General features: G+C 43.5%; 13 protein-coding genes and 2 long non-coding RNA genes across 28 annotated transcripts; 5 read left to right on the top strand and 10 right to left on the bottom strand.

The window, feature by feature from the left end:
• Nucleotides 1–2,100: 2,100 nt before the first annotated feature.
• Nucleotides 2,101–11,835, bottom strand: LOC138794613 (receptor-transporting protein 3-like). Of its 3 annotated transcripts, none has more exons than XM_069973381.1 (3): nt 11,771–11,835; nt 5,460–5,643; nt 2,101–2,457 (listed from the first exon to the last, which is right to left on the bottom strand). In XM_069973381.1, exons 2-3 carry the CDS (start codon nt 5,639–5,641, stop codon nt 2,106–2,108), a joined length of 534 nt encoding a protein of 177 aa, XP_069829482.1. In that variant the 5' UTR covers nt 5,642–5,643; nt 11,771–11,835; the 3' UTR covers nt 2,101–2,105. The 3 variants fall into 3 exon arrangements, with proteins under 3 accessions (XP_069829482.1, XP_069829481.1, XP_069829483.1); XM_069973380.1 differs by lacking the exon at nt 11,771–11,835 and adding an exon at nt 7,222–7,296; XM_069973382.1 differs by lacking the exon at nt 11,771–11,835 and adding an exon at nt 7,036–7,057.
• Nucleotides 11,836–13,753: 1,918 nt separating this feature from the next.
• Nucleotides 13,754–23,028, bottom strand: LOC138794677 (receptor-transporting protein 3-like). The gene is made up of 3 exons (XM_069973483.1): nt 22,853–23,028; nt 16,089–16,483; nt 13,754–13,962 (listed from the first exon to the last, which is right to left on the bottom strand). The coding sequence occupies exons 1-3, from the start codon at nt 22,990–22,992 to the stop codon at nt 13,754–13,756; spliced, it is 744 nt and encodes a 247-aa protein (XP_069829584.1). The 5' UTR covers nt 22,993–23,028.
• Nucleotides 23,029–29,200: 6,172 nt separating this feature from the next.
• On the bottom strand, nt 29,201–39,958 carry LOC138795404 (receptor-transporting protein 3-like). Its single transcript, XM_069974431.1, has 3 exons — nt 39,754–39,958; nt 31,548–31,942; nt 29,201–29,772 (listed from the first exon to the last, which is right to left on the bottom strand). The coding sequence occupies exons 1-3, from the start codon at nt 39,891–39,893 to the stop codon at nt 29,564–29,566; spliced, it is 744 nt and encodes a 247-aa protein (XP_069830532.1). The 5' UTR covers nt 39,894–39,958; the 3' UTR covers nt 29,201–29,563.
• A 3,628-nt stretch (nt 39,959–43,586) lies between these two features.
• Nucleotides 43,587–46,479, bottom strand: LOC138794615 (receptor-transporting protein 4-like). The gene is made up of 3 exons (XM_069973383.1): nt 46,388–46,479; nt 44,869–45,033; nt 43,587–44,182 (listed from the first exon to the last, which is right to left on the bottom strand). Exons 2-3 carry the CDS (start codon nt 45,006–45,008, stop codon nt 43,744–43,746), a joined length of 579 nt encoding a protein of 192 aa, XP_069829484.1. The 5' UTR covers nt 45,009–45,033; nt 46,388–46,479; the 3' UTR covers nt 43,587–43,743.
• Nucleotides 46,480–55,431: 8,952 nt separating this feature from the next.
• LOC138794616 (receptor-transporting protein 3-like) lies at nt 55,432–59,021 on the bottom strand. The gene is made up of 2 exons (XM_069973384.1): nt 58,725–59,021; nt 55,432–56,603 (listed from the first exon to the last, which is right to left on the bottom strand). The coding sequence occupies exons 1-2, from the start codon at nt 58,862–58,864 to the stop codon at nt 56,132–56,134; spliced, it is 612 nt and encodes a 203-aa protein (XP_069829485.1). The 5' UTR covers nt 58,865–59,021; the 3' UTR covers nt 55,432–56,131.
• Nucleotides 59,022–67,675: 8,654 nt separating this feature from the next.
• Nucleotides 67,676–71,093, bottom strand: LOC138794617 (receptor-transporting protein 3-like). 2 transcript variants are annotated; one of them, XR_011363475.1, is made up of 3 exons: nt 70,885–71,093; nt 68,006–68,690; nt 67,676–67,759 (listed from the first exon to the last, which is right to left on the bottom strand). XR_011363475.1 is itself a non-coding variant. In XM_069973386.1 (2 exons), exons 1-2 carry the CDS (start codon nt 71,016–71,018, stop codon nt 68,141–68,143), a joined length of 684 nt encoding a protein of 227 aa, XP_069829487.1. In that variant the 5' UTR covers nt 71,019–71,093; the 3' UTR covers nt 67,676–68,140. The 2 variants fall into 2 exon arrangements, 1 of the variants encoding a protein (XP_069829487.1); XM_069973386.1 differs by having other exon boundaries at nt 67,676–68,690.
• A 2,755-nt stretch (nt 71,094–73,848) lies between these two features.
• Nucleotides 73,849–79,364, bottom strand: LOC138794618 (uncharacterized). Its single transcript, XR_011363476.1, has 2 exons — nt 79,294–79,364; nt 73,849–74,039 (listed from the first exon to the last, which is right to left on the bottom strand). It is a non-coding gene; the product is annotated as an uncharacterized lncRNA (long non-coding RNA).
• An 8,366-nt stretch (nt 79,365–87,730) lies between these two features.
• PDCD1 (programmed cell death 1) lies at nt 87,731–101,575 on the bottom strand. The gene is made up of 6 exons (XM_069973486.1): nt 101,555–101,575; nt 99,578–99,689; nt 93,571–93,903; nt 91,522–91,689; nt 90,194–90,228; nt 87,731–89,210 (listed from the first exon to the last, which is right to left on the bottom strand). Exons 1-6 carry the CDS (start codon nt 101,573–101,575, stop codon nt 88,995–88,997), a joined length of 885 nt encoding a protein of 294 aa, XP_069829587.1. The 3' UTR covers nt 87,731–88,994.
• A 28,788-nt stretch (nt 101,576–130,363) lies between these two features.
• DYNLT2B (dynein light chain Tctex-type 2B) lies at nt 130,364–139,385 on the top strand. The gene is made up of 5 exons (XM_069973387.1): nt 130,364–130,610; nt 133,465–133,598; nt 134,850–134,919; nt 136,989–137,052; nt 139,232–139,385. Exons 1-5 carry the CDS (start codon nt 130,558–130,560, stop codon nt 139,277–139,279), a joined length of 369 nt encoding a protein of 122 aa, XP_069829488.1. The 5' UTR covers nt 130,364–130,557; the 3' UTR covers nt 139,280–139,385.
• A 3,734-nt stretch (nt 139,386–143,119) lies between these two features.
• On the top strand, nt 143,120–170,862 carry PCYT1A (phosphate cytidylyltransferase 1A, choline). 2 transcript variants are annotated; one of them, XM_069974432.1, is made up of 9 exons: nt 143,120–143,244; nt 157,957–158,134; nt 162,724–162,823; nt 164,479–164,595; nt 166,062–166,213; nt 167,920–167,998; nt 168,265–168,407; nt 168,517–168,705; nt 170,251–170,862. In XM_069974432.1, the coding sequence occupies exons 2-9, from the start codon at nt 158,024–158,026 to the stop codon at nt 170,458–170,460; spliced, it is 1,101 nt and encodes a 366-aa protein (XP_069830533.1). In that variant the 5' UTR covers nt 143,120–143,244; nt 157,957–158,023; the 3' UTR covers nt 170,461–170,862. The 2 variants fall into 2 exon arrangements, with proteins under 2 accessions (XP_069830533.1, XP_069830534.1); XM_069974433.1 differs by lacking the exon at nt 143,120–143,244 and adding an exon at nt 147,988–148,124.
• A 12,285-nt stretch (nt 170,863–183,147) lies between these two features.
• SLC51A (solute carrier family 51 member A) lies at nt 183,148–205,008 on the bottom strand. The gene is made up of 9 exons (XM_069974446.1): nt 204,888–205,008; nt 201,729–201,832; nt 200,093–200,247; nt 199,110–199,183; nt 197,242–197,400; nt 192,501–192,612; nt 191,130–191,276; nt 190,842–190,947; nt 183,148–183,342 (listed from the first exon to the last, which is right to left on the bottom strand). The coding sequence occupies exons 1-9, from the start codon at nt 204,917–204,919 to the stop codon at nt 183,227–183,229; spliced, it is 1,005 nt and encodes a 334-aa protein (XP_069830547.1). The 5' UTR covers nt 204,920–205,008; the 3' UTR covers nt 183,148–183,226.
• TFRC (transferrin receptor) lies at nt 197,207–268,469 on the top strand. Of its 5 annotated transcripts, none has more exons than XM_069974441.1 (19): nt 197,207–197,230; nt 242,460–242,516; nt 244,477–244,684; nt 247,468–247,693; nt 250,127–250,267; nt 255,246–255,339; nt 255,627–255,746; nt 256,775–256,882; nt 256,989–257,128; nt 259,109–259,257; nt 259,650–259,769; nt 260,193–260,278; nt 261,785–261,848; nt 262,710–262,777; nt 264,550–264,593; nt 266,090–266,177; nt 266,336–266,557; nt 267,235–267,375; nt 268,130–268,469. In XM_069974441.1, the coding sequence occupies exons 1-19, from the start codon at nt 197,228–197,230 to the stop codon at nt 268,367–268,369; spliced, it is 2,319 nt and encodes a 772-aa protein (XP_069830542.1). In that variant the 5' UTR covers nt 197,207–197,227; the 3' UTR covers nt 268,370–268,469. The 5 variants fall into 5 exon arrangements, with proteins under 5 accessions (XP_069830542.1, XP_069830546.1, XP_069830543.1 ...); XM_069974445.1 differs by lacking the exon at nt 197,207–197,230 and adding an exon at nt 237,350–237,373; XM_069974442.1 differs by lacking the exon at nt 197,207–197,230 and adding an exon at nt 240,046–240,118.
• Nucleotides 266,062–280,224, bottom strand: LOC138795410 (uncharacterized). The gene is made up of 3 exons (XR_011363600.1): nt 280,006–280,224; nt 266,381–266,509; nt 266,062–266,276 (listed from the first exon to the last, which is right to left on the bottom strand). It is a non-coding gene; the product is annotated as an uncharacterized lncRNA (long non-coding RNA).
• On the top strand, nt 280,080–437,239 carry TNK2 (tyrosine kinase non receptor 2). Of its 6 annotated transcripts, none has more exons than XM_069974438.1 (17): nt 280,080–280,328; nt 318,512–318,774; nt 379,385–379,562; nt 382,746–382,816; nt 385,093–385,299; nt 385,719–385,871; nt 387,986–388,263; nt 392,581–392,707; nt 394,169–394,315; nt 398,423–398,517; nt 406,529–406,723; nt 410,927–411,018; nt 414,307–414,351; nt 419,942–421,377; nt 427,538–427,633; nt 431,468–431,595; nt 436,888–437,239. In XM_069974438.1, the coding sequence occupies exons 3-17, from the start codon at nt 379,400–379,402 to the stop codon at nt 436,892–436,894; spliced, it is 3,240 nt and encodes a 1,079-aa protein (XP_069830539.1). In that variant the 5' UTR covers nt 280,080–280,328; nt 318,512–318,774; nt 379,385–379,399; the 3' UTR covers nt 436,895–437,239. The 6 variants fall into 6 exon arrangements, with proteins under 6 accessions (XP_069830539.1, XP_069830540.1, XP_069830538.1 ...); XM_069974439.1 differs by having other exon boundaries at nt 280,080–280,228; XM_069974437.1 differs by lacking the exons at nt 280,080–280,328; nt 318,512–318,774 and adding an exon at nt 343,113–343,376.
• Nucleotides 437,240–518,260: 81,021 nt separating this feature from the next.
• On the top strand, nt 518,261–561,460 carry LOC138794682 (mucin-4-like). Its single transcript, XM_069973489.1, has 34 exons — nt 518,261–518,264; nt 518,730–525,791; nt 527,253–527,381; nt 528,377–528,496; nt 529,071–529,181; nt 529,316–529,432; nt 531,339–531,449; nt 532,965–533,078; nt 533,365–533,487; nt 533,605–533,729; nt 534,393–534,560; nt 535,605–535,775; nt 536,535–536,668; nt 537,489–537,604; nt 538,287–538,508; nt 539,279–539,515; nt 540,757–540,867; nt 540,980–541,185; nt 542,946–543,015; nt 544,107–544,274; nt 544,893–545,006; nt 546,347–546,610; nt 546,819–546,965; nt 547,602–547,783; nt 547,888–548,068; nt 550,157–550,282; nt 551,070–551,186; nt 551,857–552,090; nt 554,752–554,874; nt 555,860–555,982; nt 557,082–557,207; nt 557,398–557,523; nt 558,410–561,327; nt 561,455–561,460. The coding sequence occupies exons 1-34, from the start codon at nt 518,261–518,263 to the stop codon at nt 561,458–561,460; spliced, it is 14,406 nt and encodes a 4,801-aa protein (XP_069829590.1).
• Nucleotides 561,461–576,716: the final 15,256 nt, after the last annotated feature.

Below are 576,716 nucleotides of genomic sequence, written 5' to 3' on the forward strand. Positions count from 1 at the left end.
ACACTGTTATCATGTCTATATGAGATTGTCAGGACTGGTCTAACCCCTAATAAGTAAAAGGACGTCCCTGCTCTTCCCCAATAATAACTAATGGACAATGAAGGATTGGGCATGATGCATTTTAATGTGCCTGATCATTATTAACAAATAAGCCGCTGCAAGCTGATGATGCATGTGTATAAGGGGCGGTAGGGGAGGGTATGTGAGCGATACAAGCAGTAAGCAAGCAGCTTCCTAAGGTGTCCGGATAACTTGTGAGGGTGAGGTCCCTGTCCAGGTGTTTCATTTGCACAGTATCCTAGTTATATAAGGTACTAGAAAATGTATAGGAGTAAAAAAGAGGGTGGCACTCACCAAAAAGTCCTTAGGTTGATGCTTTATTAAAGGTAACCAATCATCCCAATTGGGCTAATATGGTTCCCTGTATACTGGAGAAAAACGAGTTTTATTCCCCGGGCGTGTGACAGGCAGAGGCGGGGAGGTAGTCATCTGGGCGGCTCCCTGCCCGTGTCTAGTCACCGCTCTCTGCTTGTCAATTATCCCCTCTGGCAGGCAGAGAGTGGTGACTAGACACAGGCGGAGAGCCGCCCAGATGACTGCCTCCCCGCCTCTGCCTGTCACACGCCTGTGGCCGGTAGGTGCCTCCTGGGAACCATATTGGGCTGATTGGTTCCCTTTATGGCCAACAGCAGAGTAAAAAAAATGCATAAAAAATAGTAAGCAACGGCCGTTTTGCGTATCAACGCATGTTCCGGCTTACACATGTCATATGAGCAGTAGAAAAAGGTGCTGCCCAGGTGTAAAGTGTCAGTGGGTTAATAAGATTTGTTCCTAGGGGCCCAGGATACCAATCTATGCCCTCGCCAGAAGCCCTATATACCCCTATATACCTCGAGAATTCTGCACTGTCTCTGTAATTACTGAAGACTGTAGTAATTGCCCAAAGAGCAGAAGATAAAAGGGGAGATGAGGCCGCCATCCCTAGCAACCAATCAGAGTCAATGAGGCAGCCGCTCCTAGCAACCAATCAGATTCAATGTGGCAGACGCTCCTAGCAACCAATCAGATTCAATGAGGCAGCCACTCCTAGCAACCAATCAGATTCAATGAGGCAGCCACTCCTAGCAACCAATCAGATTCAATGAGGCAGCCACTCCTAGCAACCAATCAGATTCAATGAGGCAGCCGCTCCTAGCAACCAATCAGATTCAATGAGGCAGCTGCTCCTAGCAACCAATCAGATTCAATGAGGCAGCTGCTCCTAGCAACCAATCAGATTCCAGCTCCCTTTGAAAATGAAAGTAGTACTCCTATTGGTTGCTGAGGCTTCAGTATACTCGCTCTCCCCCCCCCCTCCCCTTCTGTACATCTGGCAAGGACGGGACCTTCACTCTTACCTTCCCGGACACCCAATGTATCTGCGCCAAAGTTGGGGTCAAACAGTTGTAAAAACAACAGCCATATTTTATAACAATGGCCGTTGTATAAATAACCATTGTTTCAAAAATAACATCCGTTGTTCGCACAGCAACAGCCATTGTTATGAAATATGGTCGTTGTTTTTACATAGTGTGAACATAGCCTAAATCATCCCATAATCATAGACAGGAGCCAATGGTGCTGGTGATTTCCGGGTTGCATATAATATAGAATTAGCAGGAGACACCTGAGTGCACATGGTTTTAATCCCTCCTGTTTTTTCCCATTCTGTTTGCTGCAGCTATGGTGAGTGTAATTCCTTATCCAGACTTGTGCTGTTTGGGGGCGACCTTCTCCGCCGGCGGTGCTGGCCGGGTTCTGGTGTGGTGTTTTTGGGTCTGGTCCTGTGGCATGGGGGTCGCAGGGCCGTCCCATGGCCCCCGTTCCCTGACTGTGCACGCCTGCGGGGGTGGTGGCCACTGACTGGCACGGTGTGGACTTAGTGTAGGGACCCATGTGTATCAGATACCGGCACGAGGTACATGGGGCAGTGTGGCTTGATCAATTCATACACAAAATTCTGATGTGTTTTTTATTTAGCCTAGGGGCACTAGTATCAGCCATAGGTGTGAGGTGCAGCGCTCTTTTTCTTCCCTGAACCGTATAATATAGAATAATATCTACATTTAGAGAACATCGTACTCTTTATTACAGACACCTTTCATACAAGCTTCACACAGATCCCTCTCGTGAGGTTTTGTCCTCCGTATTATCGGATTCTTTATGTGTTGGGAATCGCTGTCCATCTTCTCACCGTAACAGTTTTTCCTGATTTTTAAAATGAGATTTTCCAGGGTTATTTTGACGCTTTCCTCTTTAAACCTGGGATTGATGAAGCGGTCGTAGTCACACTGCCGACACATCTGTCTAAAAGGGTAAAAGAGGACGGTGCCTGTTTTGGATTTTCCAAGACGATAGTGGAAGATGAGGGTAACCCGACCAGAGTTCCAAAAATGAGAACAATTCGAACAGGTGAAACTGCGAAAAACAGATAATAATAACAACAAGAATAATAGTAATGATAATAACAACAATGATAATAATAAGAAAAAGGAGAAGAGCACCAGTATTGTAGTAAACCTTTTATATAACATATACATATAAGGGTATGTTCACAGTGAATGTGGCGGAATTCCATGGCGGATGTCCCCCCCCCCCCCCCCGAGTTGTGATGAAAATGCATTCCATTGGGGGTCCTGCAGCCAGTACCGCCACTCACTGCAGCACGGGGAAAGGTAAGTTAGTACTTGGAATCAATCGATTCCCTGCCGGCTGCTGGATTTTATAATTCTGGAAAAACTGCAGCATCCATTTTCCATTGACTTAAATTATAAGGCCATGTTCCCACACAGTATTTTTGCTCAGTACTTTGCAACCAAAACCGGCAGTGGATTGAAAGCACAGAAAGGCTATGTTCACAGGCTGCTGAAATTGAGCGGATGGCCGTCATTTAATGGCAAGTTATTTTAAAACAATGGCCGTTTTTTGCTGTTTTTCTGGTTTTAGTGGATCCGCCTTTTTTTTTTCTTTTTTTTTTATGCACACAAAGACGTGGTTGACCACATTTTTCTGTTTGTGGAAATTAAACATACTGAACCGGATACAGTGAAACAGGCGCAAAAACGCAGTGAGAACCCCGCCGAGCTCCAGCAGAAGACGGCCACACTTGGATCTGGCTTTGGATCAAATTCCTTATCAGTGGGGTCTGTTGCTTTTATGATCTTATATTTAATTCCTTTAACACTTCAGGACAAATAAAGGATTATAAATTGTTTTTACTCCTGCTTCTCGTCTTTATTCGCTGAATAATCGGAGGATGCTTTCAGACACATTTGTCACATTTTAAAGGTTTTAATTTGCAGCTTCCTGGACAACCCCTTTAATCAGCCCTAGCCTGGACCCATGAGTTCATTGATACTCAGATGAGATCCCTAACCTAAATCATAAGGCCCATTCACACATTCAGTGATTTTTTCAGGGCCGCAAAACCTCCCTCTAAAATCATCTGAATTCACATCTGTTTTTACTTCCGTGTCTGTGCCCCCCCCCTTCCCCCCCTGAACCTGGCAGCGCATCACCACCCCCTACAGCCTGACAACAGTGTTTAATTTGCATAGACCTAGCGGCCTGGTAGCAATCACGTCAGCAAGTGCACTCCCTATGCCACCCGCCGACCAGACCTCCCCCGGGCAGCTTGGCTCTGTCACTCACAGTAGGGTATGGGGAGCAGTGGTGGCAGGCAGCGTCCCGGCAGCGTAGCAGTTAACTAGTGAGAGGGAAAAGAGACAGGGGATCCCACACAGTGTCTATGACAGCTACAGCCCTCCTCTTACCATCAGTGTCCAGGTCTTCTCTACAGTCTGTCTGTTGGCCGCAGCCTGCTTTGGGGATCTCACCACGTCCTGGATGCAGGTTGGGTATTGCTGCCCCGCTGCTCGCCATGTTCCCGCTTCCATGGCAGGAGTATGTGAGTATTCTGGCCTTTGGAGGGATTGGGGATGCACTGCCAGAGATAAGGAGAGGGGGCCAAGGGTTTCGGTCGGGTTTGGGGGATACAGTACACTGCCAGGGATGCTCTCCGAGGGAGGGGGAAGAGGGGGACCCTGTGGGTATGCGCTGCCATACTGGGGGTGACAGGAGTGGTGACAGGTGTCATGGGATCTGTTTTTTCAAGGATTCCACAGATGTGAAATCCGTGAAAAACACAGATCCCATAGGCTTCATTTGGGTGATCCGTGCCATGATCCGCCTCTGCACTAGGACACGTCCTATTTTTTTTTTTTGCGGTGCGGATTGTAGAGTGGCTCATAGCACGGATGGTGTAAATAGACTCATAGGATTGAATGTCCCCTAATCCTGTCTGTAGTCGCGGATCCACAATCACGGGCAGTTTTACGGGATGTGTGAATATGGCCTAACCCTGACAAGACCCCCTGCATTAATAAGACCACTAAATAAGTCAGACCCCTCATCAGACCCTGTAAAATATAGTACTAATGTATACATAAACTGAGGGGTATGTGTTAATGAACAATAAGCATCAAAATCAGACTCCTAAGTTCCCTTTTATCTCTGTCTTGTGTTTAAAGTGGAAGTACTGAGAAAATTATAACCAAGTAAACTTGCCCCTACTTGTGCCTCTGTTGCGCTGCTTCCTGGGCCCGTTGACAGCTGCCGGCTGCCACCTTCTGCTATAAACCGGGTATGTCACGTATCCGGCTTTATCAGCTGCAACGGGCACGGCTGAGTGAATGCCCACTCAACCAGTCAGTGACAGTTTCCCATCCCAGTCACTTATTGGCTGAGAAAGCAATCACTCAGTCAGGTACATGATGATGCACCCAGGAGAGCTGCAGGACACCGCCAGCTGTCACCTTCTGCTAGAAATCGGGTATGTCACATACCCAGCTCTATCAGCTGCAACAGCACAGCTGAGCGAATGGCCACTCAGCCAGTCAGTAACAGTTTCCTACCCCATCTTTTACTAACTGAGAAGGCAATCACTCAGTCAGGAACGTGATGATGCACCTAGGAGAGCTGCAGGAAACCGGCAACTGTCAGCTGGACCAGAGAGCAGTGATACAGGCGTGAGGATAGGTAGGTTTATTTTGCTAATTATTTTCCTGTACCCCCCTGTCTTTCTTTTTTTTTTTTGTTTGTTTTGCGGGACTAATAATAATAATAATGATTTTACTTGTTTAGCGACAACTGATTCTGCAGCACATTACATAGTTTGTCGATTTTGTCCCCATAAGGGTCACAATCTAAATTTGCCTATCTGTCTGTTTTGGGAGGAAAATGGAGGAAACCCAGACACTCATGGACAGAACATACAAACTCTTTGCAGGTGTTGCCCTTGATGGGATTTGAACCCAGGACCCCAGCACTGCCCGGCTACACTGCTAACCACTGATGTGTTCTTTTCCCTAGTGGGTGTACATACATGATACAGCAGGGGGTTCAGGGAGCGGCATACTTACCAGGCAAACCTTGTGGTCTGTGAGATCTTCCAGCCCGCCTTCCTCTGTTCTTCAGTCAGATTGTCCGCCAGGCTGTAATTGAACTGCAGATTCCACCGTTTTCTATATCTTTCTTCTAAATCTTTCTTTTGCAGGATATGAAATGTATCAATCCAGATATTTCCAGATGATATTCCAGCCATTTCTGTAATAGATAATTATACAAAGTGTAGGAAATGTCATCTCCAGATACCCCCTCTTCTTTATTTCATGCAGTACTGAGATGTGTTAGCTACATCATATCCAGGGCCCTCCAGCTGCTGCAAAACTACAATTCCCATCATGCCTGGACAGCCAAAGCTTTAGCTCTCCAGCCATGATGGGAGTTGTAGTTTTGTAACAGCTGGCGGGGCTAAGATTGACACCCGTGACCTGGCCCCGACAGATGATATCGGTGGTGATAGCCGTCAGGGGTGATGGAAAATCGCTGTTACATGTAGCTATGCACAGTCGCAATCTATGATTTTGGTGTTGGACCTAAAGACACAGTTAGCCTGGGTTCACACCACGTTTTTGCAATCCGTTTTTTGGATGGATGCAACTGTGTGCATCTGTTTTAATCCGTTTTTCCATTGACTTCCATTATAAAAAAAAAAAAAACGGATCCGTTTCTGTTTTGGACGGCCAAAAAACGTGGTCGACCTCATTTTTGTGTCCGTAAAAAAAAAAACGGATCCGTTTTGATCGTTTTTTTTATAATGGAAGTCAATGGAAAAACGTACCAAACGATGCACACACATGCATGCGGATTGCGAAAACGTAGTGTGAACCCAGCCTAAGGGCCCCATTCCACGGGACGATTATCGTTTGCATAATTGTTAACGATAAACAATCCAAAGAACCGCTTTTGCGAAAGACCTGAAATCGTTCACTCATTTACATGGAAAGATAATCGTTACTTATGATCGTTCTTGCGGTCGTCTTGTTGTCGCTATTGCGTTCGTCACTACTGCAAACGACCGAACGACGTCTTAATCAATGCGAACGATTTGCAAACGAGCAACGATAAAAGTAGGTCCAGGTCTTATTAAATGTTCGGTCGTTAATCGTTAACTGCTATTCAAATGAATGATAATCGTTCAGATTCGAACGACTTAATGCAATTATATAACATGATTCCCCCAAGCACAAAACACCAATATGGCCACTGATGATCTTCAAGTCCAGTTTCCTTCTGATTTCTATCATAGCAATAAAATGTATATCCAAGGAATTATAGAAACTCAATTATAGAAGATTCTTTTGTCTCAGACTTTTACATTGTCGCTATGATATACAATGTATTACTAATATGTTCTAGGAAGAATATTAAATAACTGTATAGTAGATATCAACTTAATTATCATAGCAGCAATATAAACAATCATAACTGCATAATTAGTACACACACATATACGGTATATATATATATATAAATAATGCTATTTGTACTATGCCCCCTTACATTTGTACTTACAGCCGAGTCCATCGCATCTTTTACAACAAATAAACCATATAAATGTAGCACAACATGTAACTAAATACAAACACTTCCCACCTGCCTGACAAACATCACCAGAACAACGTCCGATTGAATGACATTACAAGGTATAGTGCTGCATGGTGAATCTATAAAGTGCCCATCAAACCAGACCCTAGGATCCTTGATCTATATTATATTCTGAAACAATAGCATACAGCGCTCACATTCCCAAAGCTATTTAGAGCAATATCCCCTACATACCCAGTGAGTGTTGCTGACTCCCAGCAGGAGATCTCTGTATCCTCCCTTATATATCTCACTGCTCTACAGGAGAATAGAAACCGAAACTGTCTGCATTCCCAGCATAGGTTTTATAGGCAATAGTCAGAGGCGTGTGACACAGCTAGGATGCCAATGTCGGGTGTATAATAACATATATAAACCAGTGTAACTGGGGACTGAGAACAATTTACAATTTAATTACAGAAGCCTAAAATAGAGCGGCTGACGTACTGCAAGCGGCACTGCCTCCTCGCTCCTCTACTGACCCTGATAGGGATGGGAGGGGGAGCAAGGTTGCATTGCAGCTTGCCACACTTCGCAGTTCAGAGGCTTGGGAACGCCTCTATGACACTTTGCATTGGGGCACACAGATAGGGATGGGAGGGGGAGCAAGGTTGCATTGCAGCTTGCCACACTTCGCAGTTCAGAGGCTTGGGAACGCCTCTATGACACTTTGCATTGGGGCACACAGGGATGGGAGGGGGAGCAAGGTTGCATTGCAGCTTGAGGCACTTCAGAGGCTTGGAAACGCCTCTATGACACTTTGCATTGGGGCACACAGATAGGGATGGGAGGGGGAGCAAGGTTACATTGCAGATTGCAGCACTTTAGAAGCTTGGAAACGCCTCTCTGACACTTCGCATAAGAAAATAAAAGGATTTTTCTACATTAAAGCACAGATGGATATATGCAACGTACAGTATGTTTCCTTGACCTATCAGCATCTAACAGTGTCAGTATCACATTTGAGAGGTGCCCTAGCTAAGCCTAGCCCAATGTCTCTTTCCCTATTGGACAATCTGCTCTAAACGACAACCCCCAACTGTGCAATGATCCTAACACTACTAAGTGCACAGAGAAGTCAGGGCAGAAAAAGTTGAATATTCCAAGTCAAAACCAGTGAGTAACACCAAGGGCCACCTCAGAGCACAAGTCACAAGGGTCAAAGGCCAAGGGTCAAACACCAGCACTACAACAACCAAGAGACAGAGGCACGAATACAGATCAGGTCAAGTCAAGAGGTCACACAGTATCCAAATCACCAACCAGGAAGAGAAATGAGAAAGAGGCGAGCAGAAATCAGAACTAGTGATGGGCAGAAGCACACACTCACTACTGACTGTCAGCAACAGATGCTCACTTACAGGGATTGTTCACCCGACATTATTTTAGAAGTGCCAGAGATTTGTAATTTACTTCTAATAAAAAATCTCCAGTCTTCCAGAATTTATCAGCTGCTGTATGTCCTGCAGGAAGTTGTGTATTCTCTTCAGTGTAACACAGTGCTCTCTGCTGCCACCTCTGTCCATGTCAGGAACTGTCCAGAGCAGGAGAGGTTTTCTATGGGCATTTGCTGCTGCTCTGGAAAGTTCCGGACATGGACAGAGGTGGCAGCAGAGAGAGCTGTGTCAGACTGGAGAGAATCCACCACTTCCTGCAGGACATACAGCAGCTAATAAGTACTGGAAGACTGGAGTTTTTTAAATAGAAGTAAATTACAAATATATATAACTTTCTAAAAGCAGTTGATTTGAAAGAAAAGGCTTTTCGTCGGAGTACCCCTTTAACAATGTCATACTGGTAGGAGATTTACATCTATTCCCATGAGAACCCCTTTTTGCATGGTATACAGTGGTACGGCAGGTATATAGATGATCTGCTCCGGGTTTGGGTCGCTCCTGTATCTGCTGTCCTGCTGTACTGTTTACAATTTGTATATACCTTACCCAGTAATGACATAGTGTTGTTAGATTTGGAACTCAAAGCAGTGCCCAATAAAACTATTTTTATTAGAGAAAATGTTACTTTTTGTGTAACAAGAAAACAAATAAACATCATAGAAAATTGGCGACATAAAAAAACCTAACTCATAACCATATGATGCATGTATGTGCCAACCGCGGGTAGGGGCACGATGCCATCCTTTCTTCCAGTTGGGTAATTGGTGCATATGATGCGATATTGCAGCGTGCAGGAGTTATATGGACAAGAATGTAAGGTAAGCAGGGACAGGTTATACAAGAGGGGATAACAAACATTCAGAAACAGCAGAATCTGTGATATATAAGTTACTGTACAGTAATGGAGAGGATGGGAAAAACAAGGGCGGAGAGAGACTGCAGGTAGCAGGAAGGAATGAGCAGGGCAGATGTGGGCACATACATGCAGCACTCTCTGTCCGGGGAGAGAGGGGTTACAGCTATGGAGAGATTACCCCCACAGTCCTGTCCCCTGATGTAAGCCCCAGCCTGAAGTGGATCTGCTATGATTTGGAAGGTTAGGGAGACTTCCTGGGTCAGAGTACAGTGCTGTAGACCCCACTATGCAGACCATGCCCCTCCCCCACTCCCCCTTCCATCCAGTACAGGAAGCTCTTACACCAAGGCAATGCTCTTATACCAAGTCACAATTTTGAAAAACTGTGAGCTCTAAAACCAAAACGCTTTCAATGCAAGTTACTCTTAAACCAAGTTACCACTGTATACTCAGAAAGAGGAAGCTGTGTGTAGAATCTGCTTAGGTTTTTGGGGTGCCATATTAACTGACCGACAGGATCTTTAAGGGGTTTATTACAAAGAGGAAACATAAATATCTACAAAGGGGGGGTCTAACTAAGGGATAGAAGTATAAGGGGAGGGAGAGGGTGGTAGGAAGGGATGGTGGGAGATAGGAAGTACCTAAATATTCCTCCTAGTCCTTGTCCTTCTCCATTGGGCGTGTTATGTCTTTATACCGTACAGCCCCCCCCCCCCTAAACTAGTGGGTACTACACTGTATTGCTGGGATTTGTAGTACACTACCCCTTAAGTGATGACCCCATTGCATGAGGCAATTGCCAGAACCTCAAGGATCAAAGTCAAATTCAAAACAGCGGTGGGGGGAGAGGTGGTGAGTCACATTATGCAGGGAATGTTACCCCAACTGCTGCAGTCAAATTGATAATCGAAAGGGTGCTGGGGGTAGAAGGCTACTTGTTGGCTACTGCTGGGCCTTAACTGGCATCCATGTTGACTACTGGTGTGCCTGCCCTTCAGTGTTGGACTGGGGTACCTTGGGCCCACCAGGGAAACTGATTCTAGGGGCCCACCCTATATACAAAGACATAACCAGTATCAAACCTTTCATACGATTTTGCTTAGTGCTGTGTATGTGACCAGCGATACTAGTGCACTGCCAGTTAACTTGTAAAATTGGCATTTCTGTTTCTTAGACCTCCAAAAATGGCTAGATTGTCACTCAGAGCAAGCGAGGGGCTCACAGAGGAATCATCACAGACTGTATATAGATCACTGGGAGTCATCACAGACTGTATATAGATAACCAGGGGTCATCACAGACTGTATATAGATCACTGAGAGTCATCACAGACTGTATATAGATCACTGGGAGTCATCACAGACTGTATATAGATCACCAGGGGTCATCACAGACTGTATATAGATCACTGGGAGTCATCACAGACTGTATATAGATCACTGGGAGTCATCACAGACTGTATATAGATCACCAGGGGTCATCACAGACTGTATATAGATCACAGAGAGTCATCACAGACTGTATATAGATCACTGGGAGTCATCACAGACTGTATATAGATCACCAAGGGTCATCACAGACTGTATATAGATCACTGGGAGTCATCACAGACTGTATATAGATCACTGGGAGTCATCACAGACTGTATATAAATCACCAGGGGTCATCACAGACTGTATATAGATCACAGAGAGTCATCACAGACTGTATATAGATCACTGGGAGTCATCACAGACTGTATATAGATCACAGAGAGTCATCACAGACTGTATATAGATCACCAAGGGTCATCACAGACTGTATATAGATCACTGGGAGTCATCACAGACTGTATATAGATCACTGGGAGTCATCACAGACTGTATATAAATCACCAGGGGTCATCACAGACTGTATATAGATCACAGAGAGTCATCACAGACTGTATATAGATCACTGGGAGTCATCACAGACTGTATATAGATCACTGAGAGTCATCACAGACTGTATATAGATCACCAGGGGTCATCACAGACTGTATATAGATCACCAGGGGTCATCACAGACTGTATATAGATCACCAGGGGTCATCACAGACTGTATATAGATCACTGGAAGTCATCACAGACTGTATATAGATCACTGGAAGTCATCACAGACATACAGTCTGTATGTCAGATTTGGAAAATGAAAGGTGGAATCTGATTGGTTGCTAGGGGCAACTGAGCCAGTTTCACTTTACACCATGTTTGATAAATCTCCCCCTATATACATATCAGATGAGCACACACTCAGGGCTGCACCAGTGTTAGACCTACATGACATAATACACACTATATACACACACAGATAGGCACAACTCACAAACATGCTAATACACAAATGACCAAGATAGAAACATAAGCAGATTACACACCACACACATATATACTATACACTCACATGCATAGACACATGACATACAAATACAGATGACACAGATACACAAATATACACACACACACACGATTACTTTTTCTGCAGGGCAGGACGCTCCAGGGGGTCCTTTTATCTTCACCTCCACTCCCCCTTCTCCCAGTCAGGCCCGGCAGCCTGCAGCCACTCCCCCTTCTCTTAGTCAGGCCTGGCAGCCTGCAGCCCCTCCCCCGTCTCCCAGTCAGGCCCGTCAGCCTGCAGCCCCTCCCCCTTCTCCCAGTCAGGCCCGGCAGCCTGCAGCCTCTCCCCCTTCTCCCAGTCAGGCCCGGCAGCCTGCAGCCCCTCCCCCTTCTCCCAGTCAGGCCCGCCAGCCTGCAGCCCCTCCCCCTTCTCTCAGTCAGGCCCGACAGCCTGCAGCCACTCCCCCTTCTCTTAGTCAGGCCCGGCAGCCTGCAGCCCCTCCCCCGTCTCCCAGTCAGGCCCGGCAGCCTGCAGCCCCTCCCCCTTCTCCTCAGCACGACTGCACACACAGTGGCCAAAGAGAGGAGACATCGCTGCAGAGGGGAGGGGGACGGAGGGGCCCGCTGCTGCAGCTTCTCTCAGCATCTTCCTGTCTGCCACCTGTAAGTTTGTTTACTGTGTGGAGAGGGCCCCCTGGTGACAGACAGGAAGAGTGCAGTGGGAGCCTGCGAGCAGCAGCAGAGACCGGTCCATAGAGACTGCAGGGGGAGGCGGGGCCCATGATTTTATAGTAGCTGGGCCCTGCTGCCATCCTGTCATCACCCAAGCTCTGTGGGAGGCAGCGGTGGGCCCCTTGATCTCCTGATCATAGGGAGATCCTAAACGGGAGGCCTGCTTGTGGTTCAGGGCCCTTTAAGGGGGGAGGGGCCCACCGATGAATCTCCCGGCTCGCCCTTGCCTCCTTGTTGCTGGGCCTTAACTGGCATCCATGTTGACTACTGGTGTGCCTGCTCTTGCCTCCTTGTTGGCTGTCCACCCGGGGAAAGCAGCTCAACATGAAGATTCTTGTTATCTCCTCTCCTCCTCCTCCTCCTTCAGTTCTCAGCCAACAGCCAAGTCTTCTTCCGCCATGCAGTGTCTGGCCTAATTATTGGGAGGCTCAATTGCTTCCTCAATCACTTCTAATGGTTCTCTGTGTCCTCACTGCCATGCTTTGACGTCACACTATGTCTGCAGAGGAGCAGGACTGGTTGTCGGGGGCCCACTAATCGCGCCCCCGCCAACCAGCCAGCTGTTTTATTTTAAATTTTTTGTCTAGCCGTGGCCAGGGCCTCACTGCCCCCGGTCGAAAGGCATCATGTGTACCCTTGATGGTGACTGGCAGCCGGCCTAGCCAGTTAGCTGTCAGCATCCAGGTTCGTGTCCACTAAATATCCCAGCCCCTGGACACACTTCAATTTTTAGGTGGGCTCACTTGCTTCCTCACTCACTTTTAATGGTTCTCTGTGTACTCATTGCCATGCAGTGTCTGGCCTAATTTTTTGGGAGGCTCACTTGCTTCCTCAATCACTTTTAATGGTTCTCTGTGTGCTCACTGCCATGCTAGGTCTGGTATAATTTTTGGAAGGCTGACTGGCTACCGCTTCTACCTTGTTCACTCTGTCCTCACCGCCATGCTGTGTCAGGCTGAATTTTTGGCTGGTTCATGATATGCTACCTCTGTTTTAATGGTTCCCTGTGTTCTCACTGCCATGCTGTGTCAGACTGAGTTTTTGGGTGGTCCATGTGCCTACCTCTGTTTTAACCAGACTATTGCACTGAATTAGGCATAATGGTGCCATTAGGCAGCCGCAGAGGCATGCATACATGCTGCCCCTTCTGTTTCCTGTCCATTTTTGTGGTGTTTCCATCAATTTCTGAGGATGACAGGTTTTCACACAACCTTCCGTCTACCGAACCTGAGTCCCCTGAAAAAATGCTCGAGTCTCCCATTGACTTCAATGGGGTTCATCACTTGAAACGAGCACCCGAGCATTTTAGTATTCGCTCATAACTAGTTTATTACTAACCCGTTATACACTCACTTTATAGGAGAAGTTGATACAGTAAAACGATTGTTTTATTTAATAAAATACAACAAAACCAAAGCTCCGATTCCTGCAACGATTGCGACTAAAAGAGCAGAGACTCCTCCTCCTCCTTCTGGTGAGGAAGCTGTGGTGTTTCCTGGTTCAGACGTTGGATAGGCGGAGGGATATCTCACATTAGCGTCATGGGCGGGGTAGGTCGCTGTTGATACAGAAGCTGCTCCATGGCCTGTGTAGGTTGCTGTAGATGTAAAAACATATGACAATGTCATCCAATATGACTACCATTGTCCGCTTCTCTAGCCTCGCCCTCACCTGCTCTATTCTGTTCACATTTGCTCTTGCTTTAACCTTGTTTGCTCTTCTCCATCTATAGGTTTGGCGTCAGACAGATCATAGAATCTCTTTTTTTTTTTTTTTTTAATCAACTGATGCCAGAAAGGGCCAGAGATTTGTGATTTACTTTTACTTAAAAAATATCCAGTCTTCCTGTACTTATCAGTTGCTGTGTGATGTGGTGTATTCTTTCCAGTCTGACACAGTGCTCTCTGCTGCCACCTCTGTCCATGTCAGCAGCAAATTCCCATAGAAAATCTCTCCTGCTCTGGACAGTTCCTGACATGGACAGAGGTGGCAGCAGAGAGCACTGTGTCAGAATGGAAAGAATACATCACTTCCCGCAGGACATACAGTAGCTGATAAGTACTGGAATACTTGACATTTTTTAATAGATCTGTAAATTCAAAATCTCTGCCACCAGTTTATTTGAAAGACTTTTTTTTAATGAACAACCCCTTTAACTGCTTTCTGCCAATTCCACCTCCTCTATGCCATTCACTTCACTGGCTCCCCATTGCCCGATGAATTTAGTTTTAACTGTTGCCCATGGCATTCAAAGTCATCAGTAACCTGTCTCCTCCATAAATCTTTGACCTGATATCCCAATGCCGCCCCTCACGCAATCTCCGATCCTTACAAAACCTCTGTCTGGGCTCTCCCCTTGTCCGCTCCTCCAGGTTTACCCAATACTCTAGAACCCACTACCCCAACACATCCGGCTCTCACCCACCATCACAACTTTTAAAAGCAACTATATAACCCAGAATAAGCTACAACCTACAATAACCCTGCCACCATCTCACCACACTGTGACCCGCTGCCCCCTTCGCCTTATAGGCTATGTTCACACTGCGTATCTTTCCGTACGGCCGGATGCGTACACACCGCGAACATACGCCTCTAGTACAGTTCTGCTTCCCTAGCTTGTTTCGAAGCGATCTGAGGCAGGTCATTTACTTGGAAATCTTCGCCCAGCCCAATAAAACTCACAGAACCTTTTGGATCGAAAAATCAAGTTCAATTTGGCTGAAATAATTACTCCGTACGGGACCGCATGGAAATCCACGGCCGTGAGTTGGAACATTTCCGTCCTCAAACAATGGTCGTGTTCATTTTTCACAGCGCCGTATACGATCCGACCGTAAGCTCATACGTAGTGTGCACTGTGCGGCCGTATATCGTATACTTTCAAGCGAACGCATCAACCTCAAAACTACGGGCGTATATTTGCGGTTCGCACTATGAGCGGAAATATACGTAGTGTGAACATAGCCATAGATTGTAAGCTTTTGCGGGCAGGGTCCTCTCTGTGTGATACATCCTTATCATATGTGCAGCACTCTGGAATCAAGAATGCTTCAAAACGAATAATAATAATAAATAGTGCTAAATAATAATTAAAATAATATTAATAAATGCTAATGATAATAAATAATGCTAATAATAATACAAATAATAAAATAATGCTAATAATAAATGCTAATAAGAAGAATGCTAATAATAATAATAATAAATAATAATGCTAATTATAATACAATAATAAATTAATGCTAAAAATAATATTAATACATGCTAATAATAATAATTATAAACGATAATTATAAAAAGAATGGTAAGAGTAATAATAATAAATAATGCTAATTATAATACAAATAATAATAAAATAATGCTAAAAATAATATTAATACATGCTAATAATAATAAATGATAATAAAAATAAGAATGCTAATTGTAATAATAATAATAATAATACATCATGCTAATTATAATACAAATAATAATAAAATAATGCTAAAAATAATAATGCTAATAATAATAAAATAATATTAATAAATGCTAATAATGATAATAAATGATAATAAGAAGAAGAATGTTAATAATAATAAATAATAATAAAGACAATGATAATAATAATAATAGTAATAATAATGATGCTAATAATAATAATAATAATAAATAATAACGACAATGATGATAATAATAATAGTAATAATAATGATGATGATAATAATAAAGCATTTTTCTTACAATTAGGGTTTTGGGCCGGGATACTTGTTACTGTTGGTGAATTTTCAGTTGTCACTACCCATTTACATATCCCCATCCTGCACGCCTCACAGTGCTCGCGGTCATGAGGACCAATCATATCATTGCTGTATACTTCCGGTCTCCAGTCCTGTGTCACCTTCTTCTGGCCATAGAAGACTTGCAGAATGTGGTTCACCAGGTTCTTGGTGATTCTCGTGATATTCTCGTCACTAATCTCTGGCTCTTCCAATTTCGGGAAGCTGCATTTTCTGCACTCCTGTCTGAAGATCCTCATCTTTACCGTCCCTTGTTCTAGGGATCTGTTCAGATTCATAAAGAATAGAACATGGACTTCTGCAGAGTTCCACCAGCGTTTACATCCAGAGCAACAGAACCTAAAAAACATATATACAGCATATGAAAAACTGCATTAGAAAGTTCAAACATTACTGCAATCCTGAGATACAGCGGGGGAAGCAGGACTGTTAAGTCGGAGTTGGAGCTAGTTTTGACTGGAGTCGGAGTTGGAGTTGGGAAAAAAATGTACCGACTCCGACTTCAGCTTTAAAAAAAATCTTTAAAAAATGTAGAATTGAATTTTTATATAAATATAAGTTTTGCTCATGAATATATATTATGAGCAACATTCTAATAGGACACTGGTCCTATTACATAAGGGTGGTCGGGGAATATATCAGTAATAGAACACTGGTCCTATTACATAAGGGTGGTCGGGGAATATATCAGTAATAGGACACTGTCCCTATTAGATAAGGGTGGTCGGGGAATATATCAGTAATAGGACACTGGCCCTATTACATAAGGGTGGTCGGGGAATATATCAGTAAGAGGACACTGGCCCTATTAGATAAGGGTGGTCGGGGAATATATCAGTAATAGGACACTGGCCCTATTACATAAGGGTGGTCGGGGAATATATCAGTAAGAGGACACTGGCCCTATTACATAAGGGTGGTCGGGGAATATATCAGTAATAGAACACTGGTCCTATTATATAAGGGTGGTCGGGGAATATATCAGTAATAGAACACTGGTCCTATTACAAAAGGGTGGTCATGGAAAAGTTGTCGGTGACAATTTGGCAGTTTGTTTCTGAGCTGGAAGAGTCCATTGTGTGGGGGAGATCTGTGCTGTTCTCTTCCTGGATGCTGGATGACTGTATATGAGTAGCAGTGTAATATGAAGATATCCTGTGTAATATAGAGGAGGAGGAGGAGACATAAGTAGTGTAGCTGTAACCTCTGTCCTCAATGTGGTGTTTTCTCTCTGAGAGAAGATTGTGTGTTTTTCTTCAGTGTACTATGGCTGCAGCTGTGTGTGTGTGTGTGTGTGTGTGTATGCTATGACTGCAGCAGGCTGTGTGTGTGCTATGGCTGCAGCAGGCTGTGTGTGTGCTATGGCTGCAGCAGGCTGTGTGTGTGCTATGGCTGCAGCAGGCTGTGTGTGTGTGTGCTATGGCTCCAGCAGGCTGTGTGTGTGTGTGTGCATGCTATAACTGCAGCAGGCTGTGTGTGTATGCTATGGCTGCAGCAGGCTGTGTGTCTGTGTGCCATGGCTCCAGCAGGCTGTGTGTATGTGTGCTATGGCTGCAGCAAACTGTGTGTGTGTGTGTGTGTGTGTGTGTGTGTGTGTGTGTGTGTGCGCACTATGGCTGTAGCAGGCTGTGTGTATGTTTGCTATGGCCGCAGCAAGCCGAGTGTGTGTGTGTGTGGTGTGTGCTATGGTTGCAGCAGGCTGTGTGTGTGTGTGTGTGCTATTGCTGCAGCAGGCTGTGTGTGTGGTGTGTGCTATGGCTGCAGCAGGCTGTGTGTGTGTGTGTGTGTGTATGTGTGTGCTATGGCTGCAGCAGGCTGTGTGTGTGTGTGTGTGTGTGTATGCTATGGCTGCAGCAGGCTGTGTGTGTGTGTGTGTGTGTGTGCCCCCACAGTGACCTTCTATATCACTGTGTGACCTCTATATCACTATGTGTGACCCCTCTATATATCATTATGTGTGACCCCCTGTATATCATTATGTGTGACCCCCTGTATATCACTATGGTTGACCTCTATTTCACAGGTATCTGGCATTGTTAGCAGTGTTTCTGTGTGTATAGTGAATATTTAGTTAGAAACATAGAAGATTGTCAGCAGGAATAGATCACCTGCTCCATCTAGTCTAGTTCTGAGTTGTTCAGGACATGGAGGCTGGAGACTGGCTGCACCCACTGCACACACAGGAGAAGCTGCTTTATATACACTATATATTCCCTCAGAAGTCGCCCCAGGATCATGTAGGACATTAGGGAGAAGCTGCTGAGCCGGTGTGATAATAACTCCCCTGGTATAATATGACTGGCCATTTATGAAGGAGCAGGAGTCAGAGTCGGGAGTCGCCGGAGTCGGTCCTGATAAAATTCAGGAGTCGGAGTTGGAGTCGGGGCTGCGGCTTACCAACTCCACAGCCCTGGGGGGAAGAGCATAGCAGTGTGCTTCACTCCCCGTCTGTCAATAAAATCCGATTAAACCAAAATTAGATGTTCTTGCCGGCCAGAGGGTCCAGAGGGTCGAGCGCACTGCCCTGCTCTCCCCCCAGCTGTAACTCAGAGTCACAGCAGGACTAAGGAGTGAGAACCGGTAAAATTGTGGTGTCCCACCACGGGTGTTGCTATTGGTTACACCCTTTGCAAAAGTCTGTACTCATATGTGTAAGTGGTAATGTAGCCGTACCAAAGTTTTACCACCACATGTTGTTATTAGGTATGCGTATCTAGATATTGCACAGCTGTAGAAACTAAAGGGTTATTGTTTTTCTTAGTTACCATATGGATCTGTACACCAATGAGAGTTTTTCTCACCTATCATCTTTCTCTTTGCACCTTTCACACGCACTCCTCACCCACTCAGAGCACAGTTTACACCTGCTGTAGGAAGGAAGTCACATGGGTAGAGGAAGTGTGGAGGCTTCCTACAGCAGTCAAGTTGGGCCCTGGCTCCTGCAAGGTCCCCCTGTCAGTTCAGTTGTGGTTGGGACGTTAAGCAGAGCACATGCACATGCGAGGCCTAGACACAGTTTTCCCTCAAGCAACACTATCAAACACTATGCAGTGTTAAGTCGCTACTAGAGAACAGAGGTGGCAGCAAAGAGCGCAGTCTGACACAGTGCTCTCTGCTGCCACCTCTGTCCCTGTCAGGAACTGTTCAGAGCAGGAGAGGTTTTCTATGGGGATTTGCTGCTGCACTGGACACTATAGGGGCGGGTTCACACTACGGAATTCTCACGGACAATGCCCGTGGAATTCCGTCAGCTGTCCGCCCGCACATCTGGGCGCCTTTCCGCCAGCCCCATAGACACCATTCTATGGGCCGGCGTATTCCGCCATACGCTGAAAGAAGTGTCATGTCACTTCTTTTAGCGGATCGCGGAATACGCCGGCCCATAGAATGGTGTCTATGGAGTCGGCGGAAAAGCGCGTGCTCGTGCGGGCGGACAGCTGACGGAATTCCGCGGACATTGTCCGCGAGAATTCCGTAGTGTGAACCCGCCCTAGCTGCGTTTCCCATAATAAGTGCCTATTAATAATTTGTATAACTTTTGTTGGGCAATAACGTATCTTAAGGGTACAAACACACTTGCCGTATCCACAGCGAGTTTCTTGCTGCGTATTCGCAGCGAGACACGCTGCGGATCCCGGCCCTGTGTACTCAATGGCAGACAAACTCGCAGCAGGGATATACAGCGGCCCCCCGGCCGCTGGAGACTATACGTCACCTGATCCCGGCTCCGGCTTGCTTCGGGGCTCCGGACGTCTTCACGGCTCGCTCAGCCAATCAGTGCGCTGCGACAGGGCAGCGCACTGATTGGCCAAGTAAGCCGGAGTCGGGATCAGGTGACATAAAATCTCCAGCAGCCGGGGGGTTAAAAGGGCAGGCTGCGGACAAACTCGCAGCATGTACATCCCTGCTGCGAGTTTGTCTGCCATTGAGTACACAGGGCCGGGATCCGCAGCGTGTCTCGCTGTGGATACGGCAAGTGTGTTTGTACCCTAAGGGTAGCTTCACACGTACCGCATCGCAGCGGATTTTCTGCTGCGGATCCGCAGCAGATCTGCAGCAGATTTGACTGAATGAATGGACACAGCATCAAATCTGCACCATCAAATCTGCTGCGGATCCACTGCAGATTTGACAGTGCTAATTTGATACTGTGTTCAATCATTTTGTCAAATCTGCTGCGGTAGCTGTGAAGCTACCCTAAAATTATTTTGCTCGGACTTCCCCTTTAACCTCTTAAGGACATATTTCCACAAGAGGAGTTCAGAGGGGGGCCGCGCCACGACCCCGCTCTGAACTGCCGCGATCCCGACTGCTATCTGCAGCATGGGACCACGGCTATTAGATGGAGCGGGCCTATTTCCGCTCCTGCTAATTAAGACCGTTAGATGCAGCTGTCAAATATGACAGCTGCATCTAACTGTCTTAAAGGGGTTATTCGGCGCTACAAAAACATGGCCACTTTCCCCCTACTGTTGTCTCCAGTTTGGGTGGGGTTTTGAAACTCAGTTCCATTGAAGTAAATGGAGCTTAATTGCAAACCACACCTGAACGGGAGACAACAGTAGGGGGAACAGTGGCCATGTTTTTGTAGCGCCAGATAACCCCTTTAAATGCAGCCCATCCCTGGTGTCTAGTGGCGGGATCGCCCCCCGCGCGATGCGATCACGGAGGAGAGATCCCTTCATCTCACCGAGCCAGGCCTCAGCATAGGAATGACACTGATCCCGGCTCGGTATTCTATGGCAATGGTCTGCAGCAGACCAAAGCAATAGAGCACCAATCTAATGGATCGGTGCTGTGTAATACAAGTACACTGATCTCTATGGGAGATCAGTGTAGTTGTATTAGAAGTCCCTAACCCTAACCAAGGAGGAGTAGCCCTAACCCCAAGGGGAATAACCCTAACCCCAGGGGGGAATAACCCTAACCCCAGGGGGGAATAACCCTAACCCCAGGGGGGAATAACTCTAACCCCAGGGGGGGATAACCCTAACCCCAGGGGGGGGGAATAACCCTAACCCCAGGGGGGAATAACCCTAACCCCAGGGGGGAATAACCCTAACCCCAGGGGGGAATAACCCTAACCCCAGGGGGGCTTCTAATTACTGTTTAAGTGTAAAAAAAAAGTGTTTTCATTGATAAAAAAAATCCCCTCCCCTAATAAAAGCCCCATAGACCAAAGGATAAAAGCGTTATACGCATGGTAATAGAGCAATTTTAAGGAACGTTTTTTTTCTGTAGAAGGTTTTATTTTTTTTAAAACCCATCAAATAATATAAAAGTTATGCAAGTTGCATATAATTTTAATCGTACCGACTTGAGGAACATAAAAAAACATGTCAGTTTTTCCATAGGCTGAACAGCCTAAAAACAAAACTTCCCAAAGAAAAATTTCCCAATTTCCCAATTTCACCGTACATATAATTTTTTGCTGGTTTCGCAGCGTATTTTATGCAAAAATTAAGTCTGCCATTGCAAAGTACAATTAGTAACGCAAAAAATAAGGGCTCATGCTGGTCTGTAGGTGAATGCTATGGCCTTATATACACAAGGAGAAAAAAACGAAAACGCAAAAACGAAAATTGGCCCCGTCTTTAAGAGGTTAAAAAGACACTTTGTATGTGGTTTAGCAGAAGACAGTACAGTATGGCTTACTATGCTATATACTTATATTTATGCTTATATATGTAGTCACTAGAGATGAGCGAATACGATTCGATAGAGATGGTATTCGATGGAATATTGCGGTATTCAAAAGATTCTAATTCAATCGAGTAGTGTGATGAATACAGTTGGCGATTTTTTTAATCCAATCACCATGCAGGGAGGCCGTGAGGGACCCTGGGAGGACGCACGCAGCGCAAAAATGGCGTCTACCCTCATTGGATGGCTGAACCACATGACCTAGAATCTTAAATACTTGGCTCCCAACTCTCACCCGCAGATGAGCTTTCAACCTAGTCAGGGAAAGATCTTGGAGCAGAGAGAGAGAGGTTTTGGTAGCGTTTTGGTTAGGCAGGCTTATTACTGAACCTAAAAGTCCTTTTCAGGGCCAAGATCCAGCGAAAAAGTCATCTCTGAATCCAAAGTACTTCTCAGTGCTAAGAAATAGATGATATAACAGCATCAGCAGGTGTATTCATTCCAATACCCTGTGTGTACAAGTGACAGTACCTTATAGTGACCTTGTCTTACACCACTAAGGGCACGTGATACATATTGTTCCAGTAGCCCAGTAAAAGGCACGTGATACATACTGTTCCAGTAACGTTCGTAAAGCATGATGCGTGATACACGCGAATGACAGGACGCTCTATGGACGCACATTGGAATCATGTATGTAACACTGCGCAAGAAATACGAACGAAATGTGTGAACATTGCCGTAAACGTTCGTAAAGCGTTCACAAATATTTATATAATATATATATTATACTGGGATTTTGGGGTGTTGGGTGCACCCAGGCATTCTCCCCGTACTGTCCCAGTGTCATTCCGGAGGTGTTGGCATCGTTTAGGGAGGTTTCATGGGCAACTTGGTGACGTCCAAGTGGTCGAATTTTGATTTCCAAGTGCCAAGAATTTTTTTCCCATAGACTATAATGGGATCGAATATTCGTTCGAATAGTCGAATCTCGGTGCCTATTCGATTCGAATTCTCAAAAGTCGAATATTTCACTACTCGCTCATCTCTAGTAGTCACTCTTACCTCCCGAATGTGCGCTGTTGGTACTTCACTCCTCTCTCTTGCATATGAAGCTGTTCATCCTCATAGAGAACCCATTGACCCGGCACTCCTCTTTCCTCTATCTCATAGTCAAATTCCTCTTCCCAGACGTATTCATCCATGTTTTATGGTCTATGTGCACAGCAACAGCGGACAGGAGACAGGAGACAGAGGCTGCCTACAGAAAAGAGACATTCACTGAGAAACAAAACTTAAATCCAACAGCAAACAATAGAGTGAGGCTCTGTCCATGTCAGGAACTGTCCAGAGCAGCAGCAATTCCCCATAGGAAACCTCTCCTGCTCTGGACAGTTCCTGACATGGACAGAGGTGGCAGCAGAGAGCACTGTGTCAGACTGGAGAGAATACACCACTTCCTGCAGCACATACAGCAGCTGATAAATACTGGAAGACTGGAGGTTTTTAATAGAAGTAATTTAGAAATCTATATAACTCCAGGTAGAGGTTAAAAAAATGAAACTTCTGCTGTGTTCACACATTGCAGTTTGATTGTGTTACTGAATTATTTGCTGTACAGTATATTGGGTGTTGCAGTAATCGCAAAGACCTGAATAAAGATAACGTCACTTTTATCCCATGGTGAATAAATGAAACATCTCACAAATTTGCTAAACTTTAGTTTTTTTTCTCATTTTCTTTTTTTTTTGTGTTGTATCTTTGTGTCTTTTATCAAATGACTTTTTCATTGTTACCAAAACTCCTCACATACAGTGCCAGCAGAACCACTATCTGACAGGTGACAGGTGTATATATATATCCTCTCATATATACAGGACACTAAACCCACTATGTGTGTATATAAACATTTCCATGCATACTACACATATACACATGATATAATACTTCATACATATGTACACAGCATGCATACCTTATACACATGCACAATAGATACATACTACACATAAATACATATGACATGCAACGTGCATACACATATATACACATATTACATACATACTACACACACTTATCTATCCCTATAGCAGCCTAGACATAGATGCTGCCCAGGAGAGCAGCAGACTACCTGTCCATGTAACCCTAGAGGGCATCTGGAGGGGTGAGCAGGGGACAGCTGGAGGGGTGAGCAGGGGGCAGCTGGAGGGGTGAGCAGGGGGCAGCTGGAGGGGTGAGCAGGGGGCAGCTGGATGGGTGAGCAGGGGGCAGCTGGAGGGGTGAGCAGGGGGCGGCTGTAGGGGTGAGCAGGGGGCAACTGGAGGGGTGAGCATAGGGCGGCTGGAGGGGTGAGCAGGGGGCAGTTGGAGGGTGAGCAGGGGGCAGCTGGAGGGGTGAGCAGGGGTCAGCTGGAGGGGTGAGCAGGGGGCAGCTGGAGGGGTGAGCAGGGGGCATCTGGAGGGGTGAGCAGGGGGCAGCTGTGTGTCCTGTTCTCTGTCCGCACACTGCTACCCCCTCCCATCCCTGTTCCTCTGACTGGTTAGTAATATCGGCAGCAAATCACCGTCACTAAAGAAGCCAGAAGCACGGAGCAGCACCGACAGGAGAGGACGGGGATGGAGTCTGAGGTTACACAGGAGGGAATCAATGGCAGTCAGCTATGGTGCAGCACTGTGCTCTGCTCAATGGCAGAACGCTGTGCAGAGCCTGAACCTAACACAGTGTATATACCCTGGCTGCACAGTGCAGAGGATCAGCAGATGACGCTTTCAGTTGCAGCATACATACCTCTTTCTATTGCATCAGGTCTCCATCCTCCTCCTCCTCATCATCATCATCATCCAGCCGACGGGGGCCGCAGATGGATTGGTTGAATAAATCCCCGCCTCTTCCAGTTCTTTGTATATACAGTGGTACCTCGCTTCTCAAACTTAATTGGTTCCAGGGGGCAGTCTGAGAACCGAGCAGTGTTTCCCATAGGAGATAATGTAAATGTGTTTTATTAGTTCCAGCATCCACCAATAATTACCTACAGTACCCATATATTACACATTGGGAGATGGCGGTGCACTGCCTGTACTACTACTGTACTGTATATGCACTCCAGCAATCTTATACAGTACAGGATGAGAGATGGCGGTGCACTGACTGTACTACTACTGTGCTGTATATGCACTCCAGCAGTCTTATACAGTACAGGATGTGAGATGGTGGTGCACTGCCTGTACTACTACTGTGCTGTATATGCACTCCAGCAATGTTATACAGTACAGGATGGGAGATGATGGTGCACTGCCTGTACTACTACTGTACGGTATAGGCACTCCAGCAATCTTATACAGTACAGGATGGGAGATGGTGGTGCACTGCCTGTACTACTACTGTGCTGTATATGCACTCCAGCAGTCTTATACAGTACAGGATGGGAGATGGTGGTGCACTGCCTGTACTACTACTGTGCTGTATATGCACTCCAGCAGTATTATACAGTACAGGATGTGAGATGGCGGTGCACTGACTGTACTACTACTGTGCTGTATATGGGCAATAGGTGGTGCAAAGACCAAAGAGTCAAAACACGGACACAAGTATTCTCGCTACGCTCAAGTATTCTACCTATTCTACCTCTAAAGTTCCGGCAGAGCACAGTACTACCCTGGCTTGGGACTCTCTCAACATCTTCCTCTCTACTTCTCTGAACTTTTTCTACCTCTAATCATGCAACACAGTCGGCACAACATCATCAAGTCAAGATCCTAATATATATATATATATATATATATATATATATATATATATATATATATATATATCACTGTATTAAGTCTCCCTGCAGTAAAGAAGAGTTTATTTATTTTAACTGGACTCGGTGATTATTCGCTAAGCACCTGCACAGCCATCGCATCCTCCTTGGGTCATCTCCCCTTTCTGTGGGTGGCGGTACCGATAGTCCAGGTGGGTCACAGCTCGACTCCAGACGACCATTAGAGTTACCCAAAGGACCCCCTCACATCCCGGCAAGTCACCGACCACAGGGGAAAGGATATAGCCAGCCCCTTTAAAATAAAAGCAGGTGTGCCACCATAACTGTATGCCCCAGCGCCATTGGAGTCACAACAGCCTAACATCTGGCTGAGCTTATATCCCGACCAACCACCATAGAAGTGGTGTGACACGTTACCACCTAGCAAGTGACTGGTCGAGCGCACACCACAATTCCATTCATATTACTCTTACATATCACATATTACATATACCCCTATTTCCTCATACTTTGCACTGAAGGTTGGACTGTTCACATGGATGCCCAGTAAGGGTATGTGCACACTGCTGAAGAGTGACGGAAACTCCGTCATGTAATCCGCCACTCGCGCCCACTCGAGGACTGTGGTGGGCGCGCGCGTCTCCGCCCGTATCATAGACTCCATTCTATGCATCAATGATCAAGTTCATTCTTTGGACGGAGAAAGGAATCTGCCCGTGCATAAAATGGAGTCTATGACACGGGCGGAGACGCGCGTGCCCGCCGCAGTCCGCGAGAGGCGGATTACGTGACGGACCCCAAGGCCTAATATTGAGGAGGACATGGAGAGAAAGGAGTGCTGCACCTCACACCTATGGAGAACACTAATGCCTCTCGGCTACATTCAAAAACCAATGCCAGGATGTTGGTATATAATTTGATCAAACCATATTGCCCCATGTACCACGTGCCGGTCCCCTGGTTCACATGGGTCCCTACACTAACTCCACACAGTCGGTCAGCGACCACTAACCCCGCAGAGTAAGCAGGGAAGGCCCATGTGACCCCAATCAGCAGAAAGCACCTGTGCACACATGGCAAGTACCTCCTATTCTTCCCATTCTACCTGCAAGAGCAATGGTGAGTAGTAAGACCATGTTTACAATAAAACAAAATCTGGTGCAGCTCACAATCATACACTGATTCAGTCGAGGTTAACTAAAAAGCTGCCTAAACCTAGCAATAGGCAAATAGGGAATTCAACTAATAAAATGGGGGTATTCTAGTCCTCAGCCCTTTTTCTAACAAGTGATCAATTTAATCAATAAATAGGTAAAAGGATACTGGTAGCAATATTCAAAAGTGAAATCAATATATAAATATAAAATGTAGCATACAACAAGAAATAAATTGTATAAAATACAAGCAATTAATTAGGTGTAGGAAGGTCAGATAGTTGAGAAATAATAATAAATAATATATAGAATATACAAGTAAAAAATAAAAATAATAAATAGAAATATAGCTGGATGTTAAGATCTAAAAAGTGCTAATCGGTGCGGGTGTAGAGATTTCTCTATAATCTACAATGCCGCTCACTTAGTCCGTGTGTGCCATTGTTTCCAAGAGTTCCTTATGTTATGGGATCAATTAGCAGTTTGCTAGTTGGTCTTGGAAGAGGTTAATGTTTTTAAAAAACCTTGAAACCCGTTTGGCAATCATTTTATGGACTGATACCATATAGGATCAGTTGTTGCAATTCATATTGATTTTAAAAGTCACCTATTTTTCAACTTTCATCTTTTTCATTTTTTCATTTATTATTTTTTTATTATTATTTTTTATATTTTTATATTTTTTTCAATATTTTTCCCATCATTCTTTCCATTTTCTCATTATCTGATCATTTTTTATGTTTTGAGCTCATATTGCCTGTTTTGGGGGGCCCCCCACATGTGCTTCTATACCTGCGGCCACCATCACCGCCATCTCTAACACCCGGTTCCCGGACGGAGCTGCCGAGAACGAGATTGAGGCTGTGACACTGCGCGCGCCAAATACATCCTCAGAACCACGAGGACGCGCTGCAGGACCGCTCGAGCTCAGGAACTGTCAAAGACCGGCCGCTGCATACTAACAGAAAGAGAACGATACCATCAAACCATCTCGGGACGGGTGAGAGGCGCTATATGCGCTATATCAGTACAACTTATTATTACTACATTTGTTGTTATTTTATAATGACTATTTACATCGAACTGAGATAAATACACAGTAAAGTATCATAATGATACATTGAATGACTGGAGAAGCCTAATACACCTAAATACAAACACAGGAGGACTACAAGTCCAAAGAGAACCGCAATTCCAGAAGGACTACAAGTCCAAGACCAACTAGCAAACTGCTAATTGATCCCATAACATAAGGAACTCTTGGAAACAATGGCACACACGGACTAAGTGAGCGGCATTGTAGATTATAGAGAAATCTCTACACCCGCACCGATTAGCACTTTTTAGATCTTAACATCCAGCTATATTTCTATTTATTATTTTTATTTTTTACTTGTATATTCTATATCTTATTTATTATTATTTCTCAACTATCTGACCTTCCTACACCTAATTAATTGCTTGTATTTTATACAATTTATTTTTTGTTGTATGCTACATTTTATATTTATATATTGATTTAACTTTTGAATATTGCTACCAGTATCCTTTTACCTATTTATTGATTAAATTGATCACTTGTTAGAATAAGGGCTGTCATTTGGTCTTGAGGACTAGAATACCCCCATTTTATTAGTTGAAGACCATGTTTACATTTGTGTTGCTTGGTGGCAGCTTTCTCTACCGGCCGCGCCTGCTGGGTTTGGGGGGGCCCTTGGGGTTTGGTCCTGTTACATTGGGCTTGCAGGACCATTCATGGCCTCCCTTCCCTGCTTGTGCACATTTTGCAGGGTTTGCGGTCGCTGACTGACACAGTGTGGAGTTAGTGTAGGGACTCATGTAATTAAGGAGACCTGCACGTGGTACATGAGGTAATATGGTTTGATCAAATTATATACCAACATCCTGGAGTTGCTTTTTGAATGTAGCCAAGAGGCATTAGTGTCAGCCATAGGTGTGAGGTGCAAGGTGGGGGGATCCCAGATAGGTGTGAGGTGCAAGGTGGGGGGATCCCAGATAGGTGTGAGGTGCAAGGTGGGGGGATCCCAGATAGGTGTGAGGTGCAAGGTGGGGGGATCCCAGATAGGTTGAGGTGCAAGGTGGGGGGATCCCAGATAGGTGTGAGGTGCAGCAGCTCTCTCTCTCCATGTCTAATATTGAGGATGAAGCAAGTGTCGACCTATCAGATCTGTGGCCCGTCTATTAGGACCCTAAGGGTGTGATCACATTGAGGAATCCGTGCCGAGAAGTCCCCTGCGGATTGCGCCACTTGCCCCCGCACGCTCCTTCTTCACTCTCCGCCTGTCCCACTAACTCCATTCTATGCTCTAGCGGGTTCCGCCGTCCGCCCATAAAATTGACATGGGATGGACAGAGATGCAAGCGGGGCCGAGCGGCAGAATCCGCAGGGGACTCCCCAGCGCAGATTCCTCAATGTGAACGCACCCTTAGAGAGGAATAAAAGGAGCCGCATCTAATATATACTCAGAAAGAGGAGGCCGTCAAGATCCACTTTATTCTGTGAGTAACCGTGCACAGGTTTTGTTTTCATTTACAATTTTTTCTCTTTACATGCGGTTCATTACTAACCAGTTATACACTTGCTTTATAAGGCCCCGTTCACACTGAGCAAACATGGCGGAATCCTGCCGTGCTCGGTGTGCTGCAGTAAGTGAATGAGAGGGCGCGTCCACTGCCGCCGCTCTCCGCTTGTCATTTCTTTCCGCGGAGAGGGGAGAAAGCGGACAAGTGCGCCCCCTCTCATTCACCTACTGCAGCACACCGAGTACGGCAGAATTCCGCCATGTTTGCTCAGTGTGAACGGGGCCTAAGAGAGGTCAATACAGTAAAATAATTGTTTTATTTTCTCAAATACCACAGAACCAAAGCCCCAATTCCTGCAACGATTGCACCTAAAATATTAGAATCTTCTCCTCTTGCTGCTGGCGAGGACGCTGTGGTTTTTTGTGGTTCAGACTTTGGATAGGCAGAGGGATATCTCACATTAGCAGCATGGGCGGGGTAGGTTGCTGTTGATTGAGAAGCTGCTCCAAGGCCTGTGTAGGTTGCTGTAGAAGTAAAAAGATGATGTCATCCGATATGAATAACATTGTCCGTTTCAAGTGATGTGTTCTCTCCAGTCTTCCAGTACTTATCAGCTGCTGTATGTCCTGCAGGAAGTGGTGTATTCTCTCCAGTTTGACACAGTGCTCTCTGCTGCCACCTCTGTCCATGTCAGGAACTGTACAGAGCAGCCGCAAATCCCCATAGAAAACCTCTCCTGCTCTGGACAGTTCCTGACATGGACAGAGGTGGCAGCAGAGAGCACTGTGTCAGACTGGAGAGAACACACCACTTCCTGCAGGACATACAGCAGCTGATAAGTACTGGAAGACTGGAGATTTTTTTTTTTATATAGTTGATTTGAAAGAACTTTTTTTTGTTTTTGTGTGAGTAACCCCTTTAAATACCATTTCAATGCTGATGACACTCAAATCTATCTATCTTGTCACCTGATGTTACCTCTCTACTATCCAACTAAATCTTCTTCCTTTTCCTTCCACTTTCTAAGACTCAACAAGGACAAAACAGAAATGAATCTTTCAATTGCATTATGGCTGCACTCTGCCTTAGTGATGAGCGAGCATTCTTGTCCGAGCTTGGTACTCGATCGAGTATTAGGGTACTCGATGGTACTCGTTACTCGGACGAGCATCTTGTGATACTCGAGAAAATGTCCTCATCCGTTTGGGCGCTATTTCTCAGCCAATAAACATGCAGGAGATTCTTTGGTACATCCTGCGATAACGTGGGACCCATACATGTCGATAGCAGTGATTGGTTGGCCAGATCAGATGACCCTGCCATATAAAACTTGGCGCCGGCAGTGCTCGCTTCAGACGCATGCTGTGAGAGATCAGGGACAGAGCTGCTGCTGGTCAGGGAGAGTGTCAGTGTAGGATTTAGCGTTCCAGTAGGCAGGGAATATACTAGAGAAAGAACTCAACAGCCCTTGTAAGGGCTTAAATTTTTTTAATTTTTTTTATTACTCCAGGCTGCTGGCTGGGACTTGCAGTGCAGCTACTATGATGTTAGCAGGACACTGTGGGGATCGACTGCTGTCAGAAAGGGGACATTAGGTGTTGCATACAGACCCCAAAGAAGTGCTCAGTACTATTATATTTTTTGTGGCTGGTGCTGCTGCTGTTGTACATTGTATTGCTGGGATTTGTAGTACAGCTGCATAGAACTTTACTGCTCATTGTCCTGTGTAACAGGTGGCATAGACCATATAGCACCACTTACACACACTCTATACGTCAACCTCCAAAAAACAGTCTGACCAGTATCTGTTGTTCTATGCAGCCAGTCTGCAGGGTTGCTGTCTTTTTTAGTGCAGCCATATTCAACCTCACTGCTCTTTGTCCTTTGTAACAGGTGGCATACACCATATAGCACCACTTACACACAGACTCTATACGTCAACCTCCAAAAAACAGAATTTGGCGTAATGGTGCGATTAGACAGCCTCATGCTGCCCCTGCTGTTTCCTGTCCATTTCCGTGGTGTTTCCATCATTTTCTGAGGTTGACAGGTTTTCACGCAACTTTCCCTGGGCCGAGTTTGGGTCCCCTGCAAAAATACTCAAGTTTCCCATTGACATCAATGGGGTTCCTTACGCGAAACAAACACCCAAGTATCGGGAAATATTCGTCTCGAGTATCGAACACCCGAGCATTTTAGTACTTGCTCATCACTACTCTGCCTCCTACTCCCAGGTCTGCTGCCTTGGGGTCAAAATATAATAATAATAATAATAATAATAATAAAGCATTTTTCTTACGATTAGGGTTTTGGGCCGGGATACTTGTTACTGTTGGTGGATTTTTAGTTGTCACTATCCATTTACATATCCCCATCCTGCACGCCTCACAGTGCTCGCGGTCATGAGGACCGTCCATATCATTGCTGTATACTTCCGGTCTCCAGTCCTGTGTCACCTTCTTCTGGCCATAGAAGACTTGCAGAATGTGGTTCACCAGGTTCTTGGTGATTCTCGTGATGTTCTCGTCACTAATCTCCGGCTTTTCCATTTTCGGGAAGCTGCATTTTTTACACTCCTGCTTGAAGACCCTCATCTTTACCGTCCCTTGTTTTAGGGATCTGTTCAGATTCATAAAGAATAGAACATGGACTTCTGCAGAGTTCCACCAGCGTTTACATCCAGAGCAACAGAACCTAAAAAACATATATACAGCATATGAAAAACTGCATTAGAGATTTCCAATATTACTGCAATCCTGAGATAACATAGCAGTGTGCTTCACTCCCCGACTGTCAATCAAATCTGACCAATCAATCTGATCAAACCAAAATTAGATGTCCCTGTCGGTCAGGGGGTGGAGCGCTCTGCCCTGCTCTCCCCCCAGCTGTAACTCACGCTGCTGTTTGATCACTTGTACAACTGTGGTACAAGGTTGGTGTCAATAATGACCTAGGCATCTAAGGAGCCGGACAGAGGGAGGGGGTGTCATTGACAGCTGTGTTGTTGCCAGTGAGCCATGCGATTTTATTAAAGGGGTACTCCAGCAAAAATCTTTTTCTTTCAAATCAACTGGTTAAGTAAGTTATATAGATTTGTAATTTACTTCTATTTAAAAAAAAAAAATCTTCCAGTACTTATCAGCTGCTGTATGTCCTGCGGGAAGTGATGTATTCTTTCCAGTCTGACACAGTGCTCTCTGCTGCCACCTCTGTCCGTGTCAGGAACTGTCCTGAGCTGTCAACCTTCTGACACCAGTTGATTTGAAAATAAAAAGATTTTTGCTGGAGTGCCCCTTTAATGATATCACAGGAACATTCTGTGCAGAGGAGGCATGGAGCCATGTAAATGTATGTATTATACAACTTGCTGCACTTCAGGAGCTCTAAACACATTTAAAACATGAATTGCATCTAACAGAAGACACTTTGTATGTGGTTTAGCAGAAGACAGTACAGGATTGCTTACTATGCTATATACTTATGCTATACACTCAGGGGCGTAGCTAAAGGCTGATGGGCCCTGGTGCAAAATTTTAGCATGGGCCCCCCATCTCACCCGATCAGGCAAAGTCCTATCTAACGTTATATCCAATGACTCTAATGTGCCACCATGTTCTAATGCCCTGTCACTGCCTCCACCTCATGTACTGCACTACTGCCCCCTATAGATAATGGACTGTACTGTGTCATTGCCTAATCATTGTATTCCAATCTTTGACTCTACAGCTGAAAAACTACAACTCTCATCATGAACTGCCAGTTGGAAACGATGGGGGTTGTAGTGCTGCAACCTGAAGAGCCACATGCTGCAAAACTACAACTCCCATAATAAACTGTCAGCAGGGCATGATGAAGTTTGAACTTCTGCAACCTGGAGAAGTCACCTGATATCACCTGCAGTCCTATGTAACACCACAGATAACAGTGATATCCCTCTGAGTACAGATAATGTAGTAGTCATCTGCAGTCCTATGTAACACCACAGATAACGCAGTGATATCTCTGAGTACAGATAATGTAGTAGATGTCACCTGCAGTCCTATGTAACACCACAGATAACACAGTGATATCTCTGAGTACAGATCATGTAGTAGATGTCCCCTGCAGTCCTATGTAACAGCACAGATAACACAGTGATATCCCTCTGAGTACAGATAATATAGTAGTCACCTGCAGTCCTATGTAACACCACAGATAACACAGTGATATCTCTGAGTACAGATAATGTAGTAGTCACCTGCAGTCCTATGTAACAGCACAGATAACACAGTGATATCTCTGAGTACAGATAATGTAGATGTAACCTGCAGTCCTATGTAACACAACAGATAACACAGTGATATCTCTGAGTACAGATAATGTAGATGCAGCACAAGCTGGAGCTCAACGCGGTAAAGATACGGCCATAGGACATAGCTTGGGCCGCCAAGGCAGATGTCTGGAGGAGGGGGCGCTGGTACTTGCTGTCATCTGATTAGGTAAGAGGCCCAATCAGATGACAGCATGTGCCAGCGGGCGCAGCGGGACAGATTAGCGCAGTGCTTCCCAACCTTTTCCACCTCGGGGCGCCCCTACTAAATGATGTTCTACAAAATAAGAAAACCGCCATACAGTGACTGACAGGTGACGTCTTCTTTGATCTGAGGCGTCACTTTCCCTTTTCCTCTCCATCCGGCCCAGTCCTCCATGATGATTCCTTCCAGATACGTTTCATCCCCTTAGAACCTGCGAGACAAACAATTTAGGCTCCGCACATTTCTAGCAACTTCCTTCCCTTCCTCCCCCCTGTCGGCTCCCATAGTAACTGCGCTGTGTGGTGTAATGTGCAGTAAAGTGAGTAGGAATGTGGGATGCCCCCTGTATGTAGGATCCCCTGCTGTGCCCCCATGAGCTAATAATGCCCCCAGAGGTGCCCCCATACAATAATAATGCCCCCAGAGGTGCCCTCATGAGCTAATTATGCCCCCAGAGGTGCCCCCATGAACAAATAATGGCCCCAGAGGTGCCCCCATGAACTAATAATGCCCCCAGAGGTGCCCCCATCAACTAATAATGCCCCCAGAGGTGCCCCCATGAGCTAATAATGCCCCCAGAGGTGGCCCCCATGAACTAATAATGCCCCCAGAGGTGCCCCCATGAACTAATAATGCCCCCAGAGGTGCCCCCATGAACAAATAATGGCCCCAGAGGTGCCCTCATGAGCTAATAATGCCCCCAGAGGTGCCCCCATGAACTAATAATGCCCCCAGAGGTGCCCCCATCAACTAATAATGCCCCCAGAGGTGCCCCCATGAGCTAATAATGCACCCAGAGGTGCCCCCATGAGCTAATAATGCCCCCAGAGGTGGCCCCCATGAACTAATAATGCCCCCAGAGGTGCCCCCATCAACTAATAATGCCCCCAGAGGTGCCCCCATGCACTAATAATGCCCCCAGAGTTGCCCCCTATGAACTAATAACGCCCCCAGAGGTGCCCCCATGAGCTAATAGTGCCCCCAGAGGTGCCCCCATGAACTAATAATGCCCCCAGAGGTGCCCCCATGAGCTAATAGTGCCCCAGAGGTGCCCCCATGAACTAATAATGCCCCCAGAGGTGCCCCCATCAACTAATAATGCCCCCAGAGGTGCCCCCATGAGCTAATAATGCCCCCAGAGTTGCCCCCATCAACTAATAATGCCCCCAGAGGTGCCCCCATGAGCTAATAATGCCCCCAGAGGTGGCCCCCATGAACTAATAACGCCCACAGAGGTGCCCCCATACACTAATAATGCCCCCAGAGGTGCCCCCATACACTAATAATGCCCCCAGAGGTGCCCCCATACACTAATAATGCCCCCAGAGGTGCCCCCATACAATAATAATGCCCCCAAAGGTGCCCCCATACAATAATAATGCCCCCAGAGGTGCCCCCGTGAGCTAATAGGGCCCCCAGAGGTGCCCCCAAGAACTAATAATGCCCCCAGAGGTGCTCCCATACAATAATAATGCCCCCAGAGGTGCCCCCATACAATAATAATGCCCCCAGAGGTGCCCCCCAAGAACTAATAATGCCCCCAGAGGTGCTCCCATACAATAATAATGCCCCCAGAGGTGCCCCCATACAATAATAATGCCCCCAGAGGTGCCCCCCAAGAACTAATAATGCCCCCAGAGGTGCTCCCATACAATAATAATGCCCCCAGAGGTGCTCCCATACAATAATAATGCCCCCAGAGGTGCTCCCATACAATAATAATGCCCCCAGAGGTGCCCCCATACACTAATAATGCCCCCAGAGGTGCCCCCATATACTAATAATGCCCCCAGAGGTGCCCCCATACAATAATAATGCCCCCAGAGGTGCCCTCAAACTAATAATGCCCCCAGAGGTGCCCCTAAAAAAACAAACATCCTACTCACCTAATCCGCGCTGTGCAGGCAGCAGCTCTTCCTCCTCTTCGGGCTCCATCTTGCGAGCCGCAGGGACGGGACTTCCGGCAGGCGTGATGACGTCACATGATCACGCCTGCCGGAGAGGTCACGTCCCGGCCTCCCATAGGCTGCTGGTATGAAGTGCCGGCAGCCTATGGGAGAGAATACAGGAGGAGGACGCTGACAGGTCCTGCTCCTGTATTCTGATCGCTTTAATGTTCCGCCCGCTCACTGTGCGGGCGGAACATCAAAGCGATCTGTGCATCCCGAGAAGCTGCGCGGCCGCAGCTTCTCGGGATGCTTAAAGTGACAGTGTCACAAGTGGCAAGGGGGGCCGTGCGGGCCCCCCTAGCGTAGGGGCCCGGTCGCCATGGCGACCCCGGCGACCCCTATAGCTACGCCACTGTATACACTATATACCTATAATACCTATATTTATGCTATATGCCTATAATAATGCTATATACTTATATTTATGCTATATACCTATAATAATGCTTTGTGCTTATATTTATGCTATATGCTATATACTCAGGGGTGGTCTTGGCATTTCTGGGGCCCTAAGCAAAGTCATGTCTGAGGCCCCCCCATTCCCCCCCCCCCCATTCCCCCCCCCCGTAGTCCTCTTATAACCCTTCTACCACCATACAGAGATTACATATCACCTCAAAACTGCTCTGAACAAAACAGGAAGATATTACCAATGATGCCATAACATAATACTGCCACACCATGAGCCCTAACACTACAACCCTATAACAGAGTGCAGTTACATCCAGTGACTTACAGGAGGCGTCTTCTCTGATCAGCGTCTTTTACTTTTTTTTTCTTTCTCTCTCCATCCAGCCTGAGCCACCTTGAAGTCTTCTCCCGGCTGGTAATCTTCCCTCCAGAATCTGTCAGAGAAATATTTTAGGCTCCAACACATACAGTAGTTAGGTCCCCTGTACCCCTATATAGTAGTTACGCCCCTCTGTGCCCCCACAGATTAAAGGTGTCCCTGCGCCCCCACTTAATAATTAGGTATGTTCTGTGCCCCAGTATAGTAGTGAGGCATATAGGCACTTCTGTGCAGTCCCAATGTAATAAAGACCGCTGTGTGCTGCCCCCAGTTATATAGACCCCTTGTGCGCTGCCGACAGTAGTAAATACCCCTTGTGTGCTGCCCCCTGTAGTATATACCTCTTGTGTGCTGTCCCCAGTGTTATATAGACCCCCCTGTGTGCTCCCGCAGTTATATATAGACCTGTGTGATCACCCAGTTATACATAGCCCCCCTGTGTGCTCCCCCAGTATACTATATAGACCCCCTGTGTGCTTCTCCCAGTCGTATATACCCGTGTGCTCCCCCCAGTTGTATATACCCCCCGTGTGCTGCCCCCAGTTTTATATACCCCCTGTGTGCTCCCCCACTTGTATATAGCCTCCCTGTGAGCTCCCCACTTGTATATAGCCCCCCTGTGCGCTCCCCCTGTTTATATAGCCCCGTGCACTCCCCCACTTATATAGAGCCCCCCTGTGTGCTCCCCTGTTTATATAGCCCCCCTGTGAGCTCCCCCACTTGTATATAGCCCCCTGTGAGCTCCCCCACTTGTATATAGCCCCCTGTGAGCTCCCCCACTTGTATATAGCCCCCTGTGAGCTCCCCCACTTGTATATAGCCCCCTGTGAGCTCCCCCACTTGTATATAGCCCCCCTGTGCGCTCCCCCTGTTTATATAGCCCCGTGCACTCCCCCACTTATATAGAGCCCCCCTGTGTGCTCCCCTGTTTATATGGCCCCCCTGTGCGCTCCCCCGTTTATATAGACCCCCACTGTGCGCTCCCCCCGTTTATGAAGCCCCCCTGTGCTCTCCCCCGTTTATATAGCCCCCTGTGCGCTCCCCCGTTTATATAGCCCCCTGTGCTCTCCCCCCGTTTATATAGCCCCCCTGTGCACTCCCCATTTATATAGCCCCCTGTGCGCTCCCCCCCGTTTATATAGCCCCCCTGTGCGCTCTCCCCGTTTATATAGCCCCCCTGTGCGCTCCCCCCGTTTATATAGCCCCCTGTGCGCTCCCCCCCCCCCCCGTTTATATAGCCCCCCTGTGCGCTCCCTGTTTATATAGCCCCCCTGTGCGCTCCCTGTTTATATAGCCCCCCTGTGCGCTCCCCCTGTTTATATAGATCATGCACTCCCCCACTTATATAGAGCCCCCCTGTGTGCTCCCCTGTTTATATAGCCCCCCTGTGCGCTCTCCCCGTTTATATAGCCCCCCTGTGCTCTCTCCCCGTTTATATAGCCCCCCTGTGCTCTCCCCCGTTTATATAGCCCCCTGTGCTCCCCCCCATTTATATAGCCCCCCTGTGCTCTCTCCCCTGTTTATATAGCCCCCTGTGCTCTCCCCCGTTTATATACCCCCCCTGTGCTCTCTCCCCCGTTTATATAGCCCCCTGTGCTCTCCCCCGTTTATATAGCCCCCCTGTGCTTTCCCCCGTTTATATAGCCCCCTGTGCCCTCCCCCCCATTTATATAGCCCCCTGTGCCCTCCCCCCCATTTATATAGCCCCCCTGTGCTCTCTCCCGTTTATATAGCCCCCCTGTGCTCTCTCCCCCGTTTATATAGCCCCCCTGTGCTCTCTCCCCCGTTTATATAGCCCCCCCTGTGCTCTTTCCCCCGTTTATATAGCTCCCCCTGTGCTCTTTCCCCCGTTTTATATAGGCCCCCACTGTGTGCTCTACCTCCAAAAAAAACAAAAAAAAAAAAACATTTTTACTCACCTGGGACCGGCATCTCCTCTTCTCTTCTCTTCCCTCTTGTGGCTGCGGGAAGTGTTTCCCCTGCGGTCACATAAGGCCGCTCTCCCGTTGTCATGGCACCGGCGCTCCAGTGACGCCTCGAGCGCCGGCACCAGAGACACAGAGCAGCCTCTTGTGACCGCAGGGAAAACACTTCCTGCGGCCACAAGATTGACTGACAGGGAGGGAGCCAATGGCTCCTGCCCTGTCAGTGCCGCTGCTGCCTGTAACTATGTGCGCTCGTTACGAGCCCACATAGTTAGCCACAGCGGTCTTGGGCACCAGAGTGGGGCCCCCCTGGATGTCGGGGGCCCCACGCAATTGCGTGGGATGCGAGGTGCCCAAGACCGCTACTGTATATACTTATATTTATGCTATGTAATATATATACTTAGATTTATGCTATATACTATATACTTATATTTATGCTATATGCTATATACTATATACTTATATTTATGCTATATGCTATATACTTATATTTATGCTATATACTATATACTTAGATTTATGCTATATACTATATACTTAGATTTATGCTATATACTATATACTTATATTTATGCTATATACTATATACTTATATTTATGCTATATACTATATACTTATATTTATGCTATATGCTATATACCTATAATAATGCTATATGCTATATACTTATATTTATGCTATATGCTATATACTTATATTTATGCTATATACCTATATTTATGCTATATGCTATATACTTATATATATGCTATATACCTATAATAATGCTATATGCTATATACTTATATTTATGCTATATGCGATATACTTATAATAATGCTATATGCTTATATTTATGCTATATACCTATATTTATGCTATATACCTATATTTATGCTATATACTTAGATTTATGCTATATACCTATATTTATGCTATATACTTATATTTATGCTATATACCTATATTTATGCTATATGCTATATACTTATATATATGCTATATACCTATAATAATGCTATATGCTATATACTTATATTTATGCTATATGCGATATACTTATAATAATGCTATATGCTTATATTTATGCTATATACCTATATTTATGCTATATACCTATATTTATGCTATATACTTAGATTTATGCTATATACCTATATTTATGCTATATACTTATATTTATGCTATATACCTATAATAATGCTATATGCTATATGCTTATATTTATGCTATATGCTTATATTTATGCTATATACTTATATTTATGCTATATACCTATATTTATGCTATATACTATATACTTATATTTATGCTTTATACTTCTCTATATATAGTCACTCTTACCTCCCGAATGTGCGCTGTTGGTACTTTGCCCCTATCTCTTGCATATGAAGCCTTTCATCCTGGTAGAGATCCCATTTACCCGGCACTCCTCTCTCCTGTATTTCGTTGTCAAATTCCTCTTTCCAGATATGTTCCTCCATGTTCTATGGTCTATGTGCACAGGGGACAGCGGACAGGGGACAGGAGACAGGGGCAGGAGACAGCGGACAGGAGACAGGGGCAGGAGACAGCGGACAGGAGACAGGAGACAGGAGACAGCGGCTGCCTACAGAACAGAGACATTTACTGAGAAACGAAACTTAGATCCAGCCAATAATAGAGGCTCAATCCCCCCTCCCTCATAGCAGCCGGAGTCCAGACTGTGTGGAGCAAAGGAACAGTTCTGTCATCTCATCCTGCTGGGACTGATATAGTGGCATCCTGTCATTTGCTTAAAGTGGTACCCCGGCGAAAATCTTTTTCTTTCAAATCAACTAGTTTCAGAAAGTTATATAAATTTGTAATTTACTGCTATTAAAAAATCCTAAATCTTCCAGTACTTATCAACTGCTGTATGTCCTGCAGTAAGTGGTGTATTCTTTTCAGTCTGACACAGTGCTCTCTGCTGCCACCTCTGTCCATGTCAGGAACTGTCCAGAGCAGAAGAGGTTTTCTATGGGGATTTGCTGCTGCTCTGGACAGTTCCTTGCAGAACAGCTGCATGGAGGACATGGAGACCGTCACCTGCGGCTCCTGCGGCTCTTGCGGCTCTTTGTCCCCTACTGCCATACCTGCTGCCATACGGTATGCTGTCCCTGCTGTCCTGTACGAGTGTCTTGTGGTAAGCTCCCCCTGGTGGCAAGAAGCCGCCATACCATAAGCTGTCCCTGCTGTGCATGTGACCTGTGAATTCTTCTTGAAAAAATAGAAAAAAAAACATCCCCTGAAAAAAGCATCTTTGGGAGCAAAAATTAATATAAGGCGCTGTTTTATTTTCGGGAAACACGGTATGTTATAGTGATGAAATGTTATTTACATAGGACTGATTGTTGGAGGAGGCTAAAGGAAGGAAGTGATGAATTTTTTCATGGGGCTGTATTTTTGAAGGGAGTGATGTTTTTACTTGGCTGTATGGGGAGGTTGAGGGGAGGTAAATGATTTTTAATTTACATGGGACTGCATGTAGCAGTGGTGTGATGTGATTTACATGAGAGTGTATGACTGACTGTAGATAAGTGATTGTTTCATGGGTCCTGGTTGGAGGAAGCTAAAGGAAAGGAGAATTCTATTTTACATGGGACTGCGTGTAGCAGTGGTGTGATGTTATTTTACATGGGGCTGCATGTATGAGTGGTGTGATGTTATTTTACATGGGGCTGCATGTTGGAGAGGGGTAATTTTATTTTCATAGGACGTTGGAGGCAGGGGAGTAGCTAGGATTCACAGGGCCTCATAGCAAAAATTTTTAAGGGGCCCCCCTCCCCTAATCACAACACAAACATACATTATATATATATATATATATATATATATACATACACACATACATGCTTTGTTTCTGTTGCTCTGATAACCCCTGACCTCTGATTCACAGGGCCTCATAGCAAAAAATTTTAAGGGGCCCCCCTCCCCTAATCACAACACAAAGCACTGTGCATACATACATACATACACATATATATATATATATATATATATATATATATATATATATATACACATACACACATACACGCTTTGTTTCTGTTGCTCTGATAACCCCTGACCTCTGCACGGAGCTCTGCACATTTTTCTTTCCTACTTGATTGCTGCAGCTGGAGAACAGAGGTCAGGGGTTATCAGAGCAGTGAAGGAGAGATCTCTGTCTTTTTTTTAACCCTTTTTTGCGTTGCAGCATGTAAGTAATCATTGGGTCACTTACACACTGCAGCACATAAGGGGTTAAGAAGAAGGACAAACGCTCTTACCTTCTCCCCTGGGCCCCCCTCCTGCATGGGCCCCATAGCAACTGCCTACCCTGCCTCTATGGTAGCTACGCCACTGGTTGGAGGAAGCTGAGAGGTAGGGAGTCATATTTACATGGAGCTGTATGTTAGAGGAGGGAGTCGATGTTCTTTACTTTCTCCATAGGTCTTTATTATAATGTTTCCTTTCTCTCCTGCGGCCACTGATGTGTCCTGATATAAGGGATGATGGTCATCTGTCAAAGTTTACCTAGCTGTTCTCTCCTCTCCTAAAGGAATAGATAAGCTAGGTGTGAGCAGACGCCGTGCTTCTCATCTCCGTCATCTCCAGATTGAACAGGCGTGGATTCTGTCTTGGCCTAATTGATCACTTTCTGGTTAACGCCCTGCGTATTCGCAGTTAACTCCTTGTCTTGCCAGTGATTGACAGCTTTATCCTCCCGTCTTAGTGTAGTGTCCTGGTACATGTGGTTCACTAAGTTTCTATACCACCTGGGGAAAGAGCCTCTGTCAGGTATCGCACAATGAGAAGAAGGTGGTGTTGTGTATTTTCCCCACTAGATGTCACTCTCTGCTTTGTACTTATGTTGTCTATGGAGCACAGCTGAAGGAAAACTATGGGTCAACTGTGTCCTGTCACATGTTGTTTTTTTCTCTCACTTTTCCACCTGTTACACTTCTTCTCTCTCCTCTCTTCCACAACCCCACCAATCACTGTGAGGCTTAGTTTCCCCAATAAAAGGGAGGTCAGTTCCTGGAGGGGGGTCTTTGGTCTTTGTTAGTCAGTTGGTGTGGAGGGACTAAGACACAGCCAGAGAGAGAGATCCTGCTGCAGTGAAGCTGGGCCTGGCTCAAGCCAGGACCCTTATCATGGGCCACAGAGATGGATCCAGAAAAATTATTTTATGCAAGTGGCCTGCTCCAGGATGCAGTGCTAAACCCTCAGGAGGGGTAGGCGTCCTTTGAGGAAACCTTATCCACACCTGGGATCCCTTCTTTTTCTTCTCAGGGCGGTAAACACAGCTTGGTACTGACCCCCAGTAGGACAAATAGCTGGAAGCTGATGTATCCTACTGATGACGCACGGCTCTTCTGGGAAGTCTCGGAAAGTCTGCTACATTCAGTTGTGAAGACCTGGGGCTCGTACTACCCAACTTGGCACTCGCTGAACTCGTTGGGCAGAAGGCGGTCAGATAGCTTACTATCTAAACATGACTACGGGTAGTTTTCTCTACTTATACTAATTCTCATCCCGGTAGAGTACACTACTACTTGGACAATGCCCCCAAGATGGTCCCCTACTCACTCCTCAAGCTACCTCAGCCTCTACTCTCCTCTTCCTCTGTCACCTGCACCGGCTCTTAAAGTTATCACCACAACTGTATTGTATTGCACTGAAGTTCTTGCAGTAAAGAAAGTTACCCTGGTTAAGCCATTGGACTCTGCTCTATCTTTGTGTCGTCGCACCTGCACCCACACCTTACACTTGGGTTACCCTTTTACCTTGAGCTCAGAGGTGTAACTAGAAATAGCTGGGCCCCATAGAGAACTTTTGATGGGCCCCCCTTCCCGACCGACCACTAAGCCTTCAAGTCTAGTAAGAACTACAATCGGTTGTTAGGATTACTTGCAGTTATATTGCAGGATATTTGGAGAACCAGGCAGGCTCGCTTGGATACCTGGTGCTGCAAATGATGACAGCTCAGGGGGCCCAGTGTATTACAGTAGGGACAACGGGGCCCCCTGAAGCAGTGGGCCCCATAGCAGCCGCTATGGCTGCTACAGTGGTAGTTACGCCCCAGCTTGAGCTCAAAATTGAGGGAGCACAAGTCCAGACGAGACAGTGATATATTTCTTGAACCAAATTGAGTTTAGAGTCGAGAACAAAGATGCGACTGTAATAATAATTTATTTATTTATATATAGTGCCAGCATATTCCACAGCGCTGTACAAGCATTTCATCACTTACACCGGTCCCTGTCCCTGGGGGGAGGGGGGGCGTCACAATCTAAATTCCAAATTATTAAGGGGAAACCCTAAAAATTATTAATTTTTTGATATGTACATTAATGCTAATGTGCCGACCCCAATAGCCAGAGCAGATACCAGACCCCCGACCCCAATAGCAACGTCCTGAGCGGACGTGCTCTGCCTGTCACACAGATGGAACTTGCAGGCCTCGCAGTGCTTTTCATCATGCGGCCCCTCCAGTTTGCCATAGATGTAAGGTGGACGGTCATCAGTCACATCTTGTTTCCCATAAAACACCTTCTCGATATGACTGACCACGTTGCCGATGACTCTCTCTTTGTTCTCATTGGATATTGTCGGCTCTTGCATTGTCGCATTGTTGCATGACTGACATTCTTGTTTGAAGGTCCTCATTGTCGCCGACCCACATCTCTGGTGTTTCTTTAATGTCAGACGGAACAATATGACGACTGTAGATGAGCTCCATGCCCGTTTGCACTGTAAGCAGCGAAAGCTAGGAGAGAGATAGAAGAAATATATACATATCAGAAAAAAAACTGCATGGCTGCATCCCATGTTTAAGTGAAAATCTACATAGGAATTTACAGAGTTAAAGGGGTTGTTCACAAAAAAAAAATTTTTTTTAATCAACTGGTCCCAGCAAGTGGCAGAGATTTGTATTTTACTTCTATTAAAATATCTCCAGTCTTCCAGTACTTATCAGCTGCTGTATGTCCTGCAGGAAGTGGTGTATTCTTTCCAGTATGACACAGTGCTCTCTGCTGCCACCTCTGTCCATGTCAGGAACTGTCTAGAGTAGTACCAAATCCCCATAGAAAACCTCTCCTGCTTATTGTTCTTAAAATTTTCTTAAAAACCACTTCCTGCAGGCCATACAGAAGCTGATAAATACTGGAAAATTAGATCTTTTTAATAGAAGTAAATTACAAATCTCTGGCACTTTCTTGCACCAGTTGATTTAGGGTGCGTTCACACCTACAGGATCCGCAGCAGATTTAATGGTGGAGATTTGATGCTGTGTTCAGTTATTTAAATGAAATACGCTGCAGATCCGGTAAGTGTGAACGTACCCTAAAAAGGAAAAAATAGTTGGTAAACTACCCCTTCAAACATATAATACACTCTGCAAGGATACTTTCCTAATCTATTACTATTTAAATCTTTAGCTACTTTATTTACCTGCCAAACGTTTTCTGTGTAAAGTATTCAGCATCGTTCTTCTTCAGGAGATTCCTATCCACATTTAAAATCCATAAATCAGGAACATCAGATTCCGCAATCTCACTGGCAAATTCTTCAATCCAAGTCGTATCATTCATCCTAAGCTAAGCAAACCTTCCTGTTCTGTGTAATAAAACAAAAAAAAGTAAAAAATAAATAAATAAAATAATAATAATAAAAAAGTATATATTTTTTTATTATTAATATATATATATATATATATATTATTATTTATTTATATTATTATTTATTTATTTTTTTCAGCGGGTGACTACTTCTGCAGGTCTCTCTGTCTCCAGTCCCAACAACATTATCATCAGCGATCACTATACCGTCACTTTGGGGGGGTAATTTGTTGTTTTTTGTTATGCAGTTTACTATGTTACAACATTAATGTTAACCTAATAAGACGTTATGAGTATTGGGATTCTAGATATGAATGTTTATTTGATAATTTATTACATTTGTTCCCCTTAAAAAAAAAAAATAATTTAATAAACCAGCGATCACTCAAACACATTTAGAATAATCTGGAATAACTAGTACTTGAAAATCAACATGTGACTGAGTTTTTGTATAACCCCATCCCTAGCGTTGTATTGTACATAGGTTGCAGATTATCTCTGCAAAAAACCTGCAGCGTCTGAATCCCCCCCCCCCCCCCTAATTATTTAGTAGACATCCTGGAATCACACAATGATAGAATTATAGGACTTGAAATGTCAAATAAAATGACTTGTAATGTAAAAAAAATAAAAAAACACATAGGATAAAACACCAGGAATAAAAAAGTGCATACAGATTTACACTAAAATGAGAAAATGTCACAAAAACTAAAAAAAAAAAAAAAAGCCCAAAAAGCAGAAAACTGCTGACATTTCCGATTTACTTCAATAGAGCCATTAGTACACTGAAAATATGGCTGTATTTTTACCTCAAAATAATAATAATAATAAAATAATAATAATAATAATATTAAAAATAATAAAAATAAAATAATAATAATAATAATAATAATAATAATAATAAAATAATAATAATAATAATTATATATATATATATATATATAATTTTACCTTGTATATCAAATTGTACAATATTTATGAACACAGGGGACTCTGCTGTAACTGAAACGTATTAAATGTATATACTATATCTATATCTGTTGTATAAGATTAGCATTCAGACAATGACAACCGTTAGGTTTGATGCTATTTTGAATACATCTTTGAGTTTAGCATCAATACATTACTATAGGGGGGAAAAAACAAAAACAAAACTGTATTTAATTCTGTTTTGAAATTAAAAGGAACTAACATAGCACTAAAAAAATGTTGCCTTTTAGTAAAAGAAACTGATGAAAGAAATCTATGTTTACAGTGTGCGCATGCTTTGATCTGAATACATAAAAGCAGAATAATATAATAAGAATACAAATAGTAATATAAGGGTCACATCTTCTGCTAAATAATTTTACCTGGTTTTCTTGGGATATATATGTATGGATATAGAGTCTCTCTTCTTCTCTATGGAATGGTGACGTGATGTTGCTCTTATATGTGAGGCGTCTCCTCCTCCTCCTCCTCCTCCTCCCAGAGAATTCAGGTTCTGAAGAAATGAAACTACTCTTCCTCCTTCATCCCAGGAGTGCGCCGCCGTGTAGCAGCTGCAGAAAGGAAGCCATAGAATATAACCTGCCTGTTTTGCTCCATACTATATGTAATTAGATGTTTTCTAAAACCTCTCACTTACTGTCTAATTATTTGCAGATTTTTGGCTATGTTCACATAACGTCTTTTTGAGCTCTGTTTAAAATGACGTCCGTTATTTTGAGTCTAAAATAACGGACGTCATTAGGCTTCCTAGCCTTCCATTAGTGCAATGATAAGGAGGCCACTGCTAGAAAATGATCTGTACAGAACAGGAAGTTTAAAGGGGTACTCCGGAAAAAAAAAATCATTTTGTTTCAAATCAACTGATTTCAAAAAGTTATATAGATTTGTAATTTGCTTCTATTTAAAAATCTCCAGTCTTCCAATACTTATCAACTGCTGTATGTCCTGCAGGAAGTGGTGCATTCTTTCCAGTCTGACACAGTGCTCTCTGCTGCCACCTCTGTCCATGTCAGGAACTGTCCAGAGCAGGAGAGGTTTTCTATGGGGATTTTCTGCTGCTCTGGACAGTTTCTGTCTTGAAATAAAACAAATAAAAAAAGGGTCCGGGAGGATGGCGCCTCATGTAATCCTGTTATGTGCAGAGTATTGCGAGTATGACAAGGGCTCGCCAAGGCAGGCATCCATCCACAGACAGCAGTTTCAGGGTATTTGCCCCTCGTCAGTGTGGAGCAGGATTCTGGCTGGTTGGGGCAATGACAAATCAACCAACAAAACTCGCACCTTGAGTTAGACGTTGACAAAAAGGGGCCACCCCGGTTGTTTCCCTATTTATGTTCCAATACTCGCAACCGAGTGGGACTTTAGGGGCTATCAGGGTGGTGTGGTGCTCTCCCCATCATGGAGGCACCCCGTGGCAACAGGCTAGAGATATCTGGCTATCCCATGTTTTGAGACTCGCAACCGAGGCTCCATGGACTCTTGTTTTGCATATTTAAATTTTTGGGGGCATCAGTGGAGACTCTTTATTGAGTACTTCATTGGAATATCGGCCATATTCATGAAGGTGGAGCGTACTGGGGTTTCACCAAACTTGTTGCCCTCTCTGTCATCTCCATCATGTACTTCTTTCCTCAGTAATTTCTGCACATATGTCCGTATAGCAGATTTATCCTATCTCTAATCTCTCGTGTGGTCTGTCCCATGTATACACGTCCGCATGGGCATCTTAACATGTAGACAACATTGCTCGTTCTACACGTGTACATGCCTCCTAACATGATTTTATTACCTTTTTGTGGATGACTCTATCACCTTTAATGATCCCACTACAATGCTGACAGGAGACACACGCTAAGGTGTCTCCCGAGTCTCATTTGCCTAGATTTCACTGGTCCTCTTATGTCGGATTTGACTGCCATGTTGGCGATGAACTGACCTTTTCTATATACAAATCTTGGGGGTTCCCTAAAAAACCTTCCATATTTCTCATCATTAGAGATGAGAGAGTAGCGAAATATTCGAGTTTCGAGAGTTCGAATCGAATAGGCACCGAGATTCGGCTATTCGATCCCATTATATTCTATGGGAAAAAAATTTGCAGCACTCGGAAATCCAAATTCGACCTCTTGGAGGTCGCTAAGTCCCCCATGAAACCTCCCTAAATGATGCCAGCACCTCCGGAATGACACTGGGACATTATGGGGAGCATGCCTGGGTTACCCAACGCCCCAAAATCACAGTATAATGCCACTCTCTGCAGTTGCGAAGGAAAAATATTTTCAAACGCTTTACAAACGTTTATGGCAATGTTCACACATTTCATTCGTATTTCTTGCGCAGCGTTACATACATGATTCCAATGTGCGTCCGCAGAGCGTCATGTTATCCGCACGTATCACGAGTAATGCTGTAAGAACGTTACTGGAACAGTATGTATTACGTGCCCTTAGTGGTGTTAAACAGGGACACTATAAGTCACTGTAGTAATCCTGCCTGACCAAAACGTTACTAAAACCTATCTCTCCCTGCTCCAAGATCTCGCCCTGACTAGGTTGAAAGCTCATCTGCGGTCGAGAGGCGGCAGCCAAGTATTTAAGATTCGAGGTCATGTGGTTCAGCCATCCGATGAGGGTAGACGCCGTTTTCGCGCTGCGTGCGTCCTCCCAGGGTCCCTCACGGCCTCCCTGCATGATGATTCGATTAAAAAAAAGCGTCAACTGCGATGGGAGGGCTTTCCAATATTTCCCGCATATTCACCACACTACTTGAATTTGAATCTTTTGAATACCGCAATATTTGATCGAATACCTACTCGATCGAATCGTATTCACTCATCTCTACTCATCATGTTTTACCAGTATTTCAAGATGGTTTTTTCTTATAACATTGGAACTTTTATCAAATTTAGACTAAAACATTATTTGTCCTTCTTTTTCATCTTTATCATGTCTTCTCATTAAGTTCTCTCTAGGTATCTTTGTCACTTCATCCCATGTGCTTTATTCACCTCCTGTTTTTTATATCCTCTTGCACAGAACTTTTCCATCATTTTAGTTCCCTGTATCTCACAACTCTCCTCATTTTTACAGATGCGTTTTACTGGCATCAATTGACTCTTGGGGATCCCCCTAAACGTCATGGGAGCATGATGGCTAGTTCTGTGCAACAAGTTATTTCTGTCCATTTATTTGGATGTAACTAAGTGTCCACCTGACCATCCTTTACTGTCAATTCCACATCCAAATATTGTACCGTTGTTTCATGTGTCTCAGCAGTGAACTCTATTAAACCATGAGCATTGTTCAGGTGCATAATGAAGGAATCTAAATGTTCTCTGATACCAGTCCAAAACAACAGGACATCGTCCACGAATCTTAACCAAGTATGCAGCTGAACACTATGCTCATGATTTAGATGGCATCTATCTTCCAACGTAGCCATAAAAATGTTGGAGATACTAGGGGCTGCTGGAGACCCCATCAAAACGCCTTGTGTTTGTAAAGAGAAATCTTCTCCAAATCTAAAATACTTTTTTTGTTAGAACTAACTCAAGCGGATACGTGAAAAACCTAATCGTGGAATTGTCTAAGGTGGAGTCTTCACATAATTTGTCTCTTACTACTTCTAAGGGTCTGTCCACACGTACAGACTCAGGCTATGTTCACACAACGTATGAGACCGGCCGTCCTGTGACCCTGGCCGAGTAAAGGAACGGCCGGTCTCTGGCCGGATCATCTCGGCCGGTACTTAAGTACCGGCCGGGTGATTTTCCCGGCCGCAGAGCTCTGATGCGGGCGCATCAGCGTGCGCCCGCATCAGAGCTTCCCATAGCGCACAGTGAAGCGAGCGGCCGGAGCCGCTCGCTTCACTGTGTGAACTGACAGGTCTTTCTGCGGCCAGAATTCACTGAATTCCGGCCGCAGAAAACTGACCTGTCAGTTTTTTCCGGCGCCGCACAGGGTCCCGGCCGGAGCGTATACGATGTGTGTACGCTCCGGCCGGGATCCAATTGACAATAAGACTATGTTCCACACCGCAAAACTACGGCCGTAGTTTTACGTTGTGTGAACATAGCCTCACAGCGTAAATCTCGCTGCGAGTCTGTCAGGTCCTGGCAGTTCCCTGTCACTACATACTCACAGCTGTCTGAACGATGATTCTGCCGGCCCCTTAACCCCTTCTGCCCCTGCCCAGCTCCTGCTCTGCTGTGTCTGTATACATTACCTCTCCTCGCTGCACCGGTCTCGGCGTCCTGCTCTCCCGCCCAGCCAATAAGTGCGTTGCCCGGCCGCAGCCACTGATTGGCTGGGCGGGAGAGCAGGACGCCGGGACTGGTGCAGCGAGGAGAGGTAATGTATACAGACACAGCGGAGCAGGAGCTGGGCGGGAGCAGAAGAGGTTAAGGAGGGGTCAGAATTACATATTCGCAGCGGTCGTTCAGACAGCTGAGAGTATGTAGTGACAGGGAACTGCTAGGACCTGACAGACTCGCAGCGAGATTTACGCTGTGAGTCTGTACGTGTGGACAGACCCTAAGGCTTCATTACAAGGTATGTTAGTATATAAGCTCTTGATGTTCAGTTTTCCAACAATTGTTACGTCCCTGACATCAAGAGCTTCTAACCAAACCAACAAATCAGTAACATCCTTTAAACATTGTGGTAATTTCTTAACCAACTCTTACAAATATTGATCTACAAATGATGAGGGTGCATAAAACAAGGAGCCTGTACCCGAAATTATAGGGCGACCTGGTGGATGATCCAGTCGCTTATGAATTTTGGGTAATAGATATAAAAACGGAATTCTCGGATTCTGATTAATAAGTACGGAACAGAGCTCCTTGTCTACGATTCCCTGATCATATGCTTCGGTGACTGTCATTACTAAATCATCAGAAAAATCTTTTATCGGATCCGATCGATCCTTTATCGGCTTTTTTGATTATATTTTTATCATCATGACTTCTTCAATCACAATTTTTTCAAAATTAGTAAGTGAGGAACTCTCTACTACAGGGTCAAAATTAGACTTGTTTTTACACTTTAGGAACCTTTGTACTAGTGTAGCATTTTTTTTTTCTGTTCCCATGAAATACATCTTTAAGCGCGACACATCCTGGAAAAGTCTATCATAAAGTGAAATTTTGACATAGTTTGTGTGGGAACAAATCCCAACCCTCCGATAAGCACTAGATTCAGCTTCAGTCAGGTTACGAGATGATAAATAAACAAGCTCACCACTTTTTTCTTTGTCCCTGTTGGTATCTTGGGTTTTGCTCCACTGTTTGTATTGTTCTTTATCGTTCTTTGTGGCGCTATGCTGAAATACATGAAACAACGGTACAATATTTGGATGTGGAATTGACAGTAAAGGATGGTCAGGTGGACACTTAGTTACATCCAAATAAATGGACAGAAATAACTTGTTGCACAGAACTAGCCATCATGCTCCCATGACGTTTAGGGGGATCCCCAAGAGTCAATTGATGCCAGTAAAACGCATCTGTAAAAATGAGGAGAGTTGTGAGATACAGGGAACTAAAATGATGGAAAAGTTCTGTGCAAGAGGATATAAAAAACAGGAGGTGAATAAAGCACATGGGATGAAGTGACAAAGATACCTAGAGAGAACTTAATGAGAAGACATGATAAAGATGAAAAAGAAGGACAAATAATGTCCAAATTTGATAAAAGTTCCAATGTTATAAGAAAAAACATCTTGAAATATTGGACTATGTTAAAACATGATGAGAAATATTGAAGGTTTTTTGAGGGAACCCCCGAGATTTGTATATAGAAAAGGTCAGTCCATCGCCAACATGGCAGTCAAATCCGACATAAGAGGACCAGTGAAATCTAGGCAAATGAGACTCAGGACACGTCCCAAAGGGACCTCAGCGTGTGTCTCCTGTCAGCATTGTAGTGGGATCATTAAAGGTGATAGTGTCAGTCATCCACAAAAAGGTAATAAAATCATGTTAGGAGGCATGTACACGTGTAGAACGAGCAATGTTGTCTACATGTTAAGATGCCCAAGCGGACGTGTATACATGGGACAGACCACACGAGAGATTAGAGATAGGATAAATCTGCTATACGGACATATGTGCAGAAATTACTGAGGAAAGAAGTACATGATGGAGATGACAGAGAGGGCAACAAGTTTGGTGAAACCCCAGTAGCCGCCACCTTCATGAATATGGCCGCAAAGTGTCCGATCTAAAGTGACTTGTACTGGAAGAAATTCAGGGGACAAATGGAAATGAGATAAAAAGGAAATTACTGGATTTATTTATTAGAAAGTGTCTCCTAAGGGGTTAAGTGAGATCTGTAACTTTGCAGTATTTTTATGAGGGTTGGAACAATTAGTAACATCTATATATAGTTATTCAGGAATGGGGAAGTATATAGTAACGGTGGCAATTACTAGGACTAATATGAATATGGAGAATAAATATAGTAGTCATCGCTATTAGTGTAAACGTCTAACATGTATTTCATTGTTATTATAGTGAAATGATATGTAAGATAGCTGCTGGTTTAAATATGGTGACGGGTTCACAGTCCAATTATGCTTGACAAAGGGGGCGAACCCCGAAACGTAGCGCGCTCTGTCGTCATCATTCTACGTCCTGTTGAGAGGAATGGAGCTTACCAGCGCTGTGGCGTAGTCATCGGATCCTCCTGATTCCTGAGCACTGTGGGGATGTTCTGTTTATACATTATATAACATGGAAGTTTGTATTGCATAAGAAAAAACTAAAAAAGAAAAGAATTTTTGTGAAGAAGCTATTGAATCCTGGTTATTTTTTGAGTTCTTTCAGCCAATCGCTGGCGGCGGCGCTGTCCTGTCTCAGTCAGTGATTGACTGAACGGGCTGAAGACTCAAAAGACCCGGAGGAGAACACCGGGGAGTGAGAGCAGGAGAGAAAACCCGTGTTTTAGTTTTTTTTTTAATGTGCGGCCGCCATCTGGCCGACTTTGTTCCGAACTTCCTATAAAGTTCAGTTTGGAAGCAAAACAAATTTTTTGCCAAGTTCAAAACAAACCTGCGTTCAGCTCATCTCTATCTGTTTTGGCTGTTTGAAAGTTTTTTTTTTTGTTCGGACGGCCAGCATTTGCTTTCAAAAAACATCCATTATTTCAAATGATGGCGGCCAAACAAGAAAAAAAAGATGTTGTGTCAAGTGTACCCAAAGATTTCTGAGGCTAAATTTACTTATGACCAACACATAGATATGACAGTCTTGGTAAATTCCCCCCACTCATTTTACAGCCATAATTCTTACATTCTATGGCTATGTTCACACAACGTTTTTTCAGCTTGGTTTAAAATGACGTCCTTTATTTTGAGTCTAAAATAACGGACGTTTTTAGAAGCCTGGCATCCCCTTAGTGCAATGACGGGTATCTTAGTTTGGGGTTACTAATTGCCCTTTGGTTGTAGCTTAATTGAAAAATCCATTGATTTTAATAGTAAAAACTGAGAAAGAACGGTGACAAAAGAAGAACTGTGTGTGAACAACTAATAAAAAACGTCCGCCATTTGCAAAAAACGTCCAAAAATAATGTTCATGTTCATTATTTTGACGCCCGCGGCAAAAACGTCCGTTTTTCAATGCATTGTGTGCATTGGACGTCCATCTTCCCATTGACTACAATGCAATGGCATTGCAGTCAGTTAAATTGCGGCAAAAACTGGCGTTTTTTTAAATAGCGAAATCAAGCGTTTTTTCTCCATTTTTAACGTTGTGTGAACATAGCCTATGACTATTTTCCCACAATGTGTCCAGAAAAAGACATTGTTGCAACATAACCATAAAGTGAAATGATGTTTATTACAGCCGAAATTGCGGGGGGGGGGGGAATCAGTTTTTTTTTTTTGTGTTCAGTATTTCCAACCATATTTTTTTTTTAAATGATGTTATACGCAGTAAACTGCTATAAAAAAAAAAGGCTGCAGGATTTTCCAGACCACAAAATAAAAAACGTACAAAAAATATAAATGTGGATTGTGAATAAAATAATAAATAAATACAACAATCACTGCTGCCTTTTCTGTATCATGTTATTGTAGCTGTTCATCAAACAGATATAGAAATACAAAAAGAAAAGAAACCTTTTTTATACAAGAATTATCTTGTAACAAATTATTAGAAATCAACGAGCTTCTTGCACTAATAATGATAATATTAATAATAATAATTGCTTTATTTACAGTATATAGCGCCATCACTCACATCAGCCCCGTCCTCGTACAGACTCACAATCATATTCACCCTTCTGTATGTTCTGAAGTATCGGAGGAAAGACAACACTGCTAACCGTAATATAACCGTATCTCTCACCATTATCCGCCAGTCAGTGAGTTAGGGCCCTATTCCACCGGACGATTATCGTTCAGATTATCGTTAAATCGTTTGAATCTAAACGATAATCGTTCGGCTGAAATGCAGTTAACGATTAACGACCGAACGAGAAACCGTTGATCACTTTATAAGACCTGGACCTATTTTTATCGTTGCTCGTTCGCAAATCGTTCGCAAATCGTTCGCATTGAATAAGACATCGTTCAGTCGTTCGCAATAGATACGAACGCAATAGCGAATAAATAGCGAAGAAAAAACTATCGCAATTACGATCATAAGTGACGATTATCGTTCCATGGAAATGAGTGAACGTTTTCAGGTCTTTCGCAATAGCGGTCGTTTGAGATCGTTAATGATTATGCAAACAATAATCATCCGGTGGAATAGGGCCGCTACGAACGATAATCGTCCCGTGGAATAGAGTGCAACGATCAGCCGACATCGTTCATGTCGGCTGATAGTTGCAGTCGCTTGTTTTTCAACATGTTGACTGACATAGCAGCGATCTGCTGTCGTCGCTCCGTGAAATAGGAGCGTCGGCAGCAGACGCTGCTGTATCCTATGGGCTGCCCGGACGATCTAGCGATCACCCGGGCAGCCCCCCAGCAGCTCCCCACCGCCCCTCCCGCGCACACCCGCTCGCTGCAGCCGCATTGAATAGCAGCGGCAGCGAGCGGGGAACAAGGAGCAAACGAGCGCTGAGAGCGCTCATTTGCTCCTCTGACGACCCGTGGAATAGGGCTTTTAGACCTGGACCTATGTTTATCGTTGCTCGTTCACAAAACGTTCGCATTGAATAAGACGTCGTTCGGTTGTTCGCAATAGATACGAACGCAATAGCGAATAAATAGCAACAAAAAATCGATCACAATTACGATCATAAGTAACGATTATCGTTCCATGGAAGTGAGTGAACGTTTTCAGGTCTTTCGCAATAGCGGTCGTTTGAGATCGTTAATCATTAACGATTATGCAAACGATAATCGTCCGGTGGAATAGGGCCCTTACACATATTTAGTCACGAGGAAACAATAAAACCATCAGGTCTGAGCCAGAAATTCGGCCGTTTATTAATCACAATAATTTAGTTTTTATTATTACAAAGGAAAACAATAGAAGGTTCACATGTTAATCATACTTCCTTTTATTATTAATTATTACCTAAAAGGGTTTGTCAGGTTGTACAGAATCTAAATTCTACTTTTTTTTTTTTCCCCTAAAAACACTTTTCCATGGTTGTGTCTCGTATTGCAGATCACCTCCATTCAATTGAAGAACCTTAGCTACAAAGCCAGACACAATTCAAAGGGGTACTCCGGCAAAAGGTCGTTCAAATCAACTAGTGTAGAAAGTTATATAGATTTGTAATTTACTTGTACCTAAAAATCTCCAGTCTTCCAGTACTTATCAGCTGCTGTATGTCCTGCAGGAAGTGGCGTATTCTCCCCAGTCTGACGTAGTGCTCTCTGTTGCCACCTCTGTCCATGCTGGCATGACCGCTGCCATTTGCTGTGTGGACAGTTCCTGACATGGACAGAGGTGGCAGCAGAGAGCACTGTGTCAGACTGGAGAGAATACGCCACTTCCTGCAGGACATACAGCAGCTGATAAGTACTGAAAGACTTGAGATTTCTAAGTAGAAGTAAATTACAAATCTGTGTAACTCTCTGAAACCAGTTGATTTAAAAGAGCAAAAAATCCCCTTTAATGGAGTGTTGTAGTTTGTGGATAAAACTTACAGAATAACACAGCAGTTACAGCAGGATCCGCTGTCTTGGTCATATTGGTCAGTGTATCTATTATTCTGATATCTTCTATCCCATTCCGTTCCAGTAACCCGAGGTCGATAGTATTGGACGTTGCCCTGATTGCTGTTTTGGTGGCACACACCATGCGCGCACCCCTCGCAGTTACTACTATCATGCGGACCCTCTTGTCGTCCGTCTCTGATGAAACTCCTGGACGGCAGATTCTCTTTAGGTATATTATAGAATTTTTCGCATATCCTGTTAACAAGCATTGTTAGAGCGATTTCTATGTTCTCGGGTATGAACTCCGGCTGTTCATAATACGCGGCGTTACACAGTTTACACCTCTGCTTGAAGACGTGCATCATGACCTGTCCTGTTTTTCTCATTAGCCGTATCTGGAATAAAATGTGCACCTTGGCAGAAGCCCAGCGCCGACCGCACAGCTGGCAACAGAACCTACAAAGTGGGGAAACAAAAGTTTGGAATTATTTTTTTTTTCTCACCCAACCAGCACCTGTAAAGTCTATAAAACACAGTCCTCATCAGATAGGAAGAAGGAACCATCATAATACATGGCGCTCTACTACTGCAAATATGTTTGTAGCCTCGGGGCCAGTTGTCTGAGTAAGAGCAGTGGAACTCTCCACCGCGGAATCCCGGGAGGGCTTGTGCGCCTTCACATGACAGGAGATAGACAGACTGTATGACACTGAGGCAGGCGGGAATACTCTGCCGTGGAATTCCACCACTTTTACTCTGTGTGAACTGGCCCTTAGTTGGCGTATACGCACGACAACCCCTTACTTTTGGCATGTGCAATTTGTAGACTAAGGCTGGGTTCACACTACGTTTTTTTTTTTTTCATCTGTTTTTGTAAAAAAAAAAAAAAAAAAAATGTATTTCTGTGCATCCGTTTTGATCTGTTTTTCCATTGATTTCCACGGTTAAAAAAAGGGTTAAAAAAGCTTCAGTTTTTAACATAAACATGGTTGACCACATTTTTGTGTACCATAAGGCAATGGGCGTATAAGACAATGGGCGTATAAGACAACCCCTGACTTGCCTGCAGCTAAGTTAATAAAAAAACAAACTGTTAACTCACCTGAGCCCGTTCCAGGTGTCCGCGCGTCTTCTCCGCTCCCGGCGCAGTCAGTGTACGTCACACTGGCTACGCCGGGGATGCCCGAAGCTCTCCCCAACAGCGAGCATCTAATCGGAGCTGCTCGGCTGCTCGGGGGAGCTTGGAAGAATGACAGAGGCTTCGGGTACTTCTGGAGCCTCCTGAAGCCTCTGTCATTCTTCCGAAGCTCTCCCTAGCAGCCAAGCAGCTCCGATTAGACGCTCGCTGCTGGGGAGAGCTTCGGGCATCCCCGGCGTAGCCAGTGTGACGTACACTGACTGCGCCGGGGAGTGGAGAAAACGCGCGGAGGCCAGGAATGGTGCCCAGGTGAGTCGACTTTTTTTTTTTTTTTTTAAATGGTCACCCCATACGGTGGGGATGCGCCTATTTTTGAGCCCCCCCCACCGTATGGGGCGACCATACCCGCCGTATAAGACAACCCCCAAATTCTGTTAAAAAGTCGTTAAAAACTTAAAAAGTCGTCCTATATGCCGGAAAATACGGTATGTTAAAAAAAAACTGATGCATTTTGATCTGTTTTTTTTTTTTTTCTATAATAAAACTAAATAAATAAAAAAAAAAAAACGGATCAAAAAGGAAGCACTCAAATGCATCTGTTTTCTATTCATTTTTCATCCGCTTTTTTTTTTTCATCTGAGAAAAAAAAAAAAAAAGTAGTGTGAACCTAGCCTTAGTCTAGATAAATGCAGGATTTTTGCATCTGTTTCACTGTAAGGCTATGTTCACACTTATTATAAGATCGTCCGAGTGTTATACGGCCAGATGCTGGGACGACTGCAGGAACTTTATCTTTTTACAATTGAATTGCGGGCACCCATATTCCTGGTCTTACCCCAACCATCCTGAGTTATATGTATGTTATACTTCAAAATGAGCACAAGGAGAAGGAGAACCTATTTTATGCTTATACAGTATTTTATTTTTTTAAGGGGCATTCACATATACAGGATCTGCCGCAGATCTGCAGCTTCAAATCTGCAACATCAAATCTGCTGCAGATCCTGTACGTATGAACGCACCCTATAAATGGTAAAAAAAAAAAAAAAAAAGCTCCTGCATAAAAATCTTGAAAATTCACATTCAGAGGACCTGCAGCAGATCTGATCCCGGGTTCCATCATTCAGTCACATTGATATCTGCAGCAGATCCTGTACATGTGAATGGACCCTAAAGAAATATTCTGGGCTAAGCTGATGCTCCTCGTGATATCTGCGTTGTTCTCCACTAAAGCCGGGGCACTGCGGCATCCTCTCTATCCTCGGGATTGGTCGAGGTTCCAGAAATCATCCCCCGCTGCATAGATAGTAATGATCTATCCTATCAGTATATGTGATGCTATATGGCGGGGATATATGCTGTGCTGTGTGTCATGAGATGGCAGTAATATAGTTTAGTGCACAGCAGAGAAGAAAGGTTCTTATACTTTGTTATCCTACCTGGCAAAGGAGTACACTGTATACTGCAACCAGCTCGGATGCTTCTGGAAACTTTCCTCTATATCCAGACTCCAGAAATGGGAGATGTTTCTGATTATTATTTCATTCTGGAAAGCGTCCTTCCAGGCGTCTTCCTCCATCTTCAGCAGATATCATGTACACAACAGCTTTACCCTCCAGTCAATAGCGACCTGTATGTTATTCTCAAGAAACGAAACCTAGGCCATTCCTATCAGAGATCATCCTGTTGTGCAGACGTCGGCTCTAATAACCCCGGTCTGTCAAAGATTAACTGCACTGCCAAGATTGTACATAAAGTATTGGGAACATCTATAGTAATGTTTGCAACATTGTGTCAGCAGATCAAGTAATAACTCTATTATACACAAGGAAGTATAAAGGTCATTTTTCATTGTATTAATAACACTGAGCGTTACTGTGTCAGCACTTGACTAGATTGGATTCGTATAGAGTCCCTAATTAAAGGGGTACTCCCACAATTTTAAGTTATCATCTATGCATAGGATAGGACATAACTAGGTGATAGGGGTCAAATCACGTCTCCTGAAGCCAGCTATATAACAGCTATACTTACTGTATCCAGGTCCAGTCTCCTGAAGGCAGCTATATAACAGCTATACTTACTGTATCCAGGTCCAGTCTCCTGAAGGCAGCTATATAACAGCTATACTTACTGTATCCAGGTCCAGTCTCCTGAAGGCAGCTATATAACAGCTATACTTACTGTATCCAGGTCCAGTCTCCTGAAGGCTGCTATATAACAGCTATACTTACTGTATCCAGGTCCAGTCTCCTGAAGGCAGCTATATAACAGCTATACTTACTGTATCCAGGTCCAGTCTCCTGAAGGCAGCTATATAACAGCTATACTTACTGTGTCCATGTCCAGTCTACAGAAGGCAGCTATATAACAGCTATACTTACCGTATCCAGGTCCAGTCTCCTGAAGGCAGTTATATAACAGCTATACTTACTGTATCCAGGTCCAGTCTCCTGAAGGCAGCTATATAACAGCTATACTTACTGTATCCAGGTCCAGTCTCCTGAAGGCTGCTATATAACAGCTATACTTACTGTATCCAGGTCCAGTCTCCTGAAGGCAGCTATATAACAGCTATACTTACTGTATCCAGGTCCAGTCTCTTGAAGGCGGCTATATAGCAGCTATACTTACTGTATCCAGGTCCAGTCTCCTGAAGGCTGCTATATAACAGCTATACTTACTGTATCCAGGTCCAGTCTCCTGAAGGCTGCTATATAACAGCTATACTTACTGTATCCAGGTCCAGTCTCCTGAAGGCAGCTATATAACAGCTATATACTTACTGTATCCAGGTCCAGTCTCCTGAAGGCAACTATATAATAGCTATACTTACTGTATCCAGGTCCAGTCTCCTGCATGCTTCTATATAACAGCTATACTTACCGTATCCAGGTCCAGTCTCCTGAAGGCTGCTATATAACAGCTATACTTACTGTATCCAGGTCCAGTCTCCTGAAGGCAGCTATATAACAGCTATACTTACTGTATCCAGGTCCAGTCTCCTGAAGGCAGCTATATAACAGCTATACTTACTGCATCCAGGTCCAGTCTCCTGCATGCTACTATATTCAGTAAGTATAGCTGTTATATAGCAGCCTTGAAGTGACTGGACCTGGATTACAAGTTAATTTCTCCTCTAATCACTACGGCGCACAATTTAAGAGGCATTCCAAAGGAGAAAACCAGGGGGGTTACTGAAGACAAGGAGGGCGGAGAGGAAGACCCAAGAGGCGTTGCAGGCCTTGGCCACGGACGCTCTAGGCCGCGCCTCATTGACATGGCTCCTCTGGATTACAGGAAAGCAATTGATGTCATCTAACCAATGGTGCTTGTGGTCTGGGGCTGAGCATCTGATGACGCTGAAGAGGGCGGCCGGCACTCAGGACGCTCGGAGGGATTCGGCCAGGCCGTCCGAAGACGACATCGCAGACTGAAGATCGGAGACCGTGGTCGGCACGTGACAGGTATGTATAGCGCACCACACTTCCGGGTGCACGGGTGGGGGTGGTGGGACACGGGAAGGGGGCCATTCACAGACATAACATACATTACAAAGTTGTATAACTTTGTAATGTGTGTTATTCTGTCAATAATTCTTTACCGCCGCACTACCCCTTTAATTGCTTTTTATCACATCTACTGTTGATTTTACATGTTAAAATTTATAGCAACATGGACACTTAAAGGAGAAGTCCAGCGAAAATTTTTATTAAAGTATTGTATTGCCCCCCAAAAGTTATACAAATCACCAATATACACTTATTACGGGAAATGCTTATAAAGTGCTTTTTTCCCTGCACTTACTACTGCATCAAGGCTTCACTTCCTGGATAACATGGTGATGTCACTTCCTGGATAACATGGTGATGTCACTTCCTGGATAACATGGTGATGTCACTTCCTGGATAACATGGTGATGTCACTTCCTGGATAACATGGTGATGTCACTTCCTGGATAACATGGTGATGTCACTTCCTGGATAACATGGTGATGTCACTTCCTGGATAACTTGGTGATGTCACTTCCTGGATAAAATGGTGATGTCACGTCCTGGATAACATGGTGATGTCACGCCCCGACTCCCAGAGCTGTGTGGGATGTGGCTGCTGGAGAGAATGATGGCAGGGGGACACTGAGGGACACAGGACACTGGAGGGACACTGAGCATCCCTCTGCCATCATCCTCTCCAGCAGCCACAGCCCGCATTGCTCTGGGAGTAGGGACGTGACATCACCATGTTATCCAGGAAGTGACATCACCATGTTATCCAGGAAGTGACATCACCATGTTATCCAGGAAGTGACATCACCATGTTATCCAGGAAGTGACATCACCATGTTATATAGGAAGTGACATCACCATGTTATCCAGGAAGTGACATCACCATGTTATCCAGGAAGTGACATCACCATGTTATCCAGGAAGTGACATCACCATGTTATCCAGGAAGTGAAGCCTTGATGCAGTAGTAAGTGCTGGGAAAAAAGCACTTTATAAGCATTTCCCATAATAAGTTTATATTGGGGATTTGTATAACTTTTGACCACCCAAAAAGACTTATACTTTCAGTGGTGCACTGTCTCCTGGTTACAGTTCCGCCATGATTTGCAAAAATCACAGGTTTTTTTTATGGCAATTTTGCACAAATCACCACATCATGACATAATCTATCCTGTACTATGAACGCCAGGCTAGTGCCGCCATAGTTACAGTGGGGTGGGGGGGGGGGCCCAGGCTTGGTGAACAGCCCGAGGCCTATGGTAAAGTTAATCCGCCCCTGAATACAAATACATTTGAAATTCCTCCGATAAGTCCTGTGTACACACCTTACCTGACAATAACATAGATAATCCAGGAAATGAACAATAGGTATATGTCTCTCATCAAATAAACACAACGTGCACCAAGGTCTCCTTTGTTTTTCTTATTTTATCATCATATTTTTATTGTGTTTTGTTTGATATAAACAGCGGGCATGGTAGAGGCAATGGTCACATAGTAAAGCAGGAGGGGCAAATTGATAATGGTGTCACTACCTCCCCCTACCTGCAGTCTGCATTATTTGTGCCGTGATTTAAAGAGTCGCTGCCATTATAAATAACTTTTAACATGTCATCAAGCAGTGGCAGTGCTGAGACCCGGTGTGATCACCATATACAGCTGGGGAGAGAGTGCAGCGGCCGTGCGACCAACTACCCAGCTGTATCTCCTGGTTAATTCTGACAATGTCTATAAGGTTACACTGTCTCTGTGCTCTCTCCCCAGCTATATGTCCTGATCACATCAGGTCTCAGCAGTGAGACATGCTGCGATCACCATCTGACATGCCTGATGACGTCAAAAGTTCTTATTAATGACAGTGACTCACTAACTTCTTGTACCTTACAGTGACTTTTTGTCCATTTTAATTCTTCACTGTAACATACCTCCCAACTTTTGTGCAGAGGAAAGAGGGACAGTCACGGCAATGTGCCACGCCCCCATAGCCACGCCCCCATAGCCACGCCCCTCATAACCGCATCACCTGTTACCATTACATAAGAAACAAATTTTATCACCAGATCTTCGCCGCATAGTGACTTATCCCCCCTTATACTATTACTACATAACATCCAGTATACACAGAGCAGTCCTCTCCCTCAGCAGTCACCATATAGCGGTAGATGAGGCTGTACACAGAGCAGTACTCTCCCTCAGCAGTCACCATATAGCGGTAGATGAGGCTGTACACAGAGCAGTACTCTCCCTCAGCAGTGACCATATAGCGGTAGATGAGGCTGTACACAGAGCAGTACTCTCCCTCAGCAGTCACCATATAGCGGTAGATGAGGCTGTACACAGAGCAGTACTCTCCCTCAGCACTGACCATATAGCGGTAGATGAGGCTGTACACAGAGCAGTATTCTCCCTCAGCAGTCACCATATAGCGGTAGATGAGGCTGTACACAGAGCAGTACTCTCCCTCAGCACTGACCATATAGCGGTAGATGAGGCTGTACACAGAGCAGTACTCTCCCTCAGCAGTGACCATATAGCGGTAGATGAGGCTGTACACAGAGCAGTACTCTCCCTCAGCAGTCACCATATAGCGGTAGATGAGGCTGTACACAGAGCAGTACTCTCCCTCAGCACTGACCATATAGCGGTAGATGAGGCTGTACACAGAGCAGTATTCTCCCTCAGCAGTCACCATATAGCGGTAGATGAGGCTGTACACAGAGCAGTACTCTCCCTCAGCACTGACCATATAGCGGTAGATGAGGCTGTACACAGAGCAGTACTCTCCCTCAGCACTGACCATATAGCGGTAGATGAGGCTGTACACAGAGCAGTACTCTCCCTCAGCACTGACCATATAGCGGTAGATGAGGCTGTACACAGAGCAGTACTCTCCCTCAGCAGTCACCATATAGCGGTAGATGAGGCTGTGCACAGAGCAGTACTCTCCCTCAGCAGTCACCATATAGCGGTAGATGAGGCTGTGCACAGAGCAGTACTCTCCCTCAGCACTGACCATATAGCGGTAGATGAGGCTGTACACAGAGCAGTACTCTCCCTCAGCAGTCACCATATAGCGGTAGATGAGGCTGTACACAGAGCAGTACTCTCCCTCAGCAGTCACCATATAGCGGTAGATGAGGCTGTGCACCTGCAGACCTTATAGGTGATTATATTGCAGGTATTCAGTGACTCACAGGGGACGTCTTCTTTGCTTCAGTTTTGTGTTTCTTGCCATCTTTCCCCTCCCCCTGTGCAGCAGTCCCCATAGAGTATAGCCCTCCCCCGTAGCAGCCCCTATATAGTATAGGACCCAATCCTGTGCAGGAGCCCCCCAAAAGCACATAGTATAGCCCCCTTTTTAGCCCCCACATAATATAACCCCTCCTTTTTAGCCCCCACATGGTATATAGTATGCCCCTATGTTGTATGCCTCTTAGTATCCCTTTAGTATGCCCCTAGCATGCCCCTCAGTATGCCCTTTAGTACGCCCCTTTTTACCTTCTTAGTACCCCCTTAGTACCCCCTTAGTATGCCCTTTAGTACCCCCTTAGTATGCCCCTTAGTACCCCCTTAGTATATCCTTTAGTACCCCCTTAGTACCTTCTTAGTATGCCCCTTAGTTCCCCCTTACTATGCCCCTCAGTACCCCCTTAGTATGCCCCTCAGTACCCCCTTAGTATGCCCCTTAGTTCCCCCTTAGTATGCCCCTTAGTACCTTCTTAGTACCTTCTTAGTATGCTTCTTAGTACCCCCTTAGTATGCCTTTTAGTATGCCCCTTAGTTCCCCCTTAGTATGCCCCTTAGTACCCCTTTAGTATGCCCCTTAGTTCCCCCTTAGTATGCCCCTTAGTACCCCCTTAGTATGCCCCTTAGTACCCCCTTAGTATGCCCCTTAGTACCCCCTTAGTATGCCCCTTAGTACCTTCTTAGTATGCCCCTTAGTACCCCCTTAGTATGCCCCTTAGTACCCCCTTAGTATGCCCCTTAGTACCTTCTTAGTATGCCCCTTAGTACCTTCTTAGTATGCCCCTTAGTACCCACTTAATATGCCCCTTAGTACCTTCTTAGTATGCCCCTTAGTATGCCCCTTAGTACCCCCTTAGTATGCCCCTTAGTACCTTCTTAGTATGCCCCTTAGTATGCCCCTTAGTACCTTCTTAGTACCCCCTTAGTATGCCCCTTAGTATGCCCCTTAGTATGCCCCTTAGTACCCCCTTAGTATGCCCCTTAGTATGCCCCTTAGTACCCCCTTAGTACCTTCTTAGTATGCCCCTTAGTATGCCCCTTAGTACCCCCTTAGTATGCCCCTTAGTACCCCCTTAGTATGCCCCTTAGTATGCCCCTTAGTACCCCCTTAGTATGCCCCTTAGTACCCCCTTAGTATGCCCCTTAGTACCCCCTTAGTACCTTCTTAGTATGCCCCTTAGTACCCCCTTAGTATGCCCCTTAGTACCCCATCTCGTTGAGCTTTTTGTGCAGGCTTCCATAGTTGCCAACAGTATGACCTGGTAAGCCCCGCCCCCATCTTGGTAAGCCCTGCCCCCGGCGCCCACCTTGGGGCTAACTAACCAGCAGAGTACACAGGGCCAGAGGAGCCATGGACAACTAGAAATATGGTAAGTATAATGTGTCAGTCTCTTACCATATTTCCTGTTGTCCATGGCGTCTCTCCTCCTCTGGCCCGGTGTACTCTGCTGGTTAGTTAGCCGCGCGGTGGGCGCCGGGGGTGGGTCTTACTGCAATGGGGGTGGGGCTTACCGGGTCATGTCTATCCAGCTCCATGGCGCCCGCACTCTTCTCACATCATCTGTGCCAATCAGGAGAGGAGTGCGGGCGCCGCGGGGCAGGAAGAAGAAGCCTGTGCATTACCTCCTCAGCGTCAGGGGGGACATACGCCCGGCCAGTAGGTGTCGCTGTGAGCGCTCTTTAGGAGCGCTCACAGTGTAAGGGCCGCAGTCTCCACCCGGCAGCTGCAGCGCCGGTGCGAATGCCGGGGCCAGGATGGGGGACAGCGGGACACATGGGGACTGTCCCGCTGGATCCGGGTTGGGAGGTATGCTGTAATAGTTAAAGAAAACTGTCAGCTTTCATTCTTGTTCCAAACAGCTGACATTGTTAGGTCAAGGAGACACATGGACCCTTTCCTATATCCATCTGTGCTTCCAGAATGTAGAATAATGTTTTTACTCTCTCATACAAGGAGTCAAAGAGGCTTTTTCAGGCAGGCTCAGGTATGGGAAGGGGACAAGGTGTTACAACTATATGTCTGGAATTCCAGCACACAGCCCCATAAAACTATGGAGACGTCCTATGGATTTGGCGTCCTAGATCCTCGCAGGTTTAACATTTTGCCAGAACCCCTGTTTGTGATTAGTAAGCAGTGCGCTCCTTGTTGCTTCTTTGTGTCTTGTTTCTATGTTGCAGATTTTCCATGGCAGGGACCATCATGTGAGATATCCATTTGGCGTTGTCTCTGATTAGCCAGGTTGTCAGTATTAAAACAGTTTGTCTAAAGCTCCATGCACACGGAGCAAAAGTGACAGGATTGCGCGGCGGAATGCCACCAGCCTCCGTGTCATAATGATAGTCTATGTGAGGCCCGCGTGCCTCCTCTCCCCGCGCTGAAGAATTCAGCCACTTTTGCGCCGTGTGCACAGAGCCTAAGACAGAAAATTTGCCTTTGATAATAGGTAGCAAAAGACTGCAAGTTAATGCAATGTCTTAAAGGGGTACTTCGGCGAAAATCTTTTTCTTTCAAGTCAACTGGATTCAGAAAGTTATATAGATTTGTCATTTACTTCTATTTAAAAATCTCAAGCCAGTACTTGTGAACTGCTGTATGCCCTGCAGGAAGTGTTATATTCTTTCCAGTCTGACACAGCGGTCTCTGCTGCCACCTCTTTCCATGTCAGGAACTGTCCAGAGCAGGAGAGATTTTCTATAGGGATTTGCTGCTGCTCTGGACAGTTCCTGACATGGACAGAGGTGGCAGCAGAGAGCACTGTGTCAGACTGGAGAGAATAGACCACTTCCTGCAGGACATACAGCAGCTGATAAGTACTGGAAGACTGGAGTTTCCCGATCAGGCACCAGCCCCATCCTGTGTGTGAACACTCCTCTATTGTGGTTTCCGCTGCCTCTCTCCTGCCGAACCTGATCAATTACTGCAGTGGGGATCACAATAGAGGAGCGCTGTTATTTTTACCATGTATTGTCTACATAAACTGCTCCCCCTGCAGGACACTTCAGGTATATACACCCAGGCCGTGGCATCCCTTTTTTTTTAAGAAATTGAAGCCTGTCTGATCTACAAAATAGGGAAATAGCACTATATGTGCCTTTCCCATAATCAGTGTACATTGGGAATTTGTCTAGTTTTGCTTAGGAAATAACATATTAAAAAATAGATTTTGGCCGGAGTTTTCCTTTAAGATGCCGGGCAGATGCAGGCAGAAGACAGGAAGGTACGGAGGAATGGGCAGGTATGTATGAACTTTATTATTTTTTACACAATCATTAGCCATTGGCCGTGCATCACTATTACATGGAGCTATCACACCTATTGATGCACGGTTGGCGGCCAATGAATTTAGGTCAGGTCGTCTGTATTACACAGAGCGATGATCTGCCAAATTGGCCTGATTCAGCAGATTATCTCTCCGTTTCTAAAATGCTGACCTCAATGTGCAAGGTGTATATTTTGTGTATGCAAAATGCACAGTGACTCACTCCTCTTTTTTTTAAAGCTTGCACTTTGGTGCTCAAAACAAATTAGGAATTTTATTCTTTATAATAATAATAATAATAATAATAATAGAGAAGCAAACTGCTTTAGGCGATAGATAAAATATCGTGATTGTTAAATTGAAACGTTTTCATTGTGATTCTAATTATTTCTATAGTTTTATTAAGAGATCAAAAAGTCCATAGCTACAGTATGTGGTTATACAACAATATACCTAATATACCTCTACAGCTATGTGGTTATACAATAATATACCTAATATACCTCTACAGCTATGTGCTTATACAATAATATACCTAATATACCTCTACAGCTATGTGGTTATACAATAATATACCTAATATACCTCTACAGCTATGTGGTTATACAATAATATACCTAATATACCTCTACAGCTATGTGGTTATACAATAATATACCTAATATACCTCTACAGCTATGTGGTTATACAATAATATGTCTAATATACCTCTACAGTATGTGGTTATACAATAATATACCTAATATACCTCTACAGCTATGTGGTTATAGAATTGATTTTAGGTTACAAATTACAATATTCTTAATATACTTGTACAGAAAGCACAGGGGAGACATTGCCAGTCTAATGATTTTGGTTACCAATAAAAACCAATGCAGCAATGACTAAAAAAATAATGAAAAAAATTATTGCTATTATTATTATGTTTTCTTCCTCTTGATGAGCTGTCAGAGTTGACTGGTATTGTAGAGAAGTGTTAACCCAAGGTATTCTTTCCTCTTGTCCCCAAGCTCTTGAACCTGCCCCCGGATAGGCTTGTGATGACCGGGACGTATTCCATGGACACACGTGCATTTTGCAGGCCTCACAGTGCTCCTTCTCATGAGGTCCATCCACATCATTGCTGTCCACCTCAGGCTGTAATGGCTTACGTGTGGTGGGATGTCCGTAGACCATGCTTTCAATCTTGCCGACCAGATTGCAGATCACTCTCCTTATATTCTCCTTGGAGATTACAGGAGTTTCATAAGCAGAATTCTTACACCGTCTGCATGTCTGCCTGAAGATCCTCATGCTCACGGTGCCCCGTCTATATATTTTGTCCCATTTTATCACAAACAGGATATGTACCTGTGCGGAGTTCCACTCTCGAAAACAGCGTGAGCATCGGAAGCTAAAACAAGAAATAAGTCTGATTATAAGAGACACTATAATGGTACAAGACTGACAATCTATTTACAGCCTATACTATTTCATCATCACAGCAGTCCTGGTAACTATCGGCCCATTCCTTCATGGACAGAGGATGTGTTATTTATTCTGACCTCCAAAAACCAAAAATGAATGACAGTAATCTTAATCCCATAAGGCCATGTTCACACAGATGAAACACACATGATTAATTATGATATTGGGAGCTCCTAAACAGTTAAAAGGTTTGTGCTAGTGTCCTGACACCTCTGTGCTACTGCGAGACTGTGTCAGTACCACTGAAACTGACTACTAAACTGTTTATCATAATCATGATGCTGGGAGCTCCCAGGCCCAGTCCCCAGAACACTGTCTGTATATGGACGGAATTCTACGGACGTGTGGATGACACCTAACAGTGAAGACTTATCACACCTGCATCAGCACACTTCCGCACTAGGAGAATAGCCTGGCCGAAACTGTTTACTTTTATTACATTGTAATTGAAAGGAAAACATACAGGGGATGTAACTATTATCCAGCAAAACTTCCCACACCCTTCCTTTGTAGGGAAACTTTTAAAGGCACCATTACATGAAATGATTTTCAGCAGTGTTCGGCCATTACAGCCGATAATCGTCTCGTGTAATAGAAGACAACAATCAGCCGACACGAACAATGTCAGCTGATTGTTGTTTATCATTGTCTTTCAACATGTTAAAACACAAACGACTACAATCTGCTGCCGTCGCTCCATGTAATAGGGGCTTTAGAGTTAGAGGGATCCCAGAAGAAAGTACAAAGAAACACATTAAGGGTAGTTTCACACCTACCGGATCCGCAATGGATCTCACTCTGCGGCTTCACAGCGAGAACCACTGCGGATCCAGTACTATTCACCCCTATGATAGCACATACTCGCAGCGGGATTGACATCCCGCTGTATGTGCTTTAACCCCCTGCCGCCCGCATCAGCCCACCGCCCGCATCCCCGCCCACATCAGCCCGCATCCCCGATCCCCGCCCACATCAGCCTGCTGTCCGCATCCCCGATCCCCACCCCCATCACCCCGCCGCCCGCATTCCCCATCCCTGCCGCCCTCGTCCTGCAGTCCGCCGCCGATAGCATACATTACCTGCTCGGCAGCGCGGCTGCAGTGAGGCTCCCGGCTTAGATCCCGCACAGCCGATCAGCGCACGGCAGCACTGATCAGCTGAGCAGGACTGGAGCCTCACTGCAGCCGCGCCGCCGAGCAGGTAATGCATGCTATCGGCGGCGGACTGCAGGATGTCAGGAGGGGCTGCGGGCGCCAGGGCTTATGGGGGCGGGGATGGTGGATGCGGGCGGCGGGCTGATGGTGGTGGGGATTCGAGCGGTGGGGCTGCGTTGTGGGCGGCAGGGGGTTAAAGCACATACAGCGGGATGTGCTATCATAGGGGTGAATAGTACTGGATCCTCAGCGGATCCGGTAGGTGTGAAACTACCCTAAAAATCTTTGCTTTTGAAATATTTTCTATTTACAGAAACTGGAAACTGGGGCTTTATTGCCATCTGTTGATAGGTACTGGATCCCTGCAAATCTTTCCATTATAGATTACTCTTTGTTCAGTGTCACTCCACTAACAAAATACTTTTGGGAAGTTTATCAAGGGTTTTTGCGTCTATTTTTAGGTGAATAATTGGATTTTTCACCCATTTTTGGTCTAAGTTCTATTTATGAACCAGTATTCAACAGGTGAATATTTTTTAGATGCAACTTTTTTTTTAATCTGCCTGTATTAAGTATTCACCCAAAAGTTCCCATAATCCAGGATTAGCGCCCAATTTATCATTTACGACTTTTTAAAAAGTCGCACAAACTGGTGCAGGCCGACGTCAGGTCAGTACCGGGGGAATATTCTTGCACAATTTTTGCGACTTTTTTGTGTCTTTTTACTTAGATGCAATCACTATGATAGTAATAAATCAGTCACAAGATATTGGAGCAACATATCCACCGATCCTCATTAGAAGAGTCGCACACATTACGCTGCTTAGTGAATGTCCCCCTATGAGTGCACCCAGCCATAGCTCTGCAGCAGTGCGCTTGGTCTCCGCTGCCGCTTATGGAGCAATTTTATCAGTTCAAATAATATTTACAAAATACTCCCAAAAGACTAAGAGGGTAAGAGGGTACCTGGCATAGGTGTGCTGTGAGAAGTGCGGATCGGATGACTTCAGGCCTTCTTCCACATAAAAGCTCCAGATACCACTGATGCCTTGGTTCTTTAGTTCATTTTGAAATTGGTTTGGCCAGATCTCTCTCTCCATTTTCAGTAGTGGCTCAGACTATGTCAGGGCTGCTGAACAACCTTCTCTACCAACAGCAGAGAAACGAAACTGCATCTAAGTATCTATTGTAGGTAACAGAGGAATCCTAAGACATTCATGCCCCTCCCTGGGACCAACCCAGTGTAACACAGTACAAGGAGATACAAACTTCATGCAGATATTGATTTGGTCACTGAGCCAGCGTCCTGCCAATGTGGAATTGTAGCAAGCAAAAATACTGTGTGTGAACATAGCCTTAAAGTGATTTACTAATATGTTATACATGAATTTCAATGCGCACACTTGTTTTTAAAAGGAAACTATCAGCAGGTTTGTACATATGAACCTGCTGATAGGTACCTGTAGCTGCAGAGTTCCTGATCCCGGCACTGTCTTTTTTTCCGCCGTTTTTCTGTATTTTGATGAAAAGCGACTATGCAAATTAACCCTTTGGTACACTGGGGGCATTTCTCAGGCATCATTCTGCCCGTTGGCTTCTAAGATTCTGTGTAGAGCTGGTGTCACTGTGGTTTGATAGCTTAAAAAAAAACTTAACACTATTACTAATAGAGTAGAACCACCACATAGAATCATGGAATCCTTGTAGTCAGGCATAACTACAGGGTGGTATAAATTGCAGCATTTGCAAACATGTTAAGACCACCACATGTTAAGAAACATCAGTTTCCCTATACATACATTCATGAATTGTGATTTGGGACACGTTTGATACGTTCCATGGGATTGGATTTGAGCTACTCATTGTAGGCTGTACTACCAGAACTCTCCACAAGAGGGAGCCAGAGCACATCTATGATGCTACTAAAGCTACTAAAGGAAATCTTGTCTTGTGCATCACAACATTTTGAGTATCAGGTAGATATGACTCAGCTAAGGGTAACCGCCCTTGAGAGTGTAGAAAAACTGGCTCTATTTAAAAAAACTCAAGTTTTCCAATACTTAGCAGCTGCTGTATGTCCTGCAGGAAGTGGTGTATTCACTCCAGTCTGACAAAGTGCTCTCTGCTGCCACCTCTGTTCATGTCAGGAACTGTCCAGAGCAGGAGACATTTTCTATGGGGATTTTCTGCTGCTCTGGACAGTTCCTGACATGGACAGAGGTGGCAGCTGGGAGCACTGGGTCAGACAGGAGAGAATACACCACTTCCTGCAGGACATACAGCAGCTGATAAGTACTGGAATAGGGATGGTTCGAACCTGCCGAGGTTCGGGTTCGTATGAACCCGAACGCTTGGCAGCAGATTCCCGCTGTCTGCCCGCTCTGTGGAGCGGGCGGATCCAGTTTGAGGAACGCCCTGAAAACTGGGATACAGCCTATGGCTATGGCTGTATCCCAGTTTTCCAGGTGGTCCTCGGGCTGGATCCGCCCGCTCCACGGAGCGGGCAGACAGCGGGTATCATTACCAAGGGTACGGGTTCGTACGAACCCGAACCGACCTCGGTTCGGACCATCCCTATACTGGAAGATTTAAAGAGCAACTAAAAGATGAAACCAACCTGACATTACATGGGACTTCTTTCTGAAACACTGGAAGCAATATACGAACGAGTGAGATCAGACCACCGGCCGGGGCGTTCTCCTTACTATCCACTGAAGAGACAGCAAAGATGGACACAGGAACTCAACATCAGACTATTGAATCAACGAAATGTCACTGATTACCACACTATATTGGTCTACTTACCTGGACAGCAGTTACAAACAGGTTAGTGCAGAGGTTACATACTATTACGCTGGGCCTTGTAGTGCTATGGCTGTTATGGTTTTTGAGCCTTGTTGTGAGTGTGGACGGGCCTGTTGACATTATTAAAACATGGATACAGCCATAGGTTGGGCGCCAACATCTTCCCTTGATACTGGAAGCCTTCCGCCATGGCTAAGGTGTAAACCAAGATAAATTAGGTGCAGGACGGGGCCATGCCTCCCCTTGTCACCAACCAATGTGGTTTGCACCAAAATACTAATGGATCTGATTAGTATACGGGGGGCACAGCTATAGAGTACGGGGGCACAGCTGGGCTCTTTGCCAGGAGTACACAGGACTTTTTCCCTTCTTCCTCCCCAACAGAGAAGTATGTTGCTGGCTCCGCCAAGTCCCAGCTTCAGGGTCCCCCTAAGGTGCTTAAAGGGGTAGTGTGGCGCTAAACAATTATTCACAAAATAACACACATTACAAAGTTATTCAACTTTGTAATGTATGTTATGTATGTGAATGGCCCCCTTATCTGTGTTTCCCCCCACCCCCGCACGTGTACCCGGAAGTGTGGTGCTTTATACTTACCGCATCTCGTGTCGATCCCTGGCCGCCATCTTGGGACAATGACGTCATCTTCGGGAGGCCGGCCGAACCGCTCCATCTGTCCCTCATGCCGGCCCCCCTCTGCCATGTCACCAGCTGTGATTGGCTGAGCACAGTTATGACGCGGCAGAGGGGGGCCGGCATGAGGGACAGATGGAGCGGTTCGGCCGGCCTCCCGAAGATGACGTCATTGTCCCAAGATGGCGGCCAGGGATCGACACGAGATGCGGTAAGTATAAAGCACCACACTTCCGGGTACACGTGCGGGGGTGGGGGGAAACACAGAGAAGGGGGCCATTCACATACATAACACACATTACAAAGTTGTATAACTTTGTAATGTGTGTTATTTTATGAATAATTGTTTAGCGCCGCACTACCCCTTTAATACCAAGAGGAGAGTGATGCTGCCACCTGTTGGACATAATAATTATGTCTTCTATAAAGCAGAATGAATGAAATAATGAATTAATGAAAGATGAATAAAAGGAAATCCAACACAATGTACAGTAGTTTAGAAATTATTCAAGCTTTATTGCATGAGCAGGTACAGAGAAGGTCATTCATGCTGCTGTATTTCCTCTTCTTTATGTTGTGCAGCCGGCACTTGGGATTGTCAGCAGTCTAGCATTCATCCATTGTCTACGGTCAGGCCTGATTGGATTATCTTTCTCACTGCTGTTGAATTCTTTTTGTTTTTGCTGTCAGATGACATGTCAAAAGTTATTTCAAATTACAGTAATAAACAAAGGGGAGACAGATCTAACCTGCTTATACAGTATGTCCCTATAGCAGAGAAGGAAGATATGTCTCTTATAGTATGTCTCTTATAGTATGTCTCTTATAGTATGTCTCTTATAGTGTGTCTCTTATAGTATTTCTCTTATAGTATGTCCCTTATAGTGTGTCTCTTATAGTGTGTCTCTTATAGCGTGTCTCTTATAGTATGTCTCTTATAGTATGTCTCTTATAGTGTGTCTCTTATAGCGTGTCTCTTATAGTGTCTCTTATAGTGTGTTTCTTATAGCGTGTCCCTTATAGCGTCTCTTATAGTATGTCTCTTATAGCGTGTCTCTTATAGTATGTCTTATAGTGTGTCTCTTATAGTATGTCTCTTATAGTGTGTCTCTTATAGCGTCTCTTATAGTGTGTCTCTTATAGCTGTCTCTTATAGTGTGTCTCTTATAGTATGTGTCTTATAGTATGTCTCTTATAGTGTGTCTCTTATAGCGTGTCTCTTATAGTATGTCTCTTATAGTATGTCTCTTATAGTGTGTCTCTTATAGCGTGTCTCTTATAGTGTCTCTTATAGTGTGTCTCTTATAGCGTGTCCCTTATAGCGTCTCTTATAGTATGTCTCTTATAGCGTGTCTCTTATAGTATGTCTTATAGTGTGTCTCTTATAGTATGTGTCTTATAGTGTGTCTCTTATAGCGTGTCTCTTATAGTGTGTGTCTTATAGCTGTCTCTTATAGCTGTCTCTTATAGTGTGTCCCTTATAGTGTGTCCCTTATAGTGTGTCTCTTATAGTGTGTCTCTTATAGTGTGTCTCTTATAGTGTGTCTCTTATAGTATGTCTCTTATAGTATGTGTCTTATAGTGTGTCTCTTATAGTGTGTCTCTTATAGTGTGTCTCTTATAGTGTGTCTCTTATAGTATGTCTCTTATAGTATGTGTCTTATAGTGTGTCTCTTATAGTGTGTCTCTTATAGTGTGTCTCTTATAGTGTGTCTCTTATAGTATGTCTCTTATAGTATGTGTCTTATAGTATGTCTCTTATAGTGTGTCTCTTACAGGGCAGTTTGTAGGTAATTTGGACTAATGGGCGAATCTTGACAGATTGACAGAATCTTGACAGACATCACCCATGATATCCGAGTGATGTTGGATCAGATTGTTGTTATAAAAAAAACAGTGTGTGTATTATGACACAGAGCAGTGTTACCCAACCTTTCAAAAGTCATACAGTGACCTACAGGTGACGTCTTCTTTGATCTGAGGCGTCACTTTCCTTTTCCTCTCCATCCGGCCTAGACCTCCATGATGATTTCTTCCAGCTATAATTCTTCTCTTCTGAACCTGCCAGACAAACATCTTATGTTCCACACTTTTACAACAACTTCCTTACACATTTTTGTGTCATGTGCAGTAAAGTCGGTAGGCATGTGGGTTGCCTCCTGTATGTAGGATCCCCACTTGTGCCCCCATATAGGAATAATGCCCCATGCTGTGCTCCAATATAGGAATAATGTTACTGCTCTGCCCTCCATACAGTAATACCGCCCCCCTGTGCTCTGTCCTTAAAGTAATACTGTCCCCCATGCTCTGTCCCCATAGTAATACTGTTCCCATAGTAATAATGCCCTGTGCTCTGTCTCCATGGTAATACTGTCCCATGTGCTCTGTCCCCATTGTAATACTGTCCCATGTGCTGTCCCCATTGTAATACTGTCCCATGTGCTGTCCCCATTGTAATACTGTCCCCTGTGCTGTCATCCTTGTATTACTGTCCTCCTGTGCTGTCCTCATTGTAATACTGCCCCCATTGTAATACTGTCCTCCTGTGCTGTCCTTATTGTAACGCTGTCCCCCTGTGCTGTCCCCATTGTAATACTGTCCTCCTGTGCTGTCCCCATTGTAATACTGTCCCATGTGCTGTCCCCATTGTAATACTGTCCCCTGTGCTGTCATCCTTGTATTACTGTCCTCCTGTGCTGTCCTCATTGTAATACTGTCCCCATTGTAATACTGTCCTCCTGTGCTGTCCCCATTGTAATACTGTCCCATGTGCTGTCCCCATGGTAATAGTGCCCCACTGTCCCCTGCATTGCCCAGCATACTCACCTAATCCTGGCATGGTGCGGGTCCCTCTGTCTCCAGGTCTTCTCTCCTGACACCGCAGGGACGCAGCCTCCAACCTCCGGCGCCTGCTGGAGGGGGCGATCACGTCCAGGCCAGGGAATGGCAGGCGGCAGCCTGGATGTAATGTGAGCTGAGCTGAGTGCAGGGGCGGGAATGCTTGCAGCAGCGGCGGTACAGACGGGATGCGAAGCGGCCTGTGAAGGTGATGTGCAGGGGGGGGGCTGCAGTCAGGATGCAGGCAGGGGGCACCCTGAGCAGGGGAATGGCGCTCAGAGCGCAGTGTAGGGCGGCGTGTGTGGGAGGCCGGGCCGGGAGTGCGGGGCACGTGGCACACTATCCAAGCTGGCAGTGTCAGGTCCCCAGGGGCGCCAACAGCGCCTCCTAGCTGGCGGCGCCCAGTGCCGTCGCCCGGCCCGCCCGGCACAAGAAACGGCCCTGGTCTCTTATAGTGTGTCTCTTATAGTGTGTCTCTTATAGTGTGTCCTTATAGTAATGTCTCTTATAGTATGTCGCTTATAGCATGTCTCTTATAGCATGTCTCTTATAGCATGTCTCTTATAGTGTGTCCTTATAGTAATGTCTCTTATAGTGTGTCTCTTATAGTATGTCTCTTATAGCATGTCTCTTATAGTGTGTCTCTTATAGTGTGTCTCTTATAGTGTGTCTCCTATAGTGTGTCTCTTATAGTATGTCTCTTATAGTGTGTCTCCTATAGTGTGTCTCTTATAGTATGTCTCTTATAGTATGTGCCTTATAGTGTGTCTCTTATAGTGTGTCCCTTATAGTATGTGTCTCTTATAGCATGTCTCTTATAGTGTGTCCCTTATAGCATGTCTCTTATAGTATGTCTCTTATAGTGTGTCTCTTATAGTGTGTCTCTTATAGTGTGTCTCTTATAGTATGTCTCTTATAGTATGTCTCTTATAGCGTGTCTCTTATAGTATGTCTCTTATAGTGTGTCTCTTATAGTATGTCTCTTATAGTATGTGTCCCTTATAGTGTATCTCTTATAGTATGTCCCTTATAGTATGTCTCTTATAGCGTGTCTCTTATAGTATGTCTCTTATAGTGTGTCTCTTATAGTATGTCTCTTATAGTGTGTCCCTTATAGTGTGTCTCTTATAGTGTGTCTCTTATAGCGTGTCTCTTATAGTGTGTCTCTTATAGTGTGTCTCTTATAGCGTGTCTCTTATAGTGTGTCTCTTATAGTGTGTCTCTTATAGTGTGTCCCTTATAGTGTGTCTCTTATAGTGTGTCTCTTATAGTGTGTCCCTTATAGTATGTCTCTTATAGTGTGTCTCTTACAGTGCGTCTCCTACCTTCCTCCTCAGTGCTGTTCTGGTGCAGTTAGTCCTGTGCTCCATGGTCCAGTAAGACCATTAGGGACACTGTGCACCCCCATAGTGCCAATATGCCCCCCCTTCCCCCGCATCCCGCCTCTTTCTATTGATAATCAATGGGGTGGGTCCGATTGTGGGCGGGCAGTTCTCCTAGCGGTCTTATCGGAGGGAGGTAAGAGACACACTATAAGAGGCGTACTATAAGAGACATACTATAAGAGACACACTATAAGAGACACTCTATAAGAGACACACTATAAGAGACATACTATAAGAGACACGCTATAAGAGACACGCTATAAGAGACACGCTATAAGGGACACACTATAAGAGACACACTATAAGAGACACACTATAAGGGACACACTATAAGGGACACACTATAAGAGACACACTATAAGAGACACGCTATAAGAGACACGCTATAAGAGACACTCTATAAGGGACATACTATAAGAGACACACTATAAGAGACATACTATAAGAGACACACTATAAGAGACACACTATAAGAGACACACTATAAGGGACACACTATAAGAGACACACTATAAGAGACACACTATAAGGGACTTACTATAAGAGACACACTATAAGAGACACACTATGAGAGACATACTATAAGAGACATGCTATAAGAGACACGCTATAAGAGACATACTATAAGAGACATACTATAAGAGACACACTATAAGAGACATACTATAAGAGACACACTATAAGAGACGTACTATAAGAGACACACTATAAGGGACACACTATAAGAGACACACTATAAGACACATACTATAAGAGACACAGTATAAGAGACATACTATAAGAGACACACTATAAGAGACATACTATAAGACACATACTATAAGAGACACACTATAAGGGACACGCTATAAGAGACACGCTATAAGAGACACGCTATAAGAGACATACTATAAGACACATACTATAAGAGACACAGTATAAGAGACATACTATAAGAGACATACTATAAGAGACACAGTATAAGAGACACACTATATAAGAGACGTACTATAGGAGACACGCTATAAGAGACACGCTATAAGAGACATACTATAAGAGACATACTATAAGAGTCACACTATAAGAGACACACTATAAGAGACACACTATAAGACACATACTATAAGAGACACAGTATAAGAGACATACTATAAGAGACATACTATAAGAGACACACTATAAGAGACATACTATAAGAGACACACTATAAGACACATACTATAAGAGACACACTATAAGGGACACGCTATTAGAGACACACTATAAGGGACACAGTATAAGAGACACACTATAAGAGACACGCTATAAGAGACACGCTATAAGAGACACGCTATTAGAGACACACTATAAGAGACACAGTATAAGAGACATACTATAAGAGACACACTATGAGAGACATACTATAAGAGACATACTATAAGAGACACGCTATTAGAGACACACTATAAGAGACACACTATAAGAGACACACTATAAGAGACACACTATAAGAGACACACTATAAGGGACACACTATAAGGGACACACTATAAGGGACACACTATAAGAGACACACTATAAGAGACACACTATAAGAGACACACTATAAGAGACACGCTATAAGAGACACGCTATAAGAGACACGCTATTAGAGACACACTATAAGAGACACACTATAAGAGACACACTATAAGAGACACACTATAAGAGACACACTATAAGAGACACACTATAAGAGACACACTATAAGACATACCTTCCTCCTCGCCGTTTCCTGTGCAGTAGGGACATATCAGCAGGTTACAGTCGTCTCACCTCCTGATAGTTTATAATCACCTCCCTTTATAATCCAAACTAGCTGTAATAATCCTCTGGCATTTGCTCCCAGTAGTTCTCTATACACCTCAGATAGTTGGCAATCCTTACTGCACGCTCAGAATAAATCACTGCGAGAAACTTCTGTGCCATGTTTCCTTGGAGAACAAAATATTAGACTTCACTATTGTAACTCCATATGCACTTGCCTTTTCCCCCGGTATCTAGGCTGTGGAGATTACACATTAGACAGTGAATAGTAGTTTATATAAATACCGGCGATCCACCCAATATCGAACCTCGGTGCACAAAGTAAATAGGTATCTGGGTAGAAGGAAATCCCGGCACTCGCGTCTTGATGCAATGATGATTTATTAGAACATAGAAGAAAACGCTGAGGACGTTCCGACCCGGCGGTCTTCCTCGACATCTGTAGTGGTATCAGCCATGGTCTTCGGAGTGGCCTGCTGGGGGAGTCACATGTCACCCAGGGATAGGAACAGACTCAACAAGCTGATTAGAAGGGCCAGCTCCGTCCTGGGGAGGTGGTCGGGGACAGAAGGATATTGTCCATGGTGACCTCCATGCTGGAGAATAACTCCCATCCCACGCCCTCCACTGTGATAGCACCGGGCAGTACTGTCAGTAACCGACTGCTTCATCCAAAGTGCGAGAAGGAACTCTGTCAGAAGTCTTTTCCCCCCGCTGCGGTCAGGCTGTACAAGCAACACCGACCAAAGCCGAGATCATTCCATACAGAGAACTGAAATATTGTTTTAAGCTTGTGATATCCTTCCTACCTTTGTATCTTTATTTATTTTTTATCTACTGCTGCTGCTGTAACACACTGAATATTCCCATAGTGGGACTATTAAAGTGATATTGCCCCATTTTGTTGTGGTCTCTCAAAATACATGTTGTTGTTGGTGAACAGTGCCATAGGGGCGGGGCTTCAGTGCTGTGGTGCCCCATATCTCTGCTCACATTGGTGTCATAGGCCCCGCCCCCTCCGTGATGTCATTAGTGTATAGGCCCTTCCCCCTCTGCAGCCATTGGAATGGAACAACCTAGAGGCCTAAACCGCAGAGTGGCTATGCTTCTAGCTTGGCCCATGCTGCTGCGGAGAGGGCGGGGCCTAGACACGACTCCTGATATGGAAAGGGGGGGTCAATATCGCTTTGAGGGTGCCTTCACACGTAGCGGATTTTCCGCTGCGGATCCGCAGCGGATTTGACTAAATGAATGGACACAGCATTAAATCCGCACTGTGAAATCCGATGCGGATCTGCTGCGGATCCGCAGCGGAAAATCCGCTTTGTGTGAAGGCACCCTCAAGGATTATCTAATCTTATTTTCAGTGTTCATTCTGGCTAGTTCTGAAGTTGTCGGCCATGTTACTGTAAAGATCACATCATAAATGTCGCTTTATATTAAAAAGGCATCAAACTTTATATCTTATTTACACAGAAAAAACAGAAACCCCCTTTAGCGTTTATTTAGTCTTCAGACAAACAACTATTACTATGCTTATCTAAATCATCGGAAAAAATGGAAAATGTACAATAAGCCTTAAGTTACACAAACCCTCCGCCATTAAATCTACTACTAGTGTTCCTATTATGAATGTTCAGTGAAAATGAAATTTTAAGTATGTCAGCAAAATAGTGATTTTCACTTTCCTGTAATATACGAGAAAAGTGAGAGGCCGCTGTTTCCCCTCCTCATTGTTTCCACTGTATGCGGCACCTATAGATCATAGGACTGTACATGCACTGAGTGGGCACTGCTGTTTATTATAATGGTAGCAGTGAGTAACCACATTCATCTGTATTACACACTTTATATGGAAAGTCAGCGCTCAATAACAGACACCGTATACACCTCATAGTCTACACTAGAAATATCAGGAAACAAAAAGAAAAGTGCCTGTGCCAGAAGATTGGTGCATTTTGTGTGACAGGCTGGAGGATACAGCAGGTCTGTACAGTATATAGCAGCCCGGAGTGCGGGGATCCCAGGGAGGATGGTGGGCATGAGGAATAATGAAGCTATATCCTGTCACAGGCCGAGGGGTAATAACTCTCTCCCTTCCTGAGGTAAATACGGCCACAGAGGTTATAGAGGGGACTACACCTAGGGGGTTGGTGATGATGGTACTTGTAGTTCTCCCTGAGGTGTTATAGATGGTAATGCTGGTACTTGTAGTTCCCTCTGAGGTGTTATAGATGGTGATGATGGTACTTGTACATACCTCCCAACCGTCCCGGATTTCGCGGGACAGTCCCGTTTTCGGGGTTCTGTCCCGCGGTCCCGGAAAGGCCCCCCCGTGTCCCACATTATATATGGCCCCAGCGAAAAAAACAATAAATCAGTTACTCACCTGTCCTCCGGTCCCAGCAGCTCCTCTCCCGGCAGAGCGCGAACTCCCGTCATCCTCCGGGGCGGGCAGCGGGGTACAGAGAAACTGACTGTACCGGAAGTGATTCATGATGGAGGCTGCAGGTCACTTCCGGTACAGTCAGTGACTCTGTACCCCGCTGCCCGCCCCGGAGGATGACGGGAGTGCGCGCTCTGCCGGGAGAGGAGCTGCTGGGACCGGAGGACAGGTGAGTTACTGGTTTATTGTTTTTTCCGCTGGGGCCACACAAATGGGGGGTATTGGCTACTCTGTGGGGTGCTATATGGGGGATTGGCTACTATATGGGGGGATTGGATAATATGTGGGGCACTATATGGGGGATTGGCTACTATGTGGGGCATATATGGGGGATTGGCTACTATGTGGGGCATATATGGGGGCATTGGCTACTATGTGGGGCATATATGGGGGATTGGCTACTATGTGGGGCACTATATGGGGTATTGGCTACTATGTGTGACATATATGGGGGATTGGCTACTATGTGGGGCATATATGGGGGCATTGGCTACTATGTGGGCACTCTGTGGGGGTTTGGCTACTATGTGGGGCACTATATGGGGGATTGGCTACTATGTGGGGCACTATATGGGGATTGGCTACTATGTGGGGCACTATATGGGGATTGGCTACTATGTGGGGCACTATATGGGGGATTGGCTACTATGTGGGACACTATATGGGGATTGGCTACTATGTGGGGTACTATATGGGGGCATTGGCTACTATGTGGGGCTCTATATGGGGATTGGCTATTATGTGGGGCACTATATGGGGGCATTGGATACTATGTGGGGCACTATGTGGGGATTGGATTCTATGTGGGGCACTATATGGGGATTGGCTATTATGTGGGGCACTATATGGGGGCATTGGATACTATGTGGGGCACTATGTGGGGATTGGATTCTATGTGGGGCACTATATGGGGATTGGCTATTATGTGGGGCACTATATGGGGGCATTGGATACTATGTGGGGCACTATATGGGGATTGGATACTATGTGGGGCATTATGTGGGGATTGGCTATTATGTGGGGCACTATATGGGGGCATTGGATACTATGTGGGGCACTATGTGGGGATTGGATTCTATGTGGGGCATTATGTGGGGATTGGATACTATGTTGGTCACTATATGGGGGCATTGGATACTATGTGGGGCACTATAATGGGGGATTGGATACTATATAGGGCATTTTTGGCGGGATTGGATACTGTATAGGGCACTATTCAGTCAGCAGCATGTGGTGACTGTAGGGGAGTGGCTAATGTGTGTTATTTGGTGAGAAAAAGTTTTACACCGCACTTCCACTTTAATATCTCTCAATGTGGCCGACTGACAGAGATGGGTCACTGATGTTACTATGGAGATTGTTGGTGTATGTGGAGTCACCCTTTGTGAATTGGATAGATAGTGACCCACAGCCCAGTGGAATGGGGGTCCTTTAAGAGTATCTGGGCCAGGCAGTAGGCCACAACGTTTAGGATCCCAGACAGGGCCGCTTTAACCAGAGGGCAAATAGTGCATCTGCACCGGGCCCACTGGTTAAAGGGGCGCCCTGAGCAGGCCAGCCTTTGTTATCCCATTGGCTCCCTCCCTGTCAGTCACTCTTGTGGCCGCAGGAAGTGTTTTGCCTGTGGTCACAAGAGGCCTCACTCCCCTTGTCCTGGCGCCGGCGCTCCAGCAATGTCACTTGAGCGCCAGCACCAGGACAAGGGGAGTGCGGCCTCTTGTGACCACAGGCAAAACACTTCCTGCGGCCACAAGAGTAAAGAGAAGAAGAGACACCCGGAACAATGTGAGTTTTTTGTTTTTTTTATATGAGAGGGGGAGCATAGCGGGGGTCTATATAACTGGGGAAGCACACAACGGGGTCTATATAACAGGGGTGAGCGCACAGGGTGTCTATATACTACTGGGGTGCAGCTCACAGGGGGTCTATATACTACTGCAGGCAGCACAAAAGGGTCTATATACTACTGGGGGCAGTACACTGGAGTCTATATTAATGGGGCAGCACATGGGGGGTCTATATACTACGGCGGGCAGCACAAAGGGTTCTATATACTACTGGGGCCAGCAGGCAGGGGGTCTATATACTACTGGGGGCAGCACACAGGGGTCTATATTAATGGGACAGCACATGGGGGGTCTATATACTACTTGGGGCAGCACACAGGGGGTCTATATACTACTGGGGGCAGCACACAGGGGGTCTATATACTACTGGGGGCAGCACATAGGGGTCTATATACTACTGGAGGGAAGCACACAGGGGGTCTATATACTACTCGGTCAGCACACAAGGATCTATATACTACTGGGGGCAGCACACAGGGGTCTATATACTACTGGGGGCAGCACACAGGGGTCTATATACTACTGGGGCAGCACACAGGGGCAAATACTACTGGGGCAGCACACAGTAGTCTATATTAATAGGGTAGCACACAAGGGGTCTATATACTACTGGGGGCAGCACACAGGGGTCTATATACTACTGGGGGCAGCACACATGGGTCTATATTAATGGGGCAGCACACAAGGGGGTAGATTTATGAAAGGGTGTAAATATACACCTGGTGTAAACTGCCCACAGCAACCAATCACAGCTCAGCTTTCGGCTCTAGGAAAATATAAAAGGAGCTGTGATTGGTTGCTGTGGGCAGTTTACACCAGGTGTATATTTACATCCTTTCATAAATCTCTATCAAGGAGTCTATATACTACTGCGGGCAGCACAAAGGGTTCTATATACTATTGAAGGCAACAGACAGGGGTTTATATTAATGCGACAGCACATGGTGGGGTCTATATTCTACTTGGGGAGCAAACAGGGGTCTATATACCACTTGGGGCAGCACACAGGGGGTCTATATACAACTGGGGGCAACTCACGGGTCTATATACTACTGCCGGCAGCACAAAGGGTTCTATATAGTACTGGGGGCAGCACACAGGGGTCTTTATTCTACTGGGGGCAGTGCATAGGGTTCTATATGCTACTGGGGGCAGCACACAGGGGTCTATATACTACTGGGGCAGCACAAAGGGTTCTATATACTACTGGGCAGCACAAAGGGTTCTATATACGCGGGTAGCACAAAGGGTTCTATATACTACTGGGGGCAGCCCACAGGGGTCTGTATACTACTGCGGGCAGCACAAAGGGTCCTATATACTACTGGGGGCAGCCCACAGGGGTGTTTATACTATTGGGGGCAGCACTTAGGGGTCTATATATTACTGGGGCAGTACACAGGGGTCTATATACTACTTGGAACAGCACACAAGGGTCCTATATGCTACTGGGGCAGCACACAAGGGGTATATACTACTAGGGCAGCAGACAAGGGGTATATACTGTTGGGGGAAGCACACAAGTATATACTACTGGGGGCAGCACATAAGGGGTATATACTACTGGGACAGTACACAGGGTGTCTATATACTACTGGGGGCAGCACACAAGGGGTCTATATACTACTGGGCGCAGCGCACAAGGGGTCTATTTACTGGGGGCAGTATATAGCGGTCTATACTACTGGGGGGTGAACAGAGGGGCCTGATACTACATGGGGACTGCACAGAGGTGCCTATATACCTTACTACTATACTGGGGCACAGAGCATACCTTATTATTAAGTGGGCACACCTTAAAAGTATGGGGGCACAGAGGGATGCAACTATTATAAAGGGGTACAGGGGACCTAACTACTGTATATGTTGGAGCCTAAAATGTTTCTCTGGCAGACTCCCAGGCAGAAGAAGACATCAAGGTGGCTCATGGTGGATGGAGGGAAAGAGAAAAAGTGACAGACTCTGATCGGAGAAGACGCCCCCTGTGAGTCACTGAATGTATCTGCACTCTGTTATAGGGTTGTAGTGATAGGGTCATGGTGTTGCAGTATTATGTAATGGTATCATTGGTGATATCTTCCTGTATGGTTGTAGGAGTGTGAATACCTAGATGAGTAAGTAGATCAGGCTCACTCTCTTGGTAAGTTCATCTGCAAAATAAGCTCTTTGGCTCAACAACTCCCCTATGTCTCACTATCTCCATTAGTTGTGGTGCTGACTCCAGTAAATCTCCTCACAGAGATCTCCTCACAGGCTGTAGTCTCCTCACAGGCTGTAGTCTCCTCACAGATATCTCCTCACAGGCTGTGGTCTCCTCACAGACATCTCCTCACAGGCTGTAGTCTCCTCACAGACATCTCCTCACAGGCTGTACTCCCCTCACAGAAATCTCCTCACAGGCTGTAGTCTCCTCACAGGCTGTAGTCTCCTCACAGGCTGCAGTCTCCTCACAGAAATCTCACAGGCCGTAGTCTCCTCACAGACATCTCCTCACAGGCTGTAGTCCCCTCACAGATCTCCTCACAGGCTGTCGTCCCCTCAGATGATGTTACTCCTGCCACAGCTGTGCTCAACTAACGAACTACTCCCTGTGCCAACTTCCTCTTGAGCAGTGGCGTAGCTACCATAGAGGCAGGGTAGGCAGTTGCTATGGGGCCATGTAGGAGGGGGGCCCGGGGAAGAACGTAAGAGCATGTGTCCTTCTGCTTAACCCCTTATGCACTGCAGTGTGTAAGCGACCCAATGTTTATTTACATGTTGCAACACAAAAAAAGGGTTAACAAGCAGAAGACAGAGATCTCTTGAGCTCTTGAGAGGAACTCATTAGAATAGCTCCACCCTCTTTCTGGAGCTTTCTCCTAGCTGGTGTGGTACAGTAAGGAGGCAGCTGGTGTTGCTATGGTAACTCCCTGATGTGGAGGGATAATGACCCATCTCCAGCATGGCTCCTCTCTATAATATAATATAATATAGAATAATCAATATATTAATAAATCTATGTCACTATAATACAGGGTCCATTCTCTGCCTGACCTTAGGGAGACCCCCAACTCCTGTATAATGCATGTAAACAGCCTGATCTGAGCCCTTGTTAACTTGTTCCCAACCACGGACATAACTATACGTTCCTTTTTGTGTTGCGTTTGCGCTCAGGGACGTACAGTTGCGTCCTGGGATGAAACAGGTGCAGAAGACTTGGTGCTGCGGCAGTGCGATTGCAGCATCTACAGTGCAAATCAGAAGTAGAATTCTCCCTGTGTTCACATCTGGGCTGTGTGATCACTTTGATGGTTACTATGACAACAGGAGGCTTCCCTGAGGCCTCCAGTGTCATGGCTACGGTGGCTGATCAGGCTCATGTTTGATAAATCTCCCTCATAATTCCTATAGATCCCAATGCTAATAATAAATGTAGGGAGAGAAAATAAAAAATACACATAATTAGTATCACCATGTGCGCAATAATGCTGGCAACAAAATTATAACATGATAATTCTAGCACCATCTCTTCCACAAGTAACAACACATATGCACCCAGATGTTTAGGCCATTAGATGGTGTCAAAGAAAATATGATTCATCAAACCAGGCCACCTTCTCCGAATGTTTCACTCCCCCAACAACCAGTCCTGCTCATCACCAAGGACGCCGTCAGCGTCTCCAGGCACCGCATGGAACCCGGAAGCGCAAGGCGGCTGCTAGGGACGCAGTCGATGCGCCCCTAGCAACCGGCCCTGCCTGTGTTCAAGGACAACGTCGGCATCTCTTACAGCTGAGCCGAGCGTCTCGACAGAGCCGAGCGCACGTCTCGAGCTGTGACAGGAACTCTAGTCCAGTTGTATACATTGTTGACTTTAGCCGCTCCTTCCTCCATCTGGCACTGTATATGTAGACTCCAGGCATTGATTGGCGGGTGCTCTTGGTTCTTTAGCTGTATTTATGTGGTGGGTTCTGCCTGGGCTGGGCACCAGGACCTGCTGAGACCCCTACCTTTCCACCTCTCCTATAGCTAGCGGCCTGCGCATACTTCAAAACACACAAAATAATATTTATTTAAAATTGTACAAATAGTTTAATAAATAATCATACATACAGTAAATATAATATACAAAGGGCAGTGATAAATGTGCGTCACAGAAATATTTCCAACCACAGACATTTACAGCGTATCCCCAGGAGATACCAGACATCATTCATAGTTGTTTCTATTACTCCCATAGACTCCAATGGAGAGAGACAAAAAGGACGTTCTCCCAATGTTATTCTGGGTGCTGCTGATGCTAGGCCACATCTGAACACAAACTCGGTTTACAGTACCCCATTCTCCCAAGCTGTAGAGTTTCCAGAAGGATTTGTATCCTAGAATACGCCTTTAGCTATTTAGGAGGCAATTGTGGCTATACTAAATAAGATTACTACAAAAAGAATCTTAAAAATGGCCCTTAGAGTGTAATTGTCAATTAAATGTCAAAAAGTAACAATAGTATAAGCGATTTTAAGAAACTCTGTAATAGGTTTATTAAGCAGAAGCGTTTCCTTCTGTACTCAAAAAGCTGTTTTCCTACCTCCCCCCCTCACTTCAGAAGAAGCAGGATTTCTATGTCCATTATGCTCTATAGAGAGGGGAGGGGCCAAGGGGGATGAGTGAGCACGGAGAGGTGAAAAGGCAGCCCTGCACAGCACAACACCCTGCAATTTTCTCTCACCAAGCTCCCAGATAGGCACTGACTTTTCTGACCTGTGAATCCAGCATTTTATGTGCCCAGTCTCCAAACTGTACAGCTGCTTCTCTGCTCTCCCTGCTCGCTCATCCCCCTCAGCCCCTTCTTCCCTCCATAGGTTATAATGGACTCAGCAAACCCGTCGGGTCCTCTGTAATGAAGAGATAAGAAGTGAGGGGGGAGAGGAAGGGGGGCTACAAATCAGCTAAGAGTACAGAAAGAGGCTTTTTTGCCTAATAAAACCTATTACAGAGTTTCTTAAAATTGCTTCTACTATTGATTACTGCAAAAATATTTTAAATGACAGCTACACTTTAAGTATTTGAGGAACTGGATGATATGAAAACGGTTACTAGCTAGTTTTAGTAACTCTCCCCATATGTACGCAGGCACCTATTATTATTTACATAATTTCCAGTAAATCGTCACCCCTGATTTTATTCCATTGTATCAGTATTTCCATCCAACTACTTCCAGGATTTGAGGTACGTGGCAGATAAATGTCACATATAGTGAATTATTACTCATTGTGTTATACAGATCTATCAATTCCTTCAGCTGGCGGGAAAGAATTGTTGTTCCAACCTGGCAGAGATATGTACTACTACCACCAGCAGCCGAGGTTCCTTAATAAACATTCAATATCGGACTTCTATCAGTTCATTGTAGCCGTGTCGCGGTGATTTCCCCCTCTTCTCTCCCAATGATGGGGTGTGTTGCGGAAACATGATTGTTGCATATTCTACTTGTTCCGGTACGCTTGGTTCCGGTGACTTCCTGTAGGGCTGGTTGGCTCCAAATTCTAAGACCCCATAGTCTACAGTGTAAACTGAATGATCCTGGGGGATTTTTTCCTGTTATAACAGAAACAAAGTTAATCTACTATGATATACAGTAGGTAAGAGAAAATAGTAGAAAATATTACTTTACTGAAAGAGTAGTAGATGCTTGGAACAAACTTCCAGCAGATGTGGTTGATAAATCTACAATAACAGAATTTACTGAACATCCTGGTGCCACTAGGGGAACTGCTGCGATCTCGGGTGCTATATGCAGCCCGGGACCACGGCTATTAGGACCATGCCTGCTAAATAAGTATTTAGATGCAGCTGTCAAAGTTGCCAGCTGCATCTAAATGCTTGCTGTCCGCCTTCCCTGGAGGTCTAGTGGGGGGATTGTCCCCCCGTGATCGCGGTGGGGCGATCCCTGCATCCTCACCCGGCCAGGGTCTGCGCCGTAATGGCGCTGATCCCGGCTCGGCACTCTATTGCTTTCGGCTACTAATTTGATGTTATAAGTGTTAAAGGGATAGTTCATAAAAAAGAAACTTTCAACTCAACTGGTGACAGAGATTTGTAATTTATTTCTATTAAAAAAACTACAGTCTAGTACTTATCAGCCACTGTATGTCCTGCAGGAAGTGGTGTATTCCCTCCAATCTGACACATTGCTCTCTGCTGCCACCTCTGTCCATGTCAGGAACTGTCCAGAGCAGCAGCTAATCCCCATAGAAAACCTATCCTGCTGTCCAGACTGGAGAGAATATACCACTTCCTGCAGGGCATACAGCACCTGATAACTACTGGAAGACTTGAGATTTTTTAACAGAAGTAAACTACAAATCTATGGCACCAGTTAATTTGAAGAAAAATATATATTTTCTTTTTAATTCAAAATATATCATTCTTGGTATACACGTGCTGCTTTTTTAGACTGTTATCTAGTGTATGCGTCCTATGTACTTTTTACTCTTTTTCTTTCTTACAAGGTTTCAATAGGAGAATATTCCCATTTAATCACAATTAGATACAATATGAGAACTATAGATACTACTTACTAGGTCCTGTTGCTGAGACTGTGGAATATTGTTTCCTAAAATGGGAAAAATGGTAAGTTATTATTTTGCATAAACAGCTAAAAAAAATGGGATGGAAATAATATGACCAGGATCATTCACTTGGCATATATTATATACTTAGTCAATATTCTAAGACTCCAATTGAAGCGCGCAAGCGCGAAACGTCGTCGCTCTAATCTGTGGAACGCACCGCTTGTTTGTACACTGCTCTTTCCCTGCAATAAAGCATCTAAATACGCTCTACATTGGTGAGTTGCCGTTGTGCTTCTATTTCTCTTCAGTTTATGAATATGGTATTGCACTCACCACTGCTGCAGACAGAATGGGAAAGACATAGGGGGAGATTTATCAAAGGGTGTAAAATTTAGACTGGTGCAAACTGCCCACAGCAACCAATCACAGCTCAGCTTCCAGCTCTTGTGAAAGAAAATAGGAGCTATGATTGGTTGCTGTGGCAAGTTTGATAAATCTCCCCCATAAGGTACTGACATGTGAGCACAGGTATATCCTGCCAATTCAGGTCATGTGGGTCTTATATACCTTATATACCTGTGCTCACTTGTCAGTGTCCATGTCTTTCCCATTCTGTCTGCAGCAGCAGTGGTGAGTGCAATACCATATTCATACTTGTGTTGTTTGGGGGCAGCCTTCCCCGCCGGGGGTGCCGGCAGGGTTCTGGTGGGGCATTTTGGGTTTCGTCCAGTGACATTGGGGTTGCAGGTCCATTCCATGTCCTCCCTTCCCTGCACGTGCACGCTTTGTGGGGTTGGCGGTCGCTGACCAACACAGTGTAGAGTTAGCGTAGGGACCCCTTGTGAACCAGGGGACCTGCACGTGGTACACGGGGCAATACGGTTTGATTAAATTATATACAGACATCCTGGTGTTGGTTTTTAAAATAAATTCAGCCAGCGACCTGTTTACATCAGCTGTCTCAGAAGGGAGGGGGAGACAGAGAAAAAAGCTTACACACAGATTTTTGTCTCTTCAGCAGAAAGCAGCAGTTGAGAACTAGGGGAAGGAGAGTGAATAGATAATAACAAGTATGTAAGGAATTGTTAGTCTCACCATGGGCAGCAACATATCAAAAATTACGTTTGATTGGAATACCCCTTTAAGTAGTAATAATATCCCTTTGATCCCATTAGATTTCAATAGTAATTTATTTTAGAGAATATGTTTAGAGGAGCTGAAGCTCCATTTTTTCTGACACATTGTGCCAAATCCCCCCTTATCTATAGAATGTATAATAACCTCCTGACAGCCTTTTATTTTATTCTATAGATATATAATACCGTTATACTTACGTTGTCTGTACCAAATAAAAATGACGGCTGAAGCGATTGCTAGCAGCAGGAGGAGCCCCAGACTGACAGCGGTGGATACAATGGGCATTGTGAGGGAATGTGCGGCACTTTCTGGTACAACCCTGGGAGCATTCTGATCTGGTACTGTACATGGGACACCTGTAAAATCTGTAGGAAAACCATATACTTATTATCATATAGCATTAGATTTTATACAAATCACAAATAGTCAGATGTCAGTTATCAGAATCTCAGATTTTGGGGAAATCTAGAAATGGCCACTGACAGCTGCAAGGCAACAAGGCAGTCCGACCCTTTCTGAGTGAATAGTGATATAAGCTATGGGACCCTGATGTGAAAAATAATAGGGTGTACCCATGAAGAAGTACCTGCAAATGCAAAACTCACAGAGCACAGCTGTAAGCATGTGCCCTGTGCTCTGTGAGTTTTGCATTTGCAGGTACTTCTTCATGGGTACATCCTATTATTTTTCACATCAGGGTATTTTTCACATCAGCCTATTACATGGCTGGATAATGGTGCATACAGGTCTGCACGGACATCCACCAGGTCATTTACGCAGCACCTTCCCTGATCAGCCGTAGGCTGCACAACATATGTGATCAATGGTGGATTTTTTTTTTTTAGGTTTAAAGTCAGCGAACAGCCAACGCTGCTCATTCATATACTCCACTTCCTGCAGGACATACAGCAGCTGATAAGTACTGAAAGACTGCAGAATTTTCAATAGAAGAAAACTATAAATCTATATAACTTTCTGAAACCAGTGGATTTGAAAGAAAAAGATTTTCTTACATGGTCCTTACATGATTCTTGTTGTTTGATACAAGAACGTGTCAAGAAAACTATGGAAAATATTTGATGTATATATAGTATGGGCTTCAATCATTAAAACAAATGCAGATGTGAGGGGTTGGCAAGATGGCTATCCCTGTAAAGCTATGTTCACACTAAGGAATGGAAGAGCAAAAGTTTTTGGCTTGAAATTTCCTCTTCTTTAGCTGTGGCGGAATAGCCAAAAGCAGAAATTTGGCGCGTAAATTCAGTCGCGTGAACAACAGAGCGGAAATCCCATTGAACACAATGGGATATTGTTAATAATTTAGCAGGGGAATCTCAAGCGGAATCCATGGGAAATTAGATTCACATTCCACTTTTAATTCCTCACTGGATTCCTTAGTGTGAACATACCCTGAAGCTGGAATCACACACACAGCACTTTTTGAAAAGCTGATACTGCAGTTTCTGTGACAAAAAAAGAAGTGGATTGAAATGGGATGGAAAATATAAAGGAAGGGCGTGTACTTGTCTTTCCTCTTGATCCACTTCTGGCTGTGGCACAAAAATGGCATGGGTGATTCTAGCCGCAGAGCTTACAGGTATTAAATATTAAACCAAATGAATTAAAGTGTATCTGTCATTTAAAATATTTTGGAAATCAATTTTGGAAATCAATAGAAGAAGTGATTTTAAGAACCCCCCGCCCATGCTTCTTATCTGCACATTATCAGGCAAAGTCGTCTTCATTATAGTGGAGCAAAGGGAAGACGGGTTTTCTAAGTCCATTATAACCTATGGAGGGGGGGGAGCAGACAAGCAGCTGTACAGTTTGCAGACTGTCTGGCACATAAAATGCTGGATTCACAGGTCAGAAAGGTCAGTGCTTATCTGGGAACTTGGTGAGAGAAGATTGCAGGGTGATGTGCTGTGCAGGGCTGCCTTTTCTCCTCTCTGTGCTCCCTCATCCCCCTTGACCCCTCCCCTCTCCATAGAGCATAATGGACACAGAAATCCTGCTTCTTCTGAAGGGAGGTAGGAGGCTGCAAAACAGCTTTTTGAGTACAGAAAGAAAACTCTTTTGCTTAATAAAACCTATTACAGAGTTTCTTATAATCACTTGAATTATTGATATTTATTGACTTCTGAAAAGTGACATTTATAGGACAGTTAGACTTTAACTCCTTTAAAAAGTAAAAACTGCAAATGCAAAATGTAAGACAGGTCAGGTGAAGTAGATACCATACTTACTCTTCACAGTCAGCTCTGACGAGTTACTGGCGATTATTTGCCCGGTCAGATTTACATGACTACAATGATATCTTCCACTGTCATTGAATTGAACATTGACTATGTGCAGTTGAGCTTGGTGCCGCTCCCAGTGAATAGTGATATACAGTCTGGTATTTTGTGAACCTTTTAGGTCGGCTATTTTCTTGTTGGGTGATGCATTCTGGGTTATGTACCAGTTCATGTCCCCCGGCTCGTGCTCCAGTGCTGAAATGTTGCAGGTGAACGTAGCATTTGCTCCAGGTGGTAAAGTGAGACTTGGCGGAGAATGGATGAACAGGAATTTTGTAGCTTCTGAAACCAAAGACATAAGATCCTTAGGAAATGTATGCAGGTTTATAATACAGATGGTGTAATTTATATCGACCGTAACCGAAATACAGATTGCTATGCAGTCAGATTAATAGCAGAACCGTCCACATATAGATACCTAAGTTAGCAACCTCATCAAGGGGAAATTTCCTTCCTGACTCCAAATCTGCCAATCAGAATAAAACCTGAATCAACAACCTGGATCAACGGAGACTACGGACGGGGGAAGCCCTATAATGAAGTGTTTCCCCACCCGACATGATGTATCAATATGATGCCGGGAGCCGGGAAACTGTTTTAATCTTTGCAGCACTGTAGAGAATCAAACAGTCTCCCCGCTCCTGGCATCATATTGATACATCATGCAAAGAAATGAAACCCTCAATTACAGGGCTTCCTCGTCCGTAGCATCCGTAATATACAGGACATGGGATAAAACCCTAGGTGTGAACATCGACTATTACACTGAAGAAAGACATCCAGGTTCTTTTGAGTTCTTTTAACTGATTCACCATTAGAAAATCCCCTGGCGGAAAGCTCCAATCTCTTTCTGGTTTAAAATCTCTGTAAAATCTGGTCTTTACTGACCCCCCTTTATTTCAGATGTCCCATAGTGGATGCTGCTGTGCTTCTTCTCACGCTACGTTAAAAAAAATGTCTGTTTTTGGTGCGATTTATTTGACCCCAATGAAATGATGGACGTCCAATGCACACAGGGTATAAAATAACGTCTGCATGGACGTTAACCCCTTGCCGCAAAATGACGTTCCTGGAACGTCATGTAAAGCAGGTAGTTAATGCAACATGACGTTCCAGGAACGTCATGCTTTCCCTGCTTCCCCCCTCTGTCCCTATGTGAGATCGGGCAGCAGGAGGAGGCTATGTCACACAGCCTCCTCCTGCTCCCTCTGCCCGGAGGGGAGATGCGACCGTAGCGTCTATGGGGAGATTTGTGTCCTCCCGCCGATCGGGCGGCGGGGGGAGGCTGCAGCACGTTGCCTCCCCCACCGCCACTACTAGTGTGTCCCCCGGCCCCCCTTCCCTCGTCCCCCGATACCGGTGATCGCCGCTATTACCGTTATAGCAGCGATCCGCCGGTACCGGGCATTACCGGCGCCGCCGATAGCTTTCATCTCCCCCCACCGTGGAGATGAAAATATATCCCTCAGACCCCAGATCAGCCCCCCTAATGGGCGATAACTAACCCACTCCCTCCCCGGACTATGTCTGTTCACAGGGATGGAGTTTCATAAATGATCAAAGCCCCATGCTCTCCGCCACTGGAGGTAGCGGATTTGGTCTCTGTCACTGAACTATGATTACTGTGATAGAAAATATCACAGTAATCATAGTAATACAGTGAAAATGAAAAACATACAAAAAAATAAAACACACACTTTTTATTATACTAATAATTGCAGTTTACTTCCAGATTACCCCCACGTTGCCCGTAACCACCGCAGGTTGTCCGTAATCACGCCAGATTGCACGTAACCCCCCAGATTACACATAACCACCGCACGTTGACCGTAACCACCGCACACTGCCTCTAACCACCCCAAATTGCCAATGACCCCCTCCAGATTGCCTGTAACCATGCCAGATTGCCGTCACCAACCCAAATTACATATAAGCACTTCAGTTTATCCGTAACCAACGCAGATTGTCCGTAACCACCTCACGTTGGCCGTAACCACAGCAGGTTTCCTGTAACCACCCCAGATTGTCCGTAACCACCCCAGGTTGTCGGTATCCACCCCAGGTTGCCAATAACCACCCCAGGTTGCCCGTAACCACCCCACGTTACCTGTAATCTCATTTTTTTTAAATTGTATTTTAGTAACTGCGCTATTCTAATAACTATTACTAGCTGCGGTTTTGCTCCAGCAAATTGGCGCTCCCTTCCTTCTGAGCCCTGCTGTGTGCCCATACAGTGGTTTATGCCCACATATGGGGTACCGTTCTACTCAGGAGAACCTGTGTTACAGATTTTGGGGTGAATTTTTTCTCCTTTTCCTCGTGAAATTTAGAAATTTCAAACTAAACGAACATATTATTGGAAAAATTTGAGTTTTTCATTTTTAATGGCCAATTTTGAATACTTTTCTCTAATACCTGTGGGGTCAAAATGCTCACCACACCCCAAGATGAATTCTTTGAAGGGTGCACTTTCTTAAATGTGGTGACTTATGGGGAGATATTACTCCGCTGGCACTACAGGGGCTCTGCAAACACACCTGGCGCTCAGCAACTTCTTCAGCAAAATCTGCACTGAAAAAGCTAATTGGCGCTCCTTCCCTTCTGAGCCCTGCTGTGTGCCCATACAGTGGTTTACGCCCACATATGAGGTACCGTTGTATTCAGAAGAACCTGCGTTACAGATTTTGGGGTACTTTTTTTCTCCTGTTCCTCGTGAAATTGAGAAATTTCAAACTAAACAAACATATTATTGGAAAAATTCAGGTTTTTCATTTAAACTATGCAAACGCTCAGAAACTTCTTCAGCAAAATCTGCATTAAAAAAGCTAATTGGCGCTCCTTCCCTTCTGAGCCCTCCTGTGTGCCCATACAGTGGTTTACGCCCCCATATGGGGTACCGTTGTACTCAGGAGAACCTGTGTTAGTTATTTTGGGGTGCTTTTTATCTCATGTTCCTTTTGAAAATTAGAAGCTTTAATCTAAACGTATATATTATTGGAAAATTTTAATTTTCAATTTTTTTACGGCCTAATGGTGAACACTTTCCTCCAGCCCCTGTAGGGTTAAAATGATCATTATACCCCTCTCAGAATCACTAGCATACGTTAAAGCATCACTGAGCTATAAGCGCATAAAGTGAGACAGGTCAGATTTAAAAAAAAATAGCTTGGTCATTAAGGCCAAAACAGGCTTTAGAGGCAAGGGGTTAAAAAAATTATAGTGACAATTATTTTCGGACGTCTTTTGCAAACACCGGACGTTATTTTTCAGTTGCTCACACACAGTTTTTCACCGTCCTTTCACCGTCTTTACTATTAAACAATGGACTTTTCAATTAAAACAAAGGGCGATCAGTCCACCTGACCTAGAATAACGGGCCAACATCCGTCACTGCACTGACCGGCAGCCAAATGATAGACGTTATTTTTTCTTTTTTTAAAAACAGAAAGGAAAAAACATAGTGGGAACATAGCCTTAGAGACTTGCTTCTGATCCCCTATTTCCTGAAAAAAGTGGCTTAAAAAAGAGATAATCTGGTGATTTCAAAGAATAAACCTACAAAATCATTACCATATGTCTCTTTTTTTATTTTTTATTTTTTTTAAATTGAAAAGGCAAGCCACATCCCATAACCATATGGTAGAGACACAGGTAAACCTGTAGCCTATCTATGGACAATGTTCCTTTCAGATCTCCTTGATGTCTTTTTTTGTATTGTGCATTTTCATATAGAGAGAATATTACTCTGTATTGTATCATATGAAACATTTTGCCTATTCCTACTGTAAGCTCCTGTTCTTCCTAAGTCCTAATATTGTTACAGTAAAAAATCAGAAATAGGAAGCCTTAACTGACATAGAAGAATGAAGCAGATGGGGGCTACCTATGCAGATTAGATGACGGCAACACATATACAAAATGAGGAAAGAAAGTTCTATAAAACAGAACATAGGACACAACTCTGGACACCTGGCAACATAGCCCAAGCATCACTAATACTGCTGATCCCGGGGGGCTCTGAGTTCCCCGGCTGATGGTAATTTTCAGGACATAATATATAATAAATATCCAAAATAGTGCAAATGTTTTACACCAACAATTGGGATAGTAACAATGTATTCTTCTGGGATCCTGTATCCCTGGTGTCCACATACATATTAGTCATCATTATATATCCCGTCACAGCTGCCACTTGCCATTTCCCACAACATAATGGTGGATTTTTCTGTCTAGTTTTTCTTTTCCCATTTCATAATTTCTTGCAGTTCACCTCTAAACAAGTCTTTTACCTGCGAGCATCTTACAAAAACTAGAGGTCCAGTTTGTTTCCATGTTGGGCCATTAGAATGTTTAACTATTCTTTCTCTTGCGGGATGTGAAAACCTTTCCTGTGCCTCACAGCTTAGCTGTATAACTGCACCCCAGGGCTATGTTAACACACAGTAAAATAAAAGCAAAATACTACAGTAAAATAGCTATAAAGCGGATGTATTTTTATTCTAATGTGCTACATTAAAGTCTATGGAAAAATGTCAGCCTGTGCACACATTGTAACAAAATTCAAAATATGACCATGTTTTCTAGCTACTTTACTGTCGTATTTTGTTTTTATTTTACTGCCTAAAAGTATAAAGCATGGCAAAGCTCCAATGGAAGCATAACATATTACCGATGCCTGAAGCCGAATATTAACAGAATCAATTGTATCAATTGCTTCTTTTCATATGTTTGCTCATCTGCACTTCTACCTGTGCTCAGTGGCGTTGCTACCATAAAGGCAGACCTGCTATGGGGCCCGTACACTAAGGGGGCCTGTCGGCCCTTTAACTGTGAGCGTTCCTGATGAACGTTCACAGCTAAATGCTCTGGTACCGACTGACAGAGCAAGAAGCCATTGGCCCCCGTCCCTGCCAGTCTCTTTTGTGGACGGAGTACGCCAGGGAGCTGGGAGAAGGAACACTGGGGGGCTGTGCCTGGACAGGTGAGTATGTGTATGGGGGGGCCCCATGAATCCTATCTACCCCCCTGCCTGTGCTCATATGTTATATAACGTAAGTAGCACTGTAAGTAGCTATGATCCTGGTAAATAACACGGAACACTGATAAGCAAGGGAGCAGGGTAAAGGGCCTACTACCTGTCAGGTCAGCGCTCGCTTCCCGCTCACTGCGCTATTACATGCACCAACACTGAGCTGGTAAGAACGGGGGAGCTGCGGAGGGGCTCTCTAGATCGTCCGGGCAGCCCATAGAGGAGAGCAGCGGCCTATTACACAGAGCGACGGCCAGCAGAACGCCCCTATCAGCAACATTTGCTTTTAACAAGTTAAAAGACAACGATCAGCCGACATTGTGCATGTTAGATGATCGTTGCCTACTACACCGAGTGATTTCATAAAGGACGATAATTGCCTAAATACGGCCGATAATCACTTGGTGTGTAAGGACCTTTAACCGATGTGATCAGATCCCACAAAAGACCTACTGTAGGAATGGCTATGATAGAACGGTCATGGGCTAGGGGATGGGCTTGCATAAAAATAGTCAGATCGGGGATGCTGACCATTGCCAAAAACTGTCCAATATGACAATATGTCTAATATTTCATGTACAAATTCTGCTTATGAAAATATTTGTATTATCTGTATTATACTAACATTTCCATAGTGTCGCCCACTGGCTGCATTCTAAGTATAGCATCAGAAATGGTGAGCGTCTCTATATCAGTCACCTCATCATAGATTCGGGTCGGTGATGTCATCGTTCTTGTATAATAACGTTATCTTTCATTTATACTAAAAAATTCTAATTTTTTTGGTAGGGGGGGGGTGTAAATTTAAATTGTGACCTTTTTGTAGCTCTACAAATATAGCTACATACAGATGCTTATAGATATATACCTATAATAAGTAATCAGTACAAACAACAAAGCGTGTAAAGTATGAAGCCTCAGTCTTACCAGGGGAGGCATATCCCAGAGCAATGCTGACACAGATACTGAGAACGATAAGTCGCAAACGCTCCATCCTCATCAAAGACAGCGGGGGTGTCTCGTTTCCCCTCCTCTTGTTCTACTCGATTGTAAAACTGAATAGTGACACCTGCATAGAACAAGTGTTAAGAATACAGAAGTCCGTCCTGATAATAAGTTAGCTGTTCTAGCGATGGGAACTTGTGGTGCGGAGAATGGGTGGTCTTCCTGTGGTTTGTGGTCGACTCTGACTTGTATGTTGTGGTCGCGGTGACGATTCCCTGACGGAGAGCAGTAATAGCAGATTGTTCCTGAAAAAGTCAGATATAGGTAAAGGTCCCAATGGTCCCGGTCCTAGATCTATCCAGCGTCACCATAGCAGGCATCGGAGCTGGGGGATCCTGGATACCGTCCGGCCGTAATATCCTCTTCCCATGTTGTGTTGCTTGTGCTGTATTACGCCACAGTCTTAGTAGCCATTATTTGTGGTTGAGATGTTCTTTCGTAGGTTTAGGCCTCGTCTGCTACAAGTAGAAGAGAGAAGCACGAGGCGGCATCTGACTGTCACCTGCTTATATAACCTACTGAGGGAGGAGGATTCAGGTCGTCTCCTCTGTACTATAGTCTGGAGGCGGAGAGAAGAAAGAAGCAACGTCTTCTCATACACCGAGTAATAGACTCCAGAGATAGATAGAACCCGGCGGCTATAGTACTGCTTTCAGTTCTGGCTGATGTTTCCAATTAAGAGGAAGTATAATCATTGTACAATAAGTTATGGAACATTCTGATATCACTGTCGCCATTTCCCAGATCAGGTTTTTGTTGTCAGCAAATAAAAAAGTTCATGTTCACATTCATAGGATACAAAATACAAGCCGACTTTACAAGCTGTATAGCGGGATACAATGTATCATTGTGGCGTTGCGTGGTTGGTATCCCCCGGTATGGTGTTGTGTCGGAGGATCGGCCGGTCACTTGCTAGGTGGTATGTTGTGACGCCAGTGCCGGGTGGGCACACAGGTGTGATGGCACGCTAGCTTTTATTTTATATGGCCGGTTGTACCATTTTCCCCTGTGGTCAGTGTCCTGCCGGGCTGCTACAGGGTCCCTTGGGTTAGAGTGATCATGGATGGCCGGAGTGGTGTAGTGACCCTCCCAGACTATCGGAACCCCCACCCACAGAAAGGGGAGAATGTCCCAAGGCTACGGTGTGTGCTGTGTGAGCGAAGCGTACGTTGGGCTGTCTGTGCTGGAGAGCGGTAAGATGTCAGTGTGGTAGGTGGTGTTCACCCCCTTCCTTTTGTGTTTGCCTTTTGTTTTTTCCCTTCTGATCAAATTTGAGCTTGTACTTATTATTTGTTGGGCAAATTAATGGGTTTACTTTGTTCCACTTTATACACTCGCCATTACTGCTCTGTGTGTTGGCCCAGCACATACAGGATGTTATCCAACTTATATTCATAGTCGTGCCTTACACGAGGTGTTCCACTTTAAATTGTTAATTTATACTTAGTTTAATTCAGTCACATATACCCCACTGACATCCATCCCCCCCTCCAGTTTTTGTACTTCTGTGTATCTTTTTATCTCATGGTTGTAATTATGTGATAAATTATTGGTCTAAATAAAGAAATATATGTTGTATTCATTTATTAGTTCTGCAATTTTTCCCTTGGTCACTGTCCACTGAATAGGTGTGAACCTGTCACGATCACAATAATATCTAGCCTGCCTGGAATACCCAATGCGGACTGTAAGTGTCAGACTTTCCATGTGTGACTGGGACTGGATGCACCAAAGATCCCCAGCAAACACCAGGGCATATGTTAAAACAGACTCCTATGGGGAACAATATATATATATATATATATATATATATATATATATGATTTGAGTTGAGTGCTTTCTAATGATGCATTGTCTACAAAGAGAAGGAGAAGCCGGGTCATTGTACACAATACTCACTTTCAGGGCCGCTCCAGCCATTAGGCCAAATGAGTTTACGTATTTCCCCATATAGCTTTTCCCCTTATGTCAGGAATATATCAGGCTCCGAAGGGTAGAACAACTATACAATATAACCAACAGTTTCGCAAGTAACCAATCTTACAGAACCATTAAAGACTCAACGGTACCCAGGATTCCCAGCCAGTCTCACATGTCGATACTTACCAGGCCTTAGGCCTTTTACTACTACCCACAGAAACTGTAAAAACTGCATGCTTTCCTCATCAGGATCATCAATCCTCCATCCCACCAGCCTGACATCACCACCTGTCACACCTCTGAACCTTCATCTCGAGGAGACATTATCACCTGGGTGTCTACTGCCCACCTTTATCCACCCCAGGTAGGCCTCCCCATTTATCATGGAGATCCATCTATGACTACAAGACCCCAGAGTCCATTCATCCTACAACAAGCCATAAAGCAATCAATTATGAATAATTACTATATTTCCAATAATATAGTAATATACTATATAAGTCAGCATTTGTGTCTTCCAGGACAGACTGGACACAGGGCACCATCCCCCTCTATTCCCCACTATCTGTACTACTACTACTACAGTGGTCACAGAACTGCATTCTGGTCACATCCTTGTCACTATGATCACTATTTTTTTGTCCCTTCCTAACAATTCCTATTACTATCCACCCCCCACCCCCTGAAGGACAGTATGTTTTATGGAGTGGCCATGTATTATACTGTCTGCTACCACTGACTACATTGACCCCATGACCTGCAGATGATAGCCGGACACAGACACAGAATGCAGGGAGGTCAGGACTGGTAACACTCTGCAGGTATTGTTATATGTATCACACATCACTGCACTACAAGTCATCACTGCCCCTTTATATGGAGCACCAGGTGTGATGGTAGTATGACCATGAATAAGACCCCCAGGAGCTGTCACATTGCACTGACTGTATATGTCAGGGGCTTTTATTTATTTATTTATTTTTCTATTTGATGAAGCAATGGATTGAAGAATTATAGACACACTGGTGGAATTTGAAACTTTCAGACTTGGGGGGGGGGGGGGGGGGGGGCACCACTACAGGCAGCAGAAAGCCCAGAGAGAGTCGTCCCTGCTCAGTTTGCTGTTCTGCTCTTTTCCATTTCCTGTCAGTTGTGAATAACGCTAAGGGTACAAACACACGCAGCAGATACGCAGCAGATTTGATGCTGTGTTCAGTTATTTAGATGTAATCTGCTGCGTATCTGCTGCGTATCGCAGCAGTAAATACGCAGCGTATAAGCCGTGTGTGTTTGTAACCTAAAGCAGACTGAGGCCAGTGCTATTAGTGATGGTGATATATTACAGAGTTATATCTCTTGAGATGATTTATTTTTTTATAATAAATTATTCGTTTTATTTAAAGGGAAACTGTCACCATGAAAATCCTATCTAATCTATCACCATCATGTTATAGAGCAAAAAGAAACGAGCTGATTAATATATATAAATCTTTATAGAAAAAGATTTAATATAATTTTTTAATGATTGATTGAAGTCTTATCCATTGTGTGACTCCGCCTACTGGACTCAGAATGATTTTAATCAACAAATTACAAGTTACACTGATTCTTTTCCCACAGTTATATATCAATCCGCCCAGCTCTTCCAGCTCTATAACATGATGCTGATAGATTACATAGCATTGTCTTGGTGACAGGTTCCCTTTAAATATAATTTAAACATTGCACATACATTGCACATATTTCATATCTATAATATCTGTTACTTTTTTATCATATAGTTTTATTGTGGGTTGAAATTGAGGGGCGAGCGATACTTCAACAAGGTATCAATAATCTGTACCTTTCAAGAAAACACGGGGAACAGAATAACAGATGAGTCATTAATTTTCCATCCCACAATGTAAAATCCAGTTAAAAATCTATGTGTGATGTGAGTAGGACGGCTTCTATTCAGTTTCTCTCCTCCATATACATCCAGTGTTGTTTTACTAAATACTAATAAAAAAGACAAACACCTTCATAGACGTGTAATATCAGGATTTACCTTATACACGAGGCAGCGAAGCTAATAGTAAGAACTAACAAAGAAGAGGCAGAACACAGGCTTTATAGGAAGGTGTGAGTCTTTTTGAACTAAGAAACTGCTGACTCATTATTACCAACATAAAGCATATCCTTCCTTACCAACATAACCATTGCCGCTCCACCTCCTACAGTGAAATATAAGCTTAGACTTCTGTAGGAATTGAAAATTGTGTGTGTCATACTGTCTTACTATTACAGTCATAACAAAATGTAAAATGTAGCATCTTTATCATATATCTGCATTATCCCCTGTAGTAACTATGCTTAAAAAAACTTGTCAACGATCGCATGTATGATAACTGCCTTACACTGAATGTCAAAATGCAACAGGTGTTTACATGTTAATAAAACAAAAATGATTCATATGTTGAACCCTAGACGACCACGGCCTGTCACCAGATGACCCAGGACGTACCCGCCGCTGATGTGCTAACTCGCTGCGTTTAAGTGTGACAGAAACAACTCCTGTCACTTACCAATAAGAACCCCCACCATGTGACTATGTCTATGTGCAGATCACAGATAACACTGATCAGTGCTATGCTATGGCCACAGGCAGACTCTATGTGCAGAGCGCAGATAACACTGATCAGTGCTATGCTATGGACACTGGCAGACTCTATGTGCAGAGCGCAAATATTACTGATCAGTGCTATGCTATGGACACTGGCAGACTCTATGTGCAGAGCGCCGATAACACTGATCAATGCTATGCTATGGACACTGGCAGACTCTATAGGGGAGATTTATCAAAGGGTGTAAAACTTAGACTGGTGCAAACTACCCACAGCAACCAATCACAGCTCAGCTTTAGGCAGTGCTGAAAGGAAAGCTGAGCTGTGATTGGTTGCTGTGGGCAGTTTGCACCAGTCTAAATTTTACACCCTTTGATAAATCTCCCCCTATGTGCAGATTGCAGATAACACTGATCAGTGCTATGCTATGGCCACAGGCAGACTGTATGTGCAGAACGCCAATAACACTGATCAATTCTATGCCTATGGTTCCAGGGGGACCTAAAAAGTGTTAAAAAAAAAAGTCAAAGGGGGAGATTTATCAAAGGGTGTGAAATTTACCATCATGTTACCAGAGCTGGAAGCTGAGCTGTGATTGGTTGCTGTGAGCAGTTTGCACCAGTCTAAATTTTACACCCTTTAAAAAATCTCCCCCAAAATGTTTTTAAAAATACCCCAAAGCCCCTCCTCCAGTAAAAATGGAAATAAAACATATAAAAATAAATAAATGAACATATTATATACTGTAGCGTGCATAATTGTCCAATCTGTTAAAATATAACAATAGTCTTACTGTATGGTGAACGGCGAAAATGAAATGAGAGAAAAAGGCGCCAGAATTGCTGATTTTTTGTTACGTTACATATAAAAAAAAAAAAAATACAAAAAGTGATCAAAACGTTCGATCTACACAAATATGGTATTAATAATAACTAGAGATCATGGTGCAGAAAATGACGCCCCATATAGGTGAGAAACTAAAACCGTTCTAAGAGTCACAATACGGCCATTTTGCTAACTAATTGCAAAAAAAAAAACATTAAAAAAAATAAATAAAACATTAGAAAATCTGTGTAAACCTGCATGTGGTTGTGTTCGGACTGACCTATAGAATAATGGTATCACTTCGCTTTTACCGTATAGTACATTACGTACACACAGGAACCCCCAAAAGTTACAATGTTGCAAAAAAAACAAGCCCTTACATGGCCCTGTAGATAGAATAATAAAAGTGCTAGAAGGGGAGGAAGAAAAAACGAAAACACAAAATTAAAAACTGGCGCACTCATATGGGTCATTTTGGGTTGGGTCATGAAGGGGTTAAAGGAGTACTCCAGTGAAAATCTGCGGGAGGGGCTGCCCAGACGGTTCTTGGATCGTCCCGGCAGCCATTGAAGAGAGTGGCAGTCTGCTATTATGTGGAGTGACGGGCAGCAGACTGTCACTGTCGTTTTGATTGAACATGTAAAAAAGAAATATTGTGCATGTCGGTTGATCGTTGCCTTTTGACATGACCCTTTACACCAAACAATTATCGGCCAGAACAGCCGGTAATCGGCCAGATACGTCCAACAACCATTTAGTGTAATAGGGCCCTTAGGGGCGATCTGATCTTTCTAGTGATCTCCTTACTCCTAGGTCTGTAACCATGACAAGGGGGCATCCTCTACATCTAGCGAAAAGAAGGTTTCACCATCAGCACAGACTATGGAACTCTCTATATTCTTTACTGTAAGAGCAGTGAGACTATGGAACTCTCTATATTCTTTACTGTAAAAGCAGTGAGACTATAGAACTCTCTATATTTAATGTAAAAGCAGTGACACTATGGAACTCTCTGTGTTCTTTACTGTAAGAGCAGTGACACTATAGATCGTTGTCATCGGCTGATCATTGTATTTATTACATGGAGCGATAATTCGGCCGATTGTCGTTCCGTGTAATAGTACCCCAAGACTCTGATGCCTCAAGGAACAAACCATCAGAGGCTTGTTTTGTTCCTTAATATAATTCGGGCTCTGGTGTAACTTTTTTGCTTATTATCAGTAAGCTTTTTACCTGTTACCATTACTATATATGTGTGGGTTACTGAATTTATTTATATTTATATAGGGTCTGTATAGTATCCCCTATTGTGATTAAAAGATTCCCCCATATATGACCAGTTTACCTTTGTGACTACCAGCAACCTCTTTGTGTGATATTTATATAAATACTCTTTGCAATAACCGATGCTAAACCCCTGCAACCAAGTGTGCCCCCTGCAACCAGGTGTGCGCCCCAGCAACCAAGTGTGCGCCCCTGCAACCAAGTGTGCGCCCCTGCAACCAAGTGTGCGCCCCACCAACCAAGTGTGCGCCCCAGCAACCAAGTGTGCACCCCTGCAACCAAGTGTGCGCCCCTGCAACCAAGTGTGCACCCCTGCAACCAAGTATGCGCCTCTGCAACTATGTGTGCGCCCCTGGCTATCTTGTGCATGTCCCAGTGAAGTGTATTGTGTATTTTATGGATTTTACTTATTGAGTTGATTTATAAATAAAGATATATTTTTGTACAATATTGTTTTGTTAATCATTAGTGGGTTATGTATTTGGGATTTTGTTGATTAACTATTTCACTATTGGAAAGGTTTCTTGCTAGAATATTGTGTGTGTGTTAGACCGTTATAGACTGTTATATAGATTTTTATATAGACCGTTATAGACCATTAAATAGACATGTGTTACATACTGTTATAGACATATATATAGCCTGTTATATAGACATATTATTATATAGACATGTTATATAGATTGTTTTATAGACCATTATAGACCGTTATATAGACATGTTATATACTGGTTATAGACTGTTATATAGACCATTATATAGACATGTTATATACTGTTATAGACATGTTATAGACTGTTATATAGACCATTATATAGACATGTTATAGACTGCTATATATTGTTATAGACCGTTATAGACTGCTATATATTGTTATAGACTATTATATAAATATGTTATAGTTTCCATCTTGTAACTTGCTGTCACTGAGCGGTGGAAGATAATAGTGATGACTTCCCTCCTCAGTGAGATCAACAGATTATAACCCGGAGCAAACAGAAACCACCACAAAGCTGACAATGCTGCATAGTAAGAAGTCATATTCCCCGCGCCGCCTTATCGATGCAGCTGGAAACTCTGCTAAATGGTAGAAAACCGAAATAACAGTTTATGAAAGCGAAAACAAAAAATTCAGGAAATCAGCAACAGAGGCCGTCATTTTCCTCTTCTTGCTCAGTTTAATATCTTCCATGCTAAGAGGTAACTGGCCCTGCGTACGGCAATTCCATCCCATCAGAACAGGAACAGTGATTTTTTAAACTAATAATGAAAACCTTATATTATGTTAATGATTAACAGAACAGAAACCAAAAGGGCCTGTACCAGGGACTGCAGGACTATGGAGTTTTCTCTGCACAATCAGACACCTCGTATTTTACCATAAAATGTACTGAAAAACTGAAGAAAATTTTTTTTTGTAGGCTACAATTAAAACAAAAAACAAACAGAGCTCTTCAGCTTTTGAGGGGCTTTGGTTTTAGGCCGTTCACTTTGCAGTAAAACCGATATGTTATCTTTAGGCTTCGCTCCAACAAAACAATGGCCCAAAACAATGGCTGTTATTTACAATATACAATGGTTTCCATTAAAGTGAATGGAGAGAACGACCGTCATTATGCACACTGTATAGAATATCGGCCGTTGTTTGACATCTAAATAATATATATGGCATTTCCTCTCGAGCTTATATGATTACAGCAATACCCAGGACGGGGCCAATTTTCGTTTTTGTTTTTTCCTCTTTGTGTTTAAAAGGCCATAGCACTTCCATTTTTCCACCTACAGACCCACATGAGCCCTTATTTTTTGCATCACTAATTGTACTTTGCAATGACAGGCTGAATTTTTGCATAAAGTACAATGCGAAACCAGAAAAAATTCAAAGTGCGGGGAAATTGAAAAAAAAAAAAACGCATTTTTTTTATTTGGGTCGGTATTTGTTTTTACGCCATTTGCCCTGGGGTACAACTAACTTGTTATGCATGTTCCTCAAGTCGTAACGATTACAACGATATATAACATGTATAACCTTTCTTTTATCTGATGGCCTGTAAAAAATTCAAACTATTGTTAACAAATATACGCTCCATTCCCAGGCTTATAACGCCTTTGGTCTATATATCCTTTGGTCTATGGGGCTGTGTCAGGTGTCATTTTTTTGCGCCATGATGTTTACTTTCTATCGGTACCTTTTTGATCGCTTTTATTATTATTATTATTATTATTATCATCAATTTTTTCTGGATTTGATGCGACCAAAAATGCGCAATTCTGCACTTTGGGATTTTTTTGCGCTGACGCTGTTTACCGTGCGAGATCAGGAATGTGATTAATTAATAGTTTGGGCGATTACGCACGCGGCTATAGCAAACATGTTTATTTATTTATTTATTTATTTACTTTTATTTAAAACCTAGGAAAAGGGGGGTGATTCAGACTTTTATTAGGTGAGGGCTTTTTACTAATAACAATACTTTTATTTTATTTTTTACACATATACTAGAAGCCCCCCTGGGGTTAGGGTTATTCCCCCCTGGGGTTAGAGTTATTCCCCCTGGGGGACTTCTAGTATATACACTTTGATCTCTCATTGAGATCTTTGCTGTATACTTATACAGCAAAGATCAATGAGATCGGAACTAGTTTGCTTTCGGCTGTTGCAGAGTGCCGAGCCGGGGTCGGCGCCATCTTGGAGCGGACCCCGGCCGGCACCACACAGGAAGATCGCTCCTTCGGGACAACGTCTCCTGATGTACATCAGGAAAGTGCCCGTGATTCCGGCGCTCCCATAGACTTCTATGGGGGCGCCCGGGCCGGAATTTCGGATAAAAATAGGACATGTCCTATTTTTTCTGGATCTATTTTCCGGAACGGACACCCTTCCTGAAAAATCCGGAAGGGTGTCCGTGACTAATTAAAGTGTATGGGTCCGGAAATCTGGATGGTTTTTCCGGACGTGTGAAGGGGGCCTTACAGAAACTGTTCTATACAGCAGTGTTAATGGCTGAGTGTAAGTGCAGGCACATTATAGCAGCAGTGTGTATAGCTGAGTGTGAGTGCAGGCACATTATGGCAGCAGTGTGAATAGCTGAGTGTGAGTGCAGGCACATTATGGCAGCAGTGTGTATAGCTTAGTGTAAGTGCAGGCACATTATAGCAGGAATGTAGAGGATGTGAAAGACAAAGACTGACAGAGACTGTAGGAAGGAATGAGCACAGTGGGCTTTTATTATAGATTAAGGCTATGTTCACATGCAGTATTTTGCTCAGAATTTTGGTCAGTATCTTTCAATCAAAACCAGAGGTGGATGGAAAACACAGAAAGGTTATGTTCACATCCTATTGAAATTGAGTGGATGGCTGACATTTAATGGCAAATAACGGCTGTTATTTCAAAATAACAGTAATTATTTGTCATTACCTGACGGCCATTCACTCAATTTCAACAGTGTGTGAACTTTGCCTTAAAGAGTCGCTGTCGTTATAACTTTCAAAATCGAAACCAACAGTAGATGTGATACAAAGCAAGTTTGCAATTTATATTCATTATTTTTTTTTGTTATCATGGAGAACACGGCACTTCATGTTTTCTGACTCTGTTTCCTGGTTTTGTTTTGTTTTTTCAGGAAAAAAAGAGTCACAAAACAGGAAGTCCTGTGTATCCTAGGCCATCCGAGCACTTACAGAGAGAAGACAGTCATGTGATTGATGGACACATTGAGCAATGACTCTCTACTGTCCGGAATTCCTGTGTTTAGTCTGTTTTTTTTTTTCAACCAATCTGCATTCAGGAGACTGGACCGGGATACAGTAAGTATATCTGTTATATAGCAGCCTTCAGGAGACTGGACCTGGATACAGTAAGTATAGCTGTTATATCGCTGCCTTCTGGAGACTGGACCTGGATACAGTAAGTATAGCTGTTATATCGCTGCCTTCTGGAGACTGGACCTGGATACAGTAAGTATAGCTGTTATATAGCAGCCTTCAGGAGACTGGACCTGTATACAGTAAGTATAGCTGTTATATAGCTGCCTTCAGGAGTCTGGACCTGGATACAGTAAGTATAGCTGTTATATAGCTGCCTTTAGGAGAATGGACCTGGATACAGTAAGTATAGCTGTTATATAGCTGCCTTTAGGAGACTGGACCTAGATACAGTAAGTATAGCTGCCTTCAGGAGACTGGACCTGGATACAGTAAGTATAGCTGTTATATAGCAGCCTTCAGGAGACTGGACCTGGATACAGTAAGTATAGCTGTTATATAGCTGCCTTCAGGAGACTGGACCTGGATACAGTAAGTATAGCTGTTATATAGCAGCCTTCAGGAGACTGGACCTGGATACAGTAAGTATAGCTGTTATATAGCTGCCTTCAGGAAACTGGACCTGGATTTCTGGTAAGTTCAGCTTTGTTTTACAGCATGATAACAACAAAAATAATGAATGTATATTGCAAACTTGCTTTACATCACATCTACTGTTGATTTAGATTTTGAAAGTTATAACGACAGCAATACTTTAAAGTGTCTTTACTGTCGATAATAAGACTAGATAGTACCGGCAACTAGGGTCCTGATTTGTGTTGAAATCTCTCAGCATGTCCACTTGCTATGGTTCTTGGAAAGCGTGTTGACACGTGGGGATTTCTAGCTATAGCATCAAGCAAAGACCGGACACAAAGGTCTAGACGGGAGGTTTCAATTCCAGATCGTCAAGTGCTTTACCAAAAAATGTTGTCCCTTTGCAAATGTCGACTATTTAAAGTAGTTCAAAGTGTTTCTATTACCTACATGCTGAGACAGTTATAAGTGATGCTAAAAACTAATCCTATCATACATATTAGTAAATATTTTATAGGGCATACTAATATTTTCAGGCCATAAAAGATAAAATCCCTAAATTACTACTATACACAGAGTTTAACTACACAAACACTAAACTATCTTGAAGAGCGTTATATTATTTGTGGAGGAATTGGCTAGAAATTCTGTTTGAAATTTTACCCATAAAATATGAACAGAGCAATTTCTCATTGTGTTCTATAGAATTTTCACACGGCGGAATTTTCTTTGGGCGGATTCCTCTAGAGAATTCCTATAGAAGTCAATGGGGCTTGAATTCCTCTTGAATTTTGCTAGAACTGAAGAGGAAATTTCAAGCAGAAAACTTTTCTCTTCAATTCCTCATCTATTCCTCAGTGTGAACATACCCCTAGCGGCAAAATTCGGTCACTATCATGTGTTTGTTTTTGTGAAAAACCTTAAAATATCCTGAAAATTGGAAAAATTATAATTTACCTGTTTAATCGTAAATTTATGCTATTTAGCGTGTGGTAAAAATGAATAAATGTATTTTCTGGGTCACTACAATTACAGTGATAATAGATGTGTATATACATATATTTTACATTGTGCACCAAGTGGTATAAATAATAGTTTTATAGCTTGCATTGTTACGGACACAGCGATACCAAACGTCTATTGTTTTGTGTGTTTCTTTTTCTGTTTGTTTTATATAACAGTTAATTTTTAATGAGGAATACAATGGGGGAAATTATTTTATGTTTTATTTTACACTTTTTTTTTTCACTTTTACACTCGTGTACATTGACTACAATACACTGCACTACTACCACAGTTGAGTGTGTTGTATATGTCAGCATTATGTTGACAGGCAATCTACACAGCCACGCCTGAGGCATATCCATGGCCGCCCCACAGACCTTCAGAAGACCCCAGGATTGCCACAGATACCAATCAGAAGCCAGGACTTCGGGACCCATTTCATGCTAGCACCATGAATTCAGTGGCATGTAATGGGTTAAACTACCAAGAGTGGAGGATTCTCTGCTTCAGGTAGTTCCGGCAGGAGATCAGCTGTCATACTGACTCCTGTGATGTCGGAGCAGGAGCGCAGCGTTCACTTATTCTAATTCCGTCGTAAAAAGTTGATGGGATCAGAATAAAACCCATTAGTGATTATTCTAACAATTATCGTCCTGTGTAATCGGGTCCTTACAGTAAGTTCTCGTTTGCTCCAACCCAAACTGTCGGCATTTGACTCCCGGTGGCTGGAGAAGATGGAAGAAGAAGGATTGCCTGGAAAACATGGATACAGCTGTACTCGTGTTTTCCAGGCAGCCCAAGGACTGTAAGCATTTTCCCCAGACACCGGGAGTCAAATGCCGATAGTTTGGGTTGGAGCAAACAAGAAATTACTGTAAGTTTGCGCTTCTCTATATTCTCTAATGCATGGCTCTGGTATGAGGAGATATATACAGACATGTCTACATAAAACAGTTAAATCGAAAACGTATCGGTTTTAGCTTAGTATCTAGCAAACACTTCTTATGTTAGCAGGCGCCAAAGGAAAAGAAGAAGGTTGTTAAGCAGTCGTCCACCCACTCGCGCCTGATGGTGAGAGAAGACTCATAAGTAAAGTACAAATATCTACATACAAAGAGCCACCATATATCCCAGAATTACATACAAACAGCCACTACATATCCCAGAAGTACATACAAAGAGCCACCATATATCCCAGAATTATATACAAACAGCCACCATATATCCCAGAATTATATACAAACAGCCTCCATATATCCCAGAATTACATACAAACAGCCACCATATATCCCAGAATTACATACAAAGAGCCTCCATATACCCCAGAATTACATACAAACAGCCACCATATAGCCCAGAATTACATACAAACAGCCACCATATATCCCAGAATTACATACAAAGAGCCACCATATACCCCAGAATTACATACAAAGAGCCACCATATATCCCAGAATTACATACAAAGAGCCACCATATATCCCAGAATTATATACAAACAGCCACCATATACCCCAGAATTACATACAAAGAGCCACTACAAATCCCAGAATTACATACAAACAGCCACCATATATCCCAGAATTACATACAAAGAGCCACCATATATCCCAGAATTACATACAAAGAGCCACCATATACCCCAGAATTACATACAAAGAGCCACCATATATCCCAGAATTACATACAAACAGCCACCATATATCCCAGAATTACATACAAACAGCCACCATATATCCCAGAATTACATACAAACAGCCACCATATATCCCAGAATTACATACAAAGAGCCACCATATATCCCAGAATTACATACAAACAGCCACCATATACCCCAGAATTACATACAAAGAGCCACTACATATCCCAGAATTACATACAAAGAGACACCATATATCCCAGAATTACATACAAACAGCCACCATATACCCCAGAATTACATACAAAGAGCCACTACATATCCCAGAATTACATACAAAGAGACACCATATAGCCCAGAATTACATACAAACAGCCATCATATATCCCAGAATTACATACAAAGAGCCACTACATATCCCAGAATTACATACAAACAGCCACCATATATCCCAGAATTACATACAAACAGACACCATATATCCCAGAATTACATACAGCCACCATATATCCCAGAATTACATACAAACAGCCACCATATATCCCAGAATTACATACAAACAGCCACCATATAGCCCAGAATTACATACAAACAGCCACCATATATCCCAGAATTACATACAAAGAGCCACCATATACCCCAGAATTACATACAAAGAGCCACTACATATCCCAGAATTACATACAAAGAGCCACCATATATCCCAGAATTACATACAAACAGCCACCATATAGCCCAGAATTACATACAAACAGCCACCATATAGCCCAGAATTACATACAAACAGCCTCCATATATCCTAGAATTTCTCAAATAATAACCTACTAAGATTTGAGTTTCCTAAACATTAAAAAACTTTAGCATCTATTCACAATAGGGTCTTGCAGTGTCCTGATACCAGTTTCCAGCTTCTTTGTGTATAGGCTGTTGTGTGGCTGAGGAATCATTTGAACTGTGGTTGGGTATCACATATTCCTTGTGTGTGCTGCTGTTTTACTTGTCACCCTGTCACATACTGCTTAAAGGGGTTGTCCAACAAAAAGTATTTTTTTTTTTCAAATCAACTAATGCCAGAAAGTGCCAGAGATTTGTAATTTACTTCTATTAAGAAATCTCCAGTCTTACAGTACTTATCAGCTGCTGTATGTCCTGCAGGAAATTGTATTCTTTATTCTTTCCAGTCTGGAGAGCAGGAGAGGTTTTCTATGGGGATTTGCTGCTGCTCTGGACATTTCCTAACATGGACCGAGGTGAAAGCAGTGTCAGACTGAAGAAAATACACCACTTCCTGCAGGACATACAGCAGCTGATTAGTATTGGAAGACTTCAGATTATTAATTTCCTATTATCGAGTTATTGATTTCTGAAAAATGACATTTCAATGACAGTGACGCTTTAACTCTAGTGAATTCAGCCTCTCACAGCACCATTTTAGTCACACGTTACCGTTTTCCCCTGACTCACCAGCGTTGACCTTTTCGTGACGCAGGGTTTTTATGATTTTATTAACTTTTTGAGTCTCCCTATTACAATCTGTATTTCCATTTACAAAGAAAACAAAAAACTTGCACCGAGAGACAATAAAGCGGCCTCTTCTCTCTTACCGAACACTAAACATTAGGACGTACATTGGATTTCATATCCTAATGGTGATAGCGACAATTGTCTGGAGTTTCTATACAAATATCAGCATTTCTATAGTACTTTCGCCCGATGACTAATTACACATATTGGAAAAAGTATCCACATAGCGTTAGACTGAGACTACGAAACATATCAGGCAGGATATGGTTAGCTGTCTTAGCAAATACAAGCATCACTTGGAGTTTTCAGCCCATTTCTCTTCTCAGAAACTAGCTCCATCTATGTTCATTTGCATAAGGTTAGTACTTTGTAGGTCGCTGGCTAATACAGTGCTTGTGCCATATTGTGGTTAGGAGTATTAGCTTGACGTTTAACCCCTTCAAGACTGAGCCCATTGATGCACGGATGTCCGGGTCAAATTTGTGCGATGTTCCTCCCCGCCTTCTAAGAGCCATAGCGCTTTTATTTTTCCACCTACAGGGCTGGTTGGGGTGTCATTTTTTTGTTCAATGATTTTTTTTTTATGATATATAATTAAAAAAATCAGCAATCCTGGTGTTTGTGGTTTTTTTCTATTTACGCTGTTCACCGTGCAGGAAAAATAATGTAATATTTTAATAGATTGGAAAATTCTGCACGCTACGATATGTAATATGTTAATTTTTTTACATTTTTATAATGGGCAAGGAGGTATATTAAACTTTTATGTGGGGGGGATTATGAGGGGTTTTTAATACTTTTAAAAACTTTTTTTATTACACTTTTTTTTTAAGTACCTTTATTCACTTTAAAAAGTGCAATCATTAGATTGCATATACTGATCTATGCTATGCTGCCATAAGATAGATCAGTGTTATCATAGATCTATGCATAGAGCCTGGCTGAGAGCAGACTCTATGCAAAGAACGCCAAACAAACATGACTGAGGTAAGTGGCTTACCCCCGCCCGTCAGTACAGTCAGTGACAGGAGCTAGTACTGTCACTGACTACCTTTAACAGTTTAAGGGGTTAATGACAGGCAGCTGTGGGATCGCAGGTGCCTGTCATTATCCTTGATTCCCGGGACACTGTTGAGTGCGGGGCCGCTCTCACTGCAGCGATCTCGCACACATCTAACCCCTCTCACAGTCATCAATGTACATACACATTCCTACATACATGTACATTTGTACATATTACTGATGTGAAGGGGTTACTGTGTTATATGAAGGTAGCACAAAGTTACCAAAGTGCTACATAGATCCTACCAAAGAGGCCTAGATAGTGCGGTCTATGCGCACCCAAAACTACCCTCGGGTACCGTACTGTGGCACTGGGTTGAATATTAAATGCAATACTGTTTTATTATGGATTATGTGCTTGTATGTGTTTTGCATATCTATTTACTATATTATTAAACACTTTTACACAACACACATACACACCTATGGGACAATGTCAGAGGACACGTAATTTTTCATCACCTATTTTTGCACTCATTTCGACATGCCATATATAGAAATAACCATTTATTGGTGTCTTTTCTATATTCACATCACATTCACATTTACCCGTTGGATATTCACGTTTCCATCAATCATGTTTCCCCAATAATCTCCCTTTTTTCCTTATATTACACATTTTGCACATTTTTCACCACTTTCCAACACTATTTACTCATCTTGGTCTTGTATATGCACATGTGTGTGCATATGCTCGTGCACACGTTTATATATGAGTGCACATGTTTACACACACATTGGAGTACCTTGATATATATGCACATGAATCACCTGAATTGTATTTACGTGTGTGTGTGTGTATGTGTGCATGTGTGTATGTATATGTATATATATATGTATATTTTCCACTTGCTCATACATACATTATATTTATTATATTTATATTTTATATATATTTCCTTTTTTCTTTTATGTGTATCTGTGTGTATGTGTGTACGTGGGTATGTATGTACATGTGTTTGTGCACTTATCTTTTCGCATTTTTTCATACAAAAAAATTTTTTTACTTATTTTTTTACTTTTTCCAGGATATATGTTTATGTAGGCATATGCAATTAATCAATTTGTGTCATTATGCAGTAAATGTAGTTAATCTAAATTATTAGGTAAGTATTCTCTGTCACTTTTCACAGCATGGCACCTTTTTTGCACTGGTACTCACTTTTTTAGCACGCTTTGCACTTTTTAACCTGTTTACTTTTTTAACCTTTTTGGCACTGGCACTTTAATTCTCTTACACACACTTTTACTATTATCATGTGCACATTATCCATTCCCTGGTGGGCTTTTCCCCTTTTAATAATTTTATTATACATTTTTTACTATTCAATTTTGGGCATGTATTTATTTGGTAATATATATGTATACAGGTATACACATACAATGTAGGACCAGATCTGGACTATTAGCGTCCATCCGATTTAGGGCTTTGTTTACATTACATGCGGTCATGTGACATCGGGCCGGTCAAGTGACCCGCTGGATGTCACGTGTCCACATTCACAACTGACAACTCACGCTGGATGACGCTCATCGAGCGGCAGTTCCGGCGTCTGGGGTTCCGGGAATGACGCGGTCATGTGATGTGGTCACGTGACGCGCGTCATTTCCGGTTTGGCGATACTGTCCGCGGATATAACAGAGGTACAGGGTCTATTTGTAAAAGAGAAACTGGTCATTAGTTAGTTCTAAAAAGGAGGACTTTAGGTAGGGGTTTATACATGGGAATATATTTATGCAGAGGGTGTATGCCCGTCATGTGATGAAACATGGTCACATGTCCGAGTGACGCCACTTCCGGTTTCTCGGTACGGCTGATTGCTCCATCCGAGACACATGGTGGGCATATGTTTGATTGGCTATTTGGGGTTTATAAGGTCTGAGCTCAGTACTTGGGGCATCACCCTTGATAAAGCAACACGCGAAAAGCGCGTCGGGTGTACGGTGAGGTGGACCTATATACTAAGGACATGTATGGGTAATATTTACTATTTGTTGATGGTGTCTTTATGTTTTTCTGCCATATACCCACTGTGGGGATTATCTATTTATTTATTTTCTGAATGTAGTATCAACCCAGTGCCCAGTATATATGTTTGTATATGTAGGTTGTTTATTTATTTATCTCCTACCTTATGATATAGCATTTTATGTATAAGAATTCTTTGATCCACCGTTTGTATGGGGATTTGTATTAGCTCTAGCCCCCCCATCATGTACTTTTTAATAATCTTTTTTTGATATATTAATAAAAAATATTCATATTTATATTGGTCTTGCATTCCAGTTTTTTCGTTTTTAGATTCTGTGTTAAAGTGCTACATAGGAAAACACAAGTTTAATTGTACAACTACTTTTTTTTTTTCCCTTATGGTAATTAACCCCTTCATGACCGAAGGTAAATTATGCCCTGATGTCCAGGTGACAATGAAACAGCACTATCCTTCTTGTCTTCTAAGAGCCATAACGCTTTTATTTTTCCACCTACAGGGCTGGTTGAGGCGTCATTTTTTGCGCCATTATCTCTAGTTTTTACTGATATTATATTGGTGTAAAAGATTGATTTGATTGTTATAGTTACAAAAAAAAAAAAGTCAGCAATCCTGGTGTTTTTTCCATCTTTTCGTTTACGCTGTACACTGTGCAGGAACAATGTTGTTATATTTTAATAGATTGGACAATATAATATGCTTGTTTATTTATTTACATATTTTTATTTTTATAATGGGAAAGGGGGTAATTTAAACTTTTATTTGGGGTTTATTTTTATAAATGTTTTTCTTAAATATTTTTTTTTTATTTTGTTTTTTTTTTTACTTCTGGTATTTGAATTTTACATTTTCCTTAGTAACCAAGGATAAAAACGAGAACAACTCATGTTCATACCAGGAGGAATTCTAATGCAGAAAATCTCCTTCACAGTACCGTACAATGCAAGTGGTTTTACAAATCACTATTCACATGATATGGAAAAAAGACATGACGGCTTGCAATGGATTTGATACTGCTCTAGGGTTAATCATGTGCATTTTATAGAGATTTTTTCAATGCCATTGGAGCTCAACACCTCAGGTCTATTTGCCATCGTAGGGCATAAAATGCTATGCAATGGGATATGTTGCAACTGTAGGATACCTAAATTTACAAAAATAACTATGTAAGGGTGCGTTCACACCTACAGGATCTGCAGCTGATTTTCTGCAGCAGATTTCAGTTAAATAACTGAACACAGCATCAAATCTGATGCTGTGTTCAGTTATTTAACTGAAATCTGCTGCAGAAAATCAGCTGCAGATCCTGTAGGTGTGAACGCACCATAATAGTGTTTTTTTAGGCAAAAAAAGCCTCTTTCTGTACTCAAGTAGTTTTGAATCCCCACACCACCCTCCTCACTTCTTGTCTGTTCATTACAGAAAATCAAAGTGAAGACAGATTTGCTGAGTCCATTATAACCTATGGATGAGGGGGGGAGGGTCTGAGGGGGATGAGTGAACAGGGAGAGCAGAGAAGCAGCTGTACAATTTGGAGACTGTCTGGGCACATAAAACACTGGCTTCATAAGTCAGTGTTGGTCTGGGATATTGGTGAGATAACATTGCAGGATACCGTGTTTTGCAGGGCTGCCTTTTCTCCTCTCTGTGCTCCCTTATCCCCCCTCCCCCCTCCATACAGCATAAAGGACACAGAAATCCTGCTTCTCCTGAAGTGAGGGGGGGAGGTAGGAAAACAGCTTTTTGAGGACAGAAGGAAACTCTTTTGCTTAATAAAACCTATTACAGAGTTTCTTAAAATCGCTTGTACTATTGTTAGTTATTGACTTCTGAAAAATGACATTTATATGACTGTTACACTTTAACTACTTAACCTTTTAGCCACTATTCAAAACCCTGAAGGTTGGTGTATAACATGTCTGAGACCTCCTTCCAATAATGTACATGTGTATGGCAGCCCGTCTCCATTTCCCTCTGGCTCGAAATATTCAGAAATGTAATCTTGCTGCTGGACAGAAGAAGGCGATGATCTAGCAGCGTTCCCTGTCCGTCCTGTCCAGGAACTGATGGCTTCTATAAAGAAAAATGAATGAGAACTGATAACAATCATCTGCGGCATCAGTTTCTGATAAGAACAACTGAGCTGGGTAAATGTGACCCCAGGTTTAGGGTATGTCCTCAGAAGAAGTCTCAGAAGTAACTCCAAAAGAAGTCCAGGTTTAGGGTCCTTGTTACTTCCATGTGAAATGTAAAAACAGCTGAAAAAGCAGCACTGAAAAAAGTCATGGCTTATACCGTTATTTTTGGTATCTAAAAATGCATAAAAACACATTTTTGGGCTATGTTTACACAGCATATTTTTTTATGAGAAGAATAGCCGTAGTTTTCAATGTACACAATGGCTGTTCTTTTCATAATGCAATAATGTGCATTAAGGGCAACGCAAACAACAGCCGTTGTTACACACAATGTCTTAAACAGCGGCTGTTGTTTGCTACGACCGTTGAAATAATGATCATGTCAATCATTTCCGGCTCTTGTCCATAGACTTCAATGCAATTTTACGTTTATAGGTAGTGAGAACATAGCCTAGAACAGAGGCTCAGAAAAAAAAAAAGATACATTTTTTTAAGTAATTTTTTTCAGAGTAATTTTATACATGCATTTTTCACGTTCTATAAAAAAAAGCCAGAAATACCAAATGCAAAGCACAAAGCAGGCGCAAAATGCCCCATTGTGTGATAAAATGTTGCCCTTAGCGTCTCTTCAGCGTCATCGGCTGCTCAGCCGCGATTGGCTGAGCCAAACTGTGCTCAGCCAATCGCGGCTGAGCATCTGATGACGCTGAAGAGGGCGGCCGGCACTCAGGACGCTCGGAGGGATTCAGCCCGGCCGTCCGAAGACGACATCGCAGACTGAAGATCGGAGACGAGTTGGCACGTGACAGGTATGTATAGCGCACCACACTTCCGGGTACACGGGTGAGGGTGGTGGGACACGGGGAAGGGGGCCATTCACAGACATAACATACATTACAAAGTTGTATAACTTTGTAATGTGTGTTATTCTGTCAATAATTCTTTACCGCCGCACTACCCCTTTAAAGTGTCACTGTCATTTTGCAAAACTTTCAACATGTCACAGAGACATCATAGAGATATCAAAAGTTTTAATCAGTCCGGGTCTGAGTGTTCACATCTTACCGAATGGGAGGACGAGCCGCGAGAGGACTGCGCTGCAGCACATCCTCTCCCCGCTCCCCTGCTCCATTATAATCCCGAATAATCACGTGACAGAGCTGGGAGAGGACAACACTGGGTCTTCTCCTAGCTCTATTTCCCAATCGGTACGGGTCTGAACCCTCAGATCTGGACTGATCAAAACTTTTGACACATCTCTATGACATCCAGAAAAGAAGTAAAAGAAGCTGTGGAGTGACAAATCATACCCAGGCGCCTTAGTTCAAATGAAGAGAAATCTTAATCTAGTACACAAAGACATTTTTGACAAATCCATGAGTGTAGTGTGGTACAACTTGAATGGCCCACACTGCCCGACCCAAATCCCATCCAGCATCTTCTAGGAGAACTAGAATAGAGATTGCGAGCCAAGATGCTCTGCAGATGCTTTCAAATGTAACGTTACTGAAAAGAAATAAGATGGACTTTCAGGCCAGGTTCAGACTATGTAACTGTGCGGCTGTATTTGCGGCTGTAATTGTGCGGCGGTATTTTTGGTGGTTCATGCGTATGCTGGAAAGTATAGGATATACGGCTGCACAGTGCACACTATGTACGTAAACGGACCCGTAAAAAATGAACAAGACCATTGTTTGCGGCTGGACATGCGGCCGAGGATTGACAGGCGGTCCGTACGGAGTACTTCAAAAATAGCCGGCAATGATGCCGAATGCCGATGCCTCTAATAGTTAATATATTAAATTAATAAAACACATTCTCTTTGTAATAAAGTCCCTTTCGTTGGTCAATAATTTAATTCTAACGAATCCATCATTTTGCAATTAAATATACTGTTAAAATAAATAGATATATAAATAAATGTATATTTATCTATATAATTATTTTTTGACAGTATATTTAATTGCACAATGATGGATTCGTTAGAATTAAATTATTGACCAACGAAACTGAATTTATTTCAACTAAAATGTGTTTTATTAATTAAATATTAATTAGTACAGGAAGCTCCATAAGCCGTTAATTCATATGCTGGTAATAGAGCATTCTGTACTAATCATCACTTTACTTTAATGAAAACATCAAATGTTTCTTCTAATTATGTTATCACAATAGCATTATTAGAAGAAACATTTAGAATTATATGTGCGCTCAGCTGATTGGCTGATCGGCTGAGCGCACATATAATGAGCCGGTCCGCAGCACAGTGACTTCATTGTGCTGCGGACCAGCGAAGAGGACACATCGGGGTGAGTATAGAGCTCTCCCCACCCCCTCCCCAGCACTGCACCCCTCCCAGCAAGGAAGGGGGGTCACTTAACCCCTTCCTTGCTGGGACGGGTGCAGTCTGACATCAGTCTGGCCCCCAAGGGGTTAAGGGGGATGCAATACATCCTCCCTTAACCCCTTAGGGGCCAGACTGTAAGCAGCGATCTGTAAAGATGCTGCATACTGTAAGGTGCACAACACCGCTCACAATGATGGGTGTTGTGCTCCTGTTTGTGTGTTTTTTGTGTGTTTCTCCCTTTTTGTTTTTCAGATATCGGTATCCTGTGGATTACGTGGGATTCCGTGGACTACGTCGATGACCAGCGTTTTTTTAATGTTTTTTTTTTAATAAAATGGTCAATGAGGAGTGTGGGGGTGTTTTTATTTGAATAAAAAAAAATTTTAACTTGTGTCTTGTCTTTATTTCTTTACTTTATAGACTAAGTAGTGGAAGCCGTCTAATAGACGGAATCCATTATATGTGCGCTGAGCCAATCAGCCAATCAGCTGAGCGCACATATAATTCTAAATGTTTCTTCTAATAATGCTATTGTGATAACATAATTAGAAGAAACATTTGATGTTTTCATTAAAGTAAAGTGATGATTAGTACAGAAAGCTCTATTGCCGGCAATATGAATTAACGGCTTATGGAGCTTCCTGTACTAATTAATATTTAATTAATAAAACACATTTTCGTTGAAATAAATTCAGTTTCGTTGGTCAATAATTTAATTCTAACGAATCCATCATTGTGCAATTAAATATACTGTCAAAAAATAAATATATATATAAATATACATTTATTTATATATCTATTTATTTTAACAGTATATTTAATTGCACAATGATGGATTAGTTTAAATTTAATTATTGAACACACGAAAGGCACTTTATTACAACTAAAATGTGTTTTATTATTTTAATAGATTAACCATGAGAGACATCGGCATACTGCAGAGGATCGCAAACCCCGGTAATAGCAATTCATGTAAACTGTTTCCCTGCTTTCCCAGATGCATCCAGAGGTGTTTGCATCACTTTCTTAAGATTTTATTTGTTATTTTTAGTTGAACCAGATTTCAAAGTAAATGACCGTATGTTTTGAGCCGCATGTCTATTTTTTCCCACGGCCGTAGTTTCATCCGCACATTTACAGCCGCATAAAAAATACAGCCGCACAGTTACATAGTGTGAACCTAGCCCCCAGGTCCGCAGCCCCATGAGGAAGAGGGTAGGGGGAAGGCATGAGGCAAGGGAAGCAACGCCAACTTAGGGCCCTATTACACGGGACGATTATCACGTGAAAAATCGTTATATAGTTCGAATTTAAACGATAATCATTCTGTGTAATTGCAGGAAACGATAGAAAAATCGTTCATGTCGTTGATTTAGATCTGAACCTAAAATTATCGCTAATCGTTCGCTCAAGTTCCGCATTTTTTCCCTGATCGTTCAGTGTAATTGCACATTGTTTTGCTGGGATCAGAAGGAATAAACGATCATAGTAACGATCGCAATAACAATCAAAGTAATGATCGTAACTAACGACCATTGTCCTGTGTAATATGGTGAACGATTTCATGTTAATCTCGATTGCGATCGTTTATCGTTAGTCATTAAAGATCTCTCCGTGTAATAGGACCCTAATGCTGCGTTTACAATGATTCGCCAAATCGATCGTTTGACGATTTTAAAGCAACAATTTGTTTTTTATAACAATCAGTGTTTAGACAAATTAATCGTTAGAAAAATTATAAGAAAAATCGTTATTGCGATCTTTTTTAAGATAGCTTAAGCCCATCTTTCACATGGGGTGAATCTTTGAAAGACTGTTTACACGAAGTGATCTGCGAATTGACGATTTGAGAACATGTTGAAAGATCAAAGTGAACGATTTCTCGCTCGTTGCTTGATCGTTTGCTGCGTTTACACGGAACGATTATCGATCAAATGCGATCGTTATTGCAAAAATTCGAACAATAATAATTCTGTGTAAATCTGCCTCCTAGATTAACAAACACACGCCCTGTCACCTGATACCTTTTGCAAATAAAAAGAGGTCAAAAAGCATGATGACTAGTAATGGATGTTTGTATCACTTATATATACTCATGTACTGTGACTGAAGTATACAGGACGGAAACATCTAACAGAGGTTAGTGAATGTGAATACCAAATGATGGATATTAGTTATGTTTCGTACAAGTGTTTGGAGAAACTGCTGTTCCCATACACCATGGAGCAGTGAGCTTCATCCCGGCCCCATCTCTGGCTTCTTCTTGCTCCTATATCAGTACATCTTGCAGCAGGTAGTATCGTTGCCTGACAGCGGGTACAGTTATATGTAAATGAGTCCGCCCTTATGTACAGCTGTGAAATCACCTAGTCGTGCACTGCGGCAATTTTTCCATTTCAATCTAACCCGAAAAATACTTAAATAGGTCACATTAGTTATACAAGTGCATGTTTGCTGCAGGTAAGGATCTTTAAGCAATTTTGCACGTGATGGTTCACAATCTGAACGTATTATATTTGTCAGCCTAAATATAATAATAATTTTTATTTATATAGCGCCAACAGATTCCGCAGCACTTTACAAGTCTGGGGGTACATACATAGACAAGAAGAGACGGAGAGATCTACATCTAATAACCCATATATAAGGAGCGAGGGTCCTGCTCACAAGAGCTTACAGACTATTAGGAGGGGGCAAAAGTGTTTCACTGTTACTATGGTCCTGCCATTTATATAAATAGGACAGTGCAGGTAAGGGGGGTGAACCAGTCACTAGCCAAAGCTTGTCTAAGTGCTTAAAGCCCCTATTACACAGGGCCACAGTGAGGAGCTGTCAGCGCTCGTTGGCTCCTTGTCCCCCGCTCGCTGCCGCTATTACACGTAGAGGCAGCGAGCGAGTGAGTACAGGGAAAGCCACAGGGAGGTGCGGGGGGGGGGGGGGGGGCTACCCAGGTGATCACTAGCAGATAACGGTGGTCTGCTGCCGCCAATCCTATTCTACCGAGCGACTGCGGCAGACCGCTGCTATCATTGTTGTTTGTCTTTCAACATGTTGACAGCATCGTTCCTGTCGGCTGATTGTCGCCTTCTATTACACGGGGCGATTATTGCCCGATAATCGTTCCGTGTAATAGGGCCTTAAAGAAGTTCACCCAAAATTATTACTGGCCCCCCAGTAGGCACTGGCCCATATACTCACCGCAGCTGATCACGTCCGCCTCTGCTGTGACTCCTCTGTCCTGTGATTGAACGCCGGAAGTCATGCGCTTCCATAGAGAATGCATTGAAGCATGAGTTCCGGCGTATAATCACAGGACAGAGGAGTCACAGCAGAGGCGGACGAGAGCGCACGCTGGATTTGAACGGCGCAGCAGGACCAGAATGAAGCCGCGCCACGGGACACCGATCAGCTGTGATGAGTAAAAGTGCCAGCGCCTACTGGGGGGGGGAGGCAATATATAATTTTTTGTGAACTACTTCTTTAAGTGCTTAGTGTGTGTATTTGTGACAGAGGGGTGGGTGGGCGGTGGCTTTGGCTAAAAAAAATGAATAAAAAATTGGCACAAACCTCCCAAAAGGCCTTTTACTTGGGCCGATAATCGTTATTGAGCATTACTAGGAAGCTGATTTACCCGATAATCGGCCTGTGTAAAAGCCCCAGCAATCTGCCGAGTAAGCAAACACTTGCTAGTTGGCTGCTTTGATCTTTTGTGGTTGATAAAATCATTGTTGTTGGCCGAATATATCTCTCTGCTAAAACTGGATGTGCAGACAATACCAATGAATGTTACTGGGCGCACTAACGATAAAGCGATTGTTTGTGTGGCCCGGCTGAGTGACCGATCATGAACATGCTCATTATTTACAATCTGCTTTTGCAAAACAAACGCCTTTTTGTTTTCAGATTTTTAGGTTCACATATTGTTTTATTTTGGCTAAGTTAAAGTTTAAGTTAAGGCCGTATTTTTGTATTATTTTACTGTGTGTGAACATAGCCATATAGCAGTATTTTTGTTCCTTAGACCTAATGGTGGTAGACTGTACAAAAATTGATTGTTATTTACATTTCAAGAGATCATAAAACACATTTAGGCCATGTTCACATGACGTAAGACACTGGCCATTCTGAGACCTGGCTGTGTCAGAGAACGGCCGATGTCTGAGATCATCCCGGCCGATACTGCAGTACCGGCCAGATGATCTTCACTTCAGCTGATATCAGAAACGGGCGCATCAGTGTGCGCCCGCATCTGAATCCCCCGCTTCACACAATGAAGCGTGCTGCCGGAGCCGCACGCTCCATTGTGTGAACTGACAGGATCCCAGACGGAGTGTATACAATGTGTATGTATATATGTACTATGTGTATGCACTCCGGCCGAGATTCCAAAGGCGGCAGCACTACGTAAGTTTCGTATTAATCACGGCCGTTGTTGCAGATCAGGATTAATACGAAACTTACATAGTGTGAACATAGCCTTATTCTGCACATATATATTTTTTAGCTTTCTATTGTAACTAAGGCTACTATTACACAAAGCAATTATCATCTATACTTGGCCGATTACTGGCCGTTCCGGACGATAATAGTTTCGTGTAATAGCTGATGCAGAAAGGCGACAATCAGCTGATATGCACAATGAACCAAAATCCCAATAACGCTGCTATCTGAAGATCGTCTGTGCAGTCCCTCCTGAAGATCCCTGCGGCCCCCCACTCACTGTCAGTGCGGGTAATAGCCATTTGCACTTGCTTGCTCCTAAATACTGGGGCGTCTAATACGGCTGTTAGGCAGCCACCTGTGGTGACACTAGTTTAGCAGAGCTAATTTGGGTTCCCTTAAGACCCAATTACACAGCGAGATCATCCGTTGTCGGCCGTCATCTAGCAGATAATACAATTTATTTTTAATATATTTTTTTTATCCCTTTAGTTTAGAGTTAGAGCTCTCTGCTGCCACCTCTGTCCATGTCAGGAACTGTCCAGAGCAGGAGAGGTTTTCTATGGGGATTTGCTGCTGCTCTGGACAGTTCCTGACATGGACAGAGGTGGCAGCAGAGAGCACTGTGTCAGACTGGAGAGAATACACCACTTCCTGCAGGACATACAGCAGCTGATAAGTACTGGAAGACTGGAGATTTTTACAGAGAAGTAAATTACAAATCTATATGACTTTCTGAAACCAGTTGATATGAAAAAAAAGTGTAAGTGTAGTGTAAAAAAAAGTTTATTTAATTAATTAAAAAAAAAATCCCCTCCCCTAATAAATGTTTAAATCCCCCCCCCTTTCCCATTTTATAAATAAAACTAAACAAACATATTTGGTACTGCCACGTGCGTAATCGCCTGAACTATTAATTTATCTCATTCCTGATCTCGCACAGTAAATGATGTAAGTGCAAAAAAATTTTAAAAAAATTCATAAAAATTTTAATAAAAAGTGATCAAAAAGTTACATATGCGCAAGCAAAGTACAGACAGAAAGTACAGATCACGGCACGAAAAATGACACCTCACCAAAGGATAAAAGCGCTAGAAGGATCTGAGTAGAGCAATTTGAAGATTTTTATTTTTTTTTTACAGTCATCAAATAAAAGTTCTAAGTTATGGTGCCTTTAGACAAAGCGATTATCAGTGAACGATTCGCGATAACGATCGCATTTCAGCGATAATCATCTCGTGTAAACACAGCGAACGATCAAGCAATGAGCGAGAAATCGTTCATCGTGATCTTTCAACATGTTTTCAAATCATCGTTAGTCGTTCGCTGAAAATTCGCAGATCGCTTCGTCTTAACAGTCTTTCAAAGATTCACCCTATGCGTGAGATGGGCTTAAGCGATCTCAAAACGATCCTAATAACGATTTTTCAAACGATTGATCTTTTCGTCTAAACACTGATCGTTATTAAAACCAAATCGTTGCATCAAAATCGTTAAACGATCGATTGGGCGAATTATCACTCCGTGTAAAAGTGTGAACATAGCCTTATGGTCCTTTTACACTAGGGGTCTCAAACTCGCGGCCCTCGGAACACTAGTTTGCGGCCCCCACCTCAATGGTAGCTTTCCTGTAAGTGCAGCCCTGACACTGTGCTCGTCTTCGGGAGGCCAGCCCCCCTCTGCCGCGTCATCAGCTGCTCAGCCGCGTTTGGCTGAGCTTAACTTTATGCTCAGCCAATCGCGGCTGATCAGCTGATGACGCGGCAGAGGGGGGCTGGCATCAGGGACGGCTGCAGCTGTTCGGCCGGCCTCCCGAAGACGACAGAGAGGTGGGCGGTGGTGGTGGGAGGGGAGGTGTGCGGCGGCGGGTGAGCGGTGCAGGGGCCTACCGCCGCCCCCTAGCGTCCCTGCCGCACATGCAGCTCCCCGGTCTCTGGAGGAGGAGGCCGCGGGGACTGCAAGGTGATCGCATCGCTGCAAATCCTTGGGCTGTTCAGCAGGATCGGGGGATGCAGTGCAGACCCCCGATCCTGCTTTACAGCCCCAGGATTTGCAGCGATGCGATCACCTCACCCTGCAGTCCCCGCGGCCTCCTCCTCCAGAAATCGAGGAGCTGCATGTGCGGCTGAGAGGAGAGCGCCGGTGCCGGGGGTGAGAGGAGGGGTGTGTGCCCAGCTCCCCCCAGTCCCCTGTGTCACTCCCAGTCCCCTATGTCACCCCCAGTCCCCTGTGTCACCCCCTGCTCCCCCCAGTCCCGTGTCACCCCCCATCTCCCCTCTGTCACCCCCTGCTCCCCCCAGTCCCCTGTGTCACCCCCTGCTCCCCCCAGTCCCGTGTCACCCCCCCATCTCCCCTGTGTCACCCCCCATCTCCCCTCTGTCACCCCCTGCTCCCCCCAGTCCCCTGTGTCACCCCCCCCAGTCCCCTTCTTGTGGAAAACCTGATGCGGCCCAGCCTCTACCTCCAGCGGCCCCCGGGTAAATTGAGTTTGAGACCCATGTATTACACGGAGTGATAATTCGCCCAATCGATCGTTTAACGATTTTGAGGCAACGATTTGGTTTTAATAACAATCAGCATTTAGACGAAAAGATCAATCATTTGAAAAATCGTTATTGCGATCGCTTAAGCCCATCTCACACATAGGGTGAATCTTTGAAAGACTGTTTAGACGAAGCGATCTACAATCTACGATTTCTCGCTCGTCGCTTGATCGTTATCGAGAATCGCTCACCGACAATCTCCTCGTCTAAAAGCACCATTAGACACCGGCCGCCGGGTCACGGAATGGCCGGTCTCAGAAAAGATATTTAGCCCCACATCAGAACCCCCTGCACACAATAGAGCGTGTGGCCGGAGCCGCTTGCGTCATAGTGTGCATAGACAGGGTTTTCTGCAGCCGCTATTCACTGAATAGCGGCCACAGATAACTGACGTGAGTTTTCTACATCGACGCTAGGGGTCCCGGCCGGAACGTATACTATGTAAAGCACTACATACGTTCAGTGGGAATCACGGCCGTTGTAACAACAGCCGTGATTCCCACGGAACTTTCACTGTGTGAACATAGCCTTACATATCGCTGTAATCGTACTGACTGACACAGACTACAGCTTAAAAAGAATTGCACTTTTTTTTTCAATTTCACTGCACAAATTTTTTTCTAGTTTCGCGGAATATTTTATGGAACAATTACGCCTGTAGTTGTAAAGTATATTTGGTGTCACAAAAAATACGGGTTCATGTGGGGGAAAATATGCAAAAAAAAAGGACAAAACGAAAAGAATCAGCGGCTTGTGTCGGTTTTCACAAAAAGAAAGTATATTTTACTTGGGGAGATTAGGAGCTGACAACCCCCACAGTCCCGGGTGGGACCCCACTGTAATGTATGGCCCGTGACCACAGACCGTGCAGGATGGAGCCCGGACCGCACAACACACCGTATAAGTGCCGCAAAGGGGATCTGATCCCAGAATACGGATCGTCCCTTCAAAAACCGCGCGTATGATGTGAGGTAAGTAGCGGCGGATCCGTTACTGCGTCTCTTCAGTCACAGACAGAGCCGCGCTCCCGCCCACAGCTCAGTACAGACGGCTGCGGCCGGACACATCACCACAGCGGCCAGAGGCCCACCAGAGGGCGCTCTATATCCCTCCGCCACAGCCACAGGCCACCGGAAGTGCTCCCTCCCCTGGAACCGGAAGCGACAAGCTCAGCCATGGTTTCCATGGTGACGGACACGCCGCTGGGAGCCTGACTGTATGAGGAGCCGACACCATCATGGGGGAAAGCGTCGAGAACTCGTACAGCATCCGGCCGAACTTCCAGCATAAGTGAGTGCTCTGCGTGTACATGTGCTCCGTCTATAGGCAGAGTACAGCTATCCTCAGGGTTAATCACAGGCCCCTTTGTCCTCAGAGGTTGAGGTGGTGGTTGCACTGTGGTCACGTGAATCTATAGAAGGGGTGATACATGGAGGACCTGTGAGGTGGGTGCACATATGGGGGGCCTCTGCTTACAGGATTTCTTTTCCTGGTCAAATGATGGAGATCCAGAAATCCAGCAGAGCTGATGGAAGTGACCGGGCTCAGCCGCCATATCCGCCTCAGTGATGGAGACTGTGAGGGGTAATAGCACCGCAGACGTGACCCAGTATAACAGCAGGGCTAAGGCTGTGGAAACCTAGGGGGGGGATTTATGAAGATTGGCGTACAAGTACATCGGTCTTATATTAGGCCCCGCCCCCTTCACTAAGTGGCGCATGCCTTATAGCGAATCCGGCCGGCCAGGCGCCCGAACCTGCGTACGAAGTCTATACTTGCTTCCAGCAGGTGTAGATTTTGATTATGATTTACTCGCAGGCGTAAATCATGATAAATGAGGTGCGGGGGAAGGCCACGCCTCCTCTCCGCCTTATCACACCCTCCCCCAAGCGCCATCGGGCGAGCGGGGCATACAGCAGGCGTACGCCAGGGAGAAGGGGCGATTCTGCACCTTCTCCCTGGCGTATGCCTCGAGCAGACGCTTTGTAAATGTCCCCCATAGTCTGATGACAGATCCCAAGGCCTAAAGGAGAACTATCAGCAGTGAGAAGAATCGAACCTGCTGATATGTCCCTATTGCACAGGAGACGCCGAGGAGGAGGGTATGTCTCTTATAGTGTGTCTCTTATAGTAATGTCTCTTATAGTAATGTCTCTTATAGTAATGTCTCTTATAGTAATGTCTCTTATAGTAATGTCTCTTATAGTAATGTCTCTTATAGTAATGTCTCTTATAGTAATGTCTCTTATAGCGTGTCTCTTATAGCGTGTCCCTTATAGCGTGTCCCTTATAGCGTGTCCCTTATAGCGTGTCCCTTATAGCGTGTCCCTTATAGCGTGTCTCTTACCTTCCTCTTAGGCGCCAGTCTGTCGCAGTTAGTTTGTGTCATAGACTGGTAAGACTGTTAGGAGCACTGCCCGCCCCCATACCGCAGATCTGCCTCTGGCCAGTGGGCAGGGTTCCTAACAGTCTCACCTGACCGCGGAGCAAACTACTAACCTCACTGGAACAGCACCGAGGAGGAAGGTAAGAGACGTACTATAAGAGACATACTATAGAGATTTGAAGCCAAAGCCAGGAATGGATTTGAAAATAGGAGAAATCTCAGGCCTTCCTTTATGACCTGATCTCTGTTTATAGTCTGTTCCTGGCTTTGGCTTCAAATCTTTGGCAGATAATCTTTCTGTGTAAATGGACCCTAAGAGACCTTCCTCCTTGGAGTCTCCTGTGCAATAGGGACATAGCAGCAGGTTAGGGGCCTATTCCACGGAGCGATAATCGGCCCGATTCGGCCGATTATTGCTCGGTGGAATAGAGAAGACGATCAACCGGTGATCGTGTCATTGGCTTATCGTTTATTTAGGCGCAAACCTAAAATCATTGGTCACCCACCGCGCATCGCTGCATGGAATAGCGATGCGTGGCGGGCGACCGACGATTCAAGCAGCATACATTACCTAGCAGGGCTTCTCCTCCGCTCCGTCTTCATCCCGGTCCCACGCGCAGGAGCAGCAGCTTTGGTGCCGCCTGACTGAGCTGTCAGACCACTCAGCCAATCACAGGCCGGGACCGCCGCAGCCAGTGATTGGCTGAGTGGTCTGACAGCTGAGTCAGGCCGCTCCGGAGTTAATGCTGCGAGCGGGACCGGGATGAAGACAGAGTGGAGGAGAAGCCCTGCTAGGTAATGTATGCTGCAAGGACATCGGTAACTCTGTCCCTGCAGCCCTCGCTAAATGATCGCCGGGCAGTGGAATTGGCCTGTGGAATAGGGCCCTTAGATTCGTCTCACCTGCTGAGATTTCCCCTTTAACCTAGAGATCATTTATACTCACTTGTATCTTTTAATAAGATCTAAACCCACTATATTTCTCATTTTATCTCTCTGCTATTAAAGGGCTATTCCTTTCTGGACACTTATGGCATATCCACAGGGAAAGTTTGAGTCTAGCATACGGTGTGCTGATATGGTTCCCTGCAGCTCAGTATAGGGCTACTGTGAAGCTTGAGGAGCATATACCAGCCACAGCTGCATCAGTAGCCTCTATTAAAAAAAAATCTCCAGTCTTCCAGTACTTATCAGCTGCTGTATGTCCTACAGGAAGTGGTGTATTCTTTCCAGTCTGGAGAGCAGGAGAGGTTTTTTATGGGGATTTGCTACTGCTCTGCACAGTTCCTGACATGGACAGAGGTGGCAGCAGAGAGCACTGTATCAGACTAGAGAGAATACACCACTTCCTGCAGGGCATACAGCAGCTGATAAGTACTGGAAGACATGATATTTTTGTTTTAATAGAAGTAAATTACAAACCTCTTTCACTTTCTGGCACCAGTTGATTTGAAAGAAAATGGATATGTTGAACTACCCCATTAAATATATGCAGGTCTGGTACCTACCAGCTAACATACAAAGCTGTATAATGTCTATTGAAGAGCTTATCCAGGATTAGAAAAGGCACGGCTATTTTTTGCAAAAACAGCACCACTTCTGTTTTTAGCAGAAAGCAGATGTGTTTTTATTCCTGGATAACAGCTTTAAGGACCAAATCTATGGTGATTCTATTATATCTTCCTCTGCATTGTGCTTTACAGTAGTAACGTATAAGAAAATGGTCCCAGGCTGTAACTTCATGTATGTACTCACCAGGTTTCGGACGGCGGCAGTAAAGGACTGTATACGATCAGTCCTGAAAGAAGAACTTAAAAGCAAGCAATATATCCCTGAAGAGGTTCCACAACTGACTCGCTTTGTGTCTGAGTCAATAAAAGATAAACTCAAAGGTAAAAGAGTCAACACCATAAAACACTGAAGACTGTAATCAGAAACCAAAATTGGCTATAAAGCAGTAAATGAGTCTATTTCTATTTCTGACTTATGGGGGCCGCCATATTGTCTGGGCCGTTTAGTGACGTGCTATACAGCAAGACTAGTGGACATAGACGACAATAGACAGACTCTGTCCCCTTGAGATGAATGTGAGACATTACTAAGCGCGCTCTGTGACCTGTGAAGAGGTCATTCCACAAGGAGCAGCTATTGTCTCCTCTATCTACTGGTGTCACAGGACGCTGCGATGCTGTACAGATCACTTTACAGCAGCCTCCTCTTATCACCACAGACACAACAGGAAGTCTCAGCTTAGTTTTAGCTCCAGTGGTGAGAATGAGAACTGCAAGATCTCAGGATTATTTTACAATATGGAGAGAAACATGGAAAATTAGGCTGGGTTTACATATATCAGATGTCCTTCTTTTTTGACAAGTGATGGCAGAAATGCATCAGTTGTCATGAAGTTGTCCTATCCTTTTTTAACATCAAGAACATACTGCGGTTCTGGTGATCTGGCAGCACTATTAACACGACAGATAGGATCAGTTCAAAGATGCGTTTTCCTCTGGCGCTTTTCTACTGAACCGGAGGTAAATGCCGCTGGATAAGTATAAACCGGCCTTAGGAAAAAATTTACCAAAAATTCTTAAATATGTTTAACATAAAAACATTATTTAAACAATGTAATTTTCTGATGACATTGTCCCTTTAAATGGTTTGTCCCATGATTCCAAATTAATAGAACAAAGTTAAAGAGAGAAACAGGACACCCACACCAGGTGTTATACTGCAGGAGGACAGTAGAACTCATGCAGTGATGGTCTGATCACAGTCTAGCCACTTTGTACATATCACCCGACAGATTGCTGGGGTACACCAGGTGGCCACGCAGGATAATGTAGGGACTGTTCTCAGAATCATGGTGGATTACAGCAGTTGAACCTCCCACATTTAGATAGCTATCCTCTATTCTGAGGATAAGGGATAACTTGCAGTCATACAGTCATACCCCTCGGGGACCAGTCGTACCGCTAAATACTACTAATGTGACAGCTCAGAATTGCTACAAGATTATGGAGAGTCTGCATTGTTACTCAATGACTACATTTTCTTCTCAGTTTGAGGATATCTTGTTGCAGTAAGAAACATTAGAGAATATTCCTATTAATGTTATCCTGTTAACCATTATTGTGTTTTTTCAGAAATGGGATTTGACAGATATAAAATGGTGGTGCAAGTTGTGATTGGTGAGCAGAGAGGAGAAGGAGTTAAGTAAGTAAAGGAAATTGTATTGTCTACCAACACAAAACACAGAAAACCCTTTGTATATAAGCAGTTCAAAAGGAATCTAAATAGGTAAACCGTGAAGTATTTCCAATAGGATTGCATTCTAACATTGTTGAAATTTAGTGGATGGTGGCCATTTAGTGGCAAATAAACAGACGTTGCTTTAAAATAGGGGTAATTATTTGCCATTAAATGGCGGCCATCCACTAAATTTCAGCAGTGTGGGAACAGAGCCTTTCTGTGTTTTCAATCCACTCCTTGTTTTCGTTGCAAAATACTGAGCAAAAATATTGTATGGGAACGTAGCCTTAAATGTCCACAGAAAATTAATTAAGTAGTTTTTAACTCCTTCACGACCTAGGATGTAACTGTACGTCCTGGGTCGGGTAGGGTAGTTAAAAGGGGGGGGGCGCGAACAGCCCGCTCTCAACCGCCGCGATCCTGGCTGCTATTAATAGCCCAGTCGCGGTGATCGTACCCTGACAGCTGCAGCGGCATCTAAATGGCTATTTCTCCCCCTCCATGGTGGTCTAGTGGATGGAGCACCCCCCCCCCCCCCCCCGAGCGCGCGTTGCGATCACAGAGGGGCGATACGTTCAACTTACCCGGCCAAGCCTCAGTGTTGGAATGACGCTGATCGCGACTCAGTATTCTATTAATCTGGTCTGCAGCAGACCAGACCAATAGAGCACCGGTCTAATGTATCGATGCTCTATTACATACACAGCATTAATCTCAATGAGAGATCAGTGCTGTGTATATAGAAGTCCCCTGTGTACTGTGTAAAAAAAAAAAAAAAGTTTTTTTAATTTTTAAAAATGCCCTCCCCTACTAAAAATGTAAATTAGCCCCCTTTTTTTCATTTTATTAAAAAATTTCACATTCCTGATCTCGCACGCTAAACGGCATAAGCACAAAAGTGCAAAATTGCTGATTTTTTTTTGTCACATCAAATCCAGAAAAACTGTAATAAAAAGTGGTCAAACAGTTGCATGTACGCAAGCAAGGTACCGATAGAAAGTACAGATCATGCCGCAAAAAGTGACACCTGACACAGCCCCATAGACCAAAGGATAAAAGCGATATAAACCTGGGAATAGAGCAATTTTACAAGTTACATATCGTCGTAATTGTACCGACTTGAGAAACACCGATAACATGTCAGTTTTACCATAGGGCAAACTGTGAAAACACAACCCCCCACCCCCCCCCCCCCCCCCCCCCCCCAATTAAAAAAAAAAGCATTTTATTTTCAACTTCACTGCGCAAATATTTTTTTCTGGTTTCGCAGCATATTTTATGGAAAAATGAAGTCTGCCATTGCAAAGCACAATTAGTGGTGCAAAAAATAAGGGTTCGTATGGGTCTGTAGGTGAAAAAAGGAAGTGCTGCGGCCCTTTTAAACGCGAGAAGGAAAAAATGAAAGCGCAAAAACTAAAATTCGCCCAGTCCTGAAGGGGTTAAAAAAAAGTTTAGCCGACCATGATTTCTCACCAAGGCTAGGTTGACACTGCGCTTAATGCAAAAAAAAAAAAAAAAAAGATTCATTTGCGTACATCTGTTTTCATACATTTCACTGACCTCTATTATTTAAAAAAAAAAAAAACAGATCAAAACCCATCGGTTATTTGTAGCCGACCACATTTTTGTGTACGCTAAAAAAAGGATGCGTTTTGATTTGGTTTTTTTTATAATGAAAGCCAATGGAAAACGAATCAAAACAGAGGCACACAAATGCATCCGTTTTTCATTTGTTTTTGCACACAATGGATGAAAATAAACAGATTACATAAAATGCAATGTGAACCCAGCCTTAGGAGGTACTACTATCAGGAGAGCAGTTTTTAATATTACTTCATAACTTCATTCTGTAACCATTGGACAAAAAATAATGACGTTGTTTTACAACTCTATAGATAATGTTAGATCACCCAAAACATAACATTTTTTTAGATAAACATTTAAAGAAATTGCCTAATGTCCAGATATTGCTTTTATACAACTATTATGGAGCCTCCTGTGAGAGCGTGTTAACCCTGTGTCCTCTGTTTCAGAATGGCTGCTAGATGCTTCTGGGATGCCGATACTGATAACTATGCTGAAGACGTCTTCATGAATGTAAGATATATTTCTTAAAGTGACTCTGTACCCATGATCTCCCCTCCCAACTTCTTGTACCTTGGGATAGCTGCTTTTAATCCAAGATCTGTCCTGGGGTGCGTTTGGCAGGTGATGCAGTTATTATCCTAAAAAACAACTTTTAAACTTGCAGCCCTGTGCCAAATTGGTGTGGCCTAGAATGTCTATGCCCTAGGCCTGCACCGCCCATGTGCAGTGTTCAGACAGGTGATGATTAGGATAAAATGCTGCCTGGGGACATTCCTTAATGATGAGGAGGGACAGAGGGGCGGTGCAGGCCTAGGGCACACACACTCTAGTCCACGCTAATTTGACACAACGCTGCAAGTTCAAGAGTTGTTTTTAGGACAATAACTGCATCACCCGCCGAACAGACCCCAGGACAGATCTTGGATTAAAAGCAGCTATCTGGCGGTACAAGCAGTTTGGGGGGTCAGATTGTGGGTACAGAGTCACTTTAAAGTTGCTATCAGTTATCATTTAAAGGAGACTGCACCTCACAGTCAAGTATATGAATCTGGATAATACAACATTTAAATCTACTAAAATAGCAGCTATCACTGGTCACAGTAGACACAAGAAAAACAGATAGATCCAAATGAAATATACTCGGAGAATGAAGTAATATCAACGTAATGCTGAAAAGGATAATACATGTGCAGATAAGTACTAGGAGTGCAAAGGTCAAAAGGGCAAAGTGAGTTTTGAGGTATAAACCCAAACTGTAAGTCTGACGGATTTATCCGGCCTGAGAACCCACGCATTCCGTCATGTCAGTAGAGTAGCTCAGAGATTTAATGCTCTCGGCATGATTATGAAAGATGATGCCAGGAATTCCAAGGTCTAGTGTGTAGTATATGGTCTGTGCAGTCTGTGTATATTAGGGATGTGTGACTAGGTCCTAACAAGGTATCTTTATCTGCAGTGCCATTATTTGTAAATCAAATTTTTACAACATGTTAATAAGGGCATTTGGTGCGCTGGTGGTTCTATTTCACCCCACCCCCCTGTGCACCGATCAGCCCATCCTCTGCCTCTTCATGAATATTGATGTGGCGATCTGCAGTGACATAACTCCGGACACTCATCACTGCAGAGCGACTCATGAATATTCATGAAAAGAGCGGACAGGTGCCTATTTAAAGGGATTGTGTGGGATATGTAAAGTTTAAAGGGGAAGTATCAGCAGGTTAGACAAACCCAACCTGCTGATATGTTCTTATAGCACAGGAGAAGCCAAGGAGAATGGTGTGTCTCTTATAGCGCGTCTCTTATAGCGCGTCTCTTATAGCGTGTCTCTTATAGTGTGTCTCTTATAGCGTGTCTCTTATAGCGTGTCTCTTATAGCGTGTCTCTTATAGCGTGTCTCTTATAGTGTGTCTCTTATAGTGTGTCTCTTATAGTGTGTCTCTTATAGTGTGTCTCTTATAGTGTGTCTCTTATAGTGTGTCTCTTATAGTGTGTCTCTTATAGCGTGTCTCTTAATAGCGTGTCTCTTATAGCGTGTCTCTTAATAGCGTGTCTCTTATAGCGTGTCTCTTATAGCGTGTCTCTTATAGCGTGTCTCTTATAGCGTGTCTCTCATAGCGTGTATCTTATAGCGTGTCTCTTATAGCGTGTCTCTTATAGCGTGTCTCTTATAGCGTGTCTCTTATAGCGTGTCTCTTATAGCGTGTCTCTTATAGCGTGTCTCCTATAGCGTGTCTCCTATAGCGTGTCTCCTATAGCGTGTCTCCTATAGCGTGTCTCTTATAGCGTGTCTCTTATAGCGTGTCTCTTATAGCGTGTCTCTTATAGCGTGTCTCTTATAGCGTGTCTCTTATAGCGTGTCTCTTATAGCGTGTCTCTTATAGCGTGTCTCTTATAGCGTGTCTCTTATAGCGTGTCTCTTATAGCGTGTCTCTTATAGCGTGTCTCTTATAGCGTGTCTCTTATAGCGTGTCTCTCATAGCGTGTCTCTTATAGGATGTCTCTTACCTTTCTCCTCGGTGCTGTTCTGTTGCAGTTAGTAGTTTGCTCCATGGTCCGGTAAGACTGTTAGGAGCACTGCCCACCCCCATATCGCTGATCCGCCCCCAGCCGTCCCACCCCTTGCTAGTGACAGTGAATGGATACAATGAGCCCTTCGGTCAGATAGTTACAGTTTTGTTACTTTTAGGAATACTTGTTCTGCGTTGCAGCTGCATTTGGATGTTTCTACTACTGAGAAGACAGAAGGCAGATTCCATCTAATGGCAGCAAACAGAGAGAGATGTTCCATTGTAAATATTCCTATATATGTGTGAAAATACAGAATAAATATTTTATGACTACATTCGTATATATGTTATTGATCCTTTTAGAATGGCTCAGATAAACATTAGAAAAATGTTCACCCCATCCATCATTAAAGAAGAATTTCAGTTCGCTACACCCGTAACTACCCATTGACACGTTAAGACATGGATGGGGGACATGATGGTAATTGTAGTTTTGCAACAGCTGGAGGGCTGAAGGTTCCACATCTTTAAGGCTCCATTTACACAGAAATATTATCTGCCAAAGATTTGAAGCCAAAGCCAGGAATGGATTTTATAAAGAGGAGAAATCTCGGGCTTTCCTTTATGACCTGATTTCTGTTTATAGTCTGTTTCTGGCTTTGGCTTCAAATCTTTGGCAGATAATCTTTCTGTGTAAATGGACCCTAAATTAGGGCCTCCCATTATGGCAGTGATAGACTTAAAGGGGTATTCCACTCAAACATAACTTTTGATATGTTGCTGCCCACGATCAGACTAACAATTCCTTCCATACTTGTTATTATCTATTCAGTCTCCTTCCCCCAGTTCTCAGCTGCTGCTTTCTGCTGTAGACACAAAAATTTGTGTGTGAGCTTTTCTCTCTGTCTCCCCCTCCTTCCCCTTCCCTTCTGATACAGCTGATGTAAATAAGTCCATGGCATGCTTTATCTGCAACATTGTAGCTTCTTTGTAATGCCGGGTGAATTAATTACAGTGAGCTCATCAGTAACTTGACCTCAGAATAACACTCCTTGCATTACAAAGAATAGGGATGGTCCGAACCAAGTTCGGTTCGGGTTCGTATGAACCCGAACGCTCGGCAATGATTCCCGCTGTCTGCCCTCTCCGCGGAGAGGGTGGATACAGCGGGAGGACTGCCTGGAAAAGAGTTTTCCAGGCGGTCCTCCTGCTGTATCCACCCGCTGCATGGAGCAGGCAGACAGCGGAAATCTGATGCCGAGCGTTCGGGTTCATACGAACCCGAACCTCGGCAGTTTCGGACCATCCCTAACAAAGAAGCTACAATGTTGCAGATACAGCCTGCCAGGGACTTGTGGACGTGGAATGCCAGTACCGGAGTCCCCCCGCGCCCGGACAGCATCTGTAATTAGATGCTGGGAGCGGGGGAGACTGTATTCATAAGCGCCGCGCTGTAATGAATCAGCCGTGCGGTGCTGTTACTACAGCGCGGCGCTTATGAATAGTCTCCCCCGCTCCCAGCATCTAATTACAGATGCTGTCCGGGCGCAGGGGGACTCCGGTACATGCATTCCACGTCCGTGATCCGTCAGGATCACGGAACGTGGAATGCAGCCTTAGTCTCACAGTGGGCAGGGACATATCAAAAGTGTAATAATCCTTTAATTTAGCTTCCCCTTCTCACCCAGGTTTTTACCAGCATTGTCCATCCTAGCCCAAACGTATACTTCTGTTGTTTTTTTTTGTTGTTGTTTGTGCTTTATATTTTTCCTGTCTTTTCACCTTTGCGACATATGCAATTGTTAGCATATTAAACACCACTATGTACTGTAGCTTCTGTCTTATATACAGAAGCATTATGTGTAAGGCTTTGTTCACATTCCTCCAGCAAAACCTGCAAGTAATGTGGATGTCAGGTCGTTTCCTCAGGTAATTGGTTTTCCTAGGTGTAATGCTGGGTTTACACAAAGTGATAATTCGCCCGATCGTATGATTAACGACTTTGAAGTAACGCAGTTAGACGGAACAATATATCGTACGGAAAATTTGTTTTGCGATCGCTTAAGCCTATCTCGCACATAGGTAAAATCGGTGAACGACTGTTTACACGGAACGATCTGCGAATTTTTTGCAAACGACGATTTAAGAACATGTTCAAAGATCAAAATGAACGATTTCTCGCTCGTCGTTCGTTGCGTTTACACGTACGATTATCGTTCGAATTCGCACGATAATCGTTCCGTGTAAACGCAGCATTAGATAAGAGCAGTGAATAATGGTGCGTTTACACAGACAGATTTATCTGACAGATCTTTGAAGCCAAAGCCAGGAACAGACTATAAACAGGGACCAGGTCATAAAGGAAAGACTGGGTTCTATCCTCTTTTCAAATCCATTGCTGGCTTTGGCTTACAAAATCTGTCAGATAAATCTTTCTGTGTAAATGCACCCTAATGCTGCGTTTACACGAAGCGATAATTCGCCCTATCGATCGTTTAACGATTTTGAAGCAACGATTTGGTTTTTATAACGATCAGCGTTTAGACGAATAGATCTATAGAAAAATCATAAGAAAATTCGTAAGAAAAATCGTTATTGCGATCGTTTTTAAGATCGCTTAAGCCCATCTTTTACATAGGGAGAATCTTTGAAAGACTGTTTACACGAAGCGATCTGCGAATTTTTAGCGAACGATGATTTGTGAACATGTTGAAAGATCAAAATGAATGATTTTTCGCTCGTCGCTTGATCGTTTGCTGTGTTTACACGGAACGATTATTGCTCAAATGCCATCGTTATAGCGAAAATTCGAACGATAATCGTTCCGTGTAAATGCAGCATAAGTCAGCAGATTCATTATGGGGTGAAGAGGAGAGAGCGGTCAACCAAACAAACAGCTGACCAACTGAGAGTGTAGGGGCACATAATAATACATATAATACATAAATGGCCACACTGACCCGCTCCTTACACATAGCGGGACGAGGTGCCCGATCTCTGGAGACCGCAAGGACAGCTGAGTTCGGGTAACTGGGGCAGAGGTGATAGTGTGGTGACCCTCGGTATTGAGGTGTGGCCGGTCACTTGCCAGGTGCACTGATTGGCTGATGGGGAGCGAGGGGAGTCGGGAGCGTCACACAGCTGTGGCGCCAAGCAGGTAATGTATGCTCCGGGCCGTATTAAAGGGGCTGGGTTATATTCTGCTGCTGGTTTGTGACCCCATAAAACTATCCGCTGCGGGTCCGATACGTGTGAAGCTACCCTATAAGTTTTTCCCGTAATAAGTGTATATTGGTGATTTGTATAACTTTTGGGGGGGCTTCTCCATTAACTACATTTTCCTGTACATTAAATTTAAACACACTGAGACGGATACAGTGAAATGGATACAAAAACACAGTTTGAGGGTGCCCTCATGCAGATTTTTTTGTGGTGTTTTTCTGGCCTCAAAGGAGATTTGCCAAAGATTATCTTGATGTTTTTGACTTTAGGTGTCATTAACTTTATTTATTTAATTACTTATTTTTTGGTTTTGGCGTTTTGAAGGCGAACAAAATAAACTCCATTTAAGTCTATGGGAGAGAAAGGCCAAACTCTGAGCATGCTGCATTTTGGAAAAACTGCTACGTAGCCACAAAAAAAAAAAAAAAAAACACCAAGAAAAAAACCATTGCCCCTTTAAATGCAGTGTGGACAAAGCCTTTTAGGGCCCGTTCACACTACAGGAATGTGGTCTTTGCAGCAGTAGTGCTGCTCTCTATCAGATGTAACATAGCTGCCAATGGAGACACCTAACAATGTGAATACTGCCCTAGAGTAACATGCAGTCAGGTCTCCAGCTTAGGAGCCTACTGTTAGGAGACCCAGAATTACTATACATTTATGTCAGTTTATAATGTCTCATATAATGTTCTCATCCCGTGATATCCGCTATGTAACACCTCCTCACCCCTCATCCATTCACACTCTGCCGGACCGAAAATAGCAGCGGAACCCTCTAGTCGGGACCTTGGTTCCTAGCCGGCTGTTTACTTGGTTACACCGCTGTTCTGCTGGCTATGAGCTGTACTTCCGGACCGTGCTGTCAGACTATGACACTAAGTAGCCCCGCCCGGATACTGGACACGGAGACACCGGGAGGTGAGCGGCACTCGGGGCTCGGCGTCCCGTACAGAACCGGAGCGGCCCGCAGGTCAGACATTTCTATAGACTTTTACAGCCCGAACAGTAGTTGGTGGCGTACATAGTAACACGTATCTATGGACCTAGCCATTGTATAGGGAGAGATAGTGGCTGAGGCTGCGATGTGCTGCAGAGGAGCGGAGATCTATGGGCTGAGCTGCAGACTGGTGATAGGATGTCCTGTACCCTCACAGTGTGTGCCAGGCAGGGAGGGTGCCCATAGATGTAGGTGCTGTGTGCCAGGCAGGGAGGGTGCCCATAGATGTAGGTGCTGTGTGCCAGGCAGGGAGGGTGCCCATAGATGTAGGTGCTGTGTACCAGGCAGGGAGGGTGCCCATAGATGTAGGTGCTGTGTACCAGGCAGGGAGGGTGCCAATAGATGTATGTGCTGTGTGCCAGGCAGGGAGGGTGCCCATAGATGTATGTGCTGTGTACCAGGCAGGGAGGGTGCCCATAGATGTATGTGCTGTGTACCAGGCAGGGAGGGTGCCCATAGATGTATGTGTGCCAGGCAGGGAGGGTGCCCATAGATGTATATGCTGTGTGCCAGGCAGGGAGGGTGCCCATAGATGTATGTGCTGTGTACCAGGCAGGGAGGGTGCCCATAGATGTATGTGTGCCAGGCAGGGAGGGTGCCCATAGATGTATATGCTGCGTACCATGCAGGGAGGGTGCCCATAGATGTATGTGCTGTGTACCAGGCAGGGAGGGTGCCCATAGATGTATGTGCTGTGTGCCAGGCAGGGAGGGTGCCCATAGATGTATGTGTGCCAGGCAGGGAGGGTGCCCATAGATATATATGCTGTGTGCCAGGCAGTGAGGGTGCCCATAGATGTATGTGCTGCGTGCCAGGCAGGGAGGGTTCCCATAGATGTATGTGCTGTGTACCAGGCAGGGAGGGTGCCCATAGATGTATGTGCTGCGTGCCAGGCAGGGAGGGTGCCCATAGATGTATGTGCTGCGTGCCAGGCAGGGAGGGTGCCCATAGATGTATGTGCTGCGTGCCAGGCAGGGAGGGTTCCCATAGATGTATGTGCTGTGTACCAGGCAGGGAGGGTGCCCATAGATGTATGTGCTGCGTGCCAGGCAGGGAGGGTGCCCATAGATGTATGTGCTGCGTACCAGGCAGGGAGGGTGCCCATAGATGTATGTGCTGCGTACCAGGCAGGGAGGGTGCCCATAGATGTATGTGCTGCGTACCAGGCAGGGAGGGTGCCCATAGATGTATGTGCTGCGTACCAGGCAGGGAGGGTGACCATAGATGTATGTGCTGTGTACCAGGCAGGGAGGGTGCCCATAGATGTATGTGCTGTGTACCAGGCAGGGAGGGTGCCCATAGATGTATGTGCTGTGTGCCAGGCAGGGAGGGTGCCCATAGATGTATGTGCTGTGTACCAGGCAGGGAGGGTGCCCATAGATGTATGTGCTGTGTACCAGGCAGGGAGGGTGCCCATAGATGTATGTGCTGTGTACCAGGCAGGGAGGGTGCCCATAGATGTATGTGCTGTGTACCAGGCAGGGAGGGTGCCCATAGATGTATGTGCTGTGTACCAGGCAGGGAGGGTGCCCATAGATGTATGTGCTGCGTACCAGGCAGGGAGGGTGCCCATAGATGTATGTGCTGCGTACCAGGCAGGGAGGGTGCCCATAGATGTATGTGCTGCGTACCAGGCAGGGAGGGTGCCCATAGATGTATGTGCTGCGTACCAGGCAGGGAGGGTGCCCATAGATGTATGTGCTGCGTACCAGGCAGGGAGGGTGCCCATAGATGTATGTGCTGCGTACCAGGCAGGGAGGGTGCCCATAGATGTATGTGCTGCGTACCAGGCAGGGAGGGTGCCCATAGATGTATGTGCTGCGTGCCAGGCAGGGAGGGTGCCCATAGCCATATGATCTGAGGGCACACAGGGCATTTGTCTGCTTTATTATAATGTTATTCCTGTGGTGGTGAGGGTACTGTACTGGGTACTGAGTGATCTGTCTCCTGTAGGCAGTGCCCTATGCTGCTGGCTATACACAAGCCTTTGCCCTGACACATCATCTCCTTTAGTCTATTATAAGATCCGGGTGGCTGCCAGGTCCCTGGTGGCTCTCACATGGCTGTGGGTCGCCCACTGCAGCACATACCGGCTGACTCACTGTGCCCGTCCTACATTCCCATATGAGGAGAGGACGTTCTCAGAGCTCGGCTTGTTCTCACTCTGATGGAATAGACATATTGACAGAAGATAGCACAGTCGGCCGTGCCTGGTCACTCTATATTATTATATATACTAGTATATACAGTGTATACTGATGTAGCGTGCCTCTGCTAGAACGCTCTAGAAGTATCTGCTTGTCATTGCTCGGAGAATCTCTGCAGCTTTAGTTATTTACTGCTGCCTCCATGTCTTAGAGGGGCTGCCTGCATGTCTTAGAGGGGCTGCCTCCATGTCTTAGAGGGGCTGCCTCCATGTCTTAGAGGGGCTGCCTCCATATCGTAGAGGGGCTGCCTCCATATCTTAGAGGGGCTGCCTCCATGTCTTAGAGGGGCTGCCTGCATGTCTTAGAGGGGCTGCCTGCATGTCTTAGAGGGGCTGCCTCCATGTCTTAGAGGGGCTGCCTCCATGTCTTAGAGGGGCTGCCTGCATGTCTTAGAGGGGCTGCCTCCATGTCTTAGAGGGGCTGCCTCCATGTCTTAGAGGGGCTGCCTCCATGTCTTAGAGGGGCTGCCTCCATGTCTTAGAGGGGCTGCCTCCATATCGTAGAGAGGCTGCCTCCATATCTTAGAGGGGCTGCCTCCGTGTCTTAGAGGGGCTGCCTCCGTGTCTTAGAGGGGCTGCCTCCGTGTCTTAGAGGGGCTGCCTCCGTGTCTTAGAGGGGCTGCCTCCGTGTCTTAGAGGGGCTGCCTTTGTGTCTTAGAGGGGCTGCCTCTGTGTCTTAGAGGGGCTGCCTCTGTGTCTTAGAGGGGCTGCCTCTGTGTCTTAGAGGGGCTGCCTCTGTGTCTTAGAGGGGCTGCCTCTGTGTCTTAGAGGGGCTGCCTCTGTGTCTTAGAGGGGCTGCCTCTGTGTCTTAGAGGGGCTGCCTCTGTGTCTTAGAGGGGCTGCCTCTGTGTCTTAGAGGGGCTGCCTCCGTGTCTTAGAGGGGCTGCCTCCGTGTCTTAGAGGGGCTGCCTCCGTATCTTAGAGGGGCTGCCTCCGTATCTTAGAGGGGCTGCCTCCGTATCTTAGAGGGGCTGCCTCCATATCTTAGAGGGGCTGCCTCCATATCTTAGAGGGGCTGCCTCCATATCTTAGAGGGGCTGCCTCATCATGGCTATTAGGGCATATAGGAGGGGTAGGGAACCTTGGACCCCCAACTGTTCCATAACTAAAGCTTCAGCTGTCCAGGCATGATGGGAGTTGTAACACCTAAAGAGCCCAGGTTCCCTACCCCTGCCATATAGAGTCTTACCCCCCACAGCACAGAGCACCTGGTGACTTTCCTTTGGACCCCGTTCACTCTTGCATCATATGGTGAGGTAATCTCTGGGGGTGAGACGTGCCGAGCAATCAGCATTTTTCTGTGACGTTTATTACAGAGTCCAGGAAGGGGTCAGGGATTCGCTTCTCCTATATCTACCTGTAATCTGTCATCTTGTCTGTCTTCTCCAGGTGTGTCACACTGTGAATAAAAGGTAAATCGAGGCTTCCTTCTCATCTCTGACCGCCCATAAAGTTCTGGGCAGCAGTTATTTGTGTCCTTACTTCTCTGGTCCCATCCCCTGAAATGGAGAGGAGGAGAAATAGCTGGGGGCCATAGAGGGGTGTAGCTTTAATGTTACCTTGTCACCATCCTAAAAGGGTTAAAGGGATTCTTCAGGGTTGGAAAAACATAGAGGCTTTCTTCCAAAACCAGAGAATGGAGCCGAGTTGTAATACTTCACACAACCAGAGGACAGGGGTGGTGCTGTTTTTGGAATAAAGCAGCTATGTTTTTGAATACTGGATGACCCCTTTAATTTAATTATAAAGGTTTCTAAAAAAAATCTTTAGAAATGACAAATAGGCTTTAGGACCTAGTCACCAGTTTGTTATTTCAGAGAAGGTAATGTCTGATTATTATTGCTGGCACACTCTGCGAGCATACCGCCATCTCACTCCATTGTGTTCATCAGCACGGTGCACACCCTCTATAGGAATCTGGCATAGACCAAGAAGTACAAAAGTGGTGGAAAATGTGAATAAATGAGTGAGGATTTGATGCGGCTCCACCTTGCTGAGGGACGTCATAAATACGGCCTGTAGCTTCAATGGCGGAAAACTGCAGTGATAACAATGACAGATCGGGGACGTGTGCACAACAGGCAGCGCTGAGGGGGGACACATGGGCCCAGACGTGCTGAACTCTCTGTGTGCAAACTTACAGCACTTAGGGGGAGATTTACCGAGGCGTACGCCAGGGAGAAGGCGCAGATCCACCCACCACTTTCTGGCATCAGTTGATTTGAAAGAATTTTTTTTTTGTGAACTTCACCTTTAAGCGAGCATTGGCTATTTTCCTAGCTCTGTAAATAGTTGGGATGTTTCCTAAATGTTACATTTCTGACTTGTGGTTTGATACGTAAGGTGAGAATGGGATTTAGTGACGCTATATAGTATGGGGAATATGGAAGTGCTGGGGTTGGATTGCAGCAGCCAGAATATCACTGACTTTCATTTTGACCTTTAAACATGTCAGCAGATTGTCTGTCAGTAGGAACGAGGTGGACAAAGTGCAGAGAGTGTCACATATACATAGGCAGGTGTGGGAGCAGGAGAAGTCCAGGACTGTGCCGGGACATCACTTCGGGTGCTCAACGTCCTAATCCAGTGCCTGGGATAGCTGTGAGAGGGAGATACACCGGGAGAGGAACAATAAGACAGCTGGAAGGTGAGCTATACCTCCCACAGGCTACAAGGGGGAAGCTATCCCGCCGCCTTAGGATTTAGGCTGCTCCCACTGTTTTCTGTTTAGTTCTTTACCGTTAATACCAAAGCGGTGTCCTGGTTTGGTGCAGTTAAATTACTTTATTATAGGTTTGTGAGCAAATTTGTATTTTTGGATTTCACGCTGTGGTTTCGCAGCAAAATCCGCTGCGGATCTAGTCCCATTAATTCCTATAGAGCAAATACTCGCAGCGGGATTGACATGCCGCTGTGAGAATGTGCTTTAACCCCCGCCGCCAAGAGCATACATTACCTGCTCTGGCGACGTAGCTGCATATGAGGCTCCCGGCTCCGGTCCCGCTCAGCCAATCAGTGCGCTACCCCGCTGCAGCGCACTGATTGGATGAGCGGCATGTGAAGTCGCTGTGAGCCCCGAAGCAAGCCAGAGCAGGGAGCAGGTAAAGTATACGCTCCGGCGGCAAGGGGGTTATCCATCCCACTGTGAGATTGTCTGCCTTAGAGTGTACTGGTCAGGGATCAGCGCCGAGGAGGAAGGTAAGAGACGGACTATAAGAGACGCGCTATAAGAGACGCGCTATAAGAGACGCGCTATAAGAGACGCGCTATAAGAGACGCGCTATAAGAGACGCGCTATAAGAGACGCGCTATAAGAGACGCGCTATAAGAGACGCGCTATAAGAGACGTACCATTCTCCTCAGCATCTCCTGTGCAATAGTCTCACCTGCTGATCGCCTAATATTGGAGGGGAGCCAGCTGTATATGCATGTACATACCATTGTCTAATAGCTGCACTTATCTTATCATAGATCAGGGCACTTAGAATTCTTTGCATACTGGAGCACAGGGCGCTGCTATTACTGCTCGCTTCTTATGCCCCATGACTGTGACTGAGCAACCTAGTAACCTGGATTATTAGGCCGGGTTATATATAGACTGAAATCCGAGCCCGGACCCGTTAGACAGGAGCGAGCAGATCTGCAGCGTTATTAGTCGTCACATTCCACCGCTAATTCCTTCCATTCATTCAGCTCACGAATCTGTATCTGCACCATGTAATATAGAACAACAGCTGGACCCGTACACAGGAATCCATCGTCCTGATCATCACCTCATCAGCGGAAAATACTGAAATCAGCTTCTATTTTCTAATATTTTTTTTTCTCATTTTTTTTTTTAATTTTTCTTTGTAATTTTAGCAACATTTTTATTTACTTTACAACCTTTATATTGAAACCGCTTGATGGTAAACACTTCCTATAATAGCAACAAAAATAAAGGGGTACTCCAGCAAATATCTTTTTCTTTCAAATCAACTGGTTTCAGAAAGTTTTACAGATTTGTAATTTACTTCTATTTAAACATCTCCAGCCTTCCAGTACTTATCAGCTGCTGTTTGCCCTGTAGGAAGTGGTGGATTGTTTACAATCTATAACAGCGCTCTCTGCTGCCACCTCTGTCCATGTCAGGAACTGTCCAGAGCAGCAGCAAATCCCCATAGAAAACCTCTCCTGCTCTGGACAGTTCCTGACATGGACAGAGGTGGCAGCAGAGAGCACTTTGTCAGACTAGAGAGAATACACCACTTACTGCAGGGCATACAGCAGCTGATAAGTACTGGAAAACTTCAGATTATTGATTTCTTGTTATCGAGTTATTAATTTCTGAAAAATGACATTTCAATGACGTAATTTATTAAAGAAATTTTTTGTGTGAACTACCCCTATAAAGGGACTGTGATTATGGAGTTTACAGGACTGCCAGTGAATGTTACAGACCCGGGTCTTCTTGTCAGAGAACAGAGACTCGTCACGGTTTGATACGTTTACAATAGCCACAACATACAGTACACCGGTGTCTGGCTGCTGCAGTGTATAGTACTGGCACAGAGTACAGGCACAGTCTGCTTGTTCTGCCCATGATCCAGCATGACTAGCATCCCACCGTGTTGTAACCCACATCGCCCTTGTTTACAGATGATTGTGATCACTTTGCCTCACAGCGTAACTTCCTCCAGAAGACGGTGTGTAAAATTATACAGAAAAGTGTGACCACAGTGTGTCCTGCAAGCTTGGCCATTCTGATGAATGGATAACCAGATATTACATGAACACCTTAAAGGGGTAATTCACAAAAAAATCTTTCAAATTAAATGGTGCCAGAGATTTGTAATTTACTTCTATTAATAAAATCTCCAGTCTTCCAATACTTATCAGCTGCTGTATGCCCTGCAGGAAGTGGTGTATTCTCTCCAGTCTGACACAGTGCTCTCTGCTGCCACCTCTGTCCATGTCAGGAACTGTCTAGGGCAGGAGAGGTTTTCTATGGGGATTTACTGCTGCTCTGGACAGTTCCTGACATGGACAGAGGTGGCAGCAGAGAAAGAATACACCACATGCATCAGCTGGTAAGTACTTTAGTAGTATTTTTTAATAGAAGTAAATTACAAGTCTCTGGCACCAGTTGATGTGAAAGAAATAAAAAATTATTAATCCCTTTAAAGTGCCCATGAAATTGCTAGAAGGAGCAGGAAGAAGCATGTGGCTGAATGCTTCTCTGCTCACTCTCTGTGTGCACCGCACAAGTTGTTCCCGTTGGTGTACCTAAATACATGAAAGTAAGTGCAACATGTTTTTTTTGTTATTGTGGGTGCGGAGTATATTATGTAATGTCTTCATTGGTGTGTTCCTGTTTGCTTCTCATGCAGTAGGCTCGGCTCACACTGGATTTTTTGCAGTTCGTTTTTCAATCCGTTTGAAAAAAATTTGATGGAAAAACTGATGTATTTGTATGCATCCATTTTTCCCATTCACTTCAATTTAAAAAAAAAGCATCGAAAAACAGATCAAAACGCATCTGTGTTTTTTTTTTTAGCATATACAAAAACATGATCGACTACGTGTTTGTGTACGTTAAAAAAAGGATGCGTTTTGATCCATTTTTTTTTAATAATGGGAGTAAATAGAAAAACAAATCAAAACGGATAATACACAAATACGTGAAGTTTTTTTCTGTCTGTTTTTTACAAAAAAAATCAGACTGCAAAAGCGCAGTGTGAACCCGGCCTAAGGGGGAATCCCGCCTGTCTCAGTGTCCCATAGCCTGTCTATGGGAGAACGTGCACTCCTCCGCAGCCGCCGCTCTCCACTCAAAGAAGTGACAAATTTGCAGCGAGAAATCCGCTGTGGATCTGGCCTGTGTGTTTGTTCCCTTACGCAGTTTCTCGTACGCAACAGATACAGTTATTGGTTCACAGGTTACTCGCATGTTACTTACATTTTCCGATGTAAGTGACAACCACTGGCCAGCAGTTTACTGTCTGTGATTCTTCTGTATTGTATATACTGTGGGTGGTGTTGGCGGATGTTGCCGCTTAAGGTATTTCATAGTGATTAAAAAAAATCCTTTTTTGATTCCCCCCGTCTCACCACAAAGAAGGCGTTCAGTTCTGTCCAGAACATTATGTTCTTTTTTTTAGCTGTACATGTTATCATGGGTTTGTACAAGCAAAATATAAGTTGTACAAGTATACTGAGGCCTTATTCACCCTTTCAGTAGATTTACGGCCCATTGATTTCTATTGGGCGATTCACACTATCTGGATTTTTTTTTTACCCAATAGAAGGCTATGGGATCTGCCTTTTTTGCTGACCCGTAATTTCATCAAAAAATACGGAACACTAAACCCTTGCCACAAAATCTTATAAATGGTTTGACTGGGATCGCTGTGGGGGTCCTGATCATTTCCCCAGCCTGCTGGAGGAGTTATACTTACCTGTGCCAGGTCCAGTCAGTGATCTTCTAATAGAGTGTGCCTCAGACAGACTCTATGGGAAGATTGCCAATAATACTGATCAATGCTATGCAATATAATGATTGTATGTTATACTGCCCTAGGGGTACTGAAGAAGTGTATAAAAAATAATGTTTTTAAAAATATGACACAGACCCTCTTCCAGTAAAAGTTTTGATATCACCGCCCTTAAAAAATACATTAAAAAATGAACATATTGTGGTGTGTGTAGTTGTCCGATTTAGTAAAATATAACAATATTATTTCCATGCGGTGAAGCACAAAAAAATCACGTCCCAAGCAGCTCGGTAGGTGGAAAAATAAAAGTGCTATGGCTCTCAGAGGGCGAGGAGGAAAAACGAAAATGCAAAAATGTAAAATGGCGCCTCGTCATTACGGCCAAAATAGATGGCAGAGGCGAAGGGGTTAACTGTCACAGTCTCATTGCTTGTGGATGCGCAAAAAAATACAGATTGGGTATGCACTACAAATGCGCTATGGACACATTATTTGCAGACATAATATACGGTCCTGAGAAAGGACTGGACGTGTGTATGAGGCCTAAGAGTCTGTTCACACTGAGGAATAGGCGCGGAATTGAAGAGCAAAGTTTTCTGTTTGCAATTTCCTCTTCTTCAGCTCAAGCGGAATTGGCGTGGAAAGTGGAAATTCAAAGCCCCAATGACTTCAATGGGATTTCTCTAGCGGAATCCGCCCAAAGACCTGTCAATTCTTTGGGTGTAAAGCGGATCCACGGCGGATAATTCCACACGTAAATTCTTGTGAACAATAGAACGTAAATCCCATTGAACACAATAGAACATTGCTCTGTACATATTTTAAACGGAATAAGCATAAAATTAAGCACAGATTCCGCTTGAAATTCCTTGCCTCTTCCTCAGTGTGACCATACCCTTAGAGTACTCCTACTTGCAGAGGTCCGAGTAGTAGAGAATCTCCTTTATATAGATACTCTGCAGTGCTGTTCACAATGGTCGTCCCTGGCCCCAATGGGACTCACAATGTAAATTCTAAACTTACCTCTCATTGTGTTTTGGATGTGGGAGGAAACTGAGGTACCCAGTGGAAAGTGACGCAGTCACGGGGGAGCATACAGACTCCTTGCACGTGCTTCTTGGGGTCTTTATGGTAATGCCCCCTGTGAGTAAATATGCTAGCAGAAAGCAACAGCTCCCTAATAGTATGATCTGGGGGGCAGAGCGGCAGAACATGGAGGATGTGGACAGAGCAGGGAACCATCAACATAGATTGACTGGTGAGGCATGGGGGCAAAAAGATTGAGCGGCCCTGCAGTAAATGATCCCCCTGCACAGTGCCAGCTTATTCCAACACTATGTCATGGCCGGCATAACTGAGAGGACATGTCATGGCTTGTGATTACCCAGAGAAGTATAGGAAATGATGTCTCTATACAAGTGCTGCTGACTAACACACCCGCTCTGCTCCTAGACCTTGGAATGGAGAGAATGAGAAGTAGCCGTACACCATAAGACGACTCTATGGGGCTGAACAACAGTTTGCAGCCACAATACACAAAGAACAGGGCCAAAAGCAGTAAAAGGGGCACTCCGGTTTCATATTAACTGGTGTCAGAAAGTTATATAGATTTGTAATTTACTCCTATTTTAAAAATCTCAGGTACTAGTACTCATCTTCTAGTACTTATCAGCTGCTATATGTCCTGCAGGAAGTGGTGTATTGTCTCCAGCCTGATACAGTGCTCTCTGCTGCCACCTCTGTCCATGTCAGGAACTGTCCAGAGCAGGAGAGGTTTTCTATGGGGATTTGCTGCTGCTCTGGACAGTTCCTGACATGGACTGAGGTGGCAGCAGAGAGCACTGTGTCAGACTGGAGAGAATACACTTCCTGCAGGACATACAGCAGCTGATAAGTACTGGAAGACTGTAGATTTTTAAATAGAAGTAAGTTACAAATCTGTATAACTTTCTGACACCAGCTTATTTAAACGAAAAAGATAATTTCCGGAGTTTCCTTTTAACAGTGTTACTGCAGTACAGCTCCTGTTGGAGTGAGAGTATGGTTACACCTCCTGCATAAGCTGAAGCACCTGTGCAGTACCTGAAAGCATACTCTCACCTAAACTGAAGGATAAGATGTGTTCAGATAATTACACACCATAAATTACACTCCTTTACATTATGTATGAGCATATCCCAACAGATCCACAGCTGGGATCCCTGTCCGATCCAGAGGATTTGCCTGAATGGATCAGTCCGGATGAGAGCTGTGTTTGGGCCCCTGACTGATCAGATCACATAGTTTTGGGATTTAAGGTTTTCATCCTCTGGATGTAATTAGGGATGTTTCCATTTGCTGAGTTAAAATCTTAGGGTGCGTTTACACAGACAGATTATCTAACACAGTGATTTTCAACTAGTGTGCCGCAACACATGGTCGGGTGTGCCGCGGGGAAAGTTCCCCTGTGAAACAGGAAAAAACAATGGGGGAGAGAAACCTGGGGATGGGGGAGAAGCAGAGGGGGAGAGAAGTATGGTGGAGAGAAGCACAGAAGAGAAGTAGGGGGGAGAAGTATGGTGGAGAGAAGCACAGGGGGGAGAAGAAAACAGGCCCAGGTTTCACATTGAGTGAGTATAAATACATTTAGAATCTATATTATTAACTATATGTATAATATATACTGTTTTAGTGTCATTTTGTGCCATTTTGGTTGGTGGTGTGCCCCGGGATTTTTTAAGTATAAAAAGTGTGCCGCGGCTCAAAAAAGGTTGAAAATCACTGATCTAACAGATATTTGAAGCCAAAGCCAGGAACAGACTATACACAGAGAACAGGTCATAAAGGAAAGACTAAGATTTCTCATTGTCTCAAATCCATTTCTGGCTTTGGCTTTACAAATCTGTCAGATAAATCTGTCTGTGTAAATGCACCCTAAGGGCCCTATTCCACCGGACGATTATCGTTCAGATTATCGTTAAATCTAAACGATAATCGTTCGGTTGAAATGCAGTTAAAGGGGTAGTCCACCCAAAAAAAATTTCTTTCAAATCAACTGGTGCCATAAAGTGCCAGAGATTTGTAATTCACTTCTATTAAAAAATCTTAAGTCTTCCAGTACTTATCAGCTGCTGTGTGTCCAGCAGGAAGTGGTGTTTTCTTTCCTGTCTGACCCAGTGCTCTTTGTTGCCTCCTCTGTCCATGTCAGGAACTGTCCAAAGCAGCAGCAAATCCCCATAGAAAACCTCCCCTGCTCTCCAGACTGGAAATAATACAACTTCCTGTTGGGCATACAGCAGCTGATAAGTACTGGAAGACTTAAGATTTTTTAATAGAAGTGAATTACAAATCTCTGGCACTTTATGGCACCAGTTGATTTGAAAGAAAATTTTTTTGGGTGGACTACCCCTTTAAGGATTAATCGAGAAATCGTTGATCGCTTTATAAGACCTGGACCTATTTTTATCGTTGCTCGCTTGCAAAACGTTCGCAAATCGTTCGCATTGAATAAGACATTGTTCGGTCGTTCGCAATAGATATGAACTCAATAGCGAATAAATAGCGAAGAAAAAACTATCGCAATTACGATCATAAGTAACGATTATCGTTCCATGGAAATGAGTGAACGTTTTCAGGTCTTTCGAAATAGCGGTCGTTTGAGATCGTTAATTGTTAATCGTTAACGATTATGCAAACGATAATCGTCCAATGGAATAGGGCCCTAAGTGGTAAATAGTGAGGAATTGTAACACAGTCTGTTTGTATAAGAACCTTCTGAATTGTCCTTGAGTAGTTTATTCTCCTCCATACTGTGTTGAGTAGTTCAGAAAATGCCAAAGTTCTCATCACAAGCCTGGTGTGACACAGCCGAAAATGTGACACCCCACGGCCGGGCTGGCAGCCTGACACCCACTGCAAATAGCAGCCAGTCCCAGATGAACATTGTGTCCTTTGCTGAAGATATATATAAGTACCCAGGTGTCAGATATGATTTACATTTATATCCTGTTATCAGAGACTCCCAGGCGTCAATCCATTAAGGTAAAAAAAAAAGCAGGGATGTACCTGATGGTAAATTCACTTTAAGGGTGCATTCACACTTACAGCATGTGCAGCAGATTTGATGGTGTGTTCAGTTATTTAGATCATACGGTGTGCGGGAAGCTACACTAAGAGTAAGTATCTGTTCATATGAGAAATCAGTGGATACGTTACTGCTTCTTATTTCCCCTCCTGTCACTTTAGCTGCTGATTTGCAGACACAATACACGCAGAATGTTCCCCGTTTGTTACATATGTTTTCATGTATCTTTTTTATGTAAATTAGCAGGGTATAATTTCCCCCGTAATTACGGTAACCTGTAACATCCCACACTGTCATAACGGGCCCGATGTCATCAATAACTCTCTATTAGGACACAGTGTTCTCCTATCTGCTAGACACATATTGTACAGGGTAGGAAACACATGATGAAAGGATCTGCGAGTATATTCCCTTCCTCCTCACAGCAGTACTCACCCCTCTCCTGACAGATTTCTTTTCTCCGATCTTCCCCTAATAGTCCCAGCAGGGCCACCCCTATTATTACAGCCTCACCAGCATCCATCTAGTAGTTGCAGCAGAGTGCCCTCTTGTCTTAGTTTCGGCAGTAGGGAGTGATATCATGATGACGGCATTGGTGTGGGAACAAGGAAGGTAAGTATAGGATTTTCTTTCTGTGTAATTGCACCCTGAGCACAGAAGTGTAAAATAAGATTATCAGGAGTACCTAGGACCCACCAGAGGAAATGATCCTGGGGGCCCACCATATACGTATGAAGACCAGTCATTCCCCTCCCCCCATACACTGACCCTTATCCCCTATATAGATATGAATATAACCGCGACTCTGCACACCAAATAAGTGATTACAGTGCAGTTACATTACATCCATTGACTCATAGGTTGGATTGGATTCACTTACTTATCCTTTCTTCTCCATCCGACCTGGCCATCATAAAGGCCTCTCCTGGTGGCACTTTGTCTCCACAGAATCTACCAGACAAACATTTTAGGCTCTTTTCTCCTACACCATCCTCACCTCTTTACAGTGTGTATTGCTCCACACTGTAACACTACCTAATTTGTGCCCCCTTATAGTATTTAGGCCTAGTTTTGGCTCTCAAATAGTACTTAGGTCTCCTCTATGCCCTCACTTGGTAAAAAGGCCCCAACTCATATAGTAGCTAAGCCTCCCTTGTGCCTCCATATAGTAGTTAGGTCCCCCCTCTGTGCAGTCATATAGTAGTTCAGCCTCCCAGAGCAGCTAGGCTCCACAGTAGATAGTATTGCCCATGTAGCTTAGTCTCCCTGATTGGTAGCATCCCATGAGCTAGTACACCCATACACATACAATGGGCATCCTCTGTCAAACACCCCCCACAATGTAATATCCCCCAATCTAGTAGGAGACCACTGTAGGTAGTCCCCCCTATTAGTTTCACTACTGTACATATCAACCCCATGACAGGTTAGTTACCCCCCACCCCCAATGTAAAAAAAACAAGAAAATGTATACTCACCTGCCCTCTGAGAAAAACAGAGACATGATCCAAACTTTTATGTATGTTACAGGAGTAAATAAGGGTCAGGAGGGAAGTGCTAATAATAAGAATCTGAACTTAAGAAGAAGAGGTCACAGTGAGAGGTTACTGGGGGAAAGATCAGAAGCAACGTGAGAGAACATTACTTTACTGAAAGAGTAGTAGATGCTTGGAACAAACTTTCAGCAAATTTGGTTTGTAAATGTACAATAACAGAATGTAACCTGCCTGGTATATACATATATCTATCCTAAGGTAATAAGAAGGGAAATACTAATAAGGCAGACTAGATGGACCCAGTGGTCTTTTTCTGCCAACAATCTTCTATGTTTCTTCATTAGTTGCTTTTGTGTTTTTTTGTTTAAAAGGTATACCTACCCTGCATTTACTATGACAAACTGGTGGATGAGCCTGTTTCTTATAAAAGTTTGCATATCTTTTCAGGTGGATAGAAAACATATGATATATTTATACAGACTTCCACAAGACGACTCCCCCTCACGTTTCAGTAATGGAGCCTCAGAACACTACAAAGCTCGGCTCCCGCAAGAGAAGGAAAGATGGACCCAATGGCACTACAGATGAGGACCCATTACCTGCAAAGATTCCCCGTCAGATGACGGTAAGTATTACTAGTCACCTCTCAGTAAGAACCCCTGTCCCTGTCCCTTGTCCCTGCCCCCGGACATTATGGTCCCTTCTTACAGATACATGTGCAGCTTCTGCTTCTTCCCTGAGGCTTTTGGGGATGAGTAATAGAGTTTTTTCTATTTAAGTATAGTGAATAGGGCCCAGAGGGGCGGGGTCAGCTGCTGGGGACCACCCAGAAGATTATTTGCCCCTATACCAGTTAGCTTTTAAACAATCATTTGTCTGTAATGCCACAGCAGATGCTTGTAAAGGGGTACTTCACCAAGAAAAAATTCTTTCAAATCAACTAGTGCCAGAGATTTCTATACTTATCAGCTTATCAGATTTCTTCCAATACTTATCAGCTGCTGGATGTCCTGCAGGAAGTGGTGTATTCTTTCCAGTCTGGAGAGCAGGAGAGGTTTTCTATGGGGAGTTGCTGCTGCTCTCTGGACAGTTCCTGACATGGACAGAGGTGGCAGCAGAAAGCACTGGGTCACGCTGGAGAGAATACACCACTTCCTGCAGGACAGACAGCAGCTGATAAGTACTGGAAGACTGGAGTTTTTTTTAAAATCTCTGTCACTTTCTGGCCCCAGTTTATCTGAAAGCAAAACATTTTTGGTGTACTAGCCCTTTAAAGTTGTTGCAGATTTTTTTCTTACTTTTCTATCCATCAGTGTTAATCTTTGTAACGTAATTTCTGCATATTACACTCACAGATCCTCAGAGTCAGATATTGCGTCACCTGATTTCCTCTCTTCCGTTCTGGTTTAAGATCACATGTTCTACATCCAGCTTGTGATCTTGGCTGCTTGGCTTTCACCCCCCACCTATATACCATGAGTGATATCACGGACACGGACAGGCTGAAGTTGCCAGTCAATGAGCAGTTTATACTCTATAGTGTGTGTGTGTGTATGTGTATATATATATATATATATATATATATATCAGTCTATACTCTATAGTGCATGAAGAGAAACATCAGCTGGACCAGGCGATGAGGTCACTAGACCATGTGACTCGGCCTGTATGTGTTATATATATATACACTCACCGGCCACTTTATTAGGTACACCTGTCCAACTGCACGTTACCACTTAATTTCTAATCAGCCAATCACATGGCGCCAAGTCAGTGCATTTAGGCATGTAGACATGGTCAAGACAATCTCCTGCAGTTCAAACCGAGCATCAGTATGGGAAAGAAAGGTGATCTGAGTGCCTTTGAACGTGGCATGGTTGTTGGTGCCAGAAGGGCTGGTCTGAGTATTTCAGAAACTGCTGATCTACTGGGATTTTCACGCACAACCATCTCTAGGGTTTACAGAGAATGGTCCGAAAAAGAAAAACCATCCAGTGAGCGGCAGTTCTGTGGGCGGAAATGCCTTGTTGATGCCAGAGGTCAGAGGAGAATGGGCAGACTGGTTCCAGCTGATAGAAAGGCAACAGTGACTCAAATAGCCAACCGTTACAACCAAGGTAGGCAGAAGAGCATCTCTGAACGCACAGTACGGCCAACTTTGAGGCAGATGGGCTACAGCAGCAGAAGACCACACCGGGGGCCACTCCGCTCAGCTAAGAACAGGAAACTGAGGCTACAATTTGCACAAGCTCATCGAAGATTGGAAGAACGTTGCCTGATCTGATGAGTCTCGATTTCTGCTGCGACATTCGGATGGTAGGGTCAGAATTTGGCGTCAACAACATGAAAGCATGGATCCATCCTGCCTTGTATCAACGGTTCAGGCTGGTGGTGGTGGTGTCATGGTGTGGGGAATATTTTCTTGGCACTCTTTGGGCCCCTTGGTACCAATTGAGCATCGTTGTAACGCCACAGCCTACCTGAGTATTGTTGCTGACCATGTCCATCCCTTTATGACCACAATGGACCCAACACCTGATGGCGACTTTCAGCAGGATAATGCGCCATGTCATAAAGCTAGAATCATCTCAGACTGGTTTCTTGAACATGACAATGAGGTCACTGTACTCCAATGGCCTCCACAGTCACCAGATCTCAATCCAATAGAGCATCTTTGGGATGTGGTGGAACGGGAGATTGGCATCATGGATGTGCAGCCGACAAATCTGCGGCAACTGTGTGATGTCATCATGTCACTATGGATCAAAATCTCTGAGGAAGCTTCCAGCACCTTGTTGTATCTATGCCACCAAGAATTGGGGCAGTTCTGAAGGCAAAAGGGGGTCCGACCCGTTACTAGCATGGTGTACCTAATAAAGTGGCCGGTGAGTGTATATATATATATATATATATATATATACACACACACACACATTATATATATATATATATATATATATATATATATATATATATATATATATAATGTGTGTGTGTGTGTGTGTGTGTGTATATATATATATATATATATATATATATATATATATATATATATATATCGGTATCCACAGCTAATCATTAGGTTACTGGAGCCCCGATTCAAGACCGATGGACATTTTTTCTGTCTATCATTAGGTTTGTATGGAGCGTTGAGTTGTAGTTGTAGCCTAATCTTCATACATGTCAGAGTAAGCTCATTGGCATAAGAGAAATCTTAAATGGGTTGTTCACCATTTTTTTTTTTTTTTTTCTATATATTTTTTTTTTTTTAGTCTAGAGAGTGGGGTGGGGAGTTTCTATGGGGATTTGCTACAGCTCTGGACAATTCCTGACATGGACAGAGGTGGCAGCAGAGAGCACTGTGTCAGACTGGAGAGAATACACCACTTCCTGCAGGACATACAGCAGCTGATAAGTACTGGAAGACTGGAGATTTTTTTTTTTTTTGTAATTACAAATCTCTGGCACTTTATGGCAGCAGTTTATTTGAAAGAAAAAAAATTTGGTGAACAACCCCTTTAACTGCTGCTCTTAACTCAAATTGAACCTTAGCTGAGCAGATGTCACTACAACAGTGTTGAATCCAGCACAGGAGGTGAACAACTTTCTGCTGCCTCCCATCCTCTGCAGAGGCATCCCCACAGCTTTGTCCCAGCTCTGAGTCCTGTTACCAGCAGTACCACAGTATAACCCTAGAGAGCGCTCTTGGTATCTCTCTCTAAGTGTATAACCCGGGTGTTTCTCCTGGGTTTATCATACCGCTACAATATGCCACCACATTGTGATTGTAGGGTTCCGACCTGCAGGACCCCCACCAGCCCTGACTGCTTTATTGTTGCCTAGTAGAAATCCTGTCACCCTGTTAGCGAGTTTTCTGTCTGCTGTTCTGTTAGTTTAAGATGAGTGCGATTCCTATATTGTCCACCTGATGGCAGCAAATACGTGTCATTCTGCAATAATAATATAATATTTATTTGTATAGCGCCAATAGATTCCACAGCGCTTTTTTAAATATACACAGTAACAAGGTTACAACTACATATGATAAAATTAAGTTAGAATAAATAAAAATACATCATAAATACGAGACCTGCTCGCAAGAGGGTACAGACTACGAACTGGGAGTGACACAAGGCACTAGTGCTTTATTTGCCCCTGGTCCGGCCATTGTACATAGAAGGAGCTGGATAAGCCAGTTACACCCCAATGTCTGGTTACAGGTAAAACGTTTAAAGTGCATGGAACCGTCGAAGATATAGTAGAAAGTGAGGAGACAAGAGACACGGGAACAAGTTTAGGGAATGTTATAAGCGAGCCTGGAGAGATGAGTCTTCAGGGTACGCTTGAAACTGTGGGTGTTGGAAATAAGTCTGAGGTCTTTGAGTAGGGTGTTCCAGAGAAGTGGTGCAGCACGAGAGAAGTCTTGGAGCCGGGAGTGTGAGGTTCTGATTATGGAAGATGTTATTGTAAGATCATTAGCAGAACACAGAGCAGTAAGTGAACCGAAGCAGCTTTTAGGTGGGATCCCCGACTTTTCTGACATAGTTGTTCTTCTCTATAAAGAGCATCTGTGCATTATCGGCTTGACCAGGAATTTAGGATCTCTCCCAATGGTAAAGGCCACAGACGTCAGACAGGCACATACATTCTCTCTTTCTTTCTTTTTCTTTCTTTCTTTTTCTTTTTCTTTCTTTTTCTTTTTTTTTTCTTTCTTTCTTTCTTTCTTTCTTTTTCTTTTTCTTTCTTTTTCTTTTTTTTTCTTTCTTTCTTTCTTTCTTTTTCTTTTTCTTTCTTTGTCTTTTTTTTTTCTTTCTTTCTTTCTTTCTTTCTTTCTTTCTTTCTTTTTCTTTTTTTTTCTTCTTTCTTTCTTTCTTTCTTTCTTTCTTTCTTTCTTTTTCTTTCTTTCTTTCTTTCTTTCTCTATATCCTTGTATATCGTTGGTGGCTTCAAAGGTCTTTTTTTTATTTTTGTAAGCAGTCACTGTTTCATATGCCCACCCGGTGATGTTATTTCATCCTGGCTGTGGAGGAAGGTAGAGCGGCTGCCGGACAGTGTGATGCCACCTGGGGCTGTAAAGTGGCATGCTGTGTAATAAAGATTCCGTTTCCTATACAGTGCTTTACATGACAAACATACACTGCATTTTTGATAATGGTGTATGTATATTTGTATGTGTGTATATAATTATGTTTTCCTTTTGTCTCACATTGGCAGGGAGTGAGCGAGCCGGCACCTTTCTCCGATCAGTTACAGATTGACTATAGTAAGCCATACACAAGAGTAACAATGGAAGAGGCCAAGATGGGGACACCACGTAAGTCGTAGGCCGGCTCCGGAACATCTGCAGCCGTGATGGGACACGTTATCATAGTATAGAGGAAGAGCCAATCCTGTAGTCAGGCAGCGTAATCTGTACCAATGATACTTAAACAGCTTCTTGTTGTTTTGTATACATACTTTAGCTGCTTCTTACTTTATCCTTTTAATGTGTCTGTATTGTTTATCCATGTTATAGTGTTGCCCTTTGTGTTGCTACCTGGAAACTGTAGCAGCTAAAGCCGACAGATTTTAGGAGTATATTTTTATTCTGCTTAATTTAAAGGGGTATTCCATTCATGCATAACTTTTAATATGTGCTTGGGAGAGAGATCCGGCACTCACCAGTCGTAGTGGTTTATAGCAGCATGAAGCTCCAGGACTAGTGTGTTCACCTGCCTGCTCTCCCTCCCTGTCAGCGCTTCATGCTGCAATAAACCACTCTGAAGTCACTACGACTGGTGAGTGCCGGATCCCTCTTTTATGTACATGTGTGATACGAACTCTTTTGATCTGAGTACCGCTTAAGTGATGTAAGTAACTACTCCAGCAATACAAGCTACATTTAAAGGTTTGGACATTCATCTACTTTCATTTAGCTACCGCTGTGGGTCTTCTGTCTCTATTGAATGTATAACTTTTCATATGTTGCTGCCCATGGTGAGACTAACAATTCCTTCCATACTTGTAATTATCCATTCAGTCTCCTCCCCCCCCCCCAGTTCTCAGCTGCTGCTTTCTGCTAAAGACACAAAAATCAGTGTGTGAGCTTTTCTCTCTGTCTCCCCCTCCTCCCCTCTCCCTTCTGAGACAGCTGATGTTAACAAGTCCCTGACAGGCTGTATCTGCAACATTGTAGCTTCTATGTAATGCTGGGAGGGTTATTCTGAGGTCAAGTCGCTAATGAACCTACTGTGATTATTCCTCCCAGTATTACAAAGAAGCTACAATGTTGCAGATACAGCCTGCCAGAGACTTGTTTACATCAGCCATCTCAGAAGGGAGGGGGAGAAAGAGAGAAAAGCTCACACACAGATTTTTGTGTTGTCAACAGAAAACACCAGCTGAGAACTGGGGGAGGGAGACTGAATAGATAATAACAAGTATGGAAGGAATTGTTAGTCTCCCTTTGGGCAGCAACATATCAAAAGTAATGTTTCTGTGGAGTACCCCCTTAAGAGAGTCATAGTAAGGAACTTCAGCAACCACTAGCTTTCCTGTGGGCAGTTTCCAGGTAGCAGTATTGGTATCTATCCTCCAAAGCTGCTGGATGGCTTAGATGTTTTACTTCTGCAGTTTGCTTTGCTTTGTCTTACATTGCTTTGTCTTACATTGCTTTGTCTTACATTGCAGCGTCTTACATTGCCGCGTCTTACATTGCCGCGTCTTACATTGCCGCGTCTTACATTGCCGCTTCTTACATTGCCGCTTCTTACATTGCTGCTTCTTACATTGCCGCGTCTTACATTGCCGCGTCTTACATTGCCGCGTCTTACATTGCCGCTTCTTACATTGCCGCTTCTTACATTGCCGCTTCTTACATTGCCGCTTCTTACATTGCCGCTTCTTACATTGCCGCGTCTCACATTGCTGTATCTTACCATTACAGCCACGTTCTGTAGAATGAGCCGAATCTTCTCTGTATTTCTGCAGCTGACAGACCTGTACGCGTCTATGCGGATGGAATATTTGACCTCTTCCACTCTGGACATGCCCGCGCATTAATGCAAGCAAAGAATCTCTTCCCTAACACATACCTGATTGTAGGCGGTAAGTCGAGGTCTATGTTTAGTAAGGGAGTTCCATTGCTTCTGGAATCTTTTCCTGTATTTGTAACCACGCTCCTGGAAACAGTGTGGGCTCTGTGCTGAGCAGGCCGATCCGTGCACAAAGCCCCAGTCATATATGCTGATTTTTTTGGGAGATGATGCATATTGGTATACTGGCGTGTCAGACCACAGCGCTTCTGGAAACTTGTGGAAAATCCTTCTATCCATACCCACTGCACTGCGCTATGTGAATGATCACCTGGCCCGTCTCCACTCTCATCCACTTTTTTTTAATCACTTATATTTAACAGATTTGCAGGTTTTAAATAACCAGGAGCCAAAGGGCTGCAAAATAGTGATCTCCTTATATAATATTACTAGCAGTGTTATTTCCTATAACAAGTTCTAGTAACAACCCGAAAGGCTGCAGAGGTCTTACCAGTATTTAAAGGGGTACTATTTTTCTTTCTAATCAACTGGTGTCAGAAAGTTATATGTATTTGTGACTGATCAGCTGCCGTATGTCCTGCAGGAAGTGGTGTATTCTTCAGTCTGACACAGTGCTCTCTGCTGCCACCTCTGTCCATGTCAGGAACTGTCCAGAGCAGCAGCAAATACCCATAGAAAACCTTTCCTGCTCTGGACAGTTCCTGACATGGACAGAGGTGGCAGCAGAGAGCACCGTGTCAGACTGGAGAGAATATACCACTTCCTGCAAGACATACAGCAGCTGATAAGTATGGGAAGACTTGAGATTTTTAAATAAAAGTAATTTACAAAGATTTCCCCTTTAATGTATGTTGCCATGTAACCTTGTAGTGCAGTGGAGATTATTGCTTCTCATAGATTATTGAAGAATCATTGTACTAGTTTTGTAGATTTGTGTTCTATAGAAATTTCAACATCTGTTGTTTTTTGTTTTTCCTCAACCCCTAAAACATGGCTGAAAATGATCTCCTATGGGCGGGTCCAGTCTCAGCACTTTCTCCTGTTCCTTTGCTGAGCGGACCTCCAGGCCATGTGTACATGAAGTTTATATGTTCTCTAGTTTGCATCGGGGGCCTCCTTGGTAATATACTACGTAGGTGTAGTTGGGCCTTATGTATAAATAATAGAGATGAGCGAAGCGGGTTCGGGTTCGAGTCCATCTAAACCCGAACGATCGGCATTTGATTAGCGGGGGCTGCTGAACTTGGATAAAGCCCTAAGGTTGTCTGGAAAACATGGATGCAGCCAATGACTATATCCATGTTTACCACATAGCCTTAGGGCTTTATCCAACTTCAGCAGCCACCGCTAATCAAATGCCCAATGTTCAGGTTCGCATGGACTCAAACCCGAACCCGGTTCGCTCATCTCTAATAAATAATAGAAAATCCTGTTTACGTGGCCACAGTATATGTGATGTTCTGAGTGACTGCCATAATCAGGGATATACTGTATGCACTTAACTCTTTTGCTTTGTAGTCTGTAGTGATGAGCTGACCCATAACCTGAAAGGATTCACGGTGATGAATGAAGCAGAGAGATATGACGCAGTGCAGCATTGTCGCTATGTGGACGAGGTGGTGAGGAATGCACCGTGGACTCTTACCCCAAAATTCCTGGAGGAGCACAGGGTAAGGGAAGTTCCACAGTCTCAATCTAGTTAGGGGCTATTCACACGTCCACAATATGTGGTCCGTGCATGGACTGTATACTGCGGACTAGACATTGGGACTCTTGGCATCATGATTCATTGTGATGCTGGGAGCCAAAACTATTTACACTACTGTTGTGATACAGCATGTCAGACATGGGATCACAAAGCATCACCAAAGGTGTGTATGCAATGCTTCTGTGATAGGTGCCTGGAAACTGACAGAACGGATATATGCACATCCATGCTGTCAGTTTCCCTTTAGTAGAGGTGTGGATTAAAAAAAATCCATGGTAAGTGCAGAAATCAATAGTCCAGGCGATTTAAAGAAACTTTGTAATTGGGTTTATTCGGCAAATATACCATTATCTGCATTTAAAAAGACTTTCCCCAGGTCCCCCCCCCCCCTCTCTCTCTCTCTCTCTCTCATTCACTGCTCATTATCAGGAAATCTCGACTCTTTTACATCACTCGATGTCTATTCTATGGAGAGGGGAGGAGGGAGATTAGTCGGCAGCAGAGAACAAAGGATTGCACAGTGGGAGAAATGTGAAAGCCGGTATTCAGAGGTCAGAGAGGTCAGTGCTGACTTCAGAGGAGATAGCCCAGAGATGTAGCTATAAATTAACTCTTTGTTGTCCTGTTTTGGTGCCCCATCTCCCTCTACCCCTCCCCTCTCCATAAGAGAACCATGAAGACAGGGGGGAGAGCTTCAAACGGCTTTTTCATGATAAAAATGCATTTTTTTGGCTAAAACCCAATTACAAAGTTTCTTAAAATCGCCTGTACTATTGATTTCTGCAAAAAAAATGTAAACGACAGTGACACTTGAAGTCTTTATTAAAAATGTCTTACCATTTAGCATTTGCACAGAGAAAAATTGGGTTAATCCATCAGAGGGACTTTCTGCATCCTCAATGTGAGAGATGACAGCAGGGAGGGGTCACACACCAGCTCAGAGCATGAACAGAAGCAAGAAAGTTCTTGGTGAACAGCTTGCATATGCAGTAGACATGAAGGAAAGGACACAAAAGGCAGTATCCGGGGGAGAATCGCATGAGCTGTGCACAAGTGTAGAGAGAAGTCCGAGCTCACACACAAAACTGTGGAGGCTGTAGAAAGGAAACTAAAGGCCCTATTCCACGGAACTATTATCGTCCGTATTCGGCCGATATCTGCCGCTACGGACGATAATCGTCCGGTGGAATAGAGTGCAACGATCAGCCGACATCATTCATGTCGGCTGATCGTTGCAGTCGCTTGTTTTTCAACATGTTGAAAAACAAGCGACTGATATAGCAGCGATCTGCTGCCGTCGCTCCGTTGAATAGACGCTGCTATATCCTATTTAGTGATCACCCGGGCAGCCCCCCCCGCAGCTTCCCACCGCCCCCTCCCGCACTGACCTGCTCGCTGCAGCCGCGTTGAATAGCGCCGGCAGCGAGCGGGGAACGAGGAGCAAACGAGCGCTGAGAGCGCTCGTTTGCTCCTCTGACGACCCGTGGAATAGGCCCTTAAGCAAAATAAGTGGTGGTGGATTATGTGCCATCAGTTTCAGGTGAATGTACTTGCCCCGTAATCCATCAGAGGCTGCAGAACATTGATAATACATTGATAATGTCTTTTTTAAATAAGTGATTGTTTATCGTCATTATTACATCTTCTCTCCTTGTCGTCTTCTTATAGATTGACTTTGTTGCACACGATGATATCCCGTATTCCTCTGCAGGAAGTGACGACGTCTACAAACATATAAAAGAGGCAGGTCTGTGTACTCGCTTATCATGTTACAATCACTTGCAATAATTACATATAAATATTTAATAAGCTTCCTAATTTATAGTGTTAGAACCTTATAGGTTCCTGAGAACAGCTAAGCTGAGCGATAGACATGGGGGGTAGAATCCACACCTGCTAACTGGGAATGCACACGGGGGTCCACTGTATCAACTACTGGCCAATGAATGACAAGTTTATCCCTGTCGCTGTGCATTAGATGAAACTTGTCAATCTTTGCCTTTGTTGTTAAAGGAATGTTTGCACCAACCCAGCGGACAGAAGGAATCTCTACGTCTGACATCATCACAAGGATTGTGCGGGATTATGATGTCTATGCTCGTCGTAATCTACAGCGGGGATATACGGCCAAAGAGCTCAATGTCAGCTTTATCAATGTGAGAATTATTTATTTTATCCTGTTGGGTATAGTTGACTATGTATGACCCTTATTCTTACCAGTCAGATTGCATGGATGTAAATAGATGTGCCCTGTGTTGAATTTAGGAGAAGAGATACCATCTGCAGGAACGAGTTGATAAGGTAAAAAAGAAGGTGAAGGATGTGGAGGAGAAGTCAAAGGAGTTTGTGCAAAAAGTGGAGAATAAGAGTATTGATCTAATTCAGAAATGGGAAGAGAAGTCACGAGAATTCATTGGGAATTTCTTGGAGATGTTTGGCCCAGAAGGAGCTTTGGTGAGTAGTCTCTTACCTAAAATATAAATAATAAAATCCTTACCAACAGTATATATTTGCTGCAACATTTTTTTTTGTGCAATGGAAATCATTCATATATCACTTACACATAACAGTTCATTATTCACAGTTTATGCTGTGTTACTAGTCAACATGGCCACACTTTTCCTGGCATGGATATTAAAGTGTCCCTGTCGTTATAACTTTCAGAATCTAAATCATCAGTAGATTATTATAAAACATATCTGCAACTCACATTATTTATTTGTTAATTTTTTTATTGTGTGGTAAAACAAAGCTATACACACTGTATCCAGGTCCAGCCTCCTGAAGGCAGCTATATAACAGCTATACTTACTGTATCCAGGTCCAGTCTCCTGAAGGCTGCTATATAACAGCTATACTTACTGTATCCAGGTCCAGTCTCCTGAAGGCAGCTATATAACAGCTATACTTACTGTATCCAGGTCCAGTCTCCTGCTATATAACAGCTATACTTACTGTATCCAGGTCCAGTCTCCTGAAGGCAGCTATATAACGGCTATATTACTGTATCCAGGTCCAGTCTCCTGAAGGCAGCTATATAACAGCTATACTTACTGTATCCAGGTCCAGTCTCCTGAAGGCTGCTATATAACAGCTAGACTTACTGTATCCAGGTCCAGTCTCCTGAAGGCTGCTATATAACAGCTATACTTACTGTATCCAGGTCAAGTCTCCTGAAGTCGGCTATATAACAGCTAACCTTACTATATCCAGGCCCAGTCTCCTGAAGGCAGCTATATAACAGCTATACTTACTGTATCCAGGTCCAGTCTCCTGAAGGCAGCTATATAACAGCTATACTTACTGTATCCAGGTCCAGTCTTATGGAGGCTGCTATGTAACAGCTATACTTACTATATCCAGGCCCAGTCTCCTGAAGGCTGCTATATAACAGCTATACTTACTGTATCCAGGTCCAGTCTCCTGAAGGCAGCTATATAACAGCTAGACTTACTGTATCCAGGTCCAGTCTCCTGAAGGCTGCTATATAGCAGCTATACTTACTGTATCCAGGTCCAGTCTCCTGAAGGCTGCTATATAACAGCTATACTTACTGTATCCAGGTCCAGTCTCCTGAAGGCAGCTATATAACAGCTAGACTTACTGTATGAATAACACCATGGGCTCGAAATAAGGATTGACCAGAACCATAGTTTATATAGTTGTGTACTGTATTTTGTCTTGGTCACTCTCTGTCTCCTTGTCCGCTCTGGCCATTGGAAGATTCTGGAAGAGTGTTTGCCCAAATATATGTGGCCTTTTAAACACCAAAACTGAAAAAAATTATCTAGTTTAAAAATTTACACACAAAGGCTATGGTCACACACTGTTGAAAGTTAGTGGATGACAAATAACAGCTGTTTCAACAGTGTGTGAACATAGCCTTACTGTGTTTTATATCCACTCCTGGTTTTGGTTGAAGAATACTGTGTGTGGGAGCGTAGCCATAAAGTATAAATAATGTAACATGCCCGTTCTCATCCGTTTTATCTGTTTTAGAAACACATGCTGAAGGAGGGCAAGGGAAGAATGCTTCAAGCTATTAGTCCACGACAAAGCCCCAGCAGCAGTCCATCCCGGGAACGTTCTCCCTCTCCATCATTCCGGTGGCCCTTCTCTGGCAAAGCTTCTCCACCCGCATCACCGGGCAGACGCTCCCGATCCACCGCCGCTGCTGCATATGATATCAGTGAGGATGAGGAAGACTAAGAATTATCCTTTTTCGTTCTCTTCTCCTTAATTCTTCCCACCAGTTGCAGATTCATGCCCTCTGACCTCCAGGAAAGAAGCCGCCTAGAAGGAGAAGAGCGCTGATCTCCGGGTGTGGAACACAATGGTTCCCGAGAGTCTGTGCTAGTGGACAAGGACACAAGCTTCTTTCCTACAAATTACCGTGATACTTCATTGTATTTTTTTAAATGAAGCCAATCTCTTTTTAACGAACTAAGTGTCCAAAATATATTTCTTTTGTCGTCGGTGTATTTTCTATTTTACGGGGAGGTTTTATCGCATGGACTCTTGCATCCTCTTGTATCCTTTTAGTACTTGAACTCCCTGCAGATGTTTTCCGCTGTGAGCTCCCATTTAACAGGACAGTAAATGATCATTATAAAGGAAGAAGAGCCGGACCCAGGTGACACGGAGAGTATATATATATATATATATGTATGTGAGTGCGCGTGTGTCACTATATTTGGAGGCATTACCTACAATTTACTGATCTGTGGGGGTGGTGACCGGTGACATGTATTGTATTAAACATTAACCCCATGGAACGTAGCCATTTCTCATTAAAAGTGCCTGTTGTCATAAATCCGTATTTCACATCTGTTCAGATTTGCACATTATTCTTCAAATGATGGACGTTGCAGATTCCGTGTAAACAATACAGCCGTCTGTAGTCAAAGTCGGAATCAATCCATATCGGACAACTAACGAGACGGAAAAGTGCTAAAAATGTTACAGATCTAAGTATAGATTCTGCTTACATACCTGGCTCCCAAGTACACAATTGTTTATGTCCACTTTAAAGTGTACCTGTCGTTTAAATTTTTTGCAGAATTCAATAGTACAGGCGATTTTAGGAAACTTTGTAATTGGGTTTATTAGCTGAAAAATGGATTTTTATCATGAAAAAGCAGTTTGAAGCTCTCCCCCCTGTCTTCATGGTTCTCTTATGGAGAGGGGAGGGGTGGAGGGAGATGAGGCTCCAAAACAGGACAACAAAGAGTTAATTTACAGCTACATCACCGGCTATCTCCTCTGAGGTCAGCACTGACCTCTCTGACCTCTGAATATCGGCTTTCACTCAGGTCCCGCTGTGTAATCCTTTGTTCTCTGCTGGCGACTAATCTCCCTCCTCCCCCCTCCCCTCTCCATAGATTACACAGGGCCCGACTGATGTAAACTAGTTGAGATTTCCTGATAATGAGCAGTGAATGAGAGGGGGGGGGGAGCTGGGGAAAGGCTTTTTGAATGCAGATAATGGCAGATTTGTCTAATAAACCCAATTACAAAGTTTCTTAAAATTGCCTGGACTATTGATTTCTGCAAAAAATAAAACCACAGTGACACTTTTAAGACACTCTGTAAGTAGGGTTATGGTGTCCTATCTCAGGTTTTTTTTTTTACACTGTTCTGTGCAGCTGATCCAGAGATCTCCTCCTGAATAACATGGACAATAAGTAGTCCTCTTCACTATGTGTGTGCTCAGTTGTCCTCAATATTCATGAGAACCAGAAAACTCTGCCCACCAGCTGCTGATTGGCAATTTTCTGCCTGTACTATGCATATAAACTGTGTTTAGGCAGACAGAGGAGTGGCACAGCACAAAGCCCATTCTCCTGCATATTAGGAGAACAGCTGAACAGAATGTTCTGTTCAGCATTTCTGTCACTGGTTTATGATGCCCCCATTTAAGGCAGAATTAACCTAGTTGCACACTCCTTTTAAGTAATTTCTAAATACTTTTTTCCCTTTAAGGCTATGTTCACACACAGTATAACAGCGGCTGTTGTTATACTGGCCGTACATTGGCAGGTGTTTGAATGTTCCTGCAGCCATCAGAGCTCTGACAGCCGCAGGAACCTTTATTTCCATACGGCCCATTCAAGGTGTGTCTGGAAATTGGTTTCCATACACACCAGGGATGAACAGACTGTACCCGTGTGCGCATGGAGGATTGTTAACGGCGGCTGTTCAGTTTTCTTTGCACGGCCGCACCAAACAACACCCATTGTTGGTGCAGCATGCACACCAGGCTGAAGAGAGCGGCCGCTGTTTTTATTAAAAACAATGGCTGTTCTTTTAAAATTTAAAAAAAAAAGGAAATTGTGTTAACATAACCTAAAACAGTAAATTAATGAATTGTATGTTTAATTTAAAGAAACCTTTCTCGGCAATATCACCATTTTTTTGTACGTTTTCATAGACTGCAGCAGAAAGTTTCATCATTAAAAGTAATTGCCTATTTTGAATTTAGCTGTAAAGGGAATATAGCATTTAAATATCTTTTTATAATTAAAAAAAGAAAACGCTGCTGCATATCTTTGGTTCCTATTATTTTACATAATTTTTTTTTATTTAAGGGTATAAACCCACACACCGTATACGCAGCAGATACGCAACAAATACGCAGCAGATTTGTTGGTACAGATTTGATGCTGTGTTCAGTTATTTAGATCTAATCTGCTGCGAGTTTGCTGCGTATCGCAGCAGTAAAAACGCTGCATATACGGTGTGTGGGTTTATACCCTAAACCTTCTGTTCAAATCTGCATGAAAAAGAGACAACCTTTCTTTTCAGCACTGAAAAAAAACATTCTGTTTACCATTAACGTCCATGGGGGAGGTGGTTTGTAATGCAAAACGTCCATGTTAGCGGTTATTCCATATCGTAATCGACACAGATTTTACCCATGTAAATAGGTCTGCAAAGGAGAACTGAGCAAATAAACAAAAAGTTTTCACTTGTAAAAACAAGTAAAACATTTTTTAACAAATATTTTCCCACCAAACCCAATTTTTACACAAAAGGGGTGTGGCTTTCAGCATGAAAACAAACAGTTAAAGAGTAACTGTCATTTAATTTTTTTTTTCCAGAAATCAATAGTACAAGTTATTTTAAGAAACTTTGGAACAGGTTTCTGCACTCAAAAAGCTGTTTTGCAGCCTGCCCCTTCACTTCTTATCTGTGCTTTACAAGGCAAAGTCGTCTAAATTAGTGAAATGAAGACGGTTTCTGCTGTGTCCATTATAACCTATGAAGGGGGAGGGACCAAGGGGGTAAGTGAGCAGGGAGAGGAGAGAAACAGCCCTGCAGTTTGGAGACTGTCTGGATTCACAGGTCGGACTGTTTGTTTGTCTCCTCTCCCTGCTCCTTTACCCCCCTCGACCTCTCCCCTTCAGCTTTTTGAGTACAGAAGAAAAAATTTGCTTAATAAAACCTATTACAGAGTTTCTTATAATTGATTGAATTATTGATTTCTGCTGAAAAAAAAAGTAAATGACAGTTACACTTTACCTGTTTTTTTGGCACACATTGCACCTGAAATTATTTATATATAACTATGCCAAAAAAAGAAGTGATTTCTTACTTTTCTTTGGTTGCACAATATACTGTTTGGGTCCATTCACAAGTACAGGATCTGCAGCTGATTTGGTGCTGTATTCCATTATTTAGTTACCTGATATCTGCAGATCCTGTACAGGTAAATGGTCCCTTCAGGTATGTTCACATATACGTAATCTGCAGCAAATTTCGTGCTGATTTCAACTATTTATGTATATTGGTAAAATCTGCAGCAGATTAAAGGGACAGTGTCATCAGAAATTATTTATTGCTTAAATAAAGTTTTTAAAGAATTTTTGGTGACTTTTTTTCTAATTTTCCATTTTTCTATCTATATATAATAATCCTGATATCTTGCAGTATTCATTCTCACCACTGGGGTTAAAAACTAAGCCAAGGTTACATGTTGTGTCTGTGTTGATAAGAGGAGGCTGCTGTAAAGTGATCTGTACAGCATTGCAACATCATGTGACACCAGTAGATAGAGGAGACAATAGCAGCTCCCTGTGGGATGACCTCTTCACAGGTCACAGCGTGCTCAGTAATGTCTCGCATTCATCTCATGGGGGCAGACTCTGTCTATTGTCATTTATGTCCATGAGTCTTGCTGTAAAGCATGTCACTAAATGTTAAGAACAGCCTAGGCAATATGGCCGCCCCCATAACAATGTACAAAGAGTAAAAAAAAAAAGTCAGAAAATAGAAACAGATTAGAATGTAATAAGTTTTAGAGTCCGAAAGAAAATTTAGGTGAAAACCTTCCCTTTAAGTGCGTGTGAACATACCCTTCAGCTACAGAGAGTCAGAGCACACAAAATTAACAACAAGAATGAACAAAACAATAATGTTTAATAATAGAAGATGAATCCCTTTCTTAGATTCAGACCTACCAGCAAGTGCGTCTCCATTAAAAATACAGAGTTTGCATTTGTAAGTTACCGCCTCTAGAAGACGTGACGTGCCAGAATAGCCGTATACTGGACCGGGAAGTGACTGGATGTTCCCTGGGGCTCTGACTGTCATCGATCTATAAAATAACTGGAGTTTGTAGCTTCCTGCTGCCGCCGCTCTCAGCTGTTTTTGGCGTTCTTTACACTCGATATATATTGGATTGTGTTGCAATTAAGGAAGCGTTTCATATAATACCTATTTGTTCTTGGCTGTGTGTACAGGCTTCACATTGTTGAAAATAATTGCACCTTTTATAGGGTACGTCCCACATTTATAAAAGCCCTTACCGTGTAGACAATTAGATTTATTGGTTTCAGAAGGGGAAATCACATCACCAGCAGTGCGAGCCTTCTCTGCAATCACAACATCCAAACTGCAAAATCTCAAATTTTTTGTTTGGCGTTTTTTAGACAAAAAAAAAAATTCCAATGCGGCACATGGCGTTTTTTTCTATATATTTTTTTTTCATGCATTTGCGTTCTTCTGGCGTCTGACTTTGTGTGAATGATCGTTTTGTGGTTTAGTTGTTTTTGTGTGCTGAACTTTTTTTTTCCCCTCGGTCATCACATGACCTCGCTGCTGGACCACTAAAGGTGACAAAATCACGCCATACATACAGCAATGGCGTTTTTGAGACAACCAAAACAATACTATTTAAGTCTATGGGAGAAAAAACTCCCCCCATGTGTCTAAGGCCGATCATAAACTTCCATTGACCTCCAGCTAACATCTGGCTGCTGGCGTTTTTTTTTTGTTTGTTTGTTTTTGTTTTTCAAAAGAGCCGGGCAGGAGGTGAGTGAACAAAACAACATGCACTTACTTTCCCAGCTCCAGCACTGGGGTCCACTGGTTTCCAGTCCCGGTCCCCCAGCCTCTAACTGGCTGAGCGGGGCTGACACGTCACAACTCAGGGCCCCTCTTAGACCTGGAAGCATCTGGGGGATCAGGAACCGGGGAGGAGAACTCCAGTGCTGGAGCTGGGAAACTACGTGCATGTTGTTATGTTCACCCACCTCCTCCCCGGCTATTGAAAAGAAAAAAAAATCCAAGCCTGGACTTCTCCTTTAAGGCCGGGTTCACACTTAAGCCGCATTCACACGTTCCTTGTTCTGCACGTTTTTACACCGTTAACTGTGTGAGATCAGGAATGTGATAATTTAATAGCTTGGGCGATTATGCACGCGGTGATACCAAACATGTTTGTTTATTTATTTATTTTTATTTATAAAGCAGGAAAAGGGGGTGATTTAAAGCGACTCTGTACCCACAATCTGACCCCCCAATTTTTTATACTTTAACTTTTAGTCCCCCTGGGGACTTTTATTATTACTGCAGTGGTCTCTCATACAGATCAGTGCAGTATACTTAATACAGCACCAATCGATAAGATCAGTGCTGTATTATTCTAGGCTGCAGCCGACCAGATCTACAGATTGACAAGCTGGGATCAGCACCAGTGCGACACTGAGCCCCGGCCCGGCAACAATGATTCCCTTACGTCCCATTGGCATCACAACATATGGGGTAAATTCGCCCCTGCGAGCCCCTGGGACGAAGGAATATTTAATGAAAAAATAACAATTAAATTTTAATCCCCTCCTCCATGAGGTATAAATAGGCTCCACCTCCCCCTAGACCTCAGTCTTTTTTTACTTCGTTGCTGTTAGCCCTAGGGGACTTTGTCCCTCCTCCGTTTTTATGCTTTGTTAACCTGTTGCATTCAGGTTTTCTCTCCAGGTAATGATTGCTGGGATGCCGCTGGAGACGGTGTCCAGGTAGTATCCTGATATTTGCTTCTGCAGGTCTTAGCTTTTAAGTTTTTCTTACCTAGTGCGTCTTGGAACGCACTCTGCGTGTCACCCGAGCCGCTGGCTTTTCTTCCAGTCGCGTTCGACTGTGGAACGCATCTGCGCTGCATGCGTCTCAGCACTGCGGCATCAGCGTCATGTCACTTCCGGAGGCCGGCAGCGGCGCGTCTCTCTGCATGCCGGATTAGCTGTGTGTTCAAGGCAGAAGGTAAGCTGTTGCTACCCCTAGGTCTGGCTGTCTTCCTCTGGAAGGATTTTCTGTGGCTCATTTGGATCTAATAGAAAACATCTGAGTGCAAAGTGCTGTGATCTCTCTTCTATATGCTTAAAAGTAAGTGTTGCTGCCACCTAGTGTCTCTTTCCGATATCACTCTAGCCAGGCTAGTGGTTTATATGTATTGTAATCCATTGATTTTTGCAGATGTCTGAAATGGAGACCAGTCCTGCTGCTGGCAAAAGACCTTCTAAGGAAGCACTTCATGTGCCGAGTGTGAGACTCCTCTACCTGACGGCTATGGATACCGTAGGAGGATCATTTTTTCCAGATAAGATTCATCCTTTCTTTCATAAAAATATTTATGAATGCCTAAAAATATTTATAATGCCTAAGTACGCTGTCCTTCATGCAGACCAAAACCTATGAGGAGCCTGATGTTCAGGATGTAGTTGTATGGGTCAAGGACTATGTGCAAAAGACTTTAGCGGCTAATGAGAATCGCTGCCCGTGTCCTAAGTTAAAGACCAAATGGAGTATTTCTCTCTCTACTCCCAGCCTTTGAGTATATTACTTTATGGCTGCAGGATTATGGTCATTTTCAGTTTTACTGTGATTGATGAAGTTAAGTCATCATCTTCTTCTGAAACCTCTTCTACTTCTGAAGATGAGAAAGAATTATTCAGGGGGTATTTCACAGCTGATAGAATTCACAAACTCTGCTAAGCTGTGCAAGCTGAAATACACCCTGAGGAAATAGAAGAGGATAGGATTGGTCCTCCTCAAAAAAGCCCAGGGCTTTTTCTGTGGGTAAGACTTCATTGTCTATGTTACAGGCGGAATGGAAGGAACCGGAAAAGGCTCCGGGTTTGAGCAAGAGGTTTAAGACCTTATATGTTCTCAAGGAAGAACAATGTAAGGACTGGAATGAGCCTCCAAAGGTGGACCCGGCCATAGCCAAACTGTCAAAATGCACTGTGCTGCCTGCGGAGGACGGATCCAGTCTTAAGGATCCGATGGATAGAAGGGTGGAGGTAGCCCTCAAGAGATCATATACGGCAGCGGCAGCCCAAGGGGCAGTCTCCATTTCTTCTTTGAGGTTTCTAGAAGCCTAAGAAGATGGCTGACCAAGGTCCAGGAAAATTTGGAAGGTAGAGCTAGCAGGGACAAGGTCCTTCGCTCCTTAAAAAGGTCATTATGGCCATTGACTTCCTCTGCGATGATGCATCTCAGGGAACCAGGTTAGCGTAAAAAAACTAGTACGCTCTCAACCGCTGCCGAAGGGCGCTATGGTTAAAACCCTGGGTTGGAGATGCTAACTCCAAAATTCAGCTCTGTAATATGGAGTTCCAGCCAGGTAGGCTGTTTGGCTCTGAGCTGGATAAATTAATGGAGGAATTGTCTGACAAGAGGGGAAGTCCCTACCATTGTCCTATAAGAGCGGTGATTCCTTTCGCAGAGCAAAATCTCCTCAGTGAGGCAAAGGGAGATACCAGTACAGAGGTCGAGGAAGAAACTATTCCAGAAAAGGTTCTGGGAAGCAGCAGAATAAGGACACCAACAAGAAACCAGAATTCTGACGCAGAAGCTGTCCAGTGGGAACACGTCTGAGTTTGTTTCTCCCTGCCTGGGAAGAATTAAGAAAAGATCACTGGGTGTTAAATATTATTCAAAATGGTTATGTCCTTCATTTATCATCTCTTCCTCCTCCAAGATTTCTTCTGTCAAGAAATCTTAAGCCAGAAAGACACTTAGTCCTAGAGACAGAAATTCTTTACCTCCTTTCCATTGAGGCTCTAGAGGATGTTCCTCTATCAGAGATCGGTCAGGGAGTTTACTCCCCAGTGTTACTAGTGCTGAAGACATCTGGAAATTGGAGGCTTATTATAGATTTGCGATATCTCAACAGGTGCATCGTAAAGAAGACGTTCCACATAGAGAACATAAGATCGGTAAAATCTATCCTCCAGGAGGGAGATTTTATGGTCACCATAGATCTACCGGATGCATATCTTCATGTACCGATTCTGAAGGCTCACAGGAGAGCCTTCGCCATCCAAATCCAGGGGAAGGTAAGACACTTACAATTCAAAGTCCTTCCATCCGGAATACCTCCGCACCCTTTGTTTTCACAAAGGTAGTGTCACCATGATGGTTCGCTTCCGTTTACAGGGGATAAAGTTATCCCTTACCTGGACGATTGGTTGATTATGACTCAGACTCAGGATCTTCTGAGAGTTCAGTTGAACTATGTCCAGGACATACTTCAACAATTAGGTTGGCTTATCAACATAGAGAAATCAGACTTAATTCCTAATTCCTCCTCGTCAGGTATCCATAAGAACATAAATGCGCTTTCTAGGGCTCCTTGCCTCAGCTGCGGACGCGGTGCCATGGGCGTTATGGCACATGAGATTTCTTCAGAGAGAAGCACTAACAGTATGGAACCGAGGACTGAAGGACTTGGATGCGATGCATGTTCTATCGACTCAAACAAGACATTCTCTAATGTGGTGGAGACAAGTCAAACATGGAGTTTTATTTTCAGAACCACACTGGATAACCATCACGACAGATGCTTCAGGAACAGGTTGGGGAGCTCATCTGACAGTCATCACGACTGCAGGATCTTGGAGTCAACAGGAATCCGCTCTGCCCTCCAACGTGAGGGAGCTTAGAGCGATTTACCTAGCTCTTCTTCATTTTTCTCCTCCTATTTTACAGAGAGCACCCGGATGAACGACATGACCTGTGTGGCGTACCTAAACAGGGAGGTACCAGATCCCTTCTCTCCTCAGGGAAGTAGAGAAGATTTTTCTGTTGGGCAGAAACCAGAATAACCAGACTCTCTGCGATTCATATCAGGGGTGTCGACAATATATTGGCGGATTGACTGAGTCGAGGCCTGACATTACCGGGGGAATGGTCTCTCTCAAGGAGAGTGTTCATTCAGTTAACCCAGAGGTGGGGGCTTCCTCAGAGAGACCTCGTGGCATCAGCAAGCAATGCCAAACTGAGGAATTTCTGTTCCCTTTACAGGGCAGACAATCCCATGGTAGTGGACTCAATGACAATACCATGGACATACCAGCTGGCGTATATCTTTCCTCCCATAGCCATGATTCCCAGAGTTTGACGAAGATCAGTCTAGATCAGTCGTCAGTAATAATAGTAACTTCCTTCTGGCCGAAGAGGTTATGGTTCACCCTGCCCATGAATATGAGCAGAGGGGAATTTTGGAGATTACCTCTGCATCCGGATCTAATATTCCAGGGTCAACATCTGTGCAGGAATCTTTCCAGCCTCAGCTTGACAGCTTGGAGACTGAGAGGACCGTATTAGACTCTAGTTTTTCTGAGAAGGTATTGTATACTCTTTCTCACGCTCGTAGTTGCACTACAAATAAATCTTATGCACGGATTTGGAAGATTTTCAAGATTGGTGTGCAAGCAGGAGTATTGATGGACTTAAACCTTCTACTCCACAGTCATTGGAGTTTTTACAGGAAGGCTTCTATAAAGGATTAAAACCTAGTTCCATCAAGGTGCAGATAGCAGCCCTCTCTGCACACCGAAACTCACGTTTCTTTCAGATCTTGGAGGTAAAGAATTTTGTTAAGGCTAGACTAGGCCTAACCTGGTTAAGCAGGTAGACCCATGGGACTTATCCTTTGTGTTGAGACGCCTGTGTCTTCCTCCCTTTAAGCCTTGGGAGGAAGTAGACTTCAAGTTAACATTGAAAGTTTCTCTTTTACTAGCCATTACCTCTGCTAAGAGAGTTGGAGTACTTCAAGCCCTTGGCTCCGCACCTCCATACGTGACTTTTTTTTTTTTTTTTTTTTTTCCCAAGACAAGTTTATCCTTAGGTTCCAGGATTCCTGCCTATGGTGGCTTCATTTGCCAACATCAACCAGCCAATAGTATTGCCTGTATTTTCTCCTACTGGATCATCTAAAGAAGACTTGGATCTTTCTTTATTGGACGTATCCAGAGCTATCAAGATCTATCTACATAGAGTAGGTGATTTTCGTAAAGACAAGAATTTCTTTATCCCTTTCGCAGGAAAGAACAAGGGGAGAAAGGCTTCAAAACCTTCAATATCCAGATGGATCTGTGACTCCATTGCCTTATGTTACTCCTCTGCTGATCTGGATCCACCAGAATTTACCAGGGCTCACTCTACTAGAGCTGTGGCCTCCACTTGGGCAGAGCGTGCCGCTGTGCCACTTGAGGACATATGCCAGGCAGCTACCTGGTCGTCTTTGACAACCTTTGTGAGATATTTCAGGCTGGATACTTCTTTCTTGTCAAGAACAACCTTTGCAAGATCTGTTCTTAATGCGGACGCAATAAATAACCCGCCCATTGGGGATAATGCTTGCTAATTCCCCATATGTTGTGATGCCAATGGGACGTAAGGGAAGCTAAAATTATTATGTTAATTTGTTTTCCCTAAGACCCATTGGCATCACAAGACTCCCTCCCTGTGTTTTATGTTTCTTTATAATTAGACTGAGGTCTAGGGGGAGGTGGAGCCTATTTATACCTCATGGAGGAGGGGATTAAAATTTAATTGTTATTTTTTCATTAAATATTCCTTCGTCCCAGGGGCTCGCAGGGGCGAATTTACCCCATATGTTGTGATGCCAATGGGTCTTAGGGAAAACAAATTAACATAATAATTTTAGCTTACTATTTGGTAAAAAGGTAAGTATGATACTGAAAGAATATAAAGCCTAAGATGTTTGTCAGGTTCTGGAGAGATGAGTCGTGGCTAGTAGAAAGTGTCATTAGATTTAGTTGTGCTGTAATCTCTTATAGGGTCTGTTGTAATAATGAGAACAGCCATAGTGTGGCGCTATTGTTTAGCCATTATACAGTGGTAACATTGAGTGCTAATGAGTGTGCTGTTCCTAGTCGCACCGAGGTTCCATAATTAGGTTGTGTTGTCTTATAAATGGAACATAATGAAGACTATATACCTAAATATAAGGGGGCAGAGTGACGGACAGCAGCCACCTGAGCGGGATATCGATCGAGTCTGAGTGACGTACAAGGTACCAGGCTTATGCTTCAGTAGGGGGGCAGGATTGTAAATCATGGGCTGAAGCAGGACAGGGGGCACATAGCCCAAAAAGCCCCTTCCTCACACTCTCCACAGACGATACAATGACCTGATTGTGCATATATAACTCACAGAGGACACTTCGAAAGGTGTTTTCACGTATATTTTATTACCAGCAACTCAGTCCTGCCACAGCGGGGGGACGGTATCACTGTAATACTTGTTGTTAAATAGATCCCAACTGATAAAAATAATGACATATTTAGAAAAAAATTTTTTGGGGTGTGACAGTGTCTGAGTGTTCACACCGGACTGATCAGAAGAACAAGCCGGGGGAAAAACGCCAATAAAAACGCCAGCGGTCAGATATTAGCTGGAAGTCAACGGAAGTTTATGATCGGCCTACACGCATGGGGGGGGGGGGGGGGATCAAACATGGTGTAAAGTGAAACTGGCTCAGTCGCCCCTAGCAACCAATCAGATTCCACCTTTCATTTTCCAAAGAGTCTGTGAGGAATGAAAGGTGGAATCTGATTGGTTCAGCCAGTTTCACTTTACACCATGTCTGATAAATCTCCCCCATTGTGTTTTCTCGGGCGGGGTTTTTTTTTTTCCTTTTTGGCGTTTTTGAGGCTCTATGACAGTTTTTACAAAATGCAGCATGCAGAGGGGGTGGCGTTTTTTTCTCCCATAGACTTCAATGGGATTGTTCTGGTTGTCTAAAAACAGTCATTGCTGGGCGTGTGCCTTTTTTGTCACCTTTTGTGGTCCATCAGCGAGGTCATGTGATGGCGGAGGAAAAGAAAAAGTCCAGCTTACAAAAACGCTGAAACCACAAAAAAGATTCACACACAGTCAAAAATGGCAGAAAAAAATGCAAATGAAAAAAAAAAAAAAAACGCCAGACAGAATGTGTGTGTGAGGGCACCCACATTGTTCTTTCTCAACTCTGTGTCATGTGACTGAGACGGGCGCATTATGTAAGTCTATGGGATTTAATCCTCACAAAACGGGGTCTGATCACCAAATAGTTTTCATGTGTCTTTGTTTTTATTTGTGACGGGTAGAATTTATTCAACACTGAACATAAGAAATCTATGCTATTCTTATGTCATTGTCAGATGCTACACCGGTGTCCATAAACTCACGGGGGGGATTTATCAAACATGGTGTAAAGTGAGACTGGCTCAGTCGCCCCCGGCAACCAATCAGATTCCACCTTTCATTTTCCAAAGAGTCTGTGAGGGATGAAAGGTGGAATCTGATTGGTTGCCGGGGGCGACTGAGCCAGTCTCACTTTACACCATGTTTGATAAATCTCCCCCTGTGACAGAGTATAGTGTATCGTAGCCCTGACTATGGGTCTTATTCACACAGATTGTGTCTTCAGTGTGAACCCCGCTTCTTCGTCCTTCTTCCGGTAGGCGTTACGAGTCAGGATTGTCAGTAGAAATGTTTCTATGATCAGCAGATGGTAGTGCATCACTGAAAAGAGACAAAGACAAAGATAGTGAGCACCGAATATCACAGACACTTCCATTTTTGTACAATTTTTCTTTTTCCTCCACATGTTTAACACGCCATAGCGCTTTCATCCTTTCACCTACAGACACACACCAGTTCTTTTTTAGACGCTTCATTTTCCATAAAATACAATGCAATACTAAAAACAGAAAAATATTTGGGAGGTAAAATTGAAAAGAAAGAAAATTTTTTGAATTTCAGGTGGGTTTTGTGTTTATGTTGTTGGCCCTGCGGTAACGTGTTATCTATATTCCTCAGGTGAGTACGATTACGACGATACCCAATTTATAGAACTTTTACTTTCTTTTATTTTTTTACTTACTATTACTTTTACTTACTATTATTATTTTACTACTTTTAAAAATTTTAAATAATAAAAAATGTGCTGTATTCTTTCATTTTTTTTGGGCTGTGGGGCTGTGTGAGGAACGATTATTGTAGTTTTATCCGGTACCACACTTGCGTATATGTGACTTTTTTTATCAGTTTTTATTTATTGTTTTCTGGTTGAGATGTAACCAAAAATCAGTAATTTTGCACTTTGGCGGGTTTTTGTGCTTACGCCGATTACCGTGATCAGGAACGTGATAAATAAATTGTTCAGGCAATTCTGCAGCAAGACCAAATTGGTTGATTATTATTTTTTTTTTTTATATATATTTTTATTTGAAAAATAGAAAAAGGGGGTTAATTTAAAGGGGAATTATCAGCAGGTTTGACAAATCTAACTGGTTTAAAGGGGTAGTGCACCAAAAAATTTTTCCTTTTAAATCAACTGCTGCCATGAAGTGCGAGAGATTTGTAATTTACTTCTATTAAAAAATCTCAAGCCTTCCAGTACTTATCAGCTGCTGTGTGTCCAGCAGGAAGTGGTGTTTTCTTTCCTGTCTGACACAGTGCTCTCTGTTGCTTCCTCTGTCCATGTCAGGAACTGTCCAGAGAAGGAGCAAATCCCCATAGAAAACCTCTCCTGCTCTCCAGACTGGAAATAATACCACTTCCTGTTGGGCATACAGCAGCTGATAAGTACTGGAAGGCTTGAGATTTTTTAATAGAAGTAAATTACAAGTCTCTGGCACTTCATGGCAGCAGTTGATTTGAAAGAAATTTTTTTTTGGTGCACTACCCCTTTAAAGCCCCCTAGTCAGGGCCGTTTCTGCCATGAGGCAGACTGAGCTTCCTGCCTCAGGCGGCAGATTCTTTACTCCACTAGGGGGCGGCACAATCCCTCACTTTCACCCGGTCTGCAGGCACATCACCAGGCACCTCTGCCTCCTCCTCAGGCCCCCTCTCCGTAGCTCAGTGATGGACAGCCTTGTCACTGGGGGTGGCTGTCTCCTAGCTGGCTGGCTGTCTCTGTCGGAGCAGAGAGAAGGGGAGGGAGGCCCAGCACCACAGTGGAGCTGACTGAAAGCTGTGTGTGCCCTGTCCCCTCCCATACAGCCTCATCTCCTGAGCCTCCACTGCTGGCCTGGGATGTGACATCTGCTGGAGGAGACAGACACAGGAGGTTAGTGTGTGTGTATACAGTATATATATGTGTGTGTGTGTGTGTGTGTGTGTGTATGTGAGTGTGTATACAGTATGTGTGTACAGTATATGTGTGTGTGTGTGTGTATACAGTATATATATGTGTGTGTGTATACAGTATATGTGAGTGTGTATACAGTATATGTGTGTGCGTGTGTGTGTATGTGTGTGTGTATACAGTATATGTGAGTGTGTATACAGTATATGTGTGTGTATACAGTATATATATGTGTGTGTGTGTATATATACAGTATATGTGTGTGTATACAGTATATATGTGTGTGTGTGTGTGTATACAGTATATGTGAGTGTGTATACAGTATATGTGTGTGTATACAGGATATATGTGTGTGTATACAGTATATGTGTGTGTATACAGTATATATATGTGTGTGTGTATACAGTGTGTGTGTGTGTGTGTGTGTATACAGTATATGTGTGTGTATACAGTATATATATGTGTGTGTTTGTGTATACAGTGTGTGTGTGTGTATACAGTATATGTGTGTGTGTGTGTGTATACAGTATATGTGAGTGTGTATACAGTATATACTTCTCTGCACGGTGAACGCTATAAAAATAATATATCCGTGCAATGTATTCATTATTGGTATATATGTGCTGTATATTGCTGCTAGTATATAGCTATGTATGTATATATCTGTTTATGCAGTTGGCTACATAGATTTCTTAACTACTATTCGTTAATTGGGGGGGGGGGCATTTCAATTCTCGCCTCAGGCAGCAGAAAACCTAGAATCGGCCCTGCCCCTAGTACACACGTGGCACCAAGGAGGATGGTATGTGTCTTATAGTATGGCTCTTACCTTCCTCCTCAGTCCGGATTATTACACTGCTAACAACTGGTGCCAGAGATTTGTAATTAACTTCTATAAAAAAAAATCTCCAGTCTTTCAGTACTTACCAGCTGCTGTATGTCCTGCAGGAGGTGTTGTATTCTTTCCAGTCTAACACAGTGCTCTCTACTGCCACCTCTATCCATATCAGGAACTGTCCAGAGCAAGAGAGATTTTCTATGGGGATTTGCTGCTGCTCTGGAGAGTTCCTGACATGGACAGAGGTGGCAGCAGAGAGCACTGTGTCAGACTGGAGAGAATACACCACTTCCTGCAGGACATACAGCAGCTGATAAGTACTTAAATCCTTAAAGATTTTTAAATAGAATTAAATTACCAAATTATATAACTTTTAGAAACCAGTTGATTTAAAAGATTTTTTTTTTTTTTTTTGAAGTACCCCTTTAAATCTAGGCCTATGTACCTGATCTCCCTTGGGAATGGTCAAGCCCAATCAGCTGTGTCTTTGTTAGTTCAGGGCAGGGATGGGGAACCTTCAGCCCTCCAGCTGTTGCAAAACTACAATTCCCATCATGCCTGGACAGCTGACGCTTTAGCTCTCGAGGCATGATGGGAGTTGTAGTTTTGTAACAGCTGGAGGGTCTGAGTTTGATCTAGGCCAATTATCCAGAATATCCTAATGTAGCACGGTACAGTCTCTGTATACGTGACTTCCTATGTGTCTTCTGGGTGCACCCGCTCATACTTGCAGATCATGTTCCCTTGAACTTGTTTGACCAACAAACAGTATACAATAATCTTTCTGTGAATGTGTAATGTGATACGCCTGATATAGCAGGTAAGCGGTAGAATAGGTAGGTAGTATGACTGTGACTAATGTTTGCTTTACTGTTACACCGTATCACATGGCAAATAAAACGTTATACTTTCAGATGATAAAGAGAATACTACAAGATAATGACATGTAAACTGCTGTCTGTCTGTATATATAGTGGGCCCTCGGGTTACAGTATATTTAACATACAGTGGTCTTTCCTGGAGACCAGACTCTACATACAATCCTATAGACAGTCCAGATCTGCGACACATGTGAATAGATGATCACACCAATAAATGTAGAACCCCTGTATTACTAAAGTGCATGCAGGGATTGGTTGTCCAGCAGCAACGCTATACAGTACAGGGTGGTACAACATGTCCTGTACCCAGGCGCATAACTACCATTGTAGCAGCCATAGCAGCTGCTACGGGGCCTGACGCATCAGGGGGCCAATTGCTGAAATACACTGGGCCTCCTGAGCTGTCATAATACTACCAAGGGAGATGCCTACCATGAGGGACACTATGTACTTGGGGGAAGGATACTAGCGGAGATGCCTATTTTGGGGTAATCTATCTACTGGGGGGGGGGGGCACTGGGGGAGATGTCTACCACAGGGAAGACTATGTATTAGAGGGGTAGGATACTAGGGGAGATGCCTACCATGAGGGAAACTAGTGCAGAGCGCTACCATGGGGGACACGAGGGGGGATGCCAACCACGGAGGACACTAGGGGAGATGCCTAACACAGAGGACACTAGGGGAGTAGCCTACCATGGAGGACACAAGGGGAGTAGCCTACCATGGGGGCCACTAAGGGAGATGCCAACCACGGAGGACACTAGGGGAGATGCCTACCATGGAGGACACTAGGGAAGATGCCTACCACGGGGGACACTAGGGGAGATGCCTACCACGGGGGACACTAGGGGAGATGCCTACCATGGGGGCCACTAAGGGAGATGCCAACAACGGAGGACACTAGGGGAGATTACTACCATGGGGGCCACTAAGGGAGATGCCAACCACGGAGGACACTAGGGGAGATGCCTACCATGGAGGACACTAGGGGAGATGCCTACCACGGGGGACACTAGGGGAGATGCCTACCATGGGGGACACTGGGAGAGATGCCTACTGCAAGGAACACTAGGGGATATACCTACCATGGGGGACACTAGGGGAGATACCTACCATGGAGGACACTAGGGGAGATGCCTACCATGGAGGACAAAAGGGGAGATGCCTACCACGGAGGACACTAGGGGAGATGCCTACTATGGGGGACACTAGGGGAGATGCCTACCATGGGGGACACTAGGGGAGATGCCTACCATGGGGGACACTAGAGGAGATGCCTACCATGGGAGACACTAGGGGAGATGCCTACCATGGGGGACACTAGGGGAGATGCCTACCATGGGGGACACTAGAGGAGATGCCTACCATGGGAGACACTAGGGGAGATGCCTACCATGGGGGACACTAGGGGAGATGTCTACCATGGGGGACACTAGAGGAGATGCCTACCATAGGAGACACTAGGGGAGATGCCTACCATAGAGGACAACAGGGGAGATGCCTACCATGGGGGACAGTGGGAGAGATGCCTACCATGGGAGGGACACTAGAGGAGATGTCTACCATGGAGGACACTAGGGGAGAGGGCTACTATGGGGGACACTAGGGGAGAGGGCTACCATGGGGGACACTAGGGGAGATGCCTACCATGGGGGACACTAGGGGAGATGCCTAACTTGGGGACAATAGAGGAGATGCCTACCATGGGGGACACTAGGGGAGAGGGCTACCATGGGGGACACTAGGGGAGGTGCCTACCATTGGGGACAATAGAGGAGATGCCTACCATGGGGGACACTAGGGGAGATGCCTACCATGGGGGACACTAGGGGAGAGGGCTACCATGGGGGACACTAGGGGAGAGGGCTACCATGGGGGATACTAGGGGAGAGGGCTACCATGGGGGACACTAGAGGAGATGCCTACCATGGGGGACAATAGAGGAGATGCCTACCATGGGGGACACTAGGGGAGATGCCTACCATGGGGGACACTAGGGGAGATGACTACCATGGGGGACACTAGAGGAGATGCCTACCATGGGAGACACTAGGGGAGATGCCTACCATTGAGGACAACAGGGGAGATGCCTACCACGGAGGACACTAGAGGAGATGTCTACCATGGAGGACACTAGGGGAGATGCCTACCATGGGGGACACAAGGGGAGATGCCTACCATGGGGGACACTAGGGGAAATGCCGACCACGGAGGACACTAGAGGAGATGCCTACCATGTGGGACACTAGGGGAGATGCCTACCATGGGGGACACTATGTACAGGGGAGATGCCTACCATGGGGGACACTAGGTGAGAGGGCTACCATGGGGGACACTAGAGGAGATGCCTACCATGTGGGACACTAGGGAAGATGCCTACCATGGAGGACACTAGGGGAGATGCCTACCACGGGGGACACTAGGGGAGATGCCTACCACGGAGGACAAAAGGGGAGATGCCTACCACGGAGGACACTAGGGGAGATGCCTACCATGGGGGACACTAGGGGAGATGGCTACCATGGGGGACACTAGGGGAGATGCCTACCATGGGGGACACTAGGGGAGATGCCTACCATGGGGGACACTAGAGGAGATGCCTACCATGGGAGACACTAGGGGAGATGCCTACCATGGGGGACACTAGGGGAGATGCCTACCATGGTGGACACTAGAGGAGATGCCTACCATGGGAGACACTAGGGGAGATGCCTACCGCGGGGAACACTAGGGAAGATGTCTACCATGGGGGACACTAGAGGAGATGCCTACCATAGGAGACACTAGGGGAGATGCCTACCATGGGGGACACTGGGAGAGATGCCTACCACGGAGGACACTAGAGGAGATGTCTACCATGGGGGACAATAGAGGAGATGCCTACCATAGGGGACACTAGGGGAGATGCCTACCATTGGGGACAATAGAGGAGATGCCTACCATGGGGGACACTAGGGGAGAGGGCTACCATGGGGGACACTAGGGGAGGTGCCTACCATTGGGGACAATAGAGGAGATGCCTACCATGGGGGACACTAGGGGAGAGGGCTACCATGGGGGACACTAGGGGAGGTGCCTACCATTGGGGACAATAGAGGAGATGCCTACCATGGGGGACACTAGGGGAGATGCCTACCATGGGGGACACTAGAGGAGAGGGCTACCATGGGGGACACTAGGGGAGAGGGCTACCATGGGGGACACTAGGGGAGATGCCTACCATGGGGGACAATAGAGGAGATGCCTACCATGGGGGACACTAGGGGAGATGCCTACCATGGGGGACACTAGGGGAGATGCCTACCATGGGGGACACTAGGGGAGATGCCTACCATGGGGGACACTAGGGGAGATGCCTACCATGGGAGACACTAGGGGAGATGCCTACCATTGAGGACAACAGGGGAGATGCCTACCACGGAGGACACTAGAGGAGATGTCTACCATGGAGGACACTAGGGGAGATGTCTACCATGGAGGACACTAGGGGAGATGCCTACCATGGGGGACACAAGGGGAGATGCCTACCATGGGGGACACTAGGGGAGATGCCGACCACGGAGGACACTAGAGGAGATGCCTACCATGTGGGACACTAGGGGAGATGCCTACCGCGGGGAACACTATGTACAGGGGAGATGCCTACCATGGGGGACACTAGGGGAGAAGGTTACCATGGGGGACACTAGAGGAGATGCCTACCATGTTTGACACTAGGGGAGATGCCTACCATGGGGGACACTATGTACAGGAGATATGCCTACCATGGGGGACACTAGGGGAGATGCCTACCATAGAGGACACTAGGGGAGAGGGTTACCATGGAGGACACTAGGGAAGATGCCTACCATGGAGGACACTAGGGGAGATGCCTACCATGGGGGGGGGGAGGGGGCAATATCTACTGAGGAGGATACCAGGGGAGATGTCTAACATATATGCTATTTACTGGGCAGAGGGCTAACAAACAGGGGGATTACCTACAGTGGGATGGGAGGTGATATGTAAGGGCTTGCTTTATAACTCATTCATTACATTTTGGGGGCTTTTAGTTTTTCATAGATATTTGTATCTCAGCATACAATATCTACAACATACAATGGGCCTCCTAGGACCAACTAACGTTGTAACTTGAGAGACTACAGTATATATTCATGTACTGACTTGCTTTCCTTCTATCTAGAAGCTTACTTTAGATGAGAGAACTTACAGTGAGACCTGTCTTTATAAGCATACGGTGGCACGCAGGGGAGCACTCCGGTGTCGCCCAGGATATTAAAGATGGAGTTCTGTAATGTAGTCAGGATGAGCAGCAGCTGGAAAAACATCAGTTTAAAAAAATTAAGTCCATGTGTCATTCTTCTGTGTACAATGCAACATCTTTCTGTAATGTAACCAGGTCTGATGAAGCGCCCAATCATGGCGTGAAACAGCTGTAAGCTTGTGCTTCTGGCGTCTGTCCTGTATGTCCATTCTGTGTATTGAAGAAATTGCTTACCTGAAAAACTGCAAATTTTGTTCCCATGTTGAATTCAGCCAAGTGACCTTTGGCCTCACGGAATAGTATACCAATTGGCCATAGGGCTATAATAGTACAGAAGCCAATAACCACATTCATCCATAGTGCAATACTGGTACCGGAGACCTACAATTCACAGAATATTTTTTAGAAATCACAAGACAGTTTTGAGTGTTATCTTTACAACTCTTTGGTAAGCACAGTCATGATATAAATGATAAGGTACTAATTGTTGTCAATGGATGGACATATAATGTAGACTTTATGTAAGGGTCCTTTAAATGGCCGCACATAGGGCCATGCAAGGATGTAAACAAGCACTGATCAGCGAGATTGGCTCTCGTATGCAGTGCCTTTACATGGCACAATTAATCAAGTGGTCAGGACGCACAAACAATCCTTGTATCATTTGTGCGGCTGTGGAAAGCACAGTTATGCATATATCCGTGCTGTCAGTTTCTAGATTACACATGGAGGGCATACTTACCTTCGGCAATCTTATGTGATAAGGCATACAGCTCTCCGGATCTCCCATCCCACTGCTGTATATTCAGGCAGCCAAGCCTGTCAGTCATTCTGGAGGAGGAGGCAGCCTGAAGAAACAGCAGTGGCCAGAGAGCGGGAATGGCAGATCACACAGCAGTACGAAAGGTAAGTATGCACCGCTTGGATGATCTGGAAACTGACAACAAGGATATATACATATCCATGCCGTCAGTTTTGTGTGCTATCGGCCACTCATCTCCTGATCCTCAGCTGATCTTTGTAACTTTTACATGGCTGCTGACTAACACATCATGACCCAGGTCCCCGCTCAGATAAGGAAACAGTATCAAACTGGATCAGGACTGGGAACCGGTGCGGGGGACAGCGGAGCCAGTTGTGGGGATGTAGGTGCAGGCTGTTATCTTCAGCCACCTCCTCCCCGGGTCTTTTGGGGGAAAAAAAGGCCGAGCCCGGACTTCCCCTTTAAATCATGTTAAATCAGTCTAATTCATTGGACATGCACCTCCCTGGTCATAGGAGACCTGTGTAATGTGGCCAACAAATGATGGAACAATCCAGCCACCTGCATGATACCCGAGCAGATCTACTGTGGGCCTAATACTGCTCTAAAACTTAAAGTGCACCTGTCCTTTGTAAAAACTTTTCTCAGACTAGCGGCACACTACTTGTATAATTCTCCTGTAAGTCGGGCTGGTGAGAGCTCAGTTACTGCCGGATTACTCCATTCAGTGATATATTACATTTCCAGTACAGCGATCCCTATACGGCGCGTTAACTAAATGACTCGGCATTATTCTGACACAGCGGAGGAAGGTCCGATCACATGAAAAAAAAAAATCTCACATCATCCAGATTGTAAATTCCATCGGTCCAGAGGAATAAGCCGAGAATATTAAAGAGCGGCTTCAGGAAGGCCATCTGGAAGACGCTCAGGATGAAGAAGTTCACTTTCCTCCTGAAAGGAAAAAATACAGCGCATGTTAGACAGGTTTTCCGGGATTTATTTTATTTTATTTTATTGCTGGATGATCCTTAGGCCATGAATACCTGATCAGTGGGGTCCTAACTTCTGGCCGCCACATCCCCACAGAACAGAGCTGGAAGCAGAAGGCTCCATACATTGTGTAGTGCCCTCACACACACCTTTTGTTTGGCGTTTTTCATGCATATGTGGCACACGCCATTTTTTTTTTTTTCTTTTTCATTTTTTTCTAGAATTTTTTACTTTACGTGTGAATGATCTTATATGCGGTTTCTGCATTTTTGTGCGCTGAACTTTTTTTCCCCTCTGCCATCACATGACCTAACTGCTGGACCACTAACGTGACAAAAATGCAAGAGAAAAAAATTCCGCACACACACACACACACCAATGGCATTGTTGAGACAACCAAAACAATCCCGTTAAAGTCTATGGTAGAAAAAACACCACAGTTTGCCGAAAAATCTGGCGGCTGGTGTTTTTCCGAGATTTTAAGGGTAGCTTCACACGTACCGTATTTATCGCTGCATTTTTTATCGCTGCGTCTTTGGTGCAATTTTTACATGCGAGTTTTGATTTTCACCTGAAAATCATGTGAAAATCAAAACTCGTATGTAAAAATTGCACCAAAAGGCAGCGATAAATACGCAGCGATGCGGTACGTGTAAAGGCAGCATGGGCTGCTCAGCTCCCAGAACCCAACTCGGCCGCAATATACGGTGTACGCCATGCTCTCTGCTTGTGGGTCAGTTCATGGTGCTTATCCTCTTGCAAACAACTGATCACCGGGGGGGATTTTCTTTCCAGACCCTACAGAGTACTTATACGTCTATTAATTCTCCTGGTAATTTAGTAATGGATTGAGACATGCCCTATAGACATCATAAAGGTGCTGCCAAGTTGTCAACTTTTAAAAAATTTTACAGCACAAAGATTGTAAAACACCAAAATATTATATCACGGAAAATGAAAGTATGTGTTATAAAAAAAGAAAAAAGGCCACAAATGCTGAGATTTCCCCTTTAAGTAAGACCGGTCACCTCTTTCCATACATCTGTGTCAGTAAATTCCCCTTGATTTATTTGTTCTACTCTGTGTTATGTGTTTCCTCTTAGGAATATATGTATAATTGTCATCTGGGTGTCCCCATCCTCCTGTGACTGTCAGCGCTGATCGGACACAGAGAGTATCTGAGGACGTTGTGGATGGTCAGAGCTCTTCTATCAGACGTGTCAGCAGTAATGGCGGACTCTCTATCGCCGACCTTCTATTGGCCTTGGCATTGAACGGCCTTAGATGTGGGTTTCTTGTAATACTACAGTAGAGCGGTGCAGGCGAGGACAGGGAGGGATCCCGCACCGTCTGGCTTCAATCGCTTGCAGTGCAGATGAGTAAGCAAATGGGAAAGTCAATAAAAGCTTTCCTGCAGTTCCGGCATCTGCTTTATGGCAGAATATTTACTCTCATATTTATTGAGATATGGTGCTATACCTGGCTCCATCCACATGCACTATACCTGGCTCCATCCACATGCACTATACCTGGCTCCATCCACATGCACTATACCTGGCTCCATCCACGTGCACTATACCTGGCTCCATCCACATGCACTACACCTGGCTGCATCCACATGCACTATACCTGGCTCCATCCACATGCACTATACCTGGCTCCATCCACGTGCACTATACCTGGCTCCATCCACATGCACTACACCTGGCTGCATCCACATGCACTATACCTGGCTCCATCCACATGCACTACACCTGGCTGCATCCACATGCACTATACCTGGCTCCATTTACCTGCACTATACCTGGCTCCATCCACATGCACTATACCTGGCTCCATTTACCTGCACTATACCTGGCTGCATCCACATGCACTATACCTGGCTCCATCCACATGCACTATACCTGGCTCCATCCACATGCACTATACCTGGCTGCATCCACATTCACTATACCTGGCTCCATCCACATGCACTATACCTGGCTCCATCCACATGCACTATACCAGGATCCATCCACATGCACTATACCTGGCTCCATCCACATGCATATACCTGGCTCCATCCACATGCACTATACCTGGCTCCATCCACATGCACTATACCTGGCTCCATCCACATGCACTATACCTGGCTCCATCCACATGCACTACACCTGGCTCCATCCACGTGCACTATACCTGGCTCCATCCACATGCACTACACCTGGCTGCATCCACATGCACTATACCTGGCTCCATCCACATGCACTATACCTGGCTCCATCCACATGCACTACACCTGGCTGCATCCACATGCACTATACCTGGCTCCATTTACCTGCACTATACCTGGCTCCATCCACATGCACTATACCTGGCTGCATCCACATGCACTATACCTGGCTCCATCCACATGCACTATACCTGGCTCCATCCACATGCACTATACCTGGCTGCATCCACATGCACTATACCTGGCTCCATTTACCTGCACTATACCTGGCTGCATCCACATGCACTATACCTGGCTCCATCCACATGCACTATACCTGGCTCCATCCACATGCACTATACCTGGCTGCATCCACATGCACTATACCTGGCTCCATCCACATGCACTATACCTGGCTCCATCCACATGCACTATACCAGGATCCATCCACATGCACTATACCTGGCTCCATCCACATGCATATACCTGGCTCCATCCACATGCACTATACCTGGCTCCATCCACATGCACTATACCTGGCTCCATCCACATGCACTATACCTGGCTGCATCCACATGCACTATACCTGGCTCCATCCACATGCACTATACCTGGCTCCATCCACATGCACTATACCTGGCTCCATTTACCTGCACTATACCTGGCTCCATCCACATGCACTATACCTGGCTCCATCCACGTGCACTATACCTGGCACCATTTACTTGCACTATACCTGGCTGCATCCACATGCACTATACCTGGCTCCATCCACATGCACTATACCTGGCTCCATCCACATGCACTATACCTGGCTCCATCCACATGCACTATACCTGGCGCCATTTACCTGCACTATACCTGGCTCCATCCACATGCACTATGCCTGGCGCCATCCACATGGACTATACAGTACCTGGCTCCATCCACATGCACTATACCTGGCTCAATCCATATGCACCTGTTACTTATAGCTGGTCCTCATGGACACTATGGCTGGGATCTGACAGCTAACATTGATTATCTATAGCAAGTCTGTCCGATTTGTACGGCTTGTTCTTGTAGCCACCGCAACGCTAAAAGCAAAGTCCACAACCCCAAACTACAAAAGTCCATATGCTCATTAAGGGGGACATTTATAAGTCCGGCGTTTCTTACGCCGGACTTATAAATGCCCCCGCATCTCCGGCGCTACAGGGATTTATGTAGAGGCGGACTGCCTCTACATAAATCCCGTGCGCTCCGGTGCGCACGGCCGAAAACCTACGCCAGCTGAGGACTGGAGTAGGTTTTAGGCGTATCTTTTGGCGGAACGGATGGTGAATCGTGCGGACTCTGAGTCTGCGCCATCCGTTCCGCCCCCTTCACACCCCCTTCCCGCCCCCTACCCGGCGGAAAGTGCCGATTTGCGAATATTTAATTCGCAAATCGGCTATTTGCGAATAAAATAATGCGCAAATCTGCACTTTCCGCCGAAAAAGCCCTGTACGCCCGTTAATACATGTCCTCCTAAGTGTTTATAAATTATAACACGATAAACTGTACTGTAACCCCCCCCCCCCGAGACAGATGATGTAAACAAGTCCTTGGCAGGCTTTATCTGCAACATTGTAGCTTTTTTGTAATGCAACAAATAAAGGTATGGATAGCGTTGCAGCCATGTTAGCATTTTGGGACATCTCAGAGGACAATTCCTCTCATCCTCATTTATTACATTCCTGCACTCTCTTCTACAGGAGGTATCTGTTGTTCCTATTCTGTGGAGTCCATTGCCCCAGAGCATTCGATTTGCTACTTATACTTATGCTACTTGTATGTATTTGTGAGCAAGGATCTCTCTCCAATTTCTCATTTTACTTTTTTCCCCCCCAATTATACAATGCTGTAGAATATGGTAATGTTGTTTAAAAAAAAATAACTTTCAAATCAACTGGTTCCAGCAAGTGCCAGAGATTTGCAATTTACTTATCAGCTGCTGTATGTCCTGCAGGAAGTGGTGTATTCTCTCCAGTCTGACACAGTGCTCTCTGCTGCCACCTCTGTCCATGTCAGGAACTGTCCATAGCAGCAGCAAATCCCCATAGAAAACCTCTCCTGCTCTCCAGACCGGAAATAATACACCACTTCCTGCAGGAGAAACAGCAGCTGATAAGTACTGGAAGACTGGAGATTTTTTTTAATTTTAAGAAGTAAATTACATATCTCAGACACTTTCTTACACCAGTTGATTAAAAAGGAAAAATTGGCGAACGGCCCCTTTAATTAATATAAGTATTACTTTATATTATCCATTTTTTACTTCTATGTAGAATTATTCTCATGATTTATTTTGGCAGAGGACATCATGGCAGTAAGCTGGCGACTCCTGGCGATTTCCATTCCCCTATGGTAAATCTTACTTGGTGATTTTGATGCGTGGCAGGCACAGGCAGCAGCAGCAGCACGGCCCTGTGTTAATGTGGACGTCTGTGAACTCCAGTTTCTTCACCAGCGCGTCTTTTCCCCCATAACCTTCTATTATAACCATCAGGATAAGGTAGAAGCAGATGGCAAAATACCTAAATGAAAATGGTTTCACTTATTATTTTCCATGGAGATTATATGGCGGCCTTATTATTACTATTACTACTATTATTATTATTACTGAATAGTTACTGGACGTTACAGAAATACACAGGGAATGTTTCATCCCATTCATGTTGAGTGACATTTTTGTGTTATATCTTCATCTGTAAGTATTAAAGGGTCACTGTCATTTCATTTATTTATTTTTTTTGCAGAAATCAATAGTCCAGGCGATTTTAAGAAACGTTGTAATTGGGTTTATTAGGCAAATCTGCCATTATCTGCATTCAAAAAGACCCCCCTTTCTCATTTACTGCTCATTATCAGGAAATCTCGACTAGTTTACAACAGTCGTGCCCTGTCTGTTCTATGGAGAGGAGAGGGGGGAGGAGAGAGATTAGTCGCCAGCAGAGAACAAAGGATTACACAGTGGGACCTGTGTGAAAACCGGTATTCAGAGGTCAGAGAGGTCAGTGCTGACCTCAGAGGAGATAGCCCGGTGATGTAGCTGTAAATTAACTCTTTATTGTCCTGTTTTGGTGCCTCATCTCCCTCCACCCCCTCCCCTCTCCATAGATAACAATGAAGACAGGGGGAGAGCTTCAAACTGCTTTTTTATGATAAAAATGCATTTTTCGGCTAATAAACCCAATTACAAAGTGTCTTTAAATCGCCTGTACTAATGATTTCTGCAAAAAAAAATAAACGGCAGTGACACTTTAAGCATTAGGCTGGGGCTACATGCTGGTTTTTAGTCTTAGAAGCAAAACCCACCATTTTACAGATGGATTTCTCAAGGCTGCAAAGTTTTTGTAAAAAGTGCTTCTATTGTGCAAAATAGATCCCATCATACTTGTACTGACGTATCACCCACAATCCATCCTGCTTATAGGCTTTTTATAGGAGAAGGCTATGTTCACACTATGTTTAACAGCATCCAGGACGTTCCTGCAGCCGATACTTCTGTATCAGGTGCAGGACTGTTATCTTTTTAACATGGACTTGCGCACACCATCAGGTGGGCCCACAAATCAATTAGCCATTCACTTCAATGTAATGTGCGGCTGCCATTGCACATTACATTGAGTGAAAAGCTATTATTTACGGACATTGTTCAATGAACAACATCTGGAAATAATAGGCAGGTACATTATTTTAACACCCAATTTAAAGAACGGGCGTTGACATAACGATGTGTGAACACAGCGGGCGGCATGGCATTGACTTCAATGTAATTTCATCCCTGCAGTAAAGAACGGACGCCGATACCATTGTAACCAGTGCCCGTTCCTTACTGAAGAGTTCACACTGCGTTTTTTGTAATCCGTTTTATGCAAAAGAAAGGATGAGAAAAACAGATACATTTGTGCTTGCATTTTGATCAGTTTTTCCAATATAAGAAAAAAAACGATCAAAACACATCAATTTATTTAGTATGCACAAAAACATTAAACAGTAAACTTTTTTGTGTACTATAAAACAATAGATGCGCTTTTATCTGTTTTTAATCAGTTTTTTTTTGATTGTGGAGGGATCAAAACATGGGAAAAAGGATCAAAACAGATGCACACAAATGCATCCGTTTTTTTGGATAAAATGATTGAAGGAAACAGATTGCTAAAGCTCAGTGTGAACCCGGCCTACTTTTTTTTTTATTTTCTGGCAGCTTTATGTAATCTCTTAACATTGAACCATTACTTACGTGCCAATACCAATTTCTACAAACATGGCAGAACGAGGTATCCATAATCCCAAGCAGGTAAATATTGAGATGACCTAAATCAATACACATCATCACAAGAGAATTAAAACCATTACATAATACATACATGCTCCATTTTATTATATATATAAGTGTTTGTGAAAGTAAAAAAAAAATATGGTGGAAATTAGAGATGAGTGAATGTTCAGTACAAACTGAGCAAAGCGCTTAGTTAGCTCGGCAATCTGCTTATCAGCCTGCTGCCTATAAACTCCACCCCTCCCCGGGTGCCTAGAAAAGCTGTATCCAGTGCTGGGAAACTGGGAGAAGTTTCTTAGGACTGGATTCAGCTTTTCTAGGCACATGGAACGACACAAAGTTCAAGGGCAGCAGGCTGATAAGCAGATTGCCGAGCTAACTAAGCGCTTCGCTCAGTTTGTACTGTGGAGATCACACCACTTCTGTCCTGCTCAAGTGAACTGGGTTATATAAATTGGCTATCTTTGTAATTGTACTGACTTGTGGAATATAGATAACGTCTGTTTTACCAAATAGCAAAAGATAATAGTAGGTGATCAAATCCTTATTTTGTGCAGTAAAATGCAAATTTATCATTTAAAAATCACACAATGTGATTTTTGTGAATTCTATAGATTCGGACTCTTACAGGTGATGTGCACCTACGATAAAAATCACACACCTCTCCATTCTATGTAGGTGGGAAAATCAACAGTGCATCGAATACTTGTATGTCTATGAGAGGACGAGTATGAGCAAACCTCTTCTGATAATTGACAAATAAAAGAAAGAAAGAACAGATGCCTTCATCTGCTCGTGTACAGAGACCCTCCAATTCTGAGCAGCAAATAGAAAAAGAACAAATCATTTGGCTGCACTTCCCGTTGTAACTTTTTCAAAAATGGCTGAAATGTTGCTTAACAGAAAAGAAAAGAGAGTAAGTATACGGCCACTTCGGCTCCTACCGTCGGGGCGGCGCTGCTCCATAGAGAGGTTCTTTTCTTCGCGGGACATTTCACTTTCCTTAGAATGTAAGCGACGTCTTCCAGATAAATAATGATTGAGAGGGCGCAAAGTACGGTAAGAATCCCCATAATGCACAGCTGTACAGTGTCCAGCACTACAAACAGGAGAAGAGGTCATGAGTTATGGATGAGATAATAAAACATTCGGCACCTACCCAATGGCATGAAATACTAAGAGATTCTAGCCAGTTAAGTATACACATATGTGGTCTGGTTGCTATCCAAACGCAGATGATACCAGGCGCCTATTACCTTCCTAATAGTCCAATTCCTAAAAGGAGACAAAAACATCAGGAAGAATAAAAAAACATCCTTATACACAGCAATAACATTTGTGAGACAACCAGAACATTCCCTTTGAAGTCTATCGGAGAAAAAAACACCACAAAAAAAAAAAAACATCACCCCCTCAGCGTGCTGCATTTTGGAAAAACTGCCACCAAGCCTCAAAAACGCCAGAAAGGAGAGAAGAACGCCGCCCTATAAAACGCTGCCTGTGCAAGGACGATCATAAACTTCCATTGACTTCAGGCTAACCTCTGGCCGCCGGCATTTATATTGGCCTTTTTAGGGCAGTGTGAAGCCGGTCTTAGTTACAGAGCAGTCACTGAATATTCAGGTGTTAGTGCAAAAAAATCAACAATAGTCTGTTAAATCAATAAATGAAGAGGGCTAAACCTCATATTACAATAAAATAAGCCCAAAAAACTGTGCCCCAGGAATTTCAAGCTGTGGGTTTTCATGACCGAGCAGCTGCATGCAAGCCTCGCATCACCAAACCCAAATCCAGATGGTGTTTGTTTCGTGACTATGTTTACTTAATGAAGGCTCCACTGTTATTTTAGGAGCCGAAACGTGTTGTACTTGTCTTTAGAGTGAAAATTTTGTTGTTTTATACCCGACTTGAGTACCATTAGCTCATTCACATTTAGTGGCATGATTTTTACTGAACACAATTGGTTGCGCCACCATCTAGAGGGACCTCTTCCTCCAAACCTGGTCCAGGTTGGCAACATCTTTCTCTGCAAACCCAAATCCAAAATGCAATTAAGTTCCATTCACTTAAATGGAACTGAGTTACAAAATCTGCACCCAAACTGGAGACAAGAGCGGTGCTGTCTCTGGAAGAAAGTGGCCATGTTTTTGTAACGCTGGAGAATCCCTTTAAGTTCCAGTGCTTTAGTAAACCAAGTCATTTTGTGTATTATATGCTTCCAACTCTGTACAAGGCTGCTTAGGCTGGAAAGAATAGTGGAACGATACCAGGTGACTTGGTTATACAACTTTTAAATTATGATTTAGTGTCCTGCCTTAAAGGGGTACTCCAACATCAGTCAAAAACAAAACAAAACCGTATAGACGCAGCAATGTGCCAAATGATGTCACTTTTATACTATGGTCGGTACAGTGACATCATTTGGCCCTGCGGGTATATACCCTTTCGTATACATTGGTACAGGACTGCCAGTTTTCTGACATAGTTTATGCCACAAATGCAAATGTGATCCTAGTTTATATATAAATCATCAATATAGATACTGAATAAACTAATATGCAAAGTGTGTGAATTACGTACAGTACGGTAACTGTGCCGCTGCTGGCGGTCGGGAGACGCAGGATGGTGGCACACTGTGGTTGTTCATCAAGTTCTGCAGAAAGTAAACCTTCTGTTTAGGAAGCCTGGAAGAGAGCGCAAAACTAGTATAATAAAGAATAGCACTGGATCACATTCACATATAGTAGCTCAGCTTTAAAGGGGTTCCTCTCCTGTCTTCCAGTACCTATCAGCTGCTGTATGTCCCACAGGAATTGATGTGTTCTCTCCAGTCTGGAGAGCAGGAGAGGTTTTCTATGGGGATTTGATGCTGGACAGTTCCTGACATGAACAGAGGTGGCAGCAGAGAGCACTTTGTCAGACTGGAGAGAATACACCACTTCCTGCAGAACATACATCAGCTGAAAAGTACAGGAGATTTTTAAATAGAAGTAAATTACAAATCTGTATAACTTTCTGATACTAATTGATTTGAAAGAAAAATATTTTCACTGGACAACCCCTTTAAGGATTAGACCTATAGAATAACAATGGCACTAATCCTCATCTGCTGCACACTCACAGAAGAAATTTACATGATTCTAAATGCAATGTGTGAACGTACCCTCAGAGCATCAAATACAAACTCTCCACAAAATACAAATATCATACAAATGGGTTTGCAATGAAAAGTGGGGAAGTTTGCAGCAAGTCTGTGGCAGCCAAAATCTGCATGTTTGGCCTACAAATATAGGAGCAAATTTGTCTGGCGTAAAATTATGCTATGTGTGTATTAACCCTAATAAAGCAGGCTAGATTACCAATTTCTTTTGAAAGGGGTTTTCACCCATTTTTTTTTTTTTTTTTTTTTCAAATAAACTGGTGCCAGAGATTTGTAATTTACTTCTATTTAAAAATCTCCAGTCTTCCAGTACTTATCAGCTGCTGTATGTCCTGTAGGAAGTGCTGTATTCTCTCCAGTCTGACACAGTGCTCTCTGCTGCCACCTCTGTCCATGTCAGGAACTGTCCAGAGCAGCAGCAAATCCCCATAGAAAACCTCTCCTGCTCTGGACACTTCCTGACATGGACAGAGGTGGCAGCAGAGAGCACTGTGTTAGACTGGAAAGAATACACCACTTCCTGCACTCACTATACCTGGGGTCAATATACCATATTTTACAATATACTGATATAACCATACCTGGCATCTAGATACTATATTTTGCTATGTACTGATATCACTATACCTGGGGTCTATATACTATAGTTGCTATATACTGATATCACTATACCTGGGGTCTATATACTATAGTTGCAATATACTGATATCACTATACCTGGGGTCTATATGTGGTGTCCCACCACGGGTGTCGCTATTGGTTACACCCTTCGTAAAAGCCTGTACTTTAAGAGTAAGTGGTGATGTAGCAGTACCAGAGTTTTGCCACAAGATATCATGATTGCAAGTATGTATGCTCAGTTATTGCACAGCTGTAGTACTCAAAGGGTTATTGTTTGTTTATGTACCACATGGGTCTGTACACCAATGAGAGTTCTTTCTGCTTCTCACCTATCATCTCTCTCTTTACTTTCACATACGCACTCCTCACCCACTCACAGCACACCTTACATGCGCTGTAGGAAGGACATCACCTGGGTAGAGGAAGTGTAGGGTGTTTTGTCTTTGGACTCTGTAGAGGTAGGACGTTTCCTACAGTTTCTTCTCAAAGAACCTCACTACACACTATGCAGTGTTAAGCTTCCACTAGAGAGGACAAGTCTCAGGGATCATCCTAACCCACGCCGTGGACCAGATGAACACAGTGCAGGACAGTATACATAAAGAAGTAAGGAACTGATACGGATAGAGCAAAGTTGCTAGAAGCATATCAACTCTATCTCGCATCGCGGGTGTAAGCAGGAAACCCTTAGCATACCTCTCATCCCAGGTAACAAGGTCTGGGGCTTGTGTCACCCTCTAGGACGGGTCACTCGACACTGGTGGGCAATAGGTGGTGCAAAGACCAAAGAGTCAAAACACAGGCACAAGTATTCTCTCTCTACTCTCAAGTATTCTTCTATTTCTACCTCTGAAGTTCCAGCAGAGCACAGTACTACTTGGGTTGGGACTCTCTCGACATCCTCCTCTCTACTCTTCTGATCCTCTCTGCTACCTCTCAGCACGGAACTCAGTCAGCACGGCTGTCTCACTCCTTCTACTCTCAGTACAGATCTGAACTCGAAAGTATTAAGTAACTTATCAAGTGTAATGTATTGTATGAAAGCAAAGTTGTAGTATCTGCTGCCGACCTCAAGTATCTTTAGAGTAAATAAGTTTTTATTTATGCTAAAGAGACTCTGTGATTCCTCGTCAAGCACCGACACAGCACACACACTCCTTGGGTCATCTCCCCTTTCTGTGGGTGGCAGTGCCATTAGTCCGGGTGGGTCACTATTCCACTCCGGACCACCGTGATAAGTACCCAAGGGACCCCGCAACAGCCCGGCAGGTGTGCCACCATACCTGTGTGCCCAACCTGCACTGGCATCACGACAAACTACCATCACTGGGCAAGGCTTTATCTTGGCCAACCACCACAGGAGTGGCGTCATACTTAACCATCTGGCAAGTGACCGGCCGTACCTCCACACCGGGGGTCACCACATATATACTATAGTTGCTATATACTGATATCGCTATACCAGGGGTCTATATGCTATATTTTTCTATATACTGATATCACTATACCTTGGGTATATATACTATAGTTTGCTATATACTAATATGACTATACCTGGGGTCTATATACTATAGTTGCTATATACTGATATCACTATACCTGGGGTCTATATACTGATATCACTATACCTGGGGTCTATATACTATAGTTTACTATATACTTATATACCTGGGGTCTATATACTATAGTACATACTAATATACCTGGGGTCTATATACTATAGTATATACTAATATACCTGGGGTCTATATACTATAGTATATACTAATATACCTGGGGTCTATATACTATAGTTTACTATATACTTATATACCTGAGGTCTATATACTATAGTATATACTAATATACCTGGGGTCTATATACTATAGTATATACTAATATACCTGGGGTCTATATACTATAGTTTACTATATACCTATATACCTGGGGTCTATATACTATAGTATATTCTAATATACCTGGGGTCTGGGTCAAACGCTGAAGCCGCCATGATTCGGATGCCGCCTTAGTGTCCCCTCTGCCGCTCACAGATGTAACACGCTCTGATCTGGATGGCAGATGATGGACTTTGCCAAGTTCAAGTGATTCTGAAACCTCGGATCCATTGGTCATTAACGGCCGCGTGACTCTCAGGTCATTGATCTCCCAACCTAAATGTTTTAGGTGTTCAGAGTTTCCCCTTTGAAGCTCAGTCTCTGTTTGTGGAGTCATTGATACTTTTCTATCAGCTTGTCTTCCTCTCCTTCCTTATTCTATATCTTCAGTCTGACCCAGTGCTCTCTGCTGCCACCTCTGTTCATGTCAGGAACTGTCCAGAACAGGAGAGGTTTTCTATGGGGATTTGCTGCTGCTCTGGACAGTTCCTGAAATGGACAGAGGTGGCAGCAGAGAGCACTGGGTCAGACTGAAGAGAATACACCACTTCCTGCAGGACATACAGCAGCTGATAAGTATGGGAAAACCTAATTTAAATAGAAGTAAATTACAAATCTATACAACTTTATGAAACCTGTTGATTTGAAAGAAAAATATTTTCACTGGAGTGCCCCTTTAAGAGGATAGCATCATGTAATTCAGCCCTGACCTGTTACTATTATACAGAGTTAATGTGCAAAGTGCATTGTGATGTCCCACTCAGAATCCGTATCCTTCGGGTCATTGGCCTGATAAACAGTAAACTGACCAAAAAATTTCAAGGTTCTATTAGAGGCAAAAGTTCATCTAAAATGTTATAGAAAAAAAGACTGCAGCCTACCAACATGTAACTCTTTTATAATCTATCTATATAGATGATGATGAATAATGAGAAGGGAGTTTGTGTTTTCTAGACATTGAAGACAGATGCTTTAGAAAGAAATAAAACTTAGAAGATGACTTTCATACTTTTGTAATGAGACTACTCCTCATCAATATTTTGTAACTGATTTCAAGGAAAATGAGGGCTATGGTATAAGGTCTATAAAATTATTTCTTTTATTACATTTTCAAATCTAAAAATAAATAAATACAAAAATAAACCAGACCAGTTTTTAAAGGATTTTTTTTTTATTAAAGTATTGTATTGCCCCCTCCAAAAGTTATACAAATCCCCAATATACACTTATTACGGGAAATGCTTATAAAGTGCTTTTTTCCCTGCACTTACTACTACATCAAGGCTTCACTTCCTGGATAAAATGGTGATGTCCTGACTCCCAGAGCTGTGCGACTCCCAAAGCTGTCCCTCAGTGTCCCCCTGTCATCATCCTCTTAATGTATTTATATATATTTAAATAAGCGCTGCGGAATCTGTTGGCGCTATACAAATAAATATTATTATTATTATTATTATCCTCTCCAGCAGCCACAGCCCGCACAGCTCTGGGAGTCGGGTCGTGACTTCACCATGTTATCCAGGAAGTGACATCACCATGTTATCCAGGAAGTGACATCACCATGTTATCCAGGAAGTGAAGCCTTGATGCAGTAGTAAGTGCAGGGGAAAAAAGCTCTTTATAAGCATTTCCTGTAATAAGTGTATACTGGGGATTTTTATAACTTCTGGGGGGCAATACAATATTTTAGTAAAAATTTTCACTGGACTTCTGCTTTAATTAAACAAAATAATAAAAATTAAAAAAAATAAATAAATAGGCACCCCATAAGATAAGGGTAAAACTGTTGCATCCCCCCATTTATTCCTTCCTACAAACAACATATAAAAGCTTATTTTAACTAATACTAACCCTAACATATTAATGAACTATAGACACTACTATATACAATACACAACTATATACAATTAACCTATATAACTAACTAAATGTGAACTCCCTGTCCCAGTTGCATTGTGCATAACCTAATACCGCCCAAAATAATGAAATATACACAAATAAGCTACAACTAAACAAGTCATCATACAAAAATAAACCACAACTAGACATTACAAATATATGTATTTTTTTACTGTCCCTGAGATGGTCCTTCATCCCATAACCGCAGTACATTATTGCCCTTTTAGTCTCTCCAGTTGCACGCTCCCACCACTGTAAGGTTTGCGCAGCCTGGGTGAATGCAGCCACACTGGGCATCAACTGCTTCAGTCCATGGAGGACCACATCTCAAAGTGGAGCAACACTTGACATCTGCAGGTGGGTAAGGTAGTGACATAACGAGAGGAACATGGCGTCAGCACTGCAGCAGGGAGGACTGACACACAGTGCATGCACACGTGCTGAACCTACTCATGCAAAGGATCTTCCACTCCTTCCTAGTACTGAAGATGGTCAGGAAACTTTGTACCCACTTCAGCCAATCCTACGTGGCACATAACGTCTTCCACCAGATATGTGATGTGGCAACACAGTGGGACTTGGCCCTTCACATGTTGGACCAGCTGTACGAACAGACATCAGTGGCCTCCGAATCCTCGTGACACATTTTGTCGACTTTGCGCTGGACTGCAACTTTCAGGTCATTGGCAGATTGGCATTGTCCATTGGCAGATAATGCGTGATGTCTGACAATTGATTTTCACATTTGTCAATGAAATCATCCCCATGCTACACATCATGGAGACTGAGCTCAGTAACATTATCGCAGAATATGAGCCCGGAAAAAGATAAATTGGTGGTGGAGGAGGAGTTATATGGGCAGAGGGTTCCAAACACCACACCAACAGGTGGCATCTCTGGCCGAGGTCACACCAAACAGCCAGCAGAGGTACTAAATCAAAATCCACAGAAAAGTCAGGTCATGATAGCCAAAGATCGGGGGAGCCAGATCACAAGGATAGTCGAGTATAAAATAGTCGGGGTCAGTAGAGCCAAAAGTTAAAGTAACCAATCAGTCAGCTCCACACTTGAGTCTCCCTCTAGCAGAAGCTAAAATTACAGGTGAAGTCTTGCAGTGACCCTTGCCCCTAAATATTTTTAACATTTTTCACCCAGTGCAGTTCTGGGCAAAGAAGGACGACATCTGGACATCTGGCTGTAGTCTGACATTACAGGTTGAGTCCTACTTAAAGTAACCCTTGCCCCTTAATATTTTTGACATTTTTACCCGGTGCAATTCTATGCAGAGAAGGTCAACATTTGGCCATAGCTGGCAGAGTTCGCTCTAACCCTGCTGTCCTGCTTGAAAAGCAGTGTGGCATCAGAGAGGGTGTTTACTGTTCACTGGCCTAACACTGGGTTAACTGAACACTGTCGTAACACTGGGTTAACTTCACCCACAGCACCCACACTGGTTTAACTTCACCCGCAGCACCTACACTGGGTTAACTGGACAGTGGCTTAACACTGGATTAACTTCACCCACACTGGGTTAACTGGACACTGGCTTAACTTCACCCACACACTGGGTTAATTTGATATTGTGTAAACACTGGGTTGAAATCACCCAAAGCACACACTGGATTAACAATGGGTTTAAGTTTTCCCACAGACAACCACCCACCCACAATAGAACCCCCTCTACCTATCTCTCCTTTTCTGTAACTCTCTGCGCTCTCCCTTCTCCCTGTCTTTCAGTATAAGTGTCTGCAGCGGTTCCTTTCTCCCCTTCCTCTGCACGTGATTGGACGGATTATGGATAATATCTTGCACCCGCCCAGTGACTGTACTGGAATGAAACATGTGCGGCCACCATGTTTAACAAATTTGTAAATGAAGGGCGCTGAATTGCGACGTGAATTAACAGCCCTATTCTCTTTGCTCATCCCTCTTTGTATTAATCAAAAAGGATTTTTCTATTCATTACAATGTTAAATATCTTGTAGTATGTTTGTGATAGTTGCTGTATTAATAAATATAAGTACTACTGAATAGAAAGTATTGATAAAACACCACTGTCTGGCACCAATATGTAGTTTCTTGGATATACAATTGTCTTTTCAGTTTCCTGTCTCGTTTCCCATTGCTGTTGTTGGGGGCTTCCTTCATTTGGCTACAGGGCCCTATAAATTGTAGTTATGCCAGTGAAGCCTTGTGACTTATACAGATATAGAATGATTCTTCCAAAAATACTACTATTGGGGACCAAAATTGCTCAGTAGCCACCGAACTTTAACGAATCGTATTAAACAGCCAAACGCCTGCAGGTTTTTAGCTGTTTTAATGCGGTTTCTAATGATTGCTCCTTATACTCACCTGTCCGCGCTCCCTCGGGGTCCTTCCTCTCCAGTCTTCTACATTGATGACCCACTCAGCCAATCACAGGCCGTGGTGCTGCCCCGTCCTAGTCAGCCTGTGATTGGCTGAGTGGGCCTTCACCACAGAAGAGGCTGGGACGAGACCGGAGAGCCACCAAGAGACACTGGGGGTCACGGACATGTAAGTATATGTTTTTTGTTTTTTTTACATGATTGCTGCCATCTTGCCAAAAACCTCGAAACCTTGCAGAAAGTTTGGTTCGGTAGAGAACCAAAATTTTTGCAAAGTTCGTAAACGAATCTGGGTTCGGCAAGTTCGGTTCCCTCTTTAATTCCCTCATCATTAATGTGAAATGTTTAGAAATAATCAGATGTTCCTAACGATGTAATGGTAATTGTATAATGGTGATACTTTAATTTCCATTGTTCCTCCTTACTGAGATTAAAGTGTTTGCTTCTTACCACCCAAGTGTTTGCATCCCTGTGGTCAGGACTAAGCCTGGATGTGTACAGTCAGCATACCTTGCAGAACCTAAGGAACAATAGCACCATTTAGTCAACGCTTTCTCAAAAGACTTCAGCAGCGGTATTTTTCGACCACCCACCTTAATTGACCCGTGAGGTATAAACTAAACCAAGACAGAGGTGAAAAACTCCATTTGCTCCTGATATTACATTCATATTGTTGGCGTTGTCAAATATTGTACTACTAGTCAAGCTGCATTGACAACCATGTAATGGTTAAACAGATACCGCAGCTACTGCCGAATCACCAAACTGAAGATCTCACGACTGAACAATCATCCAGTTATATCTCCCGTCCACCACCTGTCCTCCCCATACACAGGAACGTTTGGCTCTCACTGCGGCTTCTCTCTTTCTGAACAAAGGGGTCGGCTGCCCCCTAACACCAGGGGATGGTGGTGGTTGTTCTAGATGGCCCCATACACCTTATGTAGGTGGCCAAATCCACTGCGAGCGGCGAGTTCAGCCAGCATAAGTCTAAGGTGTATGGGGACCCTAAAGTATACCTGCTGTTTGTAACGCCCGGAGTAGTGGATCCACTGGACCGGCACCAGCGATGGCACAAACCTCACCAGGGAGCGGAGTCTAAGGGGCCGCTGGTTTTCACCAGAGCCCGCCGCAAGGCGGGATGGACTTGCTGCGGCAGGCGACCCCCAGGTCGCTACCCCTGGCTTGGTTGCTGGTGTCGGCAGGCGAGGCGTGGCAGGAACAGTAGGCAGGAGATGGCACTGGCAATGATCTGCAGGTGAGAGCGCACGTGACAGGCTGAACGCAGGAACAGATGGAGTGACAGGGAAACAGGAACCAGGAACAGGGACTAGGGACCGGGTAACGGACAGGACTCAGGAACAGGGACTTGGGACCAGGTAACGGACAGGACACAGGAACAACAGGGAGCTGGGCCAAACGCTATGGGAAGCATGTAGAGGCTCCAACACAGGGGACAGGGCATGCTGGGATTTATAGGGGAGTGATTAGGTGCAACTACCAATTAGGAGCGCACTGCCCCTTTAAATCTGAGACAGCCGGCGCGCGCGCGCCCTAGGAGGCGGGGACGCGCGCGCCGGCCGGCACAGCGGGAGACAGGAGCGTGGAGAGGTGAGGCGCCCCCCGGGGCCGAGGTGACAGCAGCGCCGGGTCCCCGACTATGGACACCGGCTGCTGCATAGGGCAGGTAGCGGTCGCGGCGGCGGCCCGGAACGCGGGACGCCGCCGCGGCCGTAACAGTACCCCCCCCCTTTGGCCTCCCCCTCTTTCTTGCCTGCAAATGGCACAGGAAGCCACAAAGTCTTTGACATCTTGGGATAGGCTGGGCCACCAGTAGTGGCGAGAGATCCGTTGGCCGGTCTTACGGACTCCCGGGTGCCCGGCCTCCAACGAGGAATGTCCCCAGTTCAAAATACCTCTTCGAAGCGCAGGGTGAACATGAGTCTTTCCGGGGGGTACTCTCTGAAGAGTGGAGGTGACGACTGGTACTAGGCGATCAGGCGGTATAACGTGGCAAGGGACCTTCTGTAAGTTCTTCCGGTGGTGAGAGGACACGACCTTAGTCTTGGGTACGGGGAGAGGGTACACCTCGGCAGAGAAGGCATCCGCCGAGTCTTGGTCTTCTGCCGGTAGGCCGGATAGAGGCTTGGCCGGGACAGGAAATGACAAAATACACTTGGTCTGAGGTGACTTGAGACACTGGTGGGAACAGTCCTGAGGGAGTCCGGATGGAAACAGGCATAGACAGACTTGGAATGGTGGCATTCGCACCTAGGGACACCTGTCCCACCGGACCTAGGTGCGAGCGTCCTCCGGATGCTTGGGGACGTAGGGAACATCCCAGCCGGAAGTGATCGGAACCACCGCAATAGAGACAGAGATTCTGCTCCAGGCGCCGGATTCTTTCATCAGGCGTCAGGTGAGCCCGTTCCACCTGCATAGGAATCTCAGGAGAGGGCTGGGACATCGAAAGGTCAGGATTCTGGAAAACCGGCGCCAGCTGGGGGTGGCGACGGGAATGGGTTAGTAAATGTTCATGCCGAACCTCCTCCTCCCTCTCCGAAAAACGAGTATCAACTCGGGTGGCCAGTAGAATGAGTTCGTTCAGGGAGGTAGGCAGGTCTCGGGCAGCGAGCACGTCTCTCACTCGACTAGACAGGCCCTTCTTGAAGGTGGCCAACAGGGCGGCCTCGTTCCAGTCCAATTCAGCTGCCAGGGTGCGGAACTGGATGGCGTAGTCACCGACAGAGGAGCTGCCTTGAGAGAGGTTGAGGAGAGCAGTCTCGGCCGAAGAAGCACGGGCAGGTTCCTCAAAGACGGAGCGAAACTCGAATAGGAAGGCCCGGAGATTGGCAGCAACAGGATCATCACGGTCCCACAGTGGCGTGGCCCAGGCCAGGGCTCTACCCTCTAATAGGCTGATGATGAAAGCCACTTTAGAGCGCTCGGTGGAAAACTGACTACTCAAAAGTTCAATGTGCATGGTGCACTGAGTCAGGAATCCTCTGCACAACTTAGAGTCCCCAGAGTACTTGCTTGGGAGAGCCAGTCGGAGTGAAGAAGCAGCGTCAGGAGATGGTGTGCGCTGGGCAGTAGTCTGCTGCTGTAAGGCGGCAGTGAGTTGCTGGATCTGCTGTGACTGTTTCTGGATTTGTTGAGCCTGTTGCGCGACCACTCTGGCGACGTCACGGAGATCTGGCACCTCGCCGGGATCCATGGTTGGAGCCTACTGTAACGCCCGGAGTAGTGGATCCACTGGACCGGCACCAGCGATGGCACAAACCTCACCAGGGAGCGGAGTCTAAGGGGCCGCTGGTTTTCACCAGAGCCCGCCGCAAGGCGGGATGGACTTGCTGCGGCAGGCGACCCCCAGGTCGCTACCCCTGGCTTGGTTGCTGGTGTCGGCAGGCGAGGCGTGGCAGGAACAGTAGGCAGGAGATGGCACTGGCAATGATCTGCAGGTGAGAGCGCACGTGACAGGCTGAACGCAGGAACAGATGGAGTGACAGGGAAACAGGAACCAGGAACAGGGACTAGGGACCGGGTAACGGACAGGACTCAGGAACAGGGACTTGGGACCAGGTAACGGACAGGACACAGGAACAACAGGGAGCTGGGCCAAACGCTATGGGAAGCATGTAGAGGCTCCAACACAGGGGACAGGGCATGCTGGGATTTATAGGGGAGTGATTAGGTGCAACTACCAATTAGGAGCGCACTGCCCCTTTAAATCTGAGACAGCCGGCGCGCGCGCGCCCTAGGAGGCGGGGACGCGCGCGCCGGCCGGCACAGCGGGAGACAGGAGCGTGGAGAGGTGAGGCGCCCCCCGGGGCCGAGGTGACAGCAGCGCCGGGTCCCCGACTATGGACACCGGCTGCTGCATAGGGCAGGTAGCGGTCGCGGCGGCGGCCCGGAACGCGGGACGCCGCCGCGGCCGTAACACTGTTATATCTCTTAAGTCGAAATCAATAGTAGATGTGAAATAAAGCAAGATTGCAATTTACATTCATTATTTTATTTTTTATCATGCTGTAAAACAAAGCTATACTTACCAGAAATCCAGGTCCAGTCTCCTGAAGGCGGCTATATACCAACTATACTTACTGTATCCAGGTCCAGTCTCCTGAAGGCAGCTATATAACAGCTATACTTACTGTATCCAGGTCCAGTCTCCTGAAGACAGCTATATAACAGCTATACTTACTGTATCCAGTTCCAGTCTCCTGAAGGCAGCTATATACCAACTATACTTACTGTATCCAGGTCCAGTCTCCTGAAGGCAGCTATATAACAGCTATACTTACTGTATCCAGGTCCAGTCTCCTGAAGGCAGCTTTATAACAGCTATACTTACTGTATCCAGGTCCAGTCTCCTGAAGGCAGCTATATACCAACTATACTTACTGTATCCAGGTCCAGTCTCCTGAAGGCAGCTATATAACAGCTATACTTTCTGTATCCAGGTCCAGTCTCCTGATGGCTGCTATATAACAGCTATACTTCCTGTATCCAGGTCCAGTCTCCTGATGGCTGCTATATAACAGCTATACTTACTGTATCCAAGTCCAGTCTCCTGATGGCTGCTATATAAAAGCTATACTTACTGTGTCCAGTTCCAGTCTCCTGAAGGCTGCTATATAACAGCTAGACTTACTGTATCCAGGTCCAGTCTCCTGAAGGCAGCTATATAACAGCTATACTTACTGTATCCAGGTCCAGTCTCCTGATGGCTGCTATTTAACAGCTATACTTACTGTATCCAGGTCCAGTCTCCTGAAGGCAGCTATATACCAGCTATACTTACTGTATCCAGGTCCAGTCTCCTGAAGGCAGCTATATAACAGCTATACTTACTGTATCCAGGTCCTATCACCTGAAGGCTGCTATATAACAGCTATACTTACTGTATATCCAGGTCCAGTCTTGTAAAGCTTTTTAGTCTCCTGTGTAACTGTGCAATAGTAATGACAGCCGTGGGCAGGAAAGAAAGCTAAGGGGGCGTGTACGCAGATGGACCAATCGGGGAATTGCATGATGGGAAATGTAGTTTCCTATCTCTGATATAGATTGGATTTTAGAAAAATTTGTAACTCAGGAATGGCAGCAGCTAGAAAGAGAGGAGACGGCTCAAAATACTCAGGGGGACTTGGTGAGTAAGAGCGGCTAGCTTTTCATTTTTTTCACTCTTAGGTGGATAACTCCTTTAACTGCTGCTTTGTCGTACTGGGGTCAGTACCTAACTCCAGGTGACTGTCCTGTGTGTTGCTGCAGGTATCCCTGGCATGGGTGAGGTGTTCCTCAGAGGACGTCACTTCCTCCTTCCGAGCACTGCATGCTAGGGATAGTTACTTACATAGAAGAAATCTCGCCCGACTTTGGCGTTTCATTCTGTCCCAACCGGCACTGACAAGATACCAGAGACAGAAGACCCTCCCACCAGGAACGAGCTCCTTTTCATAGGGACAACTTAGCTAGTGTGTGATCGGTGGGGCTGTGAGTGTGCAAGAGAGAAGAGAGGTGATAGGCAGAAAAGTGAGGGAAACCAGGCCTGCACCTGTAATAGGAGGAAAACATGACAAGCGAGTTAAGACAATTAACCCTTTAAGGACCAGGCCCAAAATGACCCAGTGGGCCGCGCAAATTTTGATCTTTGCGCTTTCGTTTTTCCCATCCCCCCCTTCTAAGAGCTCCAGCACTTTCAGTTTTCTATCTACACGGCCATGTAAGTGCTTATTTGTTACAGGAATAGTTGTACTGTGTAATGGCGTCTTTCATTTTACCATAACATTTATGATGGAATCCCAAATATATTATTTATGTAGATATAAATAGGTGAAATCGTAAAAAAGAATGCAATATGGTAACGTTTGGGGGGTTCCTGTGTCTACGTAATGCACTATATGGTAACAGCGTCGTGATACAATTATTCTATAGGTCAGTCATTATTTTTTTATTTTTTTAATGAAATCCTTTTTTTTTGCAATAAATTATTAATAAAATGGCCCTATTGTGACGCTTATAACGGTTTTATTTTTTCACCTACGGGGCTGTATGGGGCGTCATTTTTTCTGCCATGATCTCTAGTTTTTATTAATACCATATTTGTGAAGATCAAACATTTTGATCACTTTTTATAAAAAACATAACATAAACATAACATAAAATCGGTAATCCGCGCACTTTTTTCCCTCTTTTCGTGGACGCCGTTCACCGTTCGCAATGACGCTTGTTATATTTTAATAGATTGGACAATTACGCACGCTACGGTATATTATATGTTTATTTATTTTTATGTTTTATATATAATGGGAAAGGGGGGTGATTTAGACTTTTATTGGGGGAGGGGTTTTGGGGTAGTGTGTTAGTGATTTGTAACTTTTTTTTTTTTTTTTATACATTTTAAGTACCTTTGGGGGACTTGTACATTGATTACTTTCATTCCACACACTGATCATTGCTATGCTATAGGCATAGCATTGATCAGTGTTATCGGCGCTCTGCTCATTGAGCCTGACTGTGCAGGCTCAGTGGCCAGAGCGACGATCGGACCGCACGGAGGAAGGTAAGAGACCTCTGGCGGTCCGTTTTAACGATCAGTAAGTGACAGGGGACTCCCCCTGTCACACTTAAACGCTATGGCTGCGGCGTTTAAGGGGTTAATGACACACGGCAGCGCGATCGCTGCAGCGTGTCATTACCGGTGAGGTCCCATCTGCTGATTGCAGCCGGCCCCCACCTGCTATGAAGCGCGCTCCGCTCAGGACGTATCGGTACGTCCAGGGTCGTCTGGGCACAGACTTCCAGGGCATACCTGCACGCCCTAAGTCATCTAGGGGTTAACCCATTGCTTCCGTCACCTGTGCTCAGTACTGTACACACAGTAAATACAGCAGCGACACCTAGTGGGGAAACACACAATACACTTTTCCTTCATCTCTTTTGTGAGAACCTGAGTGAGTTACTTTCCCCAGGTGCATAAGAAACTTAGTGGCACACCTGTGCTGGGACACTACACCAGTTAAAACAGCCGCTGTATAGGAGCAGGGGCTCCAGTCATAATGATCTAAATCCCTGCTCCTTTACAGCAAGTAATGGTGAATGAGGCTCCGCTACTTACTGCTAGTCCTTACACTTTGTGGGCCTGGCGCTCTGCATCTGACCAGTGGAGTGTAAGAACTAATTTAAATAAGAATTTTTATTAAAGTATTGTATTGCCCCCCCCCAAAAGTTGGTATAACCCTAACCCCAGGCGGGAATAACCCTAACCCTAGGGGGAATAACCCTAACTTCATAATGGCGCTGATCCCAGCTCGGCACTCGATTACTTCCGGCTGCAGCAGCCGGAAGCAATTGATGTGCCTATCTCATCATTCTATGCTGCATATCTATGCAGCACAGATATCAATGAGAGATCAGTGCACTTATACTAGAAGTCCCCAAGGGGGAATAACCCTAACCCCAGGGGGGGAATAACCCTAACCCCAGGGGGGAATAACCCTAATCCCAGGGGGGAATAACCCTAACCCCAGGGGGGTATAACCCTAACCCCAGGGGGGAATAACCCTAACCCCAGGGGGGAATGACCCTAACCCTAGGGGGAATAACCCTAACTTCATAATGGCGCTGATCCCAGCTCGGCACTCGATTGCTTCCGGCTGCAGCAGCCGGAAGCAATTGATGTGCCTATCTCATCAATCTATGCTGCATATCTATGCAGCACAGATATCAATGAGAGATCAGTGCACTTATACTAGAAGTCCCCAAGGGGGAATAACCCTAACCCCAGGGGGGGAATAACCCTAATCCCAGGTGGGAATAACCCTAACCCTAGGGGGAATAACCCTAACTTCAGGGGGGAATAACCCTAACCTTAGGGGGGTATAGCCCTAACCCCAGGGAGGAATAACCCTAACCCCAGGGGGAATAACCCTAACCCCAGGGGGGAATAACCCTAACCCCAGGGGGGAATAACCCTAACCCCAGGGGGGAATAACCCTAACCCCAGGGGGAATAACCCTAACCCCAGGGGGGCTTCTAGTATAAGGGCAGATCTGTTCTCACATTATACATATACACATATACAGGGCAGATCTGTTCTCACTATACATATACACATATACAGGGCAGATCACTATACATATACACATATACAGGGCAGATCACTATACATATACACATATACAGGGCAGATCACTATACATATACACATATACAGGGTCCTGTGTACGGCTACTTCTTCCATTACTACAAATCATTGTGAATCAGTAATTACTATGTTGGTGATGCAGGAACCACAGCGATTATGAGAGTAATCCAGGTTACAGAGAACTGATTATTGTTACGATTTCACCCTAGTGAGCACAATCTGGTGAACAGGCTTCTTTTAGTGGTATATAATGTATGATATAATGTAAGCGTATACAAAACACTATGTTTGTGTCATAGCTGGACATTATGGCTTAATTAAAAATTCCCTTCAAAATCAACTGTTTTCAGAAAGTTATATAGTTTTGTAATTTACTTCTATTTAAAAATCCCAGCTTTCAGTACTTATCAGCTGCTGTATGTCCTGCAGAAAGTGGTGTATTCTTTCCAGTCTGACTCAGTGCTCTCTGCTGCCACCTCTGTCCATGTCAGGAACTGTCCAGAGCAGGAGAGGTTTTCTATGGGAATTTGCTGCTGCTCTGAGCAGTTCCTGACATGGACAGAGGTGGCAGCAGAGAGCACTGTGTCAGACTGGAGAGAATACACCACTTCCTGCAGGATATACAGCAGCTGATACGTATGGGCAGACTGGAATTTTTTCAATAGAAGTAAATTACACATCTATATATTTTTCTGAAACCAGTTGATTTGAAAGAAAAACATTTTTGCTGGAGTACCTCTTGAAAGGTTTCAGCCAAATTCCTCCTTTTCCCTTGTTTCCTCCAGAGTATGTTTTTCTTTCAAATCAACTAGTTTCAGAAAAATATATAGATTTGTAATTTACTTCTATTTAAAAATTTCCAGCCTTCCCTTACTTATCAGCTGCTGTATGTCCTGCAGGAAATGATGTATTCTCTCTGGAGTCCAGACTATACAGATACTATCGCCACCACTAGTCAGGTTAGTACATAGGAGAACCGGATGATACAACCAGGGGCACAATCACTAGAACCAGCTTAGTGCACAAGTGTGTAATTCAGTGCTTCTCCTCAGGCCTCACCAACAGGTCATGGTTTGAGGATTTCCCATACAAAGACACCTGTGCTAATACCTGATGCACTGAGTATAATTATATCACCCGTGCAATACTAAGGAAATCCTCAAACCATGACCTGTTGGTGAGGCCTGAGGACTGGAATTGAGAAGCACAGGTGTAATTGTAAAGGTGCGTTTACACGTAACGAATATCGTGCGAATTTGCGCAATAACGATCGAATTCGAACGATAATCGTACGTGTAAACACAGCGAACGATCAAACGACGACCGAGAAATCGTTCATTTTGATCTTTCAACATGTTATCAAATTGTCGTTGGCAAAAAATTTGCGCAAAAAATTCGAAAACAGTGGTCACGCGATTGACTGTGGGGCCGGGCTGCGGATGAGCGGGGGGGGCGGGCTGCGGGCGCGCAATCGCAAAACGATCGCAAAACGATTTTTCCGTACGATATATCGTACCGTCTAAACGCTGATCGTTATAAAAAAAATAATCGTTACTCCGACATCGTTAATCATACGATCGGGCCAATTATCGTTTTGTGTAAAAGCAGCATTAGTCAGTGTGATCACTGTCAGAGTCAGGTCACGTTTATTACATCCATATTCCAACAAATAAACGTATACCGCAGCTCTGATGGGAGTGATACACAGTCTGCCAAAAATAACATTACTGAGGTATAATATGGGCAAGAAAAGCCTGGCAACAACAAGGCTGCTGGCACATAGTGTATGGTAGTACTCTCACCCGCCATTAGTGTTACTGCGTACACTGCGCACAAGCGCCATTCATACACAGGTTCTGGTATTGTCCAGATCTTGGCCCGATAAACGGCTCCTGAAAAACGGCCAATGATCTTTACCACGGGAAAGAGTGAAAAGCGACCAGCAACAAAGCACGTGCCAGAGTGGAAATATTCAGCTTCAGACGTCCCATCATACTTAAAGGGGAACTCCAAATCAACTGGTTATATAGATTTGTAATTTTGTTATATTTAAAGTGTCACTGTCATTTATTTATTTATCTGCAGAAATCAATAGTACAGGCAATTTTAAACTTTGAAATTGGGTTTATTAGCTGAAAAAAGCATTTTTATCACGAGAAAGCAGTTTGAAGCTCTCTTCCCTGTCTTCATTGTTCTCTATGGAGAGGGGAGGGGTGGAGGGAGATGAAGCACCAAAACAGGACAACAAAGAGTTAATTTACAGCTGCATCACCGGGCTATTTCCTCTGAGGTCAGCACTGACCTCTGAATAACGGCTTTCACACAGCTCCCGCGGTGTAATCCTTTGTTTTCTGCTGGTGACTAATCTCCCTCCTCCCCTCCCATCTCCATAGGTTACACAGGGTCCGACTGATGTAAAAGAGTCGAGATTTCGAGAGAGGAGGGGGGGGGGGGGGGGGTAAAGTCTTTATGAATGCAGATAATGGCAGATTTGCCTAATAAACCCAATTGCAAAGTTTCCTAAAATCGCCTGGACTATTGATTTCTGCAAAAATAAAAAAAGAAGAAGAAAGAAATACAATAAAAATCTCCAGTCTTCCTACACTTATCAGCTGCTGTATGTCCTGCAGGAAGTGGTGTATTCTTGATGTACTCGTCTTACATTAGGCCCCACCCCCAGTTTCCACGCCAGATTCACTAAGAGGCACACGCCTGCATCACCTTGGTGGCTGTTTTGTACCTTTCTTTGTTGGAATACAAATATAACAGATCTGTCCCTCTGCATATCAAACCTAAAAAGTTTGTCGAGGGCTTTGCGCCTATTTTTTGGTGAATAACTGGACTTCTCTCTCATTTTTGGTCTACGTTTTACAGCCCAAAATTCAACTTTGAACATGAACCCAGCCAGCAGCCATCACAGCTCGGATGAAGCTGGCGAGTCCCTCATACCAGCTGGATATTCATGAGGATGACCACTAGGCCTTCAAAGCTGCAGGAAAGACATTGTATCAAACCCACTAATACCCTACTCAGTACTGACAGGGATCAGGGACTCTAAAACACATGAAGGTCTCGGATTTTCCTTTTATCCATAGTCAAGTTTAAAGACTCCTAAAAAGGGGTTGTGGACAAAAAAAATAAATAAATAAATTCTTTCACATCAACTGGTGCCTGAAAGTTATATAGATTTGTAATTTACTTCTATTGAAAAAAATCATCTCCAGTCTTCCAGTACTTATCAGCTGCTGTATGTCCTGCAGGAAGTGGTGTATTATTTCCAGTCTAACACAGTGCTCTCTGCTGCCACCTCTGCTCATGTCAGGAACTGTCCAGAGCAGCAGCAAATGCCCATAGAAAACCTATTCTGCTCTCCAGAATGAAAAGAATACACCACTTCTTGCAGGACATACAGCAGCTGATAAGTACTGGAAGACTGGAGATGATTTTTCAATAGAAGTAAATTACAAATCTATATAACATTTAAGAACCAGTTGATTTGAAAAAAAAAAAAAAAAAAGATTTTTACTGGAGTACCCCTTTAAAATTTTTCATTTAAACCAATACAGACTAATGATAGAGCTTGTCAAAACAGCAAATGTGACTCCCTCTCCTGAGGGAGGCTGCTCTTTCCTCCTAATTGTTGACAGCACATTGGAGAGCAGTATATATATATATATATATATATATATATACACACACACAGTGGTTTGCAAAAAATTAGAATATCAACATATAATTTTTTCAGTAATTCAATTCACTATATATTCTATAGAGTCATTACATACAGAATTAACTTTTTCAAGTGTTTATTTCTGTTAAAGTTGATGATTATGGATTACAGCCAAGAAAAACCCAAAAGTCAGTATTTCAGAAAATTAGAATATTTAATGGTGCGTTTACACAGACAGATTTGTCTGACAGATCTTTGAAGCCAAAACCAGGAACAGACTATAAACAGGGATCAGGTCATAAAGGAAAGACTGGGATTTATCCTCTTTTCAAATCCATTCCTGGCTTTGGCTTTCAAAATCTGTCAGATAAATCTGTCTGTGTAAAAGCACCATAACCCAAAACCCCTGCAGTTGCTTCTAAAGTGTTATAAATGTATGCTGCAATACGGTGTGTGTGTTTGTACCCTTAGTCTGGTTCAGTATGCAACACAATCATGGGGAAGACTGTTGACTTGACAGATGTCCAGAAGGTCATTCACACACTCCACAAGGAGGGGAAGCCACAAAAGTTCATAGCTAAAGAAACTGGCTGTTCTCAGAGTGCTGTATCAATGCATATTAATTGGAAGTTGAGTGGAAGGAAAAAGTGTGGTAGAAAAAGGTGCACAAGCAACCAGGAGAACCGCAATCTTATCAGGATTGTAACCAAAATGCCATTCAAATGAGATTCACCAAGAGTGGCCTGCCGCTGGAGTCAGTGCTTCACAAGCCACAAGCACATCCAGACATCTGCAGGACATGGGCTACAAGTGTTACATCCCATGTGTCACTCCTGACCAATAAACAAGGCCAGAAGCGTCTTATCTGGGCCAAGGAGAAGAAGATCTGGACTAGAGATCAGTGGTCCAAGGGGCTGATTTCAGATAAATTCAGGTAAATTTTGCATTTCATTTGAAAATCCAGGTCCCAGAGTCTGGAGGAAGAGTGGAGAGACCCAATCCAAACGGCTGGAGGAATAGTGGAGAGGCCCAATCCAAACGGCTGGAGGAAGAGTGGAGAGGCCCAATCCAAACGGCTGGAGGAAGAGTGGAGAGGCCCAATCCAAGCGGCTGGAGGAAGAGTGGAGAGGCCCAATCCAAACGTCTGGAGGAAGAGTGGAGAGGCCCAATCCAAGCGGCTGGAGGAAGAGTGGAGAGGCCCAATCCAAACGGCTGGAGGAAGAGTGGAGAGGCCCAATCCAAACGGCTGGAGGAAGAGTGGAGAGACACAATCCAAACGGCTGGAGGAAGAGTGGAGAGGCCCAATCCAAACGGCTGGAGGAAGAGTGGAGAGACACAATCCAAGCGGCTGGAGGAAGAGTGGAGAGGCCCAATCCAAACGGCTGGAGGAAGAGTGGAGAGGCCCAATCCAAACGGCTGGAGGAAGAGTGGAGAGGCCCAATCCAAGCGGCTGGAGGAAGAGTGGAGAGGCCCAATCCAAACGGCTGGAGGAAGAGTGGAGAGACACAATCCAAGCTGCTGGAGGAAGGGTGGAGAGGCCCAATCCAAACGGCTGGAGGAAGAGTGGAGAGACACAATCCAAACGGCTGGAGGAAGAGTGGAGAGGCCCAATCCAAACGGCTGGAGGAAGAGTGGAGAGACACAATCCAAGCGGCTGGAGGAAGAGTGGAGAGGCCCAATCCAAACGGCTGGAGGAAGAGTGGAGAGGCCCAATCCAAGCGGCTGGAGGAAGAGTGGAGAGGCCCAATCCAAACGGCTGGAGGAAGAGTGGAGAGGCCCAATCCAAACGGCTGGAGGAAGAGTGGAGAGACACAATCCAAGCTGCTGGAGGAAGGGTGGAGAGGCCCAATCCAAACGGCTGGAGGAAGAGTGGAGAGGCCCAATCCAAGCTGCTGGAGGAAGAGTGGAGAGGCCCAATCCAAGCTGCTGGAGGAAGAGTGGAGAGGCCCAATCCGAGCTGCTGGAGGAAGAGTGGAGAGGCCCAATCCAAGCTGCTGGAGGAAGAGTGTGAAGTCTCCACAATCAGTGATGGTTTGGGGAGCCATGTCATCTGCCGGTGTAGGGTCACTGGGTTTCATCCACACCAAAGTCACCGCTGCCGTCTACCAGGACATCTTAGAGCACTTCATGCTTCCCTCTGCTGAGATTCTTGGAGACGGAATTTTCATCTTCCAGCAGGATTTGGCACCTGTCAACACGGCCAAAAGTACCAATCCCTGGTTTACTAACCACAGCATCACTGGGCTTGATCGGCCAGCGAACTCGCCAGACCTTAACCCCATAGAGAATTTATAGGTTATTGTCAGGAGGAAGATGGAAGACACCAGAGCCGACAATGCAGACGAGCTGAAGGCCGCTATCACAGCAACCTGGGCTTCACTAACCCCTCTGCAGCGCCATCAGCTGGTCGCCTCCATGCCACACTTCAATAAACACTTGAAAAAGTTCATTCTGTATGTAATGACTCTATAGAATATTTCAGGTCACTTTTTGAATTGAATTACTGAAAAAAAAACAAAACATTTTTGTTGATATTCTAATTTATTGCAAACCGCTGTATTTATTTAGTAACATTTCCGCAGCCAAGGACACAGCTAAACTTCCTAGTAAAGGCGGCAGCTTTAGATCACGGCTGTAGCTGTCACCTTGGCCTGTATGAGAAGCAGAGGACGGGCCAGCGGAGACCTCTACTAACCTCATCCTCTATCTATATAGAAATGTAGAGTTCCCCTTTTTAGATTATTAGGTAACATCCTTATGTGTAACCGAAGACATTGCTGGAGGTTACACACTTACACAATGCAATTTTACTAACTGCTTAACTGTCCCCCATAGATTCCGTCTCTTACTGGAGGGGCGCGCTTTCTACGCTTTCTCACTATTTCTATCCGGACACAATTGCACTTGAAGCCCAAGGACGACCTCCGAGCGGTGACCTTGCATTCCACCCTGTACGCTCTGGCCTCCGCCTGGATAGGTGTAATACTACGATCTATATTAACACATCTTTCCAGACTTATAATTTAGCACAAGTTTAAAGTGTTTCTCCGTCTTTTTAGCATCATGCATACAGAATTACACAGAGTTCCGGCTGATCTGCTTATTGTCAAAGAAAACTTTTCTAAAGCAAACAATCCCTTTAAATAGTAATATACTGGTCTGCTGCAGGAGCCACTAAGGGAGCATGTAAGGGATGACAATCTCTTTACAGCATTATAGATATTAAAGGGGTATTCCACATAAACATAACTTTTGATATGTTGCTGCCCATGGTGAGACTAACAATTCCTTCTATACTTATTATTATCAATTTAGTCTCCTTCCCCCAGTTCTCAGTTGCTGCTTTCTGCTGAACACTCAAAAGTCTGTTTGTGAGCTTTTCTCTCTGTCTCCCTCTCCCTTCTGAGACCTCTCATGTAAACAAGTCCCTGGCAGGCTGTATCTGCAACATTGTAGCTTCTTTGTAATGCTGGGAGGGTTATTCTGAGATCAAGTTGCTAATGAACTCACTGTGATTAAAGTGTCACTGTTGTTTAACATTTTTTTGCAGAAATCAATAGTCCAGGTGATTTTAAGAAACTTTGTAATTGGGTTTATAAGCCGAAAAAAATGCATTTTTATAATGAAAAAGCAGTTTGAAGCTCTCCCCCCTCTGTCTTCATTGTTCTCTATGCAGAGGGGAGGAGGGAGATGAGGCACCAAAACAGGACAACAAAGAGTTAATTTACAGCTACATCACCGGCTATCTCCTCTGCACTCACCTCTCTGACCTCTGAATACTGGCTCTCACACAGGTCCCGCTGTGTAATCCTTTGTTCTCTGATTTCTGACTAATTCGCCTCCTCCCCTCTCCTTAGGTTACACAGGGCCCGACTGGTGTAAAACAGTCGAGATTTCCTGATAATGAGCAGTGAATGGGGGGTGGGGGACCTGGGGGAAGGCTTTTTGAATGCAGATAATGGCAGATTTGCCTAATAAACCCAATTACAAAGTTTCTTAAAATCGCCTGGACTATTGATTTCTTCAAAATTAAAAAAAAATCCTTCCAGCATTACAAAGAAGCTGAAATCTAGCAGATACAGACAGCCAGGGACTTGTTTACATCAGCCGTCTCAGAAGGGAGGGGGAGATTTTTTTTTTCTCCAGCAGAAAACAGCAGCTGAGAACTGGGGTAAGGAGACTGAATAGATAATAATATGGAAGGAATTGTTAGTCTCACCCTGAGCAGCAACATATCAAAAGTTATGTTTGAGTGGAATACCCCTTTAATCCCTTAACAACACAGGGCGTATATTTACGCCCTGTGGTCGCCTCGGGGACTTCAGAGGGGGGCCGCGTGGCGACCCCGCTCTGAACCGCCGCGGTCTTGGGTGTTGCAGCAGCCGAAAGCAATCTCATTGATCTATGCAATATAACTATACAGCATAAATCTCAATGAGAGATCAGTGTGCTTATACTAGAAGTCTCCCAGGGGGAATAACCCTAACCCCAGGGGGAATAACCCTAACCCCAGGGGGGAATAACCCTAACCCCAGGGGGAATAACCCTAACCCCAGGGGGGAATAACCCTAACCCCAGGGGGAATAACCCTAACCCCAGGGGGGAATAACCCTAACCCCAAGGGGGAAATAACCCTAACCCCAGGGGGAATAACCCTAACCCCAGGGGGGAATAACCCTAACCCCAGGGGGGAATAACCCTAACCCCAGGGGGGAATAACCCTAACCCCAGGGGGAATAACCCTAACCCCAGGGGGGAATAACCCTAACCCCAGGGGGAATAACCCTAACCCCAGGGGGGAATAACCCTAACCCCAGGGGGAAATAACCCTAACCCCAAGGGGGAAATAACCCTAACCCCAGGGGGAATAACCCTAACCCCAGGGGGGAATAACCCTAACCCCAGGGGGAATAATCCTAACTCCAGGGAGAATAATCCTAACTTCAGGGGGAATAACCCTAACCCCAGGGGGCAATAACCCTAACCCCAGGGGGAATAACCCTAACCCCAGGGGGAATAACCCTAATCCCAGGGGGAATAAGTCTAACCCCAGGGGGGAATAACCCCAACCCGAGGGGGGAATAACCCTTACACCAGGGGGAATAACCCTAACCCCAGGGGGGAATAACCCTAACCCCAGGGGGGAATAACCCTAACCCCAGGGGGAATAACCCTAACCCCAGGGGGGAATAACCCTAACCCCAGGGAGAATAACCCTAACCCCAGGGAGAATAACCCTAACCCCAGGGGGAATAACCCTAACCCCAGGGGGAATAACCCTAACCCCAGGGGGGAATAACCCTAATCCCAGGGGGAATAACCCTAACCCCAGGGGGGAATAACCCTAACCCCAGGGGGAATAACCCTACCCCAGGGGGGAATAACCCTAACCCCAGGGGGAATAACCCTACCCCAGGGGGGAATAACCCTAACCCCAGGGGGAATAACCCTAACCCCAGGGGGAATAACCCTAATCCCAGGGGGGCTTCTAGTATAAGTGTAAAAAAAAAAAAAGGTGTTATTATTGATAAATAAAACCCCTCCCCTAATAAAGGTTTAAATCACCCCCCTTTTCCCATGTTAAAAATAAAAATAAATAAATAAACATGTTTGCTATCGCCGCATCTGATCTCGCACGGTAAACGGTGTAAGCGTAAAAAAATCCTAAAGTGGAAAATTGCGCATTTTTGGTTGCATCAAATCCAGAAAAATTTTAATAAAAAGCGATCAAAAAGTTGCGTATGTGCAATCAAGGTACCGATAGAAAGTAAACATCATATTTATGTTAATGGTTTGAATTTTTTACAAGCCATCTCATAATATAAAAGTTATACATGTTATATATCGTTGTAATCGTAACGACTTGAGGAACATATATAACAAGTCAGTTTTACCCCAGGGCGAACAGCATAAAAACAAATGCAGTTCATAAAAATGGGTATTGGCACTATCCACTCACCGCTATGCAGGAGATCCCAGCTGGTAAAGTCTCTCTGGACACTGGCGTGGTAATGGCAGTGCTCTACGCCTCTCAGCAAACAACGTCCAATACACTTTTAGAGAAATAGAGGCAATGTGGCACTTGCTGAACTTTCCACGTATTTTTTATTGCACCATCTTAACAGTCAGTAATACAAAGTACGGATTGGCAACGAACGTTTCACGCTAAGTCGCTCTTTTTCAAAGCCATGACATCATATCCTCCACCTGTTCCATTTATATGGAATCTCTTAAAGGTACCATTACACCCAAAATATCAGTGCAAGATAAAAACAAACAAACAAATTTCTCACATATGTGTGACTATGAATATACATCTTTAGTAATGATATATTATGCAACTATTTTTTTAGAAAATATTTTGTTAGACTTTTGGACACTTGTTATAACCATAGATTAATTTCTGAACGATCATTGAGACCCAAGGGTCCTAGCGCTCCAGTCTTTAGAATGAATTCATTTTCCTTTTCAAGTAGTGTTCTATGTCGATCTCCTGCTCTTAATGGTTCTACTTTATATAGCCCCATAAAGTTCATATGACATATGTCCCCATTATGTACAGATCGCATATGTTGTATGAGTCGGGGACACCCTTTCCCGATGTTATCGATCTCTGATGTTCAGCAAACCTTCGGTATAAGGGTCTAATGGGTTTTCCTATATAAAAGGAACCGCATGAACAAATTACTGCATATCCTACAAAAGATGTTTTACATGTAATGAAACTATTTACTGTAATACTGTGGCCCCCCAATTGTATCCATTTCCCTTTTTTTTTTTACTTTTATGGTGCGTTCACACCTACAGGATCTGCAGCAGATTTCAGTTAAATAACTAAACACAGCATCAGATTTGATGCTGTGTTCAGTTATTTAACTGAAATCTGCTGCAGAAAATCAGCTGCAGATCCTGTAGGTGTGAACGCACCCGGGCCCCGGCTGCGTTCACACTACGTATATTTCAGTCAGTATTGTGGTCCTCATATTGCAACCAAAACCAGGAGTGGATTGAAAACACAGAAAGGCTCTGTCCACATAATGTAGAAATTGAGTGGATGGCCGCCATTTAATGGCAAATATTTGCTGTTATTTTAAAACAACGGCTGTTATATTCAAATAATGGCCGTTATTTACTGTTATATGGCGGCCTTCCACTCAATTTTTACATTGTGTGAACAGATCCTTTCTGTGTTTTTAATCCACTCCTGGTTTTGGTTGCAATATGAGGACCACAATACTGACTGAAATATACGTGGTGTGAACCCAGCCTTACAGTGATAACAGTGGCCACATTTAAAATTTCCTAATGGTAGCTGTTTAGTTAACCAATTATCTTCCCGTACTTCTTGTGAATCTATCCGCCCTCTGACCAGCTGGTCCCGTAGATTAGTACTTCTCTTAAAAGACACTAAAGGACTCTCTTGTGTGTATTTACCCAAAACATCATCTCTTTGTAAAATATGCCAATTTTTATTAAGAGCCGCACGTAGTACCTGATTCATAGGACTATGTCTGAAGCTGAAAACACATCTCTCCATTTTCTTTTTTTTTGTGTAGGTTGTTCTATAAGAGTGTACCTATTTAATTTTCTATCCCTTACCAGTGCTCTATTCACATTAGACTTCAGGTAACCCCTCTCTACTAGACGTTGACTCAGCTCTGCTGCTTGTATCTCGAACTGCTCCACCGTGTTGTTTATCCTACGTAATCTAACAAATTGTCCATACGGGACTGCTTCCTTTACATGCGGAGGGTGATAACTGTCAAATCTCAGTAATGAATTTGTAGCTGTTGGTTACTTATTTTCAATGTACTATCAGTAACCTCCAGACTGACATCTAAGAATTCTAATTTTGAACCACCAAAATTATGAGTAAAACGCATGTTGTGTGAATTAGTATTTAAATACTCCAAGAACTCTAGGAAGCGTTTTTCGCCTCCTGACCATATAATCAATATGTCATTTATATACCTGAGGAATAAACTGATATCTCTAGCATAAGGGTTATTAGCATTGAAAATTTTCTCATCTTCCAAATCTGCCAAGAAAATATTTGAAAAAGTCGGAGCTACTGGTGTTGCCATCGCTGTCCCAGCCCGCTGGCAGTACCACCTGCCAGCGAACTGGAACGAGTTATGGGAAAGAACAAAAGAAAGCAAATCACAAATATATTCCACAAAAACCGCATCATGTGAACTGGAGTGTAGCAACCGACGCCGGACCGCCTGCACACCCGCATCCTGCGGGATGCGAGTGTACGGGCTCTCCACGTCGATGCTCACCAAAGCAAAAGTGGGGTCCCAGGGGAACGTCTCCAAAATACCTAGTAGTTCTTTTGTGTCTTTTAAGTATGCTGGAATTGTACCCAGTAGGGGGCGAAGAATCCAATCTAAATATTTGGAAATTGGTTCAGTAACCGAGTTTATACCTGCTACGATCGGTCGCCCCGGAGGGCGTTCGATCGACTTATGTATTTTCGGGATCCAATACCAATATGGATATTTTGGGTATTCATTAAACAATTTCTCCACAAATCTTCTAGAGAAAAAACCCATTTCTACCCCCCTTCTCAATAATGATCTCACTTTTTCCTTATATCCCTGAACCGGGTTTTCAGACAAAGGCTGGTATGTTGTATCATCCCCTAGCTGACGATCAGCTTCTTGTATATAGTATTGTAGGGGGATTAACACAACATTACCCCCCTTGTCTGCCGGGCGCACAATAATGTCCCTTTTTGATTTCAACCATTTTAGGGTTTGTTGTTCACCCAGCGATAGGTTAGACCGATCCGTGGGATAAATCAACGCATGTACATCACGTAGGACATTGGAGGTGAACACATCCAAACTGCAGCCGGCAGGCATGAGAGGGTTAAAAGATGACGGGGTCCCCCCCACAAAAGGAGTATACTGTACGTTATCAGTTACGGAATCACCATCTTGTAATTGCATTAATGTTTCTACTATCTGTTGATCCTGATCGGTAAAGGCTGGACACGTACTAAAACCCAGGGGTCCGATAGTAACGGGTTCTTCCCCCACCCCCTTACTTTCTTCTAAATCATTACTTTTTGTGGCAAAAAAACGTGGAAAGTTTCCAAAAAAATGTAGAAAGTTCAGCAACTGCCACATTGCCTCTATTTCTCTAAAAGTGTAAAAACAAATACCCCCCATATACACGAAACGTGTTTTTTTTTCACCACACATTGAATTTTTTTCTGGTTTCGCAGTGTACTTTATGAAAAAATTTCAGCCTGTCACTGCAAAGTACAATTAGTGGCGCAAAAAATAAGGGCTCATGCGGGTTTCTAGGTGGAAAAATGCAAGTGCTATGGCCTTTTAAGCACAAGGAGGAAAAAAACAAAGTGCAAAAATCGAAATTGGCCCGGTCCTTAAGGGGTTAAAGATTAACATAATTAAGGAAATAGCCTCCCAATTATTTCTGAACTAATCGATATAAATATGGGAATACTTTTTCTTTAAAAAATGTTTATTTATGTGAAAAAATGTTTAGGAAGTTGTAAAACCTAAGTATTACACGACAGTTCCTGTTATTTTACAAATCCCGGTCAGTTTGAGCTTCCTGTTGCAGCTTATATCTTGTACAAATGAAGGATGGACGTGATCATTATAGTGACGGGTTCTGCACAGACATGTACGATATTCGATATAATTCCATAATCCTGACAGACGAGCTATGTTCTGCACACAGATACCAGCGGCAGGTGGAATGGATGTCAAACCGGCAGGTATAAAGCTATGCAAAAAAAATGGGTAAATTACAGGATGACTAATCAGCCAAATATATTTGGTTTCCCTAAAGGGGAACTCCAACCCATCAATCAATCTATCTATCTATCTATCTATCTATCTATCTATCTATCTATCTATCTATCTATCTATCTCCTATCTATCTCCTATCTATCTATCTATCTATCTATCTCCTATCTATCTATCTATCTATCTCCTATCTATCTATCTATCTCCTATCTATCTATCTATCTATCTCCTATCTATCTCCTATCTATCTATCTATCTCCTATCTATCTCCTATCTATCTATCTATCTATCTATCTATCTATCTATCTATCTATCTATCTATCTATCTATCTATCTATCTCCTATCTATCTATCTCCTATCTATCTATCTCCTATCTATCTATCTATCTATCTATCTCCTATCTATCTATCTCCTATCTATCTATCTATCTATCTATCTCCTATCTATCTATCTCCTATCTATCTATCTATCTATCTATCTATCTATCTATCTATCTATCTATCTATCTATCTCCTATCTATCTATCTCCTATCTATCTATCTATCTATCTATCTATCTATCTATCTATCTTCTATCTATCTATCTATCTATCTATCTATCTATCTATCTATCTATCTATCTTTAATGAACTAAGTGCGTCCTATAAAGGGAAGACGGCTCCCAAGCAGGGCCGAGCACCACAAGGAAGCCGTCCCTCCCGCCCCCTCTATTGCCGCTCACTATGCATATGCATAGTGAGCGGCCCTGAGCGACCCCCTCCTCCCGCCCAGCCCCCCCCCCCTTCTATCGCCGCTCAGCTGAGCCGATTAGAAGCCCAGGAAAGTGCAATGAGCAGCACTTTCCTGGGCTTCTGATCGGCTCAGCTGAGCGGCGATAGAAGGGGGGGCTGGGTGGGCGGAGGGGGTCGCTCACTATGCATATGCATAGTGAGCGGCAATAGAGGGGGCGGGCAGTCACGGAACTCACCCGTCCGCAGGCCCCAGCAGCTGATGTCTCCCAGCAGCGCGCACTCCCGTCATCCTCCGGGCACAGGCAGTGGGGTACAGAGATGCTGCCTGATGTGTCGTGCAGCTTCTATCATTCATGTCCACTTCGCACCTCTGCCCAGGGGCCCATAATGCTGTTAGGGGGCCCTGGGTGTGAGTCTGGATGTGCGGCAGACAAGCGGCCCAATTCCTGTAATAGAAAGCTAATACAAACAGGGTTAAATCTTTCTTTATTAGAGTTCCTTAAAGGCCTTTTACGCAGGCCGATTACCAGCCAGGAGTGTTGCTAGAGTGCCCAATAATCGGCCAGAGTAAAAGTGACAGCGATCAGCTGAGGATTGGGAAGACGCTCGCTCATCAGCTAATCGCACCTTTTGAGCAGGCGTCACACTTTAGCAGTATCGGTTACACACTGTGTAAACAGGAGATGGGCAGCCAACAATAAAGGGAAACTGATAGCAAAGATATGTATATACCCGTGCTGTCAGTTTCCAGATCACAAACAGTGCATACTTACCTTCTTTGCTGCTGTGTGATCCAGCATCCCTCTCTCTTGTCCTTAGCCACAGCTGTATCTTTACTCCAAGAGAGCAGGAAGGAAGTGCCGGAAAGTGGAATGCAGGAGCACAAGCAGCGCAGAAGGTAAGTACGTACTGCTTGTGTTCTGGTAACTGACAGCCGAGATAAATACATATCTGACAGCTTGGAGATGTGGAACCTGGGTCGTGACGTACCCGGAACCGGGGAGACAATGACAGCCGGTGATGTCCGAGAGCTCCATGATGTGGCGCAGCACGGGCTCTACAAAGGGTAAGCATAGTGTGTTTGTTATTTTCCCCCCACCCCCTGTCTGTATTGGATTTTAGTTCCCCAACAAACTTGTTCTTTAAAGGGGTTATCGAGCGTAACTCTTTTCCTTTAAAGCAACCGGTGTCAGAAAGTTATATAGATTTGTAATTTACTTCTATTAAAAAAATCTTAAGTCTTCCCATACTTATTAGCTGCTGTATGTCCTGCAGATAATGTTGTTTTATTTTCAGTCTGACACAGTGCTCTCTGCTGACATCTCTGGCCAAGACAGGAACTCTGTCTGGTTTTTCTATGAATCCCCATAAAAAACCTCTCCTGCTCTGAATAGTTCCTGTCTTGGCCAGAAATGTCAGCAGAGAGCACTGTGTCAGACTGAAAATGAAACATTTTCTGCATGACATACAGCAGCTAATAAGTATGGGAAGATTTTTTTAATAGAAGTAAATTACAAATCTATATAACTTTCTGACACCAGTTGATTTGAAAGAAAAAGATTTTAGCTGGAGTACCCCTTTAACTGTGCTTGTGCAGCCCTGCAGTTCCTGACACAGCCACTGGTGGCAGCAGAGGAGTCAGGTCTTTCCTTACTGCCACAATGTATACATTTAAAAAAAAATTGTTAATCAACTTTTTTTTATAACTCTGTGAAATATATATATATTTTCATTTCCCAATCCCCCTCTGCTGGAATACCCCTTTAAAATCAATCTTGGATTAAAAAAAAGTCACATTGTGTCCCTGACCTGAAGCACTAGTAAGAATATGGCGGCAGTATAAACCTTAGGCTGCCTGTTAGATTTGCATGAATGGGAAAGCTCAGCGGTCTCGGTGTTATCCCAGCTGAGTAAACCTACGGTATAACCAGACTATCTCCATTGCCAAGTACTACGGGTTTTCGCAGTACGCTGCTTCCATACTATTAGTATTGCGGTGTTCATTACCAGATACGTCAGCAGAAAATGAAGAGAAACCTGCAAGTAAGACCCTGTTCACACTACGATCTTGCATCCTGTTGACAAATACTGTCAACTACATTAAAGGAGAAGTCCAGCAAATTTTTTTTTATAAAAGTATTGTATTGCCTTATTTTTCAGTGAAGAAGTAGTCACGGGGCAGCATACGGTATGGTGGTTTCTGGCCACCAGGGGGAGCTCTCCACAGCACACTGGTACAGCACAGCAGGGGCAGCATACGGTATGGTGGTTTCTGGCCACCAGGGGGAGCTCTCCACAGCACACTCGTACAGCACAGCAGGGGCAGCATACGGTATGGTGGTCTCTGGCCACCAGGGGGAGCTCTCCACAGCACACTCGTACAGCACAGCAGGGTCAGCATACGGTATGGTGGTTTCTGGCCACCAGGGGGAGCTCTCCACAGCACACTTGTACAGCACAGCAGGGACAGAGCGTTTTCTCTTCATATCAGCGGCCTCTGCCCATAAGCATGATACCGAGCTGACAGAGTCCCAGTAACATGTAATCATCTCCTGGAAATCTATTATGTGGAATTGTTCGGGTCGTCTCTTATAAATATTGTCAGGGTTTCAGATTGCAGCATGAAGCTAAGGAAAGAATAAGCAGCACTGCGAGTTTCCTGGTGCGGCAATACTCAGCAGGGTGAGGGACCTGATGATGGATACTGGAAGAGGCGTTATACATTAGGAAGAAACACAGAAGCATTAAGGGAAATCGATAAGAGTAATAGCCTCCTGATGTCTTGTTGTACTGCACTCCTGCAGGCGAGCTCATCAGATTTGTTTTCTATCTTTTATTTTCTGCCAAGATCAAACATAACAGATCTGTAGGGAGGGAAAGAATAATCGACATAGAGTATTGGCATAGAGGGAGCGGAGGGTGGAGGAAGGGGGATCCCTGCTGCTGAGGTCCAGGGGGGGGGGGATGGGTGGAGGAAGGGGATCACTGCTGCTGAGGTCCAGGGGGGGGGGATGGGTGGAGGAAGGGGGATCACTGCTGCTGAGGTCCAGAGGGGGGGGGGGGGGGATGGGGGGGGGAAGGGGATCACTGCTGCTGAGGTCCAGGGGGGGGGGGGGATGGGTGGAGGAAGGGGGATCACTGCTGCTGAGGTCCAGGGGGGGGGGGATGGGTGGAGAAAGGGGGATCACTGCTGCTGAGGTATGGGGGGGATGGGTGGAGGAAGGGGATCACTGCTGCTGAGGTATGGGGGGGGATGGGTGGAGGAAGGGGATCACTGCTGCTGAGGTATGGGGGGGGGATGGGTGGAGGAAGGGGATCACTGCTGCTGAGGTCCAGGGGGGGGGGGATGGGTGGAGGAAGGGGTATCACTGCTGCTGAGGTCCAGGGGGGGGGGGTGGAGGAAGGGGATCCCTGCTGCTGAGGTATGGGGGGGGGATGGGTGGAGGAAGGGGATCACTGCTGCTGAGGTATGGGGGGGATGGGTGGAGGAAGAGGATCACTGCCGCTGAGGTATGGGGGGGGGATGGGTGGAGGAAGGGGATCACTGCCGCTGAGGTATGGGGGGGGGGGGATGGGTGGAGGAAGAGGATCACTGCCGCTGAGGTATGGGGGGGGGGGGATGGGTGGAGGAAGAGGATCACTGCTGCTGAGGTATGGGGGGGGGGGGATGGGTGGAGGAAGGGGGATCACTGCTGCTGAGGTCAGGGGGATAGGACGTAGGGTGGGTTGCATTTCTGCTACTATGGTGGCGGGCAGGGGGGATGCAAGGTCGCATCGCTGCTGCTAGGGTAGGTCTGATGCTGGATCGCAGGGGGCGCGCTGCTCCTCAATCAATACTATCAAACCTATTGTCTGGAACGGACACCCTTTAAGAAAAATTCTGAAGGGTGTCCGTGACTAATGTTCCCCTATGGGTCCTCAAAATCCGGATGGATTTTAAGGCTGTGTGAAGGGGCTTTATCAGAATGTGCTTGTCATTTTTGTACAAGGGCAGAGATGCAGGTACGCTGCTGCCGGGCAGAGATGTAGGTACGCTGCTGCCGGGCAGAGATGCAGGTACGCTGCTGCCGGGCAGAGATGTAGGTACGCTGCTGCCGGGCAGAGATGAAGGTACGCTGCTGCCGGGCAGAGATGAAGGTACGCTGCTGCTGGGCAGAGATGTAGGTACGCTGCTGCCGGGCAGAGATGAAGGTACGCTGCTGCCGGGCAGAGATGAAGGTACGCTGCTGCCGGGCAGAGATGCAGGTACGCTGCTGACGGGCAGAGATGTAGGTACGCTGCTGCTGGGCAGAGATGAAGGTACGCTGCTGCCGGGCAGAGATGTAGGTACGCTGCTGCTGGGCAGAGATGAAGGTACGCTGCTGCCGGGCAGAGATGCAGGTACGCTGCTGCTGGGGAGAGATGAAGGTACGCTGCTGCTGGGGAGAGATGTAGGTACGCTGCTGCTGGGCAGAGACGCAGGTACGCTGCTGCCGGGCAGAGATGAAGGTACACTGCTGCTGGGCAGAGACGCAGGTACGCTGCTGCTGCCGGGCAGAGATGCAGGTACGCTGCTGCCGGGCAGAGATGAAGGTACGCTGCTGCCGGGCAGAGATGAAGGTACGCTGCTGCTGGGCAGAGACGCAGGTACGCTGCTGCTGCCGGGCAGAGACGCAGGTACGCTGCTGCCGGGCAGAGATGAAGGTACGCTGCTGCCGGGCAGAGATGCAGGTACGCTGCTGCCGGGCAGAGATGAAGGTACGCTGCTGCCGGGCAGAGATGCAGGTACGCTGCTGCCGGGCAGAGATGAAGGTACGCTGCTGCCGGGCAGAGATGAAGGTACGCTGCTGCCGGGCAGAGATGCAGGTACGCTGCTGCCAGGCAGAGATGAAGGTACGCTGCCAAAATAGCTGCAAAATGGCGCCATTTTATCGCAACTGCCTAACAGAGCCTGAGACTATTACACAGGGCAATACTGGTCTGTTCTGTTCAGTGTAATACGGCCCTTAAAGGGGTGTCCCAAGATAAATAACTTATCCCCTATCCATAAGATAGGAGACAAGTAAAAGAATGCGGGGGTATGAATACAGCTGCGGATACGGCACATGACTCGCGGCTCCATTTATTCCTATTGAGCTTATTGCAGCACTCGGCGGAGACCTTAGCGGCCGTTCTCTACCCGCCGTAGCTGAAAAACGTCTCCTGGATCATCTTTCTCGTTTTCTTTTGAGACCATTACTTTATGCAGAACTGTGAAAGTCCCTAAAAATTTATAAACACAAGAAATCACCACCTTCCTGTTACTCTGAAATATGACATCCTCACCTAGTTACTAAGGTTAAACAAAGAGTCCAGCAAATTCAACCTACAAATCAATTAAAGGGGGACTCCAGCAGTGGGTCTCACATCGCGGTGCCCGGTTCCCAGCCGCTTCCGGGTGTCTGATGCGGGCCCGAGACGTCACGTCTCAGGTCCGCTCAGCCACTCAGTGAAGGAGGCGGGATCTGAGCGGACTTGAGATTTTCTATGGGGATTTGCTGCTGCTCTGGACAGTTCCTGACATGGGCAGAGGTGGCAGCAGAGAGCACTGTGTCAGACTGGAGAGAATACACCACTTCCTGCAGGACATACAGAAACTAGGAGCAGCTTACTGTGTAGGAGGGCACTAAGGAGCACTTAGAGGGTTCTTTATACACACACAGGGGGAGATTTATCAAAAATGGTGTAAAGTGAAACTGGCTCAGTCGCCCCCGGCAACCAATCAGATTCCACCTCTCATTCCTCACAGACTCTTTTGAAAATGAAAGGTGGAATCTGATTGGTTGCTAGGGGCAACTGAGACAGTTTCACTTTACACCATGTTTGATAAACCTCTCCATAGTGCCCTCCCCTACACAAAATGCTCCTTAGCGCCCTCTATATGTAAACTACCCCAGAAAAAAATAATACTCACCATACTCTGGTCTTCTGGTCTGTAGCAGTGCTGTCAGCGGGGTCAGGCATGATTATATCACTATGTTACAGACTACCTGCCACCTCCCTGTATGAAATGCTCAGATATATAGGACCTCCCCAAGGGGTACTATGTTTTATTTTTTTCCAATTAATAGATTACTTTAATGAAGTTACTTTTTACTTTAATACTTAGCGCAGCAGTAAGGGTCAACACGGACCCCTCTGCTGCCTCTAACGTTCGTGTCGGGACCCCTGCTGATCATACAGAGCAGGGGTCACAGGGATCAGTGAACACCTCCTCAGCGCTGTGCCGGTGCAGTTAGTAGTTTCTACTATGGTCCGGTGAGAACGTTAGGAGCACTGCCCGCCCCATAGTGCCGATCCATAGCCGCCCCACCCCCATAGTGCCAGTCCATAGCCGCCCCACCCCCATAGTGCCGATTCATAGCCGCCCCACCCCCATAGTGCCAATTCATAGCCGCCCCACCCCCATAGTGCCGATCCATAGTCGCCCCACCCCCATAGTGCCGATCCATAGCCGCCCCACCCCCATAGTGCCGATCCATAGCCGCCCCACCCCCATAGTGCCGATTCATAGCCGCCCCACCCCCATAGTGCCGATCCATAGCCGCCCCACCCCCATAGTGCCGATCCATAGCCGCCCCACCCCCATAGTGCCGATTCATAGCCGCCCCACCCCCACTGTGCCAGTCCATAGCCGCCCCACCCCCATAGTGCCGATCCATAGCCGCCCCACCCATCTCCAATTATAATCAATCAAGCAGCCGGCCGGGGGAGGATCGGCGATATGGGGGCGTGTAGTGGTTCGAACGTTCTCACCGGACTGTGGAGCACATGACTAACATGTTCATTCTTCAGCGCGGACAGGGCAGGAGCGCGCACCTCCCATAGACTCCCATTATGAGCGGGAGGCTAACGGCATTCCGCGGCGGACAATTCCGCCACAGAATTCCGCTAGTTTTGCTCCGTCGGAACGGGGCCTAAGAGGTACACTATAAGAGACGCGCTCTAAGAGACACACTATAAGAGACATACTATAAGAGACACACAGGATATATACTACAGCCCTGTACACAGGATATATACTACAGCCCTGTACACAGGATATATACTACAGCCCTGTACACACAGGATATATACTACAGCCCTGTACACACAGGATATATACTACAGCCCTGTACACACAGGATATATACTACAGCCCTGTACACAGGATATATATACTACAGCCCTGTACACACAGGATATATAATACAGCTCTGTACACAGGATATATACTACAGCCCTGTACACACAGGATATATACTACAGCCCTGTACACACAGGATATATACTACAGCCCTGTACACACAGGATATATACTACAGCCCTGTACACAGGATATATACTACAGCCCTGTACACAGGATATATAATACAGCCCTGTACACACAGGATATATACTACAGCCCTGTACACACAGGATATATACTACAGCCCTGTACACACAGGATATATAATACAGCTCTGTACACACAGGATATATACTACAGCCCTGTACACACAGGATATATAATACAGCCCTGTACACACAGGATATATACTACAGCCCTGTACAGAGGATATATACTACAGCCATGTACACAGGATATATAATACAGCCCTGTACACACAGGATATATACTACAGCCCTGTACACACAGGATATATAATACAGCTCTGTACACAGGATATATATACTACAGCCCTGTACACACAGGATATATACTACAGCCCTGTACACAGGATATATACTACAGCCCTGTACACAGGATATATACTACAGCCCTGTACACAGGATATATACTACAGCCCTGTACACACAGGATATATACTACAGCCCTGTACACAGGATATATACTACAGCCCTGTACACAGGATATATACTACAGCCCTGTACACAGGATATATACTACAGCCCTGTACACACAGGATATATACTACAGCCCTGTACACAGGATATATAATACAGCCCTGTACACACAGGATATATACTACAGCCCTGTACACAGGATATATATACTACAGCCCTGTACACAGGATATATACTACAGCCCTGTACACACAGGATATATAATACAGCCCTGTACACACAGGATATATACTACAGCCCTGTACACAGGATATATACTACAGCCCTGTACACACAGGATATATAATACAGCCCTGTACACACAGGATATATACTACAACCCTGTACACAGGATATATACTACAGCCCTGTACACACAGGATATATACTACAGCCCTGTACACACAGGATATATACTACAGCCCTGTACACAGGATATATACTACAGCCCTGTACACACAGGATATATAATACAGCCCTGTACACACAGGATATATACTACAGCCCTGTACACAGGATATATACTACAGCCCTGTACACACAGGATATATAATACAGCCCTGTACACACAGGATATATACTACAGCCCTGTACACAGGATATATACTACAGCCCTGTACCCTGGATATATAATACAGCCCTGTACCCTGGATATATAATACAGCCCTGTACCCTGGATATATAATACAGCCCTGTACCCTGGATATATATACTACAGCCCTGTACCCTGGATATATAATACAGCCCGGGACACGTGCTCTCTCCCTACCGGCAACCTATCCTGCTGAGCGCCAGGGGGCGGGGTTTGGCTGGGGGCGCGGCCCGTGTGTACGTGATCAGGGGCGGCATAACGAACCATCTACTCTCTAATGACATCAGTCGGTGAGACGGGAGGTAAGTGACGGCCGCCCCAGCACATGGCCGCTGTCTGTAACGCTTCCCGGTACCGTGTCCGCCGCTCGGCCGGGCCCCGCCTATTGCCGCCTGCTCGGGAGTTTTCATTCATTGTCGCTGTGTGTGCGCTGCCTGCCGGCTGTTTACCGTATATACTGTATTACTGCCGCAGCGTCCTCCCCCGGGGCCCTGTGTATAGGAGACAGTGTGCCCTTGGCTGTGGTGACTGTCACTAGCGCCGCTCCCAGGGGCCACCTTGAACTTGAAGGTCAGATGACAGAGGAGCATGGCCGGGGAGGATAGCCGGAGACAGGGCTGTGTGCCGGGGAGGATAGCCGGAGACAGGGCTGTGTGCCGGGGAGGATAGCCGGAGACATGGCCGGGGAGGGCGGCTCTCTGTATGGCAGCAGCTGTCCCGGTAACACGTGGCCTCTCCTCGCTCTCTGGCCGGTTACATGAGGTGACATCCTGACTGTGCTGCAGTCTCCCGGCCACATGGGACGTCTCGTAGTGTGACAGCTGCTGCTGCTATCAGTGTGCAGGGCGAAGGGTATGTGCCCGGCCGGGTGTCAGTATATAGATGCCAGGTGGTACAGTATCAGTATATAGATGGAGGGGGACAGGGTGTCAGTATATAGATGCAGGGTGTCCGTATATAGATGGAGGGGGACAGGGTGTCAGTATATAGATGGAGGGGGACAGGGTGTCAGTATATAGATGGAGGGGGACAGGGTGTCAGTATATAGATGGAGGGGGACAGGGTGTCAGTATATAGATGGAGGGGGACAGGGTGTCAGTATATAGATGGAGGGTGTCCGTATATAGATGCAGGGGGACAGGGTGTCAGTATATAGATGCAGGGGGACAGGGTATCAGTATATAGATTTAGGGTGTCCGTATATAGATGCAGGGGGACAGGGTGTCAGTATATAGATGCAGGGTGTCCGTATATAGATGCAGGGGGACAGGGTGTCAGTATATAGATGCAGGGTGTCCGTATATAGATGCAGGGGGACAGGGTGTCAGTATATAGATGTAGGGGTGGCACGATATCAGTATATAGATGTAGGGGTGGCACGATATCAGTATATAGATGTAGGGGTGGCACGATATCAGTATATAGATGCCGGCTGGCACGACTGCTCCCCCGGGGTCGGCCAGTAACGTCCCACATTCCCATGTAATCGGCTTATCCTCTATAGGAGCGGCCGTCACTGCTCTGTACTCGGCCGCTGTAGGAACAATGTGACCTTCATGTGATTCTAGGAATTCAGAGTAAGGAACAGTCCGGGCTGTGTCCTCCGCCACCGCCGCCGTGCAGGAACCTCCGGAAAGTTACACTGGGAGAAAAGATGGATTTTCAGAGATTAACATAGAATAATGCAGCTGTATATTGGGGGGGAGGGGGGGCGACAACACTGGGGGAGGGGGGGTAATGGGCTCAGGGCGCTGCACCTCCTAATAACTGCTATATACTCCACGCTGCCATAGGTTGTAGTTTGTTAAAGGGGTACTCCTTAAAAAATATTTTCATTTATTTTTAAATCAACTGGTGTCAATTTACTTCAATTTTAGAATATACAGTCTTCCAGTACTTATCAGCTGCTGTATGTGCTGCAGGAAGTGGTGTATTCTCCCTAGCCTGACACAGTGCTCTCTGCTGCCACCTCTGTCCATGTCAGGAACTGTCCAGAGCAGCAGCAAATCCCCATAGAAAACCTCTCCTGCTCTGTACAGTTCCTGACATGGACAGAGGTGGCGACAGAGAGAACTGTCAGACTAGAGAGAATACACCACAACCTGCAGGACATACAGCCGCTAATAAGTACTTGAGTACTTGTGTTTTTTTTTTTTTTTTTTTAAATGTAAATGATAAATCTCAGGGGGGGGGGGGGGGCGCACCTTGCCATGGTATTGGACGGAGCTCGGTGCCAGCTGTTACTTGCCCTGTCCCTGTGAATCTCTAATCCTGTAACCTATAAAGCTGTTATGTAGCGGCCGTTTATCTCTTCTATAAAACATAATTGTTCTGGATCAGAGGTTGCGCTGCTTTCTGTAACTCCTGGTAGTACAGACCAGCTCCTCTGGGCGGCCGTCAGTCCTCTGGGCGGCCGTCAGTCCTCTGGGCGGCCGTCAGTCCTCTGGGCGGCCGTCAGTCCTCTGGGCGGCCGTCAGTCCTCTGGGCGGCCGTCAGTCCTCTGGGCGGCCGTCAGTCCTCTGGGCGGCCGTCAGTCCTGGCTGTCAGTCCTCTGGGCGGCCGTCAGTCTTATTCTTACAGTGCTTTCTTTTGGAAACATGGTGTGAACTCGGTCTTATAACTTTCTTGTGTCTTCCCTTGTAGGGCTTTGATCAAGTTTGGATGAAGATGGACAGAGCGCGGTCTACGATTACAAACATTGTGAGTACGTCCGGCTGTCGGGCGAATACGGACGCATTTGTGTGCGTGACTTTGTCCATTGACTTCCAATTTTTTTTATATGTTTTTTAGGCTACTTATTAGGTCCTATTAGACAAAGCGATTTTTCATTTTCTCCGATTAAAGGGGTAGTTCACCATAAATGTTTTCTTTCAAATGAACTGGTGTCAGCAAGTGTTATAGACTTGAGATATTTTAATAGAAGTAAATTACAAGTTTTCCAGTACTTATCAGCTGCTGTATGTCCTGCAAAAAGTAGTGTATTCTCTCCAGTCTGACACAGTGCTCTCCGCTGCCACCTCTGTCCATGTCAGGAACTGTCCAGAGCAGGAGAGGTTTTCTATGGGGATTTCCTGCTGCTCTGGACAGTTCCTGACATGGACAGAGGTGGCAGCAGAGAGCACTGTGTCAGACTGGAGAGAATACAACACTTCCAGCAGGACATACAGCAGCTGATAAGTCCTGGAAGACTGGAGATATATTTTTTAATAGAGGTAAATTACAACACTCTGGCACTATCTGCCACCAGTTTATTTGAAAGAAAATTATTTTGGTGGAAAAATCCTTTAACAATAAACAATTGCACATGAGCGCTTCTGCGAAGACCTAAAATAATTCGCCGTAATACGTGGAGCAATAGTTCTTTGTTTCAAATGAATGATGTGGACTGTACGTAAACCGAAAGATTAGCGAGCAATGACTTTACGGTCGGTTTACGAGATGCGGTCAACGACGGACAAACACATTTTCGTTAGTAGTTTGATCGTTGAACAGAAAGATCTAACAATAATTTGCACCATAATCTTCCTGTGTATTAGGACCCTGGGACTGTTATGTGATAAGCAGCAGATTGCTGGAAAGTGATCTGTACAGGATTACAGCCATAGGGGACACCAGTACATAGAACAATAAATGATGCTCGCAGCTCAGCCTCCCCCCTTTCCTGTAAAGTGACGACCTTTAAGGGAATCCGTCCAGACAGCTGACACTGTTAGATAGCTGATAGGTCAAGGACACACGCGGAACCTTCTAGCCAACCAGCTGAGCTTCCAGGATGTAGAGAGGCTTTGCTAACTTCTGAAAATCTGGAATACCTAGAAGTCCTGGGCAGGGTCAGGCCAGGGATGGCAGCGAGGGGACAGTAAGGACATGTCACAGCTTTTTTTTTTTTTTTTTTCTACATTCTGGGAGCACAGACAGAAACATGGAAGGTACCTAGTGTCTCCTTCAACTAACAGTGTGAACAGTTTGGAATGGGAATTCCAGCTGACAGATTCCCTTTAAGGCTATGTTCACGTAACATACTTTTTATGAAAAGAACGTCCATTTTCATTTTACACAAAGGCCGTTCTTTTTTGTATTGAAATGTGTATTGAAGTCTGTGCAAACAAAGGCTGTCGTTCACACAATGTTTTGAACATTGGCCGTCAAAGTAACGATCTTGTCAATTTTTTTTTTCATCCGTTGCCCATAGACTTTAATGCAATTTTCATTTAAAGCAAAGGCCGTTGTGTGATCACAGCCTGAAGGTCACAGAGCATGCCAAGTAATGTTTCCCATTCATGTTAGTGGGACAGGTCTTGTGCCTTGTCTGTGTCCATGAGGTGTCACATTCAGGCCTTCCTGTTGTTACAGAACTACAATTCCCATCATGCCTGGAGAGCTGAGGCTTGGTTTTAGTGATGGGTGGGGGTCTTGTTTTTCTTATTCTATATTTTGTATATATATAATATATAATCTCAAACCATGGTGTATAGTGAAACTGGCTCAGTCGCCCCTGGCAACCAATCAGATTCCTCTTTTCATTCCTCACAGACTCTTTGGAAAATGAAAGGTGGAATCTGATTGGTTGCCGGGGGCGACTGAGCCAGTTTCACTATACACCATGTTTGATAAATCTCCCCCGATGTTTTCTTGTTACTGACATAAATCTTTGCTGTAGTTTGGCAGGGTCCCTCTTACTTACACCCGCTTCAGCCTGACCCCTCAGACAGATGGCGACAGCAGTCAGGTGGAGATGAAGCTGGCGGACGAGGAGGAGTGTGGGGATCAGCCTCTGGGAGACCATCATGTGAAACATCAGCCGCAACAGAACGGGTGCAAAAGCCTCTGCTTCAAAATCCTGGTGGTCGTCCTTCTCTTCATGATAGGTAAGACCTAGGAGAGTATACGGAGTCTTTTCCCCAGAATACGGCCCCTAGTATTTTATTTTTGAGTTCACTTTTTTTTGGAGGCGGATATGTAAGAAAATACAGCAAGTTTTGCATAACATGATACTGATCAAGTTTGTATGGGGAAATCTAGTCTGATACCTGTCGGTAATGTATGGCTGCCATACCAGGCATCAGCACGCTGGGATGGGGGGGGGGGGGCGGCTGTGACCCCCGGCTTTTGTGTCGGTGAACAACTTACTATTAAAGGAAAATTCATGTTTGTGGCTAAAAATCTGCACAGGGGATGGTTAAATGGAAATCCCTGGATTGAATAATCTGAGCGCTCCTATCGTCGATGGATAAGGAAAAGTTCCTTTACCTGCGGTCAGGTAGAGATGACAGTAATGGGACACTAAACTAAAACACAGGTAAAAACCTTTCAAAAACTTTAGAGACTCTGTCAGTAGGTATATGGCGTCCTATCTCAGGATCAGTAGGTTTATGGCGTCCTATCTCAGAGTAGTATAAACTAGTGACAGAGAAGCTGAACAGAATGATGTATCACTTACACTGTTCTGTGCAGCTGATCCAGCGATCTCCTCCTGAATAACATGGACAATAAGTAGTCCTCTCCATTATGTACATGAGCTCAGTAGTCCTGGATATTCATGAGAAGCAGAAAACTCCGCCCACCAGCTGCTGATTGGCAGTTATCTATCCATGCTGTGTATAGGCAGTCACCTGTTAATCAGCAGCTGGTGGGAGGGGTGCGGCAAGAATCCTATTCTCCTGCATATTAGGAGAACGGCTGAACAGAATGATGTAAGTAATACAGCAATCTGTTCAGCATTTCTGTCACTAGTTTGTCGCCCTCATTTAACCCCTTAAGGACCGCGGGCGTATATTTACGCCCTGCGGTCGGTAAGGGTGTTCAGAGCGGGGCTGTGCAGAGACCCTAGGTGCGGTCCCAGGTGCCGTGTGTTGCCCGGGACCGCGGCTTTTAGCGGGCACGAACCGATCGCTGTGCCCGCTAATCAGGTAATCAGATGCAGCTGTCAAAGTTGACAGCTGCATCCGATTACCTTATGCAGCCGTTCCCTGGTGTCTAGTGGGGTTATTTTGTTTGGTGAACAAACCTTAAATATTCACACTTCAGAACAATCGTAAAATCATGTTGGTGGTGAAGGAAATAAGCGCACTGTTTGCCCCTTTCAGTTCTATAAAAGCCGCCTTATCCTGGTCTGGCTGCCTTACATATGGTGACAAACATTTGATGACACTTTATATGGTTTATGGACATTGGGAACACATTGCTGGAACATGTCGCGGTGACCTACTGGCAAAACTCCATCTACTGGCGGCACGACGCTTTGCCCTGCGCCATTGTTCTAAGCCTACTTATTGCAGGATTGGTGTCACAGGAGTACAGAAACTGCAGGCAGGCCGGTGGCGGCAGGTAAAGAAACAATTGACCTCCCGTCCTTGTGCCTCCGATGTGCCGCTCCCGGGTCCTGTTTACATCTGCCGGGGACTCTGCTACTGGCAACATCACGTCATTGGCTGCGAGATTGCCTGCCCAGCCAATCAGTGACTGGAGTGGGACACCGGGCGATCGCTCAGCCAGTCTGTGACGTTTCAGCTGGAGAAGCCGGATGCATGATGTACACGGTTTCCAGATGGAGATGGCAGCCGGCTGATGTGAACCGGACCCGGGTGCGGCGCATCCGAGGCACGAGGACCGGTTAGTGCAGTTGTCTATTATTTTCCTGCCCCCACCGGCCTGCCTGCAGTTTTTGTACTTCCATGGTACTTCTCCTTTAAATGTGGGGGAGTAACTGCTGGGACACCCCTAAAAGGATGGCGGATAGTGATAGTGGCAGCCGCTCTGTTCACTGTCTCATTGGCAGCATAGCAGTGAATGTAGCGGTCGGCCTTTAACTTAGATACTTAGCATGGATGATAGTGAGCCCCCCCTAATAGTTTTTTATTTCTCCATACTGTGCAGACCAGAGCGGCTGTTGTTGTCTATTAAAACAATGGCCGTTCTTGTCATAATAAAGACTGCCTCAGGTTATGAGCTCGCCTACAGCAAGTCATTAGGTTAACCTGGGATCGGTGTATGGTCAGTGTAACGTGGATCTAGTGAAGCCAAGTGACAGTGTATACATCCCTATGGTTACATTGGTTTAGGTAACTAGGCCAGACTGTGAGCCTATTCTGGTGAACTTTAGGGGCACTCCAGTGAAAATCTTTTTTTCTTTCAGATCAAATGGTTTCAGAAAGTTTTGTAATTTACTTCTACTTAAAAATCTTCAGTCTTCCAGTACTTATCAGCTGCTGTATGTCCTGCAGGAAGTGGTGTATTCTCTCCAGTCTGACACAGTGCTCTCTGCTGCCACCTCTGTCCATGTCAGGAACTGTCCAGAGCAGAAAATGTTTTCTATGGGGATTTGCTGCTGCTCTGGACAGTTCCTGACATGGACAGAGGTGGCAGCTGAGACCATGGTGTCCAACTGAAAAGAATACACCACTTCCTGCAGGACATACAGCAGATCATAAGTACTGGAAGACTGGAGATTTTTAAATAGAAGTAAATTTTTTAACAGCGTCATAGGGATCTTTGTTGCTGTCAGTTCAGGTGACTGGATCCGTCGCCCCAGTACAGATACAAAAATACCCCTGTATTATGGTCTAGAAACGGCCAGCTTAATGTTTTTGTGCTTTCACTCTTGTGTAAGACTTAATTTTTTTTTTTTAAACATATATTTTTTTTCTTCCAGGCTTTCTTGTGGGGTACCTAAGTTACCGAGGGCGTGTTGGCGCTGCACAGCCTAATGGTGAGAGGCCTGCGCAGTGCCTGGACTCTATTAGTGAGGCGATTGAAGATGAGGGCGATACATTATCAGACACGGACGGGTCCCAGGAGCCAGCGTTCCTATACTGGAATGATCTGAAACCGATGCTACAGAAAAAGATTGCTGCCACTTCCTTTGACACAAGTATTCAGTAAGTAGTCGGACGGGAGGTTACATTGAGGTTTTATCTTTCAGCTGTAATTCACGTTCCAAACTGCTGACATTGTTCAAGCAAAGAGGCACATGTTACCTTTATATCTGTCCTTCTTTCCCCGAGCCCCTGAACGGCTGTAAGCTGGAATACCTCCTCACCCTCTCCCATGCCTCATCCTGCTCCAACTGTCAGTCACGTCTGGGATAAGGATGAATGCGAGGAGGCATTTCAGCTTTTTAGCGCTTTAGGAGCACAGAGAAAGTCTCCGAAATTTTTTTTGTTATAGAAGCACAGCCAGGCGTTAGAACAAGGAGACCCGTGGTACCATACATGCGTGTGTACATTTAACCTCATTTGGAGCTGACCAATTCCCTTTAAGGGTGCGTACACGCGTACAGGATCTGCAGCAGATCTGATGCTGTGTTCAGTTATTTAGATGAAAATTTAGAGAAAATCCGCTGCAGATCCGGTACGTGTGAACGTACCCTTTACATGCGCTATTTTTTTAAATCAACAGGGAATGCGAAATAAAGCATGTTTGCCATTCACATTATTTTTTTTATGTTATCATGCTTTATAACAAAGCTATAAAGCTATACTGCCGTGACACTCTACTGGACAGGATTTCCTGCGTTGCGTTTTTGTTTTTTTTTCCCCAACCAGCACAATTTTAAAGTTGCTTTCAAGAGACTGGACCTACATTTTAAATAAGCGTCGCTGTGTTTTAAAACATAACTTAAAAAAAACAAATAAAATCAAAGGGGAACGCCAGCAACCTCTTTTTGCTGGAAGACCATGCTGCAGTACGTCTTCTCCTGGCTCGTTCTCCCGATTGATACAGGGGTTGAGCACTGAGACACTGATCGATTAACACTCGATTGACACTTTAACCCCTGGACGACCCTGGGCGCACAGGTACGTCCAGGATCGTCTACGGGTGTTCAGAGTGGGGCCGTGGTCCGTGTGCTGCATATTGTCCAGGACTGCGGCTATCAGCGGGCACTTGCCCTCCCATTTGCTGTGATCCTTTCTTCTCACATAGTACCTTGTGAACCTAGAGCGTCACTACCCTCCCCCCCCCCCCCCCCCCCCCCCCCCCCCCATGTGTATACATATTCTCCAAACAGGGTGCATTTTCATTTCCTGTTATAAAACAAGAAGTGATAAGCAGCAGCTTTGTTGCTGGCGTAGATTCAGATTTACAACAGCAAATCCAGATTCACCAGGTGTGCCACGTTCTAGAAGGTTGGTGTTTGGCTTACTGATGACTCACTATAACAAATTTCCCCTTTCTCTCAATTTAAAGTGAATAAAATAAAAAAGAAATTGGGGTACTGTAGGTCAGCGCTATCCACACAGAGAAGTGGCCAAAAGCTTAAATAAATGAACTTAATATAATAAAAAAAGTTCCTTTAGTATAGCACAAATATAACGCGTCCTCTTCATCAGATGAAACAGATGCAATCTACTTTGACCTACAGTACCCCAAATTGTATTTTATTGTATTCACTTATTCTCTCCACGGGCCCCATTATTTTAGGAGTATCCTGTGTTTTTGGTACAGTCAGCTCAGCAGTCCCTAGAGGTAGTAGGCCCCTATACAGTGGACTGTCACCTAACAAGACCCTGGATTCAGATTTGTACCCTGTTGAGGGGTGATATGCACAAAGCCCAAGTGGCGTCCAGGTGAGCACCTTCTCACATAATACTTATCCTTGGTGTTTTGAGGTATCACATGAGGCGCCGGTGCCCATTTTTTTTTTTCTTTTTTCTCCCTCAATTTAAAGTGTGACTGTAATTTAAATGTTTTGATTTTTGAAAAAAAAAAAAAATAGTACAGGCGATTTTTAAGAAACGTTGTAATTGGGTTTATTAGCCGAAAAAAGCATTTTTATCATGAAAAAGCAGTTTGAAGCTCTCCCCCCTGTCTTCATGGTTCTTTTATGAAGGGGGGAGGGGTTGAGGGAGATGAGGCACCAAAACAGGACAACAAAGAGTTAATTTACAGCTACATCTCACCAGGCTATCTCCTCTGAAGTCAGCACTGACCTCTGAATACCGGCTTTCACACAGCTCCCACTGTGTAATCCTTTCTCTGCTGCCAACTAATCTTCCTCCTCCCCTCTCCATAGGTTACACAGGGCTCGACTGATGTAAAAAGTGGAGATTTCTTGATAATAAGCAGTGACAGAGAGAGGAGGGAGGGGGGGGTCCTGGGGAAAGTCTTTTTGAATGCAGATAATGGCAGATTTGCCTTATAATCCCAATTACAAAGTTTCTTAAAATTGCCTGGACACTTGATTTCTTTAAAAAAAAATAATACACTTTTTAAAATGCAATGCAAACTTCTGCTATCACCCTGCACGAGTAGCTAAAGTAACCGCACTGAGTATACTCGCACACATTACAATGTCCTGTTCCTACTTTCAGGCAGCTGAGTGGGACTCGTCGTGAAGCCGGCTCTGAGAACGAAGAGAGTTTAGCTAAAATGGTGCACGATAACTTCAACAGCTTTGCATTGGATAAAGTGTGGAATGATGAGCATTATGTCCGGCTACAAGATTCCAACAGGTATGCTGCTCCGTCTTATCCGTCAGTTGATTAAAGGGGTATTCCACTCAAACGTAACTTAAGATATGTTGCTGCCCATGGTGAGACTAACAATTCCTTCCATACTTGTTATCTATTCCGTCTCCTTCCCCCAGTTCTCAGCTGCTTCTTACTGCTTAAAGGGGTATTCCCCCCAAGAGCTAAAAAAATGAAATGCTCCCAAACCTAGCTGGTCTTACCAAGTCCCCCTGAGTATTTTGAGCCTTCTCCCATCTTTCTAGCTGCTGCCGTTCTCAAGTTACAAGTTTTTCTAAAAGCCAATCTATAACCAAGATCGAAAACTACATTTCCCATCATGCAATGCTTCTGCCTGATGATGGTGAAGTAGCAGAGCTGAGACAATGAAGGAGATGATGACAGTGTAGCAGAGCTGAGTTGGGGGTGACGGCGTAGCAGAGCATGAGTTGGCGGCGATTGTGGGGGGCGGAGCTAGTCGCGGGCGATTGCGGGGGCGGAGCTAGCCGCGGGCGCTTGCGGGGGGCGGAGCTTGTCGGGGGCGGAGCTAGGCGCGAGCGATTGACGGGGGATGGGGGGGGGCGGTGGTCCTGAGCTGCGTGGTGGGGGGGGGGGGTGTTTGTGGGGCTGTGTGCTGCGGGTGAGTGCTGGACACAGCCCTGAGGCTCTGGACACAGCCCTGAGGCTCTGGACACAGCCCTGAGGCTCTGGACACAGCCCTGAGGCTCTGGACACAGCCCTGAGGCTCTGGACACAGCCCTGAGGCTCTGGACACAGCCCTGAGGCTCTGGACACAGCCCTGAGGCTCTGGACACAGCCCTGAGGCTCTGGACACAGCCCTGAGGCTCTGGACACAGCCCTGAGGCTCTGGACACAGCCCTGAGGCTCTGGACACAGCCCTGAGGCTCTGGACACAGCCCTGAGGCTCTGGACACAGCCCTGAGGCTCTGGACACAGCCCTGAGGCTCTGGACACAGCCCTGAGGCTCTGGACACAGCCCTGAGGCTCTGGACACAGCCCTGAGGCTCTGGACACAGCCCTGAGGCTCTGGACACAGCCCTGAGGCTCTGGACACAGCCCTGAGGCTCTGGACACAGCCCTGAGGCTCTGGACACAGCCCTGAGGCTCTGGACACAGCCCTGAGGCTCTGGACACAGCCCTGAGGCTCTGGACACAGCCCTGAGGCTCTGGACACAGCCCTGAGGCTCTGGACACAGCCCTGAGGCTCTGGACACAGCCCTGAGGCTCTGGACACAGCCCTGAGGCTCTGGACACAGCCCTGAGGCTCTGGACACAGCCCTGAGGCTCTGGACACAGCCCTGAGGCTCTGGACACAGCCCTGAGGCTCTGGACACAGCCCTGAGGCTCTGGACACAGCCCTGAGGCTCTGGACACAGCCCTGAGGCTCTGGACACAGCCCTGAGGCTCTGGACACAGCCCTGAGGCTCTGGACACAGCCCTGAGGCTCTGGACACAGCCCTGAGGCTCTGGACACAGCCCTGAGGCTCTGGACACAGCCCTGAGGCTCTGGACACAGCCCTGAGGCTCTGGACACAGCCCTGAGGCTCTGGACACAGCCCTGAGGCTCTGGACACAGCCCTGAGGCTCTGGACACAGCCCTGAGGCTCTGGACACAGCCCTGAGGCTCTGGACACAGCCCTGAGGCTCTGGACACAGCCCTGAGGCTCTGGACACAGCCCTGAGGCTCTGGACACAGCCCTGAGGCTCTGGACACAGCCCTGAGGCTCTGGACACAGCCCTGAGGCTCTGGACACAGCCCTGAGGCTCTGGACACAGCCCTGAGGCTCTGGACACAGCCCTGAGGCTCTGGACACAGCCCTGAGGCTCTGGACACAGCCCTGAGGCTCTGGACACAGCCCTGAGGCTCTGGACACAGCCCTGAGGCTCTGGACACAGCCCTGAGGCTCTGGACACAGCCCTGAGGCTCTGGACACAGCCCTGAGGCTCTGGACACAGCCCTGAGGCTCTGGACACAGCCCTGAGGCTCTGGACACAGCCCTGAGGCTCTGGACACAGCCCTGAGGCTCTGGACACAGCCCTGAGGCTCTGGACACAGCCCTGAGGCTCTGGACACAGCCCTGAGGCTCTGGACACAGCCCTGAGGCTCTGGACACAGCCCTGAGGCTCTGGACACAGCCCTGAGGCTCTGGACACAGCCCTGAGGCTCTGGACACAGCCCTGAGGCTCTGGACACAGCCCTGAGGCTCTGGACACAGCCCTGAGGCTCTGGACACAGCCCTGAGGCTCTGGACACAGCCCTGAGGCTCTGGACACAGCCCTGAGGCTCTGGACACAGCCCTGAGGCTCTGGACACAGCCCTGAGGCTCTGGACACAGCCCTGAGGCTCTGGACACACGGGGTGACCAGGTGGCTGCTGTTAGAGAGGGATGCAGTCACAGCTGCACTGATCACTGTCTCCCTCTGTAACAGCAGCCCCCCCCATCAGTGTTCTCAGTCACATCACTGTGCTGGGACTGAGGACATGTGATGCCGACACGGAGGGTGGGGGCCAGGAGCAGGGAGCGTGTCGGGTTGGACTGAGGTCTGATGATTCTTTGCAATCCGTGGGGGTGAATGCAGCTGGATAACAGCAAAACTGTGCAGAATCCTTAATAACTGTATATTGGAAAGATGGAAAGCTACGGGTGGGCAGCGTATTAATGCAAAAATAATTTTGGGGGGAATACCCCTTTAAGACACACATCTGTGTGAGCTCATCTGTCTCCCCCTGTCACGTTTTCTTGCAATCGCCACTTCAGAGTATGTAAAAAGTCTCTTCAAAAGGGGTCCCCTCTCAGAATCCCCCTAGGGGGATTTCATTTGGGGAGGCTTCCGGTTTGATTCTTAGCCATTGTTCCACCAATTCGATAAACCTGCATTTTTGCATGTTTTTATATTTCCATATCAAATGTGAAATATCAGCCCCCTCCTGAGAACACCTTGGACACCCTGCATTATGTTTTAAACCCTTTGCGGAGAGGGATCTTGGCGAATAATAAAGCCAATACAGGATTTTAGACTGAATAAGCCTATGAGAAGTGCTAATAGTTTTTTGCAACATTACTAATAATAACTTCCCATAGTTATATTGAAATAGGCCCAAAGGGGGCTTCCCATTTTGCCTTGGCCTGATTTTACCTGCCAGGCTTATAAGTTACCTGCCCGCACTCCCGCTTGCTTCTCAGGCTCCGGCTCGCTGGCATCCTGCTCAGCCAATCAGTACGCAGCTGCCAGTATGTAAAGCCATATAAGGTAACAGTACTGGGCATTGCAGCGGATTATACTGTGGAACTTGCAGCGTGAAATCTGCTGCAATACAGTACATGTGAAGGCACCTTTAAAAGTGAAATTGGATGGAATGACTATTTTAAGAGGATCTTTATACTTTTTAAGAATTTAAAACAATATTTGCCTCATGCCTATACCTTGGCAAACAATTTTCAATACAGGATCCGTGAAAGGGGATGTCCAGCGGAAATCTTTCAAATCAACTGGTGTCAGAAAGTTATATAGATTTGTAATTTACTTCTGTTAAAAAATCTCAAGTCTTCACATACTTCTCAGCTGCTGTATGTCCTGCTGGAAACATTGTTTTATTTTCAGTCTGACACTACTCTCTGCTGACATCTCTGGCTGAGACAGGAACTGTACAGAGCAGGAGAGGTTTTTTATGGGGATTTATAGAAAACCGAGACAACAGTTCCTTTTTCGGCCAGAGATGTCAGCAGAGGGCACTGTCTCAGACTAAAAATAAAACACTTCCTGCAGGACATACAGCAGCTGATAAGTATGGGAAGGCTTGATATTTTTTAATAGAAGAAAATTACAAATCTATATTATAACTTTTTTATACCAGTTTGACACTGGAGAACCCCTTTTAAACTTCTCCCTACCGAACAGGAAGAAGCACCTTCTAAAATTCTCTATAAATTGCCTGGTAATCCCTCTGACCCAGGAGCGGAAGTTCCTGTAAAGCTACGGAGGGCCCTTTTTAAATTCTCCTGTTGAATTTGCCCTTTCAGAAAGTTTTTTTTTCCATCTATTTGAGTTGCACACCTCCCGTCAAATCAGGCCAGATAACATGCATTACAGCTGTCGGCACAGTCTGTAACATGGGCATCTCTTTGTATGGCTGACGTGATGCTTTTTAGTAATTGGTAGGTGTCTGGCAAGAAGGGGCAACAACTCCTGATCTCTGACCCGTTCATTGTCATGAAACCTGCTGCAATCTCCAAATACACACAGGAGAAGCATGCGATAGAGTGCTTCACTACCTCCCCATTTCAGTTATTTAATTCATAGACTTTAAAGGAGCTAATGGGTCATATCTGAAGTGGAGCGCTCTGCACCTGCTTCCAACTAGTCATCAGGATTGGAACACAATGGGAAACCGCTTGTACCTTCAGATAGCTTCTTATAATCCAAGGTCTGTCCTGGGGTGATGAAGTTATTGTCCTGAAAAACTTTTATACTTGCAGCCCTGTGTCAGATTGGCGTGGCCTAGAGTGTGTGTGCCCTAGGCTTGCACCGCCTCTCCTTCCCACCTTCCTCACTATTAGGAATGCCCCAGGGTAGGATTTCTCCTAATCATCACTTGTCTGAATATTGCACAGGTGTCTTAATGACCCAACACACGCGAGGTGTTGAGACAAGTGAAGATTAGGAAAAATCCTGCTTGGGGCATTCCTAATGATGAAGAGGGCGGGGAGGCGGTGCAGTCCTAGGGCACAGACACTCTAGGCCACGCCAATCTGACACAGGGCTGCAAGTTTTAAAAGTTGTTTTTCATGACAATAACTGCATCACCTGCCGAACGGACCCCAGGGCAGATCATGGAGTTAAAGCGGCTATCCATAGGTACAAGTGGTTTGGGGGGGGGGGGCAGATTGTGGGTATAGAATTGCTTTACAAGGAAATACAGTAAATGTTAATGACTAAACGTGTGTCTGTGTATTTTGACCAGGGCTAACAGAATTGCACTTTTAAAAGATGATTCAGAAGAAGAGATCTTTACCCCCACTTCCTATGTGGCTTACAGCTCTGCAGCCTCTGTTAATGTAAGTTGGCTATCTTGTATATGCATCTGTGGTTTTACTATCCTGCCTGTGTGACCCGAATTATTGAGGATAGTGTGTGGGATAATGTAAGCTAACGGGCAGCTGTGCCTGCTTGTCTCTGGCTGTCGCTGCCTGTCTCTTCTGAGCAGTAACGATGGTCCTATAATGTCACCTGAGATGGGGGGGCTGATCTCCTAATCTCCTAGTGTCGAATTCTTGTTCTACTGTTATTACTATAATCGTTTAAAAGGCAACTGGTAGTTATTTGAAAATCTTTTATATTTTAGGGTAGCCTTGTGTATGCCCAGTACGGTACCGAAAAAGACTTCCAAGATCTCAAAGGGCTCATGAATTTGACTGGAAAACTGATTCTTGTGCGGTCTGGATTTATACCCTATTCCGAAAAGGTATTTTTATATGTAGTAACATGTCTGTGTAATCCCCCTCAAGTAACTAGGCTGCAGTCATATACAGGTGATTCCCTGTAAGGGCTGTATTACATGGCCAATTGATTTTATGTAAGCAAGTGCTAATCTGTGGGATTGGTGCTCTTTTACTGAGCCTATTACACGGCACGATAATTGTGCAGCAAGGGCTGCACAGACATCACTAGTGATGTCCGTGCAGCCCTTGCCTAGTAAGTGGAAAGTAATGTTAAACATGCTTCTCCACACTCCTTGATGTCCTGCCCTCCCTGCAGTGATTGAAGTGACTGGTCGATCACCGGGACAGTGCCACGGTCAGTGATTGGCTAAGCAGCCTGTCACTTCAGACGCTGCCAGGGAGAGGATTGAAGCTAGCAGGACATCGGTGCGCACAGAGAGGTATTCACAGCAAAGTGCAAGCACAGGTCGCAAACTTACGCCACTTATATCAGGTGTAGGATACTCTCACCTCTTGGTGTAATGGTGGTGCTCTGTTCAGGGTAGTAGTCCATGAAAATCCCATATAAAAGAAGTTGTCGCACGGTACATCACAGGTCATGTGCAATTCGCTAACTTCTTTTATATGGGAGCACAGAGGTATGTATAACTTTTTTTTTTTTTTTTTTTTTTTTTATTTATTTATTTTTTTAATCTGCTAAGTTTTACTATTACTCATAGCAATGCACGGTTGGCGGACAATAATTTTAGGTCAGGACCTAAAGACTCGATCAGTCGCTGATCATGGTCATCAGCTGAGCGCTGTGTTTTGTACACCAAAACGGGGAATGTTTATTATTAAATAATAATAATAATATATATATTTTTTTATTTTTCTGAAACTAAACGTTAAACTTTTGAGCTAGAGCGTGCGCACACAATAACTTTCAGACTGGTCTGTAATACCATGTGCTTCACTAATATAAGCAAAAGAAAAGTCTTTCCACAACGCTGCTTTCTTGCTATATGTGCGCACATGAAATGTCACCTTTTTTTTCTTTCTTTTTTTGTAGGTTAGAAATGCTGAACGTGTTGGGGCGTCTGGGGTCCTTATCTATCCTGAGCCGACAGACTTTGTGTTTCCTGGACAGATTGATGACATTGATACTCCATTTGGTCATGTGAGTTGCATGTATTCTATTAAACGCCGTCTTCTCACTGGGCCGGCGGTGTAGTGAGCTGATAACCCGGTTGCCTTGTAGTTACATCCTCTTCTTTCTCATGTAGGCTCATTTTGGGACTGGTGATCCGTTTACACCTGGCTTCCCTTCATTTAACCATACCCAGTTTCCACCATCAAAATCTTCAGGACTCCCTCAGATTCCTGTTCAAACACTTTCCAGTACAGATGGAAAGAAGCTTTATGGGTATGATATATATTGGTGGTGTCGTCTGGTGAATGCAGACCACGCTGTGCTAAAAAGAAAAAATAACTCTGGTGTATGTATGGTGTCTCTGAAAACCGTGAGGACAGTCCAATAATGGTATTACCTGTGACATCTGTTGTACACATGGCCTCATCTTGACCACAATTAAAACTGGGCAGCATAGTATTGATGATCAAATATCAGACTGGTGCTAAATGAAGACCTTGACCACAACATGGGTCACATGGCCAAAGGTCACCAAGCACTACCTCTTTGTATTGTATGAAACGGTGATCTTTAGCCACCCAGCTATGTCCTGGCCAAAGTAGCCTTATTGTCCTAGCCGGATATGTGTGGATTTTTGGTATTTGACGTCTTCTGATTCCAGTATATTCATGAAGGAAGTGCTCTTAAAGGGAATGTGTCATCAGAAAATGACTTATGGTATAAATGTTTTATGTTAAACCTTTTTTTAAGATTTCTTTGACTTTTTTTTTCTAATTTTCCATTTTTCTATCTATATTATAAAATAATCCTGATATCTTGCAGTTCTCATTCTCACCACTGGGGCTAAAACTAAGCTGAGACTTCCTGCCGTGTCTGTGGTGATAAGAAGAGGCTGCAGTAAAGTGACCTGTACAGCATTGCAGCGTCATGTGACACCAGTAGATAGAGGAGACAATAGCAGCTCCATGTGGAATGACCTCTTTAGAGGTCACAGAACACTCAATGATTAAAGGAGAAGTCCGGCAAAATTTATATTAAAGTGTTGTATTGCCCCCCAAAAGTTATACAAATCACCAATATACACTTTATTATGGGAAATGCACATTAAGTGCTTTTTTTCCCCTGCACTTACTACTGCATCAAGGCTTCACTTCCTGGATAACATGGTGATGTCACTTCCTGGATAACATGGTGATGTCACAACCTTACTCCCAGAGCTGTGCGGGCTGTGGCTGCTGGAGAGGATGATGGCAGAGGGACACAGGGCACTGGAGGACACAGGGCACTGGAGGGGCACTGAGCATCCCCCTGCCATCATCCTCTCCAGCAGCCACAGGAAGTGACATCACCATGTTATCCAGGAAGTGAAGCCTTGATGCAGTAGTAAGTGCAGGGAAAAAAGCACTTTATAAGCATTTCCCATAATAAGTGAATATTGGTGATTTGTATAACTTTTGGGGAGCAATACAATACCTAAGTAAAAATTTTCGCTGGACTTCTCCTTTAACTTTCAGGCTGTCTATTGTCGTCTATGTCCTTGAGTCTTGTTTTAAAGTATGTCACTAAATGCTGTTAACAGCAGCCCAGGCAATATGACAGCCCCTATAACATTGCACAAAAAAAGAAACCGATTAGAACAGAAAAAAGCTTCACAATCTGACTCTAATCAGTAAAAGAAAACTGAGGTGACACATTCCCTTTATTACCTCTCTCATCCATGGCTAATACATTCTGTGAAAAGTGATCTCCAGTGGTCTTTTTAGCCTATACCTTTCTACTGCTTCTGGTCTCCTCACTTTCTGTGGGTGGGCCCCATTGCCACCATGGGACTAGGAAGCAGTTGCATTTTCCAGGAGTGCATTGCAGTCTGGCCCCTAGGAACTGCCTGGCTAACACAGCTCGCTTTCCTAGTCTTCCTCCACTGACCTGCATAGAAAGTAGTCCCTCACCCACAGCTCCAGAGATCTCACAAATAGACGTGCTATTGAATTTACCTGGATTTATTTCTGTTTTCCCTGCCATTCTATCACTATATATTATTCGTAGTTCATGCAATCTATTAGTCTGTATATGTAAAGAGAGAATATTAGTACTACACACACTGCTTATGGGAGTACATGCACAAATATACTAAACTATTTAAAAAAAATGCAAAACTGAAAGGGGGGAGGTTCCCTTTGCCCCTCACCCTTTTTTTTTTTTTTTTGCTTATTGTGGATCTCTCTAATCAATTATCTTTTTTTATTCCTTTAGAAAACTTGAAGCTGCTGGCTGTCCAAACAAATGGGAGAGCGGATGTAAGCTCGGCAACCAGTATAAAGTGAAGCTTGACGTGAACAATGTTCTTGCCGAGAAGAAAATTTACAATGTCTTCGGTGTTCTTAAGGGCTTTGATGAACCAGGTAACTGAGTTTTGATTTTACCTGATGCAGCCTTCTGGAGGAACTAGTGAGGCCTCATTCACACACTCAATGATTTTTTATTTAGTTTTTCCTGGTCTGTACACTACAAATTAGTGTTTTGTTTCGTTTTTCTTGTATATCAGTGTATTTTTTTGCGGCTGGTACAGATATCGCCTCCGTAACGTAGTCTGAATGGGCCTATAGAAATCAATGGGCAATAATTTTGTTCGGAATTGTGGATCTGCAATTACAGACAAAATTATGGAATGTGTGAATAAGGCCTTAAGTTATACCATTTATGAATTATTATTTTTTTGTGTTATACCATTTATGAATTATTTTTTTTTTGTGTTATACCATTTATGAATTATTTTTTTTGTGCTTTGTTTTAGATCGCTATGTTGTGGTCGGGGCTCAGAGAGATTCTAAGGGCATGGGAGTATCCAAGGCCGTTGTTGGCACATCTCTGCTGGTCGAGCTTGCCCGTATGTTATCAGAAATGGTTAAAAAGGGTAAGTTCTCGTCTCCTTAAAGGAAATGTTCACCTTTTTAAACACCCTTAAGGGCCTTTTTAAGTCATTCAAATTTAAGCGAAAATTTTCTGATGTAAGCGACGCAAAAAAGTCAATTTACTTGCATCTGTGTGCATCAGTCTTTTATCTGTTTTTTTTTCCATTGACTTCCATCATAAAAAAAAAAAAAAAAAAAAAAAAAAAATCGAAATTTTTTATTTTTAACATGCACAAACGTCGTCCACCACATTTTTATGTATGCTTAAAAAGGATTAAAGCGTGTCAGGTTTTCTAAATGGAAGTCAATGGAAAAAAACAGATCAAAAAGGATGCACACAAATGCTTCTACTTTTCCATCAGTTGTTTGTAAAAACAAATACTTACAAAACAGCAAGACAGGTAACCTTTATATATTCTTTACAGAGGGGTATAAACCCAGACGGAGCATTGTATTTGCCAGCTGGAGTGGAGGAGACTTCGGAGCTGTTGGTGCCACTGAGTGGTTGGAGGTATTTAACTAACCTTTTTTTTTTTTTTTTCGTGTTCCATATTAACCCCTTAAAGTGACACTGTCACCCCTCTGTGCATTCTGACCTCTCTACACAGGTGTAATGGGTAAATTTAGCGGTTTTCATACCTTATTTTATATCATACGCCATGGTGCTTGTTCAAGTAAAAAGTCATCTTTAATTAACTGCAGATTGTGTTAAGTGGGTGGGTCCTCGCGGCATTAGCGCCACTTAGCCCCGCCCACAATGCCACAGTTGTCCCACCTCCTCGCCAGCCATTGGAACAGGCTGGCCGAAAGGTCAAAACCACACCCCCTTTACGTCGGACAACCAATGGGTGTCAAGGGGGCGGGGCTAACGGTGCCATTATGGGTGGGACTAAGTGGCGCTAATGCAGTGAGGCTACGCCCACTTAATACAATCTGCAGTCGATAAAAGGACCCTTTTAACTTGAACAAGCACCATGACGTATTATATGAAAAACGCTAAATTTACCCTTTACACCTGTGTAGAGATGTCAGAATGCACAAAGGGGGAGACTGTGTCACTTTAAGGTCAAAGCCAAATTTTAATTTTGCATATTTGCATTTTCATGTTTTAAAGGCCATAGCACTTGCATTTTTTCACCTAGAGACCCACACAAGCCCTTATTTTTGCAACACCAATTGTACTTTGCAATGATAGACTTAACCCCCCCCCCCCCCCCCCCATAAAGTATGGTGCAAAACCAGGAGAAAAAAAAATTGCGCTGTCAAATTGAAAAAAGAAAAAAGAATTTGGTTTTCCTTTCAGGGACTTTCGTGTTTACACCGTTCGCCCTATGGTAAAACTGACATGTTCTGCATGTTCCTCACATCAGTACGATTGTAATTACGATTTGTAACTTGTACAACTTTTATTTTATTTGACGGCTTTTAAAAAACTAAAACCTTTTCAAGCATACTAAAGGTGTTTAAAATTACCATGCTTATAACACTTATTTTTTGGTCTATAGGGCTTTGTGATCTCAGAGAGATCAATGCTGTGTATATACACAGCACTTGATCCATTAGATCAGTGATTCATTGCTCCGGGACGCTGTAGCCCAGAGCAATGTATTACAGAGCCGGGATCAGCGTCAATGCGATGCTGAGGCCTGGCCCGGGCAGGAGAATGGATCACATCACGGGGAGGAGATTCGTCCCACTAGACACTAGGAGCAGAGCATTTAAATGCAGCTGTCAGGCAACAGGACCCATGTCGGCTAATAGATGCTATCTGCGGGCGGGACCCCTCTCTGAACCCCCCTCGCGCCTTCATGAAGTACGCGGTCATGAGATGTGAAGGGGTTAAACAAGTTATCAAACCAATCAAAAAACTACCACACTCAGTGTAGGGTGGATTCTTCTATTAGGCTTTTATTGGCACGCCAGGCTTGGTACATGGACAATATAGGCAAATGCAGTCACAGAATTGAGTATCACATGACCAGACTTATGTATACCTTTCTTATCATTTGTTTTCTAGGGATACCTCACTACACTACATCTTAAGGCAATATCCTTTATTAATTTGGATGCTATTATTCAAGGTATGTTTCTTGTTTTATACCCCGCTGCCTTATGTGTGAATGATTTACAGTGTTTTAAAGCAGACTTCTATTTATGTGAGCTTCTAATATATGTAAAAACACTGGATTAGGCAGGTATCCCACAGGGAAGGACCTAGCAAAGGGGTGGCTCCTGTACAGGGACCACCAACACCACCATATAAAAGGGGTTATCCAGCAAAATCTTTCAAATCAACTGGTTTCAGTTGATTAGACTTGTAAGTTAAATACTTGTAATTTTACTCTTTTATTTAAAAATTTTAAAGGTGTTGTGCAGTGAATTTTATTTTCTTTCCAACCAACCAACTGATATCAGAAAGTTGTATAGATTTGTAATTTACTTCTATTTAAAAATCTCAAGTCTTCCCATACTTATGAGCTGCTGTATGTCCTGCAGGAAGTGGTGTATTCTCTCCAGTCTGACACAGTGCTCTCTGCTGACACCTCTGTCCATGTCAGGAACTGTCCAGAGCAGCAGCAAATCCCCATAGAAAGCCTCTCCTGCTCAATGTCTGAATGTAAATAAAACACCCTGCAGAACATACATCAGCTGATAAGTACGGGAATACTTGAGATTTTTAAATAGAAGTAAATTACAAATCTATATAACTTTCTACACCTTTAATGATAGATGCATGTCCTGTCTATAGTAGAGCACTGCTGATCAGTTGTAACGACAGCCAGGGCAGCCTTCTGACAGTCTCTGTGGCTGCTATAATAGAACACTGTTGCTATAGGCAGAATGTGATAAGGGTTGTCAGTAGACTGCAATCTGACAGTCCCCCCAGGGAGTGTAAAAAAACGGGGAGAACTTACAGTAATGAAAATATTTGATTCTTCTAGGTCCGGGGTCACTGCAAGTGTCTGGTAGCCCACTTATGTACAGCATGATCCAGAAAATCCTGAGAGAGGTAATATACTGAGTTTCTTACACTTTTCTTACGCCGTAGGTTGGGTTCACATTACGTTTGTTTTCCCACCCATTCCACCGCTTCCGTTTTAGTACCTTTTATTTCAGTAAAAGCGGAGCGGTTTTCCTTTTTATAATGCAAAGCTATGGTAACACTGCGTTTTTGCTGTCCATTTAACGTATACATTAAAGGGGTTGGCCACTTTATAGTAAAATAGGTCAGTACATAAAGTATTAGTAAGTGTACTCACTGTATATACTGACAGCAGCTCCCTGTGTACCTCATAGAGCCAAAATCAGACTCCCCTCCTCCAGGCTGGGCTGCCCTGCTCTCTGGCGTTTTGCTCCATAAAATGGCCGACATGGAGGAGCATGTGACTATGCCCTGTCCCCTGTGTCCTCCATAGACATATACAGGCTCAGTGGTAGACACTGGGGGGCGGAGCCTGGTTATATGCTCCTCCATGTCGGCCTGGAGGAGGGGAGTCTGATTTTAGCTGTATGAGGTACACAGGGAGCTGCTGCCAGTATACACAGTGAGTACACAGGGAGCTGCTGCCAGTATATACAGTGAGTACACAGGGAGCTGCTGCCAGTATACACAGTGAGTACACAGGGAGCTGCTGCCAGTATACACAGTGAGTACACAGGGAGCTGCTGCCAGTATATACAGTGAGTACACAGGGAGCTGCTGTCAGTATATACAGTGAGTACACAGGGAGCTGCTGTCAGTATATACAGTGAGTACACAGGGAGCTGCTGTCAGTATATACAGTGAGTACACAGGGAGCTGCTGTCAGTATATACAGTGAGTACACAGGGAGCTGCTGCCAGTATATGCAGTGAGTACACAGGGAGCTGCTGCCAGTATATGCAGTGAGTACACAGGGAGCTGCTGCCAGTATATACAGTGAGTACACAGGGAGCTGCTGCCAGTATATACAGTGAGTACACAGGGAGCTGCTGTTAGTATACACAGTGAGTACACAGGGAGCTGCTTTTAGCAGCTCCCTGTGTACTCACTGTGTATACTAACAGCAGCTCCCTGTGTACTCACTGTATATACTGGCAGCAGCTCCCTGTGTACCCACTGCATATACTGACAGCAGCTCCCTGTGTACTCACTGTGTATACTGTCAGTATATGCAGTGAGTACACAGGGAGCTGCTGCCAGTATATACACTGGGGGGCGGAGCCTGGTTACATGTTCCTCCATGTCGGCCTGGAGGTGGGGGGAGTCTGATTTTAGCTGTATGAGGTACACAGGGAGCTGCTGCCAGTATACACAGTGAGTACACAGGGAGCTGCTGCCAGTATATACAGTGAGTACACAGGGAGCTGCTGTTAGTATACACAGTGAGTACACAGGGAGCTGCTGTCAGTATATACAGTGAGCACACTTACTAATACTATACACTGACCTATTTTACTATAAAGTGGCCAACCCCTTTAGGGTGCCTTCATGCCTACTGGATCCGCAGCGGATTCCGTCCCATTCATCCCTATAGAGCACATACTTGCAGTGGGATTGATATCCCGCTGTGAGTATGTGCTTTAACCCTCTGCAGCCTGCCGCCGAGAGCATACATTACCTGCTTGGTGACGCAGCTCCAGTCCCGCTCAGCCAATCAGTGCTGCCGTCCACTGGATGAAAAAACGTAGTGTGAACCCAACCTAAAACTAACAAACGCAGGGTGAACCTACCCTAACCTAATATGTGCATGTCTTGAAGATGTTGTACTGTGCTGATTTTTTTTCTTCCTTTCTGCACAGATCCCGGACCCAGTGACTAATAAACTGCTGTCACAGGAGTTTAGGTAAGCCTTCCTAGTAAAATATCCCGCCATGAAGTACAGGGGGGGGGGGGGGAATATGTTCGTCTTTGCTCATGACAACCAATCACAGCTCAGCTTTTATTCCTCATATTGCTCTGGTAAAATGAAAGCTGAGCAGGTTTTGATAGCTTTGGGCAACAATAAATATCCCACTGTATTAAAAAAAAGTATTATGCTAATGGAATACACAGAAACTTGTGGTCACGCGATAGGGGTCGCAGCTGCGACCCGGCCCCTCAGCAGGGGGGACTGCACACTACGCTAGCAGCCATCCACTAGTTTCTGTAGACTGAGAGGAGGAGCACAGCAGGAGAGAGCCCTCCCCCTCCCCTCAGTGTGTGCTTGGCCTGATACCTGATGCTGGAGGGACTCTTCACACGGCTGGAATCCTGGCCTGCTGCTGCTAGGGACACTGCACTGAACATACATTATCTGCTGGGCTTAATTTTTTTTTTGAACTAAAGAAACTGGTGCCTCCTGCCCCCCATGGATTGTGCCTCCTGCCCCCCATGTATAGTGCTGATCATTACCTTTGCAATGGCTGCATACAGCAGCATCAGACCATGGAATCCATCCTGCAGGTACATGAAAGTTATTGGAGACATGAGGTACTGGCTGCAGGACACATCCCAGGATCTGATGCTGCTGTGAGAGAGATTCTGAGTGCTGTGTGCAGCCACTGCAAAGTCAATGAGAGGCACAAAGCATAGGAGGCATGAGGGACCCTCAGTCACTAACAGGGTGGTTCTGAGCCCCAGATCTAGTAAGGAGGGCTGACAGACACAAATGTGACTGTGCTCAGTGTCTCATCTGTCCCATGCATTCAGTAGGTGCAGCAGGGCTCACACTCAGTCTCCCCTGCTCTACAATCCTCCTGGTGACCATACATCTATTGTGTACTCCATCAGTGGGGATTGTCTGGCCCATGTGATCTTTAGGTGCGGCCGTCGTAGGGATGGATGATGCAGACACAGCGGGCTGGTTCCCTAGTCAGTGCATACATCATACACAGGAGCATTGAGCCCCTGATGGTGTGCGCTGTGCTCCATGCTTCTGTGCACTATGTATACACTTGCATCCATGTTACCACCATCGTATCAATTTAATGCGCATGTTGGGGGTTGTAATCCATTATGAATGTACCACCTTACATGAGGCTATCTAAAACCTGTCTACATCAATGAATGTACAGTACTTTTTAGACAACCTGAATATCCAAATGACCCTTGGTAGTAAAGACGTTCCTCACCCTTGATTTATTCTGTATATAGATAAATGTTTGTGGAACATCTGCTTTAAAGGGAACCAATCAGCACATTTGTGGGAGTGAACTTTTGCACCAGGGCCCATGAGCCTCTAGCTACGCCCTTGCTTATTAGGCTTCTGATTCCCTTAAATATTCAATGTAACAAACCACAATCCTGTAGACATCTGAGCTACGTTTTAGCTGGAAAAGTAATTTTTAATCATTTTTGTAGTTTCAGCAATGGATTCTCAATGGAAGATGCCGCATATCCATTCCTAACATTTTCTGGTATCCCATCGGCATCATTTCGTTTTCAGAAGGTAAACCCCTTGTCTTTGCTACTGTGGGGGAGGGGGTCTTTTAGTCTTTCATACTTTTAAGTAAAAGATCCACTGCAATGTTCCCATTCTACGTCCCAGCTGATAGGATTAATAAAAACCTATATTAATCTTTGTACTGGTTATTGTATTATCTATAGGCAAAAAAACCCTATGCATATCTTGGAACCGAGAAGGACACGTACCAGAACTTTAAGAACTTGGTTGATGTCGATAGTATGTGCAGGACTGCTGCCAGTGTGACAGGCCAGATAATTCTGCGTTTAACACATGACCACCAGCTGCCACTGGACGTCGCTAGATATTCAGAGGAACTGCGGAAAAGAACAAAGGATCTCTTCTTGCAAATTAATGCATTAGTTGTAAGGAACTTTTTGACACCACTTAAAGCAGTATTCCACTCAACATAATTTTTGATATGTTGCTGCCCCATGGTGAGACTAAAAGTTCCTTCCATACTTATCTATTCAACCTCCTTCCCCCAGTTCTCAGCTGCTGCTTTCTGTTGAAGACACACAAATCTGTGTGAACTTTTCTGTCTCCCCTTCCCCCCTCTCTTCTAAAACGGCTAATGTGAACAAGGTCCTGGCTGGCTTTATCTGCAACATCGTAGCTTTTTTGTAATGCTGGGAGGGTTATTCTGAGGTCACGTTGCTAATTCACTGATTAATTCTCCCAGCAATACAAAGAAGCTACAATGTTGCAGATAAAGCCAACCAGGGCTTGTTTACATCAGCTGTCTCAGAAGGGAGGGGGAGGAGGGGGAGACTGAGAGAAGCTTACACACAGATTTTTGTGTCTTCAGCAGAAAGCAGCAGCTGAGAACTGGGGGTAGGAGACTGAATAGATAATAACAAGTATGAAAGGAACTGTTAGTCTCACCATGGGCAGCAACATATCAAAAGTTATGTTTGAGTGGAATACCCCTTTAATGCAATACATTTCATACATGTTTCCTTCTTGATCTGCTTACAACTAAACATACAGTACACAAAGAGCCTGGATGTGACATCTTTTTCCTTCTCTTTTACCTTTTTAGACCATGCAGCTGAACGTAAACTGGATTAATTCTGCTTGGGGTGATTTCAACAGAGCAGCAACCAAACTCAAGACAACTATTACTGAATCCGACCTGCACAACAAACCGTTTCTGCGATCTCTAAATGATCGACTTATGAAGGTAGTTAACCAAACCTCGTCTACTATTGGGACTGGGTTACACCAACAACAATATGTAGGCTTCCAGAACAGAAGTGTACGCCGCTTTTTAGAATTTCTAGTAAATATGATAAAGCTGAAAATGTGTAATTCACAATGAGCTAAAAATTTGCAATACCAAATATAAATGTCACCCCACACAAGCTGCTCATCCCCCATAGACTCCTAAAACAACTGGCAGGATACATAGGGAAAGTAACATGAATAGATCCCACCTTCTTCCAGAGACCTGTGAATGCTGAAGAGCATGGGTTGCTATTTCTGTGTAGCTTGCTCAGAGACTATCTGGGTACTTGCCCTAAAAAGGGGTGACCTTTGACTTCCCTTGTATAAAAAAAAAAAAAAAAAAAAAAGAAAAGTTGAACGTTTTCTCAGCATCAACTTAGTAGTTTTAAACTAACAGAATGGGGGTAACAGTCATGGCGATAGTGGCCTGTGATGTAGTGGCCTGTAATCATGACCTAACCCCTGAACACATGGCTAAATTTTTTAGCTAGGTCAAGCTTTTTTCCCCCCTAAAAATAAAATATATATATTTACATATATTTATTTTATAATATATATATATATATATATATATATATATATATATATATATATATTATAAAAACATTTTTTTTAATTACTGATTTTATTGTATTTTTGTTCTGCCTTAGTAATAGTTTGTTGAGCATTGGGATATTTAATGTGATCTGTCTGCCTCTTTCCCTTTTTAGATTGAGCATTCCATGTTGTCTCCGTACGTTTCTCCTAAAGAGACACCATTTCGTCACATTCTCTACGGTGATGGCAACCACACTTTCGACGCAGTGATGACGCACCTAGGTTTCATAAAAGACAAGGCACAATTTAACGAAGATCTGTTTAAAAACCAGTTGGCTCTTCTCACTTGGACTCTACAGAGTGCTGCAAACGCCCTGACGGGCGAGGTCTGGGAGATAGACAACGAGTTTTAAAGGTTCTACCATGTTGGTATAGTTTTAAGATGATGCTGTACAAGTCAAACGTGAAGCACTTACGCTCATACACCAGGGAAGATCTCCTGTTCATTTACAATCCCCCCCGTTTTCCCTTCACCTTGTCTCCTTTTGGAATCAACTTCAAGCTAAATTGGTCAGGTATATATTTCATTCTGTGCCATTGAAATTGCCACTGGACTGGGGATTTCATTATTATTTTTTTTTTCTTTAATCTACTGTGCCCAAGGTTGGTATTTACAAGATATGAAATTGTGATGTAAGTTTTATACATACACCTATCCCCTGGAAATTAAAGCTATACTGTTGTCATAGAAAACTTTTAACGTCATAGAGACAAGTCAAAAGTTTGGGTCTGAGTGCTCAGATCCCCAACGATTGCCAGAACGAGCCAGGAGAGGACAGCACCGCTTTGTGTTCTGTCTGCATTATCAGTCCGTCGGCTGATCAGTGTCTTCTATTACACGGGCCGATAATCGTTCCGTGTAATAGGGCCTTTACATTATGAGCCCGACTCATGACGTGACACAGTGTCGGGAGAGGAGTGCGTGACGTGTGGCCGTCTTCCGGCTTGTTCTCCAGACTGGTTCGGCTGTGAGTGTTCAGACCCGAACCAATCAAAACTTTAGACGTGTCTCTGATAAGTTTTCTATGATGAAAGTGCCACTTTAAGCCTCAGAATGTCCAGACACTTGAGAAAACCAGGAACACTTACTGTACTGAGGCAGGCCTTTAATAGCGACTGACCTGGTTTTGTCTCCCATCTGTTATTGGCTGCCTCTTGTAGGTTACAGAGTAGCTGCTATCCTCCCTGTACAGCAGGGGCAGCAGTTATACGAATAGATGGGTTAAAACTAGCGTGACTGAACGTCTGCATAGCACTGAATACTTATTTATTTATCAGTGACAGTGATCACTATAAATGGTGTTAATTTTGTTATTCTGGTAATTATCGGAAGCAGTGCCTTCCATAATTGACGGTTATACTGTCGGATTTTTTTTTTTCTTTGTATGATAAAAGCAGCATCTGCTTAACCAATCTGACATGATACTGGAATCTCTGCTCTCCCTGTGCCATGTAACAGAAGGCTAAACATGGAGCAAAACGTATGCAAATGGCAGCAGCCCCCTGCTGTAGGTCAGTGACCTTGTACCAGGGGTTATTTGTGCATATTCCACCATTCTGCTAATACAGTCCACCACTCCTGAGTGCCAGGGCTTTTCTGTTGCATTGCATGATTAGTAATGGCAGGTGCACTGACACACAAGCACTCCTAAGCCATACACTGCCTCTAAGTTTATTAAGATGTCCTACTTAAGGCTTACTTTCTGTCCTTTTACTTCAGTCCTGTTATATTAAAGGGGTTTTCTGATTTAAAAATACTTGTCCCCTATTCACAGGATAGGGGATAACAATGCGATGGAGGGAGGTCCTACCTCCGTGCCCCTGGGGATCTCTCTCCCTGCAATCTAGCTCTTTTGTTATGAATTGAGCAGCAGGTCGGTCCTTGACCATTCATTCTGTATGGAGCTGCCGGAAAGAGCAGAGGGCTGTACTTTGCTCTCCTCAGTGGCTTCATAGAGAATGAATGGAGCTGCATGTCACAGATCGATTTATTACAAAGGAACAGAGTCGCGATCTCCAGGGTCACAGAGGTTGAGGATAGGGGACAAGTACTTTTTAAATCGATTAACCCCTTTAAGGCGGGAAGCTGATGGTATTGGTCTAACTGATTACTATGTACCCTCTGGATTGTAAGCCATTTTATGTTTGGCATCTTAGGCCTTTTTAAAGCAGATTTTCCAGTAACTTATATCATGAATTTGAGCTCACATTATCGGGAGCAGTGTCTTCCATAATGGTTTATGTACAAAATTGGTAGTTTTTGCCTACCAGAGTGTTATATCGGGGGCAGTGATCCCTCATATGTTACACTACAGGTGTACTTAATTATCGGGAACAGTGTTTCCCATAATTAGTTTTAGCGTAAATGTTTGCTTGCAATGCTTAGCTCTGTTTTCTAAGGGTTTATTCACATGGGATGGATTTTGCTGTGGAAGCGGTAAACAAGCTTACACCAACGATCGGGGTCTGAGTGTTCAGACCGCGTTTGATCAGGAGAATGAGATCGGAAAAGTCCACGCTCTGCACAATCTCTCTTGACTGTGACCTGAATGCAGGGTTGTAACTACCGCCATCGCGTTGGGGCTGGATAGGCTACTTCCTCATTTGCAGTGGCCGAGCGGGCCTCCTGGGTGTGACAATAGTCCCTTTAACTGCGAGCACGCCTGACAAGCACTTGCAGTGACATGTTTTATGTCTACACTTGATGGGTTTGTGGTCAGAAGGGGGCTCAATCAAAAGTTTACTATGGGGCCCAGCTATTTTTAATTACGCCCCTGCCTGGATGGCTGTATAATGATGTAAGTCTTTGGAGCCATACCCCACAGACAGACAGCAGGAAGAGGAACGCAGTAGTTTCCCCCACTGATTCTCCTCATCGGTCGCGGTCTGAACAGACTGATCACAACTTTTCTTTTTTTTTCCTAATGACAGGTACACTCTAAGGCTACGTTTCCCACTTCGGGAACATGGTGGGAAAAGGTGTCCATCTCTTTATAATCATAGCTGCATATAATCGTGATTATGAGACTGACTCATTTTCTCCCGAAGTGGGAACATAGGCTAAGGGTTTCACTGCAGATCTGTGGGGAAAACATGTGGATGAGATTTGTAAATGTTCCCCCCCCCCCCCAGGAAATCCACAGCAACTGTGTCTATGTGGATTCACCCTCGTCTTGCGTAGATCGTGTGCATTTCGTTGTCTTCAGGCTCCATTTTAAGGTAGCATTTGATTTCTGCTCCGAGTGCAACTTTGTCTTTTTTTAAATTTGTACAATATTTATACTGGCTTGGGAAGCGGTTTTCTACAGAAGCAGCATGATGTGTAATGTTCACTGTAGTGGTCATCATCTGTACAATGGTACTGTTAAAGGTTTATACCAAGAAGCACTTATGAGGTCTAAGAGCTTTTTTTTTTTCTTCAGGACAAGCACTTAAAAAAAAAAAAAATGAACTCGGTTCTCCTTAAGCAGTGAATAGTCTCCATGCTTTATATACCAATGTTATAAATGTTACATTACAAAATAAACATTTGTTTGTGAGATTTTGGAAAAGCTTTTAGTAGAAAAGCCTAGTTCTAATGAGTTTGTTTTCTGCAGTGCATGTGTGTTGACTTTTCTGATAATTTAGCCACCCTGTTAATGACTACTATACCATACCTTCAAGCATTTGCTGTATTCCTTTTTATAGATGGTGGAGAAAACCAGAGGAATTCTAAGACCATCCATGACTTCTAAATGTATTGCTGTTCAGTCAGTGTCATACTTCTGTAAAGGCTATGATCTAGCCATGCTGGGTCATTGTTCATTAAAGGGGTACTCTGGGCGGAAGGGCTTTTTTCACTGTGGCCAGGGAGAGGGTGGATGAAGGCAACAAAGTCCTTTCATCTCCCCAGTTCCAGCGCTGGGTCCTGCATCACACTGCTCTGGTCTGTGGTGCCCGGTTGCTTCCTGGTCTGTGACGTGGCTTTAGATGTGACGTTTCCAGCCTGCTCAGCGGCAGAGGCAGTACCCCGCTACAGACGCTGAATATATATATATATATATATATATATATATATATATATATATATATATATATATATATATATATATATATATATATATATATATATATATAAAAAAGTCTTGTCTCAAGCCATGTCACAGACCAGAAAGCAGTCGGGCGCCGCAGTCTGGAGCAGCACAATGCAGGACGTGGCACTGGAACCGGGGAGGTTAGTGGATATCGTTGCCTTCATCAACCCTCTCTGGTCATAGCGAAAAAAGCCCTTCTGCCCAGAGTACCCCTTTAGGAATAGACATTGGGGGGAGAATACCTCGAGCTGATGTCGCCATGGTGTTTCCAGATGTTGTTTGTTATAGTTTACCATACTGCATATGTAATATCTTCTATTGACTTGTTTACCAGCTCTGAGAATTCCTGTGGGGTTCCTCACCTCTGTGGTTCTGTCTGTGATGCACAATTGGCTGTATTTCTTCTGTCACACTTTGGTTAACATTTCATTGTTTTTCTGTGCTGCCTTGTGATTTAAGTTAAAGCTTCAATAAAATAATCGTTCTCCTTAACTGTCTCTGCGTGATCTTCTTTTTGTTCCAGACTCTGAAACCTTCTTGAGACCATAACCCCACGACCACTGTGCGTTCTTCCAGCAGTGATTGCAGGAGCTTCTTCTGATCCTGGATAACTACTTTAAAGGGAACCTGTCACCCCCCGTCCCCTATACTCACCTGATCCCGCCGGGTCCCAGGGATCTCAGCCGCTGCAGCTGCGGCGGACGCGCTGAGAGAGAGTCCAGCGCTCATAGAGAATGACGGAGCGCTGGACTCTCCGTCATTCTCTATGAGGGTTGGACTCCTCTCTTAGCGCGCGCGCCGGGCTGCAGCGGCTGAGATCTCCGGGACCCGACCGGATCCAGAAGTGGGATAAGGTGAGTATAGGGGGCTGTAGCGGGGGTCGGGAGCCTGTCACTCTGGCACGGGGTGGGGGGTGTGTGTGACAGGTTCCCTTTAAGGCCAAAGGACGTTTTATCGATAAAATGTATGTGCCTTAGGAAGTTATTATCCACTACCAAAAACCAGTCAATATTGTACAGAGAAGATACAGAAGATCAGCAATCCTCTGTCCTTATGGATACAATCATGATATGCCGGGAAATACATTATTTTCTCATCACCTTATACTAAGCCCTGTCCCTGTAATGGGCCCCAGTGTCAAGAGCTTACTGGAGTAAAATACAGGGTCTGAGTTTATTTGTGTGTGTGTGTGTGTGGGGGGTGGGCTGCGTCTCGTTTGATGCCGCTACAGTAGGTACCGTATGAGGTATCAAGGCCTGTAATCTCAAAGTTTTGAGGTTAATAAATAAATTTTTTTAAACCTCTTGTATGAAACTGTCTGTACTTTTCAATAAAAATTAGTGCATAGAATAAAAGCATGTGATAGAGTCCAATTAGTAGCATATCCAAGCTACAGCGATTGTACAGTTAAGGCCCTATTACACGGGACGATTGTGCGAAAAATTGTTAAATCGTTCAAATTTAAACAATAATTGTTCTGTGTAATTGCAGGCAATGTTCGAAAAATCGTATGTTGATTTAGATCTGAACCTCGCTCAAGTTCCGCACTTTTTCACTAATCGGTCATTGTAATAGCACATTGCCCATTGGTTTCCTGAGATCAGAAGGAATAAACGATCGCAATAACGATTGTATCTAACGACTATCGTTCTGTGTAATATGGCGAACGATTTCAGGTTAACGATAAACAATCTCGTTTGCGAACGTTAATCGTTAAAAATCGATCTGTGTAATAGGACCCTTATTCTTTCTTGAAAGCAATGATTATATTGTCTGCACCAAGTGGAAGGTTCGGAAAGAGGATTGGGAGGGAAGAGGCTAAGGGCCCTATTCCACCGGACGATTATCGTTTGCATAATCTTTAACGATCTCAAACGACCGCTATTGCGAAAGACCTGAAAACGTTCACTCATTTCCATGGAACGATAATCGTTACTTATGATCGTAATTGCGATTGTTTTTCCTTCGCTATTTATTCGCGATTGCGTTTGTATCTATTGCGAACGACCGAACGATGTCTTATTCAATGCGAACGATTTGCGAACGAGCAGCGATAAAAATAGGTCCAGGTCTTATAAAGCAATCAACGATTTCTTGTTCGGTCGTTAATCATTAACTTCGTCCAGTGGAATAGGGTCCTAACTCAAACCATTGTAACAAAGGTCTATTACAACGGCTCAGACAGGCTGTGTTGAAGCTGCACAAGAGAACACCAGGAACGTGGACAGGTAATGTGAACTGTTTGGGCAAAGGTTGCACGGACACCGATAACTATGTTTAGCATGGCTGCACACCCTTGCTAAACGATTATCGGGCTGTGTAATAGGCCCATTAAACGAGTGAAGATTTGCAATACAATATTGATTGGGCTGTCACCGGCAGATTTATCTGATGTTTTTGAAGCCAAAGCCAGGAACAAACTATAAACAGAACAGGTCATAAAGGAATGACTGAGATTTCGCCTCTTCTCAAAACCATTCCTGGCTTTGGCTTCAAACATCTGTCAAATAATTAGGCCATAAGGCCTATATGACTTTCATCAATAGACAGTATCATGGAAGTTGGTGGGAAAAATGTATGCCAGTCTGAAATTGGATGGACTTGTTATCTAAGGCACACGACTGGCCACCACATAAAGCGAGCAAAACGTCTTCAGACTCTACTAAGTCTGTCCCTGGAAGCCATCGTTTCAAGGTTATATGGTTTAAAAAAAAAAAAAAAATCTGAGTTTGGAGAACCCACTAGGCATTGGTAGACTGCGACTAATTTGATTTGCAAGGACATTCTGTACTCTTTTGATGCAGAGTATGGATAACCTATTTATCCTAATTTCTGCCTTTTTTGAAGATTTTCTCCACCTCTGTCAAGCAGCTTCCAAAGACAATAAATAGCATGTCAGCTTGTACAGACAGCTTGCTGCATCATTCATAACAAAGACCTGAGGCCCCACTCTGAAGATTGAAGGGGGTCCTAGCTGTTGGACCCTCCACTATCTGACACTTATGCGCTCTCCTGTGGACAGGATAATTAATTTTAATTTTGCATACCACTATATTGTCATGGATGATAATGGTGCCTAAATAAAGCAAATAAAGTATAGACCTGATGTTGATACAGTATATGTATGTAGTGGTTTGCACATGTGTGGGGGTGAGCTGGATAGTTAATATTAGGCAATGTGGGGTGTAAATGAACCAACCATAAAGGTGAACCAGCCAAGAATTTATTTATATTGTAATTTTTCATGTTATTTTTTTTTCCTGTTAGGGCTCGTTCCCACTGAGGAAAGGTAGCAGAATTCCGCAACGGAATTGTCCGCCGCGGAATGCCGTTAGCCTCCCGCTCATAATGGGAGTCTATGGGAGGCGCGCGCTCCTGCCCTGTCCGCGCTGAAGAATGAACATGTTCATTCTTCAGCGCGGACAGGGCAGGAGCGCGCGCCTCCCATAGACTCCCATTATGAGCGGGAGGCTAACGGCATTCCGCGGCGGACAATTCCGTCGCGGAATTCCGCTACCTTTCCTCAGTGGGAACGAGCCCTTAGTGTAAGCTACGCTACAGTACATGTTGTTTTGCTTTTATTGCCATCTAGTGAGTAAATTTGTAAATTACAAGACCTCTCCCAATGTCTTTAGAAATTCCTCAATAATGAATCTAATGGATGCAGCACAGTTTTTCTCCAGTTTATGCTCTATCCTGAGATACTTCTGAACCTTTCTATAAGATCAATACACCATAAAAGGCTCCTAAAGTGTTACCCAGATAAAGAAAAAGGTACAAATGGTAATCTTGTCCTAACTGTTGTAAATAATGGTGAATAGTCTGGAACGGCTGGGAGAGCGAGTTTTTAGTACACTGTTCAGCAGCTCCCCCTAGATGAAGGCATTGAAGCTATGGACTGGCCAGCCTGTTCCCCAGATCTGAATCCGATTGAGCACATTTGGGACATCATGTGCTTTAGTCCAGGTCTGGGAGGGGATGTCTCAGGAGACCATCAACCACCTCATCAGGAGCATGCCCAGGCGTTGTAAGGAGGTCATACAGGCACGTGGAGACGCTAATCGGATACGCTTGGTTGCTCAGGAGAGATTCGGACGAATAACAGAGGCTTCGGGAGGCTCCGGAAGTACCCGAAGCCTCTGTCATTCTTCCGAAGCTCTCCCGAGAAGAAGACGTGTGGAGGCCGGGAACGGGCCCAGGTAAGTTAACTGTTAGTTGTTTTATTACTTTAGCGGCAGTTAACCCCTGCCTGACCGCAGCAGGGGTTAACATTTTCCGGCGTATAAGGCGAACCCCTGACAATCTCTTTAAAAGTCAGGGGTTGTCTTATATGCCCAGTCGTCTTATACGCTGGAAAATACAGTATATATTATCAATGTCCTCCAGAAAAGGCTCAGGTGGAGCAGGCACTGTCCGGAAAACCATGGCTAAGGGGAAACATCTTGCCTGCATTGTTTGTGGTAAGTTCCTGACTACTTTTTGCTGCTTTTTATTTATTGGGGCGGGGCCAATGGTGACATTGTGGGCGGGGCTAAGTGGTGCTAATGCCGCGAGGCCCCGCCCACTTAATACAATCTGCAGTTGATAAAAGATTACTTTTTACTTGAACAAGCACCATGATGTATGATATAAAATAAGGTATGAAAAATGCTAAATTTACCCTTTAGCCCTGTGTAGAGATGTCAGAGTGCAAAAAAGGGGTGACAGTGTCACTTTAAGGTTTCTCAGTCGTTTCATAATAAAAATAAAGTTTCGGATAGACACATTTGCTTTGTTCAGTTTGTTCTTTCAAAAAACAACTTCCTTGCAGCATTATACCTACAAAAGCTTACTTCTATATTCTCATTCCCCCCCCCCTGCGCCCTTCAACATTTTGCTCCATTGCTCCTGCAGAAGGCAGTACGAAAGGGTGTGTGTGGTGCATCAACAAGCAAGGAAGTAACAGATCCCGGTCCCTTCTGAAGGAATTGGCGAGGATCTTCAACTGGGCAGAGGGGAGCATAACGAGGTTATCTGCAACCCACATGAAAGGGGACTTGAACACCGTGGCAGATCGCCTTTGTCGCGGTTTGACTGTGAGAGGGCAATGCTGTCTAAACTATACCCTTTTTGAGATATTGGTTCAGAAGTGGGGACTCCAACAGATAGATCTGATAGCGACATGATCCAACACAAGACTCAGCACGTTCTGTTCCCTGTACATCTTGAACAGCTCAGTTGCAGCAGACTCCATGACCATTTCATGGAGGTTCGAGCTGGCCTAAATTTTTCCACCTGTTTCCATGATACCAAGAGAATTAATGAAGATCAGACAAGACCAAGCCTCAGTGATAACAATCATTCCCTTCTGGCCGAAGAGAGCTTGGTTCCGGTGCTCATGGCAATGAGTCAAGGGAATTATTGGAGGCTGCCGCTGTGGCCAAACCTGATAACCCAGGGACACATTGCTGCCAGAACCTGAAAAGGGTTCAACTTGACAGCTTCGAAGCTAACGGGCCCCTACTAGGAACTTCAGAATTCTGGCAGAGAGTGTTCCAAACCCTTTCTCACTTGAGAATTAAGGCGACTAACAGATCAGATTTACGAATTCAGCAAATCTTCCAGACCTGGGCAGCATCTAAGGAGATTGATGTAAGTTCTCCTTCTACTCCCCAGATACTGGATTTCCTACAAGACAGGTTCGACAAGGGTCTAAGGCCAAGCTCCATTAAAGTAAAGATGGCTGCCCTGTAGGTTTTTTTTTAGGGTAGAAGTTACTTTAAATTCAACAGATAAAGGATTTCTCTAGAGCCATTGACAGGTTAAGACCTCCTCTTGTAAGACCTGTTTTTCCATGGGATTTGACTTTGGTTCTAAGATGCTTGTGCGCATATTCATTTGAACCTCTGGAGTAGGTTGACTTGAAGTTTCTAACTTTCAAGGTTGCATTCCTTTTGGCTATAGTTACAGCCAAGAGGGTCTGTGAAGTACAGGCTTTGGGATCTACGGAACCATATCTATCTTTTCCCCCAGACAAGGTCCTCCTTAGGTTCCTTTCACAGTTCAGACCTAAAGTACCATCCTTCTCTTCAGATTTTTTTAATAGCAGTAAATTACAAATCTCTGGCACCAGTTGATTTTAAAGAAAATATCTTTTTCTTTTCGATAAAAAAAAAATAAACCAACAACAATGACCAACACATTTTTTATACTTACCCTTACTCCTAGGTCCATCGTATTTTGAATTTGCCACCGATCACGGGTCCCTGGAGATCCCGTCGGCGTCTTCATTCCTTTGGCATTTCCTTCTTCTGCGTCGGGCAGCATCAGATGAAAGACAGCTTGCACAGCCAATCTGAACTGAGCAAACTGTGAGTCATCTTACAACATGGCAGAAGGGGGCTGGCGCCCTGTGAAGACGTCATCGAAACAAGATGGAGCCGGCTGTGGTCGACAGGGATAAGGTACGTATGTATTTTAATACTTCCAGAGGGGTGGGGGTGAGGTTATACAACTTTGTAATGTGTAAGTCCAGTGACAAAGCATCCAGTTACAAGGTAAGCTACATACAATAGAAATCACACTTACTGCTTATTATAAGCCTTATTTCAAGGCTCTATCAAACGTAGTTTTAAATGTACAAGAGCATAAAATATTTTGGTTTCATGTAAATGCCATTAATATCGTGGTTGCAGTTGTATTACCAATATAACCCATGGACATTATCTTACTATCCAAAACTGATAATATAAAACCCATCAAAAGCCACACATAAAAAAGAGATTCCTCCCATGTCCCAGTGACATTTACTAAGTACTTGTTCCACAAAAAAATGAGCCCTAAGGGTAGCTTCACACGTACCGTATCGCTGCGTTTTTATTGCTGTGTTTTTGGTGCGATTTTTACATGCGAGTTTTGATTTTCACATGAAAATCATGTGAAAATCAAAACGCGCATGAAAAAACGCGATAAAAACGCAGCGATACGGTACGTGTGAAGGCACCCTTACAGAGGGTTCACACACAGAGTCCCTGAAGATGAGCTGTGATTGGTCACTGTGGGCAAATTACATCAACTTTTGTTTACACAGATTGATAAATCTGGGCCCTACTTTCCTTGGTGTGGTCAGCCATGTTAACTGTCCCACACAATAACTTTATTTATGTACATGTGCTCTGGGGAGGACCTGCTCTGGGACATGCTGCTTCCCATTCTCCCCTGTGTGAAACAAAATTTTAGGTCAGATATGTGTGAGGCTAATTGTCCTATTACATGGGGCGATGCAGAGGAGCAAACCAGCGCTGTTAGCACTCGCTTGCTCCTCGTTCCCTGCTTGCTGCTGACGCTATTATACGCATTGGCAGCAAGCGAGTAAGAGTGGGGGGGAGCTGCCCAAGTGATCGCTAGATCGTCCAGGCAGCCCATAGAAGATATCGGCGGTGTACCGCCATCGCTTCGTGTAACAGGAGTGGCCACAGCAGACCGCCAATCATTGCGATGTAAAGCCCCTATTACACGGGGCTACATAGAGGAGCAAACGAGCGCAGCTTCTCATTCCCCGCTCGCTGCTGGTGCCACTACATGCTGCGGCAGCGAGCAGGTAAGGGCAGGGGAGGCTGCCCAGGTGAACGCTAGATTGTTTGGGCAGCCCATAGAGGATAGTGGAGCGAGGGCAGCTGATCGATGCTATCACAGTTGTTTAAAAGACAAGCGTCAGCAACAATCAGCCGCCATTGTTCATGTCGCCTTATCGTTGTCTTCCATTACATGACACGATTATCGCCCGTGATGGCAAGTCGTTTTGTGTAATAGGGCCTGTAATAGAGCCTGTATCTATGGCCATTGCTTCTGCAGAGTAACACCTGTGTGGTTCAATGCTGTCTCCATCTATATACACTGTATATCTCGCTAGGACTCATCCCTGCTGCTGTCCTTACCTCAGGTCTCCCTCATGACTGTGCGCGCCATCAGCTCCTCACATCTGCCACCACTGATGAGCCGCACCAGTCACTGAAGGGACGCGGACGCTCGTCACTGCGCGCACACGCCGGCGGGTTCCCTCAGCTGACAGCGCCGTGGTCGGGAGCGCGCCCCGATCACCAGGGGCGACGACAACGAGCCCCCTGCTAAGCCGGAAAGAAGCGCCGAAACGTCAGGCAGGTCAGTGTATGGACGCCTGGTCGTGTGTGGCGTCTACCTGTGGAGCTGTGTGAGGTGTGACGAGTGACGAGGCATGGCTGCAGATTCCTGTCAGGACAAGGTACCGTGTAATGTCGCTGTGTATCATCTCCTCATAATCTCCCGCGGCAGCTGCCTGTGTGGACTCGTACAGGTGACTGAGGGACCTGTGCCGGGGGCGGAGAGGGACCTGTACCGGGGACTGAGAGGGACCTGTACCGGGGGCTGAGAGGGACCTGTACCGGGGGCAGAGAGGGACCTGTACCGGGGACCGAGAGGGACCTGTACCGGGGGCCGAGAGGGACCTGTACCGGGGGCCGAGAGGGACCTGTACCGGGGGCCGAGAGGGACCTGTACCGGGGGCCGAGAGGGACCTGTACCGGGGGCCGAGAGGGACCTGTACCGGGGGCCGAGAGGGACCTGTACCGGGGGCCGAGAGGGACCTGTACCGGGGGCCGAGAGGGACCTGTACCGGGGGCCGAGAGGGACCTGTACCGGGGGCCGAGAGGGACCTGTACCGGGGGCCGAGAGGGACCTGTACCGGGGGCCGAGAGGGACCTGTACCGGGGGCCGAGAGGGACCTGTACCGGGGGCCGAGAGGGACCTGTACCGGGGGCCGAGAGGGACCTGTACGGGGGGCCGAGAGGGACCTGTACCGGGGGCCGAGAGGGACCTGTACCGGGGGCCGAGAGGGACCTGTACCGGGGGCCGAGAGGGACCTGTACCGGGGGCCGAGAGGGACCTGTACCGGGGGCCGAGAGGGACCTGTACCGGGGGCCGAGAGGGACCTGTACCGGGGGCCGAGAGGGACCTGTACCGGGGGCCGAGAGGGACCTGTACCGGGGGCCGAGAGGGACCTGTACCGGGGGCCGAGAGGGACCTGTACCGGGGGCCGAGAGGGACCTGTACAGGGGGCCGAGAGGGACCTGTACAGGGGGCCGAGAGGGACCTGTACCGGGGGCCGAGAGGGACCTGTACCGGGGGCCGAGAGGGACCTGTACCGGGGGCCGAGAGGGACCTGTACCGGGGGCCGAGAGGGACCTGTACCGGGGGCCGAGAGGGACCTGTACCGGGGGCCGAGAGGGACCTGTACCGGGGGCCGAGAGGGACCTGTACCGGGGGCCGAGAGGGACCTGTACCGGGGGCCGAGAGGGACCTGTACCGGGGGCCGAGAGGGACCTGTACCGGGGGCAGAGAGGGACCTGTACCGGGGGCCGAGAGGGACCTGTACCGGGGGCCGAGAGGGACCTGTACCGGGGGCCGAGAGGGACCTGTACCGGGGGCCGAGAGGGACCTGTACAGGGGGCCGAGAGGGACCTGTACCGGGGGCCGAGAGGGACCTGTACCGGGGGCCGAGAGGGACCTGTACCGGGGGCCCGAGAGGGACCTGTACCGGGGGCCCGAGAGGGACCTGTACCGGGGGGCCGAGAGGGACCTGTACCGGGGGCCGAGAGGGACCTGTACCGGGGGCCGAGAGGGAGCTGTACCGGGGGCTGGGCGCCTCACACATCACGGCTGACATAGTGCGCCACTGCTGCCCACCTGTGGAGGCCATAGCTGCGCTACTGTCAGGTGAAGTGTATTACCGGCAGCCATCTGTGGCCAATGAGACTAATAATGTCATAAGAAATCCAAGGTATTTTATCAAGAGAGAGAGCTGTGTATACTGACAGGTGCACACACACACACACACACACAAATACATATAGACATGTACATACAGTACATACACACACGTATATATACATATACATTCATACATACACACGTACCTATGTATTTCCCAACATTTCGGACAGTCTGAGGGGGCCCTTGTGGTTCAGGATCAGAGCTATAGGGGCTGAGGAGGTAGAAGAGGTCTGGAGGCTCAATCACAGAATCTTTTCACCTTGTTTATAGGGGAACTGTCAGCAGGTTATACAAATCTAACCTGCTGATAAGTCCCTATTGCACAGGAAACGCAGAGGAGGAAGCTATGTCTCTTATGCTGCGTTTACACGGAACGATTATCGTTCAAATTTTCGCATATTCGATCGCATTTGAGCGATAATCATACCGTGTGAACACAGCAAACAATCAAACAACGAGCGAGAAATCGTTAATTTTGATCTTTCAACGTATTCTTAAATCGTCGCTTGTTTGCTGAAATTCGCAGATCTTTCACCGATTTACCCTATGTAAAACATGGGCTTAAGCGATCTTAAAGACAATCGCAATAACGATTTTTCTTACGAATTTTCTAACGATTTATGCCTCTAAAAGCTGATCTTTATAAAAACCAAATCGTTGCTTCAAAATCGTTAAACGATCGATTGGGCGAATTATCGATTCGTGTAAACGTAGCATTAGGGGCCTATTCCACCGGACGATTGTGGTTCGCATAATCGTTAACGATAAACGATCCAAACGACCGCTATTACGAAAGACCAGAAATCGTTCGCCCATTTACATGGAAAGATAATCGTTACTTATGATCGTTGTTGCGGTCGTCTTGACGTCGCTATTGCGTTCGTCACTACTGTGAACGACCGAACGACTTCTTATTCAATGCGAACGATTTGCGAGCGAGCGAATAAAAATAGGTCCAGGTCTTATTAAACGATCAACAATTTCTTGTTCGGTCGTTAGTCGTTAACTGCTATTCAAACGAACGATTATCGTTTAAGCCCCTATTCCACTAACAGATCTGACGACACATTATCTGCCAAAGATTTGAAGCCAACCCCAGGAACAGACTATAATCAGAGAACAGGTCATAGAGGAAAGACTGGATTTTTCCTCTTTTCAAATCCACTCCTGGGTTTGGCTTCAAATCTTTGGCAGATAATCTGTCGTCAGATCTGTTGGTGGAATAGGGCCTTTAGATTCGAACGATTTAACGATAATCTGAACGATAATCGTTCGGTGGAATAGGGCCCTTAGGCTGTATTCCCACATTCCGTGTTCTTCACGGAACACGGACGTGGAATGCCTGTAACGGACTCTCCCCCGCCAGGGCAGCATCTGTAATTAGATGCTGGGAGCGGGGGAACTGTACAGATATGCACCGTGCTGTAATGACAGTGCCGCACGGCTGATTCTTTACAGCATGGTGCATACCTGTACAATTCCCCCACTCCCAGCATCTAATTACAGATGCTGCCCGGGCAGGGGAGACTCCGTTACAGGCATTCCACGTTCGTGTTTCGTGAGGAACAAGGAAAGTGGGAATACAGCCTTATAGCATGTCTCTTATGTTCCTCCTCTGCACCATTTTAGTGCAGTTAGTAGTTTGCCTTACGGTCTGGTAAGATGGTTAGGAGCACTGCCCGCCCCCATAGTGCGGATCCGCCCACCGGATGGCCCGCCCCTTTCTAATGATAATGATTGGAGCGAGCTGGATAGGTTTAATGGGGGTGGGGCATTGCTCCTAATGGGTGTCTAAGTGTTTCTAACGGTCTCAACAGACGGTGGAGCACACAACTAACTGCACTGGAATGGCCTCAAGTAGGAAGGTAAGAGACACACCTTCCACCTCTGCGTCTCCTGTACAATAGGGCCATATCAGCAGGTTACATTTGTCTAACCTGCTGATAGTTCTTGTCTAAAGTGTCACTGTCGTTACAAAAAATTTTTGAGAGGTGTCAAAAGTTTTGATCCGTCCGGATCTGACTGTTCACACCTGTTCCAATCAGGAGAAGGGGCTAAAGCTCAGAAACAAGTAAAGCATCCCATGATATCAGAGGATGATGCAAAGTCTCAGGGCAGAGGGAAGAGTGGGGGTAGCTGGAGACAGTACTCATTTTGCAATCTGAAGCCAATGCTGTGAGTGATTAACCCCCCTTATGGTGGTTTTACACGGAACGATTTATTGCTCGAATTTGCACGATAACGATCGAATTCGAACAATAATCGTACATGTAAACGCAGCAAACGATTAAGCGACGAGCGAGAAATCGTTCATTTTGATCTTTCAACAAGTTCTCAAATTGTCGTTGATCGTTCGCAAAAATTTCGCAGATCGTTCCGTGTAAGCATTCTTTAAACGATTTCACCTATGTGTGAGATAGGCTTAAGCGATCGCAAAACGATCGCATAACGATTTTTCCATTCGATGTATCATTCCGTCTAAACGCTGATCGTTATAAAAAAAACATTGTTCATTCAAAATTATTAATCGTGCGATTGGGTGAATTATCGCTCCGTGTAAAACCACCATTAGTGACCAAGCCACAAAGTTGCAGGTTTTTGTTTGATGGCCTCCTCCCACACCTGATTTTCTATGGTTTATGCTGAACATAAAGGGCAAAAAGACTTTTTTTTTTTTTTGTTAAAAAGGCTTTATGACAAGTGTGTGGGAGATTTATGAAGCAGTTTTTTAACCCTTGCTCGTTAAAGGGGTAGTGCGGCACTAAGAAATTATTCACAAAATAACACACATTACAAAGTTATACAACTTTGTAATGTATGTTATGTATGTGAATGGCCCCCTTCCCGTGTTCCCCGACCCCCGTCCGTGTACCCGGAAGTGTAGTGCAGTATACGTACCTGATCCGTGTCGACCGACCCCGTCTGTAATCTTGTCAAAGACCTCATCTTCGGGAGGCCGGCCGACCCACTCCTGCCGTCCCTCATGTCGGCCCCTCCTTTGCCGCGTCATAACTGTGCTCAGCCGCGATTGATTGAGCACAGTTATGCTCAGCCAATCGCGGCTGAGCAGCTGATGATGCAGCCGCGTCATCAGCGTGACATTAACTCCTGCAGCGTGACATTAACTCCGGCCGCGTCATCAGTGTGACATTAACTCCTGCAGCGTGACATTAACTCCTTAAATGCCGCGATCGCAGCGCAGCCACAGCGTTTAAGTGTAAGTGACAAGGGGAGTCCTCTGTCACTTACCGATCGGAACCCTTGCAGTGTGACTGCGGTGGTCCCGATCGTTAAAACAGACCGCCGGAGGTCTCTTACCTTCCTCTGTGCGGTCAGATCGGTGCTCTGGTCACTGAGCCTGCACAGGCAGGCTCACTGAGCAGATCGCCTATCACACTGATCAATGCTATGCCTATGGCATAGCAATGATCAGTTTATATAATGAAAGTTATGTATGTACAAGTCCCTCAAAGGGACTTAAAATGTAAAAAAAAGGAAGTTAAAATCACTAACACACTACCCCAAAACCCCTCCCCCAATAAAAGTTTAAATCACCCCCCTTTCCCATTATATAAATAAAACATATAAAAAAAATAAACATATAATATACCGTAGTGTGCGTAATTGTCCGATCTATTAAAATATAACAAGTGTCATGGCGAACAGCGTAGACGAAAAGAGGGAAAAAAGTGCACGGATTACCAATTTTATGTTACAGTATATATATATATATATATATATATTAATAAAAAGTGATCAAAATGTCCGATCTTCACAAATATGGTATTAATAAAAACTAGAGATCATGGCGGAAAAATTGACACCCCATACAGCCCCGTAGGTGAAAAAATAAAACTGTTATAAGCTGTTATAAGCCCATTTTATTAATAATTAATTGCCCAAAAAAAGGATTTAATTAAATATATATATATAACATTAGAGAATCTGTGTAAACCTGCATATGGTTGTTTCGGGCTGACCTATAGAGTAATAGTATCATGTCGCTGTTACCATATAGTGCATTACGTAGACACAGGAACCCTCCAAACGTTACCATATTGCATTCTTTTTTTACAATTTCACCTATTTATATCTTCATAAATAATATATTTGGGATTCCGTCATACCTGTTATGGTAAAATGAAAGACGCCATTACACAGTACAACTATTCCTGTAACAAACATCCCCTTACATGGCCCTGTAGATAGAGAACTGAAAGTGCTAGAGCTCTTAGAAGGGGGTGGGAGGGAAAAACGAAAGCGCAAAGATCAAAATTTGCGCGGTCCACTGGGTCATTTTGGGCCTGGTCCTCAGGGTTAAAGGAGAAGTGCACATATACTGCTATTTCCCTTAATTTAGTAGATCATGGAGACCAGGGCTGTGGAGTCGGTAAGCCGCAGCTCCGACTCCAACTCCGACTCCTGAATTTTATCAGGACCGACTCCAACTCCGACTTCTGAATTTTATCAGGACCGACTCCCGACTCCTGAATTTTATCAGGACCGACTCCGACTCCCACTCGGACTCCTGCTCCTTCATAAATGGCCAGTCATATACCAGGGGAGCTACTTATCACATTGGCTCAGCAGCTTCTCCCTAATGTCCTACATGATCCTGGGGCGACTTCTGAGGGAATAAAGAAACATATAAAGCAGCTTCTCCTGTGTGTGCAGTGGATGCAGCCAGTCTCCAGCCTCCATGTCCTGAACAACTCAGAACTAGACTAAATGTAGCAGGTTGTCTTTTCCTGCTGACAGTCTTCTATGTTTCTAACTAAATATTCACCAGACTTAACCCTTTAAGGACCGTGCTAACTTTCGTTTTTGCGTTTTCGTTTTTTCCTCCATGTGCTTAAAAGGCCATAGCACTTGCATTTTACACCTACAGACCCACATGAGCCCTTATTTTTTGCGTCACTAATTGTACTTTGCAATGACAGGCTGAATTTTTCCATAAAATATGCTGCGAAACCATAAAAAAATTATATGCGCAGTGAAATTGAAAAAAAAACGCAATTATTTTTCTTTGGGGGGGGGCTTCATTTTTACGCCGTGTGTCCTATGGAAAAACTTAGTTGTTATATATGTTCCTCAAGTCATTACGATTAAAACGATATATAACATGTATAAATTTTATTGGATCTGATGGCCTGTAAAAAATTAAAACCATTGTTAACAAATATACGTTCCCTAAAATCGCTCCATTCCCAGGCTTATAGCGCTTTTATCCTTTGGTCTATGGGGCTGTGTCAGGTGTCATTTTTTGCGCCATGATGTGTTCTTTCTATCGGTACCTTGATTGCGCATATGCGACTTTTTGATCGCTTTATATTACATTTTTTCTGGATTTGATGCGACCAAAAATGCGCAATTTTGCACTTTGGGATTTTTTTGCGCTTACACCGTTTACCGTGCGAGATCAGGAATGTGATTAATTAATAGTTCGGGCAATTACGCACGCGGTGATAAAAAACATGTTTTTTTATTTATTCGGTGCTCTATTATAATGGTCTGCTGCAGACCATCTGAATAGATTGCCGAGCCGGGATCAGCGTCATTCCGACGCTAAGCCCCGGCCGGCTCATTAGAACGGATCTCCCCTTTGGATCACATCGCGGGGGGGAGATCCCCCACTGGACACCAGGGAGAGGGGGCACAGCTGCTATTCAAATGCAGCTGTCAGCTTTGACAGCGGCATTTGAATAGTTAATTAGCCGGCCGCGACGATCGTCCGCGACGGCTAATACACGCGGTCCCTGGCTGCACTTAGCAACTGGGGACCGCGCGCTGCAGAGAGGGCTCACGCCGGGAGCCCTCTCTGTTTACTCTTAACGGCCGCATGACGGGTATACCCGTCATGCGTCCTTAAGAGGTTAAAGAAACATTGCTAACAATGCCAGATCCCTGTAATATAGAGGTCAGCCATAGTGATATAGAGAGGGGTCACACATAGTGATATAGATAGGGGTCACATATAGTGATATAGAGAGGGGTCACACATAGTGATATAGAGAGGTCACACATAGTGATATAGAGAGGGGTCACACATAGTGATATAGAGAGGTCACACATAGTGATATAGAGAGGTCACACATAGTGATATAGAGAGGTCACACATAGTGATATAGAGAGGGGTCACACATAATGATATAGAGAGGGGTCACACATAGTGATATAGAGGTCACACAGTAATATAGAAGGTCACTGTGGGGGCACGCACACACACACACACACACACACACAGCCTACTGCAGCCATAGCATACACACACACACACACACACAAACAGCCTGCTGCAGCCATAGCACACACACACACACACAGCCTGCTGCAGCCATAGAACACATACACACAGCCTGCTGCAGCCATAGCACACATACACACAGCCTGCTGCAGCCATAGCACACATACACACAGCCTGCTGCAGCCATAGCACACATACACACAGCCTGCTGCAGCCATAGCACATACACACACACACACAGCTGCAGCCATTGAACACTGAAGAAAAACACACAATCTTCTCCCAGAGAGAAAACCCCACACTGAGGACAGAGGTTACAGCTACACTACTTATGTCTTCTCCTCCTCCTCTATATTACACAGGATATCTTCATATTACACTGCTACTCATATACAGTCATCCAGCATCCAGGAAGAGACCAGCACAGATCTCCCCCACACAATGGACTCTTCCAGCTCAGAAACAAACTGCCAAATAGCGACTGACGACTTTTCCGCGACCACCCTTATCGAATAGGGCCAGTGTCCTATTACTGGTATATTCCCCGACCACCCTTATCTAATAGGGCCAGTGTCCTATTACTGATATATTCCCTGACCACCCTTATGTAATAGTGTCCTATTAGAATGTTGCTCATAATATATATTCATGAGCAAAACTTGTAAAACTCATATCAAAATTCAATTCTACATTTTTTAAAGATTTTTTTAGAGCTGGATTTGGAGTCGGTACATTTTTTCCGACTCCAGGCAAAGCTAGCTCCGACTCCAACTCCGACTCCAGCCAAAACTAGCTCCAACTCCGACTCCACGACTCCGATTCCGACTCCACAGCCCTGATGGAGACTTCAAATTCTCTCAAAAACCGTGACGCCACGAATTAGGTGTAATTCCAATGGAGTGTCCATCAGGAGGCGCAGTATATGTAGAAGTCTAAGGACTGTATTGATGTATATGGAGTATGTGATGTAATGTAAAAACCAGGGCTGTGGAGTCGGTAAGCCGCAGCTCAGACTCCTGAATTTTATCAGGACTGACTCTGACTCCCGACTCTGACTCCTGCTCCTTCATAAATGGCCAGTCAGATACCAGGGGAGTTATTTATCACACTGGCTCAACAGCTTCTCCCTAATGTCCTACATGTTCCTGGGGCGATTATTAAGGGAAAAAAGGAAAGATATAAAGCAGATTCTCCTGTGTGTGCAGTGGATGCAGCTAGTCTCCAGCCTCCATGTCCTGAACTACTCACAACTAGACTAGATGGAGCAGGTGGTCTTTTCCTGCTGACAATCCTCTATGTTTCTAACTAAATATTCACCATACACACAGAAACTCTGCTAACAATGCCAGATACCTGTAATATAAAGGTCAGCCATAGTGATTTAGAAGGGTCACTGTGGGTGTGGGAGCACGCCATAGCACACACACACACAGCCTGCTGCAGCAATAGCCCACACACAGCCTGCTGCAGCCATAGCATACACACGCACAGCCTGCTGCAGCCATAGCATACACGCACAGCCAGCTACAGCCATAGCATGCACACACACAGCCTGCAGTCATAGCATACACACACGCACAGCCTGCTGCAGCCATAGCATACACGCACAGCCTTCTGCAGCCATGGCATACACACACAGCCTGCTGCAGCCATAGCATACACACACGCACAGCCTGCTGCAGCCATAGCATACACACATGCACAGCATGCTGCAGCCATAGCATACACACACGCACAGCCTGCTACAGCCATAGCATACACACACAGCCTGCGGCAGCCATAGCACACACACAGCCTGCTGCAGCAATAGCACACACACAGCCTGCTGCAGCCATAGCATACACACGCACAGCCTGCTGCAGCCATAGCATACACGCACAGCCTTCTGCAGCCATAGCATACACACACAGCCTGCTGCAGCCATAGCATACACACACGCACAGCCTGCTGCAGCCATAGCATACACACATGCACAGCCTGCTGCAGCCATAGCATACACACACGCACAGCCTGCTACAGCCATAGCATACACACACAGCCTGCGGCAGCCATAGCACACAGCCTGCTGCAGCCATAGCACACACACAGCCTACTGCAGCCATAGCACACACACAGCCTGCTACAGCCATAGTACATACACACACATACACAGCCTGCTGAAGCCGTAGCACACACACACACACACACACAGCCTGCTGCAGCTATAGTGCGCACGCACACACACACACTCACACACACAGCTGCAGCAGCCATAGAACACTAAAGAAAAACACCAAATTGAGGACAGACGTTACTGCTGCACTACTTATGTCTTCTCCTCCTCCTCTATATTACACAGGATATCTCCATATTACACTGCTGCTCATATACAATCCTCCAGCATTCAGGGAAAGAACAGCATAGATCTCCCCCAACACAATGGACTCTTCCAGCTCAGAAACAAACTGCCAAATAGTGACCGACAACTTTTCCTCGACCACCCTTATCTAATAGAGCCAGTGTCCTATTAGAATGCTGCTCATAAAATATATTGATGAGCAAAACGTATAAAATTCATATCAAAACTCAATTCTAAATTTACTCCACGACTCCGACTCCACAGCCCTGGTAAAAACTACACTTTATGGATTGGCTATGTGTATGGACTAATTTGGGGAGCAACAACACTTGCTCCCCAAATGGAGGGCACCGAGCAGGGAGGGAGAGAGGTGTCGGTGCATCTATCTACCTCCTCCCTCCCTGCTTGGTGCAGTGGGGCAGATAGACACTACTACTCCTCCCATCATCTGCTCATACTCCATATACTTCAATACAGTCCATAGACTTCTTTATATACTGTGCACTCCATTAGAATTACACCTGATTCGTGACGTCAAGGTTTTGAGAGAATTTGAAGTCTCCACGATCTACTAAAGACCACCTGCTCCATTTAGTCTAGTTGTGAGTAGTTCAATACATGGAGGCTGGAGACTAGCTGCATCCACTGCACACACAGGAGAATCTGCTTTATATCTTACCTTTTTCCCTCAGGATCATGTAGGACATTAGGGAGAAGCTGCTGAGCCAGTGTGATAAATAACTCCCCTGGTATCTGACTGGCCATTTATGAAGGAGCAGGAGTCCGAGTCGGGAGTCAGAGTCGGTCCTGATAAAATTCAGGAATCGGAGTCAGAGCTGCGGCTTACCGACTCCACAGCCCTGGTTTTTACATTACATTACATACTCCATATACATCAATACAGTCCTTAGACTTCTACATATACTGCGCCCCCTGCTGGAGACTCCATTGGAATTACACCTGATTCGTGACGTCACGGTTTTTGAGAGAATTTGAAGTCTCCATTATCTACTAAATTAAGGGTAATAGCAGTATATGTGCATTTCCCATAATTAATGTACAGTAGGAATTTGTCTAACTTTCCATAAGTAATAACATATTAAAAAATACTTTTGGCCAGAGTTGTCCTCTAAAGGGGTACTCCGGTGATGATTAAAAAAAAATATTATTCAGTCATCAATTCAATCTCCGTTTGATTTTCCCACAGTTTGAAAGTCCCTAAAGCTCCAGTTGGTGTCTTCATTTTTTCTTCACTTCCTGGTTTGGGCTTTCGCATGGTAAACTTTGTCTCATGTGATGTCTAACTGGCTCTGTAAAACTGTTAGTTGGCTTACAGCTTGCTCAACCAATCAGAGCTGATTGACCTGAGTCATCTGACAAAGGGAGGCTTGCTTAACTGGGCTTAGACCCGCCTTCCTCTTGATGCCACAGAAAAGCCTGGGGTCAACAAGAGTAAGTTTACTTCACTTCCTGGTGCAGGATTAAGGGGGAAAAGTTGCCTGGAAAAGTTAAGGGGGAAAAGTTACCTGGAAAAAGCTTTTTGCTGGAGTACCCCTTTAATAAGAATGAGCTTACTTAATTTCCTGGTGGGGGGTTGAGGGGTAAAATACGGGAGGGGGGCAGATAGGTGATTGAAGCATATTACAAAGTTATATAACTTTGTAATGTGTTTCAATTACTGAGAAAAAGATTTTCACTGGAGTATCCCTCTAAAGGTACCCTCTCCACAGCACACCTCATGAGGTTAATCAGGCTCCATTATAGTGAAGTTTAAAGGGGTAGGGTGGCATTTAACATTTGTTCCCTAAATAACACACATTACAAAGTTATACAGCCTTGTAATGTGTGTTATTTAAAGGAGAAGTCCGGCGAAAAATTTTATTAAAGTATTGTATTGTCCCCCAAAAGTTATACAAATTACCAATGTACACTTATTATGGGAAATGCACATAAAGTGTTTTTTTCCCCTGCACTTACTACTGCATCAAGGCTTCACTTCCTGGATAACATGGTGATGTCACTTCCTGGATAACATGGTGATGTCACGACCCGACTCCCAGAGCTGTGCGGGCTGTGGCTGCTGGAAAGGATGATGGCAGGGGGATGCTCAGTGTCCCTCCTGTGTCCCTCAGTGTCCCCCTGCCATCATCCTCTACAGCAGCCACAGCCCGCAAAGCTCTGGGAGTCGAGTCATGACATCCCCATTTTATAAGTCTATATTGGAAGTTTGTATAACTTTTGGGGGGCAATACAATACTTTAAAGTGACTGTACCACCAGGCCCAGGCAGAAGCACTGGAGGCGGGCCGGCCCACCCTTACTGGGAGGAAACCTTAGCCCCTCTATGATAGGGTACCATTGATTCTAATGGAGTCACGTCATGGAGGGGGCTGGGGTTTCTTCCCACTAAGGGTGGGTCGGCCTGCCTCCAGTGCTTCTGCCTGGGCTTGGTGGTACAGTCACTTTAATAAAAATTTTCGCCGGACTTCTCCTTTAAGTGAATGTCCCTCTTCCTCGTGTTCCCCCCACCCCGGATACGCACTGTCCTCGGCCGCCATCTTGGGTCGACTACGTCATCTTTGCCAGCCCCCCTTTGCTGCGTCATCAGCTGCTCAGCCGCGATTGGCTAAGCATAACTGTCCCGAAGATGACGTTGTGGTCCCAAGATGGCGGCCGGGGTCGACAGCAAATGAGCAAGTATAATGCACCACAATTCCGGGGTGAGGGGAACAAGGGGAAGGGGGCCATTCACTTAAATAACACACACATACAAAAAGGTGAGCTTCATTTTACCACACAGAACACTTTACTGGACTGCCTTCCTGATTGCTGTTAACTCTCTCACTGCTGGACAACTAGCAATGTGCGCTGGCACTTTCTCTAACTGCCAGATAAAGGTAATTAATTAACCCTTGACAGTAACAGACAAGATTACCCTGGGCCACGTATCCATCTAGATAGATTAGAGGGAGAGAGAGACAGAGATGAAAATGTTTCCTTACCCCAATACTGCTCAGGAATCTGTCACTGTCCTGTTGTTTCCTTGCTCTTTGGCCAGGTGCTCACTGATTGGTATGATGTCAGTGGTGGGCAGGGTAAGACATGAGGCGCTACAGCTTGACTGGCATCAGAAGAGACCGAGGTCATGTGACTTTGGTCTCAGAAGAGAGGGGGAACAGAGAAGCCAAGACCATTTGGAACTGGAGCATTTTCTGCAGCTTCAGGGTCTAAATGAGGATGAGGATGTACTGCAAACAAATGGATGTACTGCAAACTAATTCATGTAATAGAAACATGTTACAAAAAAAGCTTAGTTAATGGGTGGGGATTGAACAGGGTTAAATGTTTTTAAATAGAGTACCCCTTTTAATATATGAAAGCTGAGCTATGAGTGTTTTTTTATGGGCTAAAAATGACATTCTTACTATAATTGTGAGTTTACAAAGAGAGATTTATCAGTTTTTGAAGCCTAAGCCAGGAATGGATTTGAAAAAAAGAAAAATATGAGTCTTTCCTTTATGACCTTTTCTCTGTGTATAGTCTGTTCCTGGCTTTGGCCAGATCTGCCAGATAAATCTCTCTGTGTAAACGTACCATTTGGCTGTTTGATAAATCTCCCCCTATGTCTAAAGGAAGCCTAAAGAAAATTGCATTACACCGAGGAATAGGCTAAAAATTTCAAGAGGAATCCGCCTTTAATTTTATGCATATTTCACTTGAAATTCTGCCCGTAAAATATGTACAGAGCAATGTCCCATTGTGTTCAATGGGATTTCCGCTCTGTTGTTCACAAGGCGGAATTTACACGCGGAGTGCTTCGCTGCGGATACACTTTCCGCCCCAAAGAATTGACATGTCAGCTAGAGAAATCCCATTGAAGTCATTGGGGCTTTCAACTTCCGCTTTCCACTCGCATTCTGCTCTGATTCCGCTTTTAGGGCCCTTGCACACTAAGGAAATCACACGGATAACTTGCAGCAGATTCAATCTCTTGCACCTCTGCTTAACGTTCCGCCAGTCCCATAGGCTCCATTCTATGGTCAGGTGGAATCCGTCATCCGCCCAAAGAAGTGACATGTCAATTTTTGGGGGGGACAGCTGCCTTTCCTCTTCTGTTTCCTCGCCTATTCCTCAGTGTGAACATATCCTAACAATGAAATTGGAGCTTAATGTGCAGAAATACTGTATAGCAAATGTACACTACTGTTCAAAAGTTTGGGGTCACATTGAAATGTCCTTATTTTTGAAGGAAAAGCACTGTACTTTTCAATGAAGATAACTTTAAACTAGTCCTAACTTGAAACAAATACACTCTATACATTGCTAATGTGATAAATGACTATTCTAGCTGCAAATGTCTGGTTTTTGATGCAATATCTTCATAGGTGTATAGAGGCCCATTTCCAGCAACTATCACTCCAGTGTTCTAATGGTACAATGTGTTTGCTCATTGGCTCAGAAGGCTAATTGATGATTAGAAAACCCTTGTGCAATCATGTTCACACATGTTCACGTTACAGAAGCTACAAAACTGACCTTCCTTTGAGCAGATTGTGTTTCTGGAGCATCACATTTGTGGGCTCAAAATGGCCAGAAAAAGAGAACTTTCATCTGAAACTCGACAGTCTATTCTTGTTCTTAGAAATGAAGGCTATTCCATGCAAGAAATTGCTAAGAAATTCAAGATTTCCTACAACGGTGTGTACTACTCCCTTCAGAGGACAGCACAAACAGGCTCTAACCAGAGTAGAAAAAGAAGTGGGAGGCTGTGTTGCACAACTAAGCAAGAAGATAAGCACATTAGAGTCTCTAGTTTAAGAAACAGACGCCTCACAGGTCCCCAACTGGCATCTTCATTAAATAGTACCCGCAAAACACCAGTGTCACCACCTACAGTGAAGAGGCTGCTGTGGGATTTTGGGCTTCAGGGCAGAGTGGCAAAGAAAAAGCCATATCTGAGACTGGCCAACAAAAGAAAAAGATTAAGATAGGCAAAAGAACACAGACATTGGACAGAGGAAGACTGGAAAAAAGTGTTGTGGACGGATGAATCCAAGTTTGAGGTGTTTGGATCACAAAGAAGAAAGTTTGTGAGACGCAGAAGAAATAAAAAGATGCTGGAAGAATGCCTGACGCCATCTGTTATACATGGTGGAGGTCATGTGATGGTCTGGGGTTGCTTTGGTGCTGGTAAGGTGGGAGATTTGTACAGGGTAAAAGGGATTCTGAATAAGGAAGGCTATCACTCTGCACCGCCATGCCATACCCAGTGGACAGCGCTTGGTTGGAGCCAATTTCATCCTACAACAGGACAATGACCCTAAACACCTCCAAATTGTGCAAGAACTATTTACAGCAGAAGCAGGCAGCTGGTATTCTATCGGTAATGGAGTGGCCAGTGCAGCCACCAGATCTGAACCCCATTGAGCTGTTGTGGGAGCAGCTTGACCGTATGGTACGCCAGAAGTGCCCATCCAACCAATCCAACTTGTGGGAGCTGCTTCTAGAAGAGTGGGGGGCAATTTCTCCAGCTTACCTCAACAGATTAATAGCTAGAATGCCAAAGGTGTGCAATGCTGGAATTGCTGCAAAAGGAGGATTCTTTGACGAAAGCAAAGTGTGATGTAAAAACAATGTTATTTCACATACAAATTCACCTAAAATTTTTTTTTTGATACTTTGACCTATAGTGTTAGGCTGTGTTATTGGTTTCCAGTTAGTATAAGACACACTCTACGATCTGTTGAATAACAAACTCTACTGCCACTGGACAGACCTATCGACTCACAGTCAAATTTGTCAGGTTTCACAGAGGAGTCTATACTTTTGATGGGTAAGATGGCACTGTATGGAGTGTTGCTTTACTGTCCAGGTATGAACAGAGCCTTATGCATTAGTTTCTTTTGTTTGTAACAGACTCCACCATGGTCATACAGTGAGTCCCATCAGACCCACATTGACCTACAGGATCCTCCTTGGTTTCCTTACTATGTCCCACTTTGACTGCAGGAATAATGCTGCACTTTGCTGTCAGATGTGACACCACCTTTGTGTTCAGAGCCTAAGTCACATAAGTATAACAGTAATCTTTTTAATATGTTTTTTTAGTTTTTTCTCTGCAAAATAAACTGATTTAGACTAACCGTAGATGTACAGTGGAAGAAGGTGGTTCCACACCTGAGACCCTCCTCTATGAGCCAGAGCAGAGAGACATTGTATTGAAGCAATACATGGGGAGCTATGTATCTGAATTGCCATCCTGTGATATTCTATTTTTTCCTAGCCACAGGCTGGTCATGGCTTCACCTGTCAAAAATAAAGTTCTTTGCTGATGGGTGCCAAGAGACGGATTCAGTACAACCAATTTATTGCTATGGTTGCCACATTCCAAAAGGGTTTTTCTGTAATGAGATAACTACTTTAAGGCTATGTTCACCCTACGTAAGTCTCCGGACGTAGCGCGTTCCGTGAATAAGCAGCCGGAGACCTACGTAGTTTGCGTACAATGGAAAGTATACGATGCACGGCTGCACAGTTCACACTACGTACTAACTTACGCCCGGATCGTACGCGGCACCGTAAAAAATTAACCAGACCATTGTTTAGGAACGAAAATGCTGTAACTTACGCCTGTAGCGTAATATGCGGTCCCGTACGTAGTGGTGATTTCTTCATTTTGCATTTTTTTCATTTATTAGCCTATGAGCGAGAGTTGCACGCTGTATCACTGGCAGTCATGTGAAAATGCAAATCTGACATTAAATTTGCTATAACTCAACAGTAGATGTGAAATAAAGCAAGTTTGCAATATACAGTCATTATTTTTTGTTGTTATCATGCTGTAAAACAAAGCTTAACTTACCAGAAATCCAGGTCCAGTCTCCTGAAGGCTGCTATATAACAGCTATACTTACTATATCCAGGTCCAGTCTCCTAAAGGCTGTTATATAACAGCTATACTTACTGTATCCAGGTCCAGTCTCCTGAAGGCTGCTATATAACAGCTATACTTACTGTATTCAGGTCCAGTCTCCTAAAGGCAGCTATATAACAGCTATAAGGGTGCCTTCACACGTACGGTATCGCTGCGTATTTATAGCTGCGAGTTTCTCGCACATAAATCCACAGTGATACTGATTGCTATAAAGTCAATGTCTATTCTCGCTGCGTGTTTGGTGCGATTTTGATGTGTGTTTGGTGCGATTTTTACATGCAAGTTTTGATTTTCACAGGAAAGTTTAACACCACAAAAAACGCAGCTACTTTCATGCGAGTTTCTTGCGAGTTTTGTGCGATTAAATACGCAGCGATACGGTATGTGTGAAGGCACCCTAAGGGTACTGACGTAAATCTCGCTGCGAGTCTGTCAGGTCCTGGCAGTTCCCTGTCACTACGTACTCGCAGCGGTCTGAACGAGTATGTAATTCTGCCGGCCCCTTAACCCCTTCGGTTGCCGCCCGACCCCCGCTCTGCTGTGTCTATATATACGTTACCTGTCTCCTGCACGGGGTCCCGGCGTACTGCTCTCCCGCCTGGCCAATCAGTGTGTTGCCCAGCCGCAGCCACTGATTGGCTGGGCGGGAGAGCTGGACAGCGGGACCCCGTGCAGCGAGGACAGGTAACGTATATATACAGACACAGCGGGGCAGGAGCCGAAGGGGTTAAGGGGCCGGAAAATTACATACTCGCAGCGGTTGTTCAGACTGCTGCGAGTATGTAGCGACAGGGAACTGCCAGGACCTGACAGACTTTTTGAAAAAAAAACCCAGACTAAACACAGGAATTCCGGCCAGTAGAGAGAGTCACGGCTCAAAGTGTCCATCAGTCACATGACTGCCTTCTCTCTATGAGCGCTCAGATGGCCTGGGAAACACAGGACTTCCTGTTTTCTGAATGTTTCCTGTTTTTTGAGAGGAAAAAAAGTCAGAAAACAGGAAGTGCCTTGTTTTCCATGATAACTAAAAAAAATAATGAATGTAAATTGCAAACTTGCTTTATTTCACATCTACTGTTTATTTAGATTTTGAAAGTTATGACAACTGTGACACTTGAAGCTGGGCATAGACCTTCAAAAACCCATGTTTCACAGTGGGGTGGGGTGTTCAGGGTGGTGTGCAGGGCTACAAATACCTTTTTCACATATAGGCCAAAAAGTTCAACTTTGGTCTTATCTGAACAGAGCACCTTTTTTCACGTTTGCTGTATCTTCCACATGGGTTGGGGCTAAATGCAAACAGGAATTCTTTTGACTCACGTTCAGAAATGGCTTTCTTCTTGTCACTCTTCCATAAAGGCCAGATTTGTGAAGTACACGACTAGTTGTCTTGTGGGCAGATTCTCTCACCTGAGCTCTGGATTTCTACAGCTCCTCCACGGTGACCATGGGCTTCTTTGCTGCTTTTCTTGTTAGTGCTTTGGTTGCCAAGGCTGTCAGTTTAGGTGGACAGCCATGTCTTGGTAGGTTTGCAGTTGTGCCATACTCCTTCCATTTTTGAAAGCGTGAGCCCTGATCTCGCCCACAGCCTCTGTCCCTGCCTGCTTGACGATCTTGCACTAGGCTGGGTGTCGATCCCTATGCTGCTAAAGGGAATACCGATATACAAGCTGAGGTCAAGAACATTCAGTAGCGAGGCACAAAATCAGGAGATAAAGTTGAGGTCAGCAAAACAACAAGCAGAGGTCGGATGCACAGTATAGAAATACCGGGAAATGCTAATGAAATGTGGCAAGCCATCACAGGTGTCTTCTGGAAGCAAGAGCCCTTTTTAAATTTCCCTACCTTACACACTGCAGGAGCGCCAGGCTGGGGGATTGACCTGGCGTCCCCACAACTGATTGATTAGGCGCCGGGGCCCGCAGTGCAGGGCCACGCCGCCTGGCTGCCCCATTCCTGCCACTGCTGTAAGGACATTGCAGACAGTGCAGGAACTCAGTCAGGTAAGTTCCTTATTGTGAAAACTTTGCAAGATGTTCAGCACTTGAGATAAATATTTTTTAATCTTATTTTTATTTTTGCATTAAAAGTATTTCCTCCTTATACAAAATCATCTCTAGTACAAAAACAAGTACAATACAAATATCAAACAATCCCATCAGATTACAATCATATTTACATTTACATCAAATGTCAGCATTTCAACTTTAACAATTCACTGCAACTGATATGAACTTCATTTACAACACATAATATACTTTAGTATTGCACCTAAGTGCCAAGGGGGGGACAAAAGAACAAAAAACAACTTATATGAGGTCCCTATCACCTGTACCAATAACGGTGAAACGTTGCTTCCTCCTTCTTCCCCTTCTTTTTGTAACCAATAAAACAACCAATTTCTTCTTCCCCTTCTTTTTGTAACCAACAAAACAACCAATGTCTAAAAAACAGGCACTTAATGACAAAACCATTGTCAAACACATTGGCTAAGTTCGAGGTTTTCTCTCGAACCGCAACATATGGGGAGAACAGCAATTTATTTTCAATCTTATCTTCCAGAACCTCTGAAGCTCTGTACAGTCTGCCTATCCTCTATTACATCTGTGACACAGGTCATTATCTCTAATTTTCATCTTATACAGAAGGAGAGGAGAACTATATCTGCCATGAAATATCCTGAACTGAATTAATTTATGGGCTTCTCCTAACGAGACCTTAGTTTCGTTACTTAGTGTATTATCCCAATTATCATCTTCCTGCAAACCCCAATCCTTCTCCCATCTGGATCTTATTCCTTGTGTCTCATCCTGTGAGTCATTTAACATAATACATTTTTATATAAGTGATGCACTCTTTCTTATAGTGCCCATACTCTGTAACAGGTGCATAACCGAATTCTCAGAAAATTAGAAAATTCCCTTATTTGCTGATCTCCCAGCCGTATGTGTTAGCTGTAAATAGTAAAACAAGTGTTTCCTTTCTAATGCAAATTCTTGACATACCCAGGGCATACCCGCCGTGGTCCGGGGTGCCGCTTGTAGCCCAGGACCGCGGCTATTAGCGGGCACGGTCCGATCGCTGTGGCCGCTAATTAAATATTCAGATGCAGCTGTCAAAGTTGACAGCTGCATCTGGATACATACTGCAACCTCATGCTTGGTGTCTAGTGGGGAGATTCTAGTGTAAAAAAAAAATTGTCATTAGTAAAAAGCCCCCTCCCCTAATAAAAGTTTGAATCACCCCCCTTTTCCCATGTTAGAAATAAAAATAAATAAATAAACATGTTTGTTATCACCGCGTGCGTAATCGCCCAAAATATTAATTTATCACACTGCTGATCTCGCACGGTAAATGGGGTTTAGTGGCGCAAAAATAAGGGCTCCTGTGGGTTTCTAGGTAAAAAAATGCAACTGCTATGGCCTTTTAAGCACAAGGAGGAAAAAATAAAAACGCAAAAATTTAAATTGGCAGGGTCCTCTAAGGGTTAAAAGTGATAATTTTCTCATTGTGAAATAACTGCTGACCCCTTCTCAATCCAACCCCAATCCAAAACTGTTTATTAAATATCTTTCTAAATTCAGGAATATTAGCATTATCCCAGAGCGGCGTGTGAACTAAGTGACCTTGCACCTTACATCTCTTTTTTACACAGTTTCATACTTGATTCATCAGCTGACAGATTGTATAACCTACAGTGATACCCCTATTGTTACTCTCTCTCAGTATATCTCTCAAATATATTTGAGGTGGTAAAAATATAATTCAAGTATTTATAAAGGTCCACAGTATTTCCCTTCACCATACGGGACAATTGTGCTGCCAAAAAATACTCCCACATTAGGAAGCTAATATCCCCCCTTATTTCTATGTGCGCTAAAGATACTGTATTTGAGACAAACTCTTTTTCTTCCCCAAATCAAACCTCCTAATAAAACTTCAAACCTCTCCAGCTGTCTCCGATCCAGACAGGAGAGGCACCAAACATGAATAGCAACTGGGGAAGTACCACCATCCTGATTATCGCCACCCTATCCGCCATTGATAGCGGCAATTTCTTCCAAATAGCAATTAGTTTTTTTTTTAGACTAAAAAGTAATGGGTGCAAGTTCACTGTTCCAAAGTTTTCTCCCCTCGCTGTAATTCTAATACTCAAGTATTCAAAAGAATCTGGACATTTCAAAATGCGCAAATGCCCCATGGATTGTGTAACTTCCTGATCTATCGGTAGTAAGCAAGATTTCCTCCAGTTGACTGCCAGCCCTGACAGAGCCCCAAATACATCTAACATCTCTATTATTTTGGGGATAGATCTCTCGGGTTCCAATACAAACATATTGTTAGATTGGCCCCTAACCCCAAACCCCTTTATCTTCGAATGTTGTCTTGCCCATGCCACCAGAGGCTCAATACACAGAGCAAATAAGAGGGGGGAGTGGACAACCCTGATGGGTTCCCCTACCAAGAAGAAACAGCTGTGAGGGAACATCATTAATTAAAAGTCTGGCCAACGGTGAATTATAAAGCGGCCCACAAGCTGCCTTCCCGGGCCCACCTTTACCAAGACCTTATACTAAGTTTCATAATTCTTTTGTGCCTGCTGCAATAGTAGCCATTGCCCTTTAGTGCCCAGTTGCTCTTACAGGACTGATGCCTTATCTACCTCTGATACAAGCTTGTTCTCTCTTTTGGCAAATTGCCTCTTTTTCCAACAAATCTGTTTACCTCTGAGAAAAGCTTTAACCTCTTAACGACGCATGACGGGTATACCCTGGCGTGAGCCTTCTCTGCAGCCCATGGTCCCCGGTTGCTATGTGCAGCCGAGGACTGCGGGTATTAGCCGTCGCGGCCGATCACCGCTCCCGGCTAATTAACTATTTAAATGCAGCTGTCAAAGTTTGATACATTGTGTGAAACAACGGCTCTTGTTTACATTGACTTCAATGCAAATCATTGCATTTTCATAAAAAGTACGTTGTGTAAACTGATCCTATTTATATTCTATACAAAGATACAAAAATTTACATGATTACTTTCCCAGAACCTTTGCACATTATTCAGTTGAAATCCTTACCCTGCAAAAAGTTCATGTGCTGGGAAAGGTTTTTTTTTTTTTTTTATTTAAGCACTAAACTGGCTCCGAGTGTCTTTTTTATAGTAATCGATAAGTGTGTCTCATGTTTGATCCAAGGATTAAGACTAGAGTAAAAGCAAAATAGCTACTGCCCCAAAGACACAGTGGTTTTATTAAGGAGCATTCCCGGAATCGTCTAATTAGCCAAGTCCTCCCCCGGAGCAGGCTGGACAGCTGTCTGTGAGATTAGAGAAACAAGGAACACAGGGTCTTATTCAACTTAAACACTCCACCCCATTCATAAGTAGGGGAGGCAGGGTTCGACATACATCAGGGACACATACCTCACCCACACTGAGAAGTTAGGACACTACCTTTCACTCCAACTCGGTGTAAAATTCATGACTCTCACCATCTTGCAGAAGGATCAAGAAACTGCTGATTATGTTATGAAATTGCATTGGAAATGTCAGTGTTAGTAACAGTCCAGATAGTGACCTACATTTACACCAATTCCAGCACATTTTACTATAAACTGAATATCTCCCTTTATGATTAGTTGTGTTTTATCGTATGCCACATTCAGGGCCTGTTACAAAACCTGCAGCATGCCGATTACGCCATTGTTTTGTGCTTATTTACATCCAAAAAGTATTCTCATCCCAAAACGGTTATATTTCTATAGCCCTAACATATTCTGCAGCACTTTATAATATAAAGAGTACATAAACAGATAAAATTAGCTATTACATAGTAAGAAAACAATCAACAAACAAACCAAGCGAGTGAAGTGAGGTCCTTGCTTGCAGGCTGTTACCATCTATGAAGAAGTAGGGGTAACACAAACAGTAAAAAACTGTAATCTTGAGCCTATCACCAGCCAGCATTTGTATGTACAGATATTGTGTATGTGATGCTGTCATCCCCTCTATGAGGACTTCTCTACACAGGTGTAAAGCCTAAATTCTGCAGTTTTTATACCTTACTTTATAATCGATTTCTTGGTGCTTGGTCCAGTTAAAAATGCTTTTTTTATCATTGGTGGATTGTGCCACCTGGGTGGGGCTTCACAACCTCGGTGTCACTTCTCCCCGCCCACATGTAGGCCCTTCCCAACTTTGTCGTTGTTGGCTTCTAGGCCCTGCCCTTCGCTGGCCATTGGAATGGGCCGACCTCGACCTAGGCGGGGTGGCCCTAGAAGCCGATGGTGCCATGGAGGGGCGGGACCTATGGCGCCAATGTGGGCAGGGCGAAGTGGCGCTGCTGTTGTAAAGCTCCGCCAGGTGGCACAATCCACCAATGATAAAAAGCATTTTTCACTGGACCAAGCACCAAGAAATCTATTATAGAGTAAGGTATTGAAACCTTATACAGTCCTCATATAGAAAGGGGGTGACAGTATAACTTTAAGTCCATATAAGAGCACTGACTATAGCAATACTGCCTAGACCAGTCAACACAGTTTGGCCCTTGTCAGCATCAGTGATTTGTATGCCTACCATCAACTTTTAGAACATGCTGACAGGCATAATATACTGCAACACTGAAATATTACAGTGAATTATATGAGAAATCAAGTGATCACATACTGTAATTTCCTAGCAGGACAAAAAAAAAATTAAATAGATAAAAATACAAAAATTCCTTTACAAAAATTGTTTAGGAGGAAGTGGCACAAAATTGAAAAAAGGCAGGCAGGGGGTGGAAAAAAAAATAATAAACAAGTAAACTTGCTCATTCTCTTGCCTCCATTGTGCTGCTCACGGGTCCCATTGACGTCCACCGTTTTTTATCTACAGCTGGAATCCGGGGACGTCACACACCCCGCTGTCCTGCCCCAGTCACTGATTGGCTGAGCGGGCAATCGCTCAGCCGGTATGTGACATAGCAGTTAGAAAAGCTGCAGGACACCCGTGGCTGTCAATAGGACCCAACAGCAGCACTACGACACGAGGATAGGTAAGTCTACTTAATTACTTTCCCCCACACCCCTGCCTCTCTGCCTTTTTTCAATTTTGTGGGACTTTTCCGATTGAAATGTAAAAAACTAACAAAAACAAATAGAAAATACAAAAAATTGGTATCACCATGCTCACAACAACCTGAACTACTTTAACAGTGAACTCAAGGTCATAAGTCATAAGTGATCATTGAAAAACAACCTCTTCCTGCAAATGCAGAACTTCACGCAGTTATTTAGATAGAAAAATTATTAAAAAAAAAAAAGTTAGAGGTCTCCCAATATTCTGGCCACAAAAACATTTTTAAAGTGTTATTATTGGTAGAAGTAGTAAACTAGAAAACTATATTAATTTAGTATCATCAAAATTATGATGACCTGTAAAATTATTCCGAACAGTAAATGCTGTAAAAATTTAAACCCCAAAAGCTATGGCAGAATTATTTTGCTCTTTAACTACCAAAATATATACATACGTACATCTTCACATTTTCATCTTACAAAACGTGTGCACATAGCCTTTAAGTTAATTGGCCCATAGGAAACATGTCATTGTGTACAGCAGCATTTGAGCCACGTGGCTCCGTCACTACAGTGCTGCAGAGTTTCAAACCGTACAGGAATTCACTAACCGTGTCGTTTGTGCTCTCTTATGCTAGTGTGGGTGACTTTGTGGTAAAGGTTGTCTGAGAGTACAATAAAAGAGCAGTTGAGTTGTCTGTGTGTGAATAGGAATTATGGATTTCATAGAAATGGGTATAATCTTTCTCCGTGGAATATTGAAAATCAAGGATCACATAAGGCTAGTAGATGCATCTTCATAAGTATATTGGTTGCTAATCTGGTGTCTATGGAAGGGGAGAAGAAGCATTACAAGCATGGGGAAAGAACTGCATTAAAGTCATCCCCGAGATTGAGGTTGTGTATTTTCTTGGTTAAAAAGAATTGTAACAAGGCCAAGAAGAAGGTTGTGTTTAGTGAATTAAAGGGGTAGTGCGGCGGTAAAAAATTATTCACAGAATAACACACATTACAAAGTTATACAACTTTGTAATGTATGTTATGTCAGTGAATGGCCCCCTTTCCCGTGTCCCACCCCCCCCCCCCCCCACCCGTGTACCCGGAAGTGTAGTGCATTATACATACCTGATCCGTGCCGACACGCGTCCGCCATCTTGTGCCAAACGTCATCTTCGGCCGGCCGGCCCGAACACCTACGATCTTCCAGAGTGCCGGCCGCGTCATAAGCTGCTCAGCCGCGATTGGCTGTGTATAACTGTGCTCGGCCAATCGCGGCTCAGCGGCTGATAAATTAAATTCTTGTAGTATTTAACCCCTTTGCGTCAGTAATCTGTATATATACGTTCCTGACTGACGGGGGCTTTCTGATGTCAGCTGGAGCGCTGCAGAGAGAGCAATCACGCTCACATCAGTGTCCGGGCCGGAGGTAATGAGTCAGCTGCGATCACTCTACAACCTACAGTGATCGCGGCGTTTAAGGAACTCAGTGATCCCGATCACATTGCTCCATTGTCCATTGGCCGAGACAGGCAATTTCCCCTGAGTTGGGAAACTCGGGGAGAAATGCCTTTCAGTGGGGGTCCCGGGGCCGGTCAGATGGTGCATCACGGGTACTGAAAGAGCTAAACAATGCTTTATTGTTACTCTTCCCCCTGCACCTGTCAGATCCTTGCATGGGCCGGACTTCTCCTTTAAGCGGTGAGTTCTCAAAAACCACTATATGTATCACCTTAAAATTAGAGGAAAACTTTCACTTTTTTAAAACATAAGAGTAGATTTTAAATGTAAGTCTAAAGGTGCTGTATCCAAAACCTGTTTGTTGCACCTAATAGATGTATTAGACAGCTCCCCTACCATATTTTCAGTTCTTTCCTCTGTATGCCTCCTCATCTGTATATACTGGGCTATAACTAATTGCGGCTTTCTGCCTGAGAGCAAGAATTAGAATGTGGCATTTCAAAAAGTGAGATTTTACTCTGGTAATAAAGGGCTCTCATTCACATTGCGTTATTATCAAGGGGGGTTGTGGCAAGAATCATATTCTCCTGCATATTAGGAAAACAGCTGAACAGAATTATGTAAATACAACACTGATCTGTTCAGCATTTCTGTCACTAGTTTATGCTGCCCTCATTTAAGGTGGAATAAACCTAGTGACAGATTCCCTTTAACCCCTTAAGGACCGGGCCTGAAATGGCCTTAAGGACCGGAGCAAATTTTATGAATTTGACCAGTGTCACTTTATTCATTAATAACGTCGGGATGCTTTTACCTATCCGGCTGATTCTGAGATTTTTTTCTCGTGACATATTGTACTTCACATTTCTTGTAAATTGGAGTCGATACTTATAACGAATCTTTATGAAAAAAACCAAAATAGCGTGAAAAATTGTGAAAAAATGCATTTTTCCAACTTTAAAACTTTTCTGCTTATACAGAAAATGGTTATGCCACATAAATTATATATTAAATAGCATTAGCAACATGTCTACTTTATGTTGGCGGCATTTATTAAACTATATTTCTTTTTTTTTTAGACAATAGAAAGCTTAAAACATTAGCAGCAAATTTCCATATTTTCAGTAAAATTTCAAAATCAGATATTTTTAGGGACCTGTTCAGGTTTAAAGTGTATTTGAGGGGCCTGTATGTTAGAAAGCCCCACAAAGCACCCCATTTCAGAAATTGCACCCCCTAAACTCTGCAAAAGCACATCCAGAAAGTTATTTAACCCTTTAGGGGAGTCACAGAAATAAAAGCTAATTGTGTAATAAATTTGAAAATGTTAATTTTCTGTGCAGAGATTTTATTGTAATCCAATATTTTTCATAATTATAAACTTATTACCAGAGAAATGCACCCCAATATTGATTGCCCCGTTTCTGCAGTTTATAGAAACACCCCATATGTGGCGCTATTTGCGCTATTTGACGCAACCACAAGCCTCAGATATAAAGGAGCGCCTAGTGCATTTCAATGGCTCCGTTATATTTGGTCATTTCTGACTGTACCACTCTGGCTCTGGGGTGCCAAAACCTACAAAACACCCCTAAAGGGACTCCATTTAGAAAACTACACCCCTCAAGGAATGTAACAAGGGGTGCGGTGAGCATTTGGACCCCACAGGTGCTTCACAGATTTTCCGAACAATATGGCGTGAAAAAAGACAAAAGTATTTTTTACACTAAAACGTTGTTCTAGCCTTCAATTTTTTTCATTTTCACAAAGGTATAAAAGGAAAAAAAAACACAAAACATGTAGCGCAGTTTCTCCCGAGTACGGAAATACCCAACATGTGGACATAAAGGGAAGGAGCGCCAATTGGCTTTTGGAAGCTGGATTTCACTGGAATGGATTTCAAGGGCCATGTCGCATTTACAGAGCCCTCGTGCTGCCAAGACACTGGAAACCCCCCACAAGTGACCCCATTCTGGAAACTACACCCCTCAAGGCCTCTATCAAGGGGTGCAGTGAGCATATGGACCCCACTGGTGATGGGCACAAATGTGGAAAAATGTGACGTGAAAGGGAAAATTTTCATTTTTTCACGTTCACGGCACAAATGTGCCCGTCATCAAGGGGTCCATATCCTCATTGCACCCCTTGTTAGATTCCTTGAGGGGTGTAGTTTCCAGAATAGGGTCACTTGTGGGGGGTTTCCAGTGTTTTGGCAGCACGAGGGCTCTGTAAATGCGACATGGCGTTCATCATCCATTCTGGCCACATCCAGCTTCCAAAATCCAAATGGCGCTCCTTCCCTTCGGAGGCTTGCCCTGCGCCCACATGGCGCTTTATGTCCACATGTGGGGTATTTATGGACTCGGGGGAAATTGTCTACACATTTTATGTTTTTTTTTCTCTTTTAACCCCTTGTGAAAATGATAAATTTAAGGCTAGACCAACATTATATTGTAAAAAATGTAATATTTCATTTTCACGCCACATTGTTCCACATTTGTGCCCGTCACCAGTGGGGTCCATATGCTCACTACACCCCTTGTTACATTCCTTGAGGGGTGTAGTTTCCATAATGGGGTCACTTGTGGGGGGTTTCAACTGTCTTTGCAACACAGGGGCCTTTTAAATGCAACATGGCCCCTCGAAATCCATTCCTGCCAAATCCAGCCTAAAAAAAAAACAAATGGCGCACCTTCCCTTTGGAGGCTTACCCTGCACCCGCATGGCGCTTTATGTCCACATGTGGGGTATTTCCGTACTCAGGGGAAATTGCCCTACACATTGTGTTTTTTTTTATCTTTTAGCCCCTTGTGAAAATGAAAAAATCAATGACAAGATCAATGATTTAGAGTAAAAATTAAAAATAAATTACACTAATTGTTGTTCTAGCCTAGCTGAGGGGTCCAGAGCAGGTATTTATTACTTGTGGGGACTGTGATCGCCGTGAACGGCCGGCCGGGCCGGTGGTACCGTGACCACCATTACTTTTTACAGTAATGGGGGTCGGTGCCGTCCTCGGACAGCACCGACCGCCTTTTTTTCCGGGTCATCGGGTCACCGATGGCCTGGAAAGGTTCCGATCGCCGCTATGGGCTAATCAGCCAATAGCGGCAATCGTCGGCATGGGGGGGGGGGGTTTAACAACCCCCCATGCCGACAGGGAGAGATGGCCTGCTATGTATTATAGCAGGCTATCTCCCCCGCTCGGGACCCGGCCGGCCGCGGCGCCCTCTTAAAGGACCCGCGTACCGGTACGTCATGGGTCCTTAAGAGGTTAAAGTGTCACTGTTGTTACATTTTTTTTTTTTTTTTGCAGATATCAATAGTCCAGGCGATTTTAAGAAACTTTGTAATTGGGTTTATTAGCCAAAAAGCTAAAAAGTAAAAAGCCTTTTCCCAGGTCCCCCCCCCTCCTCTCCTTTCTGTCATCCACTCCTCAGAATCAGGAAATCTCAACTGTTTTTTCATCAGTCGGATCTGTCTGGTCTATGAAGAGGGGAGGGGGGAGGGGGAAGAAGCCAGATTAGCGGGCAGCTGAGAGCCAAGAACAAAGGATTGCTCAGTGGGGGAGCTATTCAGAGCCCTAATTAGAGGTCAGAGAGGTCAGTGGTGACTGTCAGAGGAGAGAGTCGGGGATGTGAATGTAAATTAACTCTTTGTTGTCCTGTTTTGCTGCTTTTACTTTCTCTCTCCATAGGAAAACCATAAAGACAGGGGGAGAGCTTCAAACTGCTTTTTCATGATAAAAATTCATTTTTCGGCTAATAAAACCAATTACAAAGTTTCTTAAAATCGCCTGTACTATTGATTTCTGCAATAAAAATTTTAACGACAGTGACACTTTACCATTGAGAGCTTGCTCCTAGACTTTTGGTTTGTCTACAGTCAGTAGGGATAGCTTTATAGGAATCAGACAAGCAAAGTGCCTTGTAACAAAATTAGAAAAACAGAGAGTAAAGGCCTCATTCACATGTCCACTGATTTTTCAGGTCCACATATAGGTCTGCTATTTTTATGGCCCGTAATTCTATCCCTAGTGGCCAGGAGCGTGGAGAGGTAATGTATTAACAGTTTTGGGCAAGGGCTGCACGGACATCGCTAACGATATATATATATATATGTACAGCCCTTGCTAAACAATAATTGTTTACTGAGTCATGTAATAGGCTCAGTAAACGAGCACTCATCTAGCAGATCAGCACTCATTTACATTATTGATCTGACCCTCATTGATCCATGTAATAGGACCCTAAGGGTTCGTTCACATCAGCGTTTGACCATCCAGCACCATTCCGTCTACCTTTTCCGTTTTGGAGTAAGCAAAACGGAAACTGGCGGATCCGTTAAAATCCCCATAGACTCCCATGATATTTTAGTGTGCTCCGTTTGCCCTAATTGTGCTCCGTTTGCATGCAACCCGTTCAAGATCCGTTTTTTTGAACGGAGGAAAAAATAGTGTTTGCAGTAATTTTCTTTCCGTTTCAAAAAACGGATCACGAACGGAAAGTGCACTTCCGTTTTTTTTTACATTGTAGTCAATGAGGACGGATCTAAAACGGAAGGCATTTCCGTTCACATCCGTTTGTTTTCATCCGTTTATGCACTGAGCATGCGCAGAAGCAGCAAGAAACCAAAGAAGAAAAATAAACTAATAGAAAAACGGATGCTGACTGATGCAAACGGATGCAAACTGATGTACAAAAGTCAGTTTTTTTAAGCCAAAATACAAACAGACCATAAAAAAAAATTTACATTTTGCAATCAGTTTGCATCAGTCTGCTCATCAGTTTATGCTCATCCGTTTAATTAATATGGACGGATCCGTTAGAAAAAAAGAAAAACGCTGATGTGAACGTAGCCTAAGGCATTACACCTTGGTGTGGAAACAGAACTTTTATTGACAAACAACACACTATTTCATAGCAACTAATCAGATTTCAGCATTTTAATTTTTTCAAAGCAAGTAAAAAGTTTTCTAGCATAATTTGTTGCTCTGTAAAACTGCTCCTACTTTTGCCCCAGTGCTCAGGCTATATGTACTTTTAATATAAATAAGATATTGCTTTTTCATTTATTATGTTTGCGGTGTCTTTGAAGGGCTTTTTCTTTCATTGAGTTAGACTCTGCAAGACAGAAACTTCAGTTCTCATGTTCTTTTCTGGAGCCTCATATTTTGCTGACAGAGTTTTGTGCTTTCCATTTCATAGAAGCCTATTCATAAAACCAAACTCCGCTGATTTGCAGATTTTATGCTGCTTTTCATGTGCATTTCTGTGTCCGGCTTAGAGGGTTTATTTTGCTTTTAATACACATTCTTATAATGCCATCTACAGTGGAAACAATTTATATATGATATGCAATGATTGAAGAGAAAGTAGCTGCACTCACCAGTCAGCTGAAGAAAAGTTCCTTTATTTATATAAACATATGCAGACAGGGTGCGGACAACGTGTGGGCAGATGCCAGCAAGGAGGAAGTGACACGCTGCTTTGCGCTGCAGAGCGCTTCTACAGACCACGGTGGTGGTGGTCCGTAGAAGCGACCTGTAGCGCGAAACAGCCTGTCACTTTCACCTTGCTGGCATCTGCCCACACGTTGTCTGCAACCCGTCTGCATATGTCTATATAAATAAAGGAATGTTTCTTCAGCTTAATGGTGAGTGCAGCTACTTTTTCTTCAGTCATGGCAAACTTGGATTTTGCCTTACTGTGAGCTAGCACCACCCAGCACACCTCATTATAGGTGCAGTTATATAAGACACAGTACCAGTATAGCGCCAATCCACACCTGTATCCCATTTGTTTATATATAATACTACCACCTATTTATTATTTTATAATTACACTTAATCCTGATCAGGAGGCCTTTTGCAGCAACCCCCCTCTGCCCGGTGCATACATTACTGGGTCTGCGCTCTGGCTTGCTTCTAGGGTCCCAATGTCTGGATGTCCCAATCAGCCAATCAGTGGCTGCGGCGGGGCAGTGCACTGATTGGCTGAGCGCCGAGAGATGTCAGGAGCCTCCCAAGCAAGCCGGAGCACGGACCTAGTAATGTATATATCAGGCCTCGGGGGGTTAAGGGGGCTGCATTTTACATACTTGAAATCTGCTGTGGATCCGTTATGTGTGAACCCACCCTTAATGCTAATTAAATGCTCTGTGTGAAAATAGCTTCTAGAGTCAGTCGCTTATCTGTTGTCTAATTAGTTACTGTTGCAGACATATGGTCCTGATTTACTGGGGCATCATGTGGTCATTTAGAGCTAAGGTTATGAAAGCCAGAATCCTGGTGATATAACAGGATATTTCTCAGATGTAGTGTGATCAGTCAGTACATTTCCTCTAATACCCACAATTATTTATAGATGCTACAGATGACTCATGTTATACTGTCACGTGCATGTGCAACCTCAGATCTAAGCCTCCTGTCTAAAGAAAACCAGGCACCACACCTGCCCGATACCATCCCATCAGTGAAGCATGGTGGTGGTGGCAGCAGCATCACGCTGTGGGGGTGTTTTTCAGAGGCTGGGACAGGGACACTGGTCAGTTGAGTGAAAGCTCTTAAAGTGTCCCTGTCATTATAACTTTCAAAATCTAGATGTGAAATAAAGCAAGTTTACAACTTACATTTATAAATTTTTTTTTATAGTTTTCATGGATAACACAGCACTTCATGTGTTTAGTCTCTTTGAAAAAAAGAGACTAAACACATGAAGTCTTGTGTTTCCCAGATCATCTGCACTCACAGAGAAGGCAGTTATGTGATTGATGGACACATTGAGCTGTGACACTCTGTTCTGGCTGGGACTTCATGTACTTAGTCTCTTTTTCAACATGCACAATACTAAAAAGGTTCAGGAGACTGGACCTGGATACAGTAAGTATAGCTGTTATATAGCTGCCTTCAGGAGACTGGACCTGGATACAGTAAGTATAGCTGTTATATAGCAGCCTTCAGGAGACTGGACCTGGATACAAGTAAGTATAGCTGTTATATCACAGCCTTCAGGAGACTGGACCTGGATATAGTAAGTATAGCTGTTATATAGCTGCCTTCAGGAGACTGGACCTGGATACAGTAAGTATAGCTGTTATATAGCAGCCTTCAGGAGACTGGACCTGGATACAGTAAGTATAGCTGTTATATAGCTGCCTTCAGGAGACTGGACCTGGATACAGTAAGTATAGCTGTTATATAGCAGCCTTCAGGAGACTGGACCTGGATACAGTAAGTATAGCTGTTATATAGCTTCCTTCAGGAGACTGGACCTGGATACAGTAAGTATAGCTGTTATATAGCTGCCTTCAGGAGACTGGACCTGGATACAGTAAGTATAGCTGTTATATAGCTGCCTTCAGGAGACTGGACCTGGATACAGTAAGTATAGCTGTTATATAGCAGCCTTCAGGAGACTGGACCTGGATACAGTAAGTATAGCTGTTATATAGCTGCCTTCAGGAGACTGGACCTGGATACAGTAAGTATAGCTCTTATATAGCCCAAGGAGGATTTCCATATGAAATAGAGTTATACTTGTAGAACATGTCAAGGTAGCTATCTTTGCAAATACAATCATTTAGCACATTTTCCAGTTATTTCAAATATTTCTACTCTTTTACTCTCTTTATACATAGCTGTTCTAAAAGCAACCTGCAAGTCTAACTGTGTTGTGGTCATTTTACACGTACCGATTATTGCTCAAATCTGCAGGATAACGATCGCATTTGAGCGATTTTCTGCTTGTGTAAACACAGCTGACAATCAAGTGAAATCGTTCATCGAGGTCTATCAACATGTTCTCAAATCGTTGCTGGTCACTTGCTGATAATTCGCAGACCGGTTAGTCTAAACAGTCTTTCCAAGATTCATCCTAGTATGTGAGATGGCCGTAAGCGATCACAAAAACTATTTTTTCAAACGATTTATCTCTTCGTCTAAATGTTGATCGGCATAAAAACCAAATTGTTGCTTCAAAAACGTTAAACGATTTATTGCTCCGTGTAAACAGACCATTAGATGAGATGAAAATACCCCTTTATTCCGTCCATCGTTTAGAAATTTGTCTTTGGAAGTGCCATTCATTATGTCAGAGATCTTTTTATATATCCCTCTCTCCATGCCAAACACAAATCGATGACAAGGTATTGTGCATATCGGTTTAACAGATGCTTACACTGAATGTGGTGAATGTATAAGTTGTTTCTAGCTTTCCATCATAAATCTTAATAGGGTTGGTAACCATTTATTAAGTTTATAGGACACTGCATTAAGTAAATTAAAGGAGGCCCTTACTCTTGTAATAAACCTTCCCTGTGGCTCTGACACTAGATTCTACATACTAGCAGGATGTCAGGGAGCTTGGACAGGTATGTAGGAGTTTATTTTTTACACAGTTCAATAAAGTGTGGTGTAGAAACAATGCATATGTATCTGTACCTTTATCTTGCTGCTTTGTAACATCTGGAAAAGGCCTTCACCGAATGCAACATATGGTTTATTTCTGCGGTACATGATATGACAAGTTGCTCACAAGGCTGAACATCTCCCAAGTCCAAATCACCTGGTGTCCTGGGCGGATGTTTTGAAGGACAGACAAACCCCCTTCCCCCTTCGCCACATATAGCATATAGCATTTCAGCGTATAGATACACTTTAAGAGTCTTTTAGTAACATACCTCCCTTGCTAGATTAACTCCTTAAACTTATTTCATACACCGATTTTGGGCGTTACCTACGCAGAATGGAGAGGTGTGTAATTTTTTATCAACTGTGAGAGGTAGAATCTATAAAAAAAATTCCAGCAAATCACATTGTGTGATTTCAAAGACTTAATTAGCATTTTCTTGCATGAAATAAGTATTTGATCACCGACCAACCACCATGAATTCTGCCTCTCACAGACCTGTTCGATTTTCTTTAAGAAGTCCGTCTTTTCTGCGCTCATTACCTGTATTAAAGGGAAAAGAGACTAACCTGCTGATATCTCCCTATAAAGGTGCGTTTCTTATCTTTATCCTCATTGACGTTTCTGTGATATTAAGAGTTTTATCCATATATAAATACACTGTCATTTTGGTGCACTGGGGAGCAGGGCTATTACTTGTAATGCAGGCCGGTCAGGGGGGCCCATAGTTGCAGTAAAGGTGGTAGCCCTGGCCCCAGTGCATCAAAGCAGCGTACTTGCATATGGATTAAACTCTTAATATCGCAGATATTAGACGGATCTAACCTGCTGATATCCCCTTATTGCACAGGAGACACTGATGAGGACGGGGTGTCTTTTACCTTCCTCCTCTGCACTGTTCCCATGCCCTTAGCAGTGTAATCTTCGGTCTGAAGCACTGTAAGGAGGACTGCCCTGCACCCAGAGTGCAAGCACGTTTTTGGGGGTGGGGCAGTGCTCCAGACCGAGCATTACACTGCTAACAGCACAGGAACGGCGGCGAGGAGGAAGGTAAGAGACATACTATAAGAGACATACCTCCCTCCTCGGCGTCTCCTGTGCAATAGGGACATATCAGCAGGTTAGATTTGTCTCACCTGCTGATGGTTCCCCTTTAAGGGTAGCTTCACACGTTCCATACCGCAGTGGATTTTCTGCTGCGGATCCCCGGCAGATTTGACTAAATTAATGAACATAGCATCAAATCCACACTGTCAAATTTGCTGCAGATACGCAGCAGAAAATCCGGTACGTGCGAAGCTACCCTTAGGGTGTGAGGCTCCCCATCGCTCGCTCCCCAGTGCTTTCTTGCACTGATTGGCTGATGGGGACCGTTGGGAGCCGGGAGCTTCACACAGCCGCAGCGTCGAGCAGGTAATGTATGCTCCGGGATGCGGGGGTTAAAGGGGCAGAGTCACATATCCGTAGCGGAATGAAAATTCCGCTGCGGGTATGTGACTCCATAGAACTTCAGTATACCAGGACCTGCAGCGGATTTCGCTCCAAACTCGCATCGTGAAATCTGCTGTAGATCCGGTACGTGTGAAGCGACCCTTAAGAAAAAAAAATCCTGCCAGACAACCCCATTAATGTTACTGCAGGTGTTTTCTTTCAGCTGTTATGGCATTTTCTGATACTTGAAACGTGTGGTTTTGTCAGTATAGAAAATCATGATGTGCATTCTATAGAATCCCCTTTTAGAGGAGCCCACTCACTGCTCGCTTTGTGCAGCGTACATTACATTAGCTGTACAGCTGCTGTATTCAGTCTCCTTTATTATGAGTAACAATGGCCGGGATTCTCTGAGGAATCATGCATCATTTTCAGTGTCTAATAGTGATCTCATGTACAAACACATAAGGTAACGTCACCCTATGAGCTGTCCATTGTACACTTGTTCCTTGTTTGTTGCTTTTCTGTACACTTTTAACACCCACCTGTCTTTTCCGGCTCTTATAACAGAATGAATAACAGTAAAATCAGCTTATTATCCAGTGAAAACAATGTGTATGTTATGGGAGAGCTGAGGGGCTCTTTATTTTCCTGCTTCACCATGTCATTGTGTTTATGATGAGGCATTGTGTGCTATAAAGCACAGACCAACCCCTGTTGTCAGCATAGTAATTGCTCCATTTACAGTTACAGGGTAAGTTTTCCTTCCCTGACATCCATCATGGTTCATTGTGACAAGGATTCCTTGCATAATTCATTATTGTGAAAGAACCAGTATCTTAAAGGGGTACTCTTTTCCCTACAAATCAACTGGTTTTAAAAAGTTATGTTGATTTGTAATTAAATTCTGTTCAAAAATCTCCAGTCTTTCAGCTGCTGGATGTCCTGCTGGAAGTGGTGTTTTTTCCCCCCATTCTGACATTGTGTTCTCTGCTGCCACCTCTGTCCATGTCAGGAACTGTCCAGAGCAGGAGAGGTTTTCTATGGGGATTTGCTGCTGCCCTGGGCAGTTCCTGACATGGACAGAGGTGGAAGCAGTGAGCACTGTGTCAGACTGCAGCAGCTGATAAGTACTGGAAGATTTTGAGATGAGATTTTGACTTGAAATTTTTATTAGAAGTAAATTACAAATCTCTGGCACCAGTTGATTTGAATGAATTTTTTGGGGGTGAAGGCCCTATTACACTAAATAATTATTGGCTTTACCTGGCCAATCACCGACCGCCCTGGCCGATAATCGTTTAGTGTAATAGCGCACTTTGAGAGGCAATAATCAGCCAACATGCACGATGTCAACATGCTGAAAGATCACTAATATGTCAGCGACGGTCTGCTGCATATCCGATCCACAGACATTACTGATAAGCCCCAGTACGGGCAGTGATTGCAGCACAGATTCAGCCCAGAAGTCTATTGGAGCATTTGCAATTTGTGGATATTATGGAACATCTGCAAAAATTACAGATCACCTTAATTGATGAAGTGATGGGGCTTTATTTGGCAATTTTTTAAGGGGAACTATCAGCAGGCCAGGCGCATCTAACCTGGTGATAGCCCCCTACTGCACAGGAGATGGCGAGGGGGATGGTATGTCTCTTACGTTCCTAATCGGTGCCTTTCATGTGGTGCTAGTAGTCCTTTGGGTGGACGGCAGAACTTCAAGCGCACAGGCGGAACTTTAAACATTAATCATTTTCACACTTGAAGCTTGATTATGATTGTGGGAATATCGCTTTAGGCTATGTTCTCATTACAAAAGTTTTGTAATAATCACGGCCATTGTAGCCAATTTGCAACAACGGCCATGATTAGTACTGGACTTATGTAGTGCTGCACCTGAGGGAATCCCGGCCAGAGTGTATACACATAGTACATATATACATAAACAGGGTATATACACTCCGGCTGGGATCCCTAGCGGCGCCGCACAAAAACTGACATGTCAGTTTTCTGCGGCCGCTATTCATTGAATAGCGGCCGCAGAAAACCTGTCAGTGCAAACAATGGAGCGTGTGGCTCCGGCAACATGCTCCATTGTGAGCAGCGGGGAATTCGGAGGTGCGTGCACACTGATGCGCCCGCATCTGAATTCAGCGGCAGTGAAGATCATCCGGATGGTACTGCAGTACCATCTGGAATGATATTCTCTGACACCGGCCGGGTCACGGAACGGCCGGCGTCTTTCTACATGGGAACATGGCCTTAAGGTGTATTCTCATATCCCGACTTCACAGCTGATTTCATGCTGCGAGTTTTGCAGCAAATCCATTGCAATACTTGGTATCATTATAGTCTATGGCACTGCAGAGTATTTTCATTCCGCTAGGAGAATGTATTGTGCCTTAGTAAAGAAATCCGCTGCCAATGCGATATGTGTGAAGGCGCTGGAAAGCTTCTTTTTCTTCTTCATTAGAATTGCTCTAACTTTATATAGAGTGTGACAGCTCATAATGTGTAAGCACAGGATGGGAGGAGAGATCAGGATCTTCTTTGGAAAGCCGAGTTGGTAGTTTGTGTTAAGGGAGTGATCTAAACACACATCATGACTATTAACCTGTAACCACTAGACACTGTCACACATCCTCATTTCAAAGTGATTAATGTAGTTTATACGCTTGAGGAATGTTTTCTTTGCTCTGCCGAATGATAGGTTGTATATTATAAGCCAAGCTTCCTCAGTGTATTCATTTTACCTTTTGCATTTTCTAGGTGTGTAACTTGGCGATAGAAGAGATCTGCTGAAGACTTCGGCGCCCGTTTTCTGCCTGTATGAAAAATGGCTGAGAAAAACATTACATAAGGTGGAGGGAAAATTCATTGAAAAAAAAGAGGCTCCTGACAAAGGAGCCTTCAGCCAACTCGATGCCATGCTTAACTGACCTCACGTGGACGCAAACGGAAGACAACAGAATTGGTGACAGGACAGTTGTAAGCAGAAGGGACGTGTCCAGAGGGCCTGGACCAGATTTGGGGTAAGTCATGATGAAAATGGTGATGCTCACATTTTGATATGAAGAAAACTGTTTTAGGGTGCCTTCACACCTACCGACTCGTTAATAACGCTGCAAGTCGGCTAGGTCCTGGCAGATCACTGTCAGTACATACACGCAGCGGTCTGAACGACCGCTGCGTGTATGTAAATCTGCCGGCCACATAACCCCTTCTGATGCCGGCCGGCCACCTCCCGCTCAGCTCTGTATACATTACCTCCTCGCTCCATGGGGTCCCGGCGTCCTGCTCTCGCGCCCGGCCAATCAGTGTGTTGCCCTGCCGCAGCCACTGATTGGCCGAGCGGGAGAGCAGGACGCCGGGACCCCGTTGAGCGAGGAGGTAATGTATACAGAGCTGAGTGGGAGGCGGCCGGTCGGCATCAGAAGGGGTTAAGCGGCCGGCAGATTTACATACACGCAGCGGTCGTTCAGACCGCTGTGTGTATGTACTGACAGTGATCTGCCAGGACCTAGCCGACTCACGGCGTTATTAACGCTGCGAGTCGGTAGGTGTGAAGGCACCCTTAGAAAAAGTTTATATTGCTACAGTGTTACTGCTGTTACTAAAGTCAGATTTTAAGGCCCCGTTCACACAGAGCAAGAGGGGCGTAATTCCGCAGCAGCATTGTCCACCGCAGAATGCTGTTAGCGCCGTGTCATAATGACACTCTATGGGAGGCGCGCGCGCCGCATCGCTCAGCGTCTCTCAGCGCTGAAGAATGAACATAGAGTGTCATTATGACACAGAGGCTAATGGCATTCCGTGGCAAACACCGGGCCGCAAAGGGTTAAGGGGGCTGCCTTTTACATACTCGCAGCGGGATGACAAGTCCACTGCGGGTTTGTAATCGTATTGCAAGTGACAGTGAAGGGATCTGCAGCAGATTTCGCAGCAAACTCGCACCGTTAAATCCGCTGTGGATCAGTTATATGTGACGCTACCCTAAAGGAGTTACCCAGAGGTAAACAGCGCCACACTAACCCTCAGTTTGTGTGTGGTACTGCGGTTCAGTTCCATTGAAGTGAGTAGAGCCAATAATTTTAGTATCAGACACAGTCTTAGGACCGATGTGGCATTGGTTTTGTGGCAGCCATTTTTTTAAATCTTAAAAATTTTTTAATTTATTGTTAATGAGTAGAGATGAGCGAACCTCAAGCACGCACGGGTTCGTCTGAACATGAGCGTGCAGCATTTTATTACCGGTGGCTGAGGAAGTTGGATGCCGCCCTAAGAAGTCCTGAAAACATGGATACAGCCCATGACCTAACCCAAGAATAATGAGACTATTTACACTGACCTGACCCAACAGTAATGGGTCTCTTATGTAACAAGCTTTTGCTTTTGGTCATGTTTTGCACCTTCTTTATTAAGTAACTAAAATGTTTTTTTTAAATAACTGAGTATTCTTAAAGTGGGTAAGAAAGGAGGGTGGCTTGTCAGTAATGGCGACATATTCATCAATGTCTAAAGACAAAAGGTTTCTTATAGAGGTGATGTGTATGTAGAATAGAAAAGATCTGGAGTAGCGGTTGAACCTGTTTCAAAGAGTTATTGTTTTTAAAACATTTATCATGATCAGCGTGACATTTGTATGACATGGACGGTACACTCCAAATGTATTTGATAGCATTGGATTAAGTGTCTTCCACATACCATTATGGAAGGGTCCTATTAGGGTCTTTTTACACACACAGACTGCTCCTGGCTTTGGCTTCAAAAATGTGTCAGATAAAAATGTGTGTGCAAGGGCCCTTAGGCCTCATTCACACATCAATTTCTGCTGTCTGTGATCTAGATCCTGATTCACTGACAGAAAAGGTACCCATAGTCATCCACACATTCGTTTTCCGAAAAAAGTAGGACCTGCACCTATAGGGTGCATTTTTTTTGGGAGCGGAAGCTCTAATAGAAGTCAATGGGTCAATTTTTTTCAAATATGACACTAATGCACCATCCGTGTGCTGTCCGTTTTTCACTGTAGAATTGCCTAGCAAACCCTAAGCAAGCTCCAGCCTGTGGCCTTTTATTGATCTCCTATCAGTTTTTGTTGATCCACAAAATCTGCTGATGCAAATCTGACGCATCATTGATGCCAGACTGATGGTTTGTACAGGACATGACTGATGCCACACTGATGGTTTGTACAGGACATGACTGATGCCACACTGATGGTTTGTACAGGACATGACTGATGCCAGACTGATGGTTTCTACAGGACATGACTGATGCCACACTGATGGTTTCTACAGGACATCACTGATGCCAGACTGATGGTTTCTACAGGACATCACTGATACCAGACTGATGGTTTCTATCGGACATTACTGATACCAGACTGATGGTTTCTACATCACTGATGCCACACTGATGGTTTCTACAGGACATCACTGATGCCACACTGATGGTTTCTACAGGACATCACTGATGCCAGACTGATGGTTTGTACAGGACATCACTGATGCCACACTGATGGTTTCTACAAGACATCACTGATGCCAGACTGATGGTTTCTACAGGACATCACTGATGCCAGACTGATGGTTTCTACAGGACATCACTGATGCCAGACTGATGGTTTCTACAGGACATCACTGATGCCAGACTGATGGTTTCTATCGGACATTACTGATGCCACACTGATGGTTTCTACAGGACATCACTGATGCCAGACTGATGGTTTGTACAGGACATCACTGATGCCAGACTGATGGTTTCTACAAGACATCACTGATGCCAGACTGATGGTTTCTACAGGACATCACTGATGCCAGACTGATGGTTTCTACAGGACATCACTGATGCCAGACTGATGGTTTCTACAGGACATCACTGATGCCAGACTGATGGTTTCTACAGGACATCACTGATGCCAGACTGATGGTTTCTATCGGACATTACTGATGCCACACTGATGGTTTCTACAGGACATCACTGATGCCAGACTGATGGTTTCTATCGGACATTACTGATGCCACACTGATGGTTTCTACAGGACATTACTGATGCCACACTGATGGTTTCTGTCGGACATCACTGATGCCACACTGATGGTTTCTACAGGACATCACTGATACCACACTGATGGTTTCTACATCACTGATGCCACACTGATGGTTTCTACATCACTGATGCCACACTGATGATTTCTACATCACTGATGCCACACTGATGGTTTCTACAGGACATCACTGATGCCAGACTGATGGTTTCTATCGGACATCACTGATGCTACACTGATGGTTTCTATCGGACATCACTGATACCACACTGATGGTTTCTATCAGACATCACTAATGCCAGACTGATGGTTTCTACAGGACATCACTGATGCCACACTGATGGTTTCTACAGGACATGACTGATGCCAGACTGATGGTTTCTACCAGACATCACTGATGCCAGACTGATGGTTTCTACCAGACATCACTGATGCCAGACTGATGGTTTCTATCGGACATGACTGATGCCACACTGATGGTTTCTACAGGACATCACTGATGCCACACTGATGGTTTCTACAGGACATCACTGATGCCAGACTGATGGTTTCTACAGGACATCACTGATGCCAAACTGATGGTTTCTATCAGACACCACTGATGCCAGACTGATGGTTTCTACCGGACATTATTGATCCTGCAGAAGAATAGATGTGTGAATGAGGCCTTATGTTGTGCAGCTTAATCACTTGGTGTTTCAGTTGTAAAACCAGTTGACCACCAAGGGGCCTGTGTTTATTAAGGGGTCTTCCTGTTCTGATTCTAAGTTCTCAATAACTTTATAGCTTATTTTTCAATTTCATTTTCTGATAATAATTTATCAGCAAATGAAGTTTTATTCTAAAAATGGATTCTTATGTTGATAACATGTATGGTAAAATTCCTTGTCACTATACCACTCACACTAGCAAAGGGAACAGTCAACTTGTTTTTAAAAGGGCAGAATTTTCATAAAGGGATGCCCATTATTATAAACATAGGGGCAGATAACTCACCTTGAATAAAGTTCCCCCTAAAAAGAGACTATCCATAACAGTTTAGTTTAAATGCAGGTTCTATAGAACCTACATGTTGGCGCAAACCCTTATGGTCCTTTTACACCGGCAGATTATTCTCCGTTACAGGTTCACCAACTAACAGGACAGTAATTGCCCTTCACTTCAAGCACAAATGCCCCAAGAAGATAAACACTGGAAAACAGGGCAGGGAGTGTCTCCTTTAGGTTCCTCCCTGTCTATACTACTAGGTCAGAGGAATTATGCCTGGGGCTTGCAGGAAGTTGGACTGCATTCCTAGGAACATTCCGGTGAGGCTGCCCAAGGAGTAAAACTCTGCTCAGGTTTACAGGTTGAACGGATCCTGTTTGTTTAAAATATGCAGCTTTAATCTGAATACTGTGTGCTGTAATACAGGAGAAGCACCTGGTCTTTGCCAAAGTATTTCTCTCCTTGTGGATTGCTCGAGGATCATACGTAGCACTGTGACATTAATGGCACTATTGCTTTTCTTATTCGTAAATGCATATTGATTGACTTCCTAAAAACAGCAATCTGACAGGTTCCTAATGATAATTCTGTAAATTTGTTGACTAACATTTGCATACAAAACAGTTTTATTACAATAGAGGTGTTGTCTGGGCTTTAAAAAAAATGTATATCTGTCTCAGACAGACATAGAGAACAAGGCATACTAATCACACTCCCCCTAGGTGCAGCGCTAACCGTCCGATTCTCTGCTTAGTCACTGGTACTTCTTGGTGGCAGATGGTGCATTTTCTCCACAGGAACGTCCCCTCTCAGGCAGTCACTGGCTGCAGCTATGTCCTGTGCCTGTCAGTGATTGGCTGAGCAGGACACATCATCAGCTACCAGGAAGTAGCAGCGATGAGTGGAGACTGGGAACATCAGGGGCTTGAGAGAGGTGAGTATATGTTTTTTATCCTTATGCCTGCCTGAGAAGAATATATATTTTTTTAAATGTCTGACAACCTCTCAAAGCTTAGTGAAATGGGGCAAACAACCGCATCACTTACTAAAAAAAAAAAAAAGCTTAGTTAAATTACTTTTTTTAATGCTGCAAATAACAGATCTGGTAATATAGAACGAAATATCTGGCTATTTTGTTCAGTTGAACACTTTTTAAATAAGTAGAATAAAGCTTAAAATGTATTTGTCACCACACATTTCTTTATTGTTTAAGAACAGAATAGTATGGGGACAGGTCTTCTTACCAGTTAGTCCAGGTGGCACAATGGGAGCACTCCGGTTATTGACAAGCTGTTGTGTGTTTGCAGGTAAGCTTACAGTCACTGTTGTCAGGGACATGGGGAGTGCTACGCTCATTCATACTGTTAACTATGGGTCTACTGTATTCTTTATAATTCCTATTAGCCAAATGGCACAATATTCATTTCTTTGATTTGAACTAATAGGAGATGTGACCCGTCTCTCTACAGTCCTGCCCTTAAAGTATTGCACTCTTGCACTCTTAGTCTAATAGAGGAGATCAATAAATACGTCAGGCTCATAGTTGTGAGATCAATGTATCCAGGAGAAAGACCTCCTTCATACTTTTTCCTGTACTTCTCAGAAGTGAATGACATCTGTCTGCTGAGTATCTGCATATACAGCAATGTGTCAGTCACTGGGAGGAGGGCAGGAGAAGGGCAAAACTGAGCGCTTCCCTTCTGATCACTCCTATCAGCCAAATGGCAAAATATATTTTGTGCCCTCTTGTCATGGTCATGAGTCTGTATTTTATTGTTGTACTATCGGGTTGAGCAGTTTCTCAGTACTACTATTCTTATTATGCATTACTTTACTGCAGGTCTTCCCACCCTGCGTTCTCCCGTTCCACAGCACTCCTGCCAGTACCCCATCCAAAGATGTTGCAGAACTGCAGAGTGGCGTTGTAGCACTTGCTGCATCCACTCCCTGTCTGTTTTTTCTGTAGCATCATTCATAACAAGACAACATGCTGTAAACACACCTCACTCCCACTAAATGTCCCAATAAAGATATGTATGTATCTGTGTAGATGAATAGGAGATGGTAATGCAGGCTGGAGGGGCTGGTCAGATATGTGCTTGTGTAATAGACTTGTTTATGGAGCCTATCACACTTCTCGATTATCATTGAGCAAGGGCTATATATATATATATATATATATATATTGTTAGGAATGTCTGTGCAGCTCTTTCCCTAAACTGCTAACACATTACCTGTCCACACTCCCGGTCTTCTTTTGCCCTCTGCTTGCTTCCCTGCTCTGCGCACTGCAGTTTCTCTGAGCTGACAGGTTGCTCAGCCAATGACTGGCCGTGGCAGTACCGGAGAGTGATTGGTTGAACGGCCTGTCAGCTCAGAAAAACTGCAGCATGCAGTGTCAGTAAGCAAGCAGAGGGCAGGAGAAGATTGGAAACTATTATTTAGCAGCTGGAGGGCGGGGCAGGGGCGCGGCAAGAAACCTATTCTCCTGCATATTAGGAGAACGGCTGAACAGAATGATGTAAGTCATGGGTCTCCAAACTGCGGCCCTCCAGCTGTTGCGAAACCACAACTCCCATCATGCATGGACAGCTAAAGCTTAGAATTTGCCTGTCCAGGCATGATGGGAAATGTAGTTTAGCAACAGCTGGAGGGCCGCAGTTTGGAGACCCATGATGTAAGTAATAAACCAATCTGTTCAGCATTTCTGTCACTAGTTTATGTTGCCTTCATTTAAGTCAGAATATACCTAGTGACAAATTCTATACCTGTCACTTCAAAAGGTTTTTAAAAATCTTCATGGTTTTGTTTGATTAACTTTTCAGAGTGTCCATAACACGACTAGTGCTCTCAGTGCTGTTATTGAGCTTGTAAAAGTTCCCTCCATGGCGCATGGCTGTTTCCTTTTCTTGCCAGTAGTACACACACCCCTCACTGCTGTGTCATAACATAGTGCCAGTGAAAGTGCACTGTACTAGGGAATGACAGGGATGACTAGTATAGTACTACAGATGGCATGGGGAGGGAGAAGGGGTACTAATGTACTGACTTTGTATTGTGTTTTGTGTATACAAAACAGCAGCAACACGGCAAGTACGGGGTTACACAAAGCAGGTATGTAAATTACACAGAGCAATAATCGGACGAATCAGATTATCGCTCCGTGTAATAGAGACAACGATCAGCCGATAAAAACGATCATTGGCTGATCGTGTCTTTAAGTCCACACCTAAAATCATCGCCTGCCAACCACGCATCACTACGTGAAATAGCTACATGTAGTATCGATGACGGCCGACAGTTAACTATTGAATAAACTGTAATACATTTCCCCTCTACACTTCCAGCCTTCTCCTGCCCTCTGCTTGCTTCCCGGAGCCACAGCTGCAGCTTTAGAGCAGACTGTCAGCTAAGAGACTGCTTCAAAGCTACAACAGTGCTGGGAAGCAAGCAGAGACCAGGAGAAGACCAGGAGTGTGGAGGGGTTATGTATAACAGTTTAGGGCAAAAGCCGCATGGACATCGCTAATTATATATATATATGCAAAAAAGGGGTCCGTGGAGCCTCAGTTACGAGTCTCAAAACACGGGAATAGCCAGATATCCCTCTCTCCAGAGAAGGAAGCCCATTGCCAAGGGGTGCCTCCTAGTGGGGAGAGCACCAAACCACCCTGATACGTAGTACCTCAGGTCCTCACTCTGTTGCGAGCTTTAGGACCTAAATAGGGAAACACCAGGGTGGCCCCTGTGAGTCAAAGTCTTACTCTGTGGCGAGTATAACGACATAAGACAAGGGTTACCAAGGTTAGGCATCCATCCACAGACTGCAGTTTCGGGGTATTTGCCCCTCGTCAGTGTGGAGCAGGATTCTGGCTACTGGGGCAATTCCCCAGTGGTGTTTCCCTATTTAGGTCCTAAAGCTCGCAACAGAGTGAGGACCTGAGGGACTACGTATCAGGGTGGTTTGGTGCTTTCCCCACTAGGAGGCACCCCTTGGCAACGGGCTTCCTTCTCTGGAGAGAGGGATATCTGGCTATTCCCGTGTTTTGAGACTCGTAACTGAGGCTCCACGGACCCCTTTTTTGAATATTTAAATTTTGTATGGGACAATCAATGGAGACTCGTAAATGAGTACTCCATTGGAATTTTTCACTGTTCTCCCTGAGTTCAGTGATTGTTGTGTTTTGTTGGTCTATATATATATATATATATATATATACAGCCCTTGCCGTGTAATAGGCTCAGTAAGCGAGCACTGATCTAGCAGATCGGCGCTTGTTTATATTATTGATCGAGTCGACCAGTCTAATAGAACGCTAAGAAGTCTTCTCAGGGGTGGTGCAGACCTTGTGGAGCATGGAGAAAGCCACAGCGAGCAGGCATGCACACAGCTCAGGGTTGCGCTCTCTGCCATATTATTAGCGAGCATATTGATCCCATATTTCATTAAATAGGGAAGTTGTTTCAAAGGACGATGACATGTAAATGTTTCTTGTGCTACTCCCTTTCCCCTCTCTTGACTATATGTCAATCTATAGATGTGTGCTACATATTAATACAGTGGTACCTTGGTTTAAGAGTAACTTGGATTAAGAGCATTTTGGTTTAAGAGATCACAGTTTTTCAAAATTGTGACTTGGTTTGAGAGCATTGCTTTGGTGTAAGAGCTCCCTGTACTGGGTGGGAGGGCGAGTGGGGGAGGGGCATGGTCTGCATAGCGGGGTCTACTGCATTGCACTCTGACCCAGGAAGTCTCCCTCACCTTCCAAATCATAGCAGATCCACTTCAGGCTGGGGCTTACATCAGGGGACAGGACTGTGGAAATAATCTTGTCATAGCTCTACCCCACTACTATTATATTGTAGCAGCTTTCCTTAAAGTCACTGGGGTCCATCGAGCACTGACGGTGTTTGCCATGTAATGCATATGCTAATTTATTCTCGTTCTGCCTTAAAGTGTTACTGTTGTTACAGAAAAACTTTACACATGTCATACAGACATCATAAAGACTCTGGGGGACATTTATTAAGTCCGACGTTTTTTACGCCGGACTTAAAAATGTCCCCGCATCTCCGGCGCTACGGAGATTTATGTAGAGGCGTACCGCCTACTGAAAGGTGGAGTAGGTTTTCGGCATATCTTTTGCCGGAGCAAAAGATAAATCGTGCGGACTCTGAGTCCGCGCCCCGTTTCCGCCCCCTCCACACCCCCAGCCCGCCCCCCGGCGGAAAGTGCAGATATGCGAATATTTTATTCGCAAATCGGCCATTTGCGAATAAAATAATATGCAAATTGGCACTTTCCGCCGATACGCACCTTAATACATGTCCCCCATTGTGTTCACACCTGTACCAATTGGAAGAACGAGCCTAGAGAGGAGCACACTGCAGGACGTCCAAAGAGTCAGACTTATAATGGAGCTCTATGGTGTCCGACTCTTTTTTTCAGTCTCGGAGCGGGGAGAGGATGTGTCTTTTCCCGACTCGTTCTCCCGATCGGTATGGGTCTGAACACTCAGATCCGGACCGCTCAAACCTTTTGACACGTCTCTATGATGTCTTTATGACAGGTCAGAAGTTAGTTTTTTGACAGTGACTCATTAACATTGGTGAAGAACAGAAAATACGACTGCTATGAAGCTGGCCTTACCTATTGCTACCAGGTTCTCATTGTACCAGGCAGAACCTTCCAGCGTGCTGTAATATGACTGCACTCAGATGCATCATGCCCTTATTATAAATACTATGTTTGTCTCCCTAATTATAAAGCCACATAGAGTTATAATAACATCGCTGATTGCAATGGCATTTGCTAACTGTTAACTAGCGTCTATGGTTTTTATGTTTATTTATGCCTTTGAGCACCTCTGTGCTTCCTTCACACTATCTATGGGACTTTAATTGCCAGGTTTTTGTTGTAATGGTTTGTGGATGAAGCAGTGAGGATGGAAGGCATATCTGATACTAGTTATTGCATCACCACCACTAAATGAGGTCCTAATTATCTCCAATATAAACACTTCCATCTGATCTAAATTTTTCTTTAACCCCTTAAAGATGAAGCTTATTGTCTTTTTTGCGTTTTCGATTTTTCCTCCTCGCCTTCTAAGATCCATAACTCTTTTATTTTTCCACCTTCAGGGCCATTTGAGGGCTTGTTTTTTTCAGGAACATGTGCGATAAGGTCAATGCCTTTTATAACAAACTAAAGACATATGAGCTGGTACATATAAAATAGTTATGCAGGGCAGTGTACTTGCTCAGGTTGCTCATCTGTTCTAGTTCCTATGGTCATCTCACGTGTTATTCAGTACTGCAGCACCAGGCCTGGCATATGGAGGGTTTTATCTGACAAAAGCTGCTTACAGCACGAGACTTATGCTTAGTCTAAAGCTTTTCCGGGGAATATACTGTTCTGCATTAGACTGATGAAGGAAGAAGTGTATTGTGTTAATTATACAAATCTGCAGTATAGTCTGACTGAGCTGCCTGATTTATCTGCAGCTGACTGGAGCTATATTCACAGGCAGCAAATGTTCTGCATCTAATCATTAGCTCCATATGTCGGATGGAGTTGCCTTTGCAGCAAGTACGTGGATTTGTGCATGCTCCATTAAGATGAATAGGACAGACATCTCTGCAACAAAATCATAGTATAGTAAACATAGTATATACTCCAGCTGGGATTCCAAGCGGCTGCAGGAATAACTTACATGTCAGTTTTGTGCAGCTACTATTCATTGAATAGCAGCCACACAACGCTGACAGTTCACACTACACAACGGCCGCACTTTCCATTGTGTGCTATGGGGAATTGGGATGCGAGCGCACCCGAAAGGGGCCGGGTCCCATACACGTAGCTGATCCGCTGCGTGTATGGGACCCATTCAGCTTCACAGTACAGGATCCGCAGCGGATTTCCAGTACGTGTGAAGCTACCCTTTAACTGATTACATCACATCTGTGTTTTTCCTGGATTTTACGGATGTCAGATCTGTGTAATCCATGAAAAACGCAGATCTCATAGACTTCTATGGAGGAATCTGTGCCGTGATTGCGTCCGAAGTTATGACAGGTCATATTTTTCAACAAAACTGATTGCAAATCCGTGAAATGAACCACGGCCATTTCGGTAAGTCGAGTGAAAAGAATTCTTATAGCAAAGTGAAAAATGTTTTTGTTCCAACCAGAATGAATAATAAGAAGTAGTATGAGACCAAATGTTTCAGTCCTCCAGGACCTTTCTCAAGCCATAGGGTGCCTGTACCAAGTAAGAGGGTCAGCCAAGTCTGGTGGAGTGCACTCACGTTCCATTAAAAAAACGGATCATGTGAATAGCCCAATAGAAAGCAATGGGCTATAAAATTGTCCATCGTCATGGATCCGTGATCACGGACAACTTCACAGAATCTGAGTGCACTCCTCCAAACTTGGCTGACCCTCTTACTTTGTACAGAGACCCTATGGCTTGAGAAAGGTCCTGGAGGACTGAAACATTTGGTCTCATACTATTTCTTATTATTCATTCTGGTTGTAACAAAAAAAAAATTCACTTTGCTATAAAAATTCCTTTCACTTGACTTATGGAAGTGGTTGTGGTTCATTCCCTCTAATTTTATAGGAAGATGTTATTTTCCTATTGCTTTTAAAGAGTCACTGTCATGAATTTTTTTTTTTTTCAGAAATCAATAGTCCAAGCGTTTTAAGAAACTTTGTAATTGGGTTTATTAGGCAAATATGCCATTATCTGCATTTATGCACAAAGAAAGAAAAAGCAGAACAAATGGCGCTGCATGTGCAGATCAATATGACAGCATTCGTATCTTTGCAATCACAAATGCACGCTCACCTGTGGTCATACGTGCTCAGGTACGACTCTAATGTGCGCACAATGTATTAAATCAGGGTCTCCTGCCGTCCACCTCCCGAGGGTCCTTTCTGCTTCCCGGTGTACAAATCACAATTTTGTACAATAATGGTGGATCAAACGTAGGCGCCAAAACCCTTTTTGAAAGTCAGGTACAGATCTCCCAATTCAGAAGAAGACGCTGTCAGGCTCTTTGCAGATTAGTAATCTTCTTTATTGTTTATTGTTTATTTATACGTTTCGGGGGTCCACCGCCCCCTTCATCAGACATAACACCTTCCTTTACCGCCATGCTTTTATGTATAGCATACAGCATATTGAATGACCCGGAGCAGAATCACTGACCCTGTAGGTCACATGACATCACCCTCCATCGATCAATATATCCACCTATTTAGTTGGGGCTTTTACCAGGTAACCTCCAGATTAACTATAGGTCTTAAAATTCTTAAAACAAGGGTTTTATAATAAATAACTTATTATTATGGGAGGTGCAGGGGTGCATTCCTGCATGTTTGTCTGTTTGAACCCAGAGGTGATTGGATGGATTCATCATGGGTGAGTGCTTTTTCATTGAGCCACAGTAACCACATGGTTTTAGCTGGATGTGTAGATCATGTTAGAGTCCTGATAAGGGGCTTTTAATGGGTTTTTACAGTCTTAGAATGAAACTTGAACAAGTTACTCCTTTTAGATTATCTTAAATATGTCTTATATTGATATTGTTTTTACTACTTCATATCATTTGTCCGACAACAATATGTATTACTGTTTTTAAATGAAAATAATGTGATGTCATGTGACCTCCAGGGTCAGTGATTCTGTTCGGGGTCATTCAATTATGCTGTACATAAAATCATGGAGGTAAAGGAAGGTGTTATGTCTGATGAAGGGGGCGGTGGACCCCCGAAACACGTCACATTTAAACAATAAAGAAGATTACTAATCTGCAAGGAGCCTGACAGCGTCTTCTTCTGAATTGGGAGATCTGTACCTGACTTTCAAAAAGGGTTTTGGCGCCTACGTTTGATCCACCATTGTTCTACAAAATTGTGATTATCTGCATTTAAAAAGACTTTTCCCAGGTCCCCTCCTCCTCTCCTTTCTGTCATCCACAGCAAATAATCAGGAAATTGTGACTTGTTGCATCAGACACAACCCTGTCTGTTCTATAGAGAGAGGAGGGGGGAGGAGAGAGTTATGGTACTTTTACACGGAGCGATAATTCGCCCCATCGCACAATTAATAATTTTGAATGAACGATGTTTTTTTTATAACGATCAGCGTTTAGTACGGAAAAATCGTTATGCGATCGTTTTGCGATCGCTTAAGCCTATCTCACACATAGGTGAAATCATTGAAAGAATGTTTACACGGAACGATCTGAGAATTTTTTGCGAACAACCAAAGATTATTTGAGAACATGTTGAAAGATCAAAATGAACGATTTCTCGCTCGTCGTTTGATTGTTTGCTGCGTTTACACGTACGATTATCGTTCGAATTCGATCGTTATCGTGCAAATTTGAACGATAAATTGTTCCGTGTAAAAGGACCATTAGCCAGCAGCAGAGAGCTGAGAACAAAGGATTACACAAACACGGAGCTGGGTGACAGCCTATTCGGAGGTCAGAGAGGTCAGTGCTGACTGTCAGAGAAGATAGCCAGTGATGTATTTGTAGATTATCTCTTTGTTGTCCTGTTTTGGTGTTTTATTTCACTTTCTCCATAGGAGAACAATGAAGACAGGGGGAGAGCTTCAAACTGCTTTTTCATGATAAAAATTCATTTTTCGGCTAATAAACCCAATTACAAAGTTTCTTAAAATCGCCTGGACTATTGATTTCTGCGAAAAAAAATTCACGACAGTGACTCTTTAAGTCGAGATACTTGAGACCGCTCTTCTAAACTTAAAGTAACTCTGTACCCACAATCTGTCCCCCCCCCAAACGCCTTGTACCTTCGGATAGCTGCTTTTAATCCAAGATCTGTCCTGAGGTCCGTTCGGCAGGTGATGCAGTTATTGTCCTAAAAAACAACTTGTAAACTGGCAGCCCCGTGCCCCACGGGCATGGCTTAGAATATCTGTGCCCTAACTTTGCACCACCCCTCTGTCCCTCCTCCCCATCCTCTTCATTATTAGGAATGCCACTGGAACATTTTTTCCATGCTGAACATTGCACAGGTGCCTTAACGATCCAGCCCATGTGCTGGGCTGACACAGGTGGGGAATAGGAGACAATCTGCCTGAAGCATTCCTAATGATGAAGAGGGCGGGGAGGAGGGACAGAGAGGTTGTGGCAGCCTAATGCATACACAGTCTAGGCCATGGCCGTTGGGCACAGGGCTGCACTTTTCAAAGTTGTTTTTTAGGCCAATAACTGCATCACCTGCCGAACGGACCCCAGGACAGGATTAAAAGCAGCTATCCGAAGGTACAAGTGGTTTGGGGGGGTCATATTGTGGGTACAGAGTCGCTTTAATGTTTAAGGGTAGCTTCACACGTACCGTATCGCTGCGTTTTTAACGCTGCGTTTTTGGTGCGTTTTTTATATGCGCGTTTTGATTTTCACATGATTTTCATGTGAAAATCAAAACTCGCATGTAAAAATCGCACCAAAAACGCAGCGATAAAAAACGCGATAAAAACGCAGCGATACGGTACGTGTGAAGCTACCCTAAACCTGAATAAGATTGGAGCATTGCTCAACATTAAAAAAGGAAGAAAAACATGTGGGGGTGGAGGTCAGATTATTTGGTGTACTTTTCACACCCTTAGGAAACGTCATTCCATACAACTGAGTCAATTAGAGTTTTCTCCCAAAAAAGGGCTTTGTGTACAGTCATCTCGCCTTTTTACTGGCCTTTGCCAAATGTCCTCAGACTGGTGGGTGGCTGTGTACATTAGAGAAAACATCCCAGACTGGTAAACATTGCAGATAATTGGTGGTGTGTCACTGGGATGTTACAGCCTGTCCATGAATAGTCCCTTTAAGAGCTGTGTGACATCACGCTCACGTGTTTGAGAGTGCTGCACATAGGCTTGTGTCATGCTTCAGGTTAGACGCCTGAGCACAGCATCATGCTGGAGGTAAGACATGCACTGTCCTGTGTCAAACAACCCTCTCCACACTTAACTCTTTCAGTAGAACCGTTTTCTCTTGAACTTGCAGTCATGTTTGTGATTTATGCCGGAAAAAAAAACATAATCCAAAGACTTTAATAGAGCTGCTCAGTCTGTGTAACTAAATTAAACAAATCTGTGAATTGTTTTCTCTGCTCAGGTTGCCTGCGTACAGATGGCATGTGTCGTCCTTTCATTGAAACTGTTCCATGTAGTCCGTGTTTTTCTCTCATTTTCAGTTGATCAAGAACAAGACTTAAGTGGTTTTTCACTTGTATGAATGTTGGAGCATACATACACACACACTTACACACATATTCACACTCAGATACATACATACATACACACACACACTTACACACATATTCACTCTCAGATACATACATACATACACACACACTTACACATACACACACTCAAATACATACATACACACTCACACACACACACACACTCACATACACACAAATACATGCACACACATACATGCTTACACACACACTAACATACATACACGCTTACACATACAGTGGTGCCTTGGATTACGAGCATAATTCGTTCCGGGACCGTGCTTGTAATCCAAATTCACTCTTAAACCAAAGCGAATTTTCCCATAAGAAATCACTGATATGCAGAAAATTGGTTCCACATCCCCAAAATAATGATTTTTTTATTCTGAATAACATGTAGAAGAGATGAAACAAACAATGAGAAACAGCTGAATCTGTGATATTATAAGTAACTGAACAGTACAACAATCAGCATGTGGTATATAATGTATAGTAACTGTATAACCCTGATAACACAGCAGCAGAATATGTGATATAAGTTACTGTACAGTATAGCAATCAGCATGCGGTATATAATGTATAGTAACTGCATAACCCTGATAACAAAGCAGCTGGATATGTGATATATAAGTTACTGTACAGTATAGCAGCATGTGGTATATAATGTATAGTAACTGCATAACCCTGATAACACAGCAGCTGGATATGTGATATATAAGTTACTGTACAGTATAGCAATCAGCATGTGGTATATAATGTATAGTAACTGTATAACCCTGATAACACAGCAGCAGAATATGTGATATAAGTTACTGTACAGTATAGCAGCATGTGGTGTATAATGTATAGTAACTGTATAACCCTGATAACACAGCAGCTGGATATGTGATATATAAGTTACTGTACAGTATAGCAGCATGTGGTATATAATGTATAGTAACTGTATAACCCTGATAACACAGCAGCTGGATATGTGATATTATAAGTAACTGAACAGTATAACAATCAGCATGTGGTGTATAATGTATAGTAACTGCATAACCCGAATAACACAACAGCTGGATATGTGATATATAAGTTACTGTACAGTATAGCAGCATGTGGTATATAATGTATAGTAACTGTATAACCCTGATAACACAGCAGCTGGATATGTGATATATAAGTTACTGTACAGTATAGCAGCATGTGGTATATAATGTATAGTAACTGTATAACCCTGATAACACAGCAGCTGGATATGTGATATATAAGTTACTGTACAGTATAGCAGCATGTGGTGTATAATGTATAGTAACTGCATAACCCTGATAACACAGCAGCAGTTTGTAGATACAGGATGGAACTGCAGATCATCATAATGCAGTAGTGTAGTACAACAGGCTAGAATAGAGAAGCAGGGCTGCTGTCAGAGGTCTATGTGGTCACATGACAGCAATGGGGAAGGGGGTGTGTTTAGCATTGACTAATTAGGAAGTGAGAATCACAGAGCTGTGCAGGAGGACAGTGACAGAAACTTTATATACAGCAGTGTGAATGGCTGAGTGTAAGTGCAGGCACATTATAGCAGCAGTGTGTATAGCTGAGTGTAAGTGCAGGCACATTATAGCAGCAGTGTGTATAGCTGAGTGTGAGTGCAGGCACATTATAGCAGGAATGGAGAGGATGGGAAACACAAGGGCTAACAGATCTGCCATGATTTGGAAGGTGATGGAGACTTCCTGGGTCAAAGTACAGTGCTGTAGACCCCGCTATGCAGACCATGCCCCTCCCCCACTTGCGCTACCACCCAGTACAGGGAGCTCTTACACCAAAGCAATGCTCTTACACCAAGTTACAACTTTGAAAAATGGGAGCTCTTCTTGCAAAACGCTCTTAATCCAAGTTACTCTTAAACCAAGGTACCACTGTACTTTCACACACACGTACACACACTCACATACATACATAAATACACATGCTTACACACATACTTTCACATACATACATATGTACACGCGCTTGCACACACACACTTGCTTTAAGATCTTACTGGAGCTGCTAGGCATGATTAAGCATTAGGAATAAAGAATGTTATGAAGCATGAAAGAGAAGTTGTGACAAGAAATCCAGTGTTAATATATAATATTGTAGTTTAGGTTTCTATCACTTAAAGGGGTTCTCCAGCGCTACAAAAACATGGCCACTGGCTTCCAGAGACAACACGACTCTTGTTACCAGGTCAGGTGTGGTTTGCAATTAAGCTCCATTCACTGAAACTAAGTGGCAAACCCCACCCAAACTGGAGACAAGAGGGGGCTGTCTCTGGAAGAAAGTGGTCATGTTTTTGTAGCGCTGGAGAACCCCTTTAAAATGTTGGGGCAGAATTCTGACAGCATAAAGAAGGAAAATGTTCAGTCTGGACTGGAAAAATGTGATGCTTAAAAAAAAAAAAAAAAAAAAAATGTATACAGTGATCCCTCAACTTACCCTCAAGATACAATATTTTTAACATACAATGACCATCGTAACTTGAGACCAGACACAACATACAGTACAATGCTAGAGACAGTCAGGATCTGCGGCACATGTTAATAACTACATGATCAACCAATGAAACTGGCCATTTTACTGGTAAATCCCCAGTATTCCTGATAAACCTGCACTGGTTTACTGTCTAGTAATAATTCTCTGAGTATAGTGTGATACTACATGTCCTGTGCTGCTCTCTACCTGGGACAGTTTTCCATAGAATTTTGATCTCAACATACAATGGTCGTCCTGGAACCAATTAATATTGTATGTTCAGGGACCACTGTATATGTATCAGTATTAGATAGTTTGGGCGGATTCTCCCTCCCACTGTTTGCTTTATCTTTCTGTGTATTAATTATTAGGCCTTTGTCCCTCCATAGAGGAGATTTAGTAACTTCTGTCATATTCAGCCCAGCATACCATTATTTATATATATATATATATATATATATATATATATATATATATATATATAGCCCAGCATACCATTATATATATGTATATATATATACACAGCCCAGCATACCCATATATATATATATATATATACTGTATATATACAGCACAGTGTATGATTTGCTTTCCTTACCTCCTGGCTGTGGACATCTTTTTAAAAAATTATAAATGAACAAGGAAAACGCAGTGAGAACATAGCCTAAACGTGAATATATTGTGCAACGTTAAAAAATTATAAAGAAGCCTTGCTTACCTGTCTGCGCTATCCGGCATTGTCTCCTGCTCACTGACTGCGATGGGACAGGGCAGTGATTGACTGAGCGGGCTTTCACTTAGGGTGGTATTACACGGAACGATTATCGTTCGAAAAATCGTTAAATCATTCAGATTTGAACGATAATCATTTCATGTAATAGCAGGCAATGATTAAACGACCAACGAGAAATCGTTGATCGTTTAATAGGATCCGGACCTATTTTTATGATCGTTCGCTCATCGTTCGCATATCGTTCGGTGGAATAAGAATTCACAGCTGAAACGTACGCAATAGCGACAACTAACCAACCGCAAGAACGATCATAAATAACGATCATCGTTTCGTGTACTTGGGCGAACGATTTCGGGTCGTTTACCTTAGCGGTCATTTAAGATCGTTTATCGTTAATCGTTAGTCGTCGGAAAATTGCTTGGTGTAATAGTACCCTTAGTAGTTGACATCTATTGCCCAATTATGCCATAGCATAGCATAGATCAGTACTATGGGCGATCTGTACATAGAGTCTGCCTGAGAGCAGATTCTATCTACAGATCGCCAATACGACAGGAGTGGCTTAAGGTACAATTGATGGGGACCCCTCCAACGCTGCGGGGGTACCAATCTATCAGAGACAGGTGCTTAACCTGTCACTGACTTCCTTAAACATTGCAGCGTTTAAGGGGTTAATGACAGACAGCTGCAGGACCGCAGCTGCCTATCATCATCTCCGGTCCCAGCTATACTGATGTGTGCGGGATCAATCAAATTGGAGTGGCCCCGCACACATTTACAGCCTTGTCAGTGCAGGAACTTATACAGTATATACATTCCTACTTCATGGTGTATGTGCAGTAGGAACATATTTATATGTATTACTGACGTGAAGGGGTTAAATATGTTAAAAGACTAAATAAGGGTCAGGAGGGAAGTGTTTTTAGAAAAAAAAATGAACTCAAGAACAAGAGGAGACAGTGAGAGGTTATAGGGGAAAAGATCAGAGCAACGTGAGAAAATATTACTTTACTCAGAGTAGTAGATGCTTGCAACTAACTTCCAGCAGAGGTGGTTGGTAAATCTACAATAACATAATGTAACCTGCAATGTATATACATATATCTATCCTAAGATAATAAGAAGGGAAATACTATAAGGGTGGACTAGATAGAGCAGGGGGACTTTTTTTTTACTGACAATCTTCTATGTTTCTAAAATACAGCAGGGCTTACAGCAGATGATAGCTTCTGAAAGGTTTGATTTTTTTAGGCTGTGTTCACACGTACCCTATCTGCAGCAGATACCATCACTGTCAGTTTCAATGTTTTCCAAACTTGCAACGCAATTGTCATCCCGCTGCAAATATGTAAATGCCGGCCCCAATAACCCCCCCCCCCACTGGGAAGATACTGTACTCCACGCTCTGGCTGCATCTGAGGGTCCCGGTTCCTGAAAATCCCTACCAGCCAATCAGTGATTGCGGTGGAGCTGTGCACTGATTGGCTGGGCGGCACCTCCGGGAGCCTGCGATGCGGATTTCGCTGCAAACTTGCAGCGTGAAATCCGCTGCGGATACTGTACATGTGAACCCACCGTTATGGAGATAATTTACAAATCTGTAAAATTTTTTGCCACCAGTTGATTTCAAAACATTTTTTTCTCCAGAACTCCTCTATAAAGGTAATGCACAACCTTGAGTGCTTTTTTATGCTTTTTAATTATCGGAAAAAAAAAAGAAAAAAAAGTTCATTCTTTTATACAGCCTCCACAGTGTCCTGAGCCAATTTTTAAGCTAATTTGTGATCAGATCATAAGTCATCTTTGATGTGCTTGTAAATCAGCTGTCAGAGAACAGAGCACTACACAACCGGCAGTGGAGAACACCATGGAGAAAGTGCTTTTACACCATGATAAGTACAACACAAGAATAAAAAAAAATGCATTTGAAAGCTTTAAAGGGGTTGTCTGGTAAAAATAATAATAATGATAATAATATTAATAATAATAATTTTTACATAAATATGCCCAGCCTGCATGACATAAGAAAGCGAGACTGTACTTACCTCCCTCGCTCTCCCACAGTCCCCATTATCCTGGCAGCCATTTTTTGGCTGCGCTTCACTTCCTGCTTCTGGACTCAGTCTTTCTTTGGTCATGCAGGCAGGGCATAATAATTGCAATTTTTTTTTCTACCTGACAACCCCTTTAAGGCACTTATATGCTTTTTATACATATGAAAAAGAAAGCCTCTAATCTCCTGTAATAAACAAGCTATGCCAGGTTTGGGGAATCACCTCTTTAGCAATTAAAGCTTACATAAATTTGCGGGTTAATTATGCGTTTGTAGAATTACCACTTAGTCATCTGAATATATGAAAGCTTCTCCAACATCTGCAAGAAGAAAAACTTTTTGTTAGTGGTTAGTAAGATTATTTGTTCGTTAGTAAAGTTACCACAGAAATATATAGAGGATTGAGTTATTCAGCAGCACCAGTAGTCTGAGGCTTTCCTCCTATCCATCAGGCAGCTTCTCAGCATTAAAGGGGAACCCGCGCTGTTATGCTGCGTTTACATGGTACGATTACCGTTCCAGTTTTCGCAATAACGATCGCATTTGAGCGATAATTGCAATAACAATTTTTCTTATGAATTTTCAAACGATTTTTCTTACGCATTTTCTAACGATTTTTCTAACGATTTATTCGTCTAAACGCTGATTGTTATAAAAACCACATAGTTGCTTTAAAATCGTTAAACGATAGATTGGGCGAATTATCGCTCCGTGTAAACGCAGCATTAGAAGTGTAATCCTCGGTCTGTAGCACCGGCGAGGCAGGTCGGATTGGCATTCTGGGGGCCGGGCGGTGCTCCTAATTACACACCGAGGATTGCTTGAAGGAATATGTAGGAATGGGGAATACATACTTTAGAGGCACTGACTGCCTTAACTAAATTATTACAGTTTTTCTTTTTTCTTTTGCTATACGTACACAAGATAATTTAAAGAGGAAGTATCAGCAGGTTCGACAAATCTGACCCGCTGATAGCTCCCTTTTGCACAGGAGGCACTGAGGAGGAAGCTGTGTCTTACCTTCATCCTCGGCACCGTTCCCGTGCAGTTAGTAGTTTACTCCTTGGTCCAGTAAGACCCTTTGGGGCACTACCCGCCCCCTTAGCGCTGATCCGCCCCTGGACAGCTCCTTCTAATGATTATCAATGGGATGGTCTGGATTGGCGCTATGGGGGGCGGACAGTACTCCAAATAGACAGTACTCCAAATAGAGACACACTATAGGAGACACACTATAAGAGACACACTATAAGAGACACACTATAAGAGACACACTATAAGAGACACACTATAGGAGACATACTATAAGAGACATGCTATAAGAGACATACTATAAGAGACACACTATAAGAGACACACTATAAGAGACACACTATAAGAGACACACTATAAGAGACATACTATAAGAGACATACTATAATAGACACGCTATAAGAGACATACTATAAAAGACATGCTATAGGAGACACACTATAATAGACATACTATAATAGACAAGCTTCAATAGACACGCTATAAGAGACGTGCTTCAATAGACATACTATAAGAGACATGCTATAGGAGACACACTATAAGAGACACACTATAAGAGACACACTATAAGAGACATACTATAAGAGACACGCTATAAGAGACACACTATAAGAGACACGCTATAAGAGACACGCTATAAGAGACATACTATAAGAGACACACTATAAGAGACATACTATAAGAGACATACTATAGGAGACACACTATAAGAGACACACTATAAGAGACACACTATAAGAGACATACTATAAGAGACATACTATAGGAGACACACTATAAGAGACATACTATAGGAGACACACTATAAGGGACACACTATAAGACATACCTTCCTCCTCAGCGTCTCCTGTACAATAGGGACATATCAGCAGGTTACATTTATCTAACCTGCTGATATTTCTGCTTTAAATCAATTCAAATGCTTATTACTGACCAAAATATCTATGTGGAGGGTTTTTTATTTGAAACATATTTTTATTCTATTTCTAGAAATCAAGAGTTATTGACATCTATAAACTACCGTATATTATAGAGACCAGAGTGCTTTATGATATATAGTAGCTACCAGTATATTTTGTTTATGTTCCTTTAGGTTTTTACTATTCATCTCCTTTTATTTGTTTGTAGTTTATTTTATTATATTTAGTAATCCAGACACTGCATAGGTTTATACAGTTTTTTTTTTTTTTGTAGAGCAGGAGCCTTGTTCTATATGCAGAGCTTTGTTGTGTCACCTCATACTGGAGTGACAGGTTTCCTGATACACACGAACACGTTTTCTCTAATCTGACAATAGTAGCGCACTGCCAGGACAGGGGGGAGATACTTTATACCTATTACACAAGGATAACATGGGTCTAGTCCATATATAAAACCCTATTCATTCAGGATTTCTTTAAAATACATGATACAAATCCAGCAGCAATTTTAACACTGACAATCACCAAATAAAATATATAAGGGTAACACCAATCCCTCTTACTGTATAGGTATATATTATTGCATGCTCGTACTCTTCTGGTCATCCCACCATCTTATGTACGCATATATATGTGACCAGAATCTACCTATTTCTATCTACAAACCATGCCCTCCTACACTGACTCCCATTTACACAGCGTTCTGACAAGTGCTTCCCGATCTTCCACAGGGAACGTTGTTTCTATATACTGCCAGCCGGGAAGTGACAGGGAATGGTCTCACATTGCAGAATTTATGATTAATGACATAAAAGCAGAGCGTGGTGTTATAAACCATAAGGTGTGTTCACCTACTCATATGCTGCATATTCAACTACTATTGCTACATAGGATTTCATTCCCATTGAATTTATTAGTAAGATTTAAAAGAAGTGTAATTTTTCCTTCCACTATCCCTCAGTCCTTCTGTGTTATTACATTTCCTCCATTTTTTCTTCAGCGAATGTTTATGTGTGTGGAGTAAGGATGGCGAGTTGCCGTCAGGAGACGGTGGAGCTCCCTCCGCTCAGCATCGCCATGCTCACCCCTCCTTCCCTTTTATTATCATGAAGATGCATGGCTGTGGGGGTGGTGCTGCCCAGCAGATGTGCTCTGGGTGCTCGCCGCTGGGTTGGGAGGCTCTGCTCAACCTTCACTAATCTGCAGTGAGAGGTGGAGACAGAGAGGAGCTGCTGGCACTGACACAGAGAGGGAGGGCGAATGTTGTACCCAGCACTGGGGGGGGGGGGGGGGGGGGGGGGGGGGGGGGGGGGGGGGGATTGACGCTGCAGTGCAGAACTGCGACAGCCTTTTGCATGGCCAGTTACATCTATCATATACATGGATTAGAATTACTTTACAGATTGGACTAACATGCCAGCATCCCCTGCTGCACCCCCTATAGTTTCCTGATGTCAGCAACATTGAAGGATACATCACAGTATTGTGTGTGGTTCCAACCTCTGCTGGGAAAATACTTTTTTTTCTGTGGTTTTCCAGGGTCTGCAATGGCACAGTGTGGACTGTCATTGAACTAAAATGCAGCAGACAGTATTTATTATTGCATAGTGTCCAGTGTCCTTGACAGATGAAACAAGGTTGCAGCATCCAGCTTCCAGCATCTGCTTGATGTATAACCATGCAGCCTGTGTGCATCTGTATACACCACCAACCTGTGTTCTCTTAGCTGCTCTGCTGGTGCTGCGGACAGTCCCTCTTCCATACTGTGTGCTCTCTGCTGTCACTCCAGCGCTGCTTAATCTCCTGACATCATTGAGATGAGCACACCACATAAAACCAGCGCTCAGGTCAGCCGCACGTCTCCCCGATGATTCCTAATGGCGGAACTTATTCCCAAGTATTTCTTGCCATGTGATTGTTCTTCCCCTGTTTGACCGCTTACCCGAAGACGGTCCCTATGGCTTCAAAGTGGTTCCTTTTTCGGTGACTTCCCTATGACAGAATACCAGGAGAACATGGGGGAGAAATCTGACTATCAGAGACTTCCTAGCAAGGAGATCAAAGAGGAGAATGAGGTAATACTGCTCTCAATGTACTCTGAAATAATGGGGGTGGTAGTCTTGCCTTACCAAGGTTAATTCATCAGGTTTTTATGTGCAGCTTTTAACCTGTTCTATCCCACATATCCAGCAGGTGTATAACTCTATACAGTAATACCTCGGTATTTGAACGCTTCCTAACCCGAACTGATTGATCTTTGAACGAAAAATTATGTTTATTGGTCAGAACTCAAACTTTGCTCGGTATCTGAACTTTTTTGTGAGCATGGATGGTGGGTTGTACCTGGGGAGTTCAGCACTGGAGAAGCTTCACATACACTACAGTACTGTATAAGACTGCTGGAATGCATATACAGCACAGTAGTAGTACAGTCAGTGCACCACCATCTCCCATCCTGTACTGTATAAGACTGCTGGAATGCATATACAGCACAGTAGTAGTACAGTCAGTGCGTCACCATCTCCCATCCTGTACTGCATTGTAAAAGACTGCTGGAGTGCATATACAGCACAGTAGTAGTACAGTCAGTGCACCACCATCTCCCATCCTGTACTGTTTAAAACTGCTGGAGTGCATATACAGCACAGTAGTAGTACAGTCAGTGCACCACCATCTCCCATCCTGTACTGTATAACATTGCTGGAGTGCATATACAGCACAGTAGTAGTACAGGCAGTGCACCACCATCTCCCATCCTGTACTGTATAAAACTCCTGGAGAGCATATACATCACAGTAGTAGTACAGTCAGTGCACCACCATCTCCCATCCTGAACTGTATAAGATTGCTGGAGTGCATATACAGTACAGTAGTAGTACAGTCAGTGCACCGCCATCTCCCATCCTGTACTGTATAAGACTGCTGGAGTGCATATACAGTACAGTAGTAGTACAGTCAGTGCGTCACCATCTCCCATCCTGTACTGCATTGTAAAAGACTGCTGGAGTGCATATACAGCACAGTAGTAGTACAGTCAGTGCACCACCATCTCCCATCCTGTACTGTATAAAACTGCTGGAGTGCATATACAGCACAGTAGTAGTACAGTCAGTGCACCACCATCTCCCATCCTGTACTGTATAACATTGCTGGAGTGCATATACAGCACAGTAGTAGTACAGGCAGTGCACCACCATCTCCCATCCTGTACTGTATAAAACTCCTGGAGAGCATATACATCACAGTAGTAGTACAGTCAGTGCACCACCATCTCCCATCCTGAACTGTATAAGATTGCTGGAGTGCATATACAGTACAGTAGTAGTACAGTCAGTGCACCGCCATCTCCCATCCTGTACTGTATAAGACTGCTGGAGTGCATATACAGTACAGTAGTAGTACAGTCAGTGCACTGCCATCTCCCATCCTGAACTGTATAACATTGCTGGAGTGCATATACAGTACAGTAGTAGTACAGTCAGTGCACCACCATCTCCCATCCTGAACTGTATAAGATTGCTGGAGTGCATATACAGTACAGTAGTAGTACAGTCAGTGCACCACCATCTACCATCCTTTACTGTATAAGATTGCTGGAGTGCATATACAGCACAGTAGTAGTACAGTCAGTGCACCGCCATCTCCCATCCTGTACTGTATAAGACTGCTGGAGTGCATATACAGCACAGTAGTAGTACAGGCAGTGCACCACCATCTCCCATCCTGTACTGTATAAGACTGCTGGAGTGCATATACAGCACAGTAGTAGTACAGGCAGTGCACCGCCATCTCCCATCCTGAACTGTATAACATTGCTGGAGAGCATATACATCACAGTAGTAGTACAGGCAGTGCACCACCATCTACCATCCTGTACTGTATAAGATTGCTGGAGTGCATATACAGTACAGTAGTAGTACAGTCAGTGCACCACCATCTACCATCCTTTACTGTATAAGATTGCTGGAGTGCCTATACCATACAGTAATGCTGTAATAAATGATACTGTAGGAAGTATTGGTGGCTGCTGGAACCAGTTACACACATATACATTGTTTCCTATGGGAAGACACTGCTCGGTTCTACACTGTATTCTGATTGGGAATAATACTTTGTTTATTATTTGTGAAGGAGTACAGGTTTAGTTTTTTTAGTGGAATGGTGATAAATGTGTGTCTACCACCTGCCGGGCAGCGTCTATTACTCTAGTTTTAATCCATAGTGATGGGATTTTTGGGGGAGAATACTTCTTACAAACGCCGCCGTTTAATATTCTCTCCCATCATGCTTGTTAAGCTGACTTTAGAATTTCTCCCTAGTTGCCCTGCGGTTTCTATGGCAACTCTTCAATCGCTGTTTGTTGGTTGGTCGATGTTTTTTTGCAGCGACAGCCAACTGGAGTATAAATCATGGCCGCATGGTGTGAATGCATTTTGCTTAACTCTTTGTTATTGGGGATTGGTGTGCTGTTTTGCAGTCACACACTGAGTCCTGGGAATAAACATTTCCCTTTTGTTATTAATCCTGCTTTCTGCTTTTGGCCTGTGAAGTTGTACAATAAGACTGACTGCAGATGGAAGTTAGTGTCGCATTTAACACTGTAATATCTGAATTGTAACATGTCACAGTATCCATCTCACGTCCTTGTTTTTTTACATGACTTCAGTGTTATGCAACCAGCCAAGGTATGGCTGCCATGTGTAATTACATTACAGCAATCTGTAGCACCTTACTGCAATGGCTGATCGCTGTAGTGTTGTCTGTGTGGCTGCATCCTAACAACACAGTGTGAGCAGTCATTTTACACTAGGACTGGGGAACCTTCAGCCCTCCAGCTGTTGCAAAACTACAATTCCCACCATTCTTGGGCAGATGAAGTTTTAACTTCAGTTGCCCAGGCTTGATGAGAATTGTAGTTTTGCAACAGCTGAAGGACCAAAGGTTCCCCATCCCTGTTTTTCACCATGCAAGCTTGCAGAATGAACTAGTCTGGCATGCATACAGCAGCTCAGGAAGCAGATGATAGGACACATCTCGCGGCGGTGCACATCTGAAGATATTGAGACTATTTGTGTACTGGCCCTGCTGTTATGGACCCTTTCACATTGTGGTAGTGGTGACATATTTTCCCAATTAAAACTGTACCTGTGGGTTAATTTTTTTTTTATTTTTTTTTCAGAAATCAATAGTACAGGCGATTTTAAGAAACTTTGTAATTGCATTTTTATGCATTTTTATCTTGAAAAAGCAGTTTGAAGCTCTCCCCCTGTCTTCATGGTTCTCTTATGGAGAGGGGAGGGGCGGAGGGAGATGAGGCACCAAAACAGGACAAAACTATTAGTTAATTTACAGCTACATCACCGGGCTATCTCCTCTGAAGTCAGCTCAGCACTGACCTCTCTCACCTCTGAATACCGCTGTCACACAGCTCCCACTGTGTAATCCTTTGTTCTCTGCTCTATGCTGGTGATTAAAGGGGTACTCCGGCGGGGAGGAGGGTGGGATCCCGCCTCCGTCACTGACTGGCTGAGCGGACTTGAAACGTCACGTCTCAAGCCTGCGTCAGACACCAGGAAGCGTCCGGGCAGCAGGGACCGTAGCGCCGCGATACAGGACCCGCTGCTGGAACCGGGGAGGTGAGTGGACGTCGTTGCCCTTAGCCACCTCCTCCCCGACCAGATCGAAAAAAAAGCCCCCCCGCCGGAGTACCCCTTTAATCTCCCTCCTCCCCCCTCCCCTCTCCATAGGTTACACAGGGCTCGACTGATGCAAAAGAGTCGAGATTTCCTGCTAATGAGCAGTGAATGAGAGAGGAGGGAGAGGGGGGACCTGGGGAAAGTCTTTTTGAATGCAGATAATGGCAGATTTGCCTAATAAACCTAATTACAAAGTTTCTTAAAATTGCCTGGACTATTGATGTGTGCAACAAAAATATATGACAGTGACAGATAAAACAGATAAAAAAAAGGTAAAAGAAATGTGAAGGATATGGTCTAACATTACATGTACAGAGAAGATATGTTAAAGTCTTTCATTATATAGTAATGTAACATCTGGCAGCAGCTTTATTGATATGTCTATGATTTTGACTAAACTTTGTGCAGGGAGTTTTCTGTGTTTAAATGTACAGGTGTCATTATAATTGTACCTATGGCCGGTATGGCATCTGTAAATGTTTAGAGTAGTATCTGTTATTACAGGGTAACCACGGTGCAGTATGTAGTATTGTGTCATATGTACATAACCTGTTTTCCTGAAATTAAGACATCCCCTAAAAATAGGACCTAGTAGAGGTTTTCACCGATGTCCGCTCAAAGAGATTACGTCAGTTCTTTGAGCGGAGAGAGGAGGAAGCGGACGCGCGCGCGCCCTGCCATTCACTCACTGCAGGACACTAAGCACGGCGGGAGCTCCGCCGCGGATTCCCGCAATGCTCAGTGCCCTGCAGTATTTCCTTCGTATTTGCTCAGTGTGAACTGAACCTTAGAACAAGGAGGCCGGCGCCGCGGGATTGCTGATAACAGCCCTTTTTTTTGAAACGTCGCCTGGTTCCTGCTCTTGGCGCTGGTCTTTTCCTGATCATCAGCCCGGGCAGTGTTTCAAATAAAGGATCCCAGCACTGGTATTCCTGCGCCGGCGCCGGTCAATTAGGGTAAATAAAAGTGATTTTCTTGATGTTCCATTCACTTTATAATCAACTAGTGTCAGAAGGTTATACAGATTTGTAATTTACTTCTATATAAAAATTTTAAAGGGAACCAATCACTTAAAAAACGCATGTAAAGCTATGGGAATGTGCTGTAGCAACACCCAGCACACTTCCCAAACATGCTTTTATACCCCCCGTCCCTGCAATGTACAAGCCAAAAACGTACTTTATAAACTCTGCGCCCTGTATGTAAATAACCCCCAAGTAGTCCTCTGAGCGGGGAGCTGCGGGCAAGTAGTCACGGTCCCTGGGCGTTCTGCAGTGCTAATCACGCCCCTCTGGGCGTGATTAGCCTGCATAATTGTGGCGGCGTCATCGGAGGCGCGCTGTCTCTAACGTTAGCACGCCTACATTCTTGCTGTGCCGCTCATGCGCAGTACAGCGGGTCCGGTCTCCGCCGTACTGCGCAGGTGCAAAATAGCCTCAAACTCATTGCCAGATCTCCAGCAATGAGTTTGAGGCTTTCTGCACGTGCGCAGTATGGCGCAGACCGGACCCGCTGTACTGCGCATGAGCGGCACAGCAAGAATGTAGGCGTGCTAACGTTAGAGACAGCGCGCCTCCGATGACGCCGCCACAATTATGCAGGCTAATCACGCCCAGAGGGGCGTGATTAGCACTGCAGAACGCCCAGGGACCGTGACTACTTGCCCGCAGCTCCCCGCCCAGAGGACTACTTGGGGGTAATTTACATACAGGGCGCCGAGTTTATAAAGAACGTTTTTGGCTTGTACATTGCAGGGACGGGGGGTATAAAAGCATGTTTGGGAAGTGTGCTGGGTGCTGCTACAGCACATTCCCATAGCTTTACATGCGTTTTTTAAGTGATTGGTTCCCTTTAAGTCTTCCAGTACTTATCAGCTGCTGTTGCTGTATGTCCTGCAGGAAGTAGTGTATTCTTTCCAGTCTGACACCGTGCTCTCTGCTGCCACCTCTGTTTTTCACAGAACCTTTCCAGCTCCGCAACACATTCCCATAGAAAACATCTCCTGCTCTGGACAGTTCCTGACATGGACATGGACACCACTTCCTGCAGGTAATTCAGCAGCAGATAAGTACTGGAAGACTGGAGATATTGTAATAGAAGTAAATTACAAATCTGTATAACTTTCTGACACCAGTTGATTTTAAAGAAGAAATTTTTTTCTGGGGTCCTCCTTTAACCCCTTAAGGGCCAGGCCAATTACCATTTTTACGCTTTAGTTTTTTTCCTCCTCGCACTTTTTCACCTAGAGACCCACATGAAAGCAGAAAAAAATTCAATGTGTGATGAAATTGGAAAAAAAACACTTTTTTTTTAAATTTAAGGTGGTTTCATGTTTACGCCATTCGCCCTATGGTAAAACTGACTTGTTATCCATGTTCCTGAAGTCAGTATGATTACAACAAAATGTAACTTGTGTAACTTTTATTTTATTTGATGGCTTTTAAAAAATTAAATCCTTTTTTAAAAAATAAATGTGTTTAAAATCGCTCTATTACCATCCTTATAGCGCTTTTATCCTTTGGTCTATGGGGCTGTGTCAGGTGTCATTTTTTGCGCCATTATGTGTTCTTTCTATCGGTACCTTGTTTGCGTATATGTGACTTTTCGAACACTTTTTTTTTTTACAATTTTTCTGGATTTGATGCGACCAAAAATCTACAATTTTGCACTTTGGAAATTTTTTTGCGCTTACGCCATTTACCGTGCGAGATCAGGAATGAAATAAATTGATAGTTTAGGCGATAATGCACACGGCAGTACCAAATATGTTTATTTATTTTTATTTATTAAATGGGGAAAGGGGGATGATTCAGACTTTTATTAGGGGAGGCTTTTTTTTTATAAAATTTTATTTTATTTTATTTTTTTACACACATACTGGAAGTTCCCCTGGGGTTAGGGTTATTGCCCCCTGGGGTAAGGGTTATTCCCCCTGGGGTTAGGGTTATTCCCCCCTGGGGTTAGGGTTATTCCCCCCTGGGGTTAGGGTTATTCCCCCCTGGGGTTAGGGTTACTCCCTCTGGGGTTAGGGTTATTCCCCCTGGGGTTAGGTTTATGTCTCCTGAGGTTAGGGTTACTCCCCCTGGGGTTAGGGTTATTCCCCCTGGGGTTAGGGTTATTCCCTCTGGGGTTAGGGTAATCCCCCCTGGGGTTAGGGTTACTCCCCCTGGGGTTAGGGTTATCCCCCCTGGGGTTAGGGTTACTCCCCCTAGTGTTAGGGTTATTCCCCTGGGGACTTCTAGTATTGCTGCTCTGATCTCTCATTGAGTATAAATATACTGCATGGATCCATGAGATCAGTGTTCTATTGCTCTTGGCTGCTGCAGCCGAAAGCAAAAGAGTGCTAAGTCGGGATCAGCGCCATTATGGCGCAGACCCCTGGCCCTTGCAGACCCCCCCACTAGACCAACAGGGATGGGGAAAACAAGCCTTTTAAATGCAGCTGTCAACTTTGACAGCTGCATTTAAAAGGCTAATTAGCGGACACGGCACTTGGACTGTGCCCGCTTATTGGCACGGTCCCGAACTGCGGATAACACCCGGGATTGTGGTGGTTCAGAACGGGGTCCCTGCGCGGCCCCTTTCTGAACGCCCTTAACGACGCCAGGGCGTACATTTACGCCCTTGGTCGTTAGCGGGGTTAATGTCTCTGTACCTCTCCTATCCCTATTTCCTTTACTTTCCCAGTAATCGGAGTGGGCCCCAAACCTTTCCAGTAATATTATTTACCCATTTACATCCCCAGTAATCACAAAAGTAAAAAAGGACGGCACCACCAGCATCCCAGCACCGGCGCCAGTCTATTGATGTAAGAAGATTTCATTATAACCAAGTAGACTGTAGTGATAGCCGAGATGAGGGGGCAGAGCAGGCACTGCTAAGTACTTCTTCTCCTTCATTCTAGCGATCAACAGGGGTCTCAACACCCGGACCCCCAATGATTATTTGGTTCTGAAAGAAGTTTAGTTTATTAGCTGGGCATATATCTAAACAAGCAGGTATAGAGCAGACAACACATAGGTACCTAACATTTATAACCTGAGAGGGGCCATCTTATATGATTATGTGCGGTGGTAGACTGAGCCCATAAAGCAGTGTTTATAATCTTCAGAACTGATTTACTGGAATGAAGCTTTCCCCAGTTATATAGGTACAGGCATGAAAAATGATGAGTGATTTTCCATGGGCTTTGGGTGTGGTGGCAGGAAAAGAACATTACAACATATTTTAAAAAAAGCAAATGTGTCATTATGAGTGAGCAGGTTTCTTCACAAGACATTTTTTTTTACCTTCCGATGACCATTTAAAGGGCTTATCCAGCGTAAGAAAAACATGGCCGCTTTCTTCTACAGACAACACGAATCTTGTCTCATGTTTAGGAGTGATTTGCAATTAAAGGGAATTTTTAACCAAAAAGTTTTTCGTTTCAAATCAACTGGTCCCAGTAAATGCCAGAGATTTATAATTTACTTCCGTTCAAAAATCTTAAGTCTTCCAGTACTTATCAGCTGCTGTACGTCCTGCAGGAAGTGGTGTAAACTAGCTTGTGTAGAAACTATTTGTAACGTCTCATCCACTTGCATGCTACTGTAATCCTCAGAAGATTTTGCCTATACAGGTAAAACCCTCATTGTTTCTGGCAGCACATATCTCTGATGCTGGTAAAGGATCTGTAAATGAGTACTGATCAGCACTGGTTTCCTGCAGCTAGTCTGCCCATTCATAGGGGTCATTCACAGATGGAATTCTGCGGATGTGTGAATGACGCCTAACTGATATACAATATCAGAAATCAATAGGAATCCAATGCATCACTTCACATGGGCTCTTCTGGACTTGCACAGCGTAGGAGAGGTCTAAATAATTCATGCATTCTAATCTTAAGACAAGCTAATGGTGACTGAGATGAATATAGTTTCCTACTCACGGATGTTATCTTCATCTATGTGCGAGGCATGGTATATATCTTATGTGGGTGTAGTTATGGTGAGACAAGTTACATAAGGTTTCATTTGGACCAGAAGTTTCTAGTCGTCAGGTTTGTTTTTAAGTGCCACAAAGTCCACATCTTATGGACAACATGGCCGAGCTCAGGTGGGTAAGACAATAGGTTTACCAAACCAAACCAAAAACACTACTCTATAACTGCTGTAGAATCCGTCCCTACATGAAGCCTTCATACCGTGTGAGCATATCGGCCGGTGGCTGCGGCTGTTCTCTGTTACTCATCTTTACATGTGCTTCCTGTGCATGGGTTTCACCTTTGCTTTCTGCATTGGAGTGTGCACCGAATGTAAAGTAGTTAGCGCTGCATCACTTCCCCACATAGTATTTAACCCTTTGTTCTTATAGTCTTTGAAACAGCATATGTTAGACTAGTAGCTGACCCACTAAGGACCACTTAAGCTGCAGTGAAAGTGTAGCAGCTAGCTACTATATTAACTATAAATAATCCCAAACAGTTTCCTATGTAATATACAGTACAGTGGTACCTTGGTTTAAGAGCGTTTTGGTTTAAGAGCTCATAGTTTTTCAAAATTGTGACTTGGTTTAAGAGCATTGCTTTGGTTTAAGAGCTCCCTGACCTGGGTGGGAGGGGGAGTGAAGGAGGGACATGGCCTATATAGCATGGTCTACACAGCACTGTACTCTGACCCAGGAAGTCTCCCTCACCTTCCATAGCAGATAATGGTAATGGTATTGTGCTCAGGCTCTTTACTCCAAACACATCTTAAAGCGTAATAGTTATGTAAATGTTATTTTTCAGAATTCAACAACTATGAATAGTACAAGCGATTTTAAGAAACTCTGTAATAGGTTTTATTAAACAAAAGAAGCAAAAGAGTTTCCTTCTGTACTCAATAAGCTGTTTTCCTTCCTCCACCCCTCACTTCAGAAAAAAGTATTTCTGTGTTCATTATGGTCTATGGAGAAGGGAGGGGTCAAGGGGGATGAGTGAGCGCAAAGAGGAGAAAAGGCGGCCCTGCACAGCACAAGATCCTGCAATCCTCACCAAGCTCCCAGACCAGCTCTGTCCTTTCTGACCTGTGAATCCAGCGTTTTATGTTCCCAGACAGTCTCCAAACTGTACAACTGCTTCTCTGCTCTCCCTACTCACTCATCCCCGGCCCCTCCCCCCTTCATAGGTTATAATGGACTCAGCAAATCCATCTCCACTTTTCTCCTCTGTAATGATGATGGCTTTGCCTGATAATGAGCAGATAAAAAATGAGGGGGAGGCTGGGAAACATCTTTTTGAGTACAGAAATTGTTTGCATAATAAAACATATTACAGAGTTTCTTAAAATTGCTTGCACTATTGATTTCTCAAAAAAGAAAGGACAACAAAATTAAAGGCGTGGCAACACCCCCCGCCCTCATTTCATGCAAATTTTAGCATGAAATTATTATTATGAAATGAGGGCGGGGGTCATCCCCACACCTAATTTATAATGGTATACTCTCGAAACAGGTGTAAATCATGGCAGAAATCTACACCTGCTTGCATCTTCTTATGGTGCGTTTACACAGAGAGATTTATCTGACAGATTTTGGAAGTCAAAGCCAGGAATTGATTTGGAAAAAGGAGATATCTCAGTCTATCCTTTATGACCTGTTCCCTGTTCATAGTCCATTCCTGGCTTTGGCTTAAAAAAATCTGTCAGATAAATCTTTCTGTGTAAACGCACCATTAGAAAATCTAGTGGGTTTGAGGCCTAATTTAAAACCAGCATATAAGTACACCAATCTTACCTCTTTAACCCCTTCATGACCGAGGTCATTGGTGCCGGATGTCCGGGCCAAATTGAAGCAATGTTCCTCCTCGCCTTCTGTGAGCCGTAGCACTTTTATTTTTCCACCTACATGGCTGGTTGGGGTGTAATTTTTTGTGCCATGATCTCTAGTTTTTATTAGTATTTTTTTTCTAATATTCAACTCAAAAATAAAATCGGAAATCTGGGTGGGTTTTTTCTCTTTTCATTTACACTGTTCCTGACATGGACAGAGGTGGCAGGAGAGAGCACTGTGTCAGGCTGGAAAGAAAACATCACTTCCTGTAGGACATACAGCAGCTCATAAGTACTGGAAGGCTGGAGATTTTTTTAATAGAAGTAAATCTGGCACTTTGTGAAAAAAAGAGAAAAAAAAATGCTGAACTAGCCCTTTAATTTAGTACTTGCTCAGCAATCATTTAATTCTGCATTACCCGGTGCAGGACTGTTACCTGTTTATACTAATGCGTAGCCTCGTGTGGTTGTACGTGTGTTGTTTCAGCCTGGGACGGGTGATGGGGTTAGGGCATGTAGCGTTTTAATTAAGGCTTTTTGTGATTAGTCTCGTGCAAATGTGAAATGTCACATATACTTGATAAGGGAAGTAAGAACTCCCCGGTGGGGGAATATGTGGGTGTTATGAGAGGAAAGAAGACAAACAGGCTTGTGCCAGTTAGTGAATGAGAGAACACTGGTGTGTGGCAAACTCCAAGGTATTCCTATGTTATGTCTGTTAGTAGGGTGCAAGATATATATATATATATATATATATATATATATATATATATATATATATATATATATATATATACATATACACTTTGCAGTGCAGCTAAGATGTCTGTTTTTGTTTTTTGTTTTTTTTTTTAGAATTTTTTAAGGTTATAGTAATTATTTTACCATTTATTTTGTGAGCTCATCCTGATACGATTTTGTATTCTTTCTCTTAAAGACTCTACACGTGCTAAACTTTTCACTTGTTCCGTCATTGCTTAAAAACTGGTTGTATTAGCACATTACTTGGGCTCCAGTGGCCGTTCTTCTAGGAGATAGAAGGTACCTGTGAGAGTATATTGCTTTACCTGGGCTCGGCAATGTCTTATATTGGAGAGACAAGCACGAGAACCTTTTTCAGCTGTATCCCTGTATTGCTGTATGAATAGTGCTTCCTTTATTTACAGTACATACATTTATAGACAACCCCAGGTACTTTTTATTATAGCAAAATGATTGTCACCAAAGAGATTTAACCAAACAGTCAGACATAGCAGATTACTTTGGTGTGTGGTCAACAAATCCTGGGTGCCTGGTCATTGGTTTAGACTTATGGTGCATTTACACAGAGAAATGTATCTGTAGCCAAAGCCAGGAACAGACTATAAACAGCGAACAGGTCGTAAGGAAAGATTGAGACTTCTCCTCATTTAAAATCCATTCCTGGCTTTGGCTTCAAAAATCTGTCAGATAAATCTGTCTGTGTAAACTCACCATTAGGGCCCTATTACAAGGGATGATTATCCTGCAGACAATCATTAAATTGTTACATTTGAGTGATAATTGTCCTGTGTAATTGCAGGCAACGATCAAAAAAATAGTTTGTGTGTCGTTGATTTAGATCTGACCTTAAAATCATTGTTTTTCATTCGCTAACTGTTCGCTGTAATTCCGCATTCGTTCAGATGGGACCAGATGTAGTACATGACCTTAGTAACAATTGTTGTAACGATCTTAACTAACGATTATTGTTCTGTGTAATATGGTGATTGATTCCAGGTAAACGATAAACAATCTCGTTTGCGATCATTTATTGGAAACATAAACAAAGAATACCAATCCTTGTGCCCCGTAGCACCACTGCCGGGTCCATCTGACAGCCGCTGACCTCCTACAGCTCTTTGAGCTACAACATCACATATCTGGCTGAACGACTGCCCGCTCAGCCAATTAGTGACAGGGTCGGGACACGCCCAAGTCATAGATTGGCAGAGTGGGCAGATTCTCAGCCAGGCTATGATGTTGCAGCTGGAAGAGCCGGGTGTGTGACATACGCAGACTGGAAAGTATACATTAAAGGGGTTATCCCAGTGTACCAGTGTATTGGATTCATTCACACTGGTAAGGTCGGAGTTATCATGACTAGTAGCAGAACTCCCATGGAGTGGTGACCGGTTGGAGCGGAGGTTTCTCTTATTTAAAATAGATTTCAAGGTTAAAGCAGCATTTTTATGTTTACTACATGAGTACACCGTGTCAGTGTGGTAATCCCGCCCGCCTCAGTGTGTCAATGGGAGGGCTTACGCGCCTCCGCTTCTACCGCTCTCCGTTCAAAGAATTGACTTGTTAATTCTGCCTGTATTACTCAGTGTGAACTTACCCCTACATGCACCAACAACGAGCGGCTAAGGGGGGTGTTTGTGGAGGGGGCCTGCTGCCGCCACCGCTCCTTTTGCATATAGCGACAGCCAGCAGACTGTCGTTATCGGCGGTGGGATTTTGGTTCTTGTTGTAAACCAGCAATCAGCCGATATTGTGCATGTAGGCTCATCATTGGTTTACAACTTGAGCTATTACACAAAGCGAATATTTGCCGGTAATTGGCCAAGTGCAGCCAATGGTCGCTTCATTTCATTGGTTAACAGGCGGGACTTCATGGCAGGTGGTCGCCATCACCCGGCTGAGACCTGCACTGATGGGAATCCGCAAAAAGCTGGAACCTGCAATAATGGGATATCCTTTGAATATGAAAAAAATTGTAAAAACAAGCACCTATGGTTTTACAGAATGTAGTTTGGCGCTCAGGCCATTGCTTGCAGTGAGCATTTAATATAAGGCACAGTAGACTTTCCACAGGGAAACTGAGCTTGGGTTAAGCGGCAGGCACTTGTGATAACATGGCAGTCTGAAGGACGTGTTTGGATGAATGAATATCCGATCCTACATGTGTGTATATGATTAGCGTGGGAATAATGCCACGATTCTGCACAAAAATCTGCAGCTTGAGATGTAACCTTGATTCTGTTACTCACGCTTTATGTACACAGCGTCAGTAGAAGGATACCGCTCAGGATCCTTGAATTTAGGCCACCGAGAAATAATCCCTAAAAACACTGGATCCTATAATATGCTTACTTAGAACGGAGGAAATTGATTTTAATGACATAACAGGACCAAATAGGAAAGCAATCAGCTCTGAGTGCTGCGGAGTTAATAGTCCTTGTTCTATTCTACCGAGCGGCTGGAAATCTCCCTGGCAGTGATTGAGATAGTGAGGACTTGGGTCTGTCCCAGGATTCTCTTGCCATAACTCAGACTTATAACTGATAAGGTCTGACTTGGTAATAACATTTTCCTCTCATCTCCTTAAAGGAAAACTCCGGTGCTGGACTTTTATATGGCAATTGAAAATCATAACGTTATATAACTTAGTAATGTGCTTCCATTACCTTTCTCAACCCATTCCCTGTCCTAGCCCCCTCCACAAAGCATAGTAGTTGTATACTTACCTGATCCGTGTCGACCACTCTTCCTTCTCCCTCCGCCATCTTGTGTCGATGGCGTCATCTAATTTATTCAAAGAGGGAGGCTGGCCTTACTTAGGCCAGTCTCCCTCTATAGAGGGCCGTGTATGACAAGATCGGGGGGACAGGAGTTTTAAAGAGGGGCCGGATGATGACGTGATTGTGACCTAAGCTGCATGCTGGGAAGCCGAACACAGAACGGCGGGAAATTGGAATAGAGAGAGTATTAAAAATATAATTGCCAGTGTTTTTTTTTTTTTTTTTTTTTAAAGTGAAGTGCCGGACTTGGTCTTTAACACATCTTAGTTTGCTTTTAAAATGTTTATCTGCCCCATGAGTGAGATGGGACATGGGATGTGTTTTTCTTGGGATGCAGACCAATTCCATCAGCCTCCATGGTACTTGAATTGATTTAGAGAAGGAGGGAGCTCCCCATGACTCCGGAGTCTGCCGGTAGCTTGTAGTATTCGGCCTCACAGTCTGCCGGTAGCTTGTAGTAATCGGCCTCACAGTCTGCCGGTAGCTTGTAGTTATCGGCCTCACAGTCTGCCGGTAGCTTGTAGTATTCGGCCTCACAGTCTGCCGGTAGCTTGTAGTAATCGGCCTCACAGTCTGCCGGTAGCTTGTAGTAATCGGCCTCACAGTCTGCCGGTAGCTTGTAGTAATCGGCCTCACAGTCTGCCGGTAGCTTGTAGTAATCGGCCTCACAGTCTGCCGGTAGCTTGTAGTATTCGGCCTCACAGACTGCCGGTAGCTTGTAGTAATCGGCCTCACAGTCTGCCGGTAGCTTGTAGTTATCGGCCTCACAGTCTGCCGGTAGCTTGTAGTATTCGGCCTCACAGTCTGCCGGTAGCTTGTAGTAATCGGCCTCACAGTCTGCCGGTAGCTTGTAGTATTCGGCCTCACAGTCTGCCGGTAGCTTGTAGTAATCGGCCTCACAGTCTGCCGGTAGCTTGTAGTAATCGGCCTCACAGTCTGCCGGTAGCTTGTAGTATTCGGCCTCACAGACTGCCGGTAGCTTGTAGTAATCGGCCTCACAGTCTGCCGGTAGCTTGTACTAATCGGCCTCACAGTCTGCCGGTAGCTTGTAGTAATCGGCCTCACAGTCTGCCGGTAGCTTGTAGTATTCGGCCTCACAGTCTGCCGGTAGCTTGTAGTAATCGGCCTCACAGTCTGCCGGTAGCTTGTAGTATTCGGCCTCACAGTCTGCCGGTAGCTTGTAGGCCAACCCCCAATATAACTGGTCTTATGATAAGTCTATGGAGCCCAACTCCTGCTATCAGTTGGATTAGGTAGCTGGCCAGAGAGTGAAGCTCGTGGCTGTGCACTTTCCCTAGCTACAACTCACAATCACAACAAGTCTCAGGAGCTTAACTTTTGACGTGTCTAAATATAATGTTGAAAGTTAATACAAAAGAAAGTTAATATAAAAGAACCTTTTTTTTTATTATAGACATAAGTAAGACCCATGAGCATATTATTTATCCCACATTATAAAATGTCATAAGAAAAACAAAACTAAAAAACATTTGCAGAATTGCTCTTCTCCCCGCTGGCTCTCCTGATTGGTACGGGTCTGTACACATTCTGTATGTAATACATGCATATCACATCATACTGTATGCTACATTCTATACCGGGTGTTATATATTACATTTTAATAATTAAAACATCCTGGGTAGCGTATAATATGTGGCATCTAGTGGAGCATGCTGTATTTTCTCTGTACTACATTTGGGATCCATCTCATTAATACCTATCATAAAAGCATTCATCACAAGGGAAGTCGTGCATACACAACATAGATACAAAGGGTGGACTGTAATTAGACCGCCACTCTGAAAGGGGTACTCCAGCAAAAAAATAATTAATAATTACTGTTGCCAGAGATTTGTAATTTACTTCTATTAAAAAAATCTGCAGTCTTCCAGTACTTATCATCTGCTGTATGCACTGCATTAAGTGGTGTATTCTTCCCAGTCTGGAGAACAGGAGAGGTTTTCTATGGGGATTTGCTGCTGCTCTGGACAGTTCCTGACATGGACAGAGGTGGCAGCAGAGAGCACTGTGTCAGACTGGAGAGAATACACCACTTCCTGCAGGACAAACAGCAGCTGATAAGTACTGGAAGACTGGAGATTTTTATATAGAAATGTAATAAAAAATCTGGCACTTTCTGACACCAGTTCATTTAAATGGAATTTTTATTCGCTGGGTACATGTCACTATGAGCTGCCATGTTCTCTCCACAGTTGGACATGGAGAGAAGCAGCTCACGCCGGGGGACCGGCAACAGCACAGCAACAGCACAGTTTGACGTTAAAAAAAACCCAGCTCACATCAGGAGCAGGAGTCAACTCCTGCTCCTGGTGTGAGCTGTGTTTTTTTTTTAACGTCAAAACTGCGGAGAGCATGTGGCAATACATAATGACAGGTTCCCTTTGAGTAAAATTACGTTTGTGTGTGATAGATTAATTGATCTGTGGAGCTCGGCCCCCTCAGCCCTTCATGTTCAGATATAAAGGAGCCTGTGAAGGTGCTTCTGCCACTACATGGCACTGTGATTAGTTACACTTTGTGAAACCATTTAAAGCTGCATTTACACGGAACGATTAGCGTTTGAATTTTCGCAATAACGATCACATTTGAGCAATAATCGTTCCGTGTAAACACAGCAAACGATCAAGCGACGAGCAAAAAATCGTTCACTTTGATCTTTCAACATGTTCTCAAATCGTTGTTCGCTTAAAATTCGCAGATCGCTTCATGTAAACAGTCTTTCAAAGATTTACCCTATGTGAAAGATAGCGTAAGCGATCTTAAAAATGATCGCAATAACGATTTTTCTTTCGAATTTTCTAATGATTTATTCGCTGTAAAAACGATCGATTGGGCAAATTATCTCTTTGTGTAAACGCAGCATAACGCACAGGTGTCAAACTCAACCCCTTCAGCTGTTACAAAACTACAACGCCCATCATGCCTGGAGAGCTAAAGGTTTGGCAGTCCAGGTATCATGGGAATTGTAGTTTTGCAACAACTAGAGGGCCAGAGTTTGACTCCTCTGATCTATCACCCTTCCTCACTCTGTGTGGTTCTACAAGCTTAGATGCTGCACATATGATATATACCTGTATAACACCTGTCTGTGTTGTTTTCTGCTCTAAAATTGCTTCATTTTATTGGTGGTTAGTGTCAGCTAGGTGGGGCTTCATGGCAGTTGGACTCCCAGGTGGGTAGAGTGCCTAACTGCTGTGAAGCCCCGCCCAGGTGACACTGCCCATATAGGAGAGGGGGCCTAACTGCTGTGAAACCCCGCCTAAGGGTCCTATTACACAGAGTCATTTTTAACGACTAACGATAAACTATCGTAAACGAGATTGTTTATTGTTTATTAACCTAAAATCGTTCAACAAATTACACAGAATTATAATCGTTAGTTACGATCGTTACTATAATCGTTATTGCCATCGTTATTACGATGGCAATGTGCAATTACACTGAACGATTAGTGAACAAATGCGGAATTTGAGCGAACAAATGTGGAATTACAGCGAACAATAAATGATAATTTTAGGTTCAAATCTAAATTAACAATCAACGACACAAATGATTTTTCGAACGTTGCCTGCAATTACACAGAACGATTATCGTTTACTTTCGAACTATATAACGATTTTTCGCACGATAATCGTCCCGTGTAATAGGGCCCTAAGTGACACTGTCCACCGATGAAATGAAGCAATTTTAGAGCAGAAAGGAGACGCAGGTGTTATACGGATGTATATTGAGACAGGTGTTATACAGGTATATATTGAGGAGACAGGTGTTATACAGGTAAATATTGAGGAGACACAGGTGTTATACAGGTATATATTGAGGAGACAGGTGTTATACTGGTATATATTGAGAAGACAGGTGTTATACACTTATATAGAGAGGAGACAGGTGTTATACAGGTATATATTGAGGAGACAGGTGTTATACTGGTATATATTGAGGAAACAGGTGTTATACACTTATATAGAGAGGAGACAGGTGTTATACAGGTATATATTGAGGAGACAGGTGTTATACTGGTATATATTGAGGAGACAGGTGTTATACACTTATATAGAGAGGAGACAGGTGTTATACTGGTATATATTGAGGAGACAGGTGTTATACACTTATGTAGAGAGGAGACAGGTGTTATACAGGTATATATTGAGGAGACAGATGTTATACAGGTATATAATGAGGAGACACAGGTGTTATACAGGTATATATTGAGGAGACACAGGTGTTATACAGGTATATATTGAGGAGACAGGTGTTATACAGGTATATATTGAGGAGACAGATGTTATACAGGTATATAATGAGGAGACACAGGTGTTATACAGGTATATATTGAGGAGACACAGGTGTTATACAGGTATATATTGAGGAGACAGGTGTTATACAGGTATATATTGAGGAGACAGATGTTATACAGGTATATAATGAGGAGACACAGGTGTTATACAGGTATATATTGAGGAGACACAGGTGTTATACAGGTATATATTGAGGAGACAGGTGTTATACAGGTATATATTGAGGAGACAGGTGTTATACAGGTATATATTGAGGAGACAGGTGTAATACAGGTATATATTGAGGAGACAGGTTATACGGGTATATATTGAGGAGACAGGTTATACAGGTATATATTGAGGAGGCAGGTGTTATACAGTTATATATTGAGGAGTCAGGTGTTATAAAGGTATATATTGAGGAGACAGATGTTATACAGGTATATAATGAGGAGACACAGGTGTTATACAGGTATATATTGAGGAGACACAGGTGTTATACAGGTATATATTGAGGAGACAGGTGTTATACAGGTATATATTGAGGAGACAGGTGTTATACAGGTATATATTGAGGAGACAGGTGTAATACAGGTATATATTGAGGAGACAGGTTATACGGGTATATATTGAGGAGACAGGTTATACAGGTATATATTGATGAGACAGGTGTTATACAAGTATATATTGAGGAGACACAGGTGTTATACAGGTATATATTGAGGAGACAGGTTATACAGGTATGTATTGAGGAGACAGGTGTTATACGGGTATATATTGAGGAGACACAGGTGTTTTACAGGTATATATTGAGGAGACAGGTGTTATACAGGTATATATATTGATGAGACAGGTGTTATACAGGTATATATTGAGTAGTCAGGTGTTATACAGGTATATATTGAGGCGACAGGTGTTATACGGGTATATATTGATGAGACACAGGTGTTTTACAGGTATATATTGAGGAGACAGGTGTTATACAGGTATATATTGAGGAGACAGGTGTTATACAGGTATATATTGAGGAGACAGGTGTTATACAGGTATATATTGAGTAGTCAGGTGTTATACAGGTATATATTGAGGAGACACAGGTGTTATACAGGTATATATTGAGGAGGCAGGTGTTATACGGGTATATATTGAGGAGACACAGGTGTTTTACAGGTATATATTGAGGAGACAGGTGTTATACGGGTATATATTGAGGAGACACAGGTGTTATACGGGTATATATTGAGGAGTCAGGTGTTATACAGGTATATATTGAGGAGGCAGGTGTTATACAGTTATATATTGAGGAAACAGGTGTTATACAGGTATATATTGAGAAGACAGGTGTTATACAGGTATATATTGAGGAGTCAGGTGTTATACGGGTATATATTGAGGAGACAGTTGTTATACAGGTATATATTGAGGAGACAGGTGTTATACGGGTATATATTGAGGAGACAGGTGTTATACGGGTATATATATTGAGGAGACAGGTGTTATACAGGTATATATTGAGAAGACAGTTGTTATACAGGTATATATTGAGGAGACAGGTGTTATACGGGTATATATTGAGGAGAAAGGTGTTATATGGGTATATATTGAGGAGTCAGGTGTTATACAGGTATATATTGAGGAGACAGGTGTTATACAGGTATATATTGAGGAGACAGGTGTTATACGGGTATATATTGAGGAGACAGGTGTTATACGGGTATATATTGAGTTTGCAGCATCTAAGCTTGTGGATGGTGTGGAGAATAATAATAATATTTGTATAGCGCCCACAGATACTGCAGTGCTTTTTGTTTTATTTTTTTATACACAGTAAAGAGGTTACAATTACATATAATAGGTGGAGTGGGAGGTAACGTGACATCTTACATACTTTTACCTCACTCACGTAGTTATGTGTCTTCACCTGTACATGTAACATATTATATTACCGCTATCAGGGATTTGCACAGGAAATAGAAGCGCTATCCGGTTCTTACAGGGAATCCCTTATCTGTATCCAGTGACTGGGGCTTCACGGGTTACTAGTAGAGATGCGTCTCTCAGATGGAAGTCAGTCATGTGGGACATTCCTCAGTTTTGTATTAATTTCCTGTGCTGCTGCAGTAACCTTACCCTCTCCATGTTAATGCCTATAATGACCAGTATGTGGCAGTCTCCCCTGGCAGTGAGAGAGTTAAGGGGATGTTGACAGATGAGAGAGAGAGAGTCTGTTTTAAATCCCAATGGAGTCTCCCACAGGAAATTAACTCTCCATCCTGCAGTTAAATCTGACCCTTTGGCTTTGATTCAAGTAGTTAGCCATGTGAACAGCATAGAGCGTCTGTTTTTAGCAAGGCAAAATCACAGATTGTGCTTCTAGGAATGAGCAGGGACCACAGGCTACACCCTCTGCACAAGTTGTTTCTGAGTGCGCTGTCAGAGGCGCCGAGAGGGCCCGGATACACCAACACCAAGGAGGAGGAGGAGGACGACAGACTGGGAAACCAAGCTGCAAACACACCACCACACTCATCCACTGCTGCCCTGTGATGTAGCACTCACCGACAACAACTGGATACTGGAATGGGCCTGGCTCACTGTTCATCCTGGAAGCATGTAGATCCACCTCTCCGCAGGGTCCTATGCCTGGAGTGGACCTGACACAGACGCTTCACTACTGATCTGCCCTGCACTTTACACCTCCTTCTCAATGGCAAACAAGTGACTACCTGGACTGAAGGAGAACATCAATGGCCTCTGAAAATACATTCTATGTGCTAGTTCTAGAGTGTCGGTATGGGCTGAGATGGTGGACTAACTTTCCGCTTATTTTCCTTATCTTTTAATGATTTCTCGCGCTGCAGTTATGTAATCTAGGTCATCACTTTATTTTTGCTTTTTTACATCTTCATCTCACGGCCACCGCACAGTTTGGTCTGTTTGCAGCATATATTTTTTATGGATTTTTTTTTTTTTTTTTAAACATTTCATTTCTTTATTTGTTATGAAATTTTGAGCTGTTGAGCTGTAATGATTCCCAGAAAAAAAACTTCCTTGGATTTTATTGGCAGCCTCCTATTCTCCTTACCAGTCCCGCAGCCTTTGCTTGTTTGTTTACATCTGCAGCTCTTTTCTACATGATGTCATTTCTTTTTTTTTTAAACTTTCATTCTTTCTGGTCTCAGAAGGCAAATGTGCGCTTTATGCCAATTGCTTTTGTTAGAAGAACATAGCTATGCTAAAAACAGAATGTACAATATATGTGTGTGGTTTGAAGAAGAGAGCTTGTGCTCTCCGCAGGCCTCCAGCCGTCTGGACATGATTTGTTCCATGGGACCAGCTCCTCTTCTCTGCCACAAACAGGACAGGAGGGGATAGTGGCATGTCAGTCCCTGGCACACTCTCATCTGCCTCTTTGCATCAGTTCCCCTGCAAGGACTTTAATGCTTCATATTTTGGAGTAAAGCGTTCACTTACTTCTTTCCTTGTCCAGTTGTGGATTATGAATTTTGTAAATATGAAACGTTTTCAAGCATGGAAGAACTCGCTTCCTTTTCTGTCACATTTTAATATTTATAAAGTAAGTACTACATATTTAAAGCTTATCGTATTATAGTGGTGTTAGTATCGGTCACTGTGTACTTTAGTTTCCCTTACGTCCTAAGCAGCAGCACATAATGGGGAAGATTCTATCTTCCTGCAATGATAGGACAGATGGTAACAAGCAATAAAGAGTTAATTGCCCCGCCTATAAGGCCCTATGCTGACCCAGCCTCCTTGTGTTTTTTTCTGTCCTTCTGTGGGACAGGTGGTAGGAGGAGAGTGGGGAGCAGGCCTATGTGTGTTTCTCTGCTCTCCTTCCAATAATTCTTCTTTTCCACATGGTCGTGTGGAGAGGGAGAGTTTTTTTGTATATGTATTTTGTTTTTTATCTTGCTTTATTGTGTACAGAGCAAAGATTTTATTTTTCTTATGGAAGCAGCCGCCATCTCAGTGATCGCTCAGCTTCTATGCTCTGGTCAGTAAGTATTATGGCGCCATCCGCTGCCGGGCTGCACGTGGCTGCTAACCATGGCGCTGCTCAGACAGGACGCCGCTCGCCTGGTGTCTGTCTTCACTCTTCAGAGAGGTAAGTCATAGTCATACGGCCTTTTTTGTGAGGAATTGTATAGTGCCTGTGCAGGCTCTCTGCCTGGAAGCCTGACCTGTATTGCAGGAGGCCTGTGTGCAGGCAAATGGATATAAATTTTTTTTTTTTTTTTTTGCCTATGCGAGCTCTGTGAGACACTTCCGCTATGTGATCATGCGGTATGGGTCCTGCTATGTAATAATACAGTGAAAACTATGGATCTGCTATATGTGAATGCAGCCTTAGATAAGAGCTGTTAGTTGTGCGGTCACTGAGCTGTTTGTGCACCTGGTGGCTGATTTCTTGCACTAGTTGCTGGTTGTGTATTGATTGCACCTGGTATCTTTCTTACACTGGCACTGCTTTTTCTTGTTGCATTGAAGCTATGAAACTGCATTGTGTGTACACAACCCTAGATTTGCTAGGTGTGTATTGGTGACACCTGATGCGTGATTCATTACAGCTGAGTGTGATTCCTGGCTCTAGTACTGCGATTGAAGGATGCAGTGAAGCTGTGAGACTGCAGTGTGTGAACACAAGCCCAGAGATGCTAGATGAATATTGATTCCTTGCTCCAGTTCTGCTGTGGAAGGATGCATTGTGTGAACACAAACCTAGAGTTGCTGTTATTGCACCTGACCTCTGATTCCTTGCCCTAGCTCTGCTGTGGAAAGATGCATTGTGTGAACACAAGCCTAGAGTAGCTATTTATTGCACCTAATGTCTGATTCCTTGCTCTAGCTCTGCTGTGGAAAGATGCATTGTGTGAACACAAGCTTAGAGTTGCTATTTTTTTTTATTACACCTGATGTTTTATTCAGTACTGCTATTGAATGAGGCAGTAAAGTTATGAAACTTCGTTGTGTGAACACAACCCTAGGATTGCTAGTGGTGTATTGATTGCACCTCACATGTCATCTATAGCTCTGCTTTTTGTTTGATGCAGTGCAGTTATGAGACTGCATTGTATGAACACAACCCTAAAGTTCCTGGTTGTGTATTGAGCATCTGGGGTCTTTTCTAGCACGGTTACTGATATTTAATGTTACATTGAAGCTATGAAACAGCATTGTGTGTACACATGCCTAGAGTTGCTACATGTATAGTAGTGCTATTTTTAAAATAGTAAAACTTAGATATTGCAGGGTATGATCACAACTTTAGAGTTTCTAGTTGTGTAGCGAGTATACCTGGTGGCTGTCTTACATTAGTTCTGCTATTGAAACAATGATCCATTGAAATAATGAGGCTGCATTGTGTGAACACAACCCTAGGATTGCTAGTTGTGTATCAGCTGCTCTGAGGTATCTGGTTTTCTTGCACTACACAGCAGTCTGTTGCCTCTTTACCTGGCACAGGTTTATTATCATTTTATCTCACTTAATGCAGGAATCTAATGCCCAAAGTTTCAGGGTGAGGAAACCTTTGGAAAGCTCAGTCACTTATGTATGTTATCCTGCAAGATTCCACATCCAGATGGCAGTGGAATTTATTTTTGCTTGTAGATTGTATCTTCATTGTAAACCATTACAGAAGATGCTATAGTGCTTACTTCTGAGTATACGTGTAACTCCACATTTGGCTTCCCGATCCATGGCCCCTCCACGCTTGGAGAGGAGCATTAGACTTTGCCAGAGATGGATGTTCTTTCTAATAAAACTCTTATGTACCATGAGAATTCACCTGAATGGATTGGGGACACTCTGAGGAAGGACTCTTCCTTACAGAAAGGTACAATCTCTGCCCCAGTCTGAAAAGGAGAAGGAAATCCTCCCTTGTTCCCCATTCTATAGAAGTTTCCAGCATGGAAGGTACTGGAAGAAATGATGGATCCGTCACTAAAAGGGATCATCCATCTCAGAGGTCTTGTGGATGGGGACAAAGAAGCTTGTGACTAAAGCTTCTCTGGCAGCAAGCGTGGGTTTACCTTATGATGCCATATTCGCGACAGTTTCCGATCCAAAGAAGGTAAGTTGTTGGTGAACGTCCATAGATCTACAGTTCTAAGTAAAGAAGGTTCCATATGGAGACCATACGCTCTGTGTTCCCCCTCCTAAAGGAGATTAACCATGCTAGTTGTGAGAGACACATATCTACATGTACCTGGCTACAGAGAAGACTGTATACACCTGCATGTACCTGGCTACAGAGAAGACTGTATACACCTGCATGTACCTGGCTACAGAGAAGACTGTATACACCTGCATGTACCTGGCTACAGAGAAGACTGCATATACCTGCATGTACCTGGCTACAGAGAAGACTGTATACACCTGCATGTACCTGGCTACAGAGAAGACTGCATACACCTGCATGTACCTGGCTACAGAGAAGACTGCATATTCCTTTGCATCTTTCTGAAATCACCTCCGCTCCCTTTACATTCACTAAGGTTACATGCCTGGCCTGGGATGACAAGTATCTATCCTAAGATAAGAAGGTAAGTAGATGGGACACTCTTCTATGTTATGTCAGCTGTAGTCACCATCTGGAGAGAATCCAAGATCACCATTGTCTCCTTCCTGCACAAGTGATTGTTAATTGTCAAAAACTTACAGTGATATATTTTCACCTAAACGTAACCATTCCTGGGTCAGGATTCCTAGAACTCCCCAATTGGTGTCCCTTCACCCAATGATGATTATGTCAGGTCTCATGACGTCTGCAAGCAACGAATTGAATAGGCAGGTTGGCATATGTATCCCCGTGCAGCAGATGCTGTCAGTATGGGACCAAAGAATAAACAGCCTCCATTGGGTTATGGTTCATACCCACAGATAAAAGGGCCTCAACATTTTCTTCAGTCAGTGGCAGACCAATCTCGCCCTCAAAGTGGGTGGAGGCAACCACCGATCTATCTAACAAAGGGTGGGACAGGCGAAGAAGACTTTGTTCCTAACAGAAGTGGCTGTCATCCAACATGTGAGAGATAAGTGCGGTAAGTGAGCTCCAGTCCACTTCAGCACATCAATCTATGGGGAAGCTATCGGCGTAAGCTCAAGAATGCATCTACAGTGGTGCATATCGATCTTCAGAGCTGCATGCGATCAGTAGCATTAATGTTAAAAGCAGAAGCTGTTTTTTGCATGGACCAAGAGATCTATCCAGCAACAAGGGAAGTCACAATACCTTAATGTAAAAGGCTAAAGCCATTATATTACCCTGACAGAAGAATGGTCTCTGGACCAGTAGATGTTCTAGTGAATCGCCAGATATTACAGCGACCCATTGGTCCCATGGCCATTTCGGGTAAAACCAGGATGCATGGTTTTAACTCCCTAAAAACTACTGTGGACAACAATCAGTAGAAGTCTTGTAAAAAGACAATACAGGATCAAGTCTCATTAATCCTGATAGCCACAGATTGGCCCAAGAGGTCATTGTGGTAATTGTTGTTCTCTCCTGAAGAATATGTCCAAAAGGACATTTTGGAGACTTCCCCAGATTCCTCACCTACTGCCCCATGAGGACGGATTATGTCTGGCAAATCACCAGATATTATGGCGACCCTTACGTGGGTCATTTCGGATAACGCCAGAATACGTGGTTTTTACTCCCTAAAACTGCTAGGGACGACAACCCGTAGTAGTCTTGTAAGGACAAGACAGAATCATGCCTCATTACTCCTAATAGCTCAAGAAGGCATGGTGGTTCTCTCCTGATGCATATGTCCAAAAGGACATTTTGGAGACTTCCCCAGAATCCTCACTTACTGTCACAGAAGGGCAGATTGTGTCTGGGTCTGGACCACCTATGATTGACAGCCTGAAGATTGACAGGCCTGATGAGCTGAGGCTTTTTAGAATTGGTGGTAAACATGATTCTGCTATTAAGAGCAGAACCCACAAAGAGAACGTCCCTGAGGGTTAAGGACATTGTCTATCCTGGTGTGAAGTATCGAACTTCTCCCATATCACTGTCTATCAAGGCAATCCTTCGATTTCTCCAGGATGGGTTTGAGAATGGGCTGAAGCCCATCAAAGTACATGTCTCTGCTCTTTATGCTCTTCCAGACAGCTGACTGTCCGAAAAAATCCCTAATACAGAGATTTATTAAAGCTACGCAAAGGATTAAAGCAACTGTAATGGATCCAACTCCCAGGTGGGATCCGGGACTCTTCCTTCATCACCTTGCAAGGCTCCGTTTTGAGTTATCTTTATTTGAATTAAAATACCTGACCCTCAAGGTATGCTTCCTAGTAGCTATTACATCTGCTTAACGCAGGAGTATGTTCAGACTTTAGGAGCCACTGAACCATATCTTGTTATACTTCAGGACTTTGTCTTTTACCCTTAAGGTTCCTTCCTTATCCAACATTACTCAGCAGATTGAGTTACCTGTTTTTGCCTAAATTCCTCCAATGAGGAAGCGTTACAACCACATTCTCTGGTTGTGGGCGGAGCCTTGGGGCCTGCACTCTCTGGTTGTGGGCGGAGCCTTGGGGCCTGCACTCTCTGGTTGTGGGCGGAGCCTTGAGAGTTTTTTTAGTGAGAAGTCAGAAGATTTTTATCTGTATCTTTTTAAAAAAGGAACAGTGATTGGAAGTCCTCAAAAGCCACTTTATCCAGATGGATACGGCAGACTCTGTGTGTTACCAAGAGGTGAGAGTCCAAGTACCTGAATCCATTAAGGCCCTTACCACAAGGGCAATGTCTACATCCTGGGTGGAGGAGATGTGCATTCTTATTGATCAGATATACAGAACTGCATTGTGGTGGTCTTATACTTTTGGACATTAGAACCTCTGGGCAACCAATCTTGGTAAACCGGTTCTCATGACTGCTGTATGATTCTCCCACCCTTTATGTGATCTTGCTATATCCCCATTATGTGCTGCTGCTTAGGACGTAAGGGAAAGTGGAATTTTATTCTCACCGTAAATTCTCTTTCTTGTAGTCCGAAGCAGCAGCACAAACTAACCCTCCCTATAAGAGTTTATGCATCATACCTTGAGTGTTTTGGGTTATGTTTTCCTAGATCGTTAGAAGTACACAAGGAGGCTGGGTCAGCATAGGGCCTTATAGGCGGGGCAATTAACTCTTTATTGCTTGTTACCATCTGTCCTATCATTGCAGGAAGATAGAATCTTCCCCATTATGTGCTGCTGCTTCGGACTACAGGAAAGAGAATTTACGGTGAGAATAAAATTCCACTTTATCTATTTGTTATGCTGGTCTTGGTGCCTACCGTCCTGCACCCTAGTTCATTGTTCGGGAGCCTAAAGTTGCAGCTATCAGATCCTACCTGACATAATTAGCCGCGTTCCACAACCTAGAAATAATCTTAATGATATTTTTGTATAGTTTTTTTTTTTTTTAAGTTGTCCTTGTATCTCCTGCCATTATGATTACTATAAGTGCCTAGTTTGGAATTGCTACCCATTGGAGTCACCACATTTAAGAATTGTCCTACCTATAAATTGTTGTATAGATCAAAATAATTCAGTAAAATTTGCTGTGTACACACTAAAAATGTGATACAGTAAAAAGTTACCAAATTTACTTCTACAGTATGTCATCATCTGGTGTTGAAAGTGTATAGCAGTGTTCATGTCCATCTGCATTGCAGAAAGCTGGTTGACAAACATCAGTAAGGGCCCTATTACACGGAGCCACAATCGGTCGAGTCATGCCGATTACTGCTCAGTGTAATAGAGACGAAGATCAGCCAATGGCAGTGATCATCAGCTGATCGTGTCTTTAGGTCTGGACCTAAAATAGTCGTCCCCCGGCCAATGGCTAATGATTGAATAAACTTTTTGCATTACCTCTCCATGCTCCTGGTCTTCTCCTGCCCTCTGTTTGCTTCCCAGCACCCCAGCTAACCCCAAAGAAAGTCCTGCCACAAATGAAATTTATAGTGCAACAAAACCAAGTAAATAACCAAATAAATTGCACAAATATATAGAAATATATAACAAAATCCTTTATTTCAATATACATAATACATAAAAGTTTGTAAAAAAAAAAACCCTTCAAATTGGCCTGTCTGAGCTGACAGGCCGCTTAGCCATTCACTGGCCACTCTGAAGCTGCAGCCATTGTTCCGGGAAGAAAGCAGAGGGCAGGAGATAACCAGGAGCGTGGAGAGGAAACGTATGAACCGTTTGGGGTAAGGACTGCACGAACATCACTAACCATATATACCATGTAATAGGGTCAGTATGGGAGCGCCTATCTAGCAGATTGGCGCTCGTTTACATTATTGATCGGCCCGTCTAAAAGGACCCTCTCTCTCTTTCTTTACAACCAGTTCTTTGCTTAATGATCTTCTATTCACTTCTAGACAACTAATAGAAATGCCTTTCTGCCTGGCTTGTCAAAGAAAGACCAGAGTTTCTACAGTAGCATGGCAGTATAGTTTAGAAGACCCCCTTTTTGCAGCGGAAGTAAAAAGAGACTATATTGTCAGCTGCCAGAGGGAGAAGGAGACAGATTCTGTTCAGAGCCAGCAGCATCAAGGAAGGGAGTGGAGATCACATGGAAACAAAACATTAAGAAAAGGGTTCAGGAAAACACTGTAAATTACTTTAAAATTACTGGCAGGCTTTATCTAAAAGACTGCAGCTTCTTTGTAATACTGGAAGGGATAATTTGAGGTCAAGTCGCTGATGAACTCACTGTGATTAAACCCCAAAAAGTTACAATGTTGCAGGTAAAGCCAGTCAGGCACTTGTTCACATCAGCGTCTCAGAAGGGAGGGGGAGACAGAGAGAAAAGCTCACACACAGATTTTTGTGTCTTTAGCAGAAAGCAGCAGCTGAGAACTGGGGGAAGGAGACTGAAAAGATAATAACAAGTATGGAAAGAATTGCTAGTCTCACCATGGGCAGCAACATATCAAAAATTATGTTTGAGTGGAATACCCCTTTAATTCTCTGGGGAACATATGGTGATCATACAGTGTCCACTAGAACATGCTGTATATTGAAAAATGTGAAAGTGTGTAGAAATTTGGACTGCACGCATAGTTTATAGGCGAATACCCAGCTGGCACTGTATATAAGGTGCACTGCAGGCTATGATGGCTCTCTCAGGTGAGGCACTTTGCACGGTCATTGGACGGCCACAATAGAAACATGTGCGGCACATAAGGTCTGAAGTGAATTGTTTGTGTGCTGTATAGTGGTATTAATTTTACCATAAAATCCCATACTATGCTTGTATTTATTGGAGAATTAGAAACTTTATCCACAGAACGTAAAGGAAGCTGTGTATCCTGCCCAAACCACAGACCGTGTAAAACAGGCACGGGCCAGACCCTCTGTACAATGCAGTATATTTTTAAAGGGGTTGGCCTGCTAATCTTTGGTGGCTCAGCTGTCAACTAGAACATCCAGAAATATGAAAACAAATGTTGTGTGAACATGGCCTTATGGCCTTGAAGGGGCAGTCTCAGCTCAACTAATAAGTTAAATATTCTTTGCAAATATATTCATTTAGCAAACTCCTGATATGCTGCTCCTTTTCTCTGATTGTTGACAGCGCGCTGTTGAGGTTACAGACCACGACCCTGCTCTGAAAGCAGTGGTCTGGCTGGTGTGTGTGTGTGTGTGTGTGTGTAATATATATATATATATATATATATATATATATATATTACAGTGGTACCTTGGTTTAAGAGTAACTTGGTTTAAGAGCTCACAGTTTTTCAAAATTGTGACTTGGTGTAAGAGCATTGCTTTTTTTTTTTTTTTTTAAGAGCTCCCTGTACTGGGTGGGAGGGGGAGTGGGGGAGGGGCATGGTCTGCATAGCGGGGTCTACAGCCCTGTACTCTGACCCAGGAAGTCTCCCTCAGCTTCCAAATCATAGCAGATCCACTTCAGGCTGGGGCTTACATCAGGGGACAGGACTGTGGGGGTAATCTCTCCATAGCTGTAACCCCTCTCTCCCCGGACAGAGAGTGCTGCATGTATGTGCCCCCATATGTCCTGCTCATTCCTTCATGCTCCCTGCAATCTCTGTCCGCCCTTGTGTTTCCCATCCTCTCCATTACTGTACAGTAACTTATAATATCACGTTTCATCTGTTTTACATGTTATTCAGAATAACAAATCATTATTTTTGGGGTGTGGAACCAATTGTCTGCATTTCTGTGATTTCTTATGGGAAAATTTGCTTTGGTTTAAGAGTGATTTGCATTACAAGCGCCGCCCCGGAACGAATTATAATCGTAATCCAAGGCACCACTATATATATATTTATTACAGTATATACACTATCTCTCTATACATACACTAGCTAGACCACTGTTTTTAGAGCAGAGTGGTGGTCTGTAACCTTGACAACAATGTCTCCAATGGGGGAGGGAGCAGCATATCCGGAGAAGGAGGTAAGCTTGCTAAGTATAAGTATTTGCAAAATGATTAAACTTGTTGAGCAGTATGAGTCTAATAATATTAGTTGAGATTAGAATATCCTATTAGGGTACAGACATAAACCACCGTGACTTACCTGCCCATCTCACCAGTTCTGGCCTCCCCTGAGAACCTCTGTAATACGGCATCTAATGAAAAAGAGCCCAATTTGTGGCCAAGTTCTAAACAATCTGACAAAAAAAAAAGGAAACTCTGTCTCTGTGTAACACCTGAGAACATTTAACTCTGAGCCCGATTACTGCAATCTACATGAGAGGCTTTTTCATCCACTTGTGGATTTGGCTTAAAATCTGCACACTTGAATCCAGCGTGTTTCACTTTAGTTTGCACAGAGCAGTCTAAGATTTTAATACATGTTTCAGCTTTAAGAAGAAATGTGTGCTAGAAAAAAGTTTAGAAAAATATCTGTCTTCTCTTTCTGCTAAAAAGTATCTGTCTTAAAAAAAATATAACTTTAGGCATGTTCTTTGTTATTGATAACAGCGGGTCTCATTGCTGAGACCCTCTCTGATCAGGAGATATAGCCGGTGAGAGTGTGCGGCAGCAGTGCCATTCACTCCCCTGCTGCAACTCTGTAACGGCCATTTCCAAAAATGTGAGTCTAAGGACCCTATTACACGGGGCAGTTTGGCCAATTATCAGTCCGTGTAATAGAGACCATGAGCTGATGACAGTAATCATCGGCTGACTGTTGGGCTAGGTTTGGACCTAAAATGGTTGGCTACCAACTGCGCATTGCTACGTGTAATAGCGATGCGTGACTGACGGCTGATGATTGCTGAAAAACCTGATAACTTACCTCTTCCCGCTCCCCGTCTTCTCTGCTGTGCTCTGCAGCTTTCCGGTCCTGGTGGCTGCAACGTCTGAGCGTTCCGGTCAGCCAATTACAAGCCGGGACTGCCACAGCCTGTCAGCTGACCAGCCGCTGCCACCAGGACCTGGAAGCTGCTGAGCACAGAAGAGAAGACTGGGAGCAGGCAGAGGTAAGGTATCAGGTGTTTGGGCAAGGGATGCATGGACATCTCTAACGATGTTCATGCTGCGCAATTATCGGGCAGTCTAATGGTGCGTTTACACAGACAGATTTATCAGACAGATTTTGGAATCCAAAGCCAGGAATGGATTTGAAAGGGGGGAAATCTCATTCTGTCCTTTATGATCTGTTCCCTGTTTATAGTCTGTTCCTGGCTTTGGCTTAAAAAATCTGTCTGTGTAAACGCACCCTAATAGGTCCAGTAAAGGAGCGCCGATCTAGCAGATTGGCACTCGCTTACTAAAATGATTGGGCCTTAGTCGGCTTGTGTAATAGGACACTGAGGGACTGCATTGACAGAATTAGTGGTCGTGTGGGGAGTGGATCGCACTGCTACCATGCTCTCTCCCTGGCTGGATCTCTTGATCACAGTTGGTCTTACCAGTGAGACCCGCTGTAATCAATAACTTTTGACATTCCTGATGACGTAAATAGAAAAACAGCAACCTGCAAGTGTTAGGACTTACCATATACTTATATATACCGTATATGATGACAGGTACGGGGGAAGTTATTTTTGATGACAGTGACAGTAAAGCCCATACATTTAATTTCTATAGTAGAAAACTGCGCTGAGCGAATGCAGCCGCTTAGGCGCAAATATTTTGGGGAAACCATGATTACATTTAAGCCTTTAAGGAAAAGAAAAAAGAAAGCTGTTCTAGTTTTCCAGCAAAGGCATATGCTTCCAATTGTTTGCACATTTTTCTTAAATTGTTTTATGAAAGCAACCAGGGCGGAGGAATCCAGGGCATTCTGTTACTTTAGCTGTTCATGCAGTTTAAAAACATAAACAAGTTTACATAATTTTTTTTTTTGTCTGGTTTAACCCCATCCCACACTCTGACATAACAGTAAATCAAGAAACTCAGGTAGTTCAGATTCTTGACATACTATTACAGCAAGGTGATCATGCGGGCAAAATGGCCCTGTGCCCAGGGAATTACAGGCGAAGGGAACAGCTAGAATATACAACCACACTCCTGCTACCAAAACTCTGATCATGGCAATAACATGTACCTGTCATTATAAAAAAAAAAAAGCTTTTGACATGTTGAGGAGATGTCAAAAGTTTTGATGAGTTGGGATCTGAGTGTTCAGTTCCCATCAATGTTTAGCTGATGTGTAGCCGGGACTTAAAATGGAGATTGTGTCATGCAGCGAGATGGACATCCCTGGGAGCAGGGGGAGGGAAGTGTTTAACGCATTTCTCCTGGATATATGGAGATCACTAGGGGTCTGAACACTCAAACCCTGACTGATCAAAACAGCAACCTGCAATGCCAGGACTTACCGTATATATATACTCCCTCACACGTCATACACACAATAAAACCTGTTCTAAAGATTTTTTAAAACTGAGGTTCTTAGCAAACCATTTGAAGAAATAGAATGCACCATCTCACCACATTAAGGCGACTACGTTTTTTGTGTATGTTAAAAAAACGGATGCACACGCATCTGTTTTTTACAAAAAAAAAAAAAAAAAAAAGATAAAAAAACGTATTGCAAACACGTAGTGTGAACCCAGCCTTACACTATGAACCTGACTCATCATGTGACACAGAGTTGGCAGAGGACCACGCTTAGCGCAGTCTTCTCCCGATTGGTACGCATCAGAACACTCAGACCTGGACCGATCAAACCTTTTTACATGTCACTTTAAGGGTTAAATAAGCACTGGCATTAAGAAAAACTTTTAACAGCTTGGGGTCTCACCGTTAAGACCCCTTTTGATCAGACATCGAGATGATTGACAGCAGGTAAGTGAAGTGAGCTTCCTCCTGCTTCTCTCAACTGGTTCTTCTGACTGGTGGGGGGTCTCAGCAGTGACCACATGCATGGGAAGCAAAGTGTATACCAAGGTAAACAGAGATATACACAGAGAGTTTAGGATCTTCATGTGAAATGTTTGGGCTTAAAGTAATGTTATTGTACTTGTCACACTTCACTTGCATGTACACTCAGGGTTGCAGTGTGTCAGCGCCATCCTATGTACATGGATGTAAATAAGTAAAACGTGGCAACAGTTTAGGTTTGACTGACATTAGCAAGTGGTGACAAATCCTGAGAACCAGCCAGGGACCTATCACCCCTCACCTTAGCAGGGGATCGCTGCGATTGCGATTGGTCCCTTATGCTGCGTTTACACGGAGATATAATTTGCCCAATCGAATGTTTAACGATTTCAAAGTAACAATGTGTTTTTTAGACAGAACGATATATCGTTTGGAAAAATCGTGATTGCGATCGTTTTAAGATCGCTTAAGCCTATCTCACACATAGGGTAAATCGGTGAAAGACGGTTTACACTAAGCGATCTGAGAATTTTCAGTGAATGTCCAACGACGATTTGATCAATGGTCGCTTGATTGTTCGCTGTGCTTAAACAAGCCGGTTATCTCTCAAATGCGATCGTTATTGTGAAAATTTGAACGATAATCGCTCCGTGTAAAAGCACGATTAGAGAGACCAATCACAGTGTGAAATGGCAGGGGGGGTGGCTTCTGACAGCTCTCCCTGCTATGATCTCCTCTGTTGCCCAAAGTAAAGGTTCATTTACACAGAGAAATTTATCTGACAGATTTTTGAAGCCGAAGCCAGGAACGGACTGTAAACAGGGAAAAGGTCATGAAGGAAAGACTGAGATTTCTCCTCTGTTCAAATCCATTCCTGGCTTTGGTTTCTAAAATCTGTCAGATAAATCTGCCATAAGCACAAACACATAATAAAGATTTTTACCCTTTCCTGCCCTAATAGTCAACCCTGTCTCCTGTAGCTTTATTTAATAGTCATCCCTGTTCCTTTTGGCTGTACCTGATGGTCACCCCTGTTCTACCTATCTTCTCCCCTGTTGCTGTACCTGATCTTTGCTCTTGTTATTATACCTGATCACCACCCGTTAGTGTATCCGATTGTAACCACTGTGCACGTAACGTCCCTGCTGTTACTGTACCTAATAATCGATCTTGACATTTTAAAAATTTGCCCTTCTCAGTTCTATGCCGACAGAGCAAACATATTGTGAATCTAAATTAACAAATCTAGAAAAATGCTAATGTTTTTTAATGACATTTTAGAGGTTTTTTTTTTTTTTTTACCAAAAATATTACCAAAATGTACTACTAACAAGTAAATTTTTTCAGGAGGACAAACTTAGCACAAAAACGAGACCGGTATGATTTGAGAATCTGACCTTTCTGCTTTATGTGGCTGTGGAGTTAAGGGGGTTAACTGGAACATCCAGTCATCTGGTCGGAGTTGTGCTTTAGTCCTGCCAGCTTCCAGTGACTATTTGCCCCTTGCTCAGCCAATCGCAGAGCTGGGTTTTCAGTGTTTGTGGGACATTATAGGAAGTTAGCAGAATGAGTGCATAGCCAGGATCGGAAGGTCTGACCGCAGGGAAGGAGAGTCTTTTATTATTTTAGATGGGTACTCTGGCCATTTAAACTTACTACAGTGCTAGCGCTGCATAAAAAAATAGACGTCCTATTCTTTCCTACGTGCGCTCCCCTGGGATTTTCCTGTGGCCTCTTCAGACCCTCACTAAATGCCCCTGCCGCTACTTCCTCATCTCTTTGCCCATGTGGATTGTGTGGCACCACTGCAGACTATGCGGTTTTTGTCTATAACGATTTCAAGATGATTTTTGTCTAAATAAAGTACCGTGTTTTATTGGATTTGCTGGAATCCTTTTTATTGCACTGATCAGCATACGATTTGCCAGCGTCACAGCATTACAGCGTTCACAATCTTCTAGTTACTTCTCTGAACTCAAAAATCTTCTTGTACTATATTTATCCTGTGCGTATAGTGTCCAATAATCATATAGTGTCCTATCAGTTTTCGTTGCTGCAGTAACCTGTGCTGCCTTCCCATAACAAGTGGAAGTCTAAGAGAAGTGTGAAAATTTACACAGGCTGCCAGCTTCCTAGAAGCAGATAGCATACCCAGGCCATTCTCCCCAGGGTGTTGACAGATTTTATTGCCCTAATCTCCTTCAGCTAAACAGCTTCTTTTTAGAACCCTTTGTATCCCACTGGTTTTCACACACTAAGGAAGACCTCCGATCTCTCCCATTGAAATTAATAAAAAGCCATTATATCTCCATATAAGGTTTGCAGAAAGAATGAGGGATCTTGTTCTTTTGTTCATTCTGAGTATCATGCATTGCATATTTGCTATGTCTCATTTTCCTTTCCTTGCTTTTTTCTTCCACAGAGGTTGGGCAGTAGCATGCAGGCAGATGAGGGCTCAGAATGGCTTTTAGAGCTCCTGAGCGAGGTGCAGCTGCAGCAGTATTTCCTACGCATACGTGATGATCTGAACATCACGCGTCTTTCCCACTTCGATTACGTTAAGAATGAAGATCTGGAGAAGATCGGCATGGGCCGGCCTGGTAAGTCATCTTGCCGATGTTAGTTGTGTTTATGCTGGAATGACTTGGGAGAGAGCATGTTATCTTTTTATGTACTTGAGTCTTATAGATGGATGAATGAAGCAAAGCGTTTCTACTTTGTGTAAAACATTATTGTATTCTATTACTGTGAACAGTAAATAAATACAGTAATACCTCTGTACTCGAATCCGTTTTGGAAGGCTGTTCCAGAACCGAGCAGGTCGAGAACCAAGCTGTGTGTTCCCATAGGGAACAATGTAAATGTTTTTAATTGGCTTTTACACTCCAAGATTTAGGTGCAAAACACCCAGCCCACATAGTGTAAAGACTAGTAGTAAGTAGCGGGGCATCTTGCACCACTACTTAGGGTACTATTACACGGCCCGATAATAACTGTAAACGATTGCCGACCTGCTAGATTGTAGCTCGTTTACTGGGCCTATTACACGGACCGATAATCGTTTAACAAGGGCTGCATGGACATCGTTACCGATGTCTTTGCAGCTCTTGCTTAAACTGCATACATTACCTATCCATGGTCCAGGGCTTCTCTTGTGGTCCGCTTCTCCCCGGGTCCCGCGCGCTGCAGCTTCAGAGCGGCCTGTCTTAGCTGACAGGCTGCTCAGCCAATCACTGGCTGCGGCGGTCCTGGCCAGTGATTGGCTGAGCGGCCAATTATCTGAGGCTGAGGCTGAGTCAGCAGATTATCGTTCCGTGTAATAGTACCCTTACTGTAAAGGAGCCCCTCATTATGACAGGAATCCCCGCTCCTTTACAGTGTATCAGAGGCAGAGGGAAAGGCAGGAGCGGGCAGCTGTTTGACCTTGTTATGTTGCCCTTGCTTCTCCCCGCTGCAGTGAACCGCTTCCTGGACCTCTCTACGGGCTGCCCTCTCCTGCCTTTCTCTCTGCCTCTTCTACGGGGAACACCTGTTTGGAGCGGGGTTCCCCCTCATTTTGATGGGAATCCCCACTCCTGTAACCTTGGTCTTCCTGAACAACTCAATAGCTCTCAGTTGAAAAATAGTTTAGCTGATAGTTATCTCTCCTGATTTGTTCGGATACCGAGCTGGTCGGTAGCCGAGGTATTAGTGTATATGTTTATCTAATGTTGCGCCCCATGCCTCCACTTTCTAACCCTGGCAACAGTATGTAAACAGAGTCTGTCTGCCGCAGTAATCCCAGGTCCTGACACGATCATGTGATCACAGAGTCTTTTTGTTCCAATGGATGATGCAGTCACGTGACTGTCATGTAACTTAGGGACGTGGTATTGCTGTGTGTGGTGTTCCGAGAGCAGTTACTTTGGACAGTATTGTAAAAAAAAATACATACTGATATACCTTTTACATTTCCCAATCAAATAATAATTCAGTAGAGTTTACTTTTTCGACAGTGTAACAAACCTTGTCATAGATATGAGGAAAATAAATAGCAGGTAAACATGTTCTGTAGATTCTCATTCCCATATTCTGGCTTGACAGGTGCTGTAAAGAGTCAATGTCCGTACTGACTTAAGAGAAGATAGCCCAGTGATGTAGCTGTAAATTTAACTCTTTGTTGTTCTGTTTTGGTGCCTCATCTCCCTCCACCCCTCCCCTCTCCGTAGAGAACAATGAAGAGGGGGTTAGAGCTTCAAACTGCTTTTCTGTGATAAAAATGATTTTTTTAGGCTAATAAACCCAATTACAAAGTTTCTTAAAATCGCCTGTACTATTGATTTCTGCACAAAAAAAAACAGTTACACTTTTAAAGCTGAGGTTGGGATCAGATTCGCACCCTGTAAGGAACACTTTCCCAAGTCTTTTGCATTGTGAATACAGTGATATGGAAGCGGCCTGTGTGCTGTGCTGGCACCACCTACAGGTTTTCAATTATTAGGAGACATACAACATCTAAAAAATGGCTCCATATTTCGTATATATCATAATGTATATCATAACAAATATGTCAACAAAAATGACCCTCCTGATAAATGTGTAAAGATACTTCAATCATCCATTGACGCTGCCGGTTATATTGTGACTGATAATCCAGTAGGGATTCACTGCAGGTTAGTAACAGGATCCTGATCTTCTGTTCTTACATATGTGTACAGTATAAGGCTATGTTCACACACAGTATTTTTGCTCAGTATTTTGCAAACAAAACAAGGAGTGGATAGAAAACACCGAAACGCTATGTTCTCACACAATGTTGAAATTTAGTGGATGGCCGTTATAATTGCCATTATTTTAAAACAATGGCCATTGTAATCCTATGATTGTAATTGTTTTGATTTGAGAAACATAGATGACATGTTAGATTTACTAAAAGGCGAACGGCGTAAACGCCCCCGCCCCCCCCCCCCCAATTAAAGTGTGACGATATCCCCTCCCCTCGGTGACGCGGTCCGGTTTGATTGTAATGGAGACTCATCTCAGAGGGGAGGGAATATCGTCACACTGGGGGCGCCGTCGGTGCATAGAGATGGGCCGGTGCACAAGCAGAAATTGCCACAGAGCGCGGGAACCTGGTGGCCTTTTTTTTTTTTTTTTTTAAGTTCTGTGGCAGCAGAATCTCTGTGTCTGCACCAATAAGGTACTGAAAAAATACATTTCCATGGTGGTGATGGTACATTCACTATAATGTAAAGGCACGTATGTGGTTTAAAAAAAAAAAAAAAGAATTGCTGACACATTTACAACACTAAATTGTGAATAATTTTATTGGGAACTTTCCTGATCCCATGAAGAATAAACTGCACTAGTTATATTCAATAACAATAGAACAGGTAACAAATGATAAAAAACTTTCATACAAAATCTTTAACTTTTATCATCAGACCTTGAGTTTTCTATAGTTTAGAAAATCATTATTATTTGTACCTCCAGTGAGGGCCGCAGCCTGCCAGTGCTTTATCAGGAGGCAGCCGCTTATACCCTAATGCTGCTGAGGAGTCTACTACATCTTCCATTAGCAGATTTCCGTAAGACCTGGGATTCACTGCTAGAAAACTATAAATATGGTATACTTTTTGGAGTAACTTCTACAGATACTTTGCTAGTAAATGTGACTTGCTGTGTCTCTGTTGATGGTTGTGTTATCATTCATCCTTCTTGTTTTTATTACGCGATATTACAAAGTATATAACAAAACACCAGGTGCTTGTTTCATATTTGTGCCTTATCTGTTTTTCTCATAGGCCAGCGGCGTCTTTGGGAGGCAGTAAAGAGAAGGAAAGCAATGTGTAAACGTAAGTCCTGGATGAGTAAGGTAAGCGAGCACTGATCACCCAATAATCCCCAGCTGTGATAAGATATTGTTATGTTGTCTGAAGAGAAATGGTTTTAGGGATTATAGATTGAAATTATCTACTTGAATTGTCTTTAGGATACTTTTTGTTTGTTTGCCTTTGACAGTAGTTGGTGAAGAAAGCTTAAAGGGATTCTGTCACCTCCAACCCACCTTCCTCAAAACCCTAAAATAGTCATGTGTAAGTAGGATAAAGGATGCAGATTCCAATCTATAATTTGTGGCTTTCTACTCCTTTGTATTTCACAGTTTGTAGCCTACATACTGGGCATGCTGATGCATAGAGAAGGGCTACTTAGCTACAGAATATAATGCAGTGGGCTTCTTTATTAGTGGCATTATAGCAAAGGAAGGCAAGAAGATAGCAAGATAAAAATATATGCAGATATTGTATACTGATGAATAATCTACTGATAACTTAAGTTTAGCGTGTGTTTTGGAGGTGACAGAGTCCCTTTAAATTGGTAACATCTCTTTATAGATAGATATTTTATTTATAGATATATTGTTATTATATAATTCTAGATATATTTGTAAATGTCAGTGAAGCTCTAAGCCTAGAATGGGCCCTTAAAACACATGATTTTGGTGGCTCCAGTGGTCTCCTGAATGGACACTAAGGGCCCTATTACACGGAACTATAATCGGCCGATCTGGCCGATTACCGCTCCATGTAATAAACTAAATGATCAGCCGATGACAACGATCATCGGCAGATCGTTGATATAGGTTTGGACCTATAATTGTCGGGCACCGACCGTGCATCGGTATGTGTAATAGTGGTGAATGGCCGGTGGCTGACGATTTCCAAACTGTATACATAACCTATCCATGCTGCAGGGCTCCTCTTGCGCTCTGCTTCTCCCGGGGTCCCCCCCCCATCGGCCCATGTAATAGGACCCTAAATCACTCAACTTAGAGGAGCAGCGGGGGAAATGCTTGCTGCAGAGAGCTGTAAGCACATGGCATGAATGGTCCATCTCCTGGGCACTTGTAATAGCAGTAGTCAGGACATTAAAGGGGACCTCCGGCCAAAATTATAAATTGGCTGCAGACAAGGGGGGGGGGGGAGGAATAATAAAGGAGCTCTACTTACCTGTAGCCCCTGCTGCACTGCGTCACAGGCTCACTTACTCCCGACGGAACTTATTTTCCGATGTCATCACGACCTGGGAGAATGTATCCAACCAGCTGATTGCCCGCTCAGCCAGTCAGCGACTGCAGCATTGTCCTTTCCCACTCACTGACCGGCTGAGCCGACAATCCATCAGGGTTGTGATGTCACTAGAGCAGGAGATCCAGGAGGCTGAAAGGGGGCCATGATTGGCAAAGCAGAATGGGGACAGGTAAGTCCTGCAATCGATTTTTCTCATCGGCCGGACTTCTCCTTTATGGCTATGTTTACACACAGTATTTTGGTCAGTATTTCTGTCAGCATTTGCAGCCAAAACAAGAAGTGGAATCAACAGAGAGGAATAATAATGGAAAGATTTGGACCGTTTCTGTATTTTCAACCCACCCCTTCTACTATACTGACAAAAATACTGTTACTTTCTGTTACTTTTTGCATTCAGCATTTGCTCCATAGACAAAGGTTATGGAAACATATTGTTCTCTTAAAAAATAATATAAAATTAGGAATTGAATGAGTTAATATTGTTCTCTGATCCTTTACTTCACTGTTCTGTCCTCTGTCTACAGTGTTAGAATGTTTGGGTCTGGGGTTACTCTGAAAATAGAACCCACCCACTCAGTATCGCATGTCCCTCCATGCTCAGTGCTGGGACTAGTGACACACGGTACAAGTCTCAGCAGTTGTCTCTTTCTCCAGTCAATCAAAGAGTAGAAGGATGGATAGATCCAGCTGCAGGGCTATCTGGCAGCGGAAACTTCTAATCCTAGCTGAGAGATTTGCCGCACTTTTCCAGGAAACACATCACACAATCAGCATTAAGTTTCTGCAAGTATACAGTACAGATATGTCATAGGGACCCCTAAACTGAGATTACAAGCTCTATAGATGTACGTTCTCATAGCTGCCCAACACTAGGCTTAATGATTGCTTTTCTGATGATCCTCAAAGTGTATAGATACACATAATATAATACAAATATATGTATTTGTATAGAGGGAGGGTGGTATGCATTCTGAGATGAAGTATTATCATCTTATTCTGTATGAGTTTATAGTTTATATAGGAGCAGTCTTAGAAAATAATCATGTGTTCTTTTTTTCAGGTTTTCAGTGGAAAGCGCCCAGATTCAGATTTTCCTCCTCTACCCCAAAGTACTTTTCGTAAACCCCCTAGCCCACCACCTCCTGAAGGGCAGCAGGCCCTGACCTGTCTCATCAGTGAAAAGGACATCTCCCTTTTTGAGAAACTTGGGGATGGGTCTTTCGGTGTGGTTAGAAGAGGGGAATGGAACACCCCTAATGGCAAACTGGTAGGTATCTATATGCATATTAGGAAAAATCAGAAGCATCCAGAAAAAAGTGGCATAAAACAGGAAAAGGGCACAAAAACCATCTGCTCTTAATGCACAAAACTGCCACGAAGACACATATAGGATTTTAATGCTAATTGGAGTATTTAAAGTGTATCTCCAGTGGTCGTGCAGCACAGCAGAACCCCATTCCAGTGCCAAAATAGATGTGCATTACAGATGCAGGCGATAGCTCCCTCCTGTCTATCCTCCAGCTGTTCTCCCCACAGTGGACCTTATTAGCATAGCTCCTCCCTCTCTTACTGGACACTTCCCTGTAATGTCCAACAACAGTAGTAATTAAAAAAAGCGATGCCCCTTGTTATTATGTAATTCATCATGCATAGCTCTACAGATTGCACATTCTTTCTGTCTTTCAGTTTAATGTCGCTGTAAAGTGCTTGAAGACGGATGTACTTACACAGCCAGACGCCTTGGATGATTTTATTAGAGAGGTCAATGCCATGCACTCTCTTGACCATGTCAATCTCATCAGACTTTATGGAGTGGTCCTTACACATCCTATGAAAATGGTATGCTGTTGCTTTATCTGTATTCACATTGTGACAGGATTATGTATAGCGTTATTGGATAACATTATATAGCAGCCTATTTGTTTTAAAGAAACTCTGTTAGTAGTTATATGGCGTCCTATCTCAGGGTGGCATAAACTAGAGGCAGAGAAGCTGAACAGAATGATGTATCACTTACATTGTTCTGTGCAGCTGATCCAAAGATCTCCTCCTCAATAACATGGACAATAACTAGTCCTCCCCATTATGTGCATGAGCTCAGTAGTCCTGGATATTCATGAGAAGCAGAAAGCTCCGCCCACCATCTGCTGATTAGCAGTTATCTATATATGCTGTGTCTAGGCAGTCACCTGTCAATCAGCAGCTGGAGGTTGGGGGGAGGGGTGTGACAAGAATCCTGTTCTCCTGCATATTAGGAGAACGGCTGAACAGAATGATGTAAGTAATACACAGATCTATTCAGCATTTCTGTCACTAGTTTATGCTGTCTTCATTTAAGGTGGAATAAACCTAGTGACAGATTCCTTTTAAACACTATGGCTCAGATTTATCTAACTGTGTTAGATGCAAACTGGTGTACAAGTGAATGTAAGAAACTATCAAATAGATCTTACTAGCTGTATATGGCTGTTTTCCTTCCTTCCCCCCCACCTTCATTTCTTATTTGCTTATCACTAACGGTCCTATTACGAAATGACTATCGTCTGTATTTGGCCGATATGGGCCGATATTGGCCGTTATGGCAGATAATCATCTTGTGATTATCGACTAAGATAGCGATCTTCTACCGACGCTCTGTGTAATATCTATCCCCGCGACCTCCCTGGCTTTTACCCGCTCGCTCCTGTCGCATGTAATAACGCCTGCAGTGAGTGAAAAATGAGGAGCAAGCGAGCGCTGACCTGCCAAGTCCCTCTGTAATAGCGGCTTAAGTGAAAGCCATCTTCAGCAGAGTGAAGACTGGCTTACACTGCCTATGCAAGCCTATGGAGGATAGCAATGAGTGAGCAGCTAGTGCTGAGAAGCAGACAGTATGCAAGATTTCTGGCCAAAGAAATTACTTAAATCACAGGTTAGACTGGTCAGGAACTTCTATAAGTTTTTTGCAGTGAGCTAGGATAGGAGGGTCTCATTTTTGTTTGTGTATATAGGTATAGCACAGAGACTAGCCTGCATCCACACTGTAGCTGAACCTAAAAAAAGGCAAGCAGACACAGAGATGGAGTTGGCAGGGTGGTAACCATCGGGGAAATGCCCTATACTAGTGATAGAATGGCCAGACGTAGTGCTGCACCTCATGTACATACAGGGGTTGACAGCACATCCTAAAAGTTATACTTTTCGGCTATGTTCCCATAAAGTCACCTATAAAGACGTAGAGGAAACATCGCCTTAAAGGGAATCTGTCACTTGGTGTATGATGCCTTAAATGAGGGCAGGATAGACTAGTGACAGAAATGTTTAATAGATCAGTGTATTACTTTGTAGTACATCGTTCTGTTCTCCTGATATGAAGGAGAATGGGCTTTGTGCCACCACACTACCTCCACCCTCCAGCTACTGATTAGCATTTGTCAATACTTTCTATACCATGTATAAGCAGACAGCTGTCAATTAGTGGGCTCATGAATATCGAGGGCTACTATGTGTGTGTGTGTGTGTGTGTGTATATATATATAATATAATATATATATATATATATATATATATATATATATATAAGAGAGAGGACTAGTATGCGGTTCTCAGAATCCTTGATATTTAAGAGGCTCTCTGAATCAGCTGCACTAGTTTATGCTACCCTCACCTTTAGACTGGTCAGCAAAAACCTACTAACAAAATCTTCCCTGTGCCAGTGGCAACCAGGTTATGTAACCTTCCAACCTTTGGGGAAGCTGTTCTACAAAAAGCGCACATTATAATTTTTTTTGTCATTTTCACTCCTGTTTTTAGCCAAAAATATGACGCAAAATACTAACTAAAAGTGTAAACCATATTCTCATTTATAATGTAATAATTACAAGTCTATCTGTGGCTATTCTTCTATGTTTTGGCATATTTCATGTTCCAGATTTGCCTAAATAGCTACCAGTGTCCTCTTTTCTGTTATCCAGGTTACAGAGCTTGCCCCATTGGGCTCTCTTTTGGACCGCTTACGTAAGAACCTGGGCCACTTCCTCATCTCCACACTGTGTCACTACGCTATACAGATTGCTAATGGCATGGCCTACCTTGAATCTAAACGTTTTATCCACCGGGATCTTGCAGCCAGAAATATTTTGCTTTCTTCAAATGATTTAGTTAAGATTGGAGACTTTGGTCTTATGAGGGCCCTGCCCAAGAATGATGACCATTACGTCATGCAAGAGCATCGTAAAGTACCATTTGCTTGGTGAGTATTGTAATAAAGCTACGCAGAGGCCTTACAAACGGACCAGAAAAAAATTGTACTGTACAAAAATATTCTGTAATTAAAAAAAAAAAAAGATGAAGACAGTTAGACAATAGATTATTAGGAATGTTGTTTTTCAAATGATTGTGATAAGGAATGCTTTTAGTGTACATCGACATTCTCCGCTAAAAGAATTGACATTGTCCATTATTTGAGCAGGCGGTATTTTTGGTGGTTCATGCGTACGCTGGAAAGTATACGATATACGGCTGCACAGTGCACACTATGTATGAATCTACGGCCCTATCGTAAACGGACCCGTAAAAAATGAACAAGACCATTGTTTGCGGCTGGAAACGCGGCCGTGGATCGACAGGCGGTCCGTACGGAGTACTTCAAAAATAGCCAGCAATGATGCCGAATGCCGATGCCTCTAATAGTTAATATATTAAATTAATAAAACACATTTTATTTTGTAATAAAGTGCCTTTCGTTGTTCAATAATTTAATTCTGACGAATCCATCATTTTGCAATTAAATATACTGTTAAAATAAATATATATATAAATAAATGTATATTTATATATATATATAATAATTATTTTTTGACAGTATATTTAATTGCACAATGATGGATTCGTTAGAATTAAATTATTGACCAACGAAACTGAATTTATTTCAACGAAAAAGTGTTTTATTCATTAAATATTAATTAGTACAGGAAGCTCCATAAGCCGTTAATTCATATGCCGGCAATAGAGCTTTCTGTACTAATCATCACTTTACTTTAATGAAAACATCAAATGTTTCTTCTAATTATGTTATCACAATAGCATTATTAGAAGAAACATTTAGAATTATATGTGCGCTCAGCTGATTGGCTGATCGGCTCAGCGCACATATAATGAGCCGGTCCGCAGTACAGTGACTTCATTGTGCTGCGGACCAGCGAAGAGACAACATCGGGGTGAGTATAGAGCTCTCCCCACCCCCTCCCCTGCACTGTACCCCTCCCAGCAAGGAAGGGGGGTCACTTAACCCCTTCCTTGCTGGGATGGGTGCAGTCTGACATCAGTCTGGCCCCCAAGGGGTTAAGGGGGATGCAATACATTCTCCCTTAACCCCTTGGGGGCCAGACTGTAAGCAGCGATCTGTAAAGATGCTGCATACTGTAAGGAGCACAACACCGCTCACAATGATGGGTCTTGTGCTCCTGTTTGTGTGTTTTTTGTGTGTTTTCTCCCTTTTTGTTTTTCAGATATCGGTATCCTGGGGATTACGTCGGACTCCGTGGACTACGTCGATGACCAGCGTTTTTTTTTTTTTAATAAAATGGTCAATGAGGGGTGTGGGGGTGTTTTTATTTGAATAAATTTTTTTTTTAACTTGTGTCTTCTCTTTATTTCTTTACTTTATAGACTTAGTAGTGGAAGCCGTCTAATAGACGGAATCCATTACTAAGTTGGGGCCTAGTGTTAGCCGGTATAAAATGGCTAACACTAACCCCCCATTATTACCCCAGTACCCAATGCCACCAGGGGTACTGGGAAGAGCCGGGTGCCAGTGGTCCAGGAGCGTCAAAATTGGCGCTCCTGGACCGGGCGGCAGCAGGCTGGTAAGATTTAGGCTGGGGAGGGCCTAAACCAATGGCTCTTCCCACCCTGGTGTTACCAGGCTGCTGTCGTTTGGTTTTTAACCCGGCTGGTTATAAAAATAGGGGGGACCCTATTTTTTTTTTTTTTTTTAAATAAATAATAAAAAAAACGCATAGGGTCCCCCCTATTTTTATAACCAGCCGGGTTAAAAACCAAACGACAGCAGCCTGGTAACACCAGGGTGGGAAGAGCCATTGGTTTAGGCCCTCCCCAGCCTAAATCTTACCAGCCTGCTGCCGCCCGGTCCAGGAGCGCCAATTTTGACGCTCCGGGACCACTGGCACCCGGCTCTTCCCAGTACCCCTGGTGGCATTGGGTACTGGGGTAATAATAGAGGGTTAGTGTTAGCCATTTTATACCGGCTTACACTAGGCCCCGACTTAGTAATGGATTCCGTCTATTAGACGGCTTCCACTACTAAGGCTATAAAGTAAAGAAATAAAGACAAGACACAAGTTAAAAATTTTTTTATTCAAATAAAAACACCCCCACACTCCTCATTGACCATTTTATTAAAAAAAACAACAAACAACCGCTGGTCATCGACGTAGTCCATGGAATCCGACATAATCCACAAGATACCGATATCTGAAAAACAAAAAGGGAGAAACACACAAAAAACACACAAACAGGAGCACAACACCCATCATTGTGAGCGGTGTTGTGCTCCTTACAGTATGCAGCATCTTTACAGATCGCTGCTTACAGTCTGGCCCCCAAGGGGTTAAGGGAGGATGTATTGCATCCCCCTTAACCCCTTGGGGGCCAGACTGATGCCAGACTGCACCCATCCCAGCAAGGAAGGGGTTAAGTGACCCCCCCCCCCTTCCTTGCTGGGAGGGGTGCAGTGCAGGGGAGGGGGTGGGGAGAGCTCTATACTCACCCCAATGTGTCCTCTTCGCTGGTCCGCAGCACAATGAAGTCACTGTGCTGCGGACCCGCTAATTATATGTGCGCTCAGCCGATCATCCAATCAGCTGAGCGCACATATAATTCTAAATGTTTCCTCTAATAATGCTATTGTGATAACATAATTAGAAGAAACATTTGATGTTTTCATTAAAGTAAAGTGATGATTAGTACAGAATGCTCTATTGCCGGCAATATGAATTAACGGCTTATGGAGCTTCCTGTACTAATTAATATTAATTTAATGAATAAAACACATTTTCGTTGAAATAAATTCAGTTTCGTTATTCAATAATTTAATAATAACGAATCCATCATTGTGCAATTAAATATACTGTCAAAAAATAATTATATATATAAATATAAATTTATTTATATATATATTTATTTTAACAGTATATTTAATTGCAAAATGATGGAGTCGTTTAAATTTGATTATTGAACAATGAAAGGGACTTTATTACAATGAAAATGTGTTTTATTAATTCAATATATTAACCATGAGAGGCATCGGCATTACTGCAGAAAATCGCAAACCCCGGTAATAGCAATTCATGTAAACTGTGTTCCCTGCTTTCCCAGATGCATCCAGAGGTGTTTCCATCACTTTCTTAAGATTTTATTTGTTATTTTTAGTTGAACCAGATTTCCAAGTAAATGACCGTATGTTTTGAGCCGCATGTCTATTTTTTCCCACGGCCGTAGTTTCATCCGCACATTTACAGCCGCATAAAAAATACAGCCGCACAGTTACTTGGTGTGAACCTAGCCTCAGTCCGTCTAGTCACATGACACAGAGCTGGTAATGCGCTGCGTCCGGACTTCACCTGTCCTGTTCTCCTGATTGGTCACAGTTTAAACACTTAGACCCCGACAGATCATAACTTTTTACATGTCTCTGTAACATATTATTTTTTTTATGACTGTGCCCATTTAAATGATATTATATATTACTTCCCTTCTGTAGAACATAGTAAACCTGCTTTTCTTACCTCTCCACGCTCTTCTGGTGTCACCCTGTGGTGTTTTCGGGTCCTCTGCTGAACGCTCCTACTGCCACTTCCAAGATGGACTTGCTCAGCCAATCACTGACTGAAGTGGGATTGGCTAAGCAAGCTGTCACTGCTGAGATGACTCTGTCTTTTAAAGTAGCAATCAGAGCATTTAGCGGGGGACCCAAAGATGCCGCAAGACATCGGTGGAGCATGATGAGGTAAGAATTAGAGATGATCAAACATCGGGAAATCCTAGGTTCGATCGAACTCAAACTTTCTTGAACCTGCCGCATTTGATTGCTGATGCCTTCCTGGTCCGTGGGGAAGGAGGAGCGTGCCCGGGGACCGCCTGGAATTCTAGGATTCAGCCGGGAAGGCATCAGCAATCAAATGTGGCAGGTTCGAGAATGTTCGAGTTCGATCGAACCTACGATTTTCCGATGTTCGATCATCTCTAGTAAGAATAGCATGTTTATTATGTTCTACAAAAGGGAGGCAATATATAAAAGTGTTACATGGCCAGCAAACCCCTTTAAGACTTTGAAAGTTGACTTTTTCACTAGGCATACTATTGCTGTTGACCATCAGCTGTCTATTCCGATGCACCCATAAGCATGCGTACTCAGATTGGACTAGAGACCCCTCTGACCGGCATGTGGAAATAATAAGACAATTTGTGTTGCATAAATACAATTTACATGCTTTTTTCCATTTTTACTTATGTTTCTTGCCTCATACCTTCATTGCTATTTTACCAGGTGTGCCCCAGAGAGCCTGAAGACTCGCACATTTTCTCATGCAAGTGACACATGGATGTTTGGGGTGACACTGTGGGAAATGTTCACTTATGGGCAGGAACCTTGGATTGGCCTGAATGGCAGTCAGGTAAGACAGTATATATCACTAGTGTGCCTATTTTAGTAAGATTTGATTTGAATGTAATAAGACAGTATAGTATAGTGTATAGAAATGCCGCTTTCTTTATTCTTTATGTGCCAGTGTGCTGCAGCAACAGCTCCTACTCAGGTGAATAGAAACTGTGACTGCAGAACCCCAATGCCGCTGCTACAGATATATCTGCTGTGGATTCCATGGTGTGAGTTTTACCCTGCTGCTGATCTGCTCCACAGTGTATTTCAAATCAGTTCGGGATCTGCTTCAGAGCTGTTGCAGAAATTCTGCATCCAATCTGGATGTGTAAATCTATCCTTACAGCCATCTTTGTCCTCTTTCTCTGGATAGTCCCATAGATTTATTATGTGGCCATCCAGAGAAACATGATGGAGATCACTATTTACATGAACCAGGGGGTAATTTGCACTGCCGCCAGCTTCTCCCCCCCACTTGTTCTAATGATCAGTGGGGGGCTCAGCAGTGGCTCTGACCCATCAAAACTTTTGACATGTCTCAGTGATATGTGAAGTTTTTCTAAATGACAGGTATGTTGTAAGGCTATAAAAGTAGGTTTTTCCTAGTGTTCTATAAATCTACAGTAGAACCAAAGTATTTGCAAAGCTGCTCAAAGTTTACTTACATTTTGACCATGAAATATTGTTAAAAAGTAGCACATTATGGCTATGTTCCACCTATGTACCGATTACCGCAAACAACAACAATGTCCAGAATTAATGTTCATGATCATTGCAACGGTTTAGCACTAAATGGCCATTCACTAAAGAACGGCGATTGTTTGTATGGAGTGAGAAAATGGCCTAAAGGAGATATATCAGCAGGTTAGAATATCCTAATCCGCTTATAGATTCTAATAGGTCAGGGAACAGTGAGGCAGAGGCTACTTTTGTTATATCCATACACTGCACTGTCATACTTTTATTGCAACGTAAATAAGGAGGTTTGGTGTCCTGAGTCGGTCCTTTACCACTCAAAGGTGTCACTGCAGGAGGCCGGAAGGATGGTCATTAGTATGCATTCTGCAGGAGGATAATAATAAAAAGTCACATCTTTACCATATAGGCAGTGCACACTGATATAATAAATACTGTCTCCTGCCCTATTCGGATTGGCTGCCTGCTGATAAATTCTCTTTAAGCAAATGTAAATTTTAGAAACTGTGCAAAAGACACCATATAATGCTTGTCTGATTCAGCAGCTCCCTCTGCAGGGAAGATTAGGAATAACTGTTCACCTAAAGTACATCAGAAGAGCACTGTCATGATCTGTATTTCATAAGTGTTTTTGAAATCCTGATATAACTTTAGCTTATAAACTTTTACCTGTCATATTAATACCTTTTGTTGGGAATCACTCTTAAAATCCTGTTTGGATCGTCTCTACATTTTATTCAAAGGACTGAACCGTATGTGTCTGTTTATAATGCGTTTGTAGATCCTACATAAGATCGATAAAGAGGGTGAGCGACTACCACGACCAGAAGACAGCCCACAAGACATCTATAATGTCATGCTGCAGTGTTGGGCTCACAAACCTGAGGACAGGCCAACGTTTGTAGCGCTGAGAGACTTCCTAATAGAGGTATGGCCAAGACACGTGTGTAGGCTTTCCAACTATAATCACCATTTTTTTTTAAAACAATCTGCCCTCACCTTTAGGCTATGTTCACGCTATGTATGTGTGCGGCTGTATTTTTTATGCGGCTGGAAATGTGCGGCTGAAACTACGGCCGTGGGAAAAAATAGACATGCGGCTGAAAACATACGGTCATTTACTTGGAAATCTGGTTCAACTAAAAATAACAAATAAAATCTAAAGAAAGTGATGCAAACACCTCTGGATGCATCTGGGAAAGCAGGGAAACAGTTTACATGAATTGCTATTACCGGGGTTTGCGATCCTCTGCAGTATGCCGATTCCGATGCCTCTCATGGTTAATATATTGAATTAATAAAACACATTTTCGTTGTAATAAAGTCCCTTTCATTGTTCAATAATTAAATTTAAACGAATTGCACAATGATGGGTTCGTTTAAATTAAATTATTGAACAACAAAACTGATTTTATTACAACGAAAATGTGTTTTATTAATTAAATATTAATTAGTACAGGAAGCTCCAGTAAGCCGTTAATTCATATTCCCGGCAATAGAGCATTCTGTACTAATCATCACTTTACTTTAATTAAAACATCAAATGTTTCTTCTAATTATGTTATCACAATAGCATTATTAGAAGAAACATTTAGAATTATATGTGCGCTCTGTGGGGGACCCTATGCGTTTTTTTTTTTTAAATAAATAATTTAAAAAAAACGCATAGGGTCCCCCCTATTTTTATAACCAGCCGGGTTAAAAACCAAACGACAGCAGCCTGGTAACACCAGGGTGGGAAGAGCCATTGGTTTAGGCCCTCCCCAGCCTAAATCTTACCAGCCTGCTGCCGCCCGGTCCAGGAGCACCAATTTTGACGCTCCGGGACCACTGGCACCCGGCTCTTCGCAGTACCCCTGGTGGCATTGGGTACTGGGGTAATAATGGGGGGGGGTTAGTGTTAGCCATTTTATACCGGCTAACACTAGGCCCCGACTTAGTAATGGATTCCGTCTATTAGACGGCTTCCACTACTAAGTCTATAAAGTAAGGAAATAAAGACAAGACACAAGTTAAACATTTTTTTTATTCAAATACAAACACCCCCACACCCCTCATTGACCATTTTATTAAAAAAAACAACAAACAACCGCTGGTCATCGACGTAGTCCGACGTAATCCACAGGATACCGATATCTGAAAAACAAAAAGGGAGAAACACACAAAAAACACACAAACAGGAGCACAAGACCCATCATTGTGAGCGGTGTTGTGCTCCGTACAGTATGCAGCATCTTTACAGATCGCTGCTTACAGTCTGGCCCCCAAGGGGTTAAGGGAGGATGTATTGCATCCCCCTTAACCCCTTGGGGGCCAGACTGATGTCAGACTGCACCCATCCCAGCAAGGAAGGGGTTAAGTGACCCTTCTTCCTTGCTGGGAGGGGTGCAGTGCAGGGGAGGGGGTGGGGAGATCTGTATACTCACCCCGATGTTGTCTCTTCGCTGGTCCGCAGCACAATGAAGTCACTGTACTGCGGACCGGCTCATTATATGTGCGCTGAGCCGATCAGCCAATCAGCTGAGCGCACATATAATTCTAAATGTTTCTTCTAATAATGCTATTGTGATAACATAATTAGAAGAAACATTTGATGTTTTAATTAAAGTAAAGTGATGATTAGTACAGAATGCTCTATTGCCGGCATATGAATTAACGGCTTACTGGAGCTTCCTGTACTAATTAATATTTAATTAATAAAACACATTTTCGTTTAAATAAAATCAGTTTCGTTGTTCAATAATTTAATTTAAACGAATCCATCATTGTGCAATTAAATATACTGTCAAAAAATATATATATAAATATACATTTATTTATATATATATATATTTATTTTAACAGTATATTTAATTGCACAATGATGGATTCGTTAGAATTAAATTATTGAACAACGAAAAGGGACTTTATTACAAAGAAAATGTGTTTTATTAATTTAATATATTAACTATTAGAGGCATCGGCATTCGGCATCATTGCCGGCTATTTTTGAAGTACTCCGTACAGACCGCCTGTCAATCCACAGCCGCATTTACAGCCGCAAACAATGGTCTTGTTCATTTTTTACGGGTCCGTTTACGATAGGTCCGTAGATTCATACATAGTGTGCACTGTGCAGCCGTATATCCTATACTTTCCAGCGTACGCATGAACCCGAAAAATCTGGCCGATGATTTACCGCCCGCAATACAGCCGCACAGATACAGAGTGTGAACCTAGCCTTATGCTGCTTGTTCGGAGGGCAGCATATTGTGGAAACAGACGCTGATTTCAGTATTGTGACTGTTACATGTGACTGCCATGTTGTTTTTTTACATGTTCACACCTTTCTAGTCATGCCGCACTTGTCATGTTTTGAGTACATCCACTAAGTTACATTTATGAGCCGAGCACACTATTGTAAACATGAGCTCAGGTCGGCCCTTCATCTGCTATTCGTCAGTTTTCTCCCTATATACATATAATACATACAAAGCCTCATGCCTCACAATATGATGCGGGGCTGCGACTACTAAATTGTCAGTGTCTGAAAAGTTACTGTACATCACAATCACAGATAACACACCATAAAATAGCATGTTTGTTATTACCTTATACTGCAGCAAAACGATGGGAAGCTTCCCTTTTAAAGGGAATGTCTCATCAGAAAATGACTTATGGCTTAAATAATGATTGTATGTTAAACATATTTTTTGGGGGATTTTTGGTGACATTTTTTCTATCAATATTATAAAATTATCCAGAAATCTTGCAGTTTACAATTTTACCACTGGGGGTAAAACTAAGCTGAGAATTCCTGTTGTGTCTGTGGTGATAAGAGGAGGCTGCTGTAAAGTGATCTGTACAGTATTGCAGCGACATGTGACACAAGTAGGTAGATAACATTAGTACAAGACAATAGCGGCTCCCTGTGGAATTACCTTTTCACAGGTCACAGAGCGTGATCAGTAATTTTTCACAATCATCTCAAGAGAAAGAGTCTGTCTATTGTCGTCTATGTCCATGAGTCTTGCTGTAAAGCATGTCAGTAAATGCTGTTAAGAGCAGCCCAGGCAAGTGACCGCCCCCATAACAATGTACAAATAGCAAAATAAAAAAAAAGACGAAAATAGAAACAGATTAGAATGAAAGAACAAGTTTTAGTATCTGACTCTAATCGGTAAAAGAAAATTTAGGTGACACCTTCCCTTTAAGCTGCATGCCACTGTGGGTCTATGAGGGGCTACTCCTGCCATAGCCTGTCCCACCTATACACCTTTCACAGAGATACACCAGTAACTCGGAAAGAAGATCACCCTGCACCCCTGAGCATGTCCAATTTCTGCTACCACCTGTTTTATAATCTCCTTCCAACTTTTTAAACCTGCCCCCTTGTCAGCATCAGGCTCTGCACAATGACGTAGGGATGCTTTTCCTGACTGCAATGTTGTGAGTGTTCAGTGGTGACCCCATTCACAGCACTTGCTGAATTTCGGCTAAAAGTGTAGAAACATTAAGAGGTAAAGTCAAACATTGTTAGGGCCCTATTACACGGCCCGATATTTCAGAGCAAGCGAGCGCCAACCAGTCAGGTCATTGCTCACTTGCTCCATGTTTTGTTGCCCACACACACCAACAGTCAGCGGGGAGCTGCGGGGGAGAGCAGCATCGGGATTAACGATAAGCCAAAATTGTGCGTGTCGGCTGATCATTGATTTAAACCGTGACCTATTACCCAAAATGATTAATATCCGGAACGATCGATACGGCTGGTAATTTCTTTGTGTAATAGGACCCTAAGGGCGGCACTGGTCACCACCCCACCTCCTTACAATCCATTATTTTTTTGACTAACATGCTATACAGTCCTACTGTAATGGTAAGTCACACTCAATAGGTCTGGCACTTTATGGTTGTCCATAGGGTTTACACCACAATCCCATGTGAAAAGGCTTTCATATTAAATAAAGTTTTATAGGATTAAATTACATAAAAGTTACATTGAATCAATATATCTTACTTTTGAAATATGACAAGTCTATTCTCTGTATCACAGGCTCAGCCAACAGACATGAGAGCGCTACAGGATTTCCAGGAGCCAGACAAGCTGCAGATTCAGATGGACGACGTCATTACGGTCATCGAGGGCAGGTACCAGTTCCCTCCCACCTGGGAACTTACAGTGCATAGAAATCTGCATATATTGTAAATTATAGGATAGTTTTGCTATAATTACCTATTTAGCCATTCAATTTAAACTCTAGTAACTAAAGTTATTTTTAATACCTAAAACCATCTACCTGCTCCTGTTTACAGATTGGATATTTGTCACTAGTTTTCTGAGTGTGTATGGTTATAGTAATGAACCCTGTAACCATCCTACTAAATAATTTTGCCTGGTTTTACTAACCATTAAAAGCCTCATTACACTTAACAATTATCGACCTGAACAGTCCGTAATTGGCCAAGTAAGGACGATAATCATTAAGTGTAATAGCGCATGTTAAAAGGCAAGGTTCATCCAGCATGCACTGATGGGTCTTTCAACATGCTGAAAAATCACGATTATGTTACTGACAGTCTATTTCTCGTTCACGTCAGCAGAACACCGTTAACTTCAATTGGCAGCCCGAACAATCTAAAGATGTAATAGTACAGGGAAAGAGGGGGAAGCGAGCACTGAGCTGACAGGTCGACACTTGCTTCCCCTGGAAAATCATGTGATACGGCCTAATACTATAGATCGGTCATGTCAAAATCTGGCTGTGGTGCCATTATTTTTGGCCCACCACACTTTTCCATTGCTGTGTTAAATCTGGCCCTCCTGACGTCGCAGCAGATTATAATATGGGTGGTCCAGATGGCCGCTCAGACCGCCCATATTATAATCTCATAGGCCACAGGCTACTATATAGGAGAATATTTTAGGGACTGGCTTCTAAATAAGACACTATTGGAGAGAGCTGGCCACTATATAAAACTATTGGGGAGGGCTGGCTACTATAAAAGACAGTATTGGGAGGGTTGGCTACTATAGAAGACACTATTTGGAAGGCTGGTTACTATATAAAACACTATTGGGGAGGGCTGGCTACTATATAAGAGACTATGGGGGGAGGGCTGGCTACTATATAAGATACTATTTGGAGGACTGACTACTATATAAGACACTATTGGGAAGGCTGGCTACTGTGTAAGACACTATTGAGAGGGGGCTACCATATGGGACACTATTGGGAGGGCTGGCTTCTATATTGGGCTCTATTATGTGAGCTGGCTACCATATGGGTCACTATTGGGAGGGCTGGCTACTATGTGGGGCATTATTGGGAGGGGGGCTACTACATGGGGCACAATTATATGATTACCCACTGCTTGAGGGATATAATAGGTAACTACCATGTGAGGACAATTACTTTAGGATATGCACTGCCAGAAACGTCACATGCACTTTTCATTAAATATCAAGGTTGGCCTGCAACTTTGTCCAATTTTTTAATTTTGGCCCACTGTATATTTGATTTTGACATTCCTGCTATAAATTGTATGTGGTGGGAGATGGGGGTTACTGATGCATGGGCTTTACAATGTTTTGTATGAGCAGAACAGTAAGAAACAGCAGCATAGCAAGGAAGGGATATACTAAGCACTGAATTGTTCCTGATTGATGATGACAAGCTAAAGGTGATTTCAGCAAAGCGGCAAATACATCACTGAAGCAATCCATCAGCACTAAACTGCTAATGACAGACTAAATTTGGGGAGAGGGGATTACAGCAAGGCAGAGGTGACCAGAGATAAGAAGAAAGCCTTGATTTACCTTTCAGGCACAGTGTGAACTCTCTGAAAAAGGCAGATAGCCGCAGATTTCCTGTACATAATCCATGGTCTCTCCCCTGCATAGCACTAGCTAAATACCACCCCCCATTCCTGTGTTCCTTCTTGGTTTTGGAATTTACATAACAGGGAGTGAACAACAAATTTCAGGGAAGGAAAACACATAGTGACCAAGGCGTTTTTCTGAGGTAAAGGGCCATTTTTGGTGAATAAAGTGATTTACAAATCTGTTAGGTATCACTAGTCTATCACATGGGTGGAAGGTGTTTAAAATGACAGTCACCATTTTATGTGTATATTTTTTATCTAAAAAAACATACAATTTGTGGAGAACTAAAGGTTTGAAGGGGTAACAATTTCAGCTCCTGTAAATCAACCTGCATAACATGAGAGCTAGTGCAAAGTATTGTCCGTATTAACTAAACAGGTTCTAACATGTATAAAGGAGAATTACAGTCTTGTATGTTGATAAAAAATATTTTGTTTAAAGGGGTATTTCAGCTAAATAAAAGTACATATATTTTTGTACATTTATTTAAAAAAATTATATTTTTTAATAACTTTATTAAAGAAAATGTACATTTTTCTTCTTTCTGTGTTTCCATTGACTGGCAGCAGTAAGAAGTGACATGGCCTCTCTGGTGCCACCAGTGTCTGTATTGGGTACTGCAGGGCTTTACAATACCTGGTCCTAGCACAGTTGGTTATGGTTAGCACTGATGCGTGCAGCGTTAGCCATATTGAGGCTCCCCTAGTGTCTATTCTAATGCATGTTAGCATTAGCATAGACATTAGAGATGGGGAAGCATCCTATCTCTGGAGCATTCAGCCAATGGCACAATGTAGCAGAGCTAACTATCAATTAAAAACGGACAGCTTCCCCAACTCTAGAGTCTATTCTAATACTAGCATACATTAGAATAGACATGGGGGGAGGCTCAATATCGCTAATGCTGCGTGCAGCAGTGCTACGATATCTAACTGCATCAGGACCATTTTCCAACACAGCCACTGGAGGCAGCAGAGGGGCCGTGTCTCCTCTTACTGCTGCCAGTCAATGGAAACATGAAAAAAAATTTACATTTTCATTAAAGGGGTAGTTCACAAAAAAAAAAAATTAAATCAACCGGTGTCAAAGATTTTTAATTTACTTCTATTAAAAAATGTTAAGCCTTCCAGTACTTATCAGCTGCTGTATGTCCTGCAGGAAGGGGTGTATTTCCAGTTTGGCGAGCAGGAGAGGTTTTCTATGGGGATTTGCTGCTGCTCTGGACAGTTCCTGACATGGACAGAGGTGGCAGCAGAGAGCACTGTTTCAGACTGGAGAGAATACAGCACTTCCTGCAGGACATACAACAGCTAATAAGTACTGGAAGATTAGAATTTTTTTTTTTATAGAAGTACATTACAAATCACTGGCACTAGTTGATTTGAAAGAAAAAAAAATTGGTGAACAGTCCCTCTAATAAAGTTGTATCATGTAAAAAAAAAATCTTGTTTTGCTGAAATACTCCTTAAATACCAGAAATTGTACCTTCTTATAAATAAGGAGATAAAAGTAATCGGAAGACAGATGAATGGGGTACAGGTGCGTTTATATTGTTGGCAATAAATGTCTGGACAGCGGAGGAGAGTACATCATTTTCTGCTGTCCTTCCAGCTGTATATTGTCAGTCCTTATACATTGCAGTGTTTTACACGTATGTGAGTGAAAACTTGTGTCACTATACATCATGTCAGGAATTAACTTTATTAACTTGTCGTTTTGCTAACACATTGGAAAACCAGGGGTTACACGGTGAGTGTGCAACTGACTCACCCTGTGGGTAGGTTATCAGGTCTAGGTGGAGAGCTCAAAGTGAGTCACGGGGGAGCGCCCATCTCAACCACACCTCGTAATTGTGCCCAGGCGTCAGAACAGACTGAGTAGACTAATAGCTCCAACCAGGCCAGAGAGGAATATGCATGGAGTTTAACCCATTCACTGACACACTTGTAATTTGAACATAGTACATGTTGTTGTGCAGTGATGTGTAATGCAAGCACAAAGCCCTGCGCGTTTCTGGAGTCACAGCTTGGAGAAACATGTATAGTGATATGTAGTTGCTAAAAATGCATGGAGTGTGGCTTAAAGGGGTTTTCCAGACCAAAAAAAACATTTATGGCCTATCCACAGGCAAATGTTATCCGAGCAGTCAGGTACTAATGAACAGGGCATTGGATATAAATAATCTACTGAAGCTGAAAGCCTCAGGTCTGTACACTGTTTGTAGTGGTGGCTTTGTGTAACTACTGTACATGGCAGCTCCCATTCACACCAGTAAAACCTGCTGTGCGGTTACACAGTGCCACTGCCTCAAAATGTACAAAGTTGAGGCGTCCAGCTCCAGTAATTCCAGCGCTGTGGCCTCAACTTTGGATAGGACATCAATAGTTTTGCCCAGAAAACTAAAACCTTTTATTTTTATAACTTTTTAAAAGGGGTATTCAACCCAAAAACTTTTTTCTATTGTTAAATAGCCCCTCCCCCCCATAGGTCAACATAATGCTCAAAGCAAGTAATTATGTGTTTTAAGCTGTTTTCTGGTAATATCCTCTATCTCACCCCCTCTGGATACAGAAAAGGAGCTAAAATGAGTACACTCCGTCCTGCTCCCTGCTCCTGACTAGGGATGATTGAACAGTGGAAAAAGCTAGGTTCTATCGAACTTAAACCTAGCCGAACCTTCCGCATTTGATTCCTGATGCCTTCCCAGTCGGTGGGGAAGGAGGAGACAGCCCGAGGACCGTCTGGAATTCCGCGATACAGCCTGTTACCTAGGCTGACTCACGGAATTCCAGGCGGTTCCTTAGGCTGTCTCCTCCTTCCCCACGGACCGGGAAGGCATCAGGAATCAAATGCGGAAGATTCGGCTAGGTTGGAGTTCGATAAAACCTAGCTTTTTCCACTGTTCGATCATCTCTTCTCCTGACGCCCACCTTTAAGGATGTAGAACATGTGCCCGCCTTCTCTTCACTGGGCTGGGTTAGCGATTATAACACTGCCCATTGAAGAGAGGATGGACATGTTACCCGGATATGAAAACTGATCAGGGAGAAGCACTGCATGATGGGAACTGTAGTTAGAAAAAGTTGTAACTCAGAACGGTGTCAGCTAGAAGGACGGGAGACTCAGAAGGAAAATACTCAGGGGGACTTGGTGAGTAAAACCACATTTAATTTTTAAGCTCTTGGGTGGAATACTTTAAGGTACTCTGCTTCTCACTACTTTAAAAACTTATGTAAGACTCTTTATATACCACATCTATAGTGTAAATTACCACATCTATAGTGTAAATTACCACATCTATAGTGTAAATTATGTGCATTGGAAAATCTTTCAGCACATAGGGTAAGCTTATCCATAGACACTGATCACATGACCTAGGCCAAAATACAGATTTTTGCCTTCTAGAATCGGGTGGTTCTCTTCGTTTTTTTTGGTTAGTTGTTTGATGGAGGTTCACATTGGCATTTTTTTTCTCCTTTTCATTTGCTGCTCCCATAGCTTTGGCTACAAAAATATCCACACAACTGAGATCAGGTGATGCAGCCATTGTGCAATTCAATTTATAATACAGCTTACTTAGGGTCCATTTACACAGAAAGATTTATCTGACAGATTTTGGAAGCCAAAGCCAGGAATGGATTAAAAAAGGGGATAGATCCCAGTCTTTCCTTTATGACCTGATCCCTGTTTATAGTCTGCTCCTTGTTTTGGCTTCAAAGATCTGTCAGATAAATCTGTCTGTGTAAACGCACCATTAGGGTCCATTTACACAGAAAGATTCTGACAAATTTGCCAAAAATTTGAAGCCAAAGCCAGGAATGGATTTGAAAAGAGGAGAAATCTCAGGCTTTCCTTTATGACCTGATCTCTGTTTACAGTCTGTTTCTGGCTTTGGTTTCAAATCTTTGGCAGATAATCTGTCACATAATCTTTCTGTGTAAATGGACCCTTATTCAAGCCTATTGGAGGCCAGCCTTCTATGCTACAGTCATGACATTTATTATAGATTGATACATTTGGGCCAGAGCTAAAGCAGAATACAATTTTCCATTGAGCAAAAAAAAAGTACAATGGAACCTTTGGTAGGGGGGAGAAACCAGGGGGAGATCTTGACACGTATGACAGTTTTACTATTATAAGGGTATAAACCCACACACCGTATACGCAGCAGATATGCAACAGATATGCAGCAGATTTGTGGGTACAGATTTTATGCTGTGTTCAGTTATTTAGATCTAATCTGCTGTGAGTTTGCTGCGTTTCGCAGCAGTAAATACGCTGCATATACGGTGTACCCGGTTTTGAACAGTGTAAGCTCTGGTTTAAAGTTTGTGTGTTTTACGGATACAGGTTTTACAGGGGAAAGGCTTGGAATAAAATATAGCAAACTTCAAGTCTTCCAGTACTTATCAGCTGCTGTATGTCCTGCAGGAAGTACTGTATTCTCTCCAGTCTGACACAGTGCTCTCTGCTGCCACCTCTGTCCATGTCAGGAACTGTCCAGAGCAGGAGAGGTTTTCTATGGGGATTTTGCTCCTACTCTGGACAGTTCCCGACATGGGCAGAGGTGGCAGCAGAGAGCACGGTTTCAGACTGAAGAGAATACACCACTTCCTGCAGGACATACAGCAGTTGATAAGTACTGAAAGACTTGAGATTTTTTTAATAGAACTACAAATCTCTGGCACTTTCTGTCCTCTGATTTGAAAGATTTTTTTTTATTTGCTGAAGGGATGACGCGCACCAAACTCATTATTGTATCATAGGAACACGATGTGGTAATAATTCAGCAGGTGTCATAGATTTATGGCCGAATTCACCACCTACTACATTGCAGCTCCCTTTTTTTTTCATAACAGACTCGAGTCTCTCTGCTTGTAATTCTTACGACAAAACCATTGTCCCTGCCAAAGAATGGGTTAAATGCAGAGCAACGAACTTAAATGCACTCATTTCCTTTGACCCTGCCTGTGTACCAATGGCGTGCTGCAGCTTAGATACACTCTTACACACCCACACACTGCTCCCATTCCTGCTGGCAGCTACACAGCGGGGGCAGGTGAGCTGATCTTTACAGAAGGGATGGGTTACAAGGGAAGGGGGGAAGGGGAGAGAGGTGTAAGAGCAGCAAGGATAGAAGTCCTGTCAGGATAGGGCTTACACTTGTCTTTCTTGGGCTCCGTAAGTAACTTTAATCACTGTTGTTATCATGTAGGATTTCTCCTGGGAAAATGTTGGTACATGTCACTAATATCAGATTGTGAATGGACTGAAAATCAGATGTACAGTGTATATCAGGGATGGGGAACCTGCGGCCCTCCAACAGTTGCAAAACTACAATACCCATCATGCCTGGACAGCCGAAGCTTTAGCTTCGGCTGTCCAGGCATGATGGGAATTGTAGTTTTGCAACAGCTGGAAGGCCAAAGGTCCCCTATCCCTGCTATATGTTAAAGTTGGTCATGTTTTTTCAGTTGTGTATTACATATTCATAGTATTGTTGCATCAGATGAGTGACATACAGCGACCTGTTCAGTATTCTGGCGACAGGTCTACCTGCGGACAATAAGTGAACATTTGTCCCACTCCTCCACTCTGTATCTCACCGTGTCTTCCTCTCCCCAACCTTGTCTGGTGACATTTTTGACATAATTCACTAGTAAATGCAGCGATTGTACCTTTTACATTCATCTCGGCCAAAACTCAACACATGTACTGGTGTAAGTGAAGTGAGATATAGCTGCGTACCCTATTACAGAGTGTGTAGGAGGGAAACTGGTGTAAGATGCTCTTGTGTAAATTTGGGGGGGGGGGGGGGCTCCATTTCCTTCATATAAACCTTGCCGGAGGAGGGGGCTACCTGTCACGTCTTGCCTTTGGCCCCAGTCAGTAGCTGGAGTTTTGGGCTCGATCATTACTAAGGGATGTGAGGAATTCCACAGGAACCAGCAAGGAGCGCTTGTGACAGATTTGAGGAGCAGTTCTCTGTCTGTGCGTGTCTCCGGGGATGACAGGAAGAAGGGCTGACTCACTCTTTACTATGCGTGTACCCACGTGTTAAATGGGTAAAGAGTTAATCACACAAACTGAACACGTAACCACTCCAGAAGTGTGTACCTGACGTGCCACAGGTTTCAGGGCAGCTGAAGGTAAGCCTCGGTAACCGATAAAGTCAAGCAATCTTCTATGTCTTTCAGTTGTGTTATTCTGGTATATATGACTTTTACAGCCTACTCATTGTTACTCGGTGTCTCATGACGTTTATGTTTCCCACAGGGCTGAGAATTACTGGTGGAGGGGTCAGAACAAACGAACATTGAAAGTCGGTCAGTTTCCACGGAACACGGTGACATCTGTAGCTGGACTGTCCGCTCATGATATCAGCCGACCCCTGAAGAACAGCTTTATCCATACTGGCCATGGAGACACTGTGCCCGCTCATTGCTGGGGTTTCCCTGACAGGATTGATGAGTAAGGAAAAAACATTTTCAGAAATCTGTATTGTCTTATTTCTTTATACATCTACAGACGATAACACTAACATGTCCAATTAGTAGATAAGAGGAATGATTTTCTCCTACTAATACTATACAATTAGCTGAAGCTATATTTACTGAGCGTATGTTGCGTGAGGTTGTTTTCCAGATGTAGCTGGTGATAGGATTTCCGGCAGCAGTATGGAAATGAATCTCACTTACACAGACCTTACTGTTACATTGTTCCACTTATATTATATAGCACTAGGAAGGAACTTATATAAGAGGCACAATGACAAACCTTGTTAGGGAGTCATTACATTGCTGGGGCATGTTTTCTCTCTGTATGGGGACAGCTGGCTGAGTCTATGGATGAGCCGGCGTTATTTCTCTATTTCATTAGGATATTGTACTGCAGTTAAGTGACAGTGTATTGTCTTATTTCCTTGACTGATAATAGACCTATAGTATTATTGGATTATCCACCGCCCTCACTTCCTATAGCATATGTTATAACTTTATATTCCGTCCTCTGCGCAGTATGGAAGCTATACATTGAGAGATGTACAAATGAAATGGATACCTATCATGAATGTAACATGGTATGCCTATGTTATAAAGGGGTGACATATTGCTAGGATGTGCTATCACTTTATGGCCACCACTACTGTTTAAGCCCCCTCTTTTTTTTTTTTTTTTTTTTTTTTTTTTAAAGCAAAAATTTTGATGCTAAAATTTTTATGCAAACGGAGGCCGTAATTTGCATAAATTGGCCACATTTTGGTCGCAAAATGACCAAGAAAAGACGTGTTGTGGTCATGGCCTATAACTGGGACCGTATCCCTTATTTCTGTAAACCCCCTTCCCTATTAGTCTCAGAATCAATGGGTGTCCCTTAGGTTGGACCCTCACCAAGTAATTTACATGTCTCCACGTTGTAAAACAAGTATACTCCTTCAGTTACTCTTATGGGTTTGACTTTGCTTTACAGAAGATGAGCTGCACCCAGACCTGTCCTCTCAACATTCACGATACACAAACAATCAGCATGTGTATGGTGTGAATGGGAGTGATAGCTATTTAAGATGTATGGGCACCCTAAACAGAATCTGTCAACTCTATATCATGCTCTGTGCTAAAGTGTCAAGGAGGCAGTGCTGAGCTGCAGCATGCACACTACCTCCACCCCTCCCAGCCTTGACCTTTTTTTTTGTTAACTACCCCTTTAAATCAAATTCTTTCAAATCAACTGGTGCCAGAAAAATATATAGATTTGAATTTACTTCTATAAAAAAATCTCCAGTCTTTAGTACTTGTCAGCTGCTGTATGTCCTGCAGGAAGTGGTGTATTCTCTCCAGTCTGACACAGTGCTCTCTGCTGCCACCTCTGTCCATGTCAGGAACTGTCCAGAGCAGCAAAAAATCCCCATAGAAAACCTCTCCTGCTCTGGACAGTTCCTGACATGGACAGAGGTGGCAGCAGGGAGTACTGTGTCAGACTGGAGAGAATACACCACTTACTGGAGGACATACAGCAGCTGATAAGTATGGGAAGACTGCAGTAAAATACAGATCTATATAACTTTCTGAAACCAGTTGATTTGATAGAAAAAGATTTTCGTCAGAGTACCCCTTTAACTGTAGGAACAATGATCTTGTGAACAATGCAAAATCGTGTTTCTCAGACACGGTTGCACAAGGATTATTTTGGCCACATATACAAGATCATTAAATAAGATCTTTTGTCCAAAATGCCCAATAATAATTTAAAAAGTTTGGATTTTCACAGATAGAATTTTGTTGGACAAGTGACAATTTTGCTTCAGATATTTCCAAGTGAATATAAAATGTTAATGGGACGTGTTGTGGTAAGTCAGAGCTGCAGATTCCCTTTATGAAACATTTCAGTTGCCCCTTGCTGATGTCATAGGGTCACTTTATAGGAAATGTATGGTTCTAAGCTTGTGATATTTACACATTTTCTTTTCACTGGGAGCGCCCTCTGCTGGATTAAAAAGTATATAGCACAGATTTAGGTATAACTAAAACATTAACATTTTTCTAATCACTGGGTTTTGACTAGTAATTGCTTCCTAAACACAATGGGAGGAATAAAAATCTTCTAGTCGAGCTTCTCATGCCATCTGGTAATACGTGCTACACAAATATCAAAGGTCAACTTGAGATTGTATAGGGAATCGTTTCCACTATTTATTTAATTTTACTTTACTAGTAGTTTTTCAAATTATTAGTAGTGAGTGTCTGACTACTGGGATCCCAGCTGATCCTGAGAACTGGGACATCATAGAATGAATGGAGTGCAGTCTTGTAAATGGTCGGGTACTTAGCCCCCAACTCCATATCAGACACCTTATCCTCTCAATTGGGCTTACGATGGGAAGATATATATATAAAATATATATCATTAAAAAGAAAAAAAAACTTCATTATGCATTTAAAATAAACCATATAAAACATGCTAAATCAATGCAGTAAAAAAAACCCCTAAAACGGTAAACTGTTTAAGAAGTAAAAAACAAAAGAAAAAAATGCAGATTTTGGCTGCATTCACACGTCCCGTAAAATTGTCTGTAGTTGTGGATCCGCGGCCAGAGACTATTTTAGGAACCATTTAAGTGAATGCAGCCACTCATGCAATCCGAGCCACGAACCACACGGTGATCCGCATCGCGAAAAAATAGTACATGTCCTTTTGCTGATTGCGGCACGGATATCCAACCCCCCCACCCCCTTTCCCACCGCCCGGCAGCAGAGATGACAGAGATGTGCTCTCCCATCATCGCATCTGACTACTCACCTGCTCCCCCATGCCGGACGGCTTAGGCTGGGTTCACACTACGTTTATGCAATCCATTTTTTCCAGCCGTTTTTTTGTAAAAAAAATGGATGCCTTTGTGTGCATCCCTTTTGATACGTTTTTCCATTGACTTCCATTATAAAGTTATTTTTTTAACATTGTTTTTTAAGGTACACAAAAACGTAGTTGACCTAATTTTTGTGTCAGTTTAAAAAAACTGATCCATTTTGATCAGTTTTTTTATAATGGAAGTCAATGGAAAAATGGATCAAAACATATGCACACACAGAAGCATGAGGTTTTTTTTTCAAACGTTTTTTGCAAAAAACAGATGGAAAAAATGGATTGCAAAAACGTAGTGTGAACCCAGCCTAACGTGTTCACCAGAAGTGGCGTGGACCACTCTGCATTGCTCTCCCGGCAGCATAGTCCAGGCCACTTCTGGTTAGCGTGTGTAAGCTGGCCAGCACGGGGGAGTAGGTGAGTAGTCAGATGCGATGACAGGAGCGCACATTATGTGTTCCTGTCATGTCTGCGGCTGTACTTCTAGGGGATCCATGCCGTGATCCGCTCATCGTGGCACAGATTGTATGAATGAGCTCTAAGGCCGATCAAAGCCTGATTAAGCATCAAAGTCCAATTTGTTGGTGAAGTGAAATCGTAATTCTAATGATAAAAAATAGCATTCACAAACCAATGTAAGGATATGTTCAGTGAAAGAACAGCTGTTTTTTTATAATGATTGCCAAAAGTGATCAGTTAGGGTATGTTCACACAACGTAAAACAAGCAAAATACACCCGTAAAACAGAAAATCAGAAAGTAGTATAAACTGACCACAGCAACTAATCGCAGATCAGGTTTCATATAACCAGAACAGATTGGTTGCTGTGTGTAGTATCCACTAGTTCCTATTTTACTCAGTTTGATTATTCTAGGCCTTTGTGCACTTTGTTTCCCCAGTATCTAAGTTCACATCTGCGTTGTCACCCCCAGCAGCACCAACACACAATGTACACAGCTCAGGCTTCTGGCTCCCCTTTTTTTATGTTAAACATATTTTTTAACAGCTTTTTTTCTTTTTTTTTTCTTTCTAACTTAATATTTTACTATACGTATTGTAAAATAATCTAGAAATCTTGCAGTTTTCATTTTGAACACATTTCACTATGACAAGAACGGACATTTCTTGTAATAAAAAATACATTGTGTGAACGTGGCCTAAGGCTAGGTAAACAATCACTAAAAGGGAATGACAGTGTGTTTTCTCAGAGTTGTTGCTTGTTACATATTCAGAAAACATTAGGCCCCTATCATATTGAGATGCAGTTAGTGGCATGAGTTCTCTTATACATGTACTGTTGTCTGCTTCCTCATGCAGGTTGTACTTGGGAAATCCCATGGACCCACCTGATATTTTAGGTCTGGACCAAGGAATCCCGAAACCAACTCAACTTCCTGGGAGGGCAAAGAGTGAGTAGTTTCCTTATCAGTATTCACTTACAGTGTATGTATGTATGTATATATAAAGTTTGTATGTTTTTTGTTCTTTGCATCATACAAATCACTATTCAGAAGTGTAAAACGTAAAGTGCGCGCACTCTGCCCCTTCTTCTCTACTATAAACTGCTAATACTAGCAGTCACTGGAATGATAATGGAGGCTTATGGAATGTCCGGCAAGTATCATAGGCTTCCATTATAACAGACCTCTCTTATTAACTGTTTAGAGCAGAGATGAAAAGACAGAACGTGCACTGCTGAGTGCATTTGCCCCTCTGTTTCTGCGATCGTCGGCTGTCTCAGCACCCGGACCCCCACCAATACAAAAAATCTGACATGTCAAAAGTTTAACTACCATTTAAACAAACTTCTAACAGGTTTACAAATCCAAAAGTGGTACTCTGGCGCAAAAAAAAACACTTTTCAGATCATTAAGTGTCAGAAAGTTATACAGATTTTTAAATTACTTGTATTTAAAAATCTCAAGTCTTACAGTTTTTATCAGTATTCTTTCCAGTCTGGAGAGCAGGAGAGCTTTTCTATGGGGATTTGCTGCTGCACTGGGCAGTTCCTGACATGGACAGAGGTGGCAGCAGAGAGCACTGTGTCAAGACATACAGCAGCTGATAAGTACTGGAAGACTTCCGATTTTTATATACACGTAATTTACAAATCTCTATAACCTTCTGACATCGGTTAATTTGAAAACATTCTTTTTCGCCAGAGTACGCCTTTAAGGCTTTGTCTAGTAGGGTCTGATCCATATGTTCTTGCATGATGGAAAAGCTGTCATTGCCAGGTTATACAACTAACAGGCACAATAGGTGAACATTAGTGAAAATTGTGACAAAACAACAATACATTTGGCGTACAACACTTTTATTGTTTCTTAACTAGAGATGAGCGAATCCCAAGCATGATGGAGTCCATCCGAACCCGATTGTTCAGCATTTGATTAGCTGGGGCTGCTGAAGTTGGATAAAGCTCTAAGGTTGTCTGGAAAACATGGATACAGCCAATGATACATCCAATGACTTTATCCAACTTCAGCAGCCACCGCTAATCAAATGCCGAACGATTGGTTTCGGATGAACTCCAGCATGCTCCAGGTTCGCTCATCTCTATTCTTAACCCACCCTCAACACTATATGAAGAGAGTCCAGAAAAATTAGGTGTTGCTAAGCTGTTAAAGGGACTCTGTCACCTCCAACCCACCCTCCTCAAAACCCCAAACTAAAGTCATGTGTAACTAGGATAAAGGATGCGGATTCCAAATCTGTAATTTTTAGCTTTCTACTCCTTTGTTTTTCCCGGTTGTAAGCAGACACACTGGGCATATGGATGCATAGAGGAGACTACTTAGCTGAAGAATATAATGGAGAGGACAACTTAGGGTCCATTTACACAGAAAGATTATCTGCCAAAGATTTGAAGCCAAAGCCTGGAACAGACTATAAACAGAGATAAGGTCATAAAGGAAAGCCTGAGATTTCTCCTCTTTTCAAATCCATTCCTGACTTTGGCTTCAAATCTTTGGCAGATAATCTGTCAGATAATCTTTCTGTGTAAATGGACCCTAAGGGGCCTATTCCACGGAGCGATAATCGGCAAAATCGGTCCGATTCGGCCAATTATCGCTCCATGGAATAGAGGGAACGATCAGCTGATGATCTTGTCATCGGCTGATCGTTCATTTAGGTTCAAACCCAAAATCATCGGAATAGCGGTGCGCGGCGGGCGACCGACGATTTAAAAACATCGTACTTTAGCTGTCCAGGCTGCAGGTCTTCTTCTCCCGGTCCCGCGCCGCAGCAGCTTCGGAGCAACCTGTCTGAGCCGTGGCGGCCAGTGATTGGCTGAGCGGTAACGATGTCCCTGCAGCCCTTGATAAACGATTGTCGGGCCGTGGAATAGGCCCAGTAAACAAGCGCCGATTTAGCAAATCAGCGCTCGTTTACATCGTTGATCGGGCCCTAGTCGGCCCGTGGAATACTACCCTTAGGCTGTCTAAGTTTACACCAAGTACATAAGTATTCTTGTCATAGGCGCTGGAAAGCCTGTGACTGAACTGTTTGACAAAGGCCAGTAGGCCGAAACGTTGCATTTTTTGTGTACCCTGATGTGTGAATAAACACACTACTTTCATCCTGGATGCTGTGGTAAACCTCTTCTTTTGAACTGTTTTCATAGGCGTATAAGAACAAACTACATGCAAGTGTAGGGTCTTAAAGTTTAGACGTATAGCCTGACAAACAACTTTACTGTTAGAGGTTTTAGTGTAAATGAAGCTTATAGGGTTTCCATAGCATACTCACTTTCAGTAAGTGGATATTATGGAATGTGCACTGTGTTATCCATATAAATTCAGAGGACCTGTTACCTAATAAAGTCATGGGAAATTAAAACATTAAACCTTTCTTGAATAGGTGGATAGAAAACTAGACCCTTAAAGGGAGACTGTGTCACCTAAATTTAATTTTACTGATTAGAATCACATACTAAAATTTGTTCTTTTAGGACTTCTTCCTGACTTTTAATTTTTATTTACCGTATTTCACTATTTATACATTGATAGGGGCGGCCATATTGCCTGGGCTGTTTTTAACAGCAATTAGTGACATGCTTTACAACAAGAATCATGGACGTCCATGAGATGGACGACAAATCGCTTCATTCCTATCTGTATTCTGCTCATGGGCTGTGGGCTTTAAAGTCTGCTTTTCTCTGTGCCGCTCCTCTCCGGATGCTGGAAAAAGATGGATCCAATCCTGGGAAACTGAGAGAAGTTTCCCAGGACTAGACCCATCTTTTCCCAGCACCAGGGGAGGAGCGGCACGGAGCAGAGCAAACTTAAAAGCCCACAGCCCAAAGAGCAAAATGCAGATAGGAATGAAGTGTTTGGCTTTGTTCTTGTTGTAAATTCGCTCATTTCTATTTCGGATCTTTACAGCAGATGGAGAAAACAAGTCACTTAACATTTCTACTACGTGTGACTTGTCTGTACTCTATGGGCAAATTCCTTTAACATAATCTTTCCTGTCTTTAAGTACATTTCTGTTTCATAACATCTGCTTCCTGGTACTTTCCTATTCCATAATGACCATTTTCTGTCGGTTTTACTCATCTCTCTAATGTGTATCCTGTATTATTATATCCTCCTGCTTTCAGGAATAATTTGCTTGATTGTGCTTTAACTAAATCAATCACTGAATCAATTACTCGCTTTTTTTTCAATGCTTCATGGCCTTTCTTCTCTCAGGGGAGCCTCCGCCTCGCCCTCCTCAACCTGCTGCCTTGGTTAAGAGTAAGTTTCCTCCCTCCCTCTTCAGTGCACCTTGCTCCTGCCCACTCTGTACTCTTGTACTCTCACTCTCTCAAGGTACAGAGTGTACGATTTGTGGATTAACTCTGTGCTGACGTTGCCCTAACACGTGTGCAGTGGAATTAGTGATTTGATATCACATTAACCTTTTATACACATATAGTAAATCAAAAAGCACTTGTCAGTGTGAATCTCAGTGATTAAAACTAGTTTTTTTTCTACCTTTTTCTAGTCCTTTACAAAGTTACATTTTACAATGTTACATTCAAAGCTAATCTGTTGCCCCTTTAAATGCTTAGTAAACCAGTGCACATCAGAATATATTTTAATAAAAGCATGTATCTGTCTTTATTCTGTTAAACGTTTTTATTCCGGCTGTGCAAATGTCAGAGGGCAGTGCCTAGAGTGCCCTAGGCCCACTACGCGCCTCTAATGATAATTTACACCTCCTTAGTGTTTAAAGGGAATGTGTCTTTTACTGATTAGAGTCATATTTTTTTTTTCACTTTTTGTATATTGTTATGAGGACTGCCATATTGCCTGGGCTGTTTTTAACAGCATTTAGTGACATGCTTTACAGCAAGACTCATGGATATAGACGACAAAAGACAAACTCTCCTCTACTTACTGGTGTCACATGTTGCCGTAATGCTTTAATCACAACAGACACAACAGGAAGTTTTCTCTTAGTTATAGCCCCATAGTGGTGAGAATGAGAACTACAAGATATGAGGATTTTTTTTATAATATAGATACAAAAATGTTTGAAAAATCCCAACAAAAATTCTAAGGTTTAACATAAAAACTTTATACATTAAGTTAATTTCTGATGACACATTCCCTTTAGGAGACATGTGGGAGTTGCCCTACGTAAATTCTTGCCCATGCGCCATGTAGTAAAAATTGTGGAAAGATAAATTACTTCCTAAAAGCCTACAAGCCTATTGACCCAAACCAGCATGGTTTAAAGTATTGCTGTTGTTATAAAAAATTTTTTTTTAACTCAACAGTATATGTGAAATAAAGCATGTTTGCAATTTACATTTATTTATTTTTTAGTTCTCCTGCTTTAAACAAATCAATACTTACCAGAAATTTAGGTCCAGTGTCCTGAAGGCATCTATATAGCAGCTATACTTACTTGTATCCAGGTCCAGTCTCCTGAAGGCAGCTATATAACAGCTATACTTACTGTATACAGGTCCAGTCTCCTGAAGGCTGCTATATACCAGCTCTACTTACTGTATCCAGGTCCAGTCTCCTGAAGGCAGCTATATAACAACTATACTTACTGTGCCCAGTCTCCTGAAGGCTGCTATATAACAGCTATACTTACTGTATCCAGGTTGAGTCTCCTGAAGCTTTTTAGTTTTGTGCTGGTTGGGAAAAAAAAAAAGAGACTAAACACATGAAGTCCCGGCCAGTACAGAAAGTCACGGCTCAATGTGTCCATCAATCACATAACGGCCTTCTCTGTGTGTGCTCAGATGAACTGGGAAACATGGTACTTCCTGTGTTTAGTTAGTACTGTATTTGGAAAAAAAAAAAAAAAGTCAAAACTAAAAAAAAATAATAATAATGTAAATTGCACACTTACTTTATTTCTCATCTACTGTTGATTTAGGTTTTAAAAGTTTCAGTGAAAGCGACACTTTGAGGGTAAGCGGATCACGTTAGACTTATCTGATGGATTTTCGTTGACCAGCTCTGTTCTTGGTCCTGTTCTTTTTAATATGTTTGTAAGTAACATAAGAGAATGTTTGGTAAGTAAGAATAGTGACATAGGAGAAGGTTTGGTGCGTAAGTATGGTGACATAGGAGAAGGGTTGGTAGGTAATAGAGATGAGCGAACCTCAAGTCCATCCGAACCCGAACTTTCAGCATTTGATTAGCGGTGGCTGCTGAACTTGGATAAAGCCCTAAGGCTATGTGAAAAATATGGATATAGTCATTGGCTGTATCCATGTTTTCCAGACAACCTTAGAGCTTTATCCAAGTTTAGCAGCCACCGCTAATCAAATGCCGAACGATCGGGTTCGGATGGACCCGAACCCGGTTCGCTCATCTTTAGTGGGTAAGGATAGTGACATAGGAGAAGGTTTGGTAGGTAAGGATAGTTATATAGGAGAAGGGTTGGTAGGTAAGGATAGTGACATAGGAGAAGGGTTGGTAGGTAAGGATAGTGACATAGGAGAAGGGTTGGTAGGTAAGGATAGTGATATAGGAGAAGGGTTGGTAGGTAAGGATAGTGATATAGGAGAAGGTTTGGTAGGTAAGGATAGTGACATAGGAGAAGGTTCGGTAGGTAAGGATAGTGACATAGGAGAAGGGTTGGTGGGTAAGGATAGTGACATAGGAGAAGGGTTGGTAGGTAAGGATAGTGACATAGGAGAAGGATTGGTAGGTAAGGATAGTGACATAGGAGAAGGGTTGGTAGGTAAGGATAGTGACATAGGAGAAGGTTTGGTAGGTAAGGATAGTGACATAGGAGAAAGTTTGGTAGGTAAGTATTAGTGATGAGCGAATACTGTTCGATCGAATAGTAAGGTATTCGATATATCGAATTTTATCGAATGGTTCGCCGAATATTCTATAAGCGTTCAAATCCCCCAGCTTCCGTTTTTTACCTCCAAGTGGTCAAATAGATGTTTTTCAATAATCGAATACTTGTTCCCATAGACTTTAATGGGATTGAATATTCGATCGAATATTCTGGAGATATTCGTACGAATATTGAATATTCGAATATTTTACTATTCGCTTACTAGTAAGTATAGTGACATAGGAGAATGTTTGGTAGGTAAGGATAGTGATATAGGAGAAGGGTTGGTAGGTAAGGATAGTGACATAGGAGAAGGTTTGGTAGGTAAGGATAGTGACATAGGAGAAGGGTTGGTAGATAAGGATAGTAACATAGGAGAAGGATTGGTAGGTGAGGATAGTGATATAGGAGAAGGGTGGGTGGGTAGGGATAGTGATAAGAGAAGGTTTGGTAGGTAAGGATAGTGACAAAGGAGAAGGTTTGGTAGGTAAGGATAGTGGTATAGGAGAAGGGTTGGTAGGTAAGGATAGTGACATAGGAGAAGGGTTGGTAGGTAAGGATAGTGACATAGAAGGGTTGGTATGTAAGGATAGTTACATAGGAAAAGGATAGTGACATAGGAGCAGGTTTGGTAGGTAGGGAAAGGTTTGGTAGGTAAGGAGAGTGACATAGGAGAAGGTTTGGTAGGTAAGGATGGTGACAAATGGTAGAAGGTTTGGTAGGTAAGGATAGTGACAGAGGAGAAGGTTTGGTAGGTAAGGATAGTGACAAATGGTAGAAGGTTTGGTAGGTAAGGATAGTGACAAAGGAGAAGGTTTGGTAGGTAAGGATAGTGACAAAGGAGAAGGTTTGGTAGGTAAGGATAGTGACATAGGAGAAAGAATGGTAGGTAAGGATAGTGACAAAGGAGAAGGGTTGGTAGGTAAGGATAGTGACATAGGAGAAGGTTTGGTAGGTAAGTATAGTGACATAGGAGAAGGTTTGGTAGGTAAGTTTAGTGACATAGGAGAAGGGTTGAGTAGGTAAGGATAGTGACATAGGAGAAGGTTTGGTAGGTAAGGATAGTGACATAGGAGAAGGTTTGGTAGGTAAGGATAGTGACATAGGAGAAGGTTTGGTAGGTAAGGATAGTGACATAGGAGAAGGTTTGGTAGGTAAGGATAGTGACATAGGAGAAGGTTTGGTAGGTAAGGGTTGTCTATTTGCTGATGACACATCTAGAGGTGACTGTAATATGGAAAATGATTTAGCCTTATTAGATAAGTGGTCAAAACTTGAGCAAATCTACAGTAGAAATGAAGCAAAGCTCTTCTTATCTGCATTCTCTGCGGCATTGAAGTCTGCTCCCCACAGTGCCGCTCCTGACCAAGTGCTGGGAAACTAGAAGTCTCCCAGGACTCAATCCATCTTTTCACTTGGGCAGGAGCGGCACTGTGGGGAGCAGACTTCAATGCCCGCAGTCTGATTAGCAGAATGCAGATAAGAAGCCCCGAAGCAAGCCGGAGCGGGGAGAAGGTGAAGTATACGCTCCGGCGGCCAGGGGGTTAATGGGGCGGGCTGTGGACATACTTAGAGAGGGATGTGCAGCCCGTTGCGAGTTTGTCCGCCCATAAGTGGACAGGGCAGGGATCCGCAGGGCAGAGTTTGTTTGCATGTAAAAATGTTTTAAGTGGCATTGTAACTAATGAAAAGTAAGTATTACAGGGCATACAATGCAACTGGTACATTTTCATGTCTTAGGGTCCAGTTGATAAAGTGATTTTTTGTTTTTGACGATAAACGATCACAAAAGTGTTTTGGGGAACGACCTGAAATCATTCACCATAACACACAGAACAATAGTAACAATCTTAACTAATGACTAAGGGCCCTATTTCACGGGACGATTATCGTTCAGATTATCGTTAAATCGTTTGAATATAAACGATAATCGTTTGTTTGAATAGCAGTTAACGATTAACGACCAAACAAGAAATCATTGATAGTTTAATAAGACCTGGACCTATTTTTATTGTTGCTCGTTCGCATTGAATAAGATGTCGTTCGCAGTAGTGACGACCGCAATAGCGAAGACAAGATGACCGCAAGAATGATCATAAGTAACGGTTCCATGTAAATGGGTGAACGATTTCAGGTCTTTCGCAATAGCGGTCGTTTGGATCGTTTTATCAATAACGATTATGCAAACGATAATCGTCCCGTGGAATAGGGCCCCAAGATTGTTTACCCCTTCTGATCCCAGCAAAAGAAGGATTAATATGTACTTACACGGAAGGAGGGAGAGAACTTTGCGGCTCTTTCAGCGTTTTGATTGACAGTCAGAGTGATATGACACTGTCAGCCCAGATGCTAAGTAGTGCATGTAATAGTCCGAAAATGATGGTATGTCATGGGCAAAGTTATTGTGTAGCCCAAGCCTACATTTTTAAATGACTATATAGTATATTTGACATGCATATTCCATTGAATAGAAATAAGCTGCAGTACTCGCCAAACATTCTTTAGAAGCAGTTAATTGGGGTTAACTTACAAGGTACAGCTTGGTGGATAAATTCACTGAACAGGTCGACTGTCATTTTATGGAGTGGAGTTGTGGTCATAAACACCATTTTTGTGAAAATCCTTAAAAGGCGGATTTTAGAGAGAAATCCTCACCTCTGTAGTGGATACGTCAGTGGGGGTCAGCTATATTGCCCTTGGTTGTTTCCGTCCCTCTCAGAGATGACATGGAGCTGCAGCATGCATTCTCAGTCTCCACTGTATTCGAACTCTTATTTTGCCATGAGCTTGAAACAGGAGATGAGAGATCATGGTCATAAGTTTTGTGGATGGTTGTTGGGTCAGTGGGTAGATAAGTGTTTGGATGGGATACCTAATTTCTACTTGAATGAGAATAAAACTGAAATATGTGTTGGATATTTTTAGCATGTATGGTGTGGTATATGAAATAGTTGTGTATGTGTCTAACTATCATCTATAGAAGTCCTCCAGGAAGTAAACTTCTTATTTATTTAACTTATTTAATCTTAGAACCAACGTATAATCCTGTCAACGGCGAGGACGACCCTCTTTCATCTGGAATCAAGAAGCTGTCCCTCAAGAAGACTTCAACCAAAGGACTTAAATTGGTTAAACCTTCTGCAAGGGTTGCAGGCACCAAAGTGACTGACCGGCATCTTCTTGGAATTAAAAGTTGCAGCTTTTCTTCAGGAGATGTGGCCTTGATAGACTTTGGAGACGATACCAGCCCACTAAGCCCAGGCTTTATTTCTCCGATAGCTGAAAAGACTGCTCCTTCTTTAGCTAAATTAGCTATGGATGCCTTCTCATTGCTTGACAAAACTCCCCCCCAGAGTCCCTCCCGTTCCCTCCCTCGTCCTCTTCATCCAACACCAGTGGTAGATTGGGATACAAAACCTCTTCCAGCTCCCCCAGCTTATGACGAGGTGGCACAAGATGAAGATGACTTTGAAGTATACACTATAAATAGTCCTGATGTTCTATCAAATAGAGAAAAAGTAACCATAAACCTGCTTCAAAATGCTAGAGAGAAAGGCGAAACCAACTATGGTTATGTACAAGAAGGTGAAAGAGGGCAAGTTAGGATCAAAGTAGAGGACAACTTGTTCCTGCCTACAAAAGATGTAAGACAACCCACCTTCTCTCAAACGTCTGAACTTTTTGAGGAGTTGCAGCAAGAATGCATGAAGAAGCTCAATGTTCCTATTTCCTCTCCACTTGCATCATCTCCTAGTCCAAGCTCATCTGTTGCAAATATTAATGTGACTCTGTCAGAGGACAAACCACAAATACCACCACGCATTCCTATTCCCCCCAGACCGATTAGACGCAATGATCATGAACGTTGGTCCGGAGAGCTGTCTCCGGCTTTTGGGGCAGAGGAGGTGGGACGTGCTCCTTTACTGCCACCAAGGGACCCATTGTCTCAGCCAACCTCTAGAACTCCTAGCCCTATGGCTTTTCATGTGGGTTCACCCCAGCAGAGATCCAACCTCTGTTCTCCCATGAGTGTTGGACTTTCTACTTCTCCAGGAAAACCTATGCCCACAACCCAGAGCTTTGCCTCAGACCCTAAGTATGCCACCCCCAAGGTAATACAAGCACAGGGTAAAGATATTTCCAAGGGTCCTTGCATCTTGCCCATAGTAAAAGATGGTAAGAAGGTTAGCAATACTCATTACTACCTTCTGCCTGAGAGACCGTCATACTTGGACAAATATGAGAAATTTTTCAAAGAAGCGCGGAGCCCAGAAGAAACGTCAGTGAGCAGAAGCATCACTACCGCTACTGTTAGGCCAATGATGCAACAGACAGATGGGAAAGCAAACTTTTCATCTAACAACAGCAACTGTTCATCCAAGAGTACTGTGAAGACCTCTTGTAGTTTGCAAAAAATTGTTTACGATGGCCCAGATAATTTCAGGCCCTCTGAAAAAATCAGACTGGTGAGTTTCCTTTTAATTTCCTGATGTTATATAGTTGGGTAAATTGTACTAATAATAATAGTGAGATAGCACTTGTCTCCTTCACATACTTTTACTTTGTGGCATTTTTAGTCTTAAAAACACATTAAGGAATGCATTTTATGTATAAAAAAACACATTAAGGAATGCATTTTATGTATGTGTTTTTTGCACATTGTGGCCTAATTTTTCATTGATTACATTTGTAATGTGTCTTTTCTGGTTCTGGAAATGTTCTGTGTAAAGGCCCCTTTACATGGACCTTTTATTGGCAAAATAATTTCCCTGATTGTTGGGATATTCGTTTAAAACACTAACCTTTATTTGATTTAGTTAAAAAAAAAGAAAACCACAGTAGTTTTAAAGTTCATTTACTCTTCTTGGCCATCACCATTACACCATTTTTTAAAGATATAAAACGAAAAATATTGAGATATAATGGGACATAGCATCGGTGACTACCATAAGTGAAGTGTAATAATGGTGCAATATGAACTCTTTATGGTGCAAGAACTATTTACATATATCCTTGTGGTGTAATGGCGATGGCCGCGACGAGTAAATTAAAAAGAAAAAAGCACGGTAGTTTTACAGTTAACTAAAAATCAAATAAACTTTGTTTTAAATCACTGCTTCTCAATTCCAGTCCTTGGGCCTCACTAACAGGTCATGTTTTGAGGATTTCCTTAAGCCCCTATTTCATGGGTCGTTCAGAGGAGCAAACGAGCGCTCTCAGCGCTCGTTTGCTCCTCGTTCCCCGCTCGCTGCCGCCGCTATTCAACGCGGGAGGGGCGGCGGGGAGCTGCAGGGGGGGCTGCCCGGGTGATCGCTGATCGTCCGGGCAGCCCATAGGATACAGCAGCGTCTGCTGCCGATGCTCCTATTCAACGGAGCGACAACAGCAGATCGCTGCTATATCAGTCGCTTGTTTTTCAACATGTTGAAAAACAAGCGACTGCAACGATCAGCCGACATGAACGATGTCGGCTGATCGTTGCACTCTATTCCACGGCACGATTATCATCCGTAGCGGACGATATCTGCCGAATACGGACGATAATCGTTCCGTGGAATAGGGCCTTTAGTATTTCACAGGTGATATAATTATACTCAGTGCTTCAGGTATTATCACAGGTGTCTTTGTATGGGGATACCCTCAAAACATGACCTGTTGGTGAGGCCCAAGGACTGGAATTGAGAAGCACTGTTTTAAATGAATGTCCCAACAAATCAGTGAAACTATTAATAAATGGGAGTTATTACAGCAGTATACACCTTTATTACTGGTCAGTATGAACATATATGTATATACCTTCATAAAACATGCAGCACTGTTTCCAGACATAAGTGATCATAATCAGCTTTATCTTCCCCAAAAATCACCTTGGTAAGTTTCCTGTATGGTGTGTAAATGAACCTTATCTAGGCATGGAGGCAGTCCTCCGCTTCGTACTAGTCACGAATCCTGCTCCAGACAAGACATTTTTATGGAGGCAAACGTAAGGGACAGCCTCTCTGTGATGCAGCAGACTCCTAAAGAAAGATCATACCCAATCCCCCCGCTCTGGTCCCCCAGGTCCACGGCCACTTCCAGCCAGTCAGTGGCCGTAACAAGGTCCCGCTTCGGCCGTAGAGTGGCTGAGCAGGCCTGACACGTCACGAACCGGGTCCTAACTTAACTAGAAAGTGGCCAGGGAACCAGTGGGGCGGTTTGTGGCATTGTGACATTTTAATAAATCTGGGTCAATATATTAAAAGTATTGGCCGGACAAAGATTCACTGGATTGTTCACAAGGCTTTTACTTTGTCAGCAGCGCATCCCCTACTTACATAGGCAGATGTGTTCCTAACAAGCAGTTGTTTATAGGGCCACACCATCACAGCCATCAGCTGACAAACTTAGACTTGCTTGTTGATCGCTTAGGGTCCATTTACACAGAAAGATTATCTGCCAAAGATCTGAAGCCAAAGCCAGGAGTGGATTTGAAAAGAGGAGAAATCTCAGGCTTTACTTTATGACATGATCTCAGTTTATAGTCTGTTTCTGGCTTTGGCTTCAAATCTTTGGCAGATAATCCGTCAGATAATCTTTCTGTGTAAATGGACCCTTAGTCTTTTACTCAGTCAATAATCACTCTGGGCTCTGGGTAAATAATCCCAAAAAGTAATCTTCACAGTGTTGAGATATATATGCTGAAAGGCTACATACAATATTTCATAGATAAAAAGAGCATTTATGCCACTCGTATGAGGAGGACAATAGGACTTAGGGTGGTTGATGTTAGTAATTTTCTAACTCCAAAGGAAACACATTATTGTGGACCTATGTGAGGCTGTACAGAATAGTGAGATCCAAAGGACACTGTAAAAAAGTGTCACTGTCACTTCACAAAACTTTTGACATGTCAAAAGTTTTGATTGGTCTGGGCCTGAGTGTTAAGATACATACTGATAGAGAGAGAGAGAGAGAGAGCCAGGAGAAGACGTGCTGCAGCGCGTCCTCTCCCAGCCCTTTGTCACGTGATCAGTCAGACTTATAACGGAGCCCGACTGATCATGTGACAGAGAGAGCCATTATTATTATTATTTATTTATAAAGCGCACTTAATTCCAGAGCGCTATACAGGCGACATGGGTAACAAACAAGAACATTACAAGATCACTTTACATGAAGGCAGATGGCAGACTGATACATGGGGAAGAGGACCCTGCCCACGAGGGCTTACAATCTCTTCCAGCTATCTCCCGATCGGTACGGGTTTGAACACTCAAGACACAGACCGATCAAAACTTTTGACATGTCCCTATGACATGTCAAAACCTTTGTGAGGTGACAGTGACACTTTAAACCTTAAAATTTTTTCCCAACAAACCATTTCTTTTCTACATTTGGTTCATTTTTTTTAAAGGTTTTAGGACTTTTTTTTTTTTTTTTTTTACACCAAATACTATAATGCGATTAGTGAACCAGAATTTATTTATTTTTCTTTTTTTAGCTGTCAACCGGCAAAGAAAGAGACTTTGAATTGCAATTGCCAGCTGTTCAGTAGAACTCAATATTCAAAACCCACCAGTTTTTAAGCATACCACTATAATTGCTGTGGATTTATAGCATAGAATTTCAGTGTGGAAAATCTGCTGCAAATACACTATGTAACTTCATCATGACAAACAATATGGTGCCAATATATGGAAAATAAAACGACATGAGGTCTTCCAAGATTTAAAAAAAAAAAAACTCCATAGAGAAGTGAAATAACAATAAACCACCCATTCCCCACCGTCTCTAGTGGCAGTAGAAACATATCAATCACTGGCCTCACGGGTATATGGCATGACACTGCTGAGGCCGCACTGGTCACCTGGGCATATGGGCATGTCCCCACAATAGCCAAGTAAACACAGGCCAGGAAAACCGGCATATCGGGATAATTGGTTTGTTGTGTTATTCCCTGGTTACCACCCCCCCCCCCCCTTCCCTAGAGCTTCTCAGCTGATTTCTGATGACCCCTCTTCCCTGCCAGAACTGCCCACTCGCCCAGTCACTAAGAACACTTGGCAAGATTGTTAAAAATGTGCAAAAAATGCCATTGTATTTGCTGTGTGTAATAATGATAGAAGTGAAGCGTTTTGCCTTTGCTTCCTATTTTAGTAACATCCAAAGGTCACAACGTTAGTCAGGACAGCAAAAAGATTGTATTCATAGAAACATTATCATCCATTGGGAACTCTAAAAAAAAAATTACATGTCTGACTATAAAGACAATGAAATCTTTTTGTAAAGGGGTATTCCCCCCAAAATTATTTTTACATTAATGCTTTGCCCACCCGTAGCTTTCCATCTTTCCAATATAAAGTTATTATGGATTCTGTATAGTTTTGCTGTTATCTAGATGCATCCACCCCCACAGATTGCATAGAATCATCAAACCTCAGTCCAACCCGACACGCTCCCTGCTCCTGGCCCGCACCCTCAGACGGCATCACGTGTCCTCAGTTTCTTCAATGGGCCGGGTTAGTGCTTCTAACCCAATCCACTGAAGAGAGGGAGGACACAGAGACAGTGACAGCTGCTGCACCCGGGGCACCCCCTCGCATCTCACCTGATGGCCGTCGAATCACCCGGTGCTGGCCTCCATCGGCAAACACCCCCACCCACGAATCACCCGGTGCTGGCTGCCAGCAGCACAGACCCGCGCCACCCACAAATCATCCGGTGCTGGCCACCAGCGGCACAGACACCACCGCTATATCCCCATCACCATCTCAGCTCTGCTATATCCCCATCACCATCTCAGATCTGCTATATCACCATCTCAGCTCTGCTATATCCCCATCACTATCTCAGCTCTGCTATATCACCATCACAGCTCTGCTATATCACCATCTCAGCTCTGCTATATCACCATCTCAGCTCTGCTATATTACCATCTCAGCTCTGCTATATCACCATCTCAGCTCTGCTATATCCCCATCACCATCTCAGCTCTGCTACACCTACACCATCATCGCCATCATCAACTCAGCTCTGCTAATTCGCCATCATCAGTCATAAGCATTGCATGATGGGAAATGTAGTTTCCTATCTTGATAATAGACCATCTTTTAGAAAACTTGTAACTCAGGAACGGCAGCAGCTAGAAAGATGGGAGACGTCTCGAAACACTCGGGGGGAACTTAGTGAGTAAGAGCAGCTAGGTTTGGGAGCATTACATTTTTTTTGCTCTTGGAGGGAATACCCCTTTAATGTACCCAGCATATTTACTCATAAAAAAAGATACACAAATACACAAGTGTGGCCCAGGCTGCAGGGAATATAATGAAGCCGGATAGTTATCAGTCATGCTTTGCCGTTGCTGCTGGTTTTCCTGAACTTATTTGTTAAAGGGGAATGATCAGCAGGTTAGAGGACTCAGACGCAGAGGAGGATGGTATGTCTCTTATCTTCCTCCTCAGTGCTGTTCCTAAGAGGTTGTTCACAACAACAAAAAATTCTTTCAAATCAACTGATGTCACACAGCAGCTGATAAATACTATACTACTATACAATAGTAGTAAATTACAAATCTCTGGCGCTCTATGTCCTGCAGGAAGTGGTGTATTCTTTCCGGTCTGTAGAGCAACAGAGGTTTTCTATGGGGATTTGCTACTGCTCTGGACAGTTCCTGACATGGACAGAGGTGGCAGCAGAGAGCACTGTGTCAGACTGGAGAGAATACACCACTTCCAGTACTTATTAGCTGCTGTATGTCCTGCAGGAAGACTGGAGATTTTTTTAATAGAAGTCCCGTCAAAAAATATTTTAGTGCTGCCAGATAATCCCTCTTTTTGCTGTCTGTGTGGTTTGCTTATTTATGATATCAGTTAAAGAGGAAGTCCGGCCATCTTAAACTGGCAGCTGGTGGTGGTAGGGGCATAATAAACAATCATTATCTCTCCATGTACCTGCAAACCACCACGCGGCTGGCCCCAGTACCCCCGTGGGAGGCATTTTCCCCTGATGATGTCACGACCCCGGTGATGGACAAGCCCTGCCCCAGTAACTGACTGGCTGAGCAGCCAGTCCATCAACTGGGTCATGTCTTCTGCTTAGAAGAGATCCCGGAGCTTGGCAGGGGTCCCAGGGCGGCGATCTGGTAATGATCAATTTTTTTAAAGGGGCAGGGGAGGAACATAATAAAAAGTCACCAGTGACTGACATCTCCCTTAATCCTCGAGTTGGTTATGAATCAGCTTAGAAAATAACTCCGACCAACCGATGCTACGGGCCGTCCGACCACCTGTAGCATGTCAGCTATGCGAGAACATGCAGTCTGCATTAGAAAAACAAAGCAAAAATGCTAATATATTTACTATAAGAAATTATTTTTACACCAAAATAAGTACAATGCAACAATAAAACAATGGTTTTGCTAAATGGATGTCAACTTGCTCATTTGCACAGCAGCAACACATGTGAAGCTTACAGAGGACATTCATACAGCTCTGGTAATATAACTAGTCAGTCAATCTGGGATATGAATTCTGCGGCCGCTCCTATCAAGTGGAACAAGTTGAGCCGATGTATTATTCATCACAATGTCACCAACAGTGATTGTTTTTTTGCTTAGGATGTAATTTCAGAATTCTTTTCCTTATTTAGGTTCAGGACATGGTTCATGGAGTTACCACAGAAGAATGCCAGACGGCCCTGCAGAACTATGGCTGGAATGTGCAGAAGGCTATACAGTACCTAAAGGTAACAAACTAGCAGAATACTGATTTAGGGGAGATTTATGGAGCAGTCTTGGGGCCCTGTTAGATGGTCTAAGGACTGTCTGTAAGCGAGCGCCAAGCTCCTAGATTATGCAAAAGAAGAGCCCGTGGAGCCTCATCAAAGAGTCTCGAAACACAGGACTAGCCAGATATCCCTCCGGGAAGGACCCAGCCAAGAGGCGGCTCCTGTAAGGAAACCACCAAAACCACCATATTAAGTTGCCCTGTAAGTCAATGTAATGACAAGGGCAATGCCTAGTAGAGCCATAAGAGAAACAGATTGCTGATCTCCTAGATTGGTGTTCACTTACTGAGCCCATACGTTGCCCAATAATCTGGCAGCAAGGACTTCACGGACGTAGTTAGCAATGTCCGTGTAGCCCTTGTAAAAACGTAAACTCCTACATACCTCTCTATGCTCTCTGACGTCCTGCTAGCTTCGGCTCGCTCCTGGCACTGTGTGAGGTCATAGGCCGCCCAGCCAATCACCAGTGATTGACGGTGAAAAAAGAAAACATGAAAACAGTTAAAAATCAACGTTTGGTGTTTGCAAAAGACATCCGAAAATAATCGTCACAATCATTATTTTGATGTCCGCACAAGCAACGTCCATTATTTAATACACTGTGTGCACTGGACATCTGTCATTCCATTGACTTCAATGCTTTGTTCCTATCTGTATTCCACTCATCAGTCTTTGGGGCTTTGACGTCTTCTCCGCTCCGTGCCGCACCCCCCCAAATGCTGGGAAAAGATGGATCTAGTGCTGGGAAACTTCTCTTAGTCTCCCAGGACTGGATCCATCTTTTCCTAGCACAGCACAGAACGCTTTTACCATAGCACACCTCCAAGTGAAAAAAACAAAACTCATACATGCTAGAAATTACCTGAATGTAGTCATTAGCCGACTACTTTCGGGGCACAGAAATAAATTGGGTCTGTGCCATTCCATGCACATATAGGTTGGCACTAAATTTTTACAGCTTGCCAACATATCTGTGCCTCAGAAGCCACCATTGTGCTGTGAATGCCCCCTAAGTATAACTGATAATGGGTGTGCTGCCTAGAAACTATGGTAGTACTACACGGTGGATATATAAAAAAAAAAAAAGGGCCGTTACATGGCTTATACCAGTATACTAGTTCACATTATGGCTGTGTTCACACACTGTCCTTTTTCAGCTATTTGACAGCGGTCGTTTAGGACAGCAATCAATCTGAGTAAAAACACAGCGGTTATAACGATGGCTGTGGTTGTACAAAGAACAGTTATTTGGACTGAAAATGACGGCCACCCTAAAAGTCGTCTGTTAAATGGGCAAAAAAAAAAAAAAAGACTGTGTGAACATAGCTCTAAGCAGTCTGTAATGTGTGTGTATGTGTACTTGGTGATATAGATAATGACATCAATGTGCACAAAGCCAAATCTAGAGAATAAGATGTAAGTGTTCTGATGTGGTTACAAAACTAAAATACTAATTGTAAAAATTCAACTGGAAGTCAAAAGCACTTAAAAAATGGTCATATGGGTCCAATTGATCAGTTGCATAAAAGTATTAAAGCTTAAAAGGAGAGGTCAGGTGAAAATGTTTAATTAAAAGTATTTTATTGCCCCCAAAAGTAATACAAATCACCAATATACACTTATTATGGGAAATGCATATAAAGTGCTTTTTTCCCTGCACTTACTACTGCATCAAGGCTTCACTTCCTGGACAACATGGTGATGTCACTTCCTGAACAACATGGTGATGTCACTTCCTGAACATACAGCTGCTGTATGTTCTGCACAAAGTGGTGGGTTCTTTCCAGTCTGACACAACGCCATCTGCTGCCACCTCTGTCCATGTTAGGAACTGTCCAGAGCTGCAGCAAATCCCCATAGAAAACCCCTCCTACCCTCCAGACTGTAAAGAATACACCACTTCCTGCGGGACATACAGCAGCAGATAAGTACTGGAAGACTGGAGATTAATAGAAGTAAATTACTAATTTCTGGCACCAGTTGATTTAAAAGAAAACATTTCTTTTTTTGTGAACAACCCCTTTAACGTTTATTAAGAAAATGATACATTGAAATGTGACATGTGTTAAAGGGTGATTTAAAAACATGCTGACTGCTATACAGTGATTTTTTTTTTTTATTAGTATCTGGTATTTGTGAGCGTGAACAAGAGGTATATACTTACTAATTGTAACTGCAATTTAAAAACCATATGCTACCATCCATGGCCACTAGATGGCAGCAAAAGACTTAAGATGTACTGAGGAGGGACCTGAAGAGAATGTTTTAGACATGTTTTTACGGATTAGATCCGGATACTGTTGAAGTTTCTTTTGTTTTTGTTTTTTGTTTTTTAATAATAGTTTCTATTTAAATACATTATTATGGGGGGCTGCCATCTTGCCTAGGCTGGTTTTAAGAGCATTTAGTGACATGTTTTACAGGAAGTCTCATGGATGTAGATACAATGAACTTCTCCAGACCCTATTCTTTGTATGGGACACATTTGTGTTCTGTGCAATTTGGTGAACGATTTCAGGTTAACGATAAACAATCTCGTTTGCGATAGTTTGTTAGTCGTTAAAAATCGATTCGTGTAATAGGACCCTTAGTTTTAAGCCTATCAGGAGGAGGCAGCGGATTTGTTAAATGACTGTGTGGAAAAAGTATTTAATAGTACAAGCGATTTTAAGAAACTCTAATAGGTTTTATAAGCCAAAAAAGCTGCTTTCTATACTCAGAAATCTGTTTCCCACCCCACACAAGTCTTATCTGTGCATTATCAGGGAAAGCCATCTTCATTGTGGAAGAGCAAAGTGAAGACTGGTTCGCTGTGTCCATTATAACCTATGGAGGGGGATGAGTGAGCAGGGAGAGCAGAGAAGTAGCTGTACAGTTAAGAGACTGGGCACATAAAATGCTGGATTCACAGGTCAGAAAGAACTTTGTGAGAGAAGATTGCAGGATGATGTGCTGTGCAGGGCTGCCTTTTCTCCTCTCCGTGCCCACTCATCCCTCTTGCCCCCTCCCCACTCCAGAGACCATAATGGACACAGAAACACAGAGGGGCGAGGTAGGAAAACAGCTTTTTGAGTACAAAAGGAAACGCTTAGTAAAACCTATTACAGAGTTTCTTTGAATTTCTTGTACTATTGATATTTCTTTAGACACACAGGGGGACATTTACTAAGCAGTGTAATGTGTGGGACTCTTCTAATGAGGATCAGGGAATATTTTGTTCTAATAACTTGTGACTGATATTTTTATGAAACACCGCCATAGTGATTGCATCTAAGTAAAAAGTCGTAAAAAAGTTGCAATCACATTCACCTGGTACTGACCAGATGTAGGCCGCCACCAGTTAGTTCACCAGTTGCAAATGATAAATTGAGCGCTAATTAGATAGAGAGCACTGTGTCAAACTGAAGAGAATACACCACTCCCTGCAGGACATCCAGCAGCTGATAAGTAATGGAAGACTTGCGGGTTTTTTTCTTAATAGAAGTAAATTACCAATCTCTGGCACTTCCTGGCAAATTTGGTGAACAACCCCTTTAAATTATCAACCCCAGTGCTGCAAGGTGATATTGTTAGGTGATAGGAAGCCGCTGTATACACAGATATCCTTTAATATAACACTGATACAGTAAATGTTCCCCTAAACACACAAGAATTTCCTTCCCTGGACAGATTTATATGATTTCTATTATAATAATTCAGAAGAGCTTTTTTTTTTTTTTTTTTTGTATAATTAGTCAGTAATCCTTACAATTAAATTGTGTTTGTTCCTTACACTGTCATTTTGCATTATAGATTGAACAGCTTTTCTGTCTGGGACTGAAGACCCGTATAGAGTGCCACAAAGTCCTGGAGACATTTGACTGGAATCTGGAGACTGCCAGTTCTCACCTCCTGGAGTCATACAACTGTTCTCAGACAAAGTAAGAGAATTGTATTAGCCCTAGCACCATTCTGAGCATTTTTCCTGTCATGATTGATCTGCCACATTATCACCTGAATGGCTGGCATTTTCCTAACTAAAGCTTCACCTAGGGAGATCGGCATGTCACACTGCATTAAAAGAGTACTCCAGTCACCCCCTGTAAAATCTAAACTCCTCACACACTGGGGGATGGTTACTGGCTTCATCTCATTTCTTCCCACTCTGGCTGCTCTAGCTGCCCCCTGCACTGTGCTCTGTTGTTCCTACAGTTCCCACAATGCCTTGTTTCCCTGGCCTGCCTCTGTAAACCTCCCACCTCCTCCTCCCACCCACAAACATGCCCACAACCCCACCCTCCATCCCTAGCTCCTCTTTTCCCCGCCTTCCTCCATCTATTCCCCTCCCACTGCACAGCTTAGTCCCCTACACAAGCAGTAATAATAAATACTGACAACCCAGCCCCCTTATTTGGGTGTCCAGTGAATAAAAACTGCAGCCACCATTGTCTACTTTTAATATGGCATGATGCTGAGGGTTGTGGTTGTGCAACCTGGAGTTGCACAGCTTGAAAGATTACTACCAGCATCTTGTCCAAGAGACAATGATGGTGGTAAGAGTTCTGAAGGCTGTGCAACTCCAGCTTACACACATCCAACCCCCACCATCATGCCATGCTGATACTTGATGATGGTGGTTGTGCTTATGCAAGCTCTAGATAGATAAGGAGATAGAGAGATAGGAGAGAGATAAGAAATGGATGGATAGAAAATAGATAAAAGATAGAATATATAATAGATATATGGACTATGAGTTATAGCTGAATCTGGTGTCCGAGGTCTCCTCTGCTTCTCAGTCATTCTGGAGGAGAATCCTGTAGCATCAGACACCAGTGATCTCCTAGCAGGCATCTGGCATTGACAGGGTGCCAAATGCCTCCTATTAGATCTGTGACATCTGATGCTGCAGGCAGCTGCTGATCTTCTCAAGAATGACTGGGAGCCCGACAGATAATATAGTATGTATTGGAAAACTGGGCGGGCAGGGGAGGAGTGGGGCGGGCAGGGGAGGAGTGGGGCGGGCAGGGGAGGAGTAGGGCGGGCAGAGGATGTGTTGAGGGGCGGGTTTCCCTGTGACAGAGGGGAAATACATCACGTCTCAATATGGCACCTGTGGAACAGCACTGAGACGTGATGTGTTTCCTTCTTCCTGAACTACAGAATTTCCTGTGGGACTTTGATTCTTTGAAAAACGGGTAACATTACAGCTGTCCTAATGAGTGTAAATGGCAATGTTATATAACTTTCCTTTGTAAGTGCAGTGTTAAATTATGTAATTTGCCCGGAGTACCCTTTTAAAGGGGTTATCCAGCGCTACAAAAACATGGCCACTTTCTTCCAGAGGCAGCCCCACTCTTGTCTCCAGCTTGGGTGGGCTTTGGCTGCTCAGTTCCATTTAAGTGAATGGAACTTAATTGCAAACCGCACCTGAACTGGAGACAAGAGTCGCGTTGTCTCTGAAAGAAAGTGGCCATCTTTTTGTAGCACTGGAGAACCCCTTTAACATTTGCCAAAGTATCATAAAATCCCCACAGTAGAGCCTCAGTGGGCCCCTCATCCACACACTATGCACAGTCACTTGAGACACCATTAACATACACAAACACACATTATTGACTGACACACACAGCACTTACAGTGAGGGAGAGGTAGAACTGTAAGGTTGAGGACCTGCAGGCAGGGCCGCCATCAGGGCAGTATTGGCAGTACAGTTGTAAGGGGCCCGGGCTTAAACTAGAATTCAGGGGGTCCGCTGAAGCTCCTCACAACTGTACTGCATACACACACACAGCTCCTGCTGTCTGGCAGCATCTATCACGAGCAGAGCTGAGAGAAGACACAAGCAGGGCCCCCTCCTCACTCCCCCCGGGCCCCTCTCCAGCCACCTCTGTACCTTCTCTGGCTGCGTTCTCTGTCAGGACAAGAGGAGCAGGAGGGGGAGGGGCCCGGGCCTGCTGTGTGCAGGAGAGGAGAAGAAGATGACTGCACCTCATGCTGCCCCAGACTTTCCCTGCAGAGAATGTAAGTGTGTGGGTGTGTGTTAGTGAGAGGTGTGTGTTAGTGAGAGGTGTGTGTTAGTGAGAGGTGTGTGTTAGTGAGTTGTGTGTGTTAGTGAGTTGTGTGTGTTAGTGAGTTGTGTGTGTTAGTGAGTTGTGTGTGTTAGTGAGTTGTGTGTGTTAGTGAGTTGTGTGTGTTAGTGAGTTGTGTGTGTTAGTGAGTTGTGTGTGTTTGTTTGAGAGTTGGGGGGTCACCTGGAGTGGGGGTTAGGCTACCACCCTGTGCACACCAGATAGTAATGGTGATCACGGCTCTGGATATCTGTATCCTCAGCCCCTCTGTGCTGTATGCTGAAACTTGTACAATTATAGCTAAAAGATGATGCTTGGTTCTTTATAAAGTGAGAGGCTTATGAAGTTCTGCAGCAGCTGAGAGGTGTGTATGATGAGGTTCTGCAGCAGCTGAGATGTGTGTATTATGAGGTTCTGCAGCAGCTGAGGTGTATGATTAGGTTATGTAGCAGCTGAGGTGTATGATTAGGTTCTGCAGCAGCTGAGGTGTATAATGAGGCTCTGCAGCAGCTGAGGTGTAGTATGATGTTTGCTTACCTTCATAATACAACTCAGCTACGGCATAACATCATCATACACCTGAGCTGCTGCAGAACATCATCATACACCTGAGCTGCTGCAGAACATCATAATACACACCTCAGCTGCTGCAGAACCTCATCATACACCTCAGCATACACCTCAGCTGCTGCAGAACCTCATCATACACCTCAGCTGCTGCAGAACCTCATCATACACCTCAGCTGCTGCAGAACCTCATCATACACCTCATCTGCTGCAGAACCTCATCATACACCTCAGCTGCTGCAGAACCTCATCATACACCTCAGCTGCTGCAGAACTTCATCATACACCTCAGCTGCTGTAGAACATAATCATACACCTCAGCTGCTACAGAACCTCATCATACACACTTCAGTTGCTGCAGAACATCATTTTAATTTTAACCTCAGGCAGCAGAAAAGCTAGAATTGGCCCTGTGTATTAGTAGTATGGATGTAAATATAAAATGTACATACGTGTATATATCTGTTTAAATTGTGACTATGTAATGTATACAGTGTGTGTTGTGTGTATATGATGTATGTAATATATACAGTGTAAGTTGTGTGTATATATGATGTATGTAATATATACAGTGTAAGTTGTGTGTATATGATGTATGTAATATATATGGTATGTGCTGTGTGTATACGATGTATGTGTTATATTAATGGGGGTCATCTCTTCATGGTAAGCCCGGATATTTTGTCAGTGTTATTTTACCCAGCAATGACGTCGGCATTCGGGAAATTACAGGTGTAAATAGAGAAGATATTTTTGTGTGAGCCATGACTACTTCGCCACTGAGGGCCGCCCACATGACTACATGGGGTAATTTACATATGGTTTTTCAAAGTAGTTTTTTTTGGGGACGACTGCAGCACAGTCCACTCCCGCTCTGTGTTTGAAAAAAAAAAAAGAAAACAGACTTCTAATGTTAGTCGTCTATGGTGTCTTTTTTTTATTACACAGAGCGGGGGAGAAGATGCGCTGCAGCAGTCTTCTCCTGTTCGGTATGGGTCTGAATACTCGGACCCAGACCGATCAAAACTTTTGATATGTCTCTATAACATGTCAAAAGTTAGTTTTTTTTTAAAATGACAGGTACACTTTAAATGGTACCTGTTACAAAGTTGATGTCTCTGGAGTGGTGTTCAGACGCAGGTGCTGCTGGGAGATTGGGTGGAACTGGTCTGGTGTGGGACATATCGAATGAAACCCAATCGTCTATAGGCAGCTGCGTCTGCACACCGTACCAGAGACATCAGTCAAAGATATGTCCCAGAATTTTTGGTAATGGGGGGGCCCAGACACTGAGTGTACGGGGCCCAGAAATTCCTGATGGCAGCCCTGCCTGCAGGTCATGTGATCAGGTCCTCTACCCACTCTCTCCGTGCACGACACTGACAGGTCCTGCTCCTTCTTTGTCTCCTGATGTTCAGCACTCACCCTGCACTACAGTGAGGGGGGGCTGAACATTAGAAAACCGGGTTCCTCTCCTTCTGTGGGCCCCTCCACTTGCCCGGGTAAACTCTGTGAGGACCCCGGACCTGGTATATGTTCACACAGTTTTTTGCTCAGTATTTTTTTTTATTTTTTTTTTAACTAAAACCAGGAGTGGATTGAAAACTCTGTGCAATTTTCCACTGCACTCCAGATTTGGGCTACAAACAAAAACAATGGGCAAAATACTATCTGCATACATAGCCTGACTATGCACTTTTTTCAGCATCAAATCAGCAATAGCTCACATGTTCACATTTTCACTTATTCTACACCAAAATACACTAGAATTCCGCTTCTAAACCATTTCCTATTTTTGTTTAATTGGAATCCACGCTATTGTTTATATGGCATAGAATTGTCTGAAATAAATTTGTAGCACATCACAAAAAAATTCTGTTATCAGATATGTTGACAATGCTTCCTGACCATTAAGGGGCTATGAGATGAATTATTATATGATAGGATGATAAACTCTGCCTCACTGTAGCATAAAAACAACAGGATAGACCTAAATCCCCATCGCTCACCCCCCACCAGGTCCTGGCCATTTTACTGGTCTGCCAGACATCAGTGGAAGCCTGCAGAACGGAAACATGGTCAGGACGGGAAGATTGCTCAGCCAGAGCGGCAGGGAAGCAAGGGAGTGATAAAGCATCACTCTCATCATAGAAAACTTTTGACATGGAGAAATATCAAAAGTTTTGATCAGTCTGGGTCCAGACCTGCACCAATCAGGTGGGGAGAGGACTGTGCTAAGCTCATCCACACTCTGCTCTGTATCACGTGATGAGTCAGGCTCATAATGTAAGTCTGCGGAGCCTGACTGATTATGCTGACAAGCGGGGAGAGGACTGGCTGCAGCGCAGTCCTCTCCCTGCTCATTCTGACGATTGGTACGGGTCGGAGCACCCAGACCAATAGAAAACATGTCATAGAGACATCAAAAGTTTTTATGATGTCAGTGACACTGAGCATGCCTTGTTTGTTGTTGTATGCCATGGGCAGGGGCAGTATCCATAGTTAAATTTTTTTCCTAGAAAACTAATTTAGCAAATTTAGATTTCATTTTTGCTACATTTAATCTGACTTTTCACATCCTTTTATAATATTTTGCAGGCGATGACGTAACATCTTTATGGAGGGGACTCAAATGCACAACTTTAATCTACCTGGACTAATTTGCTCAAGACCTTTATTGACTAAAGGGGACAGTGTGGTCTGCCTCTTATCTCAGAACCTACCCATACGGAGGCTTCCTCCACCCTGAAGGGTCAGCCGTTAAACCAACCCAGTGTTCTGCTACATGGACATCTGTTAATGTTGCATTTTTTCTTTTAATGTGTTTTCCCCTTGTTGTTTTTTTGAAAAGAATGCTGTTTTTATAAAGAAAAGTGTAATTTTAATATATATAAATATATATATGAGTATATATATATAAATGTAAGATATAAAATTTATTTGAAGAAAACTAATTGTTGTGGAGTGTGTTAATTGTGGGTAACATCTGTACATTTTTCTGAGAATACAGTGTTTTCATAATTGATTAGAAATCAAAAAATATAACAGTTTTTTTTAAGTGTACGTACAGCTATTATTTTGGGCAACATTAATAGCACTAGGAGGGGATACAGTACTAATTCAGCCCTGTGGCCCCTTCATTCTCATGGGGGTTCCAATGGTTTCCATAGATGAATAATACTAGAAAATATAAGAAACTCTGTAATACAAAAAAAAAAAAAAAAAAAAGCCAACAATTCTAAAGAGAACTGAAAATTACAGATCAAGGCTATTACAGATCAATCAGTATAGTAGGTCTGTGCAGGTGACAACTTCTCCAATTATCTGGCTCAAAAACAGTTTCTGACCTCCACTGGTCCCACCTATAATCATACGTGTAACTTTAACGTAAAGCAAGAGTCCGACTCACTGTTTGTTGTCTTCTTGTTTCTATATTCATACATCCATTCCCATACGGCTCAGGAGGCTTAGAGGTGTGCATACAATGGAATTGGCGTGCGTCCCGTCTGCCACGCTACGTTTTAAGGGAGGTCCCTCTTACCCATGCATGAGTAAACTGTTTAAATGTCTGCAGATTCAAAGAGTTTTCCCACTTCCGGCATAATATTAAAATATCATGCCGGGTGGGAAAACGTGCCAGCACAGGGATTCCCCGACCATGCTTCACAGAGCAAACAAAGAATGTGTGAATGTAGCGTTACACCACATCTTCAACCCGGGCCACCGCCACCACACAGTCATTATCTGTCCAATGGCGGGGAACTAGCCGCCTCTCCTGAGTAGTATAGGGGAAAGGGGACACTGTTTCACCTCTCATCTAGGTATGTAGATAGATAGATACTGGGCTGTCTCAACAACAATTATTAAATTTGAACAATTTAACGATCTTTCGCACGATAATCGCTCCATGTAATAGGTCCCTTACATTATTAAAAAAAACAAAAATATAGTTTACCACGTTTTTCTGTACATTTTGCAAAACTGATACAGTGAGACAGATTGCAAAATCGTGATGTGAACCTAGCCTAAGACTGTTAGGAGTACTGCTCTGCTCCCATATCCACGATCTGGCCCGCTACATTGATTAACATTATGCAAAGAAGGGGTCTGTGGAGCCTCAGCTGCGAGTCTCAAAACACAGGAATATCCAGGTATCCCTCACACTGTTGGGAGCATTGGGACCTAAATAGGGAAACACCAGGGTGGCCCCAACAAGTCTAACTCTGTTGCAAGTGTGACAACATAAGACAAGGGTTACCAAGGATAGGAATCCATCCACAGACAGCTGTTTCGGGGTATTTGCCCCTCATCAGTGTGGAGCAGGATTCTGGCTACTGGGGGCAATTTAAAAATTAACATCAGCTGCTGCATGTCCTGCAGGAAGTGGTGTATTCTCTCCAGTCTGACACAGTGCTCTCTGCTGCTACCTTTGTCCATGTCAGGAACTGCCCAGAGCAGCAGTAAATCCCCATAGAAAACCTCTCCTGCTCTCCAGACTGGAAACAATACACCCCTTCCTGCAGGACATACAGCAGCTGATAAGTATTAGAAGACTTCAGATTTTTTTAATAGAAGTAAATTACAAATCTCTGGCACCAGTTGATTTTTTTGTGAAGTATACCTTTAACACCTTTCCCACCTCTTGTAGAATGATAGCTTAAAAATAGTATAATGTATTATAGTAAGACTGTGGAAAAAACACTGTGTATTCCTCATCTGATAATAGGTAATATAAATGATAAGTGTGTGTGTTTGAAGCCTAATCCGCCCTTGCAAGTGGGATATGTGGGATTGCAGGCGATTCATAGGAAATAAGAAACATCCTATCCTCACCTAACCAGACATCCCCGGGAGCCTCCTGTGGCGTCTTTGGTTTCCATGCTGAACCCTCCAGCCATTACCTCTGAGATGGGCTCATCTTGGCAGCGACAACCCGCACAGCCAATCACTGGGCGCAACACTGTCCCTCAGTAGTCGGGCTCTCCCTCTCAAAACAAGTCTGTCTCAAGAGTATCGTCCAGAGCAAGCGGCGGGGATCTGAAAACGTGACAGGAGGACCCCAGAGAGAATAGGTTGTTCCCTTTTTTTTCTATGCACCACCTGCAATTTATCAAAAATATATAAAAGCCCGGAGTACTCCTTTAAGGGGTTATCCAGCGCTACAAAAACATGGCCACTTTTCCCCCTACTGTTGTCTCCACTTCAGGTGCAGTTTGCAATTAAGCTCCATTTACTTCAATGGAACTGAAATTCAAAACCTGCACCCAAACTGGAGACAACAGTAGGGGGAAAGTGGCCATGTTTTTGTAGCGCTGGATAACCCCTTTAAGACAAGCAAAGCTCTGTGTCTTGGTCAATTTCATTCTCGACTCTAAATAACTATATCTTTGTCTCTCCCCTCCTCCCTTCTTAGATGTCACTCATGCACAATGTTGCTTTTTCCTGCCTTTTCTCTTCGGTCTCTGTCATTAGGTTAATCTCACCACACCTAAGGTAGGTAATGACTATTTTCCATGGAATTGTATGTTTAGCATAGTACCGCTCTACATGGTTTATTATTATTCAGGATTAATTTCCTGTTCTTATAATTTGATTGTAGGCAATGATCCTGCAATGAGGGGAGTGTTTAGTTTCTGAATGCCAAACACCTGGGGCCCTTTGGGCTGCCCTGGGGGCCAGTATTCCCTGCTGGATGTCCTGGCATCAAGGCTTGCGACCATAAGTAACAGAAGCCGTTATCCGGCCTCTGGGCTTTGTATCTCTTGGCAATAGGATTGACAGTACAGGAACCTGTTTCTCCTACTCAACAGGAATTAATCATCAACTGGTTCCAGAAAGTTACACAGATTTGTACTTTACTTCATATAAACATTCTCATGTCTTCCAGTACTTATCAGCTGCTGTATGTCCTGCAGAATGTATTGTGTTCTCTCCAGTGTGAACAGTGCTCTCTGCTGCCACCTTTGTCCATGTCAGGAACTGTGCAGAGCAGTACAGGTTAAGGCCTTATTCACACATCCTGTAATCTACGGATCCGTATTTCTGAATTCAAGTTACTGCACATTGTTGTCCATTGGGCTATTCACACGATCAGTAGATTACAAAGACACAAACCAATTCTAGAAAGAAAAAAAAAAGAAGAACGTCCTAATGCAGACCTAGATTTTTTTTTTACGGATCTTCTTATAGAAATCAATGGGACCTGCTATTTTTTCAGATTTTAACCTGTTTGGCATCTGAATTTCCGCATGTCCATTAAAAAAAAGTACAGATGAGTTATGATTGACATTTTGAAAAAAAGAAATACAGATGCACTACATATGCCCAATCTGTAATTTTTGTGATTTTAAGCCAAAGGCTAGAATACCATGCTTGCCCAGAAGGTAAAACTTAACTTTTATTAATATTGTATAAAACATGTAAGAGGAGAAATCCAAATTCCAGATTGTGTATTTACAGTGCTGATTAAAATAGGCACACACCGCTGAGTTTGTAATGATGTATGGTCAATATATACGTCCCAGGTAAACCACCACTTTTGGGATCTTTATTTATTGACTCTGGAAAATGATGTGACACTTACAGTTAAATAACAGTTATAGCGGCATTTGTTATCTGGTCCGCTACTGTCTGGTATGAAGCATCAGCTATATTGCTTTCTTATGGTTTGGAAGTAATAAGGATCAGATGGAGGAGATTAGGATCTACAATAACTTTTACTAACTCGTGCTAAACCTTGCTATAAGCACCGAGTCTGATAGCGTACTAAGTGTGTGTGATGTGGGCAGCCTTTATTTGTAATTGGTAACTGTAGCGGCGATTTGTCTTTCTGCCGGTATTACACTGGCCGCACACTGTCACTGTGACTACGAGGTGGAACTCGAAGATACAGGGAGAGAGCTTGAAACTGCAGTACCTGCTGCCTGCTCATACAGTATCCTGTACCCAACTAGTCAGAATATACTCTGTCACAATTATCGCTATCTGTAGTTAGATTGTGTGTATATCTCGCGGTCACTGCTTTACTCCATATATAGACTATTGATGCTGACTAGTGTTCAACATACACTTCCAGGAATTCTCAGTATGGTGTGTCCCTAAGTTAAAATTGCCTATGCCATCTTGCTGCTGACTAGTTTCGTCGGCTTCACCGACTTTTTCAAAGTATGGCGGTGAAGTCGGTGAAGCCGACGAAACTAGTCAGCAGCAAGATGGCATAGGCAATTTTAACTTAGGGACACACCATACTGAGAATTCCTGGAAGTGTATGTTGAACACTAGTCAGCATTAATAGTCTATATATGGAGTAAAGCAGTGACCGCGAGATATATCGCTAAAGTAGCATCCACCGTTGTGAGCGGTTAGCACCGTAGGAGATAGAAGCAACTAGCTAGAGTGCTATCTTCTATCCGCCGTAGTGAGCGCAGTCGAGCGCAAGTGGCGGAGTGTATGGTGCTGTTCTTACCGCTACATTCTGCCACAATCTAACTACAGATAGCGATAATTGTGACAGAGTATATTCTGACTAGTTGGGTACAGGATACTGTATGAGCAGGCAGCAGGTACTGCAGTTTCAAGCTCTCTCCCTGTATCTTCGAGTTCCACCTCGTAGTCACAGTGACAGTGTGCGGCCAGTGTAATACCGGCAGAAAGACAAATCGCCGCTACAGTTACCAATTACAAATAAAGGCTGCCCACATCACACACACTTAGTACGCTATCAGACTCGGTGCTTATAGCAAGGTTTAGCACGAGTTAGTAAAAGTTATTGTAGATCCTAATCTCCTCCATCTGATCCTTATTACTTCCAAACCATAAGAAAGCAATATAGCTGATGCTTCATACCAGACAGTAGCGGACCAGATAACAAATGCCGCTATAACTGTTATTTAACTGTAAGTGTCACATCATTTTCCAGAGTCAATAAATAAAGATCCCAAAAGTGGTGGTTTACCTGGGACGTATATATTGACCATACATCATTACAAACTCAGCGGTGTGTGCCTATTTTAATCAGCACTGTAAATACACAATCACCACGTTTGGATTTCTCCTCTTACATGTTTTATACAATATTAATAAAAGTTAAGTTTTACCTTCTGGGCAAGCATGGTATTCTAGCCTTTGGCTTAAAATCACAAGTGTAAATCAATACATCCCTTAAGGTTGGGATCATCCACCTTAACCAATCTGTAATTTTTAGCGGATTGTACGGGTGGATAGCAGGAGGAATCTACGGAGTTGAAAAAAAAAAAAAACACTCAACGTGTATATAAGGCCTTACTATGGAGATTTTCTGCTGCTCTGGACTGTTCCTGACATGGACAGAGGTGGCAGCAGAGAGCGCTGTGTCAGACTGGAGAGAATACACCACTTCCTGCAGGACATACAGCAGCTGATTAGTACTGGAAGAATTGAGATTTTTAAGTAGAAACAAATTACAGATTAATATAACTTTCTAAAATCACTGAGTATGAAAGAAAAAGATTTTTGCCAGAGCACCTCATTAAGAAGGGTGGAGTGATCTGAAGGCATTAAATATGTAATTGAGATAACTTCCTAAATAAGTTTATATGAAAGTCTGTGGGTCGGCATTTACTGTCTTTGTCCAAATTATATAATAATTATATATATAACTAAATTTCTATAAACAAAGCTCAACACTTACATCACCTCTTCTCATTACAGAGCCTTTAAATATATAACCCGGCAAACCAAGGATGACTGCCATGCCCTCTCTAGATTCCTGAAACGCACATGCCAACGGATTGTCCTATTCACAGGTATCACAAGTTGTGCGTCAATCTATCGGAAAATTCTTCACGCCTTGAGAAACCGTGATAAAAGCAAAAACAAACAAAAAACACACAATACATTCATTGCCCTGTTGGCAGAGAAAAGGAAAAACAGTAATGAAAGTAGTGCAGAATCCTTAAAGGAGAAGTCCAGCGAAAATTATTAAAGTATTGTATTGCCCCCCCAAAAGTCATACAAATTACCAATCACAGAATGTGCCTGTGCTATAGACTCCATTGTATGCACAGGAAGATTCCGCCGTCCGCTCTGTTCATTCTTCGGGCAGACAGCGGAATCTGCCTGACCATAGAATGGAGTTTATGGCACAGGCGGAGATGCAAGTGGGAGCGAGCTGACGAATCAGTGGTGGGTGATCCGCCAAGGTTCCATACTGTGCACATACCCTTACAGAGAAAGTTTACTGTGAGCGGGAAAATATGCCAAATTCCCTTTATTGTGAGATAAGTAAGGCACTAAAAGTTAAAGAGGCAAGAACAGCAGTGTTAGAGTGTCTCTTTAAGCTCCATTCACTCCAATGCAACTGATCTGCAAAACCCCACTCAAACTGAGACGCATAGCTAATGTGGTACCAGTATTCAAGAAGAGGTCAAAGAGTGATCTGGAAACTACAGGCCCGTAAGTCTAACATCTATAGTAGGTAAAGTATTTGAGGGGATTGTAAGAGATGCTATACTGGAGTATCTTAATGAAAATAATCTTATGACGCAGCACCAGCATGGATTTATGAGGGATCGATCCTGTCAGGCTAATCTGATCGGCTTCTATGAAGAGGTAAGTTATAGACTGGACCTGGGGGAGGCTGTGGATGTTGTGTATCTGGACTTTTCAAAGGCATTTGATACTGTGCCACATGAAAGGTTGGTCTACAAAATGAGGATGCTGGGACTCGGGAAAAACGTATGCAAATGGGTAAGTAACTGGTTGTGTGATAGAAAACAGAGGGTGGTCATTGATGGAACGTATTCAGATTGGGTTTTAGATACTAGTGGGGTACCACAGGGGTCAGTGTTGGGTCCACTTTTTAATATTTTTATTAATGATCTTGTTGAGGGGCTACAGAGTAGAATCTCCATTTTTGCAGATACTAAACTGGGTAAAGTAATCACCACAGAGGATGATAATATCATATTACAGAGGGATTTGGAGAAGCTAGAGGCTTGGGCGGTGAAATGGCAAATGAAGTTTAATGTGGATAAATGTAAGGTTATGCACTTGGGCCGTAGAAATAATAAGTACAGTTATGTGCTAAATAATAAAACACTGGGTAAAACTACTTCCAAAAAGGACCTGGGGGTATTGGTGGACAGTAAACTCAACTTTAGTGATCAGTGCCAGGCAGCAGCTGCCAAGGCTAATAAAATAATGGGATGCATCAAAAGAGGTATAGATGCTAAAGATGAGAACATAGTTTTGCCTCTTTATAAATCACTAGTCAGACCACATATGGAATACTGTGTACAGCACCGGGCACCGGTATATAAGAAGGACACGGCTGAACTGGAGCGGGTGCAGAGGAGGCGACAGAGGTCATTAAGGTAATGGGGTTGGGGTTATTTGGGGTTATTTACGCTAGAAAAAAGACGTCTTAGGGGCGATCTGATCACAATGTACAAATATATGAATGGACAGTACAGAGATCTTTGTAGTGGTCTTTTTACTCCTAGGTCTGTAACCATGACAAGGGGGCATCCTCTACGTCTAGAGGAAAGAAGATTTTATCATCAGCATCGACACAGGTTCTTTACTGTACGAGCGGTAAGACTGTGGAACTCTCTGCCACATGATGTTGTCATGGCCGATTCATTAAATAAGTTTAAGGGAGGCCCGGATGCTTTTCTTGAACAATATAATATCACAAGTTATGGACATTAGATTTCCGATGATACGTTGATCCAGGGATTGTTCTGGTTGCCATTGGAGTCGGGGTGGAGTTTTCTCCCTGTGATGGGGCAATTGTTAGCTGCCTCGTGGGCGTTTTTGCCTTCCTGGATCAACACAGTAGGATTTCCCTAGGTTGAACCTGATGGACTCTTGTCTTCTTTCAACCTTATTTACTATATACTGTTTCTTGAAGCAAGTGGCCATGGATATCCCCTTAACAGACTGTTTAGTGGCAATTCTATGTAAAGTAATGTTTACATATAGTTTTAATTCCTACTGGGTCCGGCTATCTCCATATAGTTATATATAGGAGCTTGTATAAACATACTGTAGCTGAGAGGTGTTACATCCAGTTTTTCAGTGCTAGGAATTTAACGTTGTCATTTAGTGCAACAATGACTCGTGTAGAGACATGGTGCATGGAGTTTCCCACTGCTACTAATCTCCGACCATCTCTCTAAAAACATGACAAGAATAGAATGGGTAAGACTTGTTCCACCAGCCTCTTCCACCGATATTGTCACAGACAACAGAGTCAACAGTGTTTGCTTAACAGGACAAATACTGGACACACCTAGAATTCCCCTGCAGCTTTCAAGAGAGGTGATATAGGAGGATGTATATTAGGAAAATGCTATAGGTAATCTGTAGTCTATCCATCTATCTGAGATCTCTGCTTAGATATTAAAGTGTTCCTGTCGTTATAGCCTTCGAAATCTCAAAATCAACAATAGAGAGCAATTTACAGTCTTTTTTAATCATACTGTGAAACAAAGATATACTTGCCAGAAATCCTGGTCCAGTCTCTTAAAGGTTGCTATATAACAGCTATACTAAATGTATCCAGGTCCAGTCTCCTGAAGGCAGCTATATAACAGCTCTACTTACTGTATCCAGGTCAAGTCTCCTGAAGGCTGCTATATAACAGCTATACTTACTGTATCCAGGTCCAGTCTCCTGAATGCTGCTATATAACAGCTATACTTACTGTATCCAAGCCCAGTCTCCTGAAGGCTGCTATATAACAACTATACTTACTGTATCCAGGTCCAGTCTCCTGAAGGCTGCTATATAACACCTATACTTACTGTATCCAGGTCCAGTTTCCTGAAGGCAGCTATATAACAGCTATACTTACTGTATCCAGGTCCAGTCTCCTGAAGGCTGCTATATAACAGCTATACTTACTGTATCCAGGTCCAGTCTCCTGAAGGCTGCTATATAACAGCTATACTTAATGTATCCAGGTCCAGTCTCCTGAAGGCAGCTATATAACAGCTATACTTACTGTATCCAGGCCCAGTCTCCTGAAGGCTGCTATATAACAACTATACTTACTGTATTCAGGTCCAGTCTCCTGAAGGCTGCTAACAGCTATACTTACTGTATCCAGGTCCAGTCTCCTGAAGGCAGCTATATAACAGCTATACTTACTGTATTCAGGTCCAGTCTCCTGAAGGCAGCTATATAACAGCTATACTTACTGTATCCAGGTCCAGTCTCCTGAAGGCTGCTATATAACAGCTATACTTACTGTATCCAGGTCCAGTCTCCTGAAGCTTTTTTGTTTTGGGCTGGTTGAAAAAAAAGAGACTGAACACATGAAGTCCCGGCCAGAGTCATTGCTCATTGTGTCTATCAATCACATGACTGCCTTCTCTGTGAGTGCAGATGACCTGGGAAATACGGGACTTCCTGGGTTTAGACTTTTTTTTTTCAAAGTCAGAACACAGGAAGGTCTGTGTTTCCCATGATAACAAAAAATAACTGTAAATTGCAGACTTTCTTTATATCACATCCACTGTTGATTTAGGTTTTGAATGTTCTAACAGGGACACTTTTAAGCAAAGAGAAGTAATTGCCTTTCTCTACTTGCGCCCAAAACTACCACTGCAGTGCATCTCTCTCCATCTATTGAAAGGGCTGACTGTCACCTGCAAAAAAGGTATATGTGTCTTCTATATCTTATTCAGTGATGAACAATCCATGAAAAATGGCATAATATTTTACATACAACTATTCCATTAAAAGATAGACCAGACTATATGGCATGTAAAGGGTACTTTAACGCGATAAAAGAAATTCTAGATTTTTACATGTCATTTCTACATTTCACCACCAGATGGCGCATGGAGCAATGTAAAAAATACAATACTGAGAATTCTATGGGGTTTCTTAGGCTGAAGCAGAGAATCTCTGAGTTGGCGGCAATTTCAAATCCTTTTCTGTACCGTAGAGTATGTGAAATTTACTCAGCCAGCACTACAACTCCTTCACTAAACATGCAAATTGCCTGTCAGTCTTGCTATTGAGAACCATGGAAAATGACATTCATTAACTGTAATTGATTTGCAGTCTGTGTGTAGGGAGGATGATGGGAGTAGTAGTTAGTTCTTAATTATTTCCTTCAGAGTTGCAGATCGTTTTGTAGAGTGTTTGTGCACAATGTAGTTTATATAAAGTGAAACAGATTGCGGAACTCAGGGAGACCAGCCAAACAACAACACTGCCGGCTGCTAGTAAAAGCGCTCAATGCAGTGAAGTCCTAGGTGCATTGCCCCCTGGGAAACATGAATATGTAAAAGAGGAGCCCGTGGAGCCCGGAGGGATATCTGGCTAGTCCTGTGTTTTGAGACTCTTCAATGAGGCTCCACGGGCTCCTCTTTTACATATTCAGTTTATATAAAGTGATGTTTGTCTAAATGTCATATTTCGTGGTTCTCAATAGCTATGCCTTTTTTTTCATGAATAGGGATCCTTGATGATGGGTATAATACCTCAATGGGAGCTGTGGCTTGATGGCTTGGGTCAGTGAGAGGCAGTTACTCCTAAAACCACACATCAATTACAAGAAATCTTTAAGTGGTGAGAATCAATAAAGACGTTATTAATTAGAATGAAATAATTAAATCTATCAATTTTAATTTAATTTTTAATAACTTTCTCTTTTATTCTCACCACTTAAATAATTATTGTGACTGATTTGGGGATTTCATTAATAAACTTTAACATAAACAATTTCTCTTCAGATATTCACACTATATTCATGCAATTTATAACATGTTATTTCTGCAGCAGCTGAGGTGTAGTATGATGTTCTGCAGCAGCTGAGGTGTAGTATGATGTTCTGCAGCAGCTGAGGTGTAGTATGATGTTCTGCAGCAGCTGAGGTGTAGTATGATGTTCTGCAGCAGCTGAGGTGTATTATGAGATTCTGCAGCAGCTGAAGTGTATTATGAGGTTCTGCAGCAGCTGAAGTGTATTATGAGGTTCTGCAGCAGCTGAGGTGTATTATGAGGTTCTGCAGCAGTTGAGGTGTATGATGAGGTTCTGCAGCAGCTGAGGTGTATGATGAGGTTCTGCAGCAGCTGAAGTGTATTATGAGGTTCTGCAGCAGTTGAGGTGTATGATGAGGTTCTGCAGCAGTTGAGGTGTATGATGAGGTTCTGCAGCAGCTGAGGTGTATTATGAGGTTCTGCAGCAGTTGAGGTGTAGTATGAGGTTCTGCAGCAGTTGAGGTGTATGATGAGGTTCTGCAGCAGCTGAGGTGTATGATGAGGTTCTGCAGCAGCTGAAGTGTATTATGAGGTTCTGCAGCAGTTGAGGTGTATGATGAGGTTCTGCAGCAGTTGAGGTGTATGATGAGGTTCTGCAGCAGCTGAGGTGTATTATGAGGTTCTGCAGCAGCTGAGGTGTAGTATGAGGTTCTGCAGCAGTTGAGGTGTATGATGAGGTTCTGCAGCAGCTGAGGTGTATTATGAGGTTCTGCAGCAGTTGAGGTGTAGTATGAGGTTCTGCAGCAGTTGAGGTGTATGATGAGGTTCTGCAGCAGCTGAGGTGTATTATGAGGTTCTGCAGCAGCTGAGGTGTATTATGAGGTTCTGCAGCAGCTGAGATGTATTATGAGGTTCTGCAGCAGTTAAAGTGTATTATGAGGTTCTGCAGCAGATGAGGAGTATTATGAGGTTCTGCAGCAGATGAGGTGTATTATGAGGTTCTGCAGCAGCTGAGGTGTACGATGAGGTTCTGCAGCAGCTGAGGTGTATTATGAGGTTCTGCAGCAGATGAGGTGTATTATGAGGTTCTGCAGCAGCTGAGGTGTATTATGAGGTTCTGCAGCAGCTGAGGTGTATTATGAGGTTCTGCAGCAGCTCAGGTGTATTATGAGGTTCTGCAGCAGCTCAGGTGTATTATGAGGTTCTGCAGCAGCTGAGGTGTTTTGCAGCACAATTGAGTCATCATGAGGGGAATCCCGTGAGCTGTCGGCCCCCAGCACAGCTCAGCTATCAGCTCCCCTTGGTGGCAGTGCCCGGCTCTCTTTACTGCCAGGGATTCCTCCACAGCCTAGAGAAGGGTGCTGGGAGCTGCTCCAGGTCTGTGGAAAAGTCACCAAAGGAGGGGGGGAGGGGGGAGCCAGGAGGAAGAGGGAACTGGTGGCTGAGAGGTGAGCTTTACTGGGGACTGGCAACTCACTACACTACAGAGGGCAAAGAAGCATTAGTGCTGAGGAACAGTGAGCAGCCACCAGTTCCCTCTCCCCCCCTTTCCCCTCCACCAGTTCCCTCTCCCCCCCCCCCCCTTCCTTTCCCCTCCATCAGTTCCCTGCACCCATTTCTAAGAGCTGTGGCGTAAGGACTAATGTCAGGGGCTCCTGTGTGAGAGGTTGGGAGTTCTATCCCCAGTGGAAACTTAGGGCCCTATTCCACCGGACGATTATCGTTCAGATTATCGTTAAATCGTTCGAATCTAAACGATAATCGTTTGGTTGAAATGCAGTTAACGATTAACGACCGAACGAGAAATCGTTGATCGCTTTATAAGACCTGGACCTATTTTTATCGTTGCTCGTTCGCAAATCGTTCGCATTGAATAAGACATCGTTCGGTCGTTCGCAATAGATACGAACGCAATAGCGAATAAATACGGAAGAAGAAACGATCGCAATTACGATCATAAGTAACGATTATCGTTCCATGGAAATGAGTGAACGTTTTCAGGTCTTTCGCAATAGCGGTCGTTTGAGATCGTTAATCGTTAACAATTATGCTAACGATAATCGTCCGGTGGAATAGGGCCCTTATTAATGAACATTACTACTAAAACCACAGATCAATCACAATTAACATCTAAGTGGTGAGAGTTATGCTGCGTTTACACGAAGCGATAATTCGCCCAATCGATCGTTTAACAATTTTGAAGCATCGATTTGGTTTTTATAATGATCAGCGTTTAGACAAATAAATCGTTAGAAGAATCGTTAGAAAATTTGTAAGAAAAATCGTTATTGCGATCGCTTTTAGGATCGCTTAAGCCCATCTCACACATAGGGTGAATCTTTGAAAGACTGTTTACACGAAGCGATCTGCGAATTTTTAGCGAACGACGATTTGAGAACATGTTGAAAGATCAAAATGAACAATTTCTCGCTCGTCGCTTGATCGTTTGCTGTGTTTACACGGAACGTTAAATAGGAAATTATCAATTATAACACAAACAAATTAGAATGAATTTAATGTTTATTTTATGTTTTAATTGATCATTTTCTCACACAGGTAGAGGAGGTATATACACACACAGGTAGAGGAGGTATATACACACACAGGTAGAGGAGGTTTATACACACACAGGTAGAGGAGGTATATACACACACAGGTAGAGGAGGTTTATACACACACAGGTAGAGGAGGTATATACACACACAGGTAGAGGAGGTATATACACACACAGGTAGAGGAGGTTTATACACTGGTAGAGGAGGTTTATACACTGGTAGAGGAGGTATATACACACACAGGTAGAGGAGGTATATACACACACAGGTAGAGGAGGTATATACACACACAGGTAGAGGAGGTATATACACACACAGGTAGAGGAGGTATATACACACACAGGTAGAGGAGGTATATACACACACAGGTAGAGGAGGAATATACACACACAGGTAGAGGAGGCATATACACACACAGGTAGAGGAGGCATATACACACACAGGTAGAGGAGGCATATACACACACAGGTAGAGGAGGCATATACACAGGTAGAGGAGGTATATACACAGGTAGAGGAGGTATATACACAGGTAGAGGAGGCATATACACACACAGGTAGAGGAGGCATATACACAGGTAGAGGAGGCATATACACAGGTAGAGGAGGTATATACACAGGTAGAGGAGGCATATACACAGGTAGAGGAGGTATATACACAGGTAGAGGCGGTATATACACACAGGTAGAGGAGGCATATATACACACACAGGTAGAGGAGGCATATACACACACAGGTAGAGGAGGCATATACACACACAGGTAGAGGAGGCATATACACAGGTAGAGGAGGTATATACACACACAGGTAGAGGAGGCATATACACAGGTAGAGGAGAGATAACGTATTAACTGTATGGGCAATCGTCAGCCATGCATTGCTATTACACGTAGCTATTAGCTAGTACGGTTGGTGGCCAATGATTTTAGGTCAGGCCCTAAAGAACTGATCAGCCGACGGTCGTTTCATCGACTGACCATAGTCTCTATTACACAGAGTGATAATCAACTGAATTGTCCCGATTTAGCCGATTATCGCTCTGTGTACAATAGTAGCACCCTTAGGGTCGTATTACACGGGCCGATGGGGGTCCGATAATACCTGTAATTGAGCAGCGATCTGCTAGATTATCGCTCATTTACTGGACCTATTACACGGCCCTATACTCGTTAAACAAGGGCTGCAGGGACATCATTACCGATGTCCTTGCAGCCCTTGCTTAACTATATACATTACCTATCCACGCTCCAGGGCTGCTCCTGCAGTCTTCTTCTCCACGGGTCCCGCGCGCTCTAACTTCAGAGTGGCCTGTCAGCTGAAAGGCTGCTTAGCCAATCACAGGCCGGGACCGCCGCGGCCTGTGATTGGCTGGGCGGCCTGTCAGCTGACAGGCCGCTTTGAAACTACAGCGCGCAGGACCCGGGGAGAAGAAGACCGCAGCAGCAGCCCTGGAATGTGGATAGGTAATGTATATCATCAGTCGCCGGCCATGCACCGCTATTACACATAGCGATGCGCGGTCGGCGCCCAACAAATAAAGGTCAGAACCTATATCAACGATCAGCCGATGATCGTTGTCATCGGCTGATCGTTGTATTTATTACATGGAGCGATAATTATCGTTCTAAGTAATAGTACCCTTGCTGTATCTCCTGGTGGCAGGCACTTGGGTCTGGAAACAAAATCTGGGGGATGGGGGGCACACTGTACCTCTCAATACAAGATATAGTCAAGTGCAGTATTTAAGCAGCACAGGCTATAATGTCATAATTACGACATCACAACCAGTTTAGGAAAAAAATTAATTTATTAATGCTTAAATAATTTATTAAATGTAAAAATAAAGTCCACACAGTAAATTACAGTGTATTGATGAAAATATCTGGCATGCGGTAAATGGTGGTAACATTTAAAAACTAACAAGTGCAATAAAGAAACTGTCAAATTTCCTAAAGTACACTACAGTATCTAAAACCTACAGTCTCTGTCCGGTAGTTATTTTATAAAACAAGCTCAATTTCAAGCTTAAAGCAGAAAAATGGCAACTCCGGTAAAAAAAATAAATAAAAAAAATACAGTAGTTCTGCAAACTCTACCACCGACACCCTCTAGGTATTCTTAGCAATGAATTTAACGTGTCCTTAATTTTTTTTTTTTTTTAAATGTCACTGGTAGGAAGGAAACGCTTTTGTATTTCACTTGCTATAACGTTTCTTAGATTTTCAGTCAACGCATGTTCTCCTCGTGATCCATCGTAATTTACATTAGGTGTCCAAGCTTTAGATGTGTCATGTGGAACCAGTTCTTGAAAAATTAACTGTGCAAAACGGTAAGGCTGATTTTTTTGAACGCTCTTGTATTTAGCTAACGTTCGTTGCTTCAAGGACACGTAGAGAAAAGTTTGTAATTGAGTTCCTAACATCCAGTGGAGCAGTCACAGAAGGTAAAGGTACAATTTTGGTTAAACTTTGGTTGACTCCATTGTTATAGTTGTTGTTCAGGCTGATAGTGTTAGGGGTTTCTTCAGTCGTAATTTGTGAGGGGGATGAGAGACATTGTCTATTCCTCTATGTCCTCCTGTAAGTCCCACTGAGGAAGCGATGAAGATGAGTTGACTATACCAACCGGCAAACTTTGGGTTCTTGAGCTCAGAGCCTTTTCCACCATTTCATTTAGAGCTTAGAGCTTTTTTTTACCCTGTTTTCCACCATTGATATCCTGCATTGCCCTTTGCATTGATAACTCAGCTGTGGTGACAAAGCTCCTTGATAGGTTTACAATCATGAGCTTTAGCTCCTCTCCCAAATTCTGTAATCGATCTGAGCCGCAAGTGCATTTTGGCTCAGCATTTACTTCGGCAAAGACGCTTCTGCTAAACATTGTCCAACTTTGCTTCTGTTTGGAGTAGAACACATATTGATGTTGCTAAAATGTAGAGTCTCTACCATAGTATCATTATGTGTGGACCTTAGCAAATCGCTTGTGTCCATGATGGTTCTGTTGACCCCTTGTACTTGTCCATAATCACCAGAGATCATTTGACCATGGCAAAATGGTTCTTTAACGTCTGTAGCAGCCATATCAATGTCCTCAGTGGGCTGTGTCCTCAGTGGGCTGTGTGATATGGCCAACATCTGTATAATGAAGGACTCGTCTTTGTATTCACTTTTCTTTTGGATGGAGGATTCGGCAGGTTCTCCTTTGCAGCCAGGATTTCTCTTTTCTTCTTCTTTTGCTCTTCTTCTTACTTGACAAATTATTTTTTTGTGGGCTTGCCAGTCGGGACATTTGCCTTAAGCGTTGATGCCACTTTTCTGGATTTATAAAAATTTCTGGAACGCATTTTAAAGGTTTCAAATTTGTTAAGCAAAGAGCCTTCTGTGTCCTCTACGCTACAGTGGTTCTGTGACAAATTTCTAGTTTTGACCTGGCCTTATATTTGTCACCAATACACAAGTTGTAAAATGCACCTTTTGTTTTAGTACACTAATAATGGGCCAATAATGGGATTAATGAGTCTGCTAGACACTTTGTGGACAAGATGGCATTGTACCATCATATTAGAATTACAAAAGAAACTAATACATGCTCTATACCAGGAGCATTCCTCATGTAAAACATTTTATACTGTACATATTTTAAAGATTAGCAATAAATGAGTTCCCCTATAAAAATACTTCATCCACCACTTAACCTGAGTGCCAACTTTAGGACAGGTGCACAAGAGAAACACCAGTGGTGGGACACCACATGCGTACACTACTCGTTCAGAATCTTAGATGTTCCTATTCTGCCTCCCGCTAAAAGCGGCCGTATCACTTGCAGTATGTGGTTGTTGTGGAGAGCCATGAGGTTGATCAACTTTGTACCTATGCTAACCATCTCTTCTAAGTTTGTGCCCTTCTCCCTAGCTTGTGTTTGCCACTTTCTCCACCTGGGCCTTGTGTTTTCTCAGATTCCTTGCTCTCAAACCCAATGGACGATACAGCAGGGTGGGCACCCAGCACTGCTGGCAATGCGGGAAGCTCTGGGGTTGTTGTGCTGGCACTATAGCATGTAGTCGCTGGGGTGAGTCAGGCTGCCCAAAGGAGAGGACAAGCTGTTTTGGTGTGAAATGGTGGGTCCACTGGCTGACAGTGACCCTTACTAATGTTTTCTACTTAGCGCATTGCTTCATCTCAGGCTTTGTGTCTATAACAACTACCTTTATGTTGCTCATCGTCTACAGGATCTACAGGACCTGGAGGACTTAGAATAAGTATTGTGCAGAAAAAACTAGTGTTATGACTACAAGCATTCATACCCATCATCCTAGATGTAATGAATGCCATCATGGATCACTTATTTCTTCTTGTAACACACATCAAAAATCTGCAAAGTTAGAAAAAAACAAAACAAAACAGGTTCTACGGCTCCCTGTTTACTTCCCTGTGTACTAGCTGCTTCTGCTATAACTGCTTGTCTTATAAAGTACTAATGTGAAATCACTTAATCGATAATTGCTTTGTGTAATAGGGCTTTAAGGGCCCTAGTAAATGGAACAATTAACAGAAAAACAGCTGATATTACCAACTGTAATATGGGCAGAAATTAGCCGACGAATGAATAAATGGCCGTTCTTTGACTGAATGTAGTCTGCACATGTCCCAGTGTAATAGGAAATGATGGCAGCAGAGGATTGCAGAAGGGATCCACAATATGTGTGGCCGTTCTGGCATGGTAGTCTAGCCCAGTGGGTAAGTAAACAGGTGCATGGTTTGATATGATCACATAATACAAAATTAAAAAAAAAAAAAATAAATTATAATATATATATATATATATATATATATATATATATATATATATATATATACACACACACACACACACACACACACACACACACACTGTATGTGCTGATTTGTAGGAACATATCAGAGAATGGCGTCCATCTCATAATACAGTAAGACGCTAATGATGATCATTATTAGAGGCCATCTATATTACCATCTGGCTAACTTTCCGGGATATGTTCCTGAAGTGGTAACAGCCTATGACTGTATGAGGTGCTCAAGGTTCGCTCATCTCTACATGAGATCCTTTAAACGGAGCTCATTGTTCCCTTTACTTCATACATGGTAAGTTTCTATTATCTGTCGTGTGTCTAGAGAATTAAATGAGAATAGCGTCTGAATAATATTAGACAAAGCCGAGAATACAGCTTATTGTGTACACAGCAACTGCACTGAATAGCCGATTCCGTATTGTTATTGGACAGTCATTCTCCAGACATAAAAGAAAACAAGAAGCAGGAAAATGGAAGCAGTGACGTCACTTTACATGTAGATAATACTGGTTCCCTTTTCCCCAATGAGAGAGGTAGAACATAAAAAGTGAGTCGTAAAAATACATAAACCGGTATTATAGGAGCGACAAGAGGGGCAGCCAGGGTTTCCATACATACATATGGGAGCTCTGGAGAAAGATTAAAGGGGAACTATCAGGAGGTGAGACAAATCTAACCTGCTGATATGTCCCTATTGCTCAAGAGAAACTGAGGAGGAAGATATGTCCTAGTATGCCTCTTATCTTCCTCCTCTGTGCTGTTCCGCTGCAGTTAGTAGTTTTCTCCATGGACCAACCAGACCGTTAGGAGATCTGCCCCCATAGCACTGATCTGCCCGCCCCCATAGCACTGATCTGCCCGCCCCCATAGCACTGATCTGCCCGCCCCCATAGCACTGATCTGCCCGCCCCCATAGCACTGATCTGCCCCCCCCCCATAGCACTGATCTGCCCGCCCCCATAGCACTGATCTGCCCGCCCCCATAACACTGATCTGCCCGCCCCCATAGCACTGATCTGCCCGCCCCCATAGCACTGATCTGCCCGCCCCCATAGCACTGATCTGCCCGCCCCCATAGCACTGATCTGTGGATAGGTTACCAGTCCATTTGGCCCAGAAAGCCCTTTTAACTTTCCAATCTTCTACCATACAGACACTGACAGTTCCCCAGTCCTATATTTACCTTTAAGGGTGCGTACACAATACGGAATACGCGTGTAAAGGCCACTGCGGATTCCGTTGCTGGCCCGGCTCGCAGGCATCTCCGCCTGTGCCATAGACTCCATTCTAGGCACAGACGGATTCCACTGTCCGTCAAAAGAATTGACATGTCAATTATTTTGGCAGATGGCGGAATCCGTACGGCCATTAAATGGTGTTTATGGCACTGGCGGAGATGCGTGCTGCCGCGAGCAGGGGCCAGCAATGGAATCCGCAGTGGCCTTTATGCACGTATTCCGTAGTGTGCACGCACCCTTACTCTGCTACAGCAATAGTTTGTCAGTGAGCGCACACGAACTGCTCAATTCTGATCATTCATCATTTGAAAACCGGTGGCGGAAGTTGGATGCAGCCCTAGGAAATACGGGAAAACATGGTTACAGTCTATGGAAAATGTGCAATATGTGCTCAAATTCCTTTTACACAACTCCAATGTAAAGATGTACAGATGTGTAATGCTGGACAGTAACAGGTGACCAGAGAGAGAGGTGCTCCTGCTCTGACAAAATATCGGGCAAAGACGGCCATCTCATTATAAACATGGCCGCTATTAAAGATCATGATCATTATTAGTGGCCAGCTATATGAAGAGACGGCTGCATTTGCCCGATATGTTCTTGAAGTGGAAGGAGAAGTCTGGTCCAGGCAAGGATGTAACAGGCAGCAGGGGACAGCGTAACAATGAAGCATTGCTTACCTCTCCCTGTGCCCGTGATGTGCCATCTGACCGACCCTGGGAAGCCGCCGAAAGGCATTCTCCCCTGAGTTGTGGGAAAATGCCCACCCCGGCTGATGGACAACCCGCTCAGCCAATCATTGACTGGAGCAGCGTCCCACCCCAGTCACTTACTGGCTGAGTAACCAGTCCATCAAGCAGGTCATGACGTCAGCAGCACCAGAGATCCAGGAACAGCAATCCGCCACTGAAGAAGCACGGGGAGAGGCGAGTTAGTATCCTTTGATATCTTCCCCTGTGCCCTTGCCATTTAAAAAAATACAAAAAACGGAGGCCGGATTTCTCCTTTAAACTGTTCTTCTCCCTGATTAAAATTTGCTGTCTTGTGTTTTCCAGACTCACTACAGGCCATTAAACAACATTCTGTACATTATCACTGCAGAGTGCCGGATAAATATTCAAGAGACGGGGCTGGACGGAAGGAGAACGGGAAGGCGTAGTAAATAAAGATTTCCTGAAAACGACATTAAAGATGGCGGTAAGAAAATGACCTCAGCGTTCTGCACCCTATAGAAACATGACAGCAGCTTAGAGACTTTACCTTCTGTTAGTTTCCCTTTAATCTTCATATTCCTCTTTGAGAATCTTGGTTATTTTAATTTTTAAGAATGTTACACAATAAAAGATTCAACGCCAACGACATTGTTTGATTTCATTGGTTACTGTATTCATTGTGCACAGCGGTGTATAACGCTATCACATGTCCTCATCTCTTTGCTTTATTAAGTTACCAATTTCTTCCTTGTTGATCATAAGCCAATACTCTGATGTGATCGCTCCGGGACAGCTGAAGGGGAAAAGATTCTGACATGGTAAAGACCGTTTATCGCAGGTGTTTAACTAGCACGATTTTGCTGTGAAATGCGCAATTCTCAATAAAAAAAACATTTCATGATATTTTTGTTGCACCTCTCGCAAAATGGTGGGGAAAATATCACAATTTTACTGCAAAATAGCTCTAATTAACTGCACATTAAATACTAAGTGTGAACATAGCCTATTGAATGAACTATGAAGATAATTAAGGAGAAAAAAAGCCGAAATAAAGCCCCTACTACACAGGGTGATGTGGAGAGCAAGCGAGTGCCGACCTGTCAGGTCAGTGCTTGCTTGCTCCTCATTCCCTATTACACGCGTCAACAGCGAGTGAGGAGGAGCAGGTGAGAGCGGCGGGGGGGGGGGGGGGGGGGGCATCAGGGAGCTGGCCGGGTGATTGTCATATCGGCCGGGCAGTCCAATGGTAGTCAGCGGCAGCCTATTACATGAAAGTACGACAGCAGATCTTTAACAGGATGATCGGTGCCGTTTCAGCCTCTTGAAAGACAACGATCAGCCGAAATTATGCATGTCGGCTGATCGTTGTTTTCTAATACCGCCGATTATCGCTTCGTGTAATAGGGCCTTTAGAGTCAGAGAGTAGGTGGTTCTGCATGCTTGGTAGGTAGGCAATCCCTCCTACACTTCAGGCATGCATAGATATATATTTATAAATGATTATTCTGTACTCCAACCACAAGTACTCTATATGCCAACTGAAAGCAGAATGTCTTAGAGATAGTAAGCTAGGGATGCTTTATGCAACCCCAGTTTACTGTTTATAGATTAACAGCACTGCACCCAATCCAGGAAATCCATGCCCCATAGACTTGCTCCACCACCACTGTGGATAGACTATTGTTTTATCCTAGAAAACCTTTTTAATGCCACTGGGTGTCCTGGGCAAAAAACAGAGGGGCCAGGCCATGTGCTAAAATCTAGAGCCTCTTCTGTTTTTGTGCCCAGAAAACCATGTGGCACTAAGCAAATTTTTTTTTTCTTTAAATATTTTTGCCTTTTTTTAAAGGAAGATGACCAAACTATATCAGAATTTTTTTTCACGTTTTTCTTTATATCAAATCTTTTACTTAAAGTGTTTGTAACAAGTGACATGTCAAAAGTTTGAATGGGTAGGAGTGTTCACACCCGTACCAGTTGTGAAAACGAACAGGAGAGGAGCACACTGCAGAGTTAAGAAAAACTTAAGGCTCCATAGAACTCCAGTTTTAGTCTGACTTTTTTTTTTTCGAAAGCAGCGTAGTCTTCTCCCGGCTCATTCTCCGGTACAGGTACAGGTGTAAACACTCAAGACGCGGACCGATCAAAACTTTTCACATTTCTTTATTATATGTCAAAAGTTTTTTTTTAAATGGCCGTTGCTAATGTTATACTGGCTGAACATCTGCAGTTGTGTCCATGTTTCTGTGGCAGTCAGGGCTCTGACAGCCGCAGGAACATTTATTTCCATACGGCCTATTTGGGGCGCAGGAACTTAAAGTATAATTACCAGTCCTTGTGCCTTTTTAACGCCAATCCCAGGTCTCCCAGGTCAGACGGACGCAATTTTTGGCTGGAATCAGGGTATGTTGCGGACCCAGCTCTTCCTGCTGCAATGTCACACCCCAGTCACTGATTGGCCGAGCAGGCAATTGTTTAGCCGGGTTTGTGACACTGTAACTGGAAGAGTGGCAGGAGGTCGGCAGGTGTCAGCTGGACCCGGAAGAGACGCTACAGGGCACAAGGACAGGTAAGTATACTTTGTTTTGATGAGGAAAGATAAATCTGTTAAAAGAAGAACTTACATAAAATTTAAAAAAAGCAGAAAGGTGGTGGTGAGGGAGCGGTTTTGGGGGCGGCAACGTCATGTAAAAAATCCATGGATACTGGAGACTTTCACTGCTGCATTTTTGGTCAAGGCCAGATCTTCCAAACCCTCCCTGAACAGAGAGCTAAGGAGACAGCACACTTATAATAACTGTGTCCTGTAGACTAGCAACACAATGGTAACAGACATATAGTTTACATAGTACACGCATAGCCTTTCTCTATGACAGCTGATGAGATCAGCTGAAGCTTTCATGATAGAACTATTGTTACACACCAGCAAATAAGCCATGATGACTATTAGTAGCAGGACTGTATTCTCTGTACATTAGGATATGCCCGATTAACCACACACTATAAGGGACATATCCTTCTCCTCAGCATCTCCTGTGCAATTGGGACATATCAGCAGGTTAGATTGGTTTATCCTTATGATAGTTGCTATTTAAAACTTTGTTCAGTGTAACTAAATAACCTACAGAAATCAAGTGCTTGTAAATTCATTACAGCCTTCATGTTAACTCAACATGGATTTTCATTCAAAACTGAAAATCATCATGTCTTTATCAGAACCAATATGCACCCGCTGTAGTAAGCAGACAGAGCAGAGACCGACACGTACAAAATTGCACCACAAGTTTGACTTCCCGTCTCTCGTGTACCCGCTGCATTCCCCAGTTTCCCTGACAGCTGGAACAGAACCTGGTCTGATGAGATCTCCTTGTGCTAATATAACTGCTGTTAATATAAAACAGTGGACGCATTTTGTAGCTGCCGCCACCATCATCATCATCACAAATAAAAGGGCACGTTGTGTAATGCCGCTAGGTGCAACAGATTCCTCTGCTAAGTACTAATGTGACTAACGCTTTAAATGGGCACTTAAAGTGTCCCTGTCATTATAACTTCTTCAAAATCTAAATCAACAGTAGACGTGAAATAAAGCAAGTTTCAATATACATTTTTTTAAATCATGCTGTAAAACAAAGATAAACTTACCAGAAATCCAGGTCCAGTCTCCTGAAGGCAGCTATATAACAGCTATACTTACTGTATCCAGGTCCAGTCTCCTGAAAGCAGCTATATAACGGCTATACTTACTGTATCCAGGTCCAGTCTCTTGCTATATAACAGCTATACTTACTGTATCCAGGTCCAGTCTCCTGAAAGCAGCTATATAACAGCTATACTTACTGTATCCAGGTCCAGTCTCCTGAAAGCAGCTATATAACAGCTATACTTACTGTATCCAGGTCCAGTCTCCTGAAAGCAGCTATATAACAGCTATACTTACTGTATCCAGGTCCAGTCTCCTGAAAGCAGCTATATAACGGCTATACTTACTGTATCCAGGTCCAGTCTCCTGCTATATAACAGCTATACTTACTGTATGCAGGTCCAGTCTCCTGAAGGCAGCTATATAACAGTTATACTTACTGAAGGCAGATTTTTGGTCTTGTGCTGGTTGAAAAAAAAAAAAAAAAGAGACTAAACACAAGATTTCTGCCCAGTACAGAAAGTCACGGCTTAATGTGTCCATCAATCATATGACTGCCTTCTCTGTGAGCACTCAGATGGTCTGGGAATAGTCGGACTTCCTGTTTTCTGACTCTTTGAGAAAAAAAAACGTGTCAGAAAACAAGTTGCTTTATATCACAACTACTGCTAATATAGATTTTGAAAGTTATTACAACAGGTACACTTTAAAATAAAGAAAAATAAAAAACTTTTGATATGCCATAGAGCATGGAGTGCACACCAATTGAGTTCTGTCTGTACCACATGGTTGAAAGTGCTATTAACAGGGAAGCCCTATAAAAAAGGGTTTTCCTGCACAGCATAATGTATGAATATGATGCCGGGAGCGGGGAAACTGTTTGCATCTCCCTGGCACTGTAGGGACAGAGCTGAGCGGTTGCTTCATTACAGTGCTGTGGAGATTCAAACAGTTTCCCAGCTCCCGGCATCATATTGATACATTATGCTGTGCGGGGACATTCCATTACAGGGCTTTCCCATCCGTAACATCTGTAAAAATACCGGACATGGGAATAAGACCTATGCACTTGTAATTGAATAGAACTATGCAATTTATTGGGGCTACCTAACCTGCTTAGAGACTCTTATAGCACACCTCACACATAATGCCTTTGATAGGCTTTTCTAGTGCACTCTTTTTCCTTATTAGTTGTTTAATCAATGTAGTAATGAGTTGGTATGGGTGCATTGAGTGGTAAAGGAGCACCCCGGTACACCAATAAGACTGCCCACCCATCCTCTTACCACTCGCCTAATGAATATGAAGGTCAACTCTCTGAAGTGCCCATCACTGTAGAGGGGTGGCCTCCAGACTTATTGGGGACGTAGTTAGAGGGGCAACTGTATCTATGCACCAAGGTATAAAGGAACGCCCCCCAGTGCACCAAGCAGCCTCATTACCAAGTGATTAAACAGTTAATAAAAATAGCATAGTGGAGTGCCAAAGGGAATATATGCCTCTGTATAGAGTGCGCTATAAGGACCCCTCAGGCAGCCCTAACCTGCTCAGAGTGTCACTTTTATGGTCCCAGCTCTCTAGGTCTTTATTTGATATTTCTCAAGAAAAAGAAGTAACCGGAAAAGAATGTTACAAGATAAAACAAAGAGAATATAATATCTAATCTCATGATTTATTAAAACAAAGAAATTATTAGAAAGGGGGGGGGCTTGCTTTGTATTATTACATTTTATTTTTTATTGTAGAGCCCTGCTTGTATGGTGTAAAAGTCTGACCTGCCGGGCTGTGAGGGGGTCCCTTGGGGACTTATCACGGTGGTCCGCCACTCACAGAAAGGGTAGATGACCCAAGGATGTGGTATCTACTGTGTAGGTGCTTGAACAAGAATCACTGAGTCCTGTTAGCATAAATAAATCTTCTTTACCTGAGAGTATACTTTATACAGCAGTTAATAGTGGACTGTAGACTAGACAAGACAGGAACTGTACCGAGGACCTTTAGAACGAAAAAGAAGCTAATAGTTGAGAGGGGTTGGTGTTAAGAGTTTAGAGCAGCAGGGAGGAAGAAGAGAGAAGAGGAGGAGGAAGAGGAGGAGGAAGAAGAATAAGAGGAGGAGGAAGAGGAGGAAGAAGAAGAAGAGGAAGAGGAGGAGAAAGAGAAGGAACCACAGAAACCAGAGACCAGCCAAGGGAAACAGAACTGACCACACTTCACAACATCTGAGTCAGGATCCGGTTTGTAGTGATCCAGAGAGGACTGACCACTAGTCCCCTATCAATTTTTCTTTCAAATAAACTGGTTTCAGAAAGTTATATAGATTTGTAATTAAGTCTATTTAAAAATCTGAAGTCTTCCCATACTTATAAACTGCTGTATGTCCTGCAGGAAGTGGTGTATTCTCTGCAGTCTGATACAGTGCTCTCTGCTGCCACCTCTGTCCATGTCAGGAACTGTCCAGAGCAGGAGAGGTTTTCTATAGGGATTTGCTGCTGCTCTGGACAGTTCCTGACATGGACAGAGGTGGCAGCAGAGCGCACTGTGTCAGACTGGAGAGAATGCACCACTTCCTGCAGGACATACAGCAGCCGCTAAGTACTGGAAGACTGGAGATTTTTAAATAGAAATAAATTACAAATCTATATAAGAGCTTTGCTGGATAACCCCTTTAATATAGCATATTTATCTTGAGGAGAAGCAAGCCATGCACTATGCAGCTATTATTCAGAGTGTAGCCTCAGACGGCCATCATGTATTTTACTTATTTGAATTGCGTGTGCAAAAACATACATTGGGTATTCACAGTGTGAAAGGCGGCGTATATTACCAAAATAAGATATACTGTGAAGATGTACCGACAATGGATGCTTTGTACTGTGTCAGACAGGTGAGCGCACCTGCAAATCCGCTGCTGCAGGCAGAGCAATCGCAATCCCACAGACCTGGGGACACTTGTGGAAATCCCCCCCCCCCCCCCCATTTATGCATCTATAGCAGAGTACTGTTCCTATGGGAGCACAGCTTTAGGGCACTCTTACATGCATTGCTGGCAGCTATGGTTAGCGTATGGGATTTGCAGAATACAACTGGTTTTGTAACAGTTTGAATCACATGTCCAGGTCCCATCGGCAATTGAGGACAGGAGGCATTATCTGTAGCCGCCAGTACTGTGTGTGAGAGCTCCCCAGGTGAGGTCACATGACTGCGAATGGCTACATGAATTTTGCTGCTTTCACCCTTAGGCTATATTCACACAATTCATTTTACGGCCATCTTAGGAGGACCCTTAGGTTACGTTCACACAATGCCGTCCTGTGGCAGTCTTTTCATAATTGCAGCCGCAAATAATCATAATGATAATAATTATTTGCGGCCTTAATTAACCAAAGACGGACAAGCAAAAAAGATGGCCGTAAGAGAACATTATGGAAACCTAGCCTTAGGGTCCTCCTACACGTGTGTTAGCAGCTATGGGAAGTGCAAATGATTTGGCCCCATGATGCACTTGGACTTTGTTTCAGATTTCAGTGATCGATTAGCAGTAAGTTGTGAGCGTTGTCTGCAGACGATAGCGGACGTGTATGAGCTCCTTATAGAGGTGGTGCTGTTGTCTGGAAGAAAAAGTGGCCATGTTTTTCAAAGCCTGGATAACCCCCTTTACGGGTGAGGTCACAAAAGTGGCCTAATATTAAATGGCCTGATATTAGGAGCAAGCGAGCGCTGAGCTCTCAGGTCAGCACACACTTGCTCCTGGTTCCCCGCCGTACTATTTCATGCACCAATGGTGAGCGGGCAACAGCAGAAGGGGGGGGGGGTCTAGGTGTTGGGAGCTGCAGGAGGGGTTGTCCGTGTAACTAAACAATGGGTTGTGTAAGTTATGACAGGGCCGCACGCCCAAAATAAAGAGCAACTAACTCCACAGCCTTCTTTTCACTTATCCCTCCTTCGAGCAGCTAAACAGAACACAGACCGTAGCCTGTCCTATCAGCTGATTCATTCAACAAAGGCCTGAGAGGTGGAGCCAAAGGCCTGAGAGGTGGAGCCAAAGGCCTGAGAGGTGGAGCCAAAGGCCTGAGAGGTGGAGCCAAAGGCCTGAGAGGTGGAGCCAGTCTGACATGTCTGGCAGTTTTTTTTTTTTGTTCAACTGCCAGTAAGAGGGTTGTGTTAAGTGAAAGCTGTGAAACTGATTAGTGTTGCTTAGTGCTCCTCCTGTTCTCTGTGTTGGGTGGGCTTGGTGTGAGTGGCACTGTGTTGGGCAGGTGGTGCTGTGTTGGGTGGGCCTGGTGTGTGTGTGTGAGTGGCACTGTGTTGGGTGGATGGCGCTGTGTTGGGTGGGCCTGGTGTGTGTGAGCAGCACTGTGTTGGGTGGGCCTGCTGTGCATGAGCGGCGGTGTGTTGGGTGGGCTTGGTGTGCCTGAGTGGCACTGTGTTGGGTGGGCTTGGTTTGCGTGAGCGGCGCTGTGTTGGGTGGGCCTGGTGTGTGTGACAGCACTGTGTTGGGTGGGCCTGGTGTGAATGAGCGGCGGTGTGTTGGGTGGGCTTGGTATGCCTGAGTGGCACTGTGTTGGGTGGGCTTGGTGTGCGTAAGCGGCACTGTGTTGGGTGGGCTTGGTGTGCGTGAGCGGCACTGTGTTGGGTGGGCTTGGTGTGCGTGAGAGGCGCTGTGTTGGGTGGGCTTGGTGTGTGTACAGCCGGGCATTAATGGGCTCGGTCATGAAGGGGTTAAAATAATGGTCGTTGTTTTAAAATAACAATGGCCGTAATTTGGGTGCAAAATGATGGCAGTCCAGAAAATGGCTGGAAAGAGATGTTGTGTGGTCGTGGCCTTACTTTGCAAAGTTTCGGCTTCAGTTCTGAGAGTGTCAGCATTGTGCTGCTTCTTGGTCCTAAGGCAACCACCTCCTAACCTCCAATTCCAATAACAATTTTGCTTTCTTTATGTTCTATGTGTTTTGCTCTAAAAAATAAATTTATACAGGCATTGACTGATGGATTCTAAGTAAAGGTGATTTATGACAGCAAGAAGACCCACAGTAACACCTGACTGCAGGATCTGACTACACAATATGTGTTTGTAGTCTGTAACCATGGCGCCACATACAGTCTCTACAAATAATTTCAATAAAGAAAAAGTTGTAATGCTGCATAATTTCTTTTTTTAATTTTGCTGAAACTGTCACGGATATATCTTGTAAAATATCATTTAATCCTGAACAATTTTTCTCTGAACTGAAAAATACACAATGTCACTCTCACATGCTGTATTTGCAGGCTTAAAAGGACCCCTGACAAATCGCAGATATGGAAGAAGCACAAATATGCGCCTTACTGCAGAGGACAAACTCCATTAAGTCTAATAAATCATCCAGTGACATGGAAGAGACAGCTGGCCGGGAGGGAAGCGCATAACCATAGGCTTCTCCCTGCTCATTTTAAAGATTGGTCAGGGTTTGAATGTTCAGTACGCATTTGTGGGTGGAAGGGGTGGGGGTGATAATGACAATCTGAGCCATTCTCCAGCGACAATTTTATTGACCGTTTTTTATATTGTTAACATAGCCGAATAGTTTGGCAACTCCACTCAGTACTACTGTTAACACATTTATCCCAGTGAACTTTGGTGGCTAAAACTCATAGCCCACCACTGATGTTTTCCCTTTAACTGATGGATCCATTGCAGGAATGTGTTTAAAAGGGGTTGTTCACCAATTTTTTTTCCTTTTAAATAAACTGGTGTCAGAAAGTTATATATACAAATACTCCAGTGGATGATGGGAAAACACCACCAAGTGATAATGTTCTACAATTTGTCACCATCCTATTGAGTACCCAAAGAGATCCCCCATACTAAACAAATCTACAAAAAATTGGATCAACACCTGTATAAAAATTAGATATCTTTATTATTTATTAAACATACAATAAAAACAACCAAGAGGCAATTCCAAACATGAAATTAGTATTTCATGTTTGGAATTGCCTCTTGGTTGTTTTTATTGTATGTTTAATAAATAATAAAGATATCTAATTTTTTACGGGTGTTAATCCAATTTTTTGTAGAGGTGTCAGAAAGTTATATAGGTTAATAATTTACTTCTATAAAAAAAAAAAAAAAACTCCAGTCTTCCAGTACTTATCAGCTACTGTATATCCTGCGGGAAGTGGTGTATTCTCTCCAGTCTGACACAGTGCTCTCTGCTGCCACCTATGTCCATGTCAGGAACTGTCCAGAACAGCAGCAAATCCCCATAGAAAACCTCTCCTGCTCTGGACAGTTCCTGACATGGACATAGGTGGCAGCAGAGAGCACTGTGTCAGACTGGAGAGAATACACCACTTCCCGCAGGATATACAGTAGCTGATAAGTACTGGAAGACTGGAGTTTTTTTTTTAAATAGAAGTACATTACAAATTATAAATTTCTGAAACCAGTTGATGTGAAAGAATGGTTTTTGTTGGAGTTCCCCTTTAAGCATCCACTTTCAGTGTTGATTCTCCTGTGGTGTTATTTTGAATAGAGCAGGGCAGCTAAGTGGCTGCCACATTCTGTTATGTCATATCTTAACGGGTGCAATGGGAATATTTGCTGTCACTTCACTGTACACGAGAGGCCAGGCTAATCCTACATTCATCCGCAATAGGACTCATCTGATGGCCCATTATACTGCCAAGTGATCGTCACACATATAGTTTCTGATTATTCTAACAAATATCAATTATTTCATAACCATCATTGACCTTAATCGATCTTGTTTTCATGAAAGTCATGATAATCTATAATATAAATTCTGTATATACTGTAGCAATGCTTTCAATAGTAATTTCTGCTTATTACACCACTACAGTATCCGGCATAAGACATTGCTGGCCTATGGAGAAACTCCTGCTGCCAGTACAGACCATATTAGTGGAGATTAGTGATGAGCGAGTACTAAAATGCTCGGGTGCTCGTTACTCAAGACGAATATCTCCCGATACTTGAGTGCTCGTCTCGAGTAAGGACCCCCATTGAAGTCAATCGGAGACTCGAACATTTTTGCAGGGGACCCAAGTTCGGTAGGGGGAAGGTCGTGTGAAAACCTGCTGTCAACCTCAGAAAATAAAGAAAACACCACGGAAATGGACAGGAAACAGCAGGGGCAGCATGTATGCATGCCTCTGAGGCTGCCTAATGGCACCATTATGCCTAATTCTGTGGAACAGCCTGGTTAAAACAGAGGTAGGCATATGGACCACCCAAAAACTCAGCCTTACACAGCATGGCAGTGAGGACACAGGGAACCATTAAAACAGAGGTAGCATAGCATGAACCAGCCAAACATTTCAGCCTGACACAGCATCGTGGTGAGGACAGAGTGATAGCGGTAGAAGCGGTAGCCAATCAGCCTTCCAAAAATTATACCAGACCTAGCATGGCAGTGAGCACACAGAGAACCATTAAAAGTGAGTGAGGAAGCAAGTGAGCCTCCCAAAAATTAGGCCAGACACAGCATGGCATTGAGCACACAGAGAACTCCAGGGAGCAGCAGTAGCCAACATGGTGGTCAGGCAGGAGCAACAGTAACCAACATGGTGGTCAGGCAGGAGCAACAGTAACCAACATGGTGGTCAGGCAGGAGCAACAGTAACCAACATGGTGGTCAGGCAGGAGCAACAGTAACCAACATGGTGGTCAGGCAGGAGCAACAGTAACCAACATGGAGGCCAGGCAGGAGCAACAGTAACCAACATGGTGGTCAGGCAGGAGCAACAGTAACCAACATGGAGGCCAGGCAGGAGCAACAGTAACCAACATGGAGGCCAGGCAGGAGCAACAGTAGTCAACATAAAGGCCAGGCAGGATCAGCAGTAGCCAACATGGAGGCAAGGGAAGCCACAGCAGTAGTCAACATGGATGCCAGTAAAGGCCCAGAAGTAGCCAACAAGTAGCCTTCTACCCCCAGCACCCTTTTGATTTTCAATTTGACTGTAGCAGCTGGGTTAACATTCTATTGAAGTTTTATGCAGGTGTACTACAAATCCCAGCAATACAGTGTAGTACCCACTAGTTTGGGGGGGCTGTATGGTACAATCTGGTAGTGGTTGGACCTAGACACACTCTGACACCCCCTTCCAATGAGCAGTGAAGTTCTATGCAGGTGTACGACAAATCCCAGCAATCCAATATAGTACAGCAGGACCAACAGCCTCAAAATAAAAATAAAACAAGTACACTGAGCACTTCATAGGGGTCTGTATGAAACACCTAATGCCCCCTTTCTGCCAGCAGCCGATCACCACAGTGTGCTGGTTAAATCGCGGTAGCAGCACTGCAAGTCCCAGCCAGCAGTCTGTAGTAATAGTATTAATAAAAGCTTTTAAGCCCAGAAAAGGTCTGTTTGTTTGTATTGCTAGTATATTCCCTGCCTACTGGAAGGCTATATCCTACACTGACACTCTCCCTGACCAGCAGCAGCTCTCTCCCTGATCTCTCACAGCATGCGTCTGAAGCAAGTACTGCCGGCCGCGCTTTTTATATGGCAGGGTCATCTGATCTGGCCAACCAATCGCTGATATCGACATGTATGGGTCCCACGTCATTACAGGATGTACCAAAGAGTCTCCTGCATGTTTATTGGCTGAGAAATAGCGCCCAAACTTACAGGAAACAGATGATGAGATTTTCTCGCGTGTCGCGACATGCTCGTCCGAGTAACGAGTACCATCGAGTACCCTAACACTCGATCGAGTACCAAGCTCGGACCAGCATGCTCGCTCATCACTAGTGGAGATTCTCAGATCTTCAACAACAGTTTTTTAAATCACTGATTGTTTGTGGTTTGGAAAAAAAAATAAAAAATTTAAATCATTTGTGAAGAATTCTTATAAAAATTTCGGAACGGCTCCTTACTTTGACTGTGTATTTGGAGTCACTAAGATCTGCAGAATATACACTTCACTTCCTTATGACTCAAGAATGACAAAAATTTTAGTAAAAAACAAAAAATATTTATTTTGTTTCCTGTGTTTGATTGATGTGGATGATTCGGCGGTTGCCTGGGTTGCCTACGGCCATCTGAACCGCCCACATCTAATCTTACTGCCGCTGAACATCCCTTAAGGGCCCACTGGACAATCCTTCAGTACCCCCCCCCCAGTAATGTGCAGCTGTGTGAGAGGTAACAAAACTTTCCTCCCACATGCTCCCCCATTACTGCAGGTCTCGCGGCCAGTCTCTTCTCTCTTCCAGAGTGTGTAAGAATAAAACTGGCAGAATTCAGAAGAATTCCGCCAGCCTCCATGTCTTACTGCCAGTCTCTGGGAGGCTCGTGCACCACCTCTCTCTGCGCGGAGGAATGGACAGGTCAATTCTTCTGTGCGGAGAGAGGAGGTGCGCGAGCCTCCCATAGACTGCCAGTAAGACACGGAGGCTGGCGGAATTCCGCCAGTTTTACCCAAGAGACGCTGCCTGTGCCGGAAGTTCTATCTGCCTATCAGCGGACAGACAGCTGGGACTTCCTGTGCTGGTAGAGTGAAGAGGAGAGCCTTATAGTGGCCATCTACTAAAGGGGCACTATACAGGGTACCATCTATTAAAGGAGGCACAGTACAGGTGGCCGTCTATACAGGAAACAATCTACTATAGTAAGACTACACAGGGGGCCATCTACTAAAAGGGGCACTACAAAGGGGGGGTCATCTACTATAGGGGGACCTACAAAGGGGGCTTCTTTTATAGGAGAGCATCTATTATAAACGAAAACGCAAGTGTGACAATTGGCCCGGTCCTTAAGAGGTTAAAGGTGATTAAAACATTTTGACTGTAGGCTGTTTAAAATCTTTCTTTCAAATCAACTGGTTTCAGAAAGTTATTATAGATTTGTAATTTACTTCTATTTAAAAATCTCAAGTCTTCCCATACTTATCTGCTGTATGTCCTGCAGGAAGTGGTGTTTTCTCTCTAGTCTGCTATCTGCTGCCACCTCTGTCCATGTCAGGAACTGTCCAGAGCAGCAGCAAATCCCCCTAAAAACCTCTTCTGCTCTGGACAGTTCCTGACATGGACAGAGGTGGCAGCAGAGAGCACTGTGTCAGACTGGAGAGAATACACCACTTCCTGCAGGACATACAGCAGCTGATAAGTATGGGAAGACTGGAGTTTTTTTTTTTTTAAATAGAAGTAAATTACAAATCATTATACATTTCTGAAACCAGTTGATGAGAAAGAATGGTTTTTGTTGGAGGCACAATCTATAATATAAATTCTGTATATACTGTAGCAATGCTTTCAATAGTAATTTCTGCTTATTACACCACTACAGTATCCGGCATAAGACATTGCTGGCCTATGGAGAAACTCCTGCTGCCAGTACAGACCATATTAGTGGAGATTAGTGATGAGCGAGTACTAAAATGCTCGGGTGCTCGTTACTCAAGACGAATATCTCCCGATACTTGAGTGCTCGTTTCGAGTAAGGGCCCCCATGGAAGTCAATGGGAGACTCGAACATTTTTGCAGGGGACCCAAGTTCGGTAGGGGGAAGGTCGTGTGAAAACCTGTCAACAGGCCCGGACTGGTAATCTGGCAAGCCGGGCCGCCCAGGCTGCATAATAAAAAAAAAATAAATAAAAAAAAAATCACCGCTGCGGCCCGCCTATTCCGCTCCCGCCACCCGCTCCTGCCACCTCAGCCTGGCCTGCTCGGCCCGCCCGGCCCGCTCTTGCCACTTCCGCCCGGCCCGCCCGCTCTTGCCACTTCCGCCCGGCCCGCTCTGCCCGCTCCTGACGTGCTCCTCTAATCCAATTAACGTGGAGGAGGAGCGTGGGGCCGCTGCGGCTGGCTGTGGTGTAGGAACAATGAGTGTGCCACGGCCTGCCGCAGCGGCCCCACGCTCCTTCTCCACGTTAATTGGATTAGAGGAGCACGTCAGGAGCGGGCAGAGCGGGCCGGGCGGAAGTAGCAAGAGCGGGCCGGGCTGAGGTGGCAGAGACGGCCGGGCTGAGGTGGCAGGAGCGGGACATGCGATCTGCGTCAGGGGAGGTAGGGGGGGGGGAGGATATGTCAGGTGGGGTAGTTCGTGAGTGTGTGGGGGGGATATGTCAGGTGGGGTAGTGTGTGTGTGTGTGTGTGTGTGTGTGTGTGGGGGGGCGGGGCATTTGTCAGGTGGGGTAGTTTGTGTGCGTGTGGCAGGGATTTGGCAGGTGGCGTAGTATGTGTGTGTGTGGGGGGATATGTCAGGTGGGGTAGTTTGTGTGTATGTGTGGGGGTATTTGGCTGGTGGCGTAGTGTGTGTGTGTGTGTGTGTGTTTGTGGGGGGGTATTTGTCAGGTGGGATAGTGTGTGTGTGTGTGTGTGTGTGTGTGTGTGTAATTGTCAGGTGGGGTAGTGTGTGTCCGCCAATAGTGCCGCCCGCCAACAGCCCCCCGGGACCGCGCTCATCACCTGCCAGGACGTCTTCTCCCTCCAGCAGGTGCAGTGATATGACGCCTACAAGGAGAGGATCAGAATAGAGAAGGACCCGCTGTATTCCCGGATAAGGTGAGTATAATGTTCTTTTTTGTTTGTTTGTTTGTATTTGGCAATGCAGGGGGGGCTGTATTATGGGGCAGAGCACAGGGGGGTATACTATGGGAGTGCAGCACAGGGGATTATTATGGGGCTGCAGCACAGGGGGGATTACTATGGGGGTGCAGTACATAAGGGATTACTATTGGGGTGCAGCACATTAAGGATTACTATGGGGACAGCGTGGGGGATTACTATGGGGGTGCAGCACAGGAGGGATTACTATGGGGGAGCAGCACAGGGGGGATTACTATGGGGGTGCAGCACAGGGGGGATTACTATAGGGGTGCAGCACAGGGGGGATTACTATGGGGGTGCAGCACAGGGGGGATTACTATGGGGGTGCAGCACAGGGGGGATTACTATTGGGGTGCAGCACAGGTGGGAATTACTATGGGGGAGCAGCACAGGGGGATTACTACGGGGGAGCAGCACAGGGGGGATTACTACGGGGGAGCAGCACAGGGGGATTACTACGGGGGAGCAGCACAGGGGGGATTACTACGGGGGAGCAGCACAGGGGGGATTACTACGGGGTGCAGCACAGGGAGGATTACTATGGGGGTGCAGCACATGAGGGATTACTATTGGAGTGCAGCACAGGAGGGATTACTATGGGGACAGCACGGGGCGACTACTATGGGGGTGCAGCACATAAGGGATTACTATTGGGACAGAACGGGGGGATTACTATGGGGGAGCAGCACAGGGGGATTATTACTATGGGGACAGCACAGGGGGATAATTACTATAGGACAGAGCACGGGGGATTATTACTATTGGGGCACTGCATGGGGGGATTATTACTATGGGGACAGCACAGGGGTCCTTATTATATGGGAGTACAGCAGGAGATCCTACATACAGGGGGCAACCCACATACCTACTGACTTTACTGCACATGATACAAAAATGTGGAAGTTGTTGTAAATGTGCCTAAGATGTTTGTCTGGCAGGTTCAGAAGAGATGAATCGTAGCTGCAAGAAATCATCATGGTGGAAAAAGAAAAAAGAAAGTGAACGACTCCGATTAGAGAAGACGTCACCTGTGAGTACCTGGGTGTAACTACAGTGTAATCACTTATGCAGGGGGGGGGGGGGGGGGGGGGAGTGGGGGCACAATTAGGTTATGGGGGGCTCAGGCACATTCTTTGCACAGAGGTCCTCTGCTGTCTGTGCCTGTCCCTGCTGACGGCTAATATTGCATCTTCTGAGGACAGTCCTGCTCACATACTATATAGTGGTACTAATACTGTGTGACACAGTAATAATATCACTAAGGCCCAGATTTATCAAAAGGTGTAAAATTTAAACTGGTACAAACTTCTCACAGCAACCAATCACAGCTCAGCTTTCAGCTCTGATAAAATGAAGTGGAGCTGTGATTGGTTGCTGTGGGCAGTTTGCACCAGTTTAAATTTTACACCTTTTGATAAATTTCCCCCTAAGTGTTTACTGTGTGAGAGGGGCAGATCAGTGAGGACAGGGGTGTGTGTGAGAGCCGTGTCACTATGGTTGTGCCCCCTCTGTGTTACCTGGAGATGGTGCACACTATAGAGAAAGGAGGAGTATGGAGGTAGTGCACACTATAGAGAATGGTGGAGTACAGAGGGGGTGCACACTATAGAGAATGGTGGAGTACAGAGGGGGTGCACACTATAGAGAAAGGAGGAGTATGGAGGTAGTGCACACTATAGAGAATGGTGGAGTACAGAGGGGGTGCACACTATAGAGAATGGTGGAGTACGGAGGGGGTGCACACTATAGAGAATGGTGGAGTACAGAGGGGGTGCACACTATAGAGAATGGTGGAGTACAGAGGGGGTGCACACTATAGAGAATGGTGGAGTACAGAGGGGGTGCACACTATAGAGAATGGTGGAGTACAGAGGGGGTGCACACTATAGAGAATGGTGGAGTACAGAGGGGGTGCACACTATAGAGAATGGTGGAGTACAGAGGGGGTGCACACTATAGAGAATGGTGGAGTACAGAGGGGGTGCACACTATAGAGAATGGTGGAGTACAGAGGGGGTGCACACTATAGAGAATGGTGGAGTACAGAGGGGGTGCACACTATAGAGAATGGTGGAGTACAGAGGGGGTGCACACTATAGAGAATGGTGGAGTACAGAGGGGGTGCACACTATAGAGAATGGTGGAGTACAGAGGGGGTGCACACTATAGAGAATGGTGGAGTACAGAGGGGGTGCACACTATAGAGAATGGTGGAGTACAGAGGGGGTGCACACTATAGAGAATGGTGGAGTACAGAGGGGGTGCACACTATAGAGAATGGTGGAGTACAGAGGGGGTGCACACTATAGAGAATGGTGGAGTACAGAGGGGGTGCACACTATAGAGAATGGTGGAGTACAGAGGGGGTGCACACTATAGAGAATGGTGGAGTACAGAGGGGGTGCACACTATAGAGAATGGTGGAGTACAGAGGGGGTGCACACTATAGAGAATGGTGGAGTACAGAGGGGGTGCACACTATAGAGAATGGTGGAGTACAGAGGGGGTGCACACTATAGAGAATGGTGGAGTACAGAGGGGGTGCACACTATAGAGAATGGTGGAGTACAGAGGGGGTGCACACTATAGAGAATGGTGGAGTACAGAGGGGGTGCACACTATAGAGAATGGTGGAGTACAGAGGGGGTGCACACTATAGAGAATGGTGGAGTACAGAGGGGGTGCACACTATAGAGAATGGTGGAGTACAGAGGGGGTGCACACTATAGAGAATGGTGGAGTACAGAGGGGGTGCACACTATAGAGAATGGTGGAGTACAGAGGGGGTGCACACTATAGAGAATGGTGGAGTACAGAGGGGGTGCACACTATAGAGAATGGTGGAGTACAGAGGGGGTGCACACTATAGAGAATGGTGGAGTACAGAGGGGGTGCACACTATAGAGAATGGTGGAGTACAGAGGGGGTGCACACTATAGAGAATGGTGGAGTACAGAGGGGGTGCACACTATAGAGAATGGTGGAGTACAGAGGGGGTGCACACTATAGAGAATGGTGGAGTACAGAGGGGGTGCACACTATAGAGAATGGTGGAGTACAGAGGGGGTGCACACTATAGAGAATGGTGGAGTACAGAGGGGGTGCACACTATAGAGAATGGTGGAGTACAGAGGGGGTGCACACTATAGAGAATGGTGGAGTACAGAGGGGGTGCACACTATAGAGAATGGTGGAGTACAGAGGGGGTGCACACTATAAAGAATGGTGGAGTACAGAGGGGGTGCACACTATAGAGAATGGTGGAGTACAGAGGGGGTGCACACTATAGAGAATGGTGGAGTACAGAGGGGGTGCACACTATAGAGAATGGTGGAGTACAGAGGGGGTGCACACTATAGAGAATGGTGGAGTACAGAGGGGGTGCACACTATAGAGAATGGTGGAGTACAGAGGGGGTGCACACTATAGAGAATGGTGGAGTACAGAGGGGGTGCACACTATAAAGAATGGTGGAGTACAGAGGGGGTGCACACTATAGAGAATGGTGGAGTACAGAGGGGGTGCACACTATAGAGAATGGTGGAGTACAGAGGGGGTGCACACTATAGAGAATGGTGGAGTACAGAGGGGGTGCACACTATAGAGAATGGTGGAGTACAGAGGGGGTGCACACTATAGAGAATGGTGGAGTACAGAGGGGGTGCACACTATAGAGAATGGTGGAGTACAGAGGGGGTGCACACTATAGAGAATGGTGGAGTACAGAGGGGGTGCACTCAAGAGAATGGAGGTTGAGGGGATTGAGCTGTGTGGGGAGAGGCAGTCTTGGATCTGTGTTTCTTTTGGTGTTTGGAGTAAAAGTAAATGTGGCCCGGGGTCTGAAGTTACATGTTGGGGTATGCATTTTAGGTCTGTGGCATACATTTTTGGGGATCCAGGTTAATGAATTTATTTCAGGGTCTGTGGATTCCATTTAATCAGGAGTCTAGGATAATTTATTTAGGAGTCTGATAGGGGAACAGCACAATGACAGGAGTGGGGACAGATCCTCTGTAATGGTTCTGTATTCTACCTGTGACTGGCTGACCATTGCTGTATTCTCTTCTACAGTCTGCAGGGTGTAATACTCATTAGCATTTGTGTATACCGCCTGTCTGATATCACTGCTGTATACTCTTCTATAGTCTGCATGGTGTAATACTTTGCAGCATCTGTGTACGCCTGCTATCTGATATCACTGCTATATACTCTTTTATAGTCTGCGGGGAGGAATACTTCACATATGTAAGAAAATGATGTGACAGTAGTAAAGCTAAAAAAATTTCTGCTCGACATAGTTGGTGCAATGGGTGTGTGTGTGGGGGGAGATATATGTAGGCTGGTGGGGTTTGTGTACCAGGGCTGCTTTTCAGCCCCAGTCCGGCCCTGCCTGTCAACCTCAGAAAATGAAGGAAACACCACGGAAATGGACAGGAAACAGCAGGGGCAGCATGTATGCATGCCTCTGAGGCTGCCTAATGGCACCATTATGCCTAATTCTGTGGAACAGCCTGGTTAAAACAGAGGTAGGCATATGGACCACCCAAAAACTCAGCCTGACACAGCATGGCAGTGAGGACACAGGGAACCATTAAAACAGAGGTAGCATAGCATGAACCAGCCAAACATTTCAGCCTGACACAGCATTGTGGTGAGGACAGAGTGGTAGCGGTAGAAGCGGTAGCCAATCAGCCTTCCAAAAATTATACCAGACCTAGCATGGCAGTGAGCACACAGAGAACCATTAAAAGTGAGTGAGGAAGCAAGTGAGCCTCCCAAAAATTAGGCCAGATCAGCAGTAGCCAACATGGAGGCAAGGGAAGGCACAGCAGTAGTCAACATGGATGCCAGTTAAGGCCCAGCAGTAGCCAACATGGAGGCAAGGGCAGCATGGTGGCTCAGTGGTTAGCACTGTAGCCTTGCAGCGTTGGAGTCCTGGGTTCAAATATGACCAAGGACAACATCTGCAAAAAGTTTGTATGTTCTCTCCGTGTTTGCGTGGGTTTCCTCCGGGTACTCCGGTTTCCTCCCACACCCAAAAACATACACATAAGTGAAGCGCTGCAGAATCTGTGTGCGCTATACAAATGAAAAACAACCCCCCCCCCCAAAATAAAAAAAAAAAACAACAACAACAACGGCAGGCCCAGCAGTAGTCAAAATGGATGCCAGTAAAGGGCCAGCAGTAGTCAACATGGATGCCAGTAAAGGCCCAGCAGTAGTCAACATGGATGCCAGTTAAGGCCCAGCAGTAGTCAACATGGAGGCAAGGGCAAGCACAGCAGTAGTCAACATGGATGCCAGTGAAGGCCCAGCAATAGCCAACATGGAGGCAAGGGAAGGCAGAGCAGTAGTCAACATGGATGCCAATTAAGGGCCAGCAGTAGCCAACAAGTAGCCTTCTACCCCCAGCACCCTTTCAATTTTCAATTTGACTGTAGCAGTTGGGTTAACATTCTATTGAAGTTTTATGCAGGTGTACTACAAATCCCAGCAATACAGTTTAGTACTCACTAGTTTAGGGGGGGCTGTACGGTACAATCTGGTAGTGGCTGGACCTAGACACACTCTGACACCCCCTTCCAATGAGCAGTGAAGTGCTATGCAGGTGTACAACAAATCCCAGCAATACATGGTAGTACAGCAGGACCACCAGACCCCCCCCCCCCCCCCAAAAAAAAAAAAAAAAAAAAAAAAAAAAAAAACACTGAGCACTTCTTAGGGGTCTGTATGCAACACCTAATGATCACCGATCACCACAGTGTGCTGGTTAAATCGCGGTAGCAGCATTGCAAGTCCCAGCCAGCAGTCTGTAGTAATACTATTAAAAAACGATTTGAAGCCCTGAAAAGGTCTGTTTGTTTGCATTGCTAGTATATACCCTGCCTACTGGAACACTATATCCTACGCTGACACTCTCCCTGACCAGCAGCAGCTCTGTCCCTGATCTCTCACAGCATGCATCTGAAGCAAGCACTGTCGGCACCGAGTTTTATATGGCAGGGTCATCTGATCTGGCCAACCAATCGCTGCTATCGACATGTATGGGTCCCACGTCATCGCAGGATGCACCAAAGAGTCTCCTGCATGTTTATTGGCTGAGAAATAGCGCCCAAACTTACAGGAAACGGATGATGAGATTTTCCCGAGTATCGCGAGATGCTCTTTCGAGTAACGAGTACCATCGAGTACCCTAATACTCGATCGAGTACCAAGCTCGGACCAGCATGCTCGCTCATCACTAGTGGAGATTCTCAGATCTTCAACAACAGTTTTTTAAATCACTGATTGTTTGTGGTTTGAAATTAAAAAAAAAAAAAAAAAAAAAAAAAAATTTAAATCATTTGTGAAGAATTCTTATTAAAATTTCGGAACGGCTCCTTACTTTGACTGTGTATTCGGAGTCACTAAGATCTGCAGAATATACACTTCACTTCCTTATGACTGAAGAATGACAAACATTTTAGTAAAAAACAAGAAATATTTATTTTGTTTCCTGTATTTGATTGATGTGGATGATTCGGGCGGTTGCCTGGGTTGCCTACGGCCATCTGAACTGCCCACATCTAATCTTACTGCCGCTGCACATCCCTTAAGGGCCCACTGGACAATCCTTCAGTACCCCCCCCCCCCCAAGTAATGTGCAGCTGTGTGAGAGGTAACAAAACTTTCCTCCCACATGCTCCCCCATTACTGCAGGTCTCGCGGCCAGTCTCTTCTCTCTTCCAGAGTGTGTAAGACTCCGTTCACACAGAATAAAACTGGCAGAATTCAGAAGAATTCCGCCAGCCTCCATGGCATACTGCCAGTCTTTGGGAGGATCGTGCACCTCCTCTCTCCGCACGGAGGAATGGACAGTTCAATTCTTCCGTGCAGAGAGAGGAGGTGCGCGAGCCTCCCATAGACTGCCAGTAAGACACGGAGGCTGGCGCAAAATTGCCTTTCAAAAACGGGTGAAATAAAATGAAGGAAGCCGACCTTGCCCATCTTTCCAAATGTAATACAAGAAGGATCTTCACATAAAAATGCACAAACATATGTTTCTTTTATTACCAAATAGTGCTACAATGAACATTGCAAATTGTGCTGTCTAATTCTGTGTTTGTCTCTCTCTCTCTCTCTTTTTTTTATACAATTTTAAAACAGTGGTAAACTTTGTCAGTATTCTGTTCTTAAGTGTGTGTCTGCATACAGACCTGTGTGTGTCTGCTGGCATAAAACGATAAAAAAAAAAAATCAGACCCTGCTCAAACTAAAGAAACAAATGACATTTCTAGCTGTTGGGCAGCACATAATTAGTAAGGCAGGACCTTAAGTGATCATCCCTTTGTATGAGACAATTGCCAGATCCTCAAGGAATTAAAACCAGGATGCCTGAGCCACATCAGTTCTGCAGTTATGTTGAGGATTGTGCTGAGACAGCCATACCCCATGAACATCACATGATGCAGTGAATGTTACTCCAACTACTACAGTCAAAGTCAAAGTCAAAACAGCGGTGGGGGGGGGGGGGGGGGGGAGAGGTGGTGAGTCACATGATGCAGGGAATGTTACCCCAACTGCTACAGTCAGATTCAAAGTCAAATCCAATTTAGCATCCTTGTCTTTTCCATTTTGAACCATATTATGTGTGGATGTCATCCTACAGTTTCCTTTGCCATCCTTTCACCAGTACCTTCTACCTTCTTTGGATGTTGCTATGTTGTGTCAGGCAAAGTTTTTGGGTGGTTCATCATATGCTACCTCTGTTTTAATGGTTCCCTGTGTTCTCACTGCCATGCTGTGTCAGGCTAAATTTTGGGGTGGTTCATATGCCACCTCTGTTTTAATCATTCACTGTGTGATCACTGCCATATTGTTGCCCAGAATTTGGCATAATAGTACGATTAGGCAGCCTCAGAGGCATCTGCGATGCCCTGGCCCCTGGGGGCCACTTCCGCAGTGCTGGTGTTATGAGCGGGCAATGACCGGGGCCGCTGCAGGGGTTATACTTGTCACGGTATAGGCCTGAGGGCGGCACAGCTGTAGGGCCGGTCTGTGGAATCTGCGGGTGATGATGGGCATGCGATTCTTCGCTGCACTTAGTCAGGGCACCAGTTAGTGGACACCAATGCCAGGGTTCAGTAACAGCGGTTTTATTATAGATGAGGTAACTAGTAGCAACAGTTCTGTCCGGATGCAACCGGGTATATAGCAGGCTTTGACAAATAAAGCAGGAGTGGTTCTGCATAGGCTGTGAGAATACGTGCCGGATGATGGGAGTAGGAGTATGAGAGGAATAGCGTTGCTGGGTGGATTAGCTTGAGAATAATACTTGCTGATATTAAAAGTTATCAGAACAGTAATGGGTTGTCTGGGACTTTTCAATAAACTTGCATTGCATAGACTTCTGTGGGTGTTGCATGTTCTATATAGACTTTTATTATTTATTTCTAGCTCTTCTTGTGTTCTCAGGCTCAGTCACATGACCGCTCTGCTTGTGGAAGGAACAGGAAACTGATATTAAATGTGACATCACAGGAAGTAAATAAAGTCATGTGACTAAACCTGAGAACACAAGGGGAGCTAGATATAATGAAAGTCTATATAGAACATGCAATGCTAGTTTATGGAAAAGTCCTGGACAACCCCTTTAAGACTACTGGTGCAACTCATATTGTTGAAAATAGACTGGATGACACTTTATAGCTCTCAAGTCAGGCATGTCTTCCCACCCTCACTGTGCAAACTTGGCTAGGTCAATGTTAATGCTCTCCGTAACGTCATCACCTCTTTCCGATTCTTACGGTCTACAGCCCGAACAACTCCTGGTTCTACATCATAGAATCTATAGTTCCAACTTACTGCTTGGTTGCTAACAGGTAACAGGTGTATTTATTCTGAAATCAGGCGTCAGGAGTGTCGGCAGACAAGTTGTTAACTCATCAGTTTGCTCCCAAATAACGGACAATATTTTGAGATAAAGATGTTATTTGAGCTTAAAATGACGTCTGTCCAAAAGGTCAACCATCAAACTGCCAAAAAGAGAGACTGTAGTTGTGGACATTCATAGATATTTACGCTATGGTCACACACTGTTTTAGGCAACTAAATGGTCCTTCAACTTACAATGGCCTCAGGTTACAATATTTAAAAAACAAAAACAAAAAAAAAACACGTCCATGAAACGGACAAAAAAATAAAATAAAATGTGGGAACATTGTCGTCCTGGAACCTATTAATATTGTAACTTATTGGACCACTGTAGTATATAACTAAAAAAATACAGCCGTAATTTATAATCTTAAAAAAAGTTATACTTGTATTTTTGCCTTCTTTTTGAGTTTCTTAAAGTAAATCTCGAGCTGAAAAGTATTTTTTAGGGGGGGTTCACACATCCCAGAAACACAGCGGATTTCACACTGTGATTCCCGATAATGTCAGTTTCTATGGGTTGTTCATACTGGGGTATGCGAATATGTAAACCCTGTTCCCCTTAACCCACTGCTGCCCGGTGAATACCTTACTGGTCCACGCTCTGGCTTGACATGGCAACGACTCTTGTTTAATACACTGTAAACAATGGCCATTCAAAAATATGTTGTGTGAACATAGCCGAAATTAAATGAAAAGGTTTATTTTTCACCTGTTTACATATGGTTTTATTTTGCCAGCTTTAAGTCCCGATTATCGTTTGAAAAAATGTCTACAAGGAGGACATTGCTTGAGCACAGCCTTAGGCTGTAATTTGGTATTATTGTGTGACTATAGCCTTATGACTAGGGGCTGATTCACAGCCATAGAAAAGCAATTAGATTACACTCTACAGCCATGTTCTCACACAGTAAATAGAAAAAAGCTAAGTATAGCAGTAAAATAGGTATAAAACAGCCATATTTTGAATCTGATAATGTGCTGTATTAAAGGGGTTATTCAGCATTTAAAAAGTTTTTATATATTGCTGCACTCTTGGTATACATAGCACATGTTCTGCTTACCTCTCCACCCTCTCTGGTGTCCCCCGCTGACTGCATGTCTGTATAATAACGTCATTACAGTTTATGATTTTGCTGTTAAATTCAACAATGAACATAAAACACATTATGAGAATATATACAAACACACACGGGTACTGTAACATTTAATATGAAGACCTAGTTAAAAAAAAACAAAAAAAAACTACTAGCTTTTTTTTTTTTTTTTTTTTTTGAGCTATTTTGAGAAAGAACTTATTCACATTGCAACTAACAGACTGGAAACCCGTCCAACGGAGATCTAAACTATATAGAGTTCTATTGTTGTACATTTTTTAAAAGAATTTCCTTAAAGAGTACCTGTCACTAAAAATAACTTGACATCAGACATGTCAAATTTTATTGATCACAACCGCTTAGTCAGTCTACATGCTCTTTAAACGTCTATGAGAAAATATTGACGGACTGAAGGGCCAGCCAGGGATAGGATCATATGGAGGAGAAGTGAAAACAGGTTCTACATCGCACCATCCCATCCCTGGAGTAGTTTCCCTTTCCCACATTTTTTGGGATTGCCCCCTACTGAAGCCCTACTGGGAGTGTTTCCAGGGGCTGGTGGCCGCAGTATTGGGCCAAGTTCTTCCACTTGGCCCCCTTATTTTATCAGTTGAATGTCCCACCTAGGGCACTGCGTACACATATAACCAGGCTGCTTCTACACGTGCACTTAGGGGCAAAACCTCTCTTGGCTGCCTACTGGGAGCGTACATTGATCCCAACAGCTGTGGAACTCACTAACCGGTTACAGGAAATAAGGAGGACAGAATATTTCTCCATCAAGCAAGATCTTCATGTAGAAAACTTCCAGAAAATATGGTCGCCCTGGGATGACCACTAAGGAGTGAACATTACTTACGGCACTATTACATGGCCCGACGGAGCCCAATAATGACTAAACAAGCGCCGATCTGCTAGATCGGCGCTCATTTACTGGGCCTATTATACGGCCCGATAATCGTTTAACAAGGGCTGCAGGGACATCATTACCGATGTCCTTGCAGCCCTTGCTTTAAATGGCATACATTACCTATCCCTGGTCCAGGGCTCCTCTTGCGGTCTGCTTATCCCCTGCAGCTTCAGAGTGGCCCGTCTTTGCTGACAGGCCGCTCAGCCAAAAACTGGCCGCGGTCCCAGCCTGTGATTGGCTGAGCGGTCTGTCAGCTAAGGCACAGGTGTAAAAGGTAAATTTATCAGTTTTCTTACCTTATTTTATATCATACGTCATGGTGCCTGTTCAAGTAAAAGGTGATCTTTTATCATCTGAAGATTATGGTAAGTGGGCGGGGCTTCATGGCAACAGTGCCACTTAGCCACGCCCTGAGCGGCACAGGCTTGGAACAGGCTGGCCTAAAGGTCTAGGCCCCACCCCCTCTAGGTTGGCCCACATCAATGGGCATCAAGGGAAGGTGCCAACAGTGGCACTGGGGGCCAGGCTAGGGGGTGCTGTTGCCGTGAAGCCCCGCCCACTTAGCACAAACTGCAGTTGATAAAAGGACACTTTTTACTTGAACAAGCACCATGATGTATGAGAAAATAAAGGTATGAAAACTGCTAAATTTACCCTTTACACCTGTGTAGAGATGCCAGAATGCAAAAAGGGGGGACAGTGTCACTTTAAGTTGCATACACCTTGTTATGGCCTTTTCCTGCTGTAAGGCATCTCCTTATTGTGGCTGCCAAGTATTAACCTCTTAGGGACATATGACGTACCCGTACGTCATATGTCCGCAAGAGGTATTCAGAGCGGGGCCGCGCGGCGACCCCGCTCTGAAACGCTGCGGTCCTGGGTGCCGCAGCTACTAGCTGGCACGGCCCGATCGCCGTGCCCGCTATTACCGCTATCAAAGATGACAGCTGCATCCGATTACCGTACGCAGCACTTCCCTGGTGTCTAGTGGGGGAATAACCCTAACCCCAGGGGGGCTTCTAGTACATGTGTAAAAAAAAAAAAAAAAGTTATTAGTAAAAAGCCCCCTCCCCTAATAAAACTTTGAATCACCCCCCTTTTCCCATGTTTTAAATAAAAGTAAATAAATAAACATGTTTGCTATCGCCGAGTGCGCAATCGCCTGAACTATTAATCAGATTCCTGATCTCGTACGGTAAACGGCGTAAGCGCAAAAAAATCCCAAAGTGCAAAATTGCGCATTCCAGAAAAAATGTTATAAAAAGCGATCAAAAAGTCAAATATGCGCAATCAAGGTACCGATAGAAAGTAAACATCATGGCGCAAAAAATGACACCTGACACAGCCCCATAGACCAAAGGATAAAAGCGCTATAAGCCTGGGAATGGAGAGATTTTAAGGAACGTATATTCGTTAACAATGGTTTGAATTTTTTACAGGCCATCAGATACAAGAAAAGTTATACATGTTATATATCGTTTTAATCGTAACGACTTCAGGAACATGCATAACAAGTCAGTTTTACCCCAGGGCGAATGGCGTAAAAACAAATACCCCCCAAATAAAAGAAATGCATTTTTTTTGTTCAGTTTTACAACACATTGAGTTTTTTTCCTGGTTTCGCAGTGTACTTTATGCAAAAATTCAGCCTGTAATTGCAAAGTACAATTAGTGACGCAAAAAATAAGGGCTCATGTGGGTTTCTAGGTGGAAAAATGCAAGTGCTATGACCTTTTAAACACAAGGAGGAAAAAACGAAAACGCAAGAGCGAAAAGTGGCCCCGTCCTTAAGGGGTTAAGCTGCCATTGCTCTGTTGATTCTTGTATTTGTATAATATTTGTATATGTTGTTATTTTTGAAAAATCAACATACCATTAAAAAACTGTGATTTAGTGAAGATATTTATCAGCCAAGAAACGTAAAAAACAATACCAAACTTATACAAATATAAAATTGTATTGTAGTCGTTCAGCCTGACAATATCAATGCTGTGTGTGTGTGTGTGTGTGTGTGTATATAATATATATATATATATATATATATATATATATATATATATATATATATCAGTGAAAAAAGCCCCTCACAATCCCCTGTGGTCTTTTATGCAAAAAGATTATCACTGTAATGGACCTAATCCACCATTTATTGTTTCTAACCAGTGTTATCAATTGCTGACAGTCGGATCAGTATTGTACGGATACATCTCCTATAGTACATATCACTCAGCACTGTAAGACGTCACAGCGAGTATCTCACTACACAGACTCCATGAAGACAGAAATAAGGACTAAATATCACATATATAAATCTGCATGAGAGTAGAATGATGCAGTCCAGTGGGTAAGGGGAGCTCGGATTACAGAGATTTCGGCTCACGCTTCCTTACGTCTGTATTGGTACAAGAACCTTCTCACTGTTTGGCCGATCAGGCAGGTCTCTTTTTCCCCACACAAGGAAGTTTTCTTTGTTTCCCTATTTTACAGCAGCCTGAGCCTTAAAGGGTTTGTCTGGTGAATCTTTTTCTTTTAAAACAACTGGTGTCAGAAAGTTATATAGATTTGTAATTTACTTCTATTAAAAAATCTCCAGTCTTCCAGTACTTATCAGCTGCTGTATGTCCTGCAGGAAGTGGTGTACTCTCTCCAGTCTGACACAGTGCTCTCTGCTGCCACCTCTGTCCATGTCAGGAACTGTCCAGAGCAGGAGGGGTTTTCTTTGGGAATTTGCTGCTGCTCTGGACAGTTCCTGACATTGACAAAGAAAACCTCTGCTGCAGCATAGATCTGTATGAGAGATCAGAGTGCATATACTAGAAGTCCCCCAGGGGGAATAACCCTAACCCCAGGGAGGCTTCTAGTATAAGTGTAAAAGAAAAAAAAAAAAAAAGTGTTATTAATAAAAAGCCCCCTCCCCTAATAAGTCAGAATGACCCCCCTTTTCCCACGTTATAAATAAAAATAAATAAACATGTTTGGATTAGCCGTGTACGTAATCGCCCGAACTATTAATCACATTCCTGATTTTGCACGGTAAACGGCGTAAGCGCAAAAAAAATCCCAAAGTGCAAGCGATTTTTAGGAACATATATTTGTTAACAATGGTTTGAATTTTTTACAGACAGATACAATAAAAGTTATACATGTTACATATCGTTGTAATTGTCACGACTTGAGGAACATATATAACAAGTCAGTTTTACCCCAGGGCGAACGGCGTAAAAACGAAAAAAAAAAAACCAAATAAAAGAAATGAGTTTTTTTTTTTCAATTTCACCATACATTGAATTTTTTTCTGGTTTCGCAGTGTACTTTATGAAAAAATTCAGCCTGTCATTGCAAAGTACAATTAGTGACGCAAGAAATAAGGGCTCATGTGGGTTTCTAGGTGAAAAAATGCAAGTGCTATGGCCTTTTAAGTACAAGGAGGGAAAAACTAAAACGCAAAAATTAAAATTGGTCGGGTCCTCTAAGGGTTAATAAATGTAGCATCCAGTTCTTCCAAAACCTCCATAGATATACTGTATGCTGTATAGTTCCTGTATATGACTAGATGATATTTGCAGCTGTCAGTATTTTTCTGTATTCCCCAGGCACAAGTCTCCGCTGTGATTTCCCACTATATAATCCATGTGTAAGGACTGTGCCAGTTAATAGCCGTAAAACTTCTTATTAGGAATCGTCAAACAGGTAGAGCGACATGGACAAGTGAGCCCTAAACTAACACCCGGACCCGTATCCCTACCTACTTATCAGACTCTGCCCTCAATGGCAGCAGTGGAGACAGTCCCTGTTCTGGTTAGGACTCTAAACATCACAAGACAGACAGCACAATAGAGGGAAGTCAACAATCCAGGTGATAACTGACAGGTAGCAGAGGTCCTGAATCACCAAGGGCAAAGTCAAAAGTCAAGCAAGAGTCATGGCGGCTGCGAAGAAGAGACGTCAGAAGGTCAGGAATACAGATATTGGGGGAGATTTATCAAACATGGTGTAAAGTGAGACTGGCTCAGTCGCCCCTAGCAACCAATCAGATTCCACTTTTTATTTTCCAAAGAGTCTGTGAGGGATGAAAGGTGGAATCTGATTGGTTTCTAGGGGCAACTGAGCCAGTCTCACTTTACACCATGGTTGATAAATCTCCCCCATTATTATTTGTATGGCGCCAACTGATTCCTCAGCACTTTACATAGTTTTGTCAATTTTGTTCCCTGCCCCCATTAGGCCTCACAATCTAAATCGACCTGTCTGTGTTTTGGGTAAGAGGGGAAACCAGAGTACCCAGAGGAAACTTACACAAACAGGGAGAGAACATACAAACTCTTTGCAGACACACAAATACAGAAACAGACAAACTCTTTGTCTGTTCTTTCTGTATTTGTGTGTCTGCAAAGAGTTTGTCTGTTCTTTCTGTATTTGTGTGTCTGCAAACTCTTTGAACCCAGGACCCCAGTGCTGCAAGGCTTCAGTGCAAATACAGTACAAACCACTGAGCCACCATGCTGCCGCCATGATGCAATTTAATACAGACTAAATGACCAGCATAGGAGTGGGTACGCTGTATAAGGTATATACCGCAATAGCCAGCAACTACTACAGTCCCCAAGAACAACTTATAGGGAGACAGGAGACCGGGCCAGATCTGATTGGACCAGGCTCCGGGCTCCAAACAAAAACACCTGAGCAGAGAAACTGACTGGCGGCATAGCTGTCAGTCACCGAGACACAGCTGAAAGGAGTTACTAACACTTCCATTAAAAAAAAAATAACCTAAACATAACTACTGTCCAAGTTTCTACTTAATAAACCAGGGATGCTGAGAATGTGTCCCAAGTCTTTACACCGTCTGTCATATCTGGGTATCTAGACTGACAGGTAAATTGCTTCCCTAAAGCATAGCTGTCACTTCAAGAGATATGTATAGACCTGCATGGTTTCAGAGTGTTGACAAGGTGGTATGGTGCACAGCTATCTATCATCCTCTTTATTTCAGGGAGTGGGATCAGAGCCGGCCTGTTTGCCAGCAGTGCCCACAGCCCAGACTTTCCTCCCCCTACTTCTCTGGTCAGTCACAGGACGGAAGTTACTTCTCTGCTCTGCCTGCTGGAAAAAGTACACAGACTGAACAGGCTGGCACTGTGCTGGGAGATGGCATAGTACATTATAGATGGCATGGGGGAGGTTGGTGCTGTAGATTTGCAACGTCCTACGTTTGCAGATATGCAAAAACAACAACTGCATCACAGCAAAAAAGGGGGATTACATTACAAAAGCAGCCCTGGTCTAAGCACCTGCTGATAACAAACCGGAGGGAAAGAGGGAATTAGATCTAGTGTTGGACTGGCCCATTAGAGGACTGGAGGCTTTGGTGGGCCCCAAGCACCAACAATTATGCCATCTAGTACTGTAGGGGGTGAGCCATGGCCATTGCCCAGTTGAGCTTACAATATGAGGACCACCCTCCTACTGACTTGCCTGTCCAGGCAGCAGAGCCACAGGAGTCAGCAGAGTGTTTTCCAACTAAATGCCATAGTGGGAACATAGCCCAATACATGCATTGCTACAAGGAAGTAAAAAAAGACATTTAAAGGAGTATTCCATTTATGCGCTTATCAAAACAGACTTTCCAAAGCCCCCTTATGCTAATCTCGACCCCCTAATTGGATACCTTTGCCGATCTCCTGCTTGTCTCCCTTCATCCTTTTCTTTATTATGGACTTTATTGAAGATGTCTCCAGCTCATGCCCGACCCTCATTCCATGTTTACAACAAGGGCTATAGCACGCCATAGTGTTATAGCCATATAAGTCTCTATATAGTGTTCCTGTGATGTAAATCTCTACATCATTGCTAAGACCCAAGAGCTGTCTAATGACACCGGGGTCAAAATTGTAGACCTGCACTAGGACGGGATGGGCTACAGGACAATAGGCAACAACTGTTGGTGCAATTATTAGAAAATGGAAGAAACACAAGATGACTGTAAATCTTCCTCAGTCTGGGGCTTTATGCAAGACCTCGCATTGTGGGGTAAGGAGGATTCAGAAAAACTTTCAGAAATTACATGGAAGTACCTGGTCAATGATCTGAAGACAGCCTGGACCACAGTCTCAAAGATCACGGTTACAAACACCCTGCACTATCATGGATTAAAATCCTGCAGGGCACACAAGATCCCGCTGCTCAGCACATGTCCAGGCCCATTTGAAGTTCACCAATGACCATCTGGATGATCCAGAGAAGGTTTGGGAGAAGGTCATGTGATCAGATAAGGCCAATGTAGAACTCTTTGGTATCAATTCCACTCGTCATGTTTGAAGGAGGAGGAGGAGGAGCACTACCCCAAGAACACAGGACCAACTTTTTTTTCATTGGAGCAACTCTAAAAAATTTCATAGAAAGAGGAAATAATACTTAAACTTATAATGAACCTATATTATACAAAACAGACCCCCCCATTTCAGATATAAAAAAAAGATTAGGAATAAGAAAATCTGGCATTTAGCACTGTAGAGTTTTATACCAAGAAGATTAAAGAATAAATTATACTATGACAGTTCAGAAATTGGGTTATGTAGTAAACAATTCACATAAGGCATCTCCAAGAAAAGAATTCACAAAGCGGATTATCGCTCCGTGGAATAGAGACAAGGATCAGCCGATTATCGTGTCATCGGCTGATCGTTTATTTAGGTTCAAACCTAAAATCATTGGGCACCGACCGCACATGGCTGCGTGGAATATCGATGGACCAACGATTTCACAAGCACCATACAGGTGCAGGTCTTCTCCTGCGCTCCTTCTTCCTCGCAGTCCAGCGCGCAGCAGCAGCTTTGGTGCGGCCTGTCTTAGCTGACAGACCGCTCAGCCAATCACTGGCCAGGACCGCCGCAGCCAGTGATTGGCTGAGCAGTCTGTCAGCTCTGACAGGCCGCACCGAAGCTACTGCTGCGCGCAGGACCGTGAGGAAGGAGCGCAGGAGAAGACCTGCAACATATGTAGGTAATGTATGGTAACGATGTCCCTGCAGCCCTAGCTAAATGATTATTGGACCGTGTATTAGGCCCAGTTATGGTGCGTTAACACAGAAGGATTATCTGACAGAGATTTAAAGCCAAAGCCAGAAACAAACTATAAACAGAGATCAGGTCATAAAGGAAAGACTGGATTTCTCCTCTTTTCAAATCCATTCATGGCTTTGGCTTCAAATCTTTGGCAGATAATCTTTTAGATAATCTCTCTGTGTAAATGGACCCTTAGATCTAGCAGTTAAGATTCGTTAAGGTCCAATTAGCGAATTTTGCAGTAAAAATTGTGAACCTCACAAACAGAATTTTTGACAGATTTTTTCACGTTTGTCCATTTATATTAGTGTGATGAAAACCTGTGTGGAGGGATAAACAGTGTTATAACAAAAGTAACAAGCCAAAAAAACAAACAAAAAAAAACAAAAAAAACAAGTGTACATGAGCCAAACACTTCTTTTCGGGCAAACAAATCATTACAGGTCTTACGTAAATAAAGTGAATACAGGTTGTCAAGTTCTCCTTCAGCATATTGTAAAAGCTCCACTGCTCCCACCTATGACCTGGATACGAGTACTGCTCATAAGGAATTTTTTTCAGGTTGAGGCTACACAAATAATCTGCTGCATGTGCTGAAATGTGGCCCCTATGGCAGCGTGATTATGGGATCATTGAATATTGCATCCAGCCAGCTACCTCATCCTTACAATTTTGGGCCATGTTCACATGGCGTAAGACACCAGCTGTTCTGTGACCCGGCCGGATCACAGAACGGCCGGTGTCAGAGAAGATCATGCAGTACGAGAAGGATGATCTCGCGATTTCCCAGCTGCACACAATGAAGCATGCGGCCGGAGCCCCACGCTCCATTGTGTGACACAATCTCTGCAGCCACAGAAAAGTCAGTCAGTTTTTTGCAACGCTGCCGACCGGAGCGTATACTATGTGTATACACTCTAGCCGGGATTCCATTCATTCACATACAAAGTGTGTATTGTATAAATCACGCCCGTTGTTGCAAATTGCAACAATGGTCATGTTTTCTACAACACATACGTTGTGTGAACATGGCCCTAGAGCCAGAAACAGAATATAGGACATCTTGTGGTCTATGATATTTTTTTAGATATTTTGTGGTCTATGATAGAAATATATTTTACTTTTGGACCGCCATCTTCAGTAACCTTCTTAGTCTTGTAGGTCTGTGATATAAGAGTCATTGGTGTGAGCTTGTTTAACCTGATACTTATCAGAACATACAACCTAAGAAAAGCCAGAATTTCCAGTTATTGTGCGCTTCCTCCTACAAAATAACCCCCGTAGACTCATTCTAGAATGTTTTGTGTCACAATGTCTTTTGTATTCAGATAAACTCTTTGCTGCGACACTCACATAGGAATGCATCTTAGTTATGTTAGACCCAGAGTTTAAAACAACAAAATCTCCGGCACGTCTGCTGTCATTGCGTGGTAGAAACGGGTGAACTGGGATTTTACGTAAAGATGCTATCTGCTTTCCGCATTGCTAAACATAGAGCAAAAAATGTCAACTGTCCTTGTAAATCATGATATGGAAATTTTTTAAATATTTTTTTTGTAAAGACTAGAAGACATAGGGGGGAGATTTATCAAACATGGTGTAAAGTGAGACTGGCTCAGTCGCCCCCGGCAACCAATCAGATTCCACCTTTCATTCCTCACAGACGCTTAGGAAAATGAAAGGTGGAATCTGATTGGTTGCCGGGGGCGACTGAGCCAGTGTCACTTTACACCATGTTTGATAAATCTCCCCCAAATAGTAAAATTTGCTTTAATACAAGGCAATGGATTCTTAAACTACCCAGGAGGCCTCCAAAGAAAATATTATAGTATTAAACAGGAAATATTATAGTAGGTTGTAATTGCTTAGGGTGTCAATTTTTTTTTTTTTTAATAGAAAAACTGTTGTTTAAACATTTTGTAATAGAAATTGTTACCTAAAAAAAATAAAATAAAATATTATGTATTTACTTTCACATAGATTTTTCTATGATCTAGTTCTCTATGAGAAATGTCTGTTGAACACTTTATACTAAAAATTAAAAAGTAATTTTCAGTATATACGTTTATGTATTAGCAACTTGGCTAAAACTAATATACACTGATACGCTAAGTAATATAAGGCCACAAAACACATTGCATTCTTGTTGCCATTTTTTTTTTTTATTAAATTTTAGTAGAAAAATAAAACTAGAAGTGATGTGTTGGTAACAGAAGGCAGGAATATCTTGGTAACAGAATGGGCATGGCATCTATGTGACATGCAATTTAAGTGAATATGGGGTGCTCTTTTTTCATTAGGCTGTCCAAGCTTTTTTTTAACCTTAAGCTGTCTGGATCGACACAATAGGGTTAAAGGGGGAAATTGCTGGATTCTTGTCTTTTTCAACCTTAAAGGGGTACTCTGGTAAAAAAAAAAAAAATCTTTCAAATCAACTGACTAACAATTCCTTCCATACTTGTTATTATCTTTTCAGTTTCCTTGCCCCAGTTCTCAGCTGCTGCTTTCTGCTGAAGACACAAAAATATTTAAAAAAATTGAATCCTAGATTTCCTAATAAAGGATATTCTACATCAAGATGGCTCTAATTTTCTCAATGAACAGTTAAAGCGTATCTATGACTTGGAGTGGACGGCAGGACAGGCCAAAAAAATCCTGCCGGCAGGCTGTCCGTACGCGTGGAGGAGACGGGTTTCTTCTGGCTCAGCATTTGCACACCATGTGAGCGTATGCAGCCAAAGGTCGAGCCGGAAGAAATCAGTCTACTGGCAGGATTTGTGTGGCGGGCCCTGCCGCCCGCTCCAAATGATAATTCCCATTAACAGTTTTGCAGGGTGGAGCCTTCTCATGGATCAGTTTTTCTTTTTCATTTTAGTTGCTTTGAGATCCGAGCGGTCTGCTGGCCGTGTCACCGAACCGATTAGCTTTTCCTAAAGAAAACCCCTCACATTTATTCCTTTGTTTTGAACCATTTCTCAGGATATTTTTGTATCTTCCTGTAAACCCCATTTTCTAGTGAACAAAAACTTTTATTTAGATTCGACAATTATTACATCAAAAGCAAATGTGCATCTCCCAATCCATCACTTATCCCCCCCCGATAAGTTTCCAGCACCAGCCACTAGCCCCACTATAGACTGGTGGAACATGGCTGGTAACGTCATCCAATGACCCACACTCCATTGGTCGCTTCTCTTAAGCTTATTGTAACTTTTCTTTTTTACATCGCTGTTAGTGCTTAACTTTTCTACATGCACAAATACACTCACCGGCCACTTTATTAGGTACACCTGTCCAACTGCACGTTACCACTTAATTTCTAATCAGCCAATCACATGGCGGCAACTCAGTGCATTTAGGCATGTAGACATGGTCAAGACAATCCAGCAGTTCAAACCGAGCATCAGTATGGGGAAGAAAGGTGATTTGAGGGCCTTAGAACGTGGCATGGTTGTTGGTGCCAGAAGGGCTGGTCTGAGTATTTCAGAAACTGCTGATCTACTGGGATTTAGAAAGTTTAGAAATTGGGTTATCTAGTTAATAATTGAAATAAGGCATCTCCAAGAAAGGGATTCACAAAGCGATGAAAAAAGTACATTTTTTTTTGCTAAATTCATCAACAAAATTTTTTTATGGACAGCGCAGTGGCCAGTAAGGGGCCTATCCCACGGAGCAATAATCGGGCCGATTATCGCTCTGTGGAATAGACAACGATCAGCCGATGATCGTGTGATCGGCTGATCGTTTATTTAGGTTCAAACCTAAAATCATCGGGCACTGACCGCGCATCGCTACGTGGAATAGCGGTGTGCGGCGGGCAACCGACGATTTCACAAGCACCATACATTACCTACACATGTTGCAGGTCTTCTCCTGTGCTCCTCCTTCCTCCCGGTCCTGCGCGCAGCAGCTTCGGTGCGGCCTGTCTTAGCTGACAGACCGCAAGGTTATACACAGGCATCTGCGGCAACTGTGTGATGCCATCATGTCAATATGGACCAAAATCTCTGAGGAAGCTTCCAGCACCTTGTTGTATCTATGCCACCAAGAATTGAGGCAGTTCTGAAGGCAAAAGGGGGTCCAACCCGTTACTAGCATGGTGTACCTAATAAAGTGGCAGGGGAGTGTGTATAACATTGACGCCTATTTCAGTACATTCTTTTTTTACTCACTGGAGTGCTGCGCCCCCTCAACACTACTGCACTAAGCCCAGCCCAGACCCTCAGATACCCAGCGGCAAGTACAGCCCAAACTTCACCTAATGGAGTTATGCCAGTTGTGAGATCTTATGGCCGGGGATGGGTCTCCTGACATTCATTATGTGTGGTATATGATTATGTTAATATAAATAAGAATTAGACAATAACATTCTAGTTTGTGTAATCTATGCAAGTATGAACGTATAGATACACTATATAAACTTACCACTTTTTTTGGTCTAGTACAGGGGTCTCAAACTCGCGGCCCAACTGCGGCCCTCGGGACACTAGTTTGCGGCCCCCACCACTTTACTGCCCGACGGCCCCCCTCCTTGCCTGAGCACTGCCCTGGCGTCCGCCGCCCGGCCCATTGATCGATCTCTCTTGTGACCGCAAGCAGTGTTTTGCTTGCGGTCACAAGAGTCTGTGTTGGACGGCCCCCGGTGATGCTGCCTCCCTGGGGGTGTCCCCGGGATTCCCGGGCAGCACGCGCACCAGGGAGCTGTGTGCACAGCGGCTGTTGCTTCCGGGTCAGGGAGCGCTGACCCGGAAGTAACAGCCCGGCGCACACAGCTCACTGGTGCGCGTGCTGCCCGGGAATCCCGGGGACACCCCCAGGGAGGCAGCATCAACCGGGGGCCTGTCCGCAAGAAGGGAGCTGCGGCGGGGGATTGAGGTGTTAGATGAGTTGTTTTTTGTTTTGTTCTTTATCTGCTTTGCGGGGGACAAGATATGGGGACAACATCTACAAAGAGGTGGGGGGGGCATGTATAACGGGACAACACAGTGGGGGCATTTATAAGGGAGGCATCTATTTGGGGGGAAAGATAAGGGAGGCATCTATATGGGGGAAAAGTTAAGAAGGGGCAACATAAAGGAGGCATCTATATGGGGGGGAGATAAGGGGGGCATCTATATGGGGGGAGAGATAAGGGGGGCAACACAAAGGAGGCATCTATATGGGGTGAAAATAAGGGGGGCAACATAAAGAAGGCATCTATATGGGGGGAGATAAGGGGGCAACATAAAGGAGGCATCTATATGGGGGGAGATAAGGGGGGCAACATAAAGGAGGCATCTATATTGGGGAGATAAGGGGGGCAAAATAAAGGAGGCATCTATATGGGGGGAGATAAGGGGGGCAACATAAAGGAGGCATCTATATGGGGTTGGAGATAAGGGGGGGCAACATAAAGGAGGCATCTATATTGGGGAGATAAGGGGGGCAAAATAAAGGAGGCATCTATATGGGGGGAGATCAGGGGGGGCAACATAAAGGAGGCATCTATATGGGGTTGGAGATAAGGGGGGGCAACATTAAGGAGGCATCTATATGGGGGGAGATAAGGGGGCAACATTAAGGAGGCATCTATATGGGGGGAGATAAGGGGGCAACATAAAGGAGGCATCTATATGGGGAGGAGATAAGGGGGGCAACATAAAGGAGGCATCTATATGGGGAGGGAGATAGGGGGGGGGGCAACATAAAGGAGGCATCTATATGGGGGGAGATAAGGGGGGCAAAATAAAGGAGGCATCTATATGGGGAGGGAGATAAGGGGGCAACATAAAGGAGGCATCTATATGGGGGGAGATAAGGGGGGCAACATAAAGGAGGCATCTATATGGGGGGAGATAAGGGGGGCAACATAAAGGAGGCATCTATATGGGGAGGGAGATAAGGGGGGCAACATAAAGGAGGCATCTATATGGGGGTGAAGATAAGGGGGGCATCTATACGGGGGGAGATAAGGGGGGCAACATAAAGGAGGCATCTATATGGGGGGTGATAAGGAGGGGACTACATGGGGGGCATCTACTATAGGGGGACTACACAGAGAGGGGCTCCCAAGGAGATGCACATGGGGCCATCTATATGGAAGACTGAGCAAGGGGCCATCTCTACACAGAGGGGGGCATATGCTATAAGGTGGATCAGATAAAGTCAGCCTACCCACTAAACGAGGGTGTAAATAGGACAATACAGATGTGCAGTTAGTAGAGAGATGAGGATGGTGCCAGAGTGAGGAGCCTAATATGTTTCTCTGGTAGATTCAGTGGATTTGTGGCTCGGAGAAGTTCCCACAATGGCCCAGGAGAGAAGGAAAAGATGATGAAAGGGGAAGAACTCCGATCAATGAAGACGTCCCCTGTAAGTCACCTGATGTAACTTTCATGTTCAGAAAGTTAAATGTTAAGGAACTGTCAATACAGACATTTGAATCTGAATAATAATAATTACATTTGATGACATTGGAATGTTTTTGTAAGAGCTTTTCTTGTGGAAACCCTGATGCGGCCCAGCCTCACCCAGACTCTACCTCCTGCGGCCCCTGTGTAAATTGAGTTTGAGACCCCTGGTCTAGTATATGTGTTCTGGAATGTTTATCACTTGTCTGCTTTATTGTTTGATCAGCACTTTGAGGTTATTTATACTCAGCTTTACATGTATAACATTGTTTAACCCTTTGAGGACCAGGCCCAAAATGACCCAGTGGACGGCGCAAATTTTGATCTTTGCGCTTTCGTTTTTCCCTCCTCCCCTTCTAAGAGCTCCAGCACTTTCAGTTTTCTATCTACAAGGCCATGTGATGGCTTGTTGTTTGTTACAGGAATAGTTGTACTGTGTAATGGCGTCTTTCATTTTACCATAACATGTATGATGGAATCCCAAATATATTATTTATGAAGATATAAATAGGTGTAATCGTTAAAAAGAATGCAATATGGTAACGTTTGGGGGGTTCCTGTGTCTACGTAATGCACTATATGGTAACAGCGACATGACACTATTATTCTATAGGTCAGCCCGAACACAACCATATGCAGGTTACACACATTCTCTAATGTTATATATATTTTTTTATGAAATCTTTTTTTTGGCAATTAATTATTAATAAAATGGGCCTATTGTGACGCTTATAACGGTTTTATTTTTTCACCTATGAGGCTGTATGGGGTGTCATTTTTTCCGCCATGATCTCTAGTTTTTATTAATACCATATGTGTGAAGTTTGGACGTTTTGATCCTTATTTTTTTTTTATATTGTAGGGATCTTCCCGGGGGGATGGTGTGTTAGGACACAGTTCAGGCAGCAAACTTGGACTTAAAAACAGCTTTGGTGTTTATTTGTAGCATAAACGGTCCAGCAACATAAATACAGCAACACCGTGCATTGATAATAAAACAAAACAAAAAGGTCTTGCCCGTCTGGGCACTTACTAACACAGGTCACCTAACTGTCACTTCCATAGGCGGTATCGTGGAGTGTGAATAGGCCCCAGCAGTGATATAACTCCTTGCTCCCAGGAAACACACCATGCAGGCTGTTCACCCTGGCTGAGAGCAAACCAAGGATCCTCTGCAGGGCTTTTCTCTGTCAGGCTTGATTAGGGCCAGAGACACCTGACCCCAAAACCTGACCTGGATCGGGGGGAGGGAATGGCAAATCCCACTACCAAAACCTATCTGCCATTCCATGTAAGTCCAGGCCCGGCAATAATAAATAATAGCTCAGCAGCATAACACTGCTGAGCACAGATGCCTCCTGGACTCACCATCTCACACTCCGTATTAACCTGGGTGAGATGTACATCCCCTCGAGCACTTTTCCCGTGACATGTCCACATATCCCCCCCCTCTTCTTCAGACCGGAGGGCTGAGCGTATTGTCCCCACAGGCAGTGTACCCTTGATAGGGCGTCCGCATTTGCCTGTAATTTCCCTGGCCTGTGTTCCACAGTAAAATTAAAGTTTTGTAGGGACAAAAACCACCTAGTCACCCTTGCGTTTTTCTCCTTGTTTAGCTTCATCCATGTTAGGGGGGCATGGTCTGTCACTAACCTGAATTTCCTGCCTAGCAAGTAGTACCTCAGGGACTCTAGGGCCCACTTCACTGCCAGACACTCTCGCTCCACAATGGCGTAGTTTTTCTCGGCCGGGGATAGCTTCCTACTCAAATACATCACCGGGTGCTCCTCGCCATTCACGACCTGTGAGAGGACGGCACCTAACCCTGTGTTAGAGGCGTCTGTCTGTACCAAAAACTCTCGCCTAAAGTCAGGGGTAACTAGCACAGGCTGTTGGCACAGGGCAGACTTAAGGCTTTGAAAAGCCTTCTCGGCCTCTGGAGTCCATGTCACCATTGCGGACTTTGCACCCTTTGTCAGGTCAGTTAGTGGGGCTGCAACTGAAGCAAAATTCGGCACAAACCTCCGGTAATAGCCCGTAATACCCAGGAAAGCTCTGACCTGTTTCTTTGTGAGGGGTTGAGGCCAATTCTGTATTGCCTCGATTTTATTTAGTTGTGGTTTCACTAACCCCCTCCCAATAACGTAGCCCAAGTATTTGGCCTCCTCTAAGGCTAGTGCACACTTCTCTGCATTGATGGTTAACCCCGCATCACTTATGGCATTTAACACCGCCTGGACCTTACAGAGGTGACTTTCCCAATCCGGGCTAAAAATGACCACATCATCGAGGTAGGCAGCGGAGTAATCACGATGTGGTCGCAGAATCAAGTCCATCAACCTCTGAAAAGTGGCAGGGGCTCCATGTAACCCGAATGGCATCACTACGTATTGGAAGAGCCCATCAGGGGTGGAGAATGCAGTCTTCTCTCTAGCCTTAGGAGTGAGGGGGATCTGCCAGTAGCCCTTAGTGAGATCGAGGGTAGTTATGTACCTGGCATTACCCATCCTTTCTATCAACTCATCTACCCTGGGCATGGGGTAGGCATCGAACTTGGAGATCTCATTTAACTTTCTAAAGTCATTACAGAACCTCCAAGTTCCATTGGGTTTTGGGATTAACACAATCGGGCTGGACCACTCGCTCTGGGACACCTCAATGACTCCTAGGTCAAGCATACGTTTTACCTCGGATGATACCGCCTCCCTCCGTGCTTCTGGTATCCTGTAGGGCTTCAGGTTTACTCTGCTTCTAGGCTCAGTTTCAATATGATGACTAATTAAATGCGTACGCCCTGGTAGGTCAGAAAACTTGCCTTTATTTCTCTGCAGGAACTCCTTAGCTTCCTGCTTCTGGGACACTGATAGAGTGTCACCAATCCTGACCGGAGGGATTGGTGGTGACAGATGACCAACAGGCTTTGTCGCCACCAAGGATTCCCTGTCTTTCCAGGGCTTGATCAAGTTTATGTGATAAACTTGGAAAGGCTTCCTTCTACCTGGTTGGTGTACCTTGTAGTTGACCTCACTGATCTTCTCTACAATTTCATAGGGACCCTGCCACTTTGCTAAGAATTTGCTTTCTACCGTGGGAACAAGAATGAGTACCCGGTCACCTGGGCTAAATGTCCTGATTCTTGCCGAACGATTGTAAATTCTGCTTTGGCCCTCTTGCGCCCTCTGGAGGTGTTCCCTTACTAGGGGCATTGAAGTGGCTATACGGTCCTGCATTTGTGCTACATGCTCTATAACACTCTTGTATGGGGTGGACTCACTTTCCCATGTCTCTTTCGCTATATCCAACAAACCCCTAGGGTGACGACCATAGACTAATTCGAAGGGAGAGAACCCTGTGGACGCTTGGGGTACTTCCCTAATAGAAAACATCAGATAAGGTAGTAAGTGATCCCAATCACGACCATCCTTTTCCACCACTTTTTTTAACATATGTTTCAGGGTTTTATTAAACCTCTCCACTAACCCGTCTGTCTGTGGGTGATATACAGAGGTACGTAGGTGTGAGATTTTAAACAGTTTGCATAGCTCTTTCATCACCTTTGACACAAATGGGGTACCTTGGTCGGTCAAGATTTCCTTGGGGATCCCCACCCTGGAAAACATATAAAACAATTCCCGTGCAATTGTTTTAGAGGCAGTGTTTCTTAGGGGTACAGCCTCAGGATAGCGGGTCGCGTAGTCCAACACAACTAGAATGTACTGGTGTCCCCTAGCCGACTTTACAATGGGACCCACCAAGTCCATTGCGATCCGGTCAAAAGGTACCTCTATGATGGGGAGTGGAACCAAAGGACTGCGAAAATGCGACACTGGAGCGCTAAGCTGACATGTGGGGCACGACTCGCAGTATTTTTTTATGTCAGCATAAATCGCAGGCCAATAAAACCTCTGGAGGACTCTCTCCTGTGTTTTATCTGTCCCCAAGTGTCCCCCAAGGACATGATTATGGGCCATGTCGAGTACCTGACGCCGGTACGACTTAGGCACCAGAAGCTGTTCCACCACCTCATCATTAATCCTAGTGACTCTATATAAGAGATCATTAGTCATAGAAAAATGTGGAAATTTTTTCTCAGCTTCTGGCTCCTGAGGTACCCCATTCATAACAGTGACCTGCTCTCTAGCATTTTTGAGAGTGGGGTCCTGTAATTGTGCAGTACCAAAATTATCCCTAGACACCTCTAAGTCTGGAACATTTTGCGCAGTGGGAGGAGCCTCTTCCTCACCAGCCAGGACCTGCAAAGGAAAAGCATCATATTCCTCCTGTACATTTTTATCATTTACCGTGGGTAATGCAATAGACTTAGGGGTCTCCTCACTCCTTTCAGGGGATTGTTGTTTTCCCCATAGAGCCCAGAACAAAGGAAAATCACGCCCCAATATCACATTATGCATAAGGTTTTTAACCACACCCACTTCATATTGTACCGTGCCTAGTTCAGTCCCGACATTAGCCAGTACTATAGGGTAAACCTTTGTATCACCATGTATGCACACCACACTCATATGTTTGTTGGACACAAAGTCCCCAGTCACCAGACTGGCATGCACCAGGGTGACAAGGCTTCCTGAGTCCAGCAACGCCTTAACAGGGAAGTTATTGACAGTAATGTGGCAGACTTGTGGTTCAGTCTCTAGTCCAGTGACTGCAACAAAAGACGGCTCCGCAAATAGCGACTGACGCCGGCTAGCGTCACACTCCATGGGCTCAGTGGTAAGAGGGCAATGGGCAGACATATGTCCCGTCTCATGGCATCTCCAGCACTGGATAGGGCCTGGTCTCCTTGGCAGGGAGTCCTTTTTAGGGCCACTTAGCCACCGGGGACCCTCACCAGTCTTTTGCCCCCGAGTTACCTCCTGAGTGCTCTTCCCTCTATCAGCACCCCTCCACACTCCCCCAATAGATGGAAGTCTCTTACCAGATGATGGCACAGATCTGGCACTCCGGGGAGGTGACGGTGCTGCAGGAACATCACGGAGGTAGTCCTCGGTCGCCTGGAACCTCTCCACAAGGCTGACGAGTTCGTCGGTACTCCTAGGGTCGCCTTGTCCCACCCAGCGTTGTAGATCAGCAGGAAGGGCACGGAAGTAGCGATCCATCACGACCCTCTCTAGGATCTGGGCAGGAGTAGAGGTGTCTGGCTCCAACCACTTTCTTGCCAAATGGATCAGGTCGTACATCTGGGACCTCGCTGACTTGTCCAGACTGTAGCTCCAGTTGCGGACCCTTCGGGCACGGACAGCAGCAGTAACTCCTAGTCGGGCGAGTATCTCTGCTTTTAGCCGAGGATAGTCTTTGACCTCTTGCTCACTGAGGTCATAATAGGCCTTTTGAGGTTCGCCTGTTAAATAAGGCGCAATCACTTCTGCCCACTCAGTGGAGGGTAACTTCTCTCTCTCAGCTACCCGCTCAAAGACAGTTAAGTAGGCCTCAATATCATCATCAGCAGTCATCTTTTGCAGCGCTCGCTGCACGGCTCTTTTCACAGACAAAGTCTCTGGCGCGGCTGCTGCCACCAGCTGGGGATTAGCACCTGCAGACGCCTCCTGCTTTGCTATCAGGTGCTCAATAAGTCTCTGTTGTGCAGCCATTGTCTGTTCATGGCGCAGGTTAGCGTCTGTCAGAGCCTGTTGTTGCTGCAAACTCACTTGCATTAACTGCTTCATCATCTCCTCCATGTTGCTTGGCTGTTTTTGGAGTGAAGCAGCAGCCTTCACCCAGGACATAAGTAGCTGTAGCCAAGTTGATGCACACCGTTGCCCCTAGCAACCGTTTTGCCCGCATCCTCCACCAATTGTAGGGATCTTCCCGGGGGGATGGTGTGTTAGGACACAGTTCAGGCAGCAAACTTGGACTTAAAAACAGCTTTGGTGTTTATTTGTAGCATAAACGGTCCAGCAACATAAATACAGCAACACCGTGCATTGATAATAAAACAAAACAAAAAGGTCTTGCCCGTCTGGGCACTTACTAACACAGGTCACCTAACTGTCACTTCCATAGGCGGTATCATGGAGTGTGAATAGGCCCCAGCAGTGATATAACTCCTTGCTCCCAGGAAACACACCATGCAGGCTGTTCACCCTGGCTGAGAGCAAACCAAGGATCCTCTGCAGGGCTTTTCTCTGTCAGGCTTGATTAGGGCCAGAGACACCTGACCCCAAAACCTGACCTGGATCGGGGGGAGGGAATGGCAAATCCCACTACCAAAACCTATCTGCCATTCCATGTAAGTCCAGGCCCGGCAATAATAAATAATAGCTCAGCAGCATAACACTGCTGAGCACAGATGCCTCCTGGACTTACCATCTCACACTCCGTATTAACCTGGGTGAGATGTACACCCCCTCGAGCACTTTTCCCGTGACATGTCCACAATATATAATGTAACAAATTCGGTTCTCTGCGCACTTTTTCCCTCTTTTCATGTACACTGTTTGCAATGACGCTTGTTATATTTTAGAAGATCGGACAATTACGCACGCTACGGTATATTATATGTTTATTTATTTTTATATGTTTTATTTATATAATGGTAAAGGGGGTGATTTAAACTTTTTTTGGGGGAGGGGTTTTGGGGTAGTGTGTTAGTGATTTTAACTTTTTTTTTATATATACATTTTAAGTCCCTTCTGGGGACTTGTACATACATAAGTTTCATGTTCTACACTGATCATTGCTATGCCATAGGCATAGCATTGATCAGTGTGACAGGCGATCTGCTCATTGAACCTGTCTGTGCAGGCTCAGTAACCAGAGCGCTGATCGGACTGCACGGAGGCAGGTGAGAGACCTCCGGCGGTCCGTTTTAACGATCCTCCTGTCACTTACACGTCGCGGCGTTTAAGGAGTTAATGTCACGCTGCAGCGCGTCATTAACGGTGAGCTGGCGGCTGGTGATTGCAGCCGGCGCCCACCTGCTATGAAGCGTGCTCCTCTCCGGAGGGCGCTTCATAGCTCCAAGTACCGGTACGTCCTAGGTCGTCTAGGGGTTAAAAAAGGTCCTAAAAGGGACTGAAACATCGCTGCTGGAGACTTTACAGTGAATTTACACGAAGCAAATCCCTTTGTTAGCCCTTCAGTCGGCTTATCACCTATTGAATACCATGCTGCTCTTTGCTGCTCCTTCCTGGATATGCAAAACTAAAAGAAGTTTCCCAGGACTGGATCCAGCTTTTCCAGGCACCTGGGGAGGATTGGCAGGGAGTCAGAAGGCAGCAGGCTGATAAGCTATTTGCTTTGTTTTAAGTGTAACTTCTCTCATCTCCAATTGCTGCTAAATATTTTTTTTTTTTTTTTGGGGGGGGGGGGGGGAGACACATTTTAAGTGGATCCTGATCAGGTCTGAGTTTCTGGCGCCATTCCTTTATAGGGCTGTATTGCACATTGATGTGGTTACTGTATGTAGCTACATATCTTTATATACAAAATAATTGGGGGAAAAATAAAAGGTCTCTACTAGTAGTAAGTAGTACATGGGTGTGTAACATTTCCACTACATTATTAGCTTTGGTAAGAACCTATACTGGTAAGAGTTGGCTATAATCCTGACATTTTTTATATCATGTTACTATAAAGGAAAAGTAAAGGGGGGCTTACAATAGTTTCACTTCCACCTTTTCAGAGGTGATTTTCTAAGGTTAGTTGCCCTTTTTGAAAATAAACAAAACACAAAAAAAACACACAAAATAAAGTAAATAAATAAATACACAAGTCCAGGACAAGTGAGGAGAATAGTATTCTGGAAGCCACCACGTCCCTCTCATGTGACTGGATACCATCACAGTACGCCCCGTACAAAGTTATTTTTAGTGTTATGTGGCATCGCATAGAACTGAGGAGAACAATGACAAGAAGATCTGTTGTGTCAGGTCCTGGTGTATGTGAAGCCCCTGCAAATTTACAGTAGGAACAAAGCAAACTGTTTTGTTTCTATCCGCATTCTGCTCATCAGGCTGCGGGCTTTGAAGTGTGCTCCGCTCTGTGCCGCTTCCCCCTGGTTGGTGGGAAAAGATGGATCCAGTCCTGGGAGCGGTGTGGAGCGGGACAGAATTAAAATCCCAGCAGCCGGAGGAACGGAGTACAAATAAGATTAAAGCACTTTGCTTCATTTCTACTGTAAATTCGCTCATCCCTAATGTTTATTCATTGAATACAAAAGGTATAGAATGCCTTAGTCTATATGTTGCTGCATTTATCTAATGGAAGTAATGGTAGATTTTAACTTTGTATTGGTAACAATTAGAGATGAGCTTGGTTTGCTCGGCACTCTCTTTATACGTTGTCTGCCTTTGACCCCAAAATCGCTCCCTGACTCTCAACCCCGGGTGCCCGAAAAAGCTGGATATAGTCCGCAGAAACTGGGAGAAGTTTCCCAGGACTGGATCCAGCTTTTCCAGGTACCCAGGGTGGAGCGGCAGGGTGATCAAAGGCAGCCGGCATATAAGCTGAGCAAATGAAGTGCTTCGCTTGTATTGTAAATTTGCTCATCTCTAGTAACAGTGTAGATGAGGGTAGGCATATGGCGGATATCACTGTTGCGACTTATGCATTCAGCTCTTTATTGAATGAATGGAGTGGTGCTGTACACATGTGGCCCACAGCTCCATTTGGCAGGGATTCTGAAGTCCCTGTACTCTAGATTATGGGGACCTAAAAGGTCAGACCCCCTCCCTCCCCCCGATCTCATAGTTAGGTCCTGTTAATACTGTAGATAGGGCATGACTACCCCAGATAGGAATAACCCTTTAAAACAGCCCGGTAGGCATCAATATAATGCAGAAATGAGGCTGTATTGAGCTTGTCTGGAACTGCCCTATTATACAGCACACTGGGTCCACACTGCGGTTTTTCAATCCGTTTAACGTATTACGTATGCTTTATGGGGGGGGGGGGATGCAATTGTATGGAATCTGTTTGGATCCGTTTTTCCATCAACTTTAGTGTACACAAAAACGTGGTTGACCACGTTAAAAGTATTGTTAAAAGTAACCATTTAAAAACGTATACGTTAAACGGACGCAGTGTAGTATAGCTGTGAAATCCAATGAGCGTGCACAGGTCACAGAAAAAAAACAACAACTTCGAACGTGTAAAAACTTTTCTGTTGGTCAAGAGTGTTGAGGCGTTAACCGATCAGGAGAACAAACGGGTAGAGACGTTCTCTGCCACACGCCTCTCCTGCTGCTCTGTGTCTATGTAAGCGGGAAGGCTTGGACCAACAGCAAACTTCTCGGTTTCGTTCTGATCTTAGTATTCATTGCCCAACTGATAAAAACATTTGATATGTCGCTATTACAGACTGGATATTGCAAAATGTTACTATGTTAATGCCAGAATTTGGCATAAAGAAACTGCACAGAGTTAATTTTCATAAAAATATAAAATTTTTGAAAGTGGGTGGGGATCATGATAAAAAGGGACAAGACCTCGAGGTTGACTATAGTATGTGTCAGTGTCTGGTGTCAAATGTGTAGACCTTGATCTTGTGTTACCAAGACTGGTTCTTCCTCTGTCTAAGTGCCGGTCGTACGTTTTCACTGATGTATAAAGACGACAATAAGCGGAAACATTTAAGCCGAGTCTGATCCTATTCAAAAACAGGTAGAACAGGGGTGAAATCTGGAATTGCAGAAAGGGTGTAACTACTTACTGGAAGTCTAAGCACAGATGTAAAACCAACCATGTCGTAGGGCCAGATATTCTAATAAAGGTGCGGAGATTCCCCTACAGGGAGGTAATAGTAAGGGAAACAGCACCAAACACATAGGACGTTGTCTCAGATGGGACGTTTCATTAGCTGCCGGCCACTAAGTTCAATGAAACTCCTAATACTTGTAGCTCAGAAGAAAGGTCGAGTATCGTTGGCTTCCAAACAAATTTTCACTACAAGTAGGATTTACAGAAAATCTTGGCAGGAAAAGTTAAAGGAGAAGGTAGCCAGGTCATGTATCTTCCCCTTTCCCATAGAAAATGTATACAATTCTTTCTCAAACGGTCCTGATTGTTATTAAAATGTCCCTGTCCTTATAACTGTCGAAATCTGAATCGACAGTAAATGTGAAATAAAGGAATTTTGTAATTTACATTCATTATTTTTTAATTATGGGATAATTCCTGTGTTTAGACTCTTTGGGGAAAAAAAATGTTTTGTGTTTTCCACATCCATGCATTCCCAGAGAAGGCAGTCATGTGATTGATGGACACATTGAGCTGTGACTCTCTGTACTGGACGGGACTTCATGTGTTCAGTCTTTTTTTTTTTTTCAATTAGCACAAGACTAAAAAACTTCAGGAGACTGGACCTGGATACAGTAAGTATAGCTGTTATATAGCTGCCTTCAGGAGACTGGACCTGGATACAGTAAGTATAGCAGCACTCAGGAGACTGGACCTGGATACAGTAAGTATAGCTGTTATATAGCAGCCTTCAGGAGACTGGACCTGGATACAGTAAGTATAGCTGTTATATAGCTGCCTTCAGGAGACTGGACCTGGATACAGTAAGTATAGCTGTTATATAGCTGCCTTCAGGAGACTGGACCTGGATAAAGTAAGTATAGCTTTGTTTTAAAGCATTAAAACTAGAGATAAGCGAACCGGGTTCGGGTTCAAGTCGATCCGAACACGATCGTTCGGCATTTGATTAGCGGGGGCTGCTGAACTTGGATAAAGCTCTAAGGTTTTCTGGAAAACATGGATACAGCCAATGACTATATCCATGATTTCCACATAGCCTTAGGGCTTTATCCAACTTCAGCAGCCACCGCTAATCAAATGCCGAAAGTTCGGGTTCGGATCGACTCCAGCATGCTCCAGGTTCGCTCATCTCTAATTATAACTATTAAAGAAATTTTGCACATATGCTTATTTCACATATCCTGTTGATTTAGATTTTTATTGTTACAAGTTCTTATTTTCAAAATAACTTATAATGACAGGGACACCTTAAGTGTTATTTTTCATAGCATTTTTTTCATGTGTGCATTTACCCTCATAGTTAGCTTTGGGAAAGAAGATGTCATAGATGGATAGATACATATACATTCTTTAACCCCCTTTACGTGAGCAATACGTATATAAACATTCCAATCGCAGATGCCTTGTGCAGTTGGAACATCTATAAACATTTTTGGTGTAAAGGGGTTTCAGTGTGTGAAGATACTTCAGTGTGATCAGCCCCTGGACTGCTTCAACCCTCCCTCATGCCGGTGGGGCCAGCATGAGGGAGGGCTGGAGCTGTCTGGCCAGCCTCCTGATGATGACGTGTTCGACCCAAGATGGCGGACGGGGTAGACAGTGATTGCGCGAGTATAATGCATCACACTTCCGGGGTTGGGGGAAGGGGGCCATTCACTTAAATAACACACATTACAAATGTTATTTGTATAACTTTGTAATGTGTGTTATTTAGTGAGTAAATGTTGAACGCCGCACTATCCCTTTAAGGCAGTCAGTGACAGGAGATGTACCGGTCACTGACTGATCAAACACACTGTGGGGGTCAGAGGTATAACACCTCCATCCTGTCAAATCAGCAATCTTCTCAGAGTCTGCCCCAGGCAAAATTGCTGGTAATAATGATCAATGTACTGATCATAAGCAAAGAACATATTTGGTAACACAGTAATATTGTTCCTGCATGGTGAACGTCATAAATAAAATAAGGGGGGAAAAAACAAAAACAGGATTGAAGATTTTTTTTATAAAAAGAAATCAATTTTCTATTTTACACCAATATGGTACCAACAAGTACTATAGATCATAGTGCAAAATGAGCCCCCAAACAGCCCTATAAGTGGTGCTTTTAACTCACATTTCAAAAATAACTTAATTTGCTACTTTTGCATTTATGGCAGCTTTTTAGTCAGTATTTTGCATGTAATAGTGGCCCAATGTCACTTACAGGGAAGTTCAAAGGGGTTATTCACAAAAACATTCTTATTTTAAATCAACTGGTGCCAGAAAGTGTGAGAGATTTGTAATTTACTTCTATTAAAAAAATCTCAAGTCATCCAGTAATTATGAGCTGCTGTATGTTCTGCAGGAAGTGATGTAATCTCTCCAGTCTGGCACAGTGCTCTCTGCTGCCCCCTCTGTCCATGTCAGGAACTGTCCAGAGCAGCAGCAAATAAAAAACATCTCCTGCTCTACAGACTGAAAAGAATACACCACTTCCCGCAGGACATACAGCAGCTGATAAAGTACTGGAAGACTTGAGATTTTTATTAAACAGGTAAATTACAAATCTCTGGCACTTTCTGCCACCAGTTGATTTGAAAGATTTTTTTTTTTTTTGTGAACATCCCCTTTCATGCTGCGCCATTCCTGTGTCTGTATTATCCATAGGGATCTATGATGCTGTCTGTGAGTTTACATTTTTTTTGTACATACAACTAATTTAAATCAACTGAAGAATTTATAAAATATTAACACATCAAAAGAGTTTTCCCTTTTTCCCAACTACAATTGGTTTTCTATGGTCCTGCTTTAAGAACCTGCTTTGGATAGTGAGCCCAAGAGAAGGTGATGGAACAAGAATCAAGTATACTGACCTCTATATTGTAAAGATTGATATGGATAAATCTGGGCCACTGTGTATAGGTCTGCGTGTAAAGAGCAATGAGGATATTCATAGCTACATATAAATACATTCTATTACTTGTCTTAACCAGACAACTTAAGGGGTAGTTCACAAAAATAAATCTTTCAAATAAACTGGTGCCAGAGATCTGTATTTTACTCTTATTTAAAAATCTGAAGTCTTCCAGTACTAATCAGTTGCTGTATGTCCTGCAGAAAGTGGTATATGCTTTCCAGTCTGGTGAGCAGGAGAGGTTTCCTATGGGGATTTGCTGCTGCTCTGGACAGTACCTGACATGGACAGAGGTGGCAGCAGAGAGCACTGTGTCAGACTGAAGAGAATACACCACTTCCTGCAGGACATACAGCAGCTGATAAGTATGGGAAGACTGGAGATTTCTTTAATAGAAGTTAATTACAAGTCTCTGGCACCAGTTGAAATTATTTTTTTCTGGTGTATTGTTATATTGTTTATAAACGAACAACCTGACATTGATAGGCTCTTGTTTTTTATGTTTCTATGTTTTGTGTCTTTGCATGCGCCTGGATAAGGATTTTATATGGAGATCTCTGTTTTTTCACTTTTTACCTGATTGGATCTGACTTTACCTCCCAATGACTTATTACACTATGAGTTTCCATTTTAATATTGTCTGATGTCTTCAGACTTTCTGTATCCAACCAGACGGGCTGGTTTGGCTCCTTTGGTATTCTGTGTCAGTGGTGAAGGTGCTGGTGCCCAGGCTGGGGATGTGGGTGTGGAAATACAATAAATAACTGTACCTGTTCCGCTGCCTTTGTAGAGATTGTAAAGAAACAGGTAGAATCATTGTGGAGGAGACGTCAGGCACAGCAGTCCCTGGGAGGAGGATAGAAGTCAGCCAATATGTTCTGACAATAAGAGATTGATAAAATTTAACAGCAAGAATGGGCAAACTCATTACCTGGATTTACCTGATCTGCTGCGTCATAGCTCTGAGTGGTAAGATTTTATAATTTACCTATTCTTTAGATACAATTTTATTACCTGGCACCCATATCCCATCAGTCTCAGTATACGATGGAGTACGTGATTGCTCAGTACATTGACAGGATAGTCCAGGTTTGCTGTTTGGTTTGCAGAGATTTGAATTTTAACAATTTAACATTTCAGATGGTTGTTACAGCTACTGTAGATGAATTTTTCTAAAATGTTGAACCCATACACTATCGCTTCTCACTTTGAAAACGACAGGAAAAAAACGGCAGTTGTAATTTTCTTTTTAACTTCGTTGCAGTTTTTTTGCTGTTTTTGTTGTGTTTTTTTTTAGTTGCTGCATTTTTCTTATCGCAAGTTATGAAATTTTTCAGTCTTAAAAAAAAAAATAGCCACAACAAACATTAAAAAAAAAAATTGTGGTGCGCTTTTTGGGTAAATGTCAGTTTTTTATTAAATGGAACATAGGTTGTGGTCCACCTACCCAACTTTCCCGTGCTGAATGACAGGCAAGACTATTTAAGCAGAGATGCATCCAGAACTTACAGTAAAAATTAGGGATTTCCAGTTCTGATGAATCTGAGAAGCAATTACTGAAAAAAAGTGTTGTTTTTGCATTTGGTCCATCGTTTTAGCCACGTTCGGCTTGGAATGTGTCTTGAAAAACAGCGGGTGACCATAGCTGCTCTGTTTCGGGCCTCCATCGCAGAATCCATTTAAATAGCCAGTTTAAAAAAATGCAGCAAGTGGATTGTTCCAGGAAGAGACTGTAATGTAGTGCGGATTCAGGCTGCATCACATCCTCACTCCCCCCAACGAGGACAGAATGCAAGCAACCACAAAAAGAAAAAAAAAAATCACCATAAGGCTATGTTCCGGCAAAGTTCTTTTCCTGTAAGAATCCCAGTCTTTTGATAAAGAACATCATTAATGACTGATATTTTTCAAAAGACAGGCGGTTTTCATGGGAAAAAAAAAAAAAAGCAAAAACGTTGTAGGAACATAGAGTATCCTGACAACTCTATCACTATAACAATAATCAAGTAGCAATAAAAGGAACTAGATATAATAAAATGATGCTACCCCCAGCCTGCGTCCCAGTTATTGTACAGCCGATGGGATTGTTCCTCACAGGTAGATCTGACATGTCATATTTTTGAGTAAATGTGGACTAGTTTTATTGTAATCCCCTGTTTGAGACATTGTGACTTATGCCTTTGAGTATGTACGACTACATTCCTTTATAGCGGTTGTTTAGATTATATTCTATTTAGATAACGGGCTTTCTCACCTTCCCATAATCCTGGCCCGGGGCGACGCGCCTCGCACTATTGCAGGCTGGGTGTGTAAGGTGTCGTCTCCGAACAGAATAGAAAGAGTAGAGAGCGTAAAATATTGTATAAACAGTCAGTCCTGGTGGCTACTGTTCATTTTTATTGATATTTTATTTTAGTATATTTTATTTCCGAAATATAACATAAATATGTTATAAGGAAGTCTAAAAAAAACCAAAAAAAACATTTTAATAGTTCACATTCATAGACTATGTTCTCACTTTGGGAACATACTGGGCAAACGTGACCATCTTGTTAAATAGATGGAGGTTTAGAATTGTGATTGTTATTACCAGCTGTCTATGTTACCAGATGGACGCCGATCCCAAAATGGGAACAGAACCGTAAGAAAAATACTTTTCACTTGTTAGGAACCCATTTAGTTCCCAGACTATGCTGACACGTTGTATTTCGGTCAGTATCTCCGTTAGGCAGTGTTTGTAGCCAAAAACAGCAGTGGAACTAACAGAAAGTAAGGGTGGGTTCACACTACGGAATCCACTACGATTCCGCTGTCCGCCGAAAGAATTGACACATCAGTTGTTTCGGCGTAAGACGGAATCCGCCCGGCCATAGAATGGTGTCTACAGAGTCGGGGGATATGCGCGCGGCTGTGAACGGGTACGAGCGCCAGAATATGCCGGAACTTACCCGTGTGGATTCCATATTGTGAACCCACCCTAATAATGCACAGTTTGGCTATGTTCACACATGGTATTTCTATTTGTCCTGGTCAGTCTTTTTCAATTTGTCATTTATGGCTGAAAAAAAGTTCAAAAACATAAAAAAAAAAATCAAATGAGTAAAAAAAAAAAAAAAATTCCTGCTCAGAGTTTGGTCTATTTATCTTTGAGGAAAACCAAACTGAATCAGGTCGAGTGAGTTTATCTGAATACTGGAATTCTTTTTCTGTGACTGTTTGCCTTGCTGCCCAGCGCATCCAGGAGATGAACAATAGGGAACAGGCTAGCTAGAGTTTGTTTTGTTTTACATTCTAATAGTCATTCCGAGGCGTTTGTCACGGCAACTGGTGGTATACACATACTTGTATGTCAGAACTATTACATGACCCTGTGGACCTGCTGTATCTGTACGAGAACAGGACCTGCCACACTTGAGCAAAATGTAAAAAATTCTTTCAAGCTCTTCCTTGTATGACTGCCGGTCACTTATGTATCGGTATGTTGTTGGCTTTTGTGAAGTTAGATGGGTTTATTTTACAAAGTTTTGCAATAAGGAAGTATACAGAAGACCAGGATTACCTGAAGGTCACTAATTCATGAGAAAGTTAAACAGAAAGAGAGTGCTTCATTCAGTGTCATTCAAGTGTAGGACATGAGCAAAGTTTCATTGTGTCTACGTGTTACAGACAAGACGAAAAAAAAACATCCCAACCTTTATCCTAGTGCTGTGTCTCCCAACTCCTTAAGTCCTTCTAAGAGATCATAATTTCAGGATATCCCATACAAAGAACATCTACACTATAGTGATACCCAATGCACTGAGTATATATATATATATATATATATATATATATATATATATATATATATATATATATATATATATATATATATATATATATATATATATATATATACTGTGAAACACTAAGGGTATCCTCAAAACATGACATGTTGTGGGAACTGCAGGACTGGAGTGGAGACATTAATCTGGTGTATAGTATAAAGTTCAGACTCACCTGGGCTATAAGGATGGTGGGGGGGGCATCAAAATGGGTCTACAGTTGTGTATATCTATTTTATTTAAAAGTTTTTAGTGATCATCAACAGCGACAACAAAACTGTCCAATATTACTGTACATCATATGTGGTCGACGTGGTGCGTTTTGATCCTTTTTTATATAATCGGGGTCAAATGGAAAAGCAGATGCTTTTTTTAAAAAAAAAAAAAAATGTAAAAACAAAAAAGGAGTGTGAACCCAGCCTAACTTAAAAAAACTTATTTCAAAAAGTTTCGCAATAAAGAGTAGTCTATGAGATCTGTTATTTTAAGGCTGTGTTCCCACACAGTATTTTGCAACCAAAACCAGGAGTGGATAGAAACCACAGAAAGGCTCTGTTCACACACTGCTGAAATTCAGTAGATGCTGTCATTTAATGGTAAATAATTGCTGTTATTTAAAAACAAATAGACGTTATTTGCCATTAAATGGCGGCCATCCACAAAATACGGCTGTATGAATGATAATTACGGCTGTAAATAAATCATGGTCCTTTACTGTCGTAAGATAATTAAATACAGCTGTGTTTTTACTCGAACAAATGTGTGAACATAGCCGAAGACTAGAAATGAGTCTGTCTGTATAAACAAGAGTCAGTCATAATACAAGTCTCTAGTCACAAAGCAGCGATATCTGACGTGGTTTATTTGATGCAGATGTCCGGACGCTCTGCAGCCAGTAAGTGTGTGCGTGTAAGCTGATGTACAGTCCTGTCCAAATATACTGTAGGTACTATAAATTGTGCGAATATTCAAAGTACAGGACTGCAAAGCGGGAAGCCATGTTCTGTTATTCAGGTTCTGCGGCTTCTAGATGCTTATAAACTATGATACAAGTTTACATTGATAGTCGGTTGTATTTAGGGTACGTTCACACGTACCGGATCCGCAGCAGATTTCATCTAAATAACTGAACACAGCAGCAAATCTGCTGCAGATCCTGTACGTGTGAACGCACTCTTAAAAGGAACGTGTCCCCTAGACACTTTTTCTTTTCATGATTAGGGTCAGATAGTGAACGCTGTACTTCTCTATTTACTTGCTGTAATTTATTTCATTTGTTTTACATTATGGTAAACTCCATCTTGCCTGAGCCTTTTTTCTTTTTTTTTTTTTTTTTTTTTTTAACAGCATTAAAGGGGTACTCCGGTGAAAATAACTTTCAAATCAACTGGTTTCAGAAAGTTATATAGATTTGTAATTTACTTCTATTTAAAACTCATCTTACCATACTTATCAGCTGCTGTATGTCCTGCAGGAAGTACTGTATTCTCTCCAGTCTGACACAGTGCTCTCTGCTGCCACCTCTGTCCATGTCAGGAACTGTCCAGAGCAGCAGCAAATCCCCATAGAAGAACTGTCCAGGGCGGGAGAGGATTTCTATGGAGATTTGCTATTGCTCTGGACAGTTCCTGACATGGACAGAGATGGCAGCAGAGAGCACTGTGTCAGACTGGAGAGAATACACCACTTCCTGCAGGACATACATCAGCTGATAAGTATGGTAAGATGAGAGTTTTAAATAGAAGTAAATTACAAATCTATATAACTTTCTGAAACCAGTTGATTTGAAGGAAAATTATTTTCTCCGGAGTACCCCTTTAAGACATCATGTGCCATGTTCACCATTAACAATAGACAAGCTGTACCATTGAAACATTACTGGGCATATTCTGTGATCTATAAGAAGGTCCTTTCCCTCAGGGGGTGAGGGGTGGGCTGCGGTTGTTCATGGGATGAAGCCTCCTCTTTAACATCACGGACAGAACAGGAAGTCTCTACTTAGTTTTAGGTTTAGGGTCACCATACACCTTCAATACTCTAGAATACTCTCAGCAGAACAGTAAATTATCTTGTCCTCCCCATACACATGAACTTTTGACACGGCCAAACATTCCTGAGCTGTCTTTGGAGAGGAGAGGGGTTAGTTACAGCCAGACAGCTCTAGTGGCGGCTTGTCTCTCTGAGAACTAAGTGGTCGTGCAGTTGTCTCCAGTTTATACCTATGTTGAATTTTTATGTTCATACAGCAGATGGTAACATTCTCCAGGCAACTTTGTTTGTCAAGGCCCAAAGTCTTCAGACTGTGTTCTTATCATACATACCTGGGAAGTAGTCATAGGTTCCCACTCTCTTAACAAGACGACTTTTTTTTTTTCTTTCAATTTACACGCTAGCAATTCGATGACATATGCCGATACAATAGCATGAAGTATATCCTGATATACACCTTGAGAGGTAGGCCTTAGGCCCGAACACAGTCCGTACAGTCTTATAATTGTCTATTTTCCCATCAAAACTGATGGAATCTGCTGTTATACACGTGAGCAGTGTGAACGGCGACATCTGCAGGCTATAACTAAACATATAAAATAAGGGAGATAGAAAATGTATAAAATATACCTATTACTAATATCAGCTATTAACATTTATACAGTCTGGCTGGTGTATGAGAATATGATATATACCCACACTAGTAGTATTTATATTCTATATTAGCATAGCTATAATGTGTAATAAAAAAATGATTTTATATATATATATATATATATATATACATACACACTGTATACACACACACCAATCAGACTGCTGCATTTAGAGCAGAGTATTTATATATATATATATATTTATTATACACACACACACACACACATATATATATATATATATATATATATATATATATATATACACATATATATATATATTTATTATACACACATATACATTATATATATATATTTATTATACACACATATACATTATATATATATATTTATTATACACACATATACATTATATATATATATTTATTATACACACATATACATTATATATATATATTTATTATACACACATATACATTATATATATATATATATATATATATATATACACACACACAAACACACACACAGTGGTGACTTGGATTAGGAGCATAATTTATTCAGGGACCGTGCTTGTAATCCGAATCCACTCTTAAACCAAAGCAAATTTTCCCATTAGAAATCACTGATCTGCAGACAATTGGTTCCACACCCCAAAAAGAATGATTTATTATTCTGAATAACATGTAAAACAGATGAAACAAACATTCAGAAGCAGCAGAATCAGTGATATTATAAGTTACTGTACAGTAATGGAGAGGATGGGAAACACAAGGGCGGAGAGAGACTGCAGGAAGGAATGAGCAGTGTTACTCACCGGCAGGGGTCGCCATCTCCCACGTCTGAGATCTGAGATGGTTGTCACCCCATAGATGTCAGTCCCTCCATTGCTGTATGCCCACAGTCAGCTTTATTTGTCCATCCAAGGCAAAACCTACACACCACATAGGCAACACTTTATGCATAAAATAAATCCTAGGCCTTCTAGCCACTGACTATACACCACAGTTACCCCATCTGTCCTCCCCGAGCCTACTGCTCAATCTCACCAGCATTACTCACCGGTTACACCAACTCCTCTTGTCTGCAGCTCCCACAGGCCCAGCCCTGCCTGTGTTCTCCCACACTAGGAGTCATCACCTGCAAAGCTCTCAAGTCTCCAGTAGATCCACCAGGTGAAGTTCAAAGCCTCATCGGCTCTTGGGCTGGAGTGGATTATACGGACCGGGAGCTCCACTTGAACCACAATCCTCACTCCAGAGGCAAAGAACTGCCTCTTCAAGCTGCACAATGTGTATATATATATATATATATATATATATATATATATATATATATACACATATATATATTAAATAATTTGAGTTTTATAAGTTTTTCCGCCTAGGTGTGTCATTTTCATCATAGACACACTTCAACAGGGAGTGACAGAAAATTCCAAGAAAATCACATTGTTTGATTTTTAAACAATTTTTTTGCATTTGATAGCATGAAATTTGTCTTTGATCACCTAGTCATTTTGTATTTCTTCTATTTTCTTGCTTTTGCACCAACAGTTGTCTCCTTTCACCCAGCATCTTACTTATGGTTTTGTAGCCCATTCCAGCCTTGTACAGGTTTATGATCTTGTCCCTGACATCCTTATAAAGCTCCTTAGAGTCCGTGGACAGGAGTATTTTATACAGAAGACGGGGAAATAGCCGGAAAGAGGGCTCGTTCACACTAAGCAAAACACCCGCGCTGCAGAATCTGCTCAGAATCCCGCCTGTCTCAATGTGATGTCTCGTACGTCTCCACTCTCCGTTCAAAGAATTGACATGACCATAGGCATGCAATACATCACACTGAGAAAGTGAGGCAGACGGGATTCCAAGCGGATTCTGCAGCACAAGTTCCTCTCAGAATTTCCACCTGTTTTGCTTAGTATGAACATATACTAAATGAGTATGACTAATTACATGATAATCTTCCAATTTAGGCCCATTCAGCAATAAAGACAAGGATTGTTGTCTTTTAACAAGTTTAAAAATCTTTGTCCGCAGACATCAGTACATGTAAAAGCATTGCATGGCCAACAACTTATGATATTATAAGGTAAATTATAGAGTTAATACTTACCTATTCAGGCTCCTCCACTGTCCTGCAGACTTTATTTGTGTTTCTGACACTTCTGGCACCTTATCTGTACTGACAGGCTGTTTAGTCATTGGCCACAGTGATGTCACTTATCGGTCAGTGAATGGCTTAGCAGCCTGTCACTGAAGACACAGGGCCAGAAGTGGGAGCAGGAAATGCAGGGAAAGGGCACCAGGACACCAGGGAGCATGGGTAAGTATAAACTTTAATATTTTCTATGTAAAAGCAAGGGTTGCATCGACATTTCTAAAGATGGAGAAAGAGGAGAAAACTTTATTTTTTTTTAAACAAGAAGCGAGGGAGTTAGTTCACACAATTTTATAAAAAGCCGTTATTTCTAATTAAAATCAACGATCATTCTTTTCAAAGTGAAATGTGTTGCATTGAAGCCAATGCAAACAACGGGTGTTGTTCACACAATTTATTGAACCACAGCCGTTGTTTCATACAGCCGTTGAAATAATTCACATGTCAATTATTTCTGGCCATTGTGCACTGATTTCCATGCGATTTACAATGCAACAACAAGCGTTGTCCGTACCTTGTGTGAACATAGCCTAAAGGCTGGACAGCTAAGGTTATTCTTCTATGTTTTAATGCTTCTATCTCTTATGTTCAAATTTTTGTAATATTTTCTTTTCTGTTATATTTCATTAGATGCTCAAACCACTGATGTCACAGATATTACTGATCTGAATCCAACCAATGCTCCAGAAGTGAGTACGGCTGAAGTCATATATACATCTGACATACGTGTCACCGATGCTCCAGAAGTGAGTACGGCTGAAGTCATATATACATCTGACATACGTGTCACCGATGCTCCAGAAGTGAGTACGGCTGAAGTCATATATACATCTGACATACGTGTCACCGATGCTCCAGAAGTGAGTACGGCTGAAGTCATATATACATCTGACATACGTGTCACCGATGCTCCAGAAGTGAGTACGGCTGAAGTCATATATACATCTGACATACGTGTCACCGATGCTCCAGAAGTGAGTACATCTAACGTCACATCAACAGCTGCTCCAGAAGTAAACACATCTGAAAGTATATCAACAGGGCATATCGGTACAAATAATGCTCTAGAAGTAACTACAGATGAAATTATATTAACAGATGGTATCAGTGCAAGCAATGCTCCAGAAGTCAGTACACCTGAAGTCATATCAGCAGCACATAGCACAAGCAATGCTCCAGAAGTCAGTACACCTGAAGTCATATCAGAGGCACATAGCACAAGCAATGCTCCAGAAGTCAGTACACCTGAAGTCATATCAGAGGCACATAGCACAAGCAATGCTCCAGAATTAAGTACATATGAAAGTATATTAACAGAGGATATCAGTAGGAGTAATGTCCCTGAAATTAGCACAACAGAAAGTATATCAGAGGCTTATGTCAGTAGAAGTAATGCTCCAGAAGAAGGTACAACTGGAAGTATATCACCAGGGGATGTAAGTACAAGTAATGCTCCAGCAGTGAGCATGACAGAAGATATATCAACAGCTCATATAAGCACAAGTGCTGCTCCAGAAGTAAGCCCCTCGGAAATAATCCCTACAGCGGATATCCGTACACCTGCTTCTCCAGAAGTAAGTCCCTCAGAAGTCATACCTACGGCTCATATCAGTACACCTGCTTCTCCAGAAGTAAGTCCCTCAGAAGACATATATACAGCTCATATCAGTACACTGGCATCTCCAGAAGTAAGTCCCTCAGAAGTCATATCTACAGCGGATATCAGTACACCTGCTTCTCCAGAAGTAAGTCCCTCAGAAGTCATACCTACGGCTCATATCAGTACACCTGCTTCTCCAGAAGTAAGTCCCTCAGAAGACATATATACAGCTCATATCAGTACACTGGCATCTCCAGAAGTAAGTACCTCAGAAGTCATATCTACAGCGGATATCAGTACACCTGCTTCTCCAGAAGTAAGTCCCTCAGAAGTCATACCTACGGCTCATATCAGTACACCTGCTTCTCCAGAAGTAAGTCCCTCAGAAGACATATATACAGCTCATATCAGTACACCGGCATCTCCAGAAGTGAGTCCCTCAGAAGTCATCCCTACAACTCATATCAGTACACCTGCTTCTCCAGAAGTGAGTCCCTCAGAAGTCATCCCTACAACTCATATCAGTACACCTGCTTCTCCAGAAGTAAGTCCCTCAGAAGACATATATACAGCTCATATCAGTACACTGGCATCTCCAGAAGTAAGTCCCTCAGATGTCATATCTACAGCGGATATCAGTACACCTGCTTCTCCAGAAGTAAGTCCCTCAGAAGTCATACCTACGGCTCATATCAGTACACCTGCTTCTCCAGAAGTAAGTCCCTCAGAAGACATATATACAGCTTATATCAGTACACCTGCTTCTCCAGAAGTAAGTCCCTCAGAAGACATATATACAGCTCATATCAGTACACCTTCTACAGAAGAAAGTCCCTCAGAAGTCATACCTACAGCCCATCGCAGTACACCTGCTTCTCCAGAAGTGAGTCCCTCAGAAGTCATCCCTACAACTCATATCAGTACACCTGCTTCTCCAGAAGTAAGTCCCTCAGAAGACATATATACAGCTCATATCAGTACACTGGCATCTCCAGAAGTAAGTCCCTCAGAAGTCATACCTACGGCTCATATCAGTACACCTGCTTCTCCAGAAGTAAGTCCCTCAGAAGTCATATCTACTGCTTATATCAGTACACCTGCTTCTCCAGAAGTAAGTCCCTCAGAAGTCATATCTACAGCTGATATCAGTACACCTGCTTCTCCAGAAGTAAGTCCCTCAGAAGTCATCCCTACAACTCATATCAGTACACCTGCTTCTCCAGAAGTAAGTCCCTCAGAAGACATATATACAGCTCATATCAGTACACTGGCATCTCCAGAAGTAAGTCCCTCAGAAGTCATACCTACGGCTCATATCAGTACACCTGCTTCTCCAGAAGTAAGTCCCTCAGAAGTCATATCTACTGCTCATATCAGTACACCTGCTTCTCCAGAAGTAAGTCCCTCAGAAGTCATATCTACTGCTCATATCAGTACACCTGCTTCTCCAGAAGTAAGTCCATCAGAAGACATATATACAGTCCATATCAGTACACCTTCTACAGAAGAAAGTCCCTCAGAAGTCATCCCTACAGCCCATCGCAGTACACCTGTTTCTTCAGAAGTAAGTCCCTCAGAAGTCATCCCTACAGCTCATATCAGTACACCTGCTTCTCCAGAAGTAAGTCCCTCAGAAGACATATATACAGCTCATATCAGTACACCGGCATCTCCAGAAGTAAGTCCCTCAGAAGTCATATCTACAGCTCATATGAGTAGAAGTGCTTCCCCAGAAGTAAGTCCCTCAGAATTCATCCCTACAGCTGATATCAGTACACCTGCTTCTCCAAAAGTAAGTCCCTCAGAAGACATATATACAGCTCATATCAGTACACCTGCTTCTCCAGAAGTAAGTCCCTCAGAAGTCATATCTACATCTCATATCAGTAGAAGTGCTTCTCCAGATGTAAGTCCCTCAGAAGTCATACCTACGGCTCATATCAGTACACCTGCTTCTCCAGAAGTAAGTCCTTCCGAGGTCATACCTACAGCTCATATCAGTACACCTGCTTCTCCAGAAGTAAGTCCCTCAGAAGTCATACCTACAGCTCATACCAGTAAAGTTGCTTCTCCAGAAGTAAGTCCATCAGAAGTCATACCTACGGCTCATATCAGTACACCTTCTCCAGAAGTAAGTCCCTCGGACATCATACCTACAGCTCATGTCAGTAGACCTGCTTCTCCAGAAGTAAGTCCCTCAGAAGTCATACCTACTGCTCACACTATTAGAAGTGCTTCTCCAGAAGTAAGTCCTTCAGAAGTCATATCTACAGCTCATATAAGTAGAAGTGCTTCCCCAGAAGTAAGTCCCTCAGAATTCATCCCTACAGCTGATATCAGTACACCTGCTTCTCCAAAAGTAAGTCCCTCAGAAGACATATATACAGCTCATATGAGTACATCAACTTCTCCAGAAATAAGTCCTTCAGAAGTCATATCTACAGCTCATATCAGTAGACCTGCTTCTTCAGAAGTAAGTCCCTCGGACATCATACCTACAGCTCATATCAGTAGACCTGCTTCTTCAGAAGTAAGTCCCTCGGACATCATACCTACAGCTCATATCAGTAGACCTGCTTCTCCAGAAGTAAGTCCCTCAGAAGTCATACCTACAGCTCATACCAGTAGAAGTGCTGCTCCAGAAGTAAGTCCCTCAGAAGTCATACCTACGGCTCATATCAGTAGCCCTGCTTCTCCAGAAGTAAGTCCCTCAGAAGTCACACCTACGTCTCATAACAGTAGACCTGTTTCTCCAGAAGTAAGTCCCTCAGAAGTCACACCTACGTCTCATAACAGTAGACCTGTTTCTCCAGAAGTAAGTCCCTCAGAAGTCACACCTACGTCTCATAACAGTAGACCTGTTTCTCCAGAAGTAAGTCCCTCAGAAGTCACACCTACGTCTCATAACAGTAGACCTGTTTCTCCAGAAGTAAGTCCCTCAGAAGTCATACCTACGGCTCATACCAGCAGAAGTGCTTCTCCAGAAGTAAGTCCCTCAGAAGTCATACCTACGGCTCATATGAGTACAAATAATGCTTCAGGAGTAAGTCCCTCAGGTATCATACCTACAGCTTATATCAGTAGAAGTGCTTCTCCAGAAGTAAGTCCCTCAGATGTCATACCTACGTCACATAACAGTAGACCTGCTTCTCCAGAAGTAAGTCCCTCAGAGGTCATACCTACAGCTCATATGAGTACACCTGCTTCTCCAGAAATAAGTCCTTCAGAAGTCATATCTACCACTCATATCAGTAGACCTGCTTCTCCAGAAGTAAGTCCCTCGGACATCATACCTACAGCTCATATCAGTAGACCTGCTTCTCCAGAAGTAAGTCCCTCAGAAGTCATACCTACGGCTCATATCAGTACACCTGCTTCTCCAGAAGTAAGTCCTTCCGAGGTCATACCTACAGCTCATATCAGTACACCTGCTTCTCCAGAAGTAAGTCCCTCAGAAGTCATACCTACAGCTCATACCAGTAAAGTTGCTTCTCCAGAAGTAAGTCCATCAGAAGTCATACCTACGGCTCATATCAGTACACCTTCTCCAGAAGTAAGTCCCTCGGACATCATACCTACAGCTCATGTCAGTAGACCTGCTTCTCCAGAAGTAAGTCCCTCAGAAGTCATACCTACTGCTCACACTATTAGAAGTGCTTCTCCAGAAGTAAGTCCTTCAGAAGTCATATCTACAGCTCATATAAGTAGAAGTGCTTCCCCAGAAGTAAGTCCCTCAGAATTCATCCCTACAGCTGATATCAGTACACCTGCTTCTCCAAAAGTAAGTCCCTCAGAAGACATATATACAGCTCATATGAGTACATCAACTTCTCCAGAAATAAGTCCTTCAGAAGTCATATCTACAGCTCATATCAGTAGACCTGCTTCTTCAGAAGTAAGTCCCTCGGACATCATACCTACAGCTCATATCAGTAGACCTGCTTCTTCAGAAGTAAGTCCCTCGGACATCATACCTACAGCTCATATCAGTAGACCTGCTTCTCCAGAAGTAAGTCCCTCAGAAGTCATACCTACAGCTCATACCAGTAGAAGTGCTGCTCCAGAAGTAAGTCCCTCAGAAGTCATACCTACGGCTCATATCAGTAGCCCTGCTTCTCCAGAAGTAAGTCCCTCAGAAGTCACACCTACGTCTCATAACAGTAGACCTGTTTCTCCAGAAGTAAGTCCCTCAGAAGTCACACCTACGTCTCATAACAGTAGACCTGTTTCTCCAGAAGTAAGTCCCTCAGAAGTCACACCTACGTCTCATAACAGTAGACCTGTTTCTCCAGAAGTAAGTCCCTCAGAAGTCACACCTACGTCTCATAACAGTAGACCTGTTTCTCCAGAAGTAAGTCCCTCAGAAGTCATACCTACGGCTCATACCAGCAGAAGTGCTTCTCCAGAAGTAAGTCCCTCAGAAGTCATACCTACGGCTCATATGAGTACAAATAATGCTTCAGGAGTAAGTCCCTCAGGTATCATACCTACAGCTTATATCAGTAGAAGTGCTTCTCCAGAAGTAAGTCCCTCAGATGTCATACCTACGTCACATAACAGTAGACCTGCTTCTCCAGAAGTAAGTCCCTCAGAGGTCATACCTACAGCTCATATGAGTACACCTGCTTCTCCAGAAATAAGTCCTTCAGAAGTCATATCTACCACTCATATCAGTAGACCTGCTTCTCCAGAAGTAAGTCCCTCGGACATCATACCTACAGCTCATATCAGTAGACCTGCTTCTCCAGAAGTAAGTCCCTCAGAAGTCACACCTACGTCTCATAACAGTAGACCGGCTTCTCCAGAAGTAAGTCCCTCAGAAGTCGTACCTACAGCTCATACCAGTAGAAGTGCTCCTCCAGAAGTAAGTCCCTCAGAAGTCGTACCTACAGCTCATACCAGTAGAAGTGCTCCTCCAGAAGTAAGTCCCTCAGAAGTCGTACCTACAGCTCATACCAGTAGAAATGCTCCTCCAGAAGTAAGTCCCTCAGAAGTCATACCTACGGCTCATATCAGTACACCTGCTGCTCCAGAAGTAAGTCCCTCAGAAGTCATACAGTCAGCTGATACCAGTAGAAATGCTCCTCCAGAAGTAAGTCCCTCAGAAGTCATACCTACGGCTCATATCAGTACACCTGCTGCTCCAGAAGTAAGTCCCTCAGAAGTAACATTTTCTGCTCCTGAGCACAGTACAGCAGGAGAGATATCAAGTAAAACTGGAACTCCATTTGCTGGGACAAGAACCGGTAATGTACCTGATAGAGTGACCCTCGGAAACACATCAGTTGTAATGAGCAGTGAACCAAGTACAAGCACTAACAGACCTACAAGAGATGAAACTACTAGTGGATTTAGCAGAAGTGGAGGAATACCTACTGCTCAGATAATTACCAACCATGAATCAGAGCTGACCACACCTACAGATATTGCAACTGAGATACATACTAGCCTGTCACCTCAAAGAACAAGTTATGGTAGGTCTACAAGTGCTGAATTAAGCACTCCCAGAGCAACATTTACAATGGAAGAAAAATCTACATCCGATAGTGGGAGAACCTCTGTATCAACCACAACAGCACAACCAATCCCAAATGGGGTCCATAGCACGTCCAGCGACATAGTTACGAAGACATCACTTGAGCCAACAGCTGCTGCTGATATAAAATCTACAGAAAGCATCAAAAGCAGCACTGTCCAACCATCAACCACCACAAAACAGACATCAACAGAAAGTTCTACTACAAATACAGTCAGCCCCACAACCACTCCATCTACTACAACACAAGCTACCAGTACAACCAAACCAAGCACCACTTTTACTACAACAACCATAGAACCTACAACTTTACAAAGTAGCAGTACCTCCAAGCTCCTGTCATCCTCATCCCCTACCTTGCCTACTCTAAGCAGTGGATACTCAACCATATTACCATCCGTTGGCATTGTGAATACCACCATAACACATTACACAAACATGACCTCAACTTTTGGACCAATGACATCGACAAGTACAAAGTACGCAAGCACTTCAACTTTTGGACCCTCAACATCTACGTTGACTAGGCCTACAACCACAATCATGACGACAAATTGTAAGTATTTTATTTTAACCACAATACCTATGGCTTTGTTCACACTACGTAAGAAAAAGAGAAAAGACATGCGTTTTTTCTATTTAAAAATACATCCGTTTTTGCCATGATTTCATTGACTTCAACACAAAGACTGGACGTTATTTTTTAGTTGGTCACATACAGTTCTTTTTTCACTGTCCTTTCACCGTTTTTACTGTTACATCTAATGGACTTTTTGATTAAAGACAAAGGGCGATCAGTACATCTGACCTTGAATAACAGACCCACAGCCGTCACTGCACTGAGCGTTGGCCAAACAGCCAAACAGAGAGTTAACCCTCTAGATACTGTGACCGCAGCATCTATAGGGATTCTGACAGAGAATTCTCCCTCTACAGAGGAAGAATTCTCTGTCCGATGTCCATCGGGGCTCTGCGAAGTGATCGCAGAGCGCTGATGGTAGCCATGAAAACAGGAAGCCTCAGGCTTCGGGTTTCCTGGCTACAGAGGCCAGTGAGGGGAGGGAAGGCTGGGCATGCCCGTGATCTCTGCTCCCTCCCCTCTCTCCCCTGCCGCTGTCACAAGATTGTAACAGCGGCAGGGGACAGAGGAGAGAGGGCAGACATAGGGACATTATCTTATGGGATCATTATGATCCCATAAGATGATGTCCTAAAAAGACCTGGGCATTGATGCAATAATGACCCATGGTCGTGAAAGGGTTAAATAAAGCTGGCAAACCACAGAATGGAGACCACAGATGGAAAGAAAGATGCTGTGCTGTATAATTTTTATTTTTTTATTTTTTAGACAGTCCTTAGTTTGAAAACAGTCTAGTTACTTAGGGCTCTCTTACACCAAGTGATTATTGGCCGCATTCGGACGATTATTGGCTGTTACGGCTGTTAAAAGGCAACCATCAGCTGACATGCACGATGTGGGCTGATCCTTGTCTTTCAACATGTTGAAAGATTTTTGAACGATAACAATGATCTGCTGGCTGTCGCTCCAAGCAATTAGAGTGGTGGCAGCAGATCGCCGCTATTTCCTATGGACTCCCCGGATGATCTAAAGATCAGCTCTCTGCTGCCCCCTTCGCCCTTACTAGCTTGCTGTTGGCGCGTGTTATAGCACCTGTAGCCAGCTGGAAATGAGGAGCAAGCAAGCACTGACCTGAGTCCTCACCATTGGCCCATGTAATAGGAGCTTTAAAGCGCTGATGTGAACCCTAAATGTAAAGCCCCTATTACACCAAGCGAATATCGGCCGAACACAGCTAATAAACGCTTTGTGTAATAGCACCTTAAGGTGTAAAGTCTTGGGGTCAGATTGTACTAGTTTTTGGTATTTTGCTTTGTTAGGTATTATGCAGTACACCTCTGTCTTTCTGTATGTTATAAGCCCCTACTGTACTGTACATGATATTAACTTGATGTTATTAACTAAAAGTCTTGTTTTATTATACTTTCTTTTGAATAGCGATTGTCACTTGCAGTCTTCCGTGTGAGCACGGTCTGTGTTATTTCAAGCCTGGAACTATGACTCCTGCGTGTCAGTGCAATAGCGGCTTCACTCCTGATCCGGCACAGTCCGAGAGAATGTGCATCGGTGAGTTTATGGTTTTTAGCAAACTGCACATAGACATTGTACAACATTGGTTTGTAGTTTTATTGTCTATAATCTATCATCTACAATTTATCATCTCTCTCTCTCTATTATCTATCTTTTGCCTATCTATTTATCTATCTATCTCCTATCTATCTATCTATCTATCTATCTATCTATCTATCTCCTATCTATCTATCTATCTATCTATCTATCTATCTATCTATCTATCTCCTATCTATCTATCTATCTCCTATCTATCTATTTATCTATCTCCTATCTATCTATCTATCTATCTATCTTCTATCTATCTATCTATCTATCTATCTATCTATCTATCTCCTATCTATCTATCTATCTATCTATCTTTCTATCTATCTATCTATCTATCTATCTCCTATCTATCTATCTATCTATCTATCTATCTATCTTTCTATCTATTTATCTATCTATCTTCTATCTATCTATCTACCTCCTATCTATCTATCTAATCTATCTATCTATCTATCTATCTATCTCCTATCTATCTATCTATCTATCTATCTATCTTTCTATCTATCTATTTATCTATCTATCTTCTATCCATCTATCTACCTCCTATCTATCTATCTATCTATCTATCTATCTATCTATCTATCTAATCTATCTATCTATCTATCTATCTATCTATCTATCTATCTATCTATTATCTATTTCCTATCTATCTATCTATCTATCTATCTTCTATCTATCTATCTATCTATCTATCTATCTATCTATCTAATCTATCTATCTATCTATCTATCTATCTATCTATCTATCTATCTATCTATCTATCTAGTAACATATAAATATATACATATATATATATATATATATATATATATATATATATATATATGTATATATATATATATATATATATATATATATAAGTGTTTTTAGACTAGCACGTCTACTAAGTACATTTTATTTCACTTATTTATTTCTTACCTCAATTCCATTTTTTTGTCTTACAGATATAAATGAATGTACCAGAAATATCTGTGAACAACAATGCTCCAACACTTTCGGTGGATATTCCTGCTCGTGTAACGATGGCTACTCTCTAAATCCAAACAACCTTAAAACGTGCACCAGTAAGACCAACCTTATAATGAACTCTAATAAAAGAAAGCTAAGTAACTAACTGTAGGACTGGAAATAACATGTCGTCCAATCATTTATCAGATGAAAGCTCTTACCATCTCCTCATATAAATGCAGAATCCAGTCCTCCTTGTTCTTATTGTTTCATACTGTATGATGTACAGATGTAGCCATCCTTACAATGATCCGTTGACGCATCAGCCCGTCACAGTAACGTTTCCCTGTCAAAGATACTTTAACACGTTAAAAGAGATTGTGGGATTTTACATGTAATTTTTATATTTTACCACCAGGTGGCGCATGGATCAACGTGAAATTAAAAAGTACAGATTTTCAGCTTTTCTACAGGGTTTCTTTGGCCAAAGCAGAAAGTATACTGCAAAAAGTATACACCACGATTATTATCAGAAACAGAATAATATAGTAGTAATAATAATAATAACAATAATAATAATAATAATACTATCTTGATCTGGCTAGCTTTTGATGTGTCCTGTTCCCATATTCTCCTACTCTTCTTCCTCTTAATATTTTACGTCTTATCCATATATTTATTGTTTCCTAGAAAATGATTATTGCAAGAGTTCCCCCTGTGCAAACGGCCAATGCCAGAATGGACTGTATGGATTTAGCTGCCTGTGTTCCAGTGGATGGGAGGGAACAACATGTAACACAGGTAAAGCAGCAGATATAGCTTACTGACATATAGCTGGGGACGTTGCAGTGGGTCTTGGATTATTATTTACATTAAGTATATGTATGTTATTTATTGTATTATTATGGATTACCGTCTCTATTTCTGTTTAACAGATATTAATGAATGTACTAGAAATAATCCTTGCAGTACTCGGGGCACCTGTTATAACACCCTGGGCTCCTATATATGTCAGTGTAAACCTGGATGGACAGGACAGACATGTACTACAGGTAAGATTGCGGGGTTCTCCTTTTGTTTGCTACATATGTATGTATGATCAGCCATTTATTCTTTACCTTTTAGAAAGTGAGTTAAAATCTTAAAGGGGAACTATGAGCAGGTAAGACCAATCTAACCTGCTGATATGTCCCTATAGCACAGGAGACGTTGAGGAGGAGGGTATGACTCTTATAGTATGTCTCTTATAGTGTGTCTCTTATAGCGTGTCTCTTATTGTGTGTCTCTTATAGTGTGTCTCTTATAGCGTGTCTCTTATAGTGTGTCTCTTATAGCATGTCTCTTATAGCGTGTCTCTTATAGCATGTCTCTTATAGCGTGTCTCTTATAGTACGTCTCTAATAGTGTGTCTCTTATAGTGTGACTCTTATAGTATGTCTCTTATAGTGTGTCTCTTATAGCGTGTCTCTTATTGTGTGTCTCTTATAGTGTGTCTCTTATAGCGTGTCTCTTATAGTGTGTCTTTTATAGCATGTCTCTTATAGCGTGTCTCTTATAGCATGTCTCTTATAGCGTGTCTCTTATAGTACGTCTCTAATAGTGTGTCTCTTATAGTATTTCTCTTATAGTGTGTCTCTTATAGTATGTCTCTTATAGTGTGTCTCTTATAGTGTGTCTCTTATTGTGTGTCTCTTATAGCGTGTCTCTTATTGTGTGTCTCTTATAGTGTGTCTCTTATAGTGTGTCTCTTATAGTGTGTCTCTTATAGTATGTCTCTTATAGTGTGTCTCTTATAGTGTCTCTTATTGTGTGTCTCTTATAGTGTGTCTCTTATAGTGTGTCTCTTATAGTATGTCTCTTATAGTGTGTCTCTTATAGTATGTCTCTTATAGTGTGTCTCTTATAGCGTGTCTCTTATTGTGTGTCTCTTATAGTGTGTCTCTTATAGCGTGTCTCTTATAGTGTGTCTCTTATAGTATTTCTCTTATAGTGTGTCTCTTATAGTATGTCTCTTATAGTGTGTCTCTTATAGTGTGTCTCTTATAGTGTGTCTCTTATAGTATTTCTCTTATAGTGTGTCTCTTATAGTATGTCTCTTATAGTGTGTCTCTTATAGCGTGTCTCTTATAGTATGTCTCCTATAGTGTGTCTCTTATAGTATGTCTCTTATAGTGTGTCTCTTATAGCGTGTCTCTTATAGCGTGTCTCTTATAGTGTGTCTCTTATAGTGTGTCTCTTATAGAACATCACTTATAGTATGTCTCTTATAGTATGTCTCTTATAGTATGTCTCTTATAGTGTGTCTCTTATAGTGTGTCTCTTATAGTATGTCTCTTATATAGTATGTCTCTTAAAGTGTGTCTCTTTTAGTGTGTCTCTTATAGTGTGTCTCTTATAGTATGTCCTTTACCTTCCTCCTCAGCACCGTTTCACTGCAGTTAGTAGTTTGCTCTACGGTCCGATAAGACCATTAGGGCCTGCCCCGCCCCCATAGTGCCAGTCCACCCCTAGCAAGCCCGTCCCTATCTAATTATAATCAATGGAGTGGACCAGCTGGATCAGTGCTATGGGGGCCGGATGTGCTCCTAATGGTCTTACTGGACCATGGAGCAAACTACTAACTGCACCAGAACGGATGAAGGTAATAGACATGCTATAAGAGACATACCCTCATCTCATCTCAGCAGGTTACAGTCATCTAACTTGCTGATAGTTCCCCTTTAAATAACAAGTTTGCCACGAGTAACAAGTAAAGATTTGTACATCTGGGCCATTGTATTACCCCTAATGGGAGATGCCATCTCATAACAAGCTACAATATTACATTTACAATTACAGAATATACATTGAAAATGAAGAGATTGTCAGCGCATTGTTTCTTCGGCTGGCATCACCAATAATGTCTAGGATTTCATGATTAATGCATTGAAATTACAATTGCTTTCATTCTTTCCCCAGATGTGAATGAGTGCTTACAAAATCCATGTAAAAATGGTGATTGCTATAACACTGTCGGGAGTTACACATGTACCTGCAGGTCTGGATACACCGGGGTAAACTGCAATGAAGGTAAGAGACACTCCTGCTATACTGTGTGTATATATATATATATATATATATATATATATATATATTTTTTTTTTTTTTTTCCTAAGGTTAAGAGACAGTCTCCTGCTATACCTGTATATATATATATATATATATATATATAATTTCCTGAGGGTAAGAGACAGTCTCCTGCTATACCTTTGTATATATATATATATAATTTCCTGAGGTTAAGAGACAGTCTCCTGCTATACTGTATATATATATTTCCTGAAGGTAAGAGACAGTCTCCTGCTATACCTGTGTATATATATATAAAATTTCCTGAGGGTAAGGGACAGTCTCCTGCTATACCTGTGTATATATATATAAAATTTCCTGAGGGTAAGAGACAGTCTCCTGCTATACCTGTGTATATATATATAAAATTTCCTGAGGGTAAGGGACAGTCTCCTGCTATACCTGTGTATATATATATATATATATATATATATATATATATATATATAATTTCCTGAGGGTAAGAGACAGTCTCCTGCTATACCTGTGTATATATATATATATAATTTCCTGAGGGTAAGAGACAGTCTCCTGCTATACTGTATATATATATTTCCTGAAGGTAAGAGAAACTCTCCTGCTATATATACTTCCTAGTACAACTATGTAAAGGATAAGGGACTGTATAATTACTTGGATTCTTACATTAAGAGCTTGATAAAAGTTTGGTGGCAATCCTAATTTGAGCTGCAATGGCAACAAAATTGGTTGTCATCCAATCGGGGAAGGGGCACCCCAATAATTGTGATAATCGTGACTGTGTGCCCTTTGAAAGGGGTGTTCATCAATTTGTTTTCTCTTTCTTGTAATTTATTTCTATTAAAAAATTTCCAGTCTTCCAGTACTTATCAGCTGCTGTGTGTCCTGCAGGAAGTGGTGTATTCTTTTCAGTCTTATATCACACAAGCCCCTCCCATAGGTGGGTCAGGGGTCACACTTCAAATAATAACCTATAAACCCACAGGCCGACGGCCTGGGGTACAAAAGCCCCTTTATTCTGCTGTGTGTCCTACAGGAAGTGGTGCATTCTCTCCAGTCTGACACAGTGCTCTCTGCTGCCACCTCTGTCCATGTCAGGAACTGTCCAGAGCAGGAGAGGTTTCCTTTGGGGATTTGCTGCTGCTCTGGACAGTTCCTGACATGGACAGAGGTGGCAGCAGAGAGCACTGTGTCAGACTGGAAAGAAAACACCACTTCCTGCAGGACATACAGCAGCTGATAGGTATGGGAAGACTTGAGATTTTTTAATAGAAGTAAATTACAAATCTCTGGCACTTTCTGGCACCAGTTGATCTGAAATAAAAAACAACCCCTTTAAGTACATCTGCAGTATTGCCTTTGAAGACTATAGAAATACAGCTGGAGAAAGATGTAGTATGTCATTATAATGTCACCCCAGTCATTGTTGTATTACTGATGATGATGATTATTTATTAAGAAATCATTATCAATTAGTGTTTTTTCTTTTTCCTACAGTAATTAATAACTGTCTGAGTAACCCGTGCAGGAACGGGGCCATCTGCAACAATGCCGTCAATGGCTTCAGCTGCTCCTGTGTTCCTGGATTCACTGGCCGCTTCTGTGAAATCAGTGAGTACCTGATGGATAAGGAGTCATGTGACTGTGTTCTTTGTTCTCTTTTCCCACTGATGATATATATATATATATATATTTCTCTTGCAGATATCAATGACTGTACCAGCTCCTCATGCTGGAACGGTGGCATCTGTATTGACCTAATAAATGATTTCTTCTGCTTATGTCCTCCGAACTGGCAGGGGAAATCCTGCAATATAGGTAACGTATTATAATGAGTATAATAACATTTGTAGGATAATGTACATGAATTCTCTGTATAACTGTTCATGTTTTCTAGATGTGAATGAATGTACAAGTGGACTTCAGATGTGCAGCCCTTACGCCACTTGTATAAACACAATAGGGTCATATTATTGTACCTGCAAATCTGGATATATCGGGGACGGATTCACCTGCAAAGGTAAATAGTGGAATTTTCTATTGTCCCCAATGCAATGTATATGTGTGAATCAGGTTAGGTCATCCATGATATAGTTATTGTATATACAGTATATACATATCACTATTTCTATTGCAGAGAACAGGTTGTTTGTCTACAGAGATGGAATAAGAGCTACAAAGCGCATGTCAGATTTTATTTCTCCACTGATCAACATCCCAACCAGCTTTCCTTTCGGAGGATCATTTTATGACTCATTATATGTAAGTGACAGATGTGTAGGCGTTACTCCGCTGTAATAGGCGGCCTATGATAAGGGGCGAAATGGAGAAACTACTAAAAGGGCCAGATTAGACAGAGAAAAATCGTCCCTGTTCTTTTAAGGGGTTGTCTGGTTTAGAATTATTTTTTTTTTCTTAATTAAATTATTTTTTTTTTAAATCCTCTATTTGGGAATTCTGAGCTTAGGAGGGGAGCAAAGAGCAGGTATTTCTAGAAAAAGCATTTTGGAAGATCAAACATGTCAATGCATTAAAGAAAAAAAAATCAACTGGGGGCAGAAAGTGCCAGAGATTTCTAATTTACTTTTATTAAAAAATGTCAAGTCTTCCAGTACTTATCAGCTGCTGTATGTCCTGAGGGAAGTGGTGTATTCTTTTCAGTCTGACACAGTGCTCTCTGCTGCCACCTCTGTCCGTGTCAGGAACTGTCCAAAGCAGGAGAGGTTTTCTATAGGGATTTGCTGCTACTCTGGACAGTTCCTGACATGGACAGAGGTGGCAGCAGAGAGCACTGTGTCAGACTGTCTAAAAAATTTTTTGTCTCCAATATCAAAGCTTGACATCTCTTGACATCACACTGACATCCCTTTACTATTTGTTTTATAAGGTATAGGTACTCATGTTTAATTGTATTTTTTTTAACAGTTCACTGACAATGGTGTAATCGTTTTTCGACAAAATTCTTATGGATCATTTTACACAATGAAATACCCTCTGGGTAACTTCTACTACAACGATTATTGGACTCCTCCTATGATTGCGGTTTTCTGGGCAGATGCAGATCTATCTGCAATAGGAGAAGTTTATTATCAGGTAAGATTGTTTTTAAGCTCAAACTCAATATACAATAAATAAGTAAACATAACGCAAAATTATAACAAAAAAAAATCACCAAAAAAGTCAAAAGGAAACAGCTGATTTTTCAATATAATAATATTTTCTGTTGAAGTCTATGAAAAAAATGGCCATCTGTGCGCACAGAAAGGGTATGTTCCCACTAAGCTTTTTCCTCTGTTTTCGAAAACATAAAATTACGTCCGTTATTTGGCTTTTTGGCCGTCGCTCAGTACACTGACGGCTGCTGGTCTGTTATTCTAGGTCAGGTGGACTGATCGCCCTTTGTCTTTAATTGAAAAGTCCATTAAATGCAATAGTAAAAACGAAAAAAAGGACGTTAAAAAAAAAAACTGTGTGTGACCAACTACAAAATAATGTTCGCTGTTTGCAAAAGACGTCCGAAAATAATTGTCAGGATCATTATTTCATTATATCATTTTATACACTGTGAGCACTGGACGTCCGTCATTCCATTGACTTCAGTGCATTGCGTTGTGTCCGGCAAAAACTGATATATTTTTCATTTTTTTTTTAACGTTGTGTGAACATAGCCAAAAACTACCGTAATTTACTACAGTCATACAAATTAGAAATGGCCATTTTTTTCACCTGTCCACACATGGTATGATTTATGTGGTCCCCAAAGCTTATTCACTAAAACTAAAAAAGTTCAGCTGTAATTTTAAATATGGACATAACATCTGTAAAAACATCCTTTAGTACAACAGTATTTTTGAGTGTGTGACCATTGCCTAATGCCTGCTACATTGTAGAATAATACAGATAGTCTATTATACAGTAGATAGGAAAACAATGATATACTACCAGTTTCCACCATTGTGTTTCAATGAACAATGATGGAACCTGTGATAGTTGCAGTTTACTATTCTAGCAACTTGTGAAAGATGTTTCTTCAGGGTTTTACCTAATTTACTGGACGTAAAATGTTTCCAAGACCGGGAAAGTAATAAAGTTGAGAGGTGATAAGATTCTCCATCTAATCCCCCTTTCCTCTTGCAGACATACGACTTCCAGGCTTCCCCCAATCAGAACAACGATTTCAAAGCAAAACTTGAAAATGAAATAAATTCAGAATTTTCCCTTCCTGTGGTTTTTAAAGCTCTTTGGGCCATAAAAATAACTTGGGAGCAGGTTCTGCCATATCCCTGGTATTTCTTCAGCTCCTCGGAGGTAAGATATCTACAATGTGATGATTGTGACCAGGAAGCAGCTGTGTTTTTCAGGAGTGCATTGCAGTATGATCCATAGTAACAACCTAGTTCCTACACCTCATCCCTCCACTGACCTGTATACAAAGTAGTCCCTCACACCCAGCTCCAGGCATCTCACTAATACATAGTGCTGTGGGATCTAAGTGTCCTAAATTTTCTTCTCACTTTCCAATATTTTAAACAATTGCTATGGATGAAATATTTATTTTCTCACATACTGTTAAAAAATACGCAAACTTATTTTCCCCTTTTAAATTCAACAAGGAGATGATTTCCCAATCCATTGCAGTCACTCACATTTTCTTTATCTATTAAAAATCATCTCAACAGCCTGATAGATTTCTTTAGGACACTGTTAAGTTTACAATTCCAGATTGTAAATTGTTGTTAGTGTAAACGTCTCAAGATGTTATATCTGGAATGGACATTTGGAACTGTGTTTTAAAGTAAAAAAATAAATAAATAATAGAATAATAATAATAATAATAATAATAATAATAATAATAATAATAAATAATATAACCATTGCTTAGGCTGCAGAATTTATAATGACAGCATGTTCCTATTCATATAATAATAATAATAATAATGATAATGATAATAATAATAATAATAATAATAATAATAATTATTATTATTATTATTATTATTAAGTATGGTTACGTAACTGATAACTCAGTGAATGCATCCTATTCTAACTGTAACATTTCTATTGCAGTCTAACACCTATCAGGCTGTGTTAATCACAGACGGCGTCTTCTCTTTCTGTCTGATGCGATTTGCAGATGGAGGAATGAACTGGAGATATTACGCTCTTCCTTATTATTACTTGCCAAAAATGGGCTACTTCAGGTATACTGCTTGTATATTACTACATAACTACATTGTACATTGGGCTACTTCAGGTATACTGCTTGTATATTACTACATAACTACATTGTACATTGGGCTACTTCAGGTATACTGCTTGTATATTACTACATAACTACATTGTACATTGGGCTACTTCAGGTATACAGCTTGTATATTACTACATAACTACATTGTACATTGGGCTACTTCAGGTATACTGCTTGTATATTACTACATAACTACATTGTACATTGGGTTACTTCAGGTATACTGCTTGTATATTACTACATAACTACATTGTACATTGGGCTACTTCAGGTATACAGCTTGTATATTACTACATAACTACATTGTACATTGGGCTACTTCAGGTATACAGCTTGTACATTACTACATAACTACATTGTACATTGGGCTACTTCAGGTGGACTGCTTGTACATTACTACATAACTACATTGTACATTGGGCTACTTCAGGTATACTGCTTGTATATTACTACATAACTACATTGTACATTGGGCTACTTCAGGTATACAGCTTGTATATTACTACATAACTACATTGTACATTGGGCTACTTCAGGTATACTGCTTGTATATTATAGCTCTTTGATGCTTATAGAGGAGAAAGTTGCTTCCAATAACTCTGTTCTATGTATGTTTATTGTCCAGTTCATCTCCAGTTATTCTTTTTAAGTGAATGTCTACAGATCTCAGTAGCCGTCTTCTATATTAGCGCAATGTAGTCTTATGATAAAGTGTTATATTATATCTATAACTACTGTTTTACCTTTTTTTTTTTTTTTATTTATGTTTTTAGTGGGGAAACGTCATACTATTCTAGTAAATTCCCAGCATATAATGACCCACAAACTAACTCTTATTCGGATATCCAGAAAAGATATACTCCAGATCAGTATGTGGGACAAAACACACGTGAGTTCTTCTAAATAATGAATATGTTATCATATTACTTTCAAATTATTTTTTTTGCTCATATTCTGTGAGCATTCATATGAGATAGGCAAGACACCGACTGACCCACTCAGACACTAAAAACACAGCACTTACAGCTCAGTCTTCTCCCTCTTCCTCTCTGTTAGGCTGCTCTCCACACTGTGAGGTTGAGGACCTTCAGGTCATGTGATCAGGTCCTTCACTCTTTCCTCTCACAGGTCCTGCTCCTTCTCTGTCTTCTGATGTTCAGCGCTCACCCTGCACTAGGGGATGAACATTAGAACACCAGGCCTCTCCTTCTCTGGGCCCCTAGAGGCGCTGTGGGCTCCGCACTTGCCCTGTACTGACGCCGCCCCTGGTTTATGCCTTCGAGAGATGGGGAAAAGCCATATATTGGCGGCAGCATATCTATGGGACAATAGTATGTGTGTGGGGGATGGGGGGGGGGGGGGTCAAGCCAAGCTTTTGCATTATTGCATTGGGGCCCATGATTCCTTAGCTATGCAGCTGAGCACAGCACTAGATAGCCATATACTTGAGGCCTTAGTAGTAGTACAGTACACAGTAAAAATACATAAATTATTTATTTATGCTAAAAGGTTACAATAGATATCCTATTATTACCAATTTTAATTCATATTTTTTGTTCTTCTTATAACAGTAAAAAAAGGCTATTGGGCGTATCGTCTGGAATATAACACGGCCAGTACAACCAACTACAGGCAGAAATGTTTGAACTGGTATTATGAAGACATTAAATCCTATCCATACTGGATATATTACTCACGTCCGTGCCCTTGCTCGTATTGGCAGGCCGTATTTGATTCTTCTTATAGAACAGCAAATAATCTACAGTATTATGGCTTCCAACAGAAAAATACAGGTTAGTTGCGATATTTCAAAGTACATAAGTACATTCTTAGGCTAAGTTCACACAACATATCTTTTCTATTAATCATGGCCGTTGTTGCAAATTGCAAAAAAACCCAAAACATTGCGTTGAAGTCAGAGGGAATTTCAGACGGAGTGGATGCACATATTATACGCTCCGGCCAGGATTCCTAGCGGCCGCACGAAAAACTGACATGTCAGTTTTGTGCGGCCACTATTCATTGAATAGTGGCTGCATAGACCTGTCAGTTCACACAATGGAAAGTGGGGCTTCGGTGTGTAATGGTGAATTGGGATGCGGGCACACATGGATGCGCCTTCATTCCAGTTCAACATAAATAAAGTTCATCTGGCCGGTACTGCCCTACTGCACTACTGGCCGGGATGAACTTCATTGGCACCAGCCATTCTGTGACTTAACCTTTGGATGGGTCTTTAATTGAAAAGCCATTAAATTTAATAGTAAAACCAGTGAAAGGACGGTAAAAAATTAAAAACTAAAAAATAATGTCCGAAAGTAATTGTCATGATCATTATCTTGTCATCTGCACAGACAACGTCTGTCATTTTATATATATTGTGTGCATTGGACGTTTGTCATCCCATTGACCTCAATGCACTGCATCGCGGCAATAACAGGCGTCTTTTTAAATAGAAAAAGTGGATGCCTTTTCTCTTTATTTGGCGTTGTGTGCACATAGCCCAGAGAGTAGAAATGCAGAAAATGATTCATCACTAAATTGTTCCATTTTGCTCCTTTAGATTTGTATAGTGCCAGCAACACTTTCCAGACATCATTTTCACCATGGTATGGAGGAGGCACAAGATGTTACTACAATATTTGGGGCAGCTTGTCCTATGGAGAGTATGAAAGATACCTACCAACCCCGTGGGATTATGAAAACAGCTGGCTGAGATGGTGGAACCCTTACTACTACTATTTCTATTATTACAGCTACTTTTTGTTACAAGTCCAGGAACAAAGTGCCCTATACAAAAGTAAGAATAATGTCATACTCATCTATGGAGAGTAATAGTTTAATTTAAGTTTCTACCTAAAAAGAAAGTCATAGTCTAGGTTCACCATTTGTAAAATTACGGCTGTCTTTCATAACAACAGCCGCCATTGCTCAAATATCGTCAGTTATTTCGAAATAACAGATCAGATGTTATTTGCACAATGACGGCCGTTGTTATGAAAGACGAACGTCATTTTTACAAAGGGTGGACCTAGCCATACACAGTATGAGATTTTGATCGCTTTTTAATTTTTTTTCTAATATATAATTATATATTATATATATATTATATATCACCATGAGGGAACAATACTGTAATATTTTAATAGATTGTACAATTCTACACGCTACGATATATAATATGTTTATTTTTTTATATGTTTTTAATATTTTTATTTGTATAATAGGAGAGGCAGTAATATAAACGTTTATTGGGACTTGTTTTTTAGAGTTTTTTTAAAAAATATGTTTAATTTTTTATATATTTTTTTTTACAAATTTCTAAATTGTATGTATAATTCCCTTAGAGGACTTATATACAGTATGCAATGCTCTGGTTGGATATACTGATCAATGCTAGGCCATAGCATAGCATGGATCAGTACTAGGGATGGTCCGAACCTGCCGAGGTTCGGGTTCGTTCGAACCCGAACTCTCGGCAATGATTCCAGCTGTCTGCCCTCTCCGTGGAGCAGGTGGATACAGCGGGAGGACCGTCTAGTAAAACTGGGATACAGCCATAGCCATAGGCTTTTCCAGGCGTTCCTCCCGCTGTATCCACCCGCTGCACGGAGTGGCCAGACAGCATGAATCTGATGCCGAGCGTTCGGGTTCATACGAACCCAAACCTCGTCAGGTTCAGACCATCCTTAATCAGTACTATTGGCAATCTGCACATAGAGTCTGTCTGAGAGCAGTCTCTATGCACGGATCGCCGATCTGACAGGACCGAGGTAAGTGGTTTACCACTGCTACAGGGGTCCCAATCAGTCAGTGACAGGTGCTTATCTTGTCACTGACTTCCTTAAACACTGCGACATTTAAGGGGTTAATGTAAATATACGGTCCTACTACACATGGAGTATGAATATGGCTCCTACTGCAAAAGGAACGTATATGTATGTATTGTGGACGTGAAGGGTTTAAAAAAACTGTCCAAAAGACTGCCGCAGATGCTATATGTGAACATCCCCTAACACTAGATTTTTCTTGTCCTTACAGAAAATGAAGTTGATCCCTACAATAATTGCTGCAGGTACTCCTCCCTATGCTACTTGTATCAGCAGAGAAGACCCTCTGATTACTGCTATGGATATATTCCACCACGTGTTGGTAAGCGTTCCTTGCATGAAGCTGCCTAGCTATTAATTTGTTAGTGTTCAAAATTGAATTTTTTTCATTTTTTATATATTTTTTTGAAAATAAATGCATTTTTTTGTTTTAGGCTTGCTATATGGTGACCCCCACATCAGCACACTAGATGGAGTAAAATATACTTTCAATGGCTGGGGAGAGTTCATTTTGTCCAATGTCAAAGATGAGAATGGCACGGTTATCTTTAGACTTCAGGGTCGTACTGCTAGGGCAGGCAATGGAACTCAGGCAACCAACTTTGTTGGACTGGCTGCCATCATTCAAAATGAGACAACGGTAAGGTTGGCCTTATAGATGTCTCCACCTGTGCGGGTATTACATGTCATATGTTGCAAATAGTTGACTGGAAACAAATTAAACCTCTCACTATCACTATGCTATCACTATGACTATGCTATCACTATGACTATGCTATCACTATGACTATGCTATCACTATCCGTATGACTATGCTGTCACTATCACTATGACTATGCTGTCACTATCAGTATGACTATGCTGTCACTATCACTATGACTATGCTATCACTATCAGAATGACTATGCTGTCACTATCAGTATGACTATGCTGTCACTATCACTATGACTATGCTATCACTATCAGTATGACTATGCTGTCACTATCACTATGACTATGCTATCACTATCAGAATGACTATGCTGTCACTATCAGTATGACTATGCTATCACTATCAGAATGACTATGCTGTCACTATCAGTATGACTATGCTATCACTATCAGAATGACTATGCTGTCACTATCAGTATGACTATGCTATCACTATCAGTATGACTATGCTGTCACTATCACTATGATTATGCTATCACTATCACTATGACTATGCTATAACTACGAGTATGTTATCACTATGACTATACTATCACTATCACTATCACTATGCTATCACTATCACTATGCTATCACTATCACTATGCTATCACTATGACTATGCTATCACTATGACTATGCTATCACTATGACTATGCTATCACTATGACTATGCTATCACTATCACTATGCTATCACTATCACTATACCATCACTACCACTATGAATATGCTATCACTATCACTGTGACTATGCTATCACTATCACTATGCTATCACTATGACTATGCTATCACTATCACTATGCTATCACTATGACTATGCTATCACTATGACTATGCTATCACTATGACTATGCTATCACTATGACTATGCTATCACTATGACTATGCTATCACTATCACTATGCTATCACTATCACTATACCATCACTACCACTATGAATATGCTATCACTATCACTGTGACTATGCTATCACTATCACTATGCTATCACTATGACTATGCTATCACTATCACTATGTTATCACTATCACTATGCTATCACTATCACTATGCTATCACTATCACTATGCTATCACTATGACTATGCTATCACTATCACTATGCTATCACTATCACTATGCTATCACTATCACTATGCTATCACTATCACTATGTTATCACTATCACTATGCTATCACTATGACTATGCTATCACTATGACTATGCTATCACTATGACTATGCTATCACTATGACTATGCTATCACTATCACTATGCTATCACTATCACTATACCATCACTACCACTATGAATATGCTATCACTATCACTGTGACTATGCTATCACTATCACTATGCTATCACTATGACTATGCTATCACTATCACTATGCTATCACTATGACTATGCTATCACTATGACTATGCTATCACTATGACTATGCTATCACTATCACTATGCTATGACTATGCTATAACTATGACTATGCTATAACTATCACTATGACTATGCTATCACTATCACTATGACTATGCTATCACTATCACTATGACTATGCTATAACTATGACTATGCTATAACTATCACTATGACTATGCTATAACTATCACTATGACTATGCTATAACTATCACTATGACTATGCTATAACTATCACTATGACTATGCTATCACTATCACTATGACTATGCATCGCCCTATAATATGTGGTAACTGGTCTCATTTATAGGTGGAGTGGATACTTGAGGGAAGCAATTCAACTATTGTGAAACTCAATGGCACTGCATTTACTTTACCAGGTAAGATAATATTTCAGGTCAGAAATCATTGAAGTTGAGTGCAATTTTATTTTTGGGAATTTATTGCGTACAAATGGTTGTTTGATCATTAACCCTTAGCCGCACCAAGACGTATAGTAATGTTTCGGTGCAGCACTGCCAGTGTAACGGGAGATCAGGAGCCGACCTCCTGTTATACTCTGTGGCCCTTATGTGTAGTAGAGGGCTTCCGCTTCATGCCGGATTGCCGTGGTGGCATGAATGAACCCCTTAGATTCTATTTAGATGCCCCTAACCTGGTGTCTAGTGGTGGTCGCCGGTGTCCGGTGGGGTCTTGTTGTCCGATCCTCTTTATATTTCCATCCCACAAGCCTCGAGTGTCCGTGTCTGGGCTTTGTAATGCAATTGACTGATAGTGGCTTCTCCTGCAGCCTCTCTCAGTCGATTGTCGAGAACACTGATTATAGCTTGTATAAAGCTATGATCAGTATAAGAAATCAAAAGATTGCTTATAATAGGCTCCTATGGGGACATAAAATGTGTGTAAAAAATTAACATTAATTTTATAGAATAAAAAAAACTTCCATAATAGAAGTTGAAATCACCCCCTTTCCCCTTTTTATAAAATAAAAAAGTATAAATAAATAATCAAATAAACATATGTGAGACCGTTGCATGTGTAATTGTCAGAACTATTAAGATCGGTGAACAGCGTAGACAAAAAAAAAAAATTCCAGACGCCAAAATTGGGAATTTTTGCTTTAAAAAAATAGAACAAAATTAATAAAAAGCGATCAAAAAGTCAAAGCCAAACCTAAGTAGTACCAATAAAAAGTACAGACCATAGTGCAAAATAGAGCCCTCATATAGCTTTATAGGTGAAAAAATAAAAGGGCCAAAGGGTCTGAGGCTATGTTCACACAGCATAATTTTTAATGACAATAATGGCCGTTGTTGGCAATTAAAACGTCTGTTCTTGTCGTAAAAAAAAAAAGTGTTACCTTGAAATCAATGCAGGTGATCTCTTGCTACTATCTATGTATTTGTGTGGATATACATGCGGTTTTGTGTGGCGATACATGATTCATATACTGCACTTTAATTCTTTATAGACAATGCTACATATATAAGTAAAGTCACTCTGGAAAAGACAAGCAAAAATGAAATACAAGCGTCATTCGATGGTGGGATCTCGATTACAGTTTCTGCTAGTGAGGGAGCTTTGAGCTTTGTCACAATGTTAGAAACTACTTACAAGAATAGAACGGAAGGCCTCCTTGGTAAGATATTCTTTCATCAGTTCATCAGGGGTTATCCAGTTAGGTAAACTATACAGAATGTTAAATCATCTCCCCTCCTTGAGACTAATAATTCATTCCATACATGTAATTACCTCATTTGTTTCTTCCCTCAGTTTTGAGCTGCTGCTTTCTGCTGAAGACACAAAAGTCTCTTTCTGAGCTGTTCAGTGTCTATCTCCTCTTAACCCCTCCTCCCCTCTGAGATGGTTCATGTAAACAGCCAACCAGGGATGTTGTTTACATCAGCCATCTGGAAGGTAGGAGGAGGAGGATAGGGGGTTGAGAGTAGAGACAGACTGAACAGCTCAGAAAGAGACTTTTGTGTCTTCAGCAGAAAGCAGGAGGCTCAATAATCAGGGAAGGAGACAGATACGGTAATGACATGTATGTCTCCGGGAGGGGGCACGATTCAATTACGTATTTTACCTAACAGGAGGACCCCTTTAAGTGCTACTGTGTATTTACATATTGTGTCTTATTTGCCTTGTACTCTGCATTCTATTGACTATAAATACAAGTAAGGGAAAACATGCTAGTAGTCTCTGAATAAGTCTCTACAAATGTTGGTTAATAACTGTGATATAAATGCTTTCACAGGAAAATTTAATGATGATAAGACAGACGATCTGATGGCAGCCAATGGAACCAAACTGGAGTTTAATGGGGTGAAACTTCCCAATGAATCCCTCATATTTGAAATCGGAATGACATGTAAGTGGTTATTTGAATCTCCATTTTCACTGACACATTAGACGAGAGGGGAGCAAATCAATTCACCGGTTTAGCCTTTTTATGGAGTAATGGTGCGTTTATACAGAGAGATTTAACTGACAGATCTTTGAAGCCAAAGTCAGGAACAGACTATAAACAGGGATCTATCCTGTATTCAAATCCATTCCCGACTTTGGCTTAAAAAATCTGTCAGATAAATCTGTCTGTGTAAACGCACCATAAGTTGCTCGTTCCCAGAATAGAATGAGGAGATCAATTCAACTATAGGCCATGTTCACACAATGTATTTTTTTATTACACCAGAGGCGTATGCCAGGGAAAGGGAGCAGATTCGCCCCTTTTCCCTGGCGTATGCCTCCCGACCGATGGGCGGGCTGGCAGAGCTTGCAGGGGCGTGATGAGGCGGGGAGGAGGCGTGGCCTCCTTCCGCGCCTCATTTTACATGATTTACACCTGCTTGCAGGCGCAAATCATGACGCAGATCCAGCAGGTGTAGATCTGGTACGCTAGGCGCAGATTTAGGCGCCCGGCCGAATTGACTAAGAGGCGTACGCCTCTTAGTGAATCCTGCTGCAAAAAGGGGGCGGGGCTTAATATAAGACCGGCGTACTTGTACGCCGGACTTCATAAATCCCCCCCATAGTATACACTCCAGCCAGGATTGCAAGCGGCCGCAACAAAACTGACATGTCGGTTTTGTGGGGCCGCTATTCATTGAATAATGGCCGCACAACCCTTGACAGGGCACACGATGGAGAGTGTGGCTTCGGCTGCAATGTCTGCAATGGCGAATTGGGGTGTAGGCCCACACAGATGCGCCCGCATCCCAATTCAATAGAAATAACTGTCAAACACAGTGTGAATCTGGTCTAAGGGTACATTCACACAGTGGAATACGCTTGAAGTTCTGCGGATTTCACAGTGTGAACGTACCCCCCTTTTTATAATAGTTGTGACCTGTGCCATGACCGTGCATCCTGTAGGTGTGAGCTATGACCATATAATGAGATATTGACCATATTTACCACATATGAGATGTTCTACCATTGATTTAGATGATGCACAGCAAAGCTTCAGTTGCTATTGGCCAGTTACCTCACATGCGACTTGACGTTATTGGAAGTGACTGGCCCCATCCACCAGAGATAAGCCAAAAATGTGTCCTCACTTCATACACTCAGGGGTTATGTACCTGTATACCTTGTCCTGAAAAGGGTGGCCCACCGCACAAAGATATCTAGCAAAGACGGTGTCCTTTAACATGGCGTCCTTTAACGTGCTACCGTTTCCTGTTAATTACGATCTCTTTGGTTTCGCAGGGAAAACTACACCGTCAAACAGCATCTTCACCTACAATGAAACAAATGGAGAAAACTGGTACACCTATAATAATAACACGTTTGTGCCAAAGTTTTACGATGAGCTGCTCCAAACCACCAACTCGGAAACCATCAAGAAAGCAAATGAAACCTGTCAGGGGAACGACGAGTGCATCTTTGATATCCTGAGCACTGGAAATTTTGCTTTAGGACAAGCCACACTTAACAGTATTAGCTCGGCCAATGAACAACAAAGCACAATGAGTAAGAACTATTCTTTACCCTCTTCTCGTTGGTTTGTCACCTCTCCAGTAGTTTTATATATTTCTTGGTTTGATTTCAAGAGTATACAGCAATGGCAGATTGGCTGCTTTTTTGTTTGATTCTTCTATCCAAGTCCTTTAATGTACAAATCATTAACACATTACAGTCTATACATTCCGCTAATAAATGGTACAACTTCTCTCTACAGACAATTTTCCTCCAAATGTTACTGGACCCACAACCATCAAAACCAAGATTTTTCAGCCATTGACAGTATATTATACAGCCACAGATGATAACAATGACACCGTCATCTTCTCTCTGAAAACAAACTCCAGCGATATCAATATAACAGGTAAATATATGGTCATAGAGCTGATGATATACTGTAAGTGGAGCGGTCTTGTCGGCTTTATAGAAGAGACCAATCTAACCTGCTGATATGTCTCTATTGCACAGGAGACACCAAAAAGGATGGTATGTCTCTTATAGTATGTCTCTTACCTTCCTCCTCGGTGCCGTTCCAATGAAGTTAGTCATTTGCTCCATGGTCGGGTAAGACTGTTAGGAGCACTGCCCTGCCCTCATAGGACCGATACGCCCCCCCCGGCCGCCCCGCCCCTTTCTGAATGGAGGGGCGGGCCAGATCTGCACTATGGGGGCGGGCAGTGCTCCTAATGGTCTCACCGGACCGAGAAGCAAACTACTATGTGCACCGGAACAGCGCTGAGGATGAAAGTAAGAGACACACCATACGAGACATACTATAAGAGACATACCATCCTCTTTGGCATCTCCTGTACAATAGGGACATATCAGCAGGTTAGAGTTATCTAACCTCTCATAGTTCCCCTTTAATGGTATACAATGAAACATATTCATTTGCTATAAGCTATGACGTCCCTGCCATATAAAATGTCTCATATCCTACAAAATGAATCAGTTGTTTTCTTTGTAGATGTGCTTCACAATCTTCTCTTTTTCCGTACAGCTGATGGGAAGTTGGTTTGGTATCCCACCAGTTCAACACCTATTCAAGTCACGTTAGCCGCCAATGATTCTAAAGTCGCAACTGAAGTGATTTTGACTCTGGTGATCTGCAACTGCACCAACAATGGCAGCTGTCTCTATGATAGTGCCACCAGTCTAGGAAATGAGACCACAACCTTCATGGTAAACCCTCCTATTGCATGATGTCACCATATGATGATGGAATACATATCTAAGTACATGTACAATTAAAATAAATGGCATCATCTATCTGTTTTACCATGCAGGTAGCTGGATGTAACTGTTCTGCTGCATGGACCGGAATGTTCTGTGAAGAGGATTTTGATGCTTGTGCAGAAAACAAATGCTTTGTTAACAATTCTTGCGTTGATTTGAAAGCCCCTCAGATAGGATTCAGCTGTGGTCCATGTCCTACTACTCTAACTGGAGATGGAACAACCTGCACAGGTGGGTAAACGCTTTAACTTACATTTCTCTGTGCAATAATTTTGGAGTTAAGAAATGCATATTTTTTAGCTACTCTTAGGGTGCCGCATGTCACCGGCTGTGATTCCTACGGAACTTACTTAGTGCTCCCTTCTAAGGAATCCCGTCCGGAGTTTTTCTGTTTTCTGCAGCTATTCAGTGAATAGCGGCCGTAGGGAACCTGTCAGTGCACACAATGGAGCGTGCGGCCGGAGCTCCATTGTGTGCAGTGGGGCATTCGGATGTGGGCGCACACGAATACGTCCGCACTACAATTTAGCAGCAGTGAAGATCATCTGGCCGGTACTGCAGTACCAGCCAGGATGATCTACTTTGACACCGGCCGTTCCGTGACCCAGCCGGGTAACGGAACTGCCGGTGTCTTACTACGTGGGAACATGGCCTAAGGGAGAATAAAACGTCGCTGATATAGATCTGGACATATAGTCAAATTGTCATAGAATGAGGCTGTATTGTGAACCATATTTAGGCTATGTTCTCACAGCGTCTTTTTTAGACAAAAAAAACCTGCTGTTTTTTGGGGGTTTTTTTTAACTATGGCTGCTAATAACGGTCATGATCATTATTTATGTCGGCCATTATAAAATAACGGCCAGTAGTTTACAAACAACGGCCGATATTTCACATAAGAAGACGTTGTGGGAACATAGCCTCAATTACATTGGCCACACCAGGTTCAGGGATAGATGACATACTGACATGGGCCTTGTTACTGTCATCTATAAATGGCTGCCATACAGTAGAAACGTGTTGGAGAAGAGCTGTCTGCAGGCATTAACCACATGCAGCCAGGCCTCCTGGGTAGGTAAATCCTATAGGTGAAATAATAACATTAAAATTCTTGTACTTTCATCTTCTTAGCGTCACTAAAGCTGATAATCTATTTCCAGATATCGATGAATGTTACAGTAATACATCGTCGTGTCAGCAGATCTGTAATAATTTCATGGGTGGATACAACTGCAGCTGCCACGCCGGCTACAAGGTGGATGGAAACGACAGCTCTCTGTGTGTCGGTAACGTATCCGTCATCATTCTGTCCCTTAAAAAAACTGTTTTTATATGGTTGTAGAAAGAGACATTATTATTATCATCATCACAGAAATAAAATATCCCATAATACTCAGGGTAATTAACTATCAGGATCCTATAAAAATAATATTCACTTCTATAGCATCGATATATTCCGCAGCACTCAACAATCCAAGGATAACGATACAGACAATAATCAGATATTAAAGAATGACGCACTAATAGGAGTAAGGGCCCGGCTCATATGAGCTGACAATCTGAGGGTGACACAAAAGAACGATGGTATTATTTCATGACTGTACTTGATAAATCCTTGGTCTCATAACATTTTTGCTAGTTGTTTTCATGTTTCCATTTCACTGGTGTGAACATGCGTGGATTCTGTCCTGGCCTAATTGATCACATTCTGGTAACGTCCTGCATCTTCTGGAGCGATTTCTACCAGCACCTTAGCAGTCAACTCCTTGCCTTGCCTGTGATTGACAGCTCTATCCTCCTGTCTTAGTTCTTGTCTATCTGCCGGTATCCCCTCTGGGACAGGGACCTGGCCTCCTTTAAGAATCAGTCACTCACTGAGCCTGATGCTGCTATAGCATATACATAGTGTGCCTATACTCACCCTGTGATTTGCTATCCTGATTTATTGGTTTCTGACTTGGGCTTGTGTCCCTGACTACGTATTTGTCTCCTGACTTGGTCTGTATTTTTGTCCTCTGTTTTTCTGGCTCTGGTTTGTATTATCTGAGCAACAAGAAGAGTTTTAGCTATTTCACCAGTAAGAAAAGAGTGGATTCTGGAAATGTTTTTGAAGTGCAGGTGACAAGAAGGAGAGGGGGTTGAACATAGGGAGTGAAAGACAGCTCAAAGTCTAGCATGATGCCAAGACAATGGGCGTGCTGCCGGGAGGTTATGGAATAGCCACACATGACAATATCAGGTCAGCTAGGTGAAAGCACAAGAGGTGCAGTTATCAAAATATTCCATTTTAGATAAAATATGACGTCTTCTTTTCCCCAGATATTAATGAGTGTCTTAATAATGACAACAAGTGTGCGAACAATAGTCGCTGTACCAACCTGCCCGGGAATTATACCTGCAGCTGTAAGCCTGGATATGAAGGAGACCCCTATCTGCTGTGTGTAGGTAAGGACTAATATGAACTGCGGCATATGCGTCATCACATCTCATCACCCTGTAATACATGACATAATGGAAAGAAATGAGGAATACAGATGATATTCACACATTGACAGCTAATATATACAATCTGTGCTTCATGTTTACAATAGACTGAATAGATTATCTATCTATCTATCTATCTATCTATCTTCTATCTATCTATCTATCTATCTATCTATCTATTATCTCTCTCCTATCTATCTATCTATCTATCTATCTATCTATCTCCTATCTATCTATCTATCTATCTATCTATTATCTCTCTCCTATCTATCTATCTATCTATCTATCTATCTCCTATCTATCTATCTGTCTCCTATCTATCTATCTCCTATCTATCTATCTATCTATCTATCTATCTATCTATCTATCTATCTGTCTCCTATCTATCTATCTCCTATCTATCTATCTATCTATCTATCTATCTATCTATCTATCTCCTATCTATCTCCTATCTATCTATCTCCTATCTATCTTCTATCTATCTATCTATCTATCTATCTATTATCTATCTATTTATCTATCTTCTATCTATCTATCTATCTATCTATCTATCTATCTATCTATCTATCTATCTCCTATCTATCTATCTATCTATCTATCTATTATCTATCTATTTATTATCTATCTATCTATCTCCTATCTATCTATCTATCTATCTATCTATCTATCTATCTATCTATCTATTATCTATCTATCTATCCTCTATCTGACGTGTAATTCACTAGCTTATTACTTATATCTTTAATAGATATCAATGAATGTGCCAGTAACACATCCAACTGTCCCAACCAATCGCTCTGTTTGAATACGGACGGCTCCTTTTACTGTCAGTGTTTGCCAGGATACAGTGGAGCAAACTGCTCAGGTAAGATTCATAAGAAATACAGAAAGCTGATATTCCTTTGAAATCCCCCAAAGTGACCTGTTTACAAAATGGGCATCCTACTCACGTGTCTGTATACAGAAATATCTGGCCTGATATCCTTCCAGACAATTACAACCCATGTACCTAACTTCTCATACTTAAAGTGTAACTGTCATATAAACGACCGTCATTTTAGCACCAAAAGAAATTCGTCTTCTAGTAATGATGGCCACTAAAATCATGGCCGTCCATAAAGACGGCCGTCATTTTCCCACTTATGGGAACATAGCCTTTCTGTGGTTTTGGCCCACTCCTGACTTTGGGTAAAATTCTGACAAATACTGACCAAATTAATATGTTTAAACGTAGCCTCATGTTTATTATTTTCTGCAGTTTTGTTTTTTACTCTCTTACACATGGTTTTATTCTGACGTACAAATAAATTAAAAATGAATTTCCCCTCCAAAAAGATAAATCACTGGATGAAATCTCAAAAACAAGAGAAAGATATGTCCGTAATTAAAAACAACTATAAAGAGAGTTGAAAATAATTTGCTGTTTTTACTATTATAAATTATGGCTATTTTTTGGAATTCTAAAATACTGCCAAAACCCAACACTGTGCATGTTATGGTGTATGATGATCACGCTTTTATACTTTATGCTGCAGATATAGATGAATGCCTGAATTCTACTTCCTGCCCTTCTCATTCAAACTGTATCAACACGCTCGGCTCGTACAAATGCGATTGTAAACAAGGGTATGGCGGTGAAAACTGCACAGACATAGATGAGTGTTTAACTACAAACAACTGCAGTCTATGGGCAAACTGCTCCAACACGGACGGCTCCTATAAGTGTACATGCCGGACAGGATACACCGGTGATGGAGTGAAATGTGATGGTGAGTATATGGCTATGCTCCCACTGCGTAACTATATAATCTTGTTAAATAGAAGGCCGCTAATAATAATCATTATTAGCTGGCGTCTATGTTACGTGATGGCCGACTATTTCTTTAGTATTACAGCTCCCCCCCCCTCAGTAACGTTTATCTTTCGCCAGTCGCTAGCTTTAAAGTGATATAGCCCCCCCCCCCCCCTTCCTTCTATATGAGGAGTTCTCAGCACCTTCTTACGCTTATATTCTGGACATTTCATATATTACTGTATAAAGGATTTCTTGGTGGTCCCTCTCCTCAAAAATGCATGTTATTGTTGGTGGACAGTAGCCATTGTCAGGGGCGGTCTTGGCATTTCTGGGGCCCCAAGCGAAGTTATGTCTGGGCCCCCCCCCTCGACAAGCGTTCCAAAACAATAGACCGCTGTGTGTTGCATCCAGTAGTATATACCCCTTGTGCGCTACTGCCAGTAATATATACTCCTTGTGTGCTGCCCCCAATAGTATATACCCCTTGTGTCCTGCCCCCAGTAGTATATACCTTGCCCCAATAGTATATAGACCCCTGTGTGTTCCCCCAGTTATATATAGCCCCCCGTGTGCTCACCCAGAAGTATATAGACCTACCGTGTGCTGCCCCAGTTGTATATAGACCCCCTGTGTGCTGCCCCCAGTTGTATGTACCCCCTGTGTGCTTCCCCACTAGTATATAGGCTCCCTGTGTGCTCCCTCAGGGGTATTTAGCCCCCCTATGTGCTCCCCCACTTGGATATAGACCTCCTGTGTGCTCCCCACTTGGATATAGACCCCTGTATATTCCTCCAGTAGTATATAAACCCCCTGTGTGGTTTCCCCAGTAGTATATAGACCCCCTGTGTGCCCCACCAGTATTATATAGACCCCTTGTGTGCTGCCCCAGTAGTATACAGACCCCTGTGTGCTCCCCCAGTTATATATAGACCACCTGTGTGCCTCACAAGTAGTATATAGACCCCCTGTCTGTTCCCCCAGTAGTATATAGACCCCCTGTGTGCCCCACCAGTAGTATATAGACCCCCTGTGTGCCCCACCAGTAGTATATAGACCCCTGTGTGCTCCCCAGTAGTATATAGCCCCCCCCGTGTGCTCCCCCACTTGTATATAGACCTCCTGTGTGCTCTCCAAGTTGTATATAGACCACATTCTGCTCCCCCAAGTAGTATATAGACCCCCTGTGTGCTGCCCCCAGTAGTATATAGACCCCTCTGTGAACCCCCAGTACTCTATAGCCCCCCTGTGTGCTCCCCCTGTTATATAGCCCCCTGTGTGTTCCCCCCATTTATATAGACTCCCGATGTGCGCTCCCCCAGTTAAACAGACCCCTGTGTGCTAACCCTCCCATATAGTATATAACACAATAAAACAAACACTTATACTCACCTGGGTCCGGGCGTCTCCTCTTCTCTTCACTCTTGTGGCCCCAGGAAGGGTTTTCCCTGCGATCACAAGAGACCGCACTCCCCTTGTCCTGGCGCCGATGCTCCAGTGATCTCACTGGAGCGCCGGCACCACAAGGACAAAGCCGCCACTTGTGAACGCAGGGAAAACCCTTCCTGCGGCCACAAGAGTGACTGACAGGAAGGGAGCCAATGTCTCCCGCCCTGTCAGTGCTGCTGCATGTAACTATGAGCGCTCATTACGAGTGCTCATAGTTACAGTTCAGATGGCAGCAGTGAGCGGGGCAGCGGTCCTGCCCAGCGGTCTTGAGCACAAGAGCAAGGCGTGGGGGCCCCCCTGGATGTTGGAGGCCCCAAGCGATCGCTTGGGGTGCTTGGTGCCAAAGACCGCCACTGGCCATTGTGACCTAATTGGTTTTTAGGCCCCACCCCTCCAGCATGGGCCAACCTAGAAGCATAGGCCCCGCCCCCTCTGTGATGGCTGTCTTAGAGGGAGTGGGGGTTAGGCCTCTAGATCTGCCCGTTCCGATGACTCTGTGGAGGGGGCAGGGCTTATGCGTAGATGACGCCGCAGAGGGGTTGGGGCCTACTACGCCAATATAGGTGGGGATATGGACAGATGTGAAACCACGCCCATATGGCACTATCCATCAATAATAATAATAATTTTTGAGGGGACAGACCACCAAGAATTTCTTTATACGGTAAGATATGAAATGTCCAGAATATAAGCTTAAAGGTGTTATCCAGCAAAAATCTTTTTCTTTCAAATCAACTGATATCAGAAAGTTATATAGATTTGTCATTTACTTCTATTAAAAAATCTCAAGTCTTCCCATACTTATCAGCTGCTGTATGTCCTGCAGGAAATGTTTTATTTTCAGTCTGACACAGTGCTCTCTGCTGACATCTCTGGACGAGACAGGAACTTTGTCTCGGTTTTCCATGAATCCCCATAGAAAACCTCTCCTGCTCTGCACAGTTCCTGACATGGACAGAGGTGGCAGCAGAGAGACTGTGTCAGACAGAAAATAAAACAACACTTCCTGCAGGATTTACAGCAGCTGGTAAGTACTGGAAGACCTGAGATTTTTTAATAGAAGTAAATTACAAATCTATATAACTTTCTGATCTGTGTACATAGTATCCTGACATATACCTGGGATGTACAGATATGTCATGTGAACAGTCCCTAACAGCAATTTCATTTTCTTTGCACAATTCTGCAGATATCGATGAATGTTTCGTAAATTCCTCTATCTGTGGGGATCATGCGACTTGTAACAACACAAATGGCAGCTATGAATGCTCCTGCAACACTGGATTCAGCCTTGTAAACGGCAGCTGTGTGGGTAAGTACAGTGCCGCTGCGGATGTCACCGATAAAGTCGCTCTTAAAGAGCCGGTACAGCATTAGTTTCTAGAGGGTCATTACTAAATCTGCTCTTAAAAGGCCACTACTAAAGTTGCTCCTAAATAGGCTGGTACTGAATTAACTCTTGAAGGGCCGGTACTAAATCAGTTCTTTAAGGGTCAATACTGAATCCGCTCTTATGGTGCGTTCACACCTACAGGATCTGCAGCTGATTTTCTGCAGCAGATTTCATTTAAATAACTGAACACAGCATCAAATCTGCTGCAGATCTGCTGCAGATCCTGTAGGTGTGAACGCACCCTTAAAGAGACTATTCCGAATTCACTTTTAAAAGGCCGGTATAGAAGTATCTCTTAAAGGGAAAGTACTGAATAAGCTTCTAAAAGGCCAATACCAAATTCATTTTTAAAGGGTCACTACTGGATTTGCTTTTAAAGCGCCAGTACGAAGTAGCTCTTAAAAGGCAGGTTCCAAATTCACTCTTAAAGGGCCAGTACCGAATTTACTCTTAAAAGGCTGGTACTGAATTTGCTGTTAAAGGGATGGTACTGAATTAGCTCTTAAAAGGCCGGTACCAAATTCATTCTTAAAAAGGCCGACACAGAATTAGCTTTTAAATGGCTGGCACCCAAGTTTCTCTTAAAGGGCCAGCACCAAATTCGAAGCCAAAGGAGCACTCTGTAAGTCACTATTAAAGGGGCACTTTTTTCATGCTCCTCGAAATAATACATTAATTTTACATTACATGATTTTTTTTTATACAGTCCCAAATATTGCGCTAGACCTGATGCGGTGGATCGCTACCTGTTTCCAGCATGTGCCCTATTATTACCTTTACTTGTGTATATGTAGAAAATGCAGATGCCATTTGTGGCCACATGTATTGTTATGTCCATGGTTATTTGTCATTCTTTGAGAAACTTACAAACCATATGTATATATATATACTTTTCCCCCCACAGATGATGTAGAATGTAACAACCCAGAGTATTGCTCAGGATCGGGACAAAAGTGTGTAAATACAATAGGCAGCTTTAAATGTGAATGCCAGCCCGGTTACACAGACACCAACAACAGCTGCGTCGGTAAGTACGTCTGTCTATAATAACAATAGTCAGGAGGAACACATGCTGCATTGTCGAGATCCAATACAAATAAAGCCTGACTGAATTGATACACTATAATGGCCTTTAATGCAAATTATCTAAAATAACGGCCGTTGTTTACGGTCTTTTATGAATTCTATTGAACTCAATGCAAACAACGTCCGTCTGTTCACACAATGTATAGTGCAGCGGCCCCCAAATTAATGTCTGTAACAGTAATTTGTGGCCGTTATTTTGCAAACAGCGGCCGTTATTCTTAGCTGTTCACACAATGGTTTTGTTTCTGGCCGTCATTCAACCTTTTTTTTCAACTAAGTTCAATGTAAGGCTATGTAACAACGGCCATGATTTCTACAGTACTCACGTAGTGCTGCTTTCTAAGGAATCACAATCGGAGTGTATACACATGAGGAGGATTTATGAAGACTGACGTACAAGTACGCCGGTCTTATATAAGGCCCTTTCCCCGGCAGCATTCACTAAGAGGCGTACGCCCCTTAGTGAATCCAGCCGGCTGGCCGAACCTGCGCCCGGCGTACTAAATCTACACCTGTTCCCAGCAGGTGTAGATTTGGATCATGATTTGCACCTGCGAGCAGGCGTAAATCATGATAAATGAGGCGCAGGAGGAGACCACGCCTCCTCCCCGCCTTGCCGCACCCCCCCCCCAAGCTTACCCAGCCCACCCATCGGGAGGAGGGGCGAATCTAAACTCTCTTCCTGGGGTACGCCTGGGGGGTACGCTTTGTAAATATTCCTCATGGTATACACTCTGGCCGGGATCCCTAGCATGTCAGTTTTCTGCGGCCGCTATTCAGTGAATAGTGGCCGCAGAAAACCCTGTCAGTTCACACACTCTTCATTGTGAGCAGTGGGGAATTCTGATGCAGGCGTGCATGGATGCGCCCGCATCAGAATTCAGCAACACTGAAGATCATCTGGCCGTCTATCGAAAGACATTGTGTGAACATAGCCTAAAAGAAGCAACAAACATAATAAAAGTACACGGAAATGTGTTGCAATAATGTAAAAGAAATGTATTTGCTGCACTAATATCTCCTTTGCTTACTTCTGGCAGACATTAATGAGTGCAATGACTCCGCACTGAATAACTGCTCAGAACACGCCATCTGCTCCAATGTGGCCGGATCTTTTCAGTGCACTTGCAAGGCAAACTATACAGGAGATGGTGTCAACTGTACAGGTGAGTGGTAATATGCGAACGACGTTTATCTGATATAAATAATTGAATATAAATTTGAATTTTTTATAGTGTAAAAATGTCCTTTCTAACTCTGAATGGGAACGTAATGAAACGTTTACCAAGAAACGTTCACCTAATGCTGTGAGAATGTAGTGAAAGTCATAATAATATACATTTATATCTCTTTTAGTTATTGATGAATGCAAATTAAACACAACGTATTGTGAGCATAACTGCACCAGTTTCCTGGGCGGACACTTCTGCACGTGCAAGGAAGGTTATAAAGTGAATGAACAGAACAGCTCGAAGTGTGACGGTACAGTCTAACGTTTTATACAGTTATATATTTATTACCTAGTGATCACTAATCAGCCTTACATATACAAACTACAAATAATAACAATTTTAACAATTAAAGTTTTTCGCATAAATGGGGGGCAAACGCAACATTCATACTCGAGTCCTGGTGCCTGAGAGAATGGAAAGACCCCTCTGCTCCATTAAAAGACACATTGGCTGTCCCCCCCCCCAAAAAAAAAAACAAAAAACAAAAAAACAATGGCAATTTTTTTTTTTTAAATAACACCAATTATTTGCTGAAAATACTGACCAAAAGCCTTAGGCCATGTTCACACACTGTATTTGGCCGTTAAATGGTCGTTGTTGCATAGCAGTCTAAGGAACCACAGCCGTAGTGTATGCACCCTGTGGTTCTCTGTGGCCGCACAAAATAGACCTGACACTTATTTTGTGCGGCCACAGAGAACCACAGGGTGTACATGTTTTACCATACTTTACATTGCTGTCAATGGCAATTTGGAGTGTGGGCACACTTGAATGTGCCCGAATTCCAACTAAAATAAAGTGATGGTTATCACAGACATCGGTCGCCGTTTGACCCGGCAGGGTCACACAATGTATGAACATCGGCCGTTGTGTGTATATATCTACTAGCCCGCCCACTGCTTTTAGAGCAGAGTGGTGGTCAGTAACCTAGGCAACAAGCTTTCCACAAGGGAAAGAAAAGAGCAGCATCTCAGGAGAAGGAGGCAAAGTACTTAACTTAACGTAACATAACTTAACTTATTATTAGTTGAGAGTTGACTACCCCTTTAATGGTTCTTCATCTACCCAATGTACGCTGGATGCTGGATGTGTTATCTAATGTAAACACCAACAATGTTGCAACTTTTGTTTTTTAGCAATCCACACGACGACAGAATTCCCTGCAACAACTTTAACTAGTAATGAAACGGCAACAGACACTGTAACATCAGCTGCAAATGAATCCACAGTCAGCCAGACTACGACTACTAATCCTGCGGCATTTACAAACACAAGCTATGTCACTCCCGGTATAAATGTTACAATTCTTAATACAAGTCCAACAGTGTCCGACAATCAGACGGCCATGACCACTCAGGTTCCTTCCAATAACAACACTGTCACTCCTGGTACAAATATAACACAATCTGAGAATGGGGCGTTCATTACCACTCCTGGTCCGGATACAAACGCCAGCACTTTCACTCCCGGTATAAATTCAACAATATCACCTTCAAGTCCAGCTGTATCTGACAACCGGACCGCTACCACATCTCCCATTACTAACACCAGCTTTGTAACCTCAGAAGTAAATGTAACAGTTCAGACTCTAAGTCCAACAGACAACCGGACCTCCATGATCACTTCCGCCTCTGTTACAAACGCTAGCTCTGTCATTCCAGTTACTAATACAACTACTCCAACTCCAAGCCCAACAGGTTTTCACAATGAGACTTCTACGATCACTACAGCTTCTGCCACAAACACCAGCACTGTGACTCCTGGTGCAAATGAAACCTTTTCCACAGCAAGTCCAACATTGTCCAATAATGGGACGTCCATCACATCCCTGGCTCCTGTTACCAACACCAGCACCGCTACGCCTGTCCTATATTCAACCATTTCACTGGACAACCAGACTGTTATCACCTCCCCCAGTACTAACACCAGTCTTGTCACTTCGGAAGTAAATGTAACAGTTCACACCACAAGTCCATCAGTTTCTGACAATCAGACTTCTATTACCCCGACCGCTACTGTCACAAACAACCGCACTATCACTCCTGGTACAAATGAAACATTTCCCACTACAGGTCCAACACTGTCCAATAATGAGACCTTCATCACAACCCCGCCACCTCTTACTAACGCCAGCATTGTCACTTCTGTCATAAATTCAACCATTTCTCCTGACAACCAGACCGTTATCACCTCCCCCGGCACTAACAACAGTCTTGTCACTTCAGGAGTAAATACAACAGTTCATACTACAAGCCCAACAATGTCTGACAATCAGACGTCCATTATCACTACTGTCACAAACACCAGCTCTGTCACTCCTGGTACAAATGACACTTTTTCCACTGCAAGTCCAACACCGTCCAATAATGGGACGTCCATCACATCCCAGGCTCCTCTTACAAACACCAGCACTGCTACGCCTGTCCTACATTCAACAATTTCCACGGACAACCAGACCGTTATCACCTCACCCAGTACTAACACCAGTCTTGTCTCTCCTGGTACAAATACCACAATTTACACTACAAGTCCAACACCGTCCAATAATGCGACCTTCATCACAACCCCGGCACCTCTTGCTAACACCAGCCCTGTTACTTCTGTCATAAATTCAACGATTCCACCTAGAAGTCCAACAGTGTCTGACAACCAGACCATTATCACCACCCCCAGTACCAACAGCAGCCTTGTCACTTCAGGAGTAAATGTAACAGTTCCCAACACAAGCCCAACGATGTCTGACAATCTGACTTCTACTATTACTACCGCTTTTGCAACAAACACCAGCACAGTTACTCCTGTTGCAAATCAAACATTTCCCACTACAAGTCCAACACTGTCCAATAATCAGACGTCCATCACATCCCAAGCACCTCTTACACACACCAGCATTGTTACTCCTGTCCTAAATTCAACAATTTCACCGGACAACCAGACCACTATCACCTCCCCCAGTACTAAAACCAGTCTTGTCACTTCAGGAGTAAATGTAACAGTTCACACTACAAGCCCATCAGTTTCTGACAATCAGACCTCCATTATCACTACTGCTACTGTCACAAACACCAGCACTGTCACTCCTGGTGCAAATACCACAATTTCCAATACAAGTCCAACATTGTCCAATAATGTGACCTTCATCACAACCCCGGCAACCCTCACTAACACCAGCACCGTTCCTTCCGTTGTAACTTCAACAATTCCACCTACAAGTCCAACAGCGTCCGACAACCAGACCATTATCCCCTCCCCCAACACTAACACCAGCCTTGTCACGTCAAGAGTAAGTGTAACAGTTAACACCACAACAGTTTCTAACAATCAGACCTCCATTATCACTACCGCTATCATGACAAACACCAGCACTGTCACTCCTGGTACAAATACCACATTTCCCCCTACAAGTCCAACATTGTCCAATAATGTGACCTTCATCACAACCCCACCACCTCTTACTAACACCAGCACTATAACTTCTGTTGTAACTTCAACAATTCCACCTACAAGTCCAACAGTGTCGGACAACAAGACGACTATCATTTCCCCCAGTACTAACACCAGCCTTGTCACTTCAGGAGTAAATGTAACAGATCACACCACAATCCCATCAGTTTCTAACAATCAGACCTCCATTACCACTACCACATCTGTCACAAACACCAGCACTGTCACTCCTGGTACAAATACCACAATTTCGAGTCCACCAGCTTCTGTCAGTCAGACAACTGTCACCACTACTCTTTTTTTCACCAACTCCTCTGCGGACACTCCCACAAAGCCTACAGTGTCTGATAATCAGACAACCATCATCACTCCGGTTCCTGTCAGTAACACAAGCACAGTCAGCAGGGCCGCTAGTTCAGCAATTCCAACTGCATCTGACAACCAGACGTCGTTCGCTGCTCCTGCTACAACATCCACATCCGCCACATCTGGTATGAATGGAACAACTACAATAGCGAATAACAATCAAACCACCATCATCGCAAACAACAGCATTATTACTACTGGAAAAACTGGAAGCCAATCTACTATTACCAGTTCTGTGTCTAGTGTATCAACTACTATTCCATCAACTACAATGGGATCAACTACAATTCCATCAACTACAACGTCATCATCTACAATGTCATCAGCTACAATGTCATCACCTAGTACTAACACCAGTCTTGTCACTTCAGGAGTAAATGTAACAGTTTACACCACAAGTCCATCAGTTTCTGACAATCAGACGTCTACAATGTCATCACCCAGTACAACGTCATCAACTACAATGTCATCAACTGCAATTTCATCAGCTACAACGTCATCAGCTACAACGTCATCAGCTACAATGTCAACAGCTACAATGTCATCAGCTACAATGTCATCAGCTACAACGTCATCACTCAATACAACGTCATCAGCTACAATGTCATCAGCTACAATGTCATCAGCTACAATGTCATCAGCTACAATGTCATCAGCTACAACGTCATCACTCAATACAACGTCATCAGCTACAATGTCATCAGCTACAACGTCATCAGCTACAATGTCATCAGCTACAATGTCATCACTCAATACAACGTCATCAGCTACAACGTCATCAGCTACAATGTCATCACCCAGTACAACGTCATCAGCTACAACGTCATCAGCTACAACGTCATCAGCTACAATGTCATCAGCTACAATGTCATCAGCTACAACGTCATCAGCTACAATGTCATCACCCAGTACAACGTCATCAGCTACAATGTCATCAGCTACAACGTCATCAACAGCGTCATCAGCTACAACGTCATCGACGACAATGTCATCAACTGCAGCTACAACGCCAACATCTACTTCCACACTTTCACCGAGTACTGCAGCTCCACCATCAAGCACTACAGGAAGTGTCATTCCTGGTAAGTACTTGACTTCATACTCAAAAAAGTTACGTTTGATGGTGGTCCTGGCAGGCAGATCCCTACTGAATTTACTAGTCATTCGCCATTACTTCTTAGGATGGGGAAACATTTAATTTCAATGTATTGCAATGTACAGTGATGCAGCCGTAAAGCAAATTTTTTTTTACATGAATAGACCAGCGCAGGGATGTTGGTGCCACAGTCCTTTTTTTAAACCGCGACCCGGTTCCTGCGCATGGTGCTGGTCTATTAACAAGCACCTGCCGGGGATGACACACTGGAGGCGGGCCTGCTGACCCCTAGTGTGACTATCTCCCCTCCCCTTTGTGACGCAGTTACATTGATTCTAATGGAGGCACGTCACAGGGCATGTATATTTTCAATTTTCCAATATCTTGTTTTATAAAGGAAATGTTCCGGCGACCTTGCTTGAATGTAAGTATAATAACTTTTTTTTTTACCATAGCTGTTTCCCTATTTCCCTATGGAAAAACGGTTAATGATACTTACTACAACCCAGGATCGACAGCCTTCACCTCTCCAGTATTACAGCCAATAATGGGATTTCCCTTTGGAAACAGCTTAAAGAACTTTGTCTATGTAAGTATTACAGTAGTTTCCTGGGATCAGCATTTCGCCTCAGTCAATGATCTTTGAAAATTATCTTTAAACTATATGTTTTATCCTATTTTTTTTAGTACACGGATGATGGTCTAATTGTCTTCCCGGGATCCAAAAATGACTATTTTGCTTATATTAACCCGCCGAATAATGTATTAGAGGATTTGACCAGGATTGCTGTATATTGGAGTGATGCAGACTTGTCCAAAGGTGTGGGGACTACCTACTACCAGGTACGTTTGCTACAACAGCCAGGAGATCACAGTGTAGCCAGAGGTTCACAAATGTAGCCATATTTATGTAATCCAGTTCCTGACATGGACAGAGGTGGCAGCAGAGAGCACTGTGTCAGACTGGAGAGAATACACCACTTCCTGCGGGACATACAACAGCTGATAGATATGGGAACATCTGGGATTTTTAAATAGAAGTGACAAATCTATATAATTTATCTATCTATAATCCATATAATTTTCTGAAACCAGTTCATTTGAAAGAAAAAGATTTTCACTGGAGTACCCCTTTAATTTTTTCAGCAGGTGGTCACACCTTATTTAGACAAAGTCCTGCCCCTTTGCACTAAACCCCGCCCATACAGCTGCAAAAAGTCACAAATGACGTCACACACAAAGAGTGATACATTTCTCCCTGTATATGAAACACCTTTAGGCTATGTTCACACAACGTACCTATGAGATTGGGTCACGGAACGGCCGGTCTCTGCACAGTACTGGCCGGGTGATCTTTCCGTCCGCAGGGTTCTGATGCGGGCGCATCAGCGCGCGCCCGCATCAGAACCTCCCACAGCACACAATGAAGCAAGCAGCCGGAGCCACTCGCTTCATTGTCAGAATTCACAGTCAGAACTGCTGACGCTGTTAGATAGCTGGACAAGGAGACACATGGTACCCGTCTTATATCCATCTGTGCTTTCAGAAAGTAGAACAAAGCTTTTATTCTCTGGAGCAAAGAGTCAAAGAGGCTTTCCCAAGCTCCTGAATAGCTGCATGCTAGAATGTCTTCTCTCTCTCCCTCCAGCTTGATTGACTCCTGGAAGCCCAGCAGGGTCAGTGATGGGAGTAGTGTATTTTTTCCAGTCTGGAGAGCCGGAGAGGTTTTCTATGGAGATTTGCTGCTGCTCTGGACAGTTCCTGACATGGACAGAGGTGGCAGCAGAGAGCGCTGTGTCAGACTGGAAAAAATACATCACTTCCTGCGGGACATACAGCAGCTGATGAGGACTGGAAGACTTGAGATTTTTTAATAGAAGTAAATTACAAATCTCTGGCACTTTTTGGCACCAGTTGATCTGAAAGAAAAAACTTTTTGCTGAACTACCCCTTTAGATATTTTTTGAAGTTTATGTTCCAGGGTTGGATCATGTTTTTACTGTGTATACAAAAAAAGAAGAAGCTTTACTGCTGTGTCACTGAAATCGCTCCTGTAGTGCAAACATTAATATTCAACCATCGATACTTCCAGGAATACCTGGAATCGCAAAGCAACACTAATAACACCATCGTTCGTGACGTTGAGAAGCTTATTAACTGGAACTTAAAGATTTCATATAAAGCTCAATGGACACTGAAGATTACCTGGGATAAAGTCCAAGCTTATCCGGCAGAACAAAACAGCAAGCAGGTAAGTAGATTAACAACCTCAACTAATGGTAACACTGAAGTTGGACGGACCATATTGACCTTACTGATACTATATACATTTCTGTTTATTAATATTACATATTCTTTACATCTTAAGACCAATACTTACCAAGCTGTACTCACCACCGATGGATTCCAGTCATTTGTGCTGATTCTGTTTGAGGATGGTGGAATGAACTGGGCCGATGTAAATCCAAAGCCTCTGATTGGTTTTTGCAGGTAAAATTACTGGATTGGATGGATCAGAAGAGGGTCTTTAGTTAAAAACAGTCCACATACAGGGGTGGCCAATAGAGATGAGCTATACACTTGGATCCGTCCAAGCCCGAGCGTGCAGCATGTAATTACTGAAGAAGTTGGATGCAGCCCTAGAGCTGCCTGGAAAACTTGGATTCACCATTGCTAGGACACCATTAAATTTTTGTAATTGTTTGTTTTCTGCACACAATTTAAAGCAACTCTTTCAGTGTTGGGGATAGAGACAGAGGGGGTGTTACACACAGGCTCAGATTGTGGCGAGTGGGACATTCATTGAAGGGCAACTCATACAGGCTATAAAAAGACACAAAACACACAAAAGGCAGTTATATAAACTGTGCACAAGTGTAGAGAGAAAGAAGAACTCAAATAGCAAACTGCAATGGCTGAAGAAGAGTAACTAAGCACACTGTTTATAAAATAAAAAGTAATGCTGGCTTCACCATGCATATATGCAATCTGTCTTTTTCATCCGTTTATGCAAAAAATTGATGAATACAGATGTATTTGTGCGCCAACCGCTTTGATCCGTTTTTTCATTGACTTCCTTATGAAAAAAAAAGGATCAAAGCACTTCGGTTTTCTTAGTGTAAACAAAACGACCATGCTTTTGTGTTTTTATCCTTTTTTTTTTTTAAATGGAAGTCAGTGAAAAAAAAGGGATCAAAATGGATGTACACAAATGCATCCGTTTTTTTCTTTTTCTTCATCTTTTCTTTGCATAAAACAGATGGAAAAAATGGATTGCAAAAATGCAGTGTAAACCCAGCCTTAGGCTATGTTCACACTCTGTAAGAGACCGGCCGGTCTGGTACTGCAGTACCGGCAGGATGATCTTTATGGCTGTAGTGTTCTGATGCGGACGCATCAGCGCGCGCCCCCATCAGAACCTCCCACAGCACACAATGAAGCAAGCGGCCGCAGCCTCTTGCTTTATTGTGTGAACTGACAGGTCTTTCTGTGGTCGCAATTCACTGAATTGCGGCCGCAGAAAACTGACATGTCAATTATTTGCGGGTCCGCATGGGATCCCGGCCGAAGCTTATACGATGTGTATACCCTCCGGCCGGGATCCCATAGAAGGAGAGGCAATGTGCATACACGTGCAAAGTGCCGGACGTACTTTTACGTAGTGTGAACATAGCCTAAGGCTGGGTTTGCCCTACCTATTTGAAATCCGTCTTTTTTATCCGTTTATGGAAAAAATGGATGAAAACAGGTGCGCTTTTTCATTGACTTCCATTATGAAAAAAAAAAGGATCAAAGCGCTTTGGTTTTCTTAGCGTAAACAAAAATGTGAACGACCATGCTTTTCTGTATGCTAAAAAACTGATGCGTTTTGATCCATTTTTTATCCTTTTTTTTTAAATGAAGTCAATGAAAGAAAAAAAAAACCCAAAAGGGATCAAAACGGATGCACACAAATGCATCCGTTTTTTTTTCCATCTTTTTTTGCATAAAACATGGAAAAAATGGATTGCAAAAACGCAGTGTAAACCCAGCCTTAATGTGTTTGCATCATAATAAGTACAAAGATGTCCATAGCTTTGTAAATCCCCTTTCACATAAGCATCTATAATTTAGACGTTTTTTTTTTATTTAGAATGTTTTTCTATTGCTTTTCATGCCACCTCTAGATGGTACACTGAATACTGTTTGTCTGCACACTGCTGTATAAAACCCTCAATGCCTAACTACATTTTCTATAACCTAAATATAAGATTTGTTGTATTCATTGATAATAATCATTTCATATAATCAGGAATATAATTAGGAATATGACTGAGCTGCGAACTAACACGGTATTTTCCAATGATTAGCGGAAAACAAGATCAGTTCTGCTGGAATGATCAGATAGCTGTGAATATTTTCCGTCCAAACCTTTATGTTGGAAGCAATTCAGGTACGTGTGAAATGTTGTATACAAAAAAGATGCTTTTATATGGGCGATTGCTCCTTTTTTTTTTTTTTTTTAAATAAAAACTATTAGCTGCAGTAAGGTGATAAAAGATAATATAATATAATGCTTTAATAGTCCCAGGATAAACCAGATAATGATATCGTCATATTTGTTCATACGGTGCATTGTTGTAGATCTACTATTGCTGAATAGCTTATTCCTTCACTCTTGTAGATGTGAGAGGACTCTGGATTAATCAGCTGAATAACGGAGCGGTCAGCAACAGCCGGATGAAGTGTCTCAGTTGGGTCGGTGCTCAGCCTGATCCTGTAACCTGGAATTCTGATCTGCTGTCGTGCCCCAGTTTATATCAGCAGGGGCAGGCGGATTCCCGCTTCAGACCAACCAAAGCAGGTAGAGAACAATTCCTGAATCTTATCGCTTATCAAGGTAGCTCTCCATCTACTGTAATGTAGACTGCACATCCCTAAGAACTATTCTATCTCATTTTACTCAGCTCTTCAGCCTAAGGTGCTATTCACACTAAAAGATACAGGGTAGATAAGAGAACACACCATTTAAAAATGGCTTGATCCTCCTCCCCCAGATGCAGATAGAAAGACCAGCTTACTGTATTAGGTCTCACCTTAGTTTGACTCTGCTTACACTGCTTAGTACTGCTGTGTAATGTCCCCCATGCCGCTGATTCTTAGGGTATGCTATAGTTATGAGTTTTCTGAAACAACATGTATGCTTTAATGCTTCTGCTGTCATAAATTTCTTCTGTGAATGTTTTACTTTCAGGTGGTTCCAATGATACCAAAGTGATCCGCAGCACATTCCCCAACAGCCGTAATGCAAGCGTGAGATGTCTTTATAATTCTAGGAATGAATTTTTACAAGGCTTTCAGGAATGGAGTTCCTCCTCATCAAGCAATGGTAAATGAGATTGGTAGTATGACGGACAGAGCTATTTTCATCATTGAGAATTCCATTAAGTTATTTGTTTTACCTTCAACTAGACACAGAGCTTCTGGCGTATGACTGGTGCTGCAATCAAGCGAACGTTCAGTTTTGCTCAATGTACAAACAAAAGAGACCATCAATTGACTGGAGGAACTACAAACCACTAAGCCCTGGTAAATTATTTATAAACCATCCATTTATATAGCATTAAGTCACAAAGGCACATACATAATCATGTTATAAGTAAGAACATAAAAAAAAAATAATATTAATGACAATCAGTGCACTGTCCCACCGCACCAGCTGATTGGCTGAGCGAGATGTCAGGGAGTCGGGAGCCCTGAGAAGGAGGGCAGGCAGGTAACCTATTAGCCCGGCAGCTCTTGAATAAGTGAGAAGGGGCTTTAAATACTTGTAGTGGAATGAAAAATCCTCTGTATGTAAAACCATAGAAAATGACAGTAACGGGAATCGCAGTGGATTTTGCAGCGTGAAATAGCTGCAATTCGATACATTGCGTGCACTGCATTCAGAGGGCATCCCGGCCACAGTGTATACACATAGGGGGACATTTATTAAGTCCAGCGTTTTCTGTGCCGGGCTTTAAAATGTCCCTGCAACGCCGACAGTACGAAGATTTATGTAGAGGCACACTGCCTCTACATCTACATAAATCCCGCACGCACCAGTGTGTGCGGCGAGGAAACCTACGCCAGCTCAGAGCTGGCGTAGGTTTCCTGATAATATTTTGGTGAAAAATATGCGAATAAATTGTTTCGTATCTGGCCATTTTACGCCAGAAAATACAACTTTTTCCATTGATAAATGTCTCCCATACTATACATTCTGGCCGGCATCCCTAGCGGCCGCACAGAAAACTGACATGTCAGTTTTGTGCGGCCGCTATTCATTGAATAGCGGCTGCACAAGCCTGACAGATCAAACAATGAAGAGTGCGGCTCCGGCTGCACTCTCCATTGTCGGCTAAGGTGAATTGGGATGCGGGCTCACATGGATGTGCCTGCATCCCAATTCAGCACAAATGAAGACCATCCAGCCAGTACTGCAGTATCGGCCAGGATGATCTCCACTGACATCAGCTGTTCTGTGATCCGGCCGGGTCACAGAGCGGCCTGCTTTATAAGCTGTCGAAAATGGCCTTAAGCAGCATCTTGGTCCCAGCTATGTCATTCATATTTGACTTTGGGTTTATTTGTTATCCAGTTGCCTAAATGAAGATCTAATAATTTGCATTTGTTGCTACAGGATGGTCGTTCGGAGACCCTCACATAACAACTCTAGATGGATTCACCTACACGTTCAATGGACTTGGTGACTTCACTCTTCTTGATGCATCAGCTTCAAACATCTCTTTAGTTTTACAAGGTCGTACAGTGCGAACTGGATCAGCGTTTGCCACAAACTTTCAGGCCTTTGCACTGCAGTATACATCAAGCAGTGCAAATGTTAAAGTAAGTATAAGATCAACTAGGAATTAAAATGTTACAAAAAAAAAAAGTTCGTTTTTTTTTTTTTTTAAATAAAGTTTTAAAGGGTGTCTCACATTTCAGCCTGCCCAGTGCTTGTTACCTTCTTGCCTTTATGATCAATGCATGTCTTTATTGATATGCCAGTTTTTCACACACTGGGGGGGGGGGGGCATTTACTAAGGAGTCTAATAAGTGCGACTATTCTAATGTGGGTCGGTGTTTATTTTGTTCTAACATGTTGTGTGTAATTTATGGAAAAGTCGCACTGTTATGATAAATGCGTTTAAGTAAAAAGTCGCAAACAAATTCCCCTGGTACTGACCAGACGTAGTCTGCCACTTTTCAAAAGTAGCAAATAATACATTGGGCGATAATCCCGGATTATGTGAATTTTTAGGAGAATACTCATAACAGGCAGATAAAAAAATAGAGGCATCTAAAAAATATTCACCCGTCGAATTCTGGTTGATAAATAGAACTGGGCCGAAAAATGGGCAAAAAATCCAATTATTCACCTAAAAACTGGCACAAAGCCCTTGATAAATGTCCCCCATATTGTCAGTCCCATCACAGCCGCTTCTCATAGCTTTGTGAGATGTCCATATCAATGATAGATAAAGTTCACAGCATAATAAAATTATAAAGCTGAGATAATCCATTGTTTTAGACCATTGTTCTACAACATAATTTCTTTTTTGCACAAATCACAGGTGGAGTGGTATCTGAAATCTAACGATACGATTGCTCTTCTGAATGGTCAGAGCGTGTTATTCACGTATTCCGATGGTAAGTGCGTATGGCTGGTTGTGGAGCTTACATTGCCTTCCTGCAAAGGATCATCCAAACTTGAAAAGTGCCATTTGATTCTGGAGTTAGCATTCCCCATATAATAGTTATTGTTGCAATCGTGTGATCGCTAGATCCGGGCAGCCCATAGCAGATAGCGGTGGTCTACTGCCGCCCATCCTATTCCACAGAGCGAAGGCAGCAGATCGCTGCTATCTAAGTTGTTTGTCTTTCAACATGTTGAAAGACAAACGACTGCAATGATCAGCTGACATAGTTCATGTCGGCTGATCGTCTCTTCTATTACACAAAACGATTATCGTCCGTAATGGCCGCTAATTGTTTTGTTTGACAGGGCCTTAAGAAGGGATAGTGTTAGGAACCATCTCACTGAGGTCACCTTAGCATGGTGAGATGGTAGACTCTGATTGCTTAAATGGTTTGATAAGAACCTTATTTTTTAAAGAAATCTTCAGAGGAGTTTTTAAAAAAAAAATCATGTATATGATGTGAGTGTAGGGGTATATACGGTAAGTCCTAGCACTTGCAGTTATTTATCCCAGCAGGTCTCAGGAGATATATCCGGGGAAGTGCATGGCAGAGGCACGATCCTCTCCCCAGGCGGCGACTTCTATTGAAGGAATAGTCTGTAACAGAGATACGCTCTGGGAGTGGATGGCACAGCTGTTGCTGTCTCTCCCCAGCTATATCCCCTGATTACAGCAGGTTTCAGCAGTGAGACCCGCTGTGATCAATAGCTTGCCTGATTACATGTCAAAAGTTATTTTTTTTGACAGTTACTCTTTAATTTATATTTTTATATATAATTTTTTAATTTTTCTTAATAAAATGTGCATATTCTTTTCAAAAGGAACAATCAGTGCAGGGAAGCAAATAACAATCAGTCATTGCTTACCTATCCCCGTGCCCGTGATGCATTGTGTGATCGGCTCCAGGAGCCCCATCGGAAGGCATTTCCCCCCAGTTCTGATAACATCACGACTCGGGGGGGATAATGCCCGTCCCAGCTGATGGACAGCCTGCTGAGTAATTCAGTGACTGCAGCGGCGTCCCGCCCATGTCACTGACTGGCTGACCAGGCTGTCTGGGCTTTCCAGCAACCGGGTCATGACATTGTCTCTGCAGGAGATCCCAGAGCCCAGTGGGGGTCCCTGAGCAGTGACCCAGCACTGAAGAGGCACGGGGAGAGACCAGTTGTGATGAGTGTAATTTGGTATTGAAAACGTTTCACATGGCCAGACCTCTCCTTTAATGTCCTCTCTAAGAAATGCTATTACTCTTAAAGGGGTTATTCAGCGCTACAAAAACATGGCCACTTTCCCCCTCTCTTGTCTTCAGTTTGGGTGGGGTTTAGAAACTCAGATCCATTGAAGTAAATGGAGCTTAATTGCAAACCACACCTGAACTGGAGACAAGAGTAGGGGGAAAAGTGGCCGTGTTTTTCTAGCGCTGGATAACCCCTTTAATGACCAATAGTTAGTTACATAATGCTATAATGAATACATGTGAATGAATAATGCTGCGTTTACACAGAGCGATAATTCGCCAAATCGATCGTTTAATGATTTTGAAGCAACAATTAGGTTTTTATAATGATCAACGTTTAGACAAATAAACCGTTAGAAAAATTGTTAAAAGATTTGTAAGAAAAATCGTTATTGCGATCGTTTTTAAGATCACTTAAGCCCATCTCACACATAGGGTGAATCTTTGAAAGACTGTTTACACAAAGGGATCTGTGAATTTTTAGCGAACGACAAACGACGATTTGAGAGCATGTTGAAAGATCAAAATGAACGATTTCTCGCTCGTCGCTTGATCGTTTGCTGTGTTTACACTGAACGATTATCGCTCAAATGCAATTGTTATTGTGAAAATTCCAACGCTAATCGTTCCGTGTAAACGCAGCATAACTGTGTATTTGGACAGGAGACAATCACTTATTGCAAACTCTTTTTATTTTTAGACATGGAAACCAATATTAATAGCAACAATCCGGCCGTCTTCCTAAAAAAGAATAACTCAACGATCACTGCAACCTTCGAAGGTTTACTTTCTATGCAAGTGTCGGCCCAGCTTGATATGCTGACTTCTGCAATCAATCTTCCTAGTATTTTCTACAGGAACACCAAAGGATTGCTGGGTAAGTGTCAATCTCTCAATAAGAAGTAAAGGTGGTCGTTACAAATGATGATTTTCCATAAAAACAACGCAACAGACTCATTTCTGCTGGCCCAATAGTCGAGTGAATAATGTATAGCCTCCCTGGTAATCTGGTAATTCCCTTACCCACAGCTTTCTTTGCAATGTATCATCCTATTCCAGTTCTGCTTTGACACCATATGGCTATGTTCCCACTAAGTTTTTTCCCTCTACAATTTTTAAAAGAAAAAATGACGTCCATCATTTGGCTGTTTTGCCCCCTCTCAGTGCATTGCATTGAAGTCAATTAAATCGTGACAAAAATGGACATATTTTTAAATAGAAAAACGTAGTGTGAACATAGCCCATGACTCCACCCTCACTTGCTGAATTGACTGAAGTTTTAGATAGGGATCATATATGGAAAAGAGAGTTGGTAAGGGGGTTACCTGTGCAGTTGTTTACATTGGAGCCAGCAAAAATATAAAATAAAAAAAAAATAGTAAATAATAATAATAATTAATAAAAGCCAGAGTGCTACTTTAATCATGTTCTATTTAAAATGTCCCATTAATACAGCTGTTGCTGACTCATGTACCCTCTGTTAATAATCTTGCTGCTACAATTTTTGAAGCTCCTTCTTTCATTTCTTTTTTATTTTCTTATATAAAACTGGTTGGTTGTAAAAGTCTAGACAGTAATTTTAATGACACATTTTAGGTACATGGAACAATAACACGAGCGACGATTTCTTGTTCAACAACGGCACGACAACCCCTACAAACAGCTCCGAGGAACAGATATACAACTATGGAATGGAGTGTGAGTATTGCATTATATAACGCGGTTATTGCACAGATCTCTGCTGTAGGATCAGTAACTTCTTCTTTGAGGAAAATTGTGTGGGAACATAGCCTAAAACTGGACATAAGAGCAGGAGAAGTTACACGGACAATGATCCAACTCTGAAAAGTGGTGCAAAAGAATTTTTTTTTCCTCTCAAAATTGCTATGTATTAAATAATAATCCAAAACGTAGAGAAAGAAAACAGTCCGGCACTCACCCTTAAACCAACGCAGTGTGAGGTTTATTCGGGGGCGCATAGGTTCAGGTGTGAAAGGAGGGAGATGAAAAGCTGGAGTGTTTATGAGTGGCCACTCCCCCATCTTTTCCATCCACCCCTGAGCCTATGTGTCCCGAATAAACTTCACACTGCGTTGGTTTAATGGTGAGTACCGAACTGTTTTTTTTCCTCTATGTTTTGTATGTTTACATAGCTATTGGAATTTTTGTCTGAGCACCATCTGCTATATGAAAAGGACACATTTACTTGCCTTGCACCAATCCACAGCACCTTACGGGTGAACAGAGAGCAGAATATATATCTTCAGTAGTGATAAGCGAATACTGTTCGATCGAATAGATATTCGATCGAATAGTAAGGTATTCGATCTTTAGAATATTATCGAATAGTTTGCCGAATATTCGATAAATATTCGATAAGTTTTCAAATCCTCCAGCTTCCGGTTTTTACCTCCAAGTGGTCGAATAGATGTTTTTCAATAATCGAATACTTGTTCCCATTGACTTTAATGGGATCGAATATTCAATCGAATATTCGGGAGATATTCGTACGAATATCGAATATTCGAATATTTCACTATTCGCTCATCACTAATCTTCAGCTAAATAGTAAATATGAAGCTGCTGGTGCCGTAATATGAAATGCAGGTGTATATGATGCCTATATCTAATAGAGCTAAAGCTAAATATGTATCAGAGCTGCAATGAAATAGATGTTCTATGTCTTTGCTATACAGGGCAAGTCAAGGGGACCAACTTGTTTACCAATCTGCAAGTACAAGGAAGAGACGCCTATGCACCGGTTTTCCTTAGTAATCTGATAAAGCAATATCCAGAGCAGTACATAGCAGTGCAGCAGGCGTGTAATACGAGTACTGAATGTATATTCGATGCCCTAAGCACCAATAACACACAGCTGGGCTTATCAACGAGGAGCGTGTTTATACAATTGCAAGATACCAAGACCGTTTTAAGTAAGTACCTCAAACTTTTTTCTGCCTTTGTTTCTTGACCGTCCATAATTTCTTCATTTGACCCATGACCTGATTTTGCAATATTTTTGCAAATGATTTTGCAAATAATTTTGTAATAATAAGCAAAACGCCTAAATTCCAGAGATGAAGACTCTGAAGGTTAAATGACATTTTCGGACAAAATGTATTTTTTTAATATTATTACATAAGCAAAGTTAGACAAATTCCTAAAGATAAGTAATCATTTTTACATGTAATTTCTACATATACTGCACCCCCTGATGGATCCTTCAGGTATAGACTGGGTCGTGACATCACTTCTTTTTTTTTTTTAGAGGAATTGAAGCCTGCCTGATCTACTAAATAGAGGGAAACAGCATGTGCATTTCACATAATTAGTGTATAATAGGAATTTGACTAACTTTGCTGATGTAATAACACATTAAAAAATATATTTTTTTGTTTTTACTCCACTGAACCATCAATACATACAGTAACATTGTTATAAATACATAAACCACTACTTGCTCATAGCAACACTGTATATTAGCTGTTCTTTTTAACCCATCTGACCCATTCTCTTTGTGATTTTAGATGCTGTACCTCCAATTATTACCGGAAATTCAACTATTCAAGCTTTCCTAGGAAGTAGTGTTACACTACAGTATACTGCCAATAGCATAGGAGTCGTTTTCTCTACCGATTCTGCTTCAAATTCAGATATTAAGCTACTTGGTGAGTGAATGTCCTTGTCTGAATCTCTATTGTTGTTAGAAGAAGGTCCTTGAATGGTTTATTTTCTCTATTGCTCCTTACTTATCTCATGTTTAAACACTATGGGGGACATTTATCAAGGGCTTTGTGCCTATTTTTAGGTGAATAACTGGATTTTTCGCCAAGTCTTTTGTCTATTTATGAACCAGTATTTAAAGGGCGAATATTTTTTAGGTGCAACTTTTTTTAGTTTGAGTATTCACCCAAATATTTGCATAATACAGGATTGGCACCCAATTTATAATTTGCAACTTTTTAAAAAGTTGCAAAAACTGGTGCAGGCCGACGTCTGGTCAGTACCAGGTGAATTTGTTTGCAAGTTTTTACTTAGACCCATTAACTATGATTAATAAAAGTTTTATTATTGAATAAACTGTAATACATGACCTCTCCACATTCCCAGTCTTCTCCTGCCCTCTGCTTGCTTCCTGGCGGCTGTTGCTTCAAAATGGGCTTTAAACTGACAGGCTGCTCAGCCAATCACTAGCCGGGACCACCCAAGCAAGCAGAGGGCAGGAGAAGATCTGGAGCGTGGAGAGGTAACGTATATAGTTTAGGGCAAGGGCTGCACGGACATCGCTAAATATATATATATATATATATATATAAATATATATATGTATACAGCCCTTGCTAAGTGATCATCGAGCCATGTAATAGGCCCACTAAACTTGTTTACTTTATTGATTAGGAAATTTTTGGGGGGTGAGCTACCCTTTTTAATGGCACAAGTGCATGCTGAAAATAGAAAACCATACATTATTGAATACTTTAATATCCTGTGTTTTTTTCTTCTTATCTTTATTTAATGCCTCTAACAGGCAATGGAAGTCTGACATGGTCACCAAAAAGTATGCAAGGATTTACCTTCAATCTTTATGCAACCGACTCTCAAAACTTGTCATCGACTTTCTCCCCATCCTTTGTTGTGTGCGGTTGTAGGCTGATATCTGAGTGTGATTATACTACAACATCTAAAGTCAGCGCAAGTTCTCTATCTGTAAGTAACAGAACAAAGATTTCACAGGTGGTTTCTGTTATAATGTATCCTGACTGTGGGTTAGCAGCATAAACCTATGATTATATGCTTTGTGGTCCCGTTGTGTAGTCAGAGCCGGCAGATCCTTCAGATCTTTTTACATTCACTATAGGGACCCAGAAGAAGTCTTGAGGATCTTCTGGCTGACATGAAAGTGTCACATTAATCTAGATATTATAAATCTTGTCATTCATGGCTGACTGATCTCTGCCGTGTTTTGTGATGTGACGTTGCTTCTTGTCACCAGGAAATTAAAGGAATTTGTCACTAGGTTTATTCCGCCTTAAATGAGGGCAACATAAACTAGTGACAGAAATGCTGAACAGATCGGAGTATTACTTACATCATTCTGTTCAGCCGTTCTCCTAATATGCAGGAAAATAGGATTCTTGCCACACCCCTGGGCAGAGGGAGGCCCAACTGCCGTGAAGCCCGCCTAGATGACACTGTCCACCACACAGAACCACATATAGAGTAAGAGGGGGTGGGGGGGGGGGTGAAAGTATCACTTTAACTCACCCCCCTTTTCCCATTTTATAAATAAATAAACATATTTATTATTGCCTTGTATGGAATATTCTGAACTATTAAATTACCACATTCCAAATCGCGCAAGGTAAACGGCGTTAGCACAAAAACCACCAAAATGCAAAATGGCTTATTTTTGGTCACATCAAATCTGGAGAAATTTTAATAAAAAGTGATCAAAAAGTCACATATACGCATGCAAGGTACCGATAGAAAATACCGATCATGGTGCAAAAAATTACACCTAAAATAGCCACAAAGAAGGGTAACCATGTTTTTGTGTACACAAAAAAAAAAGTACAGTG

Source organism: Dendropsophus ebraccatus, chromosome 6, assembly GCF_027789765.1.
Source record: "Dendropsophus ebraccatus isolate aDenEbr1 chromosome 6, aDenEbr1.pat, whole genome shotgun sequence".
Lineage (NCBI taxonomy): Eukaryota > Metazoa > Chordata > Amphibia > Anura > Hylidae > Dendropsophus > Dendropsophus ebraccatus.

Coding starts and splice junctions, on each gene's coding strand:
- LOC138794677 (XM_069973483.1), bottom strand. CDS start 22,992: ATGGATGAATACGTCTGGGAAGAGGAATTTGACTATGAGATAGAGGAA. Junction 16,484..22,852: donor CAACAGCGCACATTCGGGAG/GTAAGAGTGACT, acceptor TATGTTTTTTAG/GTTCTGTTGCTCTGGATGTA. Junction 13,963..16,088: donor CCCGGCCCAAAACCCTAATT/GTAAGAAAAATG, acceptor TTACATCTACAG/CAACCTACACAGGCCATGGA.
- DYNLT2B (XM_069973387.1), top strand. CDS start 130,558: ATGGGGGAAAGCGTCGAGAACTCGTACAGCATCCGGCCGAACTTCCAG. Junction 133,599..134,849: donor AATAAAAGATAAACTCAAAG/GTAAAAGAGTCA, acceptor GTGTTTTTTCAG/AAATGGGATTTGACAGATAT. Junction 134,920..136,988: donor CAGAGAGGAGAAGGAGTTAA/GTAAGTAAAGGA, acceptor CCTCTGTTTCAG/AATGGCTGCTAGATGCTTCT.
- LOC138794617 (XM_069973386.1), bottom strand. CDS start 71,018: ATGGAGAGAGAGATCTGGCCAAACCAATTTCAAAATGAACTAAAGAAC. Junction 68,691..70,884: donor TCACAGCACACCTATGCCAG/GTACCCTCTTAC, acceptor TTCTTGTTTTAG/CTTCCGATGCTCACGCTGTT.
- LOC138794682 (XM_069973489.1), top strand. Junction 534,561..535,604: donor TAGGAGAAGTTTATTATCAG/GTAAGATTGTTT, acceptor TTCCTCTTGCAG/ACATACGACTTCCAGGCTTC. Junction 548,069..550,156: donor AGATGGAACAACCTGCACAG/GTGGGTAAACGC, acceptor TCTTTTCCCCAG/ATATTAATGAGTGTCTTAAT.
- SLC51A (XM_069974446.1), bottom strand. CDS start 204,919: ATGGCGGCTTCAGCGTTTGACCCAGACCCCAG. Junction 199,184..200,092: donor GGAGCAGCGCCGCCCCGACG/GTAGGAGCCGAA, acceptor GTATTGATTTAG/GTCATCTCAATATTTACCTG. Junction 197,401..199,109: donor GTAGAAATTGGTATTGGCAC/GTAAGTAATGGT, acceptor ATTTTCATTTAG/GTATTTTGCCATCTGCTTCT.
- PDCD1 (XM_069973486.1), bottom strand. CDS start 101,575: ATGGCTGGAGCGGCCCTGAAA. Junction 91,690..93,570: donor GTCAGAGCTGACTGTGAAGA/GTAAGTATGGTA, acceptor GTTTTCCTACAG/ATTTTACAGGTGTCCCATGT. Junction 89,211..90,193: donor AGTCTCAGCAACAGGACCTA/GTAAGTAGTATC, acceptor CTGTTATAACAG/GAAAAAATCCCCCAGGATCA.
- LOC138794613 (XM_069973381.1), bottom strand. CDS start 5,641: ATGGCTGGAATATCATCTGGAAATATCTGGATTGATACATTTCATATC. Junction 2,458..5,459: donor CAGACCACAAGGTTTGCCTG/GTAAGTATGCCG, acceptor TGTTTTTCGCAG/TTTCACCTGTTCGAATTGTT.
- LOC138794615 (XM_069973383.1), bottom strand. CDS start 45,008: ATGAATGATACGACTTGGATTGAAGAATTTGCCAGTGAGATTGCGGAA. Junction 44,183..44,868: donor ACACAGAAAACGTTTGGCAG/GTAAATAAAGTA, acceptor TCTCTCTCCTAG/CTTTCGCTGCTTACAGTGCA.
- LOC138795404 (XM_069974431.1), bottom strand. CDS start 39,893: ATGGAGGAACATATCTGGAAAGAGGAATTTGACAACGAAATACAGGAG. Junction 31,943..39,753: donor CAACAGCGCACATTCGGGAG/GTAAGAGTGACT, acceptor TATGTTTTTTAG/GTTCTGTTGCTCTGGATGTA. Junction 29,773..31,547: donor CCCGGCCCAAAACCCTAATC/GTAAGAAAAATG, acceptor TTACTTCTACAG/CAACCTACACAGGCCTTGGA.
- TNK2 (XM_069974435.1), top strand. CDS start 365,005: ATGTCAGTCCCTGGCACACTCTCATCTGCCTCTTTGCATCAGTTCCCC. Junction 382,817..385,092: donor GTAAGTCCTGGATGAGTAAG/GTAAGCGAGCAC, acceptor TCTTTTTTTCAG/GTTTTCAGTGGAAAGCGCCC. Junction 427,634..431,467: donor AGGCTATACAGTACCTAAAG/GTAACAAACTAG, acceptor TTTGCATTATAG/ATTGAACAGCTTTTCTGTCT.
- PCYT1A (XM_069974432.1), top strand. CDS start 158,024: ATGGAGCCTCAGAACACTACAAAGCTCGGCTCCCGCAAGAGAAGGAAA. Junction 164,596..166,061: donor CACATACCTGATTGTAGGCG/GTAAGTCGAGGT, acceptor TTTGCTTTGTAG/TCTGTAGTGATGAGCTGACC. Junction 168,706..170,250: donor TTGGCCCAGAAGGAGCTTTG/GTGAGTAGTCTC, acceptor TATCTGTTTTAG/AAACACATGCTGAAGGAGGG.
- TFRC (XM_069974441.1), top strand. Junction 256,883..256,988: donor TTGATACTCCATTTGGTCAT/GTGAGTTGCATG, acceptor TTTCTCATGTAG/GCTCATTTTGGGACTGGTGA. Junction 261,849..262,709: donor TTTGGATGCTATTATTCAAG/GTATGTTTCTTG, acceptor TGATTCTTCTAG/GTCCGGGGTCACTGCAAGTG.
- LOC138794616 (XM_069973384.1), bottom strand. CDS start 58,864: ATGGAGGAAGACGCCTGGAAGGACGCTTTCCAGAATGAAATAATAATC. Junction 56,604..58,724: donor ACAGTGTACTCCTTTGCCAG/GTAGGATAACAA, acceptor CCCACTTTGTAG/GTTCTGTTGCCAGCTGTGCG.